Source organism: Rhipicephalus microplus, chromosome 1, assembly GCF_043290135.1.
Source record: "Rhipicephalus microplus isolate Deutch F79 chromosome 1, USDA_Rmic, whole genome shotgun sequence".
Classification (NCBI taxonomy): Eukaryota; Metazoa; Arthropoda; class Arachnida; order Ixodida; family Ixodidae; genus Rhipicephalus; species Rhipicephalus microplus.
In genome coordinates this window covers 55,213,310-55,790,025 of record NC_134700.1, presented here as the reverse complement: position 1 = coordinate 55,790,025, position 576,716 = coordinate 55,213,310, and the positions used below count along the sequence as shown (strand labels likewise).

The 576,716-nt window shown below is 47.1% G+C and overlaps 3 protein-coding genes and 1 long non-coding RNA gene across 15 annotated transcripts; 2 read left to right on the top strand and 2 right to left on the bottom strand.

The window, feature by feature from the left end:
* Positions 1 to 302,505: 302,505 nt before the first annotated feature.
* Dus3 (Dihydrouridine synthase 3) lies at positions 302,506 to 546,023 on the bottom strand. Of its 10 annotated transcripts, none has more exons than XM_075869244.1 (17): positions 545,717 to 546,023; positions 541,732 to 541,969; positions 541,058 to 541,294; positions 520,586 to 520,687; positions 490,751 to 490,798; positions 480,824 to 480,865; positions 464,749 to 464,901; positions 429,404 to 429,520; positions 410,080 to 410,190; positions 409,278 to 409,460; positions 393,478 to 393,574; positions 374,230 to 374,308; positions 369,197 to 369,332; positions 367,703 to 367,755; positions 340,053 to 340,181; positions 337,488 to 337,553; positions 302,506 to 302,806 (listed from the first exon to the last, which is right to left on the bottom strand). In XM_075869244.1, exons 1-17 carry the CDS (start codon positions 545,863 to 545,865, stop codon positions 302,731 to 302,733), a joined length of 2,016 nt encoding a protein of 671 aa, XP_075725359.1. In that variant the 5' UTR covers positions 545,866 to 546,023; the 3' UTR covers positions 302,506 to 302,730. The 10 variants fall into 10 exon arrangements, with proteins under 10 accessions (XP_075725359.1, XP_075725522.1, XP_075725669.1 ...); XM_075869407.1 differs by lacking the exon at positions 545,717 to 546,023 and adding an exon at positions 544,023 to 545,690; XM_075869554.1 differs by lacking the exon at positions 545,717 to 546,023 and adding an exon at positions 544,059 to 545,688.
* On the top strand, positions 321,317 to 323,546 carry LOC119178797 (uncharacterized). Its single transcript, XR_005110776.2, has 3 exons — positions 321,317 to 321,441; positions 322,750 to 322,890; positions 323,037 to 323,546. It is a non-coding gene; the product is annotated as an uncharacterized LOC119178797 (long non-coding RNA).
* LOC119178798 (uncharacterized) lies at positions 485,728 to 490,744 on the bottom strand. Its single transcript, XM_075870016.1, has 3 exons — positions 489,860 to 490,744; positions 486,482 to 486,626; positions 485,728 to 486,223 (listed from the first exon to the last, which is right to left on the bottom strand). The coding sequence occupies exons 1-3, from the start codon at positions 490,066 to 490,068 to the stop codon at positions 485,921 to 485,923; spliced, it is 657 nt and encodes a 218-aa protein (XP_075726131.1). The 5' UTR covers positions 490,069 to 490,744; the 3' UTR covers positions 485,728 to 485,920.
* A 14-nt stretch (positions 546,024 to 546,037) lies between the features above and the next one.
* LOC119160907 (uncharacterized) lies at positions 546,038 to 554,412 on the top strand. 3 transcript variants are annotated; one of them, XR_012885127.1, is made up of 2 exons: positions 546,038 to 550,267; positions 554,263 to 554,412. XR_012885127.1 is itself a non-coding variant. In XM_075869902.1 (2 exons), exons 1-2 carry the CDS (start codon positions 546,825 to 546,827, stop codon positions 554,313 to 554,315), a joined length of 645 nt encoding a protein of 214 aa, XP_075726017.1. In that variant the 5' UTR covers positions 546,329 to 546,824; the 3' UTR covers positions 554,316 to 554,412. The 3 variants fall into 3 exon arrangements, 2 of the variants coding, with proteins under 2 accessions (XP_075726017.1, XP_075725976.1); XM_075869902.1 differs by having other exon boundaries at positions 546,329 to 547,416; XM_075869861.1 differs by having other exon boundaries at positions 546,330 to 547,476.
* The last annotated feature ends 22,304 nt before the right edge of the window (positions 554,413 to 576,716 follow it).

The following is a 576,716-nucleotide window of genomic DNA, read 5'->3' as shown; positions in this document are numbered from 1 at the left end:
TGGCCTTCAGTAAATGGAAAGTGCATAAAAAGATGGTCACTAGTTTGTGGCGCATGCGAAATCTCTGCGTGTAACATTCTTGATGCACGCTGCACACGATTTCATGGCAGAAATGATAGCGACATTATCCATTTACTGGGTCATTATGTTGGTGTTTCAATGTGGAATATGTGTTCAAATTTCCCTAGCTGAAAGCACTACAAAAATATGCAAAGCATAAACCATCCTTCTGAATGTTGTCATGGTGGTTTACATAATTTACGCAAGAAATTCGCACATGAAGCTAAATACAAGAGGTGGATAGCAATATCGTGGCTCACGCAATAGATTGGGAGCTACGGCGTCTAGGGTTTCGCAGTGGAGAGCACCACGCTCTTGGAGTGAACGAGCACAGTAGATGCAGTCGAAACGAATCAAAACACGCACATTTATTTAACTACTTTTAGAATGACGATATCATCAGCTGAGTTATTATAACATCAATTGTGATCCACATGCTAAACAACCTTACACAATATTACACAACACTCAACAACATGGCAAACAAGGTGGTGTTGCTTACGCCTGACTCACCACGTAGGCCCACCGGTAGATAGAGGTGTGCGCCGACTGGTCGGCGCGCCGCCGCCAATAGTTTTCGCCGCGCCGCCGCCGCCGACGCGAACTGATCGGCGCGCCGCCGCCGCCGCCGCCGACGTTTTTCATCGGCGCAATCGGCGCGCCATTTATGCGCCAGTACGGACTTTTCACAGATTTGTCTTCTTTTTCATCGTGATTTATAGCTTCGTTTCACATTTTATGTAGCCAGTAAAAACCAGGCTTCTTAGTTATCTTCATCCAGCTTCAGAGACCGAGAGTACCACTATCAACAGCGGAACGAGTTCGGCGGCCGCTGCATGAAATGACATATTGGACAAATTGACAAAAAATAAATGTAACAGTTACAGTAAAGCATAGACACTGCCATCTTAGGCTTAGAAGCAATTTATCTGTTTTTTGTGTCGTAATTAGCTATGATTATGGTGATACGACGTTGAATGTAATGGCCCAGCGTTTTGATGCGTGCGAGTTCGCCATAGCACAATTCGAATATTCATACGGATGGAAAACGGCATCATTATCAGTCCAAGATGGCAGCCTATAATTGTGCCCGAAACAGGGCGTACATAAAGAAGAAATGAAGTGGTAGCAGTGCAGCACGAATGCAGCGCGTTAGATGAAGGGAGGAGGAGGAATAAATGAGGAAGAACATGGAGGTTAGGTGTTAGATGAAGAACTACACAAAACCCCGAAGGATGAAATGAAAAGGGAGAAGTTTAATGAAGATTAAAAGTGTCGAGGCATAATACATGCTCGAACCTACTCAGGGTATATCAGCACCTGTCCGCGGTGTTAAAGTTGATAATTTTCAAGGATGACCACTTATATGCAGCGTCTGAACATGCTGCAGAAAATATTCACCATCTGTTTTATTTTTTAACTTGTCTGTTTGTACCGGCCTTTTAAGACATTGGATACCCGGGACGAAGATGCCAAGGCAGTAAGATGGCAAGAGAGAGAAAGGAAGGCTGGGGGATTAACCATATCTTGGCATCCGGTTTGCTGCCTAGCACTGAGGGTTGAGAAATAGGGGCAAGAAAGGGCGTGTAGAGAGACAGAAAAGAAAACGCATGTGCACTCAGGAGTAAGATGGCAAACTTAACAGAGTATTTATTACATTCTGTACAGACAGGGCGAGAGGTCTCTTGCGAATGAGCTGGGTGGCTCACTATAAAGTGTACGTTTTGACTTAATCAGGGAATGGGTCCAGAATGCGCTGTTGAATCACGAGACACACACACCATTTCTGACGGTGCCGCTCACACTCGCTCAAGTCAAGGTCTTTGATTGGGGCGTGGCCACCACACTGCACCTGTGACACTAAGAAACCATTGTGGTCGTCTCGTCGAACGTCTTATGGTGTCGGAATGCCACCTCACTTCCCGGCTAAGATGGACAGTACACGGCGGACAGCAGGCTGGCAGCCCTTCGGTGACTTGTTTGATGAACAAAGAACGCGGCCCTCCCCCGTCGGCCCAGGAGCCGCGCGTAACAACGGCTATCCAGTGGTGAGAACAGGCGTAATAAGCTTGTCTGAGACCACCAGTTTTAAAAAGAACAAAACAAAATTTTAAAAAACTTGCCAGTAGACAATTTACAAAAGACGGCTGGATTCATCAAAAATGCAGAGACCGACATTTGAGCGACATGTCATATATAACATAGTTCAGCAAACTGGTTTTCATCACGTAACTTCAACGGACCTACTGGCACTGGGAGAGGTTAAGAATGATTGTCGCTGACAGATGTACTTCTGTTGCGAAGGTAATGCTCAGAGTCAACCAAATGAAACTTAACATTATAGTCAAGTCTTGATAAAAAAATAAGTCAAGTTAGAAAGCTCCTCAGGTGGCCAAATAATAAATTACTTCACCATACTTTATGAAGAAGTAATTTGCAAATAAATAATGCAACCGCTGTTTCAATGACATTCAATGACGTGACCGCAATCAACGGTGTGTCGTCGCTATAAAACGGGAAAGTTATATGTGAACACGATCGGGCGAATGCGGCGGATAACGAATATGTCACGTAATAAAAGCGATGTGATGTTGCACATTTTCATCTTTACAACTCCGTGCCCTTTTGCTTGCTCGTGATGTGTTCGAAGGAGCTAGCCAAGTCTCAGGTAGAAGTCAAGCAGAGCAGCCGGGGCTGATAAGAGCAACGTTTATGTTCACTATTTACACACTAAAGGTAGCATCATGGAAGCTTGATGAGAGCTTCTGAGAGCTGGTTCAGAGCGTCTCGGTGCTCGCGTTTTAAGCCGTGGTCTTCCTAAAATTCTCTGCAGGAGAAAACAATAGACAGTTTGCAATAATCTGCAAGGCAGCTTTTCTGTAAGGTTAGTTTTCCAACCATAAACTCTCGTTCACAGACTGCTTTTCTCGCTCATTTTGTTTTTGCCATTCACCCTTTTCAGATCTTGTGCTCGCGTGCCTTTGCTGGAATTTGGAGAGGTGACATTTTGTTGTACTCGCGTGCTCGCGTGCATTCGCTGGAATTCGAAAAGGTAAAGGCACAATGAGGGAGAAAAGCAGTCTGTAAACGAGAGTTTTTGGTTAAAAAATAAACCTTATAGGAAAGCCGCTTTACATATCACTGTAAACGGACAAAGTGCATGTCCATTCATACCCGTGCCACACGGGCAGAAAAAATGGCATTTACCCCCGAATGCCTTCAGATTTATTGTCATTCGCACGGTGCCACACGGGCGAACAAAATGGCATTTATCCGAATGCCATTCGAATGCCATTCGCCACCAACTGCCTTCGCCAGAACTCAGTTGACTGAGAAATGCCTACTCTCGACGACACAGCTCGCGAAGTGCGATTTACCTGAAAGTATATAAAACAAATCATACTGAGCTAAAAAATGAAATTTCCCGTCTTTTATTTGCACTAAAGTCTTAAAAAGATGCTTTGAACGTTATACGAAGAAAATAAAGTATTGATAATGAAACGCTTGTCAATTTTAGTGTCTATTTACGCTGTGGATCTGACTAGTGTTGGCTTAGGTTGCTACGGTCGGCTGCAACGTTGTAAAACAAAGCAAGAAACTAAAACTTGGGACAGCGTAATACGCTTATTTCTACATTTGATGATTATCTGATGTGTATGAAGCCTGTAAATGCTTCTTAATTTTTTTTATTGCTATTTACTCAATGCTCACTTGGAAGGTGCTGTGATCGACATCATCAAGTCAAATGTCATTCGCTTTGGACGTGTAGCAGCGCCGGCGAAACGAATGTCATTCGGGAACTGAAGGCCTTCGCCACCAAATGTCATTTTCTATGCCCGTGTGGCACGGGTATCAGTCCAGGGCAGTCCAAAGAAATTGCCGTCTTCATCTCCGTCCCCCAAATGGTGAGGGTAGTGGTTAGAAGAAGGCGCCTAATTTCTGCAGCCCAGCAGGGAGCACGGCGCAGCGAATAAAGATAAAAAAAAACGAGAAGGAGAAAGAGAGAGAAAGTCAAACACTGCCTTCTTTTCTACCCAGGAAATAGAAAGGATGCACCTTCAGTTCGTCACACGGCGAGAGAGAAACACAACGTAGGTCATAATGCAATAATACGCACAACACAGCACAGTGCAATAACGTTGCATCGCACGTGCAGAATAGGGCCTGCAGCGCTAGGCAGGCTAGGGCCTGGGGGAGTGGAAGACTTGAAAGCACCACAGAGTGTGGGAAACATACCTGACGATGAATCCCAACCTCTCGGCTAATTATTCAGCGCGTCTCGTGGCACGTCGAACAAATCAAGCTGCCTCGATTTCCGACAGCTCTTCCTAAGCCGTCAGTCAGTCAGGCGTGTCCAAAGAGCTTTTGACGAGGGGAGCCAACAGCCCTAAAGAATTCGAAGTATGACTTTCGTGTTGTGGCCTCTTTTGGCGCACCTCGAGAGCGTTGACCCGGAACAAATCAGGGTAGGTGAGGTTACTTTCCGCGAACCTTACCTGCTTTCCAAACCAGTTATTGCATGGAAGCTTCCCCTGAATGGATAAATGTGTGGTTGAAGAAAAAGAAAAAGACACTATCTTTCCTTGCGAGACCACGGCTCAGTCCCTTGAAGGGAAAGGGGAGAGTGGAGAAAATAGTTTAGAAGTAGGTAGGAGGAGAAGGTTTGGAAGAACGTGACGGTCATGGCTGCTAGAGCAGAAAGAGAATAGGGGCCGTCGGCAGGGCACTACGAGTCGTACAACTTGGAAATGTGGAGTTGCAACCATGTACCCAGATACCTATGGTCATTCCCACGAGAGAAAAAAAATCTGGATCACCTTTCTTGGGCTAGAATACAGAAAACTAGCTAAACGAGAAAACTAAAATAAGTAAAGAAATAACCGATATTCTAACCACCAATTGTCACCACAGCTGTGGAAGGAAAGAAGCAAAAACGTAATCCGCGACCTCGGCACCAGCGGCTACACAGAGGCATTTCTTCGTAGAACACTGTGTATAAGAAAAGACACGGGAAACACGACACCAATGGCGCCGCAACGACGCCACGTGTCGACCAAACTTGAGCTCACGGAACAGGGAACGAAGCACAATGGCAGAACACTGCGAGACCACTCGCAACATATTTGCGTCATGCATACCCAGTCCAGACGGCACGGTGTACAGCTCGTTGGGTTGTATTGTAGTCTTTCTGAATTCCTTGAAGTGCACAAAAAGCGCGAAAGGTTGGGTACAAGGAACTTGAACATAGAAAACGACTTTGCCATCAAGCCTTTTGCAGTGTGTACTGGACGAACGCAGCGACGGGTGACGAACGACAGGAATTCAGTTCTTATGCGCTTCAGAAATGACTATGAATGGAAAAGTTTTTGAATGGGAATAAAAAAAATCATCAAAAACATGGGTGTTGCTATGTCGGTGCAACAGAACTGCAAGCCTGTTGGAAAAAGATGGCAGCAATATCTCATAAAGAGACTGGAGAATTAAAAGCCTCTCTGATTGCCGAGAAGTAACAGAATTCTTCAATCACGTTACAGCTTGAATAAATTGATTTCCACGAGTGATGAAGGATCACGTATGGCATGAACGGTGCGTTTCTGCCTCCTTCCTTCTTGAAATATGGCCGCGACAATTTTCATGGTAACCTAAATTACGCAGCCACTGTTTAATTGGTAGCAAATGACATGACAAAACCCATAATCTGTGTCATCGCCACATTTTAACAAAACTTGAAATCCTGCCAGATGGCGCATTGCTATCGGGAAATTTCGAGCGCTAACTAATGCCTCCACGCGACGTTCACAAGCACCCGTCCTGTCTCTCTCATTCTTGTTAGCGCCTTGTTTGGCGCTCACAACTTTCCAGATCACCACATTTATTCAAAAAGAAATTGAAGTGGCATCTCAGGGCACAAGCAGTTCAACGAAATAGAGAGAGAGAACGGGCGCTCGATTGCTCGCGAATCGTGCTGTTTTCTCGTCTTTGAAGCCACATTAGTAATGAATCCGGAGCTTAGCTCTTATTCTCCGTTGATTAGGTACATAATCATAGATCAAGCTCAGTGTGGATTCCAATGTCACGTAATAAAGGTGACCTGAAGTGGCACATGCGTTGCAACATGCTGCAGAACCCAATTCCATGCCTTCCTACCGTCATGCTCGTTTAATACGAACGTTTATAGATCGGACTACAGAAACAACATTAAATACCGAGAATTATTTAATTATTCCGTTCGTTAGTAACACCCTTCGTTATGCATTCTTCTGTTCTCTGGGAGCATATCACGAGAGTTGTGTAGCATGAATGAACATAAATTGCTGTTTCTAATTCACCACAGTCGTTGAACGGTGTACTCTATAAACGCATCATCTACAATAAACTTCGTGCCAGCACAATGCATAAAATGCTCAATTACATCGCCAAAAAAAAAAAACGCGGATTTCACCCAAAGAAACTCGTAAACCTCGTTAGATATTCAAACGTCAAATTTAGAAATAGCACTGCCATGAACTAGATTAACTCCATGGCCAAATTTCACTGCAAAAAGCGCTTGAATAACTGCACCTTGCAGCCCCGCCGCGGTGGTCTAGTGGCTAAGGTACTCGGCTGCTGACCCGCAGGGCGCGGGTTCGAATCCCGGCTGCGGCGGCTGCATTTCCGATGGAGGCGGAAATGTTGTAGGCCCGTGTGCTCAGATTTGGGTGCACGTTAAAGAACCCCAGGTGGTCTAAATTTACGGAGCCCTCCACTACGGCGTCTCACATAATCATATAGTGGTTTTGGGACGTTAAACCCCACATATCAATCAATCAACTGCACCTTGCAGGTATGCAATATACATTGCATGAGGTTTTAGAAGTGTGGTGACATTAATAGTTAAGGTTACATTGTTTTAGCGTTGAATTAGCTTTTTAGTCACGTTTACTGTGCTTTTAAAGTTAATATTTCACCTCATCGGTAATTTAGTGACGTCATTTCATTTCGACATATTTAATGAGAGTTATGAATAGTTGATATCCAAGCATTTTTTAAAGATATGTGACTGGTGTTTATCAAAGGACCAACCCTAGAACGAGTGCCGGGGAGGGGAGGGGGGGGGAAGATATGAACAGTTTATAATTTGAAAAATAAAATTTTCGGCTTTACAAGCCAGAACGTCAATACGACACCAAGGCACGCCATAGTGGGAGGTTTTAAATATTCGAAACCATAGGTCGGCAAAATAAATATAGCCTATACAAAGACTCTCTCAGTAAATAGGCTTTTATCTTAGGACTCAATATAGGGCCCAGCCTATAGCTGAAATTTCAGTGACATATAGGTCACCAAAAATATTTTTCTCTCGAAAGAATTTTCGCGATAGACTGATTTCAATGGAGTAAATCAGCCCGACTTTTTTTTTCGAATACACCTGAGATAGTCGACAAAACGTTTAGGACGTTTGGCGGGGAACGACCGATAAACTTTACGTCGATACCTATCACTTTTCGTCTCCGCTGTCTCTTTCTAAGTTCATGTTCTTCCTTTCTTGACATTCAACTTCACAGTATTTTAACAAATCCGCATCATATTGGTTCTATAGAAGAAAATAGCTTGTGGTATACGCATCTTAAACAAAACTTGGCCGTGCACTTACGCCCCATCTCACTGTTTTGTATCAATCATTTCACCGTTCTCATTTCACTTACGGTATTGCCGCGTGGTTGCGACGTCAAAGAAGATGGTACCTGGGTTGCTCAAGACGACACTTTTCATTGAGTGAACATGTGCGTAGGAAAGCACAAAGTACTAGAAATTCGTGATTTACACAGATAGCGGTAATCAGAGCATTGGTCGTTGGTAATATGATCTGCGCGAAAGTACGTCGCCATTTATACACGTAGCATCCATATCGTAGGTGTCTCAAGCTTATCAGAAAATTCTAAAATAATCTAGAGTGTTCGCAGACAGCCAAGCGTCCTTTGCGCAAGGCAACTGATTAATATGTGGTGTTTAACGTTTCAAAACCACCACATGAGTATGAGAGATGCCGTAGTGGTGGACTCCAGAAATTTTGACAACCTGGGTTTCTTTAACATGCACGCAAATCGCAGCAAATAGGCCTACAGCATTTTCGCCTCTATCGAAAATAAAGCAGTCGCAGGTGGGACTTGATCCCGCGACCTGCGGGTCAGCAGCCGAGTACCTTAGCTACTGAACCACTACGGCAGTGCCTTTGCGCAAGACTGTGACATAAAAATACAAGCGAGCGTGGCAGTATAATAATGTTGCGATAAAATTTCAGCAGATGCAACATGTTTCACTGTGGATGCCATTTCCATACATAACCGTCATCGGGTGGCCACGCGTTGCACGGTGAATCGACGTCTTTGAGTATTTTGAGAAGGCTAAGTCTCTACCTAAAACATACCGCGTGACGACCGCACTGACGTTGACTGTAAACTTTAGCGAAACGAAGTGCACGCTTCGGTGGGATGATATGCATATCATTAAGAAACTTGTGTATTCCTCAAAGGTCTAGATCCTCAATGGTCGAGCAACCCTTCTGGATGAAAGGAATATATCCATGTAATGTTTACAGCCAGCCTGTAGACCGCAACAACTAACGGTGTGGGCCGACATCACTCCTGTAAGTCTATTTATTGATGTATCCGTTACAGTAAAAAGTAACTAAATACCTCACTAGTTACTCAATTAAGAAAAAGGGGAACGTTTCACGGCTCCACGTTATATAGATACATAAAAAAGGTAACGCATTACCGTTACCGTAACCGAAAAAAACAGAACGAATGTTACCTCTGCCGTAGCTCCGGAGTCATCAGTTTTAATCAATGTGTCTTTGCTGCAGAAACCCACAATGATAATTTTAAATCTCAAATTTATGTTTCACACATACTAACCCAAGCAAGGATTATACTCAAAATGTTCAATTAACGAGAATTATTTGTACAAATGTACTGAACCTTAGCAATGTCATATAGAAGCTTAATGATGCCTGCACATATGATGGCTTCTGACTCTGCAGTGACACAGGATGAAACCATTTTTTTTTCATTGGAGCATTATACACAAAGTGAGGTCCAATAATCCACGGTATTCATGAAGAAACTATCACTGAACTCTCAAGAAATTCACAAATATCGGCCTTTTCTTGATCCTTCAGCACCTCCAATAAAGCAAGTCGAAATCGCCACTGTTGGATCTAGCCACCGGAATGGCCCACCCCGCGCCAGTAGGCAATCACGGAGGCCTACGGAGGCCTACATTGGTGCCTTTTTATTAGAGAGGGGGGATCGGGAGATGTCGTGGGGACACTTACAAGTTTGTGACTCCAGATGTGCCTTGCAGAGACTTAAGTCTAGAAAAATCACGTCTTGCAACACACATCTTGCAATAGCAGCCTTTTTTTAATATGTTGCAGGTTTTATTTTTGTTTATATAAGAATTCAAATCATGCCTAGAAATCAAATATACAAAAGAACAACGGTTCCCAGCACTCGTAATTGCATTGTTCTATTGTGTCTTTTCCGGAACAAGTCGAGAGTGGCAGTTGCTATTTCGATTTCTCACACATCTGATGGGTATTGAGCACGTGAACACGCTACAAAAAAGCATTGAAAAGTTGAATGTTTTATACATACTTATTAAGCATTCTTATTTGTGACGTTTTTAAGAGAAATTTCAATGGGGCCCACTTTCAAGGGGTGTTCCCCTCCCCTGACCAAACACCAAGGGGTCGGGGAGTCAACGTTCTCTGCAGGCGTGGTCAACGGACGCCCAGCTCGTGACCAGTATGGGCTGGCTATCTGAGCAAATATTGCATTTGCTCTCATCTGCACATATGACCATCGACAGGTTTTTGTCTTGGGGGGACGCAAACCCTTCTTTCAACTTGCATCACGACTGAGGGAGTAGGTCGTGTTGGTGTCGCTAGAGTGGGTAGCAAGTGCTGGTGGAGCTTGAAGGGTTCAAGTATCCTTTTTGCACCACCCGGCTCGCCCATGCCCATGTCTACACTTCATTCATTGAACACCGCGCTGAGAACTAGTTGAATAAATGCGCAGATTTGTTTCCTTCCGCATCCTATACCGCTGCATAAAAGATTCTCACATTGCGAAAAGTAGGTATTTTAATTCGTTTGAAGGAAAGTTACATTCAAAGCATGACAGATACTCAAAAAAGCGGTTTCATGCAATCGTAATAAAAAAACTTGAAGCAGAGGTGCTTCTTCTTTTGTGCAGCGTACAATGTAAAAGTAATATCAGATCCCGAAAAAGCGAAATGAGTGACGTGCGTCACTGCTTGCTCATTGTTCAATGAAAAAAGGTTTCATGAAGTATGACGTTGCCAACAACAACAACAACTTAAAACAACATCTTAAATTTAAAAAAGTCTAAATGCTGCACATTTACCGTAGAACATGCACATAGATTGAAATACGCGTTATGTTTTCATGAAAGCGAAATAAAAACTATTTTACAAAACGCTTTGCATTCATCGGGATGTCGACACATCTGTGTAGTGTCATTTATGCTATTTGGATTAAAATTCCTGAATTTCAACTAATTCAGTAACCTGTGGCGGAAGAGCCTTTTGAATTTTCAGTTTCGGTTTCTGCGCCGCCGACGCCGCCGACGCCGCCGCCGCCGACAAAAATTGGCCGCACGCCACCGCCGATGAAAAAACCGGCGTGCGCCGACAACGCCGCCGCCGCCGACTCTGGACGACCCCCACGCCGCCGCCGGTCAAAATCGCCTCGGCGCACACCTCTACCGGTAGACGGCCCGCAGTGCCCTATGCTGCATGCACCGGGGTCCCACGGTAGGGTGGTTAGAATTAGAAGGTGTGATAACTGGCCGCTCCAACGTGGCTTTCGCTTGTGAGCCTGAAGAGGTGGCGCTGTAGTCGGAGGCACTGCCAGCTTTCTCCGTTGCAATGCACACGCCGTTTCGAGTTTTTCGCCAGTACGAGAGTTTTCAAAGTAAATATCAAGCAGCAATTTCACCAATTATCAATCAATACATGCATTGTACTTGCGGCTTCGTTTATTCCTGGTTACAGTTTTGTTTTGAAGGAAAGAATAATCCCTTTTGAACTTTGTGACCCGATTCAAAATGACAGACAGACAGATAGACATAGAACTTTATTGAGGTCCTGAGGAACACTACCTCAAGGAGCTAGAGCAGCGGTCTGCTCCCACGTCGGAATGGGTAGGCCAAGCCTCACCGCCGCATCATGGGCCCTCTGGACAGCCCAGAGTTGATGTACAAGTTCAGGGCTCCATTCTTCTTCGGGTATGTGCAGATAATTGCGTGATGAGGGGCACTGCCAGGGCATGTGTTCTAACGTGGATACGGCGCAACAATCTGGGCATGTTGGATTAATGCTTTCAATAAACTAGCTGTGGGAACGAAGACTGGGTTACGACCTGGTTTGAAGCATGAGGAGGGTAGATGCCTGGGCCCTACAAAGTTGCATATGAGGAAGGGTGAAAATCCTTCTGTCCAGCTGGTAATGTTTGGTCACCTCGTTGAAAGTGAGGAGAACATCTCTAAAGACCATTAGGTTGGAGTGTGAAGGTCCCGCAGGCTGCCCAGCACTGTGAGTAAGTTCGCGTGCTGGGGCGTGGGCGATCTCGTTTAGGTTTGCCATGGAGGCCAGATGTGATTTGAGGTGAGCCGGAAACCAAATTATGGCGTGTTCTGAAATATCCCTATTACCTAAGATGCGAGCTGCTTCAGCTGATACTGATCCAGATGCGAAGGCTCGCACTGCTGCTCGTGAGTCTGTATAGATGAGTTGCCGGGAGTCGTCAAGGAGAGCGAGAGCTATGGCTACCCGTTCAGTTTAGCGGGAGCGCTGTTCCTGATAGACGCAGAGTGAATAACACAACCTGCGTTGTAAAGTGCAACGACCAAGAATTTGGCTGTTAGATCGTATTGCGCCGCATCTACGAAGCATGCAGACTACGGGTTTGCACGAACACTCTTGAGCAGTGCTTCACCCCTGGCCTTCCGTCTGTTCGCGTTGTGCAGCGGATGCACGTTGCGGGGGAACGGAGCGACCATAATGTTGGTCCTTTGCTTCTTAGTGAGAGACTGACTATGTTCCCCTTCTACCACACTATACCCTAGGATTGTCAGGATGCTCCTTCCTGCAGCCGAGGAAGAGAGCCATCTGAGCCGTATGCTGTGCCTCGATGATCTATTCCAACGTGTTGTGTATACCCAACTGCATGAGGTGTTTCGTACTGGTACCCGAAGGGACCCCTAGCACTCTTATGATGTCTTGCGGATCGGAAGATTAATCTTGGCCTTTTTATGACTTTGCCAACAGTGCATGGCAGCAACGTAAGTAATGTGGCTTATTAAGAAAGCGTGGAATAGCCTTAGCAAATTGTCCTCTCTCAAGCCACCTCTAGAGTTAGAGATCCTAAGGATAAGCCGAATCATGTTTGCCGTTGCCGTTCTAGCTGTGAGCTTGTTTATGGTCTGTCCATTTGTGCCATTCGCCCCTACAAGCATTCCAAGTACTCTGATTACCTCTACCCTAGGGATGATATGACCAGAGCTGGTGCGAAGCACTATATTGATATCTGGAAGGGGAACCCAGCTTCGAGGCTTTACACCCCTTCTATTATGTCTGCAAAGCAAAAGTTCCGACTTGGTTGGAGAGAGTCGTAGTTTAGTGCCACTAAGAAAAGCTTCGGTGTATTCTACAGCCTGTTGGAGTGCCTCTTCTACTCTGCCCTCAATGCCACCCGTGCACCAGACAGTGATGTCATCGGCATAAAGGGCATGACATATGCCTTGTATTTGCGAAAGCCTCTTGGAAAGCTCACAAATAGCGATAATGAACAGAAGTGGTGAGACCACCAAACCCTGTGGCGTACCTTTGGAGCCAAGAACGAAGGGTTCTAATTTCAGATCTCCTATCTTAATCATGGCCTTTCTGCTTTTGAGGAAAGAGCTAACGAATGCGTGGAATCTATGCCCTAAGCCAAAAGTAGAGATGGAGTTGAGAATATGAGTATGGGAGAGATTGTCAATAGCTTTTTCTAAACCTAGTCCCAAGATTGCCCTGACATCTCTCGTTTGAACGTCGATAATCTGGTGTTTAATCAACTTCATAGCATCCTGGGTTGATAATGCCAGTCGGAAGCCAATCATGTTGTACAGAAATAAGCCATATGGTCTTGAATGTGTCGAGTAATGCGGCTATTAATGACGTGTTTGGCCACCTTTCCCATGCAGGATGTAAGCGATATGGGCCTTAGATTACAAAGGTTCAGTGAACGTGCCGGTTTCGGGATAAAGATGACTGACGCCAGCTTCCACGATTCCGGGACAGTGCCCTGTTCCCGTACCTTGTTAATCTCGTCCGTGAGTATTTGTATGGAAGCATCGCCGAGATTACGCAGAATTCGATTTAAGACACCGTCCGGGCCTGGGGCTGACCGACTATTCCGTTTCATGAGAACCTCCTTCACATCAGCCGTGCTGAAAGGTTCGTCTAAAGACTCCACGTGTGGACCCTCGTAAGGGGGATAGTCGGCATCGCACGAGAGATCAACTGGCAGATAAATTTTCGCGAGGCGTTCGAAAACGTTTTCCTTTGAGTCTTCTTGTTTGGCCATATGGAGGATTTTGTCTATTGCCCCCCCCCCTCTGGTTGGATTTCGAGTTTGATTAGTCTTCTTGTTTGGACATATGGAGGATTTTGTCTATTGCCCCCCCCCCCCCCTCTGGTTGGATTTCGAGTTTGATTCTTTTAACAGGTGCTTCAGCAAGCTCCACCTGCCTCCTGTGCGCATCTGGCCATCGACCGAGTTGCAAACTTCGTCCCATTGTTGTCTAGAGAGCGTCTGACAGTGTTCCTCAATCTGGTGATTCAGCTCAGCGATTCTTTTCCGCAACCTACGGTTCAGTTTCTGTCCCTTCCATCTGTGAAGAAGGGCGTTTTTAGCCTCAAGCAAATGCGCTAGACGGCTGTCCATTCTGTCAACCCTGAGATCAGTAACTATGGACTTGGTAGCTGCAGCTACACCCTCCTTGAGCTGTGCCACCCTGTGATCGAAAGAATATGATGACTCCCGGTTCTCACTTTTCTGCGCCCCGATTTCGCGGAAACGATTCCAATCCGTAAACTGAAATTCCCTTGGAGGTCTGCTCTGTATTTCCATCGAAATGACGAGAATGTTGTGATCACTGCGGAGACTTTCGTTGAGATTGTGCCAGGTTACCGACCCCGAGTTTGCCACGAAGGTTAGGTCTGGGGTAGTGTCCCTGGAGCATGAATTTCCAATTGTAGTAGGGAATGAAGGATCCGTAAGTAGAGTTAGATTGTAGTCTGAAGCAGCCTGCCAGATATCTCTACCCTTGGCGCTAGTGTGGTGATATCCCCGCTCCTGATGTGGAGCATTGAAGTCCCCGACAATAATGAGGGGGGCCCCAGCTGCCTTTCCTACTGCCCTGGATATTAGCATCGTGAAGCACTGTCTCATGTCCCTAGGAGTACTGCAAATGTTCAGGATGAAGAGGCTGTTTCGAAGCTGCCCACTTGGTATAACCTCGTCAAACAAGTGCTCAGTCTTACAATGGCTCATGCAAAGATCGTGAACTACGGTGGTAAACTTCGTCGAGACTAGGGTGCAGATACCCCTTGTATCTTATCCGAATAAGCAGTGGGACCTATGCCCGATAGGGTAAATGAGTCCGTCAATGTTTCTTGGTGTAGGACAATCTCCGGCTTGTTAGTGTGAGACCGAATGAATTGCTGAAGGACCGCCTTCTTACGCAGGGATCTGCAACTGTTCCACTGCCAAACACTATGTTACTATTACTAGTCGGACCCGCCATGATTGCAACTTTAGTTTGATTTGCCTTGCGGTACATTATGTATAGGGACCTGCTTTCCACCTTTTAGAGTGGTCCTAGCTTTGGAGATACCTGATGAAAAGGAAGGACTTGCCACTGTCGAACCTGATGACCCACTATTAATCTTGGATTCGAGTGTTGCAACCCTCATGCTCAAAGTTGAGAACGCTTCGCTAAAGAACTTGAGCGTGTTCCTCGATTCGGCCTGAAATTTTTTCATGTCGTTTTTAAACTCGTTAGATTTAAGATCTTTCAGCCCCTCATCTCGTAAAGGCTGGGACAAAGTTCTCTTCTTTGCGGTACGTTCGTCAGCAGGTGCCTCAGACGGCATCTCATTGGGCACGTCTGCTGTTCCCGATGGGGGAGGAGACTGCGAGGGCGATGACGCGGTCGCCACGTTTAGTTCAGCTACCTCTGCTTGAAGACGCTCAAAAGCGCTTCTTAGCAAAGCGTTTTCGCGTTCGAGTTGTGCAATCCTAGCCGCGCCATGCTCTGACAGTGCAGGTAGGGTGGCTAGAAGCCACCCTAGTGCAGGCACTTCCCTCGTTACAATGGATGGCGTTCCCTTGACACAGTCGGTCCAGCAAGTATCCCTGGCGGGCGGCGTTTGTAATCGAACAGCAGAGGGGATGGATGAATGGATGGATATGGCTGTACCTTTTAAATCGGGCGGTGGCTAGCGCCACCAAGCCGTAATACTTAATGAACCAAAAAATAGATTTATTTTTTCCCCTTAAATAGTGAGGTTGAGGATTCGTACTATTTAGTGAAGGCTTTAATTTTCACTCGTGCCTTGACTTTTGCCACCAATCAGATAGCCTCCTTCTAGTTAATTCCACCCGCTTAAAGTCTATTTTGCCCTCCCTGTCCCTCAACCCCAGTGCATTGAAACATTCAGCGCCATCATCCTGAACTATAGGGTGAAGCCCTTTACAGAACATTATCAAGTGTTCGGCAGTTTCTTCTTCCTCTATACACGCACTGCATACCGTGTCTACCCCTTTGTATTTGGCCTCATATGTCTTGGTTCGCAATACTCCCGTCCTGGCCTCAAACAGTAGAGAACTACCCCGAATATTATCATAGATCCTTTCCTTGGAAATTTCCTGCTTAAAAGTTTGATAGATCTCTAGTGCGGACTTTTTAATCATGCCCACTCTGCACATGTCAGTCTCTGTTTCCTTCACTTTCTTCTTAACCGATAGTTCTTTTTGGTTTGGCCACCTGGTGTTTTTTAAGTATTTACCAGTCAATTTTCTGGTTCACTTCCTCCATTTTGTATCGACATTCTTCATGTACAAGTAGCTGAATACCTTCCTACCCAACACTCCTCCCCCATTTCTCTCAATCGCTTCTCAAATTTTATCTTGCTACTGGCTTCTCTGCCCTCAAATGGTGTCCATCCTATATCACCTTGTACTCACTGAGTTGGTGTATTCCCGTGAGCTCCTAAGGCAAGCCTACATATTCCACGTTGCCTAATTTCTAATCTAGCTTAAACTTCTGATCTCATGCACAAGACCACACTGCCGAACGTCAGACCAGGAACAATGACCCCTTTCCATATTCCTCTCACAACATCATACCTATTGTAAGTCCACAGTGCGCTGTTTTTTATTACCGCTGCATTCCTGTTACCTTTAGTCGACACGTACATTTTGTGTTCCCTTAGGTACTCGGCCCCATTGCTTATCCATACTACCATATATTTGTATTTATCTGTTATCTCTAGCGTGACCTACTGTAATCTAAGCTCACTACCATCATTGTCATTAAAAATAATGACTGTATTTTTCCTTACTGAATCTGAAATATAACCTATCTCCCTCATTACCGCACATGTCCACCAATCTCTGTAAATCTTCCTTGTTGTCGGCCATTACCACTATATCATCTGCGTACATCAATGCTGGTAGTGCCTGTTCAATGAGTTTTCCTCGTTTGACGAAAGAGAGGTTGAAGCCCAGTTCACTTCCCTGTAACTTGGCCTCTAATCCTTGTAGGTACATCATGAATAACAAGGGTGACAGGGGACACCCCTGCCTAAGCCCCCGTTTTACCTCAGCAGGCTTGGATACCTGTTTTTCCCACTTTATAATTGCCTTGTTTCCTTTATTTATATAATTTAAAAGATTAATGATTACATTTTCCACGCCTAGTGTGTCCAGTATTCCCCACAATTCCTCTTGAACCACGCTATCGTACGCTCCCTCGATATCCAAAAAAATGCTAGCCACAGGGGCCCTTGTTCTTTTTCTGCTATTTCGATGCACTGAGTCAGTGAGAACAGATTGTCTTCCAACCTCCTGTGTTTCCGAAACCATTTCTGCAGTTCCCCCAGCACCCCCTCATCCTCTATCCAGGCCTGCAGTCTTTCCTTTATAATCTGCATCACCAGCCTGTAGACCACTGATGTCACTGTTATAGGACGGTAGTTGTATATGTCAGCTTTGTCCCCCTTTCCTTTATAGATCATGCTCATCCTGCTAAGTTTCCATCCATCGGGCACGTCACCATCGATTATTGTTTTGCTCGCTGCCTCTCTGAGAGTCTGCTTAGACTTGGGATCTGATGCCTTTATCAGCATAATCGGGATGCCATCCGGGCCTGTCGATGTTCAGCTAGGAACCCTTTTCTCAGCCCTTTTCCACTCTTGTTGTGAAAATGGAGCCATTGCGCCACTTGATTCATGCTTGTCTATTGTGGTGCATAAAACACTTCTTTGTTGAAATTTTTATGTCATCCTTGTTATATATTCAATAGCTTCGTCCCCGTCTAGCCTAGCACCTTGAGCTGTAAATATAAACCTCTGCTCTAGGCTCGTCTCATTTCTTAGGGAGTTTAATTGGTTCCAAAATTTCGCAGCTGCCTTTCTATCTTCTTTATGTACTTCTGCCAGCCCCTGAACTCCCTTTCTTCTAATCTTTTCATTGATCAGAAGGGATGCCTCCTTTCTACAACTTAGAAAGATTTCCCATTTTCTTTCAACATCATCTGTCGGTTCACCCCGCTGCTTAGCATGTCTGTGTTCCTTAGAGGCTTCCTGACGTTTTGCTATGCTCTCTTAACTTCCTCATACCACCAACGTTTGGTTTTGTGTCTTCTTTTCCGGGGTGACTTGTCACGTGCCTTAGCAAGCTCTAGCTCAAACAGTATAATTAGATTTGTGTATGTCCACGCTGTTTTATTATCCTCAGTGATTACTTTCTCAATTTGTTTAGTGGCTATTTCAATTTGCCTTTCTGGATAAAAATTTTCCTGTAGTTGCTCATGTTGTCTCCTTCCCACTTTCTCTGCTCTTCCAAAACTTAGCTTGACACGTTCGTGATCACAACCCAGACATCTCGAGCTACCTTCATCTATGTGCATTCCCCTGAGCTTATCATACATCGTATGTGACAGCAGTGCGTAATGTATCGTCGACTGCAGCCTTCCTACCTCTTATGTTATTTGCCCTTCACACTTTTCGGTACTGCTGCAAATGATCAAATCAAGCCTTTCACACATATCCTTGATCACTTTGCCTATCGGGTCGGTATACCCATATATATCTTCTATGTGCGCATTCATATCTCCTAGTATAATTATCTGGCACTCTCCTTTTAACTCCTGAATGTGATTTGATATTGTCACGGGGTCGTGACGTGGCCGAAGACAGGAGACTTCGTGTTGGGATTTAACTGTTTATTTGGGCGAACCTGTGCCCGGTAAACGGAAAGTCCCATTACAGCAGCTGTCTCGCACAGATAGCAGTCTCGGACTGATAGCGGCGAACGGAGCGTCGGTCTTCGATCAACAACTGACAAGCGGTGAAGTGCGTTGGCATTTATACTTTTGCCGTCGAATGTTCTAGCGTTATTGCTGGTGGTGGCGTAGGTTTCAGAACAATCTGTACCGTTCGCACAGTGGGCGTGATCTTATTGAAATGATCTACTACAGTCCGGAACCTTCTCGAAAACTGCAGGCGTGGTTTGCGCTGAGAATCGTGTGGTGTTTTGGGACGATAACAAAAACTTGAGAAATGGAACGTGGCATTGCCCCCCTCTGAAAAAAGGCATCGTCCCGATGCTTTAACTAAAGATGAAAGTACAATAATAATGCAAGAAATTACAATGAATAAATTACGATACAACAATAATACAAAAAAACACTGGTTCAGTTTGTTAACGCGCATGAAACGGCTTGAGACGCGCGACATGGACGACTTCAGGTCGCGATCAGCGTCGTTGAGTGTTCGTGATGCCGTCGTGGACAACCTCGTAATCAAGTGGGCCGAGACGTCGAACCACCCTGTACGGTCCGAAGTACCGTCGCAGAAGCTTTTCACTTAGTCCACGTCGGCGTATCGGCGTCCACACCCAAACACGTTCACCGGGCTGGTATTCCACGAAGTGTCGTCGAAGGTTGTAACGGTGGCTGTCGGTCGTCTGTTGATTCTTGATACGGAGACGCGCAAGTTGTCGGGCTTCTTTGGCGCGTTGAAGGTACTCGCTCACATCAAGGTTTTCTTCGTCGGTGACGTTGGGTAACATGGCATCGAGCGTCGTCGCCGGGCTCCTTCCGTGGACCAATTCGTATGGAGATATCTGCGTCGTCTCCTGCACCGCCGTGTTGTATGCGAAGGTCACATACGGAAGAATGGCGTCCCACGTCTTGTGTTCGACATCGACGTACATTGACAGCATGTCGGCAATCGTCTTGTTAAGCCGCTCGGTGAGGCCGTTGGTCTGTGGGTGGTACGCTGTCGTCCGGCGGTGGTTTGTTTGGCTGTATGCCAAGATCGCTTGAGTTTAGTCGGCAGTGAATGCCGTTCCTCTGTCGGTGATAAGGACCTCCGTGGCGCCGTGACGTGGGACGATATTTTCGACGAAGAATTTAGCTACCTCGGATGCACTGCCTTTTGGCAGGGCTTTTGTCTCGGCGTAGCGGATGAGGTAGTCGGTAGCTACCACGATCCACTTGTTTCCGAAAGCCGACGTCGGGAACGGCCCCAGTAGGTCCATACCAATCTGCTGGAAAGGTCGGCAAGGTGGATCAATTGGCTGCAGAAGTCCCGCTGGCCTTGTCGGCGGTGTCTTGCGTCGCTGAAAGTCCCGGCATGTTCTCACATAACGAGTGACGTCGGTGGTAAGACGTGACCAGTAGTACCTTTCTTGTATCCTCGCGAGCGTGCGAGAAACACCGAGGTGCCTTGCCGTCGGATCGTCATGCAGGGCCTGCAGGAGTTTTGGTCGCAGAGCTGAAGGCACCCCAAGGAGGTACTTAGCTCGAAGCGGTGAAAAGTTTTTCTTTTGTAGAAGACCGTTTCGTAGAAAGAACGACGCAAGTGCGCGCTTGAATATCTTCGGGACTTCGGTGGTCCTGCCTTCGAGGTATTCTATTAGGGCCTTAAGTTCCGGGTCGGTCCTCTGTCGTTCAGCGAAGGCGTCGGTAGTTATCGTTCCTAAGAAGTAGTCGTCATCCGGGTCGTCGGGTAGCGGTTGGTCGACAGGCGCACGAGAGAGACAGTCGGCGTCGGAGTGTTTTTTGCCGGACTTGTAAATGACAGTAATGTCATATTCTTGAAGTATCAGGCTCCATCGTGCGAGGCGATCTGAGGGGCCTTCAAGGTGGCTAGCCAACACAATGCATGGTGGTCGCTCACAACTTTGAAGGGTCTGCCTTAGAGGTAGGGGCGAAATTTCGACGTAGCCCAGATGATGGCGAGGCACTCCTTTTCTGTTGTGGAATAATTTGCTTCTGCTTTGGATAGCGATCGGCTGGCGTAACTAATAACCCTTTCAAGTCCGTCAGCCCTCTGCACAAGAACGGCGCCAAGACCTACGCTGCTTGCGTCAGTATGTATTTCTGTCTCGGCGAATTCGTCGAAATGGGCAAGTAACGGAGGCGTCTGGAGGCGGTGTTTAAGCTCCTGGAAAGCGTGTCCCTGCGGTGTTTCCCACTTAAGCTCCACGTCGGCCTTGGTAAGGTTAGTGAGAGGATAGTCGATGCGGGCGAAGTTTTTCACGAACCGCCTATAATAGGCGCACAGGCCCAGAAATCGGCGCACGGCTTTCTTGTCAGTGGGCGGCGGGAAGTTGGCGATGGCGGCTGTTTTCCGTGGATCGGGACGAACTCCAGACTTGCTGATAACGTGCCCCAGAAACAAGAGCTCCTCATACGCAAATCTGCACTTTTCTGGCTTTAGTGTGAGTCCAGAAGTCTTGATGGCTTGAAGTACAGCTTCAAAGTGCCGAAGATGCTCGTCGAAACTCGAGGAAAACACGACGACGTCGTCCAGGTACACAAGGCAAGTCTGCCACTTCAATCCTGCCAGTACTCTATCCATAACGCGTTGAAAAGTTGCAGGCGCTGAGCAAAGGCCGAAGGGCATCACCTTAAACTCGAAGAGGCCGTCCGGTGTTATAAACGCCGTCTTCTCTCGGTCTCTTTCGTCGACTTCGATTTGCCAACAGCCAGTCTTGAGGTCCATTGACGAAAAGTACTTGGCGTTATGGAGCCGATCAAGTGCGTCGTCTATTCGTGGGAGAGGATACACGTCCTTTCTTGTGATTTTGTTCAGGCGGCGATAATCGACGCAGAAACGTGGGGTCCCATCCTTTTTCTTCACTAACACCACGGGGGATGCCCATGGACTCTTGGACGGCTGGATAATGTCATCCCGCAGCATTTCATCAACTTGTCTTTTCATAGCCTCACGTTCTCGCGTCGAAACCCTGTACGGACTGTGACGGAGTGGTCTGGCATTTTCTTCGGTTATGATGCGATGTTTCGTGATTGGGGTCTGCCGAATTTTCGATGACGACAAAAAGCAGTCTTCGTATTGCATGAGCAGGGCCTTGAGCTGTTCTTGCTTATCGTTCGGAAGTCTGGGATTGACGTCGAAAGCTATGGGAGGGGCTTGGTTCCTCTGAGCAGGTTCTGCAGAATCGGCGAGGGCAAAGCACTGGTGGCTTCGACAATTTCTTCGATGTATGCGACCGTTGTTTCTTTGTTCACATGTTTGTACTCATTGCTGAAATTCGTGAGCATAACCGTTGCTTTGCCTCCCCGCAGCTCTGCAATTCCTCTTGCGACGCAAATATTTCGGGTGACCAACAGATGCTGACTGCCTTCAACGACGCCTTTCAACTCAGGTGATTTAGGAGCGCCGACTGAAATAATGACGCTTGAGCGAGGCGGAATGTTGACTTGTTATTCCAGCACATTCAAGGCATGGTGTCCTGACGGCGTGCGCGGCGGTAGTGCTTCTTCTGTGGATAACGTTATCGACTTTGTTTTTAGGTTGATGACAGCACCATGAAGGCATAAGAAGTCCATTCTAAGGATGACATCTCTCGAGCAACGCTGTAGGACTACGCAGTCTGTAGGATAAATACGGCCGTTAATGGTGACTCTCGCTGTGCAGATTCCTGTAGGCGTTACGAGATGACCTCCCGCTGTGCGGATTTCAGGGCCTTTCCAAGCTGTCCTAACTTTCTTTAACTTCGCGGCGAACGACCCACTGATGACAGAATAGTCGGCTCCAGTATCGACGAGAGCGGTCACACTGTGGCCGTCGCTAAGAACGTCGAGGTCGCTAGTTCGCCGTCTCGCATTACAGTTAGGGCGTGGCGTCGGGTCACGGCTGCGTCGGCTTGTTCCGCTGCTTCCATGTTGCGTCGTCAGGCCACCTTCGGTAAGTGAGCTTTCGCCGTCAGGGCTTTGCCTGGTTGGCATTGTGTTCGGAAAGCTCCGTCGTGGCGTCGTCGTCGTCGCAGGATCTTCGGTAGTTCGTCGGACAGCAACCGCCCCTCCACCGGTTGCTGCCCTTAGTTTTCCGGATACGGGCTAGGAGACCGGCCCCGCGTTGGGCCAGAGTACTGTCGGTGGTGCAGTGACGTGCGGCGGCTGGGCGACGGCGAACGCGAAGGGCTTCGTGGTGTCCACCGAGTTCCTGTCAGGTAGTCGGCGATGTCACGTGGTCGTTCTCCTGGCTGTGGGCGCGGTGCATTGACGGCGAAGCCACGCAGTCCCATCTGTCGGTACTGGCAACGGCGGTATGTGTGTCCGGCCTCGCCGCAGTGGTAGCAGAGCGGGCGATGGTCAGGGGTGCGCCAGACATCAGTCTTTCTCAGTGCACTGCGCTGGGCCGCTGGCGAACGGTATGACGTCGGTGGGGGTGGTGGCGGCGGTGGCGTCTGTCGACGGAAGTGCGATGGGCGGCGTTTTGGCGTGGACGGGGAGGAGCGTTGTGGCGCAAAGCAGCGGCGTAGCTCATAGCTTCCGGCTCGGGCAGCGGTGCGTGGGGAATTTGAAGCGATTGCCGAACTTCTCCTCGCACAATGTCGGCGATTGAATCCACTTGAGGCTGCGCCGAAGGCAACAGCTTGCGCAGCTCTTCCCGCATGATCGCTCGGATCGTTTCACGCAGGTCTCCGGAGTTACTGGCTTGAGCAACAGCGCAGTCTGCAGTCAGGCGACGATTATACTGTCTGGTGCGCATGTCCAGGGTCTTTTCAATAGTGGTCGCTTCGGCTGCAAATTCTTGGACGGTTTTCGGTGGGTTTCTCATCAGTCCCGCGAAGAGCTCCTGTTTGACCCCTCGCATGAGGAAACGAACTTTTTTCTCCTCAGGCATGTCTGGGTCAGCGTGACAGAATAGTCGGGTCATTTATTCTGTGAAAATGGCGACATTTTCATTTGGTAGCTGAACCCGGGTCTCTAATAAAGCAGCGGCCCTCTCTTTGCGAGCGACGCTCGCGAACGTTTGCAGGAATGCGCCGCAGAAAACATCCAACGTTCGGAGCGTGGACTCCTGATTTTCGAGCCAAGTCCTTGCGGTGTCCTCCAAATAGAAGAACACACGACGCAGCTTTTCGTCATGGTCCCAGTGGTGTAGGGCGGCCACACGGTCGTATGTTTCTAGCCAGGACTCCGGGTCTTCGAACGATGACCCATGGAAAATTGGTGGTTCCCTGGGTTGATGCATGACCATCGTGGGCTGGGACGCTGCGGTTGTCATTGTCGCTGCAGTCGCGGTTATGGCCTTGGTCTTCCGCGCCTTGTCTTGTAGAAGCCCGTACTCCGGTGGTAGCCCTTGCTGTCGGCGGCTTGTTCGCTGCTCCTGGTTGGCGTCGGTGTCTTCTCCGCGACGTGGGCTGGGTTCAGGGCTTGACGGGGGCGTGCGGTACATGAACGAAGCAGCACCTCCACGAGATGTCACGGGGTCGTGACGTGGCCGAAGACAGGAGACTTCGTGTTGGGAATTAACTGTTTATTTGGGCGAACTTGTGCCCGGTAAACGGAAAGTCCAATTACAGCAGCAGTCTCGCACAGATAGCAGTCTCGGACTGGTAGCGGTGAACGGAGCGTCGGCCTTCGATCAACAACTGTCAAGCGGCGAAGCGCGTCGGCATTTACACTCTTGCCGTCGAATGTTCTAGCGTTATCGCTGGCGGTGGCGTAGGTTCCAGAACAATCTGTACCGTTCGCACAGTGGGCGTGATCTTATCGAAATGATCTACTACAGTCCGGAACCTTCTCGAAAACTGCAGGCGCGGTTTTCGCTGAGAATCGTGTGGTGTTTTGGGACGATAACAAAAACTTGAGAAATGAAACATGGCAATATACACTCTACAATTGCCTGGATTTCCTCTCTGGTCTTTGCTCCCGTCCACAAGTACACGAAACCAAGGGGTGTCATTTGCCCTGCCACTTTCCCTTTTAGCCTTAAATGTTCATTGAAATCCTGCTTGACCCTTTGCCAGTCTGTAGTTTTATGAATGAATGCCCCAATACTACCCCCTTTCTGCTGCCTTCTGTTCTATTACAATATTCCCACACGTAGTCCGCATTGTTAGGAGGTTGTTCCATGTCCCTGAGATGTGTTTCTACAAAACCGTATACCATCGGCATCTCCTTCCTTAGCTGTTCTTCTGTCTCTTCCCACTTCAGCCTGTTCCTATCACCCTGCATGTTAATATACCCTATGTCTGAATTGGCTCGGCACTCGTGGCTATGTGTATTTCTGCCCCGGCCTCTACCTATCTTAGATACTGGTTCCACTTCGGAATCGTATCTGTCCATACCACCTGTCAAAGAGTCTCCCTGGCTGTTTTCTTCGTTACTAGCTATCCTGCACCCCGAAGGGCCCGCTTGCCCCCCAAAAAAGCTACTGCGCGTCCTGCAAGTCGCCAACCCACCTCATGACCTAGCCGCTCATAGAAGTGAATTCTGTCTCGTTGAAAACCACCGCACCTATGCACCTCTCTGTTTATTTCCACCACCTCAAAGCCTTTCTCTCGACTCATCCGCCATATCTCTTGGTTTGTGTTGACAACCGCTCTTTGCAGGTTGCTATCACGCACCGGAACCTCCGGTATCGTGCATATCGCTACCTGTACCTGAGGAGAAGTGGTGCGCATGTCATTGACGCCTTTCGCCAGTGTTGTTGCTAGTCCTGCTGTATCTTAATTTAGGACATCGTTTAAACCACCTGAAATTATCACGAGGTTTCGTCTATTAGCTGTAGTTTTGAGTTTTGCACTCGCTTGCCTCATGACTGCTTCCAGCTTGCGTCCTGGGAACGCCCCTACTGCCACCCTCTTGTCACCTATTACCCTCTCTTTGATGGCTTCTGTGCATCGATTTAAATTCGAGTCCCCGGCGATTATCACATGCTGTGACTTTTCAGCTGGAGCGTCCTACACCTGGGGGTTACTTGCACCTGTGACGCCGGCTGCTTTGCCCCCTCCCAGCCCCACCACTACTTTACTGAAGCTGGGCCTTGCGACAATTTAACCGGTGGAACCTGTTTTTTCAAACTTGCTTGCTCTTTCTTCTCCACCGTTCTGGTTGCTGGTTCCCTACTGTTCTCTCCGTAGGCCGCTCCTCTATTCACCTTGGCTAGTTCTTCCTCGGCGGACTTCAGCCTTTCTCCAATAGCCCTCGTTTTCTCTTGCGCTGTCGCCAACACAGTCTCGAGCTCGCTATTCTCATCAGCAGGTCACTCTAGGTGACCATCATTTTCTCCATTTTTTCCTCGACCTCACATTGCCTACACTTCGCCTCAGCCTATTCTCCTTCCGCTTCTACACTTGGTTCCACTTTCAAACTAACTCCACATCCTGAACAGGGGACGCTCGATCCAAGCCCCACATCCTGATGCTCGCGATCTAACCTGATGCTTGCGCATCGATCTAACCTGATGCTCACATCCTGATGCTCGCGCTCACGATCTAACCCCACATCCTGATCCAGGGGACACTCGCGATCCAAGGACTCCTTGGACCCCTTTGATCCAAGGACCCCTTGGACCCCTTTGGGGTCCTTGGATCGCGAGCGTCCCTTGGATTTGGAGCGACCAATCTTGGATGATGACCGTGGCTGGATAGATGGATAGATGTGGCTTTACCCTTTAGATCGGGCGGCGACTAACGCCACCTAGCCGTAATACTTAGTTAACTAACCACTAGGTTTACATTTTTTCCCTTTAAATAGTGAAGTTGAGGACTGGTACTTTGAAGTGAAAGATTTAATTTTCACTCGTGCATTGAGTTTAGCCACCAATCAGATAACCTTCTTCTAGTTAATTCTACCCGCTTAATGTCTATTTTGCCCTTCCTGTCCCTAAACCACAGTGCTTTGAAAAACTCTGTACCTTCATCCTGAACTATAGGGTAAGCCCTTTACGGAACATTATCAAGTGTTCGGCAGTTTCCTCCTCCTCTCCACATGCACTGCATACCGTGTCTCTTCTTTTGTATTTGGCCCGATATGTCTTGGTTCGCAATACTCCCGTACTGGCCTCAAACAGTAAAGAACTACCCCGAGTATTATCATAGATTACATCCTTGGCAATTTCCTGCTTTTAAAAGTTCGATAGATCCCTAGTGCGCACTTCTTAATCATGCCAACTCCCCACATGTCAGTATCCGTTTCCTTCACTTTCTTCTTAACCGATAGGTCTTTTTGGTTTGCCCACCTGCTGTTTTCTAAGTATTTACCAGTCAATTTCCTAGTTTGCTTTCTCTATTTTGTATCGACATTCTTCATGTAAAGTAGCTGAAAACCTTCCTAGCCCAATGCTCTTCCCCCGTTTTTCTCAATCGCAGCTCAAATTTTACCTTGCTGCTAGCTTCCCTGCCCTCAAATGATGTCCATCCCATATCACCTTGTACTCCCTGATTTGGTGTATTCCCGTGAGATCCTAAGGCAAGCCTACCTATTTCACGTTGCTTAATTTCTAATCTTGCTTGAACTTCTGATCTCATGCACAAGACCGCATTGCCGAACGTTATACCAGAAACCACGACCCCTTTCCATATTTCTCACAAAGTCATACCTATTGTAATTCCACAGTGCCCTATTTTTCATCACTGCTGCATTTTGTTACCTTTAGTGTTCACGTATATTTCGTGTTCCCTTAGGTACTCGGTCCCGTTGTTATCCATACGCCCAGATATTTGTATTTATCTGTTATCTCTCGCGTGACTTCCTGTATCCTAAGCTCATAACCTTCATTATAATTAAAAATCATGACTTCTGATTTTTCCTTACTGAATATAAAATCTAACCTATCTCCCTCATTACCGCAGATATCCATCAATCTCTGCAAATCTTCCTTGTTGTCGGCCATTAGCACAATACCATCTGCGTACGTTAATGCTGGTAGTGCCTGATCAATGAGTTTTCCTTGTTTTACCATAGAGAGGTTGAGGCCAAGTCCACTTCCCTCTAATTTGGCCTCTAATCCTTGTAGGTACGTCATGAATAACTGGGTGACAAAGGACACCCCTGCCTAAGCCCCCATTTCCCCTTTGTGGGCTTGGATATTTTCCCACTTTATAAATACCTTGTTACTTTAAAAGATTTCCTTTAAAAGATTAGTGACACCATCTTCCACACCTAGTGTGTCCAGTATTCCCCACAATTCCTCTTGAACCACGCTATCATACGCTCCCTTGATATCCAAAAATGCTAGCCACAGGGGCCTGTGTTCCTTTTCCGCTATTTCGATGCACTGCATCAGTGAGAACAGATTGTCTTCCAACCTCCTGTATTTTCGAAACCCATTCTGCAGTTCCCCCAACAAACCCTCATCCTCTATCCATGCCTGCAGTCTTTCCTTTATAATCTACATCGCCAGCCTGTAGATCGCTGATGTCACTGTTATAGGACGGTAGTTGGTTATGTCAGCTCTGTCCCCGTTTCTTTTATAGATCATGCTTATCCTACTAAGCTTCCATTCATCGGGGACTGCACCATCAATTATTGTTCTGCTTACTGCCTCTTTCGAAATCTGTTTAGAGTTTGGACCCAATGCCTTTATCAGCATAATCGGAATGCCATTTGGGTCTGTCGATGTACTACTTGGAACCCTCTTCTCAGCCCTTTCCCACTCTCGTTGTGAAAATTGAGCCATTGCACCACTTAATCTATCCTTGTCTATTCTGGTGCATAAGGCACTTCTTTGTTGAAATTTTGCTGTCACCCTTGTTTTTATATATTCAACAGCTTAGTCCCTTTCTAGCCTAGCACCTTGAGCTGTAGTTATAAACCTCTGCTCTGGCTTGTTTCATTTCCTAGGGAGTTTAGATGGTTCTAAAATTTCGCAGCTGCCTTTCTGTCCTTTTTATGTACTTCTGCATAGCACACATCGGTTTGTCTACGGTAAAGCGTGCACCGTAACATGCTTTGCCCACACATCACGCAGTTAGGCACTTTCAAGCCGTCGAAGCGAACAATGACCGTTGTGGTGTTTTTATGCGATTGACCTCTAGTGCTCTCGGATTTTTTGGTTGAACAATGATGCTGCTCAGCTGCTCGCGATTGAAGTCTAGGTCGACGCCTCTGAGGACGCCCTTACACGTGTTGTCTGGTGCGGCCAAGTACGAGCAGACCTCATAGCTGGCCTTCCCGACTGTGATTGCTTCGACTCTTGAATGTGCTCAAGCGTTGTTTTTTTTTCAGCCGGTGTACTCACGACGAAAATGTTCTTCATAGAGTTGGGGCACACAATGTCATCGGCTATCTTGGCCCGGCTGAGTTGTGCTGCCAACGTCAAAGCATGGGCCACTTTGATTCGACTAACATTCTTGACGTTTATGCCTCCTCGGGGTCTGACGATGTCTCTATAGTGCTCCCTTGGTAAGTGAGGCAGTCTCGATGCAGCGATGAGACGTTTCTTTACGCCGGTGAGGGCACGACCTCCGCCGGAGACGCCACCACGGGGTATCAAACTTGCATGCGCGTTTTGCTCGGACGCACCGTGTTGCTTGCGCTTTGAAATGGCTGTTGTCCATCCAGACTCAAGGCACTCTTCAGTGGTAATGTTCACTCCTTCAACTTCAACTTGCACATAGACATGTTTTTGTTCACCAACGCACGGCCGTGCAAAAGGCCACGCGAGGCGCAGCACGACAGGCGCGGGATGCCTTCGACGTGGCCTGGCAGAAATGTTCCAAAATTTTCACAGTGGGATTACTCACTGAGAAAAGTGTGGTATCGGTGTGATCGGTAGCGCAAACTACGTCGAAGGACTTGAAGCTCAGCCACAGGGACCAGAAAGTTGCATACGGAAACATTTAGTGAAACAGCTAGGAGCTGACGTTCACACAACTTCCTTCAGAATGATAAGCCTGAAATAATGAGGTTGTGAAGCGCAAACGCTGAATATTTGCTAATTTATTTTTTGTGGAAAAACAGCTCTAAGCCACACGAGCACACGCGGAACCAGAAGCAGGCCAGAAGTACGAAAATTAGACAATGTGTCTGCTACCCATCATTCCCATGCTCGCTGAAGTTTCGATGCGCCGTGCATTGCAGCTCCCATAGCCACTTGCGCCAGAGTTACCTCTAGTGTATCTAAGGGAACTTTATAAGCCACACCACCCATGGCGAGAGACAACCGTTCGCGGAAATCACCACCAGCGAAAGAGACTCGCTCGACTCTTTCGTGCCGCCACAAAGGCTTGCCGCCAGGGGTCACCGCCAGCGCTACCGATCTAACCATGATGATAATAGCGGGGATCACCGCTCTAGGGAGCCATCATGTACGCGCGTCTTCGTGTTAAGAGTGGTGTCAGCTTTTGACCCACCACTTGCCACCGCCCGCTAAAACACAATGTTGCCAGTCCCACTTTCCATGGTAACAAACGCCATGTTGGTTCTCACGGCCAGGCGTTGCTGCTCCGCCGCACTGCACCAGCTGCATGTTAGCGCGGGTGTGCAAGCTGCGGTATGAGCTGCGTTTGACCACACCAAAAACTTAGCTTCCGCTACGATACCATCTTCACGCTAAGCGCACCTACAAGAACTTAGGAGTGTAAATGCCAGGGTGCTACCTGCCGCTATAAAAACCATCTGTAGACTGTTCCGCTTCCCGATTTGCTCCAAACCGCTCGTGAAGCGAGATTGCTTGGAGCCGACTACTTCTCCCCTTGTTTGTGAGGTGAGTACTCGTTGTATCGCGAGTGAATTGAGTATATCGCCGCATACTTCGTGAAATGGCTGATTTAGCCATGCGACGAATAGCAGTTTGAGTAAGGTAAACGCAACTTGCACAGTAAAAATGTATCAAGATCCGTTCGGCTTCGTTGGGTTATGGGAGCGAAAGATGGTTAACTTGAGTATGCTTGTTTATCTTCGTAGTCGAAGCGCAGTTCACCAATCGAATGATATGACGAGTCGAACGTGTGGTCTTTCATGCAATCGCTATCTATGTTTCATCGGTTTCCGAAACCATCACCGCATTCGTCGCGGAAATGCTAGGCCCGTAAACCACCAACAGACGTTCGCGTTCACGTCTTCATTTGGTGGCAGATGTTCGCGTTCTTGCAGGCTTTTCGGATTGAACGCGGTGGAGGTTTATACACGGCTCCACGTCAGCTCCGTGAAATGACCACTTTTTCACGCGGAAAGGACAACAGCCAGCTGATGAAGTGCTGTGTGTGTTTGCGGACGTGCTCAGGATCCTGTGGCTACCATTGTAAAGACTGTAAGTGGATTTTAAAGGATTTTATTGCGCCTTTGGTGTTCGGCCACGTTGTGCGTCTCGCCAACTCCACCGTTCGGCCTAGCGCCGAGACGGTCGGATCGGCGTTCGAGGCTCCAGGTGTCAGCTCGTAGAGCGTCTGTGGAGGCACTATGACGATGGAAGTGACTGTTAGTGGTAGAGATGCCGATCAAGAAGAATTGGAAAGCTCAGACTTGGTGACGAAAGTGTCGAAACGTATGGCAGAGCTCCAGGAGAGTCAACAACGAGAACGCGATGGCGCCACCAGGGCGGCGTCTACCAGCAGTGGATGCGGAAAAGAAGGTAGGACGGTGCCGGCTGGTTTCAATGGCGACAAGTAAGGTGTAAGTGGGAGACCCTCATGTAAAGCGGCGAGAAAAAAGCTTGTGGAGCGGTCATTAGCATCACATCTACCGCGTCTTCTGAACGCGGATCACAAGGTTATTATTAGGCCCAAAGAATGACTTACGCTCACCAGACGCTCGGCACCTGTGATTGGTGGAGCAGTAAGGATGGCAGCAGGCATTCCATGGCAGAAAGGTCGGGAGGAGGACAGGATCGTTGTCAACGACCAGCAAGGAACATTGATATACAGCACGCCCAGGGAGGATGATGCCAAGAAAATGTTGGACCTGCAAGTCATAAAGCTCGACGGCAAGGAGTACGAGGTGAAGACATATATGGCTGCGCCTGAAAGCTGTGACAAAGGAGTGGTATGTGAACTTGATATCAGACTCACTGAGAGGGAATTGGAACTGGCTTTCTCACACGAAGAGAATCGTCCTATACTTGGAGTGCGAAGGATGGGCAACTCCACTTCGGTAATCATCACCTTTGTTGACGACTACGTGCCGAGATGGATGATCTGCTTTGGGACGCTGATGAAATGTTTTCTCCACAATAAGAGATATGAAGTGTGTTACAGGTGTGGTGAGCTGGGACATCGATCCGACGTATGTGACAGCCCGCACGAAAAATGCAGAGGTTGTGGGGTGGCCTCCCCATCCAAAGACCATGAATGTACATCGAGGTGCCGTCTGTGTGGCAAGGAGCACGTAACCGGAGACAAAAGGTGCAAAGTACTTTTTTGGACACCTTATATAGTGAAGAAGTGACAGGGGGAAATGAAGCTTGAAGATGCGCGGAAGCAAGAAGAACGACGCAAGGCCGAAGAGGACACGCAGCAGCACGACAGGACATACGGGGTTCAAGATCGTTCGAGGCGCAAATCCAAACATCGCCGTAGATAGAGAGGGCACTCGGAATCCTTCCCCCGATTGCCACCGCTGGAGAAGTCGGGTGTTTCTCACAAGGCACGCCATGATGGTGGCGATTGTGCCCAGGAAAAGTCCAAATCCACAGGACCACAGGTGAGTTGGGTAACTAAGCTCTACCAGGATGCTAATACAGAGATGATTAATGCTCTTAAAGAGCAAAACAGGATATTACAGGAGCAAAATGCGGAATTACGCAAACAGCTTGAGGAGATAAGGCTGATCTAACCAGTAAACCGGAGCAGGCGCTGGAAACACCTCAGTTAGCAAACCAACTGCCTTTAAAGAAGAAGAGGGCTAAAGAAACCGAAGTGGAAGAAAATCACGGAGCGAGAATTGAAGCACTTGGGGTGGAAACAAGGTCATTACAAGGTATGCTCCAAGCTGTACTAGAACAGATGAAACAAGTAGGCAACGCTATTGAGCAAATTAAGGCTGAATTTGCTAGCAGGGACCGACAGATAGAATGGCTATGCCAAGTGCTCAAGCTAAGACATGATGGCTCTGCACCCTTGCAGTAATACGACTTGGCAGTGGAACTGTAGTGGTATCTTGCGCAAACGTGTGGTTTTACAATCTTTTCTTACCAACGCCGATTGACAGGAGGTTATTGCGATCCAGGAGTGTGGAAAAAATGCAAAATTAGCAGGTTACAAATCTTTTGCCGGGTCGGGTAATGATACCCAAGTTAGGACCTTTGTAAAGAGAAACATTACGACATTGCAGCACTAGACGGGGAATTTGCAGATCGATCATGTTTTAGTCGAACTCGTGCCTCGCAAGCGCAAAGACAAGAGTCTTTTTATCCTGAATGTGTATAGTTCCCCCAGGCAGCGCAAAAACAACTTTGGCGATCTTTTCACGAAAACAAAGGTTATTTCAGCAAACGGTCTACTATTGATTTTGGGCGACTTTAATGCGCATCATATGGCATGGGGTTAAAAATTCACCCAGGTTAAGGGCAGAAATTTGTGGAACAAAATTCGAGAACATGGACTGATACTTATAACGAACCCAACGCAGCCAACGAGGAAAAGAAATAGCGTATCTCAAGACACGATGCCAGATCTTACCCTGGTCAGCAGTGCCACCGCCACCACGTGGTGCAATACCGGGGAAGACCTAGGTGGTGATCATAGAATTTTAGAGATTATTGTTGCCAATGGCTCGCTGGTGATCAATAAGAGAAAAGTTAAAACTACAGATTGGGTGACCTGTAGAAATATCAGGTCGGAACAGGACCCCATAAATGATGTTAACGATTGGAGTAAAGGGGTGATCCAGTCGGTTCAGGACGCTACCGAAGAGATTGACGCTGGCGATGAGGAAGTTGTTGATAGACATCTTGTAAGCATGTGGAAGAAAAAGAAAAACATAGAGTGAAAAATCAGTCAGAAAAAAGGAGACAGGAATCTCCGAAAGGAAGTTGCTGCACTCAATAGAGAGATCGACGATTATGCATTGGAACTTACCAAGCAAAAGTGGGGTAGTATCTGTGATCAGATGGATAGAGAAATTGGCAGTGCTAAAACATGGCAGCTACTACGGCATCTATTAGACCCAGAGAAAACCAAGCCGGAGGCCCAACAGCAACTTCAAAATGCTTGTGTATAAATATGAAGGTCAGGCGAGGAAATTATTAACGGAGGTTAGGGATCGCTACCTCAGCTGCGCAGAATCTCAAAAGCTCCCCGACTACGCTGGTTCAGAAAACCCGGACCTATACAGCCCCATTACAGTTGGAGAAGTCAGGGCTGAAATTAACCGACTTAAAACAAAAACGACTGCCAGTCCGGACAAAATCAACAACAGAATGCTCAGGAATCTTGATAACGTCTCCATTCGTCCATTTGCAGCTTATATGCAAGAATGCTGGGACAAGGGAGAAATACCGCAAGCTTGGAAAACGACCAATGTGGTCTTCATTCCTAAGCCAGGGAAAAAGCTCCGTCTTGAACATCTCAGGCCTATTTCCATCACATCTTGTATAGGAAAATTGATAGAGCACGTCATTCAAACAAGACTGACTAGGTTCATGGAAGATGAAAACCTGTACCTTGATACTATGATAGGCTTCACATCCCACCTATCGACGTGCGATATTATGCTACAGCTAAAGGAGAAGATAGTAGACAAAAATACTGTTGACACCAAAGTAATTGTGGGTCTGCACGTCTCCATGGCGTTTGAGAATGTCAAACATGAAGCCTTACTTAAGAACCTAAGTGCGCTAAACGTAGGCGTCAAGACTTACAACTACGTGAGGAGCTTTCTCTCAAATCGTACAGCTACTATCAACATGGGAGGGCAGTCGCTCGAAAACATTAAATTGGGGAATAAAGGAACGTCACAAGGGTCTGTACTCTCTCCGACTCTTTTTAATATAGCGATGATTGGACTTCCTGAGAAGTTGGAAAGAATAAAAAATGTGCATCACACAATATACGCAGACGATGTGACGCTGTGGATAAACAGGGGTAGTGACGGACATATTAAAGCACACTTCAGGCGGCTATAGATACTATCGAACAATATCTTGAACCACTAGGGTTAAAATGCTCGGCAGAAAAATCAGAGGCTCTTTTTCTACCATCGCAAACAAGGAAAACAAACAATCCCCTCGGAAAGGGTTGTGACATCGCTTTACGAGTGAATGGTATTGCTATTCCAACCGTAGACAGTACTAGAATTCTAGGGATGCGCATACAAGCAAATGGAAAAAATACTGAAACTATCCGGAGACTCGAAGCTAGTGCGAACCAGACGTGCCGCCTGCTTAAGCGCATTTCTAACAAGGATGCGGGGATGAAGGCAGCCAATCTTTTAAGATTAGTTCAACCTTTCGTGATAAGCCGTGTACTATACGTTGCCCCTTATCTTTAATTAAGTAGAGCAGAAAAAGATAAAATTGAAGCCATTATAAGGAAAGGCATCAAGACTGCGCTAGGGATTCCCCCGAACACCTATACAGTTAAACTTCTTGGGCTGGGTGTCTCCAACACGTTAGATGAGCTAATAGAAGCCGCCATGATGTCACAGCACCAAAGACTTCTGATAAGTAGAACCGGGAGAAAAATCATGGAGCACTTGGGGTTCGAGCCCACGGAGTGTTCCAGACAGACAGCTAGCATACCGAAATCTACTAGGGCAAGACTAAAAATTATACCGCTGCCGAAAAACATGCATCCGGTGTTTCATGAAGGCAGACGCAAAGCTAGAGCTGTAGCCCTGCAGGCGAAACTTGAAGATCGATCTGGCGTGCTTTACACGGACGCTGCAGAATACGAAAGAAAGGAAGCATACACAGCGGTATTGGTTCGCGAGAGTGGGGACTTGGTCTCGTGCTGCACTTCTAAGAATATAACCACCACAGATGCAGAAGAACTTGCCATTGCTTTGGCAATGGCTCAAAAAGGCACACGAGTGACTGTTAGCGACTCTAAGTCAGCCATTAAAATCTACGATATGGGCAAGATCTCTGCTACAGCCGCCAAAATTCTAAGACAAGGACCAGTATCCGCAAAGCTAATCTCTCTAGTGTAGTCCCCGGCCCATCAAGGTCTCAAGGGGAATGAGAAGGTTACGCGATCGCCAAGGGCTCACTTTCTGGTCGATCGACGCTGACTAGCCGCCTTCGCGCGAGCAGCCCCTCTCCACAAGAGACGAACTACGAACGTTTCAGGAAATCACCGCACACTTTAAATTCCACCGTAAGATTTATCCAGAGGCAGCTAAACAGCTGAGCAACAAGGAGGAAATTATGGGGCGAAAATTGCAAACCGGGGTGTTTCCAAACCCTCACCTGTACAGTAAATGGCATCCGGAAGTGTTCAACTCCAGATGTGCCCACTGCAACAGCACTGCGGGTTTAGTGCACATGGTATGAACCTGCCCATCCTACAATGATCAAAGTAAAAACGTAGAATACTGGGAGGCCTTATTACACAGCCGTGACGCCGAAGAACAGCGTCAAATCATCGGTCTCGCCCAGACCGCCGCCGAGTCCCAAGGGATTCCGGCCGATGGCTAGGGGGATGAATGGGGGCAGAGGCCGAAGCCTCCTCCCCCGTCATTCTAGACGGGTGCAAATAAACGTTATTTCTTTCTCTCTCTTGCGTTCCTGCACTTTCACCTCGATTGCGGAGAAATGGCATTTGGAGAGGTAGACAGACGAGCCGAAGAACGCTTTCTGTGTGGACTCTTGTAGTCTTGACCAGTTGCACCACAACTAGATTTTGTGCAACTTCCCATGGGGTATTCGCTCTTCCCTTCAATGACACTCGGAACTGTACCGAAATTCGCTCAACAATGGCAAAAACGATTTCGGTTTAATAATATAGAATGCGACAAATTTACTGATCGTGTCCATTCGTCCTGTCTGTCTGTCGGTCCTGAACGGTACAGTATATGTTCACTAAGGATGTCGGTTGTTGGCCCATAACTCAAATATGCCCTATGGGAGATTGGCTGCTGCGTCGTTATTTTGTCTTTTTGTTTCATAACCAGTCACAAAGATGATTTCATATCGTGAGCTCAGTTTTATATAGTGCTTGAAAAAAATTGTGTATGGACCTTGTATATGTGGTCAACGCCGTGCATTACTTTTCGCCTTATTGCTTTATTGTAGGCCCACTGCGAGGACACAAACTAGGAGGCAGGACCTTTGAATAAATTAAGACGAGATGCTATTTGGATTCTGTTTGCAATAAAATCTGACCTGAAAAAACTTGGTCTGTCCCTTGTTGCTCCCCAATGCTTTTCTTCTAGCCTAATGACAGACTAGTGGTGGAATAGGGGCAGGGGGGGGGGGGGGTGTAACATAATGAGTGCCCTGCTATTCGTTCTCAGTAGCTGAACTTGCTGCAGGAAATTAAATTACGAACAAAATCAATATTTAGGGTATGAAAAACAGGCTATCGGAGTTATGTGGTTTACAGAGAACGTCACGAGCTACCCGGTTGATTGACCTCCCTTCCCTGCCGTTATGGGTACCGTCATATTGCCACAGAGATTGCTCCTACTAATTATTTTACAAAGAGGACCAACGGGACGCTATGTGAGCGTCTACAGTGCCTCGCAACCAACGAGACGCTATGTGAGCGTCTACAGTGCCTCGCAACCAACGAGATGCTAGGTGGGCGTCTGCAGTGTCTCGCAACCGACGAGACGCTCTGTGGGCGTCTACTGTGCCTTGCGCCTGCTCACGCATCTTGGGCAGAGCAGCGCATGGCTCTGGTGTACGAGCACGAGCCGGGGGGACTGACGGAGTGGTTGTTCAGAAAGGGACACGTAGGCGGAACGCTCTTAGCAGACTCTTCTTTGTGACATAGCTGCTTTTCTGGGCACCAGTTCGCCCTCAACAAATCATTGTATGTTCCCCCTCTTGTATTACGTGACGTTCTGGTGGAGGTGCGGGGTATGATTGGAAGTCTCCTTGGCGCAAAAGAAAGAAGCCCTGACCCCCAGCGATTGGAGCCTGGCGAACTTACTCCAGTACATCAGCGTTCAAGTCGCCGCCTCCGAGGTGAGTCACCTGAATACGGACCACTCCTCACTACTCCAGCCAAACGGGCAGCGGTAACCGCCAATCTCAGAGAAATGGCCAATCCAGCTTCAACATCTGAACTCATCGTGTCTCCCCGTGCTTACTTGAACCCTTCCACGGTGACGCGCACGAAGATGTGGAAGACTGGCTGGAGCATTTCGAGCGGGTCGCAAGGACCAATGCCTGGGATGAGGCGAGGAAAATGGGCCGCGTGTACTTTGCTTTGGAGGATGGAGCAAGAATATGGTTTGAGAACCACGAAAGGGCAATAGCGACGTGGGAAGACTTTCAGTAGCAGTAGCTTGCTGCGTATGCCAGCATGGATCGCCGGTAAAGGGCAGAAAATGCCCTTCAATCAAGAAACCAACGCATGAACGAGAGTGTCAGCATGTATATTGAGAACATGTCTCGCCTCTTCAAACGAGCCGATCCGAACATGACCGTAGAAAAGAAAGTGCGCCATCTGATGCGTGCAATCAAACAAGACCTATTTGCAGGCCTGGTTCGCAATCCTCCTCGTACCGTTGCTGAATTCCGCACAGAAGCCACGACCATAGAAAGAGGACGCAGCGGCGTGCCCGTCACTACAATTGGGATGCCGGTAGTGAGCATGCCGGCGTTCTTTTGGCAAAGCGAGACAGCAGCAACGAGACGCTGAGGGAGCTGGTGCGTTCCATCGTCAAAGAGAAGCTTCGTAACATTCTCCAACCGCAAGTCATGCCGACAGTTTCATCCCTCACATCCGTCATCCGTGATGAAGTTCGGCACGCCATTCTTCAGCCGTAACCAGAAGTACAACGTTTTTGACTTCAACAACCCCTGCAGGAACGCCATGTATCAACGTACGCAGACGCTTTACACCAACCTGCCGTCCACAATGCCTCGTTCGCGACTCACGGTGCCCGCCAGTCAGTTCCGACCAGCCCACCTTTTCTTGGAGAGCAGAGACCACGAAAAAGTGATGTGTGGCGCACACCTGACAGGACACCGCTTTGTTTTCACTGCAGAGAAGCTGGACATCTTTACCGACACTGTCCATACCGAAGGGTTGGTCTGCGTAGGTTTTTTGTGTATGCTCCATGCGCGCGTAATGGTGAAAGGCCTATAGAAATAGAGGAGTACATTTCAAGGCACGGATCTCCAGCCGCTAGCTTCCAGCACCAGCCAAGGTCACCAGCACCAAATCATTTTCGATCGCCAAGTCCGCGACGTTCTAGTTCACCACCAAATTCACGAAACCATCGGTCAACGAGCCCGCGTCAAGAAAACTGAAGCCAGCGACCTGGGGAGGCAAGGCCACTGATGTCCGACAGAGCGAAGATCCTCCGTCAAGGCCCCAGTGAAGCAGCGATGAGCAGAAAATGACGACGAATATAAGTAAAGAAAAAATTTCTTCAGACTTTCGTGTTACTACGGACGGGTGGGAATTTAACGTATTGGTTGATACTGGTGCCGATTATTCAGTCGTAAGCCATGCAATCGCAAAAGATTTGAAGAAAGTTTTGACGCCTTGGAGTGGACCAAAAATACGCACGTCTGTGGGTCATCTGATAACACCTCTGGGAAGATGCACCGCCAGGATCGGCATTCAGGGTGCCACTTATATCACTGATTTCCTAGTTCTGCCAGAATGTTCGAGAGACGTAATAATTGGAATGAATTTCCTGCTAGATAACAGCGCCGTAATAAACCTGCAGAATTCTAGTATTTCTTTTTCGACAAAGCTGGCCATAGAAGAGGAGACGGGAAGTTCTGCGTTGCGTGTTATCGACGGCGACGTAACCGTGCCACCACGATGCAGCGTCCTGGTTGGCGTAAAGAATGACGCATTCGTCGGCTCTGAAGAAATAGCGGATGGCAATGTCGAGCTGCTGCTAAAGAAAGGTACTTGCATAGCTCGAGGCATTATTCGCTTACGTGGTGGGCTCGCCAACGTACTGCTCACTAATTTGGGAAATGAAATTTAGCATGTTGCAAAAGACATTGCCATCGCTTTTCTACACAGCCTTACTGAAGTTACCAACTTATGTGCCATTGCGTCAGAACCGCCTACTTCGAAAACTACGCATGACCTTGGAACATCAGTTTCAATCAGCCGAAGTCTATCGCCAGCCGAAAGGAAAATCCTGGAAGACCTGATAGATGAATTCGCAGAATGTTTTTCCACCTCATCAAAAGTACGTCGCACGCAGATCATGAAGCACAGGATTATAACAGAGGAAACAACCAGGTCTGTGTATCAACAACCTTACAGAGTTTCGCCGAAAGAACGAGAGGTTATAAAGAGCCAGGTGCAGGAGATGTTGCAGGATGATGTCATTCAGCCATCTAGCAGCCCATGGGCATCGCCGGTAGTTCTCGTGAGAAAAAAAGACAACACGTTGAGACTCTGTGTACACTACCGGAAACTAAAGAGCGTAACCAAGCGGGATGTATACGCCTTACCGCGTATTGACGACACATTGGATCGGCTACGGCACGCCAGATATTTCTCTTCGCTCGACTTAAAAAGCGGATATTGGCAAATCGAAGTGGATGAAAGAGACCGTGAAAAGACTGCTTTCGTAACCCCGGATGGCTTGTACGAGTTTAAAGCACTACCTTTCGGCCTCTGTTGTGCGCCAGCGACATTCCAGCGCATGATGGACAATGTCCTCACGGGGCTGAAGTGGCAGTCATGCCTAGTCTACTTGGACGATGTTGTGGTATTTTCTGCGATGTTTGACCAACATGTAGAGACTGCGGTCAGTACTTCAGGCTACCCAGTCAGCCGGCTTGACAATCAAACCAGAAAAGTGCCAGTTCGGCTCCGACAAGCTTCGTTTTTTGGGACACGTAATCAGCGCGGAAGGTGTTGGCCCTGATCCTGACAAGACTGTGGCGGTTGCAGGATTCCGAAAGCCCAGAGACAAGAAAGAGGTGCGTCCATTTTTGGGCTTATGCGCTTACTACAGACGATTTGTAGAAAGTTTCTCGAAAATCGTTTAACCTCTAAACAAACTCACAAAAGACGAAGAATCATTCGTTTGGGGGGCAGAACAAGAAATAGCTTTCAACGAATTAAAGCAACCTTTGCAAAGCCCGCCGATTCTTGCCCACTTCAACGAGACCGCTGACACAGAACTCCATACAGACGCAAGCAATATTGGTCTCGGCGCAGTACTCGTACAATGGCAAAATGGAGAAGAAAAAGTGATAGCTTACACCAGCCGTACCCTCTCAAAAGCGGAAAAAAATTATTTCGCGACAGAAAAAGAGTGTTTGGAAGTGGTATGGGCTATCAGCAAGTTCAGACCATACCTCTACGGAAGGCCGTTCCGTGCCGTCAGCGACCACCACTCACTTTGCTGGCTGGCAAACTTGAAAGACCCGTCGGGACGTCTTGCCAGATGGAGCCTCCGACTGCAAGAATACGACATTACTGTTGTACACCGGTCTGAGCGAAAACACAATGATGCCGATTCCTTATCACGCTCGCCACTTGACTCTACTCCTTCAGAAGAAGACGATTCGACACTTATATGTGTGATGGAAGCCTCAGATAATGCGGAGCATCAATGAGCTGACGCACAACTGCTCCCTTTGATCGAACACCTCGAAGGGCGTGCCAGCCAGGTCCCATGTGTATTTAAGAGAACATTATCTTCATTCTGTCTTCGTGAAAATGTGCTATACAAAAGAAATTTGGGGCATAACAAAGAGAAGTTCTTACTCGTCGTTTCGTTATCAATGAGACCCGAAATTCTAGAGGCTTGTCATCATCAACCATCGTCTGGTCACTTGGGCGTCAGCCGGACATTTGCCAGAATTCATCAGAAGTATTACTAGCCCAAGCTGCTGGCATCTGTGCAGCAATATGCGAAGACATGTCACGAATGTCAAAGGCGCAAAAGACCACCACTGAAGACGGCCGGCCTGCTCCAGCCCATAGAACCACCTGCTACCCCATTTGAACAAGTTGGAATGGATCTTCTTGGGCCCTTCCCAATGTCATCATCGGGCAAGAGGTGGATCGTAGTCGCCACCAACTACTTAACGCGGTATGCTGAAACCGGCCGCCTTGAGCGAGGAACGGCAGCTGAAGTAGCCAAGTTTTTTGTGCACAGCATAGTTCTTCGACATGGCGCCCCAAAGGTAGTAATCACCGACCAAGGAACAGCATTCACGTCAGAGTTGATGCAATGTTTGATGATAATTATGAACACCAGCCATAGGAAAAGCACTGCGTACCATCCCCAAACAAATGGGTTAACGGAATGCCTAAATCGCACAATCGCTGACTTGCTGTCGATGTACGTGGACTTGGAGCATAAAACGTGGGATGAAATCCTGCCTTACGCAACGTTCGCCTATAATACAGCTCTTCAAGAGACCACCCGCGTCACCCCATTTCAGCTTGTCTATGGTCGCATAGTCAATTCAACTCTCGATGCCATGCTCCCAGTCGACAATGACCACTACGAGCCATCTGACATTGACGAATTTCTGCAGAAAGCTGAAAAAGCACGCCAGTTGGCAAGGCACCGAATACGTCAACAACAGTTCAAGGATGCGGACTACTACAACCTGCGCCACAGGGGATTCAAGTACCAGCCAGGTGATCAAGTATGGATCTGGACACCAATACGACGACGCGGCCTGTCAGAAAAGCTCCTTCGACGGTACTTTGGTCCATACAAAGTCCTTTGCCGGCTAAGTGACCTAACTTATGAAGTAATCCCTGACGGACAAGAGCACTCGAAACGGCAAAACCATGCGGAGGTCGTCCACGTTGTCCGCATGAAGCCATACCACGAAAGAGAATGAAACATCTACCCCCTCGACTATTAACCTTCCGAATTCACGCATCGAGACGATGCGCATTTCAGAGGGGGAGTAATGCCACAGAGATTGCTCCTACTAATTATTTTACAAAGAGGATCTACGGGACGCTATGTGAGTGTCTACTGTGCCTCTCAACTAACGAGACGCTATGTGAGCGTCTACAGTGCCTCGCAACCAACGAGACGCTATGTGGGCGTCTGCAGTGCCTCGCAACGGACGAGACACTATGTGGGCGTCTACTGTCCCTCCCGCCTGCTCTCGCATCTTGGGCAGAGCAGCGCATGCCTCTGGTGTGCGAGCACGAGCCGGGAGGACTGACGGAGTGGTTGTTCAGAAAGGGACACGTAGGCGGAACACCTTTAGCAGACTCTTCTTTGTGACAGCTACTTTTCTGGGCACAAGTTCGCCCTTAATAAATCATTGTGTGTGTTCCCCCTCTTGTATTACGTGACAATATAATACAGCATGGTCTCAAGCTTTGCACTAGAAGGCCTTTAAGATGTCTGCAGTGATAAGGTGAATTTGCTTCAGGAATGCCGCGCACACATTGAGGTACGTTCACAGTGACATCGAGGTACTCCCCCTCGCAATTGTAGGCTCCCTAAATATCCTCACTCCGCCAACGCGGCGGCTCTCAGAGGAGGTCACAGTATGCGTTCATTAACCAGCAGACCTCATTTTTCAAACACCAATGGTCTACATTACGGTACCCTCAAGTAATAATTACACAGAAACTGTTGGACCACCTTAAGACTTAATCTTTAGGAAATACTTGTACTCAACACTGTAGATGCAATTAGGATTGAATCTGATGATATATATCCCAATAATGCAAAAAATTATTATATTGGTATATAAATGACATTTTGGAAGATCATTTGGCAAATCTAGAAACATCCATTGTGATAGCGACTGACACTTCTGTTTATGAAGAGAAGGCTGGCGTAGGAGTCGTATCATCCTTTCTAGATTGGGCGCTTTCTCAATTTGATTACCCAACTTTACCCCTATTTACAAAGCTGAGGTACTGGCAATAGTCCTAGCATTGCGTAAAGTGCCCCTAGATCTATCAGCGGTGATTGTTCTAACAGACTGTCTCTCGGTCTGTACTGCCTTCAGCTCACAAACTTTTTCGCGTACCTTAGAAACTTTCTACTTGCTCATCCCTAGACATGTGCGACTTGTTCGACTAGTTTGGGTACCAGGCCATAAAGGTTTAGCTCTCAACGAGCATGCAGATGCACTGGCTGTATCTTCCCTCGATTGTCCAGTTTTACCTATTTTGCCTACTTCTGAGTATATGACAGCTGCACGCTTTGAAAAACGCACAACGGCCAATAACTTCGAAAAATCTCCTTTGTTTTTATCAGACTAACCACAGGAAAAGTGCCCTTGGAAGAACAAGTGGTGTTCTTCAAGAAAGCAAGAAATGGTAATTACAAGGCTGCGTTGTCGAGTCCCTTCATCGAACTTTTACCTTCGGAGGTCGGGTCTGGCACAGTCGCCTTTGTGCCTTCACTGTAATGAGAGTGAATCTTTGGAGCACTTCTTTTTGTCATGCCGAAAATTCAAAAATCAAAGGACAAAGCTACTAGAAGAACCCCTACAAAAATTGGACTTGAATTTGACACATCCGGTGATTCTTTCATTAGGCGCAATCGCATTTGGTTTCAGCCACAGGAGCGTTTTTATTGCTGTTACAAATTTCTTACGAGAATCTAAAAGAATGAAATGCTAAACATAGATAAATTCAGTTGATTTATGTGTGGAGTTTTTTCTTTTTTGTTTGTTTATCATGTTATCCTTTGCAAGGGTTTTGTTTGTTTAGAAATCTAACACCTTTAAATTATTACCTATATAACCTAATGAATTCAACCCTTCCTTTCAAGGGGGGAATTAATTTAAAAATCAAGGCACCGTCCTATTCATGACCTATCTCCCTAAGTGAGTTGCACCAAGTTATTGAGGAAACAACCAACCAACCAACCTTCAAGTGTACCGGTATGCCACAGCGCAATAAATACATTTCTAAACGTAACAGAGCGGTGGATGTGCTGGGTACAGCACGTTAACAAATCACGGAGCCACAGCTGTTTGAACTTCGCCGGAGCTGTCGTCTTGCCGGTCAGCCACCGACAACAACCGTCATGGCCGAGAGCGAAGGTCACGGCTTCTCAACCACGCAAAGGTCAGTGCCGGCTGCACCTCGGTATCACTATATGGAACCCCGCCCGTTCATGGGAAGAGCAGGAGAAGATGTGCATGCGTGGCTGACACATTACAAAAGGGTGAGCCGGTGCAACTGCGGGGATCCCACCGACCAACTGAGAAATGTCGCGCAGTTTCTCATGGAAACTATCCTTATGTGGTACTAAAACCACGAAGATTCCTTAACAACGTGGGGTTATTTCGCTGAAGAACTCAAGAAATGCTTCGGCGACTCTGATTCGAAAAAAAAAGCATGAAACGCACGTTGGCTCAAAGAGCTCAGACTCCTGGAGAAACGTGTACCACCTACATAGAGGAGGTTCTAATGCTCTGCAAGATCATAGACCCGTATGTGCCTGAAGAGGACATGGTCGGACATCTTCTGAAGGGTATAGCAGAGGACGTCTACAATTTTTCGATAGGCAGAGAAGACCTCACTTCCGTCTCCGTCGTCCAACGTCACCGTCGTACTTTCGAGAAGCTGAAGACCGGTCGTATTGCCCCGAAATTTGGTAGGCTGGCAAATGTAACAACGCTCGCCAGCGTCGACGTGAGCCCACCTGCCAACCTTGCCGCTACTATCAGGGCAAATAGTGCACGAAGAGCTACAGCGACAAGACATACTGGTCGACGACACCATCCATCATCCCCCTACCTATCATCCTAACACGCGGTGCCGTTCGCTCCTCTGCCACCATCGGTATGTGTGACGGACGTTAGCGAAGCTGGAACTTCGTGGCCACGCCGAGACTCGTTCACGCCTGACCAGTGGTATGACTGATGCCTTCGTCCCAGCCCCGCTCTACAGAGGCGGGCAGTTCCCATTAAGCAAGCTGCTCCACTCCGTTCAGGTAGGCGACCTTACACAGCGGAGCGCTCTCAGCATCAGTTCGGCGAGCAACCCCTACCCGCCTGCTACAGCTGTGGCATCGAAGGCCACATTACCACGTACTGCAACTACCGGCAGCCGCCGAGGTACGACCGCTCACCGAGATCCCACCTGTCCGGCTTTGCACGAGCACCAACGTTTCCTGGAAGCGCATTTCACGAGATACCAAGGTCGCTGCGAAAGCGTTCTCCGGCCTCTGACTGCAGTCTGACACCCCCGCCAGCCCCTCGCTCCAATCGGTCGCCGTCTCCTAGGCGCCGCTACCCTTCGCCGCCTCCGGAATACTAGTGCGCACGACCATTGGAGGTGAGGTCGCTGGACAGACTTCGATTTCTGCAGAAATGCCTCCTTTATTTTGCATGTTTAGAAATATAGTTCGTGTGCTAATCGACGGTGTCTCAACAATGACCTTAGTGGACACAGCTTCAACCATATCACTGATGAGTCTAGCATTCAAATTCCTTCGTGGACGAAAGGTTATGTTCCGTTGGGACCGTGCTGATACGTTTCGTGGAGTGAGCGGAGATGTCTTTCAACCTGTTGGTATCTGCACAGTGACTGTTAGTTGGGGGGGCCAAAATTTTATTTCTGATTTTGCTGTTCTCTTTCATTCAACGCATGATGCAATTATAGGACTCGATTTCCTTAATTTTTGTGGTGCCACTGTTGATAGTCGCACAGGAGAGGTTACAGTAGATTAAAATTTTCCAGTAGCGTTTATGGAAAGCCCACCCTGTACGGAAAGCACCCTTTGCGTTTCTATGGACACAACTGTACCACCTTTGTCTGCCAAGTGTGCTCCAGTCGTCTGTTTCCCTGCAACCAAGAAAACATTTGATACTACCGTAGAGCCCATTTACCTCAGCTGCACAAAGAAAAATGTTCTAATACCCTATTGTAAGTTGTTGGTTGTGCAAGGGCATACTGCGTTGTGGGTGATCAATGGCTCCAATGAACCTTTGGTACTGCCAGAGGGTCTACTACTTGCTAAGGTCCGTCAACATCAAGTGTTCTTATTTGCCATCCTTGCAGAGAGCAGCGATTCTCTGGATAATCCCAATTCCTATCACCTGCACGCCAGGGACACCTCTATAACGGCATTGATTGACAAGTCTTAGCACCAACGAGCGTGATGACTTGGTGAGTATTCTGTGCAAACATGCTGGTCTTATTGATTTCGCAGAGCTACAGGCTCCACTGTCATTCCCTGCTTCTCATGTACAACCCCGCATAGATACGGCATGCCATGGGCATGTCCGACAAAAGCCATACCGGGTATCACCTTCGGAACGTGCAGTAATAAATGAATAGGTTGGCGAGATGCTAAAGAAGAATGTGATTCAGGAATCATGCAGTCCGTGGGCCGCTCCCGTAATATTGGCCAAGAAAAAAGATGGAACATGGTGATTTTGTGTTGACTACCGCAGTCTCAACGCCGTCACAAAGAAGGACGTATGCCAACTACCACGTATTGATGATGCTATACACTGTCTTTCATCAGCCTCCTATTTTTGATCTCTTGATATGATTTGAGGTCAGGGTATTGGCAAATTTCTATGCACGAGAAAGACAGAGAGAAAACGGCATTTATTACACCAGATAGACTTTTTGAATTCAATGTGATGCCATTCGGACTATTCAATGCGCCTGCAACTTTTGAGCACTTCATAGACAAAATTCTGCGTAGTTTTAAGTGGGAAGTATGCATGTGTTATCTGGACGATGTTGTGATTTTTAGGCGCACTTTCTGTGAGCACAACACACACCTCGACCTCGTGCTAAACTGCCCAATCAAAGCACACTTGGTGCTCAACTCAAAGAAATGTTGTTTCGGAGAGCGCCAAACACTCGTCCTTGGACACTTGGTGAACAAAGAAGGCATACGGCCAGATCCCACAAAGACAGCTGCCGTGGAGGCGTTCAAGCAACCTCACTCAGCGAAAGGGCCACGCAACTTTTTGGGCCTCTGCTCATACTTTCGTCGATTCATTCCGGAATTTGCAAATATCGCGCACCCATGTACCTGCTTCAGAAAGTCGTGCCATTTGACTGAACTCCAGAATGTGCCTCTGCTTTTTCTGAGTTGAAATTCCTTTCGAAATCCCATCCGGTTCATTGACACTTCGATCCTCTGGCTCCCACAGAACTTCACACAGACGCGAGTGGTGTCGGTGTAGACGCCGTGTTGTTTCAACGCTTGGATACCAAAGAATATGTCGTTGCGTATGCCAGTCGCTCGCTAAGCAAGTCCGAGCGTAACTACACCGTCACAGAGCAAAAATGCCCCGCAGTAGTCTTCGCAGTACAGCGCTTCTGGTCTTACCTGTATGGACGCCCCTTTACCATCGTGACAGATCATCATTCGCCCTGCTGGTTGGTAAATCTGCGTGACCCATCTGGTCGACTAGCACCTTGGGCGCTCCGTCTGCAGGAATACGACTTTATGGTTTCCTATAAAAGTGGCCGTCATCACCCCTGATGCAGATTGTCTTTCGCGACTACCACTTCTATCGATGAACTGTGACACGGGCAACTTTGACACCTACATCGCGCCATTGGACCTACCATTTTCTGATACCAATGCCTTTAAGATTGAACAGCAAAGGGACCGCACCATGCAGGAGCTTCTGCCTATCGAAGTCAAGATCATCGCCGACTTGCTTCTGCATTTGCGACGGGCTTCTGTATAAAAAGAACTATGCTACGGCTTACGATGTCTTCTCGTGGTTCCGAAGAGTGTTCACGTTTCCGTCTTGCAGGCTATGCATGATGACCCAACGTCCGGCCATCTAGGCACAGCGAAAACTCTTTGCCAGCTTCAAGAAAGATTTTACTGGCCCAAAATGCGCCAGACGACGGAACAGTACGTCTCTAGTTGCAACGAGTGCCAACGCCGCAAGCGCCCTACAAGTGCTCCTCCAGGGCGACTACATCCTATTCCACTCCCTAGAACTTCATTCGAGCAACTTGAGATTAACCTTCTAGGGCCCTTTCCGAGGTCTTCTAATGGCAGTCGCCGGAGAGTCGTATGTACCGATCACTTAGCACGGTACTGCGAGACAACTGCTAAACCATCGGCAACTGCAGCTGACGTGTGTTTATTCATGCTGCCTTTTGTGTTTCTATGACATGGACCTCCTAAAACTATCAGTGATCGTGGGCGACAAATCACTGCAGACGTGGTCGAAGAGATGCTTCGTCTATGCGCTTCAAGTTTTCGGCACTCTACGCCATATCAACTCCAAACAAATGGCCTGACGGGACAAACTAACAGGACTCTCACGAACATGCTATCTATGTATGTCGCAGCAGATCACAAGAACTGGGACGGCGTGCTACCTTTCATCACTTATGCATTTAACACCGCACAGCACGAAACTACCAGCTATACAGTACGTTCTTTGTTCTGCATGCTCGGCCACCTCGTCATACTCTGGATACCGTCTTCCTGTTTTTGGACGGCCATGATTCCGGTATATCCGAGATCGTCTGCCGTGCAGAAGAAGACCGACGTCTTGATTACCTGCGCACCCTCGCTTCGCAAGATAGCTCGAAGACACGTTTTGAACGTCAACGTCAACACGTGACGTATAATCGCGGAGACCTCGTGTTGCTGTGGGCGCCAAATAGGAGACGTGGGTTGTGTGAAAAATCGCTGGCGCACTATGCGGCACCTTATGTTGTTCTAGATCGTATAAGCGATTTAACCTACCGCGCAGCACGTCTTCATTCAACTGGCCGACGGTCTGCAACATGGAGGAAGGAAAAAACTGAGAGGCCGTGACGTCACATTCTGTGAAGCCGGAAGTAGGGAAGAGTAGGAGCGCTCCGCCTCGCACTTGTGGGCTCGCTCATCTGGTTGATAGGAGACGATATCGCGTCGTGCTGGCCAGAGCGCAGGGACATCTTCAGCTGACGGAGCCGGAAAACAATACATCTGATTGCATCGGCTAAGTCGCTGCGATGCCTTCGATAAAACGGGAACCAGGCGTCCGCTTCCACGGGGTGAGCGTATTGAATTTTGTGGAGATAGGTTTGCACAAGGCTTACCTACTATGTGCAACCGTGTAGGGATGCGACGTCCTCCACTGCCGCTGCGTGCGAAGACGTTGCGGCCGGGTTCGTCGTTTTCTCCGGCACGGCGCGGAAACCACGCACGAGACAGGATAATAACAACAACGGGTTTATTAACTCAAGATGTAGCACAGCGTGACACTCACGGGCTTGCAGGCCGTATTGGGAACTCCGCAAGACCGAGCAAGTACACTTGCCTAGGGCGCTATGACTCCCGCACAAGAGCCGAAGTCGAACGCTCGAACGAGAAGCCGCCTGCTAAGCAGCGCGTCAACCTCTCGTAGAGGCCTGAGAGCATCAGCCGCGACGAGCGAATCGTCGTGCACAACACAGCTCGTAGGAGAGGAGGATGTCACGCGCGCCCAACGGGAAATGGCGTTGCGTTGTGACATAGGCCCGTGCAGCGCACCAGCGTAGCGTGCCCGGGCATGCCAGTGCGGGAAGAAGCCGACGGTTGACTGGCCCAGATCAAGAGGCGCCCTGGCTGCCATCTTGGCGGATGCCGGTGCTTATGCCCACCCGGGCTACGCTGGTGGCGCGCGTGCGGCAGCTGGGCAATGAGGCTCCAGGTAGGAAGGCACTCTCGATTGCCACATTCTCCCCTCCTAAGACCGAGGCCGCCATAAAGACGCCGTAATGACAACATCCACCGACACCAAAAAAACTGAGGTCCAGGCCCATGCCGTCCACGAGATCGTCGGACGCCCCGGTGTCTTCGTTCGGCGGCGTCTCAGGAGGAGCCTGGGGCCGTGGGAGGGCGGCGGACACCGCAGCAGCGATGGCCGACTTGAATGATGAGTCCATGACGAGCGCCGCCACGATCGCCTGAACGGAGTCGGTCGACAGGGCAGGTTGAAGGCCCGGGCCAGGCGGCACCGCCGGAGTGAACAGGACCGCAGGGGCACCGCGGGACTTCGTTCGGTGAACCCGTGAATGGAGGTGGGTAGCCTCGTGTACCAGCAGAACACCGCAAGCGTCGCAGTAGGAGGCCTCGGGAACAGGCGGCATCGAGGCACCTCCGGAAGCGTCAAGCAGGTGGGTGCACCCACAGAAAGGACGTGGGACGAACTCGGGGTCTAACCCCAACCAGACTTTGCGTTGCTTGAACGAGCGACAAGTCGACGCGAAGGCGACCAGGGCCTCATTGCCATGTTGGAACGTCCACATAGCGACTTCAAGACGAGGCGGTGTCTTGTTAGCCGGGGCCGCGGGAGCATTTGACGGAGGCGGCATTGACGCGGCCGGTGCCTGCGGTACTACCGAGCGTGCGGCTGGTCTCCCGTGCTTTTTCTTGGAAGAACGGGTCACCGAGGAGGACATAACGAAAGCTGGGGAGTCGGTGAAAAGCCGAAACGCAACTGAAGGTGCGGCCCCGGAGGCGCGACAGGCTGGCCCAAGAAAGAGAGCCAACTCCGTCAGATTGAAGGTTGCGTCAGCCAATAGGGCGCACGCTTCCCTTCTCCTGCCGATTACGTGGAACATACCCAGTGAGAGAGTGAGCCACCGGGGAAAGGGCTTTTCTCTCTCGAGCAGCCGGGAGCGCTGGGAACTGGGTATTCCGTGCGCAGCGCGTGTAATGGTGTTACCAGGGAGAAAGCTCGCCAGGTAGCCGTTACTGTTGCTGCTGGATAGGCAATCGCACAGCAGCTATAATCTCCGCTCCCTTACATTGAGGGGATGACGTCCCGCTACATGCCAGGGGCGAAAATCAGCCTAGGTGCGTTTTCGCAGGCTGTACCGGTGGCGTAGTTTGGAACCAGCCTTATCCCGGTTTCCCTGCGGTTCGGCGACCGCCTCCCCCTCCCCGAAGTCGTTGCTGTGGGCAAAGAAAGGTTTGAGGTCGGAGACGTTAACTGGACCGCCGACTGGTCTCCATTGGGAGTCAGCCAGCTTGTATACCAGGGGCGACACTTTGGTGTGCACTCGGTATGGGCCCAACCACTTGGCCGAAAGGGAGGCCGAGATGCCTTTGGCGGCGTCACTCAAGACGTGATTGCGCCTGAGCACGAGATCGCCGACATCGTAACAGACATCCCGATGCGACCGGTCATATTGAGCCTTCTGACCAGCTCGCGCTTTCGCCAGGTTGGAACGCGCCAGGTCAAGGGCCGCGTCCATCCGTGAGCGCAGTTCCGCCGCGTAGCCAGACGGGCTGACCTTCGCGGCGCTTGCCGCGCCTCCGCCCCTCCGCCCCGTAGGACGCGGTCCATGGGGTTAGGCAGCTCTTTCCCAAAGTTGAGGAAAGCGGGCGTGTACCCTGTCGAGCGATTGACCGTAGACCGCAAGGAGAAGCCGATCTCGTTAAGACAAGCATCCCAATCCCTGTGTTGCTGCGCAAAGGCTGTCAGCAAGGGCTTGAGGTTCCGGTTGATCCGCTCGGTCGGGTTGGCCTGTGGGTGATATGTGGTTGTTTTATGGTGCTTAATGCCAAAGGCAGCACACGTATCCACAAACACCTTGGCCGTGAAATAGGACACATTGTCCGTGATCAACTCCGCCGGAAAGCCAAAGCGGGTAAAGACCTCGGTAAATTTGTCCCAGATTACGTGTGCCGTTAACTTCCGAAGGGGAAACAGTTCGACCCACTTCATGAAGTGATCTGTGACAGCCAGGAGAAAAACATGGCCTCTCCGGCTTCTTGGGAAAGGTCCCATAATGTCACAAGCCGCGACCTGCCAAGGCTGTTGGCTGTCGATCGGCTGCATGAGCCCGGGAGGCTCACCCCCGCGAGGCTTCACGCATTGGCACACGCGGCATAAGCGGGCGTAGTGAAGGGCGTCGCCCTTCATGCCACGCCAGGTTGCGGAGCAGCACAACCTTTGAAAAGTCTTAAGGTCACTCGCGTGTCCGGCCAACCGCGAGTCGTGGAAATAACCTAGGGTGGCTTTCCTTAGACTGCGGGGTATCACCACCTTGAAAGACTCCTGGGGAGCTTCTTCAGATGGGACGTAGCGCAGGAGAACGCCGTCGGCATCATGCAGGTACGAGTCCAACGTGACCGCAGCAATACCAGCCTGCGTACGGCACTCGGCGCCGACAGCAATACCAGCTGTCTGTTCGCGCCCGGCGGCTCTACCGCCACGCTCCTCTTGGGAGCTCAGCTCTTTGAGCTCATCAACGATGTGCTGACAAAACAGATCGTCCTGCTGTGCCTTGAGCAGCTCCTCTCTGCTAAAGACGATACCAGTGGACGTGACAGGGTCTACCAGATATGCGTCCTCACCCGAGGCTGTTGACTCGAAAGTCACTTCGCCATAGGAGTTCGCGCCTTTCGATCTTTTGGAGCCAGAGGGCCCGGGGTCTACTTGATGCGATTGCTCTCACGAGTGGCGGACACAAGTGTCGGACGCCGAAACGGGGGCACGCGACAAGGCGTCAGCCACGACATTCGTCTAAGTGACTCTTGATCGCGGTTGCTCTAACGTTGAGATTACAATGATGGGAGCGATTACAACAAGGGGAACAGAAAATGTGTTTTATTAGGCACATGCAAGTTGTTACTGTACACATACTGAACACAAAACTACGTATGTGCACATAGTCCTCATTGCGTCTTGCTGGGAACAACAGTTTCGTTCGTTGCCACAAGCAAGAGCACTGGCCAACCGCCACGGACCTGCATGGCATTCGTCGTCGTTCTGCTTCTTCATGGTGCCCAACGCAATTTCGCTGAACACTAATTTCTTTATCCGCGTCCTCCGCCACACGACACATAGGTATGCACTCGTTCTACGCACTGATCAGGCCCCATGGTGAACGAGGGGTTTTGCAAACGTTGTTAAGGGTACAGCAACTGCTAGGATAACACTGCCTAACCAATAACGCAGCGCAGAGCACGGATACTGTCCGCCACGGCTCAGCACGAGACCTGCGGAGGCACACGTGCCGCCGCCAGCCACGGCCGCTCAATGCTAGACCAGCTACACTGCGCAACACGTAACCATAACAACGACGTCATTGTGCCCAGTGGATATGGCCACCTTGATGTCATTTCTTCCACACTTTTCACGTAACGCGCCAGCCATGGGCGCGTTATGTGAAATCTTTCCTTCCTCCGTGCGCACACATGAAGGTTCTCTACACGGATGGATGGATGGATGGATATTGCTGTACCCTTTAGATCGGGTGGTGGCTAACGCGACCTAGCCGTAATACTAAGTGAACCAACAACTATATTTATCTTTTTTTCATTTGAATAGTGAAGTTGAGGACTGGTACATTGCAATAAAAGATTTAAATTTCATTCGTGCCTTGATTTTAGCCACCAATCAGGTAAACTCTTTCTAGTTATTTCTACCCGCTTAAACCAAGGTAAAAATTTCCTGCTGGTTGGCCACTGGTTCCAGCAATGCTGATTTATTAGCACATTCCCAGTAGGTAATAGAACTAGCAGGTGATAGAACCAGCAGCTGATGGAACCAGTAGCTGATGGAATCAGTAGCTGGCGGTTCCAGCAGGTGTTAGAACCAGCAGATGTTGGAACCAGCAACTGATGAAACCAGCAGCTGATGAAACCAGTAGCTGGTGGTTCTAGCACAGTGTTGCAGGCAGCCGGCCAACTAGTAACTGGGCGACATGAAGCACACCTTCAAACAACAAAGCAGGCAATAAGTCTAATTCTAGTGGTATATTGTCAGCTGCAAGCTTTATTGTAGCTTGAACCAGCTGAATATGACCTGTTTCGAACAGGAAGTTAGTCCCTTCACATCTGAACAATCGTCACATTCTATTTTCGTAATACTTAGTAATAGGAGTTAGTAATACGAGTTGCAGTGGTACCAATGAGCAGATTAAGCTTGTTCCCTTCAAGAGCGTGTTGTTGTAAAGGGGCTGCTTTTCAGAAATTCGTTAAATACAGCCATAACACACAAGTGTTGATCTAATACATTTTATTAAAAATCTATTTACACTTGAAAATGGTAATAAGCCAGCTTCGACTCCCGCTCGAATCGTTTCGAATAAAAATCTACAGGGTACCTTGATCCACACCACATATGTCTGTACTGTCGATGGCAGCCAACTGATTCAGGCAATCTATAACAAAATAAAAGATTTCGTTGTCCATGCAGATTGTGACTGCAAATATCAATCTTTAAAAATGCTACTTAACGTCTATTCACGGGAAGCAGTGCGCGCGATGACGTACATATCAAGTGAATAACTTTCACATCTCTACAGCCCCATTAGTTCACTCAGCAAACTAGAGTTAAGCAGTGTGTTAGTACTTCATTACATAGAGGCAAAGAAACGGGTCTTACAGCAACCGGCATGCGTATGCAAATTTATTAACATCACAAACACCAACGTACGACGACAGTGAGCTTAATAAAGCACAGAGGCATTTGGGATACGCACTATTTACTTATATGTGAAATAAATATGCAACTTACCTGCATGGAAGAGCGATCGCTAAGACACACGGTGGGCCTCGATCTGCACTCACGAAATCAAGACACCGCATATCATAGAACTAAGAAAGCTCTAATAGGCTGATATTAACTTGTTACACTTTCCACAGATGAAACTGACCCAAAAATAAACTATTCTATGCTCATGTCATGCAGATTTCAGAGGAAACGTGCAACTAACACACCAAATATACAAATGCAAAGACAGACAAGAGACGACAAGAGCACAACATGTGTTGTACTAAACCCCGGCGCTAAGATGTCATAATAATTTATAAATTATATAAGACTGGTATTTCTTAGACCTTTACTTGTTGACAAATAACACAACTTTTGTTGTGCAGTATTTGTATTATTAAATAGGTAACTACTCAGTATTAGTTTGAAAAAAGTCAATAAAAGATACGAGACTAATGCTACTCCACCAATGCTACTCCGCAATGCTACAAAGGCTACGCCGTTCAAGACGTAGAAAATGCGGCGTTCTTTGTGGCGGCGTTAGCCTCTCTAGCGGAGTCGTAGCAGACGAGAGCAAGCTCAATATGGTCTGATCGTACCAGAAATTGGAGAATGATCAAAACAAAAACACACTTATTCGCAGGCAATCACGCCAGTACAAAAAGCAAGCCAGTACCCTGCAGGTACCAGTACAGCCAACAGGCACCTCTGGGGGCACCAGCTGGTCAGTAGGCAGTGTAGTGGTCCCAGTAAAGAGCCAGTAGGCACCCTGCTGGAACCAGCAGAAAACCAATGGGCACACTGCTGGAACCAGTACAATCAGCATCAGCTTGCTGGGACCATCAGAAAGCCAGTAGGCAGCGTGCCGGTCCCAACAAAGAACCAGTAGGAACTCTGCTGGTACCAGCAGGAAAAAAAAGCAGGCACATTGCTAGAACCAGTACAACCAACAAGAAACCAGCAGCTTAACCACTGGTTCTACCAAAAACCAGCAATCTCAGCCGAAAACCAACAGGAAATTTTCACCTGGGAAGTACATTTTGCCGTCGCTGTCCCTAAACCCCAGTTCTTTAAAAAACTCTGTGTCATCATCCTGAACTATAGGGTGAAGCCCTTTACAGAACATTATGAGGTGTTTGGCAGTTTCGTCCTCCTCTCCACACGCACAGCATACCGTGTCTACCCCTTCGTATTTGGCCCGAAAAGTCTTGGTTCGCAATACTCTCATCCTGGCCTCAAACAGTAGAAAACTACCCCGAGTATTATCATAGATCTTTTCCTTGGCAATTCCTGCTTAAAAGTTCGATATATCTCTAGTGTGGACTTCTCAATCATGCAAATTCTCCACATATCAGTCTCTGTTTCCTTCATTTTTTTTAACCGATAGTTCTTTTTGGTTTGGTCCCTGCTGTTTTTTGAGTACTTACTTGTCAATTTTCTGGTTTGCTTCCTCCATTTTGTAGCGATAGTCATCACCTAAAAGTAGCTGAAAACCTTCCTAACCCAATGCGCCTCCCACATTTCACTCAATCGCTTCTCAAATTTTACCTTGCTGCCAGCTTCCCTGCCCTCGAATTATGTCTATCCCATGTAACCTTGTACTCCCTGATTTGGTTATTTCCTTGAATTCCTAAACCAAGCCTAACTATTCCACGTTGCTTAATTTCTAGTCTTGCTTGAACCTCTTATCTCATTCACAAGACCGCATTGCCGAAAATCAGACCAGGAACCATGACCCCTTTCCATATTCCTCTCCGCAGTGCCTTATTTTTTCATCCCCGCGGCATTTCTGTTTCCCTTAGGTGTTACGTATATTTCATTTATAACCTGCATCGCCAGCCTGTAGACCCCTTATGTCACTACTATAGGACGGTAGTTGTTTATGTCAGCTTTGGCCCCTTTCCATTATATATAATGCTCATCCTGCTAAGTTTTCATCCCTCGGGCACGTCACCACCGATTATTGTTTTGCTCGCTGCCTCTCTTAAAGTCTGCTTAGACTTGGGATCTGATGCCTTTATCAGCATAATCGGGATGCCATCCGGGCCTGTTGATGTACTACTAGGAACCCTCTTGTCAGCCCTTTTTCACTCTAGTTGTGAAAATGGAGCCACTGCACCACTTCATCCATCCTTGTCTTTTAAGGTGCATACGGCCCTTCTTTGTTGAAAATTTTCTGTCACCCCTGTTCTTCTACATTCAATAGCTTCGTCTCCTTCTAGCCTAACACTTTGAGCTGTAGTTCTAAACCTCTGCTCAAGGCTTGCCTCATTTTTGAGGGTGCCAGATGGTTCCCAAAATTTTCAGATGCCTTTTTATGTACTTCTGGCGGCAACTGAGGTCCCTTTATTCTAGTTTTTTTCATTCATGTGAAGGGATGCTTCCCTTATACATCTTAGAAAGATTTACCATTTTCTTTCAACATCATCTGTGGGTTCACCACGCTGCTTAGCGCGTCTGTGCTCCCTAGTGGCTCCCTGACGTTCTGCTATGGCTCTATTAACTTCCTCATCCCACCAACTCTTGGTTTGTGTCTTCTTTTTCGGAAGACTTGTCACGTGCCTTAGCAAGCTCTAGCTCAAACAGTCTAATTAGATTCGTGCAGGTCCACACCGTTTTATTATATTCAGTGATTACTTTCTCAATTCGCTTAGTAGCTCTTTCTATTTGCCTTTCTGAATGAGAATTCCCGTATAGTTCTCATCTTGTCTCCTTCTCACTTTCATTGCTCTTTTAAAACTTAGCTAGGTACATTTGTGATCACTACCCAGACTTCTGGTGCCACATTCATCTATGTACATTTCGCTGAGCCTATCATATACCCTATGTGACATCAGTGCATAATCTATCGTCGACTGCAGCCTTCCCACCTCCCATGTTATTTGCCCTTCACATTTCTCAGTATTCCACAGCCCACCACTACGGCGTCTCTTATATTCATATGGTGGTTTTGGGACGTTAAACCCCCCTTATGAATCAATCAACACTTCTCAGTACTGTTGCGAATTATCAAATCATGCCTTTCACACATATGCATTATCATTTTGCCTGTTGGGTCAGTATACCCATCTTTATGTTCTATGTGAGCATTCGTATCTCCTAGTATAATTATCTCGCACTCTCCTCCTAATTCCTCAATGCCATTTGTGATACACTCTGCAAATGCTTGGTTTTCCTGTTTTGTCTTTGCTCCCATCCACAAGTACACCAAACGAAGGAATGTCATCTGCCCAGCTACTTTCTCTTTTACGCATAAATGTTCCTTGAATCCGTGCTTGACCTTTTGCCAACACATACTTTTATGTATATATGTCCCAATTCCACCTCTGTTTTTGATGTCTTCTGTTCTATTGCAATATTCCCACATGTAGTCCGGATTGCAAGGTGGTTGCTACATGTACCGAAGATGTGTCTCCACAACACCATATACAATCAGCTCCTCCTGCTTTAACTGCTGTTCTACCTCTTCCCATTTCAACCTATTTCTGCCACCCTGCATGTTATTATAGCCTCTGTCTGATTTAGTTCGACCCTTGTGTTTACGTCGATTTCTTTTTCCACAGACCCCACGTGGATTGAATATTGGTATCCCTTTAGTCTTTGGCTTCACTTTTGACCTCAGGGTCTCCCTAAAAAAGCCGCGGCTTGGCGACCCATCCTATTGCCAACCCTCCTACCCGTCACACCACTGTAATGAATGTCATTTTGCGCAAAGGGGCGAGCGCCGGTCTCGTACACGTCTTGGTTCACCTCCATTACGATTTGCCAGCCCATACCCTTGATCACACAGTTGGCCTCCCCTGCCTTCCTTTAAATTTCACGAGACTGCCCCCTGACCTCTGGGACTGTACATATGGTACCATGCACACTCCCAGAGGCGTCTCGGAGTTTACGCATGCCACCCTCTAACTGTTTCTGATTGTTGTGACTTTTTCCCTTCAGCACATCATTGAGCCCAGCATGAATAATGATGAGATTTTCGCCCTCCATGCTGTCCTGTAATACCTCCTGAGCTTTGGCCAATGCATCGACCATGCACTTTCCTGACCGGGCCTCCACCCCCACTCTCCCATCTCCCTTCTCTCTTGTGAATACGCCATCCCTAACCCTGGCCACGTTAGAGTCCTTCACAACTAGGAACCTTCTACGCTCCAATCGTCAGCTTTCTGTTTGCGATGGCGCCCCTGTTTGCTTCCCTGCTTCTCTCTCCGCCGTGTGTCCTTTGTCCCCACTCTGCTCGAGGACTGCCGCGCCACAGAGTTGTATGTTCCCGGAGCCTCCATGCTGTGACCAGACAATGCGGCCCCGTGACCTCGCTTCTCGCCTGTTCCTTCCCGCCTGTCGCTTTTTCCGCTACCCACGCTTTGTGTCACACCGCTCGGGGCCGGGGCAAAGCGCCATTAGCTCCTTCACCCACTGCTTCAGATCGGTCCGTCCTTCCCGTTCTTTTCTAAGGTCGCCTTTCATTCGCTCTAATAGGCTGGTGGTAGCCTCCGCGCACTCACGCGACGCTTCGAGATGTTTTTTGAGTTTCATCCTCTGCTCCCGTTACATCCTCAGCTCCCCCTGCAGCCCCCTAAATGCTAACCTCCATGCGCCGCACTGCCGCCTTCAGTGCCTCGTACAGCCTGCACATGAAACTCACCTTGTCCACGTCGGCAAAACTCGTGAAGGCTTTCTAGTCCATGTAGCACCAGCGCGCTTGCATTGTTCGCACTGTATCTGCTCACTCTCGCCAGTGGTTTTTCTAGCTTCTTTAGCCATCGCCTGCCCGACCATCAGACCTAGCGCTTAACAGCCCTAAGTTCATCCCTGATCTTGGTATGCATGAACTCTCCTACCTCAACAACTGTTTGAAGCTTCCGCCTACACATTACACTCCGTGTTCGGGTCTTACAACTAACCGTCCTCCCCAAACGAACGACTGAACTTCGTCGAAACTTTCGCCTACCCCGTTCACCTGGTCAACGTCACTGACCCACGATGCATGGATGGATAAATTGAAATGACTGTATCCTACAGACCGGGAAGTGACTAACGCCCCCAAGCAGTGATACTTAGTGAACCAAAACTAGATTATTTTTTCCCTTTAAACAGTGAGATTGGGGACTCGTACTTTGCAGTGAAGGGTTTAATTTTCACTCGTGCCTTGAGTTTAGCCACCAATCATATAACCTGCCTCTAGTTAATTCTACCCACTTAAACTCTATTTTGCCCTCCCTATCTCTAAAGCCAAGTGCTTGGAAAAATTCAGTGCCATCGTCCTGAAATATAGGGTGAAGCCCTTCACAGAACATTATCATGTGTTTGGCAGTTTCCTCCTCCTCTCCCCACGCACAGCGTATTGTGTCTACACCTTCGTATTTGGCCCGATATGTCTTGGTTCGCATTGTTCCCGTCCTGGCCTCGAACAGTAGAGAACTACCCCGAGTATTATCATAGATCTTTTCCTTGGCGATTTCCTGCTTAAAAGTTCGATAGATGTCTAGTTAAGACTTCTTAATCATGCCAATTATCCACATATAGGTCTCAGCTTCTCCCCCTACTTCTTAACCGATAATGTTTTTGCTTTGGCCTCCTCCTGTTTTCTATGTATTTACCAGTGAATTTTCTGATTCGCTTCCTTAATTTCGTATCGACATTCTTCATGTACAAGTAGCTGAATACCTTCTTACCCAACGCTCCTCCCACATTTTTCTCAATCGCTTCTCAAATTTTGTCTTGCTGCTGGATTCCCTGCCCTTAAATGATGTCGATCCCATATCACCACTTACTCCCTGATTTGGTGTATTCCTGTGAGCTCCTAAGGCAAGCCTATCTATTCTACGTTGCTTAATTTCTAATCTTGCTTGAATTTCTGATCTCATGCACAAGACCGCATTGCCAAACGTCACACCAGTAACGATGACCCCTTTCCATATTCCTCTCACAACATCATACCTGATGTACTTCGACAGTGCCCTGTTTTTTATTACCGCTGCATTCATGTTACCTTTAGTCGACACGTTTATTTCGTGTTCCCTTAGATACTCGGTCTTAATGCTTATCCATACGCCCTGATATTTGCATTTATCTGTTATCTCTAGCGTGACCTCCTGTATTCTAAGCTCACTACCTTCATTATCACTGAAAATCTTGTCTGCTGATTTTCCTTACTGAACCTGAAATTTAACCTATCTCCCTCATTACCGCAGATGTCCATCAATCTCTGCAAATCTTCCTTGTTGTCGGTCATTAGCGCTATATCATCTGCGTACATCAATGCTGGTAGTGTCTGTTCAAATAGTTTTCCTTGGTTGACAAAAGAGAGGTTGAAACCAAGTCCACTTTCCTCTAATTTAGCCTCCAATCCTTGTAGGTACATTATGAATAAGAAGGGTGACCGAGGACACTTCTGCCTAAGCCCCCGTTTGACCTCTGCGGGCTTGAATACCTGTTTTCTCTCTTCATAATCGCCTTAATACTTTTATAAATATCCTTTAAAAGATTAGTGACTCCATCTTCCACACGTAGTGAATCCAGTATTTCCCACAGGTCCTCTTGAACCACGCTATCGTACGCTCCCTTGATTTCCGAAAATGCTACCCACAGGAAATGCCTGTGTTCCATTTCTGTTATCTTGATGCAATGCGTCAGTGAGAACAGATTGTTTTCCAACCTCCTGTGTTTCCGAAACCCATCCTGTAGTTCCCCCAGCACCTCTCATCTTCTAAATATGCCTGAAGTCTTTCATTTATAACCTGCATCGCCAGCCTGTAGACCCTTTATGTCACTGCTATAGGACGGTAGTTGTTTATGTCAGCTTGGCCCTTTTTCCATTATATATCATGCTCATCCTGCTAAGTTTTTATCCCTCTGGCACGTCACCATCGATTATTCTTTTGCTCGCTGCCTCTCTCAAAGTCTGCTTAGACTTAGGATCTGTTGCCTTTATCAGCATAATTGGGATGCCATCAGGGCCTGTTGATGTACTATCAGAAACCTTCTTCTCAGCCCTTTTTCACTCTAGTTGTGAAAATGGAGCCACTGCGCCACTTGATCCATTCTTTTTTATTAAGCTGCATAGGTCACTTCTTTGTTGAAAATTTTCTGTCACCCTTGTTCTTATATTGCCACAAGGCAGTAGTGGGATTGGGGCATAAAGCGGTAGAGGGTCCCTGCCTGAAAGAAAAGACTACGAGGAGGATAGAGACTGGTCCCAGCCCGCCACTGTGCCAGGCATTGCCGTCGCGTGTAATCATCGTAAATATCTGCAAATATACGTTTTCTTGTAAGATTATTGGTGGAGGTGCTGGGTACACCTACCTGGCTTTCCCGGCAAACCAACACGGAGCTTCGGAGTGGTCGCCACTTTCATTTTCCTGCAATGGCTCAACAGGACCACCCACAAAAGCAGCAGAAACAGCAGCAGCAGCTCCCTCCTCTGATTCTCCTTCCTCCACGAGACCCCGGAACCTTCTCGGGCACAGGCAAGGACAAGGCGAATGTTAAAGATTGGGTCGCATTGTACGAGCGCGTGAGCGAATACTATAGGTGGGACCCTACGTTGACGCTGGCCAACGTTGTATTTTACTTGCGGGATACAGCGCTCACCTGGTATGAGACGCATGAGTCGGAGTTGACCAGCTGGGACGTTCGCAAACTGAAGCTTGTCGAGTTATTCAGCAGGCCATTTGGGCGACAGCAGGCCGCGAGGAAAGACCTGGAATGTCGTGTGCAGACATCGACAGAATCATTTGTATCTTACATACAGGACGTATTGGTCCTCTGTCGAAAGGTGGACGAGAACATGAGCGAATTTGACAAAATTGCTCACATAATAAAGGGTATAGCCGATGACGCCTTCAATCTGTTGATCATTAAAGATTGCGCCACCGTCGACGCGGTTATGAAGGAATGTCAGCGCTTCGAGCGTGCCAAGAACCGTCGCATAACCCGCCAGTTTGCGCGTCTGCCTAACACTGCAGCCACTTTGACCTGCGAAGACAGCCCCAAGTTCACGCAAGCTACATCGTCTGAAAACGTCACCCGAATCGTTCGCCGCGAACTCGAAGCAATGGCTCCTGCAGCCATCGCCTCCGGCGGTCCTCAAGACAACGCATCCACCGTCTCCCTCATCCAAGCCGTCGTTCGCCAAGAAATAGCAAATCTCGGCATCGCACCTGTTTGCGCTGTTCGCACTACCGAGAGCTCGGCTTCTGTTAACCAGATTCCAGTGTACCCTTCACACTACCCTTCCCGCTACCGGAACCCTGCTGAATGGAGAACATCAGATGATAGACCGATCTGCTTTCACTGCTCTCGCGCCGGCCACATTGCACGCTACTGTCGCAATCGTTGGACATCCAATTCACCTTGGAACACTGGGACATGGCGTCGCTTTGAAGGCAATTCTCGCCGCTTTTCTGCTCCGTACGATCCACAGCCTGCTCCTACTAACGTTCAGGGCCGAAGGTTCAGCCGGTCACAATCACCCCAAGGCCGCCAGTCTCTCTCGCCGATGATTTCTCGATCCATGTCCCCTGCACGACCTGGCCCCTCAACCTCGGGAAACTAGACCATGCAGCTCCCGGAGGTGACGCTGCATTAACGACCCGTTCTGCAAATCCTCTGTTGACAATTCCTACAAGCCGCAATATTTTGGACCTTTTGGTGGATGACGTTACCGTTACAGCCCTCATAGACACTGGCGCGCAAATTTCAGTCATCAGCGCTGCTCTCTGTATTAAACTGCGAAAAGTGATCACGCCTCCTATTAAGTGTGCAGTAATGCTTGCCGAGAGAGAGAGAGAATAAACTTTATTGAAGAATTAAAATTACGTGACTAATCCCGGGTTATGTCCCGGGTCTGGTCTAGGGTCACCAGTTGGCTCCCCAGTGCCAGCTCGGAAAGCCGTGCCTCCCAAGACCACGTTGTGAGTGTTTGTAGTGAGCGCACCAACCTAGATACTGCATTGGCTAGGCGCTCGGTACATTGGTAGGTTATGTGTGTAAGTGTGGCTGTGTGGTTACTACACCATGGGCATACCCCTGTTGTGTATATCTGTGGAAAAATTGCATGTAGTTTTGATATGTGGGGGTATGTGTTCGTTTGGAGGCGGCGCCAATCCCGGGCTTGTTGGCTGCTTAAGTTCGGATGTGGAGGGGCGTACGTGCGTCTTGTAAGGCGTTGGTTTTCCAATATCTGCCTGCTTGTTACACTTTGCTTTTCATGATGCCCTGTGAGGTGTCCTGAGGAGAGTCCTGCGTCTCAGCCAGTAAGTCCGCGAGCTACGCAGTTTGCCTCCTCGTTCCCCCCCAGGCCGTCATGCCCTGGGCACCAAGTGACGCCATGTGCCTCCATCAACATGGACCCCAAAATATTAGTGACGCACCTTGGAAGTGTACCTCTAAGGTATAAGCGACATGCAGCTTGTGAGTCTGTCAAAATATACGCTGAGCGCCCCCTTCTTTCGGCTTCTCTGATTGCCAAGGCTATGGCTGCTGCCTCTGCGGTGGCACTTGATCTGGTGCGTAGGGACGCGCAGGCCACGACTTTGCTTTGGTTACTCACTGCCAATGCATATGCTTGTTTCCTGGAGCCTTGTGGTGGCGCGGGATAAAGACTGACGTCGGTAAAGTAAGCGTCTGGATCGCTACTTCTCTGCAGGAGTTTTCGTGCTCGCGCTTGACGGCGCTTTTTGTTGTAGAGCGGGTGCATGTTTTTTGGAACTGGTTCCACGATTATTTGATCACGTATTTGCTTGGGTACAATGACTGTCTCATCGCCACAGTATTGAGGGGTGAGAGGGTATCCCAGCCTCTGTAGCAGTGTTCTTCCCTGGAGCGTAGTGGTGAGTCGTTCTCGCTGTGCGATTAGCGTGGCGGCGGCCAATTCTTCACACGTATTATGCATGCCGAGCCCCATGAGTTTTTCTGTGCTTGTGCTGTTAGGAAGTCGCAATGCTGCTTTGTACGCAATTCTGATGAGTCTGTCAATCTGCTCTATTTCGGGCTTGCGTGTTGATTGAAAGGGAAGAGCGAACGTGACTCGGCTGAGAACGAAGGCATGTACAAGGCGTACCGTGTCGCCTTCTGTCATCCCATCATTACTTCGCGCAATTCTAGCTATAAGGGATGCAATACTCTTTACGGTGTGTTTGAGTTTGCCTATTGCAGTCTTTACGCTGTTGTTTTCTTGCACGTGCATGCCTAATATTCGAGCTACTGGGGTCCTGTTGATGATCTGTCCGGCAATTTCTAGCTGCAGCGCGGGTGCATGGTTGGACCGAGTGCGGGGGGGTCTTATTTGCAAATATTCCGATTTGCTAGGTGCGCACGACATGCCTGCAGCAGTGAGGTAGCCTTGAATCATGTCTATAGCGGTTTGCAGTACATCTTGTCGTTCTCCATAGGAGCCCTTTGTTGCCCATAGCGTAATATCGTCCGCGTAAAAGGCACAGCCCAGGTTTGGTACAGTCTCCAGCTGGAGGACTAGTTTCCGGAGGCCGATATTGAATAAAAATGGAGACAAGATGGAGCCCTGAGGTGTGCCTTTTAGTGGGAGGTCGTATGGTGATGATTTGGTACCAGCTATGCCAATCTGCGCCTTGCGATTTCCAAGAAAATCAGAGGCATAGTTGAATATGCGTTGTCCGCATCCTATGGCTGCAAGACCGTCTAGTATGTAGAGTGCGCAATATTATCAAATGCTTTTTCGATGTCGAGTGCAACGAGTAGATTGTTGAGACTACCTGGCGCTGGGTTAAGCACTTCCTCTTTGAGCAGTAAGAAGATATCCTGGGTAGACACTCCTCGCCTAAATCCGTACATAGATGTTAGTAGAAGCCCCCGTTCTTCTGTGTATTGGTCAAGGCGAGTGAGTATAACTTTTTCGAAGAGCTTGCCAATGCATGACGTTAAAGAAATTGGTCGTAGCTGATCAAGGCTTCGCCGTTTGCCTGGTTTAGGTATGAGTACAACCTGTGCCAGTGTCCATTCTGCAGGTATCTTTCCACTCGGTGTCCAGACTTCCTGATTAAAGTGGTCTGTGATGGCTTGTAATGCTTCATCGCTGAGGTTCCGTACTATGGCATTTGTAATGCCATCCAATCCGGGCGCTGTATTTCTTTTGAAGCTTTGAGCCGCTGCATAAACCTCCGCAAAGGTTATGGGGGCGTCGAGCTCAGTGTTGGGTTCTCCATTGTATTCTTGACAGGGTGTTGGGCTAACGTTTCGCTTGCGTTCTCCTGTGTAGCGTTGTTTCAGCTCTTCTATTAACTGATCCGGATCACCTTGAAATTCCCCAGCTAGCCGTTGAAGGGTAGCGTTTGTTTCGGTTCTTGTTGCAGAGGGATCCAAAAGACTCCGTAGGTTGTTCCACGTCTTTTTCATGCTTAATGTGCCTTTTAAGGAATCGCAGAAGGTGCGCCAGTTGTTGTAAAGTTCCTTTGAGTATGCGTTTACTTCCTCCGTGATTTTCGCTATACGGAGTCTGAGTTTCTTATTTAGCTTTTGTTGGCGCCACCGTTTCGTGAGGCCTCGACGAGCTTCCCAAAGATGTGTCAAGTGGGTGTCAATGGCAGGTGCGTCGGTAGTTGTTTGATATATCTTGGTGTTCTTGTCATAGAGGCCCTTAATGTACGGTGTCCATTGGGCTATAGTTGTTGGCTTGGGCCCGTCTACTTCCTGTTGCTCTCTATATTTAGTCCAGTTAGTCAGTCTGGCTTTTCCGAGCGGGCGTCGCAGTCGAGCTGTTTCATATGTTATTTGCACAATATTGTGATCGCTGCCCAGATTGTCGTCCTGCACACTCCAGCGCATGGTCGCGGCATTGTTGGTTACGGTAAGGTCGGGAGTGGTGTCCCTGTTGACACTGTTTCCTATACGAGTCGGTATGCCCGGTGTCGTGAGGAGTGTGTAGTCGTAGCGCTGTATCGCTTCTAAAAGTCGCGTACCTTTGGGTCTGTCTGCGCTATAACCCCATGTGGTGTGCCAAGCGTTGAAGTCCCCAGTGATGATCAAGCGGTCGCGTGGTTGAAGCTTGTTGTTCAAATAGTGGAAGATATTGCTGAATTCTGCTTTTCTGTCTTGTGGGGGACTGTATATGTTACATATAACCTGCCTCGGGCGTCCTTTCTTCGCTGGCCAGAGCGTTACGATAAGGTGTTGCGTCTCTTCGTTCGGTGCCGTTATGCATGTAGCTGCCAATTCTTTCCGGACGAGTGTCGCAATCTTAGGTGTATTTGGATCCATGTACAGTTTGTAGCCAGAAACTGTTTTAGGCCTGGCTCCCACCTCTTGCAAGCAGATTACGTCAGGAGGAACCAGCGCCGCCTTTATGTATAGAGTGAGTGTAGCATGCTTGTTGTGCAGGGAACGACAGTTCCAGGACCATATAGTGAGATTTTCGTTTGCTATGCGTCGGTTAATTGCCATGATGCGAGGAGGTGGGTGTGCTTTCAGCGTCCGAGGTAAGCATGCTTTTGGCGTCGGACTCCTGGGACCGCGGTTGGTTCTGCTTACGTCGACGCTTCGTTTTTTTGTCGAGGCTTTCATGAACGTATCGCTTCACGTCATGAAATTCGACAAAGAACTGTTTCATTTGGGCTTCTGTTTGCTGCAGTATGTGCTGTTGCATTAGCTGCAGTTGTTGTTGTAAAGTGAGGTTTGTCACTGTTCTGTTCCTATATTGGCTACAGGATCTCGTGGTGGTGTCGATTGCGTTTGGATGTGCCCATTGTCCCGTAGCTTTTCGCTTGGGTGACTAGTTAGATTTTGAGAGGCCTGGACTGTAGTTTTTGGGGTGGCTCCCATTAATTGGGCCAGCTGTTTTTCGAGCCACATTATTTTGTTCTCGTATTGGGAGCACATCTACCGTTCTCGGCATGTGCACCTCTCGCGTGTGTATTGCGGGGCCCCAGACCATCGTATTGTTCACCGTGCTTGAGCAGTGCCCACATGACCTGATTCTTGGTCTCGACTTTCTCTCTGCGCACTCCGCCCTTATCGACTGCTCGACGGGTCTTCTTCAGTTAGAACTGCCTTTTGACGCCGCTGTTGCCCGTGATGCTCAAAGTCGCCTTTGTGCCACCGAGTTCCTGCATCTTCCGCCGCAATGCGCGACTTACGTGCACCTCGTGTGTGATCCGCCTGTGCGCGATGGTGAATATGTCGTTTCACCTATTACCGACGTTGTGCTAATGCACTCTATTGCTGTCCCGCACACCGTGGTGAGAGTACGCCACAACCAGACCCATATGTCTATTTTGAACTTTGGTTTCTCCACGCACGTGCTGCCTGCTAGTATTAAACTAGGCGTCATATCGTTGTTGCAAGAGTGTGATATTTCTGAACTGTCGGCTCAGCAACCTCCTCTGCACGTCAACTTGCTCACTGCGCCCAACCTGTCAAGCATTGACATTGCCAAAATGATAGCGCCAGATCTTTCGCCCTCCGAAGTACAAGACCTCCACCGTCTGTTGACATTCTATGCGGACATATTCGATCTTGACAACCGCCCTTTAGGCCAGACATCAATTGTGACCCATCACATCAACACTGGCGATGCCAACCCAATTCATCGTCGCCCTTATCGCGTCTCCACTGCCGAACGCTCTGTCATCTAGAAAGAGGTGGAGAAAGTGCTCGCTAAAGGGGTCGTCGAACACTAATCTAGTCCGTGGGTATCCCCGGTCATGCTTGTCAAGAAGAAGGACAACGCATGGCGGTTTTGCGCCGACTATAGACATCTCAACAAGGTCACTAAGAAGGACGTTTACCCCTTACCAAGAATAGATGACGCCCTTGACTGCCTTCATGGCGCAAAGTTTTTCTCGTCCCTTGACCTTCGATCTGGTTATTGGCAGATCGCTGTTGACCCACGGGACCAAGAAAAAACAGCATTTGTGACCTCTGATGGGTTATACCAATTTAAAGTAATGCCGTTTGGGCTTTGTAATGCACCGGCCACCTTTGAGCACATGATGGATTCCCTTCTGCGCGGCTTCAAATGGTCCACTTGCTTATGCTACTTAGATGATATAATTTTTTTTCACCGACGTTCGCAAGCCATATTGAGCGACTGTTCAGTATTCTGCAATATTCCGCAACGCTGGTCTCCAGCTGAACTCCTCCAAATGCCGTTTCGGCCGTCGCGAAATAACTGTACTTGGTCACCTCGTTAACGCATCTGGGGTACAGCCCGATCCGAACAAAATTCGCACAGTGACTCAATTTCCCGTGCCCTCTTCTCCTAAGGATGTCCGGAGCTTCCTTAGTTTGCGCTCTTATTTTCGCCGCTTCATCCGGAATTTTGCCGACATTGCGTGGCCTCTCACCGAGCTTCTTAAAAACGATGTCCCATTTACTTGAAATTCGCCTCAAAGTGCTGCATTTTCGGCGCTCATTGCAGCCCTCACGACTACGCCAATATTAGCCCACTTCGATCAAACTGCCCCGACAGAAGTTCGTACGGACGCGAGTGGCCACGGAATTGGTGCTGTTATAGCTCAGCGTCAGCATGGACGTGACTGTGTCATCGCCTACGCCAGCCGCCTTTTATCCCCTGCCGAGAGGAAATATTCCATCACTGAAAGAGAGTGTCTTGCTCTTGTTTGGGCTGTCGCTAAATTTCGCCCGTACCTCTTCCGCCGCAGTTTTACTGTTGTAACTGATCATCATGCACTCTGCTGGCTTTCCTCGCTCAAGGATCCCACGGAACGTCTCGGTCGTTGGTCTCTCCGCCTCCAAGAATACACCTTCTCGGTCATGTATAAATCTGGTCACCTCCATCAAGACGCCGACTGCCTGTCACGGTATCCAGTGGATCCACCAGACGCCACAGAGAGAGCTACGGAGGCTTGCGTCTTATCAATATCAGACTTTCTTGATATCACTTTTGAGCAACGCCGCGACCCGGATTTATTTCCCATCATAGAAAGCCTCAGTTCCGTTACTCCACCCACTTCTCTGAACTTGTATTTCCTTCATGACGGTGTTCTCTACCGCCACAATATGCGCCCTAATGGTCCTGACCGCCTTCTCGTCGTGCCTTCCCGTTTGCGTGTGGATGTTCTCCGACAGCTTCACGATGAACCTGCCGCTGGTCACCTGGGAGTCACCCGCACTTATGATCGCGTCCGGCGCCGTTTTTTCTGGCCACGCCTATATCGCTCTGTGCAAAAGTATGTCACCAGCTGCGACCTTTGTCAACGTCGAAAACGACCAGCATCGCTTCCAGCTGGCCTTCTTAACCCTATTGAGATCCCTGCTGAACCATTCTATCGCGTAGGGCTCCACCCTCTTCGGCCATTTCCCACTTCCGCATCCGGGAATAAATGGGTTGCCATGGCGACCGACTACGCGACACGTTACGCGATCACCTGCGCTCTTCCAACCAGCTGTGCTACCGATGTCGCCAACTTTCTACTGCATGACATATTGCATCACAGCGCTCCTCGACAGCTCGTTACTGACCAAGGCCGATACTTTTTATCTCGCGTCGTCCAGGATATCGTACGTTCCCGTTACACGAACCACAAGTTCACAATGGCATACCATCCACAAACTAATGGACTTACAGAGCGCCTGAATCGCACTATCACGGAAATGTTGTCGATGTATGTTTCTCCAGACCACCATGACTGGGACGCAACGTTACCCTACGTCACCTTCGCTTACAACTACTCTAGACATGACACCGCAGGCTATTCCCCGTTCTACCTTCTTTATGGACGGGAACCCTCTCTGCCTCTTGATACACTCCTTCCCGCTGGTTCAAGCTCCCCTGTCACATACGTTCGCGATGCCATAGAGCAAGCCGACGCAGCACGACAGATTACCCGAGAACGACTCGTACTTTCTCAAGCCTCTCAGAAAGATCGATACGATCGTCACCACCGCGAAGTTTCATATGCACCAGGTTCTCTCGTACTCTTGTGGACCCCATGTCGTCACATCGGCCTCTCAGAAAAACTTTTATTTCGCTATGACGGACCATACAAAGTCCTGCGCAAGATAACCAACCTCACCTACGAGATCAGCGAGTCGTCGACGAAGTGCACTCAATGCCACCACCACCCACTGTTGTGCACGTCGTAAGACTGAAGCCTTATGTGTCACCCAACACTCCCTTTTCATGACAAGCGCCGGGTCTGCGCTTTAACGCCGCAGGGTAGTGCCACAAGGCAGTAGTGGGATTGGTGCATAAAGCGGTAGAGGGTCCTGCCTGAAAGAAAAGACTACGAGCTGGATAGAGACTGGTCCCAGCCCGCCAGTGTGCCAGGCGTTGCCGTCGCGTATAATCATCGTAAATATTGTGAGACGACGTCAGGTACGAAGGAGCGACCGTTTTATTGTCAACCCAGACGCGCGAGCCAGCAACCGAACAAGCAGCGAGCCGCTACGATGATGATGATCACGGTGCTTTGTATGCGCAGGTGAAAGTGAAAATGATAAGCAACACAATCAGCGCTCACACTATTTCCCCCCTACACGAAAGCGGTCTGCAAGACGTTCATTTAGTAAGTGTATGAGCGCTGGATATAAGGTTTCAGGCGAGACACATGGACGATCTCGGTCCCGCGACGACGGCGATCAGAAGCCGAAGTAACCGGCGCGACGCGATAATTTACGGCCGATGTTCGTTCAAGCACGGTGTAAGGACCCAGGTATCTGTGAATGAATTTTTCACAGAGGCCGGGTGTGCGAACAGGTGTCCAGAGGAGCACTTCGTCGCCTGGGTAGAATGACACAACTCGACGTGTCGCATCACAACGAACTTTTCGCTGGGCCTGAATGGTAGAGGTGTTGGCGCGGGCGATTGTGCGGCAGTGGTTGACACGGGCAGCGAATTCTTCCGGAAGGGACGCAGATGGGACAGAAGGCGTGGACAAAAAGCTGGTGTCTAGAACAAAAGATGGTGCACGGCCATACACAAGAAAAAACGGGCTGTAACTTGTAGTGCGTTGTATGGCAGTGTTATAGGCAAACGTGACGAAAGGTAGTATTGTGTCCCAGTTCTTGTGATCGGGTTGGACATACATAGAGATCATGTCTGACAAGGTTCTATGAAAACGCTCAGTAAGACCATTGGTTTGCGGATGATATGCCGAGGTGGTCTTATGGATTGTGTCAGAGGCCTGTAAAACTTCAGCGAGCACACGAGAAAGAAATGTCTTGCCACGGTCACTCAGGAGAACACGAGGGGCGCCGTGGCGCAGGATAATGGCACGCAGAACAAAGTCGGCTACTTCGCTGGCAGCTCCAGTAGGAAGAGCTGCCGTCTCAGCGTAGCGAGTAAGATGGTCTACGGCAGTAACAATCCAGCGGTGACCGGCGGCGGTAAGCGGAAGGGGTCCGTATAAGTCTATGCCGACGAACTCGAAGGGAGCGGATGGGCACGGGAGAGGCTGTAGAGGGCCGGCGGGAAGAGATGTCGAACGTTTTCGGTGCTGACATGATGAACAGGAAGTGACGTACCTGGAAACACTAGTGGAGAGGCCAGGCCAGAAGCAGCGAGTCTTAATGCGATCGTAGGTTTTATGAAAACCCAAGTGGCCAGCCGTCGGGTCGTCATGAAAGGCTTCTAAGACTTGGAGTCGAAGTGAGCGAGGTATGACCGGGACCCATCGGCTACCGAGAGGATGGTAAGTTTGTCGAAGTAGCGTTCCGTCATGAAGTTTGAAACGCGTGAGTTGTCGTCGCAAGCGGCTGTTGGGAGCACGAGATGAGCCGGTGAGCCGATCGATGATTGTACGGCAGTATGTGTCTGCACGTTGGAGCGAGGTGAGGTCTGCGGATTGAAGGAAGTCATCCGGTGCAGTGGGCTCGATGGGACTAAGACTGGTCATCTGCGTGGTCTCTTGGCTGGGAGGTGCTGCGCAGCAGGTAGATGCGTCATGATTTTGCAACAGCGGACAGCGTGACAAAGCGTCGGCATCTTGGTGTTTGCGGCCCGACCGGTATGTGACACTGTAGTCATACTCCTGCAGTCGGAGCACCCAACGACCGAGGCGTCCTGACAAGTTTTTTAATGATGACAACCAACAGAGCGCATGATGATCCGTGACGATCGTGAAGCGGCGGCCATACAAATAGGGGCGAAATTTTTGCACGGACCATACGATAGCGAGACATTCCTGTTCAGTGATGCTGTAATTGCGTTCCGCTGGGGAGAGAGTACGGCTCGCGTAAGCCACGACTTGCTCTTGTGAAGCCTGGTCACGCTGCAGCAGAACAGCGCCGATTCCGTGCCCACTTGCGTCAGTGTGTAATATAGTAGGGGCTGTGGGATCAAAATGGCGAAGAACTGGCCCTGACGTGAGGCATCGCTTCAGGGTCTGGAAAGCAGCTTCACAGTCATCTGTCCAAAGAAATGATGCACTTGTGGTCAGGAGTTTGTGAAGAGGAGCCGCGATAGTGGCAAAATCACGGACAAAACGGCGGAAGTAAGAGGCTAAGCCGAGGAAGCTGCGAAGGTCTTTGAGCGTGGTGGGCTTAGGAAAGTGCAGCACAGCGGCCACTTTGTCGGGATCAGGTTCGATGCCAAGCTTGCTGACAACGTGGCCTAACACTTTGATGCTGCGGCTCGCAAACCGACACTTCTTGGTATTTAGCTGGAGACCGGCTTTGGCTAGACATGTGAGCACCTCGTCTAGACGTTCTAGGTGTTGCGAGAAGCTGGATGAAAAGATGACGATGTCATCCAGGTAACAAAGACAGGTCTTCCATTTTAGGCCACGCAGCACCGTATCGATCATCCGCTCAAATGTGGCTGGGGCATTGCAGAGCCCAAAAGGCATCACATTGAATTCGAAGAGACCATCAGGAGTAGCAAACGCTGTCTTCTCTTTATCAGACTCATGCATCGGGATCTGCCAATACCCAGATCGTAGGTCGAGACTTGAGAAATATTCTGCACCCTGTAAGGTGTCAAGTGCATCGTCAATTCGAGGCATAGGATATACATCCTTGCGCGTAATTTTGTTTAGTGCCCTGTAATCAACGCAAAATCGCACTGATCCGTCCCTTTTCTTAACTAGGACAACAGGAGAAGACCAAGGGCTTGTGGAAGGTCTGATAACGTTGCGTGCGAGCATGTCATTGACTTGTTCCTCGATGACCTTGCGTTCTGAAGACGACACGCGGTAAGGGCGACGGCGGATAATACGAGAACCGTCTGTGGCGATGTGATGAGAGGTCACCGTAGTTTGACCTAAGCCATCCGAACAAACGTCAAAACAAGTCTTGTGTTTTGTTAAAAGGGCCATTAAGTCATTAGTTTGCGTTGGAGTGAGATATGGACTCAAAGTGGCTTTAAGCGCATTAGATGAGCCTCCTGGTGGCGTACACTTAGCGACTGACGGCGGAGACGATACAGTGACGACACATACCGGTGCTATGTCGATAAGGCTGGCAACAGTGGACCCCTCTGGCAGTAGTTGTGGCTCTGTTGTCGTGTTGTAGGCGGTGAGACTGGCATGACCACGCGAAAACCGCACTAGACAACATGCGATGGCGATTCCTCGGAAAATGCAGCGCTGATCGGGGACAACCACTGCGTCACCGTCAATGGTATCGCTGGATCTAATGGTGAGGATACGTTCTTGGGCCGGGGGCAGTACAAAGTCTGCAGCTGCAACAAGGTGAGGCGACGAAAAATCGTAAGCACTAGAATTTTCAGTGTCCGTAATGCGAATAACGGGCGGACCACACGAAATGACAGCGGAAGCGGCTGACAGGAAGTCCCAGCCCAATATAATCGGATGAGCACATGAAGAAAGCACAGCCAATTGTATATGGTGACGAATTCCGTCGATCAGAACACGAACAGTGCATTGTCCAATAGGGTAAATTCTATTTTCATTAGCACCACATAACACCGGACCAACATATGGAGTTTGCACTTTTCGTAGACGATGACATAGTTCGCGATCAATGACCGAAATGGCTGCTCCAGTGTCCACGAGTGCGTCAACCGAAATGCCTTCTACACAAACAGTTAGTAAATTTGCAGGGCGCGCAGGAGGAATTGGGACAATTCGACGACAGGCAGTTTCTCCTCCAAAAACTGCAGCTGCTAGTTTTCCGAGTGGCTGTCGAGGGGCATCAGGGCAGAACGTAAAGGCGAAGTAGTACGGCGGAAGGGCGATGGTGAACGACGGCGGGGTGAGCGGGAAGAACGAGGTTCACCGTGGGACAAAGGAGGCGAAGGCGAACGTCGTGACGAGGGAATGTAGGTTCCTGGAACGTAGGGGTCAGACCGCGCAGCCCGGTCACTCTCGTACGAAGAATAACCTCGTCGTTCATCTTGCTGGCGCCGACGGCAAAAGCGGGAGATATGTCCTCTTATGCCACAGTAGTAACAGACGGGGCGCGTAGGGCGCCAGGCAGGGAAGTGTGGTTGTGGTGGTGCCTTGGCTGCCATCGCAGCCAAATGGTCGTATACGACGTCCGTAGTTACAGGTGGAGTAGGTGGAGGAGGCCGTGACACGACTTCGGCATACGTAGGCACATGTAAGGGCACAGGCGGCGGGGCACGTGCGACGCTCGTCATCGACGCCAATTCGTCCTTTATAATTTCCCGCAGGTTAGGAGGGGGTGAGCGGGCAGGTGAAGTCGGTGCGCTGGCAGGAACAAGGCTGTGAAGTTCCTCTCTCACTATGGTGCGAATTAGAGCTCGCAGCTCATGCTCGCCAGTAAGACGAGTGTCATAGGAGGCGTGTGGAAGGCGCATTGAGTAAAGTGCGTCCAGGCGCTGGCAGGTGGTAATAATGTCCTGAACTGTTGTCGGGCTCTGCATGACAAGAGCATTAAAGGCGACGGAGTTGATGCCTTTCATTACTTGCCGAATACGATCGGCCTCCGGCATGTCCTTTTGGGCGCGGCGGCAGAGGGCCAGAACGTCTTCAATGTACGATGTGTACGATTCGTCAGGCCCCTGGATGCGGGTAGCGAGCTTCTGTTTAGCTACCTCAGAGCGTCCTGTAGAAGTGCCGAATATTTGACGCAGCTGCACCGTGAATGCTGACCAATCAGGAAAGTCGCGTTCGTGGTTATGATACCACGTCTTAGCAACCTCCTTCAGATAAAAGGGTACATAGCGCAGCTTATGTGCCTCATCCCAGTAATTGCAAGCACTGGTACGGTCGTAACTGTCCAGCCATTCTTCTACGTCCTCACCGCGAAGGCCAGAAAACACTGGAGGGTCTCGTTGCGAGGTACTCACGGTGTGGTGAGGCCCAGCAGGCTGAGCGGGTGGTGCGAAGAAGGCGGTAGGGGGTGGGTCGTTTTGCGCCATCACTGTTGGCAAGCACAGCCGTCGACCTGATCGGAGCTCCAGGGGTGACCGGTAGTGCACGAGGACTTGGGAATCACAGCACGCTCCACCACTTGTGAGACGACGTCAGGTACGAAGGAGCGACCGTTTTATTGTCAACCCAGACGCGCGAGCCAGCAACCGAACAAGCAGCGAGCCGCTACGATGATGATGATCACGGTGCTTTGTATGCGCAGGTGAAAGTGAAAATGATAAGCAACACAATCAGCGCTCACAATATCTGCAAATTTTACGTTTTCTTGTAAGATTATATTCAATAGCTTCCTCTCCTTCTAGCCTAACACCCTGAGCTGTAGTTATAAACCTCCGCTTTAGGCTTGTCTGATTTCTGAGGGAGCTTAGATGGTTCCAAAATTTCTCAGCTGCCTTTTTATTCATTTTGTGTACTTTTGGTGGCCAGTAAGCTCCCTTTCTTCAAAATTTTTCACGGATCAGTAAGGATGCTTTCCTTCTACATCTTAGAAAGATGTCCCATTTTCTTTCAACATCATCTGTCGGTTCACACCGCTGCTTAGCATGTCTGTGCTCCCTAGAGGCTCCCTGACGTTCTGCTATGGCTATCCTAACTTCCCCATCCCACCAATTATTGGGTTTGTGTCTTCTTTTCCGGGGTGACTCGTCACGTGCTTAAGCAAGCTCTAGCTTAAATAGTCTAATTAGAATCGTGTATGCCCACACTGTTTTATTATCCTCAGTGATTAAATTCACAACTTGTTTATCAGCTACTTCTATTTGCCTTTCTAAATAAAATTTTTCCTGTAGTGGCTCATCTTGCCTCCTTCCCACTTTCACTGCTCTTCAAAAACTTAGCTTGATACGTTTCTGATCACTCCCCAGACTTCTGGAGCCGCATTCGTCTACGTGCATTCCCCTGATCCTATCATGCATCCAAGTGACATCAGTGCGTAATCTATCGTCGGCTGCAGCCTTCCTACCTCCCATTTTATTTGCCCTTCACACTTCTCAGTACTGTCGCAAATGATCAAATCATGCCTTTCAGACATATCCATGTTCATTTTGCCTGTGTCGTCGGTATATCCATCTATATCTTCTATGTGCACATTCATATCTGGTAGTGTAATTATCTCGCACTCTCTTCCTAATTCCTCAATGTCCTTTGATATACACTATACCATTGCCTGGTTTTCCTCTCTGGACTTAGCTCCCGTCCACAAGCACACCAAACCAAGGAGTGTTCTTGCTCTGTCACTATACTTTTTAGCCCTAAATGTTCCTTGCACTTCTGCTTGACCCTTTGCCAGTCTGTACTTTTATGAATGAATGTCCCAATTACACCCACCCCCTTTCTGCTGCCTTATGCTCTATTACAATATTACCACGCATAGTCCGGATTGTTACGAGGTTGTTACATGTCCCTAAGATGAGTTTCTACAAAACCATATACCATCGGCTTCTCCTCCCTTAGCTGCTCCTTTATCTCTTCCCACTTCAGCTTGTTCCTGCCACCCTGCATGTTAATATACCCTATGTCTGAATTGGCTCGGCCCTCGTGGCTATCTTAGATACTACCTATCTTAGATACTGTTGCCACTTTGGAATGGTATCTGTCCATACCATCTGTCAAAGAGTCTTCCTGGTTGTTTTCCTCGTTACCAGCTATCCTGCACCACGAAGGGCCCATGTGCTCCCCAAAAAAGCTACTGCGCGTCTTGCAAGTCGCCAACCCACCTCATGACCTAGCCGCCCATCGAAGTGAATTCTGTCTCGTTGAAAACCACCCCACCTATGCACCTCTCTGTTTATTTCCACCACCTCAAATCCTTTCTCTCGACTATCTGCCATACATCTTGGTTTGCGTTGACAACCGTGCTTTGCAGGTTGCCATCACGCACCATTACTTCCAGTATCGTGCATATCACTGCCTGTAACTGAGGAGAGGCGGCGCGCATGTCATAGACCACTTTCGCCCGTGTGGTCACTAGTCCTGCTGTATTTTCATTTAAGACATCATTTAAACCGTCTGAAATTATCGCGAGGTTTTGTCTAGCAGCCGTAGTTTTGAATTTTGCGCTCGCTTGCTTCATGACTGCTTCCAGCTTGCGTCCTTTGAACGTCTCTACTGCAACCCTCTTGTCACCTCTTAACCTCTCTGTGATTGCTTCTGATCATTGATTTAAATTCGAGTCCCTGGCGACTATCACATGCTGTGACTTTTCAGCTGGAGCGTCCTGCACCGGGGGGTTACTTGCACCTGTGACGCCGGCTGCTTTATCCCCTCCCAGCCTCACCACTACTTCGCTGAAGCTGGGTCTTGCGACCATTAAATCGGCTGAACCTGTTTTTTTCCAAACTTGCTTGCTCTTTCTTCTCCACTGTTCTGGTTGTCGGTGTCCTACTGTTCTCTCCATTGGCCGCTCCTTTGTTCAGCCTCACTAGTGCTTCCTCGGCGGACTTCAACCTTTTTCCCTTAGCCGTCGTTTTCTCTTGCTCTGTCTCCAACGCAGTCTCCAGCTCGCTGATTCTCATCAGCTGTTCACTCTACGCAACCATCATTTTCTCCATTTTCTTCTACCTCCCATTGCTTACACTTGGCATCAGCCTCCTTTCCATTTCTTCTGCACTTGGGTCCATTTTCAAACTCAACCCGCATCCCGAACACTTTACATCTTTTTTAACCATGTCTTTCTGACACCAGTTGTCCTTAAGAATTGTCTCACGCGATAATTACAAAACACAATTTCTGCCCTACGAAAAAGAGAAAGTCTAATCTCTACTACAAAAATTTGCATGTTCATTGTACGCGCACCTCCCCCACGGAGTGGCAAGAGAAAAAAACAAAAAAACAAACACACACACACACGCACAAACTAGTAAATAACTGGTGACTAAGCCTCGAAAAAGCCGTACAATGTAATAAGTGCTACAAAGATTTTAACTGCTGCCTTAATAATTATAAAGGCAAGCTCAAAACATGCAAAACCACTTATCTTCGCAGTCGATCGGGAGCGCTCAAAAACACGTTCATCCACCGTACCAGTCAGAACTGAAGGATGATGGATGAATGGATATGACTGTACCCTTTAGATCGGGCGGTGGCTAGTGCCACTAAGCTGTAATACTTATTGAACCAAAAACTAGAAATATTTTTTTGTTTTAAGTAGTGAGGTTCAGGATTCGTACTTTGCAGTGAAGGGTTTAATTTTCACTCGTGCCTTGACTTAAGCAACCAATCAGATAACCTTCTAGTGAATTCTACCCCCTTAGTGTCTAATTTGCCCTCCCTGTCCCTAAACCCTAGTGCTTTGAAAAACTCCGCGCCATCCTTCTGAACTATTGGGTGAAGCCCTCTACAGAACATTATCAAGTGTTCGGCAGTTTCTTCTTCCTCTCCACACGCACTGCATACCGTGTCTGCCCCTTCGTATTTGGCCCGATATGTCTTAGTTCATGATACTCCCGTCCTGGCCTCAAACAGTAGAGAACTACCCCGAATATTGTCATAGATCCTCTCCTTGGCAATTTCCCGCTTAAAATTCCCGGCTGTGGCGGCTGCATTTCTGACAGAGGTGGAAATGTTGTAGGCCAGTGTACTCAGATTTGGGTGCACGTTACACGTGACCGCCTGCCCTTCCCCAGGTGGTCAAAATTTCCGGAGCCCTCCACTACGGCGTCTCTCATAATCATATGGTGGTTTTGGGACGTTAAACCCCACAAATCAATCAATTCCTGCTTAAAATTTCAATAGATCTCCAGTGCAGACTTCGCAATCATGCCAGTTCTCCACATATAGGTCTCAGCTTCCTTCACCTTCTTCTTAACCGATAATTCTTTTTGGTTTGGCCGCCTGCTGTTTTGTAAGTACTTACTAGTAAATTTGCTGGTTCGCTTCCTCCATTTTGTATCGACATTCTTCATGTACAAGTAGCTGAATACCTTCCTAGCCCAACGCTCCTCCCCCATTTCTCTCAATCGCTTGTCAAATTTTATCTTGCTGCTAGCTTCCCTGCCCTCAAATGATGTCCATTCCCTATCACATACTCCCTGATTTAGTGTATTCCCGTGAGCTCCTGAGGCAAGCCTACCTATTCCATGTTGCTTAATTTCTAATCTTGCTTGAACTTCTGTTCTCATGCTCAAGACCGCATTGCCAAACTTCAGACCAGGAACAATGACCCCTTTCCATATTCCTCTCACAACATCATGCCTATTGTAATTCCACAGTGCCCTGTTTTTCATTACCGCTGCAGTCTCGTTATCTTTAGTCGTCACGAATATTTCGTGTTCCCTTCGGTACTCGGCCCCATTGCTTATCCATACGCCCAGATATTTGTATTTATCTGTTATCTCTAGCGTTACCTCCTGTTTTCTAAATTCACTACCTTCATTGTGATTAAAAATCATGATTGCTGATTTTCCCTTGTGAACCCTCGCGAACACAACGCCACCTACCGCTCAATAGTTGTGACCCCGAAATATGGCTTGTGCGCAAGACATGTGTGCCATGCGGCGCGAACATTTTTACAGGGGTTGTCAGCACCCTCACATCCCCCCAACCTTATTTCAAAACATATCCCGAAAAGAAAAACATGAAATAAACCAGCTACACAAGCTCTAGCAAAAGATTACACATGTCCCCAAAGAGCCTCCGTGCACGACTACACCGCCGCCAGACGACACTGCTGCACTGTCCGGCTCGACAACTTCACATCAGTGCCGGTTCCGCAAGCGTATTTGGAAGCGCTGGTCCCGCATCACACAAAAGAGGGAAAAGAAAGAGTGCCAGAAGGACACCAGCGCCAGCGTCAGGATTGCTTGCGCGCTATTGCTTCCTCTGTGTAGGTGACGTGCACGTATAGAGGCTAGAAGGTTTTCCTAGTGTCGTGAAAGGCGCGAGCCATGTGAAATACTTTGATATGCTCCGGTAGAAGTCGCCAGTGCTCGCAGGCGGGTGCGCTTTTCTGCGGGCGCTCACAAGTGAGGGGTGTTTTCCGTCGGCCACTACTCTGACATTTATTTTTCGAGCAAGCGCAAGTTCGAAAAAAAACAGGCATACAATCACGTATGAGGTCTCAGCAGCCTTCCAAAATGAACGAGTGGTTTAAAACAACGATTGATGAAATAAAACATCAGTGCAAGGGAGTCGACTGACAAGATACAGAAACGGGGCCGTGCGCTAGGGATGCGTTTCTACATATCTAGACTTCGTCCCTCCTTCACTGCTGTTTGACCCAAAGTGATTAAGGCTACGCAAGCAGCCACAATAATTTTTTTTCTTCAACGGGGGAAGTGACACCAAAATGCCTACAAATGTAAGAAGAGGAAATGAATTGAATGCAATGTGTTGGTCTTGTGCACACAGTTTATTGATGTCTTACAAAGTCTCACATAATGCCCTTGACTAACGGTGTATAATGAGCACTTCTGAAAACCTGTTAAGAGGGCTGTTTATGTACCGCCCCGCCATGGTGGTCTAGTGGTTATGGCACTCGACTGCTGACCCCAGGGTCGCGGGATCAAATTCCGGCGGCGGCGGCTGCATTTTTGATAGAGGCGAAAATGTTTAAGGCCCATGTACTTATATTTAGGTGCAGGTTAAAGAACCCCAGGTTGCTGAAATTTCCGGAGCCCTCCACTACGGCGTCTCTCATAATCATATACTGGTTTTGGGACGTCAAAGCCTAGATAATATTATCATTTATTATATCACGACGAAGTAGTGTACATGAAAATGCAAGGAGCAACTGCGCTAGACATAATATTCTTCTACTGGCATCGCCTCATTTTCAGGAGCTTTTGCTTTTTCTTTCGCGTGTTTCGGTCGAAGTTCTTTGCTTCAACAAAGTAGTGTACCCGAGTCAGTGCATAGAATTTAATTATGTTAGTTGTCAATTTCCGCCCATGATCTTTGCATACCACTTCTTTAAGCTTCACTCCCTGTAAAAATGCAAAAAGCAGAGCAAGCTTTCAGCGTGAAGCTCATTCCTGCTAAAGTACACAGTAATTGTGCCTTAAACTTTTGAGACAAGCTCCTCAACAGCTTTATAAGGGTAGATTAGACCCCCGTGATCGAACTGCCTTGTGAACACAGAATTCTCATCGTGTTCTGCCTGTAGGGTCATAATACAAAGGCAAGAGGCACACTCGGGACATGCAGATCTTCTCAGCGACTTTCTGACAACATAGCCAGCTACGTAACGTGCTATCCTACTGTCGCTGTGCTTTTCGACACAGTTGTCATGATCGGACTGTCTGCTTTGCGTTTCTAACACAGATTCTGTACATTCCAAATTGCCATCATCCAATAGTTGATCAATTATTTCTATCAGACGGTCAGCTTTTTCTTTTCCAACATCAGCTGGCTTTAGGGGCGAGGTTATGAAGTCTCCTGTTAAGTTCCCATTTTTAGGAGGCCTTGCCAGGCTGTAGAATGACAGGCTGTTTATTATAATTAAAAACTGTTCAGGTGAAGGGCGGTCATTACAACCAAATGAATGCCTTACGACACCGACCATGTTTTCCATCTTATCCTGACTAAGAATAGCCGTTAAAAAGTACTTGTAGCCTAGTGAGCTGCTTAGGTAGTCCAAAAGGGACAGAGTGCTCTTTATGGTCACGCGCATACCAAGGGAAGTTTCTGGGATAAGAAATACGTCACCTTGCTTGCTAGAATTATCTTCTCATTCCGCAAGGAATTCAATGAATTCTTCTACAAACTTCGCACTCGGCGAGTTGGGGTGCAGGCCTTCAGAAGGTATTTTTGAGGTCATTACATATAAAAAACCTTTCCATAAGCTTCACAAGATCTTTTGTTGATTCAGTTGTGCTAAAGTGTCTATCCAATTGATGTTTGTAGAAAAAGATCCCTTTTAACACTTCCTCGCTAAATAGCTCAAAGGCTAAATTCACGCGCATTTTTTCAAATGTGTTAGGATAGAGGTGTGATCTGGTTATATGCGGCATCACTTTAAGAGTTAAAGAATCCAAGTCCTTCTTCCACGCTTCTTTGATTACGTCTGAATTGGCATGGCCACTTGGAATTTGGACGCCTTTAGACTCAAAAGCATTCCGCACGCTTAATCAAGTGAGAAAAATCAGAAATAAAATGAAGGCTCCTTCCTGGGTAAGCTGAACGGGATACTTTGCAAGTTATGTCCCTCATGGAAGCTGTGGTAGTAAAAAAAAGTTCAATAATGAAAGTGGCTCACCAAGCACTACAGCTTAAAATAACAGAGATCTGAGATAGTTGGTAAGTGTTCATATTAAAGAAACAGAATGTGCAAACATGGACACACGAGAGAAGTCAAGGTGGCGAAAAGGCGGCGTTAGTGGTGTCTTGACTTCTCTCTGGTTCCCGTGTTTGCACGCCCAGTCTCTTTAAAGCATTAGAGGATGAATTACAAGTGTGGCGACCCAAATTGCCTACCTTTAGTGCCAAACACTTTCCAAAGACTCCGATTCCAAGGGGCACCATCACTGGTCCAGTAGTGAACAGAAAGGCCGTACTTTTCGGCCAAGATGGTAGCCTCCACAATAATTCTCGACAATACAGGGGCTTTGGCATTGCCCTTGGAAGCAGATACTCAGAGGATCTGGGTCCACTTTCCTACAGAAACTTTAAAAAAAGTTGTTAGCCGCGGAGCACTTGTGAGAGAAGTTTCTGTTATGCAACGCAGCTTAAAGGCCACTTGAAAATCTGTTTGCAAGGTAAAATAAATGTATAAATTATGCCTTAAACTGAGCCACTCACCCTTAAAGGGCTAATGCATTATGGCGAGTGCATGGTCGCTCAGAGTTGAGTCATTGTCCTCACTAAATGGGCCGAGGTTCATGAAGCCGCTTATCTCTCCAGAGGCCCTCACACTAATGTTTTCCGAGAACTTCATCTCATCAAAGACGAGGCCACCGTGGCACCTTCATGCATCCATTCCCTTAGTTCTCTTTTTCATTGCATCAAAGAAGCAGTGTTGAATCCAAATGAGCTTTCGAATCTAGCCATGCGTTTGTGCAGGCAAGACTTGCTGGGGAGTGCAAGTATTTCATGCCTCCTCACATGTTTGTAGAGCTTGGGGCTCTTCATACGCATGAGTATGCACTGCAACAGCCATGTTTTGTCGTATGACATGCCTCTTGTGTACTTTCTAGATGCCGCGTCTAAGCAAGCTTTGACAGCAAGTCGTTGCTTCGAAGGAAGACCTTTGATCTTTTCGTTCAAAGTCGCACTAGAAATATTCTGGTTGATCGTTCTGAGGTCTTTCACATTTCTTTGTGCAGTTGCCGGTCTTCTCTTCGTTCGGAACAATTCAAGCGGTTTTCTGGCCGTCCTACGCTTGAAATTTGTGTTTGCTTGCCTTTTTTTTTCAATCTGCCCAAGTGGTTTTTTAAGAAGTTTCCTGGTATACTTGCATTGTTTACAGGGTATTCCATTGGGGCTGACTACACGACAATTCTTTGCGAAGTACGCAGTACCAAACCACACGCAGTTACCATTGGTGACAGGCTCAACACCATACCCTGGACAAAGGCGTATTTCGTCGACCTTCTTCAACGCCTTGGCCGCATCAAACTTGTTGTTTACACAAAGCTTTTCTGTCTTAATGCCACGGCAAAACACACGGCAAGTATAAAAGTTTTCCTGTGTCACAGCAGCTTCTATGGACGTCGAAAACGTAACGTTGTTTGAGATACGGACATCACATGGCTCCACGCCGGTGTTCCACGTGAAGCACAAAGCAGTGGCATCACATGGTAGCTGAATCTTGCTGCAGAATGCCGACGGTAACTCGATTTCTCCCAACGGGCCCGGTCATTGCGGCGTTTCATCGGTGCAGGTCTGTGTTTCGGCGTCTTCAGCTAGGCCGTTGTTCAGAGGTCTGCGTTTTGCCGGTGGAAGATAGCTGTAGCCGAGGTTTCTTCGTGCTCTCTTTTTCGGTAGCTGCTTCGTGGAATAAGATGGTGCATCAGGAAAAATTGTGGGAACAGCGTCCTCCGTAAGCGCCGGATGCTTGCGGTCGAGCTCGACAACCTCGCCGTTGATTACTTGCCTGAACGTTCTTTGGATGAATCGCTCGTCGAAGTGGCGAAAACACACAACACAGGTCTTAGTGAGTACTTTGTCGTCCCTCTTGATGCTTCTGCTCCATTCCTTCAAGCGAACAGGGTCAGACGGAGCGTGGAACAACAAAACCTTTTCGGGGGACGACTTGTAACCGCCTTTACAACGGGGAACAAAAGTCGTCCTCTTTTTTTTTGAAGGAATCGCCAAAGAATTACGGCGCGTTGCATCACATCATGCCGTAGTAGCACTGCGGAGTCAACGTAAAAATACTGCGGAAACAAGGCAAACTACGTCGACACACGTGCTGCAGTGAACTGGCGGCTTTGGTCTGCATTCCCTTGCTTCGGCTGCTTCGACTTACAACCCGCCTGAGAGCAGCAGCACTCTCATCTACCCGCTCGCCGAGCACGCAGACTGGTTTCACCGGCGCTTAGGGAAAGGGCACCCGTTCCCGACACTGGGGAAACCTTTCCAGCCTCTATGGTGCACGCTTGTATGTGATGCACGCACGCGCCCCCGATGAAATGTGCTGTGTTTTTCGGCTGTTCCATCGTACGGAAGCACTCCCAACCTGTTGCCACACACTCTTTCTCTACCTTTTCTTTCTGCCTTTTGGCGTCCCTCTTTCCCTCTTCCTGTAAGAGCTGAGTCGAACTGTGTTACCTGCAAGGGTTGCAGAAGAGTGACTGTTTATTTCTTTGTTTTATTCAACCAACCACTACTACAGACGCAACACTGCTGGCGTGGTCGACGTAAGGTCCCTACATGTTTCATCCAGAGACCTTAGGTTGACGCTCATGTATGAATTAGAGTTCAAAATTACCATCTAACATTCGGTCACGTGCATCGCGCGTCTGTCACACACTGTACCAGTTTCAACTGCCCTTGCAGAAACGTGATTCTGACAGTCACAGCAGATGCCCATACGGTCATGTCTGAATTAGAAGCCAGTACATCAAAAGTGAAGCATGTTTCGGTCAACAACGCGGTTCCGAATGACATGGCAGCCACGCGCACATTTACGTGTGAAATGGACGCCAGTTTAGCCGGATCATCGGACGTGAAGTGCCTCCTCGTGGACCTCTGCACGGACGGATGCACACGAGTGGCTCGCCAGCTACAGCAAGGCAACTAATACGTCGTATTAGTTGCTTGCTGCTGTCTGTGTTGAAGGCGTCACGGAGGCACTTCACGTTGAAAATCGGAACCTCTTCGCTCATTGAAACAATCACTGTGCTAACGCCATCTTATCGAAACCCACTCGCTCGCACCCTTGCCCCATGGTAGCGATCCATCCAAGGCACCAAAAGGACGACAATGTTTGCGCACGATGGAACAGCCGTAAACAGTTCTCTGTGTTTTCGTGACTCAGCTACGACGACCGTAGCTGTCGGCGTGTCTTCGGTAGATCAGCGGCTGAGCGAAAATTCGCGCCGTGTCTTCCCTTCAAGCGACCACGAAGCAGGCAATCTTGGGGGAGTTAACAATGCCCTCTCCGAGGCTTTCGCAGCGTCTGAATAGGCAACTCGAGCACTCAACAGAAGTCTTTCATTCGCTACCTTATTGTGTATCCCCGACCCCGTCCCTCGTTACCATGGATTATGGCGGAGGCTGCGCCACTTAGCCTGAGTGGTACGATGGCAGAGCTGGGAGCATGGCTGAAAATGGGGTGCCGGTGTGCTAGTTTAGTCGGTGTCTTTGCGTCACCAGCGCGCGCGTCACCAGCATGTCACCTGCAGATGCGAACCAATAGCGCGCGAGCGATCCTGACGCTGGCTCTGGCGTCCTCCTCGCACACTTTATTTTCTCTCTTTCGTGCAATGCGGGACAAGAAATTCCAAATACGCGTCCCACAACGGCAACGTTGTCATCAGCGCGAGGAACCGGCAGTCGCGCCGACACGTCTTCTGGTTGCGACCAGCATAAATGAGGGTGCCGGACTGCAGGAATTTGCGCTGGTCCCAGGAATCTCCATTACCCGACCTCATGACCGCATTCATGGCCAGTGGAGTTGACTATGTGCAGAAGACCGCCAGACGCGGGTTACATCCCTGATCACTCCCGCTGCGTACATTCGAAACACTTGACAGAACAGTACAGTAGGGCAAAGAAGGAGGAAGAAGAAGTGGTCACAGAGAACAGCCTCTACTTCAAGCTCTGTGAGTTTTCTAATTCTTTTTCCAAGATTTTTCAATAATCAACACGCCGCGGAGGGACGTTCTCCCTTAGAATGGGGGACCAAAACCCCGCTCAGCAACTGGGACCGGGCCGACCACATCATAGAGCGTCTGACGCAAGTTCTCACCCCGGCCCAAGCGTGGTCCACATTGACAATTCTGATGACTCCTCCGTTGACAATATGGCTTCAGACAGCGACTACGTGGTCGTACCAAGCCAACGCCTGAAGAAAAAAATCAGCCGGACATCGCCGACTGGCCGGCAAGCACAGACAAAGGTGAGTAGCATGTGGTCGTACACCATTTCGTATGTGCTGACATCGAAGACAGGCATCTTGAACTCTCTGAATAGGCAGAGCCTGTCGGAGTACTTTGAGCTCATCGTCCCAGTGAAAGTTATAGAAATACGCATAAATACTCGAAAGAAAATCCTGTCTGTGGAGGTCACTGCGAAGGCCTTATTGGACACGCTGAATTCAATTGTTCAAATAGGAAACATTGCAGTTCGCTCATTCTCCGCGTACGACGAAGAAACGACAACAGGAGTTTTATACGATGTAGAAGAGGAGATAACAGACTCGAGTCTCGAGAAACTGCTGTCGTTGTCGGCTCCCGTGCTTGGTTTTCACCACTTTGGACGGGCACGATGTGTTAAAGTAGTGTTTCAGTCGAAGACGTTACCCACATATGTAAAAGTTGGGTACGTGAGGCACTTGGTACGTCCTTCTGTACCAAAACCTCCGCAATGTCATAAACGCATGAAATTCGGGCACGTTACAGCAGTTTGCAAGGGTGCAGTAAGCTGCAAGCATTGCGGTGGCCTTCATGATGGTGATAACTGCAATGCTGCGACCAAATGCCCAAACTGCTCAGGCGCCCACGACGCAACATCAAAGGAATTTCCCAAAATGAGGAATGAAGTTAGTATCCTGAAGAAGATGGTTCGAGACCACTCCACTCACAGAGAAGCTGCATGGGCTGTACGGTGCCGTAAACATAGTTCGCGACACCTACGCAAACGAAGCAGCACTGCTCATAGCTTATCAAATTCGACACAAAAAAACTTTGCCCTCACCACTTCCTAGCCTGCTTTTGTCGGCCAGAAAAGAGGATACAGATGCTCAAGTGCCAATACAGTCCACGCAAGGACAAGGCAACCAGTCATTGGCTCCCCCCACGTCGGAGACTCAGTGGCCTTCACTACCGCCAAGAGCCGCCGTAGTGCTATCATCCCATAGTGCCCCTACCTTCAATGAAGAAAACAAAACGATTGACAACGCAGATGTCAATCTGTGCTTAAAAATTTGATGGGTTTGATGCGTAAGATCCTCAGCAGCCTAAACACTCCCGCTGCTAAGGTGGCTGTGCAGCTACTTGAGGTTTTGGAGCCTCTTTTAGTGGCTCTTCAATAAGTGAATATGACATTGATGCTCAAGGAACGCGTGTGCCAGTCGTTTGTTAAGCAATGGAATGCTCGTGGTCCACGTGGCTGTCTGTCAGACTTCAGACAATAGGTTTTTAAATATCAATTTCCTGTTAACATTATATGTGAACCGAATATGGTTTCAACATTTCGTATATCTGAATATATCCAGATTTGGTCCCGCAGTGATGAACGTACGAGCAAAGTTCTCGTTTGTATACGCCGTGATTTGATATTCTTGAGACATGCAGTCACGTAGAATACCAGCAATGATTACGTGAGCCTGACTATAACAAATAAAAAGCGGACATTCTCAGTAAGAGGAGGATACGTACACCCAAGCGCCCAAATAAACTGCTTCCACCTGGGGACCATTTCAAGCAGCACAAGGCCACACATTGTGATTGGCAATTTTAATGCACATCGTCCTATCTGGGGTAGCACTACAATGAATTATCGCGGAAGGAATTAGGCCAATTTTATATGCAAATATGGACTAAGCGTGTTCAACGACGGATCACCTACATTTATTCGTGGCACGTTCTACAGCAGCTGCCTTGACCTCTCTTTCGTTTCCAGAAGCCTTCTGTCTTCCGCATGTTGGTTCACAGATTTGGACATTCGCGGCAGCGACCACCTTCTAACCTATGTTCAGTTCAGGTGGTTTCACCACACACACACACGCTACATCCGTCAACCAACTGGACACTGATCAAGGCATTTGTCAAGTCCGGCTGTGAGCACACGACTGATTCATCCGAGGTAGAGAACATCATTGCTTCTTCACTGCGTGACCCAACCAAACAGGTTAACCTACCGATGCAGAGATCAGCAGTTGACTCCCAATACGAGGCTTTTCGTGCAATTATTCGCCGTGCAGAACGCCGATACAGACGAACGTAGTCGCCTTTAGACTTTTGCGCCTGTCGTCGAGCTCAACGACATGTTCTTCGGCATCTTGACAAGATTGACAGGCAGCGTTGGAGAAAATTTTGTGGATCTCTGTACCCTAGGCAACCTCTATCTAAGATCTGGCGGGTGGTAAGAGGTCAGCAGACAACTCCCCAACAACGTCAACGGTTTCAAGCTGTTGCTGTACATCATGGGCAGACAGAAGTCCAGACAGCCAGCGACTACTGTAGCCTCATCGTGGCCACCACGGATGGTCTTGCCACTGATGAGCCTCTTACTACCATTGCGCCTCCATCGTCTGACGAGCGCCTTGATGTGCGTTTTAAAATGCATGCGCTTGAAGCAGCGATTTCAGCCTCCGGACGCTCATCGGCACTAGGACCTAATGGAATCATGTATGCTGCACTCAACCATCTTTGTACAGAAGCACGACTTATCCTTTTATCTCATTATAACACATCATGGGAGTCAGGAGAAATCCCAGCTAATTGGAAATGCAGTCGCATTATTGCATTGCTTAAGCCGGGGAAGTGTTCTTATGCACTTTCCTCCTACAGACCAATCGCCTTAGCCACCTGCGTCGGAAAAAAAATAGAAAGAATGGTACTGTCAAGATTAGAATGGCTTCTTGAGAGCAACAACTCATTTCCTGCATTTATGAACGGCTTCAGAAGAGGCCGATCTGCCATTGACGGTGTGGTCGACTTGATCACCAGCGTTGAAGAGGAAAAAAGCCGACGCAGACTAGTGGCGTCGGTCTTCCTAGACATTAAGGGTGCCTACGATAATGTGCTGCATTATGCAATTCTTGACGCACATGAAGATTTCGACATCGGTGGACGACTGTATGCTTGGATTTTTAGCTACCTTAGGGACCACACCATTTACATGACGACAAATAACGGAGACACTGATCGAAACAAGGTTCATCGTAGTGTTCGCCAAGGAGGAGTTCTCAGCCCAATTTTATTTAATATCACAATGATCGGCCTAGCAGCAGAACTTCCCAGCATGGTGAAGATCAGTGAATACGCTGATGACATATGCAAATGGGCATCTGGCACTACTTGTCCGCGATTGCGAGCTCGACTACAGCGTGCAGTGACGATCACATACAAATATCTACGACGTCAGGGGCTCACCCTTTCAATCGACAAATGCGCAGTGCTTGCGTTCAGGCGCAAGCATATGTCGCAATACCTGATATTTATTAATGGGACAGCGATACCTTCTGTAACCCACCACAAGTTTCTTGGGGTTGTCGTACACAGAGATCTATCGTGGACGAGACATGTCGCAGTACTTAAATCTAAATTGAAGAGCTTTGCTCTCGTTCTTCACCACGTGGCAGGAGCAAGATGGGGCTCATCAGAATCATCACTACTTCAATTGTATGTTGCTTTATTGGTAAAAAAAACCCAGGTGGTCGAAATTTCCGGGGCCCTCCACTACGGCGTCTCTAATAATCATATGGTGGTTTTAGGACGTTAAACCCCACATATCAATCAATGTTCTATTTGTGGGATACATTCGATACAGCATGCCGGTGGTCTCCAATATGAGACCTAGTTGTGTGAAGACGCTAGAGAGTGTTCAAGCTCAATGCTTACGAATGTGCTTGGGTCTACCGCACCTTACTTCAACAAATGGGACAATCGCAGAGGCTCGGGCTTGTCCCATCAGTGTATACATGCTCTGCGAGCCACAGGGTTCACCTTCGATTGCTGAGCTGACACAGACAGCACCCAATATCAGTACTACCCGCCACACACCCAGAGTGCAGTTTCTCAAGAGTAATATTGCGGCATGAGAATATTATACCATCAAGGTTTTTCCCGTCAAATGTCCCTGCAGTGCCTCCATGAAACCTGCATAAACCACCTGTTTGTTTTACGATACCTGGAATTACGAAGAAGTCGCTCATTTTTTCTGTTGGCCTCAGACAACTGACCGCATATCACATTTATACAACGTACGGTGATTCTCTGCTAGTGTACACCAACGGGTCCACCACTCTAAACACCTCCGCCGCAGCCTTTGTCATACCAGACATGGGTATTGCTCGACGATTCAAAGTAGACCATAAAACCACATCAACTGACGCAGAACTTGTCGCTATCCTGGAGGCAGTAATATTTATTTCCGGAGAGCGACCTCATGCCTGGATGATTTTATGTGATGCCAAACCTGCTTTGCAAACCATTAATTGCATCAAGAGGCAAGGTCCATATTATAGCTTGGCAATGGAAATCGCAGAACTTATTCAGGTTGCCTCAACAAATGGCCATCTTATCACTTTTCAATGGATTCCCGCGCATTGCGGCGTGATGGAAAACAAAGAGGCAGACGCTGAAGCTTAAAAGCCTTAAGCAATACCCCTGAAGTACGCATTGCGTTTTCACGAGTTGACACGAACGCCTTGCTTTGCTGCGTGATGCGCAGCTACACACTTCAGCACTAGACCAAACCGGAACGGCGACAGCGGCGACTTCACAAATGGGACCCGGAAATGAGGTTCCGCATGCCCCCTAAATTGAAACGGCAACTCACAAGTATGATCAATCGCATTTGTCTTGGTGTGGTGTACACCAGACCTTACGCACATATCATCGGTCGCAGTGATACCGGTTCTAATTGTGAACACTGTGATGTGCCAGAAACAATTGAGCACATATTTTGTGTCTGCCCAGCATACGCACATGAACGACAAACACTGATTTCTTCTACTGAACGATAACGCAGTAGGTCATTAACTGATGAGACTGTGCTGGGCCCTTGGCCAGGCACCAACAGGGCAATTGTGGTCATAAGAGCGGTTATAACCTTTTTGGAAGCAACTGGACTATATGCGCGGCTATAAAGTTTGCCTCAGCTAGAAAGAATACTACATACTCACCTCTCTATCTCAGAATTTTCATCCAATATTCTTTCTTTTCCCCTTTCCCCTACCCTAGTGTAGATAGCAGGCTAGAGCAAGCTATGGCTCAGGGCAACCTCTGTGCCTTTCTGTAAATAAACCTATCTCTCTCTATTTAGGCCAAAGGGAAGGGAGCTTCGGGCGCCTCACCCACATGGTACGATGACCAGTACTGCTAGCAAATACATCGGCGGCGGCCAAGACGCCCAGTTCAAAAATAAAATATAGGTCACTTTTCCTATAACTCGTGCGTCACAAAATAATGAAATTGGCAGATCCCACGTACAGTTGGAATCGATAAAGCGTGAATAAGAAATATTAATATATGTCACTTTAAAATCAGCAACGTTACAAGGTAGAGATAGATGATGCCGTACATGACTTCCGTGTCATGATTATCATATTTAGAAGTGTCGTTTACCTTCGTCATCTATTTACGTCACGCGAATTCTACTTTCATATATGTGGAGCTAGCGAAAGGCTGCGAGCACACTATGAGCGTGGTGTGTTGTCATGTTCTTACATGACACGCGTGTCAGGGTTACCATGTTTGCACCAGACATATAATTTGTCATTCATTGGCGTCACGTAACACCAAATTTGGTATATGTGGAGCTGGCAGAACAGCCGCGAGCACATTATTAGGGATCCAATATACTCCAATGTAGCATTGACGTGCGCACACGCTGGGCACCGCGACGCTGCGTTAGCAAAACACGAGCACTCTATAGTCTGACGCCAGGCGCGACTAGCGTCCGTCGGCGCGGCCCAACGCCAATTGGCGCGAAATGTGACATGCTGCATTTCGTGCCGATACCATAAAGTAACATTACTCTATCTCGATGCGTTACCAGACAACACTGTGTCTCCCTCTTTTCGTGACGGTGGGACGCTGGACACGCTGCAACGCGCATGTGTCTAAAGTGCCAACCACTGGCACGCGTACGCTCGCGTCTACGCGTCAAAAGCGTCAAATGCGCCTCTCGGCGTCGACGTCGGAGGGGAACACGCGAGCAGGCGTGAGGGATCAAGCCGGGCTTGATATTTCGCCTCGCGTACGCTACGTCACCACGCGCACAGCGGCGCCAAACAACCAGAGGCCGCGATGACTTCGAATGCTGTGCCTAATGGCCGCCGCTTTGAAGGCACAGCCGAGTGCTGAAAGCAAGCATGAAAACTACTTCAAACGTTCCTGAATGACCGCTTCGTAATCTAGAACGACAACGAAACGACTGCGAGTGCTACCAGCGTGACGCGGTTTCGTTCCGAGTTCGAGCGACGCCGACAAATCCAGCGAATGCCGGCCGGCTATGCTATGCCGGATATGGTCCCGTGTGCGATCGTCGGCCGAGCGAAAGGAGCATGTCGGTGTTCTTGTTCTTTGATCTGTTACTTTCTGTGCAAAAACGAGTGTAAACAGACTTCGGAGGTTCGAAGGTTTGAGCGTGAGCCCTTGCCTACCGCGGAGGCAATTCAGAACGGCGTCATCTGCATCCAGCGCAGGCCTCTGCCATCTAGTTCGTACGAACCAGCACATGCGAGGCACATCGGTTGAAAAAAACTCTACGGTAGTTTCCGTCGCAACATAGACACCATATACGACGCCCGAAATATCGCGTAGTTCATACGGAGGAGTTTTTATCTGCACTTTGTTTGTTTTCAACATCAATATTCATCATCGCTGAGAGCGAACCTCGCACTAGCCAACACATTTCCGTGATGTGAAAACGTACGTACTTATATAAGTGTATTCGCGAATCGTTTGACGCGGAAACATTCGTTGGCTTCGGTGCTAATCGTTTTCGTGTGCTGCCAAGCTAATAACAAGCGTGCGCTGGTTGGTAGCAGTGAGATGTGAGTTCGTGTCGGGTACCAGTGACGCTGACACATTGAGCTGTCAGCGGTCTCATTTCCATTCACGTACAAAACAGAAACTCGAGCGTGCGTTGCTGTGGTGAAAAGAAAGTTGCATGATTACGTGCTGCTGGTATTGCCTGCTATTTCACTTCTCGCTTCTTCTGCTTCTGTGCCACGCTCAGTAGCACATACGTTGTTTGGAGGCATTCTAACACACACATTCTTAGTTTATAGTTCATTCTGATACTCATAGCTATAGGCATACAATGGCGCTTCTCCGTTGTTTTACAGTTTACTATAACATAACGCGCGTTCTGTTTACAGCTGGACAGATAACTGAAAACCTTGTGAGGAGCACCTGATTTGAAATCAGCTGCACAATGACACGATTGTGGGAAGAGAACATCACCACATGTATGCACAGAATGAATGAAGGTGCACTAGTATGGTACTGTACTTTGTATAGAAGAAATGCAAAACGTACCTCATATGACTTATGAGGCCTTTCAGAGCTGTGCATGCATTTATCTGTGCCTCCAGACTGTAAGAAGCTGAATATATTCGATGGTTCCGAACATTGAATATTTGTATGTGTTTCCAAGGAGTCCTTCATTTCTGTTCGGTTTTTTAGTATATGCATCAACTTGGATTATATATACGCATTCACTTAAGCATATTCTGTTTAGTTCTGTTGGAAAACGTGCCAAAACTTCTGTACGGTGCTCTGGTGCAATCCTTTGATCAGTATCTGTCCCATCAAAAATTTTTGGCATGCTTTATTGCATTATAGGGTATTTTGACAATTGATGACATGTGAAAGCCACAGTGCTTGGCTGTAATCCCAAAAGCAATGTCTGTCTCATCAAGAAGTGTCAGATGAATTTTGTAGATGTTAAAGGATATTTAAACTACCAGCAAAGTGCTGAAGTCTTCAACACAGAACTGATACGCAATCACCACCCAGCTTAGAAGGCATTTGTAGAGCTCTCTAACACGTTCAAATAAAGTTATCAAACACTGAATTGATCTACTTGGTTTGATTCCTAATACCAGTGTGTCTGACTTTTTGGAGGCACTTGTATTAAAATAATGTCCTATTTCTCTCATTTATTACAGGGATGCACTCAAGGGTAGTGATATTTCTTTACCTTGGCACGCTTAATGTGATATTACTGTTTAAATCCTTACATTTTGTATATATGTACGCCACTTTTGCAGTAGCCTCACAGTGAGCAGCCATATTTGAAAATAAATACATATACCATCCGAAAGTGTTCCACGCTGTGCTCGGTTCCAATCTGGTCACTAATATCTGTTGCATCATGATGTGTCGGGTGTGTTTTATTGCATTGGAGAACATTTTGGCTGCCTTCCATGAAGGGTTCAGTTCCAGTATTATGACCGATATCTGTGACTTCATGAAAAGTTGGGTGTCATTTGTCGTTTTAGAGAATACTTTGACTAAAGACAACGTCCAGAAGTCTTCCATACAGGATTCAGTTCCAATATTATGACCGATATCTGTGACTTCATGAACTGTTGGGTGTCGTCTATCGTTTTAGAGAATACTTTGACTGAAGACAACGTCCAGAAGTCTTGCATTAAGGTTTCAGTTCTAGTATTATGACCGATATCTCTGACTTCATGAACAGTTGGGTGTCGTCTGTCGTTTTAGAGAATACTTTGACTGAAGACAACGTCCAGAAGTCTTGCATTAAGGTTTCAGTTCAAATATTATGACCTATATCTGTGACTTCATGAACAGTTGGGTGTCGTCTGTCATTTTAGAGAATACTTTGACTGAAGACAACGTCCAGAAGTCTTGCATTAAGGTATCAGTTCTAATATTATGACCGATATCTGTGACTTCATGAACAGTTGGGTGTCGTCTGTCGTTTTAGAGAATACTTTGACTAGAGACAACGTCCACAAGTCTTGCATTAAGGTTTCAGTTCTAATATTATGACCGATATATATGACTTCATGAATAGTTGGGTGTTGTTTTAGAGAATACTTTGACTAAAGACAACGTCCAGAAGTCTTCCATACTTGGTTCAGTTCCAATATTATGACCACTATCTGTGACTTCATGAACAGTTGGGTGTCGTCTGTCGTTTTCGAGAATGCTTTGACTAAAGACAACGTCCAGAAATCTTGCATTAAGGTTTCAGTACTAATATTATGGCTGATATCTGCGACTTCATGAACAGTTGGGTGTCGTCTGTTGTTTTAGTGAATACTTTGACTAAAGACAACGTCCAGAAGTCTTCCATACAGAGTTCAGTTCCAATATTATGACCGCTATCTGTGACTTCATGAAGAGTCGAGTGTCGTCTGTTGTTTTAGAGAATACTTTGACTTGTAGTGCCATCATCACCATCATCATTTTTCAATCACCGCGCCGCGCCTCTCGCGCAGCTGATGCTAGCTTGAGCTGCGCGAGGATTAGAACGAGCTCACGCACCTGGCGCGTCGGACGTGGACAGCCACCGCGGCTCCGCTTCAGGCGTGAAATATAGTGGCGAGATCAGCACGGCCCCATCTGCCGCCTTCGACGCCGTCTCACGTCTCTCTTCTCTCGCCGCTACATTTGGTGACCCGGAGAACACGCCCTTCGCTGAACGGCCCGCTGCCATGTTCCCGCAACTCTGCCCGCCAGTGCCGCCGTTCCAATCTACCTACCCCAAGGTATGGTTCATGCAGCTCGACGCCGTTCTTGCGTTGAATGGCGTCACGGACCAGCCGCTGATGCACGCCATTCTTCATGACGCCCTTCCGGTAGAGTTGCGTCACCTCTCTGCCACTTCAACCTCCAGCCAGCAGCCTTACGATGACCTCTGCTCTGCGGTGCTTGCCAGCTATGGCCTCACCTACCACCCGCTGCCGTTTACCCGCGACTCTCAGGTTTTCCCTGCGTCGCAGCGTGCTGGACCCTCCGGCCCGAAGCTCTCATCTGACCGCAACCTAACTTCCCCGACAACGTCTCCCTCCACCTTGGGTCCGGCCACTAGCGCAGTGAGTTTCGCACCCGGTCACATATCCGACGAGGTTCTTGAAGTCGTTCCTGCTGCCGACAACCTGTCCACCACGAAGTGCGTTTTTTCGAAGTCCTCGGCCGATGGTCCTTCTGGCATGCTTGCTACCTCCATGTTTTCCACGAAAGCGACGACACGCGACACCGTGGCCCCACCAGACTCCATGACGACCACCTTGCCGCCCACATCGGAGTCTGGCACAGGTGACCTTTCGCCACCGAGCTACGCGGCCATGTTCCAGTCAGCACAAGCCTGGCATCCTCAATTCGACCCGCCACTGCCCCCGTTCCGGACCTCTCGCCTAGAGTCGTGGTTCGAGGAGTTTGCGGCAGCCTTGTATCACAACGGCGTCTGGATCCAAGAGCTCATGTACGAGGTATTGGAATACCATCTTCCACATGACCTCAAACACCACCTCACATACTTCTCCTGGAGCCCTCGCCCGTACGATCACTTGCGAGATGCCGTGCTCAAGTTTTACAGCCTTAAACATGCTCCTCCTCCCAAAAATGACACAACTGCACCTGGCTCATCACCTTCCAGGACGCCTCTCGCCCCACAGCCAGTCCAGACCATTCGCCTGCCGGCAACTGGCCACATAGATTCGACACCGGCCGCTGCCCAGTGCACCGTCGCATTCGCTGCAGAGACTTGGTCGGCTGAACTGTCTGTCCCGGGCGATTCGACGACCTCAGCTGGGCCAGCTGACCTTCCTGCAGACTCCCCGCCAGTCCCGGCACCTGTGGAGGCCCGCGACAGCACTCACACTATGGACCCAGAGCCCGCTGTGACACTGCACGCCATCAGTTTCCCCTGCACACTGGTGCCTGCCGCTCAAAACCTCGTGGACTGCCAGCACCTACTAACATCATCCTCGATGTGTCCTACAGAAGTTCAAGCCCCTGAGCATGCACGGCTGAACGTGCATGATGCTGTGACCATGTCAGGAAATCCCGAGGGCCGCACGCCTGGCTCACCACAGGTGGGGCACACCGTGCATGCCCCAACAGATGCGCAATTAAACCATCCGCCTACCACTACGTACGCGTGCTTGAGCATTTCAACGCCGTCGACGGCCCATGACAACTGTGACGCCACATACCCGCCGCTCGATCTCGCATCACCAAACGTCGGTTCTAGCTCGAACAACGCGACGACTCATCGGCGTACGCCTGCGCGTTACACATCGTCAAAGGTCGGAAAAAGCAATCTATCAGTGCCCTCTGAGCCGGCTCGTTATCACTGTAAACCATGTCGCACTTGATCGGTCCAAAGCGCACCGTTTCCAACTTATCTGCGCCCTACTCGGCCGACCAGGCGGCCACCGCAGCCGGTAATGTGCCACCGGAAGCAACGGTACCAGCACGGTAAACACACTACCAGGGTTGACCGCACTCCCCGTCGACGTTCCCACCAGCTCCAATAAAGAAGTAACACTAGACCTTCTGGACTGGCCGTACTACACTCATCCTACAGTCCATCTTTTAAGCATCAGTGTCCGAGTGCGCGCGACAATCGACCGCACAGAAACGGCCCGTGTGTGTTCTCGGCCCTTGACCATTTTTCGCCTTGTCGTTGGTACTCGCTATCAACAAAAGTGCCCCTTCATCACGACCCTCGCCCGCTCCTTCCAACAGCGTGCCTGCGTAGCCACCCTCGTCCGCTGCGCCATTCCCAGTGTCGCCCGCCAGAGACCCGCTGCTTACCGATGGCCCATCAAAGTTGACAACCTGGACTTTCCAAATGAACACTTTATGGATTGTCGTTCATGTATATAGCTTTTGTCACTATCTTTCTTTTTTTTCATATGCCTTCAAATCGCGCAAAGCACTAGGGAGGAGCCCTGTAGTGCCATCATCACCATCATAGTTTCTCAATCACCGCGCCGCGCCTCTCGCGCAGCTGATGCTAGCTCGAGCTGCGCGAGGATTAGAACGAGCTCACGCACCTGGCGCGTCGGACGTGGACAGCCACCGCGGCTCCGCTTCAGGCGTGAAATAAAGTGGCGAGATCAGCACGGCCCCCTCTGCCGCCTTCGACGCCGTCTCACGTCTCTCTTCTCTCGCCGCTACAGACTAAAGACAACGTCCAGCAGTCTTCCATACAGGGTTCAGTTCCAATATAACGACAGCTATCTGTGACTTCATGAAGAGTTGGGTGTCGTCTGTTGTTTTAGAGAATACTTTGACTAAAGACAACGTCCAGTAGTTTTCCATACAGGGTTCAGTTCCAATATTATCACGATATCTGTGACTTCATGAATTGTTCGGAGTCGTTTGTCGTGTTAGACAATACTTTGACTAAAGGCAACATCCAGAAGTCTTGCATTAAGGTTTCAGTTCTAATATTATGACCGATATCTGTGACTTCATGAACAGTTGGGTGTCATTTGTCGTTTTAGAGAATACTTTGACTAAAGACAACACCCAGAAGTCTTCCATACAGGGGTCAGTTGCAATATTATGACCGATATCTGTCACATCATGAAGTGTCAGGCACAGTTAGTTGCATTAGAGCACATTTCGACTATTGAAAATGCCCGAAGGCATTCTACGCAGTACTTGGTTCTTATCCTATGGCCAATATCAGTTGTATCAATAAAAACCAGGTGTGCTTTGTTGCATTAGAGGATATTTCGAACACACATCAGCCGAAAGCCTGCTACTCTGGCCTCATTGTAGTCTCATGACTGACTTAAATCTGACAGATCATGAAGTTGCAGGCGTGATTATTAAGTTGACTGATATAAAATATGTTGTGTAAGTATACTGAAGGTACCAGCGTATGCAAGATATTGTTAGTAACTTTGGTAGTGCAGGTATAGAAACCCAGTGGTTGGTAAACGTGATCAGGAGGGCAGCCACTCCTCATTCACCGCCGAGAGGAGGGGGGGAGAGCTCAATGTCAACTCCATATATTAACATAATAGGAAGGGGGTGCTAAGTTAGCCCTGGGGAGGGGCACTGGGACATACTTTTGCCCCCCCCCCTTCCTTAAGGAGAACCTTGCACACGTCTATGATATATGTACAGTATGCTAGACGCGAATGTTCATTCGCGGGAGCGGCACACGCACTGATGTTGATTTCTGGTGCATACCGCTGTAGTTACTTTGGGCACTGAAATCTCAATTACTTCTAAAATAGTCCAAACTGTGGTGGTTTAAGCACTATCAAGTTCTTAACGTGTTCTTATATCCTCTAAAACACACATTCCCGCTCCAGTTGAGAACGTGCCGCTCTGCGCTGAACTTGGACAGTTCTAAGCCAAAAGATCAAGCAACATTGTGCATCGGCCTTGGACGCGTGGGCGTCAACGTGGTCGACGCGTGCCAGTAGTTGCGCGCCCTTTTCCTCCACAGGCGTGACTAGACGCTTTTGACGCGTAGGCGTGTGCATACGCGTTCCAGTGGTTGGCACTTAAGCAACGCAGTGCGGCGCGCGCCTGCGAGTATATTGCAGGACCGGTGCCTGGCTTGGTAACGCTGGTCTGACGCGACGAAATGAACGCCGGTGAGCACGCGCACTGCGTCATGTAGAAACGTATTGGCACCTTGACGCTTGTATGTAGTCATGTTCTCACATGACACGCATGTCATGATTGTTACCTTTGTCATCCATTGGCGACACGTAATGCCAAGTTTGGCATATGTGAAGCCAGCGAAATTGCTGTCAGTGCATCATGAACGTGGCATGTAGTCATGTTGTTACATCAAACGCATCCCATGATTATCATGTTTGCACCAATCACATACCTTCGTCATACATTCACGCCCCGTAATACCAAATTCGGTATATGTGACGGAAGTGAAACGGCCACGAGTGCATCATGAGCGTGGCATGTAGTCATGCTGTTACATTACACGCATGCCATAATTTTCATGTTAGGGTTGGTCGCTTGTGTTCGGCATGCAATTATGTCATACCATACCAGTTTTGCAACATGTCATGTGAACGAAACCACCGCAAGAGCTGCAGGACCATGAAATGTAAATCATGACATTCATGACATACATATGATTTTTATGTTGTGACTAGCCAAAATGTTCTTCATACAGTCACATCAAGCCATACCAAGTTTGGTACCAATGCCATTATCGAAACGGCCAGTAGAGCTAAAATTCGTAGGTGGATATATATATATATATATATATATATATATATATATATATATATATATATATATATATATATATATATAGATAGATAGATAGATAGATAGATAGATAGATAGATAGATAGATAGATACGCTCAAAGTCACCGAAGTTCGCTAAGAAATGCTTCACATTTAAAAGTGAGAGTGCAACACCACCATGCCACGATCCAGCTAGTTGTGCCGCGTGCGACAGGCGGCTGCGCCCGAGCCTTAGTCCTAATGATGCGCTGAGAACAACCGGAATCCACCGAGCACCCAGCCTATAGGCGCAGAAGAGGCAGCCGCAAGGAGACGTCCAGACTCGGTAAAGTGCCCCAATCGCACACCGCACGCAGCAGCCTACCAAGCAATCCGCGTCCACCGTCCCGTACGGTGTCACTACCCCCCAGCGTTGAGCCGAAAACTAGACAGCAACGAGGCCCGGCTCCCCGAGCCCAAAGAGGTACAAGAAGCTATTTACAGAAACACGGACAACCCACAAGGCTTCCTTACTCGCTCCCTTAGGGCTTGGCCTTTAATCCACGTGATAAGCTTCGCTCACCCCAGAATGCAGATCGCATGGCTCTTGTCCCAACAGAACAACGTTTCTTTAAACGTACTACAGAAAAAAGAAGAAACAAAAAACTACTTGCAAGCAAAAAAAAAAAAACTCAATGTACCAACAAGTTCAAACACGTCACAACCGATCTCCTTGCTCTCAACAAAGGATTCCACTGACGCTAACAATGGATGTCCCCCCTAGGCCTACTCTTCAAGGGCTGAAACAAAAGCTTGTACCGAACCACGAAAACTGTCGTCCGATGCTCCACTTCAGTTTCAGTTTGAGTTTATTGATTTTTTTCTTTCGTACAAAACATACATTTTTACATAAACATACAAAAGGAGGTCCCAGAGCACTTGGCTGAAGGGGGACCTCCTGTCGGGAAATGTGATAAATATGCACAAGTAAAATGCAGCAACGGGGAATAAGTTATACAAATAAATAGAATACAGACTAAAAAAACCAATTTTAACAATCATAAGTACAGCAAAACACTGCAAAGAACATATAAAAAATAAAAGAAAAACCCAAATATTATTGACGATTCAAACAAAGGAACAAAAAAAAGCAAGAAAAAGATGAGTGGCTGTGGCACCATTAAGAGTGCATGAATATGAACAGGTGTAGATAATATTGCAGATCTTAGAATTCTATAGTATCCAGCTGAAAAGTAAATAATGTGTTTTTAAAAATAGCTAATGATGAAGACTGCTTAACGTTAAGGGGAAGACTGTTCCAGGTTGATAAGGACGTGAAATAACCAGGGTGTTTTCCATAATTAGTATGGACTAATGGCAATAATAAATTGTTGTTAGCTGCAAATCTGGTTCGGTTGGTGTTTACTAGAACAGCGTCTGGAAATATGTTTACTGGAGGAGTGTCACAAAACGAGCGCTCAAAAAGGGCGCGCCGCCAAATTCTCGCGATAAAGCGAGGGAGAGACACCGCGAGGTCAACGAAAAAAAAAGAAAACAAGCATTCAAGGACTCTGCGGGCGCGCGACCCTCTCCCCTCGGAAGCGTTGATTCACCGACGGGCCTCCCCACATCGGCGGCCGAGCAAACACTCGAAATTTCTAGATGGAAAGGGGTGTGGTGATGCCCGGTTGAGTCATCCGTCGCGGACGGCCTTCGAACCATCTCGCCCTCACCCCAGCCTTCGCTGCGTAGTGCGCCGACGAAATGATGAGAACTTTCTGGAATCTCGCGCGGAAGGTATTTAATCGAGCAGCCGAGATGAGAGATCAGGAGAAGACGGAAGTTAGCGCCAGAGCGCGTAGGGATTCCGGCGTGTAGTCGGCGAAGGTTTTGTTCGTAGAGACAAAGCTGGAGAAGACGATGATTTCCACCTGAGGGGTGACGACTTGAGCTACAGACAAGAGTGTGTGTTTACCGCTATCGAGCGAAGACGCGTGGCAACAGCTGCGTGTGTGAAGCCGACGTGTTTCCGGCGAAGAAGTTTGGTGCTTGGTGAGCGGCCAATTGAAGACGCAAGGTTTCCTGGAAGAGAAACTTCGGGGGCAGCGGAAAGACAACAACGCTGGACTTTGAGTGAGTGATTCTCGGAAGAGTATCATCCAGACTTTTTGTTCCAAGAACTTCGGACTGAATAGGTTTTCTATCTCTTTAGTCTTTAAGTGTCTTGGTTGTTCGATGCATGCGACTGCATTGTAGTGCGTATTGTTGTCTGTGTCCGTTGTTTCGAGTGTGGCTGATTGTACTGTGTAGTACGTTGTTTGATTGGTGACATATTGTACTCAACTGTTGTGGAGTGTGCATACTTGTGTATTGTTTTCGATCTGCAATTATTGAGAATATAATTCTGTTTACTTACTAACTCTCGGCTCTGACTTGTTCTTTGGGCCACAGCCGGCGTCCGCTGGCGCGCCAAAAAGGACCACTTCTAAATTGTCAACGCTTTCGTGGTGCGGTTCGGGGGGCCGATACTTCGGCCCTGGGAATTAGCCCGGCGATCGCCTCCCTAATTAACGGGACCTGTGACAAGGGGGGTTCTTAATTATTTTAAACAACACTATGGATAAATTGTATTTAACAAGGTTGTCTAATGATAGGATTCTGTTATTATGAAGACTGTCGGACACACAGCAGCTGAATGAGCTGAACGTTATTATACGGATGACCTGATTTTGTAAATGTTGCAGCGGTGCTATGTGAGTTGCATATGTGGTACCCCATGAGGTGATGCAGTAGTTCCGATGACTGTGAATGAAACAATAAAACAGTGTAAGTAGTGTAGGTTTGCTGAAATAGTACCTGGCTTTTAATAAAATTCTAATACCAGGAGCAATATTGCGCTTCAAATGGGCGATGTGTTTCGTAAATTTTAAGTTAGAATCTAAAGTAACACCGAGAAATGAACATTCATCAGCTGCACTAATGACGTGAGAATTAAGAATGATAGTGGGAAGAATTTCTGGTGTTCTGTGACTGGTATGAAAAAGCATGAATGAAGTCTTTGTGGTATTTATTTTCAGCGAATTAAGGCGGCACCATGCTAAAATATTGTTCAAATCCGTATTCAACTTCAATGTAAGAGCAGTTAGTGATCGATCACTAGTAAGCAATGTCGTGTCCTCTGCGTAAAGGAAAGCTTCTGATTGTGATAGGTGATTAGGCAAATCATTTATGCAAAGTAAGAAAAGTAGTGGGCCAAGTATCGATTCCTTCAGAACACTCTTTTTTGTTATTTCAAAGTTAGAAAGCGAGGAACCAACACACACAGCCTGTTGTCTGTCTGTTAAATAACTCCTTATAAGCTTGGGCGCCTGTGTAGGATGTCGCAGTGGGGAGCGCCACGTTCTTGGATTGAACGGACAGACGCGGTAAGAACGAACCCAAACCCACACATTTATTTAGCTACTTTTAGGGTGAGGATATCTTCAGACGAATTTTTATATTATCAATTGTGATCCACACGCTAAACAACCTTACACAATATAACAGTACACTCAACAACATGACAAACAAGGCGGTGTTGCTAACGCCTGACTCACCACAAGGGCCGGCCGTGCACCGGGGTCGCACGGCAAGGAACAACCGTTCGCGCCAAACGCCACCAGCCAAAGAGACTCGCTCCACTCTCTCGTGCCGCCACCAAGGCTTTCCGCCAGGGATCACCGCTGGTGCTACCAATCTAACCATGATAATGATGATGATAATAGGGGCGATCAATGCTCGCAAACACATCGCCACATTTCACTCAATAGTTGTGACTGCACAAACAACTTTACAGGTTGTGGCAGCACCCCCACAGGTGCCCATCTGCATTAACTAAAGTGCCAACCACAGGCACGCGTATGCTCGCGTCTACGCGTCGAAAGCGTCAAATGCGCATCTTGGCGTCGGCGTCGGAGGGGCATACGCGAGGAGGCGTGAGGGATCAAGCCGGGCTTGATATTTTTGCCACGCGTGCAATACGTCACCACGTGTACGGCGGCGCCAACCAACCAGGGGCCGTGCGCCAACCAACCAGAGGCCGCCATGCCTCGGTACGTTATGCCTAATGGCCGCCGCTTCGAAGGCACGGCCGAGTGCTGGAAGCAAGTACGGAAACTACTCCAAACATTCCTGAATGACTGCTTCGTAATCTAGAACGAAAACGAGACGACGAACGAATGCGAGTTCTACCAGCGTGATGCAGTTTCATGCAGAGTTCGAGCGACGCCGACAAATCCAGCGAATGCCGACCGGCTGTGCTAGCACCGGTCCCGAGTGCGATCGTCGGCTGAGCGAAAGGAGCATGTCGATGTTCTTGTGTTTTAATCTATGACTTTCTGTGCTAAAAACGAGTGTAAGCAGACTTCGGAGTTTCGAAGGTTTGAGCGTGAACTCTCGCCTACCGCGGAGGCAATTAAGAGCGGTGTCATCGGCATCCAGCGCAGACCTCTACTGCCTAGTTCGTATGAACCAGCACATGCGAGGAACATCAGCTCAAAAACCTCTACGGTAGTTTCCGTCGCACCATAGACACCATATACGACGCCCGAAACATCGCGTAGTTCACACGGAGGAGTTTTTACCTGCACTGTGTTTGTTTTCAACATCGGTATTCATCATCGCTGAAAGCAAACCTCACACTATCCAACAAATTTCGGTGATGTGAAAACGTACGTACTTATAGAAGTGTATTCGCAGATTCTACGACGCTAAAACATTCGTTGGCTTAGTGCAAATCGTTTTCGTGTGTTGCCAAGCTAATAACAAGCGTGCGCTGGTTGGTAGCAGTGTGAGGTGACTTCGTGCCGGGTACCACAAACGCTGAAACATTCAGCTGTCAGCGGTCTCATTTTCATTCACGTACAAGACAGAAACTTGAGCTTGCGTTGCTGTGGTGATCGAAAAAGAAAGTTGCATGATTAAGTGCTGCTGGTATTGCCTGCTATTTCACTTCTCGCTTCTGTTGCTTCTCTGCCACGCTCAGTAGCACATACGTTGCTTGAAGGAATTCTAACACACACATTCTTAATTTATAGTTCATTCTGATACTCATAGCTATAGGCATGCAATAGCGCTTCTCCGTCGTTTCACAGTTTACTATAATATTACGCGCGTTTTGTTTACAGCTGGACAGACAACTGAAAACCTTGTGAGAAGCACCTGATTTGAAATCAGCTGCACGATGACACGATAGTTGGAAGAGAAGATCACCACAAGTATGCACAGAATGAATGAAGGTGCACTAGTATGGTACTGCACTTTGTATAGAAGAAATGCAAAAAGTACCTCCTGTGACCTATGAGACCTTTCAGAACTGTGCATGTATTTATCTGTTCCTCCAGACTGTAATGAGCTGAAGATATTATTCGATGGTTTCGAACATTGAATCTTTGTATGCGTTTCCAAAGAGTGCTCCATTTCTGTTCAGTTTTATAGAATATGCATTAACTTGGAATATATATATGCGTGCACTTAAGCATATCCAGTTTAGCTCTGTTAGAAAACTTGCCGAAAATTCTGTACGGTGCTCTGGTGCAATCCTATGATCGGTATCTGTTCCATCAAAAATTTTGGGTATGCTTCATTGCATTATAGGGTATTTTGACCGTTGATGACCTGTGAAAGCCACAGTGCTTGGCTGTAATCTCAAAACCAATGTCTGTCTCATCAAGAAGTGTCAGGTGCATTTTGTAGATGTTAAATGATATTTAAACTACCAGCAAAGTGCTTGAGCCTTCAAATCAGCACTGATACACAATCGCCATTCAGCCTAGAAGTCATTTGTAGTGCTCTCTAACACGTTCAAATAAAGTTATCAAACACGGGATTGATCTACTTGGTTTGATTCCTAATACCAGTTTGTCTGACTTTTTGGAGGCATTTGTATTATAATAATGTTCTATTTCTCTCATTTCTTACCGGGGTGCACTCAAAGGTAGTGATATTTGTTTACCTTTGCACTCTTATTGTGATATTACTGTTTAAGTGCGTTTATTTTGTATATATTTACGCCACTTTTGCAGTAACTTCACATTGGGCTGCCGTATTTTAAAATAAATATACCATCCGAAAGTGTTCCACGCTGAGCTCGGTTCCAATCTCATCACTAATATCTGTTGCATCATGATGTTCCGTGAGTGTTTTATTGCATTGGAGAACATTTTGGCTGCCTTTCATGAAGGGTTTAGTTCCAGTATTATGACCGCTTTCTAAGACTTCATGAAAATTTAGGTGCGGTTTGTCGTTTTAGAGAATACTTTAACTACAGACAATGTCCAGAAGTCTTCCATACAGGGTTTAGTTGCAGTCCTATGACCAATATCTGTCTTATCATGAAAGTTTCATGTACAGTTAGTTACATTAGAGCATATTTTCACCACCCCAAAAAAATGCCCAGAAGCATTCTACGTAGTGCTTGGTTCCATTCTCATGACCAGTATCTGTTGTATCATTAAGAGCAGGATGCGGTTTTTTGCTTTAGAGGATATTTCCAATACGCTTATCAATCAAAAGCCCTCCGCACAGGGCGCAATTACAGCTTCATGACCTAAATCCATCACATCATGAAGAGCAGGGCGTGGGTTGCTGCATTGGAGAACATTTCGGCTGCAGACAACGTTCAAAAGCTTTTTATATCGGGTTCAGTTCCAATATTATGACCAATATCTGTGACTTCATGAACAGTTGGGTGGGGTTTGTCGCTTTAGAGTATACTTTGACTAAAGACAACGTCCAGAAGTCTTTCATACAGAGTTCAGTTCCAATATTATGACCGTTATCTATGACTTCATGAACAGTTGGGTGTCATTTGTCGTTTTAGAGAATACTTTGACTAAAGACAACGTCCAGAAGTCTTCCATACAGGGTTCAGTTGCATTATCATGACCGATATCTGTCACATCATGAAGTGTCAGGCACAGTTAGTTGCATTAGAGCACATTTCGACGATGGAAAATGCCCGAAGGCATTCTACGCAGTATTTGGTTCCTATCTTATGACCAATATCTGTTGTATCAATAAGAACCAGGTGTGCTTTGTTGCATTAGAGGATATTTCGAACACACACATCAGCTAAAAGCCTGCTACTCTGGCCTCAATCGTAGTCTTACGACTGACTTAAATCTGTCAGATCATTAAGTTTCAGGCGTGATTATTAGGTTGAGTGCTATAAAATATGATGTGCAAATATACTGAGGGTACCAGCATATTATAGATATTGTTAATAAATTTGGTAGTGCAGGTATAGAAACCCGGTGGTTTCTAAACCTGATCAGGAGGGCAGCCGCCGCCTCATTCACCGAAGAGAGGAGGGGAGGGGGGGAGCTCAATATATGAAGTCTGAAGTTAATTTTCACCACAAAGTTACACCATACAATGTGTGATTTGGAAGGTGGGAAAAAAGCTGCGATAAAAAACGCAGCTTGACTAGCCCCACATCCCATCAATACCAGGCAGAAAAAGTCACAGCATTCATAAAGTCCTCGAAACAAGTAAGCGGACACAAATACATAGTTTAAAGTGGCACCAATAAAAAAATTTCCATACATAAAATTTTAAGAACTGTTGATAGGATCGCACTCTTTGAGGAAATACGAAAAAAATAGAAATAACCAGAACATAAAAACAAATCTTTGGAACTGCATAAAACTCTTGCGTCATGAAGGTAAAAAAATATTCGACATATCTTGTCGCGAAAGAAGGCGCAATTGCTCTAATGAAAAATTGAATTTATTTAGTATGTGGGGGAGTGAATGTTTCAGAATTTGTAGACCATAGTTCGTTCGGCATCGAGGAACCTTCCAATAATCACTCTGTCTAGTTGGTCGAGACAAAGTGCGGCGCTCTATGCATGCCATGGAGATAAGATTGTTACTTCTTTTGTTAATTTCAGTTTTTAAAGACGCTAGTAAACGATATTCATACATGTTGTCAAATCTTACGATTCTGAAATTGTTGAATAAAGACAAGGTATGTGCATTATATTCGGCATTTGCAATAGAACGTAATGCATTTTTTGTAGTGCTAGTAATTTCTGCTGTTAGAGTGCTAGGAGCCAGTACCCCACACCAAAAGGCCGTAGCGTAACTGAGAAGAAAAAAGCGTGTTGTATATCATTAGCATCTGAGTAGTCGGTAAAAATCACTGAAATCTAATACGCATGCCTAGTACCTTACTTAACTTGTTTCTTACCATTTCGGTTTGTGAATCCCATAACATATGCTCATGAAAATCAATTCCCAATGCTTTAGCGGTCGAAGAGAAACCAATCACAGAATCGTGCAGGTGTAGTTTTGAAGTAGCTGCATACGTTGTTTCTTTTGAACGAAATAGGACGGCTTTGGTTTTTGAACAGTTGACTTGTAGGGAGTTAGCAGTCGCGTTTGCTGCTGAAGTTAGGTCATTTACATTCACACCTGTAAAAAACAAGGAAGTGTAATCCGCATATATGACATATTTGATTGTGCGATTTATGTTTATAATGTCGTTGACATAAGTGATGAAAATTAACGGCCCCAATTATTACCTTGGGGTACACCTTGAGCAGGTTTTTGCAAAGATGATTGTTCTGTGTTTATGCTTACACACTGTAGCCTATTTCTCAAATAACAGGTGATTAAGTTTAGCGCAAATCCTCTAATGCCATAATAGGGCAATTTTTGTAAGAGGGTATTTTGATTTACCCGGTCAAAGGCTTTGGAGAAGGCAACAAATATGCCTAGCGTAATTTTCCTGTCCTCTATATTACTTAATATAATTTCCTTTTGACGTAACAATGCTACCTCCGTCGACAGCACTGACCTAAAACCGTACTGGGCTGGAGTAATTACCGAATGTTTTGCAAAGAAGTTCAACCGTCTTATAAATATTGTCACGTAATGCAAGAGGGGGAACACACACAATGATTTATTGAGGGTGAACTTGTGCCCAGAAAAGTAGCTATGTCACAAAGAAGAGTATGCTAAAAGTGTTCCGCCTACGTGTCCCTTTCTGAACAACCACTCCGTCAGATCTCCCGGCTCGTGCTCCTACACCAGAGGCATGCGCTGCTCTGCCCAAAATGCGTGAGCAGGCGCGAGGCACAGTAGACGCCCACATAGCGTCTCATCGGTTGCGAGGCACTGCAGACGCCCACATAGCGTCTCGTTGGTTGCGAGGCACTGTAGAAGCTCGCATAGCGTTTCGTTAGTTGCGAGGCACTGTAGACGCTGACATAGCGTCCCATTGGTCCTCTTTGTAAAATAATTAGTAGGAGCAATCTCTGTGGTATTACTGCCCCTCCAAAATGCACTTCGTCTCGATGCGTGAATTAGGAAGGTTAATAGTCGAGGGGGTAGATATTTCATTCTCTTTCGTGGTATGGCTTCATGCGGACAACGTTGACGACCTCCGCATGGTTTTGCCGTTTCGAGTGCTCTTGTCCGTCAGGGATTACTTCATAAGTTAGGTCACTTAGCCCGCGAAGGACCTCGTATGGACCAAAGTACCGTCGAAGGAGCTTTTCTGACAGGCCGCATCGTCGTATTGGTGTCCAGATCCATACTTGATCACCTGGCTGGTACTTGACTCCCCTGCAACGCAGGTTGTAGTAGTCCGCATCCTTGAACTGTTGTTGACGTATTCGGTGCCTTGCCAACTGGCGTGCTTTTTCAGCTTTCTGCGGAAATTCGTCAATGTCAGATGGCTCGTAGCGGTCATTGTCGACTGGGAGCACGGCGTCGAGAGTTGAATTGACTATGTGACCATAGACAAGCTGAAATGGGGTGAGTCGGGTGGTCTCTTGGAGGGCCGTACTATATGCGAATGTTGCGTAAGGCAGGATTTCATCCCACGTTTTATGCTCCAAGTCCACATACATCGACAGCATGTCAGCGAACGTGTGATTTAGGCGTTCCGTCACACCATTCGTTTGGGGATGGTACGCAGTGCTTTTCCTGTGGCTGCTGTTCGTCATTATGATCAAACATTGCATCAACTCTGACGTGAAGGTTGCTCCTTGGTCGGTGATTACTACCTTTGGGGCGCCATGTCGAAGAACTATGCTGTGCACGAAAAACTTGGCTACTTCAGCTGCCGTTCCTCGCTCAAGGCAGCCGGTTTCAGCATACCGCGTTAAGTAGTCGGTGGCGAATACGATCCACTTCTGCCCGATGATGACTTTGGGAAGGATCCAAGAAGATCCATTCCAACTTGTTCAAATGGTGTAGCAGGCGGTTATATGGGCTGGAGCAGGCCAGCCGTCTTCAGTGGTGGTCTTTTGCGCCTTTGACATTCGTGACATGTCTTCGCATATTGCTGCACAGATGCCAGCAGCTTGGGCCAGTAATACTTCTGATGAATTCTGGCAAATGTCCGGCTGACGCCCAAGTGACCAGACGATGGTTGATGATGACAAGCCTCTAGAATTTCGGGTCTCATTGATAACGAAACGACGAGTAAGAACTTCTCTTTGTTATGCCCCAAGTTCCTTTTGTATAGCACATTTTCACGAAGACAGAATGAAGATAATGTTCTCTTAAATACACATGGGACCTGGCTGGCACGCCCTTCGAGGTGTTCGATTAAAGGGAGCAGTTGTGCGTCAGCTCATTGATGCTCCGCATTATCTGAGGCTTCCATCACACAGAGAAGTGTCGAATCGTCTTCTTCTGAAGGAGTAGAGTCAAGTGGCGAGCGTGATAAGGAATCGGCATCATTGTGTTTTCGCTTAGACCGGTATACAACAGTAATGTCGTATTCTTGCAGTCGGAGGCTCCATCTGGCAAGACGTCCCGACGTGTCTTTTAAGTTCGCCAGCCAGCAAAGTGAGTGGTGGTCGCTGACGGCACGAAATGGCCTTCCGTAGAGGTATGGTCTGAACTTGCTGATAGCCCATACCACTGCCAAACACTCTTTTTCTGTCGCGGAATAGTTTTTTCGGCTTTTGAGAGGGTACGGCTGGCGTAAGCTATTACTTTTTCTTATCCATTTTGCCATTGTACGAGTACTGCGCCGAGACCAATATTGCTTGCGTCTGTATGGAGTTTCGTGTCAGCGGTCACGTCGAAGTGGGCAAGGATCGGCGGGCTTTGCTAACGTTGCTTTGATTCGTTGAAAGCTGTTTCTTGTTCTGCACCCCAAGCGAATGATTCTTCGTCTTTTGTGAGTTTGTTTAGAGGTTCGGCAATTTTTGAGAAATTTTCTACATATCGTCTGTAGTAAGCGCATAAGCCCAAAAATCGACGCACCTCTTTCTTGTTGATGGGCTTTCGAAATCCTGCGACCGCCGCAGTCTTGTCAGGATCAGGGCCAACACGTTCCGCGCTGATTACGTGTCCCAGAATACGAAGCTTGTCGGAGCCGAACTGGCACTTCTATGGTTTGGTTGTCAAGATGGCCGACGTGATAGTCTGAAGCCCTGACCACAGTCTCTCTACGTATTGGTCAAACGTCCCAGAAAATACCACAACATCGTCCAAGTAGACTAGGCATGACTGCCACTTCAGCCTCGTGAGGACACTGTCCAGCATGCGCTGGAATGTCGCTGGCGCACAACAGAGACCGAGAGGTAGTGCTTTAAACTTGTGCAAGCCATCCGGGGTTACGAAAGCGGTCTTTTCACGGTATCTTTCATCCACTTCGATTTGCCAATATCCGCTTTTTAATTCGAGGGAAGAGAAATATAGGGCGAGCCATAGCCCATCCAATGTGTCATCAATACGCGGTAAGGGGTATACATCCCGCTTGGTTACGGTGTTTAGTTTCCGGTAGTCTACACAAAATCTCAACGTGTTATCTTTTTTTCTCAAGAAAACTACCGGCGAAGCCCACGGGCTGCTGGATGGCTGAATGACATCATCCTGCAACATCTCCTGCACCTGGCTCTTTATAACCTCTCGTTCTTTCGGCGAAACTCTGTAAGGGTGTTAATACACTGGCCTGGTTGTTTCCTCTCTTATAATCCTGTGCTTCACGATCTGCGTGCGACGTACTTTTGATGAGGTGGAAAAACGTTCTGCGAATTCATCTGTCAGGTCTTCCAGGATTTTCCTCTCGGCTGGCGATAGACTTCGGCTGATTGAAGCTGATGTTCCAAGGTCATGCGTAGTTTCCAAAGTAGGCGGCTCTGACGCAAGGGCACATAGGTCACTAACTTCAGTAAGGCTGTGTAGAAAAGTGATGGCAATGTCTTTTGCGACATGCTGAATTTCATTTCCCAAATTAGTGAGCAGTACGTTGGCGAGCCCACTACGTAAGCGAATAATGCCTCGAACTATGCAAATACCTTTCTTTAGCAGCAGCTCGACATTGCCATCCGCTATTCCTTCAGAGCTGACGAATGCGTCATTCCTTACGCCAACCACGACGCTGCATCGTGGTGGCATGGTTACGTCCGTCGATAACACGCAACGCAGAACTTCCCGTCTCCTCTTCTATGGCCAGCTTTGTCGAAAAAGAAATACTAGAATTCTGCAGGTTTATTATGGCGCCCTTATCTAGCAGGAAATCCATTCTGATTATTACGTCTCTCGAGCATTCTGGCAGAACTAAAAAAAATTCCGCCATATCCACGAAGTGAATGATGATGAGTGGGCGAAGCTCCGGAGGTAAACCTGGTAAACCATGAATCCTCTGTACATTTTGCCCACTCGATTTTATTACATCGCTCCCCCTAGCGTACGTCGCCGCACTAAATCGAACGATTGCCTTCAACCAATGACACGCGCCATATGTGACATCATTCCTATTTTATAAGATCTCGCGTCTTTCATCAACTACAAGTACCGCTTTCTAGTTTATAACATCTTGCATCTTTTCATCATCAGCTACAAGTACCACCATCTAATAAACACTACAAGAACTAAACGAGAGGTGGCTACATACAGGAGACGGTACCGCCATCTAGTGAACACTGCAAGAACTAAACTAGAGGTGGCTACATACAGGGGACGGTACCGCCATCTAGTGAACACTGCAAGAACTAAACTAGAGGTGGCTACATACAGGCTACAGGGGACGCACAGCCCACGCCCTAAGGAGCTTCGCCCCTAAAAATCAGCGACATAAGCGGCACCCTGAATGCCGATCCTGGCGGTGCATCTTCCCAGAGGTGTTATCAGATGGCCCCAGCCGTGCGTATTTTTGGTCCACTCCAAGACGTCAAAACTTTCTTCAGATTTTTCGCGATTGCATAGCTTACGACTGAATAATCGGCACCGGTATCAACCAATACGTTAAATTCCCGCCCGTTCACAGTAACACGCAAGTCTGAAGAAATTTTTTCTTTACTTATATTCGTCGTCATTTTCTGCTCGTCGCTGCTTCGCTGGGGCCTTGACGAAGGATCTTTGCTCTGTCGGACATCAGTGGCCTTGCCTCCCCAGGTCGCTGGCTTCAGTTTTTCTGACGCGGGCTCATTGACCGATTGTTTCGTGAATTTGGTGGTGAACTTGAACGTCGCGGACTTGGCGATCGAAAACGATTTGGTGCTGGTGACCTTGGCTGGTGCTGGAAGCTAGCGGCTGGAGATACGTGCCTTGAAAGGTACTCCTCTATTTCTATAGGCCTTTCACCATTATGCGGGCATGGAGCATACACAGAAAACCTACGCAGACCGACCCTTCGGTATGGACAGTGTCGGTAAAGATGTCCAGCTTCTCCGCCGTGAAAACAGAGTGGTGTCCTGTCAGGTGTGCGCCACACATCACTTTTCTGCTCTCCAAGAAAAGATTGGCTGGTCGGAGCTGACTGGCGGGCACTGGGAGTCGCGAACAAGGCAATGTGAACGGCAGGTTGGCGTAAAGCGTCTGCGTACGTTGATACATCGCGTTCCAGCGGGGGTTGTTGAAGTCGAAGAGGTTGCACTTCGGGTTCCGGCTGAAGAATGGCGTGCCGAACTTCATCACGAATGACGGATGTGGGGGATGAAACTGTCGGCATGACTTGCGGTTGGAGAATGTTACGACGCTCCTCTTTGACGATGGAACGCACCAGCTCTCTCAGCGTGTCGTTGCTGCTGTCTCGCTTTGCCAAAAGAACGCCCGCGGGCTCACTACCGGCATCCCGATTGTAGTAACGGGCACGCTGATGCAATGCTCTTTCTATGGTCATGGCTTCTGTGCGGAGTTCAGCAACGGTACGAGGAGGATTGCGAACCAGGCCTGCAAATAGGTCCTGTTTGACTACACGCATCAAATGGCGCTTTTTATTTGCTTCGGTCATGTTCGGATCGGCTCGTTTGAAGAGGCAGGACATGTTCTCGATATACATGCTGACACTCTCGTTCATGCGTTGGTTTCTTGATCGAAGGGCGTTTTCTGCCCTTTCCCGGTGATCCGTGCTGGCATACGCAGCAAGAAACTGCTGCCGAAAGTGTTCCCACGTCGCTATTGCGCCTTCGTGGTTCTCAAACCATATTCTAGCTCCATCCTCCAACGCAAAGTACACGCGGCCCAATTTCCTCGCCTCATCCCAGGCATTGGTCCTTGCGACCCGCTCGAAATGCTCCAGCCAGTCTTCCACATCTTCGTGCGCATCACCATGGAATGGTTCAGGTAAGCACGGGGGAGACACGATGAGTTCAGATGTTGAAGCTGGATTGGCCATTTCTCTGAGATTGGCGGTTCCCGCTGCCCGTGTTGCTGGAGTAATGAGGAGTTGTCCGAATTCAGGTGACTCACCTTGGAGGCGCCGACTTGAGCGCTGGTGTACTGAAGTAAGTTCACCAGGCTCCAATCGCGGGGGGTCAGAGCTTCTTTCTCTTGCGCCAAGGGGACTTCGAATCATACCCCGCACCTCCACCAGAATGTCACGTAATGCAAGGGGGGGAACACACACAATGATTTATTGAGGGCGAACTTGTGCCCAGAAAAGTAGCTATGTCACAAAGAAGAGTCTGCTAAAAGTGTTCCGCCTACGTGTCCCTTTCTGAACAACCACTCCGTCAGTCTTCTCGGCTCGTGCTCGTACACCAGAGGCATGCGCTGCTCTGTCCAAGATGCGTGAGCAGGCGCGAGGCACAGTAGACGACCACATAGCGTCTCGTCGGTTGCGAGGCACTGTAGACGCCTACATAGCGTCTCGTTTGTTGCCAGGCACTGTAGACGCTCACATAGCGTCTCGTTAGTTGCGAGGCACTGTAGACGCTGACATAGCGTCCCGTTGGTCCTCTTTGTGAAATAATTTGTAGGAGTAATCTCTATGGCAATATTAACTTTTCCATGGGCTTTCAAAACAATGGTAAAACAGATATGGGCATATAGTTATTCAAATCATTTGTGTCTCCTCCCTTAAACAGCAATGTAACTTTTGCATGCTTCATACGATCTGTGAAAATACCTGTGCCTAAAATTAGCTTATAAATGTATGTTAAGGGCATGACTAATATTTCTATGATAAAACAGGCTGGGGCCATCTTTAACCTATCAATATCTTCCGATTTACTTTTTTTAGTTTTTAAAAACACCCATAACCTCGTGTTCGTCTGTTGGAGAAAGATAAACCGACGAAGCTACTGTCTGTGCGGACATGTAATGTAGTGCGGTAGTGTCACTGACACTGTCTACCAAGGAAGTAAGGTGATTATGGAATTTCTCAGCCAATGCTCTGCCTCTGTATGTTCGATCGCCTTCAGTTATCTCTTCTACACTAAAATTACCTTTCCGTAATGCAGTAATTGAATTTAATTTGCTCCACTTCTCCTTGACCCCTTAGACACCCTCGAACATGCAAGAATAATAACTGCGTTTCGCTTTTTTCATAACTTTAGTTAAATTATTTTTATATTTTCAAAAGGAATCCAATGCGTCTGGATCGCGATTCTTCAAGAATAGTTGATACACTCTATTTTCACATTTATAATTTTTATCAGGTTCTTTGTGACCTATGGTTTCCGCGAGCGTTTAGACTTTTTTATTTCTTTGTAGGGAAAACATCGCTTGTAAATGCGGGAAATTGTCTCTATGAAACTGTCGTATGCTGCGTTTGCTGATGAGCACGAGCGCACTGCTGCCCAATTTGTTCTGGAGATTTCAACTCTAAACTGCGAAAGAGAGTTTTCGGTTATATTCTGGCACCGGAGTTTGTAGGTAGGGTTTGATAAAACATGACACCTATCAATAACTAAATATATCGGCAAATGATCACTAAGTGTAATGTTGACTGTCCCAGAAAACAGACTTTCGCGTGGTAAGTTGGTAATAAAAAGGTCCAGTAACGTAGCGCTAGCTGCTGAAATGCGAGTTGGTTGCATTATCACATTTGATAACAAATACGACTCAAGAAGCATACGAAATTCGGACAGTTTTGATGTATTTGAAAGCATGTCAATGTTTAGGTCGCCACCTAGGACTAATTTATATTGATGTATGTTAACATGATAGAATATCGCGTCCAGCTGCTCGAAGAACTCACCTAAATTACCATCAGGTGGACGGTACACCTCCGCAAGAAGAAACTTCCCACATTTCAAACATGTTACATCAATATCTTACGTACATAAAGACAGGTCATCAAGCAGTTCATAATTGATACCTTGTTTAATAAACATACATACGCCCCCACCTCTTCTAATGGGTCTGTTCAAGAAAACTGCATTATAATATTCTAGGTGCATGTCATCATCAGCCGAAAACCACGTTTCTGTGAACATAATTACAGAAAACGAGAAGCCGAAATCACTCAGAAATACACACAATTTATTCTGTTTGCCTCGTGCTAACTGCGTATTTAAATGTATAAAAGTAAGAGGAGAATCGCATTTCTCGACCGTATTATGCTTTAACTCTGACGGAGTACACTAGAAATGTTCATTTCAGATGCTGGTGGGTCAATAGGAAAATTGTGCATTGTAAAGTTTATATTCATTGCGACATAAACCGTGCGTTGGAGCGACACGTCAACGACGAAATTTGTGACAACAAATCTTATCGAACAAATTTTATAGCCACAAACTGGATAGCCAGCATCAATGAAACATAGTAACGAAAACAAGCTCTACATACGTCGATCATGAATCACCAACTCGCCCAATCGTCCACCTTGATTAGCTACTGCAAGAGCACTGGTGCATCCCAAGGCAATAAGAGGGAGTGAAATGTATTCCCTCAAATAATGACTCACACGCCCAAATGTTTTTGTGATATCGTGAAGCATATATTTCATGAACAAAGATAAACTTAACTTCAGGAGCATGCGTCGTACTGCGTCGTACTTGACCCACTTAGAAACAAAAATTAAGCATGAAACAAACAACTGAAATTCTCGCTTACAGCGGCGCCGAAATATCTGTGCCCACAACAGAAACCGCCTTCTTCGCTGCACTGCTTTCACGAAGAACTGTTGTTTACGTCATCACTGCTTTCGATTTTGATCTTGGGTGCGTTTTCAGTCTGCCGCGCATGCCGCGCAAAGATTTTTCCATCGCGAATCCAGACATATTTCCAACGAGTCTCACGCTTGCGTGCCGTAGCCTGACCAAGAAGTCGTTTCAGTTCTGGGCACAGATGTTCATTTATGAACACCGCTGACCGAGAGTATATGCCGAGATCGGAACATTTCAGGCTTGCTGTGCGGGCATTCATCAAAAAGTTATCCCGCCTTTGTCTCTGCTTGATCTGCCCAACCACGTTTTTTTTTTGCGTGAGTTTTGTGCCATTGGAACTCTGTGTGCTCGTCCGATATCAGTCGCGACAAGTGGCACGCCCACCTTTTTTCCAATTTTTATGACCATTTCAACTAGGTCTTCGGATGATTCGTGGGGAATGCCTTGAATTTCGACATTTGCCCTCCGGGAATACTGTTCAGAACACTGTTCAGCATTCTGTTCTCATGGTCATTTACCTGCCGTGCGAGATCAGAGCTTTGTACCTTTAACTCAGCATTTGAGGCTCTCAGGGCTTGGTTTTTATTTCTAATGTCTTCATATTCCTTGTTTGCCGTAGCCAGAAAGGTCTTAATATCCGTTAGTTCCTTCCGAAAGTCTCGCTCGATTGTTTCTTTGAAATCTTTGAACTCCGCCCTAAGTTCACGTTTCAGCTCATCAAAAATCGCTCTGAGCTCCATCGACATCCTCTAATGAAAAAGCAATGCCAAAAATAGAAATGATACAAATAATACAAATGGCAGCAATGACAGCAGCGGCAAGAGCAGTAAAAGTAAAAAAAAATAGGCTGATTCCCAACCTGCGTAAAAATGCGCAGAGTCCGTGAGCACAAGTGAAGCCTGCTGCCGCCCTTGCTGCCAAGTGAAGGAGCAGACGGTGCCCTCGGTGCTTTTGTACTGTCCGAAGAGATGACGATCCAACGGGGCAGGGGGGGGGGAAGCAGTGTCGCAGTCAACTTTCCGTAGCTTGAAAGGTGATGCTAGCGTCGGAAACACAGCTTTCCCATCCACGGCGTTGCAAGTTTAAACGGCAGTACAGCCACCACAGCCAGAATGCTGGGCATGGTATCAGCAATGCCTGCGTTAAAGATGCGCAGAGTCTGTGAGCACACGTGAAGCCTGCTGCCACCCTTTCTGTCGAGTGAAGGAGTGGACGGTGCCCTCGGTGCTTTTGTACTGTCCGAACAGATGACGATCCAACGTGGCAGCGGGGGCAGTGTCGCAGTCAACTTTCCGTAGCTTGAAAGGTGATGCTAGCGTCGGAAACACAGCTTTTCCACCCGCGGCATTGCAAGTTGAAACGGTAGTACAGCCACCACAGCCAGAATGCTGGGCACGGTATCAGCAATGCCTGCGTAAAAGACGCGCAGAGTCTGTGAGCACACGTGAAGCCTGCTGCCACCCTTTTTTGCCATATGTAAACTCCATATATTAACTTTATAGGGAGGGGGCGCTGAGGTAGCCCTTACATGGACATAATAGGAAGGGGGGGGGGCACTGCGACAAACTTTTGTCCTCCCTCCTTAAGGAGAACCCTGCACACGCATATGATAGACGTACAGTATCCTAGACGCGAATGTTCATTCGTGGGAGCGGCGCTCGCACCGATGTTGATTCTGGTGCATACCGCTGTAGTTACTTTGGGCACTGGAACGTCAATTACTTCTAAAATAGTGTAAACTGTGGTGGGTAAAGCACTATCAATTTCTTAACGTGTTTTCATATCCTCTAAAACATAAAAACCCACTCCAGTGAAGAACGTGCCGTTCTGTGCTGAACTCGCACAGTTCTAAACGAAAATATCAAGCAACATTGTGCATCGGCTTTGGACACGTGGGCGTCAACGCAGTTGACGCATGTCCATGGTTGCGCGCCCTTTTACTTCACAGGCGCCACTAGACGCTATTGACGCGTATGCTCGCGTCTACGCGTCAAAAGCATCAAATGCGCCTCTCGGCATCGGCGTCGGAGGGGCATACGCGAGAAGGCGCGAGGGATCAAGCCGGGCTTGATATTTTTGCCACGCGTACGCTACGTCACCACGCGTACAGCGGCGCCAACCAACCAGAGGCCACGATGCCTTGGAACGTAATGCCTTATGGCCGCCGCATCGAAGGCAAAGCCGAGTGCTGGATGCAAGCACGGAAACTACCCCAAACGTTCCTGAATGACCGCTTCATAATCTAGAATGAGTTTCGGAGTTTCGAAGATTTGAGCGTGAGCCCTCGCCTACCGCGGAGAAAATTGAGAGCGGTGTCATCTGCATCCACGCCGACCTCTACCATCTAGTTCGTATGAACCAGCACATGCGAGAAACCTCGGCTGAAAAAACTCTACGGTAGTTTCCGTCGCAACACAGACACCATATACGACGCCCGAAATATCGCGTAGTTCATACGGAGGAGTTTTTATCTGCACTGTGTTTGTTTTCAACAACAGTATTCATCATCGCTGAAAGCGAACCTCGCACTAGCCAACACATTTCGGTGATGTGAAAACGTACGTACTTATAAAAGTGTATTCGCGGATCGTACGACGCTGAAACATTCGTTGGCTTCGGTGCAAATTATTTTCGTATGTTGCCAAGCTAATAACAAGCGTGCGCTGGTTGATAGCAGTGTGAGGTGACCATGCCGGGTACCACCAACGCTGAAACATTCAGCTGTCAGCGGTCTCATTTCCATTCACGTACAAGACAGAAACTCGAGCGTGCGTTGCTGTGGTGATCGAAAAAGAAAGTTGCATGATTAAGTGCTGCTGGTATTGCCTGCTATTTCACTTCTCGCTTCTGTTGCTTCTCTGCCACGCTCAGTAGCACATACGTTGCTTGAAGGCATTCTAACACACACATTCTTAATTTATAGTTCATTCTGATACTCATAGCTATAGGCATGCAATGGCGCTTCTCCGTCGTTTCACAGTTTACTATAATATAACGCGCGTTTTGTTTACAGCTGGACAGACAACTGAAAACCTTGTGAGAAGCACCTGATTTGAAATCAGCTGCACGATGACACGATAGTTGGAAGAGAAGATCACCACATGTATGCATAGAATGAATGAAGGTGCACTAATATGGTACTGCACTTTGTATAGAAGAAATGCAAAAAGTACCTCATGTGACCTATGAGACCTTTCAGAACTGTGCGTGTATTTATCTGTTCCTCCAGACTGTAATGAGCTGAAGATATTATTCGATGGTTTCGAACATTGAATCTTTGTATGCGTTTCCAAGGAGTGCTTCATTTCTATTCAGTTTTTTTATATATGCATTAACTTGGACTATATATATATGCATGCACTTAAGCATATCCAGTTTAGCTTTGTTAGAAAACTTTCCAAAACTTCTGTACGGTGCTCTAGTGCAATCCTAAGATCGGTACCTGTCCCATCAAAAATTTTAGGCATGCTTTATTGCATTATTTACTTGTTATTTTTCAATAGTGAGTATTACCATTATGTTACGTATTGATCATATTTTTATTGTTAATCAAACTTACTCATTATTACTCTCAAGTCCGTATACCATTGCTGTATTTTTGTAATTACACCATCCATGTAGGCATAGGAGGTCCCCCTGTCAGTTTCTCTGAAACTTTGGGACCTTCTGCTGTAATAACGCTAACCCTGTAACTCAACTGAACTATTTAATAAACTTGACTTGACTTGACTTGATTATAGAATATTTTGACAATTTGTGACTTGTGAAAGCCACAGTGCTTGGCTGTAATCTCAAAACCAATGTCGGTCTCATCAAGAAGTTTCAGATGCAGTTTGTAGGTGTTAAATGATATTTAAACTACCAGCAAAGTGCTGAAGCTTTCAACACAGCACTGATCCGCAATCACCATCCAGCTTAGAAGTCATTTGTGGTGCTCTCTAACACGTTCAAATAAAGTGTCAAACACTGGATTGATCTACTTGGTTTTATTCCTAATACCAGTGTGTCTGACTTTTTGGAGGCACTTTATTATAATAATGTTTTATTTCTCTGATTTCTTACCGGGATGCACTGCAGGGTAGTGATATTTGTTTACCTTGGCACACCTATTGTGATATTACTGTTTAAATCCTTTCATTTTGTATATATTTACGCCACTTTTGAAGTAGCCTCACATTGAGCTGCCGTATTTGAAAATAAATAATTATACCATCCGAAAGTGTTACACGCTGGGCTCGCTTCCAATCTGATCACTAATATCTGTTGCATCATGTTGTTTCGGGTGCGTTTTATTGCATTGGAGAACATTTTGGCTGCCTTCCACGAAGGGTTCAGTTCCAGTATTATGACCGATATCTGTGACTTCATGAAGAGTTAGGCGCAGTTTGTCGTTTTAAAGAATACTTTAACTACAGACAACGTCCAGAAGTCTTTCATACAAGGTTCATTTGCAGTCTTATGGCCAATATATGTCTTATAATGAAAGTTTCAAGTAAAGTTATTTGCAATAAAGAATATTTTGGCTACAAAAAATGACCAGAGGCATTCTACGAAGTGCTTGGTTCCATTCTTATGACCAGTATCTGTTGTATCATTAAGAGCCAGATGCGGTTTCTTGCATTAGAGGATATTTCCAATACGCTTATCATTCAAAAGCCCTCCGCACAGGGCACAATTACAGCCTCATGACCTAAATCCGTCACAACATGAAGAGTAGGGTGTGGGTTGCTGCATTGGAGAATATTTTGGCTGCAGACAACGTTCAAAAGCCTTCTCTACAGGGTTCAGTTCTAATATTATGACCAAAATCTGTGACTTTATAAACAGTTGTGTGTCGTTTGCCGTTTTATAGAATACTTTGAGTAAAGACAACGTGCGAAAGTCTTGCAATAATGTTTCAGTTCTTATATACCCGACATCTGTGACTTCATGAACAGTTGGGCACAGTTAGTTGCATTAAAGCACATTTCATCTATGGAAAATACCCCAAGGCATTCTACGCAGTATTTTGTTGTTATCTTATGACCAATATCTGTTGTATCAATAAGAACAAGGTGTGCTTTGTTGCATTAGAGGATCTTTTGAACCCACACTTCAGCCAAAAGCCTGCTACTCTGGCCTCAAGTGTAGTCCTATGACTGACTTAAATCTGTCAGATCATGAAATTTCAGGCGTGATTATTAGGTTGAGTGCTATACAATAAGATGTGTAAATATACTGAAGGAACCAGCATAATCAAGATATTGTTAATAAATTTGGTAGTGCAGGTATAGAAACCCGGTGGTTTGTGAACGTGATCAGGAGGGCAGCCGCCACTTCATTGACCGATGAGAGGAGAGGGAAGCTCAATGTCTACTCCATATATTAACATAATAGGGAGAAGGCGCTAAGTCAGTCCCTACATGGAGGGGGAGGAACTGCGACAAGCTTTTGCCCCCCCCCCCCCTTCTGAAGGAGAACTTTGCACACGCCTATGATAGACGTACAGTATGCTAGACGCGAATGTGCATTCGCGGGGGCGGCGCACGCACTGATGTTGATTTCTGGTGCTTACCGCTGTAGTTACTTTGGGCACTAGAATGTCAATTACTTCTAAAATAGTCTAAACTATGGTGGGTGAAGCACTATCAATTTTTAACGTGTTCTCATATCCTCTAAAACATATAAACCCGCTCCAGTTAGGAACGTGCCGTTCTGGGCTGAACTTGAAGAGTTCTAAGCCAAAACGTCAAGCAACATTGTGCATCGTCTTTGGACGCGTGGGCGTCAACGCGGTTGACGCGTGCCAGTGGTTGCACGCTCTTTTCCTCCACAGAGGCGACTAGACGCTTTTGACGCGTAGGCGCGTGCATACGCGTGCCAGTGGTTGGCACTTAACGGTTCGAGACACCATGATGCCGTGCGGTCATTCTTGCCAGTGTTAGCGCTTTCTGCGTGTTCAAAGTTGAATTCGTGGTTCCCCTTCCTTACGAATAGCTGCATAATATTTTGGAGTGCTAGGCAACATGGTTGAATAACAAGTTCAATCACTACGGGAATTTTGTAACGGTGCGAGTGATGATGATGATGAACAAACTTTATTTAATTAGCAGAAAGGTCCTCTTCCCCTTCAGGTGCGAGAGGAGAAGGGAGGACCAAACCAAGACGACGGCCATGATCCCATGGGCCCTGGCGGCGTCTTCGGCCTGCCGTATTAAGCGGGCTTGTAATTGAGAGTCAGAGCTGAGGAGCGCGGCATCCCATCCACTCCCGTCTGGAAATTCGCCTCTCATGGGGGCCTGCGGGCATGCCCATAAAATGTGGCTCAAGTCCGCCCTGTTGTGGCAAAATTTACACTTGTCCGAATGAAGTTCCGGCACGCAGCGGTTCATTGTTACCGGACTAGGAAACGTGTGGGTCTGGAGTAGGCGCCACGCCACCGCCTGTCCTTTGTTCAATAACGAGTGTGCGGGAGGATAAATTTTCCTGCTTAGCCTGTAATACTGTGTAATATCTCTGTAAGTGGTCATCCGCTCAAATCTCTCATCGTCCTCCCCGTTTGACCAGGGCAATCCAGAGGCTCGGTCTGTAAGTCCTCGAGCTGTCTGGTGTGCAGCCTCATTGCCGGGCAAGGAGGAGTGAGCGGGTGCCCAGACTATTTCTATTGTTCGTTGGTCTTTGCATCCAACCAATATTCTTAAAGCTATTTGGGATATTCGCCCTCGTGCAAAGTTTCTCACAGCCGTCTGCCAGTCACTAACAATGAGTGAAGTCGAGGTGGATGCTATGGCCATTGCAATAGCTGCTTCCTCCGCCTCTTCTGCAAAGCTCGTTCTCACCGAGCCGCTGACCTTATGATTTCCTTTGTAGTCAACTACTGCTATAGTCATGTTGTCATTTCCTTTGTATTTGGCCGCGTCTACGTATGTTGTTTCCGGTAAATCTTTTACGTTGTTATGTATATTTTTCGCTCTTTCAGCTCTCCTTGCTTTGTGATGTTCGGGGTGCATGTTTTTTGGAATCGGTAAGATTACTAAACATTTCCTGATTTCATACGGGATATCCTTTTTGGTGCCAAATTGATTTGCGTAGTTTTTACCCAGTTCCTCTAGTATGGCTCTACCTGTTTTACTCTGCGTTAGTCTTTCATACTGTGCGATTCTTTGAGCTTCTATAAGCTCTTCTGATGTGTTGTGAAGCCCTAATTGAAGTAATTTATCATTAGGTGTAGTAATTGGAAGTCCGATTGCCTGTTTGAAAACTCGTCTAATGATTCTGTCAATCTTTTCACTCTCGGCCACTTGCAGTCTGAGGTACAGAATCGCATATACAATACGACTGATGACAAAAGCCTGTACCAGTCTTATCATATTATTTTCCTTCATACCATAGTGCCGGTTTGCAATTCGTTTAAGTAGACGCATAGTTTGCTGCGCACTGGTTTCAAGTATTCTAATCGCCTCTCCGTTGTGCCCGTTTGAGCTGATTCGGAGTCCCAGAATTCTTATGCTTTCGACCGTAGGTATTTGCGTTTTCCAACAAAGACTTTAATGTTAGGTTTTTCCTGGATGCTTTTCCGACCCCTACATGTCGGGTTATAGAAGAGAAGTTCCGATTTTTCCGGTGAACATTGTAATCCTGTATGGATGGCATATTCTTCTACAACATTCACTGCTGTCTGTAAAGTTTCCTCTATGTATCCGTCACTACCCTCTGCTACCCATAAGGTAATGTCATCTGCATAGAGGCTATGGTGGAGTCCCGGAATTTCCTTCAGTCTGGTAGGGAGTCCTATCATGACCACGTTGAAAAGAAAGGGGGATAGGACTGAGCCTTGCGGCGTACCTCTGCTGCCCAGACTAAACTCTTGGGATTCTGCTTCACCTAGTATTATTCTTGCAGTCCGGTCAGTTAAAAAGTCTTTTATATAATCGTATACTCTTTTTCCTACCCCTAACGCTTGAAGATTGGCAAGTATAGCTTTATGGGATGTATTATCGAATGCCCTTTTAAGATCTAGGCCAACTATTACCTTTGTGTCGTGTGTATTGAAACCCGAATCAATTAGTTGGTGTTTAATCTTAAGCATAATGTCCTGTGTAGACAGTTTCACTCTGAAGCCTACCATCGTATGAGGAAAGAGCTCATTGTCTTCCATATAATTTGACAGGCGAGTTAGGATGACATGCTCTAATAACTTTCCTATGCAGGACGTCAGGGAAACAGGCCTAAGATTATCAAGATCTAGTTTCTTGCCTAGTTTGGGAATCATTATGATTGTTGCCGTGTTCCATTGCTTGGGTATCTTACCCTTTTCCCAACACTTGTTCATATATTCGGTGAGGGCTGTGATAGATTTGTCGTCTAAGTTTCTGAGCATTTTATTCGTGATCCCATCGGGGCCCGGGGCTGATGTTGTGCTCAGTTTCATTAGTTCCGATCGTACCTCGGCCTCTAATATGGGTCGGTCTAGGGAATCATTTTCTTTACCTTTGTACGAGCCTAATTGCTCTTTGGTTGTATCCAAAATGTATCTCTGTCTGATTTCTTCAATCAGTTCTTCCTCCGTGCCTTTGTATTTACGGACAAGTCTAATAAAGTTTTGTCGTTGTGCTATCTTGCTCGCTTCCGAGTCTATCAGACATCTTAACAGGTTCCATGTTTTAGAGAGACTTATTTGTTTTTCCATCGCATCACACTTTTCCTCCCATTGTTGTCTGCATAGTTGCTCCACGTACTTCTCAATATCTTTACTGAGGGTGGCTATCCTTTTTCTAAGGCGTTTGTTGTGTTTTTGTGTTTTCCACCGTTTTTCTAGGCTCTTCTTTGCCTCCCACATATGTAGGAGCTTACTGTCTGTGCTCTCTAGACCTTCTGTTTTTGGTATGGTCTTAGTTGCAATTTGAATATTTTGCTTAAGGTTCCCTAGCCACTCATCTAAGTCTTCGATGGCATCGCATGCTTCCTTCTCTCTGATTTTTCTTAAGCTATCCCATTCAACCAACCTTAATTCTTTGCCTCCTCTTTTACGTGGACCTGCTTTAAATGTGGTCTCAAGTATGTAGTGGTCACACGGTGCGAGTGGTCAGTTTTTTTTTCTTGAAGCGGCTAGCACCTCCGGACACATGCCTGTTGTTTTGCAGCAAAGGTTATTATCGCGCATGTTTTGTCACATACAAAAATTTTCTGCACGTCACGAAATATCCGTTCATTTGTTTTCCCGTTGCTTGCGTTCCTGTAAAATTATTTTTTTATTTTCGGGAATTGCAAAGATATCATTTCGGGTTCGATATGCGAATGGCCGTAGTATATTGCGTTTTGAACGCTATAAATGAAATGCCCTCGTAGTTCCGTGGCTTCTTTACGCCTCTCAATATCTTTTACATGAGGTGTCGGCCCTCACACACTCGAACAATCTTTTCCAATGTGAGGCATTTTCAGCTAACCTCGGGGACTTTCAGCGTATCCATCTTTCTATCTAGAGAGAGAGAGAGAGAGAAAAATAAATAAAATGAAGAGACAGGGAGGTTAACCAAGACGAACTGGTTTGCTACCCTGTACGGGGGTGGGGAAAAGGGTCGGAAAGAGGATAGATATTATAGAGAGATATAAAATAAATTAAAAAAAAGACATGCGCACACATTCAGGTAGTTCCGATCACAGTCGTTTGGACAGGCCGGTTGAACGCAAGAAGCGCAGGAGCGCATTCACAGCCTTCTTCTGCGACATTAAGTCCTCTCAGCAGCGCCGGATTCTTTCTTCCGAAAAAGGCTGGTTGTCCAGTTCATCTAGTGCACTGCAGAGTGACTGTCTCTGCGAGCAGTATTGTGGGTATTCACACAGAATGTGCCAAGTTGTTTCATCACTGCCACAATGGTCGCATGCAGCAGTGTCAGCCATTCCAATGCGGAACGCGTACGTATTGGTAAATTCGACACCCAACCATAATCTGCACAGCATAGTAGCGTCTCGTGGGCGTAATTCCGGAGGAATTCGAAGACTCAGAGTTGGGTCTGAAGTACCTAACCGTGCATGGATGAAATGTGACTCGTTCCATTGTGACGTGGTGCGGTTGCGAGCAAGTATGCGGAGTTTCCGTGCAGCGTCAGTTCTGGAAAGCGGAATTGATATTTCATCGCTTTCAGTATGGGCAAAACGGGCAGCTTTATCGGCCCGTTCATTGCCAATTATTCCACAATGACTTGGAAGCCATTGAAAGGCTGTTTCATGTCCTTCCTCAATAAATTGGTGAGTCTTTTCTGCAATCTGAAATACCAGCTGTTCGTGCGGGCCGTGGCGTAAGGGTGATAGAAGGGATTGCAGTGCCGCCTTTGAGTCACTGAAAATTGTCCATTTTTGTGGCTGTTGATCGCTGATGAATTGCAATGCGGCACGAAGAGCTGTGAGCTCTGCTCCCGTTTATGTCGTCAGGTGGGAGGTCTTGAATTTTCTTGTCGTGTCTTTTATTGGTATAACAAATGATGCCGTTGAACTCTTCTGTAAAACAGAGCCGTCGGTGTATACGTGTATACAGCCTAGATACGTCTCGTATAGCAAGAGCAGAACAAGCTGTCTAAGAGCAGGTGACGAGATATCTGCTTTTTTTCTGGATGCCAGGTATAGTTAGCCTGATGTTAGCCTGAGTCAGGCACCAGGGAGGAGTAGAAGGCCTGGCGGTGGGTGTGAAGCATGTTGGCAAAGAATCGCGATATGTGGTGACCGTTTGGCAAAATGACGAACGTGGTCTGTCTGGTGGTAAAGAGGCTAGGTGGTGGCAGGGTGTCCGAGCAATATCCCTTATATGTGTCCTGAGTGCCTCAACGTCGATATGTGTCGTGATGAGGTGGACACCGGCGAGAGCTATAGTAGCCATTGTCGACGCACTACGAGGCAAGCCGAGGCAAATCCGGAGTGCCTGGGACTGAACACTCTGTAGCGTTCGAAGGCTTGTTTTGCTTGCATTGGTCAATGCCGGTAAACTGTACCGCCGGAAACCGAGAAAAAGTACTCTGTACAGCTGTAGCATTGCAATGGGAGACATTCCTAAAGTCTTCCCTGCAAAGAACTTCTGTATATTACAGATGTCCATTAACCGTTTCCTCATGTACGAAACATGATTGCTCCATGATAAATTTCTGTCAAATATGACGCCCAAAAACTTGTGCAATCGAATGTATGGTACAGTTTGACCATTGATGCTTATAGTGTACTTATACTTAGGCTTTCGCGTAAAAGCTACGAGGGCGCATTTCTCGGAAGAAATTTCCAAACCTCGATTTCGAAGGTAGTGTAATGTTTTATTGGCAGCTTTTTGAATTCTCCCTCGTAACTGCAGGCGTGTTACAGCCGATGCCCAAACGCAGATATCATCTGCGTACATTGATAGCCTGACCGTGCTTGGCAGATGCTCAGTGAGAGCATTTAACGTAAGATTGAACAGCACAGGGCTGAGTACGCCGCTCTGGGGGACGTCACGGTGGCTGTAATGTGGAGAGGTTGGACCGTCTTCAGTGCTCACAAAGAAGGATCGCATTGACAAATAACTACGTATCCAGTCATACATCCGACCACCTACTCCTATATCTTCGAGAGCGGTGAGAACAGCTTTATGCGTAACGTTGTAACGTCTAGGAACAGAGATGCGCAGAGACGCTTACGGCCTTTCTCGTGTAGGACGTAAGTGACCAGGTCGACTACGTTGTCAGTCGATGCTCGATCACGCTGAAATCCTGCCATGGCATCCGGATAGATGTTGTTACACTCCAAGAACCACTCCAGGCGTTCCAGGATCATCCTCTCCATAACTTTGCCTACACAACTGGCCAAAGCGATCGGACAATAAGATGAGAGCTCCAACGATGGCTTGCCTATCTTCACAAGTGGAACTAGGTGACTTGTCTTCCAGCTTGTCGGGAGCTGGAAGACAAGTCATCTTGCCAGGATTTGTTGTAAAACTCCAAAAGAAGGATTCTCGCGCGTTCACCCAGATGACACAAGGCCCTATAAGAAATTTCATCGGGCCCTGGTGCCGACGAGCGTCCACACAAAGCTTGTGCTGCTCTGAGCTCCACTATGAAAAAAGGCATATCTATGCGGGAATCCAGTGTTTGTGGACAGTTAGTCGAGGACAATAGGCTATTGAGCACTGCGAGTGGCCCAAATACCCTGGCACAGAAGTCTTCGGCCAAGTCAATGCCACGTCTCTGTTCAGAAAGTGCGAGAGCCCTGAATGGTGACCACTGGGTGGGTTTTGTGTGGAGACCTCGTACCGTTTTCCACAATTGGGATAAATGTTTCCGTGGGTCAAGTCACTCACAAAAAGCAGTACAACGTTGCGACTCGAGTTTATTTATCCGGCGCTGAATCTTCTTTTGTATACGTCGAGCAATCCGTAAGTCTTCTATTGCCTCCGTGCGTCGGTATCTCCGTTCAGCACGCCGTCGGATTGCTTGAAGTCGTTCTAGCTTGATGTCAAATTTCGTTACTTTGAGAGAGAAGATGAGGGTACACGTAGTATGGTGTATTGTGCTTTTAATTATCTCCTCTATGTCGAGGGATATGTTTGCATCACATTGCTCTTCCATGCGAGACTGGAATTTCTACCAGTACACTCTCTGAACAATATCGCGTATATTAGCATGGGGCAATCCTTCAATTTTGACGTAAGTGAAGATGTGGTCACTACCATGCGTTTCTATGTCTGGAAACCACTCAGCATGCCTGGCGAGGCCTCGTGAGACAAAGGCCAGGTCAAGGCAGCTGCTATACCTTGAACCACGTAAGAACGTTGGACTGCCATCATTTAGCAAGAAAAGTTGGTTGTCGGAGGTGAAGGACACTAACTTTCTCCCTTTAACATTGGTCTTCGAACTCCCCCAGATTGTGTGATGGGCGTTGAAGTCGCCAATTATAATGCATGGGTGAGAAGTTGCTGACAGGATACCTTGTAGTCTTGTATGGTGGAAACGGCTTGACGGAGAGAGGTAGGCACCCACAACTGTGATGGTAAGTCTCCTTTTCACTGTTATACTTATATATTGATTGTCGTCGTGGGGTGACACCGGATGATGAATGTAGGTGAGGTCGCGGCGAATAAACATCATAACTGTGCTATTGTCCGCAGTTGTAGACGACATCAATGACTCATAACCAGAAAGTCTGATTTCTTTCTGCAAATTTGGCTTGTAGATGACAATGATGGGGAATTTATTGGTGTACACGAACCGACGGAAATCAGCGATGCGTGACCTCAGTCCCCGGGCATTCCATTGAATACTCGCTGCCTTTCGGACCTCTTCTCTGAAAGACAGTGGCTGGTGAGCCATTATTTAGTCAAGCGCTGTGAGTACTGGACTCAAAGCGTCCTGTAATTGCAATGCACTTCTTGCTGACGGTGTGTGCATGTTGCTTAACAAGCGGATGGCGTTAATTAAGGGTCGCAAAAGAGCTATCACTTGCTGATCTGTGTTCCGCAAGTCCTCCATTGCAGCAGCTTGCTCTGAAGAAGACGGCTTCTGCTACGGCTCTTCTCAGCGTTGTGTACGCGTAAGTGGAGGCTACTTTTCTGTAGAAACTGGTCTGCCCCTTTGCTCTTTTCCAACGTCTTCTGTGTTTGCCGTGCTGTAAGCTGCAGCTGGTGATCTTTCCTGATGCGTCAACTTATCGCCTGAAGTTGGCGCTGTCCGACGCGAAGACTTTCGGTGGCGACGTCGTCTTCGCCGGATTTTCTCAGCAGCTTCTTTTTGGGTTGAGCTGTCTCGTACCACTTGATTCAGAATAGAAAGTTCTTTTTTATGTGCGGAACTTCTTTCGGAGAAGCCTTGTGAGCACCCTGACAGTTAGGACACTTCAGTGTGGTAGCGCTGAATTTGTCTTACACGTGTGGTTTGGCACACTGGGGGCACGCTGCGGAGCTCCTGCAAACATTATTTACATGGTCGATCTTCTGACAATTGAAGCATTGCATGGGTTTAGGAATAAACGTTCGAACTTGTTGACGAAAGTGGCCAACCTTCACGTATGCGGGAAGACAGTCACCTTTGAACGTTACTCATACACCGTGTGTGTTACCTAGCCGTCCAACGCTGACAATGAGGTTGTCTTGACTCGCTGATTTTTTAAGTATTGGAAGGTCTGCATTTGGGATTTCCGTGTTAATGTTGTAAATGACTCCTGATGTGGTCGCACCATCGGCTGGTATAATGGACCTAATTGCAATGTTTCCCAGTTGTCTTATTTGTTGTAGCGTGCTCAGTGCACTCGGGTGCAGCACATCGACAGTCAGGATGTTTCTTCTTGTATTAAGCCGTACGTCTTTCATCTCGTTCAGCTCAGTGTTCTCAAAATACAGCGATAGCGCTTGCCAGTTCAGAACACACAGACTTTCGGTAGCGTTCTTTGGCACGACCAGGATGGAGTGGGGCCATCGCTGGGGCGCCGTTTTCACGATGGCTGTACTTGACACTGGCGATAGATTGATGATCCGTCGCTTGGCCTTGCGGTGCAGGACAGGTCTTTCTATCTAATTAGCCACCTACGGCATTTAGCTTTCGTGGCTGTTTCGATGACGGTATCAATACCAATATTTTATGGAACATGACTGTATGGCGAGCATAACGGCCTAGTCATAACATGAAAACATGACATGTATGTCATAAATGTCATGATTTATATTTCATGGCCTTGCTGCTCTTGCAGTGGTTTCATTTGCATGACATGTTGCATAGCAGGTATGGTATGACATGACTGCACGGCGAACATAGGTAACAGACCCTAACGTGAAAATCATGACATGCATGTAATATAAGTCATGGCTCATGACTACACGCCACACTCATGGTGCACTCGTGGTCATTTCGCTAGCTTCATATATACGAAATTTGCCAATACTGCGCCCAAAGGGACATGGCCAGTGGCCGATGGTCGGTTAAGGGTCGGCAACCAGTCCCCAAGGGGCCATGGCCAGTGGCCGACGGTTTGTTAAGGGTCGCCAACCAGTCGGTAGCCAGTTTATTCGGCGAGACGACCGAAAAAAGTTGTCGGCCCATGGCTGGCCATTTACCAGGTCGGCAGCAGGTCGGTCAGCGTGCTTGGTCCGACGTCGTAAATTTACCATTTACCAACGCCACTTGGCCAGGTCGGCAGTAGCTCGGCCACCATGCTCGGCCCGACGTTGTAGATTTACCATCAGGGAACGCCAATTCGTCAGGTCGGCAGTAGGTCGGCCAATGTGCTTGGTTCGACGTCACAGTTTCAGCTTGGGCCGACCTCTTTTTTAGATCGGTGACAAATGCAAGTGCGGGTGATCACGCTTCACGCTTGTCAATTTGCTCGCCGTGTAAGCTGAAACACACGTCTATTCTGCGTTTTCTTTTTTTTTTTGAAATATGGGCAGGGACATTACTTTAATTTGGCATGATTGCAGTGTATGTGACAAATCAAGGCTGTTTAAGGTTCAGTAATGTAGCTCAAAATAGTTGTTACATATAAATTTTCAGGAAGTGTACCAAGAAAAGGTTACATAAGGGTTCCACAACTATAAATTAAATTGCTTTCGCTTTTTAAAATACAATTACGGTCAAGATAAAGATACGCATCTGTGGAATAGTCATGGCAGCTGCAACCACTTTGACGGCTCATTTGACAGGAGACAGCCATATCGGCGTATTATTCGGGGGGGGGGGCAAAAAAGCGTGAGCCCCCCCCCCCCTCTTTTGACAGTGGTCACTCGTGGCAGCACGATTGGGGAACTAACAAGCAAGGCAAAGTTTTCCGTCACAACAGTAATAACTCAATTATGCTCTTACGGAAGAATAAAAAAAATATGACGAGGCAATGTGTACAACATAGTGAAATTTTGGCGACATTTCCGCTGTGATGATTTTCCTTGTAGGTTCTTTACGGTACGGGTCACCTATCCGACGTTTTTGTTTCTCGTGCTATAGTATTGCAGAGCAGGCAAGCGCTGAACCCTTATAGCGCCTTATAGTATTACATCACTTGTTCATGCTTTTATTCTGCTGTGACTTGTTGGTGCAGTTGCGGATTGAAGCGAGCAAACTTTTTATGGAATGTAAAATTGTTTGCGGCTTCCGGAAAGTCTGCCATTAGACTCATCCCCGCTGCTCTGTCGAAGCTGTTGTGAGCTGATGAGTGTGACGAATCGCATAATTTTGATGTTTAAGCTTTTCCGCACGGAAACGCCAAAAGTTCTTTCCGCTTTAGTCTCTGATAAACGTGATCAGCCTTGTTTATGGTAACTAGAAGTTGGAGATAAAACGGCAGTAATTAAAATGTGCAAATAACATGCGCCTTTGCAGAGGCAAATAAATACTTACTTTACATTGATAAATTAGGTTTTGCCGAATGTAGGTATTGGTTTTTTGGCAGCTATAGCCCCGTTTAACGCGTATATATATGTCCTCTTTGACGCTTGGTACATCTCCATCCGAACGACTAGCATCCATGATAAATTTATTTAACAAAATATTGTGGTATCTGTAGATGGTAACCGCCAAAGAATAAATAGAGAGAAAGAGAGAGGGGGGCGTGATAGCAAGATGAGCACCGCATATTGGTCGCGGAAATTGGGCTAAGTGCACAATCCTTCTACCTAGGCCTTGTAAAGTCTCACAAAACCTCGTGGTATCATACAAAACGCGTCGCGTCACCTCTGTGTGTGCAGAATCATATCAATGTGCGAGCTCGTCAATGAAGTGCTTTCTGTTGATATATTGCCGCAGAGATTGCTCCTACTAATTATTTTACAAAGAGGACCAATGGGACGCTATGTGAGCGTCTACAGTGCTTCGCAACTAACGAGACGTTATGTGAGCGTCTACAGTACCTCGCAACCAAGGAGACGCTATGTGGGCGTCTGCTGTGCCGCGCGCCGGCTCACGCATCTTGGGCAGAGCAGCGCATGCCTCTGGTGTACGAGCACGAGCCGGGAAGACCGACGGAGTAGTTGTTCAAAAAGGGACACGTAGGTGGAACGCTTTTAGCAGACTCTTCTTTGTGACATAGCTACTTTTCTGGGCACAAGTTCGCCCTCAATAAATCATTGTGTGTGTTCCCCCTCTTGTATTACATGACAATCTGATGGAGGTGTGGGGTATGATTGGAAGTCCCCTTGGCGCAAGAGAAGTAAGCTCTGACCACCAGCGATTGGAGCCTGGCGAACTTACTCCAGTACACCAGCGTTCAAGTCACCGCCTCCGAGGTGAGTCACCTGAATTCGGACCACTCCTCACTACTCCAGCAACACGGGCAACGGTAACCGCCAATCTCTGAGAAATGGCCAATCCAGCTTCAACAACTGAACTCATCGTGTCTCCCCCGTGCTTACCTGAACCCTTGATTTGATGATTGATTTGTGGGGTTTAATGTCCTAAATCCACAATTTGATTATGAGAGACGTCGTAGTGGAGGGCTCCGGAAATTTCTACCACCTGGGGTTCTTTCACGTGCACCCAAATCTGAGTACATGGGCCTACAACATTTCCGCCTCTATCGGAAATGCAGCCGCCGCAGCCGGGAATCGAACCCGCGACTTGCGGGTCAGCAGCCGAGTACCATAGCCACTAGACCACCGCGGCGGGGCTACCTGAACCCTTCCACGGTGACGCGCACGAAGATGTGGAAGACTGGCTGGAGTATTTCAAGTGGGTCGCAAGGACCAATGCCTATGAGGCGAGAAAATTGGGCCGCGTGTACTTTGCGTTCGAGGATAAATTAGTATATGGTTTGAGAACCATGAAGGGGCAATAGCGACGTGGGAAGACTTTCGGCAGCAAATGCTTGCTGTGTATGCCAGCACGGATTGCCGGGAAAGGGCAGAAAATTTTCTTCAATCAAGAAACCAACGCACAAACGAGAGTGTCAGCATGTATATTGAGAACATGTCCCGCCTCTTCAAACGAGCCGATCCGATCATGACCGAAGAAAAGAAAGTGCGCCATTTGATGCGTGGAGTCAAACAGGACTTATTTGCAGGCCTGGTTCGCTATCCTCCTCGTACCGTTGCTGAATTCCACACAGAAGCCACGACCATAGAAAGAGCACTGCAGCAGCGTACCCATCACTACAATTGGGATGCCGGTAGTGAGCCCGCGGGCGCCCTTTTGGCAAAGTGAGACAGCAGCAACGAGAAGCTGAGGGAGCTGGTGCGTTTCATCGTCAAAGAGGAGCTTCGTAACACTCTCCAACCGCAAGTCATGCCGACAGCTTCATCCCTCACATCCGTCATCCATGAAGAAGTTGGGCACGCCACTCTTCAGCCGGAACCAGAAGTGCAACCTCTTCTACTTCAACAACCCCTGCAGGAACGCCATGTATCAACGTACGCAGACGCCTTACGCCAACATGCCGTCCACAATGCCTCGTTCGCGACTCCCGGTGCCCACCAGTCAGCTTCGACCAGCCCACCTTTTCTTGGAGAGCAGAGACCACGGAAAAGCGATGTGTGGCGCACAGCTGACAGGACACTGCTCTATTTTCACTGCGGAGAAGCTGGACATCTTTACCGACACTGTCCATACCGAAGAGTCAGTCTGCGTGGGTTTTCTGTGTATGCTCCATGCCCTCGTGATGGTGAAAGGCCTATAGAAATAGAGGAGTACCTTTCAAGGCACGGATCTCCAGCCGCTAGCTTCCAGCACCAGCCAAAGTCACCAGCACCAAATCGTTATCGATCGCCAAGTCCGCGGCGTTCAAGTTCACCACCAAATTCACGAAACCATCGGTCAACGAGCCCGCGTCAGGAAAACTGAAGCCTGCGACCTGGGGAAGCAAGGCCGCTGATGTCCGACAGAGCAAAGATCCTCCGTCAAGGCCCCAGTGAAGCAGCGACGAGCAGAAAATGACGACGAATATAAGTATAGAAAAATTTCTTCAGACTTTCGTGTTACTATGGACGGGCGGGAATTTAACGTATTGGTTGATAATGGTGCCGATTATTCAGTCGTAAGCCATACAATTGCAAAAGATTTGAAGAAAGTTTTGACGCCTTGGAGTGGACCAAAATACGCACGTCTGGGGGCTATCTGATAACACCTCTGGGAAGATGCACCGCCAGGATCGGCATTCAGGGTGCCGCTTATATCACTGATTTCCTAGTTCTGCCAAAATGCTCGAGAGACGTAATAATTGGAATGAATTTCCTGCGAGATAACAGCGCCATAGTAAACCTGCAGAATTCTAGTATTTCTTTTTCGAAAAAGCTGGCCGTAGACGAGGAGACAGGAAGTATTGCGTTGCGTGTTATCGAAGGCGACGTAACCGTGCCACCGCGATGCAGCGTCGTGGTTGGCGTAAGGAATGACGCGTTCGTCGACTCTGAAGGAATAGCGAATGGCAATGCCGAGCTGCTGCTAAAGAAAGGTATTTGCATAGCTCGAGGCATTATTTGCTTACGTGGTGGGCTTGCCAACGTACTGCTCACTAATTTCGGAAATGAAATTCAGCATGTCGCAAAAGACACTGCCATCGCTTTTCTACAAAGCTTTACTGAAGTTACCGACTTATGTGCCATTGCGTCAGAGCCGCGTACTTCGAAAACTACGCATGACCTTGGAACATCAGTTTCAATCATCTGAAGTCTATCGCCAGCCGAGAAGAAAATCCTGGAAGACCTGATAGATGCATTCGCAGAATGTTTTTCCACCTCATCAAAAGTACGTCGCACGCAGATCGTGAAGCACAGGGTTATAACAGAGGAAACAACCAGGCCAGTGTATCAACATCCTTACAGTTTCGCCAAAAGAACGAGAGGTTATAAAGAGCCAGGTGCAGGAGGTGTTGCAGGATGATGTCATTCAGCCATCTAGCAGCCCGTGAGCAACGCCGGTAGTTCTCGTGAGAAAAAAAGACAACACGTTGAGATTCTGTGTAGACTACCGGAAACTAAACAGCGTAACCAAGCGGGATGTCTACCCCTTACCTTGTATTGATGACACATTGGATCGGCTGCGGCACGCCAGATATTTCTCTTCGCTCGGCTTAAAAAGCAGATATTGGCAAATCGAAGTAGATGAAAGAGACCATGAAAAGACGGCTTTCGTAACCCCGGATGGCTTGTACGAGTTTAAAGCACTACCTTTCGGCCTCTGTTGTGCGCCTGCGACATTCCAGCACATGATGGACAGTGTCCTCACGGGGCTGAAGTGGCAGTCATGCCTAGTCTACTTGGACGATGTTGTGGTATTTTCTGTGACGTTTGACCAACACGTAGAGAGACTGCAGTCAGTGCTTCAGGCTATCCAGTCGACCGGCTTGACAATCAAACCAGAAAAGTGCCAGTTCGTCTCCGACAAGCTTCGTTTTCAGGGACACGTAATCAGCGCGGAAGGTGTTGGCCCTGATCCTGCCAAGGCTGCGGCGGTCGCAGGATTCCGAAATCCCAGAGACAAGAAAGAGGTGCGTCGATTTTTGGGCTTATGCGCTTACTACAGACGATTTGTAGAAAATTTCTCGAAAATTGGCGAACCTCTAAACAAACTCACAAAAGACGAAGAATCATTCGCTTGGAGTGCAGAACAAGAAACAGCTTTCAACGAATTAAAGCAGCGTTTGCAAAGCCCACCAATCCCTGCCCACTTCGACGAGACCGCTGACACGGAACTCCATACAGACGCAAGTGTACCGAAGCATAGTGGCGCCAGCTCTGTACCAGCGTGAAAGAAGACGTTGACGTCCGTGTGTGGCTCGTGTTTGCGGGGTTCCTGCCTGTACCAGCTTGTTGCGGTGAACGTTTCTCGAATAATAACCTGTGTTTTTACGCAACCTTGCTCATTGCATTTGGTGGAAACGTGCTGGGTAACGTCCTGGAGCTCCGCAGCCGTAACCTACCATCTCAGTCCGCAATGACCGAGCGCATCGATCCCCCACAAGGCTCTTCCACGCTGCCACCTGTCATGTGTTCTGGTGTACTTCATCTGCGTGATCCACCAGTATACAACGGCACTGAAGATCAAGATGTCGAGAACTGGCTGGCAGAGTACGAGCATGCCAGCGCGATTAACAAGTGGGATGATCCTGTGAAGCTGACTCACGTCATCTTCTACTTGACGGATTTGGCCAACGTATGGTTCACCAACCACCAAGCCGACATCCCCACCTGGTCGGTTTTCAAAGAGGCCGTCACCTCGTTTTTCGGTCGTCCAGCCATGCGTAAGCTTCGTGCTAAACTGGGACTGCGGGGACGATTTCAGCGAAATGGTGAGAGCTTCACGAGCTACATTGAGGATGTGATCAGCCTCTGTAGGCGAGTTGATGCGAGGATGACGGAGGCTGACAGAATAAAGAATATAATGAAAGGCATTGGTGGCGACGCTTTTCATATGCTTGTGGTCAAAGACCCACAGACCGTCACGGCCATGATTCAGCTATGTCAAAGTTTCGATGAGCTGTGCAAGCAACGAATTTCTACACGTCGCGATAATACGCAAACAGCTGATATTTCGGCTTTGGAATGCAAAAGCAGTGGCCCCGACTACAGCGTGTTAATGCCTCAAATTCAACAGTACATCCGGAAGGAAGTTGCTCGACAGCTCTTTCTTGTCGCCACCATCAACGAGACCCCTACAACACTGGACCACTCACTTCGCCGTGCTATTCAGACGCAAGTTGCCGAGGCTCTCCCTTCGCCCGCGTCCTCAATATCAGTGGCTGCACCACTGACTTATGCAGAAGCCATCCGCCGACCTCCTGCCCAACCGCCGCTCCCTTCATACAGTCCAGCCACCAACTACTACAGGTCACCAGTTTCGGTTTATTCGGTAAATCGGCCCTTTCCACCAACTCGAGCACCTGTAAACTCTTGGCGTACTCCGGATAACCGGCCCGTCTGCTACAACTGTGGTATTCCAGGACATGTCGCGCGCTACTATCGTCGCCGTGGATTCTATTTTAACGATGTTCAGAATGCCGGCAACATACCTGGGCAATCAGAATCGCATGTGACACCTGATTCACATGACCCCCGCTCACGTCGACCAGACTTCAGTCGACGTCGATCTCCTTCACACCGTCTTCGGTCTCCTTCCCCTATGCTTCACCGATCCAACCACGCCCAGGAGGAAAACTAACAGTCACAGTTCCTGAGGCAAGAGCTGTGCCACCGACGAAATTTCCAAGGCCTCATCTTCCGCCCCCTAACGAGATGGCCGTGTTTGTGGACGGTTTCGCCACAACTGCTCTTGTCGACACAGGTGCCGCTATTTGTATAATCAGTGAAGTGTTATGCCGCAAACTGAACAACGTGACGACTCCACTGGTTGAAATTTCTTTACGCAGAGCGAGTTCGACAACACGTCCAACCTTCTGCCACATGCACTGCTCGTGTTGTGATTCAAGGAGTGCTTTACATTGTTGAATTTGTCATCCTTCCGCACGTGTCTCTTGAAATCATCCTGGGATGGAACTTTCTTTCCGCTAATCATGCGGTTGTCGACTGCGCTCGTGCTCAACTCGTTTTGTTTCCATTCAGCACGACATTCATAGATCTCCCTCGCTCACCCAAAAAGGTGATCGTCGCCGCTGACGTCGTCATTTCTGCTTTTTCGGTCGCCGCGGTATCTCTTTTGTGCAACTCCGTTTCCGATTCGACTGCTCTCTTTATGCCGTCACAAGAATGCTCTCGCTGCCGGAACCTTGTCGTCCCGTTTGCCGTCATAACACTTTCCGATGGCTCCAGTGCCGTGTACGTGTGCAATCCGTTCCCTTGTACCGTTACCTTATCGCATGGTGAATGTATTGGGAGTCTTGACACTTATGATGACATCTTTCCTTTCGATGCCCATTCTGATACGACACCGATGTCCGTGGATGCTGTCACAGCTTCCACCACGCCCTCAATTCCTGACGAAGACGTTCTGTTGCGCAGCGTAGACACCGGCCTTACGCAAGACCAGCGCAATCAGCTCATTCATCTACTTGACCGTTTCCGCGCCTCCTTCGACCACGGACGACCTCCCTTGGGACGCACGTCAATTGTCGCTCACCATATCGACACCGGTCATCATACTCCACTTCGTCAGCGCCGCTACCGCGTCTCGCAGACTGAGCGTGACGTCATCACTCAACACGTCGACGAGATGCTGCAACGTGGTGTTATTCAGCACTCACACAGTCCTTGGGCTTCGCCAGTGGTCCTCGTGCGAAAAAAGGATGGCTCCATCAGGTTTTGCGTGGATTATCGTCGACTAAACAACATCACACGCAAGGATATTTATCCCCTGCACGCATTGATGACGCCTTGGATTGCCTTCAAGGTGCGGAGTTTTTCTCTTCACTGGATCTGCGCTCTGAATATTGGCAAGTGCCAATGGCTGAAACAGACCGTCCAAAAACGGCGTTTGTGACCCCTGACGGCTTATATGAATTAAATGTAATGCCCTTCGGTCTTTGCAATGCGCCTGCGACTTTTGAAAGAATGATGGACAGTGTCCTCAGGGGACTTAAATGGCACATCTGTCTTTGCTATTTAGACGACATAGTTGTATTCTCGGCGAATTTCGAAACTCATCTTTCCCGTCTGGAACAGGTTCTCCAGTGCCTTACGGCAGCCGGCTTGCAACTAAACTTCAAGAAATGTCGTTTTGGCGCCCGCAAACTCACAATTCTCGGCCACGTCGTTTCAAAAGAAGAAATATTGCCAGACCCTGCCAAATTGCGTGCCGTTTTCGAGTACCCCAAGCCTACTACCCTAAAAAAAGCTTCGTGGTTTCGTAGGCTTGTGTTCCTATTTTCGGCGTTTCATTAGCAATTTTGCCTCTATAATCGCCCCTCTGACTCAGCTTCTCTCCCGTAGCACGGACCTCTCTGGCTGGAATTCCCACTGCGATGACGCATTCACGGCGCTGCGCAGGCTAGTCACGTCTCCGCCAGTTCTCCGCCACTTCGATCCCAATGCACCCACTGAATTTCACACGGATGCAAGCGGTGTCGGCCTCGGTGCCATTCTCGCTCAACGCAAGGATGGCTGCGACGAGTACGTTGTCGCCTATGCCAGCCGTACCCTAACGAAGGCAGAGTACAACTATCCTGTCACGGAAAAGGAGGGCTCGGCTATCATTTGGGTTATAGGAAAATTTTGCACTTACCTTTACGGACGCCAGTTTGATGTTGTCACAGATCACCATGCCTTATGCTGGTTAGCGTCCATGAAATATCCTACTGGCCGCCTCGCTCGTTGGGCTTTACGCCTTCAGGAATACGATATCCGTGTTGTTTATCGCTCAGGACGCAGACATTCAGACGCCGATGCACTATCCCGTTCTCCACTGCCTCCTGACCTTGCCTGCTTATAAACTGCCATTTGCGATTTGTCATCGTTGAGCATCTCTGACATGCCATCCGAACAGCGAAAGGATCCTTGGATCAATTATTTGCTCGACGTCCTCTCTCACAGTTCATCAGAAACGGCTTCACGCTCCCTCTTTCGTCAAGCAAGACACTTTGCTGTCCGTGAAGGCTTGTTGTATCGCCGCAATTACGTGACGGACGGCCGTAGGTGGCTCCTTGTCATCCCTCGTCATTTGCGTTCGGACATCTGCGCTGCCTTTCACGATGACCCCCAGTGTGGCCACGCTGTAGTATTTAAGACTTACTCTCGCCTTCGTCTAAGATACTACTGGCGCGGCATGTATCGGCACGTTCGCCAGTACGTTCGGTCATGCACTACGTGTCAACGACGCAAGACGCCTTCTCACAGCACTGCTGGCCCTTTGCAACCCTTAACCTGCCCAGCGAGATCATTCAACCGCGTCGAAATTGATATATATGGTCCTCTACCTAACTCTCTTCGAGGCAACCGGTGGATTATCGTCGCCGTCGATCATTTGACACGCTACGCTGAAACATCTGCGCTGCCTGCTACCACTGCGAAAGACGTTGCGTCCTTTCTTGTTCCCCATCTCATTTTGCGACACGGTGCACCTCGTGAATTACTGAGTGACCATGGACGCGTGTTTCTCTCAAACGCTGTCGACGAGCTGCTCAAGGCATGTCGCACTGTTCATCGGAAATCCTCGGCATACCATCCTCAAACCAATGGCTTGACGGAACGCTTTAACCGTACTTGGAGATATGCTTGCCATGTACGCCTCTGACGACCACACTAATTGGGACCAAGTGCCCCCTTTTGTCACGTACACGTACAACTCTGCGCCACAAACAACCACTGGCTTTTCTCTTTTCTTCCTCCTGTACGAACGTGAGCCATCATGCTCTATGGACACAGTTCTCCCTTACAGGCCTGATGTTTCTGAAGTGACGCCTGTCTCCGAAGCAGCTGCTTATGCCGAAGAGTGTCGTCAACTCGCTCGCTCATTTACCGCACAAGACCAATGGCGCCAGAAAACTGGCCACGATTCCTCTGCGTCTACTGTACACTATAACCCAGGAATGCTGGTTTGGCTCTGGGTCCCGTATACCCCTCCCGGTCTTTCCCCGAAGCTTTCGTCGAAATACCATGGCCCCTACCGTGTGGTGCGGCAAACATCTCCTGTCAACTATGAAGTGGAGCCCATTGATTCACCGTCGGGCCAACGCTGCTGTGGGCGTGAAACAGTACACGTATCACGCCTCAAACCGTGCTATGACCCCCTTGTCGTATACTTTCCCTAGGTCACCAGGTTGGCTTCTTTCTGCGCGGGGAGTAATTGTACCGAAGCATAGTGGCGCCAGCTCTGTACCAGCGTGAAAGAAGACGTTGACGTCCGTGTGTGGCTCGTGCTTACCCGGTTCCTGCCTGTACCAGGTTGTTGCGGCTAACGTTTCTCGAATAATAATCTGTGTTTTTACGCAACCTTGCTCGTTGCACGAGCAATATTGGTCCCGGTGCAGTACTCGTACAATGGCAAAATCTATAAGAAAAAGTGACAGTTTACGCCAGCCGAACCCTCTCAAAAGCCGAAAAAACTATTTTGCGACAGAAAAAGAGTGTTTGGCAGTGGTATGGGCTATCTGCAAGTTCAGACCATACCTCTACGGAAGGCCGTTCCGTGCCGTCAGCGACCACCACTCACTTTGCTGGCTAGCGAACTTAAAAGACCCGTCGGGACGTCTTGCCAGATGGAGCCTCCGGCTGCAAGAATACGACATTACTGTTGTATACCGGTCTAAGCGAAAACACAATGATGCCGATTCCTTATCACGCTCGCCACTTGACTCTACTCCTTCAGAAGAAGACAACTCGGCACTTCTTTGTGTGATGGAAGCCTCAGATATTGCGGAACACCAACGAGCTGACACAAAACTGCTCCCATTGATCGAACACCTCGAAGGGCGTGGTGGCCAGATCCCACGTGTATTTAGGAGAACATTACCTTCATTCTGTCTCCGTGAAAATGTGCTATACAAAAGGAACTTCAAGCATAACAAAGAGAAGTTCTTACTCGTCGTTCCGTTAGCAATGATACCCGAAATCCTAGAAGCTCGTCATCATGAACCATCGTCTGGTCACTTGGGCGTCAGCCGGACAGTTGCAGAATTCATTAGAAGTATTACTGGCCCAAGCTGCTGGCGTCCGTGCAGCAGTATGTGAAGACATGTCGCAAATGTCAAAGGCGCAAAAGACCACCACTGAAGATGGCCGGCCTGCTCCAGCCCATAGAACTGCCTGCTACACCATTTGAACAAGTTAGAATGGATCTTCTTGGACCCTTCCCAATGTCATCATCGGGCAAGAGGTGGATTGTATTCGCCACCGACTACTTAACGCGGTATGCTGAAACCGGCTGCCTTGAGCAAGGAACGGCAGCTGAAGTAGCCAAGTTTTTCGTGCACAGCATAGTTCTTCGACATGGTGCCCCAAAGGTAGTAATCACCGACCAAGGAGCAACCTTCACGTCAGAGTTGATGCAATGTTTGATCATGTAGCGGCGAGAGAAGAGAGACGTGAGATGACGTCGAAGGCGGCCGATGGGGCCGTGCCGATCTCGCCACTTTATTCCAGGCTTGAAGCGGAGCCACGTCGGCTACCAGCGTCCAAACCGCCAGGCCAGAACTCGTTCTAATTCTCGCGCAGCTCGAGCTCGCGCCAGTTGCGCGAGAGACGCGGCGCGGTGATAGAAAAAATGACGATGGTGATGATGGCACTACAGGGCTCCCCCCCCCCCTAGCGCTTTGCGCGATTTGAACGCATATGAAAAAAAAAGAGGGCGACAAATGCTATGTACATGAACGGCAGTCCATAAAGTGTTCCTTTGGCAAGTCCAGTTTGTCAACGTGTAGTGACCATCGGGAACCAGTGGGTCTCTGGTGGGCGACACTGAGAGTTGTGCAGTGGACGAAGAAGTAAGCGCTCGATGGAAAGAAATCCGTAATGACGGATGGCTCGGTCCCAGAGGTCTTCAATCGTGGAAAGCACCTCTGGAATTTCGAGGTCTCGCGCCACTTGTGATGCGTTTCTGTTGGCGAAAGAGAGGCCGTACTCAGTGACGCTGTGAAGCAACGCGTGACTGAGAACGTGCTCAACTGGTGCACTAAAGTGCGGGCTGTAAAGCGTGTCAAACGGGCCCGTGTCGTAGAGGCCGTCGTAGAAGGTGTAGTCACACACGCCGTCCGCAGGCAGCGGCTGCGACTCGTTCGTCGCCGTGCCGAATACGCGGACCACGGGAAATGGCGTCATGGGAGGCTGTGCAGGAAAGACGGGTTCAGTTGTCGCCTTAGTCACTGTCGAGGTATTCGACGCTGGTGGACTGGTGGCAGTGCTTGTTCCCATGCTTTCAGTTGGCTCCACAGTGGTTGTAGTTAGGTCGGTTGACTTGACAGACGTCATAGACAGTTCAGTTGGCTGGTCAGACGTCGTAGGCAGCTCAGTTGGCTCAACAGATGTCGTAGGCAGTTGAGTTGGCTCCACAGATGTCGTAGGCACTTCAGTTGGCTCTACAGGGGTCGGAGACAGTTCAGTTGGCTCGACAGATGTCGTAGATAGTTCAGTTGGCTCGACAGATGGTGTAGGCAGTTCATACGCGGGACACGCGTCGCTAGTGGCCAGACGAGAGGAAGTCGGGAGGTCAATAACGGGTGAAAGGTCACCTGTGCCAGGCTCCGAGGCGGGCGGCAAGGTGGCCGTCATGGAGTCTGGTGGGGCCACGGTTGGTAGCACACGTTGCGACGCAGTGACAACCCCAAAGTCGCGGGCCCCTGGAAGCGGTTGGTACGTGAGGCCATTGCGGGCGAGCATTAAGGGCAGGCTCTGGCTCCGCGAAGGCACGGCGCTGGGGCCCGTCGTAGACCACGAAACAGAGACAGGGACAGGGGCGGGGAGCGGGGACGCCGAGGGTGGTCGGCTGCTGGCCGGGTAGGTGCGAGTGGAGTGTGGCGAGGCACCCGGCAGGCCATTGCTGGCACCAGTGGCAGGTGGCGGAGCGGCAGGGGGCACCGTCGAGGAGCTGACCAGCAGCTGCGGCGAGGAGGAGGCCGAGACGTCTGAGCTGGTGGTCGCGGAAACGGCGAGGGCCACGGTGTCACGTGCCGTCGCTTGCTCTGCGTGCGCTTGCGTGCGTACCTTGCTCTGCGACGCCGGGGAAACCTGCCTGGTGCGGGTAAACGGAAGCGGACGGTATGTGTTGCCGCTGCGGGCGAGCACCGCAGTGCAGAGGGCATCGTAAGGCTGCGGGCTGGTGCTTGAAGTGGCAGCGAGATGGCGCAACTCTACCGGGAGGGCGTCGAGAAGAATGGCGTGCATCTGCAGCTGGTCCGTGACGCCATTCAGCGCCAGAACGGCATCGAGCTGCATGAACCATACCTTGGGGTAGGTCGATTGGAACGGTGGCACTGGCGGGCAGAGTTGCGGGAACATGGCCGCGGGCCGCTCGGCGAAGGGCGTGTTCTCCGGGTCACCAATGTAGCGGCGAGAGAAGAGAGACGTGAGATGACGTCGAAGGCGGCCGATGGGGCCGTGCCGATCTCGCCACTTTATTCCAGGCTTGAAGCGGAGCCACGTCGGCTACCAGCGTCCAAACCGCCAGGCCAGAACTCGTTCTAATTCTCGCGCAGCTCGAGCTCGCGCCAGTTGCGCGAGAGACGCGGCGCGGTGATGGAAAAAATGACGATGGTGATGATGGCACTACAATCATAATGACGAACACCAGCCACAGGAAAAGCACTGCGTACCATCCCCAAACGAATGGGTTGACGGAACGCCTAAATCGCACGTTCGCTGACATGCTGTCGATGTACGTGGACTTGGAGCATAAAACATGGGAGCATAAAACGTGGCCGTATTATAGGCGAACGTTGCCTTACGCAACGTTCGCCTATAATACGGCCCTGCAAGACACCACCCGACTCACCCCATTTCAGCTTGTCTATGGTCGCATAGTCAATAGAACTCTCGACGCCATGCTCCCAGTCGACAATGACTATGAGCCATCTGACATTTTCGGATTTCTGCAGAAAGCTGAAAAAGCACGCCAGTTGGCAAGGCACCAAATACGTCAACAACAGTTCAAGGATGCGGGCTACTACAACCTGCGCCGCAGGGGAGTCAAGTACAGCCAGGTGATCAAGTATGAATCTCCAGACCAATACGACGCCGCGGCCTGTCAGAAAAGCTCCTTCGACGGTACTTTGGTCAATACAAGGTCCTTCGCCGGCTAAGTGACCTAACTTATGCAGTAATCCCTGATGGACAAGAGCGCTCGAAACGGCAAAACCATGCGGAGGTCGTCCACGTTGTCCGCATGATGCCATACCACGAACGAGAATGAAACATCTACCCTCTCGACTATTAACTTTCCGTATTCACGCATCGAGACGATGCGCATTTCGGAGGGGGAGTAATGCCACATAGATTGCTCCTATTAATCATTTTACAAAGAGGACCAACGAGACGCTGTGTGGGCGTCTGCAGTGCCTCGTAACCAACGAGACGCTATGTGGGCGTCTGCTGTGCATCGCGCCTGCTCACGCATCTTGGGCAGAGCAGCGCATGCCTCTGGTGTACGAGCACGAGCCGGGAAGACTGACAGAGTAGTTGTTCAGAAAGGGACACGTAGGCATAACGCTTTTAGCAGACTCTTCTTTGTGACATAGCTACTTTTCTGGACACAAGTTCATTCGCCCTCAATAAATCATTGTGTGTTCCCCCTTTTGTATTACGTGACAATATATATATATATATATATATATATATATATATATATGGCTACTGGTGGCGCTGACTGACACTTCCAGGTTTATATTCACATAGATACCCGATAAAGTGGCTGGGGGGATATATGTCGTGGTAGCTCAGTGGTAGAGCATCGAAGGCATTATTCGAAAGTCGCAGGTTCGGATCCTTCCACGGTAGGTTATCATTTTACCCACTTTTCTTTCTTCACCTATACAACATTACTTATACTTTTCTTGGCATTATGGTCTGTTGGATCTCATTATTATTGTGTCAAAACACGGAAAAAAGAGCTCTGAAGTATACACTTCTTTCCCTTATTCATTAACGTGGGTCTCGTACTGGCAGAATTGCTGCCTTTAGGTTGTATATAAGGGACTATTGGTCAGCTGCCAGCTTGTAACAAGTTCACCTGCTATGAAAAACAGGCTCATAAAGAATGTGCCACACTCGCCGTCATGGCAACTGGTAGCGCTGACTGACGCTCCCACGTTTATATTCACTTATATACCAAATATGGTGCCTGGGAGGATAGCCGCCGTGGTAGCTCAGTGGTAGAGCATCGAACGCGTTATTCGACGGTCGCATGTTTGGTTCTTGCCCCCGGCAAGTTAAATTTTTTATATTACAATTCGGTCTAATAACTTGCCCTATACTTTCCTTGGCATTATTGTCTGTTATATCTCATTAATATTGTTACGAGAGGGAGAATGACTCAGAAGGGTAGTCACCGATGTATTTACAGCCTGTTAGGCGAGCAGCGCCAACCACACAGGTTAGCTCCCGCCAGTCTATATTCTTTGTCTTCTTCAACTCCATGCACTGGCACGTAGCATAACCCCCGGCGGTGGAGGCACCGTCCGGGTGCTTTGAAGGTTGTTATCTGACGCATTCTTGTAAGGCTGGATCCACGAGACGTGTGCAACATCACTGGGCCGCATAGTAGACGATGATGGACAGATGGGGCTGATCTCGTAGGTGACAGGTGTTACTTGACGCAATATACGGTAGGGTCCCGTGTAATGAGACAGAAGTTTTTCGGATAGGCCCAGCCGACGATGAGGGGACCAGAGTAAAACGAGGGTACCGGGAGCGAAATGTACGTCTCTATGTTCCGCATCGTACCGACGGCATTGGTTTGTTTGCGACGCCATCAACCGAGCGCGAGCGAGCTGACGGGCATGATCGGCTCGCGCAATCGCGTCGCGTGCATACTCGCAGGAGGACGAGGTGTGAGCTGAGATGACTGTGTCCAGTGGTAAACGCAGCTCTCTTCCATACAGTAAGTAGGATGGCGAAAAGCCCACTGTGACGTGACGGGATGAATTATACGTGAAAGTTGCGTAGGGTAAGGCAAGGTCCCAGTCTCGGTGGTCGGGCGACACGTACATAGCGAGCATTTTTGTTAAAGTGCTGTTAAATCGTTCCGTGAGGCCGTTTGTTTGCGGGTGGTAAGCGGTTGTTAGTGTGTGTTGCGTGGAACAAGAACGCAGAATGTCGGCGATGACTTGGGATAGAAATGTTTGGCCACGGTCTGTGAGAAAAAGTCTCGGAGCACCGTGAATCAATATAACGTCCCGTAACAAGAAGTCAGCGACGTCGGTTGCACAGCTGGTCGGTAGAGCTCGCGTAATAGCGTAGCGTGTAGCGTAGTTTGTAATAACGGCTTTCTATTTGTTTTCCAATGTTGATGTGGGAAAAGGACCAAGCAGGTCTAACCCAACACGGTAAAATGGTTCCGCGGGTATGTCAATTGGTTGAAGATGGCCAGCGGGTAGCAGCGACGGTGTTTTACGACGTTGGCATAGGTCACACGTGGCGACGTATTGGCGTACCGAACGAGCAAGGCCTGGCCAGAAAAAATGGCGCCGGACGCACTCGTACGTGTAGGATACACCAAGGTGTCCAGCCATGGGAGCGTCGTGAAGTTCTGTGAGAACACAGCGGCGCAAATGCTTAGGCACAACAATGAGAAGGTCTGGCCCGTCTGGTCGAAAATTGCAACGATATAGCACACCTTTTTGAATGACAAAGTAGCGGACGGAAGCATCATTTGTGGAAGATTCCATACGGCTGATGATGTCAAGAAGCTCTGGATCACGCTTCTGTTCTTCCCCAATATTAAGGAAGTCGGACAGTGACAAGAGAGAGTTCTCCGTGGGCTCGTCAGTGTCCTCAGGATCGTCGACAGGGTACCGGGAGAGGCAATCGGCATCATGGTGTAGGTGGCGAGATTTGTAGACCACCGAATAGGAAAAGTCTTGCAGACGTAACGCCCAGTGACCAAGGCGGCCTGATGGATTTTCAGAGAGTTGAGCCAGCAAAGTGCGTGGTGGTCGGTAACTACCAAAAATGGGCGTCCCTATAGATAAGGTCAAAATTTCGCCACCGCCCATACAAGAGCCAAGCACTCACGCTCTGTTATCGAATAGTTACGTTCAGGGGCGGATAGGAGGCGGCTGGCATATGCAATAACGCAATCATGGCCATGTTGTTTCTGAGCCAGCACTGCACCATAGCCATGTCCACTTGCATCTGTACGGATTTCTGTAGGGGCAGCATGGTTGAACTGTGCCAGAATCGGAGGTGTAGTGAGAAGAGCGACGAGAGTCGAGAACGCAGAAGCCTCTTCGGAGCTCCATGAAAACGGGACTTCTTTCTTGAGGAGCTGCGTAAGCGGCCTCGCAATGTGCGCAAAATTTTTCACGAAGCGTTGGAAGTAGGAGCATAGTCCGATAAAGCTGCGTACATTCTTCGCAGATCATGGTACAGGAAAGTTTTTGACGGCGCTCATTTTTGCCGGGTCTGGTTGTACACCATTGGTGTATACTAAATGGCCAAGCACTGTGATTTGATGGCGTCCAAAGTGATATTTGGACGAGTTGAGCTGCAGACCAGCGCGACGGAAGATTCCCAGGATGGCTGAGAGGCGCTCTATATGAGTTTCAAATGTTGGCGAAAAGACGATGACGTCGTCCAAGTAGCACAAACAGGTGGACCATTTGAATCCTTTGAGCAGGGAGTCCCTCATTTGTTCGAAGGTGGCCTGAGCGTTACAAAGGCCGAAGGGCATGACCTTGAACTGATATAGGCCATCTGGGGTGATTAATGCCGTCTTTTCACGGTCCATTTCATCCACTCTATCTGTCAGTAGCCGGAACGAAGGTCTATGGAGAAAAAATAGTGGGACCCATAGAGACAATCAAGCACATCATCTATTCGTGGCAGAGGGTAGACGTCTTTCTTGGTAATTTTGTTTAGGTGTCAATAATCCACGCAGAAACGCCATGCACCATCTTTCTTGTAGACTAGGACTACAGGAGAAGCCCAGAGACTGCAGGATGGCTCAATGATGTCCTTGGCGAGCATTTTGTCGACCTCATTTTGGATGATGTGACGATCGGCCGCCGACACCCGATATGGACGCCTATGAATAGGATGCTCATTACCAGTGTTTATGTGGTGGCTCATACCGGTAGTTTTCCCCAACGGACGGCCGCTGATGTCAAAAACATCGATGTAGGACAGCAGAACCCGGTGGAGCTCATCAGTCTGTTGTGGCGTTAAGTTGGAAGCGATCGTCGAAGTAATAACGCTGTCGGAGCAAGTGGCAGATTGATGTTGAGCGTGGCGGTCGGAAGGAGCGGCCATCGTGAAAACATCTACCGCATTGTCTTCTAACGTGCAGAGCGACACCAAAGAGATCCCTTGTGGCAGAACTTGAGGTGTCAAGCTAAAGTTGACAACTGGGAGGCACGTAGATTTTCCTGCGACGGACAGAATGGTGTGCGGTAATGTAATGCCACGGCTTATGAGGACATCGGTGATAGGGGTCAGAACATAATCAGCGTCGGGAACTGGTGGTATTGAGACGAGCTCTATGTAGGTCAGTGTCTGTGGAGTGAGGCGCGCGTGTCCCGTTGTGCAGAGGCGACTCGGCCGTTGTGCAAGAGGTTCTGTTGCGGGCAAGTGTAGACGGAGCGTACTGGTCAAACAGTCTATGAGGGCAGAATGCGTGGACAGGAAGTCAAGGCCTAAGATTACGTCGTGGGGGCATTTATCAAGGACGGTGAGGAGAACAACTGTGTGTCGATCCGCTAAGCTCACATGAGCGGAGCACATTCCAACGATAGATGCTATTCCACCATCCGCAACACGGACGAACTGAGTGGTCACAGGTGTGAGAACCTTCTTGAGCTTGCGGCGAAAATCACTCGTCATCACGGAAAGTTGGGCGCCGGTGTCGACAAGAGCAGTGACATATACGCCGTCTACTTGTACGTCTATGAGGTTCCGTTTTGTCGGTATCGTCGAAAGAGGATTTTAGGTCAGTTCTAGCGATGCAGTGCCACCTCCGGGGCTGCGACACTTACTTTTCCGTCGGGGAACCTCGTGGGAAGGCGAGGGAAGATGGTCGGCGGGGCTGTGGAGAACGAGACTGGCGACGTTGGGGGGTTGGAGAGTGGGAGTAGCGGTGTTCAGAGGCAGGTTTCTGGGCAAAATGGTCGCGGCTGGTCTCATGGCGATAGGCAGGACGTGCATAGAAGGGACGAGAAGACGGTTGTGCAGGAGGGCCCCAGCGACTTCTGCAATGGCGAGAAATGTGCCCGATTCTGTGTAACGAAAAGTAGATTGGCTTGTCATCGTGTGTTCGCCATGCGGACGGATTACGGAACGTGTTGAGGGAGAGCCGGTCGGGAAGGGACGTGCAGGCGTGTATCGGGGCTGGTAGTCGGTGCGGGGAGGCAGTGAGACAGAGTGAATTCCCAAGCTGGCGATTTTCTGCCGGACGACTGCTTGAATGACAGGCAACGTAATTGGCGGAGAGGGGTCAGGGGATGTTTGTCCCACCTTAGCTGGATCAGCCGCTTCGAGCTCCCACCTGATAATTCGCGTCAAGTTGTCACAAGTGTCTGGTGGATGATATGTGTCGAGACACGAGGACGTCGCAGTGGTGTTCGGGAGGCGCTGGAACTGATGGGAGATGCGTCTGCTTTTAGCTTGTTGGAACCGGCAGCATTCTTGAATGATCGCATCAACAGATGACACATTGTTGAATACCAACAAGTTGAACGCATCGTCGGCGATACCTTTTAGTATATGCGCAACTTTTTCAGGTTCGGACATATTTTCGTCAGCTTGGCGGCCTAGTGAAAGGACAGCCTGAATGTAACCAATGTGCGCGAGTCGATAACTCATTTTTCGCAGCTTCACGACGACCAGAGATGTTGCCAAAAAGCTCACGGATCTTTCCTTGAAGCTGTCAATTCTTGTTATGTCGTGCTCGTGGTTGTCAAACCAAACACGAGGGGTTCCGTCGAGTTAAAAGATGACGTTTGCGAGCTTAAGAGTGGGATCCCACCTGTAAGTGGCACTGACGCGTTCGTAGAGGCGTAGCCACTGGTCGACGTCGTAACCCTCGCTGTCCGAGAATACGCCGGGGTCTTAGAGCGCGAGAAGCGTCATGAAAGTTGTTGCGGGCGCTGGGTTGACAGGTCGGGCAGAAGGACGGGTGACCGGAGAGGATGTAGCCGAGTCTTGAATGGCCAGTTGTAAGCCGCGAGGTAGCGTCCGCTTCGGAGTTGCGTAGTGAGGACGGGGATCGCACAACTCCACCAAATATGTTAAATATGCTTCCTTGGACGTGCGTGTCACCACCGTGAGTAGTACTAGAACCACGTACTTCACGCACGCGAACCAAAGCGGTTCAAAAACCTCGTGTGACAGTGCCGTGGAGCTGCGGCGTAGCATCGCACTGCTCCACGCCGAGCGAGCTCCTACAATGTTGCCAGCATTGTGTGACCATAACGCAGTGCTGGATGTAGCTGCCTCATACGACCTTGAGGCAAGCACACCGGAGCAACGCAGGGAGCTTCGGTCTTCTCTGATCGAGCTCTCACACCAGCTAGACTGCATCGCGTCGGTGATCTCTGCGTTGTCCCCTGCCACCTCACAATCACCAGCCGTCTGTGAACTACCGGAATTCCACGGGGTCCGGAACGACGCCGAACTTGGTGGCAACCGTCAACGCGATAGCAATGTGCGAGGCCTGGACAGAAAATCAGAAATGGTGTCTGGCTATAGACCGTCTTCGGGAAGGTGCAGCGGCGTGGCACCGGTATAAAGGTTGGAAGCAACAGTCATGGGCGGTGTGGAGCTTAAAGCTCATAGCTGCTTTTGTCCGATTCCCTGTGCCACCTGTCCATGCAACTCGACCTTCTTTCAAGACGGAACTCGGGAAAAGCCCGACCTAGAGGATGCGGTTCAAGCCCCTACCATCCTGTCATCTCTCGGTGACCGAGATGTAGGGAACAATCACGATCGTGTAGCTCTGCCTTGCACAGGCATTTCTGCTGTCATGGAGCAGCGGCCCGATGGTGCGCCTGTGTCCGGTAGATCTCTCACAGCAAGTTTTGCAAAACGCCCTGCGACAGGCCCCAACGTACGCTATCCGGATTCGTCAGATCATTCGGTAGACGCTGAGGCGCCAGCCTGCATCTTACTGGACATTCTACCGCGTCATCAAACGCACGTGCCTGTGGATTTCACTATGCTCATCCTTGACCAGACGGAAGCGGGTCTGCACGCTTTAAATGATTCAGTAACTGAACATGAGAGCATTTCCGCCTTGCAGAAAGACGCCTCTCGAGAAATGAAGTATATCGAGGAGTTTCCAGCTGCTGACCCTGACCAAAGTGACCAGAGTCCTCCTTTGCAGGTCGTGAACTCTGCATCGGTATTAGACCCGGAAATACCACCACCAGACCTTCCTCAGGAGATACTGTCCTCGCGCTCGTTGTCGTTTGAAGACATGAAGGCGCTCACATTTATCGTACCAGACACAACTGAACCCCAGCAGACCATGATTGTCGGAAACAAAATGCACTTCTTACCGCTTCGCAAAGCAGGCCTTTCCGAGGATGCGAAGAAGATTAGCCGTAACCTGACACAGCCATGTTTGCAGACGACTCATACATTCATTTTTGAAGACGCACATAGGCTCAGCCGTGCAGACGCTTGGCACCCAAGGGATGTTTCCTTTGAGAAAAGCCAAACACCTAGCCAGGCTGAGGCCACTGCCATTGAGAACTTGTCGAGGACCAGCCCTCGTGCTGTTCCCTCCCAGGACACCAAGTCCGCACGCGACAGTTCGCCAGAAGCCACCAGCTGGACAACTTCAGAGAGTTCTGCTGTGGTTTTGATGCCCAACCATGAGATGCGTCACAACTCATTTCGAGAAATGGCACAAACGTCCACAGGGCTGCCTCACAGAGCGTCCCGCTGCAGTTCAGTCCACCAATGGCGGTGAGACAAACACCAGCCTTTCCAGGTTACTCTGCGACCTTGCTGGAACAGTCAGAGCCGTCCGCCTGAGCGATATTCTATGAGTTGTCTGGAAACGATGTACCATGGACGAGTTCAACCGCAGCGACAAAGACATTTCTGCCACCTGAGTACACACTGACAGATCTTGAAGCAGAGGGCACCGTGGCGTTGACCGACCGGATCGAGGCAGCCAGTGTCATCCACCAGAGACGATTCCCCAGACTGTCACTCCATGTTGCATTGTGGTTCGGGACGACCACCACGATGCAGCCAAGCCCAACCAGCAGAAACTTACTTTGCCACCAGCTCCGCGCGCGCGCAGTCATGGCCGAGGGTCAAGACGAAGAAAGACGCGGGTGTTGGGGCGTGTGAGCAGCTAAGAGGAAGAAGAAGAAGCAGAATAAGAAGAGCTGGCCCAGGATCGGGTGTTGTCTCTTGTTCTCTGTCTCGCTGATCACAATATATATATATATATATATATATATATATATATATATATATATATATATATATATATTGTAAGATGGCGTCGAGTACACTCAAGACTCTCCTTTATTGACTCAAGTATGCGCCCCACAACCTAAGCTTGACTGGTGATGATGAGTATGTACAGATGAAAAGATGGGACGCATAAATAATGCTCACACTTATTTTCCCCGCGCACTTCAGCGGCCGGCCCGGCCGAGACTTTGGCGGGAAAGGTATGGCGCACAAAGGGTTTAAGACGTGAAACGTGGACTATCTCGGAGGCACGGTAACGATGGTCCGAGAAACCCTCGACGGGAGCGACCAGGTAATTGACAGGAGATGTTCGTTCACAAATAACGTAAGGTCCTAGAAAGCGTGACTGAAACTTTTCACACAATCCGGGTGTGCAAACAGGCGTCCAAAGTAGTACTTCATCTCCAGAACGGAACGTGATGTCTCGACGAAAGCTGTCATAGCGCTGCTTGCGGTCTTGTTGACTGGCCTCTGTGTTGAGTTGAGCACGTTGCCGTGCCTCAGCAAGCCTGGAGACGAAATGTTCTGGCATAGTCATCGACGTTTTTGTCATTACATTGAAGAAAGAGGCGTCAATGGTGAATGTCGGTGCATGACTATAGACGAGGAAGAAATGTGAATACCCGGTGGTTCGTTGAACAGCGGTGTTGTGTGCAAATCTTACCAACGGCAAGATTTTGTCCCAATTATCGTGGTTCGGTCCGATGTACATGGATATTATGTCGATTAGAGTCCAGTGGAATCGCTCTGTCAGCCCATTTGTCTGCGCGTGGTAAGCGGATGTGGTCTTATGAACTGTGCCACAAGTTTTTAGGATTTCACCGAGAATTGTTGACAGGAAGGCCTTGTCTCGGTCACTCAACAACGCGCGAGGTGCACCATGACGCAACACAATGGCTTCTAAAAAGGCAGCAACGTCTGAGGCAGAGCTAGTACGTAGAGGAGCGGTCTCCGCGTATCATGTGAGGTGGTCGATGGCTGTGACGATCCAGCGGTGGCCCGCTGGCGTTACGGGAAGTGGCCCGACGAGGTCTATTCCGACAACGACAAAAGGTGTGTCGGGACATGGAATGGGTTGTAATAGGCCAGCAGGAGCAGAAGTTTGTCGTTTCCGGCGTTGACAAAGTGCGCAAGAAGCGACATAATTAGCCACAAAGGTAGAAAGACCAGGCCAGAAGAAACGGCTCCTAACGCGGTTGTAGGTCTTTTGAAATCCCAAGTGTCCAGCTAATGGGTCGTCGTGCAATGCTTCGAGAACTTGTTTTTGCAGCGAACGGGGAAGTACTGGCACCCACCGATGCCCATCCGCATTGTAAGTATAGTGCTGCAGGACATTGTTCTCAAGCTTGAACAGCCGTAGCTGACGACGCAGTCTGGCATTAGGTGGAGAAGGCGAGCCATTCAAGTATCCGATGATGCGGTTACAGTAGGGGTCATCACGTTGGTACGCGGCAAACTGGGCACTGCTGTTTAAAGGTAGTGACCCAGCAACTGCCAGGGGGGATAACGTGAGTGAAGAGGAAGCCGCTTGATCACCTGAGGGGCATTGAGGATGCGTGGTTGGAGATGAAAGTGGCAAAGGGCAGCGAGAGAGAGCGTCAGCATCCTGATGCTGTTTGCCGGACCTGTACACAACGTCAAAAGCGTACTCTTGCAAACGCAGTATGCAGCGACCGAGGCGCCCAGACAAATTCATCAGCGAGTACAACCAGCATAGGGCATGGGGGTCGGTAACCCGAGTGAAGTGGCATCCATACAGATAAGGTCGAAATTTCTGAATGGCCCAAACGACAGCGAGACATTCCTGCTCTGTTATCGGGTAGTTCTGCTCCGCAGGTGTTAGTGCGCGGCTGGCATACGCAACTACTCTCTCACGTGAAGTGTCGTCGAGCTGGAGGAGGACAGCACCGATTCCGTGGCCGCTGGCATCTGTGTGCAGGAAAGTGGATGCACTCTCATCGAAGTGACGGAGGACGGGGTCTGATGTCAAAGCACGCTTAAGGGCTTGGAAAGCACACTCGCACTCGTCAGTCCACGTGAAATCCGTTCCTGACGTCAGAAGCTTGTGTAACGGCCCCGCAATGACAGCAAAGTGACGGATGAAGCGGCGGAAGTAAGAAGCCAGGCCCACGAAACTTCGCAATTGTTTTTGATTGCGCGGACGTGGAAAACTAATTACGGCAGCAACCTTGTCGGGGTCGGGTCGAACGCCGTCTTTGCTGACAAGGTGACCGAATACTTTGATGCTTGTGCTGGCGAAGTGGCACTTTTTTGTATTGAGCTGTAGGCCAGCGTTCGAAATGCACGTTAAAACTTCGTCCAAACGCTTAAGGTGCTCAGGAAAAGTAGAAGAATAAATGACGATGTCATCTAAATAACATAAACAGGTTTTCCATTTGAGACCACGTAAGACAGTATCTATCATGCGCTCGAATGTTGCTGGAGCGTTGCATAAGCCAAAAGGGATGACGTTAAATTCGTAAAGCACGTCAGGCGTCGCAAACGCTGTTTTCTTCTTGTCAGGTATTTGCCAATACCCGCATCTGAGGTCGAGGCTGGAGAAATATTCTGCGCCTTGTAGGGAGTCCAGGGCATCATCTATGCGTGGCAACGAATATACGTCTTTTTTCGTGATCTTATTGAGCGCTCTTTAATAAACACAAAAGCGGACAGAGCCATTCTTTTTCCGGACCAACACCAAAGGAGACGACCAAGAGCTAGATGAAGGTCGAATAATATCCCGTTTGAGCATGTCGAAGACGTTTTCCTTAATGATTTGCCGTTCCGCCGAAGACAGACGGTATGGGCGGCGGCGTACAATGGAGCTGCCTTCGGTTTCGATGCTGTGCTCTGCAACGGAGGTGCGGCCCAGAACTTTGGAATGTACGTCAAACAAAAGGCTGTGCTTTTGGAGAAGGTCTAAGAGGTCTCTCTTTTGCTCGGCAGTGAGGTGAGGACTTATGGTGTCATTTAAAGCAACATTGGTAGCCTTCATATCAGTTGTAGCAGACAAAGGCATTGATTCTACGTGAAGGGGGACCAGCGAGAAAGGCTCGCTGTCCGCGAAGCAGCTCATAGCAGTGCCTTGGGGCAGCATCACTGGCGATGAAGTAGGGTTCAAGGCGGGGACCAATGCTTTACTGTCGTTAAGCCGCACAAGGCTGGGTGCTATAGTAAGCCCCGCAGCTTTGTAGCGAACTGATGGGGCTATGAACACGTCACCGTTAACTATAGTATCCGAAGTGATCGTGAGAAGTCGTTCATCTCCTGGCGAAATGAAACAATCAGCGGTAGCAACGAATTGGAAGCTGTATGGATCGACATTGGATGAACTCTCAGTAGCTGACATTTAAATTACTTGCTGAGGACACGATATGAAAGCTGATGCCGAAGAAAGAAAGTCACATTCTTAAATTACTGTGTGAGTGCACCAAGGAAGTACAAGAAACTGAATGTGGGTTGAAGGATGCCATCTATGAAAACGCGGACTGTGACAACACTTGAAGGCTGAATAGGGACTCCATCTGCGCAACGAAGGGAAGAGCCATCGTATGGCGTCCTAACTTTTTTCAAGCGGGCTCAAAAGTCTGCACAAATTACGGAAAGTGATGCGCCTGTGTCTACCAGTGCCTCTGTCGGTATACCTTCAACGTACGATAATAAAACATTCGTTGGGCGGTCCGGAGGAGTTTGACGGAGTTCGAAAGATGCAGCTTTCCATCCCGAAGCTGCACTGTTTAGTTATCCAGTTGGCGGTCATGGATTGAAGTAGAAGGTCGGAGAGGAGAAGAGGAACGCCGCATCGGTGAAGGTGAGCGACGATGTGAGAAACGGGAACTGCCAACTGAGCCAAAGTTCTGCGGATACGGCGACCGACGCGCGCTGTTCTTATACAGTCGGCGATAGGGTGGTCAAGTGGGGTAGAATTCTTCCCGTTCAAAGTTATCGTAGCTTCGTCTTTCATCTCGCTGACGGCGTTGGCAAAACTTTGAAAGGTGACCACGGATTCCGCAATAGAAGCAATTCGGCCGCGAAGTGCGCAGTCGTTGTAGGGCTGGGAAGATGGTCGCGGTGCGAGTAAATTGAGCGAACCATGCAATTTGGCCGCTGGTAGCTGCATTGGGCTTTGCGAGGGTGCAGGTGTCCTAGCAGCAACTTGAGCATAAGTTGGCATGGCCAGAGGGTATGAGCACGGAACTGGTGAGATTGTCATCGAGGCCAGGCTTTGCTGGGGCACAGGTGTCGTTGCAGCAACGTGTGCATAACTTGGAATGGGCACGGGATGAGAATTCGGAACTGATGTACCTGTGATCAATGCCATCTCCTTCCTCACGATGTCGCGTAAACTAGTAGCAGGTGGCGTCGTTCGGATATAGGGGTGGAGAGGTGAAGCCTGTGCATGAAGTTCCTCGCGGATGATAGAGCGCATCAATGCACGCAGCTCTGTTGTATCATGACTTGAGCTCAGATCAGACATATCAGGTTGTACCCGAGTGGTCTGAAGCTCCTCAAGGCGCTGACAGGTAGTGACAACATCGGCTACGGTCTAGGGATTCTGCACCAAAAGCGCATTAAAAGCGACAGTCGCAATGCCTTTTAGCAGGTGGCGCACCCGGTCGTTTTCCGCCTTATGGTTGTCGATGCGGCGGTAAAGAACGAGAACATCTTCAATGTAAGAAGCGTAAGACTCGCCGGGGCGTTGAACACGTGCACCAAGCCTTTTCTTGGCGATATCCGAGTGCACCGACGGGTTGGCAAAAGTCTGGCGGAGCTGACGTGTAAAGGCGGGCCATGTCAGAAAATCTGTGGCATGGTTGAAAAACCACGTTTTTGCGACGCCACTCAAGTAGAGTGCAACGTGGGTGAGTTTCGCAGGCTCATCCTAGTTGTTGATAACACTCACGCGGTTATACTTCGCGAAAGAGTCTTCAACATCTTGACTTGGAAGCCCTGCGAACAGCGGAGGATCTTTTTCAGGGCTGGTGACCAGGTGAGAAGGGTTTCTTGGCGGTGGGAGCGGTGGCGAAGCTGGCACGCTGGACTGGGCGGCTTGCGACATTAACGGACCCAGGTCGTTTAAGCGGCGGCCTGAACGGTGCTCTACGGATGCGTTCTAGAAGACGCTGGGGTGTCCGAGAACGCGGGAGGACGCAAGAACCGGGCAGCACTCTCCACCACTTGTAAGATGGCGTCGAGTACACTCAAGACTCTACTTTATTGACTCGAGTATGCGCCCCACAACCTAAACTTGACTGGTGATGATGAGTATGTACAGATGAAAAGATGGGACGCATAAAAAATGCTCACAATATATATATATATATATATATATATATATATATATATATATATTGTAATGAATCTGAATAACGGACGCTCTGCTGGTAACGAAGAAGACGATGATGATCGGTGGCTGCAGTAGTAACTCGCGCACGCCGCTCGCCATTAGCCAGACCTGCCTGATAAAGCACATTTTGCCAAGCTGCGTCTGAACCTTTCTCGACGTACAACACCTCAATTTTAAGTGGTGGAGGAGCCGGGGTTCCCATCAACCTGGAACTTCGCAATCGGACGCTACCCTCACCGTTCAACATGACTGCTCCTGGCCCTTCTCAAGCTGCCTACTGTACGACAGTCTACTGAACGACAGTCTACTGTACTGGCGTGCCTCGGTAACGCGACTCGCCAAGTTTTCGCGGCAACGACGAACAAGACGTCGAGGACTGGCTAGTCGAGTACGAAATCGTAAGCGCTTCCAACAAGTGGAACACCTGCGACCAGCTCACAAACGTGCGCTTTTAACTCGCTGATGTGGCCAGCCTCTGGTTCAAGAACCACGAAGGCGAAATCACCAACTCGGCCGCCTCCAAGACCACCATCACCGCGGTCTTCGGTGGTCCCGCCGTGCGCCGGCTTCGCGCGGAACAGCGTCTCCGTAGTCGAGGCCAGCGCAGGGACGAGACCTTTACAAGTTACATTGAAGATGTCTTGTCTCTTTGCAAGCACGTCCATGAATCTCTAACCGAACGCGACAAAATCAAGCACATCATCAAAGAAGTTGACGACGATACCTTCCAGATGCTCGTCGCTAGGAATCCACAGACCGTCACCGATGTTGTCCAGCTCTGTCAGGAGTACGACGAGTTGCGTAAGCAGCGTGTCTCGACGCGCAGGGCCGCGGAAGATACAGCTGAAGTGTCCGCCCTCGTGCACGATGTCACTGCCGATCACACCGTCTGGCTGCCCCACATCAAGACATTAATTCGTGAAGAAGTTGCACGTCAGCTTTCTGTTGTGGCCAAAACATCCGCGCCAGTGACCTCGTTAGACGCACGTCTACGCCAGGTCATTAAGACACACGTCACGCAGGCACTGCCTGCATCGCCATCTGTCCCTACGCCGCTGACCTACGCTGCCGTCGTTGCTAGACCCCGAGACCCACCTGTCTCTGGCGCATACCGGGGCACCGGGTCCTCCTACCTTACGACGTTGCCTACATACACGGCACCCCATCCCGTTTCGCCCCCTGCACCTTCTGTCATTAACCCATGGCACACCTTGGATAATCGACCCATCTGTTTCGCATGCAGTTTCGTGGGACATATAGCACGCTACTGTCGCCGTCGCAACTTCCAGCCTCCAGACCATGGGAATTCTGCAAATTACCAGGCTGCCCAGAATCTCCAGCGACCATTTTCTCCTATCACCGACTCATTGTCCCCACGACGCCCTGTCGATTCTCGCCAGTCATTACCACCCCGTCGCCGATCTGTCTCCCCGATGCTTCGGCGCACGAGTCCCGCTCGAGAGGGAAACTGACAGCCGCAGTTCCGGAGGCAAGAACTGCGTCGTCGTCGAACTTTCTAAGACCTCCTCTTTGTCCGATCAACGAAATTGATGTGCTAGTAGAAGGAGTATCTATACGTGCACTTGTCGACACAGGCGCCGTCGTTTCTTTAATTAGTGAAAAACTGTGTTGCAATTTGAGAAAAGTTACAACGCCGCTTACGAATCTTGCTCTGCGTACAGCCACCTCTCATTTCATCGCGCCGACAGCTCAGTGCACCGCACGCGTTCTTATTCAAGATGTTTGGTACGCCATCAACTTTGTTGTTCTCCCACGTTCATCTTACGACGTCATACTAGGATCGGATTTCCTTTCTGCCCATCAGGCCCTCGTCGGCTGCGCTCGTGCTGAACTCACGTTGACGAATCCGTGCCTTGATATCGACCACCACAGTCCCTCGAAAGTGTTTGCCGCAGCTTTCGTCCGCATCGCGCCGTTGTCCGCCGTCCTAGTGCCCGTGTTTCTCTGCTGCCACTTACTCGACGCTCCTGTTCCAACCAACTATAGCTAGTGTGCAACACCGAACCACCGTTCTCCCGTTTGCCGTCATTAACTTTTCCAATGGTTTGGCGGTATTTTATGCGTGCAACGTTTCTGCTTGTCCGTACATCCTGCTACGCGGCGACTGTCTGGGAAGCATTGAGACCCTAAATTGTATTTTCGAAGGCCCGATCTATCCAGACAAGCCATTTTTACCGACTTGTGCCACTACACCCGCAACTGACGCTAGTGAACCTATAGATGTATTCCGCAAGTCAATTGATTGTAACCTCACGCCTGGGCCGCAGGAACAGCTGATCAAGCTCCTACAGCGTTTTCGAGCCTCGTTTGACCACAACCAGTCTTCCTTAGGTCGAGCATCATCTGTTGTTCACCGTATAGATTCCGGTAAAGAGACGCCATTACGGCAGCGTCTATATCGTGTGTCAACTACCGAACGCCGTGCCATCAATGAACAGGTTGACGACATGGTGACACACGGCATAATCGAACCGTCAAGCAGTCTCTGGGCCTCTCCAGTTGTGTTGGTAAAGAAGAAGGACGCATCCACCTGGTTTTGCGTGGACTACCGGCGTCTCAACCGAATCACGCACAAGGATGTCCATCCACTGCCACACATTGACGATGTCTTGAACTGCCTACAGGGAGCCGAATTTTTCTCTTTTTTAGATACGCGCTCTGGATACTGGCAGGTACCCATGGCAGAGGCCGATCGCGAAAAAACTGCTTTCATCACGCCCGACGGGCTTTACGAATTCACAGTCAGGCCCTTCAGCCTCTGCAACGCGCCAGCTACTTTCGAGCGGATGATGGACTGTACCCTTCGAGGCCTCAAATGGAACGTTTGCCTTTGTTATTTAGATGACATTGTCGTCTTTTCAACTGATTTCACAACCCATTTAACCCTCCTCGAGAAAGTCCTCGCGTGTATTTCTGCCGCGGGGCTGCAACTGAATCTGAAGAAGTGCCATTTCGCCGCTCGAAAGCTTACGATCCTTGGCCACGTGGTTTGAAAAGACGGCATTCTTCCTAACCCTGCCAAACTTACAGCCGTTTCAGAGTTTCCCAAACCGACCACCATGAAATATCTCCGAAGCCTCATAGGCCTTCGCTCTTATTTCCGGTGCTTCGTCCGCAATTTCGCGACGATCATCGCTCCATTGACGAAGCTCCTCGCCAGCTCTAGAGACCTTTCAGCCTGGTCTGCCACCTGTGACAATTCTTTCAATGAACTGCGCCGCCTCCTCACGTCGCCGCCTATTCTGTGACACTACGACCCATCGGCACCCACGGAGATCCACACCGACGCTAGTGGTGCCGGGCTAGGCGCTATTCTTGCACAGAAGAAAGACGGCTTCTAAAAGTACGTGGTAGCCTACGCAAGCCGAACTCTTAGCAAAGCCGAAAACAGCTAATATATCACTGAAAAGGAATGCCTCGCCATTATTTGGGCGAAAGAGAAATTTCGACCTTACGTGTACGGGCGCCCTTTTGACGTCGTGACTGACCACCACGCCCTTTGCTGGTTGTCGTCTCTAAAGGATCCAAGCGGTCACCTCGGCCGATGGGCATTACGCCTCCAAGAATATAATATTAGCGCGGTCTACCGCTCCGGCGGGAAACATTCGGACGCAGACGCCCTATCCCGTTCGCCTCTACCCCCTGACCCGGACTGCTGCGAAAGTCTAACCTGTGATGCCACTGCCGTCACCATCGCCGACATGCCATCTGAACAACGCAAGGACCCTTGGTTGCTTCGACTCTAGACATCCTGGCTGGGCGGGCGGCTTCCCGCCTTCTCGCACGTTGCGTTGGCAAGTCGAGCACTTCACCACTCGCGACGGCGTGCTGTACCGACGCAACTACGCACCCGGTAGACGCCGGTGGCTACTCGTGATTCCACGTCATCTGCGATCCGAAATTTGTTCCACGTTTCATGACGACCCCCGATGTGGCCACGCAGGTTTCTTAAGACTTATTCTCGCATACGTCTCAGATATTACTGGTATGGCATGTACCGTTTTATACGACAATACGTTCGGGCCTGCTCGACGTGCCAGAGATGAAAAACTCCCCCTTGTCACGGCAGCAGTACTTTTCTACCCTTACCATGCCTATCCCGACCATTCGACCGCGTTGGCATCGATATCTATGGTCCCCTTCCCAACACTGCTGACGGTAACCGCTGGATCATAGTTGCCGTCAACCGTCTCACGCGGTATGCCGAAACTTCATCCCTTCCCTTGTCTACAGCAAAAGACGTTGCGACTTTCGTTCTTCACAACATCGTATTACGTCATGCAGCACCTCGAGAGTTACTGAGCGATCGTGGTCGTGTATTCTTGTCAGACGTCATCACAGCATTGCTGCGTGAGTGCCACGTCGTTCACCGCACTACAAGCGCCTATCATCCTCAGACCAATGAAACGACAGAGGGCTTCAACCGCACCCTTGGTGATCTATGTATATCTCGTCAGACCACACCAATTGGGACCGAGTGCTCCCGTTTATCACGTTCGCTTATGATACCGCCATTCAAAGCACTACTGGGTTCTTTCTTTTTTTCCTCCTTTACGGACGCGAACCGTCATGCACTATGGACACCATTCTTTCGTACAAACCTGACCCCTCAGAGTCCACGACTTTGTCTCAAGCCGCTACATACGCTGAAGAATGCCGCTAACTGGCAAGATCATTCACAACCCAAGACCAAGGGCGCCAAAAGCACCACCATGACGCATCAAATAACACTACTTCCTACGATCCAGGTTCACTCGTCTGGCTGCATGTCCCTTCTGCTACACCTGGCCTTTCTACCAAGTTGGTCCCCAAGTATCACGGTCCATATCGTGTGCTACAAAAAACGTCACCGGTGAATTACCTCATCGAGGCACTGGAACAATCTTCTGACCAACGTCGTCGTGGCCAGGAAATTGTCCACGTCTCGAGACTTAAGCCCTGCTACGATCCTCCCGTGTTTACTTGTCCATAGGTCGCCAGAGTGGCTCCTTATTTCGCGGGGAGTAATTCTAATTAATTTGAATAACGGACGCTCTGCTGGTAATGAAGAAGACGATGATGATCGGTCGCTGCAGTAGTAGTAGAGTGTACTAGAAGCTTTTGAGTGGCGCGAGCAGCTGCCTGGGAGCGGCTGTTTCGGCGTGGAATGATGCGGCGGCGCTGGCGTCGACCAATCTTCCCGGGCGGATGGCTGGCAGGCGTTCCGCGTACGTGTTGGTACCTCTCTGTCGCGCCTAGTGTGAAGATGATCTCCCTCTTTTTTTCTTATTCACATACCTCCCCTTTTTCGCCCAAATAAACGTTATTTGACATTATTGTTATTGAAGTTGCTGCTGACCGCACTGCAGCCCGAAGCAGCATAGCACACTGTACAATATAACGAGCGCGTTTTTTAAAATTTTTAAAGCGTACACATTTTAGACGAGAAACCAGCTGGCCGGTACACACCGGAAGCGCCCCCCCCCCCCCAAAAAGAAATATGGTGCACGCAAAACGAAGAACTCTTGGTCCATTCCACGTAAAACACCAAAGCTGGACTAAAATAAAAGGATCATTGCTTGTGGTTGCGTGCACACATGACAAAAAAGTAGGCTTTATTGATATTATTTGAAGAACAGCAGAGTTTTTCCAAACCTCCCTTTGGTTTTGAAATATGGGAATAGATTCATTGTTGTAGGACCCACAGAAATGCAAATACGTAATACTGCAAAAGAATGTCTTAGGTGAAACATAGTAGTGGAAGATTTTGAGAGTTTAAAAAACGCAACAACACTGCAAAGCAGAGTCGTAACTAATGTTAATCATAATTGATAACATAAAATGCAAGGTTTACATATTTATAACACAATACATTTGCAATTAGGTATATTGTAAAAAACGTAAAATATAGAGCCAGGATACAAAAGATAACATAAAGCAAAGCAAACAGAACGACAGAGTTAATGTTGTCTTTCCAAAATGCATTTAAAAAAAAAGATGTTATGGTCGAAAGATCGTTTGAAGGGACACTGAATTGCAACAATGAATTGGCTTAGATCGATGAATTAAGCACCGAGATCCCTAATGCTGCTAAATTTACCATCACGGGTTTAATACAAAAAGATTCATGATCAAAGATTTATTTTGAGATTTCGCGTCAATATTTGCACGTTCTCTCGCTTACAAGCCTCTTCTAGGAAAAATTGTTTTTCTTCTTGGTGTACCGTCAAAAAATTAAGAGTGTAAGAAAATATGCACGAAAAATGACATCCTTTTTACGCCACTGTAGCAATTTATAGCCTACTCAATTTTAGGTGCTTCTGTGCGCTTTTGACACAGTAGAAGATTTCTCATCTTGACTTCAGTTGCGCGTGTAGACCGTGGGTAAGCTTCCGATGGTGGCAAAAAGGAAGTTTCTGCTGCTCCACATCAGAGTGGGACGCTTGCAACAAGCTGCAGAGCATCTGAGGCTTCTCGAACGGTTACTAAACTGGACTTGCTGATTAGTTTCTCTTGCACGAATGCTTCACATTGCACGATTACATTGTCTGCACAGGTGAAGTATACGGCTCGTTAAATGCAAAGTTCACGAGTGCTAGGATTCAGTGAGCACGCTACGTACGACACGCCGGCAAATCCAGGAAACTCGTGCAGCGCCCATGACTTTGATGGTAGGACAAGACCACGAAGGTCACCGAGAGTGACAACCGCGTCAGACGAGGGAATTGAGCTTGCCTCGTCAGCTTCGTCGCCATCTGCAGAAGTTGAACCGTTGGTATCCACAAGGAGCTGTGCAGGAGTGCTAATGCGTCGCCGTTTTCTGTTGTCATTCTCAGCCGGCACACACTGATGACGCCGCTTTGTTTGGGTCCACGAAGCCGGAGTTTTGAGCGTCAAATATGCAGGCAGGTTGGGCAAGATCGTCGGGACTGCATCAGGGGCATGTGTCGGCGTTCCCCTAGGAATTTGGACTTGAACACCATTGATAACATGTACGTAGTCTCTCACAATGAAATGCGGTTTGAAATGTAACTCGCACACAGCACAATCGGCGTCAAGCGGCTTGTCAAGCCGATGGAGGTTCCGCTCCCAAAGAAGTCGTCGTTCTTCGTCTTTCGGCGCCTTAAAAAGTGATAACTTCGGGCTTTGTTGCACACGCGGATATCCAGTTGTGCAACCTAGCGCGTAACAATGATGTAGACGCTACTTCTTCGTCATTTCGCGACTAAAGCCGAGATGCCGGCCATGCCACCGAGCCAGCCGAGTAAACCAAGTGGGAAGATTGGGCGACGGCAGCGCCGCCGCTACTTTCGCCACAAGTTGGGGATGGAGAAAGCAAGGGGAAAGCGTTTCGGTCGCGCCACTCAAAAGTTCTAGTACACTCTAGTAGTAGCTCGCACACGCCACTCGCCATTAGCCAGACCTGCCTGATAAAGCACATTTTGCCAAGCTGCGTCTGAACCTTTCTCGACGTACAACACCTCTATTTTATTATATATATATATATATATATATATAAAAAGGAGTAATTCACACACAACGAACGTTTCAGCACAGTTTAGTCCGACGTTTCGACCGTGGGACCGGTCTTCGTCTGATTCCCAGACGAAGACCGGTCCCACGGTCGAAACGTCGGACTAAACTGTGCTGAAACGTTCGTTGTGTGTGAATTACTCCTTTTTCTACATCAGAGCCTGCGTGATACTTCCTATAATCCCTTATATATATATATATATATATATATATATATATATATATATATATATATATATATATATATATATATATATATATATATTGTAAAGAAGAGGAAGTACTCCGGCGCAGAGGCAGCGGCATCGAGTGTGCAGCAGCGGCTCGAGCTCGGAAATTGAGGCTGGTGCATCGCCTTCCAAGCCTTCCAAGCACCAACCTTTCTGCTTAATAAATCTCCTTTATAATTGGTGGAGACGTGCCGGGTACCGTCCCTTACACCTTCCCGCTACCATCCTGGAACTCCGTTCTCGACGGCTACCTTCTGCTATGCCGGACGCCGATCAGCAGACGCTTCCATCTCTTCCGGCCACCTGTCCAGGCAGTGTTCCTCAGCGGGAGCCTCCAATCTTCAGTGGAACAGATGACAACGACGTTGAAGAGTGGCTCTCGACTTTCGAACGGGTGAGCGCTTTAAACAGATGGACGGACGCGGACAAGTTGACACGCGTTTCGTTCTATCACGCGGGTGTAGCCAGCCTTTGGCTTAGAAACCACCAGGCAGACGTCCGAACGTGGCCGTAATTTAAAACGTCGATTGTAGCAGTCTTCGATCGACCTGCCGTCCGAAAACTTCGTGCCGAGCAACGTTTACGCACACGCGCACAAGAAACGGGCGAAACCTTCACAAGTTACATAGAGGACGTCGTCGATTTGTGCAGACGCGTGAACGCCGAAATGACGGAAGCTGAAAAATGTAAGCACATCCTCAAAGGGATTGACGACGACGCTTTTCAAATGCTCTTGGCGAAAAGCCCGACCACTGTTAACGACGTAATTAGCCTCTGCCAAAGCTACGATGAATTGCGGAAGCAGCGAGCTCTGACAAGACGTCCTCCAGCGCACGATTTGGCATCGCTGTCTAGTGTGATCAGTGGTCATGACCACACGTCACTAATAGCCGAAATAAAAGCATTTGTCCGCGAAGAAGTTGCACGACAGCTTTCCTTGGTGCCTTTCACACCAAAAGCTACCACAACTTTACCATCGTCTCTACGTGACGTCATTCAAGGAGAGGTCGCCGAGGCCTTACCAGCTGCTCGCGAGCCTAATCTTGTGGCTGCTCCTCTCACCTACGCCGCGGCTGCAGCCATGCCAACTCGCAAGGCGCCTGCGCCTCCGTTACAGCCTCGCGCGAGCTATCCCCCAGCTCCAGTTCACTGGACCAGCACTAACACCGCCAACCCGTGGCGCACCCTCGATAATCGCCCGATATGTTACGCTTGTCGATACCCCGGACACGTCGCAAGGTATTGTCGCCGCCGGACGCATATCACCAATGAAAACCGCCGTGAGCCTTTCTTCCCGCTTGACTCCAATGCGCAATACGGTTCCTCCACTGCAATGCCAGCCCGCTACCAGGACGACCACCGCCCTCGGCCGGGACGTCTTCGCTCGCCCTCTCCACGCCGCCGCTCGCCTTCTCCTATGCGTCGACGGCCCGCACCTAACGAGGAGGAAAACTAGACGACGCAGTTCCTGAGGCAAGAACTGCGCAAGTTTCGGTTTGCCCAAGTCCTCATTTGTCACCTACCATTGTTATTGATGTGTTCGTCGAAAATATCCCTACTGTCGCTCTTGTAGATACCGGTGCAGCTGTTTCGGTTATAGATGCTGGATTTTGCCGCTCAATTCGTAAGGTTACGACGCCTTTCTCCGGATTATCGCTTCGCACAGCCAGTGCTCAACCTGTTCAACCGACCGCAGTATGTACAGCCCGCGTGACAATTCAGGACGTTCTGTATACGATAGAGTTCGTGGTTCTTTCATCATGCTCCCATAATATTATTTTGGGATGGGACTTTTTGTCGCGTCATAACGCCGTAATCGACTGTGCTAGGGCTGAGGTCGAATTTTGCTCACTGGATGACCAAGCGTCCGTCGACACCCAGTTTGCCGCTAAACTTGTCGTTAGCGATGACACCTACATCCCTCCATGCTCTTTTGCGTTCGTGCCAGTTTCATGCAGCGCCATATCCGACGGCACGGTCTTCTTCACAGCATCTCCAATATTCGTCGCCCGAAGAGCTCTCCCCCTGCCTTTTGCTGTTCTCGATCTTGTAGAAGGGTCAACCACAATGCCAATTTATAATCATGAGTCGTCGTCTTTATCCCTACTTTGTCGCGAGTGCCTTGGCCACGTCGAGACAATCAGTTCTTCCAGAATTATATCCGTCCCTGATGAGGTGCCTTCTACCTCCGTCTGTGAACTGGCTGTCGTCTCAGCGCCTGACTCAACGTCGGCAAACATATTTCAACCATTCATCGCTGCAGATTTGACATCTTCACAGCGTTCACAACTCCTCACCATTCTTGAGAGCTACCGCCACTCTTTCGACGTTGAACAAACATCTCTCGGCCGTGCCTTAGCAGTAGAACACCACATCGACACTGGGTCCCACTCACCGCTGCGACAACGACCATATCGCGTGTCCGCTACAGAACGCCGCGTCATTGCTGACCAAGTAGACGACATGCTTCGCAGAGGCGTCATTCGACCTTCACAGAGCCCATGGGCGTCTCCGGTAATTCTCGTCAAAAAGAAAGACGGTTCTATTCGTTTCTGTGTCGATTTCCGGCGATTGAACAAGATCACGCTGAAGGATGTCTATCCACTACCGCGCATTGACGATGCTTTGGACAGTTTGCAGGGTGCCGAGTTCTTTTCCTCGTTAGACTTGCGGTCAGGCTACTGGCAGGTGCCTATGGCGAAGGCCGATCGCCCCAAAACCGCTTTTGTCACGCCAGACGGTTTATATGAATTCACCGTCATGCCCTTCGGACTTTGCAATGCACCTGCAACGTTCGAACGAATGATGGACAACATCCTGCGTGGACTAAAATGAAAGATATGCTTGTGTTACCTCGATGATATCGTGGTCTTCGCCCCTAACTTTGACACACACTTACGTCGCCTTCAGCACGTCCTTACTTGCTTAACTAACGCCGGTTTGCAATTAAACCTCAAAAAATGTCGATTTGCCATGCGTCAACTGAACATTTTGGGCCACGTTGTTTCCAAGGAAGGCATCCTCCCGGATCCCGAGAAATTGCGAGCTGTTACGGCGTTTCCTAAACCTGCCACCATAAAAGAACTTCGAAGTTTCATCGGCTTGTGTTCGTATTTCCGGCGATTCGTCCGAAACTTCGCGTCTATTATATTACCTCTCACGCAACTCCTCAGCAGCTGTAAAGACATCTTATTGTGGTCCCCTGCCTGCGACGAGGTTTTCACCACCCTGCGACGGCTTCTTACGACGCCACCCATTCTACGCCATTTCGATCCTGAAGCTCCAACTGAAATCCACACCGACGCCAGTGGTGTAGGCCTGGGTGCTGTGCTCGCACAGCGTAAACCGGAACATCAGGAATACGTCGTGGCATACGCTAGTCGCACACTTACCAAGGCTGAGAGCAACTACAGCGTCACAGAAAAGGAGTGCTTGGCCATTGTGTGGGCCCTTGGAAAGTTTCGGCCATATCTATATGGTCGTTCTTTTGACGTCGTGACCGACCACCACGCGCTGTGCTGGCTTTCGACGTTAAAAGACCCATCTGGCCGCCTCACTCGCTGGGCGTTTAAAATTCAAGATTACGACATACGCGTGGTTTATCGGTCAGGACGGAAGCATGCTGACGCCGACGCCCTTTCCCGTTCCCCCCTGCCTCAGAATGCCACAGCTGACTCCGCTTGCGATTCCAAATTGCCATCGCTTGACTTTGACACCATTGCTATCGAACAACGCAATGACCCGTGGACTGCGTCTCTCCTCAATCATCTCTCCGACACTTCTGAACTCCCAAAGGCGCGAACGCTTCGGCGCCAAGTTCCACACTTCTCGATACGTGACACGCTTCTCTATCGACGCAACTACGCACCAGAGGGACGCAAGTGGCTGCTCGTCGTTCCACGAACCCTGAGGTCGCAGATTTGTTCCTCTTTTCACGCTGACCCACAATGTGGCCACGCAGGAGTCTTCAAGACCTACGAAAGGCTTCGACATCGCTACTACTGGCGTGGCATGTATACCTTCGTTCGCAACTTCGTCCGCTCTTGTGCCGAATGTCAGCGCCAAAAATCTCCACCACACGCCTCCGCCGGTGAACTGCAGCCTTTACCATGCCCTTCCCGACCCTTCGAACGGGTTGGAATAGATATTTATGGGCCACTTCCATTGACTCCGACTGGCAACAGGTGGATAATAGTTGCTATCGACCACCTAACGCGCTATGCTGAGACCGCTGCTCTTAAAACGGCTACAGCACAGGAGGTTGCCACTTTCCTACTGCGTCATTTTGTGTTGCGTCATGGAGGCCCTCAAGAACTCCTCAGTGACCGCGGCCGCGCCTTCTTGTCCGAGGTCATTGAAAAATTGCTCGCTGAGTGTGCTATTGTACATCGCACATGTACCGCTTACCACCCACAAACCAATGGGGCTACCGAGCGCTTTAATCGTACTCTCGGTGACATGCTATCTATGTATGTGACGCCTGACCACTCTAACTGGGACTTAGTTCTCCCATTCATTACTTACGCCTATAATACGGCAACGCAAGCGACAACAGGCTTCTCCCCTTTTTACCTCCTCTACGGCCGTCACCCCTCCCACACCATTGACACCATTTTGCCCTATCGACCAGACGCGTCCGAGTGCCTACCGATCTTGGACGCCGCCAGACACGCAGAAGAATGCCGCCAGTTAGATCGTCGCTTTACCTGCGATGACCAAAACAGGCAAAAAGCAATTCATGATGCCCAGACCTCAACTCCCGTTTTTCTTCCGGGTTCTCTTGTATGGCTGTGAGGTCCGCGTCGCACACCAGGGCTCTCTTCCAAACTTCTGCCAAAGTACGATGGGCCATATCGTATTGTCGAACAAACTTCGCCAGTAAACTACCTCATTGAGCCTCTTACGCCACCATCAGACTTGCGACGTCGCAATCGCGAGGTTGTACACGTCCAGAGGCTCAAGCAATACCACGGTTCAACGCCGCCTGCCCAGGACTAAGTCGCCAGGATGGCTCCTTTTTTTCTCCGTGGGGCCATTGTAAAGAAGAGGAAGTACTCCGGCGCAGAGGCAGCAGCATCGAGTGTGCAGCAGCGGCTCGAGCTCGGAAATTGAGGCTGGTGCATCGCCTTCCAAGCCTTCCAAGCACCAACCTTTCTGCTTAATAAATCTCCTTTATAATATATGTATATATATATATATATATATATATATATATATATATATATATATATATATATATATAGTGGGAGTAATAATTCAATGGGCCAGTTAGTCTTCGTGAAGGCATGGGATATGGCACAACGGGAGCGTTGTCAACAAGGATAAATATATTTATTTTCCAACAGTTTCGGGAGGGGTCCTCCCTTCATCAGGGGATGAGTTATCCCCTGATGAAGGGAGGACCTCTCCCGAAACTGTTGGGAAATAAATATATTTATCCTTGTAGACAACGCTCCCGTTGTGCCATATCCCATATATATATATATATATATATATATATATATATATATATTGTGAGCATTGTTTATGCGTCCCATCTTTTCATCTGTACATACTCATCACCACCACTCCAGTTTAGGTTGTGGGGCACATACTCGAGACAATAAAGAAGAGTCTGGAGGGTACTGGACGCCATCTTACAAGTGGTGGAGAGTGCTGCCCGATTCCTGCGTCCTCTCGCACTCTCGGACAACCCCAGCGTCTTCTAGAACACATCCCTGGAGCTCCGTTCAGGCCGCCGCTTAAGCGACCTGGCTTCGGTAATGTCACAAGCCGACCAGCCCAGCGCAGCAGCTGCGCCACTGCTCCCACAGCCAAGAAACCCTTCTCACCTGGTCACCAGCCCTCAAAAGGATTCTCCGCTGTTCGCAGGGCTTCCGGGTGAAGACGTTGAAGACTGGCTCGAGGAGTATGACCGCGTGAGTGTTATCAACAACTGGGATGAGCCTGCGAAACTCACCCACGTTGCATTATACTTGAGTGGCGTCGCAAAAACGTGGTTTTTCAACCACGCTACAGATTTTTTGACATGGCCCGCCTTTACGCGCCAGCTCCGCCAGATTTTCGCCAACCCGTCGCTGCGCTCGGATATCACCAAGAAAAGGCTTGGTGCACGTGTTCAACGCCCCGGCGAGTCTTACACTTCTTACATTGAAGATGTTCGCCCTTTGCCGCCGCATCGACAACCATATGGTGGAAAACGACCGTGTGCGCCACCTGCTAAAAGGCATTGCGACTGTCGCTTTTAATGCGCCTGTGGTGCAGAATCCCCAGACTGTAGCCGATGTTGTAGCTACCTGTCACCTCCTTGAGGAGCTTCAAACCACTCGGGTGCAACCTGATATGCCTGATTCCAGCTCGAGTCATGACACAACAGAGCTGCGTGCATTGATCCGCTCTATCATCCGCGAGGAACTTCATGCACAGGCTTCACCTCGCCCCCTTGATATCCGAACGACGCCACCTGCTACTAGTTTACGCGACGTCGTGAGGGAGGAACTGGCATTGATCACAGGTACACCAGTTCCGAGGTCACATCCCGTGCCCATTCCAAGTTATGCTCACGTCACTGCAACGACACCTGCGCCCCAGAAAAGCCTGGCCTCGATGACAATCTCACCAGTTCCGAGCTCATATCCTGTGGCCATGCCAACTTATGCTCAAGTTGCTGCTAGGACACCTGCACCCCAGCAAAGCCCAATGCAGCTACCAGCGGCCGAATTGCATGGTTCGCTCAACTCACTCGCACCGCGACCATCTTCATAGCCTTACAACGACTGGCGCACTTCACGGCCGACTTGCTTCTATTGCGGCATCCGTGGTCACATTTCAAGGTTTTGCTGACGCCGTCAGCGAGACGAAAGACGAAGCTACGATAACTTTGAACAAGAAGACTTCTACCCAGCACCTCTACCACTTGTAATATGGTGTCCAGTACCCTCAAGACTCTTTATTGTCTCGAGTATGTGCCCCCCAACCTAAGCTTCACTAGTGATGATGAGTATGTACAGATGAAAAGATGGGACGCATACACAATGCTCACAATATATATACAGTCATGTACTAGACAGAGAACAAGAGACAACACCCGATTCTGGGCCAGCTGTTCTTATTCTGCCCCTCTTCCTCCTTTACTTCGCTCCGGCTGCCTTGCAGTAGCCGAGCCCAATACCCAGTACTACTCTCGGTCATTACACTCGCTCATCACACTCGGCCATGACTGCGAGTGCTGGAGCGGCCAACAGTGCTTCAGGTGGGTGGGGTTGGCTGGACCGAAGTGGTCGGCCCGGACTATACTGTACGATGGATGGGAGGTCTGCAAAAAGTGTCTTTGGAGCAGGACATTGCTGTGTCATAGTTGTCGAAGTTCCCTGAACTGACGCGCCTTGGCGTGCACTTTCTTTTGTGATGGTTCTGGCGGGTGGCCCTGACTGTGTTGCCGTGGTCATCGCACGCCTAGCAGACCCTTCATCATGGTGGTCTTGTCTTGGTCTACGTTTGTGTGCCCGGTCAGAAAACACTTCCGCAACAGAAAATTCTCGTGCACTCGCACAGGCAGCAGGGCGTGATAAGCATGATTCGACATAGTGCTCTCGCCCTCACTGTCATCTCATTCTTTTGCACTGTGGTGACTCGGACAAAATACAGTGTCTGGTAGCTGCCAACCATGTGTGTACTTGTCACCAGAACCGCTTGTGACGAGACCACTTTCGTGGTTAGCCACACGGCGTTCTCGTGGTACAACGTTCTTGGCGTCAGCGGGCTCGCATGCAAAGTAGTTCGAATTGCAGGTGGTAGTTACGTCTGTCGGGGGCCCATCTATACGCCTGGCCATGCTAGCGTCGGGTCTTGAAGAAACGTGCTGACGTTCGAGAATATGGCTTCGATTGCCTTGGCTTGTGCGAGTGGTTCACCCACACACTCGGCCAATGACGGCCGTGGAGTCTCTATCATGGAAGTTGGAAAAATGGGTTCAGACATGGAATACGCGATTTGAAACATGTGAGAGTAGCGCCGTTCACGAGAGCTGCCGTTAGCAGTAGTCGGTGGCTGTGTTTTACTAGAGTCGGGTGCCAGCGACGAGTCCGAAAGCTCAAGTGATGAAATGCCACGCTCAACAGCAGCCTCGAGGTGGAACCCCTCCCGAGTTCCACCCTCAGTTGTGGTATGGTTGGACGGCGTGACGGTGGAGAAGTGGTCAGGAATACGGCCAAAAGCAGCTATGAGCTTGCAGCTCCTGTCTGCCCCGCTCAGCTGCTTCACGCCTTCATACCGGTGCCACGCCGCGGCACCTTCTCGAAGGTGGTCTATGACCACGCACCATTTCTGAAGCTCCGTCCAAGCCTCACACACTGCTAGGGTGTTCACGGTTGCCACCCAGCTGTCGGCGTTGTTCTAAAACCCGTGCAAATCCGGAAGTTCGCAGACGGCCGGTGATAGTGGGGTGGCAAGTGGCAACGCAGAGATCACCGACGTGAAGCAGCCGAGCTGAAGTGTCTATGAGAGAAGACCGAAGCTTCCTGCGTTGCTCCGGTGGGCTTGCATAAAGGTCGTGCGAGGCAGCTATATCCAACACTGCGTTAATGGCATGCAATGCTGGCAACACTCTAGAAGCTCCCTTGGAGATCGACGCCGTCAGATCGTTAGTCTCGATAAGGAGTAGCACGATGGTACGCCACAGGTCCGCGGCGCTGTGATGAACGACACAGTCAACGCTCAATATATATATATATGCTGCTATCTTCTAGGTCGCTGTCTACCTCAATAAACCCCCGTAACAATTTATTATATATATATATATATATATATATATATATATATATATATATATATATATATATATATATATATATATAAAGAACTGCAAGTGGGAGTGGTGGCCGCGTCAGCAGCACGGGTAAGTGAGCTCTGCACATATCTACCTATAACTTTAGCAATTTTGGTTCTAGGAGGGTCAGAGTGGTGTCTATTTGTTCTTGAAGACACAAGGAGTTGAACCGCTACAAATACTACTGTTACAAACGAAAATGTTATATCTTAGGAGCGGAAAACAGTGTGAATCTGTGAAAACAACAACAGTCGGACCACGTGTTTTTTACGATCACTTGTAGCTTCGTTAATATTCTGCCGGGAAACTTCTTACTTATAAGGTTGCAAGTCCTTAGGGTAGACCTGATGCTACTGAAGTTTGATCAGGCTAGCTCTAATAGTTCCAGAGTTCTTCCGTAATGAAAATTAAGCCTAATCACTAAAACGACTAAATTGGTAGTATCACCTCGCAAACGCATTTAAATTTTGTCCGCTTAATATAATAATAAACCGCACCCCATAGGCTACCAGGAGGCCCAATTCCGTACACTCTAGGCCCTTAATTAAGGTGGTAATCAGCAAAAAACTCATTTCATTAAAACAAATTTTCAAAAAGAGCTGCAAACGCCACCGAAAAATAGCTAATGTCTTCTTTTAGAACACAACAGTCCGGTTTTTTTCGTGTAAAAATAATTTTGATAGCTTAAGGTAACCGGAAGATACAGAGTTAGAAAGAACATAACGAGAACCGCTAATAAACGTGTGGCGCCGGCGTCTTTTCTCCCTCAGAGGAGGAGGGTGGCTCACTGCTCGGGAGAAAAGTACGCCCGTCAGATCAAAGTCTTGAACCACGTGTTTTTTTTCCCTGATGATCGCTTTTAACTTTGCTAATAACCTACCGGGAAACTTCTAACTCATGCAGTGCAAAGCCCTAGTTGTAGACCTGTCGCCACTCACGTTTCATCAGGACAGGAGTAATAGTACCGGAACTATTTCGTGACCAAAATTAAGCCTAATCACTAAAAAGAATAATTTAGTAACATCACCTCACAAACGAATTTACATTTTGTCCACTTAATATATTAATAAACAGCACCCCATAGGCTAATCGGAAGCCCAACTCCGTACTCTCTAGACCCTTAATTAAGAGGGTAATCAGCAGAAAGCTCCTCTCATTAAAACATTTTTATAAAAATAACCACAAACTTGACTGATACACCGCTGAAACTTACATTTAGAACATAACAATCCGGGTGCGGCGATGGCGTAGTGGTTAGAGCATCCGCCTCGTATGCAAGAGGTCTGTGGTTCAAATCCCGGTGCCGCGCAGTTCCCAACCGAAAAAAAATCCGCGTGTTGATGGAACTGCATGAAGAGGCCTGGGGTGCGGCCTCACCGGTAACCACGGCCGGGAACGCACTTCCTCACCAGAGAAGGATTGGCCACCCTGGTGCAGTATCTGGCCACCACCTCCCACATGCATACGTCAAATAACTCACGGCCCTCAGTCCCCAGCAGCTGCGAAGCAACTGACCATGACGGCGGTCAGATCTGCAACGCAGCAGAGGGTGCTAAGAATCTATGGACTACAGGCCGCCATAGGAACCTTAACTTGGCAAAGTTTAACACTAGAACCTTATCTAGTGAGGGAAGTCTAGCTGTACTATTCGAGGAGCCAGAGGGTGTTAAATGGAATATAATAGGGCTCAGTGAGGTTAGGAAAACAGACGAGGCCTATACTGTGCTACAGAATGGGCACGTCCTTTGCTATCGCGCCTTGGCAGACAGAAGAGAACTGGGAGGGGGGTTCCTAATTCACAGAAACATAGCTGGCAACATAGAGGAATACTATAGCATTAATGAAACGGTGGTAGGTATTGCAATTACACTGAATAAAAGATACAAGATGAAGGTAGTACAGGCTTACGTGCCTACATCCAGCCATGATGACGCTTCGGTTGAAAGCTTCTATGAAGACGTGGAATCGGCAATGAGTAAGGTAAAAACACAGTATACTATAGTGATGGGCGACTTCAATGCAAAGGTAGGGAAGAAGCAGGCTGGAGACCAGGCAGTAGGAGATTATGGCATCGGCACTAGAAACGCCAGAGGAGAGCTACTAGTAGAATTCGCAGAACACAATAAGTTGCGGATTTTGAATACCTTTTACCGAAAACGAGAAAACCGCAAGTGGACATGGAGGAGCACTAATGGCGAAAATAAGAACGAAATAGACTTTATAATGACTGCACACCCAGAAATCGTGCAGGATGTGGAAGTGGTTGGCAAGGTAGGAGGCAGTGACCATAGAATGGTATGGTCTCGAATTCGCCTAGACTTGAAGAAGGAACGACAGAAACTGATACGCAAGAAGCCAATAAATGAGCTAGCACTGAGAGGGAAAGTACAAGAATTCAGAGTGTCGCTGCAGAACAGGTACTCGGCTCTTAGTGAGGAAACCAACCTTAGCATAGATACAATGAATGATAATCTGACGAGTATCATTCCGGAGTGTGCAGTGGAAGTTGGAGGCAGGGTAGTTAGACAGGACACTGGCAAGCTTTCCCAGGAAACGAAGAACCTAATTAAGAAGCGTCAAATCATGAAAGTGTCAAGTACAACAGACAAAATAGAACTGGCAGAGCTTTCGAAGTTGATTAATAGACGTAAAGTATGCGATGTATGAAGGTATAACATGGAGAGAATTGAACACGCTCTGAAAAACGGAGGAAGCGTCAAAGCAGTGAAGAGGAAACTTGGGATAGGCAAAAGTCGGATGTATGCACTAACGGACAAAGAAGGCAAAATAACTACCAATATGGATAGGATAGCTAAAATAGCGGAGGAGTTTTACAGAGATCTGTACAGTAGCCGGGACAACCACGATCCTAATAATATAAGAACTAGCAGTAACCCAGATGACACCCCACCAGTAATGATAGAAGAAGTCAGAAAAGCTTTGGAGAGCATGCAAAGAGGCAAAGCTGCTGGTGAGTATTAGGTAACATCAGATCTGCTGAAAGATGGAGGACAGATTGTGTTAGAAAACTAGCCACCCTGTTTACGAGGTGTCTCCTGACGGGAAGGGTACCAGAGTCTTAGAAAAACGCTAACATCATCTTAATACATAAGAAAGGAGATGACAAGGACTGGAAGAATTACAGGCCGATCAGCTTGCTGTCTGTAGTATACAAGCTATTTACAAAGATAATTGCTAACAGAGTAAAGAAAACATTACAATTCAATCAACCAAAGGAACAAGCAGGATTTCGAACAGGCTACTTAACAATTGACCACATTCGTACTATAAATCAGGTAATAGAGAAATGCTCAGAATGTAACCAACCACTATACATAGCCTTCATAGATTACGAGAAGGCATTTGATTCAGTAGAACTATCAGCCGTCATGCAGACACTGCGGAATCAGGGCGTAGATGAAGTATATATAAACATTCTGGAAGAAATCTACAGGGGATCAACTGCTACCATAGTGCTTCATAAAGAAAGCAATAGAATACCAATCAAGAAGGGTGTAAGGCAGGGGGACACAATCTCCCCAATGCTATTTACCGCGTGCTTACACGAGGTTTTAATAAGCCTAGAATGGGAACAGTTAGGGATAAGAGTTGATGGAGAATACCTTAGTAACATGCGCTTCGCTGATGACATTGCATTGCTGAGTAACTCAGGGGACGAATTGCAACTCATGATCACGGAGTTAGACAAGGAGAGCAGAAAGGTGGGTCTTAAAATTAATCTGCAGAAAACGAAAGTAATGTACAACAACCTCAGAAAGGAGCAGCGCTTCGAGATAGGTAATTGTGCACTTGAAGTTGTAAAAGACTATGTCTACTTAGGGCAGGTAATAACCGCAGAGCCTAACCACGAGATTGAAGTAACTAGAAGAATAAGAATGGGGTGGAGCACATTCGGCAAGCACTCTCAAATTATGACGACAGGTAGATTGCCACTATCCTTCAAGAGGAAGGTATATAGCAGCTGTATCTTGCCGGTACTTAGCTACGGAGCAGAAACCTGGAGACTTACAAAGAGGGTTCAGCTTAAATTGAGGTCGACGCAGCGAGCAATGGAAAGAAAATTGGTAGGTGTAACCTTAGGAGACAAGAAGAGAGCAGAGTGGATTAGGGGACAAATGGGGGTTAAGGATATCATAGTTGAAATAAAGAAGAGGAAATGGACATGGGCCGGACATGTAGCGCGTAGACAGGATAACCGCTGGTCTTTAAGGATAGCTAGCTGGATTCCCAGAGAAGGGAAGCGGGTTGGGGGGAGACAGAAGGTTAGGTGGGCAGATGAGATTAAGAAGTTTGCGGGTATAAATTGGCAGCAGCAAGCACAGGACCGGGTTAACTGGCGGAACACGGGAGAAGCCTTTGTCCTGCAGTGGACGTAGTCAGGCTGATGATGATGATATATATTGTCACGAGGTTGTGATACACGCAGCACTTGAGAGGAAGCACGCAGGAGTCAGGGCGGTGTCAGGCGAACTGTTTATTGGGCGAACTTGTGCCCAGCAAAACAGGGCCAAACACAACTCACAGCAACAGCGGCGTGAACAGTCGTCGGCCGACGGAAAAAAAAAGACTCCCCAGTGGCGCACTGCGCCGGCTTTTATACACGCGTCGTAACGCGTTCCAGAGTGGCATACAAGATAAACGCGGCCTGCGTTGCGCTTAACAGAAAGTGATAGCGGCTTCCTTCGTAAACCAAAAGAACCGCACGTGTCAGTCTTTTAAACACGCGTCATAACGCGTTCCAGAGTGGCATACAAGATAAACGCGGCCTGCGTTGCGCTTAACAGAAAGTGATAGCGGTTTTCTTCGTAAACCAAAAGAACCGCACGTGTCACTACCCCCCTCTGAAAAAACATCGTCCCGATGCTAAAGACAGAACATAAGAGAGAGTACATGCAATAAATTACATTAACAATGCGTCACAGCTAATCAGCGCGCGTAATAAGGTTTAAGTCGCACCACGTGTACGACTTCGGGTCGTGCACGGCGTCGTTGGGATGACGTTAAGCCATCGGGCACGACCTCATAGTCCAGTTCACCACGACGTTGGACTACCTTGTAGGATCCAAAGTAGCGTCGCAGGAGCTTCTCAGACAATCCCCGTCGTCGTATCGGCGTCCAGACCCAGACAAGGTCGCCGGGTTGGTATTCGGTGTGGTGTCGTCGAAGGTTGTAGTGGCGCCTGTCGACCGTCTGTTGGCTCTTGATACGCAGGCGGGCTAGCTGTCGAGCTTCTGCAGCGCGATCCAGGTAGCTGGCGACGTCGAGGTCTTCTTCGGCGGTGCCGACCGGTAGCATGGCGTCAAGCGTCGTTGTTGGGCTCCGTCCGTATACGAGCTTGTATGGAGCAAACTGCGTCGTTTCCTGCACGGCCATGTTGTACGCGAAGGTTACATACGGGAGTATGGCGTCCCACGTCTTGTGCTCGACGTCCACGTACATGGCCAGCATGTCGGCGATGGTCTTATTTAGACGCTCGGTGAGGCCATTCGTCTGTGGGTGGTACGCGGTGGTTTGGCGGTGGCTTGTCTGACTGTACCTCAAGATCGCTTGCGTTAGGTCAGCCGTAAAGGCCGTACCTCTGTTGGTGATGAGGACCTCGGGGGCTCCGTGGCGGAGGACGATGTTCTCAATGAAGAACTTGGCGACCTCGGTGGCAGTGCCCTTGGGCAAGGCCCTTGTTTCGGCATAGCGGGTGAGGTAGTCAGTCGCTACGACAATCCATTTGTTGCCAGAAGTTGACGTCGGGAACGGCCCCAGTAAGTCCATGCCGATTTGTTGGAATGGCCGTTGAGGTGGTTCGACGGGTTGCAGAAGTCCGGCTGGCCTAGTTGTCGGCGTCTTGCGTCGCTGACAGTCTCTGCATGTTTTTACGTAGTGGGCGACGTCGGCAGTGAGGCGAGGCCAATAGTACTTCTTTTGTATTCGTGACAGTGTGCGGGAAACACCAAGATGTCCGGCTGTCGGGTCGTCGTGTAATGCTTCCAGAACCTCTGGACGTAACGCTGAAGGCACCACGAGGAGGTGGTCGGCGCGGAGCGGCGAGAAGTTCTTCTTCAGGAGGACGTTGTTTCGCAGGAAAAACGAAGCCAGTCCTCGGCGGAATACTTTCGGCACGTCGGCAGTCTTGCCTTGCAGGTAGTCCATGAGGATCTTGAGCTCTGGGTCAGCTCGTTGGCGTTCCGCGAAGTCGTCGGTTCTTATGGGTCCCAGGAAAGAGTCGTCGTCCTGGTCATCCTTGGGCGGCGGATCGACAGGGGCGCGAGACAAGCAGTCGGCGTCGGAGTGCTTTCGTCCGCTCTTGTAGACGACGGTGATGTCAAATTCTTGTAGTCTGAGACTCCACCGTGCGAGGCGCCCTGATGGATCCTTCAAGTTAGCTAGCCAACACAAGGCGTGGTGGTCACTCATGACTTTGAAAGGCCTGCCGTACAGGTAGGGGCGGAACTTTGATGTAGCCCAGATGATGGCAAGGCATTCCTTTTCTGTCGTGGAATAATTGGCTTCTGCCTTCGAAAGTGACCGGCTAGCGTAACAGATGACCCTTTCAAGTCCGTCGGTCCTCTGCACGATCACGGCGCCGAGCCCTGTGCTGCTTGCGTCCGTGTGAATTTCGGTGTCAGCTTCTTCGTCGAAGTGCGCCAGTATTGGCGGCGTTTGCAGGCGTCGCTTTAATTCTTGAAATGCCGCGACTTGCGGCGTTTCCCATTTGAAGTCGACGTCGGCCTTCGTGAGGTACGTCAGTGGCTCGGCGATCCGCGAAAAGTTCTTCACGAAGCGCCTGTAATAAGCGCAGAGGCCAAGAAATCGGCGTACTGCTTTCTTGTCGGTGGGTGCAGGAAAGTCGGCGATAGCAGCTGTTTTCTGTGGATCAGGGAGCACTCCCGACTTGCTGATAACGTGGCCAAGGAAGAATAGTTCCTCGTAGGCGAAGCGGCACTTTTCTGGCTTCAGGGTAAGTCCCGAGGCTTTGATTACCCGAAGAACAGCTTCAAGGCGCCGGAGGTTCTCGTTGAAGTTGGAAGAAAATACGACTACGTCGTCCAAGTAGACGAGGCAAGTCTGCCACTTCAAGCCTGCGAGTACTGTGTCCATAACCCGTTGGAACGTCGCAGGCGCCGAGCAAAGACCAAAGGGCATGACCTTAAACTCGAATAGGCCGTCTGGTGTTATGAAGGCAGTCTTCTCTCGGTCTCTCTCGTCTACTTCGATTTGCCAGTAGCCGGTTTTGAGATCCATCGACGAAAAATACTTGGCGTTGTAGAGTCTGTCCAGAGCATTGTCTATCCGTGGGAGGGGATACACGTCTTTCTTCGTGATCTTGTTCAGGCGACGATAATCGACGCAAAAACGTAGGGTTCCGTCCTTCTTCTTCACCAACACCACGGGTGATGCCCACGGACTCGTAGACGGCTGAATGATGTCGTCACGCAGCATTTCGTCGACTTGTTGCTTGATGGCCTCGCGTTCCCGTGCAGAAACTTGGTAGGGGCTCTGACGGAGCGGACGGGCATATTCGTCGGTTATGATGCGATGTTTCGCGAGAGGGGTCTGACGAAGCCTCGATGACGACGAGAAGCAGTCCTTGTATTGGTGGAGTAAGGCTTTGAGCTCGTTTTGTTGCTGCCTGGAAAGGATTTGATTGACGTCGAAGGCGGGCGCGGACACTGCTGTCGACGTTGCGGCTCCCTGAGAATCGGTGAGGGCGAAGGCATTGCTCGCTTCCACAAATTCGCTTAGATGTGCTACCGTCGTGCCCCTATTCAAGTGCCTATATTCGTTGCTGAAGTTCGTCACCATTACCTTGGCTTCGCCGTTATGAAGCTTGGCTATGCCTCTTGCGACGCACATCTGACGGTTTAGGAGCAGGTGCTGGTCGCCTTCGATGACACCTTGTAAGTTGGTAGACGCTTTGGTGGCGACGGAAATGATGACGCTCGACAGTGGCAAGATGGTTACCTGCTCTTCTGTCACATTCAAGGCATTGTGAGCGACGTTGCAGTCTGACGCCGTTGCATTATCCGTGGACAGCGTGATTGACCTGGATCTTAGGTCGATGACTGCGCCTTGCTGGTCCAGGAAATCCATGCCTAAAATGACGTCTCGCGAGCATTGCTGCAGGACCACAAAATTCACAGAATACGTCTGGCTGTGAATCGCGACTCTTGCCGTGCAGGTTCCAGTCGGTGTTATAAGGTGGCCCCCTGCTGTTCGGATATCCGGTTAGGTCGGGGCGTCGGATCACGGCTGCGTCGGCTTGGTCCGGTGCTGCTATGTCGCGTCGGCGGCGAGGCTTTGTCGTAAAGACTCTGCTCAGGCGGCGTACTGCAACTACGTCGGGAAAGTTCGTGCGTCGTGGTCGTCGTCATCGGCAGCGGCGGCGGCGGCGGAGGAGGATCTTCGGCATTGCGTCGTGCAGCAACCGCACCTCCGTCGGTTGCTGCCTTTAGTTTCCCGGGTAGGGGCTTGGGGATCGGCCCCGGTTAGGGCCGGTGTACTGGCGGCGATCCGGGGAGACGTAGCGGCCAGGCGAAGGTGAACGGGATGGTCGTCGTTGTTGCCACTGCGATCCGGCGATGTAGTCGGTGATGTCGCGAGGTCGCTCACCTGGGCGCGGACGCGGCGCGTTCACGTCGAAGCCACGCAGTCCCATCTCACGGTACTGGCAGTAGCGGTAGGTGTGCCCGGCTTCGCCGCAGTGGTAGCATAGTGGGCGGTAGTCCTTGTTGTCTTCGGCTCACTCGAACGACCGGGTCACCGCACGTGTCAATATATAAGAAAAGAAGTGTATACTTAAGAGCTCGTTTTCCGTGTTTTCACGCAATATTAATGAGATCTAACAGACAATAATGCCAAGGAAAGTATAGGAGAAGATATTAGACGAAATTGTAATGTAAATATGAAGAAAAGTGGGTGAAAAGAAAACTTGCCGTTGGCCGGACCCGAACCTGCTTCCTTCGAATGACGCGTTCGATGCTCTACCACTGAATACCACGACAGCTATCCCCCCCGCCACTTTATATGGCTTATATGTAAATTAAACGTGGGAGTGTCAATCAGCGCCACCAGTAGCAAGTGTGGCACACTCTTTTGAGCCTGTGTGCGTCACGTAGCACGTGAACTTGTTTCGAGTGGGCAGCTGACCAATAGTCCCTCGTATACAACCTAAAGGCACTAAGTCTGCCAGTACGAGACCCTCAATAATGAATAAGGAAAGAAGTGTATACTTAAGGGCTCTCCTCCTATAATATCCTAATATCTTCTTCTATACTTTCCTTGGCAATATTCTCTGTTAGATCTCATTAATATTGTGTGAAAACACGGAAAAACGAGCCCTTGAGTATACACTTCTTTCCTTATTCATTAACGAGGGTCTCGTACTGGCACACATAGTGCCTTTAGGTTGTATACGAGGGACTATTGGTCAGCTGCCAACTCGTAACAAGTTCACGTGCTACGTGACGCCAAACAGATTCAAAAGAGTGTGCCACACTCGCCGCCATAGCTACTGGTGGCGCTAATTGACACTCCCACGTTTAAGTCACATATAAACCCTATAAAGTGGCTGGGGGGATAGCTTTCGTGGTAGCTCAGTGGTAGAGCATTGAACACGTCATTCGAAGGTCGCAGAATCAGATCCTTTCCACGGAAAGTTATCTTTTCACCCACTTTTCTTCATATTTACATTACAATTTGGTCTAATATCTTCTCCTATACTTTCCTTGGCATTATTGTCTGTTAGATCTTATATATATATTGAAACGAAGATGCGCGAGCCTACGGGGCGCGGAAGAAGAAGAAGAGTAGTGGAGCGGCGCCTGGACTGTGTGGTTGACTAGAAGCGTTCTAGGCCTGTCTCAGAAGTACGCTGCTATTTCACAACGCCATTTCACCTCATCTGTAAATAAACACAGTCACTCGTAACACTTTGGTGGAAGGTGCCGGGTACTCGATCTGGACGACCCAGCTCTACCGATTTTGCGACGGAGCAGACGCTTGGCAGGCTTGCCACCGCAGCTAGCAGACACGGAGGACGCGCGAGCAGGCCTTAAAAACCTCGTTGCTGATGAGCAACACGCTCACCCGCCAGGACAAGATCGCTGCGGCATGCCGGAACGTCAGCCAAGGACCTTTTCGGGGCAGCCGGATGGCGATGTTGACGACTGGCTCAAGCACTACCAAAGAGTGAGTCGCAGCAACCGCTGGAGCACTGCTAAGCAGCTCGAGAACGTGGTGTTTTTTCTCGTCGGCACCACGTCTCTTTGGTTCGACAACCATAGGAGTGCATTGACTGCATGGGACATTTTCTTGGACGAGCTGCAGAGGTGTTTTGGTGACTCAACAGCTAAGGTCAAGCAGGCGGAGCAAACGCTTTCACGCAGAGCTCAGTTACCTGGCGAAACATGCACCACCTACATCGAGGCCGTCTTGAAGCTTTGCGGAATCGTAAGTGCGACCATGTGTGATGAAGATAAGGTAGGTCATCTGCTCAAGGGAATCGCAGAAGACGTGTACAATTATCTTATCACTAAGGAAGACTTACACACACCTTCCGACCTAAGGAGACACTGCCGAGCGTTTGAAGCGCTAAAGAGGAGGAGAGTCCTACCGAAATTTGGACGTCTTGATAATGTGCCCACGATTGCAAGTGTCAACCTTCCATCGCAGGACGACATCTCTTCTCTTATAAGACGAGTGGTTAAGGAAGAACTTGCTCAACTGCAAGCTGTGGACACCGCTGGTGTCTGCCATCAGTGTGCATTCGACCAACGGACCCGTGAACCATTGGTACCTCGCATGCGACAGAGCTACTTTAGGCCTCGCCCGAATTACACCGATCGGTTCGAACGAAGGAGTGAACGACCACTCGAAAACCAGGAACGCAGGCAAGCTGCATCACAGTGATTTAGTCCTCGACCACCATCGCCCGGCTTTTATCAACTGACAAGGTTTACTTCGCCGGGGACGACTAGACGCGACACCTGTACTTGCTACAACTGCGGGCTACCTGGACACATCGCTAGGTACTGCTACAGTCGGCAGCAGCGAGCTCCACGATTCAACGTGTACACGGCCTATGTACCTGCTGGCGAGTCTCGACCATTTCAGGGCTCTTTCCAACAGCAACATGCAGCACGTGCTGACTCGCCTTGCTCCGACCGCAGCGTTACCCCACCACCCGCACGCCAACAGCGATCCCCGTCTCCGCGTCGCCACTCGGGGACGCCATCACCACTGGGAAACTAACTGGTGCGACCAATGGGGGCGAGGCCGCAAAATCATCTTCCGCAAGACCCCCTTGTGTTGTAATGGTTGAGAACAAAGTGAGTGTTTTTGTAGACAATATGAGTACTGTTGCACTAATTGATACCAGTGCTGCCGTTTCTATAATGAGCATGTCTTTTAAAATCGCCTTGGGACGAAAGTATTGTTTCCGTGGAATTGGAGTGCTACGTTCCGCGGCGTAGGGGTAGAAACGTTGAGCCCGGTTGGAGTTTGTTCTGTTTTACTTTCTGTAGGAAATCAAACGTTTCGAGCTGAACTAACGGTGCTTGCACGAGCGACCCACGACGTCATTCTAGGTATAGATTTTTTGCGGGAATGTGGTGCAACTCTAGATTGTGGCAGTGGTGGGATTATTTTTCGTCCCGTGTTGCCGTCTACATTGACGAAAGATACCGTTGATGACTGCTTGGAAGTGTTTTCCGTGTCTGAAGACGTCTGCTTGGCCCCACATACCGCAATGTTTGTGCGTGTAAACTCTTCGCGTTCTTGTGCGGGTTCTTACTACGGTTTAGCCGAGCCGAACTTCAGTAACGCACTTAAGAAAAACGTTATTGCGCCTCGTTGCCTCGTGCTCACCGTCGATGGTTGTGCCGATTTGTGGACTGTGAACGTTTCCGCGGAGCCCACATATCTTCCTGCAGGACTTAAATTGGCAAGCTTTCAAGAGCAAAGTACTCTTACCATACGGTCACTGCGACTGTCGGTGGATGTAAAGAAACCCCACGCCAACTCGCACCCCGACTATTCTGCCTACATTGACCGTATGATTAACAAGTCACTTCCATCAACTGAACGGTCGCTGCTGCAGGAGGTGATCGCACGCTACGCCTCAGTCTTTGACTTTGCCCAAGACGAGACGTCTACCGTTATGCCACCGTCTTCACGTACGCAACACCGCACCTATACAGGCCAAGCACCACCAATACGCCAGAAGCCCTATCATGTATCGCCTTCCGAAAGGAAAGTCATCGCTGAGCAAGTTGAAGACATGCTAAAGAAGGGCTTCATTCAAGAATCGTGTAGTCCATGGGCAGCTCCTGTGATTCTAGTCAGGAAAAAGGAAAATTCATGGAGATTCTGCGTAGAATATCGTCACCTAAATGCCATCACAAAGAAAGACGTCTACCCTTTGCCACGTATAGATGACGCCGTGGACTGCCTGCATTCTGCCTCGTATTTTTCTTCTGTTGACTTGCGTACTGGGTATTGACAAATTCCTATGCATACCTCAGATAAAGAGGAGACGGCCTTTGTAACACCAGACGGTCTCTTTGAATTTAACGTTATGCCCTTTGGTTTGTGCAATGCTCCAGCGAGATTCGAGAGATTTATGGATACAGTACTCCGTGGACTAAAATGGGAAATTTGCATGTGCTATTTAGATGACGTGATTATCTACGGCAAGACTTTTCAAGAGCATAACCACCGCTTGTTTCTGGTGTTTAGATGCTCACGCGAAGCTGGCCTTGTTTTAAACTCAAAAAAGTGTCATTTTGGAGAACGTCAAGCCCTCGTTTCAGGCTTTCTCGTGGATAAAGAAGGCGTGCGACCAGACCCACAGAAGACCGCAGTGGTTCGTAACTTTGAACCACCACGAGCAGTGAAGGACCTGCGAAGTTTTCTGGGTCTGTGCTCATATTTCCGCCGATTTATTAAGAACTTCGCACAACTTGCCTCCCCACTGACGTCCTTTCTTCATAAAGACACACCGTACTTGTAGGATGATAAATGTGAGGCTTCATTTCAACAGCTGAAGTTTTTATTGACTTCAGGACCCATCCTAAAGCATTTTGATCCTGATGCTTTGACTGAACTTTATACTGATGCTAGTGGGCTAGGCGTTGGTGCTGTGCTGGTCCAACTCTGCAACAGCCGCCAGCACGTCGTAACATATGCCAGTTGGACACTGACCCGAGCAGAGATGAACTACACCATCACCGAGCTCGAGTGCGTAGCAGTCGTCTTCGCCATTCAGATGTTCCGACCGTATCTACATGGCCGCGAGTTCACAATAGTGACCGATCATCACACACTATGCTGGCTTGTGGGACTTCGTGACCCGTCTGGCCGGCTGGCTCGTTGGGCGTTGCGCCTCCAAGAGTACAGCTTTTCTGTAACCTATAAGAGCGGACGATGTCACACAGATGCCGACTGTTTATCCCGCCTTCTTTCAGTACACACCAATGCTGACGACAATGACACTGATGACTTTTCAGTTTCTGTCTCGTCCTACTTCCCAGATACCAGCAGCTTCAAACGTGAGCAGCAGCGCAACCCTACTCTGAAACCCTTGCTCGAAGCTGCACATAACTCCGTCGACAAGCACTTTAACAATTTCAAATGGCTTGCTGTATAAAAGAAACTATTCAGTCGATGGCCTCCCGTTGCTTCTAGTGGTGCCGGAAAGCCTGCGCCAGTTTGTCCTTCGTTCTGCGCACGATGACATAACATCCGGTCATCTCGGTTTCACACGTACGCTACACGACTACGTGAGTGGTGCTACTGGCCGAAAATGTGGAAGACCACAAAACAGTACGTCACCAGCTGCGCTATATGTCAGCGCCACAAGCGATCCACCACTGCCCCGGCAGGTTATTTGCAGCCCATCCCTCCACCGACATCCCCTTTTAAAAAAGTTGGCATCGACTTGCTTGGACCCCTTCCTAAGACCCCATCGGGCCACCGATACGTTATACTGTGCGTGGATTATTTAACGCGTTATACGGAAACGGACGCACTGACACCGGCCACGGCAGTTGCTGTTTTTTCTTTTCTGTTACAACGGGTCATACTGCGTCACAATGCTCCACGGGTTGTCATCAGTAACCGTGGACGACAATTTATGGGCGATGTGGTTGAAGAAATTTTGCGCCTCTGTGGCTCCTCTTAACGCCACTCCACCCCTTGCCACCCGCAAACTAACGGTCTCAATGAGAAAACAAATCGAACTCTTATGAATATGCTATCGATGTACATTGATGCTGACCACAGGAACTGGGACGCCGTCTTACCGTTTGTTACTTACGCGTATAACACCGCCAAGCATGAAGTTACTGGACATTCGCCCTTCTTTCTGCTTTACGCACGAAATCCACAGAGTTTTCTGAACACTCTATTACCTTTCTCGCATCAGGAAGATCTGTCCATCGCTCAGACGTTGTGTCGCGCTGAAGAAGCACGTCAACTAGCGCGCCTTCGAACATTGCCTTCGCAAGAACACTGCAAGAGTCGCTACGATGCCAAGCATATCCCCGTAGAGTTTTCTCCAGGTGACTACGTGTGGCTGTGGACTCCTGTTCGTAAAAAAGGATTGTACCGGAAGTTTCTAGCAAACTATTCCAGCCCATTCGTGAGAGTCACTCGTCTCAGTGACACGAATCACGTTGTCACCCGAGTCACAGCCAATAACCGGCGTTCGCGCACTACGCAAATTGTTCACGTAGCCTGCCTCAAACAGTACCATCATAGGCCTATTTAACTTGCTCGGCGAGCTTCGTCTGCCGCCGGGGGAAATGAAACGAAGATGCGCGAACCTACGGGGCGCGGAAGAAGAAGAATAGTGGAGCGGCGCCTGGACTGTGTGGTTGGGTAGAAACGTTCTAGGCCTGTCTCAGAAGTACGCTGCTATTTAACAACGCCATTTCACCTCATCTGTAAATAAACACAGTCACTCGTAACAATATATATATATATATATATATATATATATATATATATATATATATATATTTATATATATATTTATATATATATATATTTATATATATGTATATATATATTGTTACGTGATTTCGTCTGACTGAAAGAGAGCATAGTGGGGCATACCCAATTAAGGTGCCTCAGACTGAGAGTTAAGAAGTGGACGTTGTCGGTGAGCTGCGATGTGGCTGCGGACTGACAACTGTTATTTTCTACGTAACAATTTGGTAGGAGTGTTGGGTGCTCTTCTGACAACGGAGCTACGCAGTGGACGCCTCCTTAAGTCTGCTCCTATGGCTCCGGGTGAGGATACGGCTTCGTCACCTACCTCAGCAACGACAGCAACCCGGTACGTCGCCCTAACGCAACCCCGTGATCCCGGTACCTTTACTGGAGAGGACAACGCGAATGTGGACAAGTGGCTTAGCATGTACGAGCGCATCAGCAAGCAATATGGCTGGGACCCAACCGTTATGCTTGCGAATGTCATTTTCCATCTTGACAAATCCCCTCGCATATGGTTTGAGACCCACGAGCACGAAATCACAAGCTGGGAAATGTTTAAACAACAGCTCCACGACCTTTTTGGTAACCCGTTTGGTCAACAGCTTGATGCCCGAAAGCAATTGGCTGTACGTACACAGACGTCCACTAAGCCCTACTTGACTTATATTCAAGACGTCTTAGCGTTGTGTCGAAGGGCCGATCCCAACATGACTGAGGCCGACAAGATTTCACACGTTTTAAAAGGAATCGCCGACGATGCGTTCAGCCTGCTTGCATTTACGAACGTAACGACCATCGACGCCGTGATCAAAGAGTGCCGCCGTCTCGAGCAGGCGAAGAGTCGACGCATTTTGCAGCAGTTTTAGCGCCTACCCAACACCGCGGCAACGTCGTCTTGCGAAGCCACTCCTTGTCATCCGTCTACAACCGAAGACGTGACGCGCATTGTCCGACGTGAACTCGAGGCCGCTTACCCGGCTGCCAACAAACCGACGTTGCCCGACGCCTCAACGCCAGCTGTCGCCTTGATCCAGGCTGTTGTCCGCCAGGAATTCGTTAACCTTGGTATCCTGTCCACTGCATCCACACTGGATGATACTGGTCCCTCGATAGCTTCTGTGAACATAAAACGTCGCCGTCTGTACTCTATTCGAACCAGAAACCCGTCTGAATGGCGAACAGCTGATGATAAGCCAATCTGCTTCCGTTGTGGTCGCGCAGGACACATCGCTCGTTACTGCCGCAGCCAATGGCCATCTATGTCTTCTGGCTCGTACCCCGCTTACAGTAACTCATTCCGTCCACCAAACCACCGTTATCCGACCCGCACTGAGTCTACAGCATTTACTGCCCCTGAGGACTACGGCCACCCTGCCCCGTTGTCGCCACCGCCTCAAAGCCGCCCTTCTCGTTCAAACACGCGTCGCCGCTCTCCCTCGCCATCGTTCAACCGCTGCATGTCCCCGGAAAACTAGGCTGCGCAGCTTCTGGAGGTGAAGCTGCCCTGTCGACCTTACCCAAAAATCCTCTGTTGCCCTTACGTTTGAACCAGAACACCGTAGAAGTATATATTGATGGCACACCTGTTGAAACTTTGATAGATACGGGCGCTCACGTCTGTATTATGAGTTCGCGTTTTTCGTCGTCGCATGAAGAAGGTCCTCACGCCCCCCTTGACCAGTGTCGTCCAAGTTGCAGATGGTGCAAAAGTCCCTGTCGTCGGTATGTGCACAGCTCAACTTACCGTAGCCGGTCATCAAGTGGCCGTCCTTTTTACCGTGCTTGCAACATGTCCCCACGACCTCATACTAGGCCCCGATTTTCTTGCCGCCAATTCTGCTCTGATTGATTGCTCCGCTGGTGTGCTCCGCCTTGAACTGCCACAAATCAGTGCCGCCCCGTACCAACCTACATGCCGATTACAATGCAGCGATTTTGTTCGCCTGCCCTCCAAAACTGTGACGTACGTCGATTTTCTGTGCTCACCAGCTGTGCCCGACGGTGACTATTACGCTACGCCTCTCACCGACGTACTCCTTGCGCACAATGTTGCAGTGCCCTATACGGTGCTCAGCATCACAGATAACAACACTTGTCTACCTCTTGTCAATTTCGGCTACATGAATCATGTGCTTCCACAAGGCTTTTCTGTGGCCCACCTGTGTCCGTTGCTCGATTCACAAATTGAAGTGCTTGACTTAGACACACTTGTTTCACCGCAGCGCACATCACTCGCAACACATTCGGGCAGCCGTCAAATTGTAGACATGATCGCCACTGATCTTCCACCTCCGCAATTTGAAGCCCTACAACATCTTCTCGAGGCCTACCAGGATATTTTCGATTTTGGTGACCAACCTCTTGGGCAGACGTCCTTTGTCCAGCATCGCATACACACAGGTGATGCCAACCCTGTTCACCGCCGTCCCTACAGAGTGTCTGCTTTTGAGCGGAGCAGAATTCAGAAGGAGGTGAACAAGATGCTAGCGAAGGATAATATTGAACCATCCTCCAGTCCCTGGGCATCCCCGGTGGTATTAGTTAAAAAGAAGGACGGATCGTGGCGATTTTGTGTGGACTATCGCCATCTTAACATCATCACCAAAAAAGAAGCATACCCTCTGCCCCGCATTGATGACGCCCTTGATTGCCTCCATGGTGCCACCTACTTTTCTTCCATCGATCTTCGTTCTGGTTATTGGCAGATTGCCGTGGACTCCACGGACCGAGAGAAGACGGCTTTTGTAACACCTGATGCCCTCTACGAATTCAAAGTCATGCCTTTCGGCCTATGTAATGCCCCCGCCACCTTTGAACGAATGATGGACTCCCTGCTCCATGGATTCAAGTGGTCTACGTGTCTCTGTTATCTGGATGACGTGATTGTGTTTGCTCCCACTTTTGAAGCGCACCTTCAGAGACTGTCGAGAATTCTTGATGTATTCCGTCTCGCCGGCCTTCAGCTGAATTCATCCAAGTGACGGTTTGGTCGCCGTCGCCTTACAATACTTGGACATATTGTTGACGCTTACGGCGTACAGCCTGACCCAGAAAAAGTTCGAGCTGTGAAGGACTTTCCTGTGCCGAAAACCGCCAAAGATGTCCGCAGCTTTGTGGGGCTCTGCTCCTATTTTCGGCGGTTCATCAAGAACTTCGCGGAAGTCGCTCGGCCCTAACAGATTAACTCAAACCAGATGAGACGTTTACCTGGGGTCCCTCGCAAGCAGCAGCATTTTCCGACCTGACCACTTTGCTCACTTCTTCTCCTGTGCTGGCTCACTTCGACCCTACGGCACCGACCGAAGTGCGCACCGATGCCAGCGGTTACGGAATAGGCGCTGTGTTGGCTCAGCGACAACGTGGGCAGCATCGCGTGATAGCTTATGCCAGCAGGCTGCTGTCCACCTCGGAGCGTAATTATTCCATCACAGAGCGCGAATACCTAGCGCTGGTGTGGGCAGTCGCGAAATTCCGCCCTTACTTATACGGCCGACCATTTATAGTTCTTACCGCCACCACGCTCTCTGCTGGCTCGCCTCCCTCAAAGATCCCACAGGTCGTATCGCCGGCTGGGCACTCCGCCTCCAGGAGTATTCTTACACCATAGTGTACAAATCAGGAAAACTACACAAAAATGTGGATTGTCTGTCACGCTACCCTGTGGCCGACTGCGATCCTACGAGCACTGATTCTGTGGGCTGCGTCCTTTCCATCTCCCAGCTGCTTCATTTCGGGGACGAGCAGCGTCGCGATCCGGATATCAGCCGCCTAATACAACAGCTCGAATCTTCACCGCAAGACGCTTCTGTTCGCATGTTTACCTTAAAGGACCACACCCTATATCGGCGTAATTTATCGCCCAATGGTCACGACCTACTTCTGGTCATACCAAAGCTCCTGCGTTCCACAGTCCTACGCGAGCTCCATGACGCGCCAACCGCGGGTCACCTTGGTGTCTCTCGCACATATGACCGCGTGCGCCGCCGCTTCTACTGGCCTGGCCTTTCACGCTCTGTACGTCGCTATGCCAACGCTTGTGAAATTTGTCAGCGTCGCAAAAAGCCGTCGGGACTACCTTCCGGATATCTTCAGCCCATCGACCTCCCATCGGAGCCATTCTTCCGTGTTGGTTTGGACCTTCTCGGTCCCTTCCCAACATCTGCCTCCGGAAACAAGTGGGTCGCGGTGGCTACGGATTACGCGACCCTTTATGCAGTTACGCGAGCCATGCCAACAAGCTGCGCTACAGACGTCGCTGATTTTCTACTACGCGATCTCATTTTAGTGCATGGAGCCCCTCGTCAACTGCTGACAGACCGAGGCCGTACGTTCCTTTCGAAAGTGGTTGACGATATCCTGCGTTCCTGCTCTACCCAACATAAGCTCACGACATCGTACCATTCCCAGACAAATGGGCTTACAGAACGCTTGAACCGCACCCTGAAAGACATGCTATCGAAATACGTCTCGGCCGACCGTCGTGATTGGGACCTTGCACTACCCTACGTAACGTTCGCATACAATTCCTCCCCGCATGACACTGCTGGGTACTCGATATTTTACCTTCTGTTTGGACGCGAACCAACATTGCCGTTGGATACCTTCCTGCCAGCCGCTGCGCAGTCTACTTCTCAATATGCACGCGACGCTATTACCCGAGCTGACCACGCTCGTGAGCTTGCCCGCAGCAGATTAATGGCGTCCCAAGACTCGCAGAAGCATCGTTACGACGAGTGGCATCGCGACGAACACTTTCCAACAGGTTCCCTCGTTCTTCTTTGGTACCCTACGTGACATGCAGGCCTTTCAGAAAAACTGCTCTCTCGTTTCACGGGCCCATACCGCGTGCTTAGACGAGTGACCGACACTACATATGAAAATGTCCCTGATAATCCATCAACCTCTTCCGCTCTGCTGTCAAGGGACATCGTCCACGTATCAAGGCTGAAGCATTACCACACTGCTCGTGCTTTGGCCCCGTAAACTCGCCGGGTCGGCGCTTTTGCCGCCGGGGGTCGTGTTACGTGATTTCGTCTGACTGAAAGAGGGCATAGTGGGGCATACCCAATTAAGGTGCCTCAGACTGAGAGTGAAGAAGCGGACGTTGTCGGTGAGCTGCGTTGTGGCTGCGGACTGACAACTGTGATTTTCCACGTAACAATATATATATATATATATATATATATATATATATATATATATATATATATATATATATATATATATATATATATATATATATATATATATATATATATATATATATATATATATATATGTATTCTGAGCATCATTACTCCTTCCATCTTTTCATCTGTACATACTCATCACCACCACTCCAGTTTAGGTTGTGGGGCACATCCTCGAGACAATAAAGAAGAGTCTGGAGGGTACTGGACGCCATCTTACAAGTGGTGGAGAGTGCTGCCCGATTCCTGCGTCCTCTCGCACTCTCGGACAACCCCAGCGTCTTCTAGAACACATCCCTAGAGCTCCGTTCAGGCTGCCGCTTAAACGACCTGGGTTCGGTAATGTTGCAAGCCGACCAGCCCAGCGCAGCAGCTGCGCCACCACTCCCAATGCCAAGAAACCCTTCTCACCTGGTCACCAGCCCTCAAAAGGAACCTGCACTGTTCGCAGCGCTTCCGGGTGAGGACATGGAAGACTAGCTCAAGGAGTATGACCACGTGAGTGCCACCAACAACTGGGATGAGCCTGTGAAACTCACCCACGTTGCATTCTACTTGAGCGGCGTCGCAAAAACGTGGTTTTTAAACCACGCTACAGATTTTTTGACATGGCCCGCCTTTACGCGCCAGCTCCGCCAGATTTTCGCCAACCCTTCAGTGCGCTCGGATATTGCCAAAAAGAGGCTTGGTACAAGTTTCAATGCTCCGGCGAGTCAATTACACTTCTTTCATTCAAGATGTTCTCGCCCTTTGCCGCCGAATCGACAACCATATGGCGGAAAACGAGCATGTGCACCACCTGCTAAAAGGCATTGCGACTGTCGCTTTTAATGCGCTTGTGGTTCAGAATCCCCAGACCGTAGCCGATGTTGTAGCAACCTGTCAGCGCCTCGAGGAGCTTCAAACCACTCGGGTGCAACCTGATATGCCTGATCTCAGCGCGAGTCATGACACAACAGAGCTGCGTGCATTGATTCGCTCTATCATCCGCGAGGAACTTCATGCACAGGCTTCACCTCTCCACCCCTATATCCGAACGACGCCACCTGCTACTAGTTTACGCGACGTCGTGAGGAAGGAGATGGCATTGATCACAGGTACATCAGTTCCGAATTCTCATCCCGTGCCCATTCCAAGTTATGCACACGTTGCTGCAACGACACCTGTGCCCCAGCAAAGCCTGGCCTCGATGACAATCTCACCAGTTCCGTGCTCATACCCTCTGGCCATGCCAACTTATGCTCAAGTTGCTGCTAGGACACCTGCACCCTAGCAAAGCCCAATGCAGCTACCAGCGGCCAAATTGCATGGTTCGCTCAATTTACTCGCACCGCGACCATCTTCCCAGCCTTACAACGACTGCGCACTTCGCGGCCGAATTGCTTCTATTGCGGAATCCGTGGTCACATTTCAAAGTTTTGCCAACGCCGTCAGCGAGATGAAAGACGAAGCTACGATAACTTTGAACGGGAAGAATTCTACCCCACTTGACCACCCTATCGCCGACTGTATAAGAACAGCGCGCGTCGGTCGCCGTATCCGCAGAACTTTGGCTCAGTTGGCAGTTCCCGTTTCTCACATCGTCGCTCACCTTCACCGATGCGGCGTTCCTCTTCTCCTCTCCGACCTTCTACTTCAATCCATGACCGCCAAATGGAAAACTAAACAGTGCAGCTTCGGGAGGGAAAGCTGCATCTTTCAAAAGCTGCGTCAAACTCCTCCAGACCGCCCATCAAATGTTTTATTGGTGTGTTTAAGGTATACAGACAGAGGCACTAGTAGACACAGGCGCATCACTTTCCTTAATTCGTGCAGACTTTTGTACCCGATTGAAAAAGTTAGGACGCCATACGATGGCCCTCCCCTTCGTTGCGCAGATGGAGTCCCTTCAGCCTTCAAGTGTTTGCACAGTCCGCGTTTTTATGGATGGCATCCTTCACCACATTCAGTTTCTTGTACTTCCTTTGTGCACCCACACAGTCATTTTAGGATGAGACTTCCTTTCTTTGGCATCAGCTTTCATATCGTGTCGTCAGCGAGTAATTAATATGTCAGCTACTGAGAGTTCATCTGATGTCGATCCATACAGCTTCCGTTTCGTTGCTGCCGCGGATTGTTTCATTTCGCCAGGAGATGAAGGAATTCTCACGATCGCCTCGGATACTACAGTTAACGGTGACATGTTCATTGCTCCATCAGTTCGCTCCAAACCTGCGGGGCTTACCATTGCACCCGGCCTTGTGCGTTTAACGACGGTAAGGCATTGGTCACCGCCTTGAACCCAACTTCTTCGCCAGTGATGCTGCCCCAGGGCACTGCTGTGAGCTGCTTCGCTGACAGCGAGCCTTTTTCGCTGGTTCCTCTTCACACAGAATCACCGCCTTTGTCTGCTGCAACCGATACCAAGGCAACCACTGCCGCTTTAAATGCCACCATAAGTCCTCACCTCGCTGCTGAGCAAAAGAGAGACCTCTTAGACCTTTTCCAAAAGCACAGCTTTTTGTTCGACGTACACTCGAAAGTTTCGGGCCACAGCTCTGTTGCAGAGCACAGCATGGAAACCGAAGGCAGCTTCATTGTGCGCCGCCACCCATACCGTCTGTCTTCGGCGGAACGGCAAATGATTGAGGAAAACGTCGCCGACATGCTAAAACGGGATATTATTCGACCTTCATCCAGCTCTTGGTCATCTCCTGTGGTGTTGGTCAGGAAAAAGGATGGCTCTGTCCGCTTTTGTGTTGATTACAGAGCGCTCAATAAGATAACAAAAAAAGATGTATATCCGTTGCCACGCATAGACGATGCCCTGGACTCCCTGCAAAGCGCAGAATAACTCTTCAGCCTTGATCTTCGATCTGGGTATTGGCAAATACCTATGCGCGAAGCAGACAAAGACAAAAAAGCGTTCGCAACGCCTGACGGGCTTTACGAGTTCTTGCGGCTCTTGCAATGCTCCAGCAACATTCGAGCGAGTGATAGATACTGTCTTACGTGGTCTCAAATGGAAAACCTGTTTATGTTATTTAGACGACATCGTCATTTATTCTTCTACTTTTCCTGAGCACCTTAAGCGTTTGGACGAAGTTTTAACGTGCATTTCGATCGCTGGCCTACAGCTCAATACAAAAAAGTGCCACTTCGCCAGCACAAGCATCAAAGTATTCGGTCACCTTGTCAGCAAAGACGGCGTTCGACCCGACCCCGACAAGGTTGCTGCCGTAATTAGTTTTCCACGTCCGCACAATCAAAAACAATTGCGAAGTTTCGTGGGCCTGGCTTCTTACTTCCGCCGCTTCATCCGTCACTTTGCTGCCATTGCGGGGCCGTTACACAAGCTTCTGACGTCAGGAACGGATTTCCCGTGGACTGACGAGTGCGAGTGTGCTTTCCAAGCCCTTAAGCGTGCTTTGACATCAGACCCCGTCCTCCGTCACTTCGATGAGAGTGCATCCACTTTCCTGCACACAGATGCCAGCGGCCACGGAATCGGTGCTGTCCTCCTCCAGCTCGACGACACTTCACGTGAGAGAGTAGTTGCGTATGCCAGCCGCGCACTAACACCTGCGGAGCAGAACTACCCGATAACAGAGCAGGAATGTCTCGCTGTCGTTTGGGCCATTCAGAAATTTCGACCTTATTTGTATGGACGCCACTTCACTGTCATTACCGACCACCATGCCCTATGCTGGTTGTCCTCGCTCAAGAATTTGTCTGGGCGACTCGGTCGCTGGATACTCCGTTTGCAAGAGTACACTTTTGACGTTGTGTACAGGTCTGACAAACAGCATCAGGATGCCGACGCTCTCTCTCGCTGCCTTCTGCTACTTTCATTTCCAACCACGCATCCTCAATGCCCCTCAGGTGATCAAGCGGCTTCCTCTTCACTCACGTTATCCCCCCTGGCAGTTGCTGGGTCACTATCTTTAAACAGCAGCGCTCAGTTTGCCGCGTGCCAACGTGACGACCCATACTGTAACCGCATCATCGGGTACTTGAATGACTCGCCTTCTCTACCTATTGCCAGACTACGTCGTCAGCTATGACAGTTCAAGCTAGACAACAATGTCCTGCAGCGCTATACTTACAATGCGGATGGGCATCGGTGGGTGCCAGTACTTCCCCGTTCGCTGCGAAAACAAGTTCTCAGAGCATTTCACGACGACCGATCAGCTGGACACTTAGGATTTCAAAAGACCTACAACCACGTTAGGAGCCGTTTCTTCTGGCCTGGTCTTTCTACCTGCACTGTGTCAACGCTGGAAACGACCAACGTCTGCTCCTGCTGGATTATTACAACCCATTCCATATCCCGATACAACTTTTGTCGGAATAGACCTCGTCGGACCACTTCCCGGAGCGCAGTGGGCCGCCACTGGATCGTCACAGCCGTCGACCACCTCACACGATACGCGGAGACCGCTCCTCTGCGCACTAGCTCCACCTCAGACGTTGCTGCCTTCTTTTTAGAAGCCATTGTGTTGCATCATGGGGCATCTCACACGCTGTTGAGTGACCAGGGCAAGGCCTTCATGTCGACAATTCTGGACGAAATTCTAAACACTTGTGGCACAGTTCATAAGACCACATCTGCTTACCACCCGCAGACAAATGGCCTGCCAGAGCAATTCCACCAGACTCTAATCGACATGATATCCCTGTACATCGGACCGAATCACGATAACTGGGACAAAATCTTGCCGTTCGTAACGTTTGCACACAACTATGCTGTTCAACGAACCAACGGGTATTCACATTTCTTCCTCGTCTATAGTCATGCACCGACATTCACCATTGACGCCTCTTTCTTCAATGTAATGACAAAAACATCGATGACTACGCCAGAACATTTCGTCTCCAGGCTTGCTGAGGCACGGCAACGTGCTCAACTCAACACAGAGGCCAGTCAACAAGACCGCAAGCAACGCTATGACAGCTTTCGTCGAGACATCACGTTCCGTTGTGGAGATGAAGTACTACTTTGGACGACTGTTCGTACACCCGGATTGTGTGAAAAGTTTCAGTCACGATTTCTCGCACCTTACGTTGTTAGTGAACGAACATCTTTTGTCAATTACCTTGTCACTCCCGTCGAGGGTTTTTCGGACCATCGTTACCATGCATCCGAGATAGTTAACGTTTCACGCTTTAAACCCTTTGTTCGCCGTACCTTTTCCGCCCAAGTCTCGGCCGGGCTGGCCACTCAAGTGCGCGGGGAAAATAAGTGTGAGCATCATTACTCGTTCCATCTGTACTTACTCATCATCACCACTCCAGTTTAGGTTGTGGGGCATTTACTCAAGCCAATAAAGAAGAGCCTGGATGGTTCTTGACGCCATCATACAATATATATATATATATATATATATATATATATATATATATATATATATATATATATATATATATATATATATATATATTGTTACGGTTGAATTAAAGGATAGGTGGATTTTTTTACAGGCTGAGGATGAAGTTCGGCTGTCGCGGTAAAGATGGAGTCCTCAGGCCGCACCAGACAACGTCGTCTTCTCTTCTACCTTCCCGGCACATACCGTAGCAATCCCCCGTTCACAGACGAAGCCCGCTGGGTGAGTTTATGTCACTGGAGGGATGAAACTTCTTGAGGCGAGCCACGTGCTCCAACTGCGTTCAATTTGACCGGCGGGAAGGTGTCGTAAAGCGTGCCACAACGTACGTCAAGTCAGTCAAGCGATCTACAATGACGTAGGGGCTTGTGTATTGCGGTAAAAACGTCTGACATAAACCAGGTTTTCGTGGCGGGGTCCACAACCACACGAATTCACCTGTGTGGAATGAAATGGCATCATGGCGTTGATCGTACCGTTGTTTGGAGCGATATTGGGGTGCCAGTGTGCGCAAGCGAGCAATTTGGCGAGCCTCTTCAGCCCAGCACAATATTTCAGCCACGGACTCATCGGTATGGAGCTTAAATGGGAGGACTGTATCAAGGGAACTGCGTGGTGATCGAGCATAGAGCAGGTAGAAGGGCGTGAAGCCCGTGGTCTCGTGCTTCGCTGTATTGTATACGTAAGTAATAAATGGTGAGATCTCATCCCAGTTTTTGTAATTGGATGCGACGTACATAGCGAGCATGTTAGTAAGAGTTCGATTGGTGCGTTCTACAAGACCATTCGTCTGGGGATGGTATGGTGTTGAATGTCTGAACTGTCAAGTGCAGAGGTGAAGCAATTCTTCCACAGCGTCCGCAATGAATCGGCGACCACGGTCATTGATGATTACTTGAGGTGGACCATGGCGAAGAACAACGGAGCGTAACAAAAAGGCAGCGACGCCATCAGCTGTATAAGATGGTATCGCAGCGGTTTCGGCGTATCTGGTAAGGTGGTCGACGCACACTATTATCCAGCGATTGTTGTATGAAGATCGCGGAAATATACCCAATAGGTCGATGCCGACTTGCTCGAAAGGCGTAGTAGGTGGTTCTACGGGGTGAAGAAGGGCGTGCGGTGCACTGCTAGGTCGTTTGTGACGCTGGCAGTTCTCGCAGCTCGAGACGTATTGTTTCGTCAGATCTCGCATTCGAGGCCAGTAAAAACGCTGCTGCACTCGATGCAGGGTGCGAATGAACCCAAGGTGTCCTGACGTTGGATCATCGTGCATAGTACGGAGAACGTCACATCGAAGCCAGTAAACAACGTGCGCCAGTTGCTGAGTAATTTGTTTTGCACAACAGTCCATTACGAATGCGAAAGTGACCACTGCCTTTGAGATTCCGAGCGTCAACGAACAATGGGTCTAAAGATAAATCTTTCAATTGTTCTCGTTTGAAGATATTGGCGTCAGGAAACCTGTGAGAAACCGCAGCAAAACAGATGTCAAGGGTATCTGCACTGTCCTCCGTCGTGGTCATAGGTAGGTGAGAAAGGCAATCAGCGTCCGAATGACGTCGTCCACTTCTGTACGAAATCCTGAAGTCAAATTCTTGAAGGCGTAAAGCCCATCGAGCGAGGCGGCCAGAAGGGTCTCGGAGGGTAACAAGCCAACATAAAGAATGATGGTCTGTCACAATCGTGAATGGACGACCGTTGAGGTAACATCTAAACTTCTGAATGACGAATACAGCCGCTAAACATTCTTGCTCTGTCACCGTATAATTCATTTCAGCCTTAGAGATCGACTCGTATAAGCAACAACATGCTCTGCATTATCATGGCGCTCAACAAGCCCACCTTCGATGCCAATTCCACTTGCGTCACTGTATATATATATATATATATATATATATATATATATATATATATATATATATATATATATATATATATATATATATATATATATATATATATATATATTTATATACATATATATATATAAATATATATATATAAATATATATATATATATATATATATATATATATATATATATATATATATATATATATATATATAAATATATATATATACACACATATATATATATATATATATATATATATATATATATATATATATATATATATATATATATATATATATATATATATATATGTATATATATATATATTGTGGGCATTTGTTACTTGCATCGTCCTCATCCCTGCATGATCACAATCACCATCATCCGCTTGTCTCTTTGTCCTCATTGCCTCTCTGGTTCATCATCATCGTCATCGTCTGTGTACTGGCTCTGCTTATCGTCTTCATGCATGGGAATCTGCCAGTACCCAGAACGCAAGTCGATGCTTGAAAAGAATTCCGCGCCTTGTAGGGAATCAAGGGCGTCGTCAATGCGTGGCATAGGGTACACGTCCTTGCGTGTGATCTTATTGAGCGCCCGGTAGTCCACGCAAAAACGCACAGAGCCATCTTTTTTGCGGACCAAAACAATAGGAGACGACCAAGGGCTAGATGAAGGACGGATGACTTCCCGTTTAAGCATGTCCGCAACGTTTTCTTCTATAATTTTTCTTTCAGTTAGAGACACGCGGTAGGGTCGGCGGTGTACGATAGATGTTGAATTTGATGTGCTGTAGTATTAGTGCGGCCCAGCTTAGACGAGCAAATGTCAAAAGAATTTGCATGTTTCTGTAACAATGCGAGCAGCTGCTGCCTCTGTGAATATGTCAATTCGCTGCTGATAGCGGTGGTAAAGGCGGAGGAAGAAACATGCTCACCGAGGCAAGGTTCTTTGGATGCGATGGCCTGAAGTGGCGTGACAAATACAGGCTCGAAGTCAGCAACATGGGCCACAGTAGTGCCCTGTGGCAGTAAGATCTTCTCCGGTGTAGAGTTGACAGCGGTGACAAGTGCCGAGCCATTGCAAAAACGAACGACACCGGACGGAAGAACTATACCTTTGCGAACGCAAAGTGGTGACGGTGAGACGAATACATCCCCGTGATAGATGTCGTTGGACGTAATGCTGACAATTTGCTCTTGTAGTGGCGGCAGTTCGATGTCTTTCGCAGGACCAGACGAAGTGGCTTCTGATTGTCGTCGTCAAGCATGTAGTCCGTGTCCGCGAGGTGAACGACGCGTTGTCCACAACAAATCGCCGCGGAAGCAGATGATAGAAAATCCCACCCTAAAATTAGTTGGTGAGAGCAGCGGGACAGGACAGCAAACTGGACATGATGGCGGGTGCCGTCGATGAAAACACGCACAGTACAAAACGCGGAAGGGCGAATGACGTTCCCCTGGGCAGCAACTAATGTGGGGCCATCGTAAGGCGTCATTACTTTCCTTAAATGTTCACACAAATCAGCACGTATCACAGACAATGTCGCACCTGTGTCCACCAAAGCATCGACTCGCACTCCTTCCACTTCCACAGAAACCATGTTACACGGGCCCGATGGAGGAATTTCAGTTCTGATTCCGAATGCAGTTTTTCCTCCACAAACTGCATCACTTAGTTTTCCGAATGAATTTCAGAGGTGAATGAGGTGGGCCGAAGTGGAGAAGTGGAACGGCGGAAGGGCGAAGGCGAGCGGCGTCTCCTGTTTCGGCTGTTTCGTGGTGCAGTCGATGCAGGAGGAGATGGAGAACAATGCGGGGGAGACGAATAACGCCGACCTTGATAAGACGCCCCGGCGTACAAATCTCGTTCACGCACGTCGTTCCGACGCTCATCTTGCTGGCGCTTTCGGCAGAAACGAGATATGTGGCCGCGATAGCCACAGTAGTAGCAAACAGGGCGAGACGAGCGCCACGGCGGGGAATAGAAGACATTCGGGCACCTGTAGATAGCGCGGTCAGGTGGGCCGGAGGGTCAGGGGGTACGGAATGGTAGTTGACCGGGGGAGCGGCAGCAACTGACGCGTAGGATGGACGCGGCAATGTCGCGTGGGCGTCGCTGGGAGGCACGGCAGCAACTTCAGGGTACGTGGGTACGGGGCGTGAAGCATGTGGTTGTACAGGCGCAACGCCGGTCAGCGTTGTAAGTTCCTCCCTGATGATGTCACGTAAGGGCATTCCCGAAGGCTGTGTAGATCGTGGTGTAGGAGGTGTGAAGCCCATGGACCGCAATTCTTCGCGTATAATGTCCCGGATGAGGTCGCGCAGGTATGAGGTATCTGACGGATGAGGTATCTGACGTGGAGTGGTGGTCGCCAATGTCTGGTTGGAGGCGAACGGAGTCCAGCGAATCAAGGCGCTGGCATGTCGTCACGACATCAGCGATGGTAGCTGGGTTTTGCACAGCGAGTGCATTAAAGGCAACAGGCCCAATGCCTTTCAATATGTGGCGCACTTTGTCCGATTCCGGCATGGATTGATTGACACGCCGGCACAGTGCGAGGACATCCTCGATGTATGAAGTGTACGATTCACCGGGATGTTGTCGGCGAGTATCAAGTGTCCTCTTCGCGACAGCGGATCGAATGTCCGGGGTGCCAAAAACGTGTCGCAGCTGCTGCTGGAAGGTAGCCCAGTCGGGTAAGTCAATGACGTGGTTAAAATACCATGTCTTTGCGACTCCGGTCAGATAAAATGGGACGTAACGCAGTGGGACGTAACGAAGTGTCGCTAATCGTCCCACCGATTAGCGACACTTACGCGGTCGTAGTCGTCGAGCCAGTCTTCTACGTCTTCTCCACGACGACCAGCGAAGAGCGGGGGTTCCCGCTGATGTCCGTGTATGTAAATAGTAGGGGCAGCTTGCGTAGGTGCGTGGTTGATGACATTAGCGCCGGTAGCTGGTGACGAGGTGCTGCTTTTGACACCTATTCGCACTCCTGGTCTCTGTGACAAATTTCAACCACGCTTCATCGGGCCATACATTGTTTTAGAACAGACTTCGCCGGTTAATTATCGTGTGACACCACTCGTCGCCCCAACAGACCGCCGCTACCGCAGCACAGAGATTGTCCACGTTTGTCGTATGAAACCTTTCACGCGACGTTCCCCGTCACTTTGACTTACGGCGGCCAGGGTGTCCGCTTCCAAGTGGGGGGAATTAGTGTGGGCATTTGTTACTTGCATCGTCCTCATCCCTGCATGATCACAATCACCATCATCGGCTTGTCTCTTTGTCCTCATTGCCTCTCTGGTTCATCATCATCGTCATCGTCTGTGTACTGGCTCTGCCCGTTCGTTTTGCGAGGTCTTTCCTCAATTAAACGCTGTCGCAACCCAGACTACCAAAACTTCATAATATATATATATATATATATATATATATATAAACTTCAAATCTCGACATCCCAGGCGGCAGTTTTCTGGTGGCCATGGACGTCTGGTCACTGTACACCAACATACCGCACCATGACGGAATAGCGGCTATTGTTTCTGAATATGTAAAATCTGACTCATCAACTAGTGTAAACGGCGAAGTACTGTTTACACTTCTTGAACTTGTACTAAATTATAACCGTTTTGAGTTCGACGGCAAGCATTTCCTTCAGGTCAGTGGCACTGCAATGGGCACGAAAATGGCCCCAAACTTCGCGAGCACCTTTATGGCTTCACTTGAAATCCCATTCATTGAGGGACGCACCTTGAAACCTTTCTACTACAGAAGATACTTAGACGATATTTTTAAGATATGGAACCATGATGAGGGAAGTCTTTTCCGCTTCATAGAGCATTTTAACAAATGCCACCCGTCAATAAAATTCACGCACAAAATTTCCAAAACTAGCATTAACTTTTTGGACGTCACTGTCACGGTCGAGAATGACCGCTTGTCAACAACCCTTTACAAAAAGCCTACAGACCGTCAAATGTACCTACATTTCAACAGCAGCCACCCAAAACGGGTATTCCATATTCTCAGGCCTACCGGTACCGAAGAATATGCACCGATATGCGGGAATTTGACAGACACGCGGAACACCTAAAGCATTCCTTATTGAAACAAAATTATCCGGAAGACATTATTGACGATGCCATACTACGTGCTCGCAACGTGAACAGGAATGATATAATTAAGGGACCAAACAGAGTATCTAAAGGACTTCCCAAACGAACCTTGTACTAACTTACTCCTCATCAGCGCCACGAATCAACAACATACTTTCCCGCCATTTCAACATAATCAGGCAAAGCAAACGACTAACTTCTATTTTCGCGAAGCCACCTCACGTGGTGTACCGCCCGGATAAAAATCTGAAGGACATTCTTGTCAGAGCAAAAAAAAAACACCCCCAAATTTCAATCAGGGTGCCATCCCTGCGGAAAAGCTCGATGCAAGGTATGCCCACAGATGGTCACAACACGTGAATCCAAAGCGAACTTCTCGGATTTTAAATTCTGCATAACTGAAAACCTTAATTGTGACTCCAGTAACGTAATATACATGCTACATTGCAACATCTGTGGACAAAAATATATCGGCCAAACAGACACGCCATTTCGGCTGCGGTTCAATAATCACCGGTACCACGCCACTTCGCTGCCGAAGCTACCTTTATCTAGACATCTGCGCCTGCCAAACCACAGTTTTGAAAATATCAGCGTAACTCTTTTGCAGTCCGGTTTCTCAAACAGACGCGAGCGCGAACAGCGTGAGGCATATTTTATTTCCAAATTTCGTACAGTAGTAGCCGGCATCAACGAGGACCCCGGAAAACTCAACTGCCTCCGAGAAGTAAGCCAGGAGAAAATTGGTGACAAAGATTGATAGCTGGAAACCATGCTTTTTTGTGACTGACTCGTACGTGTACACTGTCCTTTCTTCTTTTTTTTTCACATGCACATACAAAGTGCTTACCTTCGCCTACCACTTGATGACCACTGAAGGGAAACGGACGAAGATTAAAGGTAAATAGCCGACCAACCCATTAACGGGAATTCCTTCCTTTACGCACGCCACCCGCCGACCGACCCATTACGGGGAAACCCCTTTCTTTATGCACGCCATCACGGACCCTCCCGGCACCGCGGCTACAATCTTGGGTGGCCCGACACACGTCAAGAACTGAACAGCACGGGATATGAACCGTATGTGGATGTAGACGGACAGTTGGCTTCGTTCTCAGTGTTGACAGTGGTTCTTCCTCTTTTTAGGGGCGAAGCTCCTTAGGGCGTGGGCTGTGCGTCCCCTGTAGCCTGTATGTAGCCACCTCTAGTTTAGTTCTTGCAGTGTTCACTAGATGGCGGTACCGTCCCCTGTATGTAGCCACCTCTAGTTTAGTTCTTGCAGTGTTCACTGGATGGCGGTACCGTCTTCTGTAGGTAGCCACCTCTCGTTTAGTTCTTGTAGTGTTTACTGGATGGTGGTACTTGTAGCTGATGATGAAAAGATGCAAGATGTTATAAACTAGAAAGCGGTACTTGTAGTTGATGAATGACGCGAGATCTTATAAAATAGGAATGATGTCACATATGGCGCGTGTCATTGGTTGAAGGCAATCGTTCGATTTAGTGCGGCGACGTACGCTAGGGGGAGCGATGTAATAAAATCGAGTGGGCAAAATGTACAGAGGATTCATGGTTTACCAGGTTTACCTCCGGAGCTTCGCCCACTCATCATCATTCACTTCGTGGATATGGCGGAATATTTTTACTTTCTTTCTTTTCTTTCCTTTTCTTTTTCGTCTTTTTTCTCCCCCTTTTTTCTTTTTTTTCTTTTTTTCCCTTTTTCTAGTTCCCTCTCACTCTCGCAAACATTTTTCAAGGCGAGAGGGACGCGGCAGCAACGAAGTTTGGAAGCTCATGTCAGTATAACTCATCCCCTTATGAAGGGAGGACCCCTCCCGAAACTGTTGGGAAATAAATATATTTATCCTTGTTGACAACGCTCCCGTTGTGCCATATCTCATACCTTCACGAAGACTAACTGGCCCATTGAATTATTACTCCCACTATATATATATATATATATATATATATATATATATATATATATATATATATATATATATATATATATATATATATATATATATATATACAGTGACGCAAGTGGAATGACGCAGTGACGCACAGCCGGGAGGCCCCCACTACATGCGTAATCCAGAAGCGGGCAAGGAATTCGCACTGCGCCCGCTTACCAGCCTCTAGCGCAATACGGGGCACCCCTGTTTTTACGACGAAATGTTGACAGGTCGCCGAGTAGTTAAAAACTTGGAACTTCCTAAAATGCCCGCTTACCAGCCTCTGCCACAATACGTGGCACCCCTCCTTCTACGACGAATCGTTTACGGGACTCCGAGTAGTTAAAGGCTTAGAACTTCCTAAAAAAGCTCTTTTTTTCCCCACACTGAACCGCCAGTGCCAGGAAGCGCCGTCTGGTCGGGAGGAATGCGTTAGTGAAAGGAAACATACACAGACCGCTGACATCAGAAAGGTGAAGGGGAGAAGGGGAAGACAGATGAAGGGGGAAGTGGAGGGAAGAGTGGAGGGGGGAAGTGGAAGGAAGAGTGGAAGGGGGGCGCCCGAGGGGAGTCCACCGTATATTATTTTTCTCTTCTTCTCTTTTTTCTTTTTTTTCTTTTTCTTTTTTTTCTTTTTTGTTTTTTCTTTTCTGTCTTTTTTGCTCTTTCCTTGCCCTCTGATTTGAGATTGTATAAAGCTGAGCACCAACAAACTGTATCTTTAATCCTGATGAAGGCCAGACTCTAGGCCAAAACGTCGAAATAAACCTTGTTGTGACTGCTCACGGAGGATCCACTGGACTATTTGTATATATATATATATATATATATATATATATATATATTGCTACGGTATGAGCCGGGCTGTAGTATGTGCCGGGTAGGCAGAAGACGAAAACGACGTTGTCTGGTGCGGCCTGAGGACTCCATCTTCACCGTGACTGCCGAACTTCATCCTCACCCTGTAAATAAATCCACCTATCCTTTTATTCAACCGAAACAGTTTTGTGGTGGAGGCGCTGGGTAATCAACCAAGCAACACGACGCTTCAAGCACCAGATCTACGACGAAGCCGCCGCCTTGCTGGACTGCCCCCGTTACCACTGGCAGCTGAGAAGTCTCACGGTGAAGAAGGAAACCGGATCCCCGTAGCTTTAGACCTTCTACCAGTTTCAGCAGCACCGTTAGTACCAGGTTCACGAGCAGCTGGTCCCTGGTTGCATCAGGATCTGATAGTGTCTCGCACATTCGGTGGCAAATCTGGCGAGGACGTGGACGCCTGGCTCACACACTACAAACGGGTGAGCAAATACTACCAGTCGGACGCGGCGACCCAGCTGACCAATGTAGTATTTTTCTTAACGGACACAGCACTCGTGTGGTACGAGAACCACGAAGATGCCCTCACGTCATGGGATCGCTTCGTTTCTGAAATAAGAGCGTGCTTCGGAGACTGCATAGCTAAGAGAAAGCAGGCCGAACAAACGTTACTGCAGAGAGCTCAGATCTTAGGAGAGACGAGCACGACCTATGTCGAGGCAATCTTGAAACTCTGCAAGATTGTCAACCCTTCTATGTCAGAGGAAGACAAAGTTGGCCACCTATTGAAGGGCATTGCCGAGGACGTGTATCAGTTCCTCATCAGCAAAGATAGCCTTGCTACGGTGACCGACTATGGTGATAGACAGCCTTGTTACGGTACTGTCGCACATTCGAGACCCTGAGGATGCGGCGTATCACCCCCAAGTTCGGTCGCCTACCGAATGTAACCACCATGGCAAGTGTTGACGAATACACGCCGCTTGATCTCGCGTCGACAATACGCCAGATCGTTCTAGAAGAGCTCACTCGACACGCTCACCCGACGCCGTACGAAGCTACACCCTCACCGCCTCCCTCTCGCCCTCCCGTGTCAATTGCCGCAGCAGGCATTGATGACTGCAACTACAGGCCATCCTCACCACCGAGGTCACAGCGCAATAACTGCCCGCTGCCGAGGTACGAAAGCCACTTCAGTTACCCTCATGAGCCAGCCAACACCTATTACGACCCGAAGGAAGATGTACCTGTACTACCACCACGTCAGCGCAATGCCTTCCAGGAGTACAATGCATACCGCCAAGCCCCTGTGTGCTACCGTTGCGGTATCGCCGGGCATATAGCTCTGTTCCGTCGTCGACAGAGAGAGCCGACATCCTGATATCATTTCCCGTCAGAGTTCCCTGCAGCGGGCACTGGTCACAACAACGGTCATTAGCCCGCCTATTCCAGGAGTACCTCACGGCGGGGAAACCACCGTGGCAGTTCTCCCGCTTCTGACCGTAATTTGACGCCTCCATCTGGCCGACTGCATTGTTCCCTTTCGCCGGGACGACGCCTGTCATCACCGCCACCACCGGGAAACTAGCCAGTGCGACCGATGGAGGTGAGGTCGCACAACAGGATTTGCCTCAGATGCCTCCGCCAGTTATAATGTCCAAGAACACGATACATGTGGAAATAGATGGCTTTTGTACAAGTGCTTTGGTGGACACTGGTGCTACGATATCAGTTGTGGGTCTTTACTTCAAAAGTCGCATTGGCCGCAAAGTTATGGTTTCTTTGGGCGAATCAACAAGGTTTCGTGGTGTTGGTGGGGAAGTACTTCATCCTGTCTGAGTTTGTGCCGTTAATGCCTTATTGGCAGGAAAGGTGTTCCCAACAGAGTTTCTTGTGCTGAAACGTTGTACCCACGATGTGATTCTCGGTCTTGACTTTCTCCAAGGATGTGGCGCTTTCGTCGACTGTGGAAGCGGTGAACTTTCCGTCAGCGGTGACATTGTTTCTGCCCTCTTCGATGAGGCGCCGCAGGCTGCGAAGGACGCTCTGATTGTTTCTGATGAGCTGACAGTGCCACCGTGGTCAATGAGGTCAGTTGCGGTGTTCGCCCCAGAATCTGCCACATCTTTTGACGCCATTGTTGAACCTGCCATCATTCAATGTGCTAAGAAAGGCATACTCGTCCCTCGTTGTTTGGTATCTGTTGATGAAGGAGCAACCTTTCCGTGGGCACTGAACTGTTCGCCAATGCCGGTTGTGCTCCCTCGAGGAATGAAGCTTGCTGCCTTCGATGATTCCACTGAAGGTTCTGTAGCAGTCGTTAACAACGATGAAAGCGAGAAAGGTACAGTTTCTGGCAAGCGCAGTTGCTTTTACAAGTCGCAGATCATAGGCATGATTAGCACCACTTTATGGTCACACGAGCAGCAGACGTTACGCCATCTCTTGAGGCGACATGCTTCTGTGTTTGACTTTTACCAAGAGGAGAAGCCACTACCTTTACCATGTTCTCGCGCTCACCATGGGATTGACACTAGCACTGCCCATCCGATCCGACAAAAGCCTTACCAAGTGTCGTCATCAGATTGAAAAGTTATTGCCGACCAGGTTTAGGAAATGCTGAAGAAGGGTGTCATTGAAGAGTCGTGTAGCCCGTGGGCAGCACCGGTCATCTTGGTTAAGAAGAAAGATGGTGCCTGGTGGTTCTGCGTTGATTACAGAAGACTCAACGCCGTGACCAAAAAAAGATGTATATCCGCTGCCTAGGATTGACGATGTTATTGACTGCTTACACTCGGCTTCGTACTTTTCTTCAATAGACCTAAAATCACGATATTGGCAGATACCTATGCACCCTTCAGACAAGGAGAATACCGCATTCGTGACGCCTGATGGACTGTACCAATTGAATGTGATGCTGTTTGGGCTTTGCAACGCCCCCGCCACTTTTGAAAGGTTTATGGACTCTGTCCTTCGTGGTCTTAAATGGGAGGTATGCTTATGCTACCTGGATGACGTCGTCATTTTTGGGCGTACCTTTGAAGAGCACAACGTCCGTTTAAGCCTTGTTTTAGACTGTGTCGGAAAGGCTGGCTTGATTTTGAACTCTAAGAAGTGCCGGTTTGGTGAACTACAAGCTTTAGTCCTCGGTCACCTAGTTGACAAAGATGGTGTCAGGCCAGATCCCCGCAAAATCGAAGCAGTCGGCACATTCAAACCACCCCAGACACTGAAGGAACTTCGTAGTTTCTTGGGCCTATGTTCCTACTTTCGCAGCTTCGTGCCCCAATTCGCGGACGTAGTACACCCACTGACGAGCTTGTTGCGAACAGACAGTCCATTTGAATGGACACCTGATTGCGATGCCGCAATTTCTGAACTTAAACTTCTGCTGACATCTGAGCCTATTCTCCGTCATTTCGATCCTTCTGCTCCTACAGAAGTGCGCAGTAACGCAAGTGGAATTGGCATCGGAGGTGTGCTTGTTCAGCGCCATGATAATGCAGAGCATGTTGTTGCTTATACGAGTCGATCTCTAAGCAATGCTGAAATGAATTATAGGGTGACCGAGCAAGAATGACTAGCGGCTGTATTCACCATTCAGAAGTTTTGATGTTACCTCTACGGTCATCCATTCACGATTGTGACAGACCGCCATTCATTATGTTGGCTTGTTACCCTCCGAGACCCTTCTGGCTGCCTTGCTCGATGGGCTTTACGCCTTCAAGAATTTGACTTCAGCATTTCGTACAGACGTGGACGACGTCATTCGGACGCTGATTGCCTTTCTCGCCTACCTATGACCACAACGGAGGACAGTGCAGATACCTTAGACATCTGTTTTGCGGCGGTCTCTCACACGTTTCCTGATGCCCATATCTTGAAACGAGAACAATTGAATGATTTATCTTTAGACCTTTTGTTCGTTGACGCTCGGAATCTCAAAGGCAGTGGTTACTTTCGCATTCGTGATGAACTGTTGTGCAAAACGAATTACTCAGCAACCGGCACACGTTATTTACTGGTTGTACCTCAAAGTCTTAGATGCGATGTTCTCCATGCTATGCACGATGATCCAACGTCAGGACACTTTGGGTTCATTCGCACCCTGCATCGAGTGCAGCAGCGTTTTTACTGGCCTCGAATGCGAGATCTGACGAAACAATACGTCTCGAGCTGCGAGAACTGCCAGCGTCACAAACGACCTAGCAGTGCACCGCACGCCCTTCTTCACCCCGTAGAACCACCTACTACGCCTTTAGAGCAAGTGGGCATCGACCTATTGGGTATATTTCCGCGATCTTCATACAACAATCGCTGGATAATAGTGTGCGTCGACCACCTTACCAGATACGCCGAAACCGCTGCGATACCATCTTATACAGCTGATGGCGTCGCTGCCTTTTTGTTACGCTCCGTTGTTCTTCGCCATGGTCCACCTCAAGTAATCATCAGTGACCGTGGTCGCCGATTCATTGCGGACGCTGTGGAAGAATTGCTTCACCTCTGCACTTCACAGTTCAGACATTCAACACCATACCATCCCCAGACGAATGGTCTTGTAGAACGCACCAATCGAACTCTTACTAACATGCTCGCTATGTACGTCGCATCCAATTACAAAAACTGGGATGAGATCTCACCATTTATTACTTACGCATACAATACAGCGAAGCACGAGAGCACGGGCTTCACGCCCTTCTACCTGCTCTACGCTCGATCACCACGCAGTTCCTTTGATACAGTCCTCCCATTTAAGCTCCATACCGATGAGTCCGTGGCTGAAACATTGTGCTGGGCTGAAGAAGCTCGCCAAATTGCTCGCTTGCGCACACTGGCACCACAATATCGCTCCAAGCAACGGTACGATCAACGCCATGATGCCATATCATTCCACACAGGTGAATTCGTGTGGTTGTGGACCCCGCAACAAAAACCTGGTTTATGTCAGACGTTTTTACCGCAATACACAGGCCCCTACGTCATTGTAGATCGCTTGACTGACTTGACGTACGTTGTGGCACGCTTGACGACACCTTCTCGCCGGTCAAATCGAACGCAGTTCGTGCACGTGGCTCGCCTGAAGAAGTTTCATCCCTCAAGTGACTTAAACTCGCCCAGCGGGCTTCGTCTGTGAACCGGGGATTGCTACGGTATGAGCTGGGCTGTAGTATGTGCCGGGTAGGTAGAAGAGGAAGACGACGTTGTCTGGTGCGGCCTGAGGACTCCACCTTTACCGCGACTGCCGAACTTTCTCCTCACCCAGTAAATAAATCCACCTATCCTTTTATTCAACCGTAACAATATTGCAACGAGGTTTATTTGCAGAGCATAACGCAGAAGGCAAAGCAGTCAGCAGCGTCCGGCCAAGCACAGCAGGCACGAGCTTATGCTGATGGCGATGTCCCTAAGGTGCTGAGAAATGCCGCTGAGGCCCCTCGTCTTCACTACAATCGCCCTCCGCAGAAAAAGACGCCATCCTGGCGGATTAGGGAGAATAAACGACTAATGGGTTATAATATGGCTTGAGGCGGTAGACGTGGACAGTGTCGCGACCGTGGTAGCGTATGTCTGTGGATGGGATGATGGGCTCCACGATATAGTTGACGAGTGACGTTTGCTCTACAACGCGGTAGGGCCCGATGTATTTGTGAAGAAGTTTTGGGGAGCGGCCAGGTGCGGTAGCAGGTGCCCGAAACCATACCAATGAACCAGGTGGGAAGTTTGGAGCCGAATGGTCCCCAGCCTGTCGGGATCGCTGCTGCCACTGGTCCTCGGTAGAAAAAGAGCGGGCAAGCTGGCGGCATTCTTCAGCATGTCGAGCAGCTTCGGGCAGAGTTGTTCTTTCGGACTCATAAGGTTTGTATGGGAGAATAGTGTCTACTGTATTTGAAGGTTCTCGTCCGTACAGAAGAAAGTATGGCGAAAACCCAGTAGTAGCTTGTACGGCAGTATTATACGCGTAGGTGACGAACGGGAGAACTTAGTCCCAATTTGAATGATCAGAGGCGACGTACATCGACAGCATATTGCCAAGAGTACGGTTGAAGCGCTCCGTCATGCCATTCGTTTGAGGGTGGTACGCTGTACTTGTGCGGTGCACGATTCGGCATTCGTTGAGTAATGCCTTCAAGGCGTCACAAAGGAAGGCACGGCCTCTGTCACTTAAGAGCTCTCGAGGGGCAACATGTCCAACGTCACGGGCTGTGGCAGTCGGCAGCGTGGCTGTTTCGGCATAGCGTGTCAGATGGTCTATCGCAACAATAATCCAGCGATTACCAGCTAGAGTTGATGGTAGTGGTCCGTAAATGCCAATGCCGACGCGATCAAAAGGTCGACTAGGACAAGGAAGAGGTTGTGACGGGTAGACTTGCCTGGGAAGTAACTTTTGTCGTTGGCACTGAGCACACGAGCGAATGAATTTTCGCACGTAGTTATACATGCCACGCCAATAAAATCTGAATCAAAGCATAGCGTATGTCTTGAAGAGGCCTGCGTGGATGTACTGTGGGTCTGCGTGAAAAGCTTCGCAGATAGCAGCTCGAAGATGACGGGGTATTACAAGGAGACACTTGCGACCGTCAAAAAGGTAGTTGCGTCGATAAAGAAGATCATTTCTTAGGCAAAAGTTGCTAGCCTGGCGGCGGAGAGCGCGACACAGCGAAGGAGTGAGAGGATCAGAAAGAATGCTTATGAGGCCACTGATCCAGGGATCCTTTCGTTGTTCTACAGTCATGTTGCGCAAGTTGGATGACGCAAGTGCAGGCTCGAGGAAAGAGGCAAACACCTTCATCCGATATGGGTGAGCGAGAAAGGGCGTCGGCGTCCGTGTGCTTACCACCGGATCTGTAAATAACGTGGCTGTCTTATTCTTAAAGTTTGGGCGTCCAGCGACCAAGTCGTCCGGAAGGGTCTTTAAGTGTGGAGAGCCAACAAAGGGTGTGGTGGTCAGTGACGACGTCGAATGCATGACCATACAGGTAGGGGCGAAATTTTCCAAGGGCCCAAATAATAGCTAAACACTCTTTCTTGGTCACGGAGTAGTTAGCCTCGGCTTTCGTCAAAGTTCTGCTTGCGTAGGCGACGACATATTCACCAAACCCTGCTATTCGTTGCGCGAGCACAGCGCCAAGTCCAACACCGCTGGCATCAGTATGAACCTCCGTGGGAGCGGCAGGATCGTAGTGGCGGAGGATGGGTGGTGAAGTTAGCAGGCGGCGTAATTTGGTAAACGCATCGTCGCATGCTGGTGACCAGGTGGAAAGGTCCTTGTCGCCGCTAGGAAGGTCCGTAAGGGGCGCACATACGGAAGCAAAATTTCTATAAAACGTCGGAAGTATGACGACAAGCCGACAAAACTTCCAAGTTCCTTTAAGTTCTTTGGCTTCGGAAAATCGGCGACTGCTCGAAGCTTGGCGGGGTCGAGAAGTATGCCATCCCGCGATACGACGTGACCAAGAATGGTGAGCTGCCGGGCACCAAAACGACACTTCTTGAGGTTGAGTTGAAAGCCAGCGTCGGTGAGGCGTGTGAGGACGTGCTCGAGACGATTTAAATGGGTGTTGAAATCGGTGGAAAAGACAACTAGGACATCAAGGTAGCATAAACACGTGTTCCGCTTGAGGCCTCGTAAAATAGTGTCCATCATTCTTTCAAAAGTGGCTGGAGCGTTACAAAGGCCGAAAGGCATAACGGTAAATTCGCATAATCCCTCAGGTGTGACAAATGCTGTTTTCGGTCGGTCAGATGCTTCCATAGGTACTTGCCAGTATCCAGACCGAAAATCCAGCAAAGAGAAGTATTCTGATCTCTGCTAACAGTCAAGGGCGTCGTCTATTCGCGGTAACGGGTAAACTTCCTTACAGGTGATCTTGTTTAAACATCAATAGTCCACAAAGAACCGAATAGAGCCGTCCTTCTTCTCAACAAGAACGACCGGTGACGCCCAGGGACTGTTAGAATGCTTTACAATACCCCGCTAGAGCATGTCAGCAACCTGGTCGTCAATAGCGTGGCGCTCCGATGCTGAGACTCGGTAGGGGCGCTGCCGTAGGGGCGTATGGCGTCCTGTGTCAATCTTGTGAGATATGTTCGATGTGCGACTGAGGCCAGAAGCGTGGCTGTCAAAAGAAGTACGACACTTTTGCAGCAGGTTCACGAACTCGCTTCGTTCTGAAGAAGACGTTGCGACATCGATGGAGCGGTGGAAAGCGTCAAGGAATGACTGGTCAACAACAGAGTCAGAAATGAGTGCGGTGAGGTCCGTAGAAAGTGAACTAGATGGAGCGTCAAAAATGCGACGGGCGTCGATTGGATGCACGTGACCGAGACATTCACCATAAAATAAAGGTAAAGGCCCTTCTAGCGTATTGTACACGAGCGTCTTCGTGACGCCATGGTAGAGAGTAAGGAGAGCGACGGGCATTGGAGAACATTTGCGTTGAATGAACAGGGCAGATGGCGTAAATAGAACATCACCGTCAGAAATAGTGTCACACGACAAAGTCACCAGCAGAGAAGAGCGCGGTGGTACGGTGGTGTCGTCAGAAACAGTGTATAATACGACAGAAAGGCTTCGACAGCGTCAACATCAGGAAGTGCAGATAGCTCAAGTTCAGCGCGACAGCAGTCAATGACGGCATTATTATTCGCAAGAAAGTCCCAGCCGAGTATCATGCCATGGGAACACGAGGGCAGCACTATGAGTTCGACGATATACACAATCCCTTCCATGACGACTCGTGTGGTACAGGCTGCGAGAGGTGTTACACTTTGTGCGTTAGCCATTCTGAGAGGCCGGATAATGGCGTCAGAACTTTGCGGAGTTTGCGGCACAGGTTGATGGAAAGGACGGATAGAGCGGCTCCGGTGTCGATAAGCGCCATGATGACGATACCATCGACTGACACTTCAATGACGTTAACTTGACAGGGGCGAGGACTTGTGCATGGCGACGGGGACGCAGTTCGTGCCTCGGGAACTGCGGCCATTAGTTTTCCTTGTCGGTGGGTCCTGAACGGTGACGCATAGAGGAAAGCGAACGTCGACGTGGAGATGGGGAGCGGCGGGCGGGACCATGTGGACGATCAGAAGGAAAGGAAGAAAAAGGAGGGCTTGAAAGCGTAGAAGAAAATTGAGGGTCGAAAGAAGGCATTCGTCGAATGTTCTGAGCAGCCTGGAGACTACGAAATTAACGTGCCACGTGGCCAACACCGCCACTAGCAAAACATATCGGACGATTGTCGTGGGTCCGCCATTGGTCGGAGTAGACTCCGACTTGCCGCTGGGGGGCAGAAAACTGCGGCCAAGGTGGTATCGGCATAGGCGGCGGTGAATAGGTCGGCGGCGAAAAGGGTGGCGGCGAATACATAGGCGCTGGCTGGAACGCAGGCTGTCGAGGTCGAGCCATGGCCATGGCCTTGGCGTACGTGAGAGGTGCGGCGACTGGCGGCGGTTCACGGGAGGGAGGAAGAACTTGTGCGACCTGGTCTTGAATGATGTCGCGTAGTGTAGACGTCAATCTGCGTGATTGATCGGGTACGCAGGACATCAAAGAGAGCTGACGAGCGAACTCAGCACGGACGAACTCTTGGATCTTGGAGAGAGGAGGGGCATGGTCTTCTCCTATGCCAAGGGTGGACAAGCTGGACAAAGTGTCATAGAGCACCGAAGGACGTCGGGTAAAAGACGTTGCCTGCGCAACTCGTCAAAACTCTGGCATAAATCGGTCAGTTGTAGGACAGTGCGAGGACTCTTAAAAAGCAACATTTGGAAAGCGTCGTCCTCAATGCCCTTCACGATATGCTTGATCTTAAGCTCTTCGGACATCGACTCGTTTACTCGCTTGCAAAGATCCAGAACGTCCTCAATATAGCCTGTGAAATTCTCACCAAGCTGCTGAGACCGAGTATGCAAGAGTTGTTCGGCACGGCGTTTGCGAACCTCAGGCCGTCCGAAAACTTGTGTGAGGCTCGTTTTGAAGACCAACCATGTAGGGAGTTCCGCTTCAAGGTTTATAAACCACAGCTTGGCCACGTCCGACAGGTAGAAGGAGACGTAGGCCAACTTGGCGGCGTCATCCCATTTGTTGTGAGTACTCACTTGCTCGTACATTGAAATCCAGTCGTCAACGTCCTTGTCTTCTGTGCCTGAGAAAACAGGAGGACCTCGCAGACGCAGAGAACCAGCACAGAGAACAGTAGGCGGTGCCGGTGGAGGAGTTGGAGTGGCGCTTGCGTCGGTAGGCATAATGAATGGTAAAATGCGATTTCGAAGCTCCAGGGTGATCGAAAACCAGCACCTCCACCACTTGTAACGGGGTTTATTTGCAGAGCAGAACGCAGAAGGCGAAGCAGTCAGCAGCGTTCGGCCAAGCGCAGCAAGCACGAGCTTATGCTGATGGCGATGCCCCTGAGGTGCCGAGCATTGCCGCTGAGGCCCCTCTTCTTCACGACAATATATATATATATATATATATATATATATATATATATATATATATATATATATATATATATATATATATATATATATATATATATATATAACTTCGGTTGCCGCAAGGTTATAAATATGAAAGTAGATGCGCTTTCACATAACAACTGTTTATTGTGCCGACGTTTCGACAGGAACCCTGTCTTTTTCAAGGCATTATGCCTTGAAGAAGACAGGGTTCCTGTCGAAACGTCGGCACAATAAACAGTTGTTATGTGAAAGCGCATCTACTTTCATATATATATATATATATATATATATATATATATATATGCATATATATATATATATATATATATATAGTAAAATAGAGGTGTTGTCGGTCGAGAAATGCCGAAACGCCGATATAATTTGGAGTCCACATCGTAAATTTCTCATTAGTAAAATTGAGCGAGTGCAAAACTTAGCAGTTTGATTTGTGTTTTCCGATTACTCCAGGTATACCAGTGTTACTAATCTGCGTGAAAGAGCCGAACTTCATTGCCTTTCCGAACGGAGAATAGATTCTAAACTTAAATTCCTGTATCTTCTTTATCATGGGAAATATACAATATCCAGATCAGACTATCTTCTTGAACCTTTCAGGCATTCCACGAGAACTAACCACAATAACACAATACGACTGCCCACAAGTCGCAACAACATTCACAAAAACTCTGTTTTTCCGTCATCAATTGCATATTGGAATCAACTTCCATTAATAGCTGTGAACTGTGACACCGTAGAATCCTTATTGAAAAGATTAGAACTATAAGTTTTGAACAATAGACGCAAATGTACGAATAGGGATTGTGAGCAGTTTCTTTCCCTTTGACTGGTTTGTCCTTTTAGCATGATTCTGAACGTTGCATTATGACACTGTTGTTTTGGCTACTTGGAATTCAATATTTTTTTTCTTTTCTTGGATTGTGTCGGTGCCTGTCTGTACGTGACATCATTGTTTGTATATCCTATGTACCACTCCTGCTTGGACCGAGAAGATCTGCAGTATACTTGAATAAATAAAAATAAAATGTTCAGACGCAGCTTGGCAAAATGTGCTTTTTCAGGCAGGTCTGGCTAATAGCGAGCTGCGTGCGCGAGCTACTACTACAGCCACCGATCATCATCGTCTTCTTCATTACCAGTAGAGCGTCCGTTATTCAGATTCATTAGAATTACTTCCCGCGAAATAAGGAGCCATCCTGGCGACCCATGGACAAGTAAACACGGGAGGGTCGTAGCAGGGCTTAAGTCTCGAGATGTGGACAATTTCCTGGCCACGACGACGTTGGTCAGAAGATAGTTCCAGTGGCTCAATGAGGTAATTCACCGGTGACGTTTTCGTAGCACACAATATTTGCCGTGATACTTGGGGACCAACTTGGTAGAAAGGTCAGGTGTAGCAGAAAGGACATGCACCCAGACGAGTGAACCTGGATCGTAGGAAGTAGTGCTATTTGATGCGTCATGGTGGTGCTTTTGGCATCCTTGGTCTTGGGTTGTGAATGATCTTGCCAGTTGGCGGCATTCTTCAGCATATGTAGCGGCTTGAGACAAAGTCGTGGACTCTGAGGAGTCAGGCTTGTACGAAAGAATGGTGTCCATAGTGCAAGAAGGTTCGCGTCCGTAAAGGAGGAAAAAAGGAGAGAACCCGGTAGTGCTTTGAATGGCGGTATTATAAGCGAACGTGATAAACGGGCGCACTCGGTCCTAATTGGAGTGGTCTGACGAGATATACATAGACAGCATGTCACCAAGATTGCGGTTGAAGAGCTCTGTCATTCTATTTGTCTGGGGATGATAGGCGCTTGTAGTGCGGTGAAAGACGTAGCACTCACGCAGCAGTGCTGTGATGACGTCTGACAAAAATACGCGACCACGATCGCTCAGTAACTCCCGAGGTGCTCCATGACGTAATACAATGTTGTGAAGAACGAAAGTTGCAAGGTCTTTTGCTGTAGATGAGGGAAGGGATGAAGTTTCGGCATACCGCGTGAGGTGGTCGACGGCAACTATGATCCAGCGGTTACCATCAGCAGTGTTGGGAAGGGGACCATAGATATCGATGCCGACGTGGTAGAATGGTCGGAATGGGCATGGTAAGGGTAACAAGGTACCGCTGGCGTGATAAAGGGGAGTTTTTCGTCTCTGGCACGTCGAGCAGGCCCGAACGTATTGTCGTATAAAACGGTACATGCCACACCAGTAATATCAGAGACGTATGCGAGAATAAGTCTTCAGGAAACCTGCGGGGCCACACTGGGGTCGTCATGAAACGTGGAACAAACTTTGGATCGCAGATGACGTGGAATCACGAGTAGCCACTGACGTCCACCGGGTGCGTAGTTGCGTCGCTACAGCACGTCGTCGCGAGTGGTGAAGTGCTCGACTTGCCAACGCAACGTGCGAGAAGGCGGGAAGCCGCCCGCCCAGCCAGGATGTCTAGAATCGAAGCAACCAAGGGTCCTTGCGTTGTTCAGATGGCATGTCGGCGATGGTGACGGCAGTGGCATCACAGGTTAGACTTTCGCAGCAGTCCGGGTCAGGGGGTAGATGCGAACGGTATAGGGCGTCTGCGTCCGAATGTTTCCTGCTGGAGTGGTAGACCACGCGAATATTATATTCTTGGAGGCGTAATGCCCATCGGGCGAGGCGACCGCTTGGATCCTTCAGTGACAACAACCAGCAAAGGGCGTGGTGGTCAGTCACGACGTCAAAAGGGCGCCCGTACACGTAAGGTCGAAATTTCTGTATCGCCCAAATAATGGCGAGGCATTCCTTTTCAGTGACATATTAGCTGGTTTCGGCTTTGCTAAGAGTTCGGCTTGCGTAGACAACCACGTACTCTTAGAAGCCGTCTTTCTTCTGTGCAAGAATAGCGCCTAGCCCTACACCACTAGCGTCGGTGTGGATCTCCGTGGGTGCCGATGGGTCGTAGTGTCACAGAATAGGCGGCGACGTTAGGAGGCGGCGCAGTTCATTGAAAGAATCGTCACAGGTGGCAGACCAGGCTGAAAGGTCTCCAGAGCTGGCGAGGAGCTTGGTCAAAGGAGCGATGATCATCGCGATATTGCGGACGAAGCGCCGGAAATAAGAGCGAAGGCCTATGAGGCTTCGGAGCTCTTTCATGGTGGTTGGTTTGGGAAGCGCTGAAACGGCTGTAAGTTTGGCAGGACTAGGAAGAATGCCGTCTTTTGAAACCACGTGGCCAAGGATCGTAAGCTTTCGAGCGGCGAAATGACACTTCTTAAGATTCAGTTGCAGCCCCGCGGCAGAAATACACGCGAGAACTTTCTTGAGGCGGGTTAAATGGGTTGTGAAATCAGTTGAAAAGACGACAATGTCATCTAATAACAAAGGCAAACGTTCCATTTGAGGTCTCGAAGAATAGAGTCCATCATTCGCTCGAAAGTAGCTGGCGCGTTGCAGAGGCCGAAGGGCATGACTGTCAATTCGTAAAGCCCGTCGGGCGTGATGAAAGCCGTTTTTTTCGCAATCGGCCTCTGCCATGGGTACCTGCCAGTATCCAGACCGCATATCTAAAAAAGAGAAAAATTCGGCTCCCTGTAGGCAGTCCAAGGCATTGTCAATGCGTGGCAGAGGATAGACATCCTTGCGCGTGATTCGGTTGAGACGTCAGTAGTCCACGCAAAACCTGATGGATCCGTCCTTCTTCTTCACCAACACAACTGGAGAGGCCCAGGGACTGCTTGACGGTTCGATTATGCCACGTGTCAGCATGTCGTCAACCTGTTCATTGATGGCACGGCGTTTGGTAGTTGACACACGATATGGACGCTGCCGTAATGGCGTCTCTTGACCTGTATCTATACGGTAAACAACAGATGACGCTCGACCTAAGGAAGGCTGATTGTGGTCGAACGAGGCTCCAAAACGCTGTACGAGCTTGATCAGCTGTTCCTGCTGCCCAGGCGTGAGGTTGCAATCAATGGACTTGCGGAATACATTCATAGGTTCATTAGCATCAGTTGCGCGTGTAATGGCACAAGTCGGTAAAAATGGCTTGACTGGATAGATTGGGCCTTCGAAAATACAATTTAAGGTCTCGAGGCTTCCCAGACACTCGCCGCGTAGCAGGATGTACGGACAAGCAGAAACGTTGCACGCATAAAATACCACTGAACCATTGGAAAAGTTGATGACGGCAAACGGGAGGACGATGGTTCGGTGTTGCACCCTAGCTATAATTTGTTGGAACAGGTGCGTCGAGTTAGTGGCAGCAGGGGAAAACACAGGCACTACGACAGCGGACAACAGCGCGATACGGACGTCAGCTTCGGCAAACACTTTCGAGAAACTGTGGTGGTCGATATCAAGGCACGGATTCGTCAACGTGAGTTCAGCACGAGCACAGTCGACGAGGGCCTGATGGGTAGAAAGGAAATCCTATCCTAGTATGACATCGTAAGATGAACGTGGGAGAACAACAAAGTTTATGGCGTACCAAACATCTTGAATAAGAACGTGTGTTGTGCACTTAGCTGTCGGCGCGATGAAATGAGAGGTGGCTGTACGCAGAGCAAGATTCGTAAGCGGCGTTGTAAGTTTTCTCAAATCGCGACACAGTTTTTCACTAATTACAGAAACGACCGCGCCTGTGTCAACAAGTGCTCGTACAGCATCACCTTCTACTAGCACATCAATTTCGTTGGTCGGACAAAGAGGAGGTCTTAGAAAGTTCGATGACGACGCAGTTCTTGCCTCCGGAACTGCGGCTGTCAGTTTTCCTCTCGAGCGGGGCTCGTGCGCCGAAGCATCGGGGAGACAGATCGGCGACGGGGTGGTAATGACCGGCGAGAATCTAGAGGGTGTCGTGGGGACAATGAGTCGGTGATAGTAGAAAATGGTCGCTGGGGATTCGGGGCAGCCTGGTAATTTGCAGAATTCTCATGGTCTGGAGGCTGGAAGTTGTAACAGCGACAGTAGCATGCTATACGTCCGACGAAACCGCATGCGAAACAAATGGGTCGATTATCCAAGGTGCGCCATGGGTTAACAACAGAAGGTGCAGGGGGCGAAACGGGATGGGGTGCCGTGTACGTAGGCAGCGTCGTAGGGTAGGAGGACCCGGTGCCCCGGTATGTGCCAGAGACAGGTGGGGCTGGGGGTCTAGCAACGACGGCAGCGTAGGTCAGCGGCGTAGGGACAGATGGCGATGGAGGCAGTGCCTGCGTGACCTGTGTTTCAATGACCTGGCGTAGACGTGGATCTAACGAGGTCACTGGCGCGGATGCTTCGGCCACAAGAGAAAGCTGACGCGCAACTTCTTCACGAATGAATGTCTTGATGTGGGGCAGTAAGACGGTGTGATTAGCAGCGACGTCGTGCACGAAGGCTGAAACTTCAGCCGTCTCTTCAGCGGCCCTGTGCGTCGAGACACGCTGCTTACGCAACTCGTCGTACTCCTGGCAGAGCTGGACAACATCGGTGATGGTCTGTGGATTCCTAGCGACGAGCATCTGGAAGGTATCGCTGTAGACTCCTTTGATGATGTGCTTGATTTTGTCGCGTTCGGTTAGAGATTCATCGACGCGCCTGCAAAGAGACAAGACATCTTTAATGTAACTGGTAGAAGTCTCGTCCCTGCACTGGACTCGACTACGAAGACGCTGTTCCGCGCGAAGCCGGCGCACGGCGGGATGACCGAAGACCGCGGTGATGGTGGTCTTGAAGGCGGACCAGTTAGTGATTTCGCCTTCATGGTTCTTGAACCAGAAACTGGCCACATCAGCGAGGTAAAAGCGCACGTTTGTGAGCTGGTCGCAGGCGTTCCACTTGTTGGAAGCGCTTACGATTTCGTACTCAACGAGCCAATCCTCGACGTCTTGTTCGTCGTTGCTGCGAAAAATTGGCGGGTCGCGTTGCCTAGGCACGCCAGTACAGTAGACTGTCGTTGGTAAGGCAGCTTGAGAAGGGCCAGGAGCAGTCATGGTGAACGGTGAGGGTAGCGTCCGATTGCGAAGTTCCAAGTTGATGGGAACCCCGGCTCCTCCACCACTTAAAATCGAGGTTGTGTACGTACAGAAAGGTTCAGACGCAGCTTGGCAAAATATGCTTTATCAGACGGTCTGACTAATGGCGAGTGGCGTGCGCGAGCTACTACTACAGCCACCAATCATGATTGTCTTCTTCATTACCCGCAGAGCGTCCGTTATTCAGATTCATTACAATATATATATATATATATATATATATATATATATATATATATATATATATATATATATATATATATATATATATATATATATATATAATGATAAGAAGTATCACTACCAGGAAAAACAAGGGAAACGCGGGTGAAGAATGAAGACAACGTTGCCTCCACTGCCTGATTGTAACAGACTAGTAAAAGGTAGAGAAGAGAAGGAGAGGAAGACGAAGAGTCTTGGCACGATCGCAGTGTGCTGCCGCAAACGACCATCGTTCTCCTCCTGTAAATAATACCATCTTATCACAGCTCGCTGTTACAGTTATGGTGGACGTGCTGGTTAATTGACACCTGAAGACGGAGGGTGACCCGCAAGTTCTTCGACGGAGCTGTCGCATTGCTAGACTTCCACCGAATTCATCTGGGCTGGACATGTCCCACAACGCAAATGGACGCCGACCCCTCTCGACTTCTGCCCTGACCAGTTCGGCTCCACAACTGAGAGATGCTCGTCCCTTTGCCGGCAGACCAGATGAAGACGTCGAGGCTTGGCTCATTCATTACAAACGGGTGCGCGCCGCCAACAAATGTGATGCCGCTTCTCAGCTTTTGTACTTCGTGTTCTTTCTGACGGATACTGCATTAATGTGGTACGAGAATCAGGAGGAAACGCTAACGACGTGGGACAGATTTGTTTCTGAAATCAAAGAGCGTTTAGGTGACCCAACAACGATAAAGAAAAGAGCAGAACAGACGCTAATGCAACGCGCTCAAGTGCCAGGTGAAACTTGCTCGAACTACATTGAGGAAGTCGTAAAGCTATGTAGGACCATTGACTCCGGAATGTCTGAGGAAGACAAAGTCGGGCACATTCTAAAAGGAATCGCCGAGGATGTTTACAGTTTCCTCATTGCGAAAGACACCTTGACATCTGTCACCAATGTCATTCGATATTGCCGCACTTTCGACCAATTAAAGACGAGGCACATCACGCCGACGTTCGGCAGGCTACCCAATGTGACGACCATCGCGAGTATAGACAGCAACCAGGTGCTTGATCTTGCATCAACAATCCGGCAAATAGTACGTGAAAAACTCGGCCTGTACGCGCAAGTGGCAAACCGCCCAAGCACTCAACCCCCTACCAACTCCAGAGTTCGGGCGAAACGTTGCTTCATTTTCCTCGCACCGAGTGGCGGAGGGCTTTGAGGATTCTGATGCCACACCTCAGTATCAGCCACGCCTATACGATAGAGGCCCTGCCTATGACGCACGATCACGGCGAGCACAGCCGCTTTCTTATACTGAGGACTCTCAGCCGGACTACGTCCCGCTGCGGCAAGGACAGTACCAACCCTACTACCAAGATGTTACTTACGACGAATACAATGGATTCCAGAGAGTGGAAAAAACCCGTTCTTCGCGTGCTAACGAACTTCCTTGCCAACAGCAGCGGCCCATGATACGTTCCAAGGAATATAGTATAAACCATGACCCTCCCGTGTGCTACAACTGTGGTTTCACTGGGCATATCGCTCGGTATTGCCGCCAACAACGCCGCCGATCACGAAGGACACCAGCCATGTCTTCGCCACCAAGACCCGGTGCTTCATATGACCTGCGGACAACGGACTTGTTTCCAAGGGGCCGTTTTCCGCGCGAGACAAGACGCAGTGATTCGCCAGCATTCGAGCAGAGTTTGACACCACCATCTAACCGTTCTCGTCGCTTACCGTCTCCTCTGCGTCGTTCTTCTCCGCCGCCGGGAAACTAGCATCCGCGGCCAATGGAGGTGAGGTCGCCGAACGGTCTTTGCAAGGTATACCTCTGCCTATTGTTATGATCAAAAACAAAGTGAATGTGTTGATTGATGGAATACCGACCATGGCGTTAGTTGACACTGGGGCGACTGTGTCTGTGATGAGCCTCGCCTTCAGAAACCGCTTAGGTCGCGAAGTTATGTTTTCATGGGACGATACAATCACCTTTCGTGGTGTAGGCGGCGAGTGGCTTAATCCTCTTGGTGTATGTGTTGTCAGTGTTTCATTGGCTGGAAAAGTATTTGGATCGGAATTTCTGGTTCTATTTCGTTGTTCGCACGATGTCATTCTTAGTATCGATTTCCTGGAGCAATGCGGTGCTTCCGTTGACTGTGGTAGTGGGGAAATATCACTAAAAAATTTGTTTCTACCGTCGCTTTCCGAAGAAGACTACCGTGGCGAAGACAGGAACACACTTAGTGTGATTGATGAAGTGATAGCACCATCTTGGTGCCTGACACCCGTTCGAGTCTCTTTCATAGCGGTTGATGATGCTTCTGTTGACCTTGTAGCGGGACCTCTACGCAAGAACTGTTTGAAGAAGGACATACTTGTGCCTTGTTTTGTTGTGTGCATGACAAAAGGAGTAGCAACATTGTGGCGCAGAACTGTTCTGCCACGCCGGTTGTGCTTCCTCGTGGGATGAAAATAGCTCTCTTTGATGAAGCCTCATGCAACTCGATAGCAGCAATAGCTACTGACCTCCCCACCTCTTCCTCTCCTTGTGATATTCGCCATAATGAAGATCTAATGCTCGCTATGATCAGCAAGAATCTCAGTACGACGGAACGGCAAGCGCTGTTGCAGGTCCTTTCCCGGCATGTTGCTGCTTTCGACTCCAAACATTAAGATGCACCCCTTCAGTTACCTTCGTCCCACGCTCGTCACAAAATAGACACCGGCTCTGCACACCCAATCCGCCAAAGCCCTACCGAGTGTCATCCTCTGAGCGCAAAGTTATCGCCGAACAAGTAAAGGACATGCTGAACAAAGGTGTCGTGCAAGAGTCGTGCAGCCCATGGGCGGCAGCCCCGGTAATTCTTGTCAGGAAAAAGGATGGTTCCTGGAGATTCTGCGTAGATTACAGGCGTCTAAACGCTGTGACGAAGAAAAAATGTCTATCCCTTACCGCAGATTGATGACGTCATAGATTACTTGCATGCCGCTTCCTATTTTTCAACGCTTGATTTGCGGTCAGGTTATTGGCAAATACCTATGGAACCCGGCGACAAAGAAAAGACTGCTTTCATATCTCCTGATGGCTTATTTGAATATAATGTCATGCCTTTTGGCCTTTGTAATGCTCCAGCCACCTTTGAAAGATTTATGGACACAGTATTACGTGGTCCAAAATGGGAGATATGCATGTGCTACCTTGACGATGTTGTGATCTTTGGCCGTACGTTGGAGGAACATAACAACCGTCTAAGTCTTGTTCTCGACTGCATCGAAAAAGCTGGGCTGGTTCTGAATTCTAAAAAATGTCGCTTTGGCGAACGTGAAACACTCGTGCTGGTGCACTTGGTCGACAAGGATGGCGTCAGACCAGATCCTCGCTAGATAGAAGCAGTGAGCTCTTTTAAATCACCGCAGTCCGCACGAGAACTTCGCTCATTTGTCGGCCTATGCTCATATTTTCGTCGTTTTGTTCCATGATTTGCGGAGATCGTGTACCCGCTGACAAACAACTTGCGACAGGATGCAACCTTCAACTGGACACCAGAGTGTGACGCGACATTCTCACAACTTAAGTTTGTACTAACGTCAGCACCGCTGTTGCGTCACTTCGATCCATCTTGCCCGACTGAGGTCCACACGGACGCTAGTGGTATCGGTGTAGATGCGATGTTTGTACAACGTCACAATGGCGCAGAGCGTGTCGTGGCATATGCCAGCTGTTGCCTGAGCAAATCTGAACGCAATTAGTTGCGGAACAGGAATGTCTGACAGCTGTTTTTTGCCGTACAGAAGTTTTGTTGTTATCTTTACGGGAGGACATTTAAGATAATTACCGATCACCATTTGTTATGCTGGCTGGTCGGTTTGCGTGACTCCTCTGGCCGCCTCGCACTTTGGGCGCTGCGACTTCAGGAATACGACTTTACGGTGTCGTAGAAGAGTGGCCATCGTCACGCTGACGCAGACTGCCTCTCCCAGATTCCTCTTGCGACTACCGACTGCAATGCTGAGAATTTTGACGACTGCCTTGCTGCTGTTACAAGCACGTTCCCCAATGCGGCTGATTTCCAGAGAGAACAATACAACAATCTCAACTTGGATTCTCTTTTTGTCGCCGCACGTGCCTCCCAACACAGCGGTCGCTCTACGGTCCGAGACAAGTTGCTTTATAAAACTAACTACTCCAGGCCTGGAGCACGTTTTCTTCTAGTTGTTCCCGAGAGCCTTCGCTCCAATGTTCTACGTGCCATGCATGACGATGCGACGTCCGGTCACTTCGGCTTCATATGAACGCTGAACCGCACGCAGGAACGCTTTCACTGGCCCAAGATGTACGAAACGACGAAGCGTTACGTCGCTAGCTGTGAGACGTGTCAACGTCACAAGCGCGCGGCCACAACTACACCAGGTCCCCTTCAGCCATTAACACCACCCAGCACACCTTTTGAACAAGTAGTAATTAACACTATGGGTCCATTTCCGTTATCTAACAATAAGAAGCGTTAGATAATCGTCTGCGTAGATCACCTTACGCGGTATGCCAGACCGCAGCTATTCCTTCTTTTATCGCTGCATCCGTGGTGGACTTCTTGCTTCACTCCGTGGTATTTCGCCATGGCCCACCGCATGGTATTATCAGCGACCGTGGCCGCCAGTTCACTGCTGATGCCGTTGAAGAATTACTACGCATGTGCACGACACAGTTCCATCATTCCACACCGTATCACCCGCAGACGAATGGCCTCGTTGAACGGACAAACAGAACGCTGACCAACATGCTTGCCATGTACGTTTCTTCCAATCACAAGAACTGGGATGACGTGCTGCCTTTTATCACGTACGCGTACAACATGGCAAAACATGAAACAACGAACTTCAGCCCATTTTATCTGCTGTACGCAAGGTTGCCACTAAGCCCTCTAGACACTTTCTTACCCTTCATTCTACACAATGACGACTCTGTATCAAACACCCTGTGCCTCGCCGAAGAAGCCCGTCGAATCGCTCGTCTTCGTACTCTGGCCTCTCAACGTCGTTCAAAGGAACGATACGACGACCGTCACGAACCGGTTTTATTAAAAAATGTGACTTGGTGATACTTTGGACACCGCAACGCAAGCGTGGATTTTGTCAAAAGCTTCTGTCACGATATTCAGGCCCATTTGTAGTTTTGGAGCGTTTAAGCCAGCTCACTTACGTAATAGGTCGTCTTTTGTCCAATGGTCGACGATCGAGCAGAACGCAGCTCACTCACGTTGCTCGCCTGAAACCTTTCTACCCTCCTTGTTCGTCATAACTTGCCCTATGGGCTTCGTCTGCTTGCGGGGGAATGTAACAGACTAGTAAAAGGTAGAAAAGAGAAGGAGAGGAAGACGAAGAGTCTTGGCACGATCGCAGTGTGCTGCCGCAAACGACCATCGTTCTCCTCCTGTAAATAAAACCATCTTATCACCGCTCGCTGTTACAATATATATATATATATATATATATATATATATATATATATATATATATATATATATATATATATATATATATATATATATATATATATATATATATACATTTACACGTGTGTATGTGAAAAAGAACGACAATAAGAATGTTTTGTATATTCCAGTTAGTGAGACAGGCGGTTTTCGAGACGACAACGAAGCAGGCGTCTTCACATAGTTAAAATGATCACAGAAAAACTGCACTACGCTTTCTTGGCCAATCCCCCTGAGTGGGTATGAGCCATCATTCAAGAGAAACAAACAAACAAGCTGTACAGCTGATCCTGAACACGCTCTTTTCGCTGCTGTAAGCTGCTGTCATCCTTTGTTCGCGTTGCACTGCGACACTGGCGGAGGAGCTGGGCCGCGACGCTGCCCGACGCTTCACACCCCTAGTGGGAGCCGTTCATCCAGCCCGGACGTGCCTATTGCATCCCCTCTCCATCGATTCAATCAGCGGCTACGAGGTCTTCCGCCAGAGTTCAACTCCTCGCAGAAGCCCTCTACAAGACATCTCAAAATTGCTAACACCAGTCCCCAGCCTGTACTTCTCGGCACCGGTCTCCCCGCTCCATCCCCGGTAACGTCTTTTCAATCACTGGAGCCTGAGCGCTTTGGTGATGGTGCACATTAAGATGTAGAAGACTGGTTAGATAACTATGACCGTGTTGCGAAGATCAACCAGTGGTCTGTTCAAGAACAACTCTCCTCGGCCTACTTCTATCTTGACGACAGCGCTCGTACTTGGTACGAGAACAGAGAAGGCAGCCTGTCCACTTAGACCGACTTTCACCAGCAGATGGCTGAAACCATTGCCAATGTCGACAGACGTGGCCGCGCCCACCAACTACTAGAGCTAAGGGTCCCAAAACCCAATGAAACGGTCGCCATGTTCGCCGAAGACTTGACACGTTTATTTCGGAGGGCTGACCCGCAGATAACCGAAGATAGGAAGTTGCGCTACCTCATGCGCGGCATGAAAGAGCAGCTATTCGCCGGACTTTTGCGCAACCCGCCAAGCACTGTAGAGAACTTCACCAAAAAAGCGTCGGCTATCAAGCGGGCACTTCACCGACGCTGCCGACAATATGACCGCTTGAGCAGCAGCCCCCGAAATCAGGCCGCCGCTGTGACCTTTGACAATCATAGCTCCTTGCGTGACATGATTAGAGAGATTGTTTGTGCAGAACAGCAGAGGTTGCGGACTCCGGTAGTGGATACACCCATGGCATCTGTCGCTCAAGTCGTGCGCGACGAAATCCGCCAAGCATTCTCGACAGTTCATCCTGCCCCCGAGCAACGTGCCATGATGTACGCCGCCACCCTTCGAAACTACCCGCCCGTTCCGCTTTCATACTACCCGCCACCTGCAACCGTTCTTTGGTCACCATCACAGGGGGAGACATCGCAGCGCCGACCCATCCGGCCACCATACGGCCAGCCGTCTTCTGACCTGCCATGGCTTTCATCACGTGAGGAGTCCTCACGACATCCACAGCTTCGCCGAACCAACACCTGGCACACTGTCTACAGGCGTTCACTCTGTTTCAACTGCGGAGGTGTGGGCGACATAGCCCGCTATTGCTGGAACCATGCCGATACGTTTCGCCCTTTCAGGCCACGGTTTGACAGTCGACATGCCAACGACTACGTTTCTCGCCGTGGTGATGTCAGTTCTCAAGGACTTCTCGTGCCTAGACCCCCCTTCGACAGTCGCCATAATAATGATGACGAGATCATAACTGATTACCAGCCGGGTTTCCCACATCGACCACGCTCTCCTTCTCCTGCCCAGTCACCTTCGTTGCAGCAGCGCACTTTTGGCGACACCGGAGGAGCGAGGTCACCAAGCCCACACCGGGGAAACTGAAGGCAGCGACCTGAGAGGGTAAGGTTGCAGGTTGTCAAGACGAAAAAAAATGCCCCCATACTTCCCCCTCAGGACGCTGTAAAGGCGACAAGACGTAATACCGACGAAACTGGGACTCCAGGCCTTACCGTTCTTGTGAACGAACAGCAAGTCAGAGCTATAGTCGACACCGGGGCTGACTTCTCTGTTATTAGTGTTGACCTTGTTGTACACCTCAAGGAAGTAAAGACAGTGTGGACGGGACCCCACCTAAGGATGGCAGGTGGCCAATTGTTGATGCCTGTCGGAATGTGCGCAATAAGGCTCGACATCGGTGGCTCTACTTTCGTGGCGACATTCGTCGTTCTCGCTTCATGCTGTAAAGGCCTGATTATCAGAATGAATTTTTTGAGAGAACATGACACCGTAATCAACGTCCCTGACAGTGTCATTGCGTTTTGCAACAACAGCCCTGCTTTAGTCGGTTGTTCAGAGCTTTGCGTCTGACGGGTGATGATGTGGTCGCCCGCCACGATCGTGCACACTTGTTTGGCTCGCAGGGGATGAGCCGTTTCACAGCGACGGTATTGCCGACCAAATAAGCTCGCTGATCTTTAGCCATGGTATTTTAGTTGCTCGAGGTCTTGTCACTGTCACTGCGGGACGCACAAACTTGCTGCTCACTCGCTTCAGTGCTGAGTGCCGACACCTCCCGAAGGGTACAGCCGTCGCTTACTTTGACAATACTGCAGAAATCCAAGGCAGTTTATCGGCACTAGACGAGGCACCTCAAGAAGAATCAGTACCTAACCTTGAAGTTGGTACTACGTTGTCAAGGGACGAGTGAACGAGACTTCTTGAGCTGCTAGCTGAATTCCAGGACTGCTTTCGCCGACATCACGGGTCGGTCAAACGCCGCTAACAAAGCATCGAATAATTACTCACGACGCAGCAAGGCCTATACACCAGAATCCTTATCGCGTGGCTCCAAAGGAACGGGAAGTGATACAGCAACAAGTCGCTAAAATGCTTGAAGATGATGGGATTCAGCCATCACAGAGCCCGTGGGCATCGCCTGTAGTATTAGTTAAGAAAAAGGACGGTACTCTGCGTTTTTGCGTGGATTACAGGAAGCTGAATCAAGTGACTAAGAAAGATGTGTATCCGCTTCCACGTATGGATGACTCCCTCGATAGGCTTCGAAACGCTCGCTACTTTCCTTCAATGGACCTCAGAAGTGGATATTGGCAGATCGAGGTAGACCCAAAAGATCGGGAAAAAACCGCTTTTGTAACGCCGGATGGTTTATATGAATTTAAAGTTCTACCCTTCCGTCTGTGCTCAGCGCCCGCTACTTTTCAAAGGCTCATGGACACTGTACTTTCAGGGTTAAAATGGAAGACCTGTTTAGTTTATCTAGACGATGTCATAGTGTTTTCCCCAACTTTTGACGAGCATCTCAAGAGGCTAGAAGTTGTTTTACGAGCCGTACGCTCCGCAGGCCTCACATTGAAACCAGAGAAGTGCCACTTTTGTTTTGAAGAACTGCTGTTTCTTGGTCATGTCGTCAGCTGTACCGGCGTTCGGCCTGATCCCGAAAAACTTGCGGCCATGGCACAGTTCCCAGTACCGTCTGATAAGAAAGCTGTCAGGCGCTTTCTGGGCCTATGCGCCTACTATCGCCCGTTCATCGCCGACTTCGCACGGATTGCGTCGCCATTAACTCGCCTCACTAGAGACGACGCCATCTTTAAGTGGAACTACGAACAGCAAGCAGCGTTTAATGACCTCCGCCAACGTCTTCAAACACCTCCAACACCTCTAGTGCCTGCCCACTTCGACGAGCAAGCGCCAACAATGCTTCACACTGACGCAAGAAATGTACGCCTCGGAGCTGTGCTTGTGCAGTGGCAAGAAGACACGGAACGAGTCATCAACTACGCAAGCAGGACGCTAACACGCGGTGAGGCTAATGATTCAACAACTGAGAAAGAATGCCTCGCCGTGGTCTGGGCAGTTATGAAATTTCACCCGTATTTGTATGGCCGCCCCTTCAAAGTTATTAGTGGCCATCATTCACTTTGTAGGTTGACTAATTTAAGAGATCCCACCGGATGATTAGCACGGTGGGGTCTGAAGTTACAGGAGTTCGATATGACGGTCATACACAAGTCTGAGAAACGGCATACGGACGCCGACTGCCTGTCTCAATCACCAGTACAGTCAGCCTCTCTTTCTGACGACGACGATATGGCCTTCCTTGATGTTCTCGACGCATCCACGATTACCCAACAACAACGAGTTGACCCTGAATGGCTTGATTTTATTAATTACGTGGACGGGCGTTCTTCGAGGGCACCCAGAGTGTTTGCAAGGGCGTTATCGTCGTTTTGCTTACGCAATAGCATCCTCTACAAAAGAAACTTTTCATCCACCGGAGCTCCCTATTTGCTCGTTATTCCTGCGCCCCTTCGTACTGAAGTGCTTCAATCATGTCACAACGAGCCGACGTCTGGCCATTTAGGCTACACTCGCACACTGGCAAGAGTCCAGCAGAGAAACTACTGGCCAAGACTCACAACAGCCGTCAAGCACCACATTCACACTTGCCTCGATTGCCAGCGACGCAAGTCACCTCCAATGAAACCCGCCGGTCAGCTGCAACCAGTTCACGTTCCACGTACACCGTTCGACCAGATAGGAATGAATATTTTGGGACCTCTTCCTAGTTCTACTGCAGGGAATCGCTGGGTTATAGTCGCAACAGACTACCTAACCAGGTATGCCGAAACAAAGGCTATCCAAAAGAGCCCCGAAGCAGAACTGGCGAGATTTTTCATAGAAAATATTGTGCTGCGCCAGGGTGCCCCGACTATTGTGATAACAGACAGCGGGACATCATTTAAGGCAGTTCTTTTAGACCACGTTCTGAAGCCAAGTAGAACGATTCACCGTAAGACCACTGCGTACCACCCGCAAACGAATGGACTAACAGAGTGCCTCAACAAGACAATAGAAGACATGCTGTCGATGTACGTAGATGTGCAACATGAGAATTGGGACGAAATTTTACCTTATATCACGTTCGCATGCAATACAGCTAAACAAGAAACGACTCGCATGACTCCATTAAGATTGGTTCACGTACGGCAGGTACGGAAAATGCTGGATGCCATGTTGCCACATGAATGGGATGCTACCGACACAGGCGCTGACGTGTTCACTGAACGCGCGGAAGAAGCTACGCAGCTCGCCCGCTTACGGATCCGCCAGCGACAAGACTACGACGCCGGCCGCTACAATTCTCGCCATAGAACAGCAACGTACGAAATCGGAGACAGAGTGTGCGTTCGGACACCCGTAGGAAAGCGTGGACTGTCCGAGAAGCTGCTAAGGCGATATTTCGGGCCATACCGAGTATTGCGCCAGCTAAGTGACGTCACCTATGAGGTCATCTCCGACAGTTCCCACTGCCCGAGGCGTCGCCAGCACTGCCTGAACTTGTGCATGTAATGCATATGAAGCCGTATATAAGCGACTGACTCCACGTTAAAAAAATACGGTGGGTCTGAATCAGCATCGGGGCGATGCTCCTATAAAAAGGGGCAAGTAACACGTGTGTATATGAAAAAGAACGACGATAGGAATGTTTTCTAGATTCCAGCTAGCGGGACAGGTGGTTTGCGGGACGACAACGAAGCAGGCGGCTTGCTGTGCAGCTGATCCTGAACATGTTCTTTTCGCTGCCGTAAGCTGCAGTCATCCTTTGTTAGCAATGACTGCGACAATATATATATATATATATATATATATATATATATATATATATATATATATATATATATAAGCTCGCGCAGCCAAAAAGGTACACAAAGCTCTTGCCCGGTCCTCTTTACGAGCGCCTTTCTTTTTAAATAAAGTGAGCTCTTCTATATCGAACTCCTGCTGTGTCTGCGTCGTGACACTGGTGGAGGTGCAGGGTACATGCCTAGGACACCTTCCAACAGCCCGGGATCTAGTCCACAAAGACTTCCGCTCGTCGAAACACCCATTCACCGCGCCAGCCCCCGCCTGTTAGGCCTGAGCCCAGAGTTCGGTCCTTGGACGGAAAACATGACCGCGCCCGGAAGCAATTGCCCCACCATGACGAGCCCAAGCACGACACAGGTGACTGTTTTCACCCCTAAGGTTCCTGTGGACTTCCATGGCAACACATATGAGGACGCCGATGACTGGCTTGAGGAGTTCGAGCGCACAGTCAACGTTTCATTTCATTTATTTACTCTCAAGGCCGAAGCATTACAGAGAGGAGCGGGTATACATCGTACAGAAAATCAGGAAATACAGCAAATCAAAATTATATGCGCCCAATGGCGGTCGGAAAACCATAAAAGAAAAGAAAGACTGCGTGATGTGAAGAAGAGGCAGGGTGGTTGTAACAACAATGTTCAACATGGTTGCGTCTTTGAATGACACGCGCACACAAAAAACTAACAAGAGAAAGCACAGCGTGACTTAAGTGGCGAATTTACGCGAAATGGTTAGAGAGGGCGTTTTTAAACAAAGTGAGGTCAGTGATAGCAGCGATAGGGGCGGGAAGGTGGTTCCACTCATTTGCAGTTTTCGGGATGAATGATTCAAAATATAAATTCGTGCGGGCGCTAGGAACGCCCACTTTAAACTGATGATCGTTGCGTGAGGAAAAGTCCGATGGGGGCTGGAAAAGAGTGTTGCTAAAAGACGGAATACAATGAAAGATCTTATGGAACAGCCAAAGACGAGATATTTTATGCCGCAGTGAGAGAGTGGGTAAGTGAAGATTGGCTTTCATCGAGGTAACACTGGACGTGCGATGGTAGTTTGACATGACAAAACGTGCCGAGCGATTTTGAACCGCCTCGATGCTGTCAGCGAGGTAATTGGTATGTGGATCCCAGACTGATGACGCGTACTCGAGTTTGGGTCGGACTAATGTTTGATAAAGCAGAAGTTTAAGGTTAGTCGGAGCCAAAGAAAAGTTTCTGCGCAGATAACCTAACGTGCGATTCGCATTGTTTGTAATATAATCGACATGCGTGTTCCAAGAGAGATTGTTAGAAATATATACTCCTAGGTACTTGTAGGACGAAACCAGATCGAGATTTCTGTGGTTAAGTGTGTTGATTGATGATTGATTTGTGGGGTTTAACGTCCCAAAACCACCATATGATTATGAGAGACGCCGTAGTGGAGGGCTCCGGAAATTTTGACCACCTGGGGTTCTTTAACGTGCACCCAAATCTGAGCACACGGGCCTACGACATTTCCGCCTCCAAGTGGTTAAGTGTGTAGTCGCACGGTACATTATGAGAAACACAACGGGAAATTCGCATAGCCTTGCATTTAGTAACGTTTAGCTTCATTAACCATGCGTCGCACCATGATGAAATGTGATCCAGGTCTGTTTGAAGGGCAAGATTATCTGCGTTAGTCCGGATTTCACGGTAAATTACACAGTCATCGGCAAATAGTTTGATGGATGATGAAATGTCTTTAGGTAAGTCGTTGATGTAGATAAGAAATAGTAGGGGAACAAGAACTGAACCTTGCGGAACGCCGGACGTTACAGGGCTAGTCGGAGAACAATGGTCGTTAGCAGTTACAAACTGGGTGCGGTTAGATAAGAAACATTCAATCCACTTTAAAAACGTTAGCATCAATATTTAGCGCGTTTAGTTTCAGAAGAAGTAACTTGTGGCAGACGGTATCAAAGGCTTTTGAAAAATCTATGAAGACACAATCAACGGTAGATGAACGATCAGCAACAGAGAATAAATCGTTAGTGAAGGCCAGAAGCTGTGTCTCACATGAATAATATTTCCTAAACCCGTGTTGGTGAATGCTAAAGAAGGCGTTACTTTCAAGATAACTCACGACGTGGGTGTAAATTACATGTTCGAGAAGTTTGCATGGTACACTGGTTAGTGAAATGGGGCGATAGTTCCCAGGACTATGAGCGTTTCCTGATTTAAGCAAGGGAGCCACCTTCCCCACCTTCCAGTCCTCTGGGAGAACACCTTCTTCTAATGACTGATCAAAAAGTCTCGACAGAATAATTGAGGAATGAACGTCAGTGTTTTTCAAAAATTTAGAAGAAATGCCATCGACGCCTGGTGACGACGAAATTTTTAAATTTTGGATCAACTTGCGTATGCCGGCCCGGTCAACGTGTACAGAATTCATCACAATGAAATCGCGAGCTTGAACACCTGGAAGGACGGCAGGAGTAGTGTTCGTAAAGAATGAAGAAAATGCATGGTTAAGGGTGATACAAACGTTCTCACTGGAAATTACTTCTTCCGTGTCAGTGGTAAGTTCAATCTGTTTCCTATCGCCCCCGTTAATGACCTGCCAAAATTTGTGGGGATTGTTTTGCAGAATTAACGGTAGCGTTTGCTGAAGAAAGGACTCCTTTGCCGCGGATAAAGCACGCCCGTGTTCATCGGCTACCTCATCGGCTATCTTAACGGGTGGAACGCCGCACAGAAGTTGGGGTACGTGTATTTCCCTCTTCAAGACGGGGCTCGCACATAGTTCACGAATCGCGTGTGGTCAACGTGGTACGAGTTCCGGCGGAAGTTCCTGGACACCTTCGCGAACACCGAAAGGCGGGAGCATGCACAACGACTCCTCGAATCACGGATTCAAAAGCCCAACAGACTCGTTGGGCTTATGTTTGTTGAGGACATGGCTCGTCTCTTTTATCGAGCCGATCCCGATATGTCCGAGAACAGAAAGATCAGCCACCTCATGCGCGGTGTTAAAGAGCAGCTGTTTGCTGGTCTCGTCCGGAACCCACCTTTAAGCGTCGACGAATTTTCGAAGGAGGTGACCGCAATTGAACGCGCATTACAGCTACGCTACTGCCAGAACGACCGCCCAAACAGCGGACAATTCAGCGCAATCGCCGTGACCACTGTGACACCTGACGAGCGTTCTTTGCGTGACCTGATACGCGAAGTTGTGCAGGAAGAGGTGAAGAAGCTCGCCGCCACACCGAATGACTGCGCGATTGCGTCGGTCACAGAAGTTGTTCGCCGAGAAATGAGGCAAGCACTTTAACTTCTCGAGCCGAACACTGAAAGAGTTAGGCCAACATATGCGGATATTCTCCGTCGACAGCCTAGACCTAACTAATGATGAATCCCCGATCTTGATTCGTGCGGTGCACCTTCCGGTTGGCGACAGCAGCTGGCCTCCGGCTCCTCTAATTTGCGGCCCCGTCCATTCCATTTTTACCTTCTTGAGTTTGTCGGCCAGATTCGCACTCATTATTGAAAAGTCTGCACCAGTGTAGACCAGTGCGGTCACGTTGTGACCGTCAATTGAAAGTGTAATGTCGGCGGTGACAATCTCGTCTTTCGTCGGTTCATTCGAAATGTGCGGCGCTTCGTGCGGTGGTAATGGGGGATTTTCAACTCTTCGGCAATTCGCAACCTTCCCCCCTAAGGTTGCTGCTTTTAGTTTCCCCGGCGTGGACTGGGAGATCTTCCTCTCGCCATGTCCGTGGTGCTACCTCTGTTAGAACGGGGAAAATGACCAGGGGAGGGCGAGCGTGACCGGAACCCAGGAGAAACGTCCCGCGGGATCGTCGTGCTCGTATCAACGTTGCGTCGTCCGTCGAAATAGCGCCGAGGGGTGTTGAACGGAAATCCTTGATACCCGGCAACACGATGAGGATAATACCGCACGATGTGGCCTGCTTCCCCACAATGGAAGCACAGGGGCCTGTAGTCAGGGGTATGCCATATGTCGGTTTTACAGAGTTGGGGTAGCATCGGCGTCGACGTTTCCCTGTAGTACCAAGGCACTGTCGGCGGCTGTTGCTGGTGGTACTGCTGAGGTGGTGGCACGTTAGGTCTAGGTTGTACGGCGCCTAAGTGACGTGAATTATGAGGTCATCCTTGACAGTTCCTCGCGAGCTCAAAAATCTGAAATCGTACACGTTGTGCGGATGAAGCCATATTGCAGTGAGCCAGTTGCGTAATACGTCAACTACATACACCACGTATTGTGTAGCCGAGCATCGGGACGATGCTCTTCATGGAGGGCGGCTAATGCAACATTCAACCTGCAGAGGAGAGCTCGCGCAGCCAAAAAGAAAGACACAGCTCTTGCCCGGTCCTCTTTACGAGCGCCTTTCTTTTCAATTAAAGTGAGCTCTTCAATATCGGACTGCTGCTGTGTCTGCGTCGTGACAATATATATATATATATATATATATATATATATATATATATATATATATATATATATATATATATATATATATATATATATATATATATATATATATATATAGCCATGTACAAGACAGAGAACAATAGACAACACCCGATCCTGGGCCAGCTGTTCTCATTATCCTGCCCCTCTTCCTCCTTCACTTTGCTCCAGCTGCCTCGTGGTAGCCGCCCGCAATTAGTTATCATATATATATATATATATATATATATATATATATATATAGTGGGAGTAATAATTCAATGGGCCAGTTAGTCTTCGTGAAGGTATGGGATATGGCACAACGGGAGCGTTGTCAACAAGGATAAATATATTTATTTCCCAACAGTTTCGGGAGGGGTTGCCATATCCCAACAGTTATGGGATATGGCACAACGGGGACAACGCCCCCGTTGTGCCATATCCCATATATATATATATATATATATATATATATATATATATATATATATATATATATATATATATATATATATATATATATATATATATATGTGTGTGTATACAGTTAGACGATGCTTTCAACCTTACCCCCTGAGGTTGCTGCCTCCAGTTTCCCCGGTGTGGGCTGGGTGACCTCGCTCCTCCGGTGTCGCCAAAAGTGCGCTGCTGCAACGAAGGTGACAGGGCAGGAGAAGGAGAGCGCGGTCGATGTTGGAAACCAGGCTGGTAATCAGTTATGATCTCGTCATCATTGTTATGGCGGCTGTCGAAGGGGGGTCGAGGCACGAGAAGTCCTTGAGAACCGACATCACCACGACGGGAAACGTAGTCGTTGGCATGTCGACTGTCAAACCCTGGCCTGAGAGGGCGAAACGGGTCGGCGGGGTTCCAGCAATAGCGGGCTATGTTGCCCACACCACCGCAGTTGAAACAGAGTGAACGCCTGTAGACAGTGTGCCAGGTGTCGGTTCGGCGAAGCTGTGGATGCCGTGACGACTCCTCACGTGACGAAGGCCATGGCAGGCCAGAAGACAGCTGGCCGTATGGTGGCCGGATGGGTGGCCGCTGCGATGTCTCCCCCTTGTGGCGGTGACCAAGGAACGGTTGCAGGTGGCGGGTAGTATGAAGGCGGAACGGGCGGGGAGCTTCGAAGGGCGGCGGCGTACATCATGGTACGTTGCTCGGGGGCAGGATGAGCTGTCGAGAATGCTTGGCGGATTTCGTCGCGGACGACTTGAGCGACAGATGTCATGGGTGTATTTACTACCGGAGTCCGCAACCTCTGCTGTTTCTCTCTAATCATCTCACGCAAGGAGCTATGATTGTGAAAGGTCACAGCGGCGGCCTGATTTCGGGGGCTGCTGCTCAAGCGGTCATATTGTCGGCAGCGTCGGTGAAGTGCCCGCCTGGTAGCCGACGCTTTTTTAGTGAAGTTCTGTACAGTGCTTGGCGGGATGCGCAAAAGTCCGGCGAATAGCTGCTCTTTCACGCCGCGCATGAAGTAGCGCAACTTCCTATCTTCGGTCACCTGCGGGTCAGCCCTCCGAAATAAACAACGTGTCAAGTCTTCGGCAAATATGGTGACCGTTTCATTGGGTTTTTGGACCTTTAGCTCTAGTAATTGGTGGGCGCGGTCACGTCTGTCGACAATGGAAAAGGTTTCAACCATCTGCTGGTGAAAGTCGGTTCATGTGGACAGGCTGCTTTCTCTGTTCTCGTACCAAGTACGAGTGCTGTCGTCAACATAGAAGTAGGCCCAGGAGAGCTGTTCCTGAGCAGACCACTGGTTAATCTTCGCAACACGGTCATAGTTATCTGACCAGTTTTCTACATCTTAATGTGCACCATCACCAAAGCGCTCAGGCTCCAGTGATTGAAAAAACGTTACCTGGGATGGAGCGGGAGGACCGGTGCCGAGAAGTACAGGCTGGGGACTGGGGTTAGCAATTTCGAGATGTCTTGTAGAGGGCTTCTGCGAGTAGTTGAACTCTGACGGAAGACCTCGTAGCCGATGACTGAATTGATGGACCGACCTGTGAAAGTAAAAGTTCAATGAAGGGACTCGACAACGCAGCCTTGTAATTACTATTTCTTTCTTTTTTGATGAACACCACTTGTTCTTCCAAGGGAACTTTAGGTGTGGATAGTCTGATAAAAACAAAGGAGATTTTTGGAAGTCATTGGCCGCTGTGCGTTTTTCAAAGCGTGCTGCTGTGATATATTCCGAAGTAGGCAAAATAGGTAAAACAGGACAATCAAGGGAAGATAAGCTAGTGCATCTGCATGCTCATTGAAAGCTAAATCTCTATGGCCTGATACCCAAACTAGTCCAACGAGCCGCACATGTCAAGGAATGAGCGAGTCCTCTAGTTTCTAAGGAGCGCAAAAAAGTTGGTGAGCTTAAGGCAGTACAGACAGAGAGACAGTCTGTTAGAACAATCACCACTGATAGATTTTGGGGCACTTTACGCAATGCTAGGACTATTGCAAGTGGCTCAGCTTGGTAAATAGTGGTAAAGTCAGGCAATTGAATTGAGAAAGCCCAATCTAGAAAGGATGATACAATTCCTATGCCAGCCTTTTTTTTCATAAACAGAAGCGTCAGTCGCTATCACTATGGATGCTTCTAGATTGGCCAAATGACCTTCCAAAATGCCATTTCTATACTGATGTGGTAATTTCTTTGCAATCTTGAGATATATATAATCAAATTCAATCCTAATTGCATCTACAGTGTTGAGTACAAGTATTTCCCAAAGGTTAACTCTTAAGGGGTCGAACACTTTCTGTGTAAATATTACTTGAGGGCACCGTAATTTAGACCATTGGTGGTTGAAAAAATGAGGTCTGCTGATTATTGAACATATACTGTGACCTCTGCTGAGGTGATGCATAGATTTTAATTATGTTCGTACAGTTAGAATATGAAATTTTTTGATAAGAGAAAGCAGGCAGGATTCTTCGTATAGGATATTGTTCGCAATATATTTAGGTAGCCCTAGGCATGAGCGTAATGATTCGCGTTTTAACATAATCAGTGGTCTAACTTTGTAAGACGGAGCGCCAGAAAAGAAAACACAGCCTAATTCTAATATCGGTCGAATGTACATGCAATATATCCTGACGAGCACGTCTCTACGCAAACCGGCACGATAATTACTGAGCCTGCGCAGCATCCCTACAGCACGTGCTCCTTTAGCAGCCAAGTTTTTTATGTGGGGACTCCAGTTAAGTGTTTCGGTGTAAGTTTTCGCGTCTGCAGAGCGGCCTCTGCCTTTTCTTTGTGGTCCATGTTTCGATACGTAGCAAGAAACTCTCTTCGAAAGTCGTCCCGCGAGAATAAAGACGCTTCGTAGTTTTCAAACCACGTACGCGCAGAATATTGCAGTGGCACGTAGACGTAGTGAAGTTTCCTGTCTTCGGCCCAACCGTTCAGTCTGGCGACGCGTTCGAAATCGTCGAACCAGTACTCGGAATGATGAAAAATATCACCTTGGAAGACCTCTGGTATTCGGGGTGGGTCTATGACGATATGTGATGGAAAAGAAGTCGCTTGGGCGGCCATTGCAGGGGCTCCGGAACTTACGGCCTCCCCTGGTTTTGAAGAATCGAAGAAGGCAACAAACTCGGGCTCCTTACCTTGTGGGCGGCGACTCGTGCGTTGGTGTACGGGCGTCAACTGCGCTGGCTCCAACCTTCGGGATTCTGGGCTATGTTCCCTAACCTGAGATGGGCTTGGAATCATACCGAGCACCTCCACCAGTTTTGAACGAACAAATACAACACCGGAAGCTAGAACAAATATTTATTTATTGTGAACTTGTGTGTGTTAACTAAATACACACAGGTTGTCCTGAGCTCACTAGTGAAAACCTCGTCCTTCTTTATGCGTCTCGCCACGTGCCGCTTTCTGGAAAAACCGCCAAGCCTTTTTTTAGCGTGTGGTGTGGTGACACGTGCAGCAAGCCTTGTCAGTTGATGTGGCAGAACATATATATATATATATATATATATATATATATATATATATATATATATATATATATATATATATATATATATAAGGGAAAGAGGTGTATACCTATGGGCTCGTTTTTCCGTGTTTTAACACAATATTAATGAGATCTAACAGACAGTAATGCCAAGGAATGTACAGGGAAAGTTATTAGAACCAATGGAACGTAAATATAGAGAAAGAAAAGTGGATGAAAAAATAACCAGCCGTGAGCAGGAATCAAACCTACGACCTTCGAATAACGCGTTCGATGCTCTAGCCACTGAGCTACCACAGCGGCCTTCCCTCCATCCAATTTTTGGGTTTATATGTGAATTTAGAAGTAGGAGTGACAGTCAGCGCCATCTATAAGCCAAACGACGAGTGTGAAAACACAGAAGTATACGAGGGACTATATATACGAAGCTGTACACGAGGGACTATTGGTCAGCTGCCCGCTCGTAATAAGTTCACGTGCTACGTGACGCCACACATGCGCATAAAAGGGTGTTTCACACTCGCCGCTTGGCTTATAGATGGCGCTGACTGACACTCCTATTTAAACTCACATATAAATCCAAAAAAGTGGACGTGGGAAGGCAACTGTGATAGCTCAGTGGTTAGCGCGTCGAACGCGTTATTCGAAGGTCGTAGGTTCGATTCCTGGTCACGGCTGGTTGTTTTTTCACCGACTTTTCTTTCTTTTTATTTACTTTCCATTTGTTCTAATAACTTCCCCTATACGTTCCTTGGCATCACTGTCTGTTATATCTCATTAATATTGTGTCAAAACGCGGAAAAACGAGCCTTTAGGTACACACTTCTTTTCCTTATTCATTAACGAGGGTCTTGTACTGGCAGACTTGGTGTCATTACATTGTATACGAGGGACTATTGGTTAGCTGCCCGTTTGTAATGAGTTCACGTGCTACGTGACGCCACACATGCGCATAAAAGGGTGTTTCACACTCGCCGCTTGGCTTATATATGGCGCTGACACTCTTACTTCTAAATTCACATATAAACCCCCAAAAAAGTGGATGTGTGAAGGCCGCTGTGATAGCTCAGTGGTTAGAGCATTTAACGCGTTATTCAAAGTTCGTAGGTTCGATTCCTGCTCATGGCTGGTTATTTTTTCACCCACTTTTCTTTCTTCTTATTTACTTTCCATTTGTTCTAATAACTTACCCGATACGTTCCTTGGCATTACTGTCTATTAGATATCTCTCTCTCTCTCTCTATATATATATATATATATATATATATATATATATATATATATATATAGTAATGAGCGAGACAGCGAACAAGAAACATATATATATATATATATATATATATATATATATATATATATATATATATATATATATATATTGTAATGAGCGAGACAGAGAACAAGAGACAACACCCGATCCTGGGCCAGCTGTTCTTATTCTGTCTTCTTCCTCTCTCGCCTAGCATGCACGTCTGTGCCAGAGTGCCAGTTTTGGTCTTCGTCGTCACACTCGGCCGTGACTGCAAGCATTGTCGATGGGCCACACGACAATGTTCATGTGGGTGAGGCTAGCTGCAGCAGTTGACATTGCTTCAGGTTGGCGGGGTTGGCTGCATCGTCGTGGTCGGCCCCGACCACATTGGAAGTTTGTCGAAATTGGCTCCGGCGGCCGACACTGCTATGTCGCCTGGGTCGTACGCCATGTCGTGGTGGAGACTTGGTCCTGGTTGTTCCCTTTGTTGATGATGATTCCGTAGGACGACATTGACTGTCGCGTAGCAGTCTACAGCCTCGGCCACGCTGCGACTTTTCAGAGAAAGTAGTTCGACTCCGGTTTTCCTTTGGTGGACCGAGCTGGCATTCTCGTAATACAAGTTTCCTGCGGTGGTGTGGTTTTCTTGGAGATGGTTCTGGAGGGCGGCCCCAACTGGATTGACATGGTCGCAGGTTGATCACATAACGCTTTCTTTTGTCCCACCACATTTCAGAAAAGAGGGCAGGAAATGGTGGATCCGGCAATGAAACGAGTAGCATCTTATGCAGCCGTCTGCGCGATTTTCCGCGGATCGAGAGATGTTTTTTGGTGCGATTAGACATCTGCATGAACTTGGGGTGAAGTCCTCGCGCTGACCTGTGGTGTGGCTCCTGCGCCGTGACTTGCGTAGTCCGTGACTTGCGCAGCGTTGTCGCTATGGGGCTGCGATTGCGCAGCGTTGACGCTCTAAAGTCAGCAATTCTTGAAGCCACGCTGCGTACTGGCGGGAGATCCTCGACGGAAGCCGTTCCGAAAATCGGAGACTCTACCGATTCAGGCAGTGCATGCGTCGCACGCATATCCTCTTCCATCTGGTCAGATAGAATGTTATTAGACTCAGCGGAAAGACCTGTCTCATTAGGTGGTAGAATGTTCAGTACGGTGGGGGCCGGTGCCTCTAAGTCGACCGGACGACCTGCGTTGGGGCCTCTTGCGGAGCGTTGCGCAAAGCTTGCCATCAGGAATCCGCCAGACACAGCTGCACCGTGTGCGAAGCGCGCCTCTGACGACGTTACGAAGGGCGCCACGAATCTCACCGCTGCAACCACTGCTTCGAAAGACGGCGACGCCAACACGGTCCCGAAGGCGCCACTGCTTCGAACTCCGCCGTGAAGGTCACCAGCCATTTGGTAGCGTAAGTTTCTCAGTGCGCGACTGCTTCTGCGCAGAGCTGATAGACGAGCGGACGATACGACGGTGAGTTAAACAAGGTTTATGTACAGCATATATACAGAGGCGTTACAAATTCGGCACTGGGGCTGACAGCTTAGAGACCCGAAGAGCCGAGCTTTCCTCTCTAACACATAGGTCTGCTGCTAACACATAGCTCTCTTCTCTGACACACATGTCTGCTCTCAAATGGGTCTGCTAACACATAGCTCAACTCTGTATCACATAGCTCTCTTCTCTGACACACATGTCTGCTCTCCAACAGGTCTGCTACTCGCGACGCGCCGCAGGGCTTCTTTTATATGCACCGGGTGGATTCTTTGAGAAACCAAATGTCCAACCAGAAGCGCCGCTGGTCGTGAGGTCAGAATCCTCCAATGGGGTCGCCGCTCGGCCGCGTCATTCTTTCTCATCGAATCTGGAGAGGCTGCGCTGCAGGTGGCTGCACCCAAGGACAAGTGACGTCGCCAGGCACTGCGTCAGACCCGCCAGACAGGAAGGCGCCGGTTGCTTGCTCGAAGGGCTCGCTGGCTGAGGTAACTCACTGCACGTGCGCGACAGAAAAGCGCCGTCGCGTGTTGACGCCGTTGAGTTGTTCATCGCGTCAGGCGGGCTCGCGTGCTGGCATTGACACAGATTTCCTTTTTCTGAGGCATGGACGTTCGCTGCGGACTCGCAGGCATAACAGCACCCCCGCCGCCAGACAATGCGCCGGAAAGACGAGCTGCTTCCACGTGGCTCGGATGTCAGGCGCGTCGTTCGCCAGGTCCCTCCAGGTTCGCCTCCAGGGCCATGGGGAGAATGCAGCTCCAGACTCTGTTCCGGGAACACATCCCATTCTTGAGGACGGATCCCAGCTCCACTAGCTTGTCGCCACAACTTGTCGACCAGCTTCGCTCGTCTCTTCTGACGATCCTTGGTTTCAGCACTTGTCGATGGTTCTGCAACTTGTCAAGAGCGGTTCGACAACAGACAACACACGACACATGCAAGTGCCCTCGGTCACCCGACAGAACACCAGACAAAGCATAGTACAACATATACCTAGCTACGTGTCTGTCGAAATTTCGTTCCCTCTACATCAAGAGGCACATGTGGGACACAAGACTTTTAAAATGAGAACTCCATTTTTTACACGTACAAAAACGTAACGAAATAGAATAGAACATAAAGTTGGCTCCTTGAGCTCACTCTGGAAGAGAGCGCTCAGGTAAGGCCGTGATGAGGACAAAAGTTTGCCCCGAATCGCCAGCGAGAAACCGAAAGGTGGAGAAGGTACTAACTAAACGCACGGCTTAACGCGTCTGCATTAGCGTTTAGCTTTCCTTTTTTGTAGCAAACGTCAAAGTTGTGCTCTTGGAGCATCATGCTCCGTCTCAGTAACCTGCCACTTTTAGGCGACGATACCTATGCGGTACTATGGGCTGCTCGTACTTGCGACGTCGCACATCTGTGTAACTACAATAGGGGAGTCCAGATTTCTCATAAAAAGAAACATTCCTTCTCAGCTCCTTCTTCTGGACTTCACTTAACCTAGGCTCTAGGTTCAACTGCTCCATGATTACCTCCGATACCCTTTCGATTACAGCACTAAAACTCAAAATTTTTGCTCCCTTTTCCTCTGAAGCAATCAACAACAGCTTTACGACCGCTTGACGTTGAACGTATGGTTTCATCAAGTTACTGTGGAAAATTTCGTTCGGCCGCCTTCCTAGTTTCACTTCATAATTGGTATCAGAAAGCTTCACGGGTGCCTTCCACTTGTCCGCGGATTTCCCCGCTCTCTGACAAGTGTCGCATGAGCGCACAAAGTCTTCGATATCCTTCCAGCATTTGGGCCAATAAAACTCAAGGGAAACTCTAGCCTTGGTCTTTTTTATGCCGAGATGCCCTGCCGATGCGTTTTCATGCGCCAGTTCCAATAGTTGGCGACGATACTTTTCTGGCACCAAGAGCTACTCATACTTGCGACCTTGCGCATTTGTGCAGCTCCGATACAAAAGCCCTGCTTTTTCAAAAAAAGAAACATTCTTTTTCTTTTTTCCCAAGTTTGCGCTTTCCATTAGCGCTTTAATCGAAAGGTCCTCACGCTGCTCTCCAATGAGCGTTTCTCGATCAACCCTCCACAGCTCACTCCAACTTTCCGCTACAGGCGAGAGCGTTGCACCCCTCTCGCTCTGACTCAATGGCGCCATGTTGTCTCCCCCTGCTACGCATACCGCGCCGGTCGCTTCAGCGACGGGCCACTCGAGTGACTGCTCAAACGACGCACACGGAGAATTTCGTGTTTGAGGTTCCGTTGACTCGCCACCAAGATCACACAGATATGCTGCTTTTGACCTTGTTTCACCACATAGAACAAAATCAAGCTCCCGCGAAAGCTTCCGCGCTTGCGATCGCGTGAGGGTCATGTACGCTACGTTGGAGAAAAACGATCTAGCCTGCTGTTTGAGAAGCTGCTCTGAGTTTTTAGAGAAAAGATAAGGAAAACGATTTGGAAGCGTGGCAGACACAGCCGCTTCGGTGTGAAGCTTACCGAACGGGCCTTCAATGACAACCGTGGCGATTGGTAAGCAAGCACTCTGCTCCTCGGCGACTTGCCTGATCCACGCGCATTCTCCTGTAAAGTCATCCGGAGACACCAATAAAGGATGGACAACGTCCATGGTTGCCGCTGAGTCATGAAGTGCTCGACACGTTTTCCCATTCACACTAATTTCTTGGAGATACGGCTCTAACAACCGCATGTTCTTTTCCGATTCTCGGATTGTTGCAAAAGCAAACTTTTGCTTACAGTTTATCGCGATGTGCCCTTTCTTTTTGCAGTTGTAGCAGATTCGCGACATCTGTCTGTTTTCCGATTCTCGGATAGTTGCAAACTGTTGCTTACAGTTTATTGCGATGCGCCCTTCCTTTTTGCTTTCATCCTTTTCTACGCGCACTGCCCTGCTATGCAACTTTCGGCGAGTATAATACTCCTCAGCTAACTCTGCTGCCTTGTTTAGCTGTACTTCACAAAGTTTGTCCTGCAGCCAAAGCTTGACATCCTCCTCGATGCAGCGGTAGAATTGCTCCAACGCAACGCATTCCACCACTTTATCGCGGTCGTCATAAACACCTTCGCCCTTGAGCCATTCAATTAAATTGGCTTTGAGACGAAACGCGAAGTCAACGTGTGACTCATTCCCCTTTTTAGCATACCGGAACCTTTGCCTGAAAGCCTCGGGTGACAACTTATAACGTCTCAAGAGCACTTCCTTAACCTCGTCATAGCTCTCAAACGCTTCCCTCGACAAGTAAGTTATCACGTTGGACACTTCGCCGGGAAGAAGAGCTAACAGGTTCCGCGCCCAAAGAGACCGCTCCAAAGCATTTCGCTCACAGACGTGTTCAAACTTGACGAGATACTTCGCCATGTCCTCGCCTACTACGAACGGTGGCAATTGGTCCTGAATTCTATAACCGCTGACCTGAATCATCGGAGAAGCTACGCTAGGCGCCTGCGAACACTGTAGGATTGCCAATTCTATTTGTTTCAACTCGAGGCGCTCCTGTCTCTCAGCCTCCTCGCGGCGTTCTCGCCTTTCAGCTTCTTCACGAACTTCTCGCCTTTCAGCTTCTTCACGTTCACGAGATTCTCGCCTTTCAGCCTCCTCGTGGCGTGCTTTGATATCCACCCAGGCCTCATCGATTTCCTCAGCCGACACTCCCTCATCCTTCATGATCTCAAGGATCGCTTGCTTTCGTTTCGCACGGCCCAAAGTAATGCCGAGTTCCTCACAAATTTCGATGAGTTCCTTCACTTTAAGGTTCTCCATCGTTCACATTAGCCTGTTGCTATTTGCCTCTGTTAACAATTTACTTGCCGTATCAACTATAAGTCAACTAGCAAGACGCGCAGGCAATTTTTAACATTCCCGTGTTTACCCCCTCCACATTAACTTTGGTTTCAAAGCACTTCGACTTGGCTTGAAACGATCAAAGCTCACTTCAATGCTTCACACAGCCCTTCTCTAAACTACTATAACCTGAGCTAGAGTAGTCTGGTGAACTGAGGGGAAAACATCGGGCACTCACTGCATCGATGTCGCTGACGCCGGCCGATCCCGCAGCTGCCAACCACTGTTGCGAAGCTCACCTCCGACGACGTTACGAAGGGCGCCTCGAAATCTCGCCGCTGCAACCACTGTTTCGAAAGACGGCGACGCCAACACGGTCCCGAAGTCGCCACTGCTTCGAACTTCGCCGTGAAGGTCACCAGCCGTTTGGTAGCGTAGGTTTCTCAGCTCGCGACTGCTTCTGCGCAGAGCTGATAGACGAGCGGACGAGACGACGGTAAGTTAAACAAGGTTTATGTACAGCATATATACAGAGGCGTTACAAATTCGGCACTGGGGCCGACAGCTTAGAGACCCGAAGAGCCGAGCTCTCCTCTGTAACACATAGGTCTGCCGCTAACACTTAGCTTTCTTCTCTGACACACATGTTTGCTCTCAAACAGGTCTGCTCTCAAATGGGTCTGCTAACACATAGCTCAACTCTCTATCACATAGCTCTCTTCTCTGACGCACATGTCTGCTCTCCAACAGGTCTGCTACTCGCGACGCGCCACAGGGCTTCTTTTATATTGTCACGCAGCAAAGGACGACGCAGTTGTCTATGAGGAAAACAAGTTTATTGGAGCGAACCTGTGCTCCCCTAACAACTGAAAAAATACACAGGCGGCGAAGCAGCGGCCAGCAAAACGACTGGCACGCTAGTGAGCGTCGGCGATTGAATGACGCGGCATCGGCTGTGCGGGAATTTATATCCGTCGGCGCGAGGGTTTCTCGAATAGTCGAATTGTATTGAGAACGCCGTGATAGCGTTTGTTAGAAACGCTGTTCGTTCGAACAGCGTTTCTAACAAACAAAGCTTTAAGCGTTGTTTCTATCGAACAACGCCTGAAGCGTTGTTCGATAGCGTTTGTTCGAAACGCTGTGGTAGCGTTTGTTCGAAACGCCGTGAAAACGGCGATAGCACAGGCCGGCGCAGCCAGGCCGAAAAAACAAAACACAAATAAACAAACCCAATGCATGGTTCGCGGCAATATGCACCGGGTGGATTCTTTGAGAAACCAAATGTCCAACCAGAAGCGCCGCTGGTCATGAGGTCAGAAAGTCTCCAATGGCTGGGCCGCGTCATTCTTTCTCATCGAATCTGGAGAGGCTGCGCTGCAGGTGGCTGCACCCAAGGACGAGTGACGTCACCAGGCATTGCGTCAGACCCACCAGACAGGAAGGCGCCGGTTGCTTGCTCGACGGGCTCGCTGGCTGAGGTAACTCACTGCACGTGCGCGACAGAAAGGCGCCGTCGCGTGTTGACGCCGTTGAGTTGTTCATCGCGTCAGGCGGGCTCGCGTGCTGGCCTTGACACAGATTTCCTTTTTCCGAGGCATGGACGTTCGCTGCGGACTCGCAGGCATAACAATCGTCGGGCCGGTGCTCCTCAGGAGCTCTAAATACGACAGCAGAAATGCCTGTGCAAGGCAGAGTTACACAATCGTGATTGTTCCCTACATCTTGGTCACCGAGAGATGACAGGGTGGTAGGGGCTCGAATCGCATCCTCTAGGTCAGGCTTTTCCTGAGTTCCGTCCTGAGAGAAGGTCGAGTTACATGGGCAGGTGGCACAGGAAATCGGACCGAAAGCAGCTATGAGCTTGAAGCTCCACTCGGCCCATGACTGCTGCTTCCAACCTTCATACCGGTGCCACGCCACTGCACCTTCCCGAAGACGGTCTATGGCCACATACCATTTCTGATTCTCTGTCCAGGCCGCGCGCATTGCTAGCGCATTGACGGTTGCCACCCAGCTGTTGGCGTCGTTCCGGACCCCGTCGAATTCCGGCAATTCGTAGATGGACGGCGACGGTGAGGCGGCACGTGAAAATTCGAATATCACTAAGGCAACGCCATCAAGCTGGTCTGAGAGCTGCAGGAGGGTGCCCCAAAGCTGTCTGCGTTGCTCCAATGGGCTTGCCTCAGTGTCGTGCGACGCAGCTACATCCAACATGGCGTTAGTGGCACGCAATTCTGGCAACATTGTAGGAGCTCGCTCGGAGATTGACGCAGTCAGTTCGTTGGTGTTGACGCGGAGTAGTGCGATGGTACGCCGCAGGTTCGCGGCGCTGTCGTGTGTGAAGTCCGAAGAGTTGGTGATCGCGGTCTTCGAATGAGTAGCGGTTGCAGCACTCACGCAGGTGAGGTTGACGAGCAGAGAAGCCTGGACGGCGTTCCCTGGCAGCTCGTATGTTGAAAGAGTGCGGCAACGGGAATGTAGGCCATGGGAAGCGTGAGCGGCATTCCCAAAGGACAGGAGCCGGTGCGGATCCTTGCCGCGAAACGGTTGCAGGGTGTCAATAAGGTCAAGCCCTACAACCCCAGGGGAGGCCTGGACGCCGTCCACTGGTGGTTTGAAAGGTAGCTGAAGCGGCGGGTGGGACCCCTTTGCCAAGGAAGTGTGAACGGCGTTCCTCGATGGAGAAGCCCGCGATGCCGACGAACCACGAAGACACGTACTGGTGGCTCCCCACACAGGTTCGAATCCTGTCGACTGCGCCATTGTAATGAGCAAGACAGAGAACAAGGGACAACACCCGATCCTCGGCCAGCTGTTCTTATTCTGTCTTCTTCTTCCTCGCTCGCCTAGCATGTGCGTCTGTGCCAGAGTGCCAATTTCGGTCTTCGTCGTCACAATATATATATATATATATATATATACATATATATATATACACATATATATATATATATATATATATATATATATATACATATATATATATATATATATATATATATATATATATATATATATATATATATATATATATATATATATATATATATATATATATATATATATATATATATATATATATACCACGCGTATCTGCCGGAGGCAGAAGAGGGAGTAGAAGTGTGGACTTTGGAAGATCTCTCGGCAGCTTTGTCCAATGTGGCCTCGCAATCCCAGCCTTCTGTTGTATAAACTGCCACATCCCTACTCTAGACGTAACAGAGTGGTGGAAGGTGCTGGGTTCAGCAGCCAACGACAAGACCGCTACCCTTAAGACTTCGCCGGAGTCAGCACCTTGCCGGCCTGCCTTCTTTGCGCATCATGCCTGACGAAGCAGAAGCTCGGGAAACAGCCCACAGCAGTTCTTGGCCGTATCCCAAAGAGTCACGAATCTTTTTTCGGGAAGGCTAACGATGACGTGTACGCATGGCTCAAGCACTACAAGCGGGTAAGCCAATACAACAAATGGGATGTTGCCTCCCAGCCATCTCCTGTGGTTTTTTTTACTTTACTGCCGTTGCACTCGTCTGGAACGAAAACCATGAGGAGATACCGACGACGTGGGAACGCTTTGTTGCTGAGATAGCGAAGTGTTTCAGTAGCCCTGCTGCGCTAAAGAAGCTTGCTGAGCAGACTCTTGCACAAAGGGCTCAGTTGCCCGGTGAAACCTGTACAATGCACACCGAAGAGATTTTCAGGCTCTGTAGGCAAGTAGATTCCCGCATGTCCGAAGATGACAAAGTGGTACATTTATTGAAAGGTATTGCTGAAGATGTATATAACTTTCTAATAAGCAAAGAAAGTCTGAATTCCGTGTAAGGTGTCATTAGACACTGTCGGAAGTAAGAGACATTGAAGCAGCGCAGATTAACACCGAAGTTTGTTCGCCTGGCTAATGACACCATGGTGGCCAGCGTAGAAAATGTACCACCATTTGACCTAGCTACAACCATCCGTCAGATCGTTCGAGAAGAGCTAGGCACAAAAGAAAGCATGGCGAGTGGCATTTGCTCAGCGGTGGTGGCAACAAGAAAGTCGTCTGGATCTTCAGTGATCGGTACCTTCTGCTTTTGGAGATACTCCCCGTCAGGAAATCAGCCAGACTGAAGAACGCCGACCGCCTGCTGTAGCTTCCATATAGGAGCCATTATCGACCTCGATTTCTACGCCCACCGTTCCTACGTCACCCCTGGACAATCAATCAGTTTATTATCATGTCATAAAAGGATGTTACAGGGAGTAAAATATACAGACGAGGGTCCCAAAGTACAAGACTGCAACGGGACCCTCGAGTAAAAGACTGCAACGGGAGATAAAAGAGGGCGGAAATCCTGTTGACGGGCATTTGCTCAGCGGACCTTCTGCTTTTGCAGGTTGGTTGTTTTTTTTGTTCACTGACTACCTTTAACGTATTGCCACCACCGCTGCTGCATCTATTGTACTTTCTGAGCTGTAGTTTCTTTTAACCCCTGTGCTGTGTGAACAGAAATGTCTGAGCTGTGTTTGGTTTTGGTGAGGCTCTACCAGATAATGCCTCGTATCCAACGTGCTCCGAATGTAACTACGGTTACCATTTAGGTTCATGCTCGGGTTTATCCAAAACCGCTTTCAAGTCTAAGGATGACGCGATGAAAAAAAAAACATGGAAGTGCCAGACATGCGTCGTCTCAGCTGCTCGTAGGAATCAGTCTGCGGGGAGTGGCCTGAGAGATGAAAAAAGCACTCGAAAAAGTGCTCATTCAAATTAACGAGAAGTTGGCTCAGTTACCAATAATCCAGAGCAGGGTGAATGCCCTTTTTTCTGTCAAAGAAACTGTCGACGAACTGCAGCACTCGCTTGAGTACCTGTCGGAACAGTATGACACGGTGCTTGCAGAATTAAAAAAGCGATCCACTGAAATCGAGAGCCTAAGAAAGAAAATTGATATTCTGAAATCGAGTGACAGTACGCAGGAAGTTTCCTAATTAAAACAAAACAAGTAAATGCTCTACAACATTACAGTAGACGGCATAATTTAGAAATACAGGGTGTGCCGGTTGTCGATAAAGAGGATTTGCTTGGAAGGATTAACAAACTGGCTAACAAACTTCGCCTTCCCGCGTTGACCCGCACTGACTTTGAGGCGTTACACAGACTGCCAGCTAAGCCTGAGAACAATCCCGCAATACTAGTTCGTTTCACTTCACGTGTTTTACGTGATGTGTGGATGTCCAAGAGAACTGAACTTAGAGATGCTAAACTTGCGGTTCAATTCAGAGACAATTTGAGGCCGCAGAACAAAATACTTCTCTGGATGATGAAGGCAAAGGCCCGGGAAATGCACTACGATTTTGTGTGGCAGAAGGATGGAAAACTTTTTGTACGTAAAGCTTCTGGCCAGCTTGCATTACGCATCGAATTCGAAGCGGATCTTGATAAAATTGCTTGAGCGCAGATAACTTCGCCGCGTTCTTGCTTTCCTTTTTTGCATTTCTGTTTTGATGGCTGACCACACTAAGAACAGTGTATAACAATGTTTCTTCGTGCAATTTTTTAGTATATAACGTGAGCCGTAGAGATGATATCTTGTCTGTTTTCCGTGTAAATATTAGACGCTTGAAGAGCAAACAACTAGAAATTGATTCATTTTTTGAGTCGCTTGACTACAATTTTACCTTCATGGCATTTACGGAAACTTGGTTTCACAATGATCAGGATGTTGTACACTTTTCTGGTTATAGATCAGAAGGTGTTTATAGATCCGATCGTAGAGGTGGAGCAACCTCTTTGTATATTAAGGATGGTATTATTTATGATGTGTTGGGTGAATTTTTCGGTGTTACGGCAAATTATGTATCCGTTGTTGTTAAGAGAATGGGAACAGTTATTGCTTCGGTTTACCGCCCCCCTACATATGATACTAAACCTTTTTTCGAATATATTACTTCCCTGTTTGAATATGTGTCTACAGTAATGTTGCCTATTGTTCTTGTTGGTGATTTTAACATTGATATATTGAGAAACACTACACAATCAGATCAATTATTAAACTTGATCGAATCATACTTCTGTGGAAATGTAATATATTCGCCAACTAGAATTACAGGATTAAGTGAAACCCTGATTGATTTGTGTGTTACTAAGATGTTATTTCTGGAATTTTCGCGAGCGATTTGAGTGGCCACCTACTCATCTTCTGCATCTTTCCTGCTAAAAACACAGAATATGCCGAACTCGTGCTGCTCCCATTCCTTAATTATTGTAGGTTTGATGTAACATCTCTCTCTGCTTTTCACTCAATGATCGAGCTTGTCGACTTGTCAAATTTTCTCGAAGAAAACCCAAGCATCTCAAACAATAGACTTCTGAAAGAGGTCAAGCGTTGCTAAGAAGAAGCTTTCCCTAAACGTTATGCGAAAATAAACAAAAAAGTAGAAAACCATGGGTAACAAGAGTTACATCAGAGAATTAAAGCACGAGATGTCATGTACCATCAATTTATTAATCTAAAAGATTTAGTGCTTCTTAACGAGTATAAGAAAGTGAGAAACAAGTTAAACTCTGACCTCAAGAAAGCTAGGGCTGAATATTATAAAAACAGATTCCTTGCTGTTTCCGATGACCCTAAAAAAAATTGAAACACATTACGTTCTCTAATTGGTCAAGAACAAAATACCATTCCTAGCACGTTGGTGAGTCATGGTGTCTCATACAGTAAAGAGGCTTTGTCAAATAAATTCAATTCATACTTCTTAACCTCTGGCGCATATTCGTTTTCTGCCAAGCAATTAAACGTTGAAAAATACATAGCTTTCTCTTGTATAAATTCTCTATTTCTATCGCCATGTAGTGAATTGGAGATCTATTCTTTTCTTATGGGGCTAAATAAAAATACTCCGGCTGGTAACGAAGAAATCAAAGCCATTCCAATAACTTTTGTTGCAAATTTACTTGCGGCACCTTTACAACTTATCTGCAACAGAGCGCTAGTTACAGGCATTTTCCCAGCTGCTATGAAAACTGAAAGGGTAACAATCTTACATAAAGGAGGCCCTATCAATGATTTCAATAATTACCTACCGATATCGGTGTTACCCTTATTCTCGAAAGTGTTAGAAAGCGTAATAAAAACAAGAATAACAAAGTTTCTCGATGATCATGAACTACTTGCCTGTGAGCTATTCGGCTTTCGAGCAAAGAAATCTACAGAAATGGCATTACTTAGCATTAAAGAACAAATCGCTCAAATTGTAGACAGCAAGCAGTTCACCCTGGGAGTATCTTTAGACTTTCGAAAGGCATTAGATTCGGTTATGCATGATATTCTGTTCAAAAAATTACCGTATTATGGCGTTCGAGGTATTGCTCCAGAGTTAGTACGTAGCTATTTAACAGACAGGTTACAATATACATGTGTTCACGGGTATAATTCCCAGTTAAAACTAGTAACACTAGGTGTGCCTTAGTGTTCTATACTGGGACCTCTATTTTTTATTATTTATATAAACGATATCGTTCATGTGCCAGTGGCTTCTTCTACAGTTATGTATGCAGATGATAGAAGTTTGTTCTTCTCTGGCAGCTGTCTAAAAGATCTTGAGAAGAAAGCGAGTGAATGCCTGGTCTCACTCTCTTGCTGGCTAGATTTAAACCAACTACAGTTGAATGTTAGTAAAACTAAATTTATTTTATTTAAAAGCAAAAACAAGGGTGAAGATTACATGATTTCTCTCTGGTTTAAAAATAATGAAATCCAAAGAGTCTCTTTGTTTAAATTTTAGGTGTACTTTTTAATGAGCACCTGAGTTGGACACCTCAAATAAATAAAGTACACGCCAATATGTCTCGATCGATTTCGGTTTTAAATAAACTTAGGTCTCTAGTTCCAAACTGGTTAGAGCTCCAGCTATATTATTCTTTGGTTCATTCCCATCTACATTACTGCCTTCTAATTTGGGGCACAACTTCAAAAACCAATCTTGACAGGCTGTTAGTTTTACAAAAAAGGTCTATGCACTACATAGAAAATCTGCAACCTAGAGAACATACTCCTCCATTTTTCGGCAAGCTTCTGATACTTACTGTCTACCAATTATAGAATCTTAAACTCAGCTTATATGTCATTAATGAAATAGGAAACACTATTTGCTCTTATTAGGAGCATTGCTACCCAAGCGATACTCCCTATGAACTACGCTTTGATCGTTTTCGATTGCCTTTTTTCAGAACAACATAGGGTAAGCAAACTTTATCGTATCAAATACCTTATCTACTCCACGAAAATAGCTTTGTCCATGAACTTTTGAAAGAACATAACACTAAAAACAGTGTGAAAAAAAAGTCAAGATGTACTTTCTTTCTTTTAAGAAGCCTTAATTGTATTCTTTATTATAAATATTTCTTTTGTGTCGTTCGTGCTTTCGCATATTAGATGAAAATTGCTCAATTTCTTTCTTTTCAAATGTATTTCTCTATGGTACTTAGGAATTCTGTCACAAATTTCTCCTTGTTGCATTATATATATATATATATATATATATATATATATATATATATATATATATATATATATATATATATATATATATATATATATATATATACTTATTTATTTATATTGGTACTGCAAATTGGTGATGACTGTAATGTGTTATTTTAAAACGTATGTGTCGACATCTGTTATACTTGTTGAACTTGAATTTTGTGTCCCCTCATTCAAAAGCCGAATAAAGTTTGTATCTTTTGTTCCGCTCACCTGAGCAAATGTATGTGTGGAGGGACCTTAGTCAGGCAGAGGTAATCTGCCTTTAGTTCCTTCAACTTAGGCAATCATTGTTTTTGTCTGAATAAACAGTGAATGAGTGAATGAATGAATGAATGAATGAATGAATGAATGAATGAATGAATGAAGTGGCTTGCGCCTCTAGGTGCCATTTCCCGCAAGATGTGACTACCTCGCAGTTTGAGGATTTCGAGAGTCAATCTCTCAACACAGCGGAGTTTGCGGAAACTTGGCGTAGCTATCGCTTAAGCCCGACTTACTACCAGAGACCACCGTACCCTCAGTGCTACCGTAACGAACGACCATACCACCAGCCAGCGAACGATTATGTTGTGCGTCGCACTCACGCAAATTACCCTGCCGACATGCCAACTCACGTCGAGGCGCAACGGCGACTTGGCCCAGCTCCTGTGTGCTACAACTGCGGCGTTACCAGGCACATATCAAGGTACTGCGATCGCTCATGAATACCACGCTACGAATAGCCCGGGATTCAGCAGCCTGGTGTCCCATCTTTTGAAAAATACTGGACCAGCCAACCACGACACAACAGCAGTTTCCGTCAGGGGCACTTGCGCAACACTTCTCTGGCCTCTGCCCAAAGTAAAGTGTGGGATTGGGCTAGTTGGTAATCCATATAAAACTTCTAGGCGCGTAAAACTTCAGACAACTAACATAAGAGACAAGGACGAGCGCACTGCGCTCGTCCTTGTCTCTTATGTTAGTTGTCTGAAGTTTTACGCGCCTAGAAGCTCTGCCCAAAGCCTGACATCACCTCCAGCACCTCAACTGCGCCGGTCACCGTCGCCCCGTCGCCACTACCTGTTTCCACATCAGGAGAACTAGGCAGCGCGGCTGCTGGGGGTGAGTTCGCTGGTGATTCGCCGCAAAAGACACCTCCACCGGTGTTTATGTTAAAAAACAGAGTGCAAATTTGTGTTGATAGGGTATATAAAATGGCTTTGGTGGGCACTGGAGCCACCGTATCGATCATTAGTGTTGCGTTCAAAGCTCGTTTGGGACGAAAAGTCATGTTTTTGTGGGAGAAAGCGATAAACTCCTGTGGCGTGGGTGGCAACTCGCTGTGTCCGATCGTTATTTGCACTGTGGCAGCGTCACTGAGTGATCAAGTGTGTGCGACAGAATTCACGGTTCTTCCACGGAGCACGCATGATATCATTCTGGGCATCTATTTCCTCCTCCGAATGTGTGGGGCCACTATAGATTGTCGAAATGGCGAGGTTATCATAAGCGACATTGTTCCTCATGAACTTTTTAGAATTCGGGCAAGGAAAACGGTGCTCTCCGAGTCTATGAAAATACCATTGTCCTGACCTTCTGTGCTTCATGCATTCCAGTAGTTTTTTCGCATATTAACGACAACACTACCAGCATCAGAAAGGACGATTGGGCGAACTGGTGCACTTCCATCTTAAACGGATATTCGCGCGACAAACAGGGGCAGGAAAGAAAAGACAAACTACAGCGCTGACTCACAACTAAAGTTTATTCCTAAAAGAAGCGTTGTATATGACATCTGGAAAAAAAGCAAAGCAAAGACAAGAAAAGAACCATCGCGCAAGCTCAAAGTGACAAAACTCTATAATTCGCTATGTGGCTAATGAAATGTGTGATCTATCTTGAAGATATGAAACTTCTGATATGAAATGATGAAGATTTGTTCATAAACAAATGTCTTGTTTCCATCGATAGTTCCATTAAGGTGTTGTCTTTTTATTTGAATTCCACTTTTGTTGGTTGGGACGGAAAAATTTTTCTACAGAAATCGGGACTATGCATTGGATCTAGTGTTGCGCCAGTTCTTTGTTACATTTTTTAGCCTATGTTGATAAAAAGATAGAACAGAGTATCGGAGACCTTGTTGTTAACGTCGTGCGCTACGTAGATGACTTTTTACTCATTGTCAAGACTTTTGACTTGCAAAGAAGAGTAACTGATATTCTGAAAGTGTTTGGGGAATGTGGTAATGGGCTGTTTTACGTGTGAATTGCCGGTCCGAAATGAGTTGCAATTTTTAGATTTAGGATTATTTTTGCACCGGGAGATCATTTTTGTTGGGAGTATTGTCCTAGGGCCGATAAGCTGTTGCTTGCTTTTTCATCTGATCACTCAAAAATAATTAGTGTTGCACACATTCAGTCTTCGTTGTTCAAAACCTGTCACCACAAAATGCAACAGAGCTTCGTAAAGCAGGTTCCACGACTTAAGGAAGTAGAATATTCTGAATGGCTCACCACGAGAACCTGAGAAAAAGTGGCAAAAAAGGTAAAGGGTGCGCAGAAGGAAACAGAAGTTAATCATTCTACAACTGCAAATGATGTAGCCGTGATTCTCTTATGTGCACAGGTTATCGCATGAGCTTAAAAACGTGGGCAATAGATACAAAGTGAATGTTGTTTTCAGCGCTCGTCACAAATTGAGTTTGAGTTTTGAGTTTGAGTTCATTCAATTGAGGCAAGTTTGTCCAGCTGTGCAAAGGAAATTAAACGAAGAAAATTGCGACAGGAGAAAAAAATGCACGATGAAACATAAGAGTAAATTCACTGAGTGTCGAACCAATGCAGTATACAAGTTACCATGTTCTTGCAACAAGGTTAACATTTGGATTTACAAGCCATCCAGTTGAGGAATATCTGGGCCCAGCAAGACACTGCTATAATAGTTAGAGGTTCGGACATTTGGCAAAAAATTGCCAAGGAAGAAGGCACTGCAAAATATGCGCCGAAGACCACCATCACAAGGACTGCAAATCGATAACACAACCTAAGTGTGCCATTTACAAGGGGCCCCACGCTGCGTCGTTCTCTGGATGCCCACAGAACAAGGCGGCTTCTCTTTATTATCAACATGACATCATCTACGGCCGCACGCAACAGCATGACGCGCCTGAGCCCAACATGAACACCATGAACTCAGCATGGCCTCCTCGACCGCAAGCACCTAAACACCAGGACCATGTAATGATGTACGCGCAAGCTGCAAGAGGACATTGAAAGCAAGGGAAAAGTGTGGGGACATCAACAAGCCAGCAGCAAAGCTCGACAAGAGTCTCAGGAGGGATCTCAAGAGAAAAGTAACCACGTGGTTAACATCCAAGAAAGCACTAGCACATCGCATTCAGTAAGTGTAACACAACCAGAAAACTCCTCTGTGTCAATAGCTCATATTGTCATACCAATGTTATTCTCGGTTTTAAAAGCCATACTAGCCGCGATCCCACAGGCTAACAACCTTCCTGACGTCAAAGCCATTTTGTCGATGGAACAGGTAGTGTTACAATTAGCCACAACAGTCACTGCGCAGGAAAAAATAATTGTTATCAAAATGTCGCGATCTTCCAATGGAATGCGAATAGTATTCGCCCTAAGTGTGCAGACTTCCGAAAATTTGTGGCTCAGAGCTCCTTTCCAGTGTTATGTATTGCAGAGGCCGGGGTAGACATCACTTTTCGGTTATCGAACTACGTTGTGTATATGTCCTCTAGATCTACAGGACCTAGCAGAGCGATGATATGTGTGAGAAAAGATCTGCCATCAGTACAGTTGAATGCTACATCATCGGATTATCCAGAATATGTAGCATGTGAGGTTAGATTTGGTCGAGTAAATATAACAGTAGTCAGTGTTTATCTCCAGCTTTCCACAAATATCTCGCTTTCTGCACTGACAGCACTTTTCCGAACGTACACGAAAGGTGTGATATATTGCGGAGATTTCAATGCTCACAATGTCACGTGGGGAAGTGCGTACTGCAATCGTCGCGGAAAGGACCTACAAAAAGCAATTCAGGATACTTCATTATGCTTGTTAAAAGACGGTTCAGTGACGTTCCTACGGGGTTTCAATTACTTGAGTTGCCTAGACCTCACGCTCTGCTCACATGATATTGCATCTGGGGCGTCATGGCGAACAGACATTGAAACAAGGGGTAGTGATCATTTACCTATCCTAATACAGCATCCAAAACTACACTTTACTAAATATAGGCCCTCAGCAAAGATAACTAACTGGCAAGCATTTCGTTATCACATATCACATCAAGCTGATACTGTTACTGACACTGACAGCTTAGTCTCACTCATAGAAAACAAATTAAATAAGTGTTCCAAGTTCGTTAAAATTCGTGAAGGTTACGTTGGAGTAGACGCTGAATACGAAAGACTTAGGGCCATTCGCCGCAGAGCTGAAAGAAAATACAGACGCACGGGTCTACTTGAAGATTACCGCGACTGTCAAAGAACGCATGACCGCATGAGACGACAACTGGATAGACCAGGCAAAAAGCGCTGGCGGGATTTCTGCACTTCGCTAACGCCATTTACACCCGAGTCAAAATTATGGAATGTTCTACGCTCTTTAAGTGGGACAGTAACACATCAACAACCATTTAAAGCCTTAGCTTTAGTGAAGAATGTACCGGAAACAACCGTTGCAGATGAATTTTGTCAGCATATTACACGACCTAGTGCCGCCGGGCACACGCCTAAATACATTAAGTCTGTTGGGGATATTAAAGCATTGATTACTTTTTCTCTCAATACACATCATGATGACCTAGTTCATCCGTTTTCACTGCAAGAATTAAATAATGCTCTTGCAGTGTGCCGACAGAGGACAGCAGCTGGTCCTGATGGGATACATATGCAGCATTAAAGAACCTGGGTCCTGTGGCCACATATACTTTGTTGAAGATATTTAATAATGCATGGACAACAGAGTACCTTCCACCCTCCTGGAAAGTTGCGAGAGTGGTCCCAATTCTCAAACCCGGAAAAACGCCTTTATCCATAGATTCTTTCCATCCTGTCAGCCTGACTAGCTGTCTTTGTAAACTTATGAAAAAGATGATAGACGCTAGACTTCAGTGGTGGGTGGAATGTACGAACGTGCTTCCAGAAAATATGGCAGGCTTTCGTAAACGCTGCTGCACCATGGATGCCATTCTAGACATTGTAACTTATGTAGACCATGAGAGGAGCTGTGGAAGAATCGTCGTTGCAGTATTTTTAGATATAAAGCGAGCATTTGACACAACCAGCAACGCTCAAGTACTACACGGTTTAATTCAGTTGGGAATAGTAGGCAGGACACTAAGATGGATTGCAGAATTTCTAAGAGACAGGAAAATCTTCATTGACACGGCTGACGGTAAAAGTAAAGAGCATGAAGTTAGTCAAGGAGTCCCACAGAGTAGCGTACTAAGCTCATTTTTATTTAATTGCGTTATGGCTGAAATATCCCATATCTTACCTACTAGTTTGAAATATTCCATATATGCAGACGATCTGTGCATTTGGGCATCAGACACGGGCGTTCAAGCAGTTCAGCAAAAACTTCAGGATGGGCTGCCAATAATCAATGGCTTTTTTAAGAGCAGAGGCATGATTCTTTCCCATGAGAAAACATCTGTACTTCCGTTCACAAGGAAATGCCTTAAGAAATTCAAACTTCAGATAGACTCTCAGCGCTTACAACTTGTGCGGCAGCACACATTTTTAGGGGTTATTTTAGACAGACGTCTGTCTTGGGCACCACAGATAAAATCATTAGAGGACAAAGTCAACTCCCTAATCAATATATTACGGCGACTGACCGGAGTGAGATGGGGTAGTTCATGTTCTTCTTTATTGCGTGTACATTCAGCGATAATTCGACAAAGAATAGCTTACTCTGCCCCGGTTTTACATGAGATATCACGTAACTTAGAGGAGAGGATTCAAAGATTGTTGGCCAGAAGCCTTCGTATATATCTTGGTGTACCGCGAGCATCTGCCAGTGCTTTAGTAATTGCGGAGTCTCGACAACCGACTTTCTATGCTATGAGATTTGCGGAAACTTGCCGGCATTACCCTCGGTTGGCAACTCAACACGCTAATCATCCCCTATACCGAGCTATTCAGGAGAGATCAGCTGCAAGAATGCATAAAAATATACTAGAATTCAAGAGTTTACTGCCTACGCACGAATACTGGCCTCCATGTGCATCCCACCCACCATGGCGACTCTCTATCCCAGATAATACAACTTCGATTCCAGGAATAAATTGTAAGAACGATCTGCCCATAATCGTAATAAAGCAATTAACTTTAACACACCTTTATACTATCTATGAAGACTATATTCACGTGTACACCGACGGATCATGTCTGACTCAAAGCTCTACGTCGGCATTCTTTGTACCTGCATACCAAGCAAGAAAAGCTTTCAAACTCAGCCATTTCACAACATCCACAACGGCAGAACTCTATGCAATACTCTGTGCTTTACGCTTCATATGTTTACAGCCAGGTCCACTTCGATGGGTAGTTATCAGTGACTCACAGTCCTCATTAGTTTCTTTAAAAAGAATCAGCTTGGGAAACAAAGCTAGTGAGCTCGCATATGAAATACAGAGGACATACGCTATAGCAAAAGATTTAAACCACACTATAATGTTCCGGTGGGTGCCAAACCACTGTGGAATCACAGGAAACGACATAGCTGATCACATTGCAGATGCAGCACATGAAGAAAATAATATATCACTGCTACCTCTATCGATGAGCGATGCACGTTGTCTTATAAATAAGGCGAGCTGTCAGCTGTCTAGAGAAACCTGGTTCAAAAATGGTGCGCAAAACTCTCTGTTGTATAACATCGATCCCGTTATAGAATTGAATATTCCGTTAAAGGTTAGCCGATCGGTAGAAACAGTCATCTATAGGCTTCGACTTGGTACAGCCTACGCGAAGGCTTTCCTGTATAGAATAAGGAGAGCTGGCAGTCCAGCTGCTCATGTGGAGAAGCTCAAGAAGGCGTGGAGCATATTCTTCTGCATTGTAAAAATTATGACGTTCCTCGAAAGAACCTTTTTCAAAAACTTAATTCTTTGGATAAGTGACCTCCATCAATTGCAAAAATCTTGGGTCCATGGCGAAAAGGAAAGCTACAAGCCACTGCAGCACGTGCAGTCGTCCACTTTCTGGAGGAATCAGAAATAGCTAAAAAGTACTAAACAAAAAACAAATGTTAACCGCGGTATGTTTCGAAACAGTATTTTCCTGCTTCACTGCAATATTTTTGGGAAAACCTTCCTGAAAACATGTCAGTATTTAAGTGACAAGAACACCTTACACGTTTTATTGAACTTTCACGTTTTTGTGTGAACACTTAAATTGGTGTGATTACTTGTGTGGATTTCTTTTGTTTCTTTACAAACTCAGTGTGGTGCGGACATAGTTCTACGCAGTGTGGACTCATTTCTGTCTGGTGTGGACACTCATTGTGGAAAAACGTGAACTCATTGTGTAAGTGTTGTGCTATGTACATATGTATAGCCTTGTGTTTGCTAATGAATGTGCGATGTTGACTTTTGTGCAAGAGAAGAGGAGTAGCCGGCGCCACGCATTGGCACCAACCTCTCCTTACATACATTTAATAAAAAAAGGTTAACATTGGGCAAACTAGACGATGCGTGAATATAAGAATCCAGAAGAATGCGCGTATATTGTAAAAATGGCACAGGTTCTAATTTAGCCATTCATTGTCACAGAAATGGGTGTGATCCTTATTTTAATAAGACGGAATTTTTACGATGCCGCAGAGACCAACTGGCCGAGAAACCATGGAAGCTTTTTATGTCACTGGAAGGTGATAAGTGCATCAGCCAGCCTTGTCTAACACTATCAGGTGCAGAAGTTTCATATCTTACAGATAGCTTGCACGTTTCATAAGCCACATGGTGATGTACTGAACTTTGTCACTTTGAGCTTGCGCGATGATTTTTTTCTTGTCTTTGCTTTGCTTTTTTCAGATGTCATATATTCCGCTTTTTTGGGGAATAAAGTTTAGTAGCTAGTGAGCGCTGTAGTTTGTCTTTTCTTTCCTGTCCCTATTTTTGTCGCACTAATATTCATTTAGGATGTAAACAATATCAGGTTCAACGCGCTAGTGAAGCCTTTTCATCTAAGTTGTATAAAGAACAACACGTGGTAGCCCACAGCATAGTGTCAGTGGGAAAGTCGTTCGGAACTTTGGACAATAAATTGTTCATATAAACCAGTGCTGGTAACAGGACTTAAGCTGGGCTCGTTTAGAAACTACTCGCCCGCAACAGTAGCTGTCCTCTGTGATGTTCGACGTGATAACTAAATGACCACCTGCTAAGACAGTTCCAAAATTTTACCTATGGTTGTTAATTCACTGCCTGCCGACAAGCGCAGTATGCTTATGGACGTTTTGTTAAAATACTTGCAAGTTTTTTATTTATCCCAGAGTGATCATACACCTTCGATTCCTCCATGCCGTACACGTCACAGGATAAATACATAAACGGCACAGCGAATCCGACAAAAATCATACCGAGTATAGCCATCCGACTGCAAAGTAATAGACGATCAATTTCGTGAAATGCTCCAAAAAGGCATCATTCACGAATCACCGAGCCCTTGGGCAGCTCCTGTGATTCTTGTGGAAAAGAGAGCCGTTACCTGAAAATTTTGTGTTGACTGTCACCGTCTGAACTCCATCACGAAAAAAAAATGTTTCTCCTCTTCCACGAATCGATGACGCCTTGGACTGTCTTCATTCAGCGTTCTACTTTTCGTCTATCGATTTACGTTCAGGCTATTGGCAGAGCACTATGCATTTAGAGGACATAACTCCGGATGGACTTTATGAATTTAACGTGATGCTGTTTAGATTATGTAATGCTCCTGCCACATTCGAAAGGTTCATGGATACGATTCTGCATGGCCTAAAATGGAACGTCTGTATGTGCTACCTAGATGACATCGTGATCTTCAGGCGCACATTTCAGGAGCACAACAAACGCGTGTACAATGTTCTGGAATGCATTAGAAAAGCTGGCCTCGTACTTAATTCAAAGAACAGTCATTTCGGTGACCGACAAACCTTGGTACTTGGGCACATCGTGAACAGAGATGGTATCAGGCCTGATCCAAGCAAGACAGCAGCTGTGAAGGCGTACAAACCATGTCGCTCAACGAAAGAGCTTCGTAGCTTTCAAGGCCTGTGCTCGTATTTTCGCCGATTTATTCTCGTATTCATTGACGTTGCCTTCCCCTTGACCAGTCTGCTACATCAAGGTGCTAGTTTTGATTGGACACATGACTGTGAGACGCCCTTCAACCAACTCATGTTCTTACTCACGTCGCAGACTATTCTCCGACACTTTGGCCCTTCTGCCCCGACCGAAGTTAATACTGACACCAGCGGCATTGGCATAGGGGCAGTTCTAGTACAACCCTGCTATGGAAAGGAACATGCCATTGCATATGCCAGTAGAACTTTAAGTAAACCGGAACGAAATTACACAGTCACTGAGCAAGAGTGTTTGGCACTCGTTTTCGCTGTACAGCGAGTCCGTTCATACCTGTACGGTCGTCCCTTCCAAGTGGTCACAGACCATCATTCCTTGTGTTCGCTTGTAAGCCTTCGAGACCCACCTGGTCACCTTGCACGCTGGGCCCTCCACTTGCAAGAGTATGAGTTCACGGTATTATTCAAGAGCGACAGGAAGGACGCTGGCACTGATTGCATTTCGTGTATGCCGCTTACTATAACAATTCGCGATGCCGACTATTTCGATCACCTCATTGCGTCACTGACTCCAATATTATCGGACAAGACCACCTTTGAAAATGAGCAGCAGAAGGACGTCAGCTTGGAGCCGTTATTTGCTGACGCACGAGCCTCCACTTTGGCAAGCCCCTTTTGCGTTCGTCAAGGATTACTTTACAAGAAAACCTTCTCGGCCACGGGTTCCTGCTTCTTGCTAGTGGTTCCAAACACACTCCGTTCCTCTGTTCTGCGCGCTATGCACGACGACGCAACTTCGGGTCACATGGGAATGACGCGAACTCTCCTTCGTACACAAGAGTGATTTTACTGGCCACGCATGCACCCGTTAGTTAAGCAGTACGTGACCAGTTGTACTCAATGCCAGACGCACAAATCAGTCACGACTGCCCCGCCCGGACTTCTACAGCTTGTGAGGCCTCTCAGCACTCCATTTGAGCAAATTGGCATTGACCTCGTGGGTCCTTTTCCGCGCTCGTCAAAAGGCAACCGATGGATTGTAGTGTGCGCCGATTATTCACTACTGCGAAATGGCCACCCTAGCATCCGCGACTGCTCGCCAAATATCCTCCTTTCTCCTGTACTCCATTGCTGCGACAGGTTGGCCACGTTTAAGTAGCCCACCGCAATCATCATGGCACGAGCACCAGGCAAAACCCGGCTGGCATGCGCCACGTGCTCATGCGCTCAGTCTACGTGGAAAAGAAAGACAGTTGGATCTGTGCAACTCGACTACTTGGACTTCGACGACTATAGTCATTAGAATTGTGGGCACAAGTTTGCCCTAATAAAGAGGCTAGTTTCCTTAGCCTGTCTGCATCAGCATTGCCAAACTCGTTCGTCGTTACAATATATATACATATATATATATGTACATATATATATATATATATATATATATATATATATATATATATATATATATATATATATATATATATATATATATATATATATATATATTTCTCAGATCTCAATAAAACACGAAAAACGAGCCCTTATGTATACACTTCTTCCCCTTATTCGTTAACAATGGTCTCGTACTGACAGACTTGGTGCCGTTCGGTTGTATACGAGGGACTATTGGTCAGCTTCCAGCTCGTAATAGGTTCACGTGCTACGTGACACCAAAACATGCTCATAAAGAGTGTGCCACACTCGCCGTCATGGCAACTGGTTGATTGATTTGTGGGGTTTAAGGTCCCAAAACCACCATATGATTATGAGAGACGCCGTAGTGGAGGGCTCCGGAAATTTTGACCACCTGGGGTTCTTTAACGTGCACCCAAACATGGCAACTGGTGGCACTGACTGACACTCCCACGTTTAAATTCACATAGATACACAATAAAGTGGCTGGGGAGATAGCTGTCGTGGTAGCTGAGTGGTGTAGCATCGAACGCGTTTTTCGAAGGTCGCAGGTTCGGATCCTGCCCATGGCAAGTTATCTTTTCATCCACATTTCTGTCTTCACATATACGTTACAATTGGCCTAATAACTTCCCCTATATTTTCCTTGGCATTATTGTCTGTTAGATCTAATTAATATTGTGTCTAAGCACGAAAAAAGGAGCCCTCAAGAATACACTTATTTCCCTTTATATATATATATATATATATATATATATATATATATATATATATATATATATATATATATATATATATATATATATTGTGGGCATTTAGTATACCAATCCTCTTCATCTGTACATTATCATCATTATCATGTGCTGCTCATGCATCCTCATCTTGGTCCGTTCATCTCAGCTGTCGGCTGCCGGTTCTTCGGGCCTAATAAAGGTCTTTCAAACCAAGACTTCATACGTGGTGGAGCGTGCTGTTGGACCCCCCGTCATCCTCTCGACCACTCTACCCCCTGGAGCTACGTTCAGGTCGCCGCTTGGGCCAGGTGTCCGGAAATATGTCGCACCAAGAAGAGGTCGGTGCTGCAGCCGTTCCCACTCCGCCACCGCGTGCCGCGCCTTTTCACGTCATTAACAGCCTCCAGCGTGAGCCCCATCCCTTCGCTGGTATGCGCGGGGAAGATGTGGAGGAATGGCTGGACGATTTTGAACGTGTCGGCGCTTCTAACCGGTGGGATAACACCTACAAACTCGCTTACGTGTCATTCTACCTCACGGGTGTCGCGAAGACGTGGTTCCTCAACCACTACATCGACATCCCCGACTGGTCAGCCTTCAAAGAACAGCTTCGCCATGTCTTTGGCACACCGGCTGTTCGTTCAGCTCTCGCAAAGAAAGCTCTTGCGACTCGGAAACAGCACATCGGGGAGTCGTATACATCCTACATCGAGGATGCCCTTTCACTTTGCCGCCGGGTTGACACCCCAATGACAGAGTCAGACAATGTACGCCAGCTTCTTAAGGGGATTGGACCCGTCGCATTCAATGCCCTTGCAATCCAGAATCCGGCTACCGTTGCTGACGTTGCGACAACCTGTCAGCGCCTCGAAGAACTTGAGTCGATGCGCCTACAACCGGACAGTGACGCGGCCCGTATTACGACTGATCCAAACCTACGAGAAACGATAAGGGTGATAATAGGCGAAGAATTAGAATCAATGGGATTCACACTACCTTCAGTATGTACCATTCAGCCTTCTTCAACGTCATTGCGGGATGTCATCAGGGAGGAGCTTACGTCCATGACCCATATGGCCCACCTGCAGCCCACTGTCGGCTTTCGACAAATTGAAGAGTGCCCTCACGACCGATCCTGTACTTTCTCACATTCACGATGGTGCACCGACCTTCCTCCATACAGACGCTAGCGGCCACGGTTTAGGAGCCGTGCTCCTCCAGCGCGACAACTCTTCGCGAGAGCGAGTCGTTGCGTACGCCAGCCGCGTCCTCTCCGCAGCCGAGAGGAACTACACGATCACCGAGAAGGAGTGCCTCGCCATCGTTTGGTCAGTGCAGAAATTTCGTCCCTATCTTCATGGCCGCCATTTCACCATCGTGACCGACCACCATGCTTTATGTTGGCTTTCGACACTCAAGAACTTGTCGGGACGCCTCGGCCGCTGGATTCTACGCCTACAAGAGTATGATTTTGACATCGTATACAAGTGTGGCAGAAAGCATAGCGATGCCGATGCTCTCTCTCGCTGCCCACTACCAGCGGCTCCCCTCAGCGTTTCCGCAATCACTTTGCAGAACACGCCCTCGGAGACCACGTCTACGGCGGTTTCCTCTCTCGCCTCTATGGACCAGCTGCCTTCGGACGACCCGCACGATTTTTCTTCTCGACAGCTGGCTGACCCCTACTGTCGACGTATTATAGGCTACCTCACTGGCAGTTCCCGTCCACCTAATGCGAGGCTCCGTCGCCAACTCTCGCAGTTTAAGCTGGACAACTCGGTGCTGTATCGCAAAATTTACCATCCTGACGGTCAGCGCTGGGTTCCCGTTCTACCCCGATCGCTTCGGTCCGAAGTCCTCAGAGCACTTCATGACCATCCGACGGCAGGTCACCTTGGTTACCACAAAACCTACGATCGCCTTCGAAGTCGGTTTTATTGGCCAGGTATTACCACTAGTGTAGCTCGGTACGTTGGGTCCTGCACTACCTGTCAATCTAGAAAAACTACCCACATCTGCTCCAGCCGGTACACTACAGCCTCTTCCGTGCCCAGCCACTCCATTCGAAGTTGTAGGCATCGATCTTTATGGCCCCCTTCCAGTCAGTGCTGCTGGAAACCGATGGATAGTAACAGCCGTTGACCATTTGACGCGCTACGCCGAGACGGCATCCGTCACTACCGGTTCAGCTTCTGAAATTGCCGATTTCATTCTCCGAGCCATTATACTGCGTCATGGTGCTCCACGTGTATTGCTCAGTGACCGTGGAAGGGCCTTCCTTTCACAACTAGTGAACGAACTTCTTCGCGCTTCTGGCACAACTCACAAGACTGCCTCTAGTTATCATCCCCAAACTAACGGCCTCACTGAGCGATTCCACCGCACTCTTTCTGACATGATCGCCGCCTACATTCAACCGGACCACAAGAACTGGGATGTAGTCCTACCATTCGTCACTTTCGCCTACAATACGGCTATTCAGCGGACAACCGGCTACTCACCATTTTACCTAGTTTATGGGCGCTCCCCTACTTCTCTCCTGGACGTCTCTTTCTTTACTTGCCATGTGGATTCATCTCCATCCTCTTCAGAGGAATACGTTTTACGGCTCGCAGAGAGCCGCCAACGTGCTCGTATAAACACTGAAGCCCGACAGCAAGACAGAAAGCTGGTTTATGATGAATCCCATCGTGCTGTATCCTTTCAACCTGGAGACGAAGTGCTTCTTTTAACGCCTATTCGCACACCTGGTTTGTGCGACAAATTCCAGCCACGGTTTATTGGGCCGTACACAGTTCTTGAAGAAACTTCACCAGTGAATTATCGTGTGACGCCACTTGTAGCCCCAGCTGATCGCCGTTATCGAACTACTGAGGTCGTCCATGTCTCGCGTATGAAGCCCTTCATGCGACGTTCTTTGTCCCCTTGACTTGCCGCGGCCAGGCTGGCCGTTTTCACGTGGGGGGAATTAGTGTGGGCATTTAGTATACCAATCCTCTTCATCTGTACATTATCATCATTATCATGTGTTGCTCATGCATCCTCATCGTTGTCACGTAGCATCATCATCTTGGTCCGTTCATCTCAGCTGTCGGCTGCCGGTTCTTCGGGCCTAATAAAGGTCTTCCAAACCAAGACTTCATTATATATATATGTATATATATATATATATATATATATATATATATATATATATATATATATATATATATCTATATATATATATATATATATATATATATATATATATATATATATATATATATATATAGGGATTACATGCAAAAGAATAACTTCGGTTACCGCGAGGTTACGAGTGTAAAAGTAGATGCGCTTTCACATAACTATTTATTCAGCCGACGTTTCGACGGGAGCCCCGTCTTTTACAAGGCATAATAATATTTACACATTTTCGTACCTTCTTATAGTTTCTCGAGACAGGAGGGGAGGAGACCGAAGAAAAATATTAACAACAACAACAAAAGAAAAAGGAGGAAGAAATGTTAGATACAAGCAAGAGAGACGCGGTGGGGTATTAGGAACGGACGGCAACTCAACAGAGTAAGGCGAACGTAAACGGGCAATGCCATCTCTGTCAACAATACCTTCCACGCACCCACCCTTCCCCCAAGTGAATGGTCTGACCACCGTTTCTCTATTTCACCTTCTGGTGCAATCCACAGGTGTCTTGCCCTTCTTTGAAGTTTACGACAAATCGGTGGGGATAGCTTAAATACTTCAAGGGCATCTTGGTGGCGTCTGAAAATATGAAAAAGCCGTTAATTGTGGCACCACCATCAATATTCATTATATGCATTGGTTTCTGTCAGCGAAGGAAAAGCAGAAGAAAAAAAGAAAAAAAAGCGAAAGAGGGAGAGGGACTGTACGACATCCGGGACGACTTATCTGTGCATTCCGGCTGTGCTTGAAGCGGCAAACCATTTCTTTATTGTCAGATGCATGCGCTAAAAGCTTTGTTAAGATTTGATATGCGGGGTTTAACGTCCCAAAACCACTATATGATTATGAGAGACGCCGTAGTGGAGGGCTCCGGAAATTTAGACCACCTGGGGTTCTTTAACGTGCACCCAAATCTGAGCACACGGACCTACAACATTTCCGCCTCCATCGGAAATGCAGCCTCCGCAGCCGGGATTCGAACCCGCGCCCTGCGGGTCAGCAGCCGAGTACCTTAGCCACTAGACCACCGCGGCGAGGCCAAGCTTTGTTAAGAAGTAATATTATTGTTGCAATGGGAGGCTAGGGGCACAGTACTGATTAGAGAGGAGTGTTTTCATCTTTTAGTGATCGTAACGCTGACAGAGTGCCTGGGTGTTCATTTATTTTGTTTTTTCTCGTGTTGAATTTGTAGATAAAGTAAGATTCCTGTTGTTCCCGTTTTCTGATTGTTGGAAAATTGCTTTCTAATAGTGTAACCCTCATATCATCAAAGCTGTGGTCTTTTAATGTACTGTGTTTTGAAAGTGGAAGGCCTGGCAGGAAATGTACATGTGTCCGATGGTTGTTGAATCTAATTCTAAACGGAGTGTCTGTCTGGCCCACGAATTGCATGTTACATACCCCACATATCAGAAGGTATATGACGTTCTCCTAGTGACAGTCCAGTGAGTGGGTGCTTTCTGCCACTGTCGTCTGCATGTGTTTGCATACTTTGCATCTGTTTTTTTTTACAAGGGCGACGCCTTGTTTGAGCTTTCACGCCTCTCTTTCACTTTATCAAATGATACTTTATACTTTTCGACTGCCTGTATACCACACAAGGAGGAGAAGTGAAAATTTTGGATAGTCGCACGCTCTGTTCCAATATGGTGAAGTGTTTTCTTAGGACCTTGTTCATCTTCGGTGGGTTGCTCGTGAAAGTTAATAGCAAATTTTTGTTACGGTGCTGGTCGGCATCTTTTTGGTGGTGTAGAAGAGTCTGGCGGTACAGATTTTCCGTTTTGTTATGGCGTCATCAATAATAGCTGGCGGGTATTCTTGATGAAGGAGTACTTCGTGCATATGTGTGTTGTTTTTGTGGACATCCTCGGTGTGGGAGCAGATTCGTCGAAATTTGGGTGCTTGGGAATGCTGGTCTTGCAATGTCCTGTTTGGCAGCTTTTGTAGTGCAGGTATTGTTGCCTGTCCGTAGGTTTTCTGTATACGCTAGTTACCAACACACCATCGTCCATTCGAATAAGTACAACAAGAAAGCTCATTTCAGTTTTAAAGTTGGAGTGTGTAAAGTAAATGCTGGGGTGCACTTGGTTAAATGCCTGTATAAATTTGAGCAGCTGGTTTTCCGAATGTATCTAAATCATGAATATATCATCTAGGTACCGTTTATAGATTAAAGGTTCGATATCACAAGATGAAAGAAAATTGGACTCTATATGGTGCATGAATATGTTAGCGTAGTTTGAGCCATTGTTTTACCCATTCTCCTGCCGTCGATTTGAAGGTAGTACTCATTGTTAAATTCAAAGCTGTTCAATTCTAGTACAAGTCTCGTTAAAATTTCAATTACTTTTTGCTTGAATATACGATAGGGTTGTGGGCGCCATACGATTCAACAAGTGCCCTCACAGCATCGTCATGTGGGATATTTGTGTAGAGTGAAATAACATCCAATGCTACGAGAAATGCACCGTCTGGAATTTGCACGTCCGATATTTTCCGAAGGAAATGGTTTGTGTCACGCAAGATGGACTCGTGTGTGTGTGGTATGTCTTTGATTAAAGAGTCAATACAACTGGAAATGCGTGCTGTTAACGTTCCCGTGCCCGATATAATGACTAGGCCAGGGTTTCCCTCCTTATGAATCTTCGGCAGCATGTAAAAACGACCAGACACCGAATGTAGTGTAGTAAGTGCCTTTTGAAGCTTTGAATCAATGGCGCCTTCACGTGGGAGATCCTCTAGGGTTGTTACAATAATATTTTTGTGCTCGGTGATAGGGTCTGAGTCGAGGTGTTTGTAGAATCAATTTTCACTTAGTTGTCGCCCGCCTTCCTCGATGTAGTTCGATTTATTCAGAACAACAATCGCGCCTCCTTTGTCTGCTGGTTTAATGACGAGATCTTCGCGGTTGCTCAATGCGAGCAGTGCCTCTGTTTCTTTTTGATATTGCTACAGACGTTGTTTGAGACGAACTGAGGCAGGTTATACGAGAGCCAGAGCGTGAGCTGCAGCCGATTCAACCTATCCAAACATACTCTGAAGTTCTAAAACAACCTACGGTACGTACCAATGCAGCAGTTGCGATAACAGCGACTCCTCTTCCGAAAGAAAGCAATATACACATTTACACGAGTGACGGGGAGTAAATCTCGAAGTAGACACCATCCTAATCATCGGCATGTTTATTGAAGCGAATGTGGGAACGGCACCGCTCTGCGAAGATTGTCGCCAAGACTGACAACGCTTTTCGACTCGTCAAAAGAATCTCCGGGAGACATAGAGGCCTTAAGGAAGACAATTTGTTAAGGCTCATTAATGCGTTTGTGCTCTGCCACTTTACCTACACCGTTGCCATGCACAACTGGCTTAGGTCGGAGTAGGACAAGCTCGACGTGATTATCAGAAAGATTGTCAAGAAAGCGCTGGGGCTTCCTGTACGCACACACACCGAGTACTTGCTCGCGCACGGTGTGCACAACTCTGCTGCCGAGATAGCGGAAGCGCAGCAACGCTCGCAGCTGGCTCGGTTGTCCACTACGACGACTGGTCGGCGCATACTTGGCGAGCTAGGTTTTACCCTATGGAGCTGGAAACAAATAGCGTGCGTATATCAAAACATACAGAGGAAAACGTCATTGTTGCCCCAACACCCCGCAACACTCACCCTGTACACAATGAGGGACGTCGTCGGGCAAGGGCAACGGCTCTACTGAAGCAACTGGGGAAAGGTGGCATAAATGCAAGTTTCGTTGGCTTCAACATATTGAGACAGCAAGAAGTTCGCAGCGGTGGTCGAGGACCAGACCTGCTCAACTACGAACTGCACCACGGTACGCACAACAATTCCTGCAGGTGGCCGAACAAATGACCATCGCACTCGCTCTGCTGAATGGTCGGTACGTAGAGGTGTACAGCGACTCCAAATCCTCAGTGAGAGACTTTCAAAAGGGCCGCAGATCAACACAGGCAGCCAAGATCTTGAACAGCTCCACTAGCGATACGATTGTTCTTCACACCATATATGGGCTCCCCGCGCATGTCAGTGCGGGGTTCAGTGCAACGCCGTAAACGGCGTTGCACTGAACCCGAACGAGTCGGCCCCCACAGCAGCCCGCGCGCTCATTGACTGCGCTGCTCTCGATCTGGGCGACGGCTCCAATGCCGACGACGTAGGACATAAAGACACAATTACTACACACGAGATTACCAAGTATTACTATTTGGCGAGGCGGGCATTCCAAATGCCACATTCAAAACTCAATAGAGCACAGGCCGTCTCGTTGCGCTTACTCCCAACCCATTCGTACTCTTCGTTAGCATACCTAAATATAATTTATCCTCACAAATTCCCCGATGCCGCCTGCGCCGCTTGTGGGCAGACCGCTACATTAGCACACATGCTCTGGGAGTCGGGGTCACTTAGACCGACTTATAGCGAACCCGAGTGGGATGCACTTCTGCACAACCCAGAACTTCAGGACCAAATCCTGGCCGTACAGTGTGTCAGCGACAGGGCCGTCAAGCTAGACCTGCCGGTCCCCACGTGGGAGTAGCCGGGTGACGCATGGCAACCTCGGCGTCTGCACTGGACCATAATAAAGTTGTTCTCACCCACTCACTCACTCACTTCCTTTGTTGCCTCAGCACACACGTAATATCCGTTTTGAAGGCAAGGAGAGTCACTTGCCCTTTGCGTGGCACTTCAGCGGCGTTGGCATTTCGGCGGTACAGCAGCCAGCAGTTTACAATTACAACATCAAACAGATGAAAAAATAGCCTCCTGTACCCTTTTTTTAACGTAGTTGGATGCGGTAAAGGGCCACAATAATGTCCATGAGGTCTGCGCCAACCATGGATTCTCAGTAGACCGCTACAATGACAGGACGAGACACGTTCACTGTTGTTCGTGTCTTTTTGTCAAAGCGCTCGAAGGGTTGTTCCGGCGATGCAGAAGCAAATGCAGACAGTAGGGACACGTGACGGTTGTCGAACCACTTCGCGGCCCTCATCACTCTTTCAAATGTTGTTGCCATCTCAAAATAGGAGCCACGGCCTTTGTCCTAGAGTTCTTTTTCAGATGGAAGTTTGCATCCTTTCAAACGAGCGTCCTGAACTGTGCAAACAGAACTTGTGCCAACTTTTTTCAGTATCACCTGCAATGCACACTGCAAAACCAGTTGTCAAAGTACAGAATGTAGTTGAGGTCACGAGGTATTACACTTCCCATTCGGAGAACGATATTGCCACTGGCGCCGATGTCAGGAAAACCTGGTTGTGGAAGAATCTTGCCCGTGTATACCTCAAAGTTATGCATGAGTCCGCATTCATCCCAGAGAAGGAAGAGTTTGTAACCCCACTTTTGGGGTTTGTTTGGCAAGCATTGCTTCAGTGAGCTGCGGCCTTTGAAAGGGACTAGCTGCTCATCGACCCACAGGTTTTGTAATTTCGGTAGTTCACGACATTTTGCGACCAGGTGATCCAGCAGGGGCCGTACTTTGTACAGCCTATCACGCTCTGGGTCATCTTTGTCTGACGCCTCCTGGCTGTCGTTGAAATGGAGGAACTGTTTCAATTCCTCCCATTGGTTCGTGGTCATGGTGTTGGCGACTTGATCAATACAAAATTTCTCGGACCAGTACCTGCGTGCTTGAGGCAGTTTTCATAATAGACACAGCGAGAACTCTGCCCATAAACTGTTCCAAATCATTGACTGTCATAGATGTGATTTTGTTGGGGTTTCTCCGAGCACTGTAGAGTAACGACTGCTCACAGGTGAAAGAGAGGAAGTCCATGTCAAAAAATCTGAAGTAATCGATGGGGTCTCCACCGGTGATGGACATGGAGGCGCATCCTTCCACTTTGGCATGGCACGACCAATCGGGTCTTGCACAGCGCTCCATGCAGGATGATTTTTCGAAGGCTTCGTAATCCTTTCAAGTTCATCGTCATTATCATCTCTGCTTGGTGTGTTAGATATCTAACCTTGGCGATCCTCTGAGACACCTGCAAAAAATTAACAGAAAGTGGATACAACATGAAACTAGAGCCAAGAAAAAGCAAACCAAATTATAAGATGCTTCTTGAATTATTCTTATATATTCACATTCACTGAGAGCACAAACTAAAGGAAGTCAGTTTACTATAAAAGCTACAAAAGATAGTGTCTCTAAGGTCTGACGCAAACTTTTCACGGGCAGCGTAAACAGACCACCAGACGCTTGTGGGCGTCTAACGTATATGAGACGGCGTCTTTCGTGAGCAGCATCCACTGCTTCACAAGGACGCCGATACAATCAGAAGGATAAGACTGGTATGACCATTGTCGTGGTCGGGTACTGAGAACACGAACGAGCCGACGGATAACGACAACTGTTTAATGGTTAAAGGACTGGATTAAACCATGCGTGCTAGCGCGGCTACATGTTAGCTCGACAGACACGGTCGCACACACTCCCACCCGCGATCATCTGCCAAATCGTCCCGCACGTCACGTGATGCAGTACGCATAGCGCCATCTTCTTGTGGCTGCATCCACGACACCTCCTCTTCTTTGAAGTGGCCCTCCTGCCCGTCACAGGTCAAGCCGACTTGGAGCTCTCACGGTTCATGCACTTCTTGTTGTCACCACAGGTTGTAGCAGCTGGAGATGTTTGCTGGTGCGTCTTGTGAGACCTCCAGGTGTGCTCACCACATACGAATGAGGCGTGTGAGCTGGCCCAATGACGGTCCCTGTTATTGGAGCACCAGACAGAATGCGGATGGCAGTTTGCGGTTGAATGGGATCTCTTGCTAAGGTCCTATATCTCCGGTTATATTGTTGCCCCTGCTTGATCCTGTAGGCTTCGTTTCGTTTTGTAAATTCTACGGTGCTCCACCGTGGCCTCAGCATGTGTGGTGCTACAGGCACATCACTTCTTAGGCGCCTTCCCATGAGAAGTTCCTCTGGTGTGAATCCTTCTTTCCCTGGCGTGTCTCTATGCGTGAGCAGAGCCTTGTGGATGTTTGGCGATTTCTTGATCAGCTGTTTAGCAGTCTGAACTGTACTTTCTGCCGCGCCGTTGCTCTGAGGGAAGTAGGGGCTGCTGATTACGCGACTTGATCCTCATTGCTTGACAAATGCTTTGAACTGTGCCGAAGCAAACTGAGGGCCATTGTCTGATCGTATGATAGCCGGTGCCCCAAAGCACGCGAAGATCTGACTCAGTGCTTGAGTTATGTTCTCTGTGGTGGTACGCTTCAACTTCTTGATTTCAAAGAAACGTGAGTAGTAGTCCACTACCACGAGGTAGTTGACTCCATCCACACAGAAGAGATCGATTCCTATTGCTTCCCATGGGTGTTTGGGAAGTGGGGAGAGTATCATGGGCTCGGCGTGTGGTTTACGGTGTTGTTGACAGACAGGGCATCTTGACGCATAACTTTGGATGTGCTGGTTAATGCCTGGCCACCACACCGATTGAGTGGCTCGAGCCCTACATCTCCCAACGCCCTGATGACCGGCATGCAAGTGTTTTAGCACGCCACTTTGCTTGCTTGGTGGAATTACAATGCGGTTGCCTTTCAGCAAAATTCCATCCACTTGTGTCAGTTCATGGGCAAACTCTGAATACTTCTGCACGTCCAGAGGTAGTGCCACTTCTTTGGGCCACGACGTCGTGCAGTAGTCCCTAACTCTTGCTAGAACAGGATAATTCTCTTGTGCTGCCTTTATATTTTCAAGCATATCGTGGGAAGCTGGCAGAAGTTCCATTGCGAGAATTTCATGTTCTACGATGACCTTGCTGAGGCTCCTTGGGCTGCTATTGTCCGTTTTCTTCTGCGGTTTCCTTGAGAGCACATTGGCTGTATGCATTTCCTTGCCTGGGATGTGGGCAATGGTGTAATAGAACTCGAGGAGTCTCATACGGAACCGTTGCAGACGGGGACTAAGTTCGTCCAGGCGGCTTGATGACAGCAGTGGCACCAGTGGCTTGTGATCAGTTTCCACGTGAAACTGCAGACCAAGCAGATAGGAGCGGAAATGCTCGCAGGCCCATGTTACTGCGTGTGCTTCTCTCTCTATTTGCGCATATCGCGTCTCCCTGTCAGAGAGTGATCTTGAGGCATAGACAACTGGAAGCCTCCGACCCGCTGTCTCTTGAAGGAGGACTGCTCCAAGACCATACGTCGATGCATCCGCTGACAGTGTGATGACTACAAGGGTCGTAGTGAGTAAGCACTGGAGTCGTTGTCAATGCTTTCTTGACAGCGTTGAAACTTTCTTGCTGTGGCTTGTCCCAGCACCATTCGGCGTCGCTGTGAAGCAAGTCACGCAACGGTTTTGTGAGCTGAGAAAGCCCCAGGAGAAACTTGGCCAAGTGGTTGGCCATTCCCAAGAAGGACCTCACCTCTGTTACATCTGTAGGCTCTGCTAGGTGACACAGTGCGTTGACCTTTTCAGGGTCGGCACTAATACCATTCGCCGACACGATGTGTCCCAGGAATCTCACAGACTGCTGATGTAGTACGCATTTTTCTGCATTCAAGGTGATGTCAGCTTTGCCAGCTTCTTGCAGGCGCTGCAGTACTTTGTGCAGTCGTGCGTCAGGTTCTTCCCTTGAAGGGCCAAACACTATAATGTCATCTTGTAGACATGCTTGGCCTTCGATGCCTTCTAGAACTCTTAGCGTTTCTCTCTGGAAAAACTCGGGTGCTGTCGAAATTCCAAAGGGCAATTAGAGGAACTGAAACCTGCCGAATGGCGTCAGAATAGTAGTGTACTTCTGGAACTCGGGTGCTAGCGGAGCTTGCCAATAACCAGCCCTTGCATCAAGCTTGCTGAACCATGTAGCTCCGGCAAGTCTGGCCAAACATTCGTCGACAGTGGGCATTACGACTCGTTCCCGCAGAATGTTCTTGTTTAACCCTCCGAAGTCGACACAGATTCGAAGCTCGCCTCCTCTTTTTTTCGTGACTACCATAGGTGCGCACCACTCTGTGGCTTCGTCGACCTTTATGATGACGCCGAGGTTTTCCATTCTCTCAAACTCACGTTTGACACTAGGCAGCATGAGTAAGAGTACTCGCCGCGGATACGTAATAGCACTCGGCTAGGCATCGGGGAGTAATATTATCTTGTATTCTGTTTTGAGAAGGCCCAGGCCTGTAGTCAAGTTGGGGTAGTGGCAGAGAATGTTAGCAGGGTCACTGACCTTGCTTGTTGACGCTGTGACTTCGAGGAGGCTTGGAAGGATATTCAATGATTTGATTGCTGGACGTCCGAGAAGTGAATCGTGTAATTTGTCGATCACGTGAATTTCTTCTTGACACTCTCGGCCATTCCAGCACAAGGTTGCACTAAACCGACCTACTATTGCGATTTTGGTCCGGCCGGGTCCCAGCAGCTGTTTCTTGGCCTGCTTCAGGTTGCCCATGACTTGTTCGTTGTAGAGACTTGTAGGTATAGCGGTAACATCTGCACCAGTGTCTACTTTGAACTTCATTGGCAAGCCATTTACTGTAACGTGAGTCCTCCACGGTCCAGAGTCCCGTTGGTCGGTCAATTGACCCAAGTAAACCTCTTCCAAAACAGCTTGGTGGGTGCTCTTTTTTTTACTCGCAGAGGCAGATAAGCACACGGCGGCAAAGTGTCCCTTTTTGCAGCAGGCACTGCATATTTTCCCGTTTGCCGGGCACATAGTGCGTGATGGTGGGTGCGTTGTTGAGCCACACCACTTGCACGTCGGCACAGTTTGGTCGTGCTGTGTTTTTTGAGAGCGCTGATTTGGCTTTCCTTTGCTCTTTGAACATCCACGTATGGCGTCAACAGCCGCAGGCGCCTGTTGCTGCGGCCGCAGATCTTTTTGCTGCAGCTTGATCGCTTCAGAGTTGCGTGCAGCGGTGACGGCGGCTTCAAGAGTCAGCTCGGCGTTAAGTGGCAGCTTCTCGCTTAGCTACGTGTCTGCAAGGCCGACTACGAGCCTGTCGCGGATCAATTCTTCTTTGAGATCTCCGTACTCACAGGTTTCGGCCAGTCGGTAGAGTTCGGTTACGAACGCGTCGACTGACTCATGCGCTTCTTGCTTCCGGCTGTTGAACTTCGCCCGCTCGTATATCACGTTCATCCGCGGCACGAAATGTTTCGCGAATGCTCGTGTTACCGCGTCGTACTTGAGTTTCTCAGCGTCAGAAAGTTTGAGCGACGCCAGGACATCTTCTGCTTCACGGCCCATCACATAAATGAGTGTGTTCACCTGGGTTTCGTCGTCTTGTTTCTTCAAACCTGAGATGACGCAGTACCTTTCCTATCGTGTAAACCACCGCTTCCACTCCTCGGGTCGCCGAAAGTCGAGCTTTTCCGGCAGTTTGACGACGAAAGGGTTGAGCGGGGTTGCAGGCTGAGCTGTGGGCACTGTAGGCATTGCCATGGGTGCTGCAAAGTTCCGTGTTCGATGCCGGCGTTTGTTAGGCCTACTTGTTAGGTGCCCTCTTCACAGCGTTGTCGTGTCTTCCACGCATCCCATCGCTGCCACCATGTCGTGGTCGGGAACTGAGAACACGAACGAGTCAACTGATAACGACAACTGTTTAATGGTTAAAGGATTGGATTAAACCATGCGTGCTAGCGCGGCTATGTTAGCTCGACAGACACGGTCGCACACTACCGCCCGCGATCATCTGCCGAATCGTCCCGCACGTCACGTGATGCGGTACGCATAGCACCATCTCCTTGTGGCTGTGTCCACGACAACCAATGCACAATCAGGGTTATACGTGATATCTCTGAGTCCATAGGTGCACAAACGCATTACTAACCAAACGCGCAGTCCCCCCCCCCCCCCATCTCCCTATCGCATCCTCTCTCGAGACAGAAGAGCATTTGTATCTTGAATGCCTGAATACTTCTGGCTATTTCAATAAAAGGTACTTACATGCCCGGGCTGAACCGCTATTTTCTGGTTCGTCGTCGCTCGATTCGAAGTCTGAGTCATCGCTGCATTCGGGAGGCACGTACCTTTGCAACTCTTTTGCCTTAAAATACGCCCGGGTCCGTGTGAGTAGTGACGAGTCCTTGATTCCTGCGCGATACCGTGAAGCGTTCACGCCAGCGCGGCACACAAAATCAAGCGTTCTCAGCAAAGCCACCTCATCATTTACTAAATGAGTGATTCTTAAGAGAGAAAAAGGAAGAGAAAAGTGAGGCCCGTTATTGTCTGCTTCAGTGAGCGACACCGCCACAGTAGCTCACAAGGGATGGGGGTGAGGAGGGATAAAAAGGGTAGGAGTAAAGGTGTAGAAAAGAGGAAGAAGAAGTGACAACAAACTGAGGGGATAGGAGAGATAGGAAAGATGGAAGCACGGTCACTGGAGTCTGAGGACGGGGCACACTTGCGAGAGCTCTTGTCGGCGTCAGTAGATGGCGTAGAGCAAGTCCAGTAAGTCAGAGCTACACTGTGGTCGAAGGTTGTCGGCGTCAAGAGGTGACGTAGGGCGAGCCCAGTCGGCCAGAGCTACGCTGACGCCGGAGATCGCATTTAAAACGCGAAATGAAGAAACTAAATGGCAATTATACGTAAAATATTCAATTTAACTACAAGTAATGTGCTTTTGAGCCTCTATTCCAGACTGCCGTAATAACCTGACAGGGATAATTTTGAAAACTTAGTTTTAACCTAACAAAATGAAGAAGAATTTTAAATACCTGATTAAAATGGTACTCGTTAAGTATCTATAATGAACTTACACACGGCATAAAAGGCATCCTTGTGGCAGTATCCCAAGCCTGAGGCACCAAAGCTTAAAATATTTTCCTCCGCCTCCGATAAGGTCAAGCCTATTTTTGTAAAAGGAGTAATTAGAAATCGAGTTCTGATACGAGAATATCTTGCACATGACAAAAGTTATGTGCGATATTTTCCAGTTCTCCTCAGAATTGTCAGAGGGGTGATATCGTCAGACCAGCCCTGTACCAGTAAAAGTTTAATGGGGGGACACGACATCAAAATCTGGTGATCATCACTTCTGATTGTCGAGAACGGCTCCACTGGGATTTCCATGGATATTTTAGGTAACTATATTCCGTCCATGTGGTTATTGCTTCCATCCTATCTTTGTGGATAGCTGATCTTCTAAACCTAATTGCCGTGAAGTATTCTACCACCAGGAGAACCTGAATTATTGGGAGATCTAGCGGTGAGTGTGCTAAGGTGTCGGCCCTTTCATTTATTGTTAACCCGCAGTGACCTGGTACCCATACCAATTTCAGGTACTTCAACTGAGACGGAACTAGGTTAGGTTAGATTAGGTTAGGTTAGGTTAGAAAATGCAAGTGCCGAAATTCTTCAGATTGTAGGAGTGATGTTTCATTGATTTTTAAGATTAACAGATGTTTTTGCCGAAGCGAGCGAAAGATCATAACGCCGTGATGGCTCGAGAGGTATGAGAAGTTGTAAGAGCAGTGCATACCGAGAGCGTATCAGTAATTATCATTGCTCTGTTTTCTTTCTCGGAAGTTTTCGCAGTGCCATGATGACTGCCATTAGCACAGCCTCAAAAACAAGAGTGAAATCGGGTAGCCTCACGGCAAATGACCAGCCAAGTGATTGGGATTCCAACGCCTGCCCTTTCCTCAATGACGGAAGCATCTGTGGTTATTATGTTACGTGTCTGTGTATGCTGTAGGAAACCTGCTAGCCTGTTTTCTAAGAATTTGCAGGATAAAAATGGAGATTGTGGAGAAAAAATCTCATTGTATTCTATATTAAGAATATTGTCTGAGATATCAGATGCAATTACGTCACTAATGTTGACATTTATACTTGTCAGTTTCTTTAGTACAAAGATTATCTGGGGTGTATGAAAATGAGGCCAATGAGCGAGAAAGAACGAATCTGGGTCACTGATGAAAACGTATTCAGCTGTTCTCACTGGTAAGCAGTAAAATTTTAGAAATGTCAGTACTGTTAACAAGCGGAACCGACAGAGAAATGTAAGGAGACGCGCTTCCTGATAACATTAATTGCTGTAAACCTAGGGAGCCCCAGAGACAAGCGCAGAGCTTCCCGTTTCAAGAAAACCAACAGCTTAGTTTTGTACTCAGGTGCTCCTGAAAACAAGACACATCCGAATTCTAATATTGGGTGCATATACATTTTGCATACCATTAACAAGGTCTTGTCTTGTCTTGTCGCCTAGGAGATCTTGGCTCATACCCACAAAGTGGATTAGCCACACTGTACCTTATAATAGATATTTTTTTACAACGCTTGCTAAAATAAAGGAAAGAAATTAGATAAGAACATTAATAATGTTCCTTTGAAAAAATTTCAAAAAATGCAGATGAATTCGATAAACCAGAATATATAAAACAAATTAACAAGAATGAGAAAGGGGGACAAAGAATCGGATATATCTGGCAGTACCACTAGCAGCGTATCCTTCCGGTTGCCTGAATGAATTCATGTAGCGCTGACAGAATAGCACTGCGGCCCGCACCCAACTGACTGGCTCCAAACGATAATAGGGTGGATGCATTAACTGGCAATCCGAGCATACCAATCGGTCTCTCAAAAATTATTCGGCGCAGTGAGGCGAAACGGTGGCATGTGAAAAAAAAGTGATCTATTATTTCTGGTTTATTGCGAACTGCACAAAGGTTAGTTAATGAAAATCCTGATTTGTGGAGATAAAAATTTAACCAAGGAACTCTACAGCGAAAGCTTGTGAGGGTCACCTCACATGCACGGAAAAGGCATTTTGCGGTGTTCCATGTAAATTGCAAGTGCCGAAATTCTTCAGATTGTAGTAGCGATGTTTAACAGGCGTTTGAATCGTTCGGCAATAATAAAAGAAAACTGTGGAGCTACTAGCACCACCGGTAAATTGAAAGATGCCGAAGCGAGGGAATCAGCAATTTCATTTAGTACAATTCTAGCATGCCCGGAACCCAAACAAACCGAACTTCTGATAGGCTATGCGGTACGAGGGACCAAAATATCCTGAGAAGAGAAGACTGCTTTGTGGACGTTAGATGTGTACATACAGACAAAGCATCCGAAATAATAATAGCTTTTGATTGCTGATAATTTAGTTTTCAAAGAGCCAATGTAATAGCCAGGAATCCTGAGAGATAAATTGGTGTGAAGTCAGGCAATCGGAGCGCCAAAGACCAATAAGCTGATGAGAAAAAATAGCTACTCAAGCCTTCTGAAGATTTTGCGTTTCATCCGTCGAAATTACTACGTAATTGGAAAAATGACTGAGATGGGCTTGAAGGAGGCCCTCCAGAACATGCTTTGAAAGTAACTTGGCATTTTTCGAAAAAATGTCATAGAAAATTAAGTCAACTGGCACCGAGCATAGGGTTTTGGGATTTAAATGCTGGAGGGAAACATGAAGATTTAATAACAGAGACTCGACGAAAATGACTTAGGGTCTTTGATAACAACCCCACGGACGCATAAAGAAAGAAACTGGATGTTTGATGAAAACTGTGTGTGAACTGATGAGGGGCGCATCGTAGAGTTTTGAAAATGTTTGCACAGCAAGCTGTCGAAATCTAGCATCAAGCGGAATGATCAGAGCTTCCAAATAAAGCACGCTATTCGCGACACACAGAAGTAGCCTGAGACATAGCCGCAGAGCTTGCCTTTCTAGCAATATCATCATCATCATGATCATCAGCCTGAGTACGTCCACTGCAGGACAAAGGCCTCTCCCATGTTCCGCCAGTTAACTCGGTCCTGAGCTTGCTGCAGCCAATTAATAGCCGCAAACTTCTTAATCTCATCTGCCCACCTAACCTTCTGTCTCCCCCTAACCCGCTTCCCTTCTCTGGGAATCCAGTTTGTTACCCTTAATGACCAGTGGTTATCCTGTCTACGCACTACATGCCCCGCCCATGTCCATTTCTTCTTTATTTCAACTATGATATCCTTAACCACCGTTTGTCCCCTAATCCACTCTGCTCTCCTCTTGTCTCTTAAGGTTACACCTACCATTTTTCTTTCCATTGCTCGCTGCGTCGTCTTCAATTTAGGCTGAACCCTCTTTGTAAGTCTCCGGGCTCCTGCTCCGTAGCTAAGTACCGGCAAGATACAGCTGTTATATACCTTCCTCTTGAGGGATAGTGGCAATTTACCTGTCATAATTTGAAAGTGCTTGCCGAACGTGCTCCACCCTATTCTTATTCTTCTAGTTACTTCAATCTTGTGGTGCGGCTCTGCGGTTATTACCTGCCCTAAGTAGACAGTCTTTTACAACTTGTAGTGCACTATTACCAATCTCGAAGCGCTGCTCTTTTCCGAAGTTGTTGTACATTACTCTCGTTTTCTGCAGATTAATTTTAAGACCCACCTTTCTGCTCTCCTTGTCTAACTCTGTAATCATGAGTTGCAATTCATCCCCTGAGTTACTCAGCAATGCAATGTCATCGGCGAAGCGCAGGTTACTAAGGTACTCTCCATTAACTCTTATTCCTAACTGTTCCCATTCTAGGTTTCTGAAAACCTCCTGTAAGCACGCGGTAAATAGCATTGGGGAGATTGTGTCCCCCTGCCTTACACCATTCTTGATTGGTATTCTGCTGCTTTCTTTATGAAGCACTATGATAGCAGTTGATCCCCTGTATATTTCTTCCAGAATGTTTATATATACTTCATCTACGCCCTGATTCCGCAGTGCCTGCATGACGGCTGATATTTCTACTGAATCAAACGCCTTCTCATAATCTATGAAGGTTGGTTGGTATAGTGGTTGGTTATATTCTGAACATTTCTCTATTACCTGATTGACAGTATGAATGTGGTCAATTGTTAAGTAGCCTGTTCTAAATCCTGCTTGTTCCTTTGGTTGATTGAATTCTAATGTTTTCTTTACTCTGTCAGCAATTACCTTTGTAAATAGCTTGTATACTACAGAGAGCAAGCTGATCGGCCTGTAATTCTTCAAGTCCTTGTCATCTCCTTTCTTATGTGTTAAGATGATGTTAGCGTTCTTCCAAGACTCTGGTACTCTTCCCATCAGGAGACACCTCATAAACAGGTCGGCTAGTTTTTCTAACACAATCTGTCCTCCATCTTTCAGCAGATCTGATGTTACCTGATCCTCACCAGCAGCTTTGCCTATTTGCATGTTCTCCCAAGCTTTTCTGACTTCTTCTATCATTACTGGTGGGGTGTCATCTGGGTTACTGCTAGTTCTTATAGTATTAGGGTCATTAGGGTCGTGGTTGTCTTGGCTACTGTACAGATCTCCGTAAAACTCCTCCGCTATTTTAACTATCCTATTCATATTGGTAGTTATTTCGCCTTGATTGTCCCTTAGTGCATACGTCCGATTTTTGCCTATCCCAAGTTTCCTCTTCGCTGCTTTGACGCTTCCTCCGTTTTTCAGAGCGTGTTCAATTCTTTCCATGTTATAATTTCTTACATCGCATACCTTATGCCTACTAATCACCTTCGAAAGTTCTGCCAGTTCTATTTTGTCTGCTGTACTTGAGACTTTCATGATTTGATGCTTCTTAATTAGATTCTTCGTTTCCTGGGAAAGCTTGCCAGTGTCATGTCTAACTACCCTGACTCCAACTTCCACTGCACACTTTGTACTGATACTCGTCAGAGTATCATTCATTGTATCTATGCTATGGTTGGTTTCCTCACTAAGGGTCGAGTACCTGTTCTGAAGCGACACTCTGAATTCCAGTACTTTCCCTCTCAGTGCTAGCTCATTGATTGGCTTCTTGCGTATAAGTTTCTGTCGTTCCTTCTTCAAGTTTAGGTGAATTCGAGACCGTACCATGCTATGGTCACTGCATCGAACCTTGCCAACTACTTCCACATCCTACGCGATTCCTGGATGTGCACTCATTATAAAGTCTATTTCGTTCTTAATTTCGCCATTAAGGCTCCTCCATGTCCACTTGCGGTTTCCTCGTTTTCGGTAGAAGGTATTCAAAATCCGTAAATTATTGCGTTCAGCAAATTCTACTAGCAGTTCTCCTGTGGCATTTCTAGTACCGATCCCACAATCTCCTACTGCCTGGTCTCCAGCCTGCTTCTTCCCTACCTTTGCATTAAAGTCTCCCATCACTATAGTATACTGTGTTTTTACTTTACTCATTGCCGATTTCACATCTTCATAGAAGCTTTCAACTGAAGCGTCATCATGGCTGGATGTAGGCGCGTAAGCCTGTACCACTTTCATCTTGTATCTTTTATTCAATTTAATTCCGATACCTACCACCCTTTCATTAATGCTATAATATTCCTCTATGTTGCCAGCGATGTTTCTGTGAATTAGAAACCCCACTACCAGTTCTCTTCTGTCTGCCAAGCCCCGATTGCAAAGGACGTGCCCATTGTGTAGCACCGTATAGGCCTCAGCTGTCCTCATAACCTCACTGAGCCTTATTATATCCCATTTAACAACCTCTAGCTCCTCTAATAGTACAGCTAGACTTCCCTCACTAGATAAGGTTCTAGCGTTAAACGTTACCAAGTTCAGGTTCCTATGGCGGCCTGTCCGGATCCAGAGATTCTTAGCACCCTCTGCTGCGTTGCAGATTTGACCGTCGCCGTGGTCAGTTGCTTCGCAGCTGCTGGGGACTGAGGACCGTGAGTTATTTGACGTATGCATGTGGGAGGTTGTGGCCAGATACTGCACCAAGGTGGCCAATCCTTCTCTGGTGAGGGAGTGCGTTCCTGGCGGTGGTCACCGGTGAGGCCGCACCCCAGGCCTCTTAATGCAGTTCCATCACCACGCGGATTTTTTTTTATCCGGTTGGGAGCTGCGCGGCACCGGGATTTGAGCCACGGACCTTTTGCATGCGAGGCGGATGCTCTAACCACTACGCCATCGCTGCCCGTCTAGCAATATAAGAGGTCTTAGTTTGTATTCGGCAGTTCTGGTAAACAGAACGCAACCGAACTCCAGAAGTGCAGGTACGTAAAGTTTGTATATCATAAGTAACCAAAGTGTCGTTGCACGCTCTGCAGCTATTCGCGAGACAAACTTCTTCCTCCTCTTCCACGAGTTTCAACTTTCTGCAGGAGGGAGCGCCACACGTTAATGGAACATGGTTGTTGGCAGCACTTGGCAAAAAAAAAGTGCCTCAAAACCGAAACTCCTCGGAAAAAAATATTTTCCGGTATGTTGCTTGTGGGCACCACTCGTCAATAAAAGGTTCGATTTGATGATTGATTGATTGATTTGTGGGGTTTAACGTCCCAAAACCACCATATGATTATGAGAGACGCCGTAGTGGAGGGCTCCGGAAATTTTGACCACCTGGGGTTCTTTAACGTGCACCCAAATCTGAGTACACGGGCCTACAACATTTCCGCCTCCATCGGAAATGCAGCCGCCACAGCCGGGATCATTAAAAGGTTCAACGAAATCACAGCATATCCTCAGAATGAGTCATGATGAGTGGGGCAAAGCGTCCGTCATTCCGTCACGGCTTCCCTCCGTGTATTCGTTCTTGCTTCTGTGCGTCTGCCCATCCGTCTATCCGTGCATCAAACACAGACTGATGACAGATGGACGCGGCCAGCGGATGATTCACGGTTTGCCAATGAAACCTCCCGAAGCTTCGCCCCACTCATCATCACTCCATGGAGATGCTGTCAGGTGGCTAATACATACGTGCATACATACAGGTGACGACTGACCCACACCTTAAGGAGCTTCGCCTCTAAATCTAGGAAAACGGCATATCCACGGACTGAAAAGATGAAGAGTGAGGCGAAGCATCCGTTCGTCCTTTCGTGCGTCCGACCATAATTCGATCTGTCTGTTCATGCGCATGTCCGTCTGTACGTCCGTCCGTCTAGTGAACACTCCGGGTACCACCATCTCGCTTCATTTCATCATATATTGCTTACATACAAGTACCGCCACCTAGCAGGCATTCCATGAACTAAACGAAAGGTGGCTACCTACTACATACATCGAGGACACACGACCAATGGCTTATGGAGCTTTTGCCCTCCCCTGTGGCACATACCCACTCTCTCGGGTAGGTGCCACCGGTGGTTACAAACGATAACGGCACGAACGCGTGACGCCATAAGAAGCTTTGCCCCTAAAAACCGTGGACTATCTCCCGGAAAGTAACCCTGATGGGATGCGAAGCAGCAGCGGTGTGCATGCCGTTGACCTGGCTGAATGGGCGTCGACGCGGGTGCTGGAAGAACGGTTTGAAGCGAAACTCGGTGTAGCGTTTACTGGAGTAAACCTTTGTTTAAAACGCAAAAACACGGGAGGCGGGGCGCGTTAAAAACGCTTGCGCTCAGTTGGCTTCCTTGGCTGGCGTCTCGTCGGTGTTACTCACGCATTGTCTGTATTCTCGAACGGGATCGGTGTTCTTGGCTCACGCCTCGGCGGTGTCGCTGGTCTTCCACTGTCGATGCTTGCGTTGGGTTTCGGTGGCATGCGCCTCGTCGGTGTTTCAGGCGCGACGTCCCCATTCGCGAATGCGATCGGCTCTGCCAACCCGCAACGCCGGCGACGGCCAAGAAAGGTACGCACACACTAGCGGGAAGCATATGCCCCGGCGGCGTCCCGCCTGTCGACGTGATCGCCCGGCAAGCAGCAACGCGCTTGCTGTCCACATTGTAGGCGCCGCGAGATTCTCGAGGCACGCGTGTACCAGCCGGCTGGTGGCTTTTTCTCCTTGACAGATGGAGAGAAGTGGCGTGGGTTAGATCAACGTTATTATATAAATCAACGTCACTTATAGATCAAGGGGATTTAGAATGAACGAGGCGGCTACGCCCAAGGAGGTTAAAAATTTATTGAAACTTCCTTGGCTGCGCTTCTGCTAGGCTGATTCTCCAGCGGGTGACAGCAGCGACGGCGCTGTAGTCACTTTCACTGTAAAGCCCCTAGAAAGTTTTCGGGGCTTTATTTTACTGAAGATGTCAAAAGCGTCTGCATTTTGAGCACGCGCGTCATAGCCTGCGAAAGCATGTAATTGCTCGCTTTAAGCACATTTAATGCTCTGTTGAGCCTTTATCGATGTATGCACACCTACGATGTGCCATGGTGAACGAGTGGACATGCAGGCGTGCCAAAATTGCGTTGAGAAATCCTCTGTTTAAGGAGCCTGCTAACCCACAAAAGAAAAAAAACATACAATCAGAATTTGCACGGACCCGCCTAGCTGCTCACGCAATTTGTGCAGTTTAAAAGCAGCACTTTAAGCCGCGCTACATACGAAGTAGCTCCTGGCAAACTACAAAGAGTGGAGAAGTACCAAAACCGGGATGAAAGCATACGCTCGTTTTGTTGGCACTCTCTACGATATCCTGATTCATTATCATGTCAGTTCACAAGTGTTCTATAGTTTCATGAGAAACCCGAGCAGAAGTAACTTTGCCACAACATTTATATTGGTGATGCCTCCGGAGTATCATAAAGCTTTCTGTATACAAAGCTTATCTTGTTTTAAGTGTGTGATTTCGCGCTTACATAAGCTCTGATTGCTTATATACCACAAGGCCAAGCCAGGGAGCCGAGCCGAAGGAGTGCATTTACCTCCGAACAAGAAAATTCAAGACCTCCCACCTTACGACATCAACGGGAGCAGAGCTCACAGCTCTTCGTGCCGCATTGCAATTTATCAGCGATCAACAGCCACAAAAATGGACAATTTTCAGTGACTCAAAGGCGGCGCTGCAATCCCTTCTATCCCCTTTACGCCACGGCCCGTACGAACAGCTGGTATTTGAGATTGCAGAAAAGACTCACCAATTCATTGAGGAAGGACATGAAATAGCCTTTCAATGGCTGCCAAGTCATTGTGGAATAATTGGCAATGAACGGGCCGATCGAGCTGCGCGTTCTGCCCATACTGAAAGCGATGAAATATCAATTCCGCTTTCCAGAACTGACGCTGCACGGAAACTCCGCATGCTTGCTCGCAAGCGCACCACGTCACAATGGAATGAGTCACATTTTTTCCATGCACGGTTAGGTACTTTAGACTCAACTCTCAGTCTTCGAATTCCTCCGGAATTACGCCGACGAGACGCTACTATGCTGTGCAGATTATGGTTGGGCGTCGCATTTACCAATGCGTACGCGTTCCGCATAGGAATGGCTGACACTGCTGCATGCAACCATTGTGGCAGTGATGAAACAACTTGGCACATTCTGTGTGAATGCCCAAAATACTGCTCGCAGAGACAGTCACTCTGCAATACACTAGATGAACTGGACAATCAGCCTCTTTCGGAAGAAAGACTCCTGCACTGCCGACAGGACTTTATGTCGCAGAAGAAGGCTGTGAAGGCGCTCATGCGCTTCTTGCGTTCAACCGGCCTGTCCAAACAACTGTGATCGGAACTTCCTGAATGTGTGCGCATGTGTTTTTTAAAATTTATTTTATATCTCTCTATAGCTATCCTCTTTCCGACCCTTTTCCCCACCCCCGTACAGGGTAGCAAACCAGTTCGTCTAGGTTAACCTCCCTGTCTCTTCCTTTTAATTATTTCTCTTTCTCTCTCTTTACCTCCAAGTCACGAACTCTATGCGAAAGCGGTTATTTTAGGGATATTATAAAGCGCAGTCGTATATATGGCACGTCTATTATTCTGCCTAAATTCATTATAACCAGTTCTCACTTACTATCAGCAGGTTATATTGTGCTGCTTTCTAAATCTTCTATTGGCACAATGCCATTGCAAGCCAGCAAACAATTGTTTATGACAATGTTTTGTATTATAAATGTAGTTTTTTATTAAGTATTTCAAGTCTAGGCAGATATATATAATATGCACGCTGTGTTGTTGACAACACTGCGTTGTCGATTGTCAGCATAGTAACTATGCATGTGCCATTGGTGTTTACGAAAGAAAAACTTGTTACCTACATCAAAACAGAAGCTACATTTCCCATGGCTCTTTATTGTTGGCAGAGAGCATCCATTCGCACTGTCATCCTTCACAGAGCCTCCTCCAAATTTCTATGTTAGGGCGAGAAGGGGCAATAATAGCATCACTAAGCTCTCGCATATTTACAGTTCACAGCCTCGCGAGTTTCAGGTAAGTGAAAAAAACAGCAACCTTCCAAACAGTATAGCTGGTTCAATTTCTGGGGCAACCATGTATGTTCCCACATTTGATTTCCCTTCAGATCAGATGCATTTCAGGGGTTTGCTGAAGCACGAACAATCTGTTTTTTTACAAGTAAATGTTAAAATCTCAAATAAAGTTAGAACAAGGAATACTGACCACGTGCGTTTGACGGGCTCTCGTCTTCCTAAAGTTCAACAATTCATAGAACAAAAAAATCGAACCGAGACAATGTTACAAGTATAAATTATCTTGCCTTTAGCATCTGAAGCTTTCATGCTTATAACATTCTTCCATGCATATTTTATTTCTGAAAAAGAAAGTTACTTTGTATAGAAACAGCTTCTTAAAGAGCCTCAAAACATTAGGCCCTGCCACAGGTAGCAAAGGATGCATGCTAGCCCTAAACACGATCCCGCCAATTTGTGTTGAGGGTTTACCGGCACAAAAATTTTAATATACATATATATTTTTTTTGGTTGCCATAAGTAGCAGATGACCCGCCTAGCACAGTTGGAAACCTCCCTTGCTGTAGTAGCAGACAGGTAATTATTTGGAGGCAAGGTTACACAGTAACCATGTTGGGGATGTTTTTGTAGCGACCAGCCACAGTTTCGGATTCAAAGAGCACTGAGAGAACCAAGGGCCCAGAGTGGTTTGCAAGTAAGCGTAGTTGGCTATGTGAGCACACAGGACTGCCTGAATGTGTAAGCACTGCGTTCACAGCTCTTTTCCATAAGGCTTCCTAGATGTTGCTATAATCCCCACTGGAATGTTATGAATATGCATGATTTCTCAAAAATGCCCTGCCGAAGCAAGGACATAGGCCTTTCCACTTGCAGGGCAGCCAACTTGCGACGCAGGTTGTTTACACCAAAATCAAGTAGGTAGGTGCCAGGCTGGGAGTTCTGCATACAGTTGTGCGAAACACGTTTTAAGATTGATTGTAATTATATTTTAGGCTATATTAGCCATTTGATAGATGATGCATGTGTCTAGACCAGCAGCGTAGCCGAAAATTTTGGGGGGAGGGGGGAGTCAACCATGTGTGTTCATGCATGCGTTTGTACATGTGCATGTACACAAACATATCCAAAGCTTTTCTCCCAAATAACACACATTTTTGAGTTCTTGCAGCAGCCAGTAGAACAACATGGGTGCTGCTGTGATAACTCCTTTCTTTATTCACATTATGACCATGAAATCAAACAATGATGAAGTCTAAATTAACGTTAGATCAACAACGTCCATTTTCAATGCTGGACATATAACAAAGCACTTGAAATTACACTATATATGAACAGGGTTGTATCATATCACTGTACACAGCTGCAGAGTTGGAACTCTTCTGACCTGCAGACTACAGGTGACACGTATAATTCACTATACTGAGTAGGCATTGGCTTTATGCTTGGGCAGGAAGCTGAATCCTTCAGGTAGAGGTCCCAAAAGCATTTCACTGCATGGAACAGAAGAATATTGCAAAATTAACTTGAGACAAATTTGAAACATAAAGCCAAAACAGGACATGAAGTATGAGGCATGTTCAAAAAGAAACTGAGCTTTTCAAAGAGCGTCCCAACTGGCTGAGAGAGCACACTGCAGCTATAAAGTGCATATGTTTAGACAACAAAATTTAATTTGCCACATTTTGCCATGACTGCTAATTCGCTATCTACAGCCACTAAACACAAGCACATTCTTCTAGTAAGATTAGTACGAAAGTGGCCTAGTACGAAATTGCACAGTGGAACAGGACACAAACTTTCTTTTTTTAATATGCGAAGCATCTTATGATTGAGTTCAATCTGGTGTGCAGCGTGACCACACTTACTGCACATGCGTGTCCCCTCCCCCTCTCTTTTCTCTCCCATGCCCCCCCCCCCCCTCTCTCTCCTTGCAACGCCCACGCAGGCAGCGTCTGCTAGAGAGACTGCTCGTGCAGCACAACGGTTCACTGGCCACCCAGTATATATAGGCACTAGATCTTGACCTCGAAGGTAGTGCCAATGCGTTGTTGAACAATAAAAATTCGTAGCGTGCACATTATCAAAAGGGGATTGCGGGCCTCTCTGTCCAATCAGAGTCTACTGTCTCTGATTGGACAGAGAGGCTCAGCAATGACACACGTGTGTGTCATTGCTGAGCCTCTGATGACATATAGTGTTTATTGACACAAGGGCCATGTGATAGCCAAAGAGCGCCAGTGCACAAATAAAAGGATATGGGCAATGTTTATGGTGACTGGCTGTATAGGGGCCTGAAATTTCTCGCATTAAAGGTGGGTGAAACATATAGGTATTAAAATCGCGAGAGTGATATGAAATGTCTACCATGACAATGAGTGAGTAACGGTCTTAATGATGATGATGATATGTGGGGTTTAACATCCCAAAACCACAATTTGATTATGAGAGACGCCGTAGTGGAGGATGTTGCGAATGACGGACCGATCCCGCCGAAGCCACCACTGTTGCGAAAGACGGCGACGCCAACACGGTGCCGAAGGCGCCACTGCTTCCGACTCCGCCGGGAAGGTCACCAGCCGTTTGGTAGCGTATGTTTATCAGCTCGCGACTGCTTCTGCGCAGAGCTGATAAGACGAGCGGACGAGACGACGGTGAGTTAAACAAGGTTTATGTACAGCATATTTACAGAGGCGTTACAATTTCGGCACTGGGGCCGACAGAGACTCGAAGAGCCGAGCTCTTCTCTCTAACACATAGTTCAGCCTTTCGCCTAAGACCGCTGACTCACACACATGTCGGCACTCCGACACGGGGACTCCTCTCTCTAGGACTGCCGATCGCGACGCGCCGCAGGGCTTCTTTTATTTACACCGGGTCCAACCAAAATGTCCAATCAGAAGCGCCGCTGGTCGTCAGGGCAGATTCCGCCAATGGGGGCCGCCGCGCCATGCGTCAGACCACCAGACACACGGCCGCCGGCTCGCTGTCACGCGCGCAGCTGACTCAATGCACGTGAGCCAGAGGGGCGCCGCGCGTGTTCACGCCGTCGAGGTGATCGCGCCAGGCCGACTGCGGGCTGGCCTTGACCCAGATTGCCTTTTTCAGAGGCACGGTCGTTTGACGAGGACTCGCTGGCATAACAGCACCCCCGCCGCCAGACAATGCACCGGAAAGACGAGCTGCTTCCACGGGGCTCGGATGTCAGGTGCGCTCGTTCGCCAGGTCCCTCCAGGTTCGCCTCCAGGGCCATGGGGAGAATACAGCTCCAGACTGTTCCGGGAACACATCCCATTTTTGACGACGGATCCCAGCTCCACTGGCTTGTCGCCACAACTTGCTGACCAGCTTCACTCGTCTCTTCTGACCATCTTCGGTTTCAGCACTTGTCGATGGTTCTGCAACTTGCCAAGAACGGATCGACAACAGACAACACACGACACACGCAAGTGCCTTCGGTCACCCGACAGAACACCAGACAAAGTATAGTACAACATATACCTATCTACGTGTCTATCGGAATTTTGTTCCCTCTACATCAAGAGGCACATGTGGGACACAAGACTCTTAAAATGACAACTCAATATTTTTTTTTCCCACGTACAACAACGTAACGAATTAGAATACCACAAAGTTGGCCCCTTGAGATCACTCTAAACGAGAGCGCTCAGCCCAGGTCGTGATGAGGTCAAAATTTTCGCCCCGAATCGCCAGCCAGAAACCGAAAGGTTGAGAAGTTACTAGCTGGAACGCACTGCTCAATGCACCTGCATTAGCGTTTACCTTTCCTTTATTTTTTTTTTTGATAGCGAACGTCAAAGTTGCGCTGTGGAGCAACATGCTCCACTTCAGTAACCGGCCACTTTTAGGCGACGATACCTATGCGGCACCGAGAGCGGCTCACACTTTCGACGTTGCACAGGGGAACAACGATACGGCTTGCTACGGATTGACTCCTCACCGCTTAGCTCGATATCGTGTTCGATCACCGTCGTGTCTCCGGGACGGTCCGACAACCCATACCCAAACTCGGAAACAATCTTTCTCAGGTCCTCTTTCTCAGGTCCTCCTTCACTTAAGCTAGGCTCTAGGTTTATCTGCTCCCGGATTACTTTCGATCCCCCTTCGATCACCTCACTAGAACTCAAATTTTCTGCTTCCTCTTCCTCTGAAGCCTTCAACAGCTGATTTACGACCGCTTGATGTTGGACATTGGGTTTCATCAAGTTGTAAATTTTGTTCTGCCGCCTTCCTACTTGCACCTCATAAGTTGTATCGCAAGGCTTCGATAATACTTTGGCGGGCCCTTCCCAATCAACCTCAAGCTTGTTCCTTTTGGATGGCTGCAGCCGCATTACCTGATTATCAACTTCAAAAGCGCGTTTCTTCCCCGATTTCTCGTAGTGCTCCTTCGACAGCACTTTTGCCGCGTTTTTCTGGCTTTCCACTTGCGCTTCAATTTGGCTTTCCACTAGCGCTTCAATCGAGAGATCCTCACTCTGCTCTCGAATGAGCGTCTCTCGATCAACTCTCAGCAGCTCGCTCAAACTTTCCGCTACAGGCGAGAGCGTTGCAACCCCCTCGCTCTGACTCAATGGCGCCATGCCGTCTCCCCCAAGGCATACCGCGCCGGCCGCTTCCGCGACGGGCCGCTCGCGTGACTGCTCACATGACTCATGCGGAAAATTTTCTTTCTGGGGTTCCGTCGACCCGCCGACAAGGTCACTTGAGAGTTCACTGCATTGAACCAGATCAAGCTGCCGCGATAACTTCCGCGCTTGCGATCGCGTGAGGGCCATACACGCAAAGCCGGGGAAGAACGATTTGCCCTGCTCTTTGAGAAGCTGCTCCGAGTTGTTGGAGAAAAGATAAGGAAAACGATCGTTCAGCGCGGCAGACACAGCCGCTTCGGTGCGAAGCTCACCGAACGGGCCTTTAATGACAACCTTGGCGATTGGTAAGCGAACACTCTGCTCCTCGGCGACCTGCCTGATCCACGCGCATTCTCCTGTGAAGTCATCCGGAGACACCAATGAAGGATGGACAACGTCCATGGTTGCCGCTGAGTCTCTAAGTGCTCGGCACGTTTTCTTATTCACCCTAATTTCTTGGAGATACGGCTCCAACAACCGAATGTTTTTTTCTGATTCTCGGATCGTTGCGAAGGCAAACTTTTCCTGACAGTTTCTAGCGATGTGCCCTTCCTTTTTACAGTTGTAGCAGATTAGCGGCTTCCGTTTGTTTTCCGATTCGAATGTTTGTGTGGTAGAAACCTCACTCGATTTCTCCGCTTCTGTTTGCCCTTCCCCTACACTGTCCTTCGTAAGAGACGGGTCCTTTTTGAAATTACGGTGCGGAACGGGTTTCCGTTGATCAGGTTTCTTTGAAAAGCCCCCTTTTCTCTCATCCTTTTCAACGCGCACTGCCCTGCTGTGCAACTTTCGGCGAGTATAATACTCCTCAGCTAACTCTGCTGCCTTGTTTAGCTGTACTTCACCAAGTCTGTCCTGCAGCCAAAGCCTGACATTATCCTCGATGCAGCGGTAGAATTGCTCCAATGCAACGCATTCCACCACTTTATCGCGGTCGTCATAAACACCTTCGCCCTTGAGCCATTCAATTAAATCGGCTTTAAGACGAAACGCGAAGTCAACGTGTGACTCATTCCCCTTTTCAGCATACCGGAACCGTTGCCTGAAAGCCTCGGGTGACAATTTATAACGTCTCAAGAGCACTTCCTTAACCTCGTCATAGCTCTCAAACGCTTCCCTAGACAAGCAAGTTAATGCGTCGGACACTTCGCCGGGAAGAAGAGCTAACAGGTTCTGCGCCCAAAGAGACCGCTCCAAAGCGTTTCGCTCACAGACGTGTTCAAACTTGACGAGATACTTCGCCATGTCCTCGCCTACTACGAACGGTGGCAGTTGGTCCCGAATTCTAAAACCGCTGACCTGAATCGTCGGAGAAGCTGCGCTAGGCGCCTGCGAACACTGTAGGATTGCCAATTCTATTCGTTTCATCTCGAGACGCTCCTGTCTCTCGGCCTCCTCGCGACGTTCGCGCCTTTCAGCTTCTTCACGTTCGCGAGCTTCGCGCCTTTCAGCTTCTTCGCGAGCTTCGCGCCTTTCAGCTTCTTCGCGAGCTTCGCGCCTTTCAGCTTCTTCGCGAGCTTCTACTTCTCGCCTTTCAGCCTCCTCACGGCGTGCTTTAATATCCCCCCAGGCCTCATCGACTTCCTCAGCCGACACTCCCTCATCCTTCATGATCTCAAGGATCGCTTGCTTTCGTTTCGCACGGCCCAAAGTAATGCCGAGTTCCTCACAAATTTCGATGAGTTCCTTCACTTTAAGGTTCTCCATCGTTCACACTAGCCTCTTGCTGTTTGCCCCTGTTAAGAATCTACTTGCCGTACCCACTATAAGCCTACTAGCAAGACGCGCAAGCAATTTTTCACACTCCCGTGTTTACCACCTCCGCATTAACTTTGGTTTCAAAGCACTTCAACTTGGCTTGAAACGATCAAAGCTCACTCGAATGCTTCACACAGCCCTTCTCTAAACTACTACAACCTGAGCTAGAGTAGTCTGGTGAACTGAGGGGAAAACATCAGGCACTCACCGCATCGATGTCGCTGACGCCGGCCGATCCCGCAGCTGCCAACCACTGTTGCGAAGCCACCTCCGAAATCCCACCGCTGCCACCACTGTTGCGAATGACGGACCGATCCCGCCGAAGCCACCACTGTTGCGAAAGACGGCGACGCCAACACGGTGCCGAAGGCGCCACTGCTTCCGACTCCGCCGGGAAGGTCACCAGCCGTTTGGTAGCGTATGTTTATCAGCTCGCGACTGCTTCTGCGCAGAGCTGATAAGACGAGCGGACGAGACGACGGTGAGTTAAACAAGGTTTATGTACAGCATATTTACAGAGGCGTTACAATTTCGGCACTGGGGCCGACAGAGACTCGAAGAGCCGAGCTCTTCTCTCTAACACATAGTTCAGCCTTTCGCCTAAGACCGCTGACTCACACACATGTCGGCACTCCGACACGGGGACTCCTCTCTCTAGGACTGCCGATCGCGACGCGCCGCAGGGCTTCTTTTATTTACACCGGGTCCAACCAAAATGTCCAATCAGAAGCGCCGCTGGTCGTCAGGGCAGATTCCGCCAATGGGGGCCGCCGCGCCATGCGTCAGACCACCAGACACACGGCCGCCGGCTCGCTGTCACGCGCGCAGCTGACTCAATGCACGTGAGCCAGAGGGGCGCCGCGCGTGTTCACGCCGTCGAGGTGATCGCGCCAGGCCGACTGCGGGCTGGCCTTGACCCAGATTGCCTTTTTCAGAGGCACGGTCGTTTGACGAGGACTCGCTGGCATAACAAGGACTACGAAAATTTCGACCACCTGGGGTTCTTTATCGTGCGCCCAAATCTGAGCACACGGGCCTACACCATTGCCGCTTCCATCAAAAATGCAGCCGCAGCAGCCGGGATCCGAACCAGCGACCTGTGGGTCAGCAGCCAACAGTCTTGATTATAAGACTATAAGAGACAATACAGCACGAATATCTCTTCAATATCTCCAATGGCTGCAAAACAGGTGCTTTGTAATGTGCTACAGATTACAATGATAGATCACGCAAGAAAAAACAAAAAACAGACACCTTTTAAAATGGAGAATAATGTTTCAAAAGTGGGTCCCTACTGATGAACATCGATGAACGAAGTGGTGTTTGCTCTCAGTAGGGTAATGGAAAGTGCTTTTTTCTAGGAGTGTGTAATTCCTTGCACTAGATTACCATGTGGAAAATGGTCAGTGGTTCACCACATATCTCGTAGATGGGTGGATCACCACCGGACAGAATGTATAAATGCATACTTTGTGAGTGTCCTGTTCTTAGCCTTGTAAGTGCTATTTCTATGTGGCGTGACTTCGATACTGGCGGCTAATTGCTAAGCTGTGGCTTGATAATGTGTAGTTTATTTCCTGTATGGCTATCCCACGTGCTCTGCCAATAAGCTCTGAGCTGTCGTTTAAGGAAAAGTCTGAGGTCAAGTGCAGGGATGGCTATGAATGTATTGGCAATGCTTTCATGGACAGATGTAGCTAGGTCGTTTGCCATCACGCTACCTTAGATCTTGCGGTGCCCTGGCACCCAGCACACTACGACATGCTGTTTTTGTGTGTATACTGTGTATAAGAGTGAGTAGAGTGAAACGTGGACATGTTTTTTGTGTGTTTTTTTCAGAGTTTTGACAGATTTTACTACGCACAGGGAATCTGTGTTTATTTCTACACTTTGTAGTTTCAACTCTTTAATGTTTTTATGGCCATAAATAATGTTTAGGCCTCTACTGTGAAAATACTTGTACTAAGGCCAGAGTGCCGGCATCCGAAAAGGATGGGCCGACTGCAGCATAGGAGACAGAAGTGTTACGCTTTGAGGAATCAGTCAAGAATTCTGGCAAACTGTATTTGTGCTAGAGTTCCAGAAAGTATGTATGGATGAGTGGAATCGGCACATGCATTGTAATTTCACATATCGCCGTGTACAAGCTGCCACTGCCATGGCGGAACATATGCAGCGGGAGCAATCAAATGGTGTATTCACCTTGAGGTGAATACAGACATGACATTAAACAGACATGTAACATTTATGAAGGTTGAGCAGTAACTCATTTGATTGTGTACAGACTTTCGACGGGGGTTGTGTAGAAGCACCTATAGAAAGGCAAATGCCCAAATGGTGTGCGAGGCTCAGCATCTTCAAGGTGCTTCGTGTCGCAAATTGATAGACAATGGCCCCATAGTCTAGGCAAGTGCAAATGACGCTTTACAAAGATTGAGAAGGCATTTCTTGTTACAACCCTACATAGTGCATGACAACACTTACAGAATATTCATGGTTTTTTAAACACTTCTTTTTTTATATATTTGATGTGGGGTATGAAGATTTGAGCGAGACAGGAAGAAGTTCGGAGAGAATAAACGCATGAGAAGGAGCGTCACTCGAGCACTAAGCAGGCCTAAACTGGCAAGGTCAGAAGTTCAAAACCACGCCTGGTGTTTATTTTTTTTTTTCATTTTTCTTTTTTTTAAAAGAAGAAATGGACTTTCAAACAGTTAAGAAAAGAAGCCGAGGTTAGCTGCGAGTCACGTGAAGTTGGGAGTTGATAGGCGGTCAGATGGTATTCTACAGTGCTAGGAAAGGGCAACAGAACCTACTATTTAGAGATAGCGGAGCAGCCTAGCATGCCGTGACGAAATTCGGTTCGTATGCAGATGCAGGACCATTCCCAATTGTATATTTACTTAAAGCGCATGATGAAGGAATCGTTCAAAAAAAAAAAAAAAGGGTCTGGGGTGCGACCTCACTAGCGAACAGCTGCCGGTAACGCACTTCCTCACCAGAGCAGGATTGGCCACCCTAGTGCGGTACTTGGCTACTACCTCATATGATTACAGCAATCAGCCCTTGGTCTTCAGTTCTCAGCGACTGTCCAAGGTGGCGATCAGACCTGCAACGCAGTTGAAGGTGCTAAGAATCTCTGCGTCGGGACAGCCAAACCATGAGAGTGAAATAAGTAGAAGAATAAAGAAGGGGTGGATCACATTTGGCACGCATTCTCAAATCACCAATGGTAATCTGCCACGAACCCTCAAGAGGAAGGTATATGACAGCTGTATCTTGCCAGTACTTATATACGCAGCAGAAACCTGGAGGTTTACAAAGAGGGTTCATTAAATTGAGAACAATGCAGTGAGCCATAGAAAGGAAAATGATAGGTGTAACCTTTAGAGACAAAAAGAGAGCAGAGTGGCTCAGGGAACAAACCGGGGTTAAGGATATCATAGTTGAAATCATGAACAAGAAATAGACATGGGCCGGGCACGTAGTACGTAAGCAAGATAACCGCTGGTCATTAAGTGTAACTGACTGGACTCCCAGAGAAGGCAAACGCACGAAAGGGAAGACAGAGAGTTTCGTGTGCCACTGAAATTCAAAAGTTCGCAGGTTTAACGTGGCAGTAGAAAGAAGACTGGCTTGATTGGTGCATCATGGGTGATGCCTTTGCCCTGCAGTGGGCGCAGTCAGGCTGATGATGATGACAAAGATTAGTTTTGTGTCTAATATGAAGCACAAGACCTCACGGTGAGTTTTTAATGACAGAGATTGACCATGCACATCAGTCTCGGGATCTGGATAAAAGCCCCTCTCTCGGAATCAGGATAAAGGCCTCTCTTTCTGGAAAATAAAAAGTTAGACATAGTCTGCCAAAGCGCGTACACACGATATGATTTCGTTACACCGGCAAAAATTGGAGAAATTATAATCTGGCGACACGATGCAGCTGCGCGCGTCCGGCGGAGTTTAGCCTGCTGCGTGCTTGACGACGTCGACGCAGAGATAGAGAATGTTCTTATTTCAAGCGCTCCACACGCTGTTGCTGGATCACAATGCGCGCGGCACTGACGGTCGACGAAATGGCGGCTCATGGTGCGAGTTATGAAAGCGCAGCCGTGGTTTACTTGACAATGACCGACGATGGCATCATTCTGCATCTGCCTGAAGAGATTATAGATCACATGTGTGTTTACAACAGCAATGGTATGAATTGCTGCGACACAGAGAAAAATTCGGCAGATCTTACTTGCACTGGAAATCCATGATATGCGAAGCATGAATGTAAATGTTGATATGTCACTTTAAAATCAAGACGCGACGAGGTGGAGGGAAATGATGCCGTACATGACTTGCGTGTCATGATTATCATGTTTAGATGTGCCACTTGCCTTCGTCATCTATTCACGTCACGTGACAATAAATTTAGTATATGTAGAGCTAGCGAAACACCCGCGAGCACGCTATAAGCGTGGTATGTAGTCATGTTCTTACATGACACGAATGTCAGGATTATCATGTTTGCACCAACAATATACTGCATCATCTATTGACGTCGCATAACACAAAGTTTGGTATACAGTCGACTCCCGTTAATACGAAGTTCACGGGAACCGCAAAAAACTTCGAATTAAACGAACTTTGAATTAAGCAAAAAGCACTAAAAACGGCACTTTTATTAGTTTAAAAGCGCGACAGTTTTGAGAAAAAATAGTTTGTCATCTTCTTCTGCTTGCCGAATCTGGCTGCGGCTAGCAAGTTTTGTAAGGAATACACGTGCCGAAGTGCTTCTTCGGCGCTGTGTTCTCCAACAAAAAACCGCTGCGCAAAAGCAAGACCCGCAGCTACATCGGCAGCCTTCGGTGGTGGCTCATTTCCGATGTCGTCGTCATCATCGTCATTTTCAGGAATGCAGTCATGGGGCCGAAGCATCTGCACGATTTCGCTGTCCATTAGTGGACCGCATGTTTCGACGTTGCTGTCCACAGCGACATACTCGTCAAAACGGACGTCACCGAGAGCGGCGCGAAAGCTACCGTCGTCGAGCTCATTTGTTTGCACTTCCACTGGCGCACAAGGAGAAGCATCCCCCGAGTTTTCCATTAAACCACAGGCCCGGAAACAATTGGCGATGGTTTCTTCTTACACGCGGGTCCAAGCTCGCGCTAGCATGTTGATAGCACTAAGCAAACTCACCTCGTATTGCGACGAGTTGTCCATGCACAAAAGCATGCGCTCGACGAGATGCTGCCTATACAATACCTTCACATTTTTTATTATGCCCTGGTCCATGGGCTGCAACACGGACGTCGTGTTTGCAGGCAGGTACACAAGACGGATGGCACTCAAGGCAGGTACGTTCATGTGGGCACTACATTGGTCCACATGGAACAACACCTTACGGCTTGATTGCGCGAACTTGCGGTCGAGTTTGGTGATCCAGTCCTTAAATATATCGGATGTCATCCACGCCTTTCTGTTCGAGGCATAATCCACAGGAAGCGTCTTCACGCCTTTAAAGCACCTAGGCTTGGCAGCCTTCCCGATCACAAGCAGGCGACACAGTTCTGTGCCAGTCATGTTCGCCGCGACTAGCACTGACACTCTCTCTTTGCTTCTTTTGCCTCCAGAACAGTCGTCGTCTTTAAATGTCAGGGTCTTGTCCGGTAGCAGCCGATAAAAAAGCGCAGTCTCGTCTGCATTAAAAATGTCTGCCGGCTGGTATTCTTCGAGGCACTCGCGAAGCTTGCCCGCTTTCCATGTCAGGCACGTTTCCTCATCGACTGACGCCTTCTCCCCACACACGCCTTTAAAAATCAAGTCGTGGCGATGTTTGAAACGCGTAAGCCACCCATTTGAAGCAGCGAAGTCGTTGATGCCCAACATTTCAGCAAGCGATGACGCTTTTGCCGGGACGACTTCACCACTGAGAGGAAGTTTGTTGTTTCGTGCCTCTCTGATCCAAATCAGCAGTGCTTTCTCCAACTCGGGGTAGGCGCCGGTGCGCATCCGCTTCCACGATGTCTTGAATTTTTCACTTTCAAACGCGTCCAATATTGAGCGCTTATTCTTTATGAAAGTCGACAGCGTGTTAGGCTTAATGCCGCACTTTCTTGCAATGTCTTGTTTGGCGGTGCCTCCCTGGTCAACTTCCTTCAAGACGAATGGCGATTTGGGCTAGTTGGTTTGAATTCATGATAATAAGGGTGCATGATAATAAGGTTGATTTCCGGGCGTGAGTGTGCTGGCACGCCACATGGACAAGTTAACTCGGGAAATAGCTGAAGCGTATTTTATTAGAAAAAATGGTGACAGATGCGTGAGCCAACCTTCGGTGGCCTTGCATGACAAAGAGTTTGTGCTTTTAGATAAGGGTTAGCCACATTTGTACCTCCTTTTATCAGAACATTCCCCAGAATATGTCACGTTGCTCACGTGTGCTGTTCAAAGGTTGCCTGTTGTATATATCATCATGTGTGCTGCGAATAATAAAATTCAGTTGGTAGTCAGCGCTCGTGTTGTCCTCTTTGCCTTCCGTACCTCGACTTTCGTCTGTTTCTTCTAGCACATTCGTGCTCACGCTGCAACCCTTATTATCATGATTCCTTCAAGACTTCGACTTTCGTCGCTAGGTCTAGCGTTCGGTAAGGGCCACGAGTTGCCATTATCAAACGTACGTCACCACCACAACACTCAAAATCAGAAGCGTGGAAACACGTGTGGAATCAACCCAGCGCGCGGGTGACGCGGTGACACAATCGAGTCTCAACAAAAGTCAACTAAAGAGTCAGTCGATGCCGCCGATGCGATTCGCCAGCGTTAAAAAGATTGCCGCTTCAAGATCTGTGGCGCTGCGGACAGTAGTGATGGCGAAAACACCAGCGCGGTCCGGCAGATGTTTTGGCATATGAAAAGTTCCCCATTTTACTGTAAAATTACGGTCACGACGAGACTGTCGATTGAAAAAACTTCTAATTAACCAATATTATGGGTTTTTAACTTCGAATTATCGAGCATTTTTTTCTGTACGATTGCATGCAAAACTGATGGGACCACTAGCTCATTTCTAATTAACCGAAACTTCCAATTAAGCGACTTCGAATTACCGGGAGTCGACTGTATGTTGAGCTAGCAAAACAGCCCCGAGCGCATCATGAAGGGCCCAATATACTGCAATGTAGCGTGGACGCGTGCGCACGTTGGGCACAGGGACGTTACATTAGCAAAACGTGAGCACTCTATAGTCTGACGCCAGGGGCAACCGGCGCGAAATGCGAAATGCTGAATTTCGCGCCAATGCATTACCCAGACTACACTGCATCTCCCTCTTTTTATGACGTAGGGATGCCGGACGCGCTGAAACGCGCATGCGTCAAAACAACGCACTGCGGCGCACGCCTGCAAGTATATGGCAGAACCGGCACTTGGCGTAGCAACGCCGGCGAGCTAGCGCACCGTGTCACGTCGAAATGTATTGGCACCTTGACTGTGGCATGTAGCCATGTTCTCACATGACACCCATCTCATTATTATTATGTTTGCACCAGTCACATACCTTGGTCATCCATTGGGGTCACGTAATACCAAATTTGGCATATGTGAAGCTAGCGAAACGGCCGTAAGCGCATCATCAGTGTGGCATGTAGTCATGTTGTTACATGACACGCATGTCGTGATTATCATGTTTGGATGTGTCATTTACCTATGTCGTTCGTTCACGTCGCGTAATACCGAGTTTGGTACATATGAATCTAGCGAAACAACCACCAGCGCATCATGAGTGCGGCATGTAGTCATGTTGTTACATGACACGCATCTCATGATTATCATGTTTGCACCAGTGACATGCCTTCGTCATTCATTGACGGACTGTAATACCAAACTTGGTATATGTGACGCTAGAGAAACAGCCGCGAGTGCATCATTAACGTGGCATGTAGTGATGTTGTTACATGACACGCATGTCATGATTTTCATGTTAGGGTCTGTCACTTGTGTTTGCCATGCAATCATGCCATACAAAACCAGTTTTGCAGCATGCCATGATTATTGAAACAGCCAGGAGAGCTAAAAGTCGTAAGTGGCCAGACATACAGACAGGCAGGCGGGCGGGCGGACGGACGGACACGGACGGACAGACAGACAGACAGATAGATACGCTCAATGTCGCCTAAGTTTTCTAAAAAATGCTTCGCATTTAAAAAAGGAAAGTTTGAAAAACCTTTGGAATGCGCTCTTGTATGTACCTAGATTCACTTTTGTTTCCGATGCTATGTAGCTATCCTCTGGCTTCCAGAGCGTTAGACATTTGAGATGCTAAGTCAAACACTGCACAGAGCGAGAAAATACGCGCGCGGCAACCAAAAGGCATTGGTTGAAGAGCAAAGAGCAAGAAAACTGTGTAGGCGTCAACTGAAGAATGCCGAGGCGGGAAGCCCGTGGACACGTTCGATGAAGACAGTGTACGTGCGTCGCTCTGAAGCTGCTCACCATGGCATAGTGAGCCTGCCGGACTATACAGTGACAAATCTGCTGCTGTCGCTGGCTGCGCATACCTAGCGTACCCGACCACGGCGCGCGCGACCTGATGCTCTGAATACGCCGGAATATATCTAGGCCTTAAGACACAAGCGCTCTTCTGTGGCCTCAATTCAAAACCATTTTCGTCTGCCAATTTCGAGATTTTGTTTAAACGTAACTGTGCCCGCCGTTCACACATTGAAAGGTTGCACGATTTAAAACAGACCTGTACATCAATGACAAGTTCGCAATAAAACATACTCAGAGGGATGTATAGACGCAAAGAATTAATTTTGATAATAAAAAGTGCACAACTCAATATTCATTTATTTTGCCCTTAGGGTGCATAAAGGTGCTACGAACAAGGGTGTTCAAAACAAAAAATGCAAAAATATAACATAAAAATACAACAAATTAATGAAAATAAGTGTTCGAACAAAGAAAACTAAGCTATTATAGGCTCAAGATGTTTTGCTTAGTACAGGCTTGAATGATGAACCGTCCTTGACACAGGCAATTGAGGGAAGAAGGTAGATTCACTCTGCGCTCGTAAAATGGTTTCTAAAAAAAGTTTGGCAAAAAGAAATTAAAACTTTACAAAGATGATCAAGACACAATGATATGTAAGAAGGTGCTTAGATGAGTTCCTGTTTAAGTAAATTAATTTGGTAGACAATTTCTTGAAAAAGGCAGAGAAATTTTTTTTTGAAGTTTCTAATTCGTTAGTCCAAGGTCGGATTCCATAGGTTAAATGCTAGTTGTGTGGGAATAGTTTGAATTAATGAAATTTGCAGAACGATTTTGGACTGATTCAATGATAGTTTATAACATTTTTTTTTTGACTGGGCTCCCAAACAGAAGCATACTCGAGCTTGGGTCTAATTAGTATTTTGTAAAGTAGTATTTTGTAGAGCGCTCATGTTCTTGGTTAGTGCGGGCTTTAATGATGAGCCGACTTTGACGCAGGCATCGGAGGTGGGAAGGCAATTCCACTCTGCGCTCGTTGACTCGTGCACAGATTAATATCATATTTATCATGATTATCGTGTTTGCCTGAGTCATATACCTTTGTCATCCATTCATGTCAAGCAACACTAAACTTCCTGTATGTGAAGCTAGTGAAACGGCTGCAAGCGCACCATGAGTGTGGCATGTCGTCATGTTTTACATGACACGCTTGTCATGATTATAACGTCAGGACGAGTCATTTCCTTCGCCGTCCATTCCCGTCACGTAATCTCAAATATGGTATATGCGAAGCTAGCGAAATGGCTGCGAGCGCATTATGAGCGTGGCATGTAGTCATGTTCTCACATGACATGCATGTCATGATTATTATGCTTGCACCAGTCGTTTACCTTTGCCATCAATTCACGTTAAATAATACCAAATTTTATACCAAATTTGTGAACCTAGCAAAACGGCCGTAGGTGTATCATGATCGTAGAATGTAGTCATGTTTTACATGACACTTGTCATGATTATCATGTTTGAACGTGTCATTTACTTTTGTCGTCCATTCGCTTCATGTAATAGTCAATTTGGTATATGTGAAGATAGCAAAACGGCCACGAGCGCATCATGAGCGTGGCATGTAGTCATGTTTTTACATGACACGCATGTCATGATTATCTGGTTCGTACCACTCACATAGCTTAGTCATTCATTCACGTCGCGTAATACCAAATTTGAAGCTAGCGAAATGACCGTGAGCGTCCCATAAGCATATGATGTGTAAGACATGACTTACATGACATGCATGCGATGATTTCCACGTTAAGCCCTGCCACTTTCCAAATTTATTCGAGTAATCCTCGCAAACCAATGCAAAGTTTAGGTGTGCGAGAATCAGGCGGGGAAAACCTTCCACGAAAACATACAGGGCCAAAAAAGAAAACGAAGTGGCCGCGAATTGAGATTCTCACACCATCAACTAACAGCAAGCTTTGAGAAGTACTAATTAAAACTTACCTCAACAATAAAAGCACAGGTTCAACACACGATAAGATTTATTTGAGACACAAAAAGTGCAAGCAAATAGTCGCGAATCAGAATACCATACGCAAAGGTTGTGGGCGTTGCGGGCGTAGCGGTAGGGTTCGTCGCTCAACAGGAGCCCTCAAAAAGTAAGTGTAGGACGTCAGTATTGGGCTGATGGCTATTTAACAGAATCGTCTGCAGTTTCCTTCTGAAGAAATAAAGTTTACAGTCAATCCCAGTTAGGCACACGGTATTCCCAACGCGTTTTGGTGGCTTTCAGCTGCCATCACCAGTAGCGAACACAAAACTCAAGACTCTGAAAGGCCTACTGGCAGCCCTGTTGCCGTTGTTTAGTGCATGATCTATCGCTTTCAACTTGAGAGCAGCCGTGTAGCTTCAGTATCGCCCCATAGCTTGACAAGATTATCGACACAGCATACAAAACTGGCCGCAATGCGCACTTGCCACTCTGGCTTGGCTTGGATTGAATCTCTATGCAATAATAGTACGCTTGATGCTTAAGAGATGGCGCCAGATGGCGTGTGCTATCATCATCAATGACTGGAACGAGCAGACGACATTATTGCGGCAGTTTTCGGGGTTGCCTTAATTACTCGAGGAAAAAAAGAAATCAGGTTTTTGTTGGGCGAAGTGGGGGGTGCGAGAATTATGCGAGTGCACGGATTACGCGAGTAAATACGGTATGTTCACCATGCAGTCATGCCATAACATACCAGTTTTGCTATTTGTCATGTGAACGAAACCACCGTAAGAGCAGCAACACCATGACATGTAAATCACAATATTCATGACATATTTATCATTATTTTCATGTTATGACTAGTCACTCATGCTCGCCTTACAGTCATGTTATGCCATAAAATTTTGGTGTAAATCCCACCATCGAAACGGCCAGGAGGCGGGCGAGCAGGTGGGCGAGTGGGTGGTATGATCGGACTAACAGATGGATAGATGGATGGATGGATATGCTCACAGTCGCGAAGTTCACTAAAAAATGCTTCACATTTAAAACTATATACATTTATAATAGAAAACAATGTCATAAACAAGCATCTTGCATGTCTTGCATTGGCATTGTGCCAACAGAAGATTTGTAAAGCAGCACAATATAAGCTGTTGATAATTTCATTTCATTTCATTTTCATTTTATTATACCCCTCAGGGCCAGAGGCATTACAGAGGGGGAGTGATAAAAGCACAAAAAGGTAACAAAATAAAAGGAACAAAATATGCAAGTACAATAGAGACGCACTATAAGTTAGAAAGAGCCTGAGTATACAATATTAGCTACAGAATTGCGAAAATGTTTACAGTTATTAATGTTTACAATGTCAGCGGGAAGGCCATTCCAATCGCGAGAGGTTCGTGGTAGAAATGATTGATAAAAGTACTCAGTATTACATGAAGCGAATCCAACTTTGTGACGATGATCAGTGCGATGGGATACATAAGATGGTTGAGGGATGAGTCGATCGCGCAGATCAGGATGATGATACATTTTATGAAACAAGGCAATGCGTGACACTTTTCTGCGCAGTGATAATGATGGGAGGGAAAGGTCTGATTTCATAGAAGTTATGCTGGCGGTGCGACTGTAATTAGCGCGAATGAAACGTACAGAGTTGTTCTGAACCATCTCTAGAGCAGTAATTAAGTTGATATGGGTGGGATCCCACACCGATGTAGCATACTCTAATTTCGATCGGATTAGTGTTTTATAGAGCAGGAGTTTCAAGGAGGAAGGAACGTGATAAAAATTTCGACGAAGATAGCCTAACATGCGGTTAGCTTTGTTAATTAAGTGCTCGATATGAGCAGACCAGTTTAGGTTTGCAGTAATGTAAACACCGAGGTATTTATATGAAGTTACTGATTCTAAATGAATGTTATCAATGTGGTATGGTGGTGGACGGGAAGATTTTCTGGAAATACGCATGACTTTACATTTATTAATATTTAGTTGCATTAGCCATTCACTGCACCAGTCTGCGATTGCGCCAAGATCAGACTGAAGTGAGGCAACATCATTAGAGTTCGTTATCTCTCTAAAAACAACACAGTCATCCGCGAATAGGAGAATATTAGAGTTAACAACGGAAGGAAGATCATTAATATAAATTAGGAATAATAAAGGCCCAAGGACTGAACCTTGAGGAACTCCCGAATAGACATCTGTAAACTCTGAGTTAAAGCCATTAAAAGAAACAAATTGTGAGCGGTTTAAAAGGAAGCACTCAATCCATTTCAGTAAATTAATACCAATATTAAGCGTGTTTAGTTTAAGCAGTAGCAATTTATGACAAACCTTGTCGAATGCCTTAGAAAAATCTAAAAATATGCAGTCAATGATCGATGATCGATCTAGTACTTGATGTAGCGCATGAGTAAAGGTTATTAGCTGAGTTTCACATGAGTAATGTTTTCTAAAACCGTGTTGTGCTGAACAGAAAAAAGAGTTGGATTCTAGAAAACCGACAAGGTTAGTGAAAATAATATGCTCAAACATTTTACAACATGTGCTGGTTAAGGAAATGGGGCGATAGTTAAGTGGAGATGTCTTGCTTCCAGACTTGTGAATTGGAATGACCTTCCCAATTTTCCACTCATTTGGAAGAATGGACTGATCAAGAGACTGTTGAAAAAGTTTAGTTAAGATTAACGCAGCGTAGGCCGAAGTATTTTTCAAGAACTTGTTACTAATATTATCACAGCCGGGAGCTGAATGAAGGCTAAGTCCACCAATGAGCTCAAGAACACCAAGTGTACTGATTAGTATAGGTGGCATACTTTCAAAGGTATGGCTGTTTGTTGTGGGGTTATTAACAGCAGAATGGGCAGAAAAGTTCTCAGCAAATGTACGGTTAAAAACTGAGGCACAAATATCAGATGAAATGGGGTCGCCAGAGGAATCGGTCAGTGTGATAGCGTCATCGGTTGAGGGATTAAAAGTTCGCCAGAATTTCTTAACATTTGTGGTTAACATGGAAGGTAGTACATGGGAATGAAAATGTTTTTTTGCATCTCGAAGGGCTTGAATGTACAACGTAGACGCTGTTGTATATAAAGCCCAACGTTCATTAGAAGGCGAAAGTTTTGCGGCGCGAAAGAAACGCTTTTTCCTGTTTGACAAACGCCGGATATGGCTGTTGTACCAGGGTGCATTTGAGTTGTTGGTTACACTGCGGTGTGGGATGTACTGTTCAGTGAGCTGAATTATTTTATCTGAAAACATATTCCAATTAGTTTGTACACTGCGATCGTCAAAACCGTCAAGAAAAAGATCAGTGAAGGTAGAAAGGTCATTGTTGATTGCCTCAAAGTCACCTCTGTTATAGTCACGAATGATTTTCTTCTTTTTCTTTGTTTTCGGGTGGGCTAAGTTAATGGAAAAATGTAGAAGCAAATGATCGCTAAGACCCGGAAGGTACGTTATGGGCGATATTATATCGGAACTGTTTGTTAGAATTAAGTCTAATGTGTTTGCAGCGTGAGCTACTATTCTGGTTGCTTGTGTACACATTTGCTGTAAGGAAAATACCGAGCAAACGTCTAAAAATTCGCGAGCTTGGGACGAAAGCGGAAATATTAAAGGGGAATGGGAATTCCAGGTTATGTTGGGAAAATTGAAATCACCCAGCAAGAGCAACGACGATGTAGGGAAACGCGTACTAACAACGTTTATGGCATCTTGAAGTTCGCTACTGAATGTAGGCGAGGGTGAGGGTGGGCGGTAGCATACCCCGATGACTACATTCTGGTGACTAAGCGTTACCACAGCCCATATCATTTCTAGATTAGTATGAACGTGTACAGATGATGATGGGATATCGCTGGAAATAGCCAGAAGTACGCCACCGCCTCTCTGTGTGCCACGGTCGCGACGAAAAAGTGAGAAGCGATGAGCGTTTAAAAATATCTCGGAGTCGCACACTTGCCCGCAGAGCCAAGTTTCAGTTAACGCGATAATTTTAGCGGAGCATGTGTCGATCGCTGATGATAGAGAGTTATACTTGTTAAGAACACTTCTGATATTAGTAAACAGGACCGATATGGAAGCTACAGTCACATGACCACTGCCCCTCGCGCTTTCCTAGGGCTTGGAAGTTGCAGGCGGGGCAATGGTTCGTGTACTACGATTTGGAATGTTGATGATTGCATCACTATTTGGGTCGTACATGTAGCATTTTTGGTTCAGAAGCAGCTTGTTGTAGCTGAGTTTATGCTTGACGGGGCCTGGTTGACTCTTGGCAAAATCAAGTAGTTTTTTCCGAGCTGCACGTGTAGCGGGTGAAAAATCCTCTGCTACAGTGATGTTATGTTTCTTTAGGTGTATATGTGTCGCAAGTAACGCATCTTTTGTTTTATAGGATAGGCATTTAACTATGATTGGGCGACATTTGCCCTGGCTGAAGGTACCCAAGCGATGCGCGCGTTCAATGGCATCAGAGGAAAGGGGAGAAGAAAGGTGGCAATTGAGAGTGGAAATAACTTTTTCCTCTGTCATTGCCCAGGTTTCTTCAGAATCTGGGATGCCGTAGAAAATGAGGTTGTTGCGTCGCAGTCTGTCATCGTGATCCTGCACGCGTGTTTGCAATGAGCATACCTGAGCGGAAAGCTGATCTGTCTGAGTATGGATGCTACTAACTTCCTGGGTAAGTTCTTCTAGTTTTTTATAATTTTCCTCCAGTACTTCAAGCCGGTTCTGAATAGCAGTGATCTTGGTTTCGATGGATTTCTGTCCAGATTTAATTGCTTTAACATCAGCTGCTAATTCGGTCTGTACCTTCGAACTTTCCAGTGAGCGGGTGTGAACATCTTTGAGCATTTGGAAAATGACCCTCATCTGTTCCGCGGGATCTGCGGGTAAGGATGCTATGTCACCGAGCGTGTCCGAACGCTTGGTAGGGGGCCCGGGGTTGCTCTCAACATCGCCAGCGCGTAGCAGCAAAAAAGGTATGAAAAAACATTCACAAAACACTTCACACAACACCCGTGGACACGGGACCAGTATTAAGCAGAGGTTGTTATTTTTCTTTGCATATAAAGAAACGTTTGCACACACCTGCATTGCAAAAGGGAAGCGATTCAGTGCTTGTACAGAAGCACCGATCCCGTGTCCACTGAATTGGTTTGGGCTGCGCTGGCTTCTTAAACACTTGGTTGAAGTTGATGCTGCTGTCGATCCGGGGGGTTGCTTGAAGACGAGTTCATCAAGAATAGGCAGGGTAGGCATGGGCGCGAAATCACGAGGCGAAAAGATCACCACGTCAGACGCGCCGACGCCTAGATGTTCCAGCGTCGAGGGTAATGAAGGGGCGCATATCACGCCTAAGGATGCACTTGATAAGAAGGGCACGAGGAATGCCAGCTGAACCTGCATTGCAAAAGGGAAGCGATTCAGTGCTTGTACAGAAGCACCGATCCCGTGTCCACTGAATTGGTTTGGGCTGCGCTGGCTTCTTAAACACTTGGTTGAAGTTGATGCTGCTGTCGATCCGGGGGGTTGCTTGAAGACGAGTTCATCAAGAATAGGCAGGGTAGGCATGGGCGCGAAATCACGAGGCGAAAAGATCACCACGTCAGACGCGCCGACGCCTAGATGTTCCAGCGTCGAGGGTAATGAAGGGGCGCATATCACGCCTAAGGATGCACTTGATAAGAAGGGCACGAGGAATGCCAGCTGAACCTGCATTGCAAAAGGGAAGCGATTCAGTGCTTGTACAGAAGCACCGATCCCGTGTCCATAATAAATGAGAACTGGCTATAATAAATTTAGGCTGAATAACAGACATGCTGTATACACAACAGCAGTTTACATTATCTTTAAAATAACCCCTTTCTCATAGAGTTTGTGGCTCAGAGGTTCATTTTTTTGGTTTGGCTCCCGGCTTGACCTTCTGGTATAGTATAAGCACTCGACAATAACACAGGGAAAGACAATGATTCCGGGGAAAGCACAGGGATTATTAGAAGTAATTGTAATGCAAATGTGGAGAAACAAAAGTGGATGAAAAAATAACTTACTACTAGCAGGATTCAAACCTGCGACCTTCGAATAATGCGTCCAATGCTCTATTACTGAGCAACATTAAACTAAATTTAAACTAAATTTTCTTCCTCTGTGTGTGTTACAAAAGAGCTCATGTGTGCTCCAAACATAGAGATAGCTTCTCCAAAAGCAGATTTTGCGTGCTCTAATGGTTGCTTCAAAAGCATCATGTCGTCGAAAATCGGCCTCTGGACCGGACGGCATTAGGTACAATATGCTAAAGAACCTTGGGCCCACAGGCACAACTATTCTCTTAGATATTTACAATAATCTATGGATGCAAGAAATTGTACCCGAGTCTTGAAAGTCTGCTCGCATCATTCCGATCTTAAAACCGGCTAAGACGCCCTTGAACCTTGAATCCTTCCGTCCAATCAGTCTGACAAGCTGTCTATGTAAGGTAATGGAAAAAATGATTGATGCGCGACTTCAATGGTGGTGCAACAGAACTGGTGTATTCTCCAACTACTTGACAGGTTTTAGGAAACAGAGATGCACAATGGATGCAATACTGGACTTAGTAACGTATGTGCAGCATGAACGTGCCTGTGGTAGTTTGACGGTCGCAGGGTTCTTGGACATCAAAAGGGCATTTGACACAGTCCGTGACACTCATGTTCTGCTGAGTATGTTGGAACTCGGACTGTCTGGCAGGTCTTTGCGGTGGGTATCCAAATTTTTATCAGGTCGTAAAATATTCATTCAGACGAGCGAAGGAAAAAGTGCAGAACACGACGTCAGACAGGGAGTGCCACAAGGAAGCGTACTCAGCCCTTTTCTTTTAAACTGTGTTATGGCTGATTTAGCTAAAAGACTGCCTTCCAGGTTGAAATACTCTTTATATGCAGATGATGTGTGCATTTGGGCATCTGGCACGGACATACGGTTAATTCAGATTGCATTGCAAGATGGAATAATTATTACCAACAACTTTTTAAAAGAAAAAGGAATGGTTCTATCGCACGCAAGGACAGCTGTATTGTCCTTCACCCGTAAGAAGTTAAAGAACTTCAATCTCAATTTAGAAGAAAAACTACTAATGATTGTGACACAGCATCGGTTTCTCCGAGTAATACTTGATAGGCAGCTATCAAGGGCACCTCACATAAAGAAACTCGAAAACGAGGTGAATACGCTAGTGAATATACTCCGCAGAATTGCTGGGACATCATGGGGTGGATCTGTATCATCCATGCTCGCTGTTCACAATGCTTTAATACGACAAAAAGTTGCATATTCTGCAGCAGTGTTACACGGTCTTTCCCGCACTTCAGAGGAGCGACTTCAAAGACTATTAGCTAGGGGACTGCGCGTCTGCATAGGTGTTCCACGAGCGACTTCCAACAGCCTTGTCATAGCAGAGACTCGACAACCACCCTTTCCAGTCATGAGAACAATTGAAACGTGCCGCCATTTTTTTCGCTTACAGACGCAACACAAGGACCACCCATTGGCACTGGAGATTTTACTAAGAGATAAAAGCAATGCTCATAACGATGTACAGAGTAATGTACATATATTACCCAGAAATGAATTTTGGAGCTCTGAAGCGGACTATCCTCCATGGCTGCTTGCAATACCAAGCATTCAATTCTCAGTGGATTGCATTATCAGAAAGAGAGACATGTTCATCCAAGCTGCTCAACAACTAGCGCTTTATCAGATACACATGCGGTATCCAGGGTACATACACATTTACACAGATGGCTCAAGTACTACAACGTCTTCAACATCGGCATTTATCATATCACAGCTCAATATTCAGGAATCATTTAAATTATGTCGCATGACGTCATCTACTACATCTGAGCTCTTCGCTATTCTGCATGCTCTAAAGTTTATAAACTCGGTAGCAGACGCTAGAAAATGGTACTTTTCAGTGACTCACAGGCCACATTAAGATCACTCTTCAGTACAAACAGGACAGAAATAAGTTATAGTATGACATACGAAGCGCTGAAAGAGCTCACCAAACAACATGAGATCAAATTCCAGTGGATACCTGGCCATTCCAACATTCCTGGAAACACAGCTGCCGATGAAGCAGCACGACAAGCACATCGTAAAGACATTACTGTTTCTTTACCAATTTCGAAAAATGAATTGCGTAGTATTATAAAGAATACAACTTTCAGAATGAGCAAAACTGCTTGGTTTGACCAAAGTACAAAGAGCTGCGATTTATATCACATCGATCCATTTATTGAATTCAAAATTACGCTGGCATTAGATAGAAGTATGGAAACTCTAATTCACCGATTGAGGCTAGGCACCGCATACACAAAACATTATTTGCACCGAATCGGCAGAGCTGAAACTCCTGAATGCGAATGTGGATTTATAGATGAAGACGTATGTCACCTTCTCATAGACTGTCCACATCATGACACGCCCAGACGCCGTCTTAAGTCCGAACTGTTGGCATTGGACCGCAGACCTTTTAGCATGAAAAAACTCCAGGGCCTGTGGCCAACTGGAGTTTTACAGTCCCACGCTTTAAAAGCATTAACACGTTTTTTACAAGACAGCGGGATTGCTGACAAGTATTAACAAAGAACAAACTTTCATTTGTAACACATGTACTTATTATGTACAGTATCATGTGACACCCATCACGTGTGTGTTGTGAAATGAATGACGTGTCGACTATTATGTACATACGAGCGAATGCATCTTTATAATGACCAGACGTGTGCTCTGCTGTTTTGTGCTGGTGGACCGAATATTAACGAGGGACATTTCCAGAGACTTCTTACATTGACTTTCGAACATTTACTAACCATTATGTTGTGATTTGTGCGTATAAGTGTGTCTTTGCATATCTGTGCCCGAGTTTTCTATTTTCCATGCACTGCTGTGTATGTTTTGCTTCAAGATACGTGTTAAAGTTTCAATCAACGGCTAAAGAGTAGCCGGCGCCATAATGGTGCGCCAACATCTCCTTATATATCATATCAATAAAAAAAATGCTGGAAGGCATTCTCACCACTGAAAACGTATTGTCCTCAAGGTCGCAGTAAAGGAGGCCAAATAACATTTCTGTGGCTATAAGCTTTGCCAGCACATGAGTGCATTAGGCTAATCATTACAACGAGTAGAACATTGAGTACATTTCGCAAGACGAAAAATAGAGTTTTTAACACCAAAGTGCTTTATGCTGGAGTCTACCACAGCTCCGGCGACGTATTTCCGTCACATTAACCATATATACTAACAGATAGTAAAAGAAAAAAAAAACCCAGAAGAAAGAGTTTTGCAGCGGGGCCTCGAACCAGTGAACCCGCGCTCCTCAGCGCATGACGCTAACCACCGAGCCTCAGAGTGCACCTCCTCCAACTTGTTAATGGCAAGCCATTTATACACACTATGTACCGCTGGCGGTCCTCACAGTTCGGCTACTTCATAGTCTTTTTGTCATCAGCAGCAAGATGGCATGACAGGTGTGCATTGGGCGCAGCTCTCTAAAGGTGGTAATGCCGTGCCACCCCACACACCACCACATAGCGTGGTCAAAGAGCATGGTGGCTCACTCGCGAGTACACTTATCTTGGGATTTGGGTGCTTTTACCTCTTGTGCTTCAACCGCAAAATCTGCTTTGAAGTTTCAGTAGTTGAAAAGAGCACGAAGGTCACTTCGCTCACTGCCGCGGCCTCGTTTACAGAAGCAGCGTGCTGCTCCCACACGAGGAAGTAAGAATTGCGACATTTGTTCCCACTCGCCCCGTGTGTACTTCTACGTTCGTTTCGTGCGTGTGTGTTTTTTTTTTTGTTTGAACAGCATGCTTGATGTGTTAAGCTGTGACAGTTCGATCTCATCCAGTGTATGCTCATTTTGTGCGCACTTTCTGCTTGAGGTGTGCGCTGCAAGTTTCAAACTGCTTGCCATTCGTCAGATGACATTGTGATTTGTTGCTAAGCATTCAATCCTTCGCCCTTGTGGCAAAACAATGCACGATAAACGCTCAACTACCTCTGCAAGGACATAGTTCACTTTCGTGCTATACCTTGTTCCTAAATAGAGGAATTAGCCATGTTTTCTTTTTTTGGCACGTTCCAAAGAGCTGCGCCTATACTTGCCGTGTGAGGTGCCGGAAGAGAATGATTGGTATTCATCACCTATTCTGAGATGGCAGTTGGTGCTCATTGGGCAGGCAAGTACTGTTTCAGACCTAACTGCGCTTGCAGTGGCTTGGGGTCCAACTGGCCCAGTTTGGCAGGGGGTGGAGAAGTACAGGCTGTTCCAGCTTGGGGCACTGCTGGTGCTCCCATGACCACACTCGAAGCGAGTCTTGTGGGTACCATAAAACGTGGCGCTGTGCCATGGCACAGTATGTCGGCGAAGAAGAGTTTGTAGTAATTGTATATGAAGAAGCATTTACGTGCCTCTTGGAATGACAACTTGAACTTCACTTCAAGTTCTAAAATTAGTTTCTCTTTCAAGAGGGGTAAAATCTTGAGTAGGCGGGATGACCTCCCTCACAGTTAGCACAACAAGCTTATGAAGTGCAGGTGTCGGATGTGTGTTCATTAATTGCACACTTTGTGGAACTAGCGTGCCCTCTGCAGGCTTGCGAGCCATATCCAAAGTGTTGACATTAAAAATACAGTAAAATCTCGTTAATTCGACCCCCGTTGATTCAGAATTTCGGTTGACTCAACCACGGCATCTGGTCCTGTCCATAATGTACATTGTTCTATGACTAAAAACTCTGATTAATTCGGACAAATTCAGCCGCCCTTCAATTAATTCGAACGCCTGACCGCGATCGAGTCACGACGGGGAAACTGCAGCGGATTCTGCTGGCCAAATTGACGGCACACTTAAACAACTTTGAGATCAGATTGTGGCCTCTGAGATTCAAGACCTCATCCATAGGTAGAAATTAGCTGTACATCTCGGAGGCACCCAAAAAAAAAACCACATGATGGTCTAAACAACCAAAATGGAAGGCAGTGCATTGCTACTGCCATCAGCAATGGGCAACCCACCGATTTGCCTTTTCTTTATTCTTGGGCGTCGAACGCATTTGCATGATGGTTGAGTTGGATTGCTCATATCTAGTGTGCTTTAAATTATTTATCTGTACGTGATCAGTGCCATCTGCAGTATTACTGTTTGGTGTTTCTTGAAAAGTTTGCCGGTTTTCATTTGGTTTTTATCACAGTGTGTGTGTGTGTGTGTGTTGATGTTGTTTATATCACACGTGCGCCTGCGACTACCGCGCGAGCGACACCGGGATGGCTTCCCCTCTGTCTCCTGCGGCCCCAACAACCGCCCCAACTCCCGCAGCAAAGAAGGCGAAGTACGAAGCAAAGGATTTGGCTGCGAAGGAGAAAATATTGAAGGTGCTTGAAAGAAGTGATGGAAAAGTTCAACGTGAAGAAAAGCATGCTGAACACTTACGTGAAGAACGAAGAGCAGATATCTGCAAGCGTATCACGAAGACATGCTGGGCGTCCAAAGGAAGAGGCTTCGAACGGCAGCGCATCCCAAGCTAGAAGAAGCGCTGTTGCGCTGGATCGCCATTTCGTTCGCTGCGTGTTTGCCCTTGAGCAGCCCCTTTATCTGCCCACGAGCAGAAAAGTTCGCGGTGACCATGAACATTGACTCCTTCAATACGTCAGAAGGATGGTTCGACAGCTTCAAGAAGCGACACGAGCTGGTGTTCTTTGGTGCGGTTAATGAAAGAGGTGCGGTTAATGAAAGTGTTGTGCAGGACTGGCGATCTGGACTATCCGCGCGCCTTTCTACATACGAGCTGTGCGACATTTTCAACGCTGATGAGACAGCGCTGTTCTATAAGGCTCCACCTGACAAGACAATCGCGCTTAAGGGGGACGCGTGCGTTGGTGGAAAACGAAGTAAAAAGCATGTGACAGTTCTTCTGGCTGCTAACATGACCGGCACAGAGCGGCTGCCGCTGCTGGTGATCGGGAAGGCTGCGAAGCCAAGATGCTTTAAAAATATTAAGCAGCTGCCTGTCGACTACCGGTTCGACAGAAAGGCTTGGATGACTGCCGAGCTCTTTCAAGCCTGGCTGCGTCAGCTCTACCGCCGCTTTGCGGCCAAGGCTTGGAAGGTGTTTTTGTGCTGGACAACTGTAGCACGCACACGAAGGTGTCCGGGCTCGAGAACATTGAACTGCTATTTCTGCCTCCGAACACGACTTCCCTGCAGCCGATGAACCAGAAAATCATACAGTTCGTAAAAAAGCCGCTATCGACGGTGGGTACTCGAGCGGATGTTGTTCTGTATGGAGTCAGGCAAATAAGCCTGCTAAGCGCAATCCACATGCTGACATACGTGTGGAGCAACGCACCGCCTGCAGTAGCCGGAGACTGCTTGCTTTAGGCATAGCGGCTTCGTGCACGACGCTGCCGATCCGGGTGTGGTGGCCGATGAGGAAACCAGCAAAAAGCAAGACGGCCGCTATGTGGGCATCATGCCAGCTGATGTACTCCTGGGTGATTACTTCGCAATTGACAGCAGTGTTGCCGCGGCCAGCACAGTGAGTGACAGCGATATCGTTGCCGAAGTCTTGGATGGCGAAGGGGAATCGGCTGACGAGGATGTACTAAGTGATGCTGACAAGTGTCCATGCCACACAATGACGGAGCTGCACATGCGTTGGCCATTTTGGAGGACATATGCATGCTTTCCTCGGACAGTGTACGTGGACTAAGTTACTTGCAGGAACTTCACAAAATTGTGACTTTGTCGCACATTGTGTCCATGAAGCAAACCACGATCACAGACTTTATTAAAAAATAAATGTCTGATGGTGTAGGAGACATTTTCCAAGTGTTTCACGATAATTCGTTCTCGCGATAATTCGTACCCTCTGTTAATTCGGGCATTCTCTCCGGTCCCGTGAAGTCCAAATTAACGGGGTTTTACTGTATTGAGGATGATTGGGTGTATAAGGTCTCACACGGAGCTTACAGTAGCCGGTTTCAATGAATTCCGGGAGGTTGCTAGTTCCGAAGGTAATGATGATGTGCTTTGTAGGGATCTGTTTATCGTCTTGCCTTATTGTAAATCTTTCAAATTTGACTACATTCTGTTGCAGCCAACCTTCCAGCCGTTCACTTTCAGGTATTTTGTGGAGGTCATCATCAGATATTACTCCGCGCCTTGTATTCATTGACCTGTGTGAGCACACTGATACAGATATCGCCGAATGCTACGAGTTTCGAGAGCTTGTCATACTGGATCATTTTGCGAATTTCCAGGAGATCGCCGCTGCCCATCTTCGTTACTTTATACCCTGGGTCGATTTTCTATGAGAGTTCTTGACACAAGAAATGGTGAGATTGGTCAACTGTTTTGTTTCCATTCGAACTGTGAATTACATGGTACTTAAGAAATGTCTGTTTTGACTGTGGAAAGATGAAGCTTTTGGGAATGATATTTTCATAAAAAGTGTTCAAACTTTGGCAGCGATGGTGGCCACCCACCACCGAGAGACCAACAAAGGGGCACATCAAGGTTGAATAACAAACACTGAAAGGGACACTAATGTCAACTATTAAGTCGACATTGATTGTTGAAATGATGGTCCAGAAACCTTGTAGTGTTACTTTTGTGCCAAGGAAGGGCTTATCTTGAAATAAAATCTCGTATTAGTGGTCTGCATCAGGTTAGCGCACTTCAAATTACCCGTCTCAAGAAGTGAACCGACCGGTCCGTCTCACGTCACTGTTGCCGTGCACAACACTGCCCGGCTTTATTGCCCTAGTACCAGCAGACCGAAAGCAGAAGGAGACACAGCAGCAAAAATGGCCATTGATCAATTTCCCTCCTTTGGCTCCGAGATTGCGGATGCTTTTGTTTCAACTGCGCCCTGCTAGATAGCACCACCTGTCTCGTGTAACTACGCAAAAATTTAATTTTTGAAGCACTCGCGCCATTCTCCATAGTAACGTGGGGCGGTTCTTTTTTCCATGAATCAAACAGAAGAGAACAAGCTGCATTATATTGCGTCTCTTGACGCATGAAAAGTTCTCTATTTAGTTATTTAGTGCAGTCAGATTGATTACTAGTGATAAATTGTAGGCGGTCCGTCTGATGTCATCTCGATCATTTTGAAAATGTCCTACTGCGGCGCTTGTGTACTTGTGCATTTATATTAATTTCTTAGTCACATGACATGCGTGTCATGTGAATACATGCCACACTCATTGCATGATGTGCTCGTGGCCGTTTCACTAGTTTTGCATATACCGAATTTTGCATTACGGGATGTGAATGGATGCCGATGGTATTTATAAATATTTGTAAATATTTAATGACAAATAAAGTACACACATTGAGTATACACACTGAAGTATACACACTGAATGGGTAGAACATCAGGAAAGTATACACAGCTGATCAGTGAAGTTTGGCAATTGTTCAACAAATTCATCGTTTGACAGCTCGCGCAGGGAGCCCGGGAGACAATTCCAAGTATCAATAGTGTGAGGAAAAAAAGGAAACTTGAAGCAATCAATGGATGACTTCAAAGGAGCTATGTTAAGGTGGTGACTTTTCCTTGTGATTCGAGAAGAAGGGTTAGTGAAGGTAATGGGTGCATCAATAAATGTTTTCCCATGAGCGATCTTATGCAACAGGACAAGATGGTCACAAGTGCGTCGGAGAGCCAAACTTTTTAGCTGTAATTCATTAGCATATAATGTAGGTGAAAAATGGCGATCATAACACTTACATATAAATCTGATGGCTTTTTTCTAAATAGAATCAAGCATATTTATGTCATTTGCATGATGCGGTGCCCATACGACAGACGCATACTCTAGGAGAGGACTTATTGGAGATCGGTATGCTACTAGTTTATATTCCCTAGTTGCATCTCGAAGGTTTCTCTTTAGATAACCCAGCTTTCTAACGCCTTATTTGATATATTCAGAATGTGGGCATGCCATTTCAAGTCCGGGGTGAAAGTAACACCGAGATATTTGAAAGTGTCTACACTTTCGAGCTTGTGGTTACAACTAAAATATGAAAACTTTAACGGATGCTTTTTATTTGACAAAGTCATTGAGACTGTTTTTTTGAAGCTCAGTGACATCTGCTATGTCTTACTCCACTTGCAAAAACGGTCGAAAACTTTATTTAACTGCAACAGATCTTGAGTGCTAGTCACAACAGAATATATGACACAGTCATCGGCACAAAGTCTCGATTTCACAGAAGTCCCTGCAGTTACTTTAACGATGTCGTTTATATAGATGATGAAGAGTAATGGACCCAGTACCGATCCTTGTGGTACACCGGATGCGACACTGACCTGAGATGAGTGAGCACGATTAAATGCAACAAATTGTGTTCTTGAGCTCAGATAGTCCTGTATCCAGTCTGTAAGTTTAGTGTCATGAATTAGTTCCTTGATTTTAATGAGAAGCTTATTATGGCATACTGTATCAAAGGCTTTCCTATAGTCAATGAAGATGGCATCAAGCTGTCCTTTGGCATTAAGTGTGGATGCAATATCGTGGGAGAATTCTAATAATTGTGTCACCGTCGAAAAGCCAGGACGAAAGCCATGTTGAGCATGTGAGAGAATATTCTGTTCAGACAAGTACTCGATGATATATTTATAGACGATGTGTTCCAGTAATTTACAGGACGTTGATATTAATGAAATTGGCCTATAGTTGCACACCACCTGTTTATCGCCATCCTTATGTATGGGAACGACCTTGGCGCACTTCCAGAGTAACGGGACAGTAGATGACTCAACAGACTTTGAAAAAATGACTGATAAATACCGAGAGATCCATTCAGAATAACGTTTCGAAAACATATTAGGTATACCGTCTGGCCCAGCGCTTTTCGTTGTATCAATTTTGAGTACAAGGTTACGAATGCCCGCAGTAGTAATTAGCATGCTTGGGAAAGGTTGTGGAGATGAGTTAGTAAAAAATGTGGGACTACGCCCATCATCACGTGTGAACACTGATTTAAAATAGTGATTAAATGCTTCAGAAATGCTAAGATTGTCAGAGTATGGTTTATCGGAAGTAAGAAATGAGGAAGGACAGGTACAGCTCTGACTTGGAGGATTGATGGCTTTCCAAAACTTTGACGGCTTGTCTTTCATGAACGACGACAAAGTATTATTAAAATAGAAGCTTTTCGCACTTGACATAGCAGATTTTAAACTACTTTTCAGTTTAGGTAACAGATTATTTTATTGGATTGCCAGATTTGGAATGTTTACGAAGACGCCTGATACGGCGAATCAGATGTATAATGTCGCGAGTGTACCAAGGATGCTTGGGATTGCGTTTTATACACTTTGTTGGAATGTAATTAGCAATACATCGGCCAACAATTCCATTAAGGTGGTTCACTAGTACATCGACATGGTAATGGCTGGCACTGTTCAAAAACTCATCAAAAGAGGATGCAAGTATCCCGATTATGGAGTTATCATCAGCATGCTCGTAGTTCACAACAGTCTGGTGTAAAGGAAAGTTAGGTACAGTCGTTAAGTTAAAATCAACTACAACACCCTTGTGATCCGACAGGCCTTCGACAATCTCACAATGATAGCCATATTTTTTAATATGTTCATTAATAAAAACAAGATCAAGAATTGCATTTTCGCGGGTTGCAGAAGAAACAGTTTGCGTCAGGTCTAAAGAAATAGTTAAGTCAATCAAATAGTCACAGGTGAGCTAAATAAATGTACGCATAATGAAAAGGGAAGCCGCATTATTTCAAGCCTGTGGCCTGAAGCAAACTGTTTTTGAAAAGTGTCTGAACAGGTAACATTTTTGAAAAGTTGCAATATATCAGGTTTCTTTCCCCCTAAGCTGAACCAGCTAGTGTTTCATAACTTGGTGACCTATTACAATGTAATGTTTACAATATGGCTCGTCAATACCCTAGCTGTACCTCAAACATATTTTTATAAATGGCCTCAAACTTCCAATTTTGTCGGCAGTGAACCCTATTGAAAAATCATCAATTAAAAAACCCTATCTTCGATTTTTCTTGAATTCCCCCAAAAAGACCCCTGCGCATCATGGAAAAAGAATTTTAAAAAACATGTTGCTATATTTTATTTGCCAGCGGCAACATTATGAGTAGAAGTTCCAACTTTTCGAGGATGCACTAAGGCGATAAACACACAAGAAATTGGGTTAAATAAAGTGGGCCTGAGCTTCTGAGTCAATTGAACAGGACCATACTTACAGAAGAGAAGAAGATTTAGCACTGTGAGGAATAAATTTCTACAAAAACACATTTCTGGTGCACTTTGCTGAGCTTCATCCAATACAAAGTGACACACCCTGAGGCAATCCTCGCATATCTGCAGACAATGTGGTGAATTAAAGTGCTCCAACACTAGCCTAGGACCATGGACGAAAGAACATGAACACTTGGAGACTGACCTCCTCCACTAATCCCTCTTATGTTGAGGAATGCGTTGGACAGAAGCCATGGTGCAATCAAAATGCTGCATTTTTTCCAGATGAGTTACAGCAGTTCTTTTCGCTAACAAAACACGACCATGATTTGTATCGTTAGGTAAGATTAACCAAACGCACCGAAACATAGGCCTGCGACACGTGGCAGCAATATGCACTAAAACAATTTTAAGATAACGAATGGTTTCTAGGTAACCTGCATTTGCATAGAGCATTATGACATTCTTCTGTCATATGGCCATCTTCGCCACCATTTAAGACGCCAGCTTAAGCACTTCCGTGCTTGCCGCTCTTAAGTGGCAGAGTGAGGTTTCGTGCTTTGCTTGGCTTTACTAAACTATGTTTCGTTAAAATTACAGGTTTCTTACCATTTTCTATAGTTGAAACCCTATGACATATTGTCTCCAAGAGGGGGCACACATTAAATTGTAAAGCAAACGATGTCAAACCGTGCACAGTAAATTGTAGAGCAAACGACATTAAAATGCTAAACCGTGTTCTGGTTAAGGATGCGGCAGCAGCGTTACTAAATTTCAATACTCGTTAGGCTTCCGTTGTTCTTATTGCGAGCCTATTCCCATTTGTGTACCGAACGAAAAACGTTAGAAACAGATGACTGTAATAGCTGCCTCATGCAAGAGCGTCGGTAATTGAGGTGCCAATAAGTTAAGTCTCAAGCATCGGCTTTAAAGGGCGAATTCAGGTATTTTAAAAGGACGTGCTTAAAACGGTCATTCCAGTTTACCAAATATGCTTTTTCTCTGTAAGTACGATCCCATTGAAATGACTCAGAAGCTCATGCCCACTTTTTTTTTAGTTCAATTTTTCATGTGTTTATCGCCCAAGTGCATCCTTGAAAAGCTGGAACTTCTACCTGTAATATTGTCACTGCACATAAAATAATGAAACATGTTTTTTGATATTGTTTTTCTGTAACCATCAAGGGTCTTTTTGTGGGATTTTAAGAAAAAGCGAAGACGAGGTATTTTTAAATATTGATTTTTCAATAGTTTACTGTCAACAAAATTGAAAGTTTGAGGCCGTTTATAAAAATATGTGAGGTGGATGCTCTAACCACTATACCATCGCCGCCAATACCTAGTAGAAATATCAGCCGTCATGCAGACACCTGCGGAATCAGGGCATCGATGAAGTATATATAAACATCCTGGAAGAAATCTACAGGGGATCAACTGCTACCATAGTGCTTCATAAGGAAAGCAACAGAATACCAATCAAGAATGGTGTAAGGCAGGAAGACACAATCTCCCCAATGCTATTTACCGCGTGCTTACAGAACGTTTTCAGAAGCCTAGAATGGGAGCAGTTAGGGATGATAAGAGTTAATGGAGAGTACCTTAGTAACCTGCGCTTCGCCGATGACATTGCATTGCTGAGTAACTCAGGGGACAAATTGCAACTCATGATTACGGAGTTAGACAAGGAGAACAGAAAGGTGGGTCTTAAAATTAATCTGCAGAAAACGAAAGTAATGTACAGCAACCTCGGAAGAGAGCAGCGCTTCGAGATAGGTAATAGTGCACTTCAAGTTATAAAAGACTATGTCTACTTAGGGCAGGTAATAACCGCAGAGCCGAACCACGAGATTGAAGTAACTAGAAGAATAAGAATGGGGTGGAGCACATTTGGCAAGCACTCTCAAATTATGACAGGTAGATTGCCACTATCCCTCAAGAGGAAGGTATATAACAGCTGTATCTTGCCGGTACTTAGCTATGGAGCAGAGACCTGGAGACTTACAAAGAGGGTTCAGCTTGAATTGAGGACGACGCAGCGAGCGATGGAAAGAAAAATGGCAGGTGTAACCTAAAGAGACAAGAAGAGAGCAGAGTAGATCAGGGAACAAACGGGGGTTAAAGATATCATAGTTGAAATCAAGGAGAAGAAAGGGACATGGGCAGGGCATGTAGCGCGTAGCCAGAATAACCGCTGGTCATTAAGGGTAACTAACTGGATTTCCAGAGAAGGCAAGCGGGTTAGGAGGACACAGAAGGTTAGGTGGGCAGATGAGATTGAGAAGTTTGCGGGTATAAATTGGCAGCAGCAAGCACAGGACCGAGTTAACTGGCAGAACATGGGAGAGGCCTTTGTCCTGCAGTGGACGTAGTCAGGCTGATGATGATGATGATGATAAAAATATGTGTTTAAGGTACAGCTACAGTATTGACTGGAAATCCTGTAAACACCACATTGTAATAGGTAACCAAGTAATGAAACACTCGCTGGTTTAGCTTAGGAGGAAAAAAAAATTCAAATATAGCAGCCTTTTGAAAATATCACCTGTTCGGACATTTTTATGAACAATTTGCTTCTGCACACAGACTGCAAACAATGCTGCTTCACTGTTCATTACGCGTACATTTATTTTCAAAAAATAAGTTTCGTAACGTTAATACTCGTGCTTTTATACTGTTGTTAACTTTCAAGAATGACAAGGAACAAAATTGGTCCCTTCGTAAAAATGAAGTGCGATATTTTTCTTCCTATATTATGCAGTTAGTAAAAGAACGAAGTTTACTTTCGGGCTACTGGGTGGTATGTGCACGAAATATAAAATAAACAATCAAATCTAACAAGCCAACTTTCAAGCCCGTGTTGATCTCTCGTGGAATCACCCAGAAGTCAAACAGATGTCGTAGAAGACAAATGAGGCAGGTGTGTCTATCAAAACATAAAGCAAGAGCCTCACTTACCTTCCATAATGACAAATTTGCTTTAATGTGCTTTTATGCAACACAAACAGAGCAACATACTACCCATGTCTCAGTTCCCTCATAATAATTTACATGAAGCTATATCATAATCTTCAACCGTGATAGTGATGGCAGCGTTCTTGCTTGGATCGAGTTTTTCTTAATTAATCGCTCACAATTCGTTGTTGCTAACAACCACAGCTCGCCCTCTTCTCCCGTTACTTCTGGTGTGCCCCAGGGTTCTGTGTTGGGCCCTTTACTATTCCTTATTTATATTAATGATTTACCCGATGTTGTAACTTCTTCGATTCACCTTTTCGCCGATGACTGCGTTGTTTACCGAGAAATTTCATCTAACTCTGGCACTAGTTCTTTGCAAAGTGACATTAATAATATTGCCAGCTGGTGTAGAACTTGGCACATGGACCTCAACACTAACAAATGTAAAGTTTTACGTATCTCACGAACTACCGGACCCCCTGCTAACTACATCTTAAATGACATTGATCAGATCTAGAGTCTGTAACTTCGTATAAATACTTGGGGATTCATATAACATCTGACTTGAACTGGAAACATCATATTACCTATGTTATTAACAATAGCAACCGTATGCTAGGGTACCTACGACGCAACTTTAGCCGTGCCCCTCAAGCCGTGAAACTAACCATGTATAAAACACTAGTTCGTCCAAAACTTGAATATGCATGCTCCATTTGGGATCCTTTTCAACTGAACTTGACTCACTCGCTTCAAATGGTACAGAATAACGCAGCACGCTTCATTCTATCTAACTACCATCGCACTAGCAGTGTTACGTCAATGAAACACAGCCTTTCACTACAGTCACTTGAATCACGTCGCAAAGCATCTCGTCTCATACTTTTTCACAAGATATTCAATCATCCACTTTTGAAAGCTCAGTTCATTACCACTCCTGCCTATTACTCAGCTCGTTTAGATCATCAACATAAGGTACACGTCATTAGCTGCCGCACTAACACTTTTCATCATTCCTTCGTCCCACGCACATCCAACGACTGAAACCACCTTCCCTCGGACATCGTTTCCATTTCAAACCATGACTTGTTTTCTTCCACAATACAGGAGTACTTACGTGATGACGCGTGAAGTGTATATTGTACATTTATATTATTGTATTCTGTTCCCCCTATGTTTCTGATGGTACTTACACATACATCCAGTGTATTGCCTAACATCAAATTTACATGTCTTGTAATCTTTACCATTTTGATGTCACTATGTTTCTCTTGTTCATAGTTTATTATTTTCTTGTACCCCACTCCCCTCTGTAAAGCTATGTGCGATTGAGGGTAAAATAAATGAAAAAAAAAAGTACATCTATGTTCATTCGAATCACTGATAGAAAAATTGGCAGTATGCCGGATCCGTGTCGATTCACCACAGAACGCTGGTAAGATAATTTTTTAACTTTTCTCACTACGTACTGCACTTGATATTCAAGGGCTTACGAAAAAAATAATAATTTGAAGGTTGCCTAGAAAACATACTTTTCAATTTCAAGGGTTTATATAGGAATGTAAAAGCACCCTGCATGAACACAAAGCCAGCAGTTGCACGAGCAACTCACCTGATTTTCAGCCAATCTGCACATGATGGGCTGGCGAAGAGAGTCTCCAGATCATCACGGCCACGGTATGGCGGTGGCCTCTCATTGATCTTCTGCGGGAGAACTTCAAGGAGGCCCACAGGAATGTATCTGCAACAGTGGTGACCAACTATCATGGCAGGCACTTGTGCTCAGCTAGCCATATGCACTCTCATTAGAACTGCAACCCTGAGTTGTGTCATTCAAACGTGACCATCCTCTTCTATCCTACTAATTAATACGCATCGAGCTTACACACTATGTGCACAGCGACTGGCATACCCCTGTGCAGCTACCAAAGCAGACAGTCATTGATAACCTGAGCAGAATTACACGCTCTCCCATACCTGCCAAACTGGCAATAGAGAAATTCGTAATACCCCCGAGCGGTGTGGAGGGGGCTGCTGACTTTTTTTCAATTTGTAGTTACGATGAATTTGCCTTTAGCGACAAGCATAATCATGTTTTGCCACCATATGTCAAATCGACACACTGAATTATTTACCCCATTTTTTTGCACCAAAAGAACAAAAAAAAAAACATCTCAATAAGCAAGAGGGGGGGACCCAAACGCAAGCGCAAGCATCGGCAGTGCAGTATCATAATGGCTTGGAGCAGCCGAAAACATGAGGGTAGGGTTTCCTGCTAAGGTGAGAGTCTCAAAGGGGGAGCGAAAATGCTTCTCGAATTTCGCGTCATCAAAACAACTAGCAAAGAAAGTCACAGTTTCGCTGCAAGGGTGAAGCAATGAATGCGATAGCAACAACTTAAAATGTAATGACGCACAAAAACAACATACATAGGATGAGAGCAAACTAACAACATTAACTGTTCGACACTTAACGTGCTGTTTAAACAAAAACGACGCACAAAACGTAATCACAAGCACAGATGAGTGCAAACTAACCAATCATTATCATACTTCACTGTGTATGAAAAGCGCGCTCTTTTCCTAAACTGCGAGCGAAATGACTTTTGTGGGCCCAACAACTAACGCAATCGTTCCAGTGAAAGCGGAAGGCACACGATTTCCCCACTGAACGATAAGCGCGCATGCACAAGCATTCTTAAGACAGGAATGCGAAAGCGCTTCCAGTTTTTTTTTACCTTTTTACTGCCTTTACTCTACCGCTGCGTCAACCACGTGCCCTCAGAGTTCGTAGATCACTATCGCATCGCCGGGACCGCAGTATTGTGTGCGACGGTTGCAGCAAACGGTAGTTTTGTTTTCAATTTATGTGCCTTCAATACTAAGTCATTTTGTGCTATCTATGACTGCAACTGCCGCGGTTTTGTCCAAAGAGTTTGCGGAAAGCAGCGATGCTATGACTGGTTGACCGTTGGACGCGCGCACACTTTCAGAGTTCTGTCAGTAACATCGGTGGCACACATGATCGTGTCCAATGAACCTGGTTTAGATCACAGAGGTTGTGGCAACGAAAAACACATGCACTGTAGAAGACAGTACGTGCGCTGGTCGCACCTGTACTTTCAAAGCTTCGAGCATGCTTCTCTTAATCAGCCTTCGTTCAACAGTTTCAATACTAAAGTTCACATCCTACATCGTGATTAAGAAAAGTGTTCGGAACATTCGAATTTCGGCCCAACTGACCGATGAATTTGGCTGGAAAATTTCATGAATTCGTATCTGCAGCTGTTTCACATCACTGAGACTATACGTTTAGATGAACGCCTCTCAAATTCGTTTACATTAAAATGCCGTGGTGTCGCAAAAAGCCTGGAATGAACTGACCTGCATTTTTGTCAATGAGGCCAAATCTTGCACACAAATTTCAATTTCCGGGAGATTTTCATGGAAACCGTACAAAAGAAAGAAACAGTCGAAATTCGGGAGTCTCCCGGACAATGTGGAAAGCTTGGCAGGTATGTGATGATAACATCAATACATACTGTTCTCTCCTGGTGGGGGAATATAGCATAACGCCGTTTTTCTCGCCTCTGTGACTAGCTACGGCAATGCGCTATAGCCAATCGTGGAGGTCACGCTATTTTACTACTTTTATTTTTTTTTATGGGAAATCAAATATTTTCCGTAAAATTTCAGACAAGATTCGTAAAATCTTAAGCGCGGTTGAAATTTGTACATTTTAAGGGAAAATCGGAAGAGTTGACTGGCATGCGCTATCCCAACGTCTGCTAGCACATAGTGTATCTAATTCATGAACTGCTGCGTAGTCGATTGTACGAACAGGTACACGTCGTGTCCTGCGGGAATGACGGTTTACAGTTCTTCGGCATGTCCCTGCTTTATTAGGCAGTGATGTAAGTGGACCTGCTCTCTCTGCCTTGTCCTGTTCTGCCACTACATGCTTGAATCCGCCTGAGACACCACCTCTGCAGGTGCAACGATCTTGCGAAATGTTCCTGCTGCCATAGAGCTGGTGAGAAAAGAAATGTATGCCAGATATTTCAATTCAGCTTTAACGTTTTAATGAACCTTTAAAAACTATTAACTCCACGTTTACCCTTTGCAGCTTTTTTTAATTAGTGCTTTGTTGGGTTGATAGGACCACCAATTAAAGGGCGAACTTAGTTATGTAGCATATTACCGTAAACACAACCAGCTAGCTGCCCAGCAGCTCTGTATGCACCATCACAAGTGATAAATTGAATCCCATTCTTCGAAGTTGTTCATCCAGAAGTCTTTTTCTTAGTTTGGTAAACAATCTGCATGTTAGGAAAAAATGATGCAGATCATTTGTGTCACTGTGACGTCATGCCCAACTCCTGCTTTTTGGACAAATGCTTGGTAAGGTAGCAGAATTATACATGATAAAAAATGAAGCTTTGCAAATCCTGTAGCGACGAATGCGCATGTCAGTTTTCGTTTCGAAAAGCAACATAAACAACGCCAGGTGTAGTGAATGAGAGATAGGACAGTGCCGCCGTCGTCGCCACATTACAAATTGAAGTGAAAGGCTAAACGGGGCTGTGGCGTCTTTTCTGGCAGAAATCGTAGCACATTCTCTTTCTCACCCGCACCTCAAGCTCTTAGCCTGAGCTGTGCGGGTGGTGAGGTAAAAACTATAATGATGATTGATGATGGTGATGCGACAATTTCAAGCAAAGCATTTCATGAGACTCAGTAGCTGCAAATTGACGTGGCCCGAAGCCAAAACAAATGAGTATGCCGTCCTGCCACTCACCATAATTTCCACGGTGACGAGCAGTGGAGCTATCGATACTTCTAGATGCTCTGAATATTTTGCAAGTACGCGGGTAGTGGGAGCACACCAATAATCTTTCAAGTGTGAAAGAGTGACAGCTCAACGCGACAGGTACGAAGTAAGCATCCTGCATCATGCACACCTGATGCACGCATTTATTATTATTACGTTAAGTTTTATTGGCGCAAGGGCATCTAAGGCCAAAGAGCACCAGTGCAAGTGTTGTTTCATTTCGGTTATTAGTTTAAAAATTAAAACAAATGATTAAAACATGACTAAAATTAAAACAAATATCTACGAACCATTTAAAACGCAGTACATTTAAAAAGAATGTCACTTTGTTTAAAAAAAGGAATGTTGCTTTGCTAAAACCTTCATTTTGTTGGCTGAAGTCTGTGCTGATAAATTAGTCTGCAAGGCCCAAGACCCTCGCAGCTGAAGTCCTTGCCTGAGCAAGAACTGCGAAGGCTCAGACATACTTTTTATGCACCAGGGGGTACCTCACACTTGAGGCGCAGCCTGGTGCCTAGGATGGAATGATATCATTGTTAAAAATTTCACTTTCCCAAGATAATGAAGAAGTCTCTTAAGGTCAACCACTGCATCAAGTGATAAAAACAGCGCTGGATGAAGTGGGATATGATATCGATAGAGCTCCCTGAAATGGGTCAGTCGTGCTTGGTGAAGCACAGGACATTGTATGAGGACATGCACAACGGTTAGACTCTCTCCACAGCGTATACATGTAGGTGGATCAGTGCCTGTCAAAAGGTGTTTATGTGTGGCATAAGTGTGGCCTATTTTGAGCCGTGTTAGAGTGACTTCGGCGAATCTGTTGAGTTTTGGGGGGATAACTTTTCTCAGCTGGGGTTTTACAAGGTGGAGTTTGTTGTCGACTTCTCTGTCCCATTCAGCTTGCCAGTGGTTGCGTAGACCTCTACGTACAACAGGTTTTAGATCTACACCCGGAACAGAGGTTATATCTATGGTTTGCCGACCAGCGGCTTCTCGTGCATTCTTGTCCACTATTTCATTGCCCGCAATTCCAGAATGACCTGGAACCCAGCAAATAACAATAGAAAGTTTTAAGCTGTAGGCTGCATAAATTTCGTTAAGGAGCTTGTTGAAAGTAGGGTTCTTGCTGTACTTGCCACAAGACAGGGCCCTGACAACACTTAAAGAATCTGTGTACACTATAGACTTTTGTATCTTGTGTTGTTTAATGTGTTGTATAATAAGCAGGATACCATAGGCTTCCGCTGTGAAAATGCTGGTATGTGTATGCATGGTTCTGGTGTCCGAGAACTTTTGTCCATAGGCTGCACAAGATACAGATGTTTGAGATTTTGAGCCATCAGAGAAGAACGCGGTTGAACGATATTTGTGTTCAAGGGCCAAGAAATGTTGCTCAATAAGTGCGCTTGGACAATTTTCCTTTATGATGTCTTTGAAAGACCAGTCACAAGTGACTGGACATTGCTGCCCGGGAGGGATGTGTTCGACATGGTCACTTTCCGCCAAGTCATTGAAGAAAATTGCAAGTTTTTCTACTGCAGGTCTTATTGCCAATGGAAACGGTGGGGCGATAGAAGGACGGTTTAGGTATAACTGGGTAGCAGACACATCGTTCATAAATGTTTTACATGGGTGCTGCTTCAGAGACATGATCTTAACTGCATAGTTGACTCCTAGATACGTGCGCTGATAGTCTAGTGGCCACTGATCTGACTCTGCATAAAGGCTTTGAATAGGGCTGGTACGGAAGGCACCAAGTGCCAGACGGATACCTAGGTGGTATACAGGGTCCAACATTTTCAGTGCTGTCCTTGAAGCTGACTGATATACTATGCATCCATAGTCTATGCGTGACAGAACCAGGCTTCGAAACAGAGATATGAGACAGTGCCTGTCTGTCCCCCACGACTGATGCGATAAAATCTTTAAAAGGTTCATGGTCTTGAGACATTTTAACTTCAGCTGTTTTATGTGCTGGAGGAAGGTGAGTTTGGAATCAAAAATTACACCGAGGAATTTTTGATCTTCTGTGATGACTATGTTTTGTCCATTCATTAGTATGCAGGGGTCAGGATGCACACCTCGTCGTCTCGAGAACAGCACACTAGTAGTCTTGTCAGTGTTAAACTTAAAACCATTCTCGTCAGCCCATTTTGCAAGTCGGTTAACACCTAACTGTATCTGGTGTTCCCGTACAGTCAAGTTACACGATTTGACACTAATTTGAATGTCGTCCACGTATAGAGAGTACAATATCGCAGGTGGAATAACAGAGCGAAGAGAGTTCATTTTAACTATAAATAGTGTGCAGCCTAATACTCCTCCCTGCGGCACTCCATTTTCTTGAAGAAATGTGCGCGATAACACAGTACCTATTCTTACACGGAACTTCCTTTCAGACAGGTAATCTTTTAAGATGGTAATCAACCTGCCACATATTCCGAAAGACAGTAGATCTTGCAAGATTCCATATCGCCAGGCAGTATCATATGCCTTCTCAAGATCGAAGAAAACAGACAGACAGTATTGATTGTGTACAAACGCATCACGTATATACGACTCGAGGAGGACAAGATTGTCGGTTGTGGACCTAGCTGTACGGAAACCAGACTGGCACGGGTCCAAAATGCCATTGTACTCCAATTAATAGACCAAGCGGCGGTTAATCATTTTTTCAAACACTTTGAGTAGGCAGCTTGTGAGGGCGATAGGCCTGTAACTATTTACCGAAGAGGGATCTTTGCCCTGTTTAAGGATTGGTAGTACTATTGCCTCTTTCCAAGCAGAGGGTATTTTGCCGGTACTGAAAATCTTGTTGTAAAGTGCTAAAAGGCAGTTCAGGGTTTGATCAGGGAGATTTCTGATCATTTCGTAAGTAATTGTGTCAGAACCAGGAGCAGAACTTCCACAGGAACCAAGGGCAAGCTTCAGTTCATATACTGTTAGTGGTTTATTGTATCCCGTCTGATCGAGGCTTGTTCCGGCACAGAGGTACACTTTCAGCTATGCTTTTGTGGTGTAAGAACTTAGTGGTATAGTTTTCTGAGCTTGACATTTTCTCGAAGTGTTCGCCAAGAGCGTTTGCCTGTTCTTCTATTGTATCACCGCAGTCATTCACCAAAGGGAAGGGATTTGGGCCTTGTCCTTTAAGTTTATGCACCCTATTATAAACCTTGCTGACGTCTGTGTAGGAGTTTATTGAGGATATATAGCGTGTCCAGCTTTCCCGTTTGGCTATACGGCGAACACGCCTGCCATTCGCTTTGCAACTTTTAAAGGTTATCAAGTTTTCTGCAGTTGGGTAGCGAGAAAAAACCCTCCATGCTTTGTTTTGCCGTTTTTTAGCAATTTCACACTCCCGATTCCACCATGGCTTTGCATTAACCTTATTATTCCTGGACTGCGGTATGCACTTTTTTGCACAAGTAAGAACATATTCCGAAATATAGTTGGCTATCTCTTCTACTTCCAAATGGTGTACCTCTTCGAGGTGTAGTGTACATAGCTCTCTGAATTTCACCCAGTTTGCAACATGAAAGTTCCACTTTTTGGGATAAGACGGCCGGTCATCCCTTTGTTGTGTTGCTAAAAGAGTTGGAAAATGGTCACTTCCATATGGATTATTAATAACTTTCCAATCTAAGTAAGGTAGGAGTGACGGTGACCCAATGGCTAAATCTATGCATGAATATGTATTGTGTGTGGTACTGAAGTATGTTAGCTCTGCCTTATTGAGCAGGCAGGCTCCAGATGCGAGAAGAAAGTTTTCTATTGCACGACCTCTCGCATCACATTTGGTATCACCCCATAGCAAACTGTGAGCATTAAAATCTCCAATTAACACATATGGTTCTGGAAGCTGATCAATAAGCTTTTCGAACTCTGTTTTATTGAATGGTTCGTCAGGGGCTATGTAGATCGAGCAGATAGATATAAGACGGTTGAATAGAATAGCGCGAACAGCCACAACCTCAAGAGAGCTTTGTGGCACAATGTGCTGGCATGCTACGTTTCTTTGCGCAATGATGGCCACACCTCCAGAAGAGAAATTGCCACCATTTCGATCTTTACGAAAAACCACATACTTATTTAAGAAATTCACATGAGTCGACTTTAAATGAGTTTCTTGAACACAGAACACTTTTGGCTGATAGTCATTAAGCAAGTCTTTGATATCATCTAGGTTATTAAATAGGCCTCTGGCATTCCACTGTAGTATTTGTGTGTCCATTCTAGGTGTGTTTTGTGTTCTGTGCTCAAGAATGGAAAGTAAGCTCACGGACCCTTTCCAGGTGCCGTGACTTGAGATTTTTCTTTTTTGGATCAGTCGACAGAGTCGCGCCGATACTTAGGCGCTGGCTGCACCCTCACGCTCGGTGTTGTGTCCATTGCCTCTTGCGAGGCGCTGGACACGCGCTCTTGCAAGCGCTGCATTTGTTTTGACGGCCTCGCCTCAAAGGACGAGACCTTCGCGGCCCCCAGCCCGGAGGTTGGTGGGTCTTTCTTGGATGGCGGAGCAGCACTTGCTGCAACCGCCGAGGGGGCGGATGGCGTCACCTCTGGCTCACTACGCGTGTGCCAGACAGGTGCCGGGGGCCGTCGTGGCGCTGCCCCCTGACGCGCCACTTCGGCAAAGCTAGTTTCTGGTAGGCAGGACACCTGCCTACGTGCCTCCCTGAATGAAATGTTTTGTTTTACTTTAATTGTGATAATTTCCTTTTTTTTTTTCCAGCATGGGCATGACCGTGAGTATGCGGCATGCTCCTCATTACAGTTCGCACAGTGAGGAGAGTTTTCACAGGCATCAGATGTGTGGTCTTCAGCACTGCATTTTGCGCAAGTTAGGCGGCCTCGGCAGTTCTGCGAACTGTGGCCGAACCACTGGCATTTGAAACATTGTAGAGGGTTTGGAATATAAGGCCTCACTCGAAGCTTGATGTACCCAGCCTCAACGGAGTCGGGCAGTGCACTTGAATTAAACGTAAGTATTAGGTGCTTAGTCTGGACTTCTTTACCATCACGTCACATCCTAATTCGTTTCACGTTGATGACATTCTGTTCGCTGAAACCCTCCAGGAGTTCAGCCTCAGTCAGCCCTAACAGGTCATCATCTGAAACAACACCACGGGTGGTGTTCATGGTTCGGTGTGGGGTTACTATTATTTTGGTATCTCCAAATTTCACTAGATTAGGCAGTTTCTCATATTGTTTCTGGTCGCGGAGCTCCAACAGGAGGTCACCACTTGCCATTCTCGATGCTTTATATCCTGGGCCAAAGATTTCTGTCAAAGACTTCGAAACAAGAAAAGGTGAAATTGTTCTCACTGATTTGCCGGGTGTGTCAGCGTGGATAACGTGGAATCGTGGAAAGGATACTCTCTGGTGACCAAAAAACTGGAATACTTCATCGGTGTGCCCTCTTTTCTGAGGGCGATCAGGGAGTGGGGGGAAGGAACAAGCCATAAGAAAAGGTTTATTTTCGGCAGCGGCGCCAGCCACCCACCATGGAGTCCTACAAGGGGACGCTGCAGGGTCTGTAAGCACAGGACCTGCATACGCCAGCTGTACACCACCACTATAACCAAATATGGTGTATCCAAGGTAGGATAGCCACACAGGGTTAACCCTTGCCGCCAGGAAACACGGAAGTCAACGGAAAAGAGTAGAGGACAGGAAAGATTTGAAGTAAGAGAAAAGACGAAGATGTGAGGGGGAGACAGGAAAAGACGACTGCCGATTCCCCCCAGGCGGGTCAATCCGGGGGTGCCGTCTACGTGAAGCCAAGCCCAAAGGGGTGTGTTGCCTCTGCCGGGGGGCCTTAACGGCCCAATCACCCAGCGTCGACTCAACCCCCAGGATCCCCTTTTCCCCGGACACGGCAAAGCCACGCATGGCTAGGCATGGGAGGGAGTAGAAACTCCCCCGTTAGCTCGGGTCCGTGGTGTCGCTACACACCAAACGCCTACTTGCGCAGGCGCCCCTGCGGGGGATGATGCACGCATTTACCGTCAGTACTGTCAATGGGCAGCAAGGTGCTTACTAACGTGGAAACTGTGGCCACTTTCGTGCATTTATTCATGGTGGCATCACGGAAGAATGTGCTCCTACGATATCTTTCAATCCTGCTCAAAGCACCAATGCGCTGACCATGGGCGGTTGTGCAACCATAGCTATCAAAGCAATGAGACGCTGCTATCTACGAAGACTCTCTGTTGCGCACCTGCTTTACCACAAGTGGCGCTGTGCCCGCCTATCAAGGCACTCTTTATAGGTCCCGAAAAGAGTGAATAGTCACAGATGTGGCAGTTCGTATGATGCCACACGTTTTTTTCTTTTGTGAGGCAGCCACCACACAAGGCAGTGGACTGGCGCCTTGCTTTGTGCCCTTGGGCCATGAATGAATGAGGCAAGAGACACACCCACTGTCAAGGGCTGCAGTTTGTGTATTCATGATGATGATGTTTGATGCTTTGTGGCGCAAGGGCCGTTTGATGGCCAAAAGGTGCCAGTTCGTGGGACAAGAGATGTGGGTAATGATTGCGATTAGCGGCTGTATAAAGGCCTTCAAATTCCTCGCGCTAAGGTGGGTAAAAAGATAGAAGTAATAAAATCATGACCATGCCGTGAAAAGTGTGTGCTGCTAAAGGCCAACTCCGGGGATTTTTCGACCATGTCTAAATAATCGTGTTTCTATGTTCCTGAGGCACTCTTGTCACCAGCCCAATAGCTGAAATGCTCAGGAAATTTGAAAATAATTTTTAATAGGCAGAAAGGTGCAATACCGAAACCGAAACCCAACCGGGCACCCTGTCTGTGTATGACGTACTATTTGGTAAGAACCGGAGGCCGTATACTGGTCCCGCCGGCGCGGAGTATGAAAACTGTGAAAGCCAGGCCAGAGAAGCGCCAGCCAAGCAGCACAGAGGAAGGAGGAAAACTTTTCCATGCTATACCGATTTCAAACACTGCTGAAGTCGCCTTGTGGCCAGCACAATAAACGCTGTAGCGGCCAAAGCAGCTATGCCATCGGCTGTGTCACTGTGACGTCATGCCCAACTCGACGTCACACAGACAGTGTAGCCAATAATTATGGCAAGCGAGGTGAGCTTTTCAAGGCAATCTTTAAAATTTATTTCCAAGCAATCAGCGCATCTCTCAAGTCTCTAATTTGATACAAATGACAAAAATGTGCGAAGAAACGTACCCAGCGATTTTCATTGACCTCAAAAAATCGCCAGAGTTGGCCTTTAATGGATGACGAAAGTTTGTGATAACAAAAACCGTGGTGGACATGTATGGCATTAGCAGAAGTGCCTCCATTGTTCACACCCTTGTATCCAAGGGCTGTGAGGCAAGTGCTTCGTTCAATGTAGCTACCGCAGCGGATACCTCTCTGGAAATAGTCATGCTACAGAATGCCCGGATATATCACATGAAAGGTACGGAGTCCTCTCAGAAAAGCCAACAACGATTTACGTGTGAAAAGTGGTTCCCTACCGACGAACATTGCAGGATGAAGTGGTATGTGTTGTTGGTAGGGTAATAGAAAGTGTTGTCTTCTCAGCGTGTCTTATTGTTTACACTGGACTACAATGTGAAGTAGGGCGAGTGCTTCTCCACATCTACCACACAATGGTGGATCGCCACCAGACAAAAGAATTGAATGTGTAATGTATGTATGTCCTGTTCTTAACCTTGTAAGTATCACTTCTGTGTGGCGTGATTTTGATACTGGCGGCCAATGACCAAGTTTCGGCTTGATGACATGCAATTTATTATCAATGTGTATGTTCCATGTACTCTGCCAATAATTCCTGAGCTTTCGTTGTAGAAAAGGTTTCAAGTCGAGTGCAGAAATTATTATTGATGTATTGATAGTGGTTTTGTTGGCGGATCCAGCTAGCTGGTCCATCAGAACGTTGCTTGTATTTCACGGTGTCCTGTCACCCAACAGACTACAACATACTGCTTGGATGAGTAGACTCTGCATAAGAGTGCATAAAGCGAGACAAGGACAGGGTTTTTGTGCTTTTTAAGAGTTTTCAGAGCTTTTACTATGTGTTATGTCCGGTGTTGTCGTCGGCCCATAGACGTACGCGTTGGTCGCGGTAGTCCAAAAAGCTCAGACAGCCTCGAACGGTTAAAAACAAGTTTATTCCTATTCAGATGGAGGTGGCGGCCGAACTGCCGGGGGAAACGACGGTGGTTCGTTTGCGCCGAGCGGGGGAAGGGGAGGAGTCAACATCTGGAAGCAGTTTCAGCATCCGGTCCTTCGCGGGTTCGGAGGCTCGCTCGTGACACAGGGGGTGCTTGGAACACAACATCTCCTCCCTCCTTAGATTGTCGCTTGGAAGCGATCTGGGGGCCGCCGTGGGCGCGTGGACGCTCTGGACGCACTAGGAAGAGAAGCCTCCGCTCGCTGGGTGTCATTTCTCTTGTGTTCAGGGCCAGCGGGCGGCGGCGCCGATTCATCTGGTGCGAGATGCCAGGCTAAGTGGAACGAAGCTTCCGTCGAGGTGGCTGCTTGAATGGGAGGTTCCCTTGGCAAATTACCTGAATGGCGTAGCTGATTAAGGTGGCGGCGTGTGGCCTTTCCACCAATGTCGACGAGCCATGACCGCAAACCTATGCGTTTGAGTGCCGTCGCTTCAACCCAGCCGGGCTTTCTGTGGAACTGGCGGGCGTATATGCGCTGTCCACTTTTAATTCTCCTGCTATGCGGGAGCTTTTCTTCCTCCGACGGTGCTTTCGCTGAGGGCTCCGGGACAATTGCTGTCAGCTGGGTTCTCATTTCTCGTCCGAACATCAATTTCGCTGGCGTTTGATCAGTAGTGCTTTGAACAGTGTTGTGCTGTCTGAAGAGAAAGCGAGCGATGCGGCGTTGCATTCTCCCAGTCTGGTCTTTAGTAAGGGCGCGCTTTAGCTCAGTTACGTAGCGCTCCGCTTGTCCGTTTGTAGCTGGGTGGTAAGGAGCTGATGTAACAGACGAGACGCCGTTGTCGCTGTAAAACTTGAGAATCTCCGTGGACACAAACGGAGTGCCGTTGTCCGAGACCACCTTGCGCGATAGGCCAAACGTTGCAAACAACGACCGCAGAGTGTCGATAACTGCTGCCGATGTCGTTGTAGCCATTTGTTTTACCTCCAGCCACTTGGTGTATGCGTCTACAACCACCAGGAACGAACACCCTTCGATAGGTCCAGCAAAATCAATGTGCAGGGTGTGCCAAGGCGTGTCTGGTCTTTCCCATTCAGGAATAGGGGCTCTTGGCGGGCTTCTGTGGTTGCATTGGCAAGGCTGGCAATCAAGAACTGTTAATTCTATATCATGGTCGATACCAGGCCACCACATATAACTTCTGGCGCACTTTTTCATGGCAACAATGCCTCGATGACCTGCGTGGACAAGCGACATGGCCTGTTCGCGAAGTGCCGCTGGAATTACAACTCTTGATCCCAAGGTGACGCAACCGCGATGAGTGCTCAACTCCGCAGCTCGCTTGCGGTAAGCGTTGAAGTGTTCACCCTTTAGCTTCTGCACGTTGCCTTCTTGTATAGCTGCGTAGACTTCCTTCAAGACAGTGCACTCCTGTGCACTGTCTTGATGGTAGCGTTGATGCTGCTACCATGTCAGCTGTTAGCGGAGGGTTCGGCAGCGCCTCGAACATGAGTATATCACCCGGCGGGGGTGGTTCATCTATTGTGGTGTCTAGCGGCAGGCGGCTTAGTGCGTCGGCGTTCTGGTGTTTCTTCCCCGTGCGATGTATGAGTTCGTAATCGTACGCCGACATCTTGATGCACCATCGTGTCATTCGCGGCGACAATGTTCGTGGCATTGGCTTCTGGCGACCCATAATACCTAATAAGGGCCGGTGATCTGTTATGAAAGTCACTTTCCTGCCGGTAATGTACTGCCGAAAGTGATCTGCTGCGTAGACGATGGCAGGTCCCTCTTTATCTAGCTGGGAATAATTCCTCTCTGCCTGCGATAGGGTGCGCGAAGCAAAAGCGATCGGGGCTTCCCGTCCCTGGTCGTCAACTTGGGAAAGGACTGCTCCCACTCCGTATGGTGATGCGTCACAGGCTAGCAGTAGGGGTCTCCTTTCGTCGTAGTGTCGCAGAACAGTAGACTTGCGAAGTAGTTGCTTAAGGGCAACAAATGACTATTGGTGGCGTGGCGACCAAGTCCATGGGACTTCTTTCTGCAGGAGCTGATATAGATCGTTGGCCACTGTAGCTCGATGTTCTAAGAACCGGTCGTAGAACGTCAATAGCCCCCAAAACGACTGCAGTTCTTGCTTGTTAGTAGGCGCTCGTGCTTCGGTGATTGCACGCACATTGTCTTCAGTGGGATGGATACCCTGCGTGTCAATTTGATGTCCAAGAAACTTCACTTCAGGCACCGCAAAAACACGCAAAAACACATTTTTCTTTACTGATGCGCAAATTAGGATTTTCTAGCCTTTCCAAAATGAGCTCCAAGTGTTCTGTGTGCTCTTCAATGGAGGCGCTACCGACAATAACATCGTCCAAGTAGACGCAAACACCTGGGATACTGCTAAGTGTAGACTCCATAAATTTCTGGAAGATTGCTGGCGCTGCAGATATTCCGAATGGTAGCCTTTTAACTATGTAAAGACCCTTAATAGTGTTTATTGTGAGCAGTTCAGACGTTGATTCACTCACCTTCAGCTGCTGGTAGGCTTGTGTCAAGTCCAAGGTGCTGAAGATTTCTCCACCACGAAGCGTGCTAAAAACCTCTTCCGTTGTTGGCAGTGGGTAGGAAGATGCTTTTGTCGCCAGGTTGACAGTGCTCCGGTAGTGTCCGCAGAGGCGTAGGGTACCATTCTTCTTTCGGACGACAACGAGTGGTGTCGCCCAATCCGAATGTTGCGTCGGTTCGATGATCCCTTGTTCCTGCAGTCGGTCAAGCTCATTCTCGACTGACGTTCGTAGGGCGAAAGGCACCGACCTAGCTTTCAAAAATTTCGGCGTCGCATCCTCCCACAGCTCCAGTGTGACTGGAGGTCCGTTGTTCCCTGGTATTTCTTCGGAGAAAACCGCTTTGTACTTATCTTGAAGCTGCTCCACTGACGGATAACTGAGTGTGTGGTGAACTCCGCCAATGACCACTCCAAGGGGGGTGAACCAATTTCGTCCTAAAAGGCTTGATCCAGAACCGTGGACGACTAGCAAGGGGAGCTGATGGGTCTGCCCGTTGTAGTACACGTCTACGTTGGCACAGCCCAGCAGTGGAAGGGAATGTCCGGACCACGTTCTCACCTTCGTGTCGTCTTGCTGAAGAGCTGGCGCGTTCTCACGCCAAGTAGCGCGAAAAGTGTCCTCGCTGATAAGCATACATGCTGCTCCGGAATCCACCTCAAACCTGATAGGGCGCTGGTGTACCATAATTTCAGTTATAATCTTCGGTCTCGTTCCGAGGTTCACAACGGCGTTTAAGTCATATAGTGCCGATGACGTTAGTGCTGTTCGGCTTGTATCTTGCGTCTGGCCCTCCTGTGCGTCGACATTGTTTTTTCGTTGCACTGAAGTCTTCGGTCCGAGCTGTTTGCGCTTCGAGATGCATGCCCTTTCAATGTGTCCCAGTTTTTGGCAAAAATTGCAGGTCGTTGTCTTGTATCGACATACCTGGGGATCGTGCATGTCGTCGCATTGCCAACAGCGCTGTGTCTTTCTGCTTGATTTCGCCTTAGACGTGGAATGACCTGACTGCTGAGTGGTGTGATGCACCGGCTCGACGTTCCGCCGAATATCCCTCTGCTGGTGACCGGCGCTCTTCGCTCGTTAGGCGATGTCGTAGGCTTTGGAGAAGGTGAGACCCGTCTCCGCGAACAGGCGTTGTTGTAGGCCTGCGTCACGCAGTCCGCACACAAAACGGTCACGCAACATAACGTCCAAGGGGAGCATAGTAGTGTTAGCAGGTGTGGCAGTCGATCCTCTCTCCTGCGCAGTAGCTGCAGCTGTCGCGGTCAACGTCGCAAAATTGCAGTCAGCAGCGAGCTTTTTGAGAGCCGCTACGTATTCGGCCACTTTTTCGCCTTCCAGTTGGTCTCGCCGTTGGAAGTGGGCTCGACAGTAGACCTCCGATGGCCTTGGGTCATAGTGCTCTTGTAGCGCTGCTACGATGTCGTCGTAGTCAACGGCTGCCGAAGTGCGTGGCTGAATCAGGGCACAGACTGTGTCGTATGTCTGCTCCCCACACAGCGTTAGCAGGTTGGCCCTCTTCATTGCTGCATCAGTGATGTTGTTAGCCTCGAAGTAAAATTGCAGGCGTCCAAATCACGATGACCATGATGAGCCGTCGAATTCGGGTAGTCGATTTGGGAGCCCGTGCGTAGCCATAGCTTGTAGCTTGTCAATATCGTTGCGTAGCGTTGGTCCAAATCCACTTCCTCGTCGCCACTGTTATGTCCGGTGTTGTCGTCAGCCCATAGACGTACGCGTTGGTCGCGGTAGTCCAAAAAGCTCAGACAGCCTCGAACGGTTAAAAACAAGTTTATTCCTATTCGGATGGAGGCGGCGGCCGAACTGCCGGGGGAAACGACGGTGGCTCGTTTGCGCCGAGCGGGGGAAGGGGAGGAGTCAACATCTGGAAGCAGTTTCAGCATCCGGTCCTTCGCGGGTTCGGAGGCTCGCTCGTGACACAGGGGGTGCTTGGAACACAACACTATGCTTAAGGAATCTGTATATATTATTACCTTCTGTAATATTATTCGTTTAATTTGTTTAACGGCCCCAAGTATCGCATAAGCTTCGCCGGTGAAAATGCTTGTATCAGAGTACAGAACGCCGGCTTCCCAAAAAGATGGGCCGACGGCTGCGTACGAGACAGAAGTGTTGGACTTTGAAGCATCTGTAATGAACTCAGGACATGTGTATGTTGTAGTTTAAGGAAGTATGTCTGAATATGCACAATCGGTGCGTGCTTCGTAACCACCAAGAAAGACACGTCGCAGTCTATTGCCTGCCACTTCCACGGTGGCAGGCATACTGTGGGAGCCATCAAACGGTGTTCAAGTGGCACACCAGTTTCCTTCGCCAAACCCCTCACACGGATTGAGTGGGGCTGTCTTATAGAAGGCCGTTTCTCAAACACAGAAAGGCTTGACATGTCATTAATTGTGGAATATGAAGGATGTTCCTTGTCTGCATTCACTTTAAGATAATATTTATAATATTTAAAAGACATGTAACATCTCTGTAGGTGGAGCCACCATTCGTTCGATTCCACGTACAGGCTTTCCATAGGGCTAGTGCGCAAATCACCCGTAGAAAGACGGATGCCTAGATGATGAACAGGGTCAAGCATTTTAAGGGCAGTAGGTGTCGCAGACTGATATGCTATTGTCCGATAGTCTAGGCGAGTACGTATGAGGCTTGTATACATACAAATTGATCAGACACGGCTTGTCACTTCCCCATGTAGTGCGTGACCACACTTTTAGAACATTCATGGCTTTCATGCAGTTGTCTTTTAGAGACTTGATGTGTAGTATGAATGTTAGCTTAGCGTCCAAGATTAGGCCAAAGAATTTGTGTTCAGTATTAACAGAAAGCCGTTGCCCATGCAGTTGAATATCGGGTTCCGAATGAATGCCTCTCTTTCTGGAGAACAAAACACACTTGCTTTTCTGTGCATTCAGTCGGAACCGGTTTTGTTCAGCCCAATTGGAGAGTTTGTTCAAACCAAGCAGAAGCTGCCGCTCACACATGGCCAGATTACGAGACTTAAAACCCAAGCTGGACGTCGTCGACATATGTGCATTAAAACACTTTTCGAGGAATGGACAAGGCAAAGAATTCATTTTAATAATAAAAAGTGTGCAGCTAAGTACACCACCATGCGGCACTCCTGTTTTTTGGACAAATGCTTGGGAAAGAACGCTGCCCATTCAGACACAGAATGTCCGATTTGACAAGCAACTTTCAATTATGATAAACATTCTGCCACGCACTCCAAGTTGGAACAGGTCTCTTAATATTCCAAAGCACCATGTTGTATCGTAAACCTTTGCGATATTGAGGAACACAGACAGAAAATATTGTTTGTGGACGAAAGCGTCTCTGATCTGTGCCTCAATACGAACAAGGTGGTTGGTGGTGGACTTAACCTCTCGAAACCGCACTGAAACGGGTCGAGCAAATTGTTTGTTTCAAGAAAATGTAAAAGTCGGCAGTTTATCATTTTTTCAAAAAGTTCGCACGAGCAGCTTGTAAGTGCAATAGGCCTATAACTCAAAACTGAAGAAGGGTCCTTGCCCTCTCTCAAAATGGGAATAATAATAGCCTCTTTTCAGGAAGTAGGAATAGTGCCAGAAAACCAGATAGCATTGTACAAACAAAGTAAGGTTTTTGCCTTTTGATTGGCACGTTTTTTAACATATCGTACACCACTCGATCAGAACCTGGGGTGGAAGCACTGCAGGAGTTCAGTGATGTCTGGAGCTCAGCCAAGCCGAAAGTCTGGTTGTATGCTTCATGTTTTGTACATTTGTGTTCTAGTTTCTTCTTCTCAATTTTTCTTTTGTGTTTTGGAAAGCGTCAGTATAGTTTGACGAGCTGGACACCTGTTCGAAGCGTGCGCCGAGGAAGTTCGCCTGATCTTTCAAGCTGTCACCATGTGTGTTTACGAAAGGGAGTGAGTGTACTTGTCTTCCTGCTACCCTACTAACCATGTTCCAGACTTCAGCCTTCTCTGTTACGAGTTGATCCCTGTTAAAAACTTGTGCCAACTTTCCCTTCTGGCCTGCCGACGGGTAGTTTGAGTGTTAGAACACAGCACTGCGTCGCAATGTTCCTCTAACAATGCGTGAGCACATTGGATACATTGTGCCTTGGAACAATCAGCAAGATATTATATAGTAATTGGATAGATGCTGGTGCAATTTATAAGAGGACAAAGGGAGACCCACAGATGAGCGCTGACTTACAACTGAGTTTATTTGCACTTGAACAAGCCTATTTATGCTCACCAGCATTAAAAAAATAATCACCAGCGTAAGAAACACTCGTGATCAATGTGTAAGCATGCTTTCTGTTACCCTAACGAAGGCTGAAGTTGAATTATTAGATAGTCTTGTTTGACGTGTTCTTTCGGTCTCACAAGGTTTTGTTTTGGTTTTTTATTCTACTTGACGCTTGCTTTCCTTGATAAATTAGTTCATTTTCATGGAGCCTGGTTTGACATCCCGGCGACGGGTTGTTTTGATTTACCTTAGTCCATTCCTTGGCATAACGACATGCTTTGGCCGCAAATAACACAAACACAAGGTAAAGGTACACACGACATCAGTATTGTTCCTGGGCATCTTTTCATTGCTTCTGCATGCTTTTGGTTATGTATAGCGCAGCTCTGCCGCGAGCGCAAGAAGATGTCGTTTTTAGTAACTGACCCCGATATCTGTTCTCTAGGTTGTTATGTATTGTTTCATTCTCACGTGCTTTCCACGTTTTTTATCACTTTTTCTTTTAGACACCCACTTTACCTAATCTCCATGGTAAGTTAAACATTTTACACCCTGTACTTGGTCGGCTTTTATTTTGAAGGTGCCGTTTTATAGAGTATAAATTATGTGCCATCTTGGTTCCGAAGATCAGTTTGCCTTGTGTGAAATAGGCGTGCATTATCTTTCATTTTTGGTCCCGCTTTAAACATTTGTATTTTCTTTCTGTTTATAGATCTTGGGTTTTGCTTATATCGTCTTTTATTTCACTTTTCTGTGTATAGGTTAATACAGGCAGGTTTTGGTGCATAAAAAGGCTTGTTCGACTGCAAATAAAGACAGTTGTAAGTCAGCGCTCGTCTGTGTTCTGTGTGTACTTTATGGTCTTCATCTAAATTGCGCTGAAGCCTATCCATATGTACCAACTCGCCCAAGTCATAGTGCTATTGGAAGATATTACAACCTCGTGGAGATGTGCAGGTACAAGTTCAGCTGCATTTTTAGCACTGTCACCCACACAGCCTTCGTGTTAATAATGCACGTAGTGAAGACACAGCGTATGCTTCAGTTTCATGTTGCTAAATTGTTATTGCAGCATAGGTCGCACAATGTGTGAGACTTTTTCTATTCAGTGCAATCACTGGCTAATCCTAACGTTTTATAAGTGCCTCCTTTCAACAGGTGCCCATGGTTGAAATTATCCCACAAGGAAATGGTAGGTTGCCAAGGTTACCAAAGCAGGCACCAGGGTGAGCACTTTTCCAGTAGTGTTACTGTTTACACAGACATTAAACTGACACTATTCAAATTTCACCGGACTTTAATTATAATTTCTTCATTTTAATTTCACAATGCAATTACTGTATGCGAGAAGTGGAGTGGAAAGGCAAAAGTGAGCTTTTGAACCACACTAAAACTGCAATCGAGATGGAGCACATGGATCTCAGTGCATTATTGAGATCATTTCTCAGTGACTAAATTACTTTGAACAGTGGAGCTGTTTAAGCTGGCCACTTGTCCGTAGTGCGAAAACAGAAATGATAATTATCATGAACTGCAATGCACTCTTTGTGTCCTCTGCTTTGCTCCAAAAAAACGTGCAGTGATTTGGGCAGCATGGAATGCAATAAACTGAAGAGAGAGAACAAGTACACAGAGCAAGAGGGAGAAAGAAATATAGGAAGAAAAAGAAACTGAAAAATTATTTGCAAAAGAAATTTTTTGGCGAGGTGGGAGCCGAACCCGCACAGACACAAACTGTAGGAAGGATCATAACCACTCGGCCATCCAGGTAGAGCATAGCATACCTTGCGTAGTATAATATAGTATTGCTACATGCATATTGCCATTTTCTGAAATGATGCGCGTGAGTGCCTGACCGAAAAGACGAAGGGCTGTCTCTGTACCATCGCTGATTAACCGGTCATGCCGCAGCTGCTGGCTATAATATTTATACAAAACAGCTGCCGCAGCTTTGCTGCGTGAAAGAGAAAAACAATGACAGTTGGTGGTTGTTGTTCGGCTAGTGCCATCATCTCACGGCGAATCTTGTCGACAGCTATCCGCCAATAGCTGGATCGAAGGTCGATAGTGAAGTAGCACCGTAAAGGCAGTCTAAGGCATCGTCGATTCTAGGCAATGGGTGAACATCTTTCTTTCATTTTGTTGAAATGCCGATAATCCCCACAAAAACACCACCTTCCATTCTTCTTTTTGACCAGAATGACGGGAGAAGCCCAGGGGCTGCACAAGGGCTCGATTATGTCTTTGGCAAGCATCTTTTTGACTTCCTGTTGTATTACTGAACGCTCGGATGCGGAAACATGGTATGGACGTCGGTGAATGGGGCTCACAAGGCCAGCATTGATGCGATGAGTGACAACAGTTGTTTGGCTCAAGGACGTGCTGGCGAAGTCGAAAATGTCACGATATGACTCCAGAACATGATGGAAGACTTCAGCTTGATCAGGACTGAGGTCTGATGGCACCATGTGTTCCAGATCAATGCCGGATGAACGTCATGTACTTGGACCATGGTCTGAGTTGCAGCACTCACACACTCTGAAGGGCTCAACAGTATGGTCTTGTAGGGCAGTAATTTCGGCCAGGGAGACACCTTGGAGAAGAATTTGGGCAGTGAGGGCGGAATTAATAAGAAAAAGGCAGGGGCGGTTCCCGACAATAGCCCAAATTGTGTGCGAAACAGCGACTCCATGCGTCAGCATGACAGCAGAACTCGGCGCAACCATGCAATTGCCATCAGGTACAAGTGGCGTGGAGGAGAGGTCGACGTGTGTAAGAGATGTAGGCGGAAGGCATATTAAATTGATGTAGCAGAGACGGATTTGAGGTGGGTCGGTTGGACCGGGAAGTAGAGGCATCTTGAGGTAAAGAACTTATGGCTGAACAGTCCATAAGGGCAGAGTGGGTGGTTAGAAAATCTATACCTAGAATGAGATCGTGAGGGGAATTTTCAATAACGGTGAAAAGAACAGCAGTATCTATCTGCAATAGTCACACGGACAGAGTACATGCCAATAATAGCGGCAGTTCCCACATCCGCGACTCGTACAGCTCGGTTCAGTGTGGGTGTGACAACTTTTTTTAGTCGGTGATAAAGAGCAGCATTCATAATGAACACATGCGCCCGGGTATCAATCAATTCACTCACAGGTACATTATCTGAAGTAACGTCTAAAAGATTCCGGGTGGCCGGTAATGGCAAACGAGGATTTCTTGCAGAGATCGTCGTCAATGCAGCTCCACCTCCAGAAGCTGCACTGCCTAGTTTTCCGGTCAGGGGTGCTGCAAATAGGTCAGAGAGGCAGGATGGCGTTGCGGGAGCAAACGAGACAGACGGCGAGCAGGGTTGGTGAGCTGGCATAGAGAGATCTCGTCATAGGTGCGGCAGGACCAGGGAGTGTAGTCAGCATAGGCGAATCAAATGTTGAGGACGACTGGTGAACAGAAGTGGCCTGGGGGAGAGGCCCATAATGTGCCGGCGGAGCCCTGTGGTTGCGACAGTGGCAAGCGATATAACCAACGCGTCGGAAGTCGAAACGTAGGAGCGTGTTATTAAGTGTACGCCATTCAGACAAATTGCGTTGTCGAGAATAGTCGGAACTAAAGCGAGAAGCGGAGGGACGACGATAAAAAGGCTCGGCAGAGTAGATGGGTAGAACAGAATGTAGGCCGACGTTGGATAATTCTTGACAAATCACCGCTTGTATCAGTGAGATCGTAATCGATGAAGTCTCAGGTGTCGGGAATGGAGTGGCTACTGGTTGGGTTGCCTTGACCTCTCGACGAATGATGCGGGTGAGGTTCTCACATGGTGGAACCTGGAGGAAGGCGTCATCACAGGAGAAAGTAGCAGCTGTGTTCTGCAGGCGCATGATGGCATGGGTGACGTGGTAGGCTTTAGCCTGTTCTAGATGGCAGCATTCTGTTAGGATCGTGTCGATGCTCATAACATTATTGAAGACCAGCAGGTTGAAAGCATCGTCAGCAATTCCTTTTAGGACGTGATGGGCATGTGCTGATCCGCCATGCTACAAAGGGCCAAGACGTCAAAAATGTATGAGACGTACAATTCAGTAGACATCTGAGCGCACGTGGTTAGAGTCTTCTTGGCAGCGAGCTGACGACTAGATGAATCATTAAAAAAATCACGAATCCTCGTTTTGAAAAGATCCCAGTTCGTGATTTTGGCTTCGCTGGTTTTGAACTATGCCTATGGCATGCTGCCGAGCATGAGCGTGTGATCCCCGTGGTGAGAAGCACTGACGGACACGTACTGGCAGAGCCTGGAGTCAACGTCGATGATACTGTCAGCAGAGAAAGTGCCGGGATCCCACAGGGGCGGGAGGGCGATGCAGATTGTGAACTCGGCTGAAGAGGTCAGCGGTGTTGAGGTATCGGAAGTACAAGTAGCCGAAGGGTCCCGGGTGTTGTGACCCCTGCGTGTCTCCATCAAGGTACAGGAGTCGTGCACCTCCACTAATAATGTTGCGGGTAGGTTATTTAACTAATCGAAGGACTGGGTGAATAAGATGCTACCAGTCCAACAACAACCAGTAACTGTCGTCATCTTTCTCTTTCTGCAGCAAGGCTGCGGCGGCTGTTCTGTATCAATATATTTTACCGACCGCCTCGAGGATCCAGCACCTATTTTCTCAAGTAACAGTAAATAGTATAACAAGGTGGTGGTGGGATAGGGAAGTAAGGGTGACATGTGAGGCTGAAGGGGAGGGAAGAGAGTGTAAAGAATGGAACAGAAAGAATGAAAATAACAGAGAAAAAAAAAAGAAGTAAATGACACAGAGAAAAATCAAAGTAAGCAAGTGACAGAAAGTGAGGATGAAAAACAGAGCGACAGAGAAGGGTGATGAGGAGCAGAAAAAGGAGAGAGTAAAGCATAGCGTAGATGGAATGAACAAGAGCGAAACAAATGCAGAAAGAGAGAGAGAGAAGAGAACCAAGCAAGAAATAGACACAGAAAAAAGAGCAATAAATAAAAAGAGAGATGGGAAGAAATAAATAGAAGTAAACAGCCCAAAGACAAGAATCACGGCGTATCCACGAAGTGAATGACTATGAGAGGGCGAAGTAGTTGGATCAATCAGTATTCCCATAAATCTCACCTGACAGTGACCCCTCATTCATGCAAATGAAGGCCAAGTGGTGTACAGTTATATAGTACAATGATTATTAGTCATGCCTTCAGTTATATACAACGTTTCTTGGTCACATTGGTAAAAAAAATAAAAGATGTGTATCAGGGAGCATTCACTCGCCCTCCTGGAAAAATAGATAATGTTCTTGAGTGGTTAACTTGAACATTTCAACTCGTGGCAGGTTGGCTTTGCTTTTCACCCTTGTTGCACGTGAAGGTCTTTTTGTTTTCTGTTTTCAGGTATATATTTCCCAGTGTAATAAATTTACTCAAAGTAGTTCGTCAGTGCTTGTCTCATGTGTTCATTCTTTCTCGGTGCCATTTTTTGCGCTGTTCCCTTCAGTAGTATGTACCACCTGGCCCATGAAGATACCTTTCCGCCAATGTTTGTTTTTTATAAAAAACGTTGTAGCACTTTCATTGCTTTGCGATGCATTTTAGATGGCCATAGGCCTAGTATTTTATCCAACGCAAACATTCACTCGGGATCTTGCGTATGAAACTTCTGTTCGACTCGCCGTCCGAGTGTGCCGTGTTTTGTGGACAATTTTGCAACAGATGATAGATATCTTCGTCATCCTAGCCGCATGAACATGCTGACGATGTTGCACACTGTATCCGAAGTAGGAAGTGTTTTGTGTAAGCAGTTTCATTTATTTACTCTCAAGGCCGAAGCATTACAGAGAGGAGCGGGTATACATCGTACAGAAAATCAGGAAATACAGCAAATCAAAATTATATGCGCACAATGGCGATCTGAAAACCATAAAAGAAAAGAAAGACTGCGTGATGTGAAGAAGAGGCAGGGTGGTTGTAACAACAATGTTCAACATGGTTGCGTCTTTGAATGACACGCGCACACAAAAAACTAACAAGAGAAAACACAGCGTGACTTAAGTGGTGAATTTACGCGAAATGGTTAGAGAGGGCGTTTTTAAACAAAGTGAGGTCAGTGATAGCAGCGATAGGGGTGGGAAGGTGGTTCCACTCATTTGCAGTTTTCGGGATGAATGATTCAAAATATAAATTCGTGCGGGCGCTAGGAACGCCCACTTTAAACTGATGATCGTTGCGTGAGGAAACGTACAATGGGGGCTGGAAAAGTGTTGCTAAAAGACGGAATACAATGAAAGATCTTATGGAACAGGCAAAGGCGAGATATTTTACGCCGCAGTGAGAGAGTGGGTAAGTGAAGATTGGCTTTCATCGAGGTAACAGTGGACGTGCGATGGTAGTTTGACATGACAAAACGTGCCGAGCGATTTTGAACCGCCTCGATGCTGTCAGCGAGGTAATTGGTATGTGGATCCCAGACTGATGACGCGTACTCGAGTTTGGGTCGGACTAATGTTTGATAAAGCAGAAGTTTAAGGTTAGTCGGAGCCAAAGAAAAGTTTCTGCGCAGATAACCTAATGTGCGATTCGCATTGTTTGTAATATAATCTACATGCGTGTTCCAAGAGAGATTGTTAGAAATATATACTCCTAGGTACTTGTAGGACGAAACCAGATCGAGATTGCTGTGGTTAAGTGTGTAGTCGCACGGTACATTATGAGAAATACAACGGGAAATTCGCATAGCCTTGCATTTAGTAACGTTTAGCTTCATTAACCATGCGTCGCACCATGATGAAATGTGATCCAGGTCTGTTTGAAGGGCAAGATTATCTGCGTTAGTCCAGTCTAACGCAGATAATCTGCGTTAGTTCCGAGTCTTAGGCGGTGTATAAGAGTGTCGATATGCCTTGGGAGATGGCAATCTAATCGGCATTCAGGATTAGGGTCAACAGCATATATGATCAATTTCTTTGTTTTGTCTGTGAACCAGGTGCTGTCTGGAATGCACCTGTTCACTGTCATCAGCATATTCGTCAGTGGCGGCTACGGTGCACAACGATGCCAATGGCAATGGACAAGCCTCAAACTTAAGGAGCTTCAAACGACTATGCGCCTGATATGACTGCTGACTGCTAGCTTTGGTTCTTTTTAGTGATGCTTGTACTGCCATAACTCAAGAAGCATTTTATTTAAGTTGTGAACTTTTGTTTTAACTCTGTATCTCGAACAAAACTAGTGTTAAACGGCCACTCACCAGGCCCCATACCAAACTTTAGTTAGACAGTGGAAATTGTTGGGTGTCCAATGACGAACATTTCGCCACAAAGATTTTTTGAATCAGTTCATCACGAGCAGAGAAAGCAGGTTTTTTGAAGCGGGGCGCAACAAGAATGAGAAGAGGTGAGCTCGAAACCCTTGCCGCTCTTTCGCGTAGCCTTCGAAAGCTAACTCTCTTCCCCACCCTCTCCGGCATCCGACCAAGAGGTCACGTGCGCATGAAGTGCCCCAACAAATCCAACCCCCGAGCACGCGAGCGGCGTTGCTTTGCTGACCAGCGTTATTTTGTGGTCTTTCGCTTGTTTCTGTGGGATGGTTTAGAAACGCTGGCTTAGACACGGTAGAATAGATGAGCAAAACGGGTGCGCGAACGCGTAGGAGCGTTCCACGGCGGTCGTCTGCTCGATGCGCTGATTGCGGAAACACGAACGCATGCGAAACGCCGACACATTAGCCCCACATCTCAATGCAATTCACGGGAGAAAAATGGAAAAAAGACGCTCACTCTCCCTTATTGCATCTCATTATTTATCTAGAGCTTTATTATTCTCTTCAAGCAACAAATTACATAAACTGCATATGCCGTGTTAAATAATTTTTGCCATGTTACGTGCCACTGTTTGCAACGTCAGAGCAGAGTTGTCTACGCAGAGGACCAACGTCACTGCATTGCCGTGTACGTAGGGCCATTCATACGCACACGTCATACCCTCATTCTCTGTGCATGCACTGGCAGAAGGGAGGGGGAGCAGCGTTCATCTTCAAATTTGACCCATTTCCGAAGTGCGTAGCGTTGCAAATTTTGGCAGACGTGATCATGAACGCCTCGTCTATGCATAGCGCTTGTCAGCTCAAAACTGTCAAACCTGGTGAGGGGCCCTTTAATGCACTGAAAGAAGCTACATTTAAATTGAGCATGCTTTGGTGGTGCATTTTGGCTCCCCGTTAACAGGATTAGTCACACTTTTAATTTCAGGTGCGGCAAACAAGCAGCATTCATGGAGAGTACTGAGGCCCATTCTACGAAAGATTGGCACTCTTAGGGCACACTGTTCACATATGTGGTGTAAGAGGTACTTCTCATAACAACTTCAGTATCAAACTTGCGATGTGCCACTACAAAACGTTTTATTTACAGCCTGATTAGAGTCAATGCATGTGGAAGCGCTTCTCCGGGTCAAGCTTTGGTGCCAGAGCGGACACGAGAAATCAAGGCCCGAGCTGCCGCTTCGGTGGCACGCAACTAGCTGTACCTTCATTTTTATCCAGCGATTGAGGTATAACACTGGAATGGGAAAGGGAAGCGAGGGTGAAAGGGAAGACAAGGCGGAGGTGAGAGGGTAACATAGCCATGTCACGGATATAAACAGGACAATTTAGTACCAAGTATTCTCGTTTTCACCGCCTGCAGTTTCGGTGCCATTTATATACAAACCTGTAGATCCGTTTCGACTCATATCAGAGCCAATATTATCTTTAGGGACCATATGTCGCAACATGACGTGGTTATCTCACGAAATTGCACATTTAAGCTTACGTTTGAATCTGTGAGGGGTGGGAAAGGGTGAGGAATAGCGATGTAAGAAAGAGGAGAGGGGGCCATGTAGAAAGAGATAAATGTTGAATGAAACAGGAAGATGTAGAAGGAGATAAAGAAGGATGAAAGGAGGAAGATGAAAAAGGAATCCCCCTTCCCCCTTGCGTCAACAAGATGGTGGTACTTGCTGATCAGCTCTACTGTTTACTCATCGAACTGGCTTTAACTTTCTAGCAATTTTTGTGACTCATATTTAGCAATTATAGTAAAAACGAATTTTCTTAAGTCTCCGATCAATATCATCGTAGTGAATTTGACTTTATTCAAGTTGCCCTTTTAAACTACTTTTTATTTCAACAACTCTTTTGTGTGACACCTTTTGCGTAGAAAGAAATGATTGCTTGGTAACTCTACTTTGCATAAAAAATACCTTGCATAAAAGGTTTATTTCAATAACGGATAGTAAAATTTCGCTGTTAGCGAAAAACTTGGCACTGCTGTTAGCCAAAAAGTGGTCATTTCATTGACACTGCAATATAAAGGTTTAACTAAGGTATGTTTCTACAATGTACAACAAGTGAATGAGGCTCTGCATTACAATGGCTGCATGGTGACAAAAAAAATATGAGAAGGCTCACCTGTGGAGGAATGACAGCCACTCCAGGAGAAATCTTCGTGTCCGTTCAACACCCTGCAATGGGAAAAGTGCTCACCAGCCCCGCTAACTGTTCATGCACCAGCAAGTCTCCCCCATGGCAGGTAAACCATCCTCGGCCACACTGGCAAATTTAGTGTCATTCTGCGCTAGTGCTCTTATGACCCCAGAAAGTCGAGCCAGCAAATTGTCATGGAGATGGGTACTCAAGTAGCAAAACAAATATTTGTTATTTCAGGCACTGTCTCTTAAGTAATAAGTTAGAGCTATAAGCAGGGTAAGCCTTATACCGGCCATGTACTTTACGCGAAGTTTACACACCTTTTCCTCTGCAGCCATAAGAGATACAGCAATTATTTTACTATCATTGTGATGATGAGCCATTCCTTAACTTACTGAGCAGATTTAGCACTGAAAAGTATATTGCTCGTTTTTGATAACCTTTTTTTACTTCAGGTACCTAATTATCACTCAATAATAGCTATTAGATGTCGTGTTGCAGAAGAGCACTTCCTCAAACACTAATATTTCTGCTTTAGCATATTTTCTATTACATTATCTAAATACTGGCTGAAATCTACGATTCTATATACTATGGTTGCTGAGAAAAAAAGAACATAGGTACAAAAAAGCATTTTTGGGGTAATCTCATTTAAAGTTGAAAAACTGAATTACTTAAAAAGTACAACGCGATAACAGCAAATTGACATACCCGCTCAATAGGCATCAACCAGATACTCATTATCAATACAATTTTTTTCTTTTGTGTTGAAACATGTTGCCTGGCGGGCCATTTGTCCCCTGTTATCCAGCCCTGTCAGCACAGTACTGCCAAAGCAGTTCAAGGTTGCGTAGGCCCTGCACTCCGCAGTGCCTTGGCGAAATTCGAAAATAGTTCAGCACATTTACACGGCCTATACTGCTATCATTAAAAACTGAACATCAAGAGTGCATATTTACAGCATTTATTACCAAATTATGGCAGAGCCTTAAGGTAGAAAATGCTATAATATAAAACAAGTCATGCCTGCAGCATGGGCAAACTTCAACTGCATCTGTGGCTTCAACCATCATAAAACTTTGAGCAAGTATCTCAGCAATAAAAAAGAATACAGAGCGAAATCTTGTAGACTAGCTTCCCAAAGAGTCATAAAACACAAGAGTTACCTTGCAGTGGAAGCTTGTTTCTTTGGACTGTGCGATCTAATCTGATACACATCATGGATGCTACTTGGAAGTGCTGCATTCATTGGGTTTTATTTTGTCCACAGGTTAATTTGAGAAATTTTTTAGGCCTGTCCTAATTATTGAGATTTGACTAGCTTTTATTACTTATCGATTGGCAAGCTTTGTGGGAGCACATGTAAAATAAAAACCTTGTACATTACACCAGTCATTATTCCTGCCTCTATATTGCTCAGAATTGTTCTAGATTAATGCACTGACAAAAAGTCAGCTTTAGTACTTGGCACCGTACCTCTGTGTCAGAGCCCCAATGATCGAGACCGTAGGCAGTGTATTTGCGCAGAATGGCGAGCCGCTCCGAGGAGGAGATGTCCCAATGCCTCTTCTCCTTGATTTCAGTGAAGATCCAAGGCTTGATCAGGGCCCCCCTGTTGAAAACACAAGAAAAAATGCATCAGTCCTAGCACACCTGGCTAGCTACACCTGGTGAGCTTTTTTGGACCCAAAGGAAGGCAGTACCTTGCGATGACCCTGTGGCCCAAGTGATTCCACTTCAATTCTACCACCCCCTTAACGAACCTTTGCTCTGTCACATGTAATGACAAAATGTGGCATTGATATAGCCATCCATGGCATGCAACGAGTGTAAATGTGCAATAATATAAAATACTGGCGGTGGCACATCTTCTGTGATGCACAGCTGCTCATAATTTCTGATAGAATATTTTTTTTCTGACTTTCTCAATCAACCAATATCCATGGGATTTTGTTTTAATTATCACAAGTTCTCATAAATAAAATATGACCTGGGAAAACATGCCAACTTGTCTTGAAATGCTTATTGTTTCTTAGTGCTGCAGAAACATCATACACCACTTTGAATAACAGCTACTTATGTTTTCAAATTTCAGCAATCATACCAGCACTATTTACTTACATGGCATATGTATACGTGCGCAATAATAAGGGTCAGAGCCTGCTTTGTCCTGGGACAGCTTGTAGCCACTTCCAAATGTTGGCACTTTTTTGGCACGGCACAAGTGTAGAGCAGCAAAAGTGGTTTAAAAAACATTTGGCCAGCAATAGGCCAAGACCAAGCCATTTCTTTCTTTCTCCCTTTTGTTTCCCCCCAGGCAATCTTTGCTATGAATGGTGGAAGTGGCAGCACTGTACAATGAAACTCGGTGCAGGTGAGTGTACAGAAATGCCAAACGTGTGTCAGTCGCGTGTACACATTTGTGTGCACAGTTTTTCAATGCTAATTGATGCTTTATGGTGGGCTTATTAGTGATCAGTCATTTCTGGTAGATTCAAACCAGACAATATTGAACTCAGTTAAGTTTGCAATGGTGGTGTCACTTGTTTTGCAGACTTGTCAACTGATAGACCATAAGATGCAATTAACTTTTCTACTTGTTCGCACATAGCAGGCCACCAGTATTGCTCACGTAGTCGCTGCTTTGTCATAGTTATTCCTGGGTGAGACTCGTTGGCTGTGTCAAGTCGTTCTACGAGAGATGATGGTGCGACGAAATTATCTCCACGAAGTAGGAGGTCTGCAACGACTGAGAGCTCAGTCCGCACAATGTAGAATGGAACTGCATCAGCAGGCACCATCTTCGCTGCAGGCCATGTCGAAGTCACCCACTTCATGACCTGTTGCAGCAGCTGGTCTTGCATTATTTCAGCGACAAACTACCCATAGGTAATGGATAGTGAGACCACACAAACAGTCTCCCAGTCTCTTCCTCCACTACCTTAACTTAGAGAGGCATCCTTGAAATAGCATCAGCAACCACATTCTTGTCACCCTTTTGGAATGCAATTGTGAAGTTGTACACCAATAGTCTTGCGTGCCACCTTGCTATTCGGAACGGATGGCGACCTACTCCCATTGTACTCAGGAGTGTAGTCAGAGCCTGGTGGTCGGTACGCAGACTGAATGAATGGCCCAAAAGGTACGCTCTGCAGTGTTCGCATGCCCACAGGCATGCAAGGACTTCCAGTTCTCTAACGAAGTACTTCTGTTCCTGTGGGGTAAGCCTGCAAGCAGCAAATGAAATTGTTACTGGCTCATCATCTCTTGTTTGCTGCAACACTGCTCCTAGCCCAATAGATGAGGCGTCCGTGGTAACGATAATGTCCCCCACAAAATCAAAAAGCTGTAAACAGGACAAAGAACTTTTCAGCTGCTCGAAACAAGCTTGTCTGGCAGGATTCCAAGTGAATGCAGAATTCTTAGGTAAGGGCTCACGAACAGGCTCGACAAGCACTGCATAGTCAGGTATGAACTTCGCGTAATAGCCAACCATGCCTTAGAATGAGCGCAGGGTAGAGATATCTGTTGGTGCTGGTGCAGCCTTGACGGCGTCAATGTTGCATTGTAGTGGCTGCATACCCTGGTAACTTATTATGTGTCCAAGGAATTATATTTATTGAACATTGCAAATACATTTGTCATTCAGCTTCAATCCAGACTTTGCAGCAACACTTGCATCAGGTTCTTGAAATGCTCCTCAGGTGTGTTAACAAACACAATCATGTCAGTTATGTAGCAGACAGTATTTTTACACTTCTGCAGGATGGTTATAATCATTTTCTGAAAAGCAGATAGTGCTGATGCAAAGCCAAAGCACATGCCTTCGATACAATCCACTATCGGTTATGAGGGTAGTTAATTCTCTACTTTCAGGACTTAGCAGGACGTGATACGTAAGCGACTACTAAATCAATCTTGGAAAAATACTTTGAACCGTGAAGTTAGTGCAGCAGTTCTTCCGTGTGAGGCAATGAAAATTTCTCAATGACAACGACTTTGTTCGGTTCATGTAGATCGACGCAAACTCTTATCTTGCTATTTTTATTTGCCACTACTACAATTGATGATACTTACTCTGACACATCTACCTTTTCTACTATCACATCATTCTGCTCAAGGTGCTGCGGCTCTTCACGCACCACCCATCGCAAAGTAAATGGCATACTGCGCAATTTAGCAGTGACAGTAGTGACCCCTTGTCTTATCTTGGCCTTATGAAAGAAATTTGCTGCTAGCGCAAACTTTCCATCAACAAGGTTGAAAATTCACAGAAAAGTTCAGGATCAAGGCTTTCTGGCACTTGCGTAATGTTTGTGCATTGCAGTGGCATACCATTGATTTGCAGCCGCAGAGCCTTAATAGCGTCGATGCCGAGGATGTCGGTACCACTTGCTGACCTTAGAAGACGACTGGCACCGTAAAAACACCCCTCAATGCTTATTATGCGGCAAGAAAAATAGTACTCTGTCGCTAAAGTTTAATGGCCGATAGAATCGATACAGCAGAGCCTGTGTCTGTGAGGAGACGTACAGGCACTTTCTGCACGAAAGCGTCCACATGTATTGCTGTTTTGTTCTGGCGGGCGAGAAGCAACACGCTGGGGTCTTCGGATGTATTGCAGGCATCAACCTCTCGGAAAGCAAATGCCCGCTCGTCTGGCATGCTCCTCCGACATACACACAGGAAACGTCCCCATTTGCTGCATGTTTTATCCCATGCCTTGCATGTTTTGGAATCTGCGAGATGCCATGACAACCCGCTACGAAGACAAGCATTGTGCTGCGGCAACGACATTCGTGCTATACAGGATGGCATATGATCCCCCGTTTGGATGCTCGCAGGTTATGACTGTAGCTCAAGTGAGTATTTCGTGGCTTTTTCAATGTTGTTCGAGATAACACACCTAACACACCTTCAAGCGTAAGCAAAATTCTTTCCAGAAGTAGACGTTCCCAAAGAAAATGGTTGCTCGTTTTCGCTACAATTTGGTCACGAATGAAGTCATTAGGTTGCTCGCCGAAATTGCAGGTCAATGCCGACTTGCGCAGTGCCGTGACGAATGCTGCTGTCGTCTCCCTCGGTAGTTGGGTGCGCTGTCTGAACCAGTGCCGTTCTATGTCAACGTTCGTTTTAGAAGTAAAGTAAGCGTCCAACATAGGCACTGCTGCATCGTGCTCGTCGCTTGAGCTGCTTTCTTCGCTTCCCGCTGTATGGGTAATGCATAGTACAATCACTGAGTTTCCCCCCCCCCCCCCCCCCAAGCAGTGCAACAACAAAGCTTTATGGCAAGCAGATGGGTGGACGCCCCTCCCCGATACCAGAAAATAATTCAAAAAAAGGCGGTGCCACTGCATCTACGGAAAGGCAGGCTTCCCGGGCATGGGCAGGAACTCATGCAGTTGGTGTAGGCTCATTGCTTCAGTTTTCGGTCATTTCATCACTCATAGCCAAATGTTGTATCCGTTGCCATGCCCTGCTGAACTAAATCGAAGAGCCGCAAGACCACGAAGTAACTATACCGACTCAGCACCCCAAACAACTCTGTTCATTCTTTGTCTGTGATTCTTTGTCCATGACAATATACAATGATGTGAGCTGACAAGTTAAAGCGCATGCGCATGCCTGGGTTTTAGATAAAAATGCACCTGCTAAAGTCAACAAGCCCATCTTCTTTGGTTAGCATGGAATCACTTTCAATGTATCTGGCTTGTGCGTTTTAAGGACCGGCTGCATTCACAGCAGTGGTCACCGGCATCAAGTAATGGTTAACGATAGGGTTAGTCAGGTAGAGGTTCTGAATGTTGGTGCATCTGCTTAGGGTGATGTAGACAAGCCTCTGTGGGTGTTATCCACCATCTCCCCGCTGCTTTGCATCCACACGTGATTCTTTTTAGCAGGCCAATTTTTTTTATTTACACATTTCATACATTCAAAAACCGCCATAAAGTATTTTGACCATCTGCGAAAGTTTTTCTAAAAAAATTCAACACTCACTATGTTCACCGAAAGTTTGAATTATGATACTTTGAATTATTGTGAGTCAACTGTGCTTGTCTGAGCTGTTTTGTAACACCTTTGTTTAAAATAAATTTACTCATTAACATAGCATGATTTCTTCAAATTGATTTTTCACTTGAAGTTAGGCCATAAAATGCACCTTACAGCTGCTAAGATCCTGTATTCTTTCCTCAAATTATTTGACAGCAGGCCTATTACCTTGGCTACACACAGGTAATTCTGCTATTTTCAGATCCATTATCTTACCTGAGTGCACGCTTATGACACCATAACAGTCGTGTGTACAAAAAAAGAAAGCCCTAAAGACGCCCACAAAGCCCGCAGTTTTAAGAACCATGCATTCAAGCAAAGTAAAATACTGACATTTTCTGTTGCTTAGTGCGAAATGACTGACTCCCACAAGTAGGATGTTGAAATAGATGTTTTTTTTTTTTTTTTTGAAAATGGCTCCATGAAAACTCCCCTCTTCTAGGATGAACTGAACTTACCTGGCAATCATCAGACCACTGACAGATGTCTCGGACAGCCGTTTCTCAGCATCCTCCCAACTGAGCACGTCCCCACTGCCTGCATGCATCCAGAAATGTTTTGCGTGTACTGATTTCCATGTGTTGTGTGACATGTCTAGCAAATGAAAGCATTTCTCTCTTTATCGATTACAAAAAACCATACTGTAACACGTTTTAATGGCCAGAAACATTTCACAGCTGAGAAGTAGTACACGAATCAATTCAAAAAGAAAACTATGAGATCTCTCACATTCAAGAAGGAATCTAATGCAGTGGTAAACTTCCGGCAGAAGAGCACTCACATTTCCTTTGACCAATTTTGGTACAGTGAAACCTAGTTAACTTGAAGTGACTCGGGCTGTGTGAAATATTCGAATTAAGTGGGTTTTCAAATTACTGGAACTTACAAAAAGCAGGATGCAAAGAATTTGGAATTATTCAAAGTAAGCAGGGCTGGTCGTCTGTTGCGCCGGCCAGCTTCGGGCTCCAAGGGTAAAGTTTTCCAGCAATATTTGGTACCAATTTTCCTGCAAACAGGTAAGCCTGGCTGCTGTCACACAAAAAAAAAAAAAAGAAAAAGAAAGTTGTGATTAACTAAAATCTGTGTCTGCGGAAGATAAGACATCTTTACTGAAACACAGTGGTGGCAATCAGGCAGCACGTTGCCTGCTCCTCACTAGGTCAGCGTGTCAAGACGTGATGATTCGTCAATTCTTTCTATTAAAATAAGGAATTTATTAATGATGTCCAGGGGAAAAAATTCGCTATGTGTTTCTGGCTGGACAATATGAATAATGCAGCTTTCAAACTTAGTTTTCAAAGTAGGCATTACAGCCAAGAACTCTGCCAGCAGTCCAAGTGTGCTAATCCCCGGAGCAGCCAGCAATTAGAACTTCGCAAACATTGTGAATTCGGCCACACTGTCCTTTATTCCCGATTTGCCCAAGCAGGTAGCCGTTGTTGCGCCGCAAGTTTAGGACGAACCTCTGAAAACTGAAGCTTTTCATCGTACTCTTCCGCAAAACTTTTCGCGTATGCATGTTCCCCTTCGGAGGGAAAAGCCTTTCCTCTTCATAAAGTTAGTTAGCCAGCCCTGCTCTCTTTAAACTGGCTCCGCATTAGACCTTTTTCTAAGAGTAATTGCATAGCCCACACTTGGAGCAGTTTTGTCGTCACGGGCCGCTGTGCCGCTCACTGCTCAAGCACATACTCGCCGAGCAGCTCTTTAATTTGCGCAAAACGACCCTGCTGTGGTCCACTGAAGCCTTTGCGTGAGGCTTTGCTGTCGACAATCTTCTGCTTTTGTTTCCGCCGGTCCCGCACGCACGTTTCGGGAACTCCGAACGACCGCGATGCGGCCCGATTTCCGTCCGTTTCTGCACACGCGATGACGTTTCTTTTAAAAACGGCATCGTGGTGCACTCGAGTTTTTGGAGTCGGCCCTTCCACGCCGTCGATGCTAATGCACTACTAGATGACGAACTCCTCCGCACACGTATGAAGTGCCGCACATGGGAAACACATAGGCAGAAATGGCCGACGCGCCATGCCGACGCACGTAGGAGGCGGCCAGTTTGGATTTGCCGATGGCAATAGATTGACCGTAATTTTTTTGTTCGTACTCGATTCTAACGCGCATGCGATTTATGAACTCGCTTAACTGGACAAAAGGTGCGCGTTAGATTCGAGTAATTACGGTATGCCTACGTAATGCGAAAACGCAAGCTGTAAGCCGGAGCTGTTTCTTTTGAAGAGAGAGATACTTTATTTGCGCATAACACGGAGCATTGCAAATAGTCAAGCCCTATTTCAGGTCTCTGTTGCCCTTGCCATCTTCTCTGCCCATTGGACCACCCAAAGCTGATAATCAAAGGCCGAGCTGGAGAGCAGTGCCTGCAAATTTTCCTCTGTGTTATTCATGTTGTGCTGTTTTTCATAGTGAAGTGTACACTCCCACGTAATGTGAAACAGAGTTCGTGTGGTTCCGCATCACGGACATACACATATCTTTGTATGCTCCGGGGTAGAATACCATACATGTCGCCTGTGTAAGTTCGTGTATGTGTTTGTCTGGAGTCAGCTTAAGGCTGCAGATTCCATTGCTGCGAGGTTCTATGCGGTGTTGGGTGTTGGATACAGTTTTCTGTTATCCCTGCAATACTGAAAAATTGTAGCGTGATTAGTGTCTAGAGGCCTTGGGTCCTCCAGTGCAGTGTGGAGCTTGCTTTTTTTTTTTTGAAGACGATAGTCTTTCTTGGGGACATTAAACGCAAAAATTTTGGTCTGTCTGTCTGCACATTTGTCTGTTTGTTTCAAACAGTACCAAAGCTGCCAAACGATACTCTGAACGGCCGACCCATCCGCAGCGCCCACCAATATTGCTCAAGATTCAGCGTTCATGCTTGTGCGATTGTCAGTTAAAAAGCAATCACTGGGCATATCTGAGGCACCATAATAACACGTCAATATTCTGTCTGTGTGTCTCTTACTAGAAAAGGCATACATAAGTAACTTTAAGGGTCATAGCCTTTATAACGCTGCACTGACCATGCAACACTTGCACGAAAAAGGAAGTGTTTTCTACACTTTGCTAGGACGACACGGTTGCGGGACCTACCAGTTGCCTACCTGTTACGCACATTGTGATTTGAGAAGGCGCCACCATACCCGAGTGCCCTTGCTACGCTGCACAATGTAAAGTGCGACACACTTTTGCTCGTGCAATATTCTCCACAAAACATGTTGTTAAAGTTACACGTCGGAAACGAACAGAACGTGGTTGCAAGCTCCGAGTAAAGGCTAGACTCTAGAGAGCAGGGTGTGTTGACGCTGCACATGAACGTTACCTTGCCAAAGCTCCATCATTCCCAATTTCAAGTGTTACCAAATTTATGTCTGTAAGGCGCGGCAATGGAGTGAACTTTGTGGGGGTGCTGACACCCCCTAGGAAGTTGTTTGCGTCGCGTGGCGAATGTGTTTCGCACATAAGTCCCATTTCGGGTTACAACTACTGGGTAGTAGGTGGCGTAGTGCTCGCCATTACAAGACCCCACACTGGCTGCCAGACGTGGAACTCTTGCAGCATCGGACGACAGTTTTCACGGTTCGGAAGAGCCATTTTGTTAGAGCTGGGGTAGAGTAGGCCTAGGGGAACTTCTATCCTAGCATTGGCGGTGTGCTTTGTTGAGAGCAGGAAGATCGGTTGTTTTGATGTGTTTTAACTTGTCGGCACGTTTGGTTGTTTTTTTTCTGCTCAGAAGTGTTTTTTTTTAGTCTGTTGTCATTGGTTCTCAAGAACGTTGTTCAGTTGGGACGAGAGCCATGCAGTCTGCATCCTGAGATGAGCAAAGCTTACCGCAGGATAGCAGGCCAGGCCCAAAGCGAGTGAGTACAGAAGCCTCGTAGGTAGTCCGATTTTCTGTAAATAGCTTCTATCTTTTTGGGCTCAGGGAGCCGGGCGACGTTGCTGTCTGGTATTGCGGCTCAACACTGATCTTTCGGTAAGCTGCTGAGTGCAGCGAGCGATGGGGCCACCTTACAGAGTGGATGTGTCCTTGTGGCTGCCTCATCTGCGCCTAGGCTGGGTGCTGGTTGGATGCCGGTTGTTGTCAAGCGACTAATTAGGCCTAATCCTCTGTGCAGCCGCCTGCCGCATGTGGCACAACTAGGTGGATCGTGGCGTTGAGGTGTTGCAGCCTGCTTCTCTCTTTTTTTTTTATCTTGCGGTGCACTAGTTAGGAAAACCGACTTTTGTTTTATTTTAGCTGGGCGTCTCCGCCCCCGCCGATGTATTAGCTAGCAGTACTGACCATCGTACCACGTGGGCTAGGAGCCCGAAGCTCCTTTCCCTTTGGCTTACTGCATTGTTCTTTCGAGTTTGAGTGTTTGGAATGCGTGCAGCAGGAGGGATGCAACCCACGGCTGGCTGTCTTTTGCACATCGTCAGCGCCGCTGGCCAGGAGTACGGTCATGAGATCGGGCGATGGACATGCCTGAGACCTGCGCAACTGCCTGCAGTCTGGCGCCCTCGTGAGTGCTGGTTGCACCGGACGATGAGTCGACGCTAGTGATGGTTCGCCGCGCCGATGGCAACGTTGCTGTTGCGGGACTGGTACTGAGGCGAAGTCGTCGAGCTGGACAGCGCAGCAGTGTCGACTGATTTCAGATTTTTAATTGATACGAATACAAGAATGTGACATGTGTTTAGTATGCAAAAGGAGGTCCCAGACATACGGCGGTATTGCGGTGCATGGACATTATGTAGAGACATGCGTTGTCATATTTGTTAAGTTGTGTAGCGGATTTTTTTAAAGATGATAGTCTTTCTTAGGGACCTTCAACGCAAAAATTTTGCTCTGTCTGTCTGTTTGTACATTTGTCTGCTTGTCCACTTTTAACGGCATCTGGTACTTGAAACGGCCGACGCCATCCGTAGCGCCCACCTATGTGGCACAAGGTTGAGTGTTCATGCTTGTGCAATTTTCAATTAAAAGGCAATTATTGTGCATATCTGGGGCACCATAACAACACATATATATTCTGCATGTGCGTCTTGTGGGAATTGAGGCCGGCCCACTGCCTTTGCGCGGGCTTTGCTGCCTCTTTCTCCGTTCTCATGTCCCGAAATGCCTCCCCTCCTCCACTGTCTGCCGCGCTGGGAGTGCGGAGTGGCGGTTAACCCACTCACCCGGTAGCAAATGTTGACTCTGGCGCCGCGCACGGAGGCTCCCGCGAGGCCTTGCGCGCACGTCAGGAGTAGAGAGAGGGTTTTCTAGGGACGACATTGGGATAAGCACGCTTTTCTTTTCCGTCCGTCAGCTCCTTGTGGGGCTCGTTCGGACTTCGCCAACAGCACCTTGCGCCCGCGGCGAACCCTTACTTTATGTCGCCCCCCCCCCCCCCCTCTTCCGAACGCTAGGCCGAAGGGTGGTACAGTGTCCTGGTGCGTGGCCTAGCTATGCCGACCCGTCTCCCTCCAAAGCCAACACGAGCGCCTTTGCCCTTGCTCGAGCAATCGGGCCTTGGTCTCGGTGTCTTCGTGAATCACCTTTACCACGGAGACGTGCTTGTGGCATCCTGTGTAGTACTTTTATGCTCGTGGCGTGGATAAGCCTGTTTGCCTTCTTGCCGCGCCTTTGCAACGGGCTGTACTGCGTTTTGGTGTTGTAACAGACAATAAAGTGTTGCGACTTTGAACCGTATCGTGTTCTCGCCCCGGCGACGGTTAACAATTGTCCTGCGGCTTGCTAAGACCGGACCCACGCTAGTGGCCGTACTTCATCGGGATACCTGTCACTATACTGGCGCCCAACGCGATATCAAAAAGCTCTAAGCTTTTTGCTGCTCTTAGCGAGTCAGTTCGCCTGCGTGATTCGGGCTCGTCGCAACATGCCTGCTTTGTGGCATGCCATGTTGCACAAAGAGGCCACCGCCTCTGTCGACGGGCACACTTCGGCGCTCGTTCATTTCGTCACCCCCTTTTGTGATGAATACACAACTTACGTAGTAGCTGACACGCTATCTCATGCCCCTGTTGTCTGCCGAGAACCTGGATTTCAGTGCGACGGCCGCTCGCGGTGCCACAGCACATGCAAGTGTCGGGGGCGAAACAGCGGTGAAAAGGGGAAGTCCCCATGAGGATGACCTTGGCTGCTATCCAGGTAAGCGGCACACTGCATGGCGGCCAAGCGAGAGAACTTTCCGAAGGCCACTGTGCCGAGAGCGAACCCGTGACGCCATGCACGCGGCGGTTGCTGCGGTCCTGAGTGGGCGCGATACCAGATTCCCCGATTTGGAAGAAAGGAAATCGCTTTCGGCAGCGAAGAGCTACTGAAGGCTCAGCAAAATGATCCGGTTCGAGTCTCGAAGGGACGGAGCGCATAGACGCTGCTTGCTCTGCGGCAGGCGCCGATAAACAACTGTCTTGAAGAGGGGCGGAGCACTGTCACGCTGCTTGTTCTGCGGCGGGCACGATTAGGGGGCTGAAACAGCGTGTGTCGCTGAGTCCCCGGCGGATTCATTTTGCTGAACCATGACGGGCTCCTGCTAAAGTATATAGCCATGGACGACGAGTCCATCGACCCGTTTAAGGTGATTATGCCCAAGAGTCTGAGAGCCGCACTGTTGCGATCCTCTCACGACAAACCCATGGCCGGTCACCTGAGTGGCTTGAAATTTTTGCAAACCGAGCGACGTTGTGACCTGGCCCGGCACGAAGCGTGACTTTTATTGCTATTTCGTGCCTGCCACGTTGACAAACAGTTGAACCAAGGGTTGGAAAGCCGCCCGGTCTTATGAACCGATTGTCAGTGAGCGTCCGTGGCACGTACTAGCTGAAAGACCCCCTTTGGGAAGAACTCAGCCGTGCCCACATCGCAGACCTGAAGCCGTTTGTCACGGTCTGACGAGCTCGCGCCAGCGACCTGTGGCACTTCGCACAAGCAACGGGCACACTCGGAGTGGCGGACCGCATTCGGACCCCGCACCGGTGTAATCTGAGGAAGCGTTCACCTTTGTGATTTCGCGTCGGACTGCGGACTTCTCCGCAACCGAAGGCCCTCAGTTTACCATCTAGCCTCAGTATAGGTTAGCTTCTTTACGGCCTTTTCTTGTAAAGAAGTCGACCCCCACCCAGTCTGCTGCCAGTGTTTCTTTCTTTAAGTGTTCATGTGTATTTTATGTTTCTTTTGTATAATATTAGGCGTTCTTTGTATTTTATGTTTTTATTTTCTTATAGCCAGTGATTGAGTGTCATTTTGCTCTGTCTTAGTTTTTTTTCGTGTTTATTTCGTCTACCGCGAAGGGAGTGTGACCTTGAGTGTCGGTGCTTATGCGAGGAGAGAGAGATGTGTGACCTTGAGTGTCGGTGCTTATGCGAGGAGAGAGAGACGAAGGACGCTTTGCGCCTACGCTCGCGCAGCCGTCAGCAGTGTGTGTGCGTGCTTCTGTGCGTGTGTTAGTGCGTGACGCTTCAGTGCAAGCCCGTGAAGAGTGCGTCATGGCTTCCCCCCCAATCGATGCGGACACTAGAGGTGCTCGGGACACTGACCAACTGACGCTGTGCTCTGCTCTCGGCCGTCGTCGAAGAAGCCCTGCTGCCATTTCCACCATGGCTCCAGCGCGAGGCCAGCTGAAAGCAGCTATATGCTGCCGGCCAACGCCAGGGCGCCTTGCAGCCAATTCTGGTCCGGCCTCCCTGATCACTGGAGAGGCCCGGCTTCCCGCAACAACCCAGTTCCGTCATCGAGTCAGAAATGCGGGGCCTCCGAACCACAACCTAAGCGGCGTCCGTCGGACTCGCGGCTAAACAAGAGCAGCAATGAGCCATCAGAGAGCCCCCTTCCGTGCCTCAGACCTCGCACTCGGACATCACAACCAGTGGACATTGTCACACTCTTTCGCCCCTCCACGCGGTGGACGCTGTCCCGCTTCAGCCCCACGAACACTACTATTACTTTCCTGTGCTCCCTTCTGCAATTATATTTATAGTGTCATGTGTTTATTTTGTTATTAATGTTTTTGTTTCTCCTTTGCCATAATTTTTATAACCGGAGTTACAGGGCTGGACTAGGGTTAGCTGTCGCTTATAACAGTGTTATTTTAACTGCATAGGTGACATCCGACTGCCTTTGCAGACCGGTAAAGGGCAAATTTAGGAGAGGGGAATGTGGGAATTGAGGCCGGCTCACTGCCTTTGCGCGGACTTTGCCGCCTCTTTCTCCGTTCTCATGTCCCGACATGTCTCCCCTCTTCCTCTGTCTGCTGCGCTGGGGGAGCAGAGTGACGTTTAAACCCCTCACCCGGTAGCCTGTTGACTGTGGCGCCGCACGCAAAGGCTCCCGAGAGGCACTGCGCGCGCGAGTCGGGAGTAGAGAAAGGCCTTTCCGGAGACGACAGAGGGTAAGCACGCTTTTCTTTTTAGTCCGTCAGCTCCCTGTGGGGCTCGTTCGGAGTTCGCCAACAGCGCCTTGCGCCCGCGAAGAACGCTTCACTTATGTCGCCCCCCCTTCTGAACGCTACGCCGAAGGGTGGTACGGTGTCCTAAAGCATGGCCTAGCTACGCCGACCCCTCTCCCTCCAAAGCCAACACGAGCGCCTTTGCCCTCGTTCGAGCAACCGGGCCTTGGTCCCGGTGTCTCCGTGGATCACCTTTACCACGGAGACGTGCTCGTGGCACCCTGTGTAGTACTTTTATGCCCGTGGCGTTGATAAGCCTATTTGCTTTCCCGCCGCGCCTTTGCAATGGGCTGTACTGCGTTTTGATGTTGTCTAGACAACAAAGTGTTGCGACTTTGAGCAGTATCGTGTTCTCACCACAGCAACGGTTAAGGCTTGTCCTGCGGCTCGCTAGGACCGGACCCACGCTAATGGCCATACTCCATCGGGATGCGTGTCACTACAGTCTCTTACTAGAAAAAGCATACATAGGTAATTTTAAGGACCGTAGCGCTTATCACGCTGCGCTGACCATGCAACGCTTGGACGGAAAGGCGAGTGTTTCCAACGCTTTGCTAAAACGAAACGGTGGTGGCAACTACCCGTCGCCTTACGTTCTACACCCTGTCACCTCTGAGATGGAAGCGCACACCCGTCTCAGAGCCACACGCTTTGTTTTCTAAGACAACTGCCAGATGGCGCTTATATCTCACGTTTGAAGTGACTTGATGCGCTCATTCGCCTCCGCTGCACGCTCGGGGCACTCTAACGCAGCGCCTCCAGAATACTATTCCCTGATTTTCTTGTGTCCGTTCACTCTGTGAACGTGTCCGTTCCGACTGTGTCCGCTCACTCCAAGAGCGTGGTGGCGCTCTTGCCACACAGAGACCCCACTACTTGGCTTTTATAAGCTGCAAACACAGAAATGTAAAACTTCTATTTATCATAGTACTACGATCATGTATACCGTGCCGTTAGTGGTACGGCAAAACTCTCATTGTGAGACTTCATTTTGCGAGTTGATGGGTTTATAGGGTTGTCCAATGTCAGATGTGTGAGAAGTCAGAGTGTCAGAAGTAAATATTTTATGCCAAATTAACTACTGCTGCGGTCCACCTGTGAGTTATGAAACCGCGTTACACATATATAGCGAATATTGCTGCGTCCCACACTGCTGGATCCATTGCAGTCTAGACATTTTCCATGCGAATATTTATTTGTGTTTGCGTATTTGTGAGTGTTTCCCACATTTTTTACCTTGATATTATCTCCTGCCTTCCTTTCCTCTCCCCTTCCTGAAGAAGCAGGCAGTGTTGTGCCCCTATAGGTGGCAGTTTTCAACCTGTTTTTTCCCTATTTCCTCTGTGTCTTTGTGTTTTCTGTGTACACGAACCAAATAATAAATTATTTAGAAACACGAGAAAATGAGTTTTTCATACGTGTATGCCACAGCCCCATTCTACGACAGGTGAAGTATGAGAGGTAGTTGAATTATTGCGGTTTGGTGCAAGATAAACCATTGCCTTGAACCGGCACAACACTCAGTCGAAAGGAGTGAGCGAGCAACCCTAAAGCCTAGTTCACACTGAAACATCTGCTTTCTACAGCGACCTAAATTCCCCTGCTGCTGATACGCAGCGTCGTTCACACTGGATGCACGCCGCGCCACCGAATATGCCATCTACTACGGGGCGAACGCGGGATGGATGCGCTGTCACCCGGTTGTTGTCGCGGCTCGCAAACGCCACTATGCTATCCGGTAGTGTATACTTCGACGATTCTCGTACGCAAGAAGCAAGAAAAGACAGTACTGCTTACTTTGCTGGCAAGTGGCTGTCTTGAAATACATGAAGAGCAGAAAAACCACTGACGCAAGCGGCGTTGGTGGGTTCGTTTTGCTCTGCAAGACCGCAACAAGCTCGGTCACGCCAACAGCAAGCTCGGTCACCTCTTTCATGAAATACGGACGCTGAGTAGGCACAGAGTAGGTTAAACTTCCGTTGGTTTCAACATTCAGTTACGTGCACTGCGGCATAACAAGTGAGTAGGGCTTGGCCACCATTTTTCTAAATTCCTTGACTAGTGCTTCTATTGGTCCGCAGTGACAGATTCGGCAGCAGACGCCGCAAAAATCGGTCCGAGAGCGATCAGCGCGGAGAGGGCCCTTTGGGCGGATCTCGCCGCCACCGAACCGGATTCTGAGCACTTTCGGCGGCCAGAATGCTCAGTGTGAACGCGGCCTAACGGTTGCTTCTGTCTCTGTAAGAAGCTACGGGCAGAGTTTGGTGGCCAGAAAAGCATTGAGAGATTTTGCATTTACGTAACAATATGCTTAGTATTCCTTTACAACTTCTTCTTGTCCAGCAATTTAGCTTAAACATATATTCGAAAAAGCTTCTATTCAATTCACACTCATACTTCAACATTCAAATTCGCTTCGCACCAAAAATATCGCCATTTGCATAGCTGTAGTTTTTAGTAGCCACCTTGTGCACTTTCAAGTCATTTTGCCCTTCTTCAAGTTTGATTACAATGTGAAGCTCTTTGGTAGAGAAAGAAAAAAAACTAAACTTGTGAAAAGAAATAAAAACTAAATATATGTATTTTGGAAAAAAAACGTGCGTTTCTTTACTTGCATCTCCCCTTGACATACCACATTGTCTATTGCACATTCTCTTTGTTTCTTTTTAGTCCACAGTGTATTTATTGCCATTGCCCTCATGTTTTAACGCAATAGCGTTAAAGAGCTCATTTTGCAGAAATGTTGGCATTGGTGTTGGCATCATCGGTTGAGAGCAAAAATCGTCATCTTTGCGGGACCGAAAAATCGAGAAAGATACTGATAAAATAAATATTAAAAGAAACCTCTGGGTCTGAGTGGGGATCGAACCCAGGTCGTTTGCTCAGGAAGCAGGTGTTCTACCATACAACCACGTTTTTCTTTGTGAATACAGCGAAAATAACTTCCTCTGCTTGGAAATGCAGTGAAAATAACTTTCATGCTTTATGAACACACACGTCCTGTATAGACTGTTCCATCAGGCGAGAAGGACTGGACTGGCAACCAGCGCTTTTCTTCTTTCTGGGGAGTGCCGACGGCGCGGAGTGTACTGGTACTTGGATGAGTGGCGATGTCAAACAATTTAGCATGCTTTAAGTCGAACTGCAAATTTTTTATTTTTCTCTTTTATGATGATGTCAACCAGCGAAAGGTCAACGGGAAGCAACTGTGCCTTTTTGGTTGTTCTAAAAAACAAAAAACAAAAACAAAACTGCCATCTGAATAGTATGCGGTCCGCATCACCAAACGTGCAGTGTTTGCAGTTGCTTCATGGTACACATTGTTTTACGTGATAAGTTCTGTATCGGCAAGTGCCGCAATATCATAGGAAATTTTGGTGTTCCACTCGGCCAAATATGTCAACAGGATATAATTATATTAATGACCGAACATAAGCGGTGAAGTACAGCCGTGTTCGTTAAAAAAACATCTAGCATCACTTGTGTAGCCACCTATGTTGGTTTCACTTCGCTTTTTTATTATACAAAACAATTATCCTCATAACTCAGCTCAACACGGCAATCATGTAGTTGATGTGGCTGTATTACCACGGACGAGAAACCTCTCACTTTGCAGCGGGGTAACCAGCATGAAACATTTAATTTCTTCTGTGGACCAGCCTTCTGCAACACAAACATTCACTGAATTTCACGTAAAAACATGCCAGAATCCTTGTTGTGAGGGTACAGTTTACGTAAGACGGCAGGATGTATCGTGCACGCTGAGTGATATGAAAGCGGAACTGTGAAAACAAAAAAAAAGACTGTCACTTCGTGTTTGGAATAACTACCTCTGGAAGACGATTCTTTGCGTGGTCAAGAACTGTGTGTGACAATTAAGTCACGCAATGATATACAACATTGTTAATTTTCTTCTAAGAGCAAAACAAAATTAAACCACATTGTTGTGGTTCTCTATTTTTTTCACTGTTTAGCTTCAATTGCAAATGACAACCAAGATTTTGCAGAAGCTGTGCAACTGGTAGACAAAATACTTTAAAAAATACACACGAAAGCGCTCTTATGCCGATCATAAACTCAAGCCCGCTGGTTGCACTTGGTGCCTCATCAGCAGAAGAAACATTACCTATTGACACACCTTGATGGGCGCATGAAGAGGACGAGGACTGGCTCACAAGCAGCTCAGTCTCCTGGTTCTAGCTCTGACCTGTACCTTTCACAATCATTCCATTGAGTAAATAAATACGTTCCATCGTCACACTATGTTCACTTTACAGTCGCCGAAGTCCAGTCAAATGCCATGATTTTAAAAGTGTGCTGGCATGCAAACTTCAGCATGGCTTTTTGTGTACTAGCACCAGCCACGTACGAGTTCTAATTTTGTCCACACCGGTGGGCAATAAACAAGCGAGTAATAAGGGTTCATTAAACGTTGAGCGAAAGATTGACAGCATTGTGTGAGTAACAAACAAATGTTGTCATCGCCAAGAAATCACAACTACGCGATCACGCATGATCACATGAACGGGTGTTATAGTCGCTGCGACAGTATAAGCAAATCGCAAGTGAAAAAAAAAAGGAAACTTAAATATTACAGTCGAGAAAAAAAAATAATTGTATCTTCAACGGGTGCCAGCACTTGCTTGCCCTGCTTGAACGGATTGAAATATTCTAACGTTTTTTCAAAAAAAAAAAAAAAACATATTCTAACGTTTTTCCAACGCCAGCACTTGCTTGCCCTGCTTGAACGGGTTGAAATATTCTAACGTTTTTCCAACAAAAAAAAAAAAACATATTCTAACGTTTTTCCAACAAAAACATCCAACACTGATTACTTGTGACACGTTCGTGTCGTTGCATATTATAATATTTGACCCCAAATGGATCAAATCCTTTAAGGACATCTCACACACTCATTTTCAACATATACTGCGTTAATAGAGACCAAATTCTGCATGCCAGAACAAATAAAACAGACTGCGATACCAAACATATGCATACCTTGTATAAAAACACCGAGCTTTACATGCTTCTGTGGATCGCCAGACTAGGGGCGGCCCCGCCCGCTAGGCAATATGGTGGCGCCCATGTTAAAAATATCTGTACATGCTGCACAATTCAACATCAAATATTGCCGTAGTAATGCGTTGTACAAGCGTACATTGCCAACAGGCATCAGAACATGTGATTATCATAATGTATTTATAGTTAAAAGCCACACACCCACTACAAAATGCAAACATGTAACTGCATCCTCAAGGGTAAGCAAAAAGATTGAGAAAAAATCATTTATTTCTTTCAGCGTTACTTGAAATACGTAGCCTTTTCTCAACTAAAATCAATAGCTTGTTTGTCTTAGTGGGTGTTCCTTCTCTTTAAAAATGACATTTCAAAACTTAAGTGGTGGCCCGCCGTGCCTCTATTCTTACGTAGCAAAGAATTCTTTGGAGTTCAAGCATCATAGCCACATGGAGAGGTTACAATTTGCAAGCTGGAGTGCATTTGGCACATTCAGAAAAGAATGGGCCCAGAACTGCGAAAATGAAAGAAAGAAGAGGCAGCAAGTTTTCGGTCGGAAAATCGACATCTGGCCGGGCACGTCTTAGTAGTGCCATCACTTGTAAGTGCCAGAACTATTATTGTTTGGCCATTAAAAGAAATAGATTCAGCTCGGAGCACATGTGAAAAGTTGTTCGGGCCACATATTTTCACATGACATAAAAGGATACCAATCCATCCACCGTCCTTTGCCCAAAGGACGCCGAAACTCGGTGTAAAGTCAACAAAACCCAGTTCAATACATAAAGTCAACAAAACCAGCCTTAAATACATGGTGAACCCTTCGTTCATAAAGAACACTTACCAACATATCTGTTATTGAGGCTGTTAAGCCAAAGTATCCGGAACTACCTCAGCCAGAATTACTTGCTATATGTGTCTATGGAAAGACTTCAAATCCTAACGAGTCATTGAATTGTCGTGTGACAGATTATTAAAAAAAACGTTTTCCTCAGACACTAAGAAGCAAAGATATACACTCTTGATGCTATGTTCACTTTTAATGATGGCAATATAGCCCATGTGAATGTGCTGAACTCCTTTGGAGTTTTGCTGGGGCACTGTATAGAGCAGGGCCTATGCCTCCTTGACCTGCAACGACAGTACTTTGCTGATGGGGATGCACAGTACGCGACAAATGAGGCTCGCCAGACAAGATGTTTCAACACAACAACAAAAAAATAATATTGGTGATAAGTATCTAGATGGCGCCTATTAGATGGGTCTGTCAATTCGCTGTTATCTCGATTTTGGAAAATGTTTTAACTTTAGGTGCAATTATCTCAAGAGATGCTTCTTTGGTACTCATGTTCTTTTATCTCAACAACCGAAGTATCTAAAGACGTAGATTTCTGTCAGCTTTTAGATAATATAATAGGCAACATGCTGAAGCAGAACTATTGTTGTTTGAAGAAGTCCTCTTCTTCAGCACGACATCTAATAGCTATTACACAGTGATAATTAGATACCTGAAGTGAAAAATTTACTAAAGTTTAACCTTACAATCTTCAGTGCTAAATCTGGCTCAGAAAAAATAGGAATGGTTTATGATAATAATAGTAAAATAATTACTGTAACTCCTTGGTTATGGAGAAAAGATACATAAACTTTGCCTTAAATACATGGCAGGTATAGGGCTTATCCTGTTCCCTTAAGGCCTCGTAGTGGGTGCATAGCAAGTTCGAAAAAATTCCATGCAATTAGTGTTTGAAGTATGCACTAGGAACAGAATATGACTATCGCGTGCAGCTCTTAAATTGAAGCTTAAGGGTGCCTTAATTTTTAAAGGGCCACTGAAACATTAAAAAAACAAAATAAAAATGAGGCTACGGTGTCACGACATGTAATTTCATGCAGCAAACCCGAAAATCAAGTTGAAAATTTGGATAAATTACCGCAAATAACTATTGTGCCGAAAACAAGCCACAGGCGCCACGGCCACCATCCCGAGTCTCGCCATTGCTATGATTGATCGAAGCTCCATGACATCATAGTCAGGAAGGTAAGACAACTGACTGCGCTTGCTGGTAGGCGATGCCAGGTTCATCTGTTACAATCGGGTAGTTGTTGTTAGTATGGCGAACTGTGGAAGTCGTAACAAGTTCGCCGTTCATCTGTACATGTTCGAGCTGGTCGCCAATGTAAGAGCGATGACCGAAGACAATGTCGGCACCGATAATGCGGCACAGAAAAGTGAGTCCCTAGCAGCCACCTTCACCCGCGTCGGAAACATAGACTGCTACGTGTAAGATATATGTCAGTGCTTAATTTCACCGTAGTAAACTGATACAAATGATACTGTTGCATATTGCAAGACTGTCACACAAATAATAGTTTTATTTAAGGGCGAACTTGAGCAGAGAAAAATAGGTGAAATAAATGAGTGCACTAAAGCGTTCCACAGGAACGTCTCTTTCGAACACCTCTCTAACAACCAGCAGATCAGACCACTGTCACGAGCCCGAGCATGAGGAGCATGTCTCGCGGTGCCGCAGAAAGCGTGCGCAGGCACACCCCATTGTAGACGCTTGCATAGCAGCGCGCTGGTTCTCTTAGTAGACACCTAATTGAAAGCAGTCTCTGTGGCAATATTTTCAATCGTAGATATTAAATCTGACAAGGAAGAACAGTATTGGCACTCACTTTTAGCTGCATATTGGCACGGTTCGTGCTAAGCCCGGGCATTATTAAAAAAAATCTGCTGTTTGTGTATTTCACTGCTCCGAGTGCAGCGTTGTTATTGTAGTGCAATATTTCCCTTCGCAGCGGGGAAGAAGCAAGTGATAAGTCAGTGTGCTGTCACGCTGTTACACGCGGACACATACACAAGCACAGCAATGCGGACAGCTTGAATTACGATTATGTAGGTTTGTGCGAATATTTGAATGCTTCAAATATTCGAACAAATAGTTCAGTATTCAAATTCGCTTCGATTAAAATTTAAATTATCTAATATCTTCAAAGTATTCGCAATAAATGAATAGATGTATATTTGTCCACATGTAACCCCCTGATTGATTGATATGTGGGGTTTAACGTCCCAAAACCACTATATGATTATGAGAGACGCCGTAGTGGAGGGCTCCGGAAATTTAGACCACCTGGGGTTCTTTAACGTGCACCCAAATCTGAGCACATGGGCCTACAACATTTCCGCCTCCATCGGAAATGCAGCCGTCGCAGCCGGGATTTGAACCCGCGCCCTGCGGGTCAGCAGCCGAGTACCTTAGCCACTAGACCACCGCGGCGGGGCATGTAACCCCCTGTAAAAGTGGTTTCACTGCAATGTAAGAGTGCTAAACCGTGAAAACCCCTATCCAAAAGAAATTCGCTTCGTCGCGAAGATCCCTTTAAACTTTAAGGGGCTCTGCAAAACTTATTTAACATGGTCAGAAAATGCTACTGCCGATTGGTAGTCGAAGCTACCGAAGATAGGAGAGGATATGCAAGGTAAATATTATAGCGCTGCACGCGGCCTGTAATTCCAATAAAATTTCGAAGCTAAAAACTGCTTTCTTTCCTCGGCAAATGACACAAGCTCACAAATCACTTGTCACAGCCATTGGCTGATTTGAGCATGATGCGCTCGTCGTTACAGGGGCTGCCGTGGGAGGCAGCCGCTTGTCCACGAGTACGTGCGCAATCACACTGAAAAGCCTCGTCACGAGGTGCATCATGAGGTGCGAGGTCACGAGGTGCATGTGGCGTATTTTCTTTCACCGTGACATTCCTCTCTGCTTAACTTCCAGCTATTTCTTCGGAACGAGAAGAGGGAATGCGGTTGCAGCGTGCAACAAATTTTTCGAACTTCGCAAGTACTGGACTGATTCTAGAAACTTTGCGGCAGTAAATTTGTGAAGCAATAAACACGTTTAATGGCTCCATGGCTACTTGAAAAAGTGTTGCAGGACCCCCTTAAAGGGAACATTACCCTCAAATCAATTCTTCATTTTATTAAGCTTGTTATGACAGCTTATGTGCTCCAATTATAATAAATTTTGAGACGTTAAGTATCTTACAGGTTATCACTCGCACTCTACTGAAACTACTACTCAAGGTTGTTTGATTTCCTTTGAATGAAAAAAAAAATGACATTTGCATAAAACCCCTATTTCAATTCAAAAGAAATATTGTGCAGGTTAGTTAGGCCACAATAAATATTCGCTTTTTTTATTATATGTCATACATACCATTTGAATTCCCTTAGAAATTATTCGATCAAAATCATTATTCACTTCAAACCTAAAATTCACTATTCGCATAAGCCTTTGATTATGCTTCATGTGGTGGCATTCGGCAGTGATTGAACATTATGGCAGCGATTAAATGTTCTCTGGATCATCCTATCTGTGATTGTGCCATCAATGCATCAATGATTCTGGATTTGGGTTGAAAAATATTACCCGAAAGCCGGAGTTGAAATAAAGCGCCCGTGTTACACTGTCTATTAGATTGGCAATCAAGACTGGCTCTGATAAATATTCTTTAAAGGTGAGATCACGAGCTTTCGCTGTAACAGGGAGATAGCGGTCTACTGGGTCCGTGATCAAGCAAAACTACGATGAACGGTGTTTGCGTAACTGCTCGCGATTCGCGTGTTCCAGATTCAAAGTGATTTTCGAGGAAGCGAGACAGCAGAGTGAGCTGTTCACAGCTGCAGTAAGTGCGTGCTCACCAACTAACTGCACGCTGCTATGGCACATAAGTTATCTCACAACCTTGCCTCAGGTTTTTTTTTTTTTTTTTTTTTTTTTTCACGAAGGCAACTTGTAGTGGCTGTGAGAGCCCCCTCAGGTGCGGAAACACGAAAGGAACCGCATCGCTGTTTGATTGCACACACTTGATCGTCAATCCCAGCGACTTTCTTGCAGGTTTTAAGTCTTCTTTTTAATTGCAGTGGACCATTTCGAAACCATCTTCTGATCCCGAGGAAACTTGTGAAACGTGACCTGATTGTGCTGCAGTAGCAATATGCCGTGCCATAATTAGGCATCACGAGTCCATTTCAACCCTGCACAAACACAAATAGTGAATGTTGAATGGGGAAAATCTAATCAGAAGGAAAGAAGGATGCAACGGTGACAAACCCCTCTGAACTGGCCGAACTGATGCTTCGCTAGGCAGCAGATCGCACCAGAAACAAAAAACAATCCCGTCTACACTATGAGCCCGTCAGTGACCCTGCACACGTCAAACACTGCACAAGTGGACCGGCCTACAAAAATTTGAATGGCACCACTTCATGACCTTTTAGGCATAACAGGCCAAAGCGTAAAGTGGAAGCCTGCAAGTGTGCTATACGTCACGGTTAGATTGGCAGTGCCTTACTCGATGTGTGTGACAATGTCCAACTAACTTATACGTCTAATAATCTGACAGGATGGCACTTTAACCTCGCAGCAATACTAGTAAATGCAGTATGAAAGGCAACAAGGCCGAGGGAACCTTGGGGTTTCAAATGAATGTCATATGAAATGGATATCTACAGACATGTTCCAGTCCTTCAGAATGGTTAGGACACGTAAACAAGTCCTCATTGCAGTAACAGTGGTAATGAAGCAATGAGTTGCAGTGAAGAACAGAACCTACCACCCTAAACTGCTTTGTCTTGCATTCAAATGCTAGGGCGTAGTGGAGGTCAGCAAATGTTGCAATTACTAGTCAAGGCTCCCGAAAACACACGAGCCAAGGAATGTAGCGCGACACATGGCCTAAACTTTACAATTAATTCTCAAGGTCAGCTGGTAATGAATTCCTCTACTCTCTACAAATGATGCCATATTCCCAAATTTCTGTGCCATATGGCACCGACCACAGGGGTCGGTTGATTTGCTGCATACCTAGTTACTATGATGGTCGCCAGATTCTGCAACGTGCCCGTGTACATGCTCACGATGGCATTGAAAGTAAGTTGCGCATTCAAAGAAAAACAACGAAAGATGGAGCTTAAGCTGAAGAAGGAAAGCGTCTCCTTGCCCCTTTCTGTTCAGCGTGCTCACTGGCTCGAAAGTGTGCGACAAAGAAACCTCCGCTAGTACTTTACGGATTATAATTGTTCTTGCGGAATGTGATTTGTAAAGTGCAGTAGTGAGACTGATCCATTTTAACTGAGGAAATCGTAGCAGAATCTCTTTAAAGATGCCCATTCTCTTTGTGTGTGAACATGCGCCAAGTGCATAGACAGAGCCAAGTTCACATGTCACAGATGCTCACCGAACACTGGGATAGGGTTGGCTGCCTGTGCACAACGGTCCAGGTAAGCCCAATCAGCTGACTTGGTGTAGCGCTGTTCACGGGAACGTGGGTGCACCTGCACACATGAGCATTACAAGGCATCAGTGCAAGCAGAATTGCGATGATAGATACGACATCACACATAACCCCCCTTATGAACCATGTAAGCAGAGAGCTTATTGTGCAAGTGAAGAGAAAAGGTGGACGACAATTGCACAAACATGCCCAGTAATCTATATGGCTGCAATAGAGTGCAGGCACATAGCAAAGCACAGAGATGATGAGTAAGCGATGACAAGTGTCGCATGCAGAGACATGCTGAAGTCAGGTTGCATATGTTACAGCATGAGTGTAAATTGCAAACGGCAGACTTTACAAATTAACATGCAGTTATTATATATATATATATATACCGTATTTACTCGGTTCTACTGCGCCCTTGATTGTAACGCGCACCTGATTTCCACGACGAAAACAAAAATTAAGACATCGATTGCAACGCATACCCATTTTTCTCGCCGGCCTGCACGATCACACCACTCGAAAAAACGACTCCTTTCGGGAGCGTCTTCCATTTAAATATGAGGTACGGGGGGAAGCTTGTGCCCACCTGACGTGTAACAGAGCGTTGCCGTCACTGTAGTTTTACCGTGGACCGACGTCAGCACGCGAACTTCCTTCGCCCCCTTTTTCTCGATGATTCCGGTGCCGGGCATGTCGAAGTAAAGAGGCGTCTGATCGGCACTCCCGATTTGCCAAAGCAGGTAGCCGTTGTTGTGCTCCAAGTTTAAGATGAACCTCTGAAAACTGTGAAGCTTTTCATCGTACTCTTCCGCAGAACTTTCCGCATATGCCCGTTCACTTTCGGAGAGAAAAGCCTTTCCTCTTCATAAAGTTAGTTAGCCAGCACCTGCTCGCTTTAAACAAGCTCCGCATTAGACCTTTTTCTAAGGCTAACTGCATAGCCCGCACTTGGAGCAGTTCTGTCGTCACGGGCCGCTGTGCCGCTCGCTGCTCAAGCATATACTTGCCAAGCAGCTCTTCAATTTGCGAAAACCGACCCTGCTGTGGTCCACTGAAGGCTTTGCGTGAAGCTTTTCTGTCGACAATCTTCTGCTTTTGTTTCCGCCAGTCCTGCACGCACGTTTCAAAAAGTGTGAACGGCCACGATGCAGCCCAATTTCCGTCCGTTTATGCACACGCGATGACTTCCCTTTTAAAAGCGGCATCGTGGTGACTCAGGTTTTTGGAGTCGGCCCTTCTATGCCATCGATGCTAATGCACTACAAGATGACGAACTCCTCAGCACACGTACGAAGTGCCGCACATGAGAAACACAAGCAGAAATGGCCGACGCGCGTAGGGGGCGACCATTTTGAAAATGCCGATGGCAATAGAATGACCGTATTCATTTTTTTTTTTGTACTCGACTCTAACGCGCATGCAATTTATGAACTCGCTCAACCGGAAAAAAGGTGCCCGTTAGATTCGAGTAATTACGGTAATACTGCTGGCCTTTTTAAGCCCACAGAGGGCAGGAAATATGCAATGAAGTTACAAGAAATCAGCAAAACAAAATAAAGTTCAGCAGACTATTGATAATTCAAACTCTCATATTTCAATAAATTTTAAGTTTCTGGCTGACTTGCTATGCTTACAATTTATTCTAAAGTTGCCGAATTCAAGCTGCTCCATCGCATAACTTCAGTTCATTCATACTTATTGCGAGTCTGTTCCCAAAAATCTTTGCACCCTTTGTTATTACTAACTGGGCATTTGCGTTTTTAAGTCACTAACAGTCACCAGCAAAACCAATTGCCTGCCTACAAAGTGGCTGAACTTGCCAAGCCGCTCACTCTCAAAATGTCATGTTGTTTGAGGATGAAATTAAATAAATAATTACGATGAAAATAATGAGACAGTCTGGCCTTTGAAAATCTTTTGTTGCACACTCCTTCTCCAGCACACAACTTCTGTTTGTACATTTCTCTTTCATTGCAAGCTTTCATCTTTGCCTTCGTGCCACTTTTTTGAACAGTTCTGAAGCCACTTTTGCCACAGTACTCTGATGTCATGCCAAAAAGCATAATATGATTGACTGTCACGTCAATGCATATTTTGTCCCTCAGAAGGGTGAGCATAGGCACAACACTTTTTTCGGCCCACGCTCCCCCTTCTACATGTACCGGGTGCTGCTCGGATTCTTCGCTATCACGGCGAACATCGCCGGGTTGGTGGAACATGGCTCCATCGAATCTTGGCCGGGACCTATCGCAACTGATCTGCAGTCATCGAATAGTGCCTTCCATGAGGCACGGGATGATTTGCTGCAGCCTACGTATGATCTCCGGCACACCGAGACCCATTCTGCGCATCGTGGAACGTTTCCGTTTCCGCTGCGTAGTGGCCATAAAAAGGGTCAACCTTGCATGCAACAACTGCGGCACGACACTTTTTTCGGCCCATGCTCACTCTTCTACGTGTACCAGGTTAGTTACCTAGGTGGAACTAAATGTTATCGCTCCAACAATCCTATGCTTTTAAGAGTATCGTGCCCCATTAGCAAGCGACATTTTCTATGGTGTCTTAATCATTTGAGCGTGTGTTTTATTGATGCTGTGCTTTTTTTTGCTTTGCGATGAATGCTTGATTTTCTCAATTTTCAATACTTTTATCTGGCGACACGGAGTTAAATCCAGGACCCATGAGTGCAGTAGAGTGCTAGCAAATAACGAACATCGAGAAGATTCTTCTAGAAATGCAATCAGGCGAGAAAACTGTGCTTGCAAAGTTAACAGAAATTCCAACTAAACAAAGCGAACTGGAATCTAAAATAACTAACTTAATACAGAAAACAAGCCTTGTGGAAAGTCGCATCACTCATGTGGAAAAAATTGAAGACAAATTATTGGCTAATGTGGACGAATTAGAGAATAGAACCCGTAGACAGAACTTGGTATTTTTTGGTGTGCCTGATATGGAAAGAAATGAGACTTGGGAAACGTCAGAAAACCTAATTAAAGGAATATGTAAGGATACGATGAAACTCGACGACACATCAATTGAAGGAGCTCACCGCATAGGGGCTTTTAAGGAAACCAAGAACCGGCCCATTGTAGCATGCTTTTCGCAGTGGAAGGCTAGAAAAACTGTCTTTAAAAATGATTTCAAAGTAAAGGGTACTTCATACAGTATTTCCGAGGATTTCAGTGAGCCTGTGCAGGAAAAAAGGTGACAGCTGTGGAAATATGCGAAAGATAAAAGAGAATGCAAAGGAAAATCGTGTACGTCTGAGTTATGATAAGCTGATTATCAATGGGCAAGCATTTGTCTCGGATAGCGACACGCAGATGGCCGTTCCAGTGAGGGCGCATGTGCAAATGAATAGAGGCAAATGACCTACACTAAATTCTGTTTCCCTCAATGATAATACAGAGCGTTGCTCAGTGTCTGAAAGGCTTTCTGTTCTGCTAGTAAATTGTCGCAGCATAAAAAACAAAGTCAATAGCTTTATGTCCTTGGTAGCAATCATTAAGGCCCAAATTGTAATGGGCACTGAATCATGGTTGCACGAATCTGTGTGTAATGTGGAAATCTTTCCGCCAGGTTTTACTGTCTATCCGAAAGATAGACATGGGCATGGCGGGGGGAGTGTTTATTTTAATATCAAATAAATTCCCAACCACTGAACTTTTTTTTTGAAAACTGCTCGGAATCTGTTTGGTGCCTCGTGAATTTATTCAAGGGAAACAATGTCATGTTCGGGACATTCTATCGCCCACCGGGCAGAGGCGAGTCATTAAGTTTGCTGTCTGATGTGCTGTCTGATGTGCTGTCTGTTATGCCTTACAGCGCATTTCTTGGGGGAGATTTTAATTTGCCCAATTTTAGTTGGAGTGCTGGATGTGGTACTGGTGATGGTTCCCGTATCTACTCGAAGTTTGAAGAACTGCTCAGATTGTATGACTTACAACAGTACGTGCTGGAACCTACATGAGAAAGCACAATTCTTATACTTGGTGCTTTGCAATGAACCAAACTTAGTGTCAGGGATTACTGTATGCCCAGGTATTAGCGACCACAGGGCCGTTGTCGCGGAGCTTGGAGTGCAGCGTGTACAGACATATCAGGCTCCACAAAGAAAGTGTTCAGCTATGACAGAGGAGATTATGTTGCTATTAGAACTGAACTGGAAAATTTCTTCCCTACTTTTCAGCATATGTCAAAAGCACGCTGTTCGTTAGCTCTGTGGTCAAGATTCCGCGACAAAATACTCGGATTGGTCGAAAGTCATGTTCAATATAGGTACTTGCACAAAAATAAAATGCATAAACCTTGGTTTAACGCAGAAACATGCAAACTTGTTAGGAAAGCTAGACCCGCGTATAAAATATTTTCTGCTAATTTTAGTTTAGTAAACCACGAGCACCTAGATGAAATAAATAATGTATTAAATGTAACAAATCTGCAAAAGATGCGTTCTTTGTTAAATTAAATAAAGACCTAAAAGAAAACCAGAAGTCATTCTGGAAGTATGTAAAGCAGAACCGAAAAGAAGATATATCTATACCAGCCTTAACTGTCGATGGCAAAGCCGTGACATCAGACTACCAGAAGGCGGAATGTTTCAATCAATATTTTTAATCAGTTTTTTTCGCATGAAACTGCTGAACGGGCATTCCTTCTGAACAATGCCGCTCAGAGCAATATGATGCTGGACATTCAAATTGATGTTAGTGGCGTCGATTCATTATTATGCTGCTTAGATGCAACAAAAGCCATTAGACCTGATGGACTGTCCTCAGTAGTTCATAAAGAGTGTCATGACATCATTGCTCTATATTTAAGTATAATCTATGAACTCTCCCTTGAAGCTGCCTTTATTCCCCAATATTGGAAGACAGCAAATGTTACACCCGTTTTCAAATCTGGAGATAAAAAAAGCCAGGAAAAATTACAGACCAATCTCATTAACATCGGTGTGTTGCAAAATATTTGAACACATTTTACATACCTATATAAATTCCTTTATTCAGACCTTTTCTTTACTCTCTCCCAGCACGGTTTTCGAAAAGGTTATTCCTGTAACACACAACTAATAGAATTTCAGCATTTCGTATCCAAAGCTATTGATAACAATAGTCTTGTAGACGCGGTTTTCATAGATTTCAAAAAAAGCATCCGACACTGTGTCCCTTAAGCTCTTGGATTTAAAGCATGCTGCATTGGGCATAAATAAAAACGTTCAAACGTGGATACGTAATTATTTTAATGATAGAACCCAGTCCGTTGTTTTAAATAATGTCAAATCTTTGTCCATAGCAGTAACTTCTGGTGTTACCCAAGGGAGCGTTCTAGGACCCTTACTCTCCCTAATCTACATAAACAGCATAGTTGAAAACATTACGTCACCCATTAAATTATTTGCTGACGACTGCGTCATATACAGAGAAATAACGACTGCATCTGATACTCGCATTTTGCAAGCCGACCTAGATCACATAGCAGGCTGGTGTAAAAAACTGAAAATGAATTTAAACATTAAAAAGTGTTCCAGTATGAGCTTCTCAAGGAAAATATCCAAATCATTTCATCAATACAGTCGAGCCCACATATAACGCCCCCATTTAAAATGAACAATATCCGCGTAACCGTGAAAATATACATTGGTTCAATGGCACAAAATCGCACTTAAAACGAAGTCTCCGAGCACCGCTGATCAGTTACAGCGGAGTCAGTGGTCTGCCGACTTCCCGGGAAACCAATTTCGACCATTGATCAGGCATCAGCGAGGTGCCCATACATTCTTATTGTTAAACGCCGACCCTGGCTCCACGCCCCTCTAGTTGCCGCTCTCCCCGACTGCTTTTGTTACGCACTCCTCTGTTCTTTGTCCCCCCGCTACTCTGAGCATTCCGCGTCGCCAGACGAGGCCTGTGTTTTCACACTGCCACCAACCTTTCGAAGACCGGTCGGCCATCTACCCTGTTTTCGATCGCTGGTATTGCCAACGTCGCCGGCCTGGAGTGTCCAGACCATTTGCCAACATCGCCAGCCACTGACTGTATCTGATAGCCTGCGTCTAGTGCACACGCGTACGCTACCCCACCGACTCTGATAATTTCGTTCAGATTCGTTTCATGTTTAGGACTTGTTCTCGCTCACTTCGCACTCGGCTCAGCACGCCCTCCACACGCGTGTGCAAGCTGTTAATTTAAGCTGAAAACAGCTGTTGATTTGCACGGAACGAATCACTAACTATCGAAGTTGGTGAGCCCACGCAAACCCGCCGGCGCAACAAAAGGATTTTTGACCACGGCCGCCGATTCTTCGAACACCCGCCGCTGACCGATTCAGGTGGCCATGCACTCTTTCCAAGTTTTTCTACATGCGAATTTTGCGGACCTTGCAAGCTACCCAACCTGCCTCCTTCCCGTGTGTTTTGGTTTTCAAGGTCGCCCTCCCACTGCATCCTCCCCTCTCTTTATCGCAACTCCTTGCCTTTCTCTCCCAAGTCTGCTCTTTTCTCTTAATCACAACCCCTTCGCCCATCTCCACTGCTTCGAGACGCCCGCCACGCTGGCTCGACTTAGTTTCGTTTTCTGACTGGAAACGGGCCCAGAGCTGTTCCACCCGTTCTGGCATGTGTGTCGCGTATGCGCGTCTTGCTCGCTCTTGGTGTACGTGTGTGGTCATGATGGCCGACGGGAGGACTAGCACGCTTTTTCCTGCCGCTCAACAAAACGTCGAAAGTGTGACCGCTTGGCTTGCGCGTAATCCGCGCATTAGGTGCCGCGTTGCAGAGCGCTTGCTCATAGCTGTTCACCACCTGGCAGCCAACTTGCTGCTTCAGGCATCCCGGTATGCAGCTGTGGAGATGGTGAATATTTCGTGGGCGGCGGTGACGGCTACATGTGCGCGAAACTGTTTTCGCGAGGCCGACTTCGTCGACGTCGAGCCCGATGCCGAGCCTGAAACTTCCGAACAGGACTATTGCGGTGGCGATTTGTGGCAGCGCATCGCCGACTCCGACCTGTGAAAGCGGGTGGGACATCTGTTGCGATGGTTTAATTACGGCCGATGATGATGCTGACACTGCGGAACCGTGCACATATTAGGGCATTGTGAATGAAGTACATGGCGAGAGCGATTTGGAGGAATCAGATCGCGAGAACGACGAAACTTTGGAGTCAGTGCCTCATGCAGCTTATGCCACGGCCCTCGGCGAACGAGCGCCCTGTCGTTTTAAATGAATTCGAGACCGCCCTTATCGCTTCTGCTATTCGAAACACGTGCATCACGGACTTTTGGGGGCATAAAAAGTTTTTGTTTTCATGCGCAACTTTTTTTAAAAGCTGTGTTTCAATTACTACGAACTTTAGGATACAGTGAACGGATGCCGCGTCACGCTCAGGTTCGTTATAAGCGGGCTCGACTGTATAACATCCATGGCGTACTCATTAACACACATTGTGATTATAAGTATCTTGGTGTTCATTTTACTGAATCATTTACATGGAACAAACACATCGACACGGCCATAGCGAAAGCTAGCAGGATGTTATGCTTTATTCGAAAGAATATCAAACGGGCGACGCGCGAAATCAAGGGAACTTTATATTTCTTGCAGGTCAGGTCCATACTTGACTATGCATGTGTAGTTTGGGACCCCCATCAAGACTATCTTATAAATAAAGTAGAAAAACTTCAGAATCAAGTGGCAAGGTTTGTTTTAAATAATTATAGCCCCTACGCCAGCATTTCACAAATGAAAGCCACTTTGGGATGGGATCTGCTACGTGTACGTAGACAGAAACTACAGCTTAAACTGTTGCACCAGATATATTACTTTAACACCGGAATCAATCGCCATAGCTACCTTGTTCAACCCCTCTACACATCCACTTGCTGTGGCAATAGCAAAAAGATATCTACCTTGAAATGCAGATCCAATACTTTTTCTACTCATTCTTTCCAAAAACAATAAGAGAGTGGAACAGCTTAAGTGACGAATTGGTTAGTATAACAAATTATGATTTATTTTTTTCTATGCTGTGAAATTCTTCTTGCATTCCATTATTAGGTTCTGACAAATTTGACAGTGTTTTTTATGTGTGTTTATGTATTTTACTACAAATTCATTTGTACGGGTTGTTTTTTTTTTCTCCCCCCCCCCCCTACGTAATGCCTATACGACGATGTAGGTACTCTGTAAAAAAAAAATTACAGACATATGCACATGCTGGGCAATAATGAGAACAAAATGCTAACACTAATGCACAGAATGTCAACCGAGAAAAAAGGAAAACTGGCCTTGTTATGCTACAGAGCCAACTGAATGTACAGTAAAACCTCATTATTTGGAACTCGGTTATTATGAAATTCCACTTAATTCGAAATATTTACACTGTCTTGTCCTTAGGAAAGTAAGCCTGAATGGCTAATTTGAAGTGGCGGTTAGCACCCGTCCGGTTAACTTGAAAACTATGGGTATCATGTGCTAATTCGAAATCACGATCTCACCAGAAATCCACAATAACAACAGCCTTTAAGAGCTACAAGGCAGCTCAATGTAGCAATACTAATGAGTGACAGCTGAAGCACCCCCTGCTTTGCTACTTTCAAAACACACACGCACGCCCGTGCCTGCACCCCCCCCCCCACACACACACACACGCACACACACCAAAAGATGGGGTGGGGGCTTTTGCCGTCAATTAAAATGTGCACCTGCAGAAAACAAAATATGCTTTACTGCAGCACTGCAGTGACGCACAGGTAGCATATTGCATGTTTCTCGCAACGCAAGCACGTTATGATTTACCCAAGCCATCTGGGAATATAAAGAAATAAATAAAGAACAGTCTGGCGGAATTCTTAATGTATGCAAGCCTTTGATTACCGGTCACAGCAGTTTGCATACTTTCACTGCTGGAGGAGTTCTTTCCTGCAACACCTACTTTGAACACTTCAATCATCATGTTTCCTGCCAAAACACACAGGAAATTTTGTTACACTGGCCATAATTAAATCCTTTATTTTGCCAGACAAAATGGGCAAATGCTCACATCATGATGCGCTGAAGCTGCGCGAAGCAGAAAACATGCTGCCCACATGTCACTGCTGTGTTTCAGGGAAGATTTCAAGGAAATTTTCAGGGAAAAGCGAAAGAAAAGCTTGGTTGGGAACTTCTAGACAAGCGAAGGGAATATCTGAGGTCAAAACTTTTTCACAACATATTTCATAGCCGTACAGGTCTGGACACCTCACGATAATTTTGCAAACCGGACTACGTTCACAGCGACTAGATCATGCCAATAAGATAAGGGAAATAAGCTGCCGTAGTGACGCACTTAAAATGTCATTTTTTCCCAGGAAGCAGGCCCGTAACTAGGGGGGGGGGTGAGGGGGTTCTGACCCCCCCCTTCCCGAAATTTTTTTGATGCTTTTACTTTTCGGGTGATACTAAAATACTTACACGCCTTCACAGCGACCACCAGCTGCCAAAGTTACATTGCGACTTTCCTGGCATTGCTTCCCTCTTTTTCCTTTCTTCAAACCTACCCTTTTACCAGAACACCTCAGCGCTCCCTCCCCCGCACGCGCACCTGCCCTATTTGTACAGCTGTGCACTTCGCCCTCGCGTTCGTTCGAGTTTTTTTTTTTTTTTTTCGTCTTTCACACCGTAGCAGCTCCTTTATTGATTCTACATGCTTTCCTTGTGCATTGCCGCTGGAGAAGTTATCCGTCTGTGCGGACCGCACGTGTCGGCTTTGGGTTCCTACGAAAAGCGTGTCTACTTCTGTGAAGGTAAACAGTTCGACAGCAACGGCAACACCAACACGACGTGCGCAAATTTGCCAGAGAACGAAACCCCTAGGCGGAAAAACTCAGCGGCGCATTCCGAGGATGCAGGCTGCAGGGCAAACTTTTCTCAAACTGTAGTGCTCGCCACCGAAACGAATCATCGAAGATGACATCTACTGAAAGATTGGCATATCCAAGCAACTTCGAACAACCTTAATCACATGCAAGGAAATCTACCTCTTCTGTACACAGAAGATATATGCGCCTCCCTACAAAGCGCACAAAGCGAGGATACAGCCGGCACACAATCCGGCACCAGCGGTCAACTTTCACAGCAGAAAAAAAAAAACGCCGCCAAGCTGGGCTGTGCGCGGGAGTACAGAGGCTGATGTCACAGCCTACAAAGTGCATTTTTGGGGGGGTCACAGCTATTTAATTAGCGCAGCCCAGAGAGAATTATGCAGGCGCTCAGGGAGCCGTCTGTGAAAAGGTGACTTTTTCACAGGAACGGAGCAACACCTCCTTTCTGGACTGTACCACGGGAGTGCAAATGTCTCGGCAGTGCATTCTTGGGGGTTCACGTATATTAAGGGGAGTATGCAGTGCCCATGGAGTCTTCTGTGAAAAGGTCTTTAAGTAGCGTTAATCCAGTTTGCTGCAGCTTGAGTACAATAATGGGCCTGCATGCACACAAGCTGTAGCGGCGTTCAGAAAACACATGCGCCACGCGGGAGCCGGCGCGTTCATCACACTTCTACATTCTAGCCACTGTAAAGTGGATAAGAGAGGAAGAAAACATAGCCCGCCGTTCACGCCAGGCAGTTGAAGCAGTCGCAAACGTCTTTTTGGAGCCACTGGCCACTTCTGTGTGCGTGCACAGGATTGCGGCAGCAAAATGAAAAGACACTCTGCAACAACGAAGCAAAGGAGTCTTGCGTCTTACTTCAAGAAAGTTCGAACCGATGAAGCGGATGGAGAAGAACCGCCTCCTTCGAAGGATAAAACTTCGCCCTCTTCAGCACTGGTGGAAAGCCAAGCGCGTCCGAACTTCTGTAGCGACTCAGGAGAATGCACCGGTTTATATGAATCACCTGAGAACGAACACAAGCAGGACACCCATGCGCCGCCGGGAAATGATGGTGGTCGCAGTGCAACTCCAAGTGATCTTTGTTCTACAGTCAACGCTGGGCAAAGTGACGCCTTTACCACTGGGCCATGCCCAAGGAAGGTGAGTGGCATGGCACCTACACATTCTGGTTCGCCTGCCCTCTGTGCGACAAGTGCGAATATTTTCGACTTGGGACTGTTTGTCTCGAAAAGCAATAATGTAAATGATCCAGAGACGATGGAGAAGCTGCTGCTCAATCTGTGGACCCCTCCGGCTAACTATGATTATCCAGCCACAGGGAAAAGGAATCTGAAGTTCCAACCTCACTGGGTAGATCGTTACCCATGGCTTGTTTACTCAGAGAAGCTTCAAGGAGCATTATGCAAATATTGCGTAGTCTTCGCAAGAGAGTGTAGAGGAAAAGGGGAGCACCAGCGATTGGGCTGTTTTGTAACTAAGGGGTTCACCAATTACAAGAAAGCCATAGACGCCTTTAAGAGCCACGCATCCAGCAATTATCACGCCATGTCAACAACGCTATCAAAGAACTTTTTAGCAGTCCGGTCTCGCTCACAGCATGACATCTTAACACAACTTGACCACGGCCTTAAAAAGCAGGCAGAAGAAAACTGCAAGAACTTGCTGCCAATAACAGAGACAATCCTTTTTTGTGGCAGGCAAGAAGTACCGCTTCGCGGCACAGACGACTCTGGTCCGATAAATATGTCTGAAGTGCTGCCATTCAAAAATGATGGAAATTTCCCCGCACTGCTTAGGATGAGAGCAAAATGTGGAGATGCCGCCTTGAGAACTCACATGGAAACATCTCCGGCGAATGCGCTGTACACGAGCCCATAAATTCAACATGAGTTGATCACCCTCTGTGGTGAAATCATACAAAGAAAAATAGTGGAAAACGTCAACTCAGGTTCGTGTTTTTCAGTTCTAGCTGACGAGGCCACTGATATATCTCGCACCGCCCACATTTCCCTATGTGTAAGGCACGTTGGACACGACACGTCGGGAATGCCCATTCTTAAAGAAGATTTTGTAGATTTCGTTCCCGTGTACGATCTCACTGGCAAGGCGCTGGCGAGCACAATCCTGAACAGCCTCAGAGGTCATGGCTTTGACCTGAACCTACTTTGCGGGCAAGGATACGATGGCGCGGCATCAATGAGCGGCCACCTTAACGGTGTTCAAGCCTTCATTCGTCAAACAGCGCCCAAAGCGTTGTATGTGCATTGTAGCGCCCACTCGTTGAGCCTTGCTCTGCTTCACGCATGCAAACTCCCCAGCATCCGCAACTGTTTGGGAACTGTATCCTCAACCTGTACGTTTGTGAGAGCTTCGCCACAGAGGACGAACCAACTGCGAGACAAAGTAGAAGATTTAACACAAGAAAAAAGAAAATCAGTTATCTCCTTTTGCCAAACAAGGTGGGTAGAGAGTCACGATGCACTTCAGCGTTTCCTTGAACAGTACGTGCCTATTGTACCATTCCTCGAATATTTGGAAGAAGAGGCCGCGTCATCTGATACTTCATCAAAAGCTTCTCAACTGCTCAATGCCATTATGAAGCCCGAGTTTGTCGTTTCGCTTGAGATCTGTAGCGACCTCTTCTCTTTGACACTGCCATTTTGCAAGTTTCTTCAAAAAATTGACTGTGACTTGGCTCAAGCGTGCGATCACGTAAAGAATGTTATAGACGTTCTTTCCACAAAAAGAGCTAGTGTGAAAACGGAATTTATTAAGATTTTTCTGAAGTCTCTCTCTTTGCTGAAGATCACAAATGTTGAGATGGCCCTACCACGCATCACTGGAAGGCAGATGCAAAGAAGCAACGTACCTTCTGCTACTCCCGAAGAGTACTACCGGAGGAATGTGTATTTGCCTTTGCTGGCTGACTTCGAAAATCAATTAAGAGACCGGTTCAATGCCCATAAGAAGGTCGTGATTGGCCTTAACATGCTGCTGCCGAAATTCTGCGCATCGGCTAGCCTTTCTGATATTGATGATGCAGTGCAGTTTTACCTTGGCGACATTCCTTCGGCTAATGTCATCGAAGCAGAGTTCACCATTTAACCATATGGTGTAGTAGTGCAATTTTCACGGGGACGAAGAGGACAAGAACACACGACACTCGCTTGTCCTCTTCGTCCCCGTGAAAATTGCGCTACTACACCATATGGTTAAATGATGTCTCACCAACTAGCCCAGCTCTCAACCCTACTAAGCAGAGTTCACACTGTGGGTGAACAAATGCTGCCAGATCGAAGAAAAAAATCGCCCAGCTTGTGCTTTACAGGCCTTAGAGATATGCAACCGCGACTTTTTTCCGAACATCCACAGCCTACTTTCTACCTTGGCGACTTTACCAGTGTCGACGTCGACCCCGGAACGGACTTTTTCCACACTGAGAAGGCTGAAGAGCTACCTTCGAAATCATACGAACGACAGATTGACCGGACTAGCACTGCTCAGCATCCATCGAGAACTTCAAGTGACCCCAGAACAAGTCCTCACAGAATTTTGCAAGTTGCCGAGAAGGAAAAACTTCCTCGTTTAAACTTCCCTCTATGTTTCAAGAGCCGATTAAAAGCTAAACCCAGCTAGCCCAAGCTTCAACCCTTCTATCCTTTCGCAATTACGAGGAAACTATCCAGCAAGCAGAATGTGCGAACGGTAACAAGAAGATCGGAATGTCGGGCGACTTGTTTGTTTGCTTGCATACATGCTGTCACGGACTGCCATATTTGCGACCCGGCGTAACGGCAAATTAACGGGCGCCGCACTCCCCCGCTGACCGGTGGAACCGTTCGCTCATGAAAAGACTGGCCTTTAGTGCAGGGAAGTACTGAACGGGGTGTTCTTCTTCAAACGTTAGTCGCCGATGTTTGATCTGTACCTACGGCGGCGTCGGCAGGGTCATCAAAGGCCGCGATGCACCCCGAACTAGCTGTAGACTGCAAGACGCACCGGCTGAAGTAGAGGAAACTGACCATTCCCACGGGCAAAACTGCTTGTGGACAAGCCGTATGAGAGAACCCCAACAGGTTATCACTTTCGCTTAGTTGAGGACCCTCTCCTAATTAAAAAGGACGTGGTCAATATATTTTTAGGGTGGAGTTTTTAACAATGAAACGTGCATGATTGGACCCATGTAGAGGTCTCTTTTCCCCCAGGACAAGAATCAGGGGACACGGAGGTCGATTTAAGAGCAGGATTTCGCCTTGCTAAGCAGTCTAGTTGCTGACCAACATGGTGTAGAAGGAGATCAAGAAGTATCCCTTAAGTTAAGTGGTTGTGGCTCCGTGTCGGCTGGCCACCTAAACTTAGCCATTCGTCTAGTTGTGACGCGAATTTAACGTCTGTAACGTAGGCATCGGTACTTGAATCTCGAGTAAGCTCAACCTGCCCGAGATCGTCTTCAAGCACTAGCCTCCCGGAAACACCAGCGCTGCAATACCACCGACATCGCAGTTGTGCCAGAACTCTCTCTGACTTCTCGCATCCGATCGTCGTGGACTCAACGCTGCCAGTCATCACAGGTATCCCTTCACCTGTTCATACCTTCGGACTTTCTCATCTGTAGTTTTATTGTTGGTTAGTTTTGTGTAGTTTGTGATACTTCTCTTTTGTAAGCTGATTTATTGATTTTATATGTATTTTGTTAGTTGGTATTAAGTGTTGTACTAGATTCCTCTGCAATATTCCTAGATTCCTCTGCAGTGCTGCAATATCACTAGAGTTTTGTTTTTCCCCACATACATCTCTGATCTCTTCACTGTCTCTGCTTACGTACGGAACGACCTAACGTGCTGCCATTCCCGTCGCCGACTTCGCGCTGGCGACTCTAGAGTGGCAGCTTGTAACACATACATACCGTTTTTGTACCGCGGTTACATTGTGTTACTTCATCAGGAGCCGTTGGTCGCGGTGTCCTCGGCTTTGGTGGTGCTATTGTCCAAACTTATTTCTTGCTTTAACCAGAATTTGAGGTTGACATACCAATTTCTTCATTTGGGTACAAATAATTGAAAAGTACCATCGAATTATTACAAGTAAGCGATGTACTTGTTTTATTCACGAAAATAAGCAAGTATAAATCTTAAAAAATGGCAGCCGTTCTACATGCAAACCCCCCCCCCCCCCCGAAAAAAAATTCCTGGGTACGGCCCTGCCAGGAAGATAGCGCAGTGGAATAGGTTGCCTTCTGAAGTAGCAGAGGTTACTTGACATGAAGCATTTTCAAGAATACTTAAGGGTCTAGAGTAGTGTACTCGCGAAGATGTGTAGGGACAAAATGGCGCTGTGAAGCTGCTTTGTATTGTCTACTCCCACGAGCCGCTACGTATAGTTGACAATGAATTGCGTTATTATTGTGTTGTAGAAGTGTGAGTATCTGTATTCAGTGTTGAAATTTTGTTTTCTTTCCCCCCCCCCCACTGTAATGCCCTTAGGTGCTGTGGGTACTATGATAAATAAATAAATAAATAAATAAATAAATTTCTTGTATTTCACAGGCGCACATTTCACAACGCCACCCCCCCCTCTTTTTTGCAGTGGCAGCAGAGAGGCCCGCTTTGCCACTGTGTTTGCGGCAAAATTGAGAACAGATGTTGCTGGAAAAGCCAACCCTTAGAGCCATAACCTAGCCAGCACGTCAAACGAACAAGCCTGATTACTACTAATATTTTTAAGTTCCTAAGTTCTTTTCTTACGTTCTATTAGTTGAAAACCCGCTTAATTCAAAGATTTTTCACAGTCCTAGTGACTTTGCATTACAGACGTTTTACTATTGTTTGTTTACTCAGCCTCGCTGTTTCACAGCTGCCTTTGCAAAACAATTTATTATACTCACAGTGATGAGTGCAGGCTTGCGAGGAGCCTCAATGAGCTGGGCAATCACTTGGTGGGCAATGGGACGGCCTTCGTGCATGCCTGCTCGCATCTTCACGGTCAAGGGAACGTCCAGAGCACCCACCATGCCATAGACAATCTCGGAAAGTTTCTTTGCCCGACCCATGAGCCCCGATCCTGCCCCCTGCAAGGACACAACCATTTGAGGCAATGTTTACAATGTTCACACCCACTGTCGGTGAAAACTTCACTGCTCTGTTCATGTACGCACTTAAAGCAGCCTTCGTAAGCACAGCATAAAATGCCCTTCTACATAAACTCAGCAGTGACTCAGAAACTTCTGTGTTTGCTAAGATTGATTAATATGTGGGGTTTAACGTCCCAAAAGTACTATATGATTATGAGAGACACTGTAGTGAAGTGTGTTTACTAAGCAAAAAAAAACTTGCTCAATGAATACAATATTCACCAGTGTGAAATTCGAGGGCAGCTGTATAGGTTTTCGAAACTGCAATATGGTATTGGGGCAAGTAATTTGAGAGAGCACACATTTCACAAACATTTTGTGACATACAAAAAATATTAATGGGTATTGTTGACAGACCCATAAGCAAGTAGATTAAACAGGTGGCTTTTCGGTCGGCAAATGAGCACCCGAGCAGAAACAGCAACATTATCCGTGCTACCACAAGAACGAATTGAGTACCGTATACATTAGACTAGGGGCCCCTCCCTAGAACTTGGCAGTCCAAATTTTGAAATAAATAAATAAATAAAAATAACAAGTGAATAAAATATCTTACCCGCAAATAGTAGCGTTGTCGTATCTCACGTAAAGTTACAGTATATGCTACCTTTAGATAGGGAGTATATACAGTAACTCTAGTCTCGTACACGATGCATATCACGGGAGCCTGCATGAATAACGCATTCGATGCGTTATTCGATGGCCGCAAGTTTTGTTCCTGCTCACGGCAAGTTATCCTTTTATTCACTTTTCTTTCTTCCCATTTATATAGAATTACTTTAAATAATATCCCCTATCCTTTCCTTGGCATAATTAACTGTCAGTTTTCATTAACATTGTTTCTAACAAAGAAAGAAAGCCCCTTCTTTTCTTCATTGCATTTATACAATAGGATGATACGAAATGGATAAAATTGCACTTTAGAGCTGCCCTTAAAAAGGACGAGGCATGCATGCAATAAGTGAAAAGATAGAGGAAAAACATGCAACATGCACAGAAATGGCTGCCTGAATTTAAAATGAAGCAGCGAAGAGGCTTGTTAGCCATCTACCAAGAAATCTGAAGCAAAACTGCGATTCGGTTTAGTTGGAACATATCCATCTTGAAAATTTCGCACAAGCACATGGGGACACAGAAGAGAACGCAAACGGGAGTGTTCTCATCTGTGTCCCCTCTAGTGGCTAAGGTACTCGGCTGCTGACCCGCAGGTCGCGGGTTCAAATCCCGGCTGCGGCGGCTGCATTTCCGATGGAGGCGGAAATGTTGTAGGCCCGTGTACTCAGATTTGGGTGCACGTTAAAGAACCCCAGGTGGTCGAAATTTCCGGAGCCCTCCACTACGGCGTCTCTCATAATCATATGGTGGTTTTGGGACGTTAAACCCCACATATCAATCAATCAATCATCTGTGTCCCCGTGTGCTTGTGGAAAATTTTCAAGAAGGAAATCTCAGATGCAGTATACCGGCATTGCAGCTGCATTGCCTCAGTCCAAATAGCATATCACAGACTGTGTTGAACAGTATTGAGGATATACATAGACCTTAGATACTGTGTTGAACAGTATTGAGGATATACATAGACTTTAGATACTACCATAGATCTTTTTTTACTATCTTACATCTGTATCACGATACGTCTCGCAATGTGTTCATCATTATCTGCCTTTTCTATATTGTCACGGGGTCGTGACGTGGATGAAGGGCGCAGACTGTAGGTCGAAAATGTAACGATTTATTCCGTTGAGCTTGCGCCAGGTGAACGGAAGGTCAGATTACAGCGATACACATGGCACTGACAGCGGCGAACAGAGCGTCAGTCGTTGACAAACCGATCTGTGACAATGGGCGTCAGCATTTATACATGTGGCGTAGAACATTAAAGCATTATTGCCGATGGCCAAATTTGTTCCAGAATAAATTTAGCTGTTCGCATTCGCACGCTCCAGCCAAACAGACATTAAGAAAATATTCTAGCATGTTCTCAGACATTTTGGAGCAGATTGTGCAAGGCAGTCCACTACATACACGTGCAATGCACAGAGAACATAAAACATAGAAATAAGGGTGTGAGGAGTTACATTAAAGAAAGTATCTCGTATATAGTACATGACAGAACGCAATATTATTGCGGAGAAAGTGAATGACACGCTTCCCCACGGTGTTATCACGCCCTCCTCAAGTCCCTGGTCTTCGCCTGTAGTCCCTGGTCTTCGCCGTCAGAAAAAAAAAGATGGTTCAATTTGATTTTGTGAGGATTACAGGCGCCTCAACAAGATTACACAGAAAGATATCTACCCTCTTCTACGCATCAATGACGCCATCGATTGCCTGCAGGGGGCCAAATATTTTTCATCATTAGATTTGCGTTCAGGATATTGGCAGGCGCCGATGGCAGAATGTGACCGTCCTAAAACAGTGTTCTTCATGCCAGATGGCCTATGTGAATTCACAGTAATGCCATTCGGTCTGTGCAATGCGCCTGCTACATTTGAGCAATTGATGGACAGCATTCAGCCTGAAGTGGCAAATATGTTTATGTTACCTGGATGACGTTGTCGAGTTCTCCCCAGATTTTCCTACCCACGTTGCTTGTTTGCACACGATTCTTAAGTGCCTCACCAAGGCAAACCTTGAGCTTAATCTGAAGAAGTGCAGCTTGGAAGTGCGTCAACTTGTTATACTTGGCCATGTAATCTCAAAGGATGGAATACTTCCAGAACAAGAAAAACTTAGTGCAGTCGCCGAGTTTCCGAAACCGAAAATACTCAAAAGAACTGCAGAGCTTCGTCAGCTTGTGCTCCTATTTTCGTCATTTTGTCCGTAACTTTCCTTCAGTCATAGATAGCACTGCTCACGAAACTACTTGCTTTGTCTGTTAACCTTTTTAATTGGGCCCAAGCATGGGATGAAGCCTTCGACACATTGCGTCACCTGCTCACATCACCACCTATTTTACGCCATTATGAGCCAACAGCCCTGACCGAAGTGCACACTGACGCTAGTGACGTCGGCCTTGGTGCAATACTCGCACAACGTAAGCTCGGTATTCTAGAATACGTTGTTGCATATGCTAGCCGCGCACTCACAAAAGCGGAAACTAACTACTCTGTCACAGAGATAGAGTGCCTCACAATTGTGTGGGCGTTAGGCAAGTTTCGTCCTTACTTCTACGGAAAGAGTTTCAACATCGTCACCGAGCATCACGCACTCTGTCAGTTAGCTTCTCTGGAGGACCCTTCTGGCTGTCTAGGACATTGGGTGCTGCACCTCCAAGAATCTGACGTTCGTGTCATCTACCGATCTGTGCAAAAACTTTCTGATGCGGATGTGCTCTCTCAATCAGCAGTGTGATGCAGCGAAGACCTGCACTCAAAAGATGACATTGCCATCACTGCCATTTCCATCCCGAGTATGCCATCTGAGCAGCATGAAAATCGATGGATTGTATCTTTCCTTAACGTCCATTCCAACACTTCCACGTCAGCATACCCACGTGCTCTTTGTCGTCAAGTCACACACTTAGCGATACGAGACATGCTGCTCTAACGAGAAAACCACAAAGTGGATGGTCGTAAATGGCTTTTGGTTATACCAAGCCATATGCGATCTGAAGTATGCGCTCATTTTCATGCTGATCCACAGCACACTTACGCTAGAGCACTGAAGACGTATGAACCCTTCGCCAGCGCTACTACTGGCATGGCATGTACACCTTCGTTCAAAAATACGTCCGACCCTGTCTATTGTACCAACAACGAAAGTCATTTGCCTATTCACCCGGACTACTACAACCTCTACCATGTCTGGCACGCCCATTCGACCGTGCAGGCATTGATAGGCATTAATCTATATGGACCACTTTCTTACACCGCAACTGGCAATCAATGGGTAATCGTCGCCGTGGACCATCTGACGAGATACGCAGAAACAGCTCTGGTACCTACAGCTACTGCTCGGCACGTAGCCAACTTTATCTTACGATGATTTGTCCTAAATCATGGTGCACCACGTAAAATACTCAGTGATAGAGGGCACGTATTCTTATCCAAGGTTCTTCAAGAACTCCTCTGCACATGCCGTACGGTTCAACACACCTTCACTGCCTACCACCCGCAGGCCAACGGTCTAGCAGAGTGCATCTAGAACTCTGGGAGACATAATCGCAATGTATGTCAATTCTGACCAGTCAAACTGGGATGTGGTGCTACTGTTGGTAACCTATGCATATAATACCGCGATGCAGTCAACAACAGGCTTTTCACCTTTCTTTTTTCTATACAACCGTGAGCAATGCGGCACTTTTGACACCATTTTGCCGTATCTCCAGGACGCTTTCGAATTCAGTCCTGTTTCTGAAATTGTGCGGCATGCTGATGAGTGTCGTTAGTTTGTGGGGGTGCTGACACCCCCTGTAAAGTTGTTTGCGCTGCGTCGCGAACATGTCTCACCCAAAAGCCGCATTTCAGGATACAACCACCAGGCGATAGACGTCGTCGTGTTCGCGTTGAGGACCACTATCATCATCATGGTTGTTACAGTGGTAGCGCCGGCGGTGACCCCTGGTGGAAGCAAGCCTTGGTAGTGAGCGAGAGTTGAGCGAGGCTCTTCTGCGCGTGGCGTTTGCCACGAACGGTTGTCTCTAGCATGGGTCCTCGGCGCGTGGCACCGCGAGCTGCGCGCCAGGACCCCTCGTGGTAAGTCAAGCATTGGCGAGGCCGCCTTTTATATGTTATTGTGTTTATCATGTTAGTGTGTGTTTGTCATATTATTGCATTTGTCATAGAGTGTATGCTAATATTGTATACAGATGTCCTAGCTTGTTGACAACGATTGATGTAACGATTAGGCGAACGATATTGTCGTTGTAATTAGTTAAATAAATGTATCTATGTTTGGTTTGTACCGACCGCGTCTACTGTGTTTGTTCACTCCAAGGGCGTGGCGCGGCGCTCGCTCGCCATTTCGAGACCCCACACTGGTGCCCAAAGTGGGGCTCTTGGAGTATCGGACGACAGTTTTTGCAGTTTGGTACAAGCTTTCGAAAGAGCCGCGATAGAGTAGGCCCAGGGGCACTTCTTTGCTAGCGTTGGCGGTGTGCTCTGTTGAGAAGCAAGGAGATCAGTTTGTAACGTGTTTGAATTTGTCGGCAGGTTGAGTTTTTATTTTTTTTTTGGCTCGCAAGTCTTGTTCTTTTTTGTTGGTGTTAGCTTTTAAAACCGTCATTGAATTGAAACGACAGCCATGTGGTCTGCATCCTGGGGTGAGCAAGGCCTAGAGCACGTGGTTTGTAGGCCAGGCCCGAAGCGAGTGAGTATGGAAGCCTCGTGGGTGGTCCGATTTTCTGTAAATAGCTTCTTCTATCTCTTTAGGCTCAGGGAGCCGGGCCTCGTTCCCGCCTTGTATTGCGGCTCAACGCCGGAACGTCGTGACACCGCTCGAGGCGGTGGACGCTGATTGCCCGGTAAGGTGCTGTGCACAGCAAGCGATAGGGCCACCTCACAGAGTGGATGTCTCCTTGCGGCTGCCTCTTCTGCGCCTAGGCTGTGTGCTGGGTGGATGCCGGTTGTTGCTGGGCGACTCATTAGGCCTAAGGCTCTGCGCAGCCGTTTGTTGCACGTGGCACAACTAGGTGGATCATGGCGTTGAGGTGTTGCGCTCTGCTACCCTCTTTTTTTTTATCTTGCGATGCACGAGTTAGCAAAAAGTGATTTTTGTTTTATTTTGATGGGCATCTCAGCCGCCGCCGATGTATTAGCTAGCAGTACTGACCATCGTACCACATGGCGGAAAAGCACGAAGATCCCGTCCCTAGGCCCTGCTCCATTGTTTCTCTGAAGTGTTTTGGAATGTACGCAGCGAGAGTGATGCAATCCATGGCTGGCTGTTTTGTGCACATCGTCAGCGCCGCTAGCCAGGAAAGCGGTCGGGAAGTCGGGCGAACGAGATGCCTGGGACCTGCACAACTGCCTGCAGTCGGGAGCCCTCATGAGTGCTGGTCGCAACTAGAAGACATGTCAGCACGAGTGACAGTTCGTCGCGCCGACGGTTACGTTGCTGTTGCGGGACCGGTACTGAGGTGAAGTCGAGCCGGACAGTGCAGCAGTGTCGACCAGCAGCGTTGTTGTGGTGCACGGACATTAAGAAACATGTGATTTCATTTTATTTGTTAAAGCTTGTGTAGCTAATTTCTTTGTTTTTGGGAATATGGTTTGAATTAAGATTGGAAAAATGTGGGGGTGCTTACACCCCCTGTAAAGTTGTTTGCGCCGCGTGGCGCACGTGTCTCGCCCAAAAGCTGCATTTCAAACTAAAACCATCGGGCGATAGATGTTGTGTTCGCGTTGAGGACCACTGTCATCATCATGGTTGTTACAGTGGTAGCGCCGGCGGTGAGCCCTGGCGGAAGCAAGCCTTGGTGGCGGGCGAGAGTTGAGCGAGGCTCTTTTGCGCGTGGCAGTTGCCGCAAACGGTAGTCTCTTGCGTGGGTCCTCGGCGCGTGGCGCCGCAGGCTGCGTGCCAGGGCCCCTCGTGGTAAGTCAAGCGTTGGCGACGCCGCCCTGGGTGTGTTATTGTGTTTGTCATGTTATTGTGTGTTTGTCATGTTATTGCATTTGTCATGGAGTGTATGCTAATATTGTGTACGGATGTCCTAGATTGTTGATAAAGATTGATGTAACGATTCCGCCCATGATATCATCGTTGTAAATTAGTTAAGTAAATGTATGTATGTTTGGTTTGTACCGACCACGTCTACTGTGTTCGTTCACTCCAAGAGCGTGGCGTGGCGCTCGCTCGCCATTTCGAGACGCCACAAGTTGGCACGCTCATTCACATCGGAAAGACAAGCCCCCGAAGAACGCCATGACCGGGACCAGCAAGTGCAGAGTTTTGCCATAGGCTCGCTCATCTGGCTCCGACTGCCGTTCCACTCTCCTGTCCTGTCCTCCAAGTTTGCCCCAAAGTACCATGGTCCTTACTGCGTCGTGGAACGTCTCTCTCATACAACATATGTGATCAAGCCAGTCAACCTATCCACAGACAGGCACCGCATTGGTCGCAAGACAGATCACGTCAGTGGCCTTAAAAAGCCCCTAAACCCCTTCCAATATTTTTCCAAACATTTCAAGTAAAGAAGCGCATCACGTGCAGAATGCCGTTGCGATCAACCATGCAACACGCCGCAGCGCTACAGGTAGCGGGCGTGCCACAATTTCGAAAAAACAACAGCTTCTCCTTTACGGTCCCCGCCATTCCCGCCACTGACAAGTGTGACATCACCAGTGAAACTCGGTGACGTTACCACTTTCGATGCTTGCGATTGGCCGAACGACAACTGAACACTTCCGGTCACTCTGCAAACAACTGTTCGCGTGCACTTTGCTGTTCTAAGTCGTGTTGCCGCTAGTGAATCAACATCTGCGGCCAGTAACGCAACACAGGGTCCATACCGGCACGATTTGTAGGGGCACGGGCCGGCACACACAGCAACAGTGGTTAGTCAATGATGAGTGCACTTAGATGACACACACAACACAGTTGATGCCGAGCTGAGTCGTCAAAGTGGTGGATCGCAACAACCGGAAGTAGACGCTGTCTTGAACAGCACGACAGCGGTGACGTATGCCATGCGAGATGAGGAGGGACACTCAGCTGACTCAGAGAGGAGAGGCCAAGTAGTTATGGAAGAGGGTAGCGTAGCAAAGAGGGAAAAAAGCGATCGCCGTGTTTATATCATCATACACATGTGACTCTGCTATTATGGCACCATTTCGAAAAATTGTCACGGCTACCTGTTGTTGCAAAATCGAGCACAACTTCCTCACCTCAACCAAATTTTGATCGCTGAGTGGTTTGATGATGATGTGTGGCGCTTTATGGCGCAAGGGCCAATTGATAGCCAAAGAGTGCCATTTCAATAAGTATGGAGATGTGGACAATGATATGTTGCGTGGCTGTATAGGGGCCTTAAAATTCCTCGTGATAATGCGGGTAAAAACATAAGTATTAAAAACATGACAGTGACTTTATATGCATAGTAAAAAGGGTGACAAAGGTTTTGATAATAAAAACGTGTAAAAATATTTGGCACTAGCACAAGTGCCTCATCAGCGCCCTTGTGTCCAAGGGCTGCGAGGCAAGTGCTTTCTTGTGTAGCCACTGCAGCAAAAAACTCTCTGCAGAGGTCGTGCTATGGGATGCCCGGGTATATGATATGAAAACTATGAATTTCTTTTAAAAACGCTAACAATGATTTATGACTAAAACGCAGTTCCCTACTGACGAACATTGCAGGGTGTAAAGGTATATGTTGTCGGTAGGGTAATGGAAAATGTTGTTTTCTTAGAGTTTCTAACTCTTTGCACTGGATTAACATGTGTAGGATTGTTAACGCTTCACCACATCAGTCACACAATGGCGGATCGCCACCGGACAAAAGATATGTGTGTGTCGTGTATGTGTGTCCTATCCTGAGCCTTGTTAGTGTTACCTCTGTTAAACGTGATTTTGATACTGGTGGCCAATGGCCAAGGTGTGGCTTGATAACGTGTAGCTTGTTTTGTGTGTGTCTATCCCACTTGCTCTGCCAGTAGTCCCTGAGGTTTCGTTTGAGAGACGGCTTAAGATCAAGGGGCAGGATCGATATGGGTGTAGTGGAACTGATTTCGTGGACGGATGCAGCAAGCTGATCCGCCATCACGTTGCCTTGGATCTCACGGTGCCCTGGCACCCAGCACACTACAACATGTTGTTTGAGTGTGTAGTGTGTGCATAAAATAGAGTAAAGTGAGATGAGGACAGGGTTTTTTTGTTTTTTAAGATTGTGCAGAGCCGTAACCACACTGAGGGAGTCTGTATAAATTACTGCTTTTTGTATTTGTGATTGCTTAATGTGTTTAGCCGCCACAAGTATCGCATAAGCTTCCGCTGTGAAGATACTTGTGCCTGGATGTAAAGGGCCAGCATCCGAAAAGGATGGGCCGACAGCAGCGTAGGACACAGAGGAGTTAGCCTTGGAGGCATCTGTAAATAACTCAGGACGTGTGTATTTGTGCTGAAGTTCCAGAAAGTAGTTTCGGATATGGGCAATAGGTGCATGTTTTGTAACTTCTAGGGAAGACACATCGCAGTCTATAATCTGCCACTGCCACAGTGGCGGGTATACTGCATCATCATCATCATCATCAGCCTGACTACGTCCACTGCAGGACAAAGGCCTCTCCCATGTTCCGTCAGTTAACCCGGTCCTGTGCCTGCTGCTGCCAATTTATACGCGCAAACTTCTTAATCTCATCTGCCCACCTAACCTTCTGTCTCCCTGCAGGGTATACTGCAGGAGCCATTAAACTGTGTTAAAGTGACACTCCAGTTTCCTCAGCTACGCACTTCAGGCGAACTGAGAAGGGCTGCCTCATCGAAGGCTTGTTTTGAAACAGAATAGAGCTCGACAAATCATTAATAGTGAAGTAGGAGGGGTGCTTCTTGTCTGTTTTCACCATAAGAAAATATACAAAGGACATGTAAGTTCTTTGTAGATGAAGCGACCATTCATTTGACTCAACGTAAAGGCTTTCTACAGGACTGGTGCGAAAAGCACCCGTAGAAAGGCGGATGCCCAAATGGTGCACGGGATCCAGCATCTTCAAAGCACTTTGAGTCGCAGACTGATAAACAACGACCCCATAATCTAAGCGTGTGCGAATGAGGCTCCTATACAAATTCATGAGACATTGCCTGTCGCTACCCCACGTAGTACGTGACAACACTTTCAGAACACTCATAGCTTTTATACATTTTGTTTTTAGATACTTAATTTGCGGTATGAAGGTCAGCTTGTGGTCCAAAATTAGGCCCAAGAATTTATACTCGGCATTAACAGACAGACGTTGACCATTCAACTGAATGTCAGGTTCTGAGTGCATACTTCTCTTTCGGGAGAACAAGACACATGTGCTTTTTTGTGGGTTCAGTCGGAATCCGTTTTCTTCTGCCCATTTAGAGACCTTGTTCAAAGCTAGCTGAACCTGCCGTTCGCACATTGCCAGGTTGCATGACTTAAAGCCAAGCTGGTCGTCATCCACATATGTACAATAGAACATATTGTGGGGGATGGACAGGTGCAAGGAATTCATTTGGTTAATAAAAAGTGTACAACTAAGTACACCGCCTTGCGGTACTCCCGTTTCTTGAACAAATGTTTGGGAGAGAACACTTCCGACACGCACATGGAAGGTCCGATTGGACAAGTAACTATCGATTATGGAAAGCATTCTACTGCGCACACCCAGGTGAGACAAGTCTCTTAATATGCCAAAACGCCATGTTGTGTCGTAAGCCTTCTCGATATCGAGAAACACAGAAAGAAAGTATTGTTTGTGGACGAAAGCGTCTCGGATCTGTGCCTCGATATGCACCAGATGGTCGGTGGTGGATCTACTCTCTCGAAACCCACACTGAAATGGGTCGAGCAAATTGTTTGTTTCAAGGAAATATAAAAGTCGGCGGTTTATCATTTTTTCAAAAAGTTTACAAAGGCAGCTGGTTAGTGCAATTGGCCTATAACTTGAAACTGAGGAAGGGTCCTTGCCCTGTTTCAAAATAGGGATAACAATGGCCTCTTTCCAGGAAGTAGGTATGGTGCCAGAAAGCCAGATAGCATTGTATAGGGAGAGTAAAGTTTTTCGCATTTCAAGCGGCAGGTTTTTCAACATTTCATACGTGACATGGTCGTGGCCTGGGGCAGAATTACTGCAGGAGTTTAGTGATGTTTGTAGCTCAGCTAAGTTGAAAGGTTGGTTGTATGCCTCATATTTTGTACACTTGTATTCCAGCTTCTGCTTTTCTATTTTTGCTTTATATCTTTTAAAAGCTTCAGTATAGTGCGACGAGCTAGAGACCTGCTCAAAGTGTGCACCGAGGAAGTTCGCCTGATTTTCCAGGCTGTCACCCTGTGTGTTTACGAGTGGGAGTGAATTCACTTGTCTTCCTGCTACTCTACCAACCATGTTCCAGGCTTTAGCCTCTTGGGTATATGAATTAACCCCGATAAAAACTTGTGCCAGCTTTCTCTTCTGGCCTGCCGACGCATTCTCCTGGCCTGAGACTTCATTTTTTTAAAAGTCGCAAGATTTTCGGCTGTCGGTGAATTCCGAAGCAACCTCCATGCTTTGTTTTGCTGCCTGCGTGCATTTCGGCACTCTGAGTTCCACCATGGCCTACGTCGTTTTCCAGGGTGTCCATTCGTTTGTGGTATGCTTTTTGTTGCTGCATCAATCAGAGACGCTGTAAAGTAGTCGACAGCCGCATCAATGCTTGAAGTGCATATGTCGTGCCAGTTTAAATGAGTGATGGTATAGAACTGTTCCCAGTTGGCTTTGCTTAATAGCCATTTTGGAACCTGGGGCGAGCATTCAGTTGATGTAGGTGTGCTCAAAACTATGGGAAAATGATCACTTCCGTAGAGATTATTGATGACTTTCCAGTGAAGTAGAGGCCCAAGCGATGGAGATACTATGCTTCGGTCTATTGAGGAATAGGTATTGTTAGCGAGGTTATAATAGGTTGGTTCTTTTCGATTCAGGAGACACGCGCCTGAAGAGAGAAGAAACTGTTCAATCAGTCGATCTCGGGCGTCACAACGAGAGTCGCCTCATAGCCTGTTATGTGGATTAAAGTCCCCTAGAACAAGATAGGGTTCGGGAAGTTCATCTATCAAGGACTGGAATTCATGTTTGTGTAGTTGAAAATGTGGAGGTATGTAAATAGAGCAAATGGTGACGAGTTTGCTTAAAAGCACCACTTGTACAGCCACTGTCTCAAGAGACGTTTGGAGTTTCAAGTGTTTACATGCTAAACCTTGCTTAACTATAACAGCTACACCTCCAGATGATGCCACGGCATCATCAGGGTCCTTTCGGAAAATAATGTAACTGCGTAGAAAGTTAGTGTGTTTAGATTATAAGTGTGTTTCCTGTACACACAGCACTTTTGGTGAGTGAATGTGTAGAAGTTCTTGGACATCGTCGAGGTTTGTGAGAAGGCCTCTGACATTCCATTGTACAATCTGTGTTTCCATATTTGATCGAAAGTGGTGCTGTGTGTGCGGAAATGAAGTGGCTGTTCAAGTGGGAAGTTGTAACTGAAGTAGCAGGGCCATCGTCGGGCCCTGTTATTGGTTTCTTGGTTCTTTTAGCGCACTCTAGGGAGCCACGCCGCATTTCCGGCACCTGAGGTACCGTGTTTGTGTCCATTGCCTCGTGTGAAGCACGGTACGCCCGCGTACGCGAGCTGCTGTTGCGTATTTGCGACCTCGCCTGGTGAGACGTGGTCGGTCGACCCGACGACCCTGGAGTCGCCTGAGTCTCTGGCTTGGTAGGTGGAGCAGGCTTGGCTGCTTCCACCATGGCGGCGGCCTCCACACCCGATGGCTCACTTTGTGTGGGCTTAGGTAGAGGCGGAGGGTGATGCGACGCTGCCCCCTGACGCGCCGCATCAGCGTAAGTTGTGCCGCGAAAAGCCGAACACCTTCGGCGTGCTTCCTTGAAGGAGATATTTTCGCGAATCTTCAGTGTAATTATGTCTTTTTTTTTCCACCGTGGACAAGAACGTGAATATGACGCGTGGTCTCCGTCACAGTTTACACAATGTAGGGTTTCATTACATTTGTCAGAGATGTGGCCTTGGGCACCGCATTTGGCACAAGCAGGTCGACCACGACAGCTCTGAGAGACATGGCCGAACCTTTGACACTGGTAACATTGGCGGGGGTTTGGTATGTAGGGTCTGATCGGTGTCTTTGTATAACCAGTTTCTATTGTTTGTGGTAGTTCACTGGTGGCAAAGGTCAGTACCAAGTGTTTCGTGGGGTTTCCTGATTGTTCCTTCTGATGACGATTCGCTTCACATTGGTCACATTCTGTTCTTTCCAGCCCTCGAGGAGTTCAGCCTCCGTCAGGTCAAGGAGGTCTGTGTCAGAAACAACTCCACGTGCAGAGTTCATGGATCGATGAGGTGTTACGCTGATGGGAATGTCACCGAATGTTGCAAGGTTCTTCAGTTTGTCAAATTGTGTTTTGTCACGGAGTTCTAAAAGATGGTCGCAACTAGCCATTTTTGTAACTTTGTAGCCATCACCTAATGTGGCTGTCAGGGACCGTGATACTATGAACGGGGACACTGTTCTGGCTGTTTTGTTGGGCTTCTCACTGTGTACAACATGATAACAAGGGAATACTTCTTTGGGTCGGCGGAAAAAGAAAAATTCTTCGGTGCGTACGCGCTTTGAAGCGGCACGATCATTGAGGAGTGAAAAGCTTCTCTGCATGATATACGAATGTAATTCAGTAACGATGGCGGCCACCCACCACGAAGCCCAACGAGGGGACGCTACAAGGTTCATGATACGCGAAACATGCAGACCCCAGCCGTACACTGCTATGATAACCTAATGCGCGTAGGCCAAGGTTGGCTAGTTGCACAAGGTTAACTCAAGCCACCCATGAAAATGGGGAAGTAACAGAAGAAATTAGAAGACAGGATAGATTTAAAGAGGAGAAAAGACAAAGGTGTGAGGGAGAAAGAGATAGGAAAAGGAGACTGCCGATTTCCCCTGGGTGGGTCAGCCCAGGGGTGCCGTCTAAATGAAGCCGGGGCCAAAGGGGTGTGTTGCCTCTGCAGGGGGGCCTTAAAGGTCTAATCACCCAGCATCGGCTCAACCCCCAGGATCCCCTTTTCCCCTGGCACGGCAGAGCCACGCACGGCTAGGCGTGGGAGGGAGTCGTAACTCCCCCGTTAGCTCGGGTCGATCGCTGAGTGGTTTTGGGGCCCTTTAAGCCATATCATCAGCCTTTCTTTCTGTCATTACCTTTACTCGCCAGGATGGCTCTCCTTTGTCGCGGGGGTGTTGTAAGGAGGAAGAAGAACAATACGCCGTGGTGGGCCATCTCTTTAGCTAGAAGCCTCGAGCGCGAGCTGTTGGCCCTAACGCTGTGGTTCCTGTGTTGGTCATTGCTGCCCGCTTTTAGTATAAATAGACCTGCTGTGAGAGTGCTGTTTACGCCAATAAACTCCATTTCACAGCGAAATTTCATTTATAGATCACAAAATTTGATAAGATTTGATGATTATGACTCGTACTTTAATCCCAGCAAGCGCGTGCATTGAACTCTTGCTAACTCTGCCGTACCTGCTTGCACACTGAGTAAACGCATTTTCTTGTATATGATGCGATCAAAATGTACAGAGAATTTGGAGCTTAAGGGGGGACATGGGTCTTAGGGCTCTCTCATTTACTTTTGAACCAAATGTGACAAAAGTTGGCATGCTTACTTAGTTTGTTCTCCGGATTCTAAAAATGTAGTTATTTTTTTCTGTAGCTTCATTAGTTAATTAAATAATCAAGATAACAATTTCTATTGTTCTTACCATAATAGAAAAATAACCACCTGTCAAAAATTTATAAATACCATAGGGATTGACAGTAGAAAGCATAAGACATGCAACATAAGAAGCACTTTTTTGAATGGGTCATTATTTCTTACTTTACAGTACACTAAACTTCATAGCCCTGAATGTGGCCATTGTGTGGTCACACAAAAGACTAGTTTGAAAAACTTGCATCAAGAGAAATCAAAATCTGCTTCCTATGTTGTGTGCTCCAAACATATAGCTTCATGCTGCAAAATAAAATATTCAGCTATCTGTAATAGTTTCAGATATATTGCAGTAATTTTCATGCAGGGTGTACAAAATTGACATATTGAAAAAATGAAGAAAACAATGAATTCTAACATTTTTAACTGTAAAAATGTATGCACTTATAATTACATAGCCATTGGCATGTAAATGAACGCTAGAAAGCCTAAGGAGTGTAATGCTGCAAGCTGATCGAAAATTGAACGGATACTTCTCGAATTACAGCACAAGCACAGTAATGTTCATTGCATGTAACCAAATACAAAAATTTTTATATTAAAATAAAAAAAATGAAGCTGCCCATTAAAATAGGCTCCCAGCATTGTTTTTTGTGCACATTGAGCTACATTGTGCAAAAACAATTACAGCTCTAGCTGTACTAGGTCCACTTTTACCGAACAAGCAAAAGAAAGTGGTCAAAATCTGTGCTTCAAGAATAATGCTGTTAAAACTTAATTTCGCCGTTCCAAGGAAAAAATATCATGGCACACATACTTTTAGTCAGTTAATATGCACCGGAAATGTAATAGGACTGATTGTTTGTACGAGCGTGTCGTTTCTTCTAGTCCTGTAGCAAGTTGTCGCCGTGTGCTCGTCTGCCACGAGGCCGCTTATCAGTTCGGTGACTGTAATGACGGCGATGTGCGACAAATGTGCATGCGTCATCCACGATTCGACGAATAACGTGGTGATGTTTTTCGGCTTGTCGAGAATAAGTTACCCATAAGTGTCGCGAACCAAAGTTGCTCCCTCGCTAATCAATTTCGAGGCTACACGAGTGCCGAGGTGTTAGTTTCCTTTTCACGTAAGACTGCCGCATTTTCGAGCGGAGATCGCGACAACGTTGCGAACACGTCATTAAAAGCAGTCTACCTGTTGCCAGTAGCCTCCATTGTGGGGGCCGCGAGCATGTTCACTGCGAACGGATTGACTTGCTGTTGTTGGTCGACGCGCGGCGTACTCCACTCTGACGACCCGTCGTGCAGCTCAAGGTCCTTTCGTCAGGCAGGGGGAACCACGACATTGGCGGGTTTAGCGATAAGACTGCGCTTCCGTTCCGTCACTACAAAGATTGATATCTCTGGTAGCTTCACTTCTGCTTTTTACTTGCCGTCCTTCAACTGATGAGGCTGCAAAACACAGCCGTTCTCAGTAACGTTGTCGGCAACCAACGGGCTCGTACGTGAGTTAGGCCTACACCGGTGACTCGGCGACCGCCGTTGACCACGTTGAGGTCGTTATCCTCGTTGTCCTGAGCCATAGCGGGGATCTTTCTGAAGTTCACAGCGAACGAACGACCACCACACCCGCTTCACAAATTACTGTAGCACAAAACTTCTTTACTGCCGCAAGCAGTCAGTAGCACCATGACAAAATGGCGCATGTCCGTGCGCGTCACAATGGTGAAGCAGACGCCGAAAGCGCCCCTCGACCCATCGGATGCCTAAATTTGGTCACGTGCCCCAAGCAGCCAATTGAATCCCGCGCTAGTGCTTCTCGATGACGCATTTTCGCTGAAAAACCAATGAGCAAGGTGAGCCAGCGGTGGTGGGAAGTTGAAGATGAAGAACGACTCTTCCAAACGAGACCAAGATGAACACAATAGCTCGTGTGTAACGGCAACAGTTTGGTGCGAAAAAAGCGCGATTTTAGCGTCAATTTGCGCTCACATTCGTCTCACAAAAATGTTATAAAGTGATTTCGCGCCAGAAATAATGACGCGAGAAGCTAGAAACTTCTCAGATAAGTGCGAAAATAGGCACAGATTTCAAAAACGTCAGCTTCAAAAAATCAATTTTTTTGCGATTTATGGCCTTCTAAGACCCGTGTCCCCCCTTCAGCCTGGGTCCACGTTATACGAGAATTTTGGTGCACGAGTTGGCTTCACGGCACAACTTTACAGCAATGCAAATAAGGTGGCCTTTTGTCAATGTGCGGGTAGTCTTTTTTCCTCCCACAGTTTGCGGTACCAGTTATATACACGGGTGGGTTATATAGAATAAAATACAATATCGGGTGACCTTTCGGTCGTGCACCGAGTGGGCAGCATCGCGAACGAAGGTGCCGAAGTTTTACTAGAGGCCAACTGATAACTGTAAATGAAAGTGATGAAGCTCCGTACTACCGTGGCCAAAAAGTGAACGACAGGAAAGCCGTAACGTTTCGTGTCGTTATATGGCTTTGTTACCTTCAATCCACAGCTGTGCTATCTGCGTACCTACGAATCGTATTTGCTATCGATGAACAAGACAATAGTGGCCGCGGTTTCCTGTGCAGCAGTTGCGGCAAACAGTAGTTTCGTTTTCAATCTGTGCGCGCTGCTCTGGCTGTGCGCGGAAACTGCACCATTGGTATCTTTGTTCGCATCCTTATGGCAATAAATATTGGGTCAAGTCGGTGCGCATTGGCTGAGCACGCACTTTCCTGGTCACCCATGATCGCGTTCGACACAACCATATTTGAGTTCACAGCAGTTGCGGCAGAACGCAGATACACTGGGACTAGGTGCGCTCTGCTCGCGTGTGCGTCTTCATGATCGCACGGCTAGCTACGACAAGTGGTAGTTTTCTTTTGAGCATGACGTCAAAAACACATGGCGGGGATTCTAGAAGATCACAATACTGCTTCAATGAACATGTACATCAAATCCACCGGCAGCATTATGATGGATGTGCGAGCTGTCACCGAGCATCTCAATAGCGATAAATTTAGTGGGTGCGTGTGGTGGCAAAAAGCGTGTTTTCTATGAAGACGCGGTTGCTGCGATACGGCCGTGTGCTATGGATGTCACGAGTCGTCAAGAAATGGCTCAGTTGGTAGTGGAATTTTGCGGAAATCATAGGCAAGTTTCTTTTTCTTATGTGGCAGTTATCGCGAAAATTTCGTTAAGGTAAGAATATTTAGGAAAAGTATTCGTTGTCACGACACATTTTACACATTGCTTTTTTGGGCGGCTGACAGGGAGTCGAAAATTATTTGTTGTGGTGGAAATTTTGTTTCAGCGGATTTTGTGATAGCAGTATTTGACTGTATTAAAATTTGTGAGTCGCCTATTGCACAAATTTTGCCACTACTATAGTGCGGTTATAAAAGTTTTTATTGCATAGAGCTTTGTTAAAGAATGTCTAAATGTCTGAAGAAAATCTAAAGAATGCAGGCATGTTTTCCTTTCACACACTAGTGATCAAGGATATCTCGTGAATTTATACCGTATAGTGCGGAATATAGGTCGAGATTTTTTCCAAAAAATTTCGCTAAAAAGTCACCCCTCGACCTATATACCGGCCCTTGGCATAAACAAAGTGATCGTCTGGCAACAGGGAGTGTCGCATGTTTTTTGGGCATCAGCATCGACATCGCCTCCATGGGCCGACGCCTCTGCCGACGCCATTTTTCTTTTCTTGTTCATTTCGTGTTCGTAGAGAGTGGCGACTTTTACTCTGCGACCAGCTATGAATACCGGGACGCGGCGCCAGTTCACCGCCGCGTTTAAAAGAAAAGTTATAGAATTCGCGGAAGTGAATGGCAACATGGCGGCACAGCGGCAGTTTGGAGTGTCCGAGAAAAGCGTCAGATACTGGCGCAACCAAAAATCCAAACTGTCAGTGTGTAACGCGAGGAAGACGTCGTTTCGCGGTCGCCGAGCTGTGCACCCGGAACTCGAGGACAAAGTGGCGGATTTCGTCCGCGAGTACCGTGCCAAATCCCTTCCCGTGAATGCGGAGCTCATTCGCTCAAAAGCCGTCGAGCTCGCCCGTGAAGCCGGCCTGTCAAAGAAAGACTTCAAGGGATCCATTTATTGGGTCCGTCGCTTTATGCGACGCAAAGGATTTGCGCTTCGACGGCGCACGTCGATATGCCAGAAGCTGCCGGAGATGTACGAGGACAAATTGATAGAGTTTCAACTCTATGTGAACAACCTCCGGCGGCAGCATGGCTACATGCTAGGCCAGATCGGCAACGCCGACGAAACGCCGGTGTGGTTTGACATGCCGTCGTCCACGACTGTTTGTGAACGCGGGGCAAAAGAGGTGAGGCTTTTGTCGACCGGTAGCGAGCATTCGCGCTTCACCGTTATGCTTTGCTGCACGGCCGACGGCAGAAAGTTGCCCCCCTTCATAATCTTCAAGCGGAAGACGATGCCGAAGGAGGCCTTCCCGCGGGATGTCGTCGTCCGCGTCAACGAGAAGGGGTATATGGACGAGGCCCTAATGCGCGAATGGATCCGCACAGTGTGGAACCGGCGGCCCGGAGCCCTCCTGCAGCGCCGGAACATGCTCGTGTTGGATGCATTTCGCGGGCATTTGACAGCATCGGTGAAGGAGAGCCTTCGCGACGGAAGGACGGATCTTGTCGTCATTCCGGGAGGAATGACATCAACACTTCAACCGTTGGACGTCGTCCTCAATAAACCTTTTAAAGACCGTGTGCGTGCGCTGTACACCGAATGGATGGCTGGCGACAACCCGCGGACCCCGACAGGCCGGCTGCGCAGGCCACCTCTCGCGACAGTTTGTGGTTGGGTCTCCGAGGCATGGAGGTCTCTGCCTGAAGAGATGGTGGTGCGCGCATTCAAGAAGTGCTGCATCAGCAACGCTCTCGACGGCACCGAGGACGACATGCTGTGGGAGGCGGCTAGTGACAAGCAGTCGTCGTCGTCGGAGAGCTCCGACAGCTCGGAGGACTGTGAGGACTGACTAAAGTGAAGCAGTGAACGATTCCGCGTTTTTCTTTTTTTTTTTTGCTGGTCAAGGTAAGGGGGTCGACCTATATTCCGCCTCGACCTATATTCCGCATTATACGGTAATTGACTGACACGCTAAGCTACGAGACTAACTCATTTGCAAATGCGTTTCTAGGAACTTAAGGAGCAACGGTAGCTGCGCTATATCTAACGAAAAAAGTATTTACTTGATAATAAATATCTTGGCATACCATACATTTTTTCCCTTCCATATTTGGTGAAAGAGTTGTTAAAACCATAGTTTGATTGTTAATAAAATAAGTGCTTTCTCAGCAATTCTCCTCTTGCATTCCATACATTTTCTAGCGTTCATTAGTGTTTTTCCAACTGCCACATAACGCAGCAGAACACCATGTTGAAGCAATGTAGAAAAGGTAAGAAAGTATTGAGTGGTTCAGATACTCCTGTTGTACAGCTGATAAACAATGCAGAGCAGTGCACTCACCTTTTTGTAGACGAAATCAATGGGACAGCCCATATTGATGTCAACAAAGTCCACACTGCATTTTTCTTTAAGCAGTTGGGCACAGCGTGTCATCACATCCGGATGTGCTCCACACAGCTGCAACAACCACAGCGTTGAAGTTAGGAAACTGTTAACCGTTTAATGCCTGAACTATAAAACGACTAAACAAAAAAAATATTGTCTTAATTTTCCAGCAATAATAGCAAACTTTAACTGACTCCACACTTACATTATCGAGAATGCTACCTTAATACATACTTTTATGTATGTCATGAATGCTACCTTAATACCTACTTTTATGTATGTCATGAATTCTCCATATGCTACAAAAGCGAGGACCTTGCAACAAAAAAGGTACTTCCGAACAACGTAACATGTCGTGAGCCATCTCTCGGGTGCGCACAACCAAATAAACAAATTATCGAAGAAAGAATCTACCTCCCCCTTGCAAGAAAGAACGAAGAAGTTAGGGCTCTTGCACGCACTTCGCGCACTCCACCATCAGCAACAAAATAATTAGTTCTTAGAATAAAATACCTTACACGAGAAGGTGCTAGATTTTTCACGACGCAAGCTACGTTCTCCGTGAGTAATTGACAGCCAGCAATAAAGATGCACGCATTTCTTGACTTGCTTGCTTGGAATTCTTCGGTATGCAGCGACTTCGCGATACTTGGCAGTAAAAGGTCAAGATTGCTTGTCTTTTTGGGCGTTCCCGGTTATACAGATACCTTCGTGGCCCCACCAAATGCTGTATTCGCAACATTTTGCTGTGGTCGCACGCTCCGCGACATGGCAAACGGCGAGAGCCATGATCCAGTGATCGAATGAAATCTTGTCTGGCGACAACGTGGGAACCGTGCTTCATTGTTGTTGTGCGCCAAAACTCATTGCATGCGCAACAAGTGAATTATGATGCATTTCATTGCTGCAAGATAGTGAAACTTCTGAGCTTCCCTAATGTGGTAATAATGCAAGAGCGTGTCCAGTGTGCAACCATGCTCAAACCACACCGTTAAAAGCATCAAAAGCACGCTGTTTTTTTTTTTTTTTCGGCACACCACAGAAAAAGCAATAGGCTCTCCAACAGTTTCAGATGAAAAACTTCCGGCCAATAAAATAACGCACACAGGAAACGAAGAAGGAGACAGGAAAGAGGCCAGACTACCAACTGTTTATTCACATATGCGTGGCTCAAGTATATATACTCATACGGTCACATGGTGAAGCTAAGTGCTCTTTAAAAAATAACCAAAAATTGCCCAAAGTAATAAACTGACTCATAATCATTCAAAGCTTTCTTCGCTCTACTAATCGCTACAGATTACAAACAAGATTCTAGGAACGTGTTTTCCTTCCTGCGCAGTGTCACGGAGCTATCGCTGCAGCATGCTTCACCACTCTTTGCAATATGAAAAGCTTCCAAAATTTCCCGTGCCAATTTTTCATGGCTTTTGCCTAAAATCTTGATTTCGTTCAGCAGTGGCTTACAATTGCACTGTTTACAATGAAGGGCTAGATTGGAGCCTGTGCCTTTCTCAAGTGATTTGAAATGTTCCCAGGCCCTAAAATTCACACAACGCCCTGTTTGGCCTATGTATAACATCCCGCACGTCAATGGAATTGCATACACCACGCCAACAACACACTTCACAAAAACCTTCCCATGCTTCGCCTCACACTGAAACTTCTTCTTTTTCCCAATGCGTGCACACAAACCACCCAATTTCCTTGGTGCGGAAAATACCACGGACACTCCAAACCTGAACGCCACTTTTTTCAAGCCATGCGCTACACGGTGCGTATAGGGCAACACCTGTGGTATCCTCTGCTCTGGACCTGTCTGTTTGGTTTTCTTTTTTCCTTTCATTTTTTGTAGTAACGTTTCAGCAACAGCTGACAAAACAGAACTGGGAAAGCCAGCGTTTTTTAGTCTCTCTATCTGGGCGTTGAAGCTCGTCTCAAGCATGTGCTCACATGACTTTGTCAGGGCAGATTCAAGGCAAAGAGAACCGATGGCCCTCTTTACCGTTTTAGAGTGTGAAGAGTTATACGGTAACAGCTCTTTCTTTGCTCTTGGCGAATACATCCAACACACGTTTCCATCACAACATCTAATGTTTATGTCTAAAAATTGGAGGCTATTGTTCAGCGGCACCTCATGCGTAAAACTCAGGCCTTTCCCTAGGTTTTTAAAGTAGCATAATACGCTTTGTACGGTGTTGTCATAAGTCAGATTAAAATCAGCTGCTAAAACTACCAAAAAGTCATCCACGTATCTAAAAATTTGCAGGACAGTGCCTTTGTCAAACGTGGATTCTAAATCCCGGTCAATGGAAGATAAAAAAATATTACACAGCACAGGGGCAACGCAAGATCCAATGCATATCCCTTTCTTTTGAACAAACAAGCCTGAGTCAAAGGAAACAACCTTTTGGTTATTTTTTAAAGAGCACTTAGCTTCACCATGTGACCGTATGAGTATATATACTTGAGCCACGCATATGTGAATAAACAGTTGGTAGTCTGGCCTCTTTCCTGTCTCCTTCTTCGTTTCCTGTGTGCGTTATTTTATTGGCCGGAAGTTTTTCATCTGAAGCAATGCACCAACTAGCCCAACAACGAGTATTATTGAAATATCTCTCCAACAGTGCATCATGAAACTTGTCACAAAACACTGTAGTTAGCAGGGTACATTTGACATCGGCCAACTTATAGGATGCAACTGGTTGCTCAGATTTTTCGTACCAAAACCCCGATGCATTGAGACGCGCCGTAGTGAGGACCCCAGAATAATTCTGACCACTTAGAATTCTTTATAGCTTTTAAATCTGAGCGCACAATTGTTCTTCTGCATTTAGCCCCATTGAGATCCCGCTGTCTTGTCCGGAAATCAAGCCCATGCTACTAAACTCCATATCACGGCACCCTGCATACTGTGCTACTGTGGTGAGTAATCCTGGTACACAATAGACGAGTGCTTTTGCCTTTTTTTGGTTAATAATAAACAATAGTATTAATACAACTACACCTTTGCAAGGAGAAAATGCATGCAACAGCTTTCCGCAACTGATGCCTGTGAGTGACAGCTGGGCCGCCACTGTTCGCTTTTGAGCACGAGCTTGCCTTGAGCACTCAAATTTTAGCAACATGATTGAGATTTGTAGTCTCATGCTTGCGTTGACATACGTGAGCAGTTTTTTCAACAGCATCAATATTAAGAGCGAAGGTGAAAACAAAGTTAGTCAGTTGGGCGAGATGGTCTGCCGTGTGGCTGTTTACCTGCAAAACGTCCTAGCATCATGTTCCCTATCTCGCGACAGCAGAATCTTGATCATACCATTGCGGCTGATTTGAATTTTCGCGATAATACGAATTTTAAGGTAATTTCCAATGGACTTCGTTATATTGAATGCACCGTGATTCGGTGTTATACAAACAGTTTTCCCAGTCACCATGAATGATACGAATGCGTGATTGGCTGCTACACGCGGGCAGCGAATGTGGCTTGACTGTGGGAGGAAGGTCCGATCATGCCTGGTCTTGACAAACTCACGGGCTCATGTGACAAAACTCACCACACTTTATCTAGCTTTGCCACCTCAAAGTGACCGAAAACTACGCCATGAGTCTGACATGAAAAAATTAGTCCGAGACCAAATTTTCTATCGCGGGCAACCAAGTCGCCTTCCCACCTCATAGCTTATACTGAACCAGTGCACCAGCTCAAACCTAATGATGTAAACAACCAGCCACCAATTAAACATAGCCGCGAAGGCGTCGGTGGTGGTACGCTACAGCAGTGTGCTTCAGCACAATTGAAAACTCAAGGCAATCTACAAAATGCAATCAGAAGTCAAAGAAATCTATAAAATGAATGACATATGTATGTATCTATGTATGTATGTATGTATATATGTGTGTGTATAGAGAAGAAGAGATATCTGTATAGAGAAGAAGACGAACGTACGAAGTGATTTTATAGACGTTTCGGCCGCGGGTCCGGCCTTCATCAGAATACAGTTTATGGCACGAGTGCATTTTATATACATGTGCATGTCAATAAGATACAAATATGAAAACCGGCATGAAAGGCGATATATGGGCATATATATATGCAAGTCACACGATATGAAGGGCACCTAATATACGAGTAAAAAGATATTGCTTCCATGCGCGAGCACGTGGCGAGCACGTTGTTTACAAATAAAAGATAAAACCCATAAAAGATAAAGCACATAACATGAAGAGTAGTTCGACCGGTAAAAGCAAGGGGAAAAAAGAAGAAAACTATAAAATGCTAATAAAAAATGACAAAGACGTTACAAAGCTGCTACGTAATCAACGAATACAGACAACGTAGTGCGACTTGCTGAGCAAGGTTGAAAAAAGATGAACAGGGTAATACAGGTTACGCAGATAGGCAACTAAGTTTTCCTACGTTTTCATTCAGACCAGATGCGACGGCGTCGAACTTATAGATGAGCAATGATTCACGGGCTTCTCTATCATAACTTGTGCGGAAACCAGATTCTAGTAATGTGACCTGTAGATTTTCAAAAGAGTGGCCAGGGAGGTGCACGTGTCTTGAAATGGGCAAGAGGAGCAAGGTGTTAGCATGAAATTTATGGTTGTTAAAACGCAGTCTAAAAGGCCCTTCTGTTTGACCAATGTACTGTATTTCACATAGCGCACATTCTATCATGTGTATCACGTTCTTAGAATCGCAGTCAAGATTGCCTTTGATTTTTAAGGAAAAGTTGGAACCAGTACTAGTGACCTGTTGGCATGTGCGCATGTACGAGCATACTTTGCATCGCGGTTTTTGGCAAGGATGGCACCCGATCGTGTCAGGACTGTCTGCTTTCGACGATAATGATGATGAGAGTATGTCTCGAATAGTTTTAGCTTTGCAATACACAGCTTTAGGTGGTTCGGTGAAAATGGTTCTTAAGCGTTCACTTTGCATTAGAATATTGTGGTGCTTTCTCAGCACATTCAAAACACGCGGAACTGACGCAGAATGGGTAAGGACCAAGTTTGTCTGCGGTGAGGGAGTTGAGTTTTTAGCAGCGCACAACAGCGTTCTACGATTATGCATGTCGGCACGTTTTATTGCATCATCAATTGATTGCGGCAGATATTTTTGTTTGACTAGAGCATCCTTTAGTGCTCTGCAATTTTTTTTGAAACTATGATTGCTGTGAGCAGATTCTTTTAAAGCGTAAGGCCTGACTGTAAGGGATGCTAGCTTTGCAATGTTTCACGTGGCTACTGTCAAAGTGCAAATACTGTTGCCGGTCTGTAGGCTTCCTGTATAGAGCAGTGGATAGCTTATCATTTACTATCGAAATGCTTACATCAAGAAAACTAAGCGTTGATGTGGAATAGGTATGAGAAAGTGATATTGATGGATGGGCATCATTAAAGTCAGATATGAAGGAAAGCAACTCCTGTTCACCTTGCAGCCAAATAAGGAAAATGTCATCAATGTAACGTTTATAATAAAAAGGTTTCAGCGCGCGGGTTTGCAAAAATTCACTTTCAAGCTGGCCCATGAATATATTGGCGTAGTTGGGTCCAATACGCGCACCCATTGACGCGCCGCTAACTTGGACATAGTGTTGCCCTTCAAATTGAAAGTACTTTAGCTCTAAAATGAGCCTGAGCAATACTACTAATGTGTTGCTGTCGATAAATTTACCCGGTGATGCTGCTTCATAGGACCTGGCGACTGCCGCTATTCCGTCTACATGCGGAATGTTGGTGTATAAAGACGCTACGTCTAGCGTGACCAAAAAGGAACCTTGAGGAATAATCAGATCAATTATACCAGAAACAAAGTCGGTAGTGTCCCTTACGTAAGACGGAAGTGATGCTGGGATACTACTGATCAGAGAATCGACATAGCTGGACAATTTTTCTGTGACAGTACTTATACCTGAAATAATGGGACGGCCGGGGTTGTTTATCTTGTGTATTTTAGGCAAAAGGTAAAAACGACCGGGAACAGGACTTAGGGGAATAAGAGAATGAATCGCATTGTCAGGAACCTTTTTGTTTTCCAGAAGCTCTAGCAAAGTGCTCTGGACAAGAGATTTAAATTGTTCAGTGGGGTCGTGATCCAGACGCTTGTAAAAACTCGTGTCTGCGAGCTGTCTTTGGGCCTCTGCTTCGTAATCAGACTTGTTCATTACGACAACAGCCCCACCTTTGGCCGCAGGCTCGATGATGATGTCGTTGCGACAGGCCAAGGCATTTAATGCTTTCGTTTCACTGGTGGTTAGGTTACGGCGAAACGGCGTTTGCTTTCGATACAACTGTAGTACGTCTCGTTGTACAGCTTTGATATAAATTTCTAAGCATCTGTCTCGTTGTGAGGGAGGTACCCAACGTTTTCCAGAAGGTAATGCGCTTCTGGAATCATTTGTATTTTGCCGGTCATGAAAAAACTTGCCCAAGTGTAAGTTGCAAGCGTATATATATATATATATATATATATATATATATATATATATATATATATATATATATATATATATATATATATATATATATACACACACAAACACACACACACACACACATTCCAAGTATAATAAATTTTAAGACGTTAAGTATCTTATCACTTGCATCCTACCGAAACTACTACTCAAGGTTGTTTCGGCTTCCTTCGAACGAAAAAAAAAAAAATTTGTGCATAGCCCCTATTTCAATTAAAAAAAAATATTGTGCAGGTTAGTTAGGTCATGATAAATATTCCCTTTTTTATATGTCATACATACCATTAGAACTCGATTCAAAATTATTCGATCATAATCACTATTCGCGTCAAATTCGCCTTGAACCTAAAATTCACTATTCACACAAGCCTACTCGGAACCCTTCCCCCAATTGCCTACGGTCCGCTCTCCGCGGTGAAACGAGAGAAAGCGAGAGAGAGGAAGGAATCATTATTCACCCCACGAGTGCTTTGAAGACACCGTTGCTATGTAGTACCAGTTTTCCTTGAGGAAGAAACCAAGTCGGTTCTGAAACATCGGGTTTCTTCACAAACTTTTTGCTTGGAGTTTAAATAATTTCCCAGTTTTCATACCCAACAAGACAGACGTCTGTCGAATGTTTACATTCAAGTCAAAAAGCTGTTTTCTTCGAGCAAAACTACAAAACGCCACCATTGACGTCAAACTGATGGCATATAAACCTTTTATCCGGCCTGTTCTGGAATATGCTGCCGTAGCTCGGAGTCTCCACCACAAAGGCCTAATGAATGAGCTGGAAAGAATCCATAGACTTGATACCAGTTTCAAATGCTCAATATAGAAAAAAAAACAGACTCAGTTACCGAGATGCTAAACACATGTATATTGGAACAGCTTGAGATTAGGCGAAGAAGGAACAGAATAAAGTTATTCCTTTAGATTCTCCAGGGTCAAATAAATATTGACAAAAGTATGTACACACGAGAGCCTGGTAAAATTAGCAGAAGAATAAACCACAGTGCAGCCATTAGAGCATATGCCACCTGCACAAATGCTTTCGCTATTCCTTTTTTCCTAACGTTATTGAGAACTGGAATACACTACCTGCACATATTGCTGAGTGTACGGATGCAAAGGCATTTGAACATTTGCTTGACAACTGTGTTACCTAAAAATCGTTGGACAGTGTGTTGATGATTTGCTTTATTTTTGTTATGCCAATGTTGACGATTTTCTTTTTTTTTTTATCGTCGACAGTTGACACTATTTGAGTGTTTTTATATACCAACTGTTACTTTTATGTACCCCCTCCCTGTAATGACCCACAAATGTGGGTTAACAGTATGCTCAAATAAACAAACAAATAAAATAAATAACCCAGTTAAGGCCCTAGGCCGAAACTCACAAAAAATTCACCATTTGTAATTTTAGGTCACCACAGGCCTTCATCAATTAGGCGAAATGTAGCCACCAGTGGCAAGCCTGCGTGTGGCCTGATGCAGAGTTCATGTTCCTTTAAGTAACGAAAATTCAAGCATTCTCAAAAACATCAAAACTACGAGTGCAAATTTTCAAAAACCACATTGTCTGTGTGGGAATCGAGAGCGCCCTCCTACCTGGCGCCTCATTCCCCAGCTGCCGCACGCGCGCCACCAGCGTAGCCCAGGCGCGCATAACCACCGGCATCCGCCAAGATGGCTGCCAGGGCACCTCTTGGTCTGGGCCAGTCAACCGTCAGCTTCTTCCCGCGCTGGCATGTCCGGGCAAGCTACGCGGGTGCACTGCGCGGGCCTACGTCACAACGCAGCGCCATTTCCCTCTGGGCGCGCGTGACATCCTCCTCTCCTACGAGCTGTGTTGGGCCCGACGATTCGCTCGTCGCGGCATATGCTCTCAGGCCTCCACGAGAGGGTTGACGCGCTGCTTATCAGGCGGCTTCTCGTTCGTGCGTTCGACTTCGGCCCTTGTGCGGGAGTCGTAGCGCCCTAGGCAAGCGTACTTGCTAGATCTTGCGGAGTTCCCTATACGGCCTGCAAGCCCGTGAGTGTCGCACTGTGCTGCATCTTGGGTTAATAAACCCGTTGTTGTTGTTATCCTGCCTCGTGCGTGGTTCCTGCGCTGTGCTGGAGAAAACGAAGAACCCGGCCGCAACGTCTTCGCAATCAGCGGCAGTGGAGGACGTCGCATCCCTACACGGTTGCGCATAGTAGGTAAGCCTTGTGTAAACTTATCTCCACATCTGTTAGAAAGCCAAATACTATGTTCAGGGAAGAATAAAAACTTGAAATAAGTAGAATTCACCGAAAAAGTTTTCGAAAACCTCAATGCAGCATTCTTTTTTCTGTTCCTCCCGCACCAGCCTTTTCAGAGTTTCCAGAAATGCACGCTGTTGGTTCTGTGCAGAAGCTACTGATGCTTCAAATTCTTTTTGTAATGAACACATTACATATGCTACCTGCTACAATTATGACATCAGAAATAATATGCTGTGAAACGTGCATCAATGTTAGAAAATAAATTCAGGAATTTTTTAGGGATTTACGAAAATTGCAGCACTTTACAGTCTTCAAAAATAAACTTTTCAAATTCAAGGGTTTTCAAGGACTTAGAGAACTCGCATGAACCCTTTTCTATACATTTATTCGGTCATTTATAGTACTTAGAAATTTTCTACAGAATAAACTTGAATCGAAGCAAATTCGAACACAGTAATATTCGTCTCAATTATTCTAATATTTTCCCAAGCCTAGTATTTTTATTACGATGGTGCAAATAATCAAAGGCTTTAAATATTCAAACTAATACTACGATATTCAAATTCACTACGAATCGAATTCAATATTGGAAATTTTGAAGTATTTTAAATTAACGAATCGGTGTATATTATTAGTCCACATGTAACCCCCTCTAAAAGTAGTTTCACTGCAGATAAATTGTGCTAAATCGTGAAAACAACTATAGAAAAAAATGCTACCCAAACGAATTGTTAAATGAACATATTACCCTCACATTGATTCATCATTTCTCAAGTTTAAAAGCTACTTATATCAGATATTGTACATTATATGATATACCGGCTTACACCGTCTTAAATGTGAGTCAATAGTAAATAGTAAACTTCAAAATAATAATAATAATGATAATGATAATAATAATAGAGCAGGCAAAGTGGCAGCAGGGCTGCAACCATGCTTAACACCTTTGTGACCGTGCCTATCCCCATCGATAGTATGTTTTTAGTGCTTACAATTTCAATATTTGCCGTTTCGAAAGCTTTTGGACTCCTTGCGCTATCTAACATATAAAACAAAAAGTATTTTATCGCACATTTGTGCTTCTCTTTTTTTTCATCATGTGGTAATCTTACAGAGCCTTTCCATGCGCACGAGTGAGCGTGCATAGTTTCAATCATGGCATTGACGTCGCATGTGATCGCCTCACGAGAACGGCAAATTTCAGGGGATTCTCGTGCATCTGGGCTGAAATATTCAAATGATGACAACAGCGCAGGCTCTGAAGACGACATCGACACTTTTGATTTCAGCGTGGACGGCGGGACTTCGTCAAACCACCCCGGAACATCAGCGGTCGTCCACCGGTGAGTTTAGCTTTGTGCTCGGGCCGCGTTATTGCTGGAGTGCGTCGGTGTAAGTTGATCCGATGTGTTCTGAAGGTTAGGGCTCTTGTCTGCAGGGCGTCCACTTCGCTCGGGCGGGACTACTTGCCTGCGGGAGCGCAGAGAGTGCAGTTTGTTGTGCGGATGCAGCCGGGAGGGAACCTTGGAACCACGTTACGTAGTTCCGCACGGCTGTCGTGTCGTGAGCGCTGTCGACTTTTGTTTTGAATGCGAAGCATTTCTTGCCAAACTTCGGCGACATTGAGCGTATCTATCTATCTAGCCGCGTACGACATTTAGCTCTCCTGGCGGTTTCGATAATGGTATCGATACCAAACTTAATATGGCATAACGTTACTGTATGAAGAACATATTTGACTAGTCATAACATTAAAATCATGACATTCATGTCATGGGTGTCATGATTTACATTTCTTGGTCCTGCAGCTCTGGCGGTAGTTTCACTCCCATGGCATGTTGCAAAACTGGTATGGTATGAGATGATTGCATGGCAAACACAAGCAACAGACCGTAACATGAAAAGCATCACATGCATGTCATGTAACATGACTACGTTCCATGCTCATGATGCGCTCACGGCTGTTCCGCTAGCGCCACATATACCAAATTTGGTATTACGGTACGTGAATGAATGACGAAGGCATGTGACTGGTGCAAACATGATAATCATGAGATGCGTGTCATGCTATACCATGACTACATGGCACGCTCATGATGCGCTGGCGGCCGTTTATCTAGCTTCACTTATACCTAATTTGGTATTACGAGACGTGAATGGATGACGAAAGTATGATACTGGTGCAAACACAATAAACATGAGATGCGTGTCATGTAACAACATGACTACATGCTATGTTCATGATGCGCTCGCGGCTGTTTCGCTAGCTTCACATGTACTAAACTCAGTATTACGCAACTCCAATAGATAACGAAGGTATGTGACTGGTGCAAACATGATAATCATGAGATGCGTGTCATATGAGAATATGACTAAATGTCATGTGAGAACATGACTACGCCAATACATTTTGACGAGACGCGGTGCGCATGCTCGCCGAGGTTCATTTCGTCGCGTCATGCCGGCGTTGCCATATACTGGGAGGCGCTGCCGCACAGGGTTGCTTTGATGCATGCTCATCTCAGCGCGTCCGGCGTCCCTCCGTGACGAAATGAGGGAGGCGCATTGTCGTCTGGGTAATGCATCGGCGCTAAATGCAGCATGTCTTATTTCGCGCCGGCAGCCGACAGACGCTGGTCGTGCCTGGCGTCAGACTATAAATGCTTGCGTTTTGCTAACGCAGCGTCGCTGTGCCTAGCGTGCGAGTGCCTCAACGCTATATTGAAGTATATTGGGCCCTTCATGATGCGCTCGCGGCTGTTTTGCTACCTCCACATATACCAAATTCGGTGTTGCGTGACGTCAATGGATGATGAATAATGTAACTGGTGCAAACCTGCTAATCCTGACACGCGTGCTCGCGGCCGTTTTGCTAGCTCCACATATACAAAGTTTGGTATCATGTGATGTCAATAGATGACGAAGATAAACGACACATCCAAACATGATAATCATGACATGGAAGTCATGTGCGGCATCATTTACCTTCACCTCGTAACGTTTTGCTGATTTTAAAGTGAGATACCAACAATTTTCATTCGTGCTTCGTATATCATCGATTGCCACTGTACGTGGGATCTGCCAATTTTTTTACGCTTCAAGTTATTGGAGAACCATGCAAAAGCACAAATAAATATGCTTAGACGCATAATGTTCAAAAGCCGACATAAAGCAAGAGAGACAGTTCTTGCAGGTCTTACAGTTCACCTTGATGCTCCTACACCAAATGCTCCTCAGGGCTAACAGCACCAGCCTATATATATATATATATATATATACATATATATATATATATCAGAAAATGTAAATTATGCTATGAACAAAGAAAGCAAAGCAAGTGTTTTCTGTAAAAGATGCGTAGCAAACCTGCGTTTTACCGCATTGAGAAATTGCTTTGCACGGTGGCATGAAAGACACTGCAAGTAATGTTATTTTATGTACACAAAAACTTTGTATTTAGAGCGCTTATATTTACAAGATAAATGTGTGTGCCCCTTGGACTTAAAATGTATATTTTGATTTCTTTTTATGCTTGGCCTGTTCAGAGCAGTGTTGATGGTTCTATGAAATTTCTTTGTTCATGTTTATAATGTGCTTTGTTTGATAATTTTTCTGTACTATTGTTAATAAATTTTGGTTGTAAACTGATGGTGTTTGAAAGATAACTCCTCGCTGTACAATTTGACACTAAAAACATTAAAATCAGTAACCTTGGGTGCCACAAAAATAAGGCTTTTCGGACTACCCAAGAACAGCCAAATTTGTCGCGGTCACGAAAGTGTTAACAGGCATGTGTTTCTTCTCATGAAAGTTAGTTACTTCAACAAGGTTGAATGTTTTTGAAGTAATTACAGTCGAATCTCATTATATTGAACCCACTTAATTCAAACTTCCGGTGAATTCGAACTCACGGTGAGGTCCCGTCAAAGCTATGTGTATTCCAAAGGGTGAAAACGCCCGGTAATTCGAACGCCCAAGCACTTAGGACGATTAATTCGAACATACCACGCTCCGAAAATGCTCTCGGCACCCTGCCCAATTCGGCCGCGGCACCTGCGACACCTCAACGCTGCCCGCGAAGGAAGCGAAAAGAAAAGAAAAGGCTGCGGTGGAATGTTTGCTCCCTCTCAAATGCCGATCTGCGACACGCCCGTGTCACGCTTCTCCCTTTACCGTCCCTGGCACATAACCCTTCTCATCTCTTTTCCTTTCTTGTCACGTGCTGGCAATGCTGCAGCTGCGTAGTGGGCTCCGTTACGCAGTCGTTGTCGACGTCTTTAGAAAGTTCCGGCGCTGGACATGTCCGCGCGCAACTTCTCTTGCCAGGAGAATGCTGAAGCCGAAGTAAAAATGCTTTGCAAGCTGCGTGCGAAATTGATTGACTCGCTGCAAGGCAAACGTGTGCAGCCATGTATCACCGATTACTTCAATTATTAACGGATGTCCTGTGGTTTGTGAATAAATCGATGTCTTCTGAAACTTCCCCCTCATGTGTTAGCTCAATGCACATGCGCCACTGCATGGAGAGCCCTCTGTTTATTTAGCTTTCATTATTTCGAACTTCTCTTAATTCGAACAAACTTTCAGGCCCCTTCGAGTTCGAAATATCCAGATTCTACTGTATGTTTGTCTCTTGCTGCTGTTTTGCTTAAGTATTATAGAAAGTGTGTATTACAAAGATTTCCAGTTTTTTGTCAATATACTCATTCTTCATAGGGTTATTGAGCAGAATCCCGGGCCCAATTACTCGCCTAACAATGACAAAAGCTGGGGAACTAACCACGAACTTCTGCTCAGTTGACGAACTTAAAAACAGCAACAGATGCAACAGTATCATCATTCGTGGGATCGATAGCCACAGGATAAAATATGCTTAACACAGTAAGCAAAGATTTTCTTCAGAGTAAACTGAATAGCAATTGGTGGCACAGAAAGATGTCACTAGCTTGGAGCGAAATCTACTAGCAAAACTCGGCCGATTATTTTAAAGCTTATTGATTGCCGCAAAAAGGTTTTGATATTGAACTGTTTTAGGCTGAAGGGTTCCACGCAGTATGTTATGAAAGGTTTCTAATAAAAAAAATACATGCTGTAAGAAAAAAATTGTGGGACAGCACTACCAGACAAGCCCACAAGAAACGTGTGAGGCTATCTTTTGATAACGTGTCTGTGAATGGAAAGCTTTACACATGGAATAATGAAAACGATGAGAGAACAGCCATTTTATGCACGCTCTTTCGTGACATAGAAAGGGTTTTTGTCCACTGAAGACCTTATAGTGACCCCGCTACTAACTGCAGCGGACGATCACCGCGGGTTCACGCTTAGCGAGCCACAGGGCCGCTACTCCGTTTACTCGCGCATAGCGCACCGCTCCGCGCACACTCAACTAATAAGGCGTTTAGCGTGGCGCAGCAAATAGACAGTGTTCTAATGCAAAAGTACACAACACTTTATTGCTTCTGGCGGCACCCCGAACAAACAGTACAACGTCCGCTCCCGGGACGCGCGTTGCAAAGGCACCCGCACGCGGACGTTCACAATAAGAGGAAAACCGCGAGCACGTCGCAGCTGGCAATGGCGAGCTTTGACACGCCGGTCGGAAAAAGGTCCCTCGCGGCTATGCTGCGCACTCTCACGATGACCAATGGGCCTGGTCGCGAGTGTTAGGGCAAACCTCGTACGCGTAGGCCTACGGCAAGTGCGGCTCGTTGTGGTACGACCACTTCAAGCACTAGGCACCGCTCTGGGCTTAGCGTACGCTACCGAAGCCAGCACTCGAGTAAACACGCCTGCCGGGGTGCCCAAGGCCACCCCAGGCAGGCTACAGTCCGCGAGTCCCAAAGGGGACGTGGACGAAGGAAAACACGTGCTTACCCGGCGCCGACCACGGAAAAAAGAGCGCTCCCTCGGCGTGCGCGTACCGCGTGCCGTGTCCGCACGTGGCACCATCTATCGCCACGTGGTGTTAACAGAGCAGAAAAGCAAAAGGGTGTGGCCGTGTGGCGGAATGCCCGCGAAATGGTCGCGGGCGCGCCTCAGATCTCCACATCCTCCTCTCTTTAATTCACCCTATATACCGGTCTGCAAAGGCAGCCGGTCGTCGCCCATGCATGCAAAGGCGTCATGCAATGGGCAACAGCTAGCCTCAGCCTTGCTCTGCAACTGCTGCTGAAGAAAAAAAATAAAACAACACAAGAATACACTTGAGAAATACAATGGCTCCGCGGAAGAGGGGTAACGGGAGTTCATGATGCTCACGCAAGAGCGCGTTCACGGCTCAGAGAGGCGCCTCACGTAATGTTTGTCTTGGGTGACTGCGTGGGTGCGAGAGTGAGAGGGGAGGGTTCTGGTCGAGGCCCTCATGCGAGGAACGGGCTCACCTTCGTCTCGTCGATGTTGACGACAGCCCTGCGACTCCAACGAATGCCGCCTCGGTGGAGGTTCAGAGGGACCTCGCTGCGGCAGCCGGCCCTTCTGCTGGAATAATGGTCGCCAAGTATACTAGCTGCGAGGCGTCCTGCGGCGTCGGTCGAGTCGTGCACAGCGTCTGCGACAGCTGGCCTCGTGCAGGAGCCATGATAGAAAGGCCAGCAGTGCTTATCAGCGATGGTCAGGAGCAGGGCACAACCGGGCTGCCTAACGACCGCAGATCTCCGAACACCTCCATAGTGCAAGGTGGTGTAGGGGTCAGTGACTTCTTAGGTTGTTACCACACGCACGCACACACGCACACACACCTCCGATGGTCGGGTCTCTCCAAACGCGCACCGCAAAGGAAGCGCAGAGTGTCATTTGTCCCTCTCCCCACGCTAAAGCACCAATTCACAATCCGCTCCTCCAGCGAGAAGAAAAAAAAGAAAACACGAAAAAAAACATCAAGTAAACAACAACGCTCAAATGACAATCAGCAGTAGTAACTGAGGGGAACCGACTTCTTTGCACGCACTGGCTGTAAAGAAGTTAACTAACTGAGACTAGACAGTAAATATGAGGGCCTTCGGTTGCGGAAATAAGCCCGCCGTCCGGCACGAAATCACTGAGGTGACTGCTTCCTCAGATTATACCGGTGCGTGGTCCGAATGCGGTCTGCCGTGCCGGGTGTGCCCCGTTGCTTGCGCGAAGAGCCACTGGGCGCTGGCGCAGGCTCGTCAGACCTTGACGCAAAGGCTTCCAAGTCTGCGATGTGGGCACGGCTGAGTTTTCCCGAAAGCGGGTCTTTCAGCAAGTACGCGAGTGGAGTCCAAGCTTTCTCCACTCGGTACGGACCAAGCCACTTTGGAGCGAGCGAAGTTGAGAAAACCTTGCTCGCGTTGCTAAGAGCGTGGTTGCGCTTCAGGACGAGGTCACCTACCTTAAATAAAAGGTGGCGACGTTTTCGGTCGTACTGGGCCTTTTGCTCGGTCCTGGCCGATGCCAAACTCTGCCTCGCTCTACTGAGAGCTCGACCAAGCCTGTCCGGAAGTGTGGAAGCGTAAGCAGAACAGCCTGCCGGTTCTTCCTCGTCTCCGAGCTGGCATTGCATGACACTGGTCACCGGATTTGCCAACTGCCTTCCGAAATTAAGGAAGGCGGGGTAGAAACCAGTAGAGCGACTCTCGGAGGTTCGGATTGCAAACGCGAGTTCACTCAAATGGTCTGCCCAGTCCCTTTGACTTTCGGCAAAGGCCGCCAACATCGGTTTGAGCGTACGGTTGGTTCGCTCCGTCAAATCGGACTGGGATTGGTAGGGCGAAGTGGCGCAGTGATCTATTCCTAGGGAACAGCACGTATCTCCAAACACCCGAGCGGTGAAATACGATGCATTGTCCGTGATCAATCCTTTCGGAAGGCCGAACCGACAAAACACTTCCTGTAGCCTCTCTAGCACCGCTCGTGCTGTCACTTTCCGCAGCAGAAACAGCTCCACCCATTTGGAAAAATGATCAACAACTACCATCAGATGCATGAACCCCTGCTTACTCCTGGGGAAGGGCCCCATTAGATCGCAGGTGGCTACTTGCCACGGACGCTCACTGACAGTCGGTTTCATCAAGCCGGGCGGCTTGCCACCCCTTGATTTCACCGTTTGACAGACGTGGCAGGAACGGCAATAGCGAAAAAATGTCACGCTTCACGCCAAGCCAAGTCACAACTTTGCTCAGTTTCGCAAAAACTTTAGAGCCACTCAGGTGACCGGCAATGGGCTCGTCATGAGAGGCTCGCAACAGTGCGGCTCTCAGACTTTTGGGCATAACCACCCTAAACGGGTCGATGGACTCGTCGTCAGTTGCTATATAGTTCAGCAGGAGCCCGTCATGGTCCAGTAAAATGAATCCGCCCGCCACAGAACAAGCAGCGTAACGGCGCTCCGCACCTATCAAGACGGTTTAACGGCACCCGCCGCAAAGCAAGCAGCGTATACGGCGCTCCGTCCCTCCGAGACTCGAAACGGATCACTCTGCTGAGCCTTCAGTAGCTCTTCGCTGCCGAAAGCAACTCCCATTCTCCCGAATGGGGGAGTCTGGTATCGCGCCCACTCAGGACCGCAGCAACCGCCGTGTGCACGGCGTCACGGGTTCGCTCTCGGCACGGTGGCCTTCGGAAAGTTCTCCCGCTCGGCCGCTACGCAGTGCGCCGCGTACCTGGATAGCAGCCAAGGTCGTCCTCATGGGGACTCCCTCTTTTCGCCGCTGTTTCGCCCCCGACGCTTGCATGTGCTAAGGCACCGCGAGCGGCCGTCGCACCGAAATCCAGGTTCTCGGCAGACAACAGGGGGCATGAGATAGCGCGTCAGCTACCACGTAGGAGTGTATTCACCACAAAAAAAAAGGGGTGACGACACAGGCGAGCGCCGAAGGGTGCCCGTCGATAGAGGGGGTGGCCTCTGTGCAACGCGGCATGTCTCGGAGCAGACATGTTGCGACGAGCCCGAATCGCGCAGGCGAACTGGCTCGCTAAGACTAACCAAAGGCTTAATGATCCTTTGATACCGCGTTGGGCGCCAGTATAGTGACCCCGCTACTAACTGCAGCGGACAATCACCGCGGGTTCACGCTTAGCGAGCCACAGGGCCGCTACTCCGTTTACTCGCGCGTAGCGCACCGCTCTGCGCACGCTCAACTAATAAGGCGTTTAGCGCGGTGCGGCAAATAGACGTGTTCTAATGCAACAGTACACAACACTTTATTGCCTCTGGCGGCACCCCGAACAAACAGTACAACGTCCGCACCCGGGACGCGGGTAGCAAAGGCACCCGCACGCGGACGTTCACAATAAGGGGAAAACCGCGAGCACGTCGCAGCTGGCAATGGCGAGCTTTGACACGCCGGTCGGAAAAAGGTCCCTCGCGGCTATGCTGCGCACTCTCGCGATGGCCAATGGGCCTGGTCGCGAGTGTTAGGGCAAACCATGTACGCGTAGGCCTACGGCAAGTGCGGCTCGTTGTGGTACGACCACTTCAAGCACTAGGCACCGCTCTGGGCTTAGCGTATGCTACCGAAGCCAGCACTCGAGTAAACACGCCTGCCGGGGTGCCCAAGGCCACCCCAGGCAGGCTACAGTCCGCGAGTCCCAAAGGGGACGCGGATGAAGGAAAACATGTGCTTACCCAGCGCCGACCACGGAGAAAAGAGCGCTCCCTCGGCGCGCGCGTACCGCGTGCCGTGCCCGCCATCTATCGCCACGTGGTGTTAACAGAGAAGAAAAGCAAAAGGGTGTGGCCGCGTGGCGGAATGCCCGCGAAATGGTCGCGGGCGCGCCTCAGATCCCCACAACCTTCAGTGTTAACTGCACAGGTATGGGAAATAAAGCTGCAGATTTATAAACCTTGGTTTACATTGATGATCCACACGTGATAGCACTCACCGAAACCTGGCTTCATGATGGCATATATGACACATCATTTGTCCCACTTAAATTCGAAGTTCACCGCCAAGATCGCAACAAAAGGGGCGGCAGCGGCGTGCTATTGTTAACAAAAAACTAAAAATTGAGCCCATGAATGACCCAATTACGCATTTGGTGATGTTACTGGCTTAAGTTGCTTTGGAGCAGGCAAAAATGCATTTCATTCATTCATTCCTCACTTCAAGTTCTTATTAGTACATGAAAATACACAACACTGGTTAGATGCATAGCCACTGGCTAATATAATGCACATGTAAAGAAACAGGTTGTGCCAACAAAGCAGATGTTAGAAGTAAAGTTCAATCGTAAGAAGGAAAAAGATAAAGCAAAGCATCAAAAGGAATCATATTTGAGATAGGCCAATAGCAATACTATGCAACGAGGTGTGTATATGCCTGCTACATATTATTTGTATACATTATATAGGATATAAACACATAAAGGTACGTAAAAATGTCAAATGCAATATACAATGATGTCATGACGTAGAGATTGTAGCAAAATTGCATGCTAGCTTAACTTAATTTTTTTGAAGATAGTACTTCCTAGCACACAGAAAAAACTTTTCCTTTCTTTTACTTGGTATGATATATCATTCAAGATCATGACACCTGCAAATTGTGTTAATCGTTGTCCATAAACATGGTTAGTAGGTGGAAGATTGAAACTGTGTAGTGTGGCACGTCTGGTAAGGCAGGAGGAAGATGAAAACATCGATATATGAAAGGGAAAGTAGTTATGGATGATGTTATGAACAGTAAGTGGAGTCTTTTGCTCTTGTAAATGATTGAATGGTATTATTGGCATTTTATGAAACAATGGTGCACCGTGATCATCGTATTTACGTAGCATTGCTTATAATTCTAAGTGCTCGCTTTTGTAAAACGCGCATGGGTTCCATATTTCTTTTAAAAGTCCACCCCCATAAATTTATGCAATATAATATGTGATAATAAAAAGTGAAATAGAGCATTCGGGGAGTATTACTTTGAAAACAATTTCTAGCGGTCAATAGCATACTGCAACCAAATCCTAGTTAAGCGCATACAGACGTACCGTATTTACTCATGTAATGAACCCACCGTTTTTGTTGTTGTTTTTTTCAGAAAAGTTCACACTAGTTTGGGGAAGGACTCATTACGCGGGCGAAGAAAGTCACGGGAGTTATAATAGCGAAACTTTTACACAGTGGTTTCGCTTGTCTTGGTCCACGAAATGTGCGGCAAATCGTTTTCGCAGCCCGAAGCGCTTCTTGTTTTCTATCCTAACGAAAGCACACAGATCGTGTTGTCCAGCCGGTCGGTTCTCGTGCTATAGTGCATGCTTGACCAACTTTAAGTTGAAAACCAGCCGTGTAGATAGCGTACCAGCCAAACGTGCCCTGCGTAGCAGGTGTCCACCTGAGTTCACTACAACAAACCCGACAACAAAAACGCAGCGTCGGATAGCGGCCCACAAACATTGCAGAAGCACAACACAACATCGACATAGTTGCACGTTTCATGGTCTCCAAAATGGTGGGCGCGTGGCGTGCACTCTATGGTGGCGTGTTTCTACGCCGCATGCCCGCCGTCGCGGGGGCCATGTTTTATGCTTTGTTTTCTTGCCGCTGTGCTTGCGTGGCACTATAAGCAAGGCAGTTTCTCCTGCTTTCGGGAGATGGCACTCTGCCGCAAAAGGCGCAACTTTTAAATTTTTATTGACATCGACTGAGCTCGTGCTGCACGCAACTGTTTAGCATAGTTGTTAAACCGTGCTGTGACTTTTGCTGCATCATTATTTTGTGGTATTGATTCATTTAACAAATTTTCGATCGTCAACAGCACTGGTTATCATACCAAAATGAAAAGAATAAATACATTCAAATATATTTCCTTTTTTTTTTTAAGACAAAGTTGAGGGGTGGGTTCATTACACGAGTGAATACGGTAATGTGGTTTAGCCAGTTTAAGTGGCCATCAAAAATTCCTCCCACATGAATAAAATATTTTTTCTGTTGAAGTGCGCATTCTTCTTAGTATTAAGTGTCAATTTGTATGCCGAAAACCACTGACAATTATTTTTTTTAGTTCAGCAATATTTTTATGCTCTAGATCCTTGATATTTTTGGCAGTAACTATAACAGCTGTATTATCAGCGTACATTACCATCTCCGACGACGTTAGTATGCTTAGTAGATCATTTAGGTATAATAAAAACAACAAGGGTTCGAGAACAGACCCTTGCCGTACCCCTGTGTTGATATTTAACAAGAAAGAGATAAGATTACGCATGATGACCATTTGTTGACGTTCTTAACTAACAATTATGTCATATATATTACTACGGGAGCCATAGTGTTTTCATTTCATTTATAAGCTATTGTTACAAGAAGGAGACCGACTCGGAGGAGTAGTCACAGATGTATTTACAGCCTGTTAAGCAAGCAGCACCAGCCACAGAGATTAGCTTGTGCCAGTCTATCTGCTTTGTCTTTTTCATCTCTATGCACTGGCACGTAGCAAGAACCCCGGTGGCCAAGGCACCATCCCGGTGCTTTAAAGGTCGCTATCTGACGCATTCTTGTAAGGCTTAATCCGCGAGACGTGTACAATATCACTGGACCGCACAGCCGATGATGATAGATAGATGTGGCTGATCTCATAGGTGACAGGTGTTGCTTGACGCAATACATGGTAAGGTTCCAAGTAATAAGACTACAGTTTCTTTGATAGGCCGAGCTGACGATGAGGAAACCAGAGTAAAACGAGGGTACCGAGAGCGAAATGTACGTCTCTATGTTCCGCATTGTACCGACGGCATTGGTTAGTTTGCGACGCCATCAGCCGAGCATGGGCGAGCTGATGGGCATGATCGGCTCACACAATCGCCTCGCGGGCATACTCGCTGGTGGATGAGGTATGAGCTGAGATGACTGTGTACAGTGGTAAAGTCGGCTCTCTTCCATACAATAAGTGGAACGGCAGAAAGCCCGCTATGTCGTGACGGGATGAATTATACGCGAACGTTGTGTAGGGTAAGGCAAGGTCCCAGTCTCAGTGGTCGGGCGACAGGTACATAGCGAGCATATTCATTAGAGTACGGTTAAATCGTTCCGTGAGGCCGTTTGTTTGAGGGTGGTAACCGGTTGTCAGTGTGTGTTGCGTGGAATAAGAACGCAGAATGCTGGCGATGACTTGGAATGGAAATGTACGGCCACGGTCTGTGAGGAGTTGACTCGGAGCACATTGAATCAATATAACGTCCTGTAACAAAAAGTCAGCGACGTCGGTTGCACAGCTGGTCGATAAACTTGCGTAATAGAATAGCATGCAGCATAGTCTGTAATCACGGCTATCGGCTTGTTTGCCAATGTTGATGTGGAAAAAGGACAAAGCAGGTCTAACCAAACACGGTAAAATAGTTCCGCGGTTATGTCGATTGGTTGAAAATGGTTAGCGGGTAGCAGCGACGGTGTTTTACGACGTTGGCACAGTTCACACGTGGCGACGTATTGGTGTACCGAGTGAGCAAGGCCTGGCCATAAGAAACAGCGACGAACGCGCTCATATGTGCGGAATACGCCAAAGTGTCGTGCCGTGGGAGCGTCGTGAAGTTTGGTGAAAACACAGCGCCGCAAATGCTTAGGCACAACAATGAGAAGGTCAGGTCTGAAATTGCGGCTGTATAGCACACCCTTTTGAATGACAAAGTAGGGGACGGAAGCATCATTTGGGGAGGATTCTGCACGGTTGATGATGTCAAGCAGCACTGGATCGCACTTCTGTTCTTCCCCAACGTTAAGTCCGACACTGACAAAATAGAGTGCTCGATGGGCTCGTCAGTGTCCTCAGGATCGTCGACAGGGCACCGGGAGATGCAATCGGCATCATGGTGTAGGCGGCCAGATTTGTAGACCACCGAATAGGAAAACTCTTGCAGGTGCAAAGCCCTGCGACTAAGGCGGCCTGATGAATCTTTCAGAAAGTTCAGCCAGCAGAGCGCGTGGTGGTCGTTAACTATCGAAAATGGGCGTCCGTATAGATAAGGTCGAAATTTCACCACCGCCCATACAAGAGCCAAGAACTCACGCTCTATAATCGAATAGTTATGATCAGGGGTGAATAGGAGGCGGCTGGCATATGCAATAACGCAATCATGGCTACGTTGTTTCTCAGCCAGCACTGCACCAATGCCATGTCCACTTGCATCTGTACGGATTTCCGTAGGGGCAGCAGGGTTGAAGTGTGCCAGAATCGGAGGAGTAGTGAGAAGAGCGATGAGAGTCAAGAATGCAGAAGCCTTTTCGGAGCCCCATGAAAACGGGACGTCTTTCTTGAGGAGCTGCCTAAGCGGCCTTGCTATGTGAGCAAAATTTTTCACAAAGCGTCAGAAGTAGGAACATAGTCCAATAAAGCTGCGTACATCCTTTGCAGATCGTGGTACAGGAAAGTTTTTGGCGGCGCTGATTTTTGCCAGGTCTGGCTGTACACCGTTGGCGTCTACTAAATAACCAAGTACTGTGATTTTATGGCGTCCAAAGTGACATTTGAACGAGTTGAGCTGCACGCCAGCGCGACGAAAGATGCCTAAGATGGCTGAGAGGCGCTCTATATGAGTTTCAAATGTTAGTGAAAAGACGATGACGTCGTCCAATTAGCACAAACAGGTGGACCATTTGAATCATCTGAGCAGGGAGTCCATCACTTATTCGAAGGTGGCTGGAGCATTACAAAGGCCAAAGGGCATGACCTTGAACTGATATAGGCCATCGGGGGTGATGAATGCTGTTTTTTCGCGGTCCATTTCATCTACCTTTTTCTTCCAGTAGCCGGAACGAAGGTCTATGGAGAAAAAATAGTGGGACCCATAGAGGCAATCAAAGGCATCATCTATTCGTGGCAGAGAATACACGTCTTTTTGGTACTTGTTTAGGTGTCCATAATCAACGCAGAAACACCTTGCACTATCTTTCTTATGGACTAGCACTACAGCAGAAGCCCAAGGACTGCAGGATGGCTCAATGATGTCCTTGCCGAGCATTTTGTCGGCCTCACGTTGGATAATGTGACGCTCGGCTGCCGACACCCAATATGGATGCCTAAGAATAGGGCGCTCATTACCAGTGTTTATGCGGTGGGTCATATCAGTAGCTTTCCCCAACGGATGACCGATGAGGTCAAAAACATCTACGTAGGACAGCAGAATCCGCTGAAACTCGTCAGTCCCGAAATGCCCGAAAGTCAGCTTTGCGGCAATACTCAAATGGTATGGGGAGAAATGAACCAAAAATTAAAAGAGGGACTTTACCAAGATACACCTGAGTTGCACAGAGGCGGGATGAAGACGATGCAAGAAACGCGCCAGTACGACTTAATAGCCCTTTGTGATAAGCATCTTCAGTTAACTGATCGGTAGTGCATGTGGCCTGGCGCAGTTGTAAAGATACTCCACACTTTTAATGAATTAGAACCCGATAGCGCTGCGCCGCAGTCCTCGTTGCCTCACTTAGCGGGAAGATCAAAACCACCTTAATTCATATTTTCATATGATTTCGTGGTTCCTAGGTAGTCCGTGAAATGAGACGTTAACCGTATTGCAACAACGACCTTTTGCCAAGTTTAACTTGGCTCAGAATGTGTTGCTCCAGAAAATGCTCCATGTCAAAAAAAAAAAAAACATAGCTGCACCTAACAGGGTCAACGCGGCACTTTCGCTTGTAGCTGTGCTGATGTTTCTTGATTGTGGCGTTTTATCACGTTGCTTCATCAAAGGCAAAGGGGTGCTGATTGCAGACCACTTCATTCTCATCCGCATAAAGGGTTTCACTGGCGAAACAGTGGAGATTTGAAACAGCACTGTGCCTGCAAACATTGAGCCTCTTCGGCGAACTGCATCAGATTTACTTAAGGTTGAGGAACATGTCTTGCGAGCCCGAGGTTGAAGAAGGCAACCGCTCATGTGTAGCGGGCCTCCCAAAATGTGCTAGCACTTTTGTACTGCGTTGCTCCCACCACAGCACAAGTGGCGCTGCGTGCGGCTTTCAAAGCGCCGCCTAACACAGTCATCAATGTACTTGGTGTGGCTGTATTAACACGGACGAGAAACCACTCACTGCGCAGTGGGGTAACTGGCATGACTCATTTAATTTGTGCTGCGCGCCGGCCTTGTAACACCTGAACATTCACTGAATTTTACATGTAAATGATGGGGCAGAATCTTTGTTGTGAGAGTGCAACTTCTACAATACGGCGTCAGTCGATGAGGAAACGTGCCTGACATGGAAAGCGGGCAAGCTTCGCGAGTACCTCGAAGAATACCAGCCGGCAGACATTTTTAATGCAGACGAGACTGCGCTTTTTTATCGGCTGCTACCGTACAAGACCGTGACATTCAAAGACGACGACTGTTCTGGAGGCAAAAGAAGCAAAGAGAGAGTGTCAGTGCTAGTCGCGGCGAACATGACTGGCACAGAACGGTGTCGCCTGCTTGTGATCGGGAAGGCTGCCAAGCCTAGGTGCTTTAAAGGCGTGAAGACGCTTCCTGTGGATTATGCCTCGAACAGAAAGGCGTGGATGACATCCGATATATTTAAGGACTGGATCACCAAACTCGACCGCAAGTTTGCGCAATCAAACCGTAAGGTGTTGTTCCTTGTGGACCAATGTAGTGCCCACATGAACGTACCTGCCTTGAGTGCCATCCGTCTTTTGTACCTGCCTGCAAACACGACGTCCGTGTTGCAGCCCATGGACCAGGGCATAATAAAAAATGTGAAGGTATTGTATAGGCAGCATCTCGTCGAGCGCATGCTTTTGTGCATGGACAACTCGTCGCAATACGAGGTGAGTTTGCTTAGTGCCATCAACATGCTAGAGCGAGCTTGGACCCGCGTAAAAGAAGAAACCATCGCCAATTGTTTCCGGGCCTGTGGTTTCATGGAAAACTCGGGGGATGCTTCTCCTTGTGCGCCAGTGGAAGTGCAAACAAATTAGCTCGACGACGGTAGCTTTCGCGCCGCTCTCGGTGACGTCCGTTTTGACGAGTATGTCGCTGTGGACAGCAACGTCGAAACATGCGGTCCACTAACGGACAGCGAAATCGTGCAGATGGTTCGGCCCCATGACTGCATTCCTGAAAATGACGATGATGACGACGACATCGGAAATGAACAACCACCGAGGGCTGCCGATGTAGCTGCGGGTCTTGCTCTTGCGCAGCGGTTTTTTGTTGGAGAACACAACGCCGAAGAAGCACTTCGACACGTGTATTCCTTACAAAACTTGCTAGCCGCAGCCAGATTCGGCAAGCAGAAGAAGATGACAGACTATTTTTCCTCGAAACTGTCGCGCTTTTAAACTAATAAAAGTGCCGTTTTTAGTGCTTTTTGCTTAATTCGAAGTTCGTTTAATTCGAAGTTTTTTGCGGTTCCCGTGAACTTCGTATTAACGGGAGTCGACTGTAATAAAAATTACCCTGCGTAATATGCACCCCCCCACTTTTCTCCGATTTTTCGAGAAAAAAAAGTATGTTGATTATGCAACTAAATATGGTATATATACTATTTAAATTCAATTCGAAATTATTTTCACCAAACAATAATTCAATTCAAACCTACAATTCACTATTTTCACAAGCCAATATTAATATGTAGGGTTTAAGGCTCCTAAAACACCATACGATTATGAGAAACGCCGTAGTGTAGGGCTCCGAAAATTTAGACCACCTGGGGTTCTTTAACGTGCACCGAAATTTGAGCGCACAGGCCTACAACATTTTCGCCTCCATCGGAAATGCAGATGCCGCAGCCGGGTTCGATCCTACGACCTGTGGGTCAGCAGCCTTGCACAAGCTAAATATGTTCTTAAAATCCATTTAAATGTTCAATATTGCATTTACTACATGCTATTAAACACCTGAGCCTGGAATTGCAGTGTTAAATTTCGTTAAAGCAGAACGGCAGAAGAAAAAGTGTTCAGCAAGAATATTTATGCATTGACTCCTATGAACAGCTGACTGGGAACCGAGAATTTTTCGTTGTAGTGAAAATTACATTGAAGCGGCATTCGTTCTAGCGTGTTTTGACTGTATATAAACGACATGTAGTGAGAGGAGCCTCCCATATATACAGAAGCATATACAGTCGAACCCCACTACAACGAACGCCCCGTGAACGAAATTCCCGCTACAATAAAAAATTCACACTTCCCCGTCGGACTGGGAAGTGACGGGGAGTCAATGCATAAATATTGTCGCCACAACGAACACTTTTTCTTCTGCCATCTCACTTCAACGAAATTTCTTGATGCAATTTCAGGCTCAGATATTTATTGCTATGCACGAAACCCAATTTTTAACATTTTGATGCACTTTCAGAACCTGAAAATACGTCGACAAAGTCTAAAACACGCGTTGGCACCACCAAAAACCACCGCTGTTCAGCAAGCACGGGCGCCGCCATTGCTCGATAGCAATGGCAATGAGACTGCCCTGCTTTTGTCACTGGCAAAAGCAAGGCAGTCTCAATGCCATTGCTATCGGGCAAATGCGGCGCCCATGCTTGCTGAACAGGGGTGGTTTTTGGTGGTGCCAACGCGTGTTTTAGACTTCGTCAACTTATTTTCAGGTTTTGAAAACGCATCAAAATGTTAAATATTGGGTTTACTGTATAGCCGCAGACGATCCGAAGCTGAAGCTCAGCTGCTTAGTTCATGGTTTCTTTCCCGGAGCTGCTGGGTGCATATGCGGAACGATGCCTTTTCCGATTCCAATGCTTATCATTTTGTTCGCGCTTGGCCAGTGTGGTAAATAATTGGCTAGCCACGAGTGATGGACGATAAGAATGGCATAAAATAAGGCAAAAGTCATGGCTCCTTGATACCCTGCTGCCATCTCAGAGTTTTGACGGCGGACAGCTGCTGGTGTTAACATGCTAATGCAACTATTTGGTTTGTTCACGAAAGCGGTTGTAGTAATTATTTCAGCGTGCTTTTCACCATGGCCTCGTCATGCATGGGTGAGAATCGTGCCGTGACGCTGCTGGGATAGAATAAAAAGCAGCGGACACTTCTTGAATTTTGAGAATAAACGTTCCTTTGTTTCGCTAGTTCAGATTGGGTATATTTTTTCGATTTCACTACAACGAAATTTTGGCTTCAATAATTTTTTCCGTGCCCCTTCAGTTTCGTTGTAGCGGGGCTCGACTGTAATTGCACCAGGCTTCAAAAGGTGTGAGTAGAGAAACGAGTGGATGTTTTATAGGCCCACCCATAATAAACAAGGGCTTAGACATATTTAATCATAAGCAGCAAGGGTGTGTAGGTTGAAGAGTTGCCCAACAGATGTGTTGAGGGCCCTTTGCTGATTCACAAAAGGAATTATTATGGTACAGTGGGCCCTTAACAACAGTGCATGATATAGGCATCCAATTATACTTCGAAACAGCCAATGTTACGTGTACAGCCGTTCATTTCCTAACAGAACGGTCGAGACATGTGTTGAGAACTGAAGCAGGCTAGCAGTTCATAAGGCGATGTGCACGCTATTGCGATCTGCTCTTGAAGGCGAAGCTCTAGCGTCCTCCAAATTTTTAGAGCCCACATTTATAATATTTGTAACAAGCTGTTATGCCTATCTTGACTAGACACTGTTATATCACTTTGTCCAGCAAAAAAACACAAAACAAGGTGAAATCAGTTAATTGCACATGACCGCTAAGCAAGACAAAGCATAAGAACAGACGTGCGATGGCATGGCAAAACAACCACACAAACCACAACTGATATGCCTTGCATACAGACCGACTGATCTTTTCGACCTGGGCGGATCACCCACATGATGTCACAAGGTGTGACAGAATGACAATAGACACCAGGAGGCAGAATAGCAATATAATTATATTATCTCTTTTTTTATGAGTGCTTTAAGATGAACTTGATATTAACCATGGTTGAAGCGGTACAATAATCCCACTGCCCTTATCATATATAGTGCTTTGCTAGAGCAGTGCACTAAGGAGCAACACATAAAGTTAGCCTCTGCTTTTTGCAGGTGAGCAGTAAATTTTTTATTAAGCCGATAATATATAAACTGTGCACTGCTGCCCAACCTGTCAGTCTTCCGTTTTTTGTGAACTTGTTTGATTGTTTGTTAGGATTTCTTGTGTATATGTAATGTCTAAGTAGGCTAAGGCCATTGAGGATCTGAGACGGGAACTCAAGGCAGACTTGAGAAGTATAAAAGAAAAGCTACGAGAAGTGGCTGAGCTGAAAGTAGAAATACAGCAGGTTCTAAAAATAAACCAAGATCTTCGCGCCCAGAATGCTAGGTTTTCATGTGGAATTGAGGAACTACAACAATACCAACGTGCCAATAACATTAAAATAAAGGGCATCCCACTTGATGGCGAACCGCTATCCATAGTGTCGCAAATGGGGGAGTTGATTAAAGAAGAAATCTTGGAGGCTGATATTGACATCTGCCACCAAGGGCCTACTGCTAGACAGGACCAGTCAAACATTATTTTTCGGTTTGTTCGCGGAACCACGAGGAAGGCCTTTTTCAGCAAAGCTAAAGAAAGCAATAATAGACACGGGCGCACTGGGATTTGAAATATCACCAAAGGTGTTCGTCAACGAACACCTTACTCGGTATGATAAACGACTTCTTGGTGCTACCGTAGAAAAGAAAAAGGAACTGAAATGGCGGTTCGTGTGGACGGCTGGCGGCAAAATGTTCGTACGCAAGGACAAAAACTCGCCGACAGTTAGAATTCCCAGCTTGGAAGACGTTGAAAAAATGGAGGCATGAGCATTATGTTTTGATTGATTGATATGTGGGGTTTAACGTCCCAAAACAAACATATGATTATGAGAGACGCCGTAGTGGAGGGCTCCGGAAATTTCGACCACCCGGGGTTGTTTAACGTGCACCCAAATCTGAGCACACGGGCCTACAACATTTCTGCCTACATCGAAAATGCAGCTGCCCCAGCCAGGATTTGATCCCACGACCTGCGGGTTAGCAGCCGAGTACCTTAGCCACTAGACCACCATGGCGGGGCGAGCATTATGTTTTATCTTTATCAAATATTGCTTGATGAAATAGAGAGTGCATATTACGATATTCCATCATTCAATAAATTATTTCCTAATAGCAAATTACTTAAACTTCTCTGCCTTAATTTGCAGAGTATTGAAAACAAAGAGGACAAACTGAATTGCCTGTTCAAGTCAACAACGCAAAATTTTGACATCTTATTGTACTCTGAAACATTGCTCACTATGAATGATGACCCCCCATATTGGTAAACTTATGAATACCACGGTCTAGTAAGGAAAAACAGCAGAGGTGGGGCCGTAGCAGTCCATGTTAAGCAATGCCTTGCTCATGAGCTAGTTGAAGAATTTTCTCATGAAATGAGCAATGTAGAGAGCATAATGATACTCTTAAAACATGTCACAATTGTGCCTATATATCGGCTTCAATTGGAAAACAAACTCACGTTTTTCGATTTCTTAGAACAACTTTTGAATTTCCTCTGCCATTCGTTTTGCCCCTTTGTCATAATGGGTGACGTAAACATAAATATGTTGGCTGATGACATATCATCTAAACAGCTTTCTGGCTAAATAATTTATTCATGTGTGCAAATGTAATTACGGAACCTACCAGGCTCACTGTACAAACGTGTACCCTGCTTGATATATGTATAACTAACATTCACCCAACCGACTGTATTGCGGGATTGCTATCTGTTGAGATAAGCGATCATCTGCCTATATTCTGCTTCGTTCCTTATGTTTGTACGCGAGGGGAAGGGAGAAAGGAAACACTGTCACGTAGTTTTCATGCCGCAGCATTTCAAATTTCGTTTTTTGATACTGTCAACAGATTGGTCATGTGTGTTTGAAAAGCAAGACCCAAATGCTGCGTACGATTTGTTCTTTGAAAAAATGATCCACTGTTTTGCCCAAGCATTCCTGCTAAAACCATGCGATCAAAAGAACAGGAAGATAGGTAAATCTTGGATAAATACCCACTTGTTAAAATGATAACGACAAAAAACAAATTGTACCACATGTTTGTAAAATTCAGAAGTGCTGATCTGTTCGGTGACTTTAGGAAATTTAGAAATAAGGTGAATGCTGCACTGAAGTAGGCGAAAATTAGGTATTACACACAATTATTTGACAAGATATAGAATGACCCTTGAAAAGTTTGGAATGAAGTCAGAGAGCTCAATGCTATGAAGACAAAGAGCACCGACATCAACATAATAACACCCACTGGAGTGTTGACAGGTACGGAAGCAACAGCTGCTTTAAATGAATATTTTGTTTCTAGCGCGCGGTATCCTGATAAGGAATAACATATGACCACACGTATCGTGAACAGTACCCGTCTCTTTAACTCAATTATACTTACGCCTGTTACAGCTGCTGAAGTTACTCAACTACTCCTTAATGTGAAAAACAATGTATCTGCTGGTCATGATGACGTTAAACCAGCACCAGTTAAATTAATTGGGGATATTATTGCACCCGTTTTAGTTCATAACATAAACAGGATGTTTAAAAGTGGTATATTTCACGACCTACTAAAAATAGCACCAGTGTGCCCAATCTACAAAGGAGGGGATAAACATCTTGTGAAAAATTACCGGCCCATTTCAGTTTTACCTATCCTATCAAAAGTCTTTGAGAGTGCCTTGACGGTTAGACTAAAGAAATTCTTTTGTAAATACAATGTAATCAGTGACATGCAGTATGGTTTTCAGAAAAAAAAAATCTTTTGAAGGAGCTCTTCTTAATCATAAACATGAAATTATATCAAATATTGAAAATCAAATGTAGACATTAGGTCTATTTGTTGATCTCAGTAAAGCATTTGACTCGGTTTGCCACAACTTATTCATTGATAAACTTGAAAAGTACGGTATACGGGGTAATGCACTTAAACTATGGGTAATTACCTAACAAAGCGATATCAGAACGTCAGCCTAAATAATGATGTTTCGTCTTACGGGAAAATCACTACGGGTGTCCCGCAAGGTTTAATATTTCGACCTTTGATGTTCATCATGTATATCAATGATTTGTGTGATATCCCTGAGTTGCCACAATCAGTTATGTATGCAGGCGATACTAACATTCTCTTTAAAGCAGCCACTATACCAGATCTCGAGTCAAGGGTGAACTACTATACGAAGCAACTCTCTTCATGGTTACGACAGAACAAATTACAAATGAACACTTCTAAAAGAAAATATATGATATTTGCCCAGACTAATAAACCACGAAACTGCAACGCGACTATTGTTTTTGATGACAGAATAATCGAGAAGGTTAAATGTCGAAAATTTCTAGGAGTGTGGTTTCATGAAGATCTGGCCTGTAACCCACATGCAGAGAAATTTTTAAACAGAATTAAGTAAACCTGTTTGCTGCTTATACAGATTGAGTACTCTGGTTCCTTCTTGGCTGAAAATTTCGTTGTATTACGCACTATTTTACTCCCGACTAACTTACTGCATATTATTCTGGGGCACGACCACACAAAAAGTTATAAGAAGCTGATTGTGCTGCAAAAAAGAGTCCTACGGGCACTTGAGGGTTATCGTGGACCTTTACAGAATTATAGAACACAACCTGTTTTTATCAAGTACTCTACGTTAAAGGCAAATCAGGTGTACTATTACAAGTTAATGCAACATATCAAACAAAACAGGACACACTATATCACAGATGCACCCAGCAACCCGCGTTACAGCTTTCGGCAACACCATCTGAAAACACCAAAAATAAGAACAAATTATGGAAAACAGTTACAAAGTTACCAAGCACCTTAATAGAATACATTAATTTCACGAAGAAGTTATGGAAGCATCAATTGAATCATTTAAAACATTGCTCATTTCACAAAATATTGAGTTTGTCTCATAAAGCTTCTGTATGTATTTTCAATTTCCGTGGCTTAATTGCAAATTTTAGCTGTTGACTTGGGCAAAATGACCTATCAGTGTATTATGGTAACATTTTTTGTTGTTGTTTATTTGTAGACATATCAACTTTATTCTCCCTTATCCACTTTTTTGTACACATGTTCTTTCAATTTGCGACTATCCAGTGGAATATGTCTGTACACTATACTTTGTATTGACTTGCGCTATATACGGCCTGCGTGCCGAACTGCCGAAAAAGCAGAAGCCTTTGTCAGGCCACATGGCCTTTATCTTCTGCTTCCTTTCTGTTATAAACAGAAGAAATAAAGTCAATTCAATTCTTTTCCGGAATTGCATAACAATATTACATAAGCATGCACTTTATGTGCATTGCTTTATGTGCAAAAGCAATGCACTTTATGTGCACAGCTTTTTTTGCACACACTGTCACTTCTTGCGAACTTTTGAAGTTCCTGAGAATAGGCACCACGTGCATTTTAAATAATGCCTGCATTTAATTCATGACAAAAGTTTAATACAGTCAACTCCCGGTAATTCGAAGTCGCTTAATTGGAAGTTTCGGTTAATTAGAAACGAGCAAGTGGTCCCATCAGTTTTGCGTGCAATCGTATAGAAAAAAATGCTCGATAATTCGAAGTTAAAAACCCATAATATTGGTTAATTAGAAGTTTTTTCAATCGACAGTCTCGTCGCGACCGTAATTTTACAGTAAAATGGGGAACTTTTCATATGCCAAAACATCTGCCGGACCACGCTGGTGTCTTCGCCACCACTACTGTCCGCAGCGCCACAAATCTTGAAGCGGCAATCTTTTTAACGCTGGCGAATCGCATCGGCGGCATCGACTGACTCTTTAGTTGACTTTTGTCGAGACTCTAGTGTGTCACCGCGTCACCCGCGCGCTGGGTTGATTCCACACGTGTTTCCGCGCTTCTGATTTTGAGTGTTGTGGTGGTGACGTACGTTTGATAATGGCAACTCGTGGCCCTTACCGAACCCTAGACCTAGCGACGAAAGTCGAAGTCTTGAAGGAAGTTGACCAGGGAGGCACCGCCAAACAAGACATTGCAAGAAAGTACGGCATTAAGCCTAACACGCTGTCAACTTTCATAAAGAATAAGCGCTCAATATTGGATGCGTTTGAAAGTGAAAAATTCAAGACATTGCTGAAGCGGATGCGCACCGGCGCCTACCCCGAGTTGGAGGAAGCACTGCTGATTTGGATCAGAGAGGCACGAAACAACAAACTTCCTCTCAGTGGTGAAGTCGTCACGGCAAAAGCGTCATCGCTTGCTGAAATGTTGGGCATCAACGACTTCGCTGCTTCGGATGGGTGGCTTACGCGTTTCAAACATCGCCACGACTTGATTTTTAAAAGCGTGTGTGGGGAGAAGGCGTCAGTCGATGAGGAAACGTGCCTGACATGGAAAGCGGGCAAGCTTCGCGAGTACCTCGAAGAATACCAGCCGGCAGACATTTTTAATGCAGACGAGACTGCGCTTTTTTATCGGCTGCTACCGGACAAGACCCTGACATTTAAAGACGACGACTGTTCTGGAGGCAAAAGAAGCAAAGAGAGAGTGTCAGTGCTAGTCGCGGCGAACATGACTGGCACAGAACTGTGTCGCCTGCTTGTGATCGGGAAGGCTGCCAAGCCTAGGTGCTTTAAAGGCGTGAAGACGCTTCCTGTGGATTATGCCTCGAACAGAAAGGCGTGGATGACATCCGATATATTGAAGGACTGGATCACCAAACTCGACCGCAAGTTCGCGCAATCAAGCTGAAGGTGTTGTTCCTTGTGGACCAATGTAGTGCCCACATGAACGTAACTGCCTTGAGTGCCATCCGCCTTGTGTACCTGCCTGCAAACACGACGTCCGTGTTGCAGCCCATGGACCAGGGCATAATAAAAAATGTGAAGGTATTGTATAGGCAGCATCTCGTCGAGCGCATGCTTTTGTGCATGGACAACTCGTCGCAATACGAGGTGAGTTTGCTTAGTGCCATGAACATGCTAGCGCGAGCTTGGACCCGCGTGAAAGAAGAAACCATCGCCAATTGTTTCCGGGCCTGTGGTTTCATGGAAAACTCGGGGGATGCTTCTCCTTGTGCGCCAGTGGAAGTGCAAACAAATGAGTTCGACGACGGTAGCTTTCGCGCCGCTCTTGGTGACGTCCGTTTTGACGAGTATGTCGCTGTGGACAGCAACGTCGAAACATGCGGTCCACTAACGGACAGCGAAATCGTGCAGATGCTTCGGCCCCATGACTGCATTCCTGAAAATGACGATGATGACGACGACATCGGAAATGAGCCACCACCGAGGGCTGCCGATGTAGCTGCGGGTCTTGCTCTTGCGCAGCGGTTTTTTGTTGGAGAACACAACGCCGAAGAAGCACTTCGACACGTGTATTCCTTACAAAACTTGCTAGCCGCAGCCAGATTCGGCAAGCAGAAGAAGATGACAGACTATTTTTCCTCAAAACTGTTGCACTTTTAAACTAATAAAAGTGCCGTTTTTAGTGCTTTTTGCTTAATTCGAAGTTCGTTTAATACGAAGTTCCCGTGAACTTCGTATTAACGGGAGTCGACTGTAATCTAACATGCTAGAAACAAACCTGAGGGATACCAAAGACAAAGAGAATACCTTTCTCTCGTATAGTTTCTTTGCTTTATTGTTTCCGTACAATTTCATACAAGTGCATCACCATAATTTGCTGTTGGCTAAATTTGTGAGTGAAGTTGCAGTGTCCTCACCTGGACCCCAAAGAGGTCTTCTGAGGAGTGCCGCTTCAGGAGGGCCCACTCTGATGGCTGGCCCTGAAGCAGGTTGGCAGCCATCGCCATCTCTCCACACGTGATGTCCGCCCCAAACTCCTTGCACACTCTTCGGAAAGGAAGGTTGCCCACCTGCACAAAAAAACCCAACCATATTAATACCTTGAAAAAGATGCAGTGTTTGTCCAGAAAGTAGTAGACTGATATTTTTCTTGCCATGGGCTCCACTGGCTCTCGTGAGCCATTACAATGGTTATACAATTTTTTTTTGCAACTTTCAAGTACTTTAATGAGAAGTTTAACAGCTGTTTCGAAAATTTTCATGAATACTACCAGCACATGTGGCTCTTTTTAAACATGTGCTGATCAGTGTTGTTAAACATGTGCTGATAAGTGTTGGCGTGCAGTTGTTGCATCTAAGTCTGAATACACTGTCTTATCTTCTATTCTGTGCTAACGGAAGCCACGGGGCAGTAGCCTCGGTAGGCCTACATGTACGAGTGTAAATAGACACTGGGAGCTTTTCAGTTTGTGCCTCCAGGGAACTGAATATGACCGGCATTATCTCTGATTGTGGAAGGACATTGGTCTTTGGGTTACTGCAGCCCGCTTCAACGCAACATGAAGTCAGAAAGTCAATGAGTTGAGACAACCATGTGTCAAAATGAGCTTTCAAGCGGGAAGTGCCTTGGCTTCAGGAGCGCACTGCCTGTTCCAGCCTCCACAGCTGAACTTCGACAACACATCAGAGTGGCCGGCGTAGATACAGACGTTCAAGGACTATTGCTTCGCGTCTGGCCTGAACGAGTACTCGGAGGAGGCATAAATGCAGGCAAAATTGCAATTCCGCCTAGTTAGAACATATCCATCATGAAATTTTTGTGCAAGCACACAAAGACACAGAAAGGAAGACAAACGGGCGCAATTTAATAAATCTAACAGTTGTTAGATTGCGCCCGTTTGTCTTTTTTTTTTTCTGTGTCTCCGTGTGCTTGTGCGAAAATTTCATAATAAATGCGGGCCCTGCTCTATACCATGGGTCGATAGACACCAGACACCTTTTCAACAATCAATTTTTCTGAGCACGATGCGAAGAAGTAAAACTTTGTAAAAAAGAGGCTTGACGAGTACTTTCTCAAGGACCACAACTTAATGTAGGAGAGTGCTCACTTTTACAAGAGACAGCAGGTGCCTGGAAAAACCATTGACATCGACCACTTCATGACAGCGCCACCTGTTCTGGCAGACCGGTGAGACTTCAGTGACTGAAGGGCCATCTGACTCCGGCAATGGCTCTAGTAAAAGCATGACTGAAGGAAACAGTGCAGATGCAACAAGAGCTTCGTGCAGCGAATGGTGCCTGAAATGCTTCTTTGATCCAGGAGTGCAGCGAATTGACGCCGGTGGGCATCAGAGCGACTAGCAGAAAATAGTCTCCGGAAAGCAAGGTTCACGTTACAATTTCTGCGAGGACTGTCTGGCCAGCCAAGACACAGAAGTGCAACAACTGCAATATGAAAGGACATTTCAGCACGGTGGTTCTCAAGAAGACTTCACAACGGCGACAAGTACGGGTTTCTTCAGTTCGAGCAAACTCTAGTGACGTTTTCTGAGGAACTGTCAATGCATCTAGCGCAGGGTCGCGATTTATCCTAGTAAGAGTAAATGATGAGCCAGTTTTTACTAAGGTGGATATGAGCGCTATAGTTTGTAGGGGGTTTTTAAGCTGCTCTGCCCAGAACCCTACGGGGAAGACGCAGAGCCAGACCAGGAACCTTCTTTATTGACCGGAACCCGGGCCGCAACTGCCCGCTGCCAGCCACTGCCGCTTGCCACTCTGCGCACACCCAATTATCGTCCTCCTCTTCTATCTCCGATCAGCGTGCTCACCGTGGCCACTCCTATACTGCCCTCTCCTCTTTGGCGAAAGAGGAAAAAGGAACGCGGTGCCATAGCAGTTAACCCTGGCCACGATGGAACGTATGTGGTGCACAAATCCACATGCCAGCGCAGTCCTTCCACAACTCGCTGTGAGACATCATGGTCTGCAGGACGCGGGAACTGCTAATTCGCACAGCGTAGGGAACTCTGCGACCACCCGAAGGTGGAGGCGCACTAGACTTGTTGAAGTTCACGACCGCAGTCAGGTTGATTACAGGAAGCTGACGCTTCTGGTGTAGATACGGTACTGATGAATCAACAGGCCCAGAGAAATCGAAATAGACTCCCTGGTGCTGGCGTTGCGATATGGTGCTTTGTCGTAGCAGACCTTTTGCTGTGTCTTGCCTTGCCCTGGTATCTGCCCGGACTATTTGTTTGGCCACTCCTCCACATGGTAGTCGGCGTACGCTGGCGACCTTGGCAGCCATGAAGGCGTGACGTCTACATAAAAGGCTTGGCTGCCTGTGCCTTCGGTGGTTACCCTTTGGCTTTCCCTGATATAGTATCTCGGCAGCAGCTCAGATCTGGTGAAAAGCATTGTTTTCAGTGGAGATGATCCCTTGCAAAGTCTCAGCAATGGCTTTACGGGCTCTTTCCCTTCAGGCATCTCAGCTCTCTCGAACTTCTTGGCTGTGTTGTCTGAAGCTTCTGCGATGGCTTTCTCATCCACAGAATCGGCGGCACTGTTCCCGTCAATCATGACCTTTACATCGCCGGCGTCTTTGCATTCCATTTCTTAGTTCGATTCGACGTGTTGCAGTGTGTCGTCGCCCTTGCCATAATACTCGACTTCCATCGCTGGCTGCTTCCCAGTTTTCAACGGTCTCTCCCTCCGTGCCACCTTTCCTTCGATGTTCCCCTCGATCTCCTCAATGTCCTTTTCACCATTCCCAGACTCGATGACCTCTTTTAACTCCTGAGACTCCTCAGCCTCCTCACCATCACACTTCCCGACCCTTTCTTGGCAACGCTGACACTCTTCGGTCTCTCCTTCGGCTTCCAGGGACTCTTCGACCTCTTTCTCAACGACCTCCTCCTCCACCTCCCTGAGCTCAACACCGTTAACATTCTCCACATCTTTTTCGATGCACCCTTCGTCGCCCTCTAGAACCGCCTCATAGCACACCTCTTCCGCATCCACAGTGGCGTTCAGCTTCCCTTCAGTGTCTTTCTAGATATTGGCTGCCCTGGAGTTCTCCGTCCTTGGTAGCGCTGTTGCGGTACTCGTCTGCCGCCTCTCTATCAAGGTGCCACACGTAATGGTGACTTTTTCTGTCCCTTTTCTTCCTTGTCCTCTTTTTTCTTCGCCTTCTGAATCCCGCTCTTTTCGTCATTGACTACTTCTGAATCAGCAACGTCATCGCGTCGCGCAGTGTCTCCACACATAGCGTCTGCCGCTACGCCGCCGACGCCGACATTCTGTTCACTGGTCCGGCACTCACCAGTGTCCTTCTTGCCACCTGGAAGGTCATCGGGTTCGTTCACGAAGAGCTTCGTTACCATCGCTGTGGACTGCACGGCACTCCCGTTGTCCGAGCATGCAATAGCGCATGCGTTGTCGCCACTTTCATAGCGGTCCCAAGGTGCCTCCATGGCACACGAGCCCCCCGTGTCATGTGCGTCGCCTGCACTCCCCTCGACGTCTCTCCCAGTCTCGGCAAGTGTGGAGCTCTCCCCCTCGGCCATGTTGTTGAGGTGCTTTACATCCGCATTGTGGTTCTTGCTGGGCCTTGGCAATCGCCTTGGTCATTCTGGGCAGTAGAACCCTCGTTGGCGGACGATGCACCGCCGCTGCATCTCTTGTGTCGTGGTGCCATCCCATCGGACGAGGTTGCCACGCCCTCCATGGCCTGCGCGGGTAACGGGATGTCGATGTAACAACAGAAGTACTGACACGCTACGTTGACATGGCGCAGCTTGTCGGGAGGTTGTGGCTCATAGCGCTGGCCCCGAAAGACAGCCTCCTCGACTCTCCGAGCACAGCAGGCGAGCTCCTCGAGAGAATGAAAGGAGTGGCCAACAGTTCTTGCTGAAAACGGGGATGGCATCGCCGCATAACGTGGGAGACCTCAACGGTCTCAGGAGCAGCGGGGTCCACTCAACGGAAGAGCTCTTGCATAGCTCGAACATAATCGCGCAGACCCTGCTCTGAATGTTGCGTTCGGGCATCGAGCTCACGCCGGATACGGTAGTCGTAGGCGACCCGCAGGAACACTTCCCGAAATGCCGCGACAAACTGGTTCCAGGACTGGAAGAGAGCTTGAAGACGTCGCCATCGTTCAGTGGCACAGTGCAAGGGAACCGGTAGAACACCCCGGAGCACGCCGGACTTCAAGAAGCCGCTAACGACCGAGTAAACGAAAAAGTTGTCAATAAAATCGATGACCGATTCCTTTGCCTCTTGGCCAGAAAAGGTGGGCACGGTCAGCGGCGTTATCAAGGCCACGGTCGTGAACTGCCTCGATGTCCCTGGCCCACGGGCAGGGTTCTTCCCGTTGGGCGCCAAGTGTAGGGGGTTTCTATGCTGCTCGGCCCAGAACCCCGCAGAGAAGATAAGGAGCTAGACCAGGAACCTTCTTTATTGTCCGGAAACCGGGCCGCAACTGCCAGCTGCCAGCCGCTGCCGCGTGCCACCCTGCGCACATCCGATGATCGTTCTCTTCCACCTCCGATCTCTGCGCTCCCGGTGGCCGCTCCCTTAAGTTTCTGTAGTACGACAGACTTTTCCAGGGTGACCCACCAAATTAAGCAAGGCAGACAAGGTGCTCACAAGAGCCAGTGGGGTCCATCTCGATGTTCTGGGCAAGCACAAGGCAGAAGTTCAATCTATGCACTTTTCTGCCAGAAACGCCTTCTCTGCACACCGGTGTTTTCTTGCATCCTGAGTAGCTGAAAAATCATTCTCAATTCCTGTCTTTCCAGGCCACGCGGTACTTTCATATCACAAGGGTCACTCAATGTGCAACACATTTGACGAGTTTGCAGTGTTGATAATTCGATTTGGCTTCTCATTCTATGTGATAACTGAAATATGGTGCACAGATAACAGTGTGTTCACCCTACGAATGTATGAGACATATTTTATTACCACCCATGTGGATGTCAGGGGGGAGGTGTCTTGCCACTTGTATTCTGATATTGAAAGCCGATAGATTTTTGAATTTTCTTTTGTCTCAGATAGTTGCGAAGTACTGTCTTTGCTAGCAAACCACACTGTATTTTCTGTTTCACACTGTCAAACACATGGCATTGCATCAGAATGCATTAAATGCTTAGAGGACCTCCTTCAGTATGCAATTGAAAATCGATATACCGTTTTTTGTGGCAGATATTTTAATGTTGTCAAACTGCACTTTGACTTGACTTCAATATTACTGTCTTCATATGGATGCTCACATTTTATTAATATGCCAACTCGTATTACACAGCCGTATGCGACACTTTTTGAAATATTCATAGCAGACGTTGAACTGTCCCTGACAAGATCGGTTGTTGTGTGCAGTGACTTGAGCGATCACAAGGGAATATCTTTATGTGTATTCAAACAAATGAGTAATCATCCATCAATGTAAGATTGACACTATTAGTGCATAAATGATAATATTGTCACGGGGTCGTGACGTGGCCGAAGACAGGAGACTTCGTGTTGGGATTTTAACTGTTTATTTGGGCGAACCTGTGCCCAGTAAACGGAAAGTCCAATTACAGCAGCAGTCTCGCACAGATAGCAGTCTCGGACTGATAGCGGCGAACGGAGCGTCGGCCTTCGATCAACAACTGACAAGCGGCGAAGCGCGTCGGCATTTATACTCCCGCCGTCGAATGTTCTAGCGCTACCGCTGGCGGCGGCGTACGTTCCAGAACAATCTGTACCATTCGCACAGTGGGCGTGATCTTATCGAAATGATCTACTACAGTCCGGAACCCTCTCGAAAACTGCAGGCGCGGTTTGCGCTGAGAATCGTGTGGTGTTTTAGGACGATAACAAAAGCTTGGGAAATGGAACGTGGCATTGCCCCCCTCTGAAAAAGGCATCGTCTCGATGCTTTAACTAAAGATGAAGGTACAATAATAATGCAAGAAAGTACAATGAATAAATTACAATACAACAATAATACAAAAAAAGCACTGTTTCAGTTTGTTAACGCGCATGAAACGGCTTTAGGCGCGCGACATGGACTTCAGGTCGAGATCGGTGTCGTTGAGAGTTCGTGATGCCGTCGGGGACAACCTCGTAATCAAAGGGGCCGAGACGTCGAACCACCCTGTACGGTCCGAAGTACCGTCGCAGAAGCTTTTCACTTAGTCCACGTCGGCGTATCGGCGTCCACACCCAAACACGTTCACCGGGCTGGTATTCCACGAAGCGTCGTCGAAGGTTGTAACGGTGGCTGTCGGTCGTCTGTTGATTCTTGATACGGAGACGCGCAAGTTGTCGGGCTTCTTCGGCGCGTTGAAGGTACTCGCTCACATCGAGGTTTTCTTCGTCGGTGACGTTGGGTAACATGGCATCGAGCGTCGTTCTCGGGCTCCTTCCGTAGACCAATTTGTATGGAGATATCTGCGTCGTCTCCTGCACCGCCGTGTTGTATGCGAAGGTCACATACGGAAGAATGGCGTCCCACGTCTTGTGTTCGACATCGACGTACATTGACAGCATGTCGGCGATCGTCTTGTTAAGCCGCTCGGTGAGGCCGTTGGTCTGTGGGTGGTACGCTGTCGTCCGGTGGTGGTTTGTTTGGCTGTATGCCAAGATCGCTTGAGTTAAGTCGGCAGTGAATGCCGTTCCTCTGTCGGTGATAAGGACCTCCGGGGCGCCGTGACGTAGGACGATATTTTCGACGAAGAACTTAGCTAACTCGGATGCACTGCCTTTTGGCAGGGCTTTTGTCTCGGCGTAGCGGGTGAGGTAGTCGGTAGCTACCACGATCCACTTGTTTCCGAAAGCCGACGTCGGGAACGGCCCCAGTAGGTCCATACCAATCTGCTGGAAAGGTCGGCAAGGTGGATCTATTGGCTGCAGAAGTCCCGCTGGCCTTGTCGGCGGTGTTTTGCGTCGCTGACAGTCCCGGCATGTTCTCACATAACGAGTGACGTCAGTGGTAAGACGCGGCCAGTAGTACCTTTCTTGTATCCTCGCGAGCGTGCGAGAAACACCGAGGTGCCCTGCCGTCGGATCGTCGTGCAGGGCCTGCAGGAGTTCTGGTCGCAGAGCTGAAGGCACCACAAGGAGGTACTTAGCCCGAAGCGGTGAAAAGTTTTTCTTTTGTAGCAGACCGTTTCGTAGAAAAAACGACGCAAGTGCGCGCTTGAACACCTTCGGGACTTCGGCGGTCCTGCCTTCGAGGTATTCTATTAGGGCCTTAAGTTCCGGGTCGGCCCGCTGTCGTTCAGCGAAGTCGTCGGTAGTTATCGTTCCCAAGAAGTAGTCGTCATCCGGGTCGTCGGGTAGGGGTTGGTCGACAGGCGCACGAGAGAGACAGTCGGCGTCGGAGTGTTTTTTGCCGAACTTGTAAATGACAGTAATGTCATATTCTTGAAGTCTCAGGCTCCATCGTGCGAGGCGACCTGAAGGGTCCTTCAAGGTGGCTAGCCAACACAAGGCGTGGTGGTCGCTCACAACTTTGAAGGGCCTGCGGTAGAGGTAGGGGCGAAATTTCGACGTAGCCCAGATGATGGCGAGGCACTCCTTTTCTGTTGTGGAATAATTTGCTTCTGCTTTGGATAGCGATCGGCTGGCGTAACTAATAACCCTTTCAAGTCCGTCAGCCCTCTGCACAAGAACGGCGCCAAGACCTACGCTGCTTGCGTCAGTATGTATTTCTGTCTCGGCGAATTCGTCGAAATGGGCAAGTAACGGAGGCGTCTGGAGGCGATGTTTAAGCTCCTGGAAAGCGTATTCCTGTGGCGTTTCCCACTTGAACTCCACGTCGGCCTTGGTAAGGTTAGTGAGAGGATCGGCGATGCGGGCGAAGTTTTTCACGAACCGCCTATAATAGGCGCACAGGCCCAGAAATCGGCGCACGGCTTTCTTGTCAGTGGGCGGCGGGAATTCGGCGATGGCGGCTGTTTTCCGTGGATCAGGACGAACTCCAGACTTGCTGATAACGTGCCCCAGAAACAAGAGCTCTTCATACGCAAATCTGCACTTTTCTGGCTTCAGTGTGAGTCCGGAAGTCTTGATGGCTTGAAGTACAGCTTCAAGGCGCCGAAGATGCTCGTCGAAACTCGAGCAAAACACGACGACGTCGTCCAAGTACACAAGGCAAGTCTGCCATTTCAATCCTGCGAGTACTGTATCCATAACGCGTTGAAAAGTTGCAGGCGCTGAGCAAAGGCCGAAGGGCATCACCTTAAACTCGAAGAGGCCGTCCGGTGTTATAAACGCCGTCTTCTCTCGGTCTCTTTCGTCGACTTCGATTTGCCAATAGCCAGTCTTGAGGTCCATTGACGAAAAGTACTTGGCGTTATGGAGCCGGTCAAGTGCGTCGTCTATTCGTGGGAGAGGATACACGTCCTTTTTTGTGATTTTGTTCAGGCGGCGATAATCGACGCAGAAACGTAGGGTCCCATCCTTTTTCTTCACTAACACCACGGGGGATGCCCATGGGCTCTTGGACGGCTGGATAATGTCATCCCGCAGCATTTCATCAACTTGTCTCTTGATGGCCTCACGTTCTCGCGTCGAAACCCTGTACGGACTCTGACGGAGTGGTCTGGCATTTTCCTCGGTTATGATGCGATGTTTCGTGATTGGGGTCTGCCGAATTTTCGATGACAACGAAAAGCAATCTTCGTATTGCAGGAGCAGGGCCTTGAGCTGTTCTTGCTTATCGTTCGGAAGTCCTGGATTGACGTCGAAAGCTATGGGAGGGGCTTGGTTCCTCTGAGCAGATTCCGCCGAATCGGCGAGGGCGAAAGCACTGGTGGCTTCGACAATTTCTTCGATGTATGCGACCGTTGTTCCTTTGTTCACATGTTTGTATTCATTGCTGAAATTTGTGAGCATAACCGTTGCTTTGCCTCCCCGCAACTCTGCAATTCCTCTTGCGACGCAAATATTTCGGGTGACCAACAGATGCTGACTGCCTTCAACGACGCCTTCGAAGTCAGGTGATTCAGTAGCGCCGACTGAAATAATGACGCTTGAGCGAGGCGGAATGGTGACTTGTTCTTCCAGCACATTTAAGGGATGGTGTCCAGACGGCGTGCGCGGCGGTAGTGCTTCTTCTGTGGATAATGTTATCGACTTTGTTTTTAGGTTGATGACAGCACCATGGAGGCATAAGAAGTCCATGCCAAGGATGACATCTCTCGAGCAACGCTGTAGGACTACGAAGTCTGTAGGATAAACACGGCCGTTAATGGTGACTCTCGCTGTGCAGATTCCTGCAGGCGTTACGAGATGACCTCCGGCTGTGCGGATTTCAGGGCCTTTCCAAGCTGTCCTAACTTTCTTTAACTTCGCGGCGAACGACCCACTGATGACAGAATAGTCGGCTCCAGTATCGACGAGAGCGGTCACACTGTGGCCGTCGATAAGAACGTCGAGGTCGCTAGTTCGCCGTCTCACATTACAGTTAGGGCGTGGCGTCGGGTCACGGCTGCGTCGGCTTGTTCCGCTGCTTCCATGTTGCGTCGTCAGGCCACCTTCGGTAAGTGAGCTTTCGCCGTCAGGGCTTTGCCTGGTTGGCGCTGTGTTCGGAAAGCTCCGTCGCGGCGTCGTCGTCGTCGGAGGATCTTCGGTAGTTCGTCGCACAGCAACCGCACCTCCACCGGTTGCTGCCCTTAGTTTCCCGAATACGGGCTAGGAGACCGGCCCCGCGTAGGGCCAGAGTACTGCCAGTGGTGCGGTGACGTGCGGCGGCTGGGCGACGGCGAACGCGAAGAGCTTCGTGGTGTCCACCGAGTTCCTGTCAGGTAGTCGGCGATGTCACGTGGTCGTTCTCCTGGCTGTGGACGCGGTGCATTGACGGCGAAGCCACGCAGTCCCATCTGTCGGTACTGGCAACGGCGGTATGTGTGTCCGGCCTCGCCGCAGTGGTAGCAGAGCGGGCGATGGTCAGGGGTGCGCCAGACATCAGTCTTTCTCGGTGCACTGCGCTGGGCCGCTGGCGAACGGTATGACGTCGGTGGGGGTGGTGGCGGCGGTGGCGTCTGTCGACGGAAGTGCGACGGGGCGGCGTTTTGGCGTGGACAGGGAGGAGCGTTGTGGCGCACTGCAGCGGCGTAGCTCATAGCTTCCGGCTCGGGCAGCGGTGCATGGGGAAGTTGAAGCGATTGCCGAACTTCTTCTCGCACAATGTCGGCGATTGAATCCACTTGAGGCTGCGCCGAAGGCAACAGCTTGCGCAGCTCTTCCCGCACGATCGCTCGGATCGTTTCACGCAGGTCTCCGGAGTTACTGGCTTGAGCAGCAGCACAGTCTGCAGTCAGGCGACGATTATACTGTCTAGTGCGCATGTCCAGTGTCTTTTCGATAGTGGTCGCTTCGGCTACAAATTCTTGGACGGTTTTCGGTGGGTTTCTCATCAGTCCCGCGAAGAGCTCCTGTTTGACTCCTCGCATAAGGAAACGAACTTTTTTCTCCTCAGGCATGTCTGGGTCAGCGTGACGGAATAGTCGGGTCATTTCTTCTGTGAAAATGGCGACATTTTCATTTGGTAGTTGAACCCGGGTGTCTAATAAAGCAGCGGCCTTCTCTTTTCGAGCGACGCTCGCGAACGTTTGCAGGAATGCGCCGGAGAAAACATCCCACGTTCGGAGCGTGGACTCCCGATTTTCGAGCCAGGTCCTTGCGGTGTCTTCTAAATAGAAGAACACACGACGCAGCTTTTCGTCATGGTCCCAGTGGTTGAGGGCAGCCACACGGTCGTATGTCTCTAGCCAGGACTCCGGGTCTTCGAACGATGACCCATGGAAAATTGGTGGTTCCCTGGGTTGATGCATGACCATCGTGGGCTGGGACGCTGCGGTTGTCATTGTCGCTGCAGTCGCGGTCATGGCCTTGGTCTTCTGCGGCTTGTCGTGTAGAAGCCCGTACTCCGGTGGTAGCCCTTGCTGTCGGCGGCTTGTTCGCTGCTCCTGGTTGGCGTCGGTGTCTTCTCCGCGACGTGGGCTGGGTTCACGGCTTGACGGGGGCGTCCGGTACATGAACGTACCCAGCACCTCCACCAGATGTCACGGGGTCGTGACGTGGCCGAAGACAGGAGACTTCGTGTTGGGATTTTAACTGTTTATTTGGGCGAACCTGTGCCCAGTAAACGGAAAGTCCAATTACAGCAGCAGTCTCGCACAGATAGCAGTCTCGGACTGATAGCGGCGAACGGAGCGTCGGCCTTCGATCAACAACTGACAAGCGGCGAAGCGCGTCGGCATTTATACTCCCGCCGTCGAATGTTCTAGCGCTACCGCTGGCGGCGGCGTACGTTCCAGAACAATCTGTACCATTCGCACAGTGGGCGTGATCTTATCGAAATGATCTACTACAGTCCGGAACCCTCTCGAAAACTGCAGGCGCGGTTTGCGCTGAGAATCGTGTGGTGTTTTGGGACGATAACAAAAGCTTGGGAAATGGAACGTGGCAATATTCTTGAAACATCTCATGCTGGAATAAGAAACGCGTCATGAAATGATGTATATCGCGCAACTGAACTAGGTACTGTATATGAAGCATTCATACGTCATTTTAAACGTTAAATTCTGAGCACTTCCCGAGAAAAAATCTTTCATGGCGCAGAAAGATTAGAAAGCTGTGGATCAGCCCTTCCTTGCTTTATCGCATTAACGTTAAGGATGAACTTATAAAAGTTTTGTTGAGACCTGAACTTATTAACTTTAGCGTGATATAAAGCGTATAAAAATAAACTAAACAACGACATCATAACGGCTATGACTCAATACTATGCTGATACTTTGCAACATAGTAAAAGTCGTAGTGATGTTCTCTGGAGGCAGCTATCTTCTCAATCCTGCAGATGAAACACCTGATAAAATGACTGTGGACGGGGCTGTTCAACAAGTCTTTCCTTGTTCAGTTGCAGTCTGCTGGTAGTCTCGAGGCGTTACAATTTGTTTCATCGAGTAACCTTGGAAGTGTGTTTATCTTTCTACTGTCGATAACCTGGAAGTCATCTCAACGTTTTGTAGTCTAAAAAACAGTACTTTCTTGGATGCTGATGGCTTACATATTCTGCTGGTTAAACATGTTATTGACTTGATTGCACCTCTGCTGGTCTATATTTTTAACCTGTGCACTACAACAGCCACATTTCTACTCCAATTGCCAATTGCTACGCTCATTTCTATTTTTAAAAAGGGTATAAGAAAAGCGTGCTAATTATAAACCAGTATCTCTCCTTTCTATTTTGATTGATTTGACTGATATGTGGGGTTTAACATCTCAAAACCACCATATGAATAGGAGAGATGCCGTAGTGGAGGGCTCTGGACATTTTGACCTCCTGGGGTTCTTTAACGTGCACCCAAATCTGAGCACACGGGCCTACAACATTTTTATTTTTCCTGCTTTTTGAAGGGCTTAGAAAAAGTCATTTTAACTCAGCTTTCCTGTTTCATCAAAAGACATAACTTGATATTGCCATTCGAGCACTGAAACGGCACTACTCGTCCAAAAAGACTTTATTCCTAAAAATTTTGAGGAAAAAGAATAATATTAGCCCTTTTTGTTGAGTCCAAGAAAGGTTTTGACAGCATGAACCATGAAATACTTCTTGCTAAGCTTCAAAATTATGGGATTAGAGGGCTTGCTTTTCAACTGCTCAAATCTTATTTGTCTCATACATGCCAGTACGTTAATGTCAATGGGTACGCCTCACAAACACTGTGCCTTACACCAGGTGCCCCGCAGGGAAGTATCCTAGGGCCATTTTTGTTTAATTTATACATTAATGATATTGTTCACATTCACTCCAAGGCATCATTTGTTATATACGCTGATGACATGAGTGTTTTCTTTAGCGGTGAAGATGCAAACGAATGGCTAAGGAATGCTAACGAAATGCTTCGCATTTTCGAGCAGTGGTCAAACCTAAATGAATATCAACTGAATGCGGCTAAAACAAAAGCGATGATTTTTCATCCCAACAGTAAAACTGTGCCATGCTTTCAATCATTAAGCTATAGATCCGAAAACATAAAATTGTGCCAGCTTTCAAAACTCTTGGCATTTGGTTTAATGAAAAGTTGCTGTGGAATGTTCATGTTATCACATATGCTTAGCTGCCTTGTGCTTTATTGGTCTTTTATACCGTAATAATCATGTCCTTCCTACCAAAATCAAAGTGTTGCTTTTCAAACCTGTGCTTATGTCACAGGTTAATTATTGTCAGCTTGTATGGGGCACTACCACGATCGCAAATTTATAAAAGGTTTATATTCTATAAAAGAAAGCTTGACGCCTCATTTACGCTTTAGCCAGAGATTATCCTTCAGTACAGCTTTTACAAACTGCTGCTATTCCAAAAGTATTTTGTCTGTATAAATTATGCCTAGATCTTGGATATAAACATGAAATAAAACTAAATATATCGATGCTTAAAGAAATAGCAGAACTATCCGAATGGGTTTTTATGTACCCTTTGAGGCTAATCGAAAAATTTAAGATCAAATCGTCATTCACGAATTACGGTGCCCAAATGTTAAAAATGACTTTGCCCTCCGCTTCAAATGTTTTAGCACGAAATAATGGTGACACTCATGTATGGTGTAGGTCTGAGGATCTAGCATTTTTCGAACGAAGCTTATATCTGGACTTTCAAATGTGTAGTGGCCTTCATGAAGTCATCCAAGCGCTCATTAAAGACGACTTCCTTGGGGACTTCGACGAAAAAATTTTGGTCTATGTGTCTGTACATTTGTATGTTTGTACGCCTTAACGATACCTCGAACGACACCAAACGGCAAACCCCATCCGCAGCGCCCTCCAAAATTGCTCAAAGTTTAGCGTTCATAGTTCTGCAATTGTCAATTAAGAAAGCGAATATTGCACATATCTTAGGTGCCATAACAACACCTCTATGTTTTGTATGCCTGCCTTTATACTAGAAGAGGCACACACAAGTAACTCTAAGGACTGTAGCGTTTATCGCGCTGCGCTGACAGTGCAACGCAATGCTCAAGAAGGTGTTTCCAATGCTTTACTATGAAGACACGGTGGTGGCATCTGCCTGTCGCTTTGCATTCTACACCTCATCACCCCCGAGAATGGCGTGCATCTTTCTCCGCGGTCGCGCACGCCTTCGTTTTCGAAGATAACTGCCAGATGGCGCTCGTGTCTAACATGCCTAGATGCACTTGTTTGCCTCCGCTACACGCTCGAGGCACTCTAACGCAATGTCTTCAGAATACCATTCACTAATTTTCTTGTACAGAACATCAAATAAACGTTTTGTTCACTCTCTCCAGACGCAAGACTATCGTCTTTCGACGACATTTACTATGTAACATGTAGATTCAGGCCAATTTTTTTTGGTTTCAAATGCTAATGACTTTGTGTGTAACAAATCTTTTTCATTTTGTTTCTGTTTGGTTTTTGTATATTTTATTCCACAAAATAGGTGTACTGTGGCTGCGTGACGCAGGACTGTAACAGGCTGGGAAGTCTAGTCATGCTCTGTCGAGCTTTTTCTTCCCACGCCCTCTACTCTGCGAAGTAGTAAAAAATGAAAGAGAGAACTTCTTGCTCGGTGTTCTATGTTGTTAGTGCTTTGCACAATATTCTGCTCAGTTTGCCTGCTCTTGCATCATTAGGTACATTTTAGTTTGCAGAGCCTGTGAGCAAACAGACTAATTATGAGACCTTCCTATTAATAATGAGCTTTCAGCAGTCTAGGCACAATGCCAGGTGAATATTGCATAAGGCTGAAACCGGGCGCCATCTGTTTTGCTATTCGCATGCCACACAGGGTATCGAGGCCACTAAGAGAACAGGTCAAAAAGAAATTTGGAAAATGTAGCACATGGCAGTCATTCGCAAAGTCGAAGACCCCACCAAGTAGTGCACCGGTATCGTGCCGGTCGTAAAACTCTCTGGAGAAGCCAGGGTGTGTGTCGACTTAATGCAGCCGAGCAAGCCTGTTTGGAGAGAAAGCTTTGCTCTACCGACTGTTGATCAAGCGTTAGGCTTATTGGCAGGGACCAAGAGGCTCTCAAAACTATACACAAATTCAGGCTTTCTCCAGGTTAAAATAGCAAAGAACTTGGAGAAATTAACCATGTTTAAAATGTCATTAGAACAGTATTGTTTCAAAGAGGCTGTCTTTTGGAATTACTTTAGTGCCAGAATACTTGCAAAAGTGCATGACCGAAATAATGAAGGGCTCCCTAGGACCTAATGCACGACATCCTTGTTTTTGATGACACAGATGTTCTTGCTGGTTTGGTTTAAAATAATGTCATCTAAAATGAAGCAAAGTGTGTCTTCTAGGTGAATGCAATCTTCTTCTTTGGGCCATCACCTGATCAAAGATGAACCCGACCCCTTGATGATTGATGCCGTGGTCACTAGTCACGGGTCAACGTAGTCACTGCCAATCCCGGCGTTCGCGGCACAAGAAGCTTGTTCACTTGAGGAAAATGCATCATACGCTTCCAGCTTTAGTTCCTAACAAGCCACAGCTGTATTTTCAGGCTAGGAAATTTACATTTCTCGTGAAGCATTGGTGCCTACAGCAACGATTTTTTGTTTAATTTCCGTCGTCCCACCGACAGGTATCCGCTGTGGTCAGGGGATCGATGAGCGCACAGTGTTGTTACTTTACCTGATCGATCGCGTCTCGAGTGTAGGATGGGTGCCTTTAATATTTTAGGTACCTATATTCTGGGCACTATAGTTAGAGTCTTAATGCTTTGGCTAAAGGCACAAACAGCAGGTGGCCGACGTGGCCTGCATTTCTCGCCGCAATCAGCGAACTTGAAAATGTTTTCAGTCAAGCTGGGCATTCTGGCGCAGCGTGGTGAAGTTTCAGAAAATTCCACGGTTTTGGTGCTGCTCGGCGCAACAATCGGGAATTGTAACGAATTGGCACAATGCGTGCAGCTGTTGCACTCCTGCATCCTACCAAGAGGAGATTTATCAAGAGTTCCTGCTTACCGTGGTCAGAGGGGCCAGGTACAGCTTTCCTCGGAAGTCCACCTGCAGAGGAAAGCATCACACTTCAACTGAATAATATTATCTGGAGTTTAACGCTCTAAAACCACTATACCATAATGAAGGATGTTGTAGGGGAGGGCTTAAAAAATTTTGACCATCTGGTGTTCTTTCATGTGCACTGGCATCGCCCAGTATACCAGTCTCTAGCTTTTTGCCTTCATCAAAATGTGACTTTTCGACTGAACATGAGTTTGGGCACACTGGCAATTATTTAATGTGATGCACAAGCCATGAAAGACACAGGCTTCAAGTTTGTTGACTATGAGTCTTTGACTCTTCATGAACAACAACCTAAAGCAAGAAATCTCTTGAAATCCATCAACAGTAGAGCTGTGCAAATAGCAAAATTTTTGGGTGCGAAGTGAATTCAAATAGTAAAGACTGAGTGCAAATCAAAGACAATAAATTTCTAATATTTTTAGAATATTTTTGTAATGTTTTAAAGCATCAAATTACAGAAAAAAGGTTTCAGGAAACCCTCGAGGCCAATCTAAATTATATTAATAAAAAAAAAAGCTTCACAATGATGCAACTGGAAGCCACCATATTGACTTCATAAGAAAGGGCATTTCTCAGTCTTTGAATTTCCCATTTTAGCTAGGTCGTCCATTGAGAAACAAGTATAAAAAAAGCAAATGTTCAAAGCTCGTTTTGAGGCGTTCAATTGACTGCATCCACCTTATGGCTCTAGCCCCCTTTGCCATTGATTCGATCTTCACTACAGGAGAGTGCCGTCGACTGCTTGCACGTCGTGAGGTCACTGCTGACATTGCTTAATGATGCAATCACACTCATTCTGGTCGGACAGCTCAACAATCACATAGAGTATTATTATAGTTTAGTTTGGCACATACAAGCAGAATATCAATGATCAAATTATGACAGCACACCGCACTTGTCTCAAACTTCACAGACGTGCGTTTTGGCAGCGAGTAATTTCACTTATCGGCTCTTCGAACCTCGTGACGAAGAATCTTGCAGAATAGCATCTTGCATTCGCAATCAAACTTGACGTACTGTGAAACATCCAGCACAGTAGCCAGCATCAACGTTACTATAATAAACTAAGTTTCAAAGCTCCATATCTCCGTCAGCGGAGGAGGATGGGCCGAAGGGCGGTCGCAAGAACTAGCAGCGCTGCAGTCTGATCTTCCGCTACTCTCAGTGCATTATCTGCTACGACGGGGGTTCGCTGCGCTGTTCCTTGCACCGGCTTCCCTGTTGTACTGTTATCAAACTTGACCATTCATCATGTGCTTCCAGTCCACATTGTCGCGTCGCATTTGTGGACTGGACAAGGTCTCCCGTATAGATTGGCCCGGATGTGTTGCCCATTAAATGTTGGCCAAGAATCGATGACCTGCCTATATTTACGCTGTCTGCATTTGGTTTAACCTTCAAGAACGGTAAATTCTACATGAATGTGCATTTTCAGCGTAGAAATTTTATAACGACCGCTAGCATTTTAACCGTTGTCATCTGGCCGAGACGAAAAATGGCCCATAAGGTTTGTAAAAATTTCAAACAAGTTGACTTATACCCGTGCCACACGGGCAGAGAAAATGGCATTTGGTGGCGAAGGCCTTCAGTTCCCGAATGACATTTGTTTCGCCGGCGCTGCTACACGTCCAAAGCGAATGACATTTGACTTGATGATGTCGATCACAGCACCTTCCAAGTGAGCATTGAGTGAATAGCGATAAAAAAACTAAGAAGCATTTACAAGCTTCATACACATCAGATAATCATCAAATGTAAAAATAAGCGTATTACGCTGTCCTAAGTTTTAGTTTCTTGCTTTGTTTTACAACGTCGCAGCCGACCGTAGCAACCCTAAGCCAACACTAGTCAGATCCACAGCGTAAATAGAAAATGGCGCCTGTCGCATCGCACCTGTCGCATCTCTCAGAAGAAAATGTTCGCAGAGTTCGTTTTTTCACGGCAGCACTTGTGTGTTTCCGTGCGAAGCATCGTGCTCAAGAGCGAATAATTTTGGAGCAGAGACGAGTTGTTATGCGCCAGCTTCAGGACATTGAACTCCAATTAATATCGAATTATTTCAACCTGATCGCTGCAGCGTCTTTGCTGAGCACAACGCCTCGATCTCGATGGTGTTTCCGTCGTAGTCAGCACTGGTTTGAAGAAACGCTACCAAATCTTGGGGAAGCATACTTCAAAAGGTGCTTTCGCGTCTCGGCTGCCACGTTTCGTTATATTGTGGAGTCGTGTCGTACCGACATGCAGCGGGTGGACACAACAATGAGAGAGGCAATATCAGTAGAAAAAAGAGTAGCCGTCTCACTCTACCGCTTGTGCTCTGCTGCCGAAGACCGCACCATCGCCGAATTGTTCGCGATTGGCCGCTCTACTGTGAACTTGATCTACAAAGAGTTCTGTAGGGCCGTACTGGAAAACCTGGAGGACGACTGGGTGAAGATGCCTTCGCCAACCGACATGGAGGAGCATATGAGGGAATTTTTTGCAGTCACAGGATTCCCACAAGGTGTTGGAGCGCTCGACGGCTGCCACTTTCCAGTGTCACCGCCAAAGAAATATGCTTCGGACTACTACAATTACAAAGGCTGGTAAGTTGGGAAGGCCTGTTCATCGTTCATTAAATTGTCTTTACGTTTAGTGCATTCGTTTATTAACAATCGATGCTACGTGTTTCAAATGAAATATGTTGGTGTGTGACTGGAAAGTTTTCTGGATAATTAGCAGTACTGACTGCAATATTGCTGTTATATTTGCAGGTATAGCATGATCTTGCTGGCTCTAGTGGACCACCGGTACCGCTTCAGGTACACAAACGTCGGCTCCCCAGGGCGGTGCCACGACTCGTTTGTGTACGGAAGATCCGTACTCTGCAAAGTTATTGAAAGCGGATCTTTCAAACGCCCAACAGCAACAATCGAAGGAGTTTGTGTGCCTCCAATAGTGCTGTGTGACCAGGCATTTGCTCTATCGCCAAACCTGCAGAAATCATATGCGAATGCACAGCCTGACACACAAGAAAGGGAGTACAACTATAATCTGTCAAAGAACAGAAGGATTGTAGAAAATGCATTTGGCCGTTTGAAAGCCAGGTTTCGTTTCATTATGAAACGCATGGAGTGCAAGCTCGCCACCACTACCCTGGTTATTAAGGCATGTTGTGTTCTTCATAACATCTGTGAAGGTTTTCAAGAACACGTAGAACCACATTGGGAACAAGAAGTAGCATTGTGGAATGCTGCTTACGAGCAGCCAACTTGTACATCGGACGCGTCTAGCGAAAACGGTGAAGACGTAAGGAAAGCGTTAGCGAAATACTTCTTTGCTAGAACTCAGCAGTCAGTCACAGTCTCAAGTAGCTGAGGTAATCTTGTGCCTGCAGCAGTGAAACTGTTTTTGAAGAATATATGCACCATTTACGGCCTTCATACACTGCGTCAAAGCTGTAGTATGTTTGTGTTTGGTAGAAAATAATACCTGGAGTTTAATGCCCCAAAACCACCATATGATCGTGAGGAATGCCGTAGTGAAGGGCTCCGGAAATTTAGACCACTTGATCTGTTTGTCAGCTGTTAAAAAAGTGTTTTTTTAATAACCGCAAGCACATTACTCACCTGTACTTGCTTCACTGATTTGAAAGTATCACCAAGCACCCCATGTTTTTATTGTTTGCTATTTATGGCACATGTTTTTTACTTCACAAAAGCATTGAAAGTGTGAGATTAGGCCTTTGTCAGAGGGTGTTTTTTTAATTGCTCCAAATACTGTTCAACCAACTTGTATACCCAGCATAATTCTTTTGCTCATAATTTTGTATTTTATAAGGCAAGGTCATTTATCATTATTGTGCTTCAAAAGAAACAAGTAACGCAGCAAACTCTATAAGCTTTTACCATTCAAATGGCTTTTTTAAAGTGACACCTATATCCCCTGCACATTTTGGCAGGCGGCTGTGCATTGTATTTCATTTCTCTGTTATATTGTAGTCCTTACTTTTATAGTGAAGTGTGCATTTTTGAAATCCTTGTATATATTTTAATGGTTTATCTCGAACCTTTGTTTTCATTTAGTATACAACCGTTTCCAGTCTTTTAGTCACGTTTGATGCACATTTAGTCCACGTGCATGACCTCAGTGTTTGGTTGCTTGCTGCACACATATTTATTTAGTATGTTTATTCTGCCTCACTTGCCAAACGTTTGTCAATCTGCACTTTGTGGCTTTTTTTAGTCATTGTCGTAGTTCTTATAAAGAAGTGAAAGTTTGATTAGTTGAGTTAATAAAGAGTTGCACAATTATGTGATGTTTTCAGAGTTATTAAACGTGTTTTATACTGTTTATAGGTATAAAAATGCACAAATTTGTGCATTACAATTTCAATTTAGTGTTGCCCAGTGAGAACTCTCTAGAAGCATACATAAGCGCATTGGTTTCAATATGCCAAGCCTTCAGTTTCTGCACCAGGACATCTTCATTTCTCGGTGGGAAAAGTGCATACTTAACTGCAGTCAGCAAAGCGGTATTTGCTATCAAATGTCAGGGTACCAGCATTAGTCTAGGTGTGAAGGCACCAATAAAAGCACGGTAGGAGGACTCTAGGTTATTGCGACATGCAAGGAATCTTGTGCGAATTTATGTCACCGGCTTTTATTTGGTTTCTTAAGCTCGATAGAACTCGTTTGCCTACAACAATTTTGATTTTTTTTTTGCATTCACTTAGTGATGTAATGTGTAAGTTGCGATTCCGAAGTTTGGAGACTATTAAAACATAGTAGCAGGGCTCTTTCATTAGGCTGCACGGGAATCAGTGCTGCCTAATACTCGTACTGTATCTCTTAAGAAATGCACAATTACAAAAGGCAAACTAGTATTTATTGAATAAATATTTCTTTAAGGCCTCCGTCATTCAAGGAACTTTTGAAGAATACCAATCAGCTTTTCTTCCCTTTTAGCTGCTTCCTTCTGAAGCTTCAGCTGTCCATTTGTAGCTCGAGTTCTCGTGCTTTGCACTCTTGCCACATTCCTCTGAACATCTTTTGTTCTTTAACCATTTCCATGATTGCAGAATCGGGGCCAGCTCGTGTCCTTTTTTTTTGATGCAGCTGGCTGTGCCGCAGTTGCTCCAGCTTCCGCTGGTGACGATTCACTGCATTGCGGAAGGCTTTCCACGGCAGGTGCAGCTGTCTCCGCCAGTCCAGTTGCTGCTGTTTGCTCTAAATTGGCAGTACTTGTGGCAACGGTGGCACTTGAAGATTCTGGCATTTCTATCACCAGCTGGATCTCGGCCTCACTGCCAAGAGGCTCAAGCTCGCTCAATTCACTCCCCGTTTCCATACTGCGTACGATCTGCGAAAAGTTACATAAATATTAACAGTAGTGTCACAAAGGCTGGACACATATTAGAGACACCATTCGTTGCAACTTGCACCAGTGCTCAGGGGAATGTACATGCTGACGAAGCAGTAGACAAATACACATTTACGCACGTAAAGCAATGCAAACACTGCAATTTTATGTGTGTGATGGTGTCCATTTGTGCAATGCTTTTTGAAATCATCGTGGCTCACCAAGTAACCCATCGGCACATAAAAGGTAGATACCAACCTGTGAAACGGAGAGGCTTTCGCAGTTGCTTTCAACAGCAAGTGAAGCGTCATTAACTGGCAGACTCCCAAGGAACTGGTGGATTCGCCAATAAAATGGCCACGTGACTGCACCAGAACCTGTAGTTCTGTTTTTTGAGAATAATCTGTAATAAACGAAAGTGCAAGCTTAGTAGTAGTGACAGAAGCAAGTCGAAACGATTCTCTGGGCTTGTGTATGACACCATCTTATGACACCAGGCTTTGAACAGTGGAATAGGTTGAATTGTTGTGCATACTGCGTGTGATAATCCAATTCGATAACAGTATCCAATGAAGGACGACTGCACCAACTTACACAGAGTCCATTCTTGGTAGTCGCACTATAAAGTGTGGGGTCTCGGCGAGGCGAACGCGCGCACCGCCACGCCACGCTCTTGGAGTGACGGACACAGTGAACACGGTCGGTACCAAGCACACCACATACATACATTTATTAACCAATTTAGACGACGATATCGTCCGCCGAATGATACAACAATTTCAATTAACACTAAACCATACAAACAACGTAATGCCAGGACACACTAAACACACAATAACATGATAAACACACACTAACACACCCAACACACTAGCACATACCCAAGGCGGCGTCGCCAACACCTGACTTTACACGTGGGACCCCGGCGCGAAGCCCGCGGTGCCGAGCACCGGGGACCCGCGCTACAGACAACCGTTCGCGGCAGTCGCCACGCGCAGAAGAGGCTCGCTCAACGCTCGCCCACCACCAAGGCCCGCCTTCCGCCAGGGGCCACCACCGGCGCTACCACTCTACCAACAGTGGTACTCAAAGCGAACACAACGCCATCTATCGCCCGGTGGTGGTCACCACCGAAATAACGCCCTGGGGCGAGACACGTGCGCCACGCGGCGCAGACAACTTTACAGGGGGGGGGGGGTGTCAGCACCCCCACATTCCCCCAACCTTAAATCAAACCATATCCCGAAATCAGAAATTAGCTACACAAGCTTTAACAAAAAAATGATATCGCACGACCATAATGTCCTTGCGCCACGACACCGCCGCCGGTCGACACTGCTGCACTCTCCGGCTAGACTTCACCTCTGTACCGGCCCCGCAACAGCAACGTTGCCGTCGGCGCGACGATCCGTCGCTAGCGCCGACACGTCTTCCAGTTGCGACCAGCACTCACGAGGGCGCCGGACTGCAGGCAGTTGCGCAGGTCCCAGGCATCTTCATCGCCCGAACTCACGACCGCATTCCTGGCCAGCGACGCTGACGATGCGCAGGACAGCCGGCCGTGGATGACATCCCTCCCGCTGAATACATCAACAAAAAACAAAACTCGAAAGAAACAAAGGAGCGCGGCCCAGGGGAGGGAGCTTCAGGCTTTTCGGCCACGTGGTACGGTGGTTAGTACTGCTAGCTAATACATCGGTGGCGACCGAGACGCCCATCAAAATAAAACAAAAATCACTTTTCCTAACCCTTGCATCGCAAGATAAAAAAAAAAGTGAGGGAAGCAGAGCGCAACCCCTCAACGCTACGATCCACCTAGTTGTGCCACGTACGACAGGCGGCTGCGCAGAGCCTTAGGCCTAATGAGTCGCTCGGCAACAACCGGCATCCACCCAGCACCCAGCCTAGGCGCAGAAGAGGCAGCCGCGAGGAGACGTCCACTCTGTGAGGTGGCCCTATCGCTCGCCGCACACAGCAGCTTACCGAGCGATCGGCGTCCACCGCCCCGGGCGGTGTCACGACGCCCCGGCGTCGAGCCGCAATACAAGTCAGCAACGACGCCCGGCTCCCTGAGCCCAAAGAGATAGAAGAAGCTATTTACAGAAAATCGGACCACCCACGAGGCTTCCGTACTCACTCGCTTCGGGCCTGGCCTACAAACCACGTGCTCTAGGCCTTGCTCACCCCAGGATGCGGACCGCATGGCTCTCGTCCTAATGCAACAACGTTTTTGAAAACTAACAACAAAAAATAAGAACACTTGCGAGCAAATAAAAAAATAGAAAGTCAACCTGCCGACAAATTGAAACACGTTACAAAACCAATCCCCTCGCTTCTCAACAAAGCACACCACCGACGCTAGCAAAGAAGTCCCCCCTAGGCCTACTCTACTCCGGCTCTAACAAAATCCCTGTACCGAACCGCACGAACCGACGTCCGACACTCCAAGAGCTCCACGTTGGGCAGCCAGTGTGGGGTCTCGGCGAGGAAGAACGAGCGCATCGCCACGCCACGCTCTTGGAGTGAACGGACACAGTGGACACGGTCGGTACAACGCACCCACATACATACATTTATTAACCAATTTAGACGACGATATCGTCCGCCGAATGATACACCAATTTCAATTAACACTAAACCATACAAACAACGTAATGCCAGGACACACTAAACACACAATAACATGATAAACACACACTAACACACCCAACACACTAGCACATACCCAAGGCGGCGTCGCCAACACCTGACTTTACACGTGGGACCCCGGCGCGAAGCCCGCGGTGCCGAGCACCGGGGACCCGCGCTACAGACAACCGTTCGCGGCAGTCGCCACGCGCAGAAGAGGCTCGCTCAACGCTCGCCCACCACCAAGGCCCGCCTTCCGCCAGGGGCCACCACCGGCGCTACCACTCTACCAACAGTGGTACTCAAAGCGAACACAACGCCATCTATCGCCCGGTGGTGGTCACCACCGAAATAACGCCCTGGGGCGAGACACGTGCGCCACGCGGCGCAGACAACTTTACAGGGGGGGGGGGGGTGTCAGCACCCCCACAAAAGATAAAAAATCCTAGGTACACAAGGTATGTCTAGAGTTAATGTTTACACAAGTGGACCTGTACTCTGTAGGATTTTAATTCCTGAGGACAGGTCCGTTTGTTAAAGTGTTGGCTTCAGGAACATCCTGTCTTCCAAGGTTTTTTTTTTTTTTTCATTGCTTCAAAATGTTATCTCCGACTGAACTTGCCAATAAAGGCACCTGAGAGAGGCCATGAGGACGAGCTATTAACTCATCTATAATGTTGCCCCGGAAGGGCAATACAATCAACGCGGGTACAAATTTGTTTAAATTGACAACTAAATAGGCATAGCAAGTGTTTTTATGTGGGACACCTAGCCAAATCACACCTAAATGGTCGTAAGGGGTAGAGCTTTTTCGCACCGTTTTCCGCGAACATTTGGTTGGTTAGAAGTGTGGCAGCTTGGGCTAGTTGGTATGGCATGACGATAGTTATAACGCGAGAACAAAAGGACGACACAGAGACAGGGAGTGCCCTTGTCTCTGTGTCGTCGTTTGCACGGCGTAAGCTCCTCGGCAGTACACAGGCATGATATTCAAGTCAAAATGCTCACCTGTACTTGCTTCGCAGATTTTCGATTTTGGTATGCACTTGGGCTCGCGTCCTCACGATGCCGTACCTGGCCAGCGCTTCCGTAATAGCGGAGTAAATTTTGGCATTCCGCTTTTGACCACGAAGGCCTGAGAGGTGCTCTTCCCAGAGCGTAATCAAAGTCATCGTCTCCTCTTCTGTCCAGCTCGCGCGCTCATTGGGACACGTCATCTCTTCTTTTATTTCTTCTTTGTTTAAGGAGAGCGAAATGGCGCGTGCGGGTTGGCGGAAGATTGGAAAGCAAAGAATGAAAACTGATGAGAAAAGTAGAGAAAGTAAACTTGATGGCGATGGCGATGAAAATACCAGTGTTGCATGCTTGTTTGCCAAAGTTTCGCTAAAATTGACAAGCGTTTCACTATCAATACTTTATTTTCTTTGTATAACGTTCAAAGCATCTTTTTAAGACTTTAGTGCAAATAAAAGACGGGAAATTTCATTTTTAGCTCAATATGATTTGTTTTATAAACTTTCAGGTAAATCGCACTTCGCGAGCTGTGTTGTCGAGAGTAGGCATTTTTCAGTCAACTGAGTTGTGGCGAAGGCAGTTGGTGGCGAATGGCATTCGAATGGCATTCGGACGAATGCCATTTTGTTCGCCCGTGTGGCACCGCGCGAATGGCAATAAAGCTGAAGGCATTCGGGGGTAAATGCCATTTTCTCTGCCCGTGTGGCACGGGTATTACTGAAATATAAAAATGCTATTGAAAAACAGTCCTCCTGTTTTCTGCTAGTTAAAAAAATAAAAGACATTTTTCAAGAAACAGTACCCATGCTTCACACTATTCATCACACAAGTCTTCGCAACGGCTACCAATCAAGAGTAGAGTGCAAAATGTAACAGCAACTTCACCTCATTTCTTGCATTTTTCGCCTTTTCAGAAAGCTCCTGATTGGTTTTCTTGCAAAAAAGAAGAACAAAAAAATGAATATTCACAAACGATGCAAAACATTACCCCCACGTTCTCATGGTAAGCTTTATAACTCAAAAGATGCAGTAGCAGTCACTCCAACTTTTCAAGCACAATCCAAAAGAGGTCATCAACCAGGGTGTTTTTGTGAGAAGCTTCTCGACAATTTTTTCAATTGCTTTTAATGTGAAAAGAAGGATGTGTAAGGGATGATCTAAGCAACCTTCTTAAAAACACCTCATCTAAATAAGTGCACTTTCGTTTGGTTTGGGCGTGCCTGCTCCAAGGGTACTTGTGTGAGATGCTAGAGGCCCTCCATGCACGTTGTCACTTATTCAATTTTTCACGAAGGTACCCACAAATGCAGTCTACTCATGGTAGGCTACTTCCTAGTGCACTTTGCTGCACCGAGAAACGACACCGACCTGAGCCACCATTACCTGCTCTAAGGTTCAGAAATGAGGACACTGCGATTGAGAAAAATATCTATTGCTGTAATATGAAAAAAATGTAACAAAACCTGGCCACTGGCAAAACACCACCACTTACATACGTTTGTCTCTTACTGCCTTTCAACTTGCTGTCCTATTTCTGCCGGCTCCTCCAGACTGGGCACTGAGCATTCAAGGGGCACCATGCCTTTAGGGGGGAGATTGGCACCTTGGTTATGAGCATTTTGGCTTCAATATATGGAGTGGAGACTGGGCACTGAGCATTCGAGGGGCACTGTGCCTTTAGGGGGGGTATTGGCACCTTGGTTATGAGCATTTTGGCTTCAATATATAGAGTGGAATCACTGGGAAAAACAGCAGGTGGGCACCAGGTGCGAGCTCCTACTTTCCACGTGAGATCAAGACTTTTTGTCCATCAAGACATGACGGTAGTGTGATACCATGCCATCATTCTCACACTGAAGGTCATAGACTTTGTGTTTGGCAGTGAGCTTTCTATCTTTGTGACGCAAAGCTTGGTACCACCTTCTGAATCGCTCCAGATTTCTTCGGAGGTCTGTCACAATGAACATAATCGGTGTATACCCCAGTCAAATCTAAATGATGGCATGCGATTGACTCACTTTATTACGCCTGATTTAAGGAAGGAGGTAAAACAGAAGAAAAAGAACGCCAAGGAGGTTAACCAGTCTATAAGCAGCCAGTTTGCTACCCTGCACATGGGAAAGAGATGAGCGAGATGAAAGATAGAGAGGAAAGTTCTACTATAGTAACACAGTCTTAAATTGTTTCGATTGTCTGGTCACACTCCCCCGGGTTATTTTTGTAGGAGGTTGAATGTGTGCTTTGATCATGCTCTCAAATTGAATTATAGGATAAATGACTGTTTCTTTACCTATATTTATAATGATAATTTGTATGTGTTGTATATTACTTGAACGTGATAGCTTTAACTAGTTCGTTTAACGAAAATTCCGGTGTTGGCGTCGCTGTCAGCGTCTCCAGTTGTGAGCGAGAAGACATCATCTTGTCCGTGACAAAAAAATAAATAACTTTTAAAAAAAACTTCAGTACGAGTGAGAATTGATCCCAGGCTCTCTGCGTGGCAATCGGGTGTTACACCACAGAGGCACGCCAGTGATCGAAACTGATTCGGAAAAAAAAACAATGTGAATTTTAGGTAGTATAGGTTCTCATTAATATTATGTCCAGCCAGAAAAGCGAGGCCTTATGTTTGCACTTTTTTTGTTAATGTAGTAGAACGAATTTCTTTAACCCACGCAACATTAGGTGGTAGAAGCGTAGAATCACATCAGGCATCTAACATGTGAAATGCGTGATGAGTGGGTGTTAGAAAGGCCCCGCCATTACAGGGTGCTCAAGCTTACGTTCGCGTGTTGCTTTACGCACGCGTAAAGACTCTTGGCTGATTCGCAAAAAGAACAATTATGACGCAGTGGGCACTTCGCAACTGTACTTGCAGTAGACATTCTACGATAGTTTGAAATGGCCAGTGTTGCACTCACAGTCGTTCGTTCCCTCATGGCACGGTTGAGGCAAACACCAAGACCAAAGGTAAGATAGTAATTGAGAAGGTGATTCGCACAAAGCCCGGTTATGCTATTGCGGTCTACTCTGGAAGGCGAAGCTCAAGCATCCTCTAACTTGTGTAATCGTTGTGTTTGTCACTGTTGTGTAACTGCTGTCACATAATATACATAATACTGAACGGCGTCAGATCTGCCATATCTGCCAACGGCTACTGCATGTAATAATAATAACAATAATAATATTATTAATGTTATTATAATTTGTATTTGCACTACAATATTAATTTTCTCAGGTAACGTGCAAGCTGGACAACAAATTTGCTTACGATCATTCGTATGCTAGTCCGTCATTGCTGGGCGAAAGAGATTGGAGGCTACATATATAAGGTTCTCAAGCTGCTTATAGCAGCTTTTTTGTTGGTCGACGCCACTGTGTAACTGTGTTTTCACAGAAAATAAATTAATGAATAAACAAATAAACAAATTGCGTGATGTGGAGTCGTCATTGCAGTCGCCGCCGCTGTCGAAGCCTGGTGCAAAGCTACTCTGTGTACCTCAATCTGCTTCTTCTTGGTACGCCTCATGCATGACAAATGCGTTTTCGTACAAGAAACTACGCAGTGCCAAAAATAGCCGGAAAAGTGACGTGGGAACACAGCGCACCATTCGCGGTAGCCGCTTTCACGTCGCCACCGCCGATCACAACACGTGCGCCCCGCGTCGCTACAGCAAGACCGTACTGCAGCGCCACTAATTCTCGCGACCGCCACGCGGCCCGCCTCTCCGGCAGAACTTTCAAACTAAGATTATTTTAGTAACGTTGGCCAGCATACTGCTCCTGGTCAAGTCTAGGACTAACTAAACTGACAGCACTGTTGTACGAAACAGAACCATGAAATGAACTAGCTCCTCAGAACCATGAAATGGCATTTTCAGGGAGTCTACTAATTTGATGTTTCCCAATTCCCTGACTTTTCAATGTTTCACATGAAGATTAAACACAAATTCTATGACAGTCACCTCTGCTTGAAAAACTCTGCACACTGAAAAAACCCCTTGAATGTAAAAAAAATATATACGGCACTCATACAAAATAAGTAAACATATTTACAGCATACCCTCAGAATATTTTAGGCGCAAGCGATAAATGTGAAAAAATATGTATATCTGGCTCAAATAAAACCTCTGAACAAGGCAGTGAGCAAGTTGGCTGTGTGATGTTCAGAAAAACCAGGAAGCAAGCACACAAGCCAAAAACCTAAAATTAACTGCAGATGAAAGCTTGAAGGAGCCTGCGACAGACCGACAATGCAGTCAAAGCTGCTAGGAAATGTAGAAGTGGTGCCACCTTGCAGCATCCGTGTAAAAAGTGGAAACAGAAGCCCTGTTGTTCCCGCCACTGAGAAGGCAGTGTTACTTCTCAGTGGCGGGAACGAAGCCCACGCTACTTTGGATGTCGATTCGACCTGACCTGCTGTATTTCCTGACTTTAATACTTAGGATGTGAAGTGAATTGGATCTGATTCTACCTGGATTGATGTATTTATATTGATTTGCATCCCCCCTAATTTTTGCACCTTTAAAATATACTTTTTAGCAATAAAGAATAACTACTACTCGCATATAGAGTGCACCTTGCCTTCACGAAGACTCATGATACCTTTGCAAAAACAGAATCGAAATGCTGAATTTTCTTTCTTTTTCTTTCTCTTTTCCGGCAAGCACATGTATGTTGGTGTTTTATTTCTCGAGGCTCTGATGTGTCAGCGATGTCCGAATGAATGTAGTCAAGGCAAGGTTCAAATTTTAAGAAAAACTGTATTGTGCTAAGTTACAGGTGAATCGGCAGTGGTTACATGTATGAGGAAACTGGACTCGGTGCAGGAGCTCGATCAGATACGTCCGACGCCACTCGCGTCTCGGCTCGCTCTGCGGTGTGTTGCTCTGCGGTCCCGGCTCGAATCTCGGCTCGTTCTCCCCTCTCGGGCGATGTGTTGCTATGCGGTCCCGGCTCGAAAGCTCACTTTTTTGTTCTTTTGAATGTTCGTTGAACCAATGGGCAACCGCGTCGAGTGGACGCGCTCAGGACTCGGAGTCCACGTTAACGCAGTGCAGCGTTTCCCGAGCAAGCACGGAGACGCTGCCGGAGAAGGAGGCGCTGCCGGAGAATGAGACGCTGCCGGAGAATTCAGCTGTGCGAATTCGAGTGCCGCTGACACGGCCCTCCAGAAAATTGCGCCTGTCCTCAGGCGTGCGTATCGTTAGATGGCGATGGTTCCGTAACTTCTAGGAGCGGCTCCTTATATCTACGAAGCTGCTCCACGTTGACGATTTTTTGGTTGATCATGCCCGGTGTGTGGGGTACTCTTTGGATCTCGGCCTGTTTCCTCCGACGAGGGCCGTTATCTCGAACGGACCTTCATAGCGAGGGTCTAATGTGCCTCGAGCGCTCAACTCAAGCAGGACGAGGTCCCCTGTTATGAACCCCGGAGTTCGCCGCCTTTTGTCGTATCGGACCGTTGTTTTGCGCTGACTCTGCAGTAGCCTCTCTCTTGTCTCTGCACGTCCCCTTGCCAAGTCGTTCAGTCTATGAGACTCGTCGATGTCTCCCTCGACTGAGGCGAGGTTGAGCTCTCCTGGCAGTTTTGGGTCGTAGCCATGCATGAGTCAAAATGGGCTGTGGTCACTGTGACGATGCTTCGTGGCGTTGATTGCGAGCGTTGCTTGGGGTAGTTCCTTTTGCCATTTGTCCTTGTTGTTCAGCATTTTGCGTAGCACCTGTTTCAATGTTCCTACCATTCGCTCAATCAGTCCGTTTGATTGTGGCCAGTACGGTGGGGAGTTCTGATGAGCAATTCCCAGTCTGTGATGGAATTGGTTGGTTTTCTTGTTCACGAATCCCTTGGCTTGGTCCGTAATAATGACACTGGGAACTCCAAATCGCGGAATCCACCGGTTTGTCATGAAGTCAAGGTAGTGCGACGACGAAGTGCTCGGTACGGTTACGGCGTCCATGTATCTCGTGGCGTGGTCGATACACACGAGGATGTGGTCTCCCTTCTCGTTTAGCGGACCCATGTGATCCAGGGATATCACCGCGTTTGGCTAAGTAGGAATATCGCGTGGGATGAGGCAACCTTCGATCCGTGTCGTGCGGGCGTTGATAGTCTGGCACGTGTGGCAGGAGTGAACATACTCGCGTATGTCTTTTCTCATCGATGGCCACCAGTACTTTCGCTGGATCAGGTCTCTTGTCTTCTCGACGCCTAGGTGGCCGTTGTTGTCGTGGAAAACGATCATCACACTGCTTCAGAGGGCAGCGGGAATAATCACCCTCCGACGGACCCGTCCTCCCTCGAGAGATTTCTTCACCAGTATGTCGTTTTCGATCTCGTAGTCAGAAGATTTGTGCTTGGCCTCCTCCCGAAATCTTTTGCAGTCAGTATCCCTCTCCTGAAACTCGCGTAGGCGACTGTGTTTGCCGACCACTACTGCGTAGCAGTGGAGGTCTCGGGTCGAAATGCCCTGGTCGAAAGCCTCTGCAGATTCCGACTGCCTCGAGAGTGCGTCAGCAGCATAGTTCTGGCGTCCTGGCTTGTGCTTGACGTCGAAGGTGTACTCTGCTAAGTCGAGCGTCCACCTCGCAAATCTGCGGTTGCTGGCTCCTTTCTGAACGAGGTAAGACAAGCTGAAGTTGTCCGTGAACACTGTAAAGCGAGGGCCTCCTCTCAGGTAGACTGAAAACTTTTCAGTGATCGCCCAGTGGAGTGCCATGCACTCGAGCATATTAGAGGGTAGACCACGATCGTGCTCGTTTAGTGATCTGCTTGCGTACTTTATGATTCGCTCCTTTCTGTCTTGAGTTTGAGAAAGCACCGCACCCAGCCCGGTTTGCGAAGCGTCGACATGAACGTTAGTCGGGCAGTCTGGGCGGAAGCTCGCCAAAATCGGCGGGTTCTTCAAGGCGTGTTTTATGGCGTTGACGGTTGCTTCATGAGCGTCAGTCCATACAAAAAGAACGTCCTTCGCCAGAAGGTGCCGTAGCTTGTGCGTGACCTTTGCAAACTCCTGTATGAACTTTCGGTAGTGGTTAGCGAACTGCAGGAAGGAGTACAGCTTCTTTGCGTTGCGATGCGGCTCGAACTTCTCGACAGCGGCAACTCTGGATTCGTCCAGTGTTCGTCCTTCGGCGAAGATCATGTAACCCAGGAAAGATACTTTGTCTTGAATCAACTCGCATTTCCGGAGATCCATCTTCAAGCCGTTGATCACGACTCTCCTGAGTGCTTCGTTCAGCAAATTCAAAGCCTCCCTCACTGTTGTGGCTCCCTGCCCGACATCGTCCATGTACGTAGCTGTCCTAGGTAAGCCATCGAACGTACGACGCATGACTCTTTGCATGGTCTGAGGGGCCTTGCAAAACCCAAAGGCCATTCGAAGGTATTCGTACTTTCCGTCTGGAGTGACGAATGCGGTCTTGTGTACGTCGTCCGGCTTCATTCGTATAGTCAGAAATGCCGTCTTCACCAACGTTTTTAGAACAATTCAGTTTCACAGCTTCCCATAGGCGCCCACTATCCGGCGCGGCCGCATAGCGTGTCGCGGCCGCTAGGGGCGCTGTAGGCATGCTTTGCTCCCCACTCTGCGCGTCGTCTGCTACACCGGAGGAAACGCGGTGCGGCGCGGCCGTGTTACCGCTCGCATTTCAAAGCGTTTCGCTTTGCTGGCGGAACAGTTCGTGCCAAAGCAGCAGTTTCTTCGTATACATGCATTTCATTGTTGCTGCGCCCATTTTCATCTGGTGGAATTACGTGTCTGGGCTCCATCTATAGCTACCGTCGCCAGTACATTCTTATGTGGGCATAGGCGGCCTCGCGCGAGCATAACTGTAAAAAAAAAGACACCCTTCAAAGAAAACGTAGATGCAGTAAAACTTTTTAAAAGCATAGTGCTCGTTTCTGATGCCACATAGTCATGCGCCGTTTACCGAACAGACTCGTCAATCTGATTTCGGTGTTTTTTTTCTTTCCTATTCCCGTGAATCTTATTTGAAGATAACATGGTGAGAATAATAATACTGAGAAAGTAAAAATGGCAAATTCAGAAGGAACATATATTTTCTTGCACATACAGAATAGTATTGCATCGTTCACTGAGCAAGAAAGGCAAAGCAGCTTAGCTTTTTTTCTTGCATTTTGAACTTTTTCCGTGACAAGCAGTTCACGGTTCTTCTTTCGATAGAAGAAGTGCATGCGCATCAAACAATAGCATTTGATTATCTTTGCGGTGAGGAATTCATGGTGCTCATTACAACCAATTGCAGGCAGTGCAGTCGCATGAAGCCTGTCCAATACCATCCAGAAAATATCCCCGAACACTGCCGACGTTTCAAGCGTATCGTGCACAACCTCTTCTACTTCCTTAATTAATGCGTACAGCCTAAATGTGGCCTCTCGAAGGCATCCTGGCTTGAATGACCTCAACTCTGTCAGGCGCCTCTGGTTGAGCTGTGTTTCCTCGGAGTTGAACTGATCGGGAGAAGCTGTGAGCAACGCACAGCATTCTTCGCACGTTATTGTTTTCGTGATTTTCTTGTGCACATAACCGGCTAGATAGTACACCACCATCTCATGTGCTCCAGCTTTTTGTACCCATGATCCCGTTCGTCACAGCAAACGTCCTCGGTACAAACCGTCCCCAGAAGCTTCTTATCCAGCTTTGCTTCAACGGCGAGCTTTAGCTCAGCTGCCGCTTTCGCCTTTTCAGCAAGACTTTCATGAATTGAAACGAGGACGCCCTCAGCCGGTTCAGAGCAGTTCCCCTTTACTTGCTTTTGTTCACCGCTGCCTTCATTGGCTTTCTTGCTCGCATTTGCCTTTGGAGGCGTAGGCACCGAGCACATAGAGGTCGGGTTGTGAGGACAGAACACAGCTTGTGATGGACATTTTCTAATTTTCCTGTCACACCAGTGTGAGCTACCTGAATGCCTGAACAGATTTTCAAGCTATCTGTCTCATTGAGCAGGTGCTCGACGCTAGCAGTGCTGTCTACAGTCTTATGCAGTTGCTTGTGCATCTTGTTGTAACCGTTCACAACACAGCTACCATCATTTTTCACAATAACAGCCTTGCTCACTTTGAGCTCCCCTGCCACAAGTCGCCTGTCGAAAAAAACACCGCAAGTTTGCCCAGAACATTCATCGACGATGAGTTCAAGCTTCCAGTCCCTACTAGGTAACGGCACTGTCACCAGTTCGTCCAGACAAACACCGGAGGAGTTCGTTGCTGATGATGATGATGAAAAACATTTATTATAAAAGAGAAAAGAGAGAGGTACGGGGCCAAAGCATGACCCCGCTACATGGTCGGCGTCCTTAGTCCGGGACACCGCATGACGAGGCCCCTACTCGCGCCCGTCTCACCAGAGACCGTTGAGACTCTAGTGATGAGCAGTTGAGGAGGGCAGTCTCCCATGCCTCTCGGGAAGGGGTAGGGGAAGGGGGTAGGTGGGGATTTTTCGGACATGCCCATACCATGTGGAAGATATCACACGTCTCCCCACAGTATGGGCACCGCCCATCTGTGTTCGCATCGAAATGCTTTAGGATTGCAGGACAGAGTAGAGTACCTGTCTGCAGGCGCCTTAGAGTTCGCTCTTCCGCCTTACTCAACCCCTTTGCAGGAGCCGGGTAAAGGCGGTGAGTGTCACGATAATAGGTCAGAATTTCTTTGAACCGCAGCAGCGGTGTATTCGCCTCCGAGTCATAAGAGCCAAGGTGAGGAGCCCGGTGGGTAAGCGCTCGGGCGGCCGCGTCAGCGGCCTCATTACCTCGTAAGCCCTGATGGCCAGGAGCCCATACGATGCGTTTCGGGGCTGGATCAGCGAGAGCCCGTTTTAGAATTTGGCTGGCTAGGGGGGATATCTCTCCTACCAAGTAATGAGTACATGCTTTCCGGGAGTCCGTGATGATAACTTTCGAGTTGGGGTCCGCAGCAGCAAGCGCTATCGCGACTTCCTCAGCGCGCTCTGGATTTTGTGCTCGGAACGAGAGCCCATTGACATGCTTTTCCCGGTGAACTACAGAGGCCGTGTAAAATCCCGTGGGCGAAGGCCCTGCTATATCTACGTAGAATACACCAGGTCGGGAGCCGTATTGCCTCTCAAGCGTGCGAGCCCGCGCCTGTCTTCTGCTTTCGTGCGTGTGCTTATCCATGTTACTGGGGTTCGTTGCTGAGGTGCTAGGTGGTGGCGTGATGCCCACTGCTCCAAGCGAATCGCCTAAGGACAAAGAGGCCTCTTCACACGAGCCACTCGAACAAGACGCACTTTCCGCCGATGCTTCCAAGCCGATTTCGTTCCGCTTTTTCAGTGATTTTCGCGTGCATGTCGTCGTTCTTGGCTTAGATATGTGCTCCGGCAAGCCAGGAAAGAGACGCGGCAACGCTCCTGGCACTAACTTCCAGTTACCACGGGGAATTAAAACCTCCTGGCCCTTTACAACATGCTTGAAATACTTTACAATGTCTTGCTCTTCGAAATGTCTCTCACGTACCTTGGACTTTTGCGTGAGGCGCCTGTCCTTGCGGTGCAGCATGTGTTCCCATTGTTTAAACTCCGTGGCCTTACGTGGTGGGGTAAAAAAATGATGATTTGCGGCGTCATTTCTGTAGCCACTCGTACATCCCGGCGCAAAACACGAAGGCATTTTCACAACAAAAAAGCGAACATTCGGAAACCGGAAGATTCAGGCGCACGTGTGGGGAACGAAATCGCTTCGAACGACGCGCGCCCGCCAAAGCACCCGCCTGTCCGCGCGCCCGATCAGGAGCAAGTGAAGAAAAGCGTGACTGCAGCGCCACTAGTTCGCGTGACCGCCACCACGGCCGCCTCGGGAGCGGAGCTGTGAAACTGAATTGTTCTAAAAACGTTGGTCTTCACGTCCAACACAGTGAAGTGAGCCGATCCGTCGCGCATGACATCGTCAATAACGTCTTCCATGACGGGCATTGGATAAGAAAAGTTGATGGTTTTCTCGTTGAGCTTGCGATAGTCGTGTACCATTCTTCGTGGAGTCGTCGGGTGGTGCGGTTGGTCGACGACTATCGTTGGGGCACCCTACTCGCTTTCGCTCGGCCTTATGATGCCCTTGGAGAGGTAGTCATTCACCTGTTCTCGGATGAACTTGCGATCAGCCGGTGAGCACCTGTACGGCCTCGATGACACTGGTATATTGTCTCTGAGCTCGATGCTGTGCTCGGTGTGAGGACACACGCCCAAAGTGTCGCCTTTGGAAGTGAACGCTTGGTGATGCCTTAACAGAATTGCGTGAAGTTGTTCCCTCTCTGCCTCGGTGGCATCCTTCGTTATCTTCCGTGTGGCGTCTTCGACTAGACTCGTGAAGTCTTCGTCAGGTGCGGGACATTTCGTGTTGAGGCGCACGTACCCTTCGTCTTTGGAAACACTCTCCCCCGATTCCGGCAGAACGTCGCAATAAGCGTTTCCCCGGTGCGGTGTGGTGTGCCTTGTTTCGGGGGTGGCACTTCGGACGATGAAAATTTTCCGGAGGGCTCAACTGGAACGATAGTCACATCGTTTGACGTGTGAAACGTTACGTCGACGTTCGCGACTCGTTGCCAGTCTGATCCCAGAATCAGGTCAATGCCGCTGGGCAATTCCGTTACCACGACGTCCTCGAGTCGAACATTCGTGGTGCCCAGTGTCACATCAAGCGTTGCAGCGAGAGTTGGGCATATGCTGCGGTTGAGAACTTCAATGTGTTCGCGCTATACCCATGCGTGCGTGGGAATGTCGTCCGTCAAGGCATTGGCACTCATGATGGATAAGTTGGCGCCACTGTCAATGCACACGCGGACGGGTCGGTTGTTAGCAGTACCGGACACTATTGGTAATGTGCCGCCCGTCGAATGCAAAAAACAGTTCGATTGCCTAGGTGACGTAGTCCCTGTTTCGTGGCTGCTATTGTCTCTCTTCGCTCGTTTCTCCTCCGTTCTGATCGTTGCTGGGGTTTTCGGCTTCTTACAATCACGGGACAGGTGACCGATGTCGCCGCAGTTGAAGCACGAACAAGCAGAGATGGGCCGCGAGTGTGGACCTCTTGAGAAATCGCTGTGTGTTGGCCTTCGGCAAGTTGGCAGAGCTGCTGGCTGGCACCCGCTGGTTCGAACCCTGACCACGGCTCGCTGTAGACGATGACGGTTTCTTGTCGTTCTCGGCACACACGGTCGTGCGACGCCTCGCGTCGAGCAAAGCCGCTCTGTCAATGAGTTCGGTTACTGTGCCACACAGCTGCGCTGCGAGTGGGTTGGCCCATGTGTCGTCCTCGATGCCGCTGAGAATGAGGGAAATACGTTCTTCCTCTGCTAAACGGTACGGCGCCTTGTTCAGAATGGCGTTCTTCGAGTACATGTACTCGACGATGGTCTCGTGGCTCTGAAGGCGTCGCTTCGTCTGCAGTTCGAGGAACTCCTGCATTGTCAGCTTTCGTTTGAATCGGAGAATGAGCGCTTCCTTCCATTGCTCCCAGGTGTCATACTGTGAGCCGTAGGCGCTGTGCCAATCCTTGGCAGATCCCGTCAAGCGGCTTGCTGCTGTCACCAACGTCAGCGATGGCGTCCAGTGGGCGAGCGCTGCGATTCTCTCCACTTGCGTAATCCATTCGTGAGCACTTTGTTGCGGCGTCCCATCGAACAAGGGGATTGAAGATGACGTGTCGCTTGTGGAATGAATCTGGATCGGGCTCGTCGTCGGTGGACCTCTTGACAGCGTGTTGGCGAGCAGGGCTTGTGTGTTCACGAGCGCGGCGAGGATCTGGGCCATGGAAGGTTCTCCCTCGTGCGTTGAAACGGTCGGCGCGGCGGGGCATGCCGCGTCTTGGTTGGTGCCGTCGTTCAGTGACGGTGGCCGCGTCATACGCGAGGACATTGTTATGTCAGCAGGGACGGAATGGTGCAGCCCGAGGGTTCCAGTCGTCACCCGTTCCGTTGGCAGTGAAGCGTTCTGATGGGCTTCGTGCAATGTCTCACGTTCACTCGTGGTCGCACGGTTAAGCTGGGCTCGCAGGCTGCTCAGTTCAGCGCAAAGCCTCGCGTTGTCGGCGGACAGTGTCTCCAGGTGCGCCTGCCTGTCGTAGTCGTAGGCAGCCTGGTCCTTCGTTGACGAGTCCGTCGGCTCTAGGGCTTGGCGAGTGATGTTGTCGCGGATGATTCTTGCGATGAGCTCGTCCTTTCGTCCGGAGCACCGTAGACCTCGTGCTCTCAGCTCGTCGATGAGTTGCTTTTTCGTTGCATTGGCCATCGTGCTGTGGTCGAGGGTCGTGAACACGCTTTCGAAGATGGTCGTTTCGGAGTCCCGAGACGATGTACGGCATGGCGTCGCTCCTTCTCGTGGCGTCGTTTACTCCTCCGAATGCAGCTCGGTCGATTCACATCCTGTCGGCTGCACCATGTCAGCGATGTCCGAATGAATGTAGTCAAGGCAAGGTTCAAATTTTAAGAAAAACTGTATTGTGCTAAGTTACAGGTGAATCGGCAGTGGTTACATGTATGAGGAAACTGGACTCGGTGCAGGAGCTCGATCAGATACGTCCGACGCCACTTGCGTCTCAGCTCGCTCTGTGGTGCGTTGCTCTGCGGTCCCGGCTCGAATCTCGGCTCATTCTTCCCTCTCGGGCGATGCGTTGCTATGCGATCCCGGCTCGAAGGCTCACTTTTTTGTTTTGTTTTTTTAATGTTCGTTGAACCAATGGGCAACCGCGTCGAGTGGACGCGCTCAGGGCTCGGAGCCCACGTTAACGCAGTGCAGCGTTTCCCGAGCAAGCCCGGAGACACTGCCGGAGAAGGAGGCGCTGCCAGAGAATGAGACGCTGCCGGAGAATTCAGCTGTGCGAACTCGAGTGCCGCTAACAGATGCTTGGAGTGCTATGGAAGCCCTCAGACACCTTCAACGAAAGCTGGGGCTAACGTTGAAAGTGCCGACGTCGAATATGTGATGGCAAGAACAAATGTGTAAAGTTGCAAAAGCTTCCTCCATTCCACAGATGAATCCCGAATGTCGGCATCTTACTTTCGTTTAAGCTAAAAAATAATCGCAGATTAAATGACACAATCTCAAGAAACTGAAACTAGAAATCCAACTGAAGTTACTCAAGTGCTACTCTTGTAATGCAAGCTACCAGCAATAAGTGTGTAGCTGAAAACATTTGCTGTTGTATCACCAATAACAATATTAATACTACTAATCATAATAACATGCATGAGATAGCACAGCAAGCCTCTGCTGACGGTAGTTCTAGCCTAACCAGAAGGCCCGTGATTTCAACAAATAACGAAAACGGTGATTTCAATAAAAAGTTAAACGACATGAATATGACATCATGAAACAATGTGTGGCCTCGAATTCTCTCGCTGAAAACGTAGGATCTGCAGGCCACGAAACTGGCCGGTCAAGTGCATGTGTTCTGGACAAAGAAAAGCTTGCATCCTGGACCCGGCATCCACATACAGACGACTGCACATACATTGAACAGGAGTGATGAGACGCTTCCGACAATGTACTCTCGCTGCTTACATTACGTACTTAGGTGTACTCAAATATGCTGTGCCTTTCTTACGATTTTTATAGTGATAGAGGCTCCTGTATTGGGAGCTGAAACGTCTAGTAAACTTTGTGTTCTATTGGTTGGTGTATCCTTCTGCATTTCCTTTTGCCTTTTTTTTCACTCCCCTTCTAGCAGTTCACCGTAGTTGAAGCTGAAGGAGCGCCTTTTTGAGTTTTAATAAATGGTAATGCTTATTTTAAATATGCCACAGTTGCACAGACTACCAACGAGTTTCCATGAACTGGCCAGGTTTTTCAGATATTTTCTCACTTTTCCACAAGGGTCCCAATCTCCAGAGTTTACCAGTTTCGTGAAGACTGATTTTACGCATCGGCAATGGATCCCCTGGCCTAGCTCATTGGGCGGTAATCGCTCGGAGCACTGGTGGGAGTGGCTACACGTCAGCATCCCAAATCGCACGAACAAGTAAGCTGCAGACCGATTTTCTGTTATTATATATCGTTACATTTATTATTCAGAAGTTCGAATAGTTCAAGTAACAAATTTCTGGTAATAGAATTGCAAACCTTACTGAAAAATGTTAGAAAATTTGACTATTCTCAAGCCCCAAATAAACAATGCTGCCTTTATTGGCAGTGTATACTTGCAGCAACCAGAAATGCACGACCATTTACAAAAAGTGTTACTGGATTTAGCAACCAACTTTGGTATCTCCATAATATGCAGCATGTGCATAATTCCTTGTGCTGCTAGTTCATAACGTGTCATCATGGTGGTTGGCAATATATTCAAAACATCAGCAGAGACTGAAGCCTATCATGTTAGGTACACGAGTCCAAAAACCATGGTAGTCCTAGAAGAGGACTGCAACGGTTGGGCACAAATTGCTGCTTAGGTGTGGAAACTTTTAACAACATCAGCTTTAAGTATATTGACCAATTTGACATATACAGTCAGACCAATTTAGAGCAAACCCTGTAGATTTATAAAAAAAATTGCTGCTAAATGAGAAGGTAAATATACGTGGGCTTGCTTTTCAATGCATAGTTGTTCTGCAGCAACTGTTATTGCTACAGTGAAAGCATGTTACTTCGAACTCGAAGGGCCCCATAAAATTGTTTGAATTAAGCAGAGTTGGAAACAGTAGATGGATGCTGGAATGAAGGAACATTGCGCCACACCTGGCAAGCAGCACCTAAAGAAGTTCCCTTTAGACTTGTTATTGAGGATTATACTGCCACGTTCCATTTCCCAAGTTTTTGTTATCGTCCCAAAACACCACACGATTCTCAGCGCAAACCGCACCTGCAGTTTTCGAGAAGGTTCCAGACTGTAGTAGATCATTTCGATAAGATCACACCCACTGTGCGAACGGTACAGATTGTTCTGGAACCTACGCCACCGCCAGCGATAACGCTAGAACATTCGACGGCAAGAGTATAAAATGCCGACGCGCTTCGCCGCTTGTCAGTTGTTGATCGAAGGCCGACGCTCCGTTCGCCGCTATCAGTCCGAGACTGCTATCTGTGCGAGACTGCTGCTGTAATTGGACTTTCCGTTTACCGGGCACAGGTTCGCCCAAATAAACAGTTAAATTCCAACACGAAGTCTCCTGTCTTCGGCCACGTCACGGCTCCGTGACATTCGGTGAAGGTGCTGCTTCGTTCATGTACCGGACGCCCCCGTCAAGCCGTGAACCCAGCCCACGTCGCGGAGAAGACACCGACGCCAACCAAGAGCAGCGAACAAGCCGCCGACAGCAAGGGCTACCACCGGAGTACGGGCTTCTACAAGACAAGGCGCGGAAGACCAAGGCCATGACCGCAACTGCAGCAACAATGACAACCGCAGCGTCCCAGCCCACGATGGTCATGCATCAACACAGGGAACCACCAATTTTCCATGGGTCATCGTTCGAAGACCCGAAGTCCTGGCTAGAATTATACGACCGTGTGGCCACCCTCAACCACTGGGACCATGACGAAAAGCTGCGTCGTGTGTTCTTCTATTTGGAAGACACCGCAAGGACCTGGCTCGAAAATCGTGAGTCCACGCTCCGAACGTGGGATGTTTTCTGCGGCGCATTCCTGCAAACGTTCGCGAGCGTCGCTCGCAAAGAGAGGGCCGCTGCTCTACAAAAGACCCGGGTTCAGCTACCAAATGAGAAGGTTGGAATTTTCACAGAGAAGATGACCCGCCTATTTCGTCACGCTGACCCGGACATGTCTGAGAAGAAGAAAGTTCGTTTCCTCATGCGAGGGGTCAAACAGGAGCTCTTCGCGGGACTAATGAGGAATCCACCGAACACCGTCCAAGAATTTGTATCCGAGGCGACCACCATCAAAAAAACCCTTGACATGCGCACCAGACAGTATAATCGTCGCCTGACTCCAGAATGCGCTGCTGCTCAAACCAGTGACCCCGAAAACCTGCGTGAAATGATCCGAGCGATCGTGCGGGAAGAGCTGCGCAAACTGTTGCCTTCGGCGCACCCTCAAGTGGATTCGATCGCCGACATTGTGCGAGAAGAAGTTCGGCAATCACTTCGAATTCCCCAAACACCGCTGCCCGAGCCAGAAACTATGAGCTACGCCGCTGCAGTGCGCCACAACGCTCCTCCCTGTCCACGCCAAAACGCCGCCCCGTCGCACTTCCGTCGCCAAACACCACCGCCGCCACCACCCCCACCGACGACCTACCGTTCACCAGCGGGCCAGCGCAGTGCGCCGAGGAAAACCGACGTTTGGCGCACCCCTGACCACCGCCCACTGTGCTACCACTGCGGCGAGGCCGGGCACACTTACCGCCGTTGCCAGTACCGACAGATGGGACTGCGTGGCTTCGCCGTCGATGCACCACGTCCGCAGCCAGGGGAACGGCCACCTGACATCGCGGACTACCTGACAGGAACTCAATGGACACCCCGAAGTCCTTCTTGTTCGCCGTCGCCCAGCCGCCGCATGTCACCGCACCCCCGGCAGTACTCCGGCCCAACGCGGGGCCGGTCTCATAGCCCGTATCCGGGAAACTAAGGGCAGCAACCGGTGGAGGTGCGGTTGCTGTGCGACGAACTACCGAAGATCCTCCGACGACGACGATGCCGCGACGGAGCTTTCCGAACACAATGCCAACCAGGCAAAGCCCTGACGGCGAAAGCTCACTTACCGAAGGTGGCCTGACGACGCAACACGAAAGCAGCGGAACAAGCCGACGCAGCCATGACCCGACGCCACGACCTAACTGTAATGCGAGACGGCGAACTAGCGACCTCGACGTTCTTATCGACGGCCACAGTGTGACCGCTCTCGTCGATACTGGAGCTGACTATTCTGTCATCAGTGGGTCGTTCGCCGCAAAGCTAAAGAAAGTTAGGACAGCTTGGAAAGGCCCAGAAATCCGCACAGCCGGAGGTCATCTCATAACGCCTGCAGGAATCTGCACAGCGAGAGTCACCATTAACGGCCGTTTTTATCCTACAGACTTCGTAGTCCTTCAGCGTTGCTCGAGAGATGTCATCCTTGGCATGGACTTCTTATGCCTCCATGGTGCTGTCATCAACCTAAAAACAAAGTCGATAACGTTATCCACAGAAGAAGCACTACCGCCGCGCACGCCGTCAGGACACCATGCCTTGAATGTGCTGGAAGAACAAGTCACCATTCCGCCTCGCTCAAGCGTCATTATTTCAGTCGGCGCTCCTAAATCACCTGACTTGGAAGGCGTCATTGAAGGCAGTCAGCATCTGCTGGTCACCCGAAATATTTGCGTCGCAAGAGGAATTGCAGAGCTGCGGGGAGGCAAAGCAATGGTTATGCTCACAAATTTCAGCAATGAGTACAAACATGTGAACAAAGGAACAACGGTCGCATACATCGAAGAAATTGTCGAAGCCACCAGTGCTTTCGCCCTCGCCGATTCTGCGGAACCTGCTCAGAGGAACCAAGCCCCTCCCATAGCTTTCAACGTCAATCCCAGACTTCCGAACGATAAGCAAGAACAGCTCAAGGCCCTGCTCCTGCAATACAAAGATTGCTTTTCGTCGTCATCGAAAATTCGGCAGATCCCAATCACGAAACATCGCATCATAACCGAAGAAAATGTCAGACCAGTCCGTCAGAGTCCGTACAGGGTTTCGACGCGAGAACGTGAGGCCATGAAGAGACAAGTTGATGAAATGCTGCGGGATGACATTATCCAGCCGTCCAAGAGTCCATGGGCATCCCCCGTGGTGTTAGTGAAGAAAAAGGATGGGACCCTACGTTTCTGCGTCGATTATCGCCGCCTGAACAAAATCACAAGAAAGGACGTCTATCCTCTCCCACGAATAGACGACGCACTTGATCGGCTCTATAACGCCAAGTACTTTTCGTCAATGGACCTCAAGACTGGCTATTGGCAAATCGAAGTCGACGAAAGAGACCGAGAGAAGACGGCGTTTATAACACCGGACGGCCTCTTCGAGTTTAAGGTGATGCCCTTCGGCCTTTGCTCAGCACCTGCAACTTTTCAACGCGTTATGGATACAGTACTGGCAGGATTGAAGTGGCAGACTTGCCTTGTGTACTTGGACGACGTAGTCGTGTTTTCCTCGAGTTTCGACGAGCATCTTCGGCGCCTTGAAGCTGTACTTCAAGCCATTAAGACTTCCGGACTCACACTGAAGCCAGAAAAGTGCAGATTTGCGTATGAGGAGCTCTTGTTTCTGGGGCACGTTATCAGCAAGTCTGGAGTTCGTCCTGATCCACGGAAAACAGCCGCCATCGCCGACTTCCCACCGCCCACTGACAAGAAAGCCGTGCGCCGATTTCTGGGCCTGTGTGCCTATTATAGGCGGTTCGTGAAAAACTTCGCTCGCATCGCCGATCCTCTCACTAACCTCACCAAGGCCGACGTGGAGTTTAAGTGGGAAATGCCGCAGGAACACGCTTTCCAGGAGCTTAAACATCGCCTCCAGACGCCTCCGTTACTTGCCCATTTCGACGAATTCGCCGAGACAGAAATACATACTGACGCAAGCAGCGTAGGTCTTGGCGCCGTTCTTGTGCAGAGGGCTGACGGACTTGAAAGGGTTATTAGTTACGCCAGCCGATCGCTATCCGAAGCAGAAGCAAATTATTCCACAACAGAAAAGGAGTGCCTCGCCATCATCTGGGCTACGTCGAAATTTCGCCCCTACCTCTACGGCAGGCCCCTCAAAGTTGTGTGCGACCACCACGCATTGTGTTGGCTAGCCACCTTGAAGAACCCTTCAGGTCGCCTCGCACGGTGGAGCCTGAGACTTCAAGAATATGACATTACTGTAATTTACAAGTCCGGCAAAAAACACTCCGACGCCGACTGTCTCTCTCGTGCGCCTGTCGACCAACCGCTACCCGACGACCCGGATGACGACTTTTTCTTAGGAACGATAACTACCGACGACTTCGCTGAACGACAGAGGGCCGACCCGGAACTTAAGGCCCTAATAGAATACCTCGAAGGCAGGACCGCCGAAGTCCCGAAGGTATTCAAGCGCGCACTTGCGTCGTTCTTTCTACGAAACGGTCTTCTACAAAAGAAAAACTTTTCACCGCTTCGAGCTCCTTGTGGTGCCTTCAGCTCTGCAACCAGAACTCTTGCAAGCCCTGCACGACGATCCGACGGCAGGGTACCTCGGTGTGTCTCGCACGCTCGCGAGGATACAAGAAAGGTACTACTGGCCACGTCTTACCACCGACGTCACTCGTTATGTGAGAACATGCCGGGACTGTCAGCGACGCAAGACACCGCCGACAAGGCCAGCGGGACTTCTGCAGCCAATTGATCCACCTTGCCGACCTTTCCAGCAGATTGGTATGGACCTACTGGGGCCGTTCCCGACGTCGGCTTTCGGAAACAAGTGGATCGTGGTAGCTACCGACTACCTCACCCGCTACGCCGAGACAAAAGCCCTGCCAAAAGGCAGTGCATCCGAGGTAGCTAAGTTCTTCGTCGAAAATATCGTCCTACGTCACGGCGCCCCGGAGGTCCTTATCACCGACAGAGGAACGGCATTCACTGCCGACTTAACTCAAGCGATCTTGGCATACAGCCAAACAAACCACCGCCGGACGACAGCGTACCACCCACAGACCAACGGCCTCACCGAGCGGCTTAACAAGACGATCGCTGACATGCTGTCAATGTACGTTGATGTCGAGCACAAGACGTGGGAAGCCATTCTTCCGTATGTGACCTTCGCATACAACACGGCGGTGCAGGAGATGATGCAGATATCTCCATACAAATTGGTCTACGGAAGGAGCCCGGCAACGACGCTCGATGCCATGTTACCCAACGTCACCGACGAAGAAAACCTCGATGTGAGCGAGTACCTTCAACGCGCCGAAGAAGCCCGACAACTTGCGCGTCTCCGTATCAAGAATCAACAGACGACGGACAGCCACCGTTACAACCTTCGACGACGCTTCTTGGAATACCAGCCCGGTGAACGTGTTTGGGTGTGGACGCCGATACGCCGATGTGGACTAAGTGAAAAGCTTCTGCGATGGTACTTCGGACCGTACAGGGTGGTTCGACGTCTCGGCCCACTCGATTACGAGGTTGTCCCCGACGGCATCACGAACTCTCAACGACGCCGATCGCGACCTGAAGTCGTCCATGTCGCGCGCCTCAAGCCGTTTCATGCGCGTTGACAAACTGAACCCGTGTTTTTTTGTATTATTGTTGTATCGTAATTTATTCATTGTACTTTCTTGCATTATTATTGTACTTTCATCTTTAGTTAAAGCATCGGGACGATGCCTTTTTTCAGAGGGGGGCAATGCCACGTTCCATTTCCCAAGTTTTTGTTATCGTCCGAAAACACCACACGATTCTCAGCGCAAACCGCGCCTGCAGTTTTCGAGAAGGTTCCAGACTGTAGTAGATCATTTCGATAAGATCACGCCCACTGTGCGAACGGTACAGATTGTTCTGGAACCTACGCCACCGCCAGCGATAACGCTAGAACATTCGACGGCAAGAGTATAAAATGCCGACGCGCTTTGCCGCTTGTCAGTTGTTGATCGAAGGCCGACGCTCCGTTCGCCGCTATCAGTCCGAGACTGCTATCTGTGTGAGACTGCTGCTGTAATTGGACTTTCCATTTACCGGGCACAGGTTCGCCCAAATAAACAGTTAAATTCCAACCCGAAGTCTCCTGTCTTCGGCCACGTCACGGCTCCGTGACAATACGATACCATACCTTTGTGGCAGGTAATTTTGTTTATTAGGTTTCATACCTTTGTGGCAGGTAATTTTGTTTATTAGGTTCAGCGAGCTCGAGCAGTTAACATATTTGCAGATGAGTTACTGATGTGCCTCAAACAAGCAGCGACATGCATTCATGTCAGAAGTGAGCCTTATGTCAAAATATATTTTTGCTCTAAGACACCTTTGTTTTTCTACCGCTCGGACAGATTTTGGATTGTGGCAAAAATGACAAGAACGTTCATTCCAACGATGACAATTAGCATGCTTTTGTCTCACAAAAAAGGAATGGTAATTTCAATTTGATGTCAAAAGTCAACAAGGAATGATTGCTAGCGTCACCCTACAGATATTTGGTCCTATCTACTGGAGAAATAGGCAATCCTCACAGGTAGACTCATTTTGGTTAAAAAAAAAAAACGTGCATATAACTTGAAACTATATTTTATCCGCTTTGAGGTTGTGCCAGAGAGAATTTTTTGCTTTTTTTTCCGTGTATTCATAGAGGCTCCCAATGACATGGCTGGCGACACATTCACCTGTCTGCATGCCCCTCTGCCTACGGCTGAGAAATGTAAGCACCGCATGTGGAGGTGCTCACAAGATCAAAAATAAAATGTCATCAGAGAATAGCAATGTGACTGAATTCAGGAAATTTTCAAACCACACCCATAAGTCTAAGTTAATCTGGTAATGTTGTGAAAGTCCTCATGCGTAAAGTGCTCACCAGGAACGGAAGAACGAGAGGGAGCCAACAATCAATAGGCGAGCTGAGGGAATTCAGAAATGCTTTCAACGCATATGTAATTAATACAGTTCAATGTCAATACTAACAGGCATTGCTCTTTAAAGCTTGAAATTGCAAAGTGGGATGATTTTAACAATTTACTTGTGTTCATGTCTTGAGGGGATGCTAGGTGGTGGCGCATTTTGATAAGTCGTTCATTGGTGCTTTCAAGCATGGTATTGGGTTGATCCCGGTGAAAAATAGGCGAATTCAATTATGTGGGTTAACACACTCCTCTTTCAATCCAATCCGGGTTGTCTGAGGACTGTTTTCTATTCATTCTATTGATAGACTGGGGCCTCTGCCTGTTCCATGCATGTTCCATGGCTATTCTCATGTTTTTACCATCAGAATAGCCTCAACCCCTTCTAAGTGGCTCCCTCTCGTTCTTTTGTTTGATCTCTTCCCCGCTTTAGATAAAACACTTACAAATTAGCCCCCCAGTATTCCCCAAGGTTCTACACTGAAGTACACTTTGCCATCCTGTTGCGTTTCACCAATGCTCCGTGCTGACTCTATTGCACACGGTCGCGTGTCTCTCATCATTAAATAAAAATCAAAATGTACAGTACAATCTACCGTATATACCCTTGTATAAGTCATACTTTTTTAAATCAAATTTAGCTTGGGTTTGGGTGCAGCTTATACAGAAATCAGGCCTATACCTACATACTATTAACAATAGCACTACTGATATAACTGTGTAGGATAATTCTGAAGTGAAGCATGACGAGTGGGCAAAGCACTAGGGAGTTAAATCACCCGCACCACATGTAGATGATCGACAAGGCATGTTACGGTACACTCAAACCTAGATGTATTGAACTCGGATATAACAAAGTACCGGTTATATAAATTAAGAATGGTCTTGCAACAGATACGGTATTAAGAATACGCTAGAACCTGAACACCCGTGCCAGCGATCGCTGGCACGCGTGTTATCTTGGCATATATCGGTGCGCTTTCAACACGAAAAGACTGTGCAAAGAGAAAACTTCTCCCAGGAGCAACTGTATTTACTCGCACTAGGGTTTTGTATTTTATAGAAGTTCTATGATATCAGATCCGGAACAGTTAGCTGCTAGCCTTACTTTGTATAACATTACAATTTGTTGCTATCACACTCAATGCATTGCATTCAACGCACCATCATGTTGTTGCTAGAGCTAATTGGCTGATCACGAAAGCTACGAACTCACGGCGCAACTCAAGACAGAAGCGCATGACGAGTCGACCTCTGAAATATAGTCCGAAAATCGTCGTTGTCACAATGGTCTCTGAGAGTTTCTATGAGCACCTAATTTGACATCTCCTCGCTAGTGACGACAAGGTTGTGGGCAATAAAAAAGAAAAAAAAAGGAAAGCAAAGCTGAACGTCGTCGGGTGCCTCACAATGCGCACGCAGTGGAACCAGGCACCTGTGCACGGTGTCGAAAACGAAGAGCGAACAACACAGATACTGCGGAAAACTACTCGGTAAAGCGCTCTCCATATGCAGCACGGCCCCACATAGGGGATGCTAACTAAAAGCCTGGCACTGCCAATGCTAAAGTAGTTTTCTTTGTTTTTAGAGGGGGGGCACATCCGCGCATGCGTCTGCGAAAGTAAGAATGGCGGCAACACCGGCTCAAGGGGCACAGGACTGCCTGCTCGCCTCGCACACACACATGCACAATAACAATCGCTCGCTCTCGCCTGAGAGGCGCTGGGGCCCCGATAGCGCTGTGCGTGCCGCAGTGGACGAAGCGGCGGTGGGGCAACCATAGAAGATGCACGCTCGGACCAAAATGACTGAATCCGGGCCAAAACTTCTAGATCATTTGTGCAGAAAATTCGTTATATCAAGGATGTCTCCCACTGTTACTGTATTACATAGAGGCAGCAAATACATCAGCTTCTATGGAGTAACGGCGGGGAATAGAAAAACTTCATCATGTCAAGAAATTCGTTATATAGAGGTTGTGGGGGTGCTGACACCCCCCCCCCCCCTGTAAAGTTGTCTGCGCCGCGTGGCGCACGTGTCTCGCCCCAGGGCGTTGTTTCGGTGGTGACCACCACCGGGCGATAGATGGCGTTGTGTTCGCTTTGAGTACCACTGTTGGTAGAGTGGTAGCGCCGGTGGTGGCCCCTGGCGGAAGGCGGGCCTTGGTGGTGGGCGAGCGTTGAGCGAGCCTCTTCTGCGCGTGGCGGCTGCCGCGAACGGTTGTCTGTAGCGCGGGTCCCCGGTGCTCGGCACCGCGGGCTTCGAGCCGGGGTCCCACGTGGAAAGTCAGGCGTTGGCGACGCCGTCTTGGGTATGTGCTAGTGTGTTGAGTGTGTTAGTGTGTGTTTATCATGTTATTGTGTGTTTAGTGTGTCACTGGGTTATGTTGTTTGTATGGTAGCGTGTTAGTTGAAATGGGTGTATCATTCGGCAGACGATATCGTCGTCTAAATTAGTTAATAAATGTATATCATGTTGTGTGCTTTGTTCCGACCGTGTTCACCGTGTCCGTCACTCCAAGAGCGTGGCGTGGCGGTGCGCGCGTTCGCCGCGCCGAGACCCCACACTGGCTGCCCAACGTGGAGCTCTTGGAGTGTCGGACGACAGTTCTTCCGGTTCGGTACAGGGATTTTGTTAGAGCCGGAGTAGAGTAGGCCTAGGGGGGACTTCTTTGCTAGCGTTGGTGGTGTGCTTTGTTGAGAAGCGAGGGGATTGGTTTTGTAACGTGTTTCAATTTGTCGGCAGGTTGACTTTCTTTTTTTGCTCGCAAGTGTTCTTATTTTTTGTTGTTAGTTTTCAAAAACGTTGTTGAATTAGGACGAGAGCCATGCGGTCCGCATCCTGGGGTGAGCAAGGCCTAGAGCACGTGGTTTGTAGGCCAGGCCCGAAGCGAGTGAGTACGGAAGCCTCGTGGGTGGTTCGATTTTCTGTAAATAGCTTCTTCTATCTCTTTGGGCTCAGGGAGCCGGGCGTCGTTGCTGACTTGTATTGCGGCTCGACGCCGGGGCGTCGTGACACCGCCCGGGGCGGTGGACGCCGATCGCTCGGTAAGCTGCTGTGTGCGGCGAGCGATAGGGCCACCTCACAGAGTGGACGTCTCCTCGCGGCTGCCTCTTCTGCGCCTAGGCGGGGTGCTGGGTGGATGCCGGTTGTTGCCGAGCGACTCATTAGGCCTAAGGCTCTGCGCAGCCGCCTGTCGCACGTGGCACAACTAGGTGGATCGTAGCGTTGAGGTGTTGCGCTCCGCTTCCCTCACTTTTTTTTTCTTGTGAGCACGAGTTAGGAAAAGTGATTTTTGTTTTTATTTTGATGGGCGTCTCGGCCGCCACCGATGTATTAGCTAGCAGTACTAACCACCGTACCACGTGGCCGAAAAGCCTGAAGCTCCCTCCCCTGGGCCGCGCTCCTTTGTTTCTTTCGAGTTTTGTTTTTTGTTGATGTATTCAGCGGGAGGGATGTCATCCACGGCCGGCTGTCCTGCGCATCGTCAGCGTCGCTGGCCAGGAATGCCGTCGTGAGTTCGGGCGATGAAGATGCCTGGGACCTGCGCAACTGCCTGCAGTCCGGCGCCCTCGTGAGTGCTGGTCGCAACTGGAAGACGTGTCGGCGCTAGCGACGGATCGTCGCGCCGACGGCAACGTTGCTGTTGCGGGGCCGGTACTGAGGTGAAGTCTAGCCGGAGAGTGCAGCAGTGTCGACCAGCGGCGGTGTCGTGGTGCAAGGACATTATGGTCGTGCGATATCATTTTTTTGTTAAAGCTTGTGTAGCTAATTTCTGATTTCGGGATATGGTTTGATTTAAGGTTGGGGGAATGTGGGGGTGCTGACACCCCCCCCCCCCTGTAAAGTTGTCTGCGCCGCGTGGCGCACGTGTCTCGCCCCAGGGCGTTGTTTCGGTGGTGACCACCACCGGGCGATAGATGGCGTTGTGTTCGCTTTGAGTACCACTGTTGGTAGAGTGGTAGCGCCGGTGGTGGCCCCTGGCGGAAGGCGGGCCTTGGTGGTGGGCGAGCGTTGAGCGAGCCTCTTCTGCGCGTGGCGGCTGCCGCGAACGGTTGTCTGTAGCGCGGGTCCCCGGTGCTCGGCACCGCGGGCTTCGAGCCGGGGTCCCACGTGGAAAGTCAGGCGTTGGCGACGCCGTCTTGGGTATGTGCTAGTGTGTTGAGTGTGTTAGTGTGTGTTTATCATGTTATTGTGTGTTTAGTGTGTCACTGGGTTATGTTGTTTGTATGGTAGCGTGTTAGTTGAAATTGGTGTATCATTCGGCGGACGATATCGTCGTTTAAATTAGTTAATAAATGTATGTATGTTGTGTGCTTGGTACCGACCGTGTCCACTGTGTCCGTTCACTCCAGGAGCGTGGCGTGGCGATGCGCGCGTTCGCCTCGCCGAGACCCCACAAGGTTTGTTATAAGCAGGTTTAACAGTATACTTTTGATTTGTGGGGTTTAACGTCCCTAAACCACCATATGATTATGAGAGACGCCGTAGTGGAAGGCTCCAGAAATTTCGACCACCAGGGGTTCTTTAACGTGCGCCCAAATCTGAGCACACGGGCCTAAACATTTCCGCCTCCATCGGAAATGCAGCCGCCGCAGCCGGGATTTAACAGTATACTTTTATGTATATTTTTGGATATAATGAACTTGCGCTATGAACTTATGTAAGATGCAATTTTGTTATAACGGTGTCTGAGAGTGCCTTATGCAATGTTTTATTGGTCATCTCTTATCGTATTTACTCAAATCCTGGCCGACCCCAATTCTAAGCTGACCCCCTAAAGTCGGAAGCACAGAAAAAAAAAACTTACCTCGAACGCAGGTCTAATGAAACAGCAAAGACAGCATTCACTAAGAGAAAACATTTAATAAACATGAAGATGAAACATAGCAGTCAGTTCCTGATGCAAACAACTGGAGAAACATTCAGCCTCTAGTTCGAAGCCGCGCTCATTCCGAGTCGTCGTCGCTGCTTCCCTTGTCGCTGACTTCTTTGTTGCTGTCTTCAAACCGTGTGCAATCCTCAATGCCATCAAGCGCATTGGATATACCGCACGTCTTGAAAAAGATAGCACAATCAAAATACCCCAGTTTTTCCACGCTGCAGCCCCTCCAGTGACACATATTTTTTTCGTCCGCTTTAATGTCCCATCTAGCTTGAGCGTTGGACAACGACTCCACGGCTAGGACAACTTTCCTTTCACAAGTGGCACAGTGGCACCGCCTGTTTGGCTCGACCGAGCTACCCCACAGACAGACCTTCGATGCATGACTCGAAATGACTAACGGCTTATATCAACACTCGCCACAAAGATAAAAATGATGACAAGGACGCGTGAAACTACAGTCTCAAAAAACCAAAGGACAACTATCACCTCATAGTTGGAAAAAAACGCAAAAAAAAACACGTGTCCCCTAGGTATGAAGACATCATACCGAAACATCAAAAAACTGAGGTGGAAGACCACACATGTCATGGCAAGCAAGTAAGCGGCTATCGCTGGCCTATCATACGCCTGCGCTTCCGCGTTTGGTGCAGGATAAAACCTGGCTTCTCCTGTGAATAAACTTTAGTTTGAAGTGAGCACTCATCTGTTTCACTCGGTCTTTCATTTCTTGTCTGTTTACGCATTTTATATACCACTATGTTCAAGTACAAAGTCGCCCTAATTTTAGTGCTTTTAAGAGGAATCTTGTTATATGCAATTTCGTGCAACGATGGAATCGGCCCTGTTCATGAGTTGCACCCTATGATATACGTTTCTCTGTGAACAAAAGCCACATTCCTGTTTTTTTTTTATGTCCTGTTCAAGGGGAAATTAAAGCTAAAAAAGCAAGTTTTTTTTGTCAAAACTACATAATTTTTGTTTTTTGCTTCTGGAAGCCTAGTTTCTCTACTTTAATGCCAAAAAAACTGAAGATTGTTTTTAAACTCAAGGTTAAAATCACTTTTAAAGAGCACAAGGTGGTTACAAAAACGTAGAATGAATTCATTGTCTAGAGTCCCCAGGATATTGTCACCTGGCTGCTTGCCATTGCATTTCGTATGAGGACTGTGCGAGGCCGTGCTGTGTAGTCTCGAGCTGACTATTTATGCTTCTCTTTCTTACTCCTCTTCTTTTCTGTCTCTTTCCGTTCTATTATTCTCCTTTTCCCCCACCCCAAGTGTAGGGTAGCCAACCGAGCCAAGCTTGGTTAACCTCCCTGCCTTTCCTCTCTATTTATCTCTCTCTCTCTCGTATGAGGAGTTTCACTAAACCTATATGCGTGAAATAACCATGATTGCCAAGGTACTGTGATGCAAAAAATTATCTTAAGAAAGATATCTTTGCTTTATAGATGAGCTCACACATGACAGGCTCCCGACGGTTGCTGCTCCGCCGCCTTTGCTTTGATATCTGCCTTGTTTTTCAACAATGTACTCAAGTGCTACGTAGTATCACGAAGTCGTCTGCAACGGTCGAACATTTCTCACCCGCCTCAACACGCTGAATAGCCTTAAACTACGTCGCAAAGTCAAGTCTTGCACTTTTTGACATGAACCTTAGCTACACGAGAAGTCGACAATTCAATGAGTTCGCAGTGGCTTTGCACACCAAGCATGCAAAAGAGAAATGCTGCACATGCGGTGGTACATAGGCGACGTTGACACGGCAGCAGAAGCATCAAATCGCTCGTAAGGCGATGGCCAGCTGCAAGGTTAACAGCAAAAGGCGCGACCTGTGGTTGGCTGATCAAAACTCGCAAAACAGCGACAAAAAATTAATAGAAATGTGAAAGGAGGAGGACGTCGGCTCCTTCGTTCCTGCTCTCTGAGCCGACGGGTACGTGGAGAAAGCATGAAAGAGAGAAAGAGAAATAAAAAAAAAACTGTTCTGCAAGTTAGAGAGTGTGGAGTCTGAGCCCCCTCGCCAATTTTTCAAGCGTTTCGGGTTTTGGTGGAGATGTGGTGCCATGCAGAGGTCGCCAGCCGCTGCGAGTGCCAAAGCGCGCGTTCCAACTCGCGTGCAGAGCAATGGAGATCGCACGAGCGTGGGGAGGGGGGGGTCAAGTGCTGAAGCCCCCTTTCCAGATAGCACGGTGTTCGATATACTCAAAGGTGAGTAAAAATACCGTTCCATATAAACTTCCATACTTTCTATACTTTTCCAAATTTCCATACTTCTACAAAGAAATTACAATGAGATAACTTGCGAGTTCGATATACCCAGAAATTAGGTATATGTGGGTTCGATATAACCATGTTCGACTGTATACTCTACTCATTGTCATGGCATAACATGAAAACTGTGCATCTTACTATAAAATGAATTGGCACAGAAGCCTATAATACAGCAAAAATTTCATTCGGCTAGGATACAGACTTAATACAACTTATTTGTCAAATCGAATTTCCCCTTCAAGGGACACTAAAGAGCAACAATGACTTTGTTTAGATTGAGAAACTGCCCTCTGAGAACTCTAATGCCATATGTTTCACCATCATAAGTTTATTATTAGCGGAGAAAATCGAGGTTGAAGTTCCATTTTTAAACTTTGCTCCGAAATCTCCTCGCATGATGCAAGAAATTTCAAAATGTATTTTCGGTCCTATTGTGGCATTTGCTGAATAAAATATTCTAAAACTTTGTATGCTAAGGCTATAGCACCCACAGATGACAATGTACTTCGTTTTTACTGATTGGAAGCTACGTACAATCCAGCAAACTCCTTCAAAATTTTTTATGTCCCGCTGGTACGGAAATCTCAAGGTGGTGTAAGCACTCGCATTTTCTTTTCCCGCACTTTCTCGCTTACTAAGCGTGGTGTCATGGTAAAAGTGGAGTTTTTGGGATTACGAAATTGCACTTTACTAATACGCAAAAAGTTCTTTTGCTCTTTAGTGCGCCTTTAATAATATTCAACTGTATTTTCCAAAAGTGACCCCCACAAATTTCGCCTAAGAAAACGTATTACAGACATGATAGCGAAAGGTTAAATTAATCCTAAATTGTCATTCCTTTCGGTCATCTCGGGCTCGATACAAAGATTTTTATTTTTTTATTTAATATAACTGCAAAGTATCCCTCAGCATTATGTTCAAGAACTGCATATCCTGTTTCATCTGAAAGTACACTAGGCTATAATCACGTTTTTGTGATTATTTCATTCCCTTCTTTTTGTCACATGTAGACGCATGAAATAGGTGCTCAACTTACCTTCTTAGGCTCTTCAGGTCCTACATCGTCAATACACTCATTCAATGTCTGGCCATTGGTCACTCCATTAACGGCAGCTCCACCGGATATTTCCTCAAGGATCTGCATGGGAACACATTTGCAAATTGCTAATTTGTAACAAGTAGGCATGTGTAAATAGCAAATTTTACCTTTAAGCAAAGTCAAAGCAAATAGTGAATTCGTTTGAATAGTTTCAAATTGAATTTTGAGTAGTACATATTACATATTACCACATTCACTCCACCAGTTTTGTTATCACCCCATTTCACTGTAAGTAATTCTCAGCACAAACCATGCCTACAGTGTTTGAGAAGCTTCAAGACTACAGTAAATCATTTTGTTAAAGTTACGTCCGTTTCGTGAACGTTGCAGATTATTCTGAAACATATGCCACCACTAGCGATAAGGCTAGAATATTTGATGTCAAGTGTATAAATACCGACGCGCTTCACCACTAGTCACTTGATCGACTGCCGACGCTCTGTTCGCCGCTATCAGTGCCAGTGGGTATCGCTATAATCTGACCTTAAGTTTACGGGCCAAAAGTTCGGCCGAATAAACAGTTTCATTTTGTAATTACAGCCTGTTTCCTTCGTCCACGTTACGACCACGTGACATCAGTTGAAAATGCTGATTCGTTCACGTACCGGACGCCCCCTCAAGCCGTGAACCCAGCCCATGTTGTGGAGAAGACACCGATGCCAGCCACGAGCAGCAAACAAGCTGCAGACAGCACGGCCTACTACCAGAGTACAAGACAAGCCGCGGAAGGCCAAGGCCATGACTGCGACAGTGGCAACAATAACAACCACTGCGTCAGAGCCCGCGATCATCACCCAGCGTCCAAAGGAGCCGCCAACTATCCGTGGGCCATCGTTCGAAGACCCGGAGACCCTGCAAGAGATCTATGACTGCGTGGCTGCCCTCAACCACTGACACACGGAAAAGAAGCTCCATCGTGTGTACTTCTACCTGGAAGATGCCAAAAAGACCTGGCTCGAAAATTGGGAGTCTGCACTTCAAACCTGGGATCTCTTCTGCGGCGCATTCCTGCAATTGTTTGCAAGCGTCGCTCGCAGAGAGAAGGCCACTGCGTTGCTGAAGACACGAGTGCAGCTACCAAATGAAAATGTCACCATTTTCATGGAAGAAATGACCCGCCTGTCCTGTCACGCCGTCCACACAATGGCTGAGGACAAGCAGCTCTGGTTCCTCATACGAGGTGTCAAGCAGAAGCTGTTAGCGGGACTTGTTCGCAACCCGCACAAGAGTGTCAACGAATTACTGACGGAGGCTGCTACAATAGAAAAAGCACTTGAGATGAGGACAACGCAGTATAATGGCTGCTGCGCGATGACAGAATTTGCCGAAGTTCAAGCCCTCAGCACCAATGACCTGCGCGAGACCATCAGATCCACAGTATGGGAAGAGCTGCATAAATTCCTACCATCCTCCCAGCATCCAGTGGATACGATCGTCAACATCGTACGCCAAGAAATCCAACAATTTCTCCGCACACACGAACCAGCGCAGCCTGAGCCACAAGACATGAGAGCTACGCTGCTGTAGCCCGGCGCAACGTACCCCGTTGCGTGCACGTCAAGGAGCTGTGCCATTGCATTTTCATCGCCAGACACCACCACCACCACCGCCGATGCCATACCGTTCACCCCCCGGCCAGCGCTACGCTTCGAGAAAAACTAATGTGTGGAGCACCCCCGACCACTCTGCTACCACTGCAGAGAAGCTGACCGCACCTACCGCTGCTGCCAGTACTTACAAATGGGGCTACGCAGTTTTGACGTGAGCACGCCGCGTCCACAGTGGGGTGAACGACCTGTAGATATCACCGACTACCTCGCAGGAGCACAGTGGACACAATGACGACGTTACTATTCACTGTCGTCAGGCGGCCACATGCCACTGCAACGCCGTCGGTACACCGGCCCTACTCAGTACCATTCACAGAGCCCATACTCAGAAAACTAAGGGGAGTAACCGACGGAGATGCAGTTGCTGTACGACGAACCACTGAAGACCTTTCGCCACCGCCAATGCCATCGCGATGAAACCCACCCCGAGAACCCACTGCGATGTCAACGTAGTCCCGACGTCGAAAAATTGTATCCAGAAGAATACTTGATAATGCAAACTGTCGCAGCCATGATCTGGTGCCGCGACCCAACCCCAATGCGATGCGACGAATTGGCGACCTCGCCTTTCTCATCAACAGCAACAGCGTCACAGCTCTTGTTGACACCGGGGCCGACTATTCCGTCCCTAGTGGAACTGAAGTTGAAGCAAGTTAGGACAGCTTTGAAGGGCACTGAAGTCTGTACAGCCGAAGGTCACCTCGTAACACCGGCAGGAACCTGCGCAGCCAGAATAACCAGCAACAGCCGCATTTATCCCGCAAGCTTCATCGTACAACAGCATTGCTCGAGAGATCTCATTGTTGGAATGGACTTCCTCAGCCTCCATGATGCCGTCATCGACTTCAAAACAAAGTCGATAACACAATCCAAAGAAAAAGCACTACCACGTCATCAGGAAGCCGTGCATCGCGCACGTCATCAGAAAGCAGTGTCCTGAATGTGCTGGAAGAAGTCACCATTCTTCCTCACTCAAGTGTCATCATTTCCTCAGGCACTCCGAAACCAGAAGACTTCGAAGGCGTCGTTGAAGGCAGCCTGCACCGGTTGATTTTTGCGTTGCAAGAGAAATTGCCAAGCTGCAGCAAAGACAGGCAACAGTTATAATCATTAATTTCAGCACCCAGTACAATGTAGGAACAAAGGTACAACGGCGACTTTCATCGACAAAATTTTGGAAGCCACCAATGCTTTCATTCTCGCCAATTCTGCAGAACCTACTACGAGGAATAAAGCTCCTCACCCAGCTTTCGACATCAATCCAAGCCTTCCGAAGCAGGTGCAAGAACAGCTCAAGGCCCTGCTCTTACAATACAAAAACTGCTTTTTGTCGTCATCGAAAATTCCCCAGACCTCAGTCACAAAACATTGCATCATAATAGAGGAAAGCGCCCGACCACTACAGCAGAGCCCCTACAGAGTTTCACCGCGAGAACGCTAGGCTGTAAAGAGGCAAATCGAAGAAATGCTACGCGAAAACATCATCAAACCGTCCAAGAGTCCGTAGACGTCACCCATGGTGCTAGTGAAGAAAAAGGGCTGAATCCTACATTTCTGTGTCGATTATAGCCCCCTGAACAGAATCACAAAAAAAGATGTTTATCCTCTCCCACGGAACGGATATACGATGCCATGGATTGACTCCACAACACAAAGTACTTTTCGTCGATGGAGCTCTAGACTGGCTACTGGCAAGTCGAAGTCGGTTAGAGAGACCGAGAGAAGACGGCGTTTACAACACCAGACGACCCCTTTAGGTTCAAGGTCATACCCTTCGGTTTTCGCTCAGTACCTGCAACTTTTCAAGCATTATGGACACAGTGCTAGCAGGATTGAAATGGCAGACTTGTCTAGTTTACTTGGACGATGTCGTCATGTTTTCCTCGAGCTTCGCAAACATCTTCAGCGCCTTGAAGCTGTAATTCAAGCCATCAGGCCCTCCGGGCTCACCCTGAAGCCAGAAAAGTGCCGCTTCGCAGACGAGGAACTTTTGTTCTTGGACCAAGTGATAACTAAGTCCAGAGTAAGACCTGATATCAGAAGACAACCGCCAACGCTACATTCCCGCCACCCGCCGACAAGAAGGCAGTGCAACGATTTCTCGGCCTGTACGTCTAATACAGGCAGTTTGTCAAAAACTTTGCCCACATCACCAAGCTACTCACTAACCTTACGAGGGCCGACGTTGAGTTCCAAGTGGCAAATGCTACAGGAGGAAGAATTTCAGAAACTAAAACGACTCCTGCAGATGCCTCCGTTACTTGCGCATTTTGACGAAAACACCAAAACAGAAGCGCACACTGATGCAAGAAGCGTAGGAATCTGTGATACAAAAGCGTAGGAATCTGTCCTTGTGCAGAGGACTGAGGAACTGGGAGGGGTTGTTAGTTATGCTAGCCCGTCGCTATACAAAGGCAGACAGCAATTATTCCACAATAGAAAGGGAGTGCCTTGCCATCATATGAGCGACGTCAAAGTTTTCTCCCAATCTCTATGACAGGCCCTCCGATGTGGTGAGCGACCACTACGCCTTCTGTACGCTGGCTAACTTTAAGGAGCATTCATGTCGCCTTGCGCAATGGAGCCTGAGACTTCAAGAATACGACATCACCGTCATTTAAAAGTCTGGCAGGAAACATTCTGACGCCGACTGTCAGTCTCAAGCTTCTGTCGACCCACTGCTGCCCGATGACCTGAATGACGAGTGCCTCTTGGGAACGATAACTGCCGACGACTTCACTGAACAACAGCGGGCCGACCCAGAACTTAGGGGCCTAATCGAATACCTTGAGGGCAGAACCTCCGTTGTTTCGAAGATATTCAAACGGGCACTCACGTCGTTTTCACTGCGAAACAGTCTTCTTCAAAAGAAGAACTTCTCGTCTCTTTGAGCCAAGTATCTTCTTGTGGTGCCATCAGCTCTGCGACCAGAACTTCTCCAGGCCCTGCACGATGATCCGATGACAGGGCACCTTAGTTTTTCCCACACGCTTGGGAGGATATAAGAATGGTACCACTGGCCATGCCTTACCGCTGACGTCACTCGTTATGTGAGGACATGCCGAGGCTGTCAACAGTGGAAGAAACCACCCACAAGACCAGCAAACTTCCTTCAGCCAATCGACCCTCCCTGGCGACCATTCCAGCAGATCGGGATGGACCTCTTGGGGCTGTTCAGAATGTCAACTTGCAGAAATAAGTGGTTCGTCGTAGCTACTGACTACCTCGCTCGCTACGCCAAAACAAAAGTCCTGCCCATAGGCAGTGCCATTGAAGTAGCCAAGTTCTTTGTTGAGAACATTGTCCTTCGACATGGCGTCCCGGAGGTTCTCATCACCGACAGAGGTAAGTTTACTGCTGACCTGACTCAGTAGACCTTGGCATACAGCCAGACCAGCTACCGCAGGACGACAGCGTACCACCCACATTATTTATTGTGAGGTAAAAAAAAAAGCTCGGCCCGCACCATAAACATATAGCAGACAGTGCCAATTAGAAAAGAAAAATGAACAGGGCAGAGCGAAGTGAAATTTTGAGAGGGAGGGATGTGGAGGAGAAGTGGACACCACTCCATTCAAACCGAACAAAAAAAAAAGCTCTCAGTTTGCTGAACAATGTTGATCTTGCTGCTAACATAGTTTGTTAATCTTCAGTGACGAATCTTGCGATGCGCAGCTCAATGGGGCTGTCTTGGAGGTCTTGCTTTCCTGTCAGTTGATAGCACAGGAGTTGCTCTTAACTTAAACATTTCTTACTAAATGAGTGCTCTATAATACTGAAAGATTTTTTATTACTGGCCCCCTTCTTATACACCGTTAGTCTCAAGTTGGTTTGCATATTGGTTTCATTAGTTTTTTTCTAGTAGCAGATGCGAAGTAAGTGCATAGAGTTAACATTATTCATAGACTTTTGTTTCATTTCTTGATATATAATATTATTTAGTGGATTGAAAATGCGACAGAATATCGAATTACTTACAATATTACTGGTTATTAAACTTTTTCTAAAACTTCAGAGCTATAATTGTATTATTCTAATTCTGAGCTGAAAATTTTTTAATTGTGACAAATGGTCCTCAATATTTGTTAGAATTTCACAATTTGTGAGTGCAATGCATGAATTTTCATAGGTTTTGCTTCAGCTTTTTCTTTCTTTTCCCTTTCGTTCTTTTTTCTTTTTTGTTCTCTTTTTCAAGTTTTTTTTCCTTTGCCTGCCGATTTTTCTTCATTTCTATCAATCCCTTTTGTTTTCTTCTTTTTTTTTTGTCTGTTCTTGCTCTGTTGTCTTTTTTTCTTTCATAAAGCAATACTTTTATTTTTTCTTGCTTTTGTATCTTTTCTTTCTATTTTTTCCTGCTTTTTTTTCCTGTCTAATTCGCTCTTTTCTTTCTTTTTTTTCATTCTCTTCTTTTTCATGCATTGTTTTTTTTACATACTTTTTATTTTACATTCATTTTACCAGTTTAAGTTTTGACAGTACCTGAGCATAGACAACCCCCCATTTCACAATAATAATAATTTTTTTTTTCCTAGAAGAATGTGTTGAAATCCAGAAGGAGCATTTGCTTTGGTCTTTTATTGTTGATAAATCCAGCAAATCCAATCTCTCCTCTCCCCCCCCTTTTTTTTTTTGAGCCGTGATTTCCTTGTGAGAGGAGTCCACGTTTGCGATCTCCTATTTGCACTTTGCCCTGGATACTTTACTGTCCCATAAATGTTTTAGCGATCACATCACCAGTTTGACCTCGCTACCCGTTTGGGTTTTTGAAGTAGCTCAAATTTGCCTGTCGGAGGGTCCTGGGGGCCTCTAGAGCTGTTATGCCACCATCTCCTATTCCTGGTCCACACGCCTCCCTATGCACTGATTGAACAGTGTCTGAAAGGGCTTCTGATATCTCGCTTTGTATCTCTAGGGGGTCAATTTCCCTCCTTGGTTTTGGCTTTCTGCATAATTATGCAATAGCTGGAGGTTGCCCTGATCGGTTGCACTGAATACAACAGTGGGAGTGCCTTTTATGCGCCCACCTTCAAGCCAGATGGTCTTGGTTACACAGAGCTAAGGAAGATGTAGTGGCAGATGTCTTTCCTCGCGGTTGTGATGCTCCAATTGTACTGAAGTTACCCACAGACCAATGGCCTTACTGAGCGGCTAAACAAGACCATCGCGGAAATGCTGGACATGTAAATCGACATTGAACACAAAATGTGGGATACCATACTTCGGTACGTGACTTTCGCATACAACACAGCGGTGCAAGAAATGATGCAGATGTCACCGTACCAGTTGCTCTATTGAAGGAACCCGGCAACAACGCTAGATGCCATGCTTCCAAATGTCACTGACGAAAAAAACCTTTACATCACCGCCTACCTTGAGCGCGCTGAGGAAACTTGTCAACTCGCTCGCTTGCACATAAAGAATCAGTCGAGGACGCTTCATAGAATACCAACCCGTTGACCGAGTTTGAGTGTGGATGCCAATACGCCAGCATGGACTCAGTGAAAGACTTTTGCGACAGTACTTGGGACCGTACATAGTTGTCCAAGGTCTCGGCCTACTCAACTACAAAGTTATTCCCGACGGCATTATAATCTCTCAACAGCGCCGTGCTCAACATGAAGTCGTCCATGTCGTGCATCTCAAGCCATTCCATGTGCGTACCTGAGGATTATTTCATTGTCATTGTTGTGCTTTATTGCTTGTACTTATTTTTATATTCTTGATTATTCTACTTTAGTCTTTTGTTAAAGCATCAAAACAATGCCTTTTTCTGAGGGGGGCAATGCCACGTTCCATCATCAAGTTTTGTTATCGCCTCATTTCACAGTCAATAACTCTTGGCGCAAACCGTGCCTATAGTGTACAGTGTTTGAGAAGCTTCCACCCTGCAATAGATCATTTCGTTAAGGTTACGTCCACTTCGTGAACGTTGCAGATTATTCTGAAACCTATGCCACCGCTAGCGATAATGCTAGAATATTTGATGTCAAGTTGATTGATATGTGGGCTCTAACGTCCCAAAACCACGATGTGATTATGAGAGACGCCGTAGTGGAGGGCTCCGGAAATTTTGACCACCTGGGGTTCTTTAACGTGCACCCAAATCTGAGCACACGGGCCTACAACATTTCCGCCTCCACCGGAAATGCAGCCGCCGCAGCCGGGATTCGAACCCGCGCCCTGCGGGTCAGCAGCCGAGTACCTTAGCCACTAGACCACCGCGGCGGGGCTATTTGATGTCAAGTGTATAAATACCGACGCGCTTCGTACCTTGTCAGTTGATCGACTGCCGACGCTCTGTTCACCACTATCAGTGCCAGTGGGCATCGCTGTAATTTGACCTACAGTTTACGGGCCACAAGTTTGGCCGAATAAACAGTTGCATCTTGTAATTACAGTCTACTTTTTTCGTCTACATCACGAGCCCGTAACAATATTATAAGAAAAATTCATATATACGTCATAATCAAACGAACTAGCACAAATTTATATTTTTTTAATATTGAAACAAAACATGTGTAATGAGCTTCTCTTTGGTTAAAAGAAAAAGAAGCAACTTTGAATAGCAGTAGCTGGCATAACAAGCTTTTAAACAAAAAAAAGAGGAATCAATGGTACGGTAATATGTTCGTTTAACCTTGGAATGGAGCTTTAAGACAATGTATATTTTTCTTGGAAAGGTATAATCACGATAAAGCACCTCTTCCTTGCAGTGAAGCCACCTTTACAGGGATATTACATGTGGACTAAGACGTACATATTTGTTCATTTCGAAAGTCAAATTCACTTACAGTTAAACCTGGATATAACGAAATTGATAAAGTCTCGAAAAAATTCGTTATAAAAAGGATTTCGTTATATGCAGGTTCGGTACAAAAATTTGGAAAGTAAACGCGCAAACTAAGCAAAAGGGGTACTGACGAAGAGCTAAACCAAAACACCTATTTTACAGTAAAAAACTGCATTATTATTGCAATAGCAATTACACGGACACACTCGGCGGGCTTGTTCTGTCGCCGCAAGTTACGATGCCCCCGTAACAAGTTACGATGCCCCCGGGCATTGTAACTTTCATGAGCAGGTAAAAGCGCGCGAGCCCTACTGAAGCAGAGATCAAATCAGTCGTCCCATTACGTTGCCTGGAAAGTGCATACGATAATATCTCCCTTGTGTTAGAAATGCCGTGGAATGCTCAAACAAAAAGTAAACCACTCCTCTTGAACAAGCATGAAACAACGTGGGGATGAGGGGATGGGGGGAAGGCATCGCTCGAGTAGCAGTAATTAACTTGAATTTTAAGGGCGGTTGAGATGGTTGGTGGGCTTGCTATCTCGGCAAGTATCAGTGCAGTTTCAACGTAAAGGGACTGTGTGAAAAGAGCACTTCTTCCTGGAGAGGCCGTATTTGCTCACACCAGCATTTTATAGGAGTTCCGCGATATCCGATCCAAAAGAGTTGGCTGCAGTCTTACTTCATATACCATCACAATTTTTTGCTATCATGTTCATTGCATTGCATTCAACGCCTCGTGGTGTTACCAGAACAAATCAGCTAATCACGAAAGCTACTACCAGCCTGCGGACTCGCAACGCCGAGCAAGACTGCAAAGCAGGTGACCAGTAGACCTCCAAAGAGCCATCGTCACCATGGTCTCGGAGAGTTTCCATGAACGCTTCACCTGACATCCCCTCGGTGAGGACGACACGGTTGTCCGAAATTGAGAAGTTCCGATATCGCCGCAAGGGCGAAGCTATAAATGACTGCAATAGCAGCAACTTTGAATGTAACGCTAACAACGGCAAGCAGATCGAAATGTGCATCGCGCTACTCACGTGGAAATGACGCATGAAAACAATTCACAAAACGAGAGCAAACTGACAACATTTACCACTCGACAGTTAACGCACTGTTTAATAAAAAACGAGGCACGAAACATAATCACAGGTACAGTTATGAGTGGGAACTAACAAGTGCCCTAGTTGTTAATTCGTTGTTCTTGAAAAGCGCACTATATTCATAAACGGCGCTGGTCCAGGGAGCCAAATAATCTTTGTGCGCCCAGCAACTAAACACAATCGTTCCGGTCAAAGTCGAAGGTGCGAGATTCTCCTCACCGAAAGATAAGCACACACGCACAGGCATCTGACCTCCCCTCCCCCCATTTGTGCGACAAAATGCGTGTGAGAAATAACCGCGCGTCGGCGCATCGTGACAAGCTTGGTGCCGAGCGCGGGTGGCTTTTCCAAAACTATGGTCTTTTTTGGCGACCTTCGACGCAAAAATTTTGGTCTGTTTGTACATTTGTCTGTTTGTCCACCCTTAACGGTACCCTAAACGGCATTAAAGTGGCCAAACGATACTCCAAAAGGCCGACCCCATGTGCAGCACCCACCAATATTGCTCAAGATTCAGCGTTCATGCTTGTGCTAATGTCAACTAAAAAGCAATTATTGCACACGTATGAGTCACTATAACAACACATCAGTATTTTGTGTGTCTCTTACTAGAAAAGGCATACATAAGTAAATCTAAGGACCGTAGCGTTTATCACGTTGCGCTGACCATGCAACACTTGCACAAAAAGGCAAGTGTTTCCAATGCTTTGCTAAGATGACACGCTGGTGGCACCTACCCGTCGCCTTGCGTTCTACATCTTATCACCTCAGAGAAAGGCGCGCACGGCGTGCGCGCTTCGTTTTCCAATATAACTGCCAGATAGCGTCCATGTCTCACGTGTGACGTGACTTGATGCGCTCGTTCGCCTCTGCTGCACGCTGAGACACTCTAACGCAGTGCCTCCACAATACCATTCTTCCATTTTGTTGTGCAGAATTATTAAATAAACGTCTTGTTCACTCTCTCCAGACGCAAGACTATCGTCTTTGGATGACATTTGCAGTGTAACATACATTTACGGGTAATTTTTTTTTTTTTGCTTTCTTGAGTTTTCATATTCGATACATACATATACGGCGAATGACGGATGCGGCGCCGACGGCAATACACCAGCTGGGACTCTCCGCATAAATGCAATGGCAATAAAAAACACAAAGCTGAGCGTCTTCAAGGGCCACACTATGCACGCGCATGAAACTACGCACGCCCACACGCCGTCGAAAACGAAGAGCGAATGACACGGACACAGACGCGGAAAACAATTCAGTAAAGCACCCTACATATGCAGCGCGGCCCACGTATGCGACGCCAACTAAACCGTGGCACTGCTACACTGTAGCACTGCTAACGCACAAGAGTAGTTCTCTTTCTTTCTTTTTTTCATTTCGGTTTAGAGTTGGGGGGGGGGGGGGGGGCACACTCGCACATGCGCCTGCGGCAGCGAGAACGGCAGCAACACCAGCTCGTGGGGTGCAGGCCCGCCCGCATGCCTCGCACTCGACCACGCGCATTAATGAGCGCTTGCTCTCGCCTGGTGCGCCCTGCACACCGTGCTGCTTCGCGCTTTGTTGGTGGCGGGGCAGCCGTAGAAGATGCACGCTGGTAACAAAATGCGAAGCAACGTTCCTAGAATGTCCGTGGGGAAAATTTGTTATATCAGGGTTGCCTCCCGCTGTTACTTTGTTACATAGAGGTCGCAAATACATGTGCTTCTACGGAGCAACAGCAGGGAATAGAAAAATTTTGTTATATCGAGGAATTCGTTACCGTATTTTTGCGCATATAACCCGCCCCTGCATATAACCCGCACCCCCACTTTCAGCTCACTGAGAGAGAAAAAACATCCTCGCGTATTGCTCGCACATTTGATATACAGGAAAGACTGTACAAAAGCTACTGCTCAAGCAACATAGCACATATGCAGACAGAAAAAGCTTTATTTAGCAAGCAGAATACGCTGTCTGCAAGGCCAGTCACAATTCACTCACTGTCGCTGCTCTCGCTAGAGCTATCACTTGAGCCGCAGTCCTCACTATTATGCACAAGGTCATCTTCGGTTCCATCCATGTTGTTTGTGATGCAGCATTTCTTGAAACTTTTTCGCACCATCTCACCTGGAATGGCCTTCCATGCCTCGACAATCCACTTGCAGAATAGGGCAATATCAGGCCTTCGGACTCGTCCTGTCGGTGTCAAGTCATAGCAGCCTTCGGCCATCCACTCAGCCCAATAGCGCTTGAGATGCGCTTTGAAGGCTGCGACATTGACATCATTCCACCGGGTATAACAACTAAGTCGGTGCCATTGCGTGAAAGGCGGTCCTTCACTTCCTCAGTTGTGTGGCCGCATACGAGTCAAGAACGAGCATGGACCTCTTTGCGAGCATCGCACCGGGCCTCTTCTCCCATACCGTCTTGATCCAGTCTACGAACAAGTCACTGTTCATCCACGCATTTTCGTGTGCGCGCACCACCACACCGGCAGGCAAATGAACCTTTGGTAGAGTTTTCCTTTTCAAGATGACGTACGGTCGCAGTTGCGTGCCGTCGGCGAGGGCACAAAGCAAGACTGTGATGCGCAGTTTCGTGTTCCCGCTGGTCAGCATGCTCACTGAACTGCTGCCTGTCTTCTCAATCGTTGTGTCCCACGGCATTTCAAAATAAACAGGAGTTTCATCCGCATTGCCGATTTGCGAGAAAATGTAATTGTGCTGCTTTCGCAGGCCAATTACATATCTCTGGTACTTGAGCAGCTTCTCCTCATAAGAAGCCGGCAAGCGTTGACATATTGTAGTCTGCCGTCTGATTGAGAGCCCTTGTCGCTTCATAAAGCGGTGCAGCCATCCGCGGCTCGCACGGAACTCGTGAGGTAGGCCTAGCTCCCCCGAAAGTCCCCGCGCTTCCACTTGGGCCATCTCGGTCGATACGGCGTGACCCCTGCTTCTCACATCTTCGATGAACTTTACTAGCTCTGCCTCCAGCTCAGGATAGGCACCGGTCTTGGGGCCACGAAATGACCTACGGTCGCGGTGTGCGGCTTGTAGGATCCCTTTCTTCTTTCTCCACAGTCGCACGCAGGACTCGTCCACATCGTGCCGTCTTCCCGCTTCGCGATTTTCGAATTCCTCGGCGACGGCGATGATCTTAAGATTTTGCTGTGCCGTGAAGGCCTGCCGCCGTACGCTACTCATGGTTACAGAACAGATTGACTTAGGCTTGGCGAACGGGTCGAGATGTGGAGAACTAGCGGTATCAGCAAGGTAAAGAGCGCTCACACTCGGCGTCAACTTGACAGCACTACCCCTTCTAGCGCACTGTAACAGCACCCTGGAAACAACAGAACCGAAATGCATGCCTGCTACCGCGTCAAAAAGTAGTACATAAATTTACTGATATATCTCTATAGGCACTATAATATCTCATTTGCCTTGCTGAAATAAATACTGCTTTATTTATTATGGAACTTACTTTATTTATTATGGAACTTTCTTAGACAGCACCACCTTTTCGGCAAGCCCTTTCCAAAAGTAAACATGGCGTCCGTGACGTAGGGACATATGGAGGGTCACTGAGCGGCCGCGAACGTCCAAAAAATATACTTGTGGTGTGACAGTGAGATTTTACACTGAACAATCGAATTGTCTCTCCCCAAATGTTTTTCTCAACGCTTCAACGATGCAAGCAAGCGAAACCAAAATCGGCCGCAAGCTGCCGTGCTACTTGCGGAGCAACACGAATTTGCGGAAACCGCCTCCGTAGCCTTCGCTACACTGTTAAGGGGCTTCACAGCACAACACGCATTGCTGTGAAGCAGCACTATAGGAAATTCCCCGCATATTATACGCACCTCCACTTTGCGACTGAAATTTTTGGGTTTTTGGTGCGGGTTGTTCGCGCGAAAATACGGTATATGAAGGTTCGTTATAAGCAGGTTTAACTGTATAATGAACCTGGGCATGATGCGGTATCCGTTCACTGTATCCTAAAGTTCGCAGTGAATGAAGCACCGCTTTAAAACAGGTGCAAGAGAAAGCGAAAAAAAAAAGTTTTTTGCAAAAATACCTGTAATACACGTGTTTCAAAGTGCAGAAACGATTAGGGTGGTCTCGAGATCATTTAAAGCATCACCGTGCTTTTCGCCGAGGCCCTTGTCATATTCAGGCTGCCTGAGTCTATTATTTAATTTATTGTAATTAATTTTCAGTTTCATCATCGTCATCATCCGATTCCTCCGAATCGCTCTTGTTGCGCACTTCATTCACAATGCCCTCATCCGTGCACGATACTGCAGTGTCGGTACCATGATTGGCTATAACGTAATCATCACAGCACATGTCCTGCCCTGTGAAGAAGTTGACACATGCTACCACAAAGCGCCACTGCAGCAGTCCTGTTCCGAAGCTTCAAAACCGGCATTGGGTCCAACGTCATCAAGTCGGCCTAGCGAAAACAGTTTCGCACACATGTAACCGTTACCTTCACCCAAGAATCCTTTACCATCTCCACAGCTGAATACAGGGGCAACCGAAGCCACAAGTAGGCTGCTGGGGGGTCAACAGCTTCACAACACTTAAACGCGAGGATTACGCCCAAGCCCCTTTCGACGTTGTGTTGAGCGGCAGGAAAAGGTAGGGCAGGCTTCCGTCTGCCATCCTGACCACACATGCACACCAACAGTAAACGAGACGCACATGTGGGACATAGTCACCAGCAGCGTTAGTCAGGTAGAGCTTCTTAATGTTGGTGCACCTGCTTTTAAGGTGACGTAGACGAGCTGCTGTGAGTGCTGTTCATTATCTCCCTGCTGCTTCGCAACCACACAAGATTCCCCTTAGCGGCAAATGGCATATTTTTGTTTTTAACATTCAAAGGTATGTACAATCAGTAGCGCTACATTATTGCAGTGATGCCACTGAGGTCTTCCGATTTGGAGCAATTTTCGGAGCAGCTGCATTTTCATTCAGGAGCACTTTGAAACAGCACATGTTTCTATTTTGGAGCACATTTGAGCAGCAAAATTTCCATTTTGGAACGCTTAGAAACAGCAAAATTTTTCATTTTGGAGCAATCTGGAGCAGCTAAGTTCTCATCCTGACGGAGAAGCAAGTTGAATTTACGTTCAAAGGCATGAATAATTATTTTCGATTTCTTGTCTCCTGTGAAGAGCTAGAAATATTTCCATTCATTTCAAATCTCATGAAGCCAGTCATCTTAGGAGCACTCTCTATTTTAATTGATGATGCAAAAATAATGGCACATCATGTTGGCCATTCTGAAAAAACTTGTTCAGTGATTATTTTCATAGCAAATAAACAGAATACTGGCTCAGTAAAATTGTACTTCATAAAAGAACATTCTATACACCTACCGTAATTACTCGAACCTAACGCGCACCTTTTTTCCGGTTAAGCAAGTTCATAAATCGCATGCGCGTTAGAATCGAGTACGAAAAAAAAAATGAATACCGTCATTCTATTGCCATCAGCATTTCCAAAATGGCCGCCCCCTATGTGCGTCGGCATGGAGCGTCGGCCATTTCTGCCTATGTGTTTCCCATGTGCAGCACTTCGTACGTGTGCTGAGGAGTTCGTCATCTGGTAGTGCATTAGCATCGACGGCATGGAAGGGCCGACTCCAAAAACTCGAAGAGTGCACCACGATGCCGCTTTTAAAAGAAAAGTCATTGCGTGTGCCGAAACGGATGGAAATCGGGCCACATCGCGGTCGTTTAGAGTTCCCGAAATGTGCGTGCAGGACTGGCGGAAACAAAAGCAGAATATTGTCGACTGCAAAGATTCATGTAAAGGCTTCAGTGGACCACAGCAGGGTCGGTTTCCGCAAATTGAAGAGCTGCTTGGCGAGTATGAGATTGAGCAGCGAGCGGCACAGCGGCCCGTGACGACAGAACTACTCCAAGTGCAGGCTATGCAGTTAGCCTTAGGAAAAAGGCTAATGCCGAGCCAGTTTAAAGTGAGCAGGTGCTGGCTAGCTAACTTTATAAAGAGGAAAGCCTTTTCCCTCGGAAGGCGAACGGGCATATGCCAAAAGTTGCCAAAGGAGTACGAAGAAAAGCTTCACAGTTTTCAGAGGTTCGTCTCAAATTTGCGGCACAACAACGGCTACCTGCTTGGGCAAATCGGGAATGCCGATCAAACGCCTCTTTACTTCAACATGCCTGGCACCACAACTGGCGAGAAGAAGGGGGCGAAGCAAGGTCGCGTGCTGACATCGGGCCACGGTAAAACTAGAGTGAGGGCAATGCTCCGTTGCACGTCAGATAGGCACAAGCTTCCCCGTACCTCATATTTAAATGGAAGACGCTCTCGAAAGGAGTCGTTTTCCCAAGTGGTGTGATCGTGCGGGCCAACGAGAAAAATGGGTGCGCATTGCAATCGATGTCTTACTTTCTTTTTTTTTGCGTTGTGGAAACCGGGTGCGCGTTACAATCGAGGGCGCGGTAGAATCGAGTAAATACGGTATGTGGATATCAGTATATATAGTAGACAAAAGCTGTGACGTACAACCCTACAGACACAGAGTGTCGCAGCTGCATTTTGCTTAGACCACTCAAAGATACAGAAAGGTTTTCATTCACAACCGATTATACTGCTGGGTTTAACATAAGGTCATTTAGCTAGCCTCAAAGCAAACCTCCTTTTGGCACTCATCTCTCTGTGCTGAAACTATGCGATTTAACAAACTTTGTTTTCCTTTTTTAGCGATGTTGTATGTAGCTAGGGCATTCTGTCTATACTTCAAAATCCCCCTGTAGTGCAGAAAAAATCCCCCTAGAAAGCAGTGCATGAAAAAAAATCTCACAGGGTACCTTATGCATACGCCTAAGACGACTAGAAGGCGAGAGCTGTTTCCTTTTTATTGCGGTAGCAATTACAAGAACATTCTCGACTGGTCTTTGCCATCATCAGTGGTGTAGGTAATCTTTTTCATTTTTGGGGAGGGGGGGAGTGCACCTAGATCTGAAGGGGGGGCATGCAAATGGTAATATTGAGCTATATACAGGGCGCCCCAGCTATCTTTGGCCAGACTTTAGAAATATGCCTACACACCCAATTACGACACAACTAAATGCATGTTGCGGACCGTTGCCTGGTGTTTGTCAGACTAGTTTTTGTGTTCTAAGATAATAGTTTATTTGATCTGTTTATTAACTAACTTTTGAGAGAATGAATATGCATAAAAAATTTCAATTAGAAAGTTGTAAGTCACTTTGCAAGACGTCCTTTTAGACAGATTTGAACATTACATCTGTAAATTAGTGTTTTTCTGCTAACTAAAAATACCCGCAAAATATAAAAAAATACCACGTGACAAACCCGTTCTCGCGCCAGTGCACACGATAATTCTAGTGCTTCCTAACGTTTCACATACGAATGACAATAGCATTTGCCGAATTGTGCTGACTCAACAGGGCCGCAACGATGGTGGCGGCTTTGCGACACACACGTTTTGCTACTGGCCGCAAAAGCGATAACTGCTGTGACTGCTTATCGCTGTCATAAACCGGTGCGAGGGAAGCGTGTTGTTCGTACGCGGCACTTTAGAAAGCACCGGAAATGCGGGGCACATAGGCGCACCAGTGGGTTTTTCACGTGAAATTCTTTAGTATTTTGCGGGCATTTGTAGCTAGCATAAAAACACTAATAACTAACAGATATAATCTCCACAACTGTCTCATCAGACATTTTGCAAAGCGATCTAAACTTTCTCAATGAAACTTTTTATTCATCTTCGTTCTTTCAAAAGTTGGTTAATTAAACAGATCTAACTAAAGAATATTTCTGAACACAAAAACTACTATAACTCCAAGCAACAGTCAGCAACATGCACTTGGTCGCATCATGATTGCATGTGTCAGCCTTTATTTAAACTTTGGCTAAGGATAGCTGGGGCACCCCGTATATGCCATGGCAAAACAATATTTTAGGGGTAGGGGGGAGGGCTCGTTCCCGATGTGCCCCCTTCTTCCTCTGCTTGGCTATGCCACTGGCCGTCGCCGTCATGTTTTGTGTAATATCCCATCGATAAAATCCCTCCACGCATCAAGTGTTTTACAAGCGGGCAATAGCACGCAAGCAGGGGTGATGAATGCAGCTAACGCAGAGATGAAGAAGACACAGCTTCAATGCAAGGGCAAAGCAATGAATAGGATAGCAATGAATGTGATAGCAACAACTTGGAATGTGGCGCTGAGAACGGCAAGCAGATCAAAACATGCAGCACGCTGCTCATGCACAAGTGACTCACACAAACAACATACCAGGACGAGAGCGAACTAACAACATTTATCACTCGAGACTTAACATGAGCGCATGCACAACCCTCTACCGCCCCCCTCTTGCTGGGCAAAGTGAGCGTGCGCTGTAAGTGCGCGTCGGCGCTTTGTCACGAGCTGGGCGCTAAGAGCGGGCAGCTTTTTTCAATCTTTCTTGAGTTTTCATATATATAGATATGTATACATATACAGTGAATGAAGATGACGGCGGCAGAAAACCAGCCGACAATGTTGATATAATTATTATCGCAATAAAAAAGCCGACCTACCTTCTATGCACGGAGTGCAGATGCGGTAGCATCACCCCATGTGCAAGGCCTGCCACTGATAGTTACTAAAGCAGAGAGGAACGAGCAACCATCTTCAAAAAGCAGGAAGGAACTAGGAATGCAAGGGGGGGGGAGGGGCGTTGTTATGTGGTTTGTGCGTGATCACTGGTCCTCGCCCTAATTCGGCAAGCATTAAAGACGGCTGTTATACCCTTCTATCTTATACTCTCAATGCGAACACTGTTGGTATCGTCGCATGCATTGCTAAGAGCCTAAGTGAAACTAACAAATAGTATTTTTTGGACACGATGTTGCATAACTCAGATGAACGCTGGCTAAAGGGACAATGATCACTCTAATTGCCGAAGCGGTTTTAGCACTGTCAATTATCTAAATGCAGAGCGGAGGTTGTAGCAGCACAGAAAGTTTAGGAGCATGTCTGATTAGGCTTGCACGCTCGCGAATGTGCCGCTCGCGAAGAGGGGGATTGCACGCTCGCGAAGAGGGGGATTGCACGCTCGCGAAGAGGGGGATTGCACGCTCGCGAAGAGGGGGATGGCAGGAGCTGCATTGCTTGAGCTGCAGCTCAAGCAATGCAGCTCCTGCCATTCCTCCTCTCACTCCTCAAAACAATGTGATGATGTGATTTTTAATTTTTTGAACCATCAGCTATTGACCTTGAAAAGCGAGAGACGGACGTGTAACAAGGCATGGCCGCTTCACTGTGGGCCTTCAGACCCCTGAGCTGCCAGCGATAGCCTTACTATTGATAGCATGGTTTCGGGGCGTGAAAACCCACATACCAATTACTATTGAAAGCTGTGTGTATTAAAACTAAATTCCGGCTGCTCGGTCCAGGAAGCGTGATTTCAGTAATGAGATGACATAAAAAAAAAGAACCTTGCGGAAATTTTGAATATTAACCCTAGCAATCTCGACTTCGAAATGACAGGGTATTTTAGGAGCTTTTACTGCAACAGTGATTACAGGTGCGGATGTGCTGGTAGAAGGATTTCCGAAAATGAACTTCTGAATGAAGATCCATGAATAATGTATATTAAAGGAAAAGTGTCAACACGTTTCCACTGTGCACGTGTTCTTCTGTGGACGCAAAGGGTGGGAAATCAGACCGCGATATGAAGAAGTACACCGACGAATCACCGCCACAGTTTAACGCACTGATTGAACTAGACATCACAAGCCCCCGCGTTTGACCGTTAATGCACAATAGAAGTTGCGTCAGCACGAAACATAGCACTGGATTACTTAGGACGCACGCGCGACCGATGTTAATTTAGCAGAATAATTCTAGGCACGCGATTGACTTTAGTGGCGCCGAGAACAAGATGCACATGTCTTGATGAGTCGGCGTGGCTGTTTGCCGGTGATAGACGTTTCCAAATACTACTTTGGCGCAATTTTCGTTGATATTATCAGGATGACACGGAAAATCTAATTTGGCACATTTTGGCGCAGGAGTGGAATCACTGCATTATTGTAACGAGTGCAACAAAAGAAAATACCTCCCACAAAAACCTTTGGGAACTTGTTTGCAGTACATTATAGATGCGGTTTTACTATGAGAATCTGCATAGCAAGCGGGTCTTCAAAGAGGCAGTAAACAGGCTCCAACTTTCTTTTTACGCCCTTCAAACAAGCTCGTCGATTTGTAGAGTAGACCAGGCGATCCCATTTTCCGAAGCTTACAGCAAAACCAAGTTACCCGCCAATTTTCTTCACCTGACCAATCCCCCCCATATGAGCAGTGACACAAACTCAGTCATGGGCAACTTTACGAATCACCAAGTTCGTCAATTGATCCTTTGTTCAACGAAATAGCGCTTTGGCCTTGCGGTGGTGTAGTTTCAGCTGCGCAGTCCGCATTATAATTTTCCTGTGCTGCCCTTTGCCGTTTTGGAGAGCCTGAGACTACCAGAAGAAGCGGTATTGTCCGAACGAAAGCCTCTAAGATAAAGAGGTGTCTCCTTTAGGTGCTCTTGAAACTGCACTTCCTCCCAGTGTCGCTATGACATGTGCTGATGACGTTCGCTGGCATTGTGCCACGGTGCTGAAGTTGGCGGAGTCACAACGACAGACTGCACCTTCCCCTTGTATAGCAAAGAAGAGCGACAAGGCCACGCGAAAATTTCAAACGAGCTGAAACAGAAGTTCTAACCCCTGTGAATTCCTTAATAAAGGACGTGCTTGCCCAACTTTTGAGGCAGCATGTTCACATAGCAAGAGTGAATATATCTCTTCATAACAATTTTTGGACGTCTGCGTTATTTACTAGCCCACTAAAACAACGAAAACAAGTAGCCTATTAACATTTGCGGTAGCACCTTTGTGGATGATCCAAAGTCAAACTGCCTCTTCCTGAGTGCCTGTTGGAGTTCTTTGCTCAAGACATTGCACTCTCCCGGAGTCCCGGAGATGCCATCGACCGAGTGGGGTGCTGCAGTAGCACCCCCTGGGTGTGCTTCTGCAAAGCGGCAGACAGCCCCATAGCGGCAGCCACCATGTGCTTCCACTAGAGGGCACTTGTCTCCTAGGTCAGCAGGCTTCGATGACAGGAATGCCTGCATTACACATACATGTAGCGATTCACACTACTCACATCAGCGAACCGAACCACATCTGAGATTTTGTTTCACAGTGACGGTACTTAGCAAAAATAATCTACCCTAGTAACACTTTCACTGCCAATCCTGAGATAACTGAGGAGATGACACACACACTAGCCTTGCCAATGCAGAGTACACAAGATAGTAACAGAAGGCCACTAGGTTGCTCTACACTGGCTTGAGCGAGTGAATCCCATTTGTAGCGCAGATCCGATTTCAGGAAAAAGAATGTGAGGAGAGCATGCCACCTCACAGTCATCAAGTGTTCAGTGACGTGGCGAATGGGTGAAATGGGCACACACTGCCCATTTCACCCATTCATTCTTCCAACCACAGCAAAGCTTTACAAAGCTGCGAAAAAGAAGTGCCTGACTTGCACTCGATAAACACACCTGAAAGTCGTGGCTGTATCGGCACTGCTCCCCATGTGGGCAGGAGCCTTCTTTGGCCAGGTGCCGGAAACAGAGCTTGGCTGACTGTGGTTGTGGCCGGTGGTGTGGCCGGCTATGGTTTTGGCCACGCAGCTTCTTGTGCGGTGGCTGCTCACCGTCAACTGGCGCACTCTTTATACGGTCAGGCGGGGCAACGAACGCTGCCTCCACATGCCGCGGTTGGCTCTGCTTAAGGAATCTGCACAACCAGATGGAGGACAATATAATTTCAAGCAAGTGTACATCTACTCCACACTTTTCTGTCACTTTTTGATCTTATTTCAGTCAGTTAATGCGTCCTACAATTTCATGCTGAAAAGCAACCAGCAGAGAGAGTTTTACACAGTCTCTATTTGTACAGTTGCTCAAGTCTTTAACAGCTGCGCACAGTAGCAACTTTTTCTGTTGGTCAGTGCCACATAATGAAATGAAGTTCTTACTCAATGTTTTTTCCCCCCCTTTATGGAAACTGAGCGACAGGTGCGAAGAGAGGCTGTTCTGCATTGCTCAGACCTCAAAGACAAACACCTGATCGCATGCTGGGCCATAGGGGTTGCAGAAGCGCAAATACTTTTGGCCACCTAAAGCAGCCTGGGGGCGCATCGTCGTCTTATTCCTTTCTGGTGCACGTTACAACCCCAGGTGGTCGAAATTTCTGGAGCCCTCAAGTGCGGCGTCTATCATAATCATACAGTGGTATTGGGACGTTATACCCCCCATATAAATCAATCTTCTCTTTCCTTGAAGAATAGTGTACCTCGCCTGACCCATTCTTGGCGTCAATAAAGTTGCATCCTCCTCCAGTAATTGTTTTATGGGCACGTACTGGCCTTCAGCTTTTTGTAACATTATTTAATTATAGTGAAAGTACAATGAAAAGATTGCCCCTAGTGAATGATAGTTAATTATTTGGCCACTGTATTCATTTGGAAGACAGCACAGTAACGATAACTATTGTGACTTCTATGAGACAAAACAGACATTTTAATGACAGACAACACAACTCAAGTATGGGGATGAAAATTGTTAGTTTTAGCATGGGGTACAACTGCCTTTGTGTACACAATTACTTGTGCTACGGCAAATTGCTCATACTCTAACCTTTTTTTGTCTATGCACACAATTTTCAGAAAATAGCTTGCGTACTCATACTATGTAAGGCCTGATTGCCCAATTATAAAACTAATAGAGAATTCCAGTTTGTCTGTAGAGCTATCATTTTTGTTCGAATGGTTTACAAGTATATGTGATGGAGCAACGCTGGTAGACACATTATACACTTGATGATGTGCTATGTGACCAGGGCATGTAACTAGCCACTGCACATTACTACAACGACTGACACATTTTATTTAACTGATGGTGTAAAACATTGACCATTAGATAATCATTACCTTATAGTACCTTCGTTACTTTACCACGAGAACAATGACATGACTGAAAATTTCTGCAACAGTATTGCAATGGGACAATGTTCCACAGTATTTCGCTATCAGGTCTGCTAATGACGTAGCGTGATATCGGACTGCTTTTACATGCAATGGCTAGAGACAGAAACTCAGTAACAAAGCCACTCTGAAAATCTCTGCTCACCAGTTGACCAGACAAGATTGCTTTCATAAATTGACCTTAAGACAGGAACTACATGTTTGGTCTTCATAAAGCCACAGCACATCACCGAGCAGCTGTAGAAGTCAGACAAGGCAGCTGACATTGCAGGAATTCAGATGACAAGGGTTGCAACATGGGCTCCTTGGTGAATCATTTGAGCCCATTTGATGCACGCTGTAACGACACTGAGACGTGAGAAGGCAAGTAAAAACACCACACAGCGCTAGTCCAACATGTAAATACCATGTTGCTAGTAGCACTAATCGGTGTTCTTATGTGCCTTCACATGTCTCTGTGTAATTCAAAGGAACTTAGAAGTGACCTCTGAACAGAGCCAGGTAACTTGTACACAAGACACACATGCACAATGTGCCCAAGAATAAGCATTTAAAGGAGCTCTGCAACACTTTTCCAGCATGGCTAGAAAATGCTGCCAATCAGTTGTCGAGGATACCAAGAACACGGGAGCCAAATATTAGAGTCTAGCATGAAATTCACAATTAATTATCAAAGTCAGCTAAATATCATTCCCTCTTATTTTTAGATACACCCAAATGACTGCTTCTATATTTAATTGAATAAAAACCAGCTGGAAACATAAAACACAGAGAAAGGACACAATGGAACAGGCTAGCACTTACAACTGATCAAAGTATGCTTGAAACGCAAACTTATACCTGTCGGCAATCGCTTTGTGCATGCGTAAAGCGGCCATGCGTCATACAAAACAAAGTTTGCACGAGTCATCACAGCATATAGCGAGCTTGCACGAACGGCGGCGACGCTATGCAGTCTAGATAGGCAGCCATTTTTTTGCCAGAAGCATCTGGGGAGTGCAGCAGCGCAGTCGTGTTACGAGTGTTGACGTAGCTTGCATGCGTGATTGAGTGCGAGCGCAACGCAAATTTAACTCCAAAGAGTGTCGTGCACGATGCGAGCCTCACTGGAAGGCTACACCGCAATGCTGTGCCAAAAAGACATCAAGCAGTACGAAGAAGAGACGAGAATTTGCTGAGTGGACCAATTTACGCTTCGTAAGCGTGACTGTGTAAGCGACGGGCACTTATGGCCATGCCTCGACAGCTGTGATATTTATGAATTCCTCATTCTGAGGATGAGTTTGATTACCCGGAAGCAGTTGAAGTCAACAAATGCCCTCGAGGGCCACAACTTTGTGACGAGCGTCTGGGTGTGGGAGCCGTGGGTGAAGAAAGTCGCCGCGGGCACCATGATTGTCGTCAATCAAGTAAGACAAGTTAATTTAAGGATCACTCTTCTTGTGCATGTACGCTGTACTCCATGTAGAATAAATAACAGTGCAGTGAGATGGGAGCAGGCTTCGCCGTTTCCGGCCATGCATAGGCAGTGCACGGCAGGACCTCGCCATCACTCTTTCCCATGGACAAGAAAACATCCACGGGACATTTCTGGACTTCAAGCACTCCCGGGTAATCAAAATCGTCGTCAGATCGAGAGATTCGTGAATATCGAGGCTGTCGACGCGCCACCACAAGTACACATCGTTTACACAATCGCCTGCACGAAGCGTGAACGGTTTCACTCAGCCAATTCTTGTCTCTTCTTCGTACCGCTCGAAGTCTTTCTGGCACGGCGTAGTGGCACAACCGCTGGATAATTTTTATCCAGCGGTCGTGGTAGTGGTGTAGCCTTCCAGTGAAGCTGACATCATGCACGACAATTCTTGAAGTTAAAACTTTCGTCGCGCTCGCTTTCGATCACGCCTGCAAGCTACGCCACTGCTTGCAAACACGACTGCGCTTCTGCGCTCCCCGGCCGCCTCTGACAAAAAAAAAAAAAAAAAATGGCTACCTACCCGGAGGGCATAGCGTCGCCGCCGTTCATGCAAGATCTCCTTAGCGGAGGGGTTCACTGACGTGTCATTTGATGCAATAGTTCCGCCTTTCTTAATGGCTTCCAAACTTTTATTTGAGGTCTTTGTCTTCCCCGGACCAATGATTCTAGTGCTGTCAAGCAAAGGATCGTTGTCCGTCGCATTGGACGACCTGGTATACCCAAATTTATGGTCATTGGTTGATTTGAGTATCACGGGCTGCATAGTTATTACCGCGGGACCCATGATCACCCTGAAAAAAAGCAAGCTGAGTACAAAAGTTAAGTCTTCGTGAGACGCGCGCGCGACGGCGATCGACTTGTGAGCTGATAAATCTTTTAGTTAAGCCATTCAGTGGTTGCTGAAAAAAAAGTTGCTGGGCCCCTTTAAAGCTATCATCAATGTTTTCAAAACAAAGACGTTGCCTCGGGTGCGGGAGGTACCCGAGGCAACGAGAACTGATACATTAATATGTGCTATTACTCTGGCTTTACACGAGCCATTCCACTATCGAACTTGGCTGGTTGAGGCGCTTCGCAAGACTCCGCGTGGCAAGCAACCTCTTTGAGAGAAGCGGCATCGCTGCTCTCGGGAGCTGCTGCTCTCGACATCGTATCGACACTCGCTTCCATGGCTGCCTGTCAAGTCAGTTGAAGACGAAATATGGCTGCACAAGGTGAATCGAAGGCTGCGGCATGTAATCAGTTTCTCCTGATGATACACTTATGCGTGAGATAAGAGTTTTACCACAAATATGAATAGCGACGCGTGAAAGCCACTGTTGAGAAACCACGTTGTTCGCACAGATGGCTTTGACACGCGCTTGGCTCGACCTAAAATGATTGTTTCTACGTAATATTTTTACAATAAGCCACAACGTTTTATAAAATAATATTACATAAAACTTTATGCAATGAGTCTTTTTTTTTAATTTGAACAGCACTTCAAGTAAAAATTGCTGTTATCAAGACTGGTGGCTTTTAGATTTCGAAACTGTTCACCACGTTTTGATAAGTAATCTTCGAAGCCAGCATTTACGACTTTTTTTTTTGGCAATGGCTGCTGCGCCGCGCGGCGCTCCAGCCATCCCCACACAGAACTGGCTGCTGCGCCGCACGGAAGTGACGTCACAAAAATTGTCATGACATACGTCGTTTCCGATTTAGCGCGTTGTTCGAATTTACCGAATCGGAACGTGGCTCAGCTGGCCAGCAGACGCTCACTTGCTGCTGCTGCTGCTGGAGTACGGCTGGTTGCTGCTTCTGCGAGCTGTCTACAGGCCTTGTTCTGCTACATATTCGCAAGCCTCGAACATCATCTTCATCTAAGCTGAACCGCTTATTTTCACTGCTATTTTATATTTACTAACGTTGTTTATATCCATCCCAATACGTATTTTTGTGATTTTTCGCGTATAGGCTGATTTAGCAGTATCTGTGCGTGGCCCTTTCTTTGGTCATCCGTGTTAACGTGCTTCGTATCTGTGTCGTAGTGCATTTGCGTAGTTGACAGCCGTGTTTTAGACTAAATATTCACTTTCTTGTTTTTTTTTTTTTTCATGGTGTAATTCTGAATTGAAAGTGTGCGCAACATGACGCGTGTGTTAGTAGCGGGCGATTCAATGGTGAAATACGTCGACCAGTATTTCCCATCGCGCCGTGGCTTGTCTGTTAGCGTTTCCGCACACAGAGGAATAAGGATTGAGCACTTGCTCTCAATGATTGCTGACAAGCTGGCCAGTTTTGATGTTGTCATTGTACATGTTGGCACGAACAACACTGTTGACAGTGTCAACATGTGCATGGACAAATATCGCCAGCTCGCTCAGGGAATCATCGAAAGCAATCCCACGTTGCATGTAGCTTTTTCTGCCATTCTTCCTCGGGGGCAGAATCGGTACCGCCAAGGGGAAGAACAGTTGTGTGATGTTTGTCATTTGAATGACCACTACAGGAATGTGAATGCCGCACTCGCACAGCTTTGCCTGGAGAGGGGCTTCACTATCCTGGATAGTCTTGTGGACAGCTGGCCTGGATTCCTGAGCAGGGATGGTGTCCACCCCAGCCGGCTTGGCAACAAGGTGCTGGCAGACTTCCTGTACCGTGAGGCCTGTGCCTTGTCCACCCAACTAGAGAGGAGACACATCCAACAGTCCTACAAGGAGTCCAAGGCATCTGCATGGAGTGGGTGGGCTCGGCAGGAGCACTTTTCCATCAACTTGGAAGTCGATTTTCCAGCACTTGGTATGCATGCAGTTCAATATTCTCCAGCAGTAGGTGGACCTTCCGCTGCACCAGCTCCTGTCTGGAAAACCAGCAGTGCTCTCATGCAGAGACACGACACTGACCAACTGGCCAGTACCATTCATGGTATTGGCTTTACGCTCGTTGGCGGTGTCCGCGTTCGCTGCAAGGGAAGCAAGGCTTGGTGGACCTGGGACAGCCTGCCTTCCCCCATTTTCCATGGCACAAGTGTACCATGCAAGGGAAACACTGGGGAGAGGCCTATTCAGCCAATGATCCCTAGTCGAGGTGCAAGCACCACTTGTGACAGGAAAATAAGGAGAGCCTCACAGGAGCATGAGAGTGCTCTTGTGCGCTCTTCTGTGGGGGAAGAGGAGGCCAGTGCTGGAAAAGCAGCTGTGCCACAGGCTGTCGGCCAGTGTGGCGACAGTGAGTGGAAACTGGTGCAGTCAAAGAAGAGCCGGCGGAAGGCTGCGGCACTGCACAAGCAAGAACAGAGCTCTAAACTGTGTGCAGACAGTGAAGGCAAAGTTCTTGCTGTGACAGCTGCCAAGTCCATCAGGTCCACTTCACCTATGACAGCAGTTGTGAGCCAGAAACAGATTCAGTCTGCTTCTTCCGCTGTCTGTGGTAGAAAGCCTGAAGGACGAGCCAGTGTCTCGCACAACGTCATTCGTGATAGTTTTAAAAAGGTGCAGCGTGTTCCTAGCAAGCAGTTGAAAGACTGCTCAGTTAGTTCCGCGACTCACTGTGAATCTGTCACGAATGATGCTGTGAACGAGGTTTCTGTCTGCAAAAGCCATCTACCAGCACTGACTCGGGATTGCATGCGAATTGAGCGCGATCCTGGCACAGAGGCTGGTGACCCTATGGAAGCTGGGTGCACTGCAGCTGTGCAGTACAAGTATTGTGAGGCTGCTTTGACATCCAGAAGCAGGCCTGTCAGCCTTGGTGCCCAGGCTATTTGTGTAAACACTGGTGCCAACCCAACCGTCCTCAATAACCCAGTAAATACACTATATGGTGGGGGTAGCAAAGTTTATTTAAATGCAACATTTGATAACTTTCCTTCTTTTAAGAAAAGCTTTGATGAGTGGTGCAGGGAGGGCAGGCATGTAGTCATGATAAATAAGAGTAATAAAAGTCCATTCACATCAGAAGATAAGGACTTCGAGTATATTAGGATTAAATATAGCTGCATTCACGGTCGCACAATAAAGCCCAGGGGGATAGGAAAGCGACCAAAGCAAGCTTACAATGGTACTGGCTGTGAAATGACAGTATCGGTAAGCCTATGTAAATCGCCTACTCTGCACTACAAGATAACTAAACTACAAGCTAAGCATAACCATCCCACAGAATATTATGATTTGTATCCTCAGAAGAGGCTCCTGAATCATGGAGAAAAAGAAGAATTCTTTGACTTAGCTAAATGTAATATTGGCGCAAAGGATTTTAAAAACTTGGTCGAGCAAAAAACTGGTAAGAAGTTAACTACAAAGGACATTAATAATTACAAGCAACGATTTTCTATTCCTATCCGCAATGAGCAGGCTCATGGTGAAATGGTTTTAGAGAAGGTAGAGACCTTGCTAAAAAATAATCCAAACTGGGTTATTCACTATGAAATGAATCAAAATAATAACCTGCAATTCATACTTCTTCAAACAACGCACATGCGTGAGATTTTGGAAAAGTATCCAGAGATTCTATTTATTGATGGAACGTATAAAGTGAATATTGAGGGTTATATTCTTTACTCTATATTAGTTCAAGATGGTCGTGGTCGTGGGAGACCTGTGTGTTATGCCTTCTTACGAAATGAGACGACTGAAATTGTTGAGCCCATGTTCACAAAGTTTGTAGATTTCAACCCATTTGTTGTGTCTGCTTGCAAAGTAGTGATGATTGATAAAGATCTCAATGAACTGCGCATTTTAACCAATATTCTTCCTAATTCTAACATACTTTTGTGTACGTGGCATGTGTTGCATTGTTTCCAGCAAAAGGTTAATGAAAAAGCTAGACAGCAACGTGATCAGTTGGTTCCTCTCTTAAAAAGCTTAGTTTATTCCCCCACTGAGCAAGACTACTTCGATAAGCTTGCTAACCTCCAAGCTATGACTTGCACAGATTTCATTTCTTACTATATGCATAACTGGCACTTGTGTAAGGAAATGTGGGTACATGCATATCGGCAAGCCCTTCCTACATTTGGTAATAATACTAATAATCGCATTGAGTGCCACAATCAAAAGATTAAAAATTATCTCTCTTCAAGCATGCATTTGGTTCAAGCAATAGAAGCATTGGTAGGTTACATTGATAATGATTCTTTATCTCTACAGTTCTCTAAGCTTAAAGAAATGAAGCTGAACCTAAACATAAATGATTTCAATGACCCATTTCAGCTAGAATTGTCCCGTAATTGCACTTCTGAGGCTACAAGTAAAGTACTAGAGCAGTATGAGAAGTTTAAAAATGTAAGTTATCAAGTCACTTCCACTCCTAATTCTTATGTTGTAGTTTCACCAAGATCACAGTACAGTGTTTCATTGTGCTTGGCTTCTTGCACATGTGCTTTTTATAACCAGTACACTCTGCCTTGTGCACATATTTTAGCAGTGCGTGACTTTACTAAGCAAGATCTTTTCGACAAGGCTTGCATACCAGACAGGTGGTGCAAGGATCATTTCCTGAGTGACAGCTGCACAACCACTAGTGCCACACCAGTGGTAACAAGCAGCATTCAGTCACCACCCTGTGTGAAGCTTGACACTGCACAAGAGAAGTATACTTATGCTTATAAGAGTCTTTGCGAAATGTCAAAAACCGTGGCTAACGTATTATCTAATTGTGGTGAGAAGGAGTTAATGGAAAAACTTTCGTCCTGCGAGGCTTTCTTCAGAAATTTAACCACATTTCCTCGTAACCAAACTTCAGCAGCCATAAAGGCTGCACCAGCTCAGTTAGCACAAACTACTGCCACAAGTTATCTTGGGCATTCTAACAGTACAAAACTTGTGGTACCTTTGGTTAAAGCAAGAAGGGGGCGGCCAAAAAAAGTGAGAGCTGTCAAGCGTAAATTTTTCCCAAATCAAGTAAAAAAGGTAGGCCTTGCAACTGTTAAAGTAGACATGCTAAATGTCTACAAACGGTATTCTCTTTCAGATGCAGATTTAAATGTTCTGGTACAGGGCACCTCCATATCAGATAGCGTAATCAATGTCGCACAGTATTTAATTCAGAAAAAGTATCCTACTTGTGTCGGCTTTCAAGATGTCTTACTGGGCCGATGTTTACAATTCACTCAAATCAAAGGCCCTTTCGTTCAAATCTTGCATGTTCAGAACCCCAATCATTGGCTTACAGTAACAAATGTTGGTGCGGACAAAAACACAGTCTTCATATATGATTCAATTGATCAAGATACCCCTCCTGACGCTGTTAGGCAAATCTGTCATATTCTAAAATTACAATCGCCAACATTAACCATTCAAACAATGAAGGCACAAAACCAGTGCAACACACTTGACTGTGGCTTGTTTGCAATTGCCAACATGTATTATATAGCGTCAGGCAGAAAACCAGAAACTTTGAACCTTAACCAAGTTATGCTACGCAAACATTTGCTGCAATGCATACAGAATGGTATGATCGAAGACTTTCCCCTCATAAACTCCATGGCTGCTCGCGTACAGCCAAGAGATAGTATTTACAAGTTACATTGTGTCTGCCGGCAACCACAATATAGTGGGGTAGTATTGGACATTACTTGTGCAAGTTGTTCAAGAGGATTTCACGGAGCTTGTCTCGGCTCTTTAGCAGCTAACTTGGACAAAAAAGTATTCGTCTGTTCTCAGTCATGTTTGCTGGTTGCCAAGGAAAAGATACATTCTTCTAATTAATAATAGCATTCCATTTTGGTGTAGACATATGGCAAAATTTCTAAGCATTCTTCATGTCTCCTCGTCTAATTTTTGCTTTTCTTTAAAGGGCCACTCACCGGGTTTGGCGATTTTGAGCTGACAAGTGCAATGCGTACATCGGGAGTTTATGGTCACGTCTGCCAAACATTGCAACTCTATGCGACGTGGAAATGGGTCAAATTTCAAAACGAACGCTTCTCCCCCTTTTTTTTGGGTCGCGCCCCCAGAGAAGGAGGTTATGATGTGCAAGTATGAATCGCCCTACATACACAGCAGTGCAGTGACGTTGGTCCTATATGTATACGACTGTGCTCTGACGCTGCCAACAGTGGCACGTGACATGACGGAAATTATTTAACGTGACATGCGTAGTTAATGTAATTTGTTGCTTGAAGAGATTAATAAAACTTGGGATACATATTGAGACGCAATAGAAGAATGCGTTTGTCTTTTGCATTTTTTCCCCGTGAATTCCAACGAGATGCCGAGCTAATGTGCTGGCGTTTCGCATGCGTTTGTGTCTCCGCGGTTACTGCATCAAGCAGACTCCTGTCCTGGAAAAGAAATTAATGGTCCTGCGCATTCGAGCACTCATTATGCTCATCTTTTCAACCGCATCAAAGCCAGCGTTTCCAAACAATGTCGCAAAAACAGGCAGTAGACACAATACAATGCTGGTCAACAAAAAAACACCGCTCGCGCGCTCGAGGGTTGGGCTTGTTTGAGCACGTCATGTGCACGTGACCTCTTGGTTGGATGCTGGAGAGGGTAGGAAAGAGATTTGGCTTGTGAAGGCTACACGGGGGAGTGGCAAGGGTTTTGAGCTTGCCTCCTTTCATCCTTGTTTCCTGCTGTTAAAAAAAGAAGAAACTGTTTTCTCAGCTCGTAATGAACCGATTGAAAAACTTTTTGTGGTATAATGCTCTCCGTTAGATACACAACTTCCACAGTTTGTTATGGGACCTGGTGAGTGGCCCTTTAGGGACTGACTTCAGGGATCGAAAGTATGAAGTTAGGCATGTTGGTAATGCATAACGGATCACATAGCACAAAAATTTGACCCAGGACAAGAGAAGGAACAAACACGAGTGCTCACTTCCAAGAAGATTTATCTTGAAGAGCAAACACATATATACTCCTGAAATGTGAAAATCAGGCAAATCATTCAAGACGCCCACAACTGCCATGCACAAATAAATATCTTACATTTTCAAAAAAGACAATTGGACAAAGCCCGAGACATAGTGCTGATGCAGTTCAGCTCTAGTCTACAAATCCTCTTTGCCTCGATAATTTCTCTTGTCATTTTATTTGTCGTTTTTTCTTCCAGCAATAATGATGTCCCGCAAAATCATTTTGCAGCCACACGTGCTGCAATAAACACCCTTGTAACCTCAAGAATGGTCGCAATCGTTTCTTGGCCTTGCACTGTAGCAGGTGTGGCTCCAAACCACTTTTGTGTGACACCATTATCATTGGGAAAAAAAAAACTACAAGAGAAATTGTCGTGGCGAAAAAGATTTGTAGACTAGAGCTGAACTGCATCAGTACTTTCTCTCACTCTGTCTCTAGGGATTTGTCAAAACGAATTGTCTTTGCTGAGGATGTAAGGTTTTCGTGCATGGCAGTTGTGGGCTTTTTGAATGATTTGTCTATTTTTTGCATTTCAAGAGTATATATGTTTGCTCTTCAAGATAAATCTTGTTGGAGGTGAGCACTCGTCTTTGTTCCTTCTCTTGTTCTGGGTCAAATTTTCACATTATGTGATGAGTTAACTTTCTGCATGCACCACCTTATTTTTTTTCCTTGTTGTAAGCTAGTGGTGGAGCGTTAACTAGAAGTACATAAAAACATTGCCAAATGTATGTTACCCCAACGAACCAAATTCCTTTGTTGAGGCAATCCTTTCTGTGGCATTCCTTCTTTATTGACTTCTCATCACGTCAAACCTCACACCTGTCTCTTTCATAAAAGTTCTAGAACTAGTTCTTGCTTTGTTTTGTTTTTTTGCCAAAAGTAGAAAACTTCCCTTTGTTGAGCAAATTTTCCTGAACTAAAATATATTCATATCTAATGCACGGAATAAAAAATAAAAAACAAGAAAATTTATAGGCTGATCACTAAATGTCAATTGAATAAGGATTTCGGAAATACTACCATGAATGGCACACAGCAAATACTCATGCATGCAGCCTTTTACCATGTGCAGCTGTAAACTGCAAACAAAAAGTATCAGATATTGTATATGATTTGCTTTTTTTTCTTTTCAGCAACAGTAACTTGCCCTTTAAGAGAAAAATATGAATATAAAATTTTCAAAAATAGTCATTTTTGAAAACCTGTCAATATATCAAAATGGTTTAGTTGATTCATGATTATGCAAGCAGTTCTTGCATGCCTGTGGCACTGGGATTGTTAATGTAGGCAGGCTGAGTTTGTAATGCTCTAAAGCCTCAGCATTTTAGTGTTATATTACAATATAACATTCAAATATTTTATGAATGCAACTATGAAATTTGCTCACAATGAGTTTGCTACAAATTAAGCAACCAAAGTCTGTGTATATATTGCCCACATTAAGGTCACACTGCCACAAGTCTCTAGGCGGAGCCTGACCGCTACAGAGCGCGTTCTCGGGTGGCGGATAGAGAAAAGTCTTGCAATGAAGTGATGCTAAGCAGCTTCTATTAATAAACATGACTGGCACTTGTGCCCGCGGACCAACAGGCAGAAAATACATATGACAACAGGAGTCTTTTCACTGCTGTGGTGGGCAAGTTGAAAGTTTCAGGTGCCATTTTTTAAACTCTTTGATTTATCTGTTGTTTTTTTCGTCTGTTTTCTTCATCTTGTACAGGTCCAGTACATTGTGGACTCACCCTGTTGTCAAGTCATCAGGAAGTTGGATGATGCTGTCTTCTTCTAGCTAAATTATGCAACTACTAAGAAGGGGATCAGAATTCTATTTTGTAGCAGTTATTTTACAAATAAATGTTAGTAAAATTTTTCTTGGTTGTAGTAGTGTCATTGTGTACTCACGGACCATAACATTACATAAGACAGGAATTCAAGTGCACAGCAAAAAAGTGCTGCTATGAGCACCTGTTATCAACATCAGCTGGTCATTCTTAATTTTGGTCTTTTATTTATCGCACATCGAGTAGCCGCAATTGCTTGGTTTACAGGCTGAGAGAAAATTTAGCTCCCTTTCTTACACGCCAAAGGTTGCTGGCAGTGAAACAGCGTTGTCAGCATTTTGATAGATACTTTGAAAATGAACGTGAAAACGACGGAGGGACAAGACAAAGGCGAAGTACTGAGTCTTTCTAATCTCGTGTCTCCGTCGTGTTCGTGGGCGTTTTCCAAAAATGCATAGTTTCCAACTCGACCTTACTGATATATTGTGAAAACTTTATGAAAACATGAATCCCCGAAGTTAAGTATAAAACTTTCACATAGAATGCATCACTTCTAGCGTCAACAGTTGAGCTATTACAAAACTTTGATAAGTCGCAAGGCACGTAAAAGCAAGTATGGTCAAGCTTCACTGCCTTGTGAAAGCACTGCGGTAAAGCCAGCGTGAGCAGAAGAGCATTACATGATACGAAATGAACGCATGCACAGGCCACTTGTGCATCAAACAAATATAAGCATTTGCGACTGCTCAGGCCAAGTATGCATCTTGGCACGTCCGTTTCAGGCAAACAAAAGGACAAATACCAAACTATGATCAAGCTTCACCGCATAGAAAAAGCACTGCGGTAAAGCCAGCGTGAGCAGAAGAGCATTACATGATACGAAATGAACGCATGCACAGGCCACTTGTGCATCAAACAAAAATAAGCATTTGCGACTGCTCAGGCCAAGTATGCATCTTGGCGAGTCCTTTTCAAACAGACAAAAAGACAATTACCAAAAGATGATTAAGCTTCACTGCATGGAAAAAGCACTGTGGTAAAGCCAGCGTGAGCAGAAGAGCATTACATGATACGAAATGAACGCACGCACAGGCCACTTGTGCATCAAACAAATATAAGCATTTGCGACTGCTCAGGCCAAATATGCATCTTGGCACGTCCGTTTCAGGCAAACAAAAGGACAAATACCAAACTATGATCAAGCTTCACTGCATGGAAAAAGCACTGCGGTAAAGCCAGCGTGAGCAGAAGAGCATTACATGATACGAAATGAACGCATGTACAGGCCACTTGTGCATCAAACAAAAATAAGCATTTGCGACTGCTCAGGCCAAGTATGCATCTTGGCGAGTCCTTTTCAAACAGACAAAAAGACAATTACCAAAAGATGATTAAGCTTCACTGCATTGCGAAAGCATTGCGGTAAAGCCAGCGTGAGCAAAAGAACATTACATGATACGAAATGAACGCATGCACAAGCCACTTGTGCATCAAACAAAAATAAGCATTTGCGACTGCTCAGGCCAAGTATGCATCTTGGCGAGTCCTTTTCAAACAGACAAAAAGACAATTACCAAAAGATGATTAAGCTTCACTGCATTGCGAAAGCGTTGCGGTAAAGCCTATAAGTAAATGATGTGCAGCAATCAAAGGATATATGCCTTATTCGTCGTACGCACCTGTTGGTGTATTAAAGCTGCTCACATTTGACAGGCTATTATGTGAGTGAGAGGCAATGCCTGATGTGATAATATCTGTTACATTTCTTTAATTGCTCACTTTGGGAACTATAGCTGGTTGATCGCAAGTTGAATTTGCATGAGTCCTTGAGTAACTTAGCCACGTGCCATCTTCGCACATGATGTCTTAGCTGTCACCGAGTTATATAGATACATTGACGTGGCGTGGCTTTGATTGCGCGCGCAGTGCTGTTTAGGTTAACTGCTGCAGATGGGGAATAAATATTTAAAATCTCGTGGTACGCGATGCATTTGGTAAGGCATGCAGGGCTTATTCCTAATGTACGGCTCCTGCTTACGAGCTGCGCAGTCTGCGATCTGCGCCGATAGACAAACTGATGGTGGAAGAAAAATTGCTCTCTCCCACTAAAGGGAACCATGCATACGTGTGAAGCAGCGGGCGCTAACGCTTACACAGGCGGCGCCGTGGACGCTGGCTCTCATCGTGGCGTTGCGCAGGAGATCAACCTGGGGACGAGGCGCTAAGCACGCAGTGATGGACCGGTGTTTCTTTCTGTAACATGCCAATCACTGCTAATGGGTGAGAGACACAAGACTCTTATTAAATGCAGAGACCCTCAGTACATTTTTAACTAAGTATAACGCGCACTCTGCTCATTTTCATTGTTCAACAACGCACAAGAGAAATCTATCACCAGCACTACCTTGGAGGTCAATATCCAGTGCCTAATACGGGGTGGCCAGTGAACGGTTGGGCAGTGCTAGCAGTCATTTTTTTTTTATCAAGGAACTCGCTATCAGATGCTGCTTGAGTCGATGGTGCGAGTCGAGAGAAGGGGGAGTGTAGGAGAAAAGAGAGACGGGGAGGGGACGCGCATGCGCAGCAAGGGTGGTCACGCCGCACACAGCATTGAACTCGACCATAACACGCTTGGCATCTAAAGTGGCCCCAGTGTACGAGAGAAAATTGCTGGATCTGCAGTCGAAGATTTTCCGCCAAGGAAATGTAGGCTGCAGACTCTAGATCACATTACCGGCTGCCATTTGGTTCAGCACATTAAAAGTATCAGTTAATTTACATGGAGCATACTACGAACTATAGCTACATGTACTTTATAAATGTACCCGCAAAATCACCTGTAAATTTACACGGTGGACACTAATCCAGAGTTCCCGCCTGTTTCTGAAGCATTGTTACAGCAGAACACTGAAAAACATTGCTGCAGGTGCATATATATATGTAACGTAAGAAGGTAGCGATAGTTAGGAGTTAGTAGTAGAGGTCGAGAAGGAAGAAGTGAAAATGGAATAAACACGGAGTATGAGCCAGGCCACGTCTCTGATTCATCATAGCGTCACACAAGTCGACAGGATGGAGACCTGCCTGCCCCTTCATCAGTCGCTCAGCATCGACGCAGTTCTACAGAAGACACCCTGCCCATACATTGACTACCGAATCATCGCCTAGAAGGACAACGACCAGCACCATGACAGAACCATCGGCTGACCTCGACATCCCCAAGTACACCGGATCAGCGGACGACGGACCCGTACAGGACTGGTTCAACCTATTCGAGGTCCACGCCGCCGCTGCATCCTGGTCGGAACGGGAGATGGTTACGAACTTCAGCGACTACGTCACTGGTGAGGCATTCAAATTTTACCTGATTCACATTTTCGAGAACGACGAGTCATGGCAAAAAATCAAAGAGGAGATGATTACCCGTTTTAATGATTATGACCAAGACTTACTCATTGGCAACCATCTAGAGACAACTGCACACTATCGTCAATTTCCTAAGCAGTCCTCATGCATTCGAAAGTCCAGCGCGAATCGACAAGTGCCTCAAGACGAAGTGGCACATGCGTTTACTTACAGAAGGCCATGCGTATATTCGGAAAAACCTAACCGTCAAGCGCGCATCCCTTCTGCGCGAAAGTCAGCATTTCCGAAGTCATCGCTTCAACATACGACACGAGACGTCGCTCACCCTACTGATGCCTTTCATGCTTCGTCTGGCATACATGGTCCACCACCTGGTTTTCTACGACGCAGCTCTTCAAAGGCTCCTAACGGTCACTATTCGTGTCATAAGGACGCCTTGTTCATGGTAGACCAGCTGACACATGAGGAAAATGCCGAACAACGCCATGACGACTCAAAGAGTGAAAATCAGTCTTCACACATTGGATCAGCTTATTTTCCATCCAGCACAATTGGGCTACCTCCTGGTTTTCCGCCACTTGGCTCTTTCGTCGCTCACAACGCCCACCTCACATCTAGCACGCTCACAATGGTCGGGATAGAGCTGTGGAGCTCGGAGAATACTCAGCCAAGCCCTGAACCTACCATCCAGATTCAGACGCAAGAACCACTCGCAGCGAACAGTGAAGAAGCCCCTGATGATGTATCTATCAACTCTGAAGCATTACCTTCATTACCCGAAATGCAGCACAACAGCCTAGAGACTACTACCTGCCCACTCGACACCACATTCAATTGCCCAGAAAGTCAGTGTCATGGTAAAAAAGGGCTGCCACCTCAAGTCTTTTCGCAGCAACATCATCAATTCCAGCAAGTCCAAGAACAACAGAGATTCCAAGGGCTATACCAACAAGGACGACGACGAATGGAATCATCTTCGGAAGAACACACGCGGTTTATGGAAAGCCGTTTACAAACGTGTCAACCAAGCCAACGACATATTCAAGATTTCTCACTCGAAACAAAGAAAGCATCGAATCCAAGATATTTTCCCAAGGAACGTCGAGTAAGCTTTCTTCAGTCGAGATCAAGACTCAGGCAACACGACATACAACGTCGAGAAAGGCGCCGAACCCTACCCTGTATTCCGCAAGGACGCAGAAATCACCGCACTAGCCTCGGTCAACAAGCACGCAAACGGGTGGCGATGCATGGGTTCCAATCAAGACAAATAGCACGACACCTGCGCAAATCATCCAGCCAATGCTTCAAAGCCATCACACCACGTTCATTCATCGCAAGAATACCGGCTGTGTTTCCATCTGATTTCACGCTCAAAGCATGCTTATGTTGTCCAGAGCGCAACAGCCAGCCTCGCCCTCCAGAGCTGTACTTGATACCCAGGATTGCTGTCCTCTCCTGTGAAGCTATAGTGTGTTAACGGAAACTTCCTCGGACTTGGAATGATCTTCTCTTTTTGACAGTGTTCAGTTCTAAGCCGTGCATGTTCAGTTTTCATTCGTGTTCATCTGACGCGACTTCTTTCGGGGGGAGGGGGAATCCTGTAACGTAAGAAGGTAGCGATAGTTAGGAGTTAGTAGTAGAGGTCGAGAAGGAAGAAGTGAAAATGGAATAAACACGGAGTATGAGCCAGGCCACGTCTCCGATTCATCATAGCGTCCTGTCGACTTGTGTGACGCTATGATGAATCGGAGACGTGGCCTGGATCATACTCCGTGTTTATTCCATTTTCACTTCTTCCTTCTCGACCCTAACTATCGCTACCTTCTTACGTTACATATATATATATATATATATATATATATATATATATATATATATATATATATATATATATATATATATATATATATATATATATATATATATATATATATATATATATGTGTGTATATATATATATATATGTGTGTATATATATATATATATATATATATATATATATATATATATATATATATATATATATATATATATATATATATATATATATATATATATATATATATATATATATATATATATATATATATATATATATATATATATATATATATATATATATATATATATATATATATATTCACACAGCAATTCATACACGCCATTCTAACAACCTGACATATACACATGGCCCCACTCATGGGTTGGCTGCTGTGAGGAGCATGCACAGTAGCTTTCCTTGACACTCGCAGTGCATCATGTTACTGTAATATAAACAGCGTCATAAGGCTAGACTATATTTTAGTTTTATGACATTCTTTGGCTCCCAAGGAGCAGGATGCTTTTCTTGAAAAGAAAAAGAAAAGGCAGATCCCATGCACAGTATACAGGAATCAATGCATAATGCGAAGCAGCCAGGAAGGAGGAAACCATGCTGTACAATTAAGACGTGGATATTATGATTTGCATGTTAGGAAATGTCATTTATGGTCATCATACAGTGGTATGCAATGCAAATTTCACTGTATATTAAGTTAGCGAAATTGCCGCAAGCACACCAAGAGCCCGGCATGTAAATCACGTGGTGCATGATTGTATGTCATAATTTACATGTTACCATTTCCTCTTTATGTTCATCATGCAGTCACGTCCATAGGTTGACGAACTCACCCACGAGTCGACTCAATCAAACTCAGATCAAGCTGTGAGCCTCAGTCTGAATGAGCTGCATAAGTTTTGCTGACCTATGGTCACGTCATATTAATTTTGGTATAAACCAAGCTATAGCAAAATAACCGCAAGCACACCATGAACGTGACATGCATGTGAGCCCATTCGTGACATGCATGTCATGGTTTTTCCATTACCACACCATTAATTTATGTTATTTGCACAAAAATATCTCGTCATATCATATTTGGCATATATCTATGTAATGAAACGGCTGCGAGTGTACCAATCAATGTATAACGGTATGTATACCAATTTTGTTGTGTACATTCTTTTAATGATATGCTAAGGAGTGCACAAGGTCGTAGGCGGCTAGATAGATAGGTATATATATATATATATATATATATATATATATATATATATATATATATATATATATATATATATATATATATATATATATATATATATATATATATATATTGAGAGAGAGAGAGAGAGAGATCGTTTGATTGTATGATTGATTGATTCAAAGTCACAGAAGTTCACTAAGAAACGCATTGCACTTGAAGTTAAACAATTGTAAAAGGTCAGCTTTTATTAGTATATTGCGTGAATGGCACCAGTGCTCTATCTGGCTTATTAAATGCATATTATTTAATTTATTGTTATATAAATATAAAAAACACACCTATTTCATTTGCAGAACCCTCTGAAGAAAGTAGCATGTTATGATCGTAAATCTGTAATGGCTGGATGGCTCATTGAGATGTTGTCACTCTCTTACCACATTGCTTGTATTGCCTCTGTTGGCAATAAAACGCCAATGACAACCCCATTTCGTTCATAGACATGCCAAGCTTACTGCCTACATCCCAGATCAGTGGGCTGGGGCTGAAGGCTGCTGTTGCGAACGCGTGTTGCCACTTGCATTACATCGTCAAAAAGTTTACAGTGTTACAAAATTGAAAAAAAAATTAAGTATTTCTCGAGTTCAAAAAACAATACTTCCCTGTAACTTCACATATTTTTAGGTAATATATATAACTTTATGAATACTTTTAGTCCACTAAGTGACACTGAGCTTTCTTCTAAAAAAAAAGTGAAATTGGAATTTATTTTTCAGTCGATATATCTTGAGCACCTTAATCATTTTTACTTCATAGTATGTTGAACAGGCTGCTATGACATATTATTTGTGCCGTTTTATTTTGACATGCTTCTACAGTGAATATCGAATTTCACAAATTTATTCAATTTGGCTCGTGCCAAAATCCCTTAATGAGTTTATATACATAAAAAAGTAATTTATTTACAGTTACATTATCTCATTAGCTTGCCATAAACACCATTTTATCGAGTGCATCCTATAGACATCCTTTGAATGAAAATTGTTGTTTGATACTCTCTAGCTGAGTCGGCGAAAAGCTATAAACTAGCACGAACAGGCAAGAAAATTTTCGTCTACAGAAATTAGCAAGCAGAGCAAGTTTTAAACACAAAGAAAAATTTGGTGATTTTTTAGCCAGATTTTGCAAAAAGCTGTTGAAGAGTGAGTATCATTTTAGTGGAGAGTTGTAGATGTTTGTCTGGCTTTTCGCCTGACATGTTACTCCAGATACTGGGTGATAACTATGATATATGCAGTGATAAACACATAACACATACACTCACACATGTGCACTACACTATTTACGATGTTTCGTTCAGATTTGGGGCCCAAAAGAATGTCAGTAGCACTTTTGTGGCATGTAACGCACTGGAGCTACTTTGCCATGGGCCTAAAATATCTGGTGACTCTCCTTAAAAAGTATAAGTGATTGCTGTCTATATCTAACAAATTCTGGCCTTTTGGATTATATTTATCATACCTTTATCTCGTGTTTGTTTGATACTATTGAGATTTTGCTGTAATTTTAAACAATCAAAAAATATTCCCCTAGAGTTATTCAAACAAAAGACCAAATTGAATGGTACTGCACAATATTACTTGCACTTTTCAAATACTTTCACACCATTAATTCTGACACGTCAACTCTACCATGCTGTGTCCAAACTTTTATTGCATGACTTCATCAGTGTACTGTTATCATTTACTTTAAAGTTTTGCCTCTAAATTTAGGTTACAGACTTTAACAAAGTAGTACGACCTTTTCGAGACAGTGTATTGGAAGGCTCCAGACAATTTGAACCCCATTGGGTTCTTTATTGTGCCCTAGTATTCCACCTGACGTGGTTCTCTAGAATTTCACTTCTACAGAAATGCAACCATGGTGCCTGGATTAATCAAAGCTGCATCTATTGGGTGAGTAGGCGAGTACTGTATGAGCCACTGAAGCGGCACCACCTCTGAAAACATAAGTGCATACATGTGCACCAGCCTATACATGCAAATGCTTCTCTTGAATAAAAAATGATTTTTTTGTGGCTAAAGTATTTTCTTGCTATTTTTTTCTTCAGGCTTAGAAATGGCATAAAAAAGGCATTCACAAACTTTATTGATAATGACTAACTAGCCTAAAAATTCATAAAGCAGTTTCATTTAAACGGGAAGGAGACTTTGGTACATTAGAATTGTCATTTACTGATTTTCTTGCAAGAAATGCCTCAAGGCCCTTACTTGTAGGGATATATTACATAAAGAGGAGGGAAAAACAGATAGGCTGTAGCATCAATAAACAGCAGAACAACAATACTCATCAAACAAACACCTAAAAAAGTGTGACATAACAAACAAAATATACAAAAATGCAATTCTGAAAATAGAAAAGCTCTAGTGAGACAGCCTACAAATGGGTAATACTTTTAATAAGTTTATTAAATTTAAGTGTATTAATTTTAGTTGTAATATAAGGAGGCAGCCAGTTCAACTCGATAATGGTTTTAGGGATGAATGATTTAGCAAAGATGGAAGTACAGCAAGCTATGTGTTTAATTTTGAAAGGACGATGGTGATGTGGAAATATGATTGGAAAAAAAATGAAGTAATGAGTGGCAGTATATTTTATAAAAAAGAGGTAAAGAAACTAGTGTACAATGATGGTAAAGGTTATCAAGACCAGCACAAGCCTTTAGGACTGACACACCAATGAAATGGTAGTAATCAGAAAAAAAAAAATCTGTTGCATTTTTTTGGAGAGATCGATGTTGCCTATGATGTAGGCCTAATTCAGGTGCCACATCTATGAAGTATACTCTATATTTTAGGATGAATTAAAGTAAAGTGGGTGAGATTAAGCACCTGTGCAGGAGCATGTTGTAGATTACAATTTGAGAGGCAGAGAGGTAGTGGCAACTACAAAGCGAAATAGGTATGACGGCTCCATGTCAGGTCAAACATAGAATGAACATTTAAATAGTTGTCAGTGCAAGCTGAATCAACATTTATGTATTTGGAGTATGTGAAGTTCAGAAAGCAGCATAAAACTTTTTGTAAACGTGACAAGTTGATCGAGCCTTACACTTATTTAGAAATGTAGCCATGATGAGCACCAAGTTGTAATTGAACAGAGGTTGCTTTATAATAACTGATAGCCAGAGTTACTTTTCATGGCTCAGTACACTACAAATGAGGTAATCAGTGAAAAAGTCTAGTTTGAGAAAAAATACATTCAGGCAAATCATTAACAAATATTAGAAAAGAACAGGGGACCAAGGAAACTTCCCTGCGGAGTGCCGAATGTTACTTGAGCTGTCGAAGAGTAAGAGCCATTAACAGAGGTGAATTGACTGCGATATCAGAGGAACCCTTGTATACTAAGATGTGTGTGTGAATGTTCAGTTGTGTTAACTACAGAGTCTATGGCCCGTATTCACAAACCAACCTTGGCCTTTCCTCGAGTTCTCCTCAAGCTTTTGTACCCTCTACTTGTGTTATAAAGGCACAAAAATGGTAAGGAGGTAAAAAACTACAACAAGACTGGTTCACGAATACTGGCCAACTTTGTACATCAAGCGCAATAAAGGCTTACAACCGATAACAAAGACTTGAGGTAACACCGAGGATGGTTAGTGAATACAGGCCTATGGTCGGAGACCCAATCAGTGCACCGAAAAAACTGGGAAACAAGGCTTCAACTTGAAAGCCAGTGTCTATTAATAAGCCATGAGTAAATTATGTCAGCTGATGATCACAAGGAAATTCCTTACAGAAACTGTGCTATTTAAACATGATGTAATCTTTGAAATAATCATTCATTTGAGTTTGAATGATGCCTTCGAGGAGCTTGGAAAAAGTGTAAGTGAAAGGAATGAGTCTGTAGTTTAGAGAATCAGGGCAGGTGCCTGATTAGAACATTGCATAACTTGGCTTCACACCAGTGATGAGGAATGCAGCAAAAGGATAATGATCCATAAAAAAAGTGCAGTAAAGGCTTCAAAAATGCTCCCAAATATATTTTAATATATCGTGGCTAAAAACAAGGAGATCTATACTTGCAGCATTTTTATTGTTTCTAAATAAAGAAAAAATACCATCTTTACTGACGACTACAAATTTATTGCATAGAATAGAGAAATCATTAAATGAACTAAAGATTCGAAAAGGAGTAACCATTTCAAGAGTGAAAACAGATGAGAACGCTTTTATAATAAGATAGGCAGAATAGACGCCATTCAGCTAGTCAATGTTCAGATGGATCAGGATATAAATGCGGCTTATATTACATTCCAAAATCTCCAGGGTTTATTACATAGCACAGTGGACACGCAGGGGTGTCTGCATAAGCAGGCGTTTAGTGTGTAGTGACACCACGGACCCGAGCTAAGGGGGGGGGGGGGGGGGGTTCTCACCAGAGATGGATTGGCCACCCGGGTGCAGTATCTGGCCACTACCTCCCACATGCATACATCAAATAACTCACGGCCCTTAGTCCCCAGCAGCTGCGAAGCAACTGACCCCGGCGGCGGTCAGATCTGCAATGCAGCAGAGGGTGCTAAGAATCTCTGGATCCAGACAGGCCACCATTGGAACCTGAACTTGGCAACGTTTAACACTAGAACCTTATCTAGTGAGGGAAGCCTAGCTGTACTACTCGAGGAGCTAGAGGGTGTTAAATGGGATATAATAAAACTCAGTGAGGTTAGGAGGACAGATGAGGCCTATACGGTGCTACAGAATGGGCACCTCCTTTGCTATCGAGGCTTGGTTGACAGAAGAGAACTGGGAGTGGGGTTCCTAATTCACAGAAACATAGCTGGCAACATATAGGAATACTATAGCATTAATGAAAGGGTGGTAGGTATGGTAATTAAACTCAATAAGAGATACAAGATGAAGGATACAACCTTACGCGCCTACATCCAGCCACGATGACGCATCAGTTGAAAGCTTCTATGAAGACGGACGTGGAATCAGCAATGAGTAAGGTAAAAACACACTATACTATACTGATGGCAGACTTTAATGCAAAGATAGGCTGGAGACCAGGCAGTAGGAGATTATGGCATCGGTACTAGAAATGCCGAAGGAGAGCTACTAGTAGAATTTGCAGAACGCAATAATTTACGTATTTTGAATACCTTCTATCAAAAACGAGGAAACCGTAAGAGGGCATGGAGGAGCCCTAATGGGGAAAGTAAAAACGGAATAGACTTTATAATGAGTGCACACCCAGGCATCGTGCAGGATGTGGAAGTGGTTGGCAGGGTGTGATGCAGTTACCATAGAATGGTACGGTCTCGATTTCACCTAGACTTGAAGAAGAAACGACAGAAACTGATACGCAAGAAGCCAATCAATTAGCTAGCACTGTGAGGGAAAGTAGAGGAATTGAGAGTCTCCCTTCAGAACAGGTGCTCGGCTCTTATCGAGGAAACCAGCCTTAGCGTTGACGCAATGAATAATAATCTGAAGAGTATCATTATGGAGTGTGCAGTGGAAGTTGGAGGTACGGTACTTAGACAGGACACTGCCAAGCTGTCCCAGGAGACGAATAACCTCATTAAAGAGCGTCAAAGCATGAAAGTCTCAAGTACAACAGACAAAATAGAACTGGCAGAACTTTCGAAGTTGATTAATAGGCGTAAGGTATTCGATGTAAGAAGGTATAACATGGAGGGAATTGAACATGTTCTGAAAAATGGAGGAAGCGTCAAAACAGTGAAGAGGAAACTTGGAATAGGGAGAAATTGGATATATGCACTAAGGGACAAAGAAGGCAAAATAACTACCAATATGGATAGGATAGTTAAAATAACGGAGGAGTTTTACAGAGATCTGTACAGTAGCCAGGACAACCTCGACCTTAATACTATAGGAACTTGCAGTAACCCAGATGACACCCCACTAGTAATGATAGAAGGAGTCAGAAAAGCTTTGGAGAGCATGCAAAGAGGCAAAGCTGCTGGTGAGGATTAGGTAACATCAGATCTGCTGAAAGATGGAGAACAAATTGTGTTAGAAAAACTAGCCATCCTATTTACGAGGTGTCTCCTGACGGGAAGGGTACCAGAGTCTTGGAAGAATGCTAACATCATCTTAATACATAAGAAAGGAGATGACAAGGACTAAAAGAATTACAGGCCGACCAGGTTGCTGTCCGTAGTATACAAGTTATTTACAAAGGTACTTGCTAACAGAGTTATTAAAACATTAGAATTCGATCAACCAAAGGAACAAGCAGGATTTCGAACAGGATACTCAACAATCGACCACATTCATACTATCAATCAAATAATAGAGAAATGCTCAGAATATAACCAACCACTATTCATACCCTTCATAGATTACGAGAAGGCGTTTTATTCAGTAGAAATATCATCAGTCATGCAGACACTGCGGAATCAGAGCGTCGATGAAGCATATACAAAGATCCTGGAGTACATCTACAGGGGATCAACTGCTGTCCTAATGCTTCATAAAGAAAGCAACAGAATACCAATCAAGAAGGGTGTAAGGCAGGGGGATAAAATCTCCCCAATGCTATTTACCACGTGCTTACAGGAGGTTTTCAGAGGCCTAGAATGGGAACAGTTAGGGATAAGAGTTAATAGAGAATACCTTAGTAACCTGCGCTTCGCCGATGACATTTCATTGCTGAGTAACTCAGGGGACTAATTCCAACTCATGATTAAAGAATTAGACAAGGAGAGCAGAAAGGTGGGTCTTAGAATTGATCTGCAGAAAACGAAAGTAATGTACAACAACCTCGGAAGAGAGCAGTGCTTCAAGATAGTTAATAGTGCACTTCAAGTTGTTTATTTTTATTTCATAATACCCCTAAAGGCCCCCGAAGGGGTATTACATAGGGGAACAAACACATGAAACAAATTTTTGTACGCTTATACAGTCTAAAAACAAGATTAAACAAAATAATGAAAGCGAGCTAAATACAAAAAGCAACAACAACAACCAAAATCAGATACTATGAAAAAAAGAAAAATTAAGTAGAGATGAAATATTGAATACTGGAAACATAAATTAAGGGCACTAACAAATACAGTATACAAGGAAAAAAAACTAAAATGATGGCATGATCTTAAGATACAAAAGTTCGTAATTAACACATAAATAATACAAATCAAGAGTGTACAATGGTCATGAAAAACATTAACACATGATAACAAGAAAAATAAACACTGATGTACATATGAAGAAGCTTAATGAGAGTACGCGCGGTGGATATCTAATCGGAAATGTTGAGTAAAAGTTCGTTAAATGTTGGGAAATCTGCTTGAGTGGCAATGTGGGATGGCAAGCTATTCCATGCAACTATTGTTCGGGGAATGAAGGAATTAGCGTAATGAGCTGAGTGACAAGTTATACATTTTATCTTGAAGATATGGTCTGTGCGTGGAAAGATGACTGTTGGTGCTTCGAAAATGCGGTGAAGGTATGGGTGATGATAGAGCTTGTGGAGAAGCGAAAGGCGGGCAGTTCTGCGGCGATGAGTTAAGTCGTCAAGCTGAGCGCGAGTTTTTAGTAAAAGACTATGTCTACTTAGTGCAGGTAATAACCACGGAGCCGAACCAAGAGATTGAAGTAACTAGAAGAATAAGAATGGGGTGGAGCACATTTGGCAAGCACTCTCATGTTATGACAGGTAGATTGCCACTATCCCTCAAGAAGAAGATATATAACAGCTGTAACTTGCTGGTACTTAGCTACGGAGCGGAAACCTGGAGACTTACAAAGAGGGTTCAGCTTGAATAGAGGATGATGCAGCGAGCAATGGAAAGAAAAATGGTAGGTGTAACTTTAAGAGACAAAAAGAGAGCAGAGTGGATCAGGGAACAAAACGGGGTTAAGCATATCATAGTTGAAATCAAGAAGAGGAAATGGACATGGGCTGGGCATGTAGTGCATAGACAGTACAATTGCTGGTCGTTAAGGGTAACTAACTGGATTCCCAGAGAAGGCATGAGAGTTAGGGGGAGACAGAAGGTTAGGTGGGCAGATGAGATCAAGAAGTTTGTGGGTGTAAAGTGGCAGCAGCAAGCACAGGATCGAGTTAACTGGCGAAACATGGGAGAGGCCTTTGTCCTGCAGTGGACGTAGTCAGGCTGATGATGATAGTGCACAGCACCTCAACTGACGGCTTGAGGCTTTGAGCATTTTTCTGTAATCCATATCACTTGCTGTTGAATTCCCAAGGATTAATAGGGTACAGTGTAGACCTACACAGACATTTTTGTTTCTTCTTTTTATTGGCTCTTTGAGGCAAAAATGCACATTTACTACACCGTACTTTTGTAACAGGTATGTGTCATATCATGAGTTCGGGTAGTTTTGAACGGCGTCTAATTTTGTTTAAAAAAATGGGGAGAACATAGAGCTAAAAGGCTCTCAGAAAAAGAAGTTTCAAGGTTTATCTCATCAAAATCAGAACCTACAATTTGTATAGGCTTCGTGATAAACTGAGTTAGGCGAAAGTCTTAACAAGCTTTTATAGTAAGGCATGGGCTACCTTATCACTAGCCAAGATAGATAAAGTGACAAAACTGAAGCCTGGAAGTTTAAAATCGCCGAACGTTTATAACTAACACTAAATTTGGCGTAGGTGAGGAGGCGACAAAATTTGTCAGTAGACCATCATATAAGGTCAGGAGGATTTTGCCCGGTCCTTTAGACCCACATGTTTTTGTCCTGCCACTGTTGAGCTTCAGTTATGAACTAAGTAGCCAAGAAGGGCATCTCTTAATCTGTCTATGTTATGAGAGATTAAAATGCATGTGTCGTATCAGTTTAGGTCATCGTGCACAATGAATGCATGGATCCGATGCAAGCAAATCAACGCAATACAGGCATCACACATGAAGCAAGCACTTCAGCTCCTTAGTCAGACATATGATCGCAGCACTTCCAACCATGCCCTGGTCACCTCAATAGCGAGACGTGAAGACTTCGTAGATCATGTGAGTTTTTCGACAAAATTGTAGTGCTTTTGTAATCTAGCTGCTATAGGCAACATTAAAAGAGGCTCTCGTGCAGTGCCACGATTGCCGGCCTAATGCTGACTGTACTAACATTGTCGTCACAGGTGAAATTAATGAATTAGTGTGGTTTTAATGTTGGGTGTTGCATTAATTAAATTGATGGCAACCTGTACAGTATGGCTGGTAATTCAAGTAGTAATGGGTTAGTCATCTTTATCTCATTTGTGAAGAAAGGTTGGATGAAAACAGCTTGTATACCTTTCTCTTATGTTGATGATAATAACCTTTCTACTTGGAAAAGGTTTCTACATGCATACGAAGCTACAATAGTCAGCCCTGTCCATAGCTGTACAAGGTTTGCAAGTCCTACCTGCGAACCAATCGCTGCACTATAACACGCTAAAAAAGAAAACCGAAGAGCACCTGCAAGTGCTTTATATGGCAGTCTATTTGCGAACATATTCAACTCATACTTAGTGGAAGTGCAGCAGCACATCGTAGCCGCATGAATTAAGATGTGTAACCCTGGGCATGAGGAAGGTCAAGCTGGTTTGCTTGGTGGTCCAGACACGACTACCTGGTCTAGAGGCACAAGCGACAACATGGCCAACATTCCAGATTTGTTTAAAAGAAATAAGCGGACCATCTCTTCCTCAGAGTGTAAGCATGTAAACATTTTAATATCCAGTGCAAGGGTATAGTTAGCACAGAAGCTTAACGTGGCATGCATAGCACGTACATAAATGACTTTTTGTTAACTTTTTCATATAAGGCGATCAATAATGTGCTGCATGAAAACTGAAAATTGCATACGCAAGTTGGATCGCATTCTTGATTTTAGCAGCGCACTGAAAGATCCTCGTCCCTCAGAGCACTGCTGAAATCAATAACAACAATGTACTGTCTGCGACACAAGTTAACAAGTTTCTCCTAAGCACATATTGGACTGATCTTCCTGAATGCCGCCTCCTTTGATTTCGAATGTTTGATTATCCTCGCAGAATAGGACATTTATACGCTTGTTCAACAATCGATGCACTTTCTTGCCGAGACGTACAAGGACACACAAAACTCCAGGCCCGTAAGCGAAAACGATGCAACTGACTGCATCGTTTCCTCCGCCACTGGGTAAGCAATGCTGTTCACGCTATTTATTGAGGCTCTGATGACAGAAAAACGCGCCCCAGTAGACGTGGTACCAGAACAGCGTCACTGGACGCATAGATTTCGCGAACGAAAGGCAAGCATGCCCATTAATTTGACACCAGACCACCGATTTCCTCTCTGTCTACAAAAGAAACACTCTGTCGACAGGCAAGGATGCACATTAATTTGACGCCAGACCACCGATTTCCTCTCGGTCTATCAAAGAAACACTCTGTTGACGTTGCAATGCAGATTTATCACACCCTGTTCGGCGAATGCTGTTGACATGGCACATTGCGATGTAGAACGTACACATGTACTGTACAATATTGTGTGCGATACTGTACGTATGTGTACTGTATGTGTACAATACTGTACACATGTACTGTATTAGGGTAGTCGTATGATCAAAATACGCTCCAAACCGAAACCAGGGGCAAACCCGCTGCACCCTCGAGCACAGAACAAACAATCAACTTATTTTCCTTTTAATAATACTTATAAACCAACAAATAATTTATTAGGTTGTTAAATTGAGCAATATATACTAATATTACAAAAACAGTATACAAAAACAAATATTTTTATTCAATGCGTTAATAATTAATTTATGCACTATAAAAAACACGTTACACACTTGTTTAATGACAATTTTGTAAGTGTATTGCATTATAAAGTAATTATTTGCACATTTAAATAGCTTTACGTTAATTTTTTTAAAGTGACGTCACTTCCGTGCGGCGCAGCAGCCAGTTCTGTGTGGGGATGGCTAGAGCGCCGCGCGGCGCACGAGACGCTGCCTTTTTTTTTTGGCAAAGACTGCTGCGCCGCGCGGCGCACGAGCTATCTCCACACAGAAACGACTGCTGCGCCGCACGGAAGTGACGTGTTGCATTTTCGGTTAGGCGCTTTGTTTGAATAGTCAGGAGTGTCTAGCGGTACGTCCAGACATAACAATAAAAGCCGTTAAAATTACGTCCAAACGAAAAAGTGTGCGCCTGCTCATCAGCCCAACTTGCTGCTGGTGGTGGTCCCGTCCACAGGCCCTTTAATATTGGATCTTCGATGACGCTTGCAGGTTTGACTATATTTATTATAATAAAGTGTTTTGCGAATTAGTGCTCTTAATCGGCGAGACGCAAAAAGCCACAAAAACTCGAATGCAGCTGGCTGCATTGGTTTCTTCAGCACAGGTGTCAGGAATGTTGATTTCCACGGTTTATCAAAGTCTTGATGACAGAAAGGTGCACCGCAACGTAGTCTTGGGCAACTTTTTTTTATGTCGCTCAGTGTACCATCACCTGACGAGGTAACCGGCAGGCCGCTTTCTTTAAAAATACTGACGTGTCACCGCAATGTTCTCGGCGATTAGCACTTGATAAACAATGCCCAAGGGCAAGTGCCGACGGCGTTAGCCCATCTAACTACTTGTCTGCGTTGCTCAAAAACACGCGCGGCCTGTGACAGCACGGGAGCATTCACGTAGCAACGGATGAGAACGGCCGTACGTGTTCGCACTTGACAAAACAGACGGCAATACAGTACCTCTGGCCTTCGGAGATCACAGGCTTCTTAAGAACATTACAATAAAGTTGTTTCCATCCATCGTATGAACAGTTCGCCGACGCACTGGGGTTTCATGCATGTGCGTCCGGTCAGTCACACGTAAACCCTGCGAAAGCATTTATTTCATCGTCGACCTTGTCTTTCGCGACAAGCAAAACTAGGCAGCAAGAACACTTTCTCCTTTGACAACACCACGCTTGGCATTGCAATCTAGAAAATGCAGTACGTCCAAGGACTGTAATCCGCACATCATACTGAGAAACTTTATGGCGCACACACTCAGATGAAGCTGCGGCGCGGTGGATGGCCGCGCTAGCTCCAACCACCAGGTTCAACTAAGCATCTAGCAATCACATGAAGCAGCGACGACACTCCAGTCCTCCTTGAAAGTGGCCTAGGCCATGGCCAAGATTTCATCGGAGTTTTCACCATCAATACATCGCAGGCGGCTACTATCTTGCAGTGTTTACCTTTAGCCGCAGCACCCGTGGCGCCCCCTGTATTCAAAATACTTGTAATTTGTATTTAAATAACAAACCTGAACTAATTGACTCGTTAAACACCTTTTTAATAAAAGTTTGTAGGTTTAACGCACTACGCACGAATAATTTACACATTTAATTAGCTTTAGGTAATAATTTTTTAAGTGACGTCACTTTTGTGCGGCGCAGAAGCCAGTTCTGTGTGGGGATGGCTGCTGCACCGCGCGGCGCAGAAGACGCTGCCTTTTTTTTGGGGGGGGGGGGGGGGGGGGGCAATTACAGAGTCTTATTGCATGAAACTCTATCAGGGCAAATATTTCCACGCATGTGGTACAAGATGTCATTTCGTCTGCACGTGTGAAAAGTAGAGATAAAGGACAGGAATAATGAAAAAATGAGGTCACTCTGCTTGAAAAGTAGAAATGGAACATACAATTTTTTGTGATAATAGGAAGAAATAGTTAAAGTATATAAAACAGTAAATCAATGAAAAAAATTTGTCCTTATTTTATTTTTGCGATCCTGGCATCACCCGTATATAAAGGGGAAGCTCTTAGCATCCATCCATGTATAACGTGGCGTCACGTTTTGTTTGAGAAACGCCTCCTAGATTTCCTGTGCCTGCCAGATTATTGGCGATTGGCGGTCACTTGGGAAACGGAGGTCATCGGCATAGAGTTTCTTAACTACACTAGAGGGAACTCTGGCGCTAGTGTCTATGGGAGCTGCAACTAGAGGTGTGCGCCGACTGGTCGGCGCGCCGCCGCCGGAAGTTTTCGCCACGCCGCCGCCGCCGACGCGAACTGATCGGCGCGCCGCCGCCGCCGACGTTTTTCATCGGCGCAATCGGCGCGCCATTTATGCGCCAGCACTGACTTTTCACAGATTTGTCTCTTTTTCATCTTGATTCATAGCTTCGTTTCACATTTTATGTAGCCAGTAAAAATCAGGCTTCTTAGTTATCTTCATCCAGCTTCAGAAACCGAGAGTACCACTATGAACAGCAGCACAAGTTCGGCGGCCGCTGCATGAAATGACATATTGGACAAATTGGCACATCAAACAAATCAAGCAGCCTCGATTTCAAACAGCTCTTCCTAGGCCGTCAGTCAGTCAGGCGTGTCCAAAGAGTTTTTGACGAGGGGAGCCAACAGCCCTAAAGAATTCGAAGTATGACTGTCGTTTTGTGTTGAAGAGTTTGAAGTATGACCGTCTTGGCGCACCTCGAGAGCGTTGACCTGGAACAAATTAGGGTAGGCTTAGCTGCAATCGTCCCCCGCGTCCAAGCGGCGCCGAGCCAAAGAGGCTGATCTTAACATCTTCTAGAGACACACGCACGCAGTTTCACTCCGAGAGGGAATTGGTAGTGGTCACAATGACGTACGTAACGTGCATCTGCTATAAAAAGGCGTGCAGTGTATGCCATAGCTTCTTTTCTTAGTCTTGGAATTCTAGTATATTTTCATTATATAGCTGAAGTATGAGGTGGTTGTTAGTCGCATATATTTGGGTTAAAGTACTACAAATATTTATTCGCCGCGCATGATTTCTGCAAATGATACTGCTGAATGATGCGCCAAGAAAAAGGAAATCGCTCGAACATTTTTTTTTTAACTAAGCTCGCACGTGGGAGTACTTGTTCTCTGTCGGTGCTTTTCCATGGTTCATGAATGTTAAGCCCCACTGCCACTTCTATAGAATGGTGTACAATAAGCCGTATCAACGCTGTGACAGTACTTCCTACAGACTACCAAGCATTCGATCACCAGACATTTTCCCTCCGGCATATTTTGATTAAAAGAAGCGACGTATTTTTGCTGAAAACCCGGTTTATGCACTGGGGCCCGGTGCACAGATGTTGCACACTACAACTCTTGACCATCGCGAACACGAAGATGACAAGTAAAAGCCTTTATGCTATTGTCTGTACGGCCGGTGTAACGAAACCCTCTAGTCATGAGGTTGGTGGGTTAAACCATGTACTTTGCTCATTGCTATTTTTCATCATGGCGTTTGTCTATTCACTGAAAGAAAACTAGCTGGCTTGTATCTCTTCTTCAATGAGTCCTTCAATTAAACCTATTCTAGGGGGCTGCATAGAAGACTATACGCATGACGCAGTCGGAAAAATAAAGCACGTTGTAAGAGACCACTTCTGCTAATTGAAGGACTTGTAGACCATCAGCATCTAGACTGTGGTGTTCTGCAGAAAGATGTTGAGCCAATGGCGCGCCGCATTAGGTTCTAAATTTAACATTGATGTGTCCAGAGCGCATTTGCTAGCAGCCTGCCCTGTGTACCGACTGTAAGCTTTTTTTTTTCAAAAAAGCTTTTTTTGTTTTTAGTCAGCTAGACAATTTTATATTGGCGTTCTACTGATCTCAGTCTTCGCATGTGTTTATATTAAAGTGGTTGGTTGTGTTGGTTCCTAGCATTACGTGCAATCCTAGCATTAAGTACAAGCTGAGTGGACGCGAGAAACATCTAGACAGTATATAGAGCTCTCTATAAGTACTTATTCAAATTATTTCCGCGCAAGTATTAGCTTTGGTCATCGAGGAATTCGAATACCTTTAGAGTGCACCACGCGGATCTCTTGTGACACTGTGAAGGAATACTGACGTGTAAAGCACCTGGTTAATTACATCCGAAGAATAATAAATTGATAGAGAACAACGAGCAAATAATCCGCAAAAATAAAAAAAAGGTATGTTTCGCGACGGATGAGTTGCAATTGTAAACCAACGCATGATTACTGGTTAATTAAACATGGTCCCTCAATTACTATTCAGTTCATAACTGTGACTTTGCTATGCAATATTTTTTTTCATGAATTATTTGCTTTTGTCGCACAGGTTGGTATCACTTCCCAGTAAGCGGAGCGCTGCGCGTGGTTTAAATGCACCTGGGTAGAGTTCGCATTTTTTGTTAACTAAAGCTATAATAGTGTGGCACTCGAAACGCCGAAAATCGAAATGACGAACTATCGGAATGCCGAAAGTTAGTACACCGAAAAATCAAAAAGCCGATTAAACAAGATACCGAAAGTGTAAAATGTCAATGGCGCTGTTCTTTCTTCTCTTCTGCTCTTCCTGCTTCACGATATGTTTTTGCGCCTCAGTCTTCTGCACCAAGTCAAAAAATCAAAACACCTAACTACCGAAACGCCGAAATATCAAAATGTCTGCGCCACCTAGCTATACTGGAAGATGAGGTACCTACCTAAATTAGAGGTTACGCCAGCACACTCTTTCACCCTCATTTCCAGTTGTCCCTTTACATTTATCTCAAGCTTTCATACAAATAGCAAACTATATATTTTCCACCTCCAATCGCACATCAGAGTGATTTCTTGCTTATCGCAAACAGCTTGTGTGCAATTCGTTGTCGAAAATTTGAAACGTCGTCATTGTCCGGGTTGCCCAGAGCAGCATCAAGCGATTTTGCAAAAAGAATGCAAACAGAGCATTTCGGCAAGATTTCTGGATGCTTGTATGACAGAAAAATAGTAGCAATATTGTTCAGCTTTTAACACCTGGAACAAACGATTTTGCTTAACATGAAAACCAAATTCGCTATTCAAACGAACAAGGTTATAGTAAATTTCGCAAACAACACTCAGACTACACCCTGTGGAATACGGAAAGATCCCATGTACGGCATATAGGTTGGCAAAATAAATGAAACTCACTCAGACTAACTCAATAACCATATATATAAACATTTATATATATATATATATATATATATATATATATATATATATATATATATATATATAT

Coding starts and splice junctions, on each gene's coding strand:
- LOC119178798 (XM_075870016.1), bottom strand. CDS start 490,068: ATGACGTGTCCCAATGAGCGCGCGAGCTGGACAGAAGAGGAGACGATG. Junction 486,627..489,859: donor AATCTGCGAAGCAAGTACAG/GTGAGCATTTTG, acceptor CGTTTATTACAG/ATTATTCTCAAAAAACAGAA. Junction 486,224..486,481: donor AAAGCCTCTCCGTTTCACAG/GTTGGTATCTAC, acceptor AACTTTTCGCAG/ATCGTACGCAGTATGGAAAC.
- Dus3 (XM_075869244.1), bottom strand. CDS start 545,865: ATGGAAGCGAGTGTCGATACGATGTCGAGAGCAGCAGCTCCCGAGAGC. Junction 541,295..541,731: donor GATACAGCCACGACTTTCAG/GTGTGTTTATCG, acceptor TGTGTAATGCAG/GCATTCCTGTCATCGAAGCC. Junction 480,866..490,750: donor CGAAAAATGCAAGAAATGAG/GTGAAGTTGCTG, acceptor TTTCCTCTGCAG/GTGGACTTCCGAGGAAAGCT.
- LOC119160907 (XM_075869861.1), top strand. CDS start 546,825: ATGACGCGTGTGTTAGTAGCGGGCGATTCAATGGTGAAATACGTCGAC. Junction 547,477..554,262: donor AGTCGATTTTCCAGCACTTG/GTATGCATGCAG, acceptor CATCTTGTACAG/GTCCAGTACATTGTGGACTC.